General features: G+C 37.1%; 5 protein-coding genes, 2 long non-coding RNA genes and 4 pseudogenes across 26 annotated transcripts in view; 8 read left to right on the top strand and 3 right to left on the bottom strand.

Moving 5' to 3' along the window:
• RPS6KB1 (ribosomal protein S6 kinase B1) overlaps positions 1 to 54,997 on the top strand; it is a 71,069-nt gene extending 16,072 nt beyond the window's left edge. For 2 of the 5 annotated variants that reach the window (XM_082705912.1, XM_082705913.1), the window contains exons 5-15: positions 3,178 to 3,325; positions 5,413 to 5,470; positions 6,916 to 7,016; positions 8,988 to 9,078; positions 9,243 to 9,333; positions 9,827 to 9,934; positions 10,834 to 10,896; positions 11,319 to 11,396; positions 15,681 to 15,788; positions 17,811 to 17,923; positions 18,870 to 22,741. In XM_082705912.1, coding sequence (XP_082562038.1) covers positions 3,178 to 3,325; positions 5,413 to 5,470; positions 6,916 to 7,016; positions 8,988 to 9,078; positions 9,243 to 9,333; positions 9,827 to 9,934; positions 10,834 to 10,896; positions 11,319 to 11,396; positions 15,681 to 15,788; positions 17,811 to 17,923; positions 18,870 to 19,107 — 1,197 coding nt within the window. In that variant the 3' untranslated portion in view covers positions 19,108 to 22,741. Of the gene's footprint in view, positions 1 to 3,177; positions 3,326 to 5,412; positions 5,471 to 6,105; positions 6,356 to 6,915; positions 7,017 to 8,987; positions 9,079 to 9,242; positions 9,334 to 9,826; positions 9,935 to 10,833; positions 10,897 to 11,318; positions 11,397 to 15,680; positions 15,789 to 17,810; positions 17,924 to 18,869; positions 22,742 to 26,381; positions 26,631 to 38,271; positions 38,318 to 54,880 lie in introns of those variants that run through there. The other 3 variants (XR_014304632.1, XM_082705914.1, XM_082705915.1) reach the window with 3 other exon arrangements.
• RNFT1 (ring finger protein, transmembrane 1) lies at positions 24,792 to 36,914 on the bottom strand. 2 transcript variants are annotated; one of them, XM_082705943.1, is made up of 9 exons: positions 36,588 to 36,914; positions 34,577 to 35,034; positions 34,313 to 34,389; positions 32,574 to 32,674; positions 30,978 to 31,131; positions 30,206 to 30,364; positions 29,236 to 29,301; positions 26,217 to 26,318; positions 24,792 to 25,690 (listed from the first exon to the last, which is right to left on the bottom strand). In XM_082705943.1, the coding sequence occupies exons 2-9, from the start codon at positions 34,977 to 34,979 to the stop codon at positions 25,556 to 25,558; spliced, it is 1,197 nt and encodes a 398-aa protein (XP_082562069.1). In that variant the 5' UTR covers positions 34,980 to 35,034; positions 36,588 to 36,914; the 3' UTR covers positions 24,792 to 25,555. The 2 variants fall into 2 exon arrangements, with proteins under 2 accessions (XP_082562069.1, XP_082562068.1); XM_082705942.1 differs by lacking the exon at positions 36,588 to 36,914 and adding an exon at positions 36,320 to 36,488.
• LOC309852242 (DENN domain-containing protein 4C pseudogene) lies at positions 36,325 to 44,318 on the top strand (annotated as a pseudogene). Its single transcript has 3 exons — positions 36,325 to 36,596; positions 36,741 to 36,948; positions 41,577 to 44,318. The product of its transcript is annotated as a DENN domain-containing protein 4C pseudogene (transcript).
• Positions 54,998 to 99,962: 44,965 nt separating the features above from the next.
• LOC309851126 (small ribosomal subunit protein eS25 pseudogene) lies at positions 99,963 to 100,474 on the top strand (annotated as a pseudogene). The gene has a single exon. The product of its transcript is annotated as a small ribosomal subunit protein eS25 pseudogene (transcript).
• Positions 100,475 to 114,005: 13,531 nt separating this feature from the next.
• LOC309851124 (large ribosomal subunit protein uL22 pseudogene) lies at positions 114,006 to 114,664 on the bottom strand (annotated as a pseudogene). The gene has a single exon. The product of its transcript is annotated as a large ribosomal subunit protein uL22 pseudogene (transcript).
• Positions 114,665 to 220,022: 105,358 nt separating this feature from the next.
• On the top strand, positions 220,023 to 325,182 carry MED13 (mediator complex subunit 13). 2 transcript variants are annotated; one of them, XR_014304631.1, is made up of 31 exons: positions 220,023 to 220,836; positions 222,880 to 223,114; positions 231,515 to 231,683; positions 254,851 to 254,996; positions 255,778 to 255,975; positions 257,618 to 257,812; positions 258,580 to 258,742; positions 258,927 to 259,037; positions 268,924 to 269,607; positions 280,164 to 280,377; positions 281,804 to 281,885; positions 283,502 to 283,623; positions 285,472 to 285,562; positions 285,691 to 285,905; positions 287,747 to 287,943; positions 288,681 to 289,594; positions 301,787 to 301,948; positions 304,447 to 304,670; positions 306,419 to 306,608; positions 307,564 to 308,026; positions 309,230 to 309,449; positions 310,605 to 310,796; positions 310,992 to 311,215; positions 313,031 to 313,173; positions 313,666 to 313,824; positions 313,938 to 314,123; positions 315,701 to 315,795; positions 316,055 to 316,203; positions 317,965 to 318,138; positions 320,756 to 320,856; positions 321,199 to 325,182. XR_014304631.1 is itself a non-coding variant. In XM_082705870.1 (30 exons), the coding sequence occupies exons 1-30, from the start codon at positions 220,771 to 220,773 to the stop codon at positions 321,329 to 321,331; spliced, it is 6,522 nt and encodes a 2,173-aa protein (XP_082561996.1). In that variant the 5' UTR covers positions 220,023 to 220,770; the 3' UTR covers positions 321,332 to 325,182. The 2 variants fall into 2 exon arrangements, 1 of the variants encoding a protein (XP_082561996.1); XM_082705870.1 differs by lacking the exon at positions 315,701 to 315,795.
• On the top strand, positions 259,100 to 260,678 carry LOC309851138. Its single transcript, XR_014304649.1, has 2 exons — positions 259,100 to 259,781; positions 259,828 to 260,678. It is a non-coding gene; the product is annotated as an uncharacterized lncRNA (long non-coding RNA).
• LOC309851134 lies at positions 323,102 to 335,531 on the bottom strand. Of its 3 annotated transcripts, XR_014304642.1 has the most exons (4): positions 335,254 to 335,531; positions 329,924 to 330,112; positions 326,419 to 326,574; positions 323,102 to 326,197 (listed from the first exon to the last, which is right to left on the bottom strand). It is a non-coding gene; the product is annotated as an uncharacterized lncRNA (long non-coding RNA). The 3 variants fall into 3 exon arrangements; XR_014304643.1 differs by lacking the exon at positions 329,924 to 330,112 and having other exon boundaries at positions 335,254 to 335,376; XR_014304644.1 differs by lacking the exons at positions 323,102 to 326,197; positions 329,924 to 330,112 and having other exon boundaries at positions 326,407 to 326,574; positions 335,254 to 335,376.
• Positions 335,532 to 335,597: 66 nt separating this feature from the next.
• INTS2 (integrator complex subunit 2) lies at positions 335,598 to 383,773 on the top strand. Of its 4 annotated transcripts, none has more exons than XM_082705887.1 (25): positions 335,598 to 335,709; positions 336,997 to 337,303; positions 337,946 to 338,084; positions 340,133 to 340,235; positions 341,743 to 341,856; positions 344,998 to 345,128; positions 345,398 to 345,571; positions 348,133 to 348,359; positions 350,071 to 350,196; positions 354,434 to 354,505; positions 354,589 to 354,703; positions 358,088 to 358,156; positions 359,849 to 359,983; positions 361,517 to 361,693; positions 362,445 to 362,553; positions 364,293 to 364,397; positions 366,638 to 366,802; positions 368,239 to 368,440; positions 371,847 to 371,972; positions 376,617 to 376,815; positions 379,042 to 379,293; positions 379,657 to 379,764; positions 379,894 to 379,999; positions 381,421 to 381,597; positions 381,702 to 383,773. In XM_082705887.1, the coding sequence occupies exons 1-25, from the start codon at positions 335,691 to 335,693 to the stop codon at positions 381,869 to 381,871; spliced, it is 3,627 nt and encodes a 1,208-aa protein (XP_082562013.1). In that variant the 5' UTR covers positions 335,598 to 335,690; the 3' UTR covers positions 381,872 to 383,773. The 4 variants fall into 4 exon arrangements, with proteins under 4 accessions (XP_082562013.1, XP_082562014.1, XP_082562015.1 ...); XM_082705888.1 differs by having other exon boundaries at positions 335,602 to 335,696; XM_082705889.1 differs by having other exon boundaries at positions 335,658 to 335,984.
• Positions 383,774 to 384,446: 673 nt separating this feature from the next.
• BRIP1 (BRCA1 interacting DNA helicase 1) lies at positions 384,447 to 573,971 on the top strand. 5 transcript variants are annotated; one of them, XM_082705892.1, is made up of 21 exons: positions 384,447 to 384,704; positions 385,482 to 385,631; positions 388,099 to 388,221; positions 389,352 to 389,463; positions 392,577 to 392,750; positions 409,953 to 410,080; positions 412,274 to 412,393; positions 447,860 to 448,150; positions 450,463 to 450,684; positions 454,381 to 454,580; positions 458,640 to 458,772; positions 473,316 to 473,470; positions 477,139 to 477,304; positions 477,402 to 477,542; positions 481,744 to 481,905; positions 520,931 to 521,090; positions 522,067 to 522,188; positions 546,848 to 546,960; positions 566,211 to 566,293; positions 568,786 to 569,112; positions 572,683 to 573,971. In XM_082705892.1, exons 3-21 carry the CDS (start codon positions 388,126 to 388,128, stop codon positions 573,372 to 573,374), a joined length of 3,597 nt encoding a protein of 1,198 aa, XP_082562018.1. In that variant the 5' UTR covers positions 384,447 to 384,704; positions 385,482 to 385,631; positions 388,099 to 388,125; the 3' UTR covers positions 573,375 to 573,971. The 5 variants fall into 5 exon arrangements, with proteins under 5 accessions (XP_082562018.1, XP_082562017.1, XP_082562020.1 ...); XM_082705891.1 differs by lacking the exons at positions 384,447 to 384,704; positions 385,482 to 385,631 and adding an exon at positions 385,284 to 385,481; XM_082705893.1 differs by lacking the exons at positions 384,447 to 384,704; positions 385,482 to 385,631 and adding an exon at positions 385,295 to 385,481 and having other exon boundaries at positions 388,103 to 388,221.
• On the top strand, positions 473,680 to 474,897 carry LOC309851123 (small COPII coat GTPase SAR1B pseudogene; annotated as a pseudogene). The gene has a single exon. The product of its transcript is annotated as a small COPII coat GTPase SAR1B pseudogene (transcript).
• Positions 573,972 to 576,716: the final 2,745 nt, after the last annotated feature.

Raw genomic sequence — 576,716 nt, 5'->3', positions numbered from 1 at the left:
CTGTCACATGTGATTTCCTTCCACTTGCTGTTCTGATCCCTACCCCTCATACCATATTAATCTGCATTTTTACTTGTCTTTACTTCCTTCTCTCCAGTGTTTAGTAGGAGATGTATTCCTCCTCCTTTTCAAGGTTAAGCCCTCTGCTTATGTTTTGGATCCCATCCCTTTCTGCCTGGTAGGGGTCTTTGTCACTTCTTTCTGTTTTTCCATCCTCTGTTCTGACTTCTTTTTTTGTTTATGTATATTGGTGCTTTTGCCATATTTAGTAAAACAGATCCTTCTTTCACATAAAGTCTTTCGATAGCTTCTACCCTCTTTGCCTTCTTAGCTGAATTTCTTGAGAAGTCATGTTTTTTTTTTTTTTTAAGATTTTATTTATTTATTTGACAGAGAGAAATCACAAGTAGATGGAGAGGCAGGCAGAGAGAGAGAGAGGGAAGCAGGCTCCCTGCTGAGCAGAGAGCCCGATGCGGGACTCAATCCCAGGACCCTGAGATCATGACCTGAGCCGAAGGCAGCGGCTTAACCCACTGAGCCACCCAGGCGCCCTTGAGAAGTCATGTTTTATTATTTTTTTCATTTACTCTATTTTGACTTAATGACTCTACTATTTCAATGAAACTCTTGTCACCACCAATCTCCTAATGGCTGAATTCAGTGGTCTTTACTTAATTCATCCTTAATTTACCTCTCTGTTACATTGAAGCTAAGAAAACTGTTTTGTTTACTTATGTGATTCTATTTACTAATTTTTTTTTTTTTAAAGATTTTATTTATTTATTTGACAGAGAGAAATCACAAGTAGATGGAGAGGCAGGCAGAGAGAGAGAGAGAGAGAGAGAGAGAGAGGGAAGCAGGCTCCCTGCTGAGCAGAGAGCCCGATGCGGGACTCGATCCCAGGACCCTGATCATGACCTGAGCCGAAGGCAGCGGCTTAACCCACTGAGCCACCCAGGCGCCCCGACTATTTACTAATTTTTTTAAATTAAAGATTTATTTATTTATTTATTTGACAAGCACATCACAAGTAGGCACAGAGACAGGCAGAGAGAGAGGTGGAAGCATGCTCCCGGCTGAGCAGAGAGTGCAATGTGGAGCTCGATTCCAGGACCCTGAGATTATAACCTGAGCCAAAGGCAGAGACTAACCCACTGAGCCACCCAGGCGCCCCTATTCAGTTGCATTTATGTATTTCTGTTGTGTTCACAGTTTTATTTCCCTCCCCCATCCTTGTTGATTTAATTTTATTTTTGGAATATATAAAACATTAGCATGGTTCAGAATTCAAAAACCCCTATTTTATAATCGCAATAATATTTGATTTAGGTAAGAGAAAAAGAAAAACTTTAGGTAAGCTAAAAGCGTTGAGGCTTTACTCAGAAGGTGTTCGCAGAAGTCTAGTCCTATTACTTTTTTTTTACCTTTCCACTGTCATTAGCTTTTGGTTTATCTTAGTTATCTTATTGAAGATATAAGGAGATACATGTACATGTTCTTATCTCCCCTTTCTGACACAAAAGGTGGTATACTATATAATACTGTTATGCCATATATGCTCTTTTGTACTGATTTTGGTTTTGTTTTGGTTTCACAGAGAAATTCCCTGTTCTTTTTAAAGCTTTTTTTACACATTAGGTCGATAGCCTATAGGTTTTTATCCAGTATTCTATACATGGCCATTTAAGTTGTTTTTAATATTGCACTTTAATAATATTGCAACTACTGATCTTGTGTGTATGTTTTTCATGTTACTGGAGATGTACCAGAACTTAGTCCTAGAATTTAGACCGTACATATCCAAAATAATGCATCATTTTCCTAAAACTGTTTTGACTTTCATTTCCTGTTATTGAATGATAATCATTGTCCTATTAATTATGCAGAAACCGTGGTATCATCATTTCTTCTCAACCTAGTCAGCAAGTGCTGATGATACCTTTTCTTTTTTCCCACCTTCCTTTTTCTTTTTTCTTTCTTTTTTTAGAGAGGTGGGGTTGGGAGGGGTAGAAGGAGAGAATCTTAAGTAGGCTCCATGACCAACATGAAGCCCAATGTGGGGCTCAGTCTCACCACCCTGAGATCATGACCAGAGCCGCCAAAATCAAGAATTGGACGTTTAACTGACTGAACCACAAATGTCCCCCACCTTCATTTTTTTAGATACAGGTCTTACTTAATTTAGTTTACTGTTATTAGCCCCCCAGCTAGTCTCATTTCTTCCCTAAAACTCCGAACTACTACTAAAACTGTCTTAAAGCCAAAGATTACTCATTTTCAGTACCTTAACATTTTTCCTCTGCCTCTGAGATAAGATTCAAGTGCTTTTTTGTTTTTTTTTTTTAAAGATTTTATTTATTTATTTGACAGAGATCACAAGTAGGCAGAGAGGTAGGCAGAGAGAGGAAGGGAAGCAGGCCCCCCGCTGAGCAGAGAGCCCGATGTGGGACTCAACCCTAGGGCCCCGAGATCATGACCTGAGCCGAAGGCAGCGGCTTAACCCACTGAGCTACCCAGGCGCCCGATTCAAGCGCTTTTGCCTGGGTACCTAGGCCTTCCATTTCCTGGTCTCCACCTACAACACCAGCCTAATGTCTAGTCACTTGAACTACTTATAGATTACCTAGACATGTCCTGTCAAGCCTGTTTTGCACTGGAAATGCTTTTTTTATGCTCTGTGTTTCATTTTAATATTTTTCATGATACAGTTTAGGTATTGCCACCTCCCAGTACACTTCTTGCCATGTTAGCTGTAGTTTCTCTCTTCTCCCATAGCACCTTGTGTTTACCTGCATTGACTTCTCTCTCTTCCCTGAGACTTTGGACTCCTAATAGCTGGAGACTTCTGTTTGTTCTTCTTTTTATTACAGAGCCTGGAGCATAGTAGACATAGAATAATTAGTGAACATATGAATAAACTTCCATCTGTTTACATTTTTTAAAAAGGTATCTTTAAGTTATTTATATGTTCAGTGCAAAAAATCCAAACAGTGCAGATATATATAAGAAGTGAATGTCTTCCATTACTCCTATCTCAGTCTCTGGTGAGAACTATAATTAAATTAATTATATTAAATATTAAACTATTGGCAAGAAGAACACAAAATAGAATTTCCAGTTACTATAGAATAAAAATGTCTACTGTTTTGTTCTTATAGATCATCTCTTTTCCTTTAGGCAATGATAGTAAGAAATGCTAAAGATACAGCTCATACAAAAGCAGAACGGAATATTCTGGAGGAAGTAAAGCATCCCTTCATTGTGGATTTAATTTATGCCTTTCAGACCGGTGGAAAACTCTACCTCATCCTTGAGTATCTCAGCGGTCAGTACACTCAGTTTGGTGTAATTATTTGCCTTTGCTCCAGAAACTGGGTTAAACATTATTTTCCAATGGAAAAAATGCTTTTTCCCCAATGTGATTCAATAGTTCTTAAAATTGACAAATACATTGACATAAGAAATTTAGATGTGACCATGTGTTTCTTTTTGCAGACAAATATGAAGAGATTTAAAGGTTAGGTTTTTTTCCCCTTCTGTGAAATTTTATCTTAATCCTAATCCCTTTGTAATCATACTTAAAATAACAAACACCTAATTGATACAGAGCCATCACATTGACTGTACTGGGGTAAGATACTATAATTCCAATGAACTATCAAAGCATTTCTAAACTCAATTGGAAAACTTACTGAGAGTATTTAAGATACTGAGTATTTTCAAAATTGCATCTCTAAACAGAGTTTTTTGGTTGAATGTAGCTTTTTTGCTAGACTGTGCAGTTTACATAGGAAGACATCCACAATTTCCAGGGATTACTACCTCCTCAAACCTTGTTGCTTATCATTTCTAAATCACAGGTATCTATTACCAGCCAAGATATCTGAGTTTTCTGAAAAAGAGGTTCCACAATGGCCTGTAACATGGAACAGAAAGATGCAGAATTTAGCAACTTTTTTGTGACTGTGTTGCCGTTTTTTGAGTAACTTTATTTTGACAATTTTGGATTTATACAGAAAAGTTGCATAAACAATACAAAGACTTCCCACATATTCTTCACCTAGATTCCCCAAGTGTTTTCATTTTACAGTTGTTTTGTTTCATCCTTCTTTTCTCTCCCTATGTATATGTATATGTATACATATATATGTGTGTGTATATATATGTGTGTGTGTATGTATATATATATACATGTATATGTATAAACACACTTTTTTTTTCTGGATTGCTTAAGCGAGTGTTTCAGACATGATTTCCCATTACCCCTAAATGCTCCAGTTTATATTTTCTAAAATTAATGACAGTATCTTAACTCTACTAAAATTATCAAAACTGGAAATTAACATTGATACAGTAATATCTCTCAGCTCCCTTTAACCTAAACAGTTCCTCAGTGTTTATCTTTTGTGACCTTAACATTTTTGAAGAATATAGGCCAGTTATTTTGTAGAATGCACCAATTTGGGCTTATCTGATGTTTCCTCAAGATTAGATTCAGGTTATGCATTTGGGGAGGACCATCGAAGTGACATTGTGTCTTCTGTCAGATCAGGAGGTACATGATGTTATATCTTTGTCCCATTGCTGTTGATGTTCACTTTGATCACATTTATAAGGTGGTGTTGGCCAATTTTTTCCCTGGAGAAGTTTACCCTTTGTAATGAATAAGTATCTTGAGATACTTTGGGATTATTGAAATATCTTATCTCTCATCAAGCTTTCATATACAGTTTTAGCATTCATTGATTCTTGCTTGAAACAATTAACTGTAATGTTTGCCAAGTGATTTTTCTTATTCCATCATGCCTCATTTATTTATTTGGCATTCTGCTGTAACAAAGAGCTTTTCCTTCTCTCCCATTTTAAAACCTAATTTATTGATCTCTTCATTGATTTACATCATTGCGGGCTCATGTATTCTAAGATTATTCAATGGAATATAAGTTGTTATTATCTTGATATTCAAAACAATGTCATGCTTTTAATAAAGCTGCTGCTAGATTAATCTAGATTAAGAGATCTGAAAATATGGAATAAGGGCATTCACTAATTGTAATTTGTAAGGGTGGCTTAATTATATACTAACATTTTTCTGCTTAGGATAAAATGTGAGAGAAGTTTTAACCAAGATTACTTTTTTAACCTCAGGTCTGGAATCTTTTAACTATTTTGAAGTTTAAAGATGTAAAACCTAGAATTCCAAAACATAGTTTTCACATAAGAATAAGAACACTGCAAAAATAGAATCCTGAAGACTTAGTTTTAAACCTATAGTTTTTAGGATCTGTTTTTTAGTTTTAAGGAACTGCTATCTTTTAACTGTAGTTAAAAGAGAAAGCACAACCTTCTCATTACAAATGGGTTGGAAATGAAAATTGTTTTATTTCTAAGCCCTTTTCCTTTTCTTCACAGGAGGAGAATTATTTATGCAGTTAGAAAGAGAGGGAATATTTATGGAAGACACAGCCTGGTAAGTGAAATTTTTACAGTTGCATGGATTCAGGTAATGATTCATATAATTAAAAGCAAAGCCCTTTTCCCACTGTGGGCAGCCAAATGATTCAGTAAATTGTTCTGGAGCCAGTCAGTCACTCAGGACTTCAAGGGGGAGAAGTATCTTTGGGATGGGGCAGATTTTGGAGGTCACATCATTCCTTTGCCCCCAGGCCTTGGGTGGAACGCTCTTCACGCCAGTTCCTAACAGAACCATTCTCACTGGGGCTTTCTTTCCTTGAATTGGTAAGCTGCCTGCCTTGGCTGTGGGTGAGTGTGGTTTTCCGGTGAAACTTTATGTCTGGAACAAAGGAAAGTATCAGAAATCATCTCCTCTTTTTTTTTAGACTTTCCAGTTCCCAAGGTGCAGTCTTAGGGAGGTGATAAGCCGGCACACATCATCTGTGGATTGATTCTATGGCCAGGATGGGATCTACCCTTATATTTCTTAAGATGGCATCTGCTTCAAATTAAAAATATACACATCCTTTTGTGAGATGACAGTATTGGGTAACAATAAATCAGTTTATCCTACACATTAATTGAATAGAAAACACTTAAATGTTTTTTTCTATTTTAATTACCAAACTGCATTCCATTGTTTAATTTCAGGCCTTTTCTAACACAGAAGCTGCATTTAAGAGCCTTAGGGATGAAGTACCCTTTTTTGGAGGAGGCTCTCTGAGCCCTGTTGGAGGCTGTATTTGTGGTCCTGCTGGCTGTGAAACTGCCTCAGTCCTCTAGGACACACCCTCTCCATCCTGGAGTAATCTGCAGGATTGCAACATTGTTATGCAGCCAGTATTGCAGTGCCTTGTGCTTTTCGAATCCAGACAGGGTTGACTCAGCCCTTTATTCTTTTGAGGTAGATAAATTTGAGTGTCACACAGTTTATAGTTGTGGGCTGGCTGGCAGGAGGGAGGGCAGATACTGTGGGCATGAACTGTTTATAAATAATGCAGCTGTATTAAGGGATGAGTGGGCTTCTAAGGGTCAGATTATTTATAAGGTATCTTTCGAAACTAAGACTTGATCTCTGAGAATAACAAAGTTCCTGTGTCCTATGGGATTTTAAAATTGGGGGTGGGTGGGAGAAATTTGCTTTGATCTGAATGACTATTGTCCTAATTCCTATTAGGAACAGAACAAAAGCCAGTGACAGTTTGGCATATTCTGGACTTTTTTGAAATTAGTAGTATGTTCTAAAGAAAACATTTTATAGTTTCACTAAATAAGTGAAACATAAATGTCACCATGCCTTTTGGCAGCATCCTGTGCCATCTCTTTCCCCCATACCCACCCCCATACCCACTAATTTGGTCTTTGGTGCATGTCTATTTCTTTCAAGGAATTTTGCTCCATACATAAACTGCTTTGAATATATTACTCTTTTTAATTTTATTAAATCACTTTTGTTTCCAGCTTTTATTTGGCAGAAATCTCCATGGCTTTGGGGCATTTACATCAAAAGGGGATCATCTACAGAGACCTGAAGCCGGAGAATATCATGCTTAATCACCAAGGTGGAGATATACCGTAAACAATTCTATAGTAAATAATCATCTTAAAATCCTCCCACCCAGGTCAAAGCCCCATAGTCATGTAACTTCTGTTATACACTCCTCCCTCACAATTTATGGCATCATAATGCTTGCTGAGATTTAAGTATTTAGATAATTGTGATTGATGAGATTAGAGGAAGTTAGGAATAACTAACCACTTAACTGTGTTTTCTGGTTTAATCCTTGCTCTTTATAGCTTATCATTCTTTTGAAATCTTTACATAACATGTGAGCCAAAAGCCAGTCCCAACTTTAGTTTTGGTTTGTCCCTTAAATTGGAAAGTAGATCTTAACCCTATAAATTGAGTTTTCCTTAATGAAAAAAGATGCATAAATATTAGAAGCAGTACTTTTTATGATAAATTTTATTAATGCTGTAGAAAAGGATTAGAATTGAACCAAAATATTTGATGTAGCCTTGGAAAGAAAATGTTTAGTAGGCATCAGTTTATTCTTGGTGTTCATAACAACAAACATAAAAATCAGAAAGGCTCATACTCTGTGCAGCTGTACGTAGAACAGACTGAGTCTTGATTACAACTACATGCTGCTAGAGACAGTTTGATTTATGCAAGAGTAATCTGGGCTCAGTAGACTTCTCAGGTCACTCATACCCCAAAGGAGCAACCAGCCAGCCAGGCTGTTGGGGTGCCTTCAATGTCTACAAAATGATACATGAGGTAGTTAAGGGTTTTAAATTCTTGGACAGGAAATGGTGTGGACAACTGATGCTAATATGAATATGTTTCAAATTGTGCTTTTTTTCTCGTTTTCTGTTTTTCTTTTCTTTTCTTTTCTTTTTTTTTTAGGAGAAATTCTACTTAACCAAGCACATCATGGGAATATATGTATCTCTGTCCCTCCCAGTTCCGCTCCCATCCCCCCACACTTGGATTCTGATTCTGAATTCTAAGGCAAAGGATAGAATAGGGAAGTGACTAGTTAACTTCTTTGATTCATAATGCTGAGTGTGTCAGGTGGTTCTGTGAAGATAAAGGTCATATTTTTTTGTATGTCAGAGTATCAATAAGCCATTACGTTTTCTTTTCTCTGAAATAAACCTGGAATAGTAGGGTTCCTGGGGTGGTTGAACCACTCTATATCAAATAACATTTTAGTAAAGCTAAGCTTGAACTGCAATGTTCTTTGTGTAAGGTGGTGAGTTTTTCACTTTTTGGATTAGAGCTGACAGTCCCTTGCCATAGCAATTTCATTTCTTTTTCTGAATTGGCAAGTATTAGCAGAATTAGCCAACTTGTTTCATTGATTTTCTGAGACTATTTAAAAAACTGTCCAGTCACAGTTCACTGTGGTAAAAAGTTATATATTTGAAGTATAGTGTCAGACTTTTAAATGATGCAACATATCTTTATAAGGGTTTGTGTACTTAAACCAGACTTTTTTTTAAAAGATTTTATTTATTTATTTGATAGACTGAGATCACAAGTAGGCAGAGAGGCAGGCAGAGAGAGTGAGAGGAGGAAGCAGGCTCCCTGCTGAGCAGAGAGCCTGATGCTGGGCTCGATCCCAGTACCCTGAGACCATGACCTGAGCTGAAAGCAAAGGCTTTAACCCACTGAGCCACCCAGGTACCCCTTAAACCAGACTTTAGAGAATTTTTCTTGAAGGCTTGCTTTCTCAGGATGGTAGAGGATTCTAGGTATAGGTAAAGATAGAGCTTTGGAAAAACTGTTTTACTGATTTCTCTATTTTCCCTTTATATTATATCATTGGCCAAAAATGACTGTGTTAGCTTTAAAAAGTTAGCATCCCATATTATGGATGGCACCTTGCTAGTTGTTTGTATCTTCAACAAATATTTAAGGCAGAAAATGTTAAATGGAAGAATAGATTATTGTCTTCTATGATACATTCAAACACTGCACATGCTTAGAATTCTCAGAATAACCATGCTGTGATCTTTCATTGTAGGTCATGTGAAACTAACAGACTTTGGACTATGCAAAGAATCTATTCACGATGGAACAGTCACACACACATTTTGTGGAACAATAGAATACATGTGAGCTGCATGTTGCAAGAAATATAACTGGTTTGGGGGGGTGATAGCTAACTTTCACCTGGTTTATGTAGGGCCATTTGGCTCAGTATATTGTTTTTAAACTTCTAATTCAGATGATATGCAAATGGGTGAATTTTTTAGGCGTATTATTTTTCTCATTGTAGGGCCCCTGAAATCTTGATGAGAAGTGGCCACAATCGTGCTGTGGATTGGTGGAGTTTGGGAGCATTAATGTATGACATGCTGACTGGAGCAGTAGGTGCACAGTTAAAAGCTGCATGTATTATGGTCTGTGCTGAGTAGTTATTAAATCATTATGGCAAGAGACCTTTCCTGTGGTTTTTAAAAATGTTACTGATGGAGTTACTTTAAAAAAAAAATTAACACTAATTGCTTTATTGGTCGTAGTATGGGCCCTTTACTTTTAAAAACATTTTTGTTTAAATGATCTGTCATGTCAGTCCTGTGAAATAGGTATAAAATAGATACTGCCCTTATTGTATAAAAAGAGAAAGTAAAGCATAAAATCACAGGGCTCACCTATTACCACACAAAGTTAAAAGTGGAAACCCAGTTTCTTCTGAGATGTTACTATTTCTTCTGTCACGTTGCTTAAAAACTATAGATCTTTAGCAGTCAGCCCATATCACAGCATACATTTCTGATCTTTATGCATAACGGACTAATTTAGGAAATGGATGATTTTAATTTTTATATGCTAATTTTTCACACTCTCTTCTACTCGTAGCCCCCATTCACTGGGGAGAACAGAAAGAAAACAATTGACAAAATCCTCAAATGTAAACTCAATTTGCCTCCCTACCTCACACAAGAAGCCAGAGATCTGCTTAAAAAGGTAGGACAAGAGGGGCGCCTGGGTGGCTCAGTCGGTTAAGTGTCTGCCTTTGGCTTGGGTCATGATCTTGGGGTCCTGGGATCAAGCACTGTGTCAGGCTCCTGCTCAGCAGGAGTCTGCTTCTCCCTCTCCCTCTGCACTCTTTCTCTCTCAAATAAATAAATAAATAAATCTTTAAAAAAAAAAAAAAGGTAGGACATGAAATGATAACCCACAACTACTGGAATTTAAATAGAATTGAACATACATTTAATTTAATTTAATTTTTTAAGATTTATTTATTTGACAGACGGATCACAAGTAGGCAGAGAGACAGTCAGGGAGGGGGAAGCAAGCTCCCTGCTGAACAGAGAGCCCGATGTGGGGCTGGATCCCAGGACCCTGGGATCATGACCTGACCCGAAGGCAAAGGTTTAACCCACTGAGCCACCCAGGCACCCCTGAAACATACATTTTAAATAAAGGATCATATATATTAATCAAAAAACCTACAGTTTTTACAGGTTAAGTACACATTTTTAAAAGATTTTCGTTCCTTGGGGTGCCTGGGTGGCTCAGCTCGGGTCATGATCCCAGGTCCTGGAATTGAGCCCTGCGTTGGGCTCCCTGCTCAGCAAAGAGTCTGCTTCTCCCTCTCCCTCGGCCCCTGCCTCTCCCTTACACCCTCCCCGCTGCCTGCTGCTTGTGTGTGCTTTCTCTCTCTGTTCTCTCTCCTTAAATAAATAAAAATTTTTTAAATATTTTTTTTCCTTTTTATTCCCAAGCAATATTTAGTTATAATTAATAAAGCCAATTTTCTCAAAATAGAGAAGCAATATAGACAAGCAAATTCTCTAAATAAAAAATAATCAATTTGACTATGGCTTATCAATGTTTTGTTTTGTTTTCCCTCCTTAAAGCTGCTGAAAAGAAATGCTGCTTCTCGACTTGGAGCTGGTCCTGGGGATGCTGGAGAAGTTCAAGTAGGGATTGGCCTTTTTGGTGGTTTGAAGGGAAGATAGAGCTAATTTTATTTATTTGTGAGGGTTCTGTGTAGTTGTTTAAAGTATAGCTTATTTGGGGGGGGCACCTGGGTGGCTCAGTTGATTAAGCATCCAACTCTTGCTTTTGGCTCAGGTCATGATCTCATGGTCTTGGGATCAAACCCTGTTTTGGGCTCCAAGCTCTGCCTGGAGTCTGCTTGAGAGATTCTCTCTCTTTCTCTCTCTCCCCCTCTGCCTCTCCCCGTACTTGTATGCATGTTTTCTCTCTCTCAAATAAATAAATAAAATCTAAAAAAATAAGTATAGCTTATTTTGTGATTTGTAACTTCAAACAGACAGTTAATTTGTCAGTCCAGTGAAGTCTGTTCACCTTGACTTTTCTTCCTGTTCTTTTTTTCTAGGCTCATCCATTCTTCAGGCATATTAACTGGGAAGAATTGCTGGCTCGGAAGGTGGAGCCCCCCTTTAAACCTCTGTTGGTATGTATACATGAAAGCATATACTTTGAGGGACCTGGTATTTTTTTAGAATAAAATCCCAGGGGCGGCTGAGAGGCTCAGTCGTTAAGCTGTCTGCCTTTGGCTCAGGTCATGATTCCAGGCCCTGCATCCAGCTCCCAGCTCTATGGGAAGCCTGCTTCTCCCTCTCCCACGCCCCCTGCTTGTGTTCCCTCACTGTCTCATTGTCTGTCAAATAAATTAAAAAATCCTTAAAAAAAAAAAATAAAATAAAAAATAAATAAAATCTTAGATCATTCAAAAACATTATGTTAATATAAACCATTCAGAAAACTTTGGTTTATGTTCTTCTCAGACTCTATACTGTATAGTCTTTTCAAAGACTATTGCCATCAGCAATTGATGAGTGTATTAACTATTTTTAAGTCAGTTACCTAAGACAACTAAATATTTCAAGTAGTTAGAACTTCTTTGCTTTGTTTACTTGATTCAACCATTTTTATTTTTATGGGGAATAACTGTTTACTCTTTTTTTTTTTTTAAGTTTTTTTAAAGTAATCTCTATATCCCACATGGGGCTCTAACTCATGAACCCCAGATCAAGAGTCACATGTTTGGGGTACCTGGGTGGCTCAGTAAGCTTATGCCTTCAGCGCAGGTCATGATCCCATGGTCCTGGGATTCAGCCCTGAGTCAGGCTCCCTACAAAGTAGGGAGCCTGCTTCTACCTCTGCCCCCTGCTCACGCGCTCTCTCTTTCTCTCGCAAGTAAATACATAAAATCTTTAAAAAATAAAAAAAAAATTAAAAAAATAAAGTCACATGTTCTGACTGAGCCAGCCAGGTGCCCTTATTCTCTCTTTCTCTTTCTTTTTTTTTTTAAAGATTTTATTTATTTATTTGACAGAGCATTCACATGTATAAGCAGAGGCGGCAGCAGACTCTATGCTGAGCAGGGAGCCAGATCTAGGGCTCAGTCCTAGGACCCTGGGATGATGACCTGAGCTGAAGGCAAATATTTAACTGACTGAGCCCCTCAGGTGCCCTTATTTTTTATCTTTTTTTTTTTTAAAGATTTTATTTATTTTATTTGACAGATAGAGATCACAAGTAGGCAGAGAGGCAGGCAGAGAGAGAGGGAGGAGGAAGCAGGCTCCCTGCTGAGCAGAGAGTGGGGCTCGATCCCAGGACCCTGGGATCATGACCTGAGCCGAAGGCAGAGGCTTTAACCCACTGAGCCACCCAGGCGCCCCTTATTTTTTATTTCTAAATAAAGTTTAGTTGACATATAATGATATGTAAGTTTCAGGTATACAGCATAGTGATTTAACAGTTATATACATAACAAAATGTTCACCAGGTTAAGTGTGGTTACCCTCTGATTCAACCCTATTTTGAATTTGATTTTCTGGGAATTTTCTTCAAAATATAGCATATGTGTGTATTAGTTTGCTAGGCCTGCTGTAATAAAGTACCACCAACTAGGTGGCTTACACAGCAGAAGTTTATTATATTACAGTTCTGGAGACTAGATGCCAACATAATGTATTGACACACTTGGTTCATTTTGAAGGCTATGAGAACCTTCCTTTCCACTCTGTGCCTTTCTCCTAGCTTCTGCTGGTTTGCTAGCAATCTTTGGCCTTAGCTTTGGCCATGCTAGGCTTGGAGCCCATAGGTGACTTCACCCGATCTCTACTTTTATGTTTGCATTCTCCTTTTGTGCAGATCTGTGTCCAGATTTTCCTATTTTATCATGACTGAATTAGGATCTTCCCTACTCCCAAGATGGCCTCATCTTAACTAATTTCATCTGCAGTGACCCTCATTCAAATTAGGTTCCGTTCTGAGGTATTTGGGTTAGAACTTCAACATATGAATGTCAATGGGGACACAACTCAAACCATAACACTATATTTATTGGTAAATGAGTTAGTGTGTTAGTTCTTGTCTTTCTTCCACCTCAGAATTTGAGAAAATATAGTTTCTTTTTCTCTTTCTTGGGGTGAAGGAGGAGGAGGATAATGATGATGATAATTTGGTCCTGGAGCACAAGGTGACTGGCTTTAAAATTTTCATATATATAATTATAAAGGAGGATAATTAACCTTTATGTACCAACTATCCAGCTTGTCAGGTCATCTTGTTTAAACTTAAACAGAACTGCTAGTTATCACAACTAAAAAGCTGACAATTTCCCCAATTTCTTTTGTTTTCTTTTCCTCCCTATTGGTTTGTTCTAATAAGGATTCAGTCAAGGTCTGTACGGGTTGGTTATTTTATCTCTTAGGTCGCTTTCCATCTATAGATACCCCCATCTCGATTCCTCTCCCGAGTACTTACTGAAGAAACTGGACCATTTATCCTCTAGGGTTTCAAACTTTGATTTTGTGATTTTAATCCATAGTGTCATTGATCATACTCATCTCTTCCCTGTTTTTCCAAAAATTAGTATTTAGATTTAGATATTTAATCTGATATTTATTTTACGGAGAGAGAGATCACAAGTAGACAGGCAGGCAGAGAGAGTGGGGAAGCAGGCTCCCGTGAGCAGAGAGCCCGATGTAGGGTTTGATCCCAGGACCTTGAGATCATGACCTGAGCCGAAGGCAGAGGTGTAACCACTGAGCCACCCAGGCGCCCTGCGATTAAACTTTTGATGTTGTATATTTTGGTCAGGAGGCATAATGTGTATATATATATTTTTTGTTGTTGTTGTTCTGTTTTGTTTTTCATTGATCATTGCCAATATCAGTGATTCTTAGCTATGGTCAGTTTGGCAAGGTTTGGAGACAAGTTGTCACTTTCTGGGGAGGGGATGTTACTGGTTTGCAGTGAGTCAAGGCCAGAGATGCTGCTAAACATCCTCCTTTATGAAGGACAGGGCTCTGCAACAGTTATCAAGCCCAAAATGTCAGTAGTGCTGAGATTCAGAAACTCTAGCCTAGTTTCAGGATTTCATTAGTTTTTATAAAATGTCTTCTTCTAATACTATTATTGATTCCTCATTAGTGAATTTTTCCTTAAAGAGAAACTTACATTGTTCGTACAGGAAAGGCAGGATAAATGTTTCTTTCCCAGTTTTCAAAATAATCAATTAGTTCTTCAACATCTTCCAAAATTGACCAGTGAATTCTGTGATTCTTTTTAAGTTAATTATGAGCTTTAATATATTTGTGTTTTAATCCGCTGCAGTAATTTTTACTGATGCTTAGTTTGTATCATCTTTTGACACTAGGTGCTTCTTCATGTTGGTTCCTTAGCTCTTTTGACATGACCACAAAGTCTGATATTGTGCCAGAGAGCCCTTAGGAATTAAACAGATGTGGTAGTTAGATTTAGGTGATGTTTTTCATAAGAAGATGTACTCATGCAGAGCAGAACATCATTTTTGCTCCTTGAGAATGTAGTAGGATGAACCAAACTATAGGAAGAAATTTTAGAGCAATTTACAAATACGTTTTGTGTTAAAACTCTTCCTCAGTGGTTTCTCGGGTTTATTATAAAGTGGCCCGCTGAGCAAATTATCTCTAATAGGGAATTTAGCCAGTGGACTAGGCACACTGAAATTTTTTAAGTGGGGAAGATTGATATTCAAAAAAAATTTTTTTTTGACATTCAGATTTTTAAAAAATATGATGAGTGTGTACTAAAATCTACTTTAGTATATGCTTAAAAATTGAAGATGCAATTTGACCTTTGAAACTTTCCACCTGGGGCCACCTGGGTGGTTCAGTTGGTTAAGCATCTGCTTTAGGTTCAGGTCATGACCTTGGGCTCCTGTGATTGAGCCCTTACATTGGACTCCCTGCTCAGTGGGGAGTCTGCTTCTCCCTCTCCCCCTGCCCATCCCCAACGTTTGTGCTCTCTCTAGCGTGCACTCTCTCTCTCTCTCTCTTTTTTAAAGATTTTATTTATTTATTTTTGACAGAGACATAGTGAGAGGGGAACACAAGCAGGGGGAGTAAGAGAGGGAGAACAGGCTTCCCGTGGCGCAAGGAGCCCAATACGGGGCTCGATTGCAGGACCCTGGGATCATGACCCAAGCCAAAGGCAGGTGCCTAATGACTGAGCCATGCAGGCACCCTCTCTCTCTTTCTTTCAAATAAATAAATAAAATCTGTAAAAAGAAACTTTCTATCTGTGTTTATTCTTCAGTCTGTTCCTACTAAAACTGTGTGATATTTTATTATAGCCAAGCCCTCTGAAGAGTTTTAACTAGAGCCTTCTCTAATGCAAGTCATGCATTTGATTGATATGTATAATATAGACTATTCATTGTTTTCTAATTTTGTTTTTCACAAAGCAATCCGAAGAGGATGTGAGTCAGTTTGATTCAAAGTTTACACGTCAGACACCTGTTGACAGCCCAGATGACTCAACTCTCAGTGAAAGTGCCAATCAGGTCTTTCTGGTAAGTGAAAGAATTTCCATGTAGCCATGAGAAATTTAAGTATTAGGGTGGACCCTTTTCAATAAGAAAATTCAGTTTGTTTGCCTTGCAGTTGATATAGATAATCTTAGGTGCTATTTTTTATTAAGTTAACTTGGGTTTTTTAAGTTTTCTGACTTGCTAAGTTAGAAAACTGATTCCCATAATTCAGTGTTCCATTTCAGCATTTAGAGTAGGACTGTATGGTTCTTTGGAGTATATGATTCCCTTTTACATGGGCCGCTGACTTAAAATGATGTTTGCCTCAGTATCTCTATTGGAAGTCACACCGTTGTAACAGTAGGAGAAGAATTCACTGTAACTATTCTGTTCTTGGAATAGTTACAGATTTTTGGTACATTTTCTAGCAAATTTGTAGGGGATTTTTAACCTGTTAATTGTGAATATTTGACATCAAAATATATTGGTTTATATGTAATAGGAAATAAACTAATTCTCACTGTAGAAGTATTTGTATTGATTTGTACCTTGTCTCCTCAGAAAAGCAAGGCTTGGGGCGCCTGGGTGGCTCAGTGGGTTAAGCCGCTGCCTTCGGCTCAGGTCATGATCCCAGAGTCCTGGGATCGAGCCCCACTTTGGGCTCTCTGCTCTGTGGGGAGCCTGCTTCCTCCTCTCTGCCTGCCTCTCTGCCTACTTGTGATCTCTGTCTGTCAAATAAATAAATAAAATCTTTTTTTAAAAAAAGGCTTTTAGATTTTTAGATTTTTTTTAGATTTTTTGAGGACTTTTAGATTTTGATCAACAAAAACCTCATTTTATACCATTTATTTTGTTACATAGAGTGAATCTCTTTATTTTTTATTTCTTTATTTTTAAGAGTTCTTATTTATTTGACAGAGAGAGTGCACAAGCAGGCAGAATATAGAGGCAGTGGGAGAAGCAGGCTCCCTGCTTAGCAAGGAGCCCTATATGGGACTCTATCCCAAGACCCTGGGATCATGACCTGAGCTGAAGGCAGTCGCTTAACCAACTGAGCCATGCAGGCGCCCCTCTTTAAAAATTAATAAGAAACAGTAACATCTTACTTATTTGGAGATTGTGGTCAGAGCAACTTCAGTTCAATAATTATTTAAATTCCTATCACAGAATTAAAGGAAATTTAAAGATGATTAAGGCACAGACTGGTCCTCTTGGTAGTTAAGCTATGTGGGGAAATGGTTTCTGAAGTGTACATACACTTGTCACAAAGCATGTGTGCTACAGAATTGCACCTCAGTCTTTAGGACATCACCCAGAGGCTTATTGAGTCTTTTTACTATAACTCAAAATGCCTATTCATAGGTGACTAGAATAATAATTAGAAGGGAAGTTTAGTGGAGGACTGATTGTTAAAGGGATAAATATTGACAGCAAAGAAATGACACCTGGTGGTTTGATAGCAAGGTCCAAGAAAGAACTAAAGCTAACAAAACTGCATATATAATAGGCATAACTGCCTATTATAATTGGGGGTTTTCACAATGCTGACCCTTATACATCAAGAAAATACCAACTCTAAAGAAAAGAAAAAAGAAAATACCAAATCTTTCCAATCATTGGTATTAAGTCAGAGAGACCATACATGCCAACTTAGAGAATTCTGTTTTTACTTTGGCCTAATAATGAGAAACTGTTTGGGTGTGATAATCTTAGTTGCTCATGTGCATGTGGCTAGAAACAGTAGAATTTTCTTTGCATTCATCTTGGTATTTAATAGCTTAATGTGGAGCCTACATTTTCCTATTTTGTTCTACTCCTTCAACAAAGTGGAATACTGTTTACTGGCATATGGGACTCAATAGAATTCTGCCTTCCTGAGGTCCATGCCTCAAGAAATGGCTGGAAAGAAGCTAACAGGTGTGAAATGAGATTGAGGAGATGGGAGGAAACAGAGTGCTGATTTTAGGTGTGCACTGTTATTTTGGTGTGTCAGAGACCAAAACCACATTTTCTTGATATATATGACAAAACGCCATTCTGGAGTCAACAATTACTATTTTTTAGGGTTTTACATATGTGGCTCCATCTGTACTTGAAAGTGTGAAAGAAAAATTTTCCTTTGAACCAAAAATCCGATCACCTCGAAGATTTATTGGCAGCCCACGAACACCTGTCAGGTATTCAGACTTTGTTATTCTCACCTCTTTTTTTTGTTTGTTTTTAACCTGGAGGAGAATGCCTTAAGAAATTTATGCCAGGTTATATAAAAGAAAGCTCTGGTGTATTCTCTTTGGTTGACATAAGCATAGCATCTGGATCTTGTATTGTATGCTATGTAGTTTACCTTCCCTCCTGTGAAAGTAAGCTGCTGCACTGGCAAATGTCTTCCTTACCCATTCATTAAACATTTATTATATACTAGGGACTGTGTTGCATGGTGGGGATACATAATTAACACAAAAATTGTCCTTGTTCTAACGCTTACAGTTTAGTGAGAAGAGAGTCAAAATAACCAAAGGAGGAAATACAGGGATTATATAATCATATGAAGTAGTATATGAAGAAAAATTTCTTCTATATGAAGAAAAAGAAAGAGTGTGGCAGTAGCAAGGAATAACAGGTGGGCTTCTATTCATGGTGGTCAGAGAAAGGCCTCCCTGGTGAAGTAACATCTATGAATGAAGAGAAAAAGCCACCCGTACAAAAAATAGAAGTATAGGATGTTACAGGTAGAGCAGCAACATACAAAAGCCAGAAGGGAGGAAAATCTTGGTCTTGGAAATGAAAGGTCAGTGTTCCTGACATGTGGTTCGTGATGAAGAGAAAGGTTTGGAGAAGTATTTTATCTTAAATACAATGGGAACCTGTTTTAAGTGGGGAGTAAAATGATTTAAAAAAAAAAAAAAAAGTTATCACTGAGGGTTTTACATAGAGGTAAATAGACCAGTTAGGAAACTCTAGCAATTAGTCTAGGGGAATGATGGCCTTTGTAGTAATTCACCAAAAATAAAACTAAATAAAAATAAATATCACATTACCCCACTTCCTTGAAATTTAAGGGAAATACTTCTTGTTGAGATAATCCTTGAGATAAATGAATGATAGCTCTTCCTTGTCTTAAAGCCCGGTCAAATTTTCTCCTGGGGATTTCTGGGGAAGAGGTGCTTCAGCCAGCACGACAAATCCTCAGACGCCTGTGGAATATCCAATGGAAACAAGTGGAGTAGAGCAGATGGATGTGACGATGAGTGGGGAAGCTTCAGCACCACTTCCAATACGACAGCCGAACTCCGGGCCATACAAAAAACAGGCTTTTCCCATGATCTCGAAACGACCAGAGCACCTACGTATGAATCTATGACAGAGCAACGATTTTAATGAATTTAAGGCAAAAAAGGTGGGGAAAGGATGTGTGAGCATCCTGTAAGTTGAAACAGGAAGACTCAAAATGACAGTCTCGAAGAGTTAGTGTCATTACATTGAACACTTTGGACAGAGGAAGAATAAACATGGATTTTAAAAAATCAATCAATGGTGCAAAAAAAAAAAACTTAAGCAAAATAGTATTGTGGAACTCTTAGGCACATCAATTAATTGATTCCTAGCGACATCTTCTCAACCTTATCAAGGATTTTGATATTGATGGCTCGAACTGACAGTATTAAGGGTAGGATGTTGCTTCTGAATCACTGTTGAGTTCTGATTGTGTCGAAGAAGGGTTATCCTTTCATTAGGCAAAGTATGAAATTGCCTGTAATACTTGCAACTAAGGATAAATTAGCATGCAAGCTTGTTCAAACTTTTTCCAGCAACATGGAATCAAAGACAAAAGAAACTTAACAATTGATGTTTTACGTGCAAACAACCTGAATCTTTTTTTTATATAAATATATATTTTTCAAATAGATTTTTGATTCAGCTCATTATGGAAAACATCCCAACTTTAAAATGCAAAATTATTGGTTGGTGTGAAGAAAGCCAGACAACTTCTGTTTCTTCTCTTGGTGAAATAATAAAAATGCAAATGAATCATTGTTAACCACAGCTGTGGCTCGTTTGAGGGATTGGGGTGGACTTGGGGTTTATTTTCAGTAACCCAGCTGCAATACCTGTCTGTAATACTAGAAAAAAAATTATTTAATCATTTCTACTTGCAGTACTGCTATGTGCTAAGCTTAACTGGAAGCTTTGGAATGGGCATAAATTGTATGTCCTACATTTCATCCTTGTCCTGGGCCTGCATTGCACTGGAAAAATGTCACCACCTGTTCTTATACCAGTATTTGGTTCAAGACATCAAATGTTTTCAGCCCATGGCTGAAGAAGGATGGAAGAGAGTCAGGATAAAATGCATACTGAGGGCAGTAAAGTGAGGGAGAGAGGGAGATCCAGGGAAAGAGGGTGTTGTTGTGTTCCACTCTCTATGTCTAATCTCTTTACAGCAAATTGGTAAGATTTTAAGTTTTACTTTTAACTGTTTTTGCTGTCTACCTTCCTTAGGTTTTTTTTCCTCAACAGTTTTAAAAGGAAAAAAGTATTTTTCTTTCTCCTATACTGGGGCTACATATTTTGATTGTAAAAATATTTGATGGCCTTTTGATGAATGTCTTCCACAGTGAATAAGAAAACTTAGTGGCTTAATTTAGGAAACATGTTAACAAGACACTATGTTTTTGAAATTGTAACAAAATCTACATAAGTGATATACAGGTACAAAGAATAAAAATAAAGGTAGCTTTACCTTTCTTAAATACTTCCTGCCTTAAAGAGAGCATTTCCATGACTTTAGCTGGTGAAAGGGTTTAATATCTGCAGAGCTTTATAAAAATATATTTCAGCGCATACTGGTATAATAGATGATCATGCAGTTGCAGTTGAGTCTTAACGTCTCTTTTTGTTTTTTATAATGTCTTCAGTCTGAGTGTGCAAAGTCAATTTGTAATATTTTGCAACCCTACAGTTTTTTTAAATAGATGCTGCTTGCTATGTTCTTCAAACCTTTTTGAGCCATAGGATCCAAGCCATAAGATTCTTTATGCATGTTGAATTCAGTCAGAAAAGAGCAAAGCTTTGCTTATTTAAATGGCAATTCAAGTGAGATGAGATGAAATCCTATGACATTAGGCAGAATAGAACCATGAAGGAGGATTGGAAATACACCTTTTCAATTGTGGCAATAAATGAAAGAATTGGTTACAGTTCATCTTTGAACAGACAGCCTTTTTTTTTTTTTTTTTTTTAAATCACTTCCTCTAGACCCCCTCCTCTCTTTATGCAGCAGCCTACTGATAACTTTATAACTGTAGCTAGTAAATTAGAAGCTACAGTAATGATAAGGGCAGAAATTGCACTTCGAGTACAGATCTTTGTTCTCTGACAGTTTATAATGTCTGAAAAAACAGAACCCAAAAGCTCTGGTGATAGGTGCAGGCTTTATTTCAGACTGCAAATGGCTTGTGCTACTCTGATACTTGTTTTCAAATGTGTTTACTAACTGTAGTGTTGACTGCCTAACCAAATTCCAGAGAAGTTTTTACACCAAAATAGTCCTCCTCGGCCCTATTTGCTAGTAAGTAATATTTGCACTGTGATTGGCTGGCTCTAATCACCCCATAGACTGTTTTCATAATTAGTATTGCCAGCAGTAGTGGCGCAAACTGCAACTTTCCTGCATAAAAAACATAAATTGCATACCTACCATCCATACAAACAGTTTTTCAAACTTATCATTTAGTGAAATTAATTTCCTATGCTGTGGCAAGTTTACAGAGAAATTGTGTTTCATAAATGGATATCCCTACTATGACTGTGAAAACATGTCAAGTGCCACTTTAGTGTCACAGACAGAAAGCACACACCTATGCAATATGGCTACCCTATATTTATTTGTAAAAATCCAAGCATAGTTTAAAATATATGATGTCAATATTACTAGTCTTAAATTTCTAAGAGGGTTCTTTATGATTATTCCAGGTAAGTGTATAAAAGAGATTAAGTGCTTTTCTTTCATCACTTGATTATTTTCTTTAAAATCAGCTATTACAGGATATTTTTTTACTTTATACATGTTTTTTAATTAAAATATAATCACTGAGAACTGAAGTTTACTAATTTTGATTTTATAAGGTTTGTAGCATTACAGAATAAACTGGGATTTATAAACCAGCTGTGATTAACAATGTAAAGAATTACTGAACTTGAACCAGATTTTTAGGAAAATTGTTACTTCTTTTTCCCCTTTATGGTCTCACCTAATTTGAATCCTTCAAGATGAATTTTTCCGTACTATTTTTTGAGATAGAAGATAATTGGGGGGTGGGGGGTAAGAATGCATGTATGATACTCCATAAATTCAACATTGTTTAACAAATGGTTATAAACAAGATGCATCTTCGATAGTAATATATACTGAGCCTTGGATTGTGTGTTTAATACAGGATCTAACTATTTTGGTTACTCAGTTATAATGGTTCCTAGCTTACAAGTGTTAGATCTTAAAATCCCATGAGAAATGTTGAATTTATGAAGAATGGATTTTTGAGGCTTTGAAAATGGTTAATTTCTCAAATAAAAATATCAGTGTCCAAACATCTACCCTTTTTCATAGGAGTAGACCCAGCAAGCTGGACAAAACAATCATAAAAGTATATGTTACACCATGACCTGTGGTCTGTTGCTGATCGATAAAAAACTTTTCTTGTGTGATTCTTAATTTATCACCACAGCACAAGTATTATCTCAGTGGATTATCCGAAGTAACATCTGAACGATGGGTTCATCTGTGTTTGCTCTTTAAGCAATTTTTTTTTCCTATCCCAAGTTGGCTTTGCATCTATCAGAGTAAATAACTTCTTCAGCTGCCTTAGTAGGAGTGCTATGAGGGTAACACATTTTTCTGCTTTTCATCTTGTATTTAGTTTCCTGTATTAAGTATTTTGATTTCGGATTGAATGAATGTAAATAGAAATTAAATGCAAATTTGAATGAACATAAAATAGAAGTGATTTTTTTATTATTCTAAGATAGGAAGAAATAACTATCAGGAGCACAAATGGTTTCAATAATTTTTTGCTTTAACATACCACATATGTTCAGGTTCTCATATTTAATAAACTGCTTATATATGTGAGGTCTGACAGTTGTAAAACTTTCTGCTGAGAATTTTAAGCTACTTAAATATATAACAAGTTTTAGTACTGATATATTAGATGTTACACACTTGTAACTTCCAAGTTCTTTTCAATAGTTGAATTGGTTGCTTAAAAAAAAAAAACTCATGTGAAAAATAACTTCACAGATAAACTAAGAAGACTTTCTTGTGCTGACAGTCAACAGTTTGTTCAGCCACACTTGTTGACTACGTTTGGTTATTAGATGTGTATGTTCTACATAATGTAGTGCATGAATGTTTTTAACTAATGGCTCAATATATCTAGTGTAAGATGGGTGTTTAGTGTAAGCCACTTAATTGAGGTAATTCACATTTGGATGAGTTACCTATAGAAGTTCTCAAAATGACTTTTATATAACACATGGTTTTGACTCTTGATGCTGATAGAAACAGTCTTTCAGAGGGTGGGATCTGGATTCACAGAATAAATGGATTTTTGAATCCCTGTTCCCATTTTGAAGTGTAAGTAGAGAAGTGCTTCCAGTTCATCACTGTTGTTGGTGGATGACATAGCTCTCCTATTACATTCCCCCACACCTTTTAAATTCACATGTGAACTGCTTTCTTGTTTATTAAGAACAAAAACCCAACTGTCTATTATGGGCCTTTTTTATTAAATCATATTAAGAAAGAATACTATCCATATAGCCATAGGGTAAGAAGAGTAGGTATTATAATAGGGCTTACCCATGTAGTAAGATGCTACTCTTGTATTGGTAATAGGAAGTTAGCACAACTATCTTTCACACTCAAATTCTAATCCCAAACTGCCTTTCTCAGTCTTCTGCTGTAAACCTAAATAATCTTGGCTTCATCACAGTCAAGAAAGTGATTTAAGGTCAAGTAAGCTTGTTTCAGTATTTACAACTGTTCTCAAAGTAGGTAATAGAGTAAAATATATCATCACTGATTAGCAACAGTGTACTTATAACTTGGCAATATTTATGTAGGAAAAATAGTTATAGGCTAATATTCTTTATTTCTTTTTAAAATTTATTTATTTGACGGAGAGAGCCAGAGACCACAGTGGGGGTAAACAGTAAAGAGAGCAGGAGAAGCAGGGTCCCTGCTGAGCAGAGAGCCTGATACAGGGCTCGATCCCAGGATTCTGGGATCATGACCTGAGCTGAAGGCATCCGTTTAACCTACTGAGCCACCCAGGTGCCCAGCTAATACTCTTGTCAGTTTGGATGGCTGTATAGGCATGGAAGTGACTTAATCTGTAGCTGGTTGGTCACTGTCCTTATTTATCCATATGCTGATTTAGACTTTGTCTTAATACTATAAATTTGTTTTCTACCTCCCAGCTTTTCCTTTCCACTATCTTTTCCTTGTGTGCAAACTGATTAATGCTAATAGAGAAAATGGGTAGAAACTTCCACTCTAGATATAATCGGTCCTTCATAGTTTTTTTTTTTTTTTTTAAGATTTTATTTATTAATTTGACAGAGTAGGCACACAGCAGGGGGAGCAACAGGGAGAGGGAGAAGCACAGAGCCCCAATGTGGGGCTCATTCCTAGCACTCTGGGATCATGACCTGAGCTGAAGGCAGATGCTTAACAACTGAGCCACCCAGGTGCCCCAGTCCTTCAAACTTCTGTTAAAGATTTGATTCTGTCTTAAAGGTTTCATGGGGAGAGAGAAACTACCTCATTACCTTTTCTATCACCCTGTGTAAGAAGTACCTAGAGGCAAACAGACTACACTAAGGTGTCTCCTGGAAGCCTCTTGAGTGTAAGCTTTAATCTCTCAAGTAACAACTCAAGCATAAGATTCCAAAACTTTTTGGAGAAGGCTTTATAAGGGGAATCTTCTGTAGAATTTGAGTAGGTCCCATTTATCACACTATTCAAATCATCAGTGAAGCGAACTGTTTGTAATCCATGTGATTATTTTAATAGTTAAGATAGTTCATGGCACTATACAAAAAGCAATATCATGTACATTAAAGCTGATGGCAGATTGTATGTATGAGTTCCACAAACAATGAATTTAAATCATCTGTTCTCATTTGATTGCTAAGCATATTAACAGAGAGCAATACAGTATTAAAATATATCATCCTCAGTAAATTAATCTTCACTTAGAAAATCTGATTGTGTACAGATAAAAAATAGCTTTTAGAACTTTCATTTAAAAATACAAACTTTATGAAAATTTTAAGAATTTTTAGAGTGGGAACTATAAAAGTCAATGCTAAAGAAAATTCTACTTTCAGATAACCTGTATCTTAAAATATTATGAAAAATATTCTTTATTCTGAAAACAATGTCAGGAAAAGAATACCTGAGTTCCTCTAAAACCACTAGTTTTAGTTACCCAATTAACATTTTGATAACATTAATGAGAAAACATTCACAATTTAACACTGCAATCACCTGTCAAATAATTAGGACAGAATAAATCTTCCATATGCATTAGGCTGAACATTACTTATATATTTCTTAAAACATAAGGCTCTCTCTTTTAATCTTTTGATAAATTTGACTACACACTTAAATCTTACTATAATAACCTAAAACCGTTTGAAGCCATGTTCCTTAACTTCTAGTCCTGAAAACCCATTTGAATGTCTTTATCAATAGTCATTGTAACCAAACGAAATTAGTGTTTTGTGGCCTTCATAGTTTATACAACTTAATATATTTGAAGGTGGAATGAAGTGGCTCCATCTTTCCATTTGTTTATATGGTCTGAGATCACAGTTCGGCACAGTGGACACGTTTTCTCTCTGTTAAACCATAAGGTAATGCATTCTTCACAAAATATATGCTGTAAGGGAATTAAAATTAGACTTTATACTTGATAACATTTTAATTTAAAATCATCACATTGCAGAGAATCATACTCTATAGCTGAAAAGAATTTTGGAGAGCACCAGTCCCTTCATTTTACAAATAAGAAAACAAAGTACATTAAAAAACACAAAGCAGTGTCAATAGTAGAGCCAATAGTATTCTTCTGACTATTCATTTAGTGACCTTTAATAAAATATATGCTATTCCTAGACGATAGCTTTAAGTATAATGACTTCACAGCTTAATAAAGTCTTTGAGAGTAACTGCCATAAAGTATAAGAAAGGGCCTTACATACATTCCTCTCCATACAAATCATTAGACCATAAGGGATAAGATTTAACTAATCTACCAAACCTCTGATTACAGGTAAGAAATTACTAGTATGTGGCCTGAATGCTACTTTAGGCTAAACACTGTAGATTTTTCCTTTCAACTAAATAAATATCACTTGTAACTCAGAGAAGGTACTGTATTTGGTATGCTTAAAATATATACTTACCTGACAGATCAGCAGAATGGGTTTTTGAAATTCAGCTTGACATATTGAACAAATGTCATCCACATCTGAACACTGTCTCTTGCTGGCAGTCACTCCGTAACTCTAGGAAGAAAAAAGTTCTGTTCATCTACAAATCTTTTTCTTTCCTGTTACTCAAATACATAGGTGATGCTGTATTTCTCAAATCTCCCTGGAACTGGGCATTTGAAGACTCTCCTGAAGGGGGCAAACATTTCAAAACTGAACTTTGTATGCAGAACCATGTCTGGATGGACTACATGCATCCAGGTGAAATTAAATACATAACAGGATCTTGGAAGACTCTTAGATGTATTAATAATAATGATGAAAATGCTATAAATCCAACTGGTTTAAGAGATTAAGCCATCTGAAATATAACTATTAAAAAATCAATATTCATGTATTATGTGTATTACCAAATAGCCCACTTATTACCTATGGCATTGGTTCAAAACAGTCCATTCAAAGCTTGGCAGGCTGAATGTAACTCATGTAGAGATAGCTTTTAAAATAGATTTCTGTGCTCCACACTGGAGACTGACTCACTAGGTCCAGACATACAGGGATGTGACCCAGGAATCTAACTTTTGAAAGTTCTCTAAGTGAACTGAAAATGAAGAAGGTTTGGGGACCACTGAAGAGTGTCCTTTTACTAAATCTAAAAATAAGTTGACGGTCATCCTTAATTACCACTAAAGTTAGAGAAGACTTACTACTAGGAAAAAAATAAAATTTTACAAAAGAACTGGAATTGCAAAATGTTGCGGGGCAGAGTTATACTGTCAAAACAGACTGAATGATAACACTATTCTTTGAATTTCCTTTTCTCCTAAAGTCCTTAACATTTTTGATCTCTTTAAAACCTTAATAACTTCCTCACCAAACTGAGTAGAATATAGTCATTAACTAGACAGGACAAAATGTTGCCAATAAGATCACCTTTTTGTAGAAATAATGAGGAAAAGGTGGCTGAAGAGAGTTAAGAATAACCAAGTTCAGTCATGGTAATGAGAGCAAAGCATGACCTGACTCAACCTGAGGCTATGATCTAAACTTATGTTACTAAATACTGTGAGTTAATAAAATCAAACAAAGACTCAAAGAATAAAAATATTTAAAAACAGGATTTTTTTTTTTTTTAGTCTGGTCATATTAAAGATTCCAGAAACAAACTGGAACACTGATGAATGATCCTGATGCCGATTTCCCTTCATTAAAGTGTCATTTAGCAGAGTGCACTGCAGATACATAAGCATAAGCTGACAAACTTTTAAAATAGCACTCCTGGGAAGCCTGGGTGTCAGTCAGTTAATCATCACACTTGGTTTTGGGTCAGGTTGTGATCTCAGGGCTGCAGAGATAGGGCCTGCCTTGGGGGGCTTGAGCACAGTCTACTTGAGAGTTTCTCTCTCTCCCTCTCCCCCTGTACCTCCCATTTCCTCTCTTTCTCTCTCAAACAAATAAATAAACCTTAAAAAAAAGCACTCCTGTCTGGCATTTTGCAGACTCCCTTTAGGTGAAGACTTATTTTGATGGTGGTTGCCATTTCCCTGGCAAAGTTAAGGATTGTGTAGATGCATGCATTCATGAGAGACTCAAGAGTGAATCAGAGAGTATCAAAGACTGATTTCTCTTTATGCCTCACAGAGAGTGACTATCAAAGTATTTCAGCACAAGCCTTACTAAATTATAGTAAAATGGTTGATACTCATATAATCAATTCAATAAACTTCATCTAAGCAGAACTCTCAATTTTAATACACCTATCTGAAGAATGAAGTCTGAATAGGATGCAGCAAAACTTATTAGTAGCTCTAGGGGCATGTGGCTGGCTCAGCTGGTGGTAGAGTATGTGAATCTTCATCTTGAGCTTGGGAGTTCAAGCCCCACACTGGGCATAGAGCTTGCTTTAAAAAAAATAAGATTACTAGCTCTGTCTAGCCAAAAACTGTCCATATCTGAGTACTGATAACCTTTAAGACTATGAAATAGCAAATGAGCCTTTCTCTGCAACATATAACATCAGTGGAATCACATAATAATCAAGTTTATAACTGACACTAGAGTTTCCATATATTGTTAAACTCCACATTATGAACTTATTGGTATATATAGAATTGACTTGGGGAAATTTTTCCAGTAAGAAGATTTGAAAGGACATTTTTGGTAATGAGCTTTTCTTGTATACACAATAAATTATAATGAGAGCATTACAGGAGCTAAAGAGTTAATGGAAGTATACAAAGCCACCATTTGTGAAAAAAATGTTTTTTAATTTAAAAATTTTTTAAAAATAATTTTAAAATATTAAAATTTATTTTAAAATTTCAAAAAAAGATTTATATATTTATGTATTTTTAGAGAGCATGTGTGAGAAGGGTGCTGAGGGAGGAGGGACAAGGGGAGAGGGAGAGAATCCCAAGCAGACCTCCTGCTGAGTGCAGAGCCAAACTCAGGGCTTGATTTCATGACCTGGCTGAAACCAAGAGTTGGATGCTCAACCGACTGAGCCACCCAGGCACCCCATGTGAATTTTCCAAAAAGGAACCATAAAAGTTCATGACAAGATCCTTAAGGGAATGTATATAAACCCTTATGTCAAGTGATCTGAAGGGAATGTATATAAACCCTTATGTCAAGTGATCTGAAGTGGCACATTCAAAAATATAAGCATCACATCAACTATCAGGTGGTTGTCAACATTCCAGTCAAGAAACTTATCACAGAAATAAAACTGAAATTATTACCATATCTCTATGTGCCAAAGTACTAAAAAAGCACGTAATTATGAAATCCACACATTTTTTAAGAAGCAATCTCTATACCCAATGTCAGACGTGAATTCACTACCCAAAATCAAGAATCACATGCTCTACCGACTGAGCCAACCAGGTGTCCTATCAATCCATACTTGTAACATTTATAAACTAAAACATTTTTATAATGAAGAAAGGTAAAAAAAAGGTGTTTTTTTCTTTAACTGATAAAAAGTACTTACTGGTCGTTTAAAAAATATTCGCAAAACCCGTCGGAAAGTTCTCAGATGTCCAAAAAAGTCCAAAAGCTGAAAAAGGAAATAAGAGAAAATTCTTGAATTCAAAGAACCCTGTCTGTTAAACCCAGAGATCAAAGCTAAATTCCCATAATCTCAAATACTGATATTAATGTAATGCTCATTGCATATTCATTTCATTCTAAATATATTTAAAATTCAGTTATGTAATATCTTATCAATGTATAGGTTTAAGCCAACATTTTTTTCCCCCAAGACTTTGAGAGGGAGGGAGGGAGAGAAAGAACGAGTAGGTGGGAGGAACAGGGGGAGAGAGAGAAGCAGACCCCTGGCTGAGCAGGGAGCCCGATGCAGGGCTTGATCGCAGGACCAGTGATCATGACCTGAGCCAAAGGCAGTTGCTTAACCAAATAAGCCACCTAGGCACCCCTGTACTTAAGATTTTTTGAAGTTTCATATTAATTTGAGGGCAACCGGACAGTATACCAGTTCAATAATTTTGTGTATGGACAGATACTAACTACTTTTGGGGATAGGTATGTTCTACTCTACCCATGCTATGTGGAGGTCCACTCCCCCAATTAAATCTGAGAACTACTGGATTAAGATAAAGATAAATAATTCCATTTTTTTTTAAAGTAGATACAGAACCTGCCATTACTTCAAACTAGTGATATAAGCTATAAAACAGTTAAAGACAAAAGCAATAGTATGTAAAATCTATAATCATCACATGAATCATTATACAATGAGAAGATTTATAACATTACCTACTTTTATTTATTTATTTAAGATTTTATTTATTTATTTGGTGGCGGGGGAGAGCACAAGCAGGGGAAGGAGCAGAGGGAGAGGGAGAAGCAGACTTCCTTGCTGAGCAGGGAGCCTGACGTGGGGCTTGATCCCAGGGCCTGGGATCATGACCTGAGCCACCCGGATGCCCCATGTTACCTACTTTTAGTATGAGGTAGAGTAAAGCCAGCAATATCCCAAGACTTCGTCTGGTTACATTACCAAACTCCCCATAGCTTATAAGGTAACGAAACCAAACTGGTATGGGAACAAAAGTTCGGTAATACTGACATGATTCTTCTAAAAGCATGTACCAGTAACCCTAAAAAGGAAAGGAAAGAAAAAAACAGCTACACAAGCTACTTATACATAGCATAAATATTTCATACTGGACTGAAATAATCACGAGTACTGGACACAATATACAAATCTCCATAATGATAATGGTTATGATTGGCAACCTCGTTCTCATAATTATTGAGTGATTTGTTTCTAAAGAATTTCTAAAGAATGACATAGTGAAAAATTTTTACGTATACTATTAAGTAAAATTTACATTTTTGCTGATTACACAAATTTATATTTAAGTTTTTACTGAATATGAGGAAAACACTGAATACAGTCAGTTATCAGTTATTAATTGATAAAGCCCTGGAGGAGAAGAGAAGTACAAATCTAAATTTTGTTTTTCTATGTGTGATGTGGAGAATGATTTTTAGATTATTCTGAAGCAAATATAATTCTGATTTTATTGGACTAGATTAATATTTGGGTTCAAGATTTGAGCAAATGGTTGCCAGTCTGAAGTAATACAGATAATTTAAATTAGATTATTTAGGAAACTGAAAAGTTATGAAAGAGTCATTTCAACAAAGACTAAATAGCATTGGTGTGGTTTGCTAACATTTTCTCAATAAGCCATGTTAGTTTCTTACCTTGGATTTAAAAGGCATGATGAAAGAAGGCATCAGCAAAATAAGGCATTTTAAGCCCATGAAAAGGAATTTCAGAATGAAGTCTGTAATTCCAACAATCCAAAGTACTTCCCAGAAGCTTGAATTGTCCAAGGTAGGATTTAAGAAAATTAAGCTACCAAAAGAAAAACATCAACACTTAACCAAAGCAACATACAAAGGTCAAGTTTTGATAGGGGTTTTAAATTTGCTACCAAATATTTTACTTTAATTTGATGTGTAAAAAATGTGAGTTTGGCAAGATGTCAGAGTTCATGTAAATAGAGTAGAAAATCATTTTGCTTAAAGAGACTTTTCAAATGTTTACATTTCAAATGTTTCCTCCATAGAATAAAGAAAAAGTCTTCCTAGCATGTTGGAAAGCTAGCCTGTAATCTAAAAAATTCACTAAACACTAGATATCTGCTATTGTCTTCTCAACCAATCCCAATCAAGGGTCCATTCCCTCCTTTCCACTGAATTGCTTTAGCCAAGATCACCAATTCCTTCTGTCTTGCTAAACTCAAAGGCCACTTCTCATTTTCCACCTTCCCTCTCTGAATTACTTCTTCCTAGACTTCTAACATCACACTCTTCTAGTTCTCATTATGTGATGGATGGTTCCTTAAATCTCCTTTACTCCTCCTCCTCTATAGGGATGTGCAGTCCTGCCCCCTTTCCTGTCTACATTTTCTGTCCCTCATTAGTCTTGAAGAGTTCTATAGTTTTTAAATATCAGCCACATGCTGGATACCACCAAAATTTATAGCCCTAACCTTGACTCTAAGCTCATGACATATAGCTATAATCTCTTTAACAGTTCTACATGATCTCACCAACTTAACATGTCCAAAGCAAAATCAGTTCCTTCCCCAGTCTTTGCCAGCCCCATAAATGGTACCACCATCCAGCCAGTTGCTAAGACTAAGTCTTAGGTGTCATCTTTTATTCTTAACCCCCTTCCTACCTACCCAATGCAATCTGAGTGGTATTGTTTCCCCCTAGAAACTATATCCTAGATTGTAACATCTCTCCAGCTCTACTGAAGCCAAAACTTCTAATTACCTGATTAGAGCCAAAAATTCAAAACATTTCCATCTGACATGGAAATTTAACTACTGTCCTTTACTAAGTCTTTGCCTTGTTTCTAGAAATAGATCACATGTTCTCACCACACACACATAACTAAAGTAGGTGATGGATGTTAACTAGCTTGATTGTGTAATCGTTTCATAATGTATACATATCAAAACATCATGTTGTATTATCTTATACATATAAAATTTCTGTCAAAACTAAATAAAAATTTAAAAAGACCACCAGAAACAACTGAATGGTATTCAATACTATTGATTATATAAGTAAAAATTTAAGTATCAAAAATTAAATAGCACCTCTAAGCCAAGGCACTGATATATAAATCTGAATGAGTCACTTAGACCTCTTAATTTTGGAAGGAAAGGAATAAGTAAAAATTGAACTCTAACAATAATTATATACAAGTTAAGATATATGCAAAGTGCTATGGAATAAATGATTACATAAAAAATGTGATTGTGTATTTGGACCTCAAATTACCTGTAATAAAGTGACTGAGAATGAAAGGTGTAATATAAAAGAACAGAAGATCCTGCTAAGAATACCAGTAACCAAGCACACTGAATCTTTGAGCACCTTTCCTGAAAAATAAACAATTTTATAATTTGTTACTATGAATTATGCCAGAATTATGTCATTAAACTATTTTAATTAATGACTATTTTTATTAACTTAGAACATTTTAATAGATTAATCTTAATAAAAATATTGTTAAATTATACATCAGCACACTCTTAGTGAACAAAACAGAACTCATAAATTTTTAAAATACAAGTTTCCTCACTGTATTAAAACATTACCCACATTACCTAGGTTTCAAAGAAACCCAAACTTCTACAAGCTAACATAAAGGACCTGTCCAAGTACAAACTTTATCTCTGCAAAGGTATTTTTGCCCATTTTTGCCTTCCTGACAAAACAGAACTTTAAAAATGCATTTATCAGGATTTGTAAGTATAATTTTCAAAATTTTCAAAGAATTCAGTAAGATTTTAACAAGGTGATTTGTTATTAGTATCACTTAGATTTTTTAAAAAAGATTTTATGTATTTATTTGACAGAGCGAGCACAAGCAGGGGTAGGAGCAGAGGGAGAGGGAGAAGCAGGCTCCCTGCTTCTATAGGATCATGACCGGAGCCAAAGGCAGGCAGACACTTAACTGACTGAGCCACCCAGGCACCCCTTAATTAAATTGTTTTAAGGAAAGATTTTATTTATTTAAGAGAGAGAGAGCATGAGGTGCAGGGAGGGGGAGCGGAAAGGGACAAGCAGCAGCCTGCCCACTGAGCTCAGAGACTGACAGAGGCTTGGTCTCACAAACCCTGAGCCACAATCAAGAGTAGGATGCTTAACCGATTGAGCTATCCAGGCGCCCCTTAAAATTGTTTTATATGTTTAATTAAAAGTTTCAGGGGCACCTGGGTGGCTCAGTTAGTTGAGTGTCTGCCTTTGGCTCAGGTCCTGATCCTGGAGTCCTATATCAGGCTCCCTGCTCAGTGGGAAGCTTGCTTCTCCCTCTTCCACTCTCCCTGCTTGTGTTCCCTCTCTCGCTGTCTCTCTCTCTGTCAAATAAATAAAATCTATAAAAGTTTTACCTATTTTAAACCCTGAATTACATTTTTATTGTTTGATAGGTTCTAACTACAAACATCCAGGTCAGAATGCATGATCCTTTACAGAGATACAGCCCTTCAAAGTTGCTTTAAGGTGAAATTTTATAAACTAATCCTATTTTCCCCAATAGTTTATATGACTAATAATTTGTCATTTGTGTTATGGAAAAACTATTTGGGTTTAATTATCTTTAAATAAGAGAGACCTAAACAGTTTAATACCTATTTGATGTATATTTTTTATTTAACTATTTTAAAATTTTATAGGGCAACAGCTAAAGTTTTTAATGATATTATATAGTTTGGTCAAATTACTCAAAATATGAGGACACTTGACAAATCAGATCAAATAGTGAATTCTAAATCTTTTAATCCTATTAAGTTTTTCTATCAGGGACTCAACATACAAAGAAAATAAAGTGAAACAATGTAGTGTTAGGACAGATCATTTAGATAACAAAATTTAATATATCATGGATGCTATAACATGTCTATTTAAATTTTCAAGAAAACTATCTTAATTCCTATTTCTCTCAAAAGCGAGTATATAATTAATTCTACAGAGAGAAACATTTAATGTTTTTTTCAGTTATTTGTTATACTTACTCTTAGAAAAACCTGATTTACAATGCTTTTGTTTGCATACATAAAAGTTGTAAGCAGCCCAATTCCAAGAGAAATTCCTGTTAGGAAATAAGTTCCAGTTAATTGAACGGAAAAAAAAAATCCAAGAGCTAACACAATGACATTAATTTAAAGGAAACATATATAATTTTAAAAGCTAACAAAATACAAAGCTTCAAGTAGATTACCAATAAAGAAGTAAAATTAACTGACAATGAAACAATTCAATGTTTTATTATACTCTACCTGTTATATGCTGCATAACAAGTTTGACACCCAGAATCAAAATATATGGAAGACTTCTGTGTAACCACTTGAAGAGATAGCGGAATTCTGAGAAGGAGCTACTACCATGATCTCCAGCCTCTGTGGCAGTATCATCGGGCTGCCTTGCTTCATTGTGGGAATGACTCCGTGAGCGGCTATGTATACATCCATGGGTACAGCTATGGACACCTGACCTTATATTTCTGGAGGTTGGATTTTCAGCATATTCTTTAGGTATGGAGTTTATCTGGATATGAACATCTCCTGAATGAAGACAAGAACCTTCTCCTGTCAATTTTGTATGGACACATTGGGAGACTGAGGCATCCTCACTGCCTGCAGCTCCTGGAGGGCTGTGCAGTTGGCTACAGTTGGCTTGCATGACCCTTGAGTACTTTTCCTGTGATCCAGATTTCTTTGTTTCAGGGCTCTATCTCCTAAAAATCAAAGAGCAGAAAATATTCTAAGTGAACAGTTAAATACAGACAAATACTTCTCGTAGGAATCCTTTATTCTAAAGGCCAATAGTCACAGTTGATGAATTATCTTCAGGTTATCTATCACTTGTTACTAGACTCATCCCCCTTCCCTTAATGCAAAGGCTGTACCCAAACTATTTTTTAGGGAACATCTGGTACAAAAAAAAATTAGTTTCAGGTGCCTTCTCTAATGACAGAAGGAAAGCACAAAATAGTCAAAGTATGAGTGCCCAGCAGATGTTAATAATGTATGAATACTCATTCATACTTGAATACATCAGTACATTTACTCAGCCCGAATGGAGCAGTTTCATCTCTGATGGAGATTCTACATTCCATAAAAGTCAGACTGTATTTTTTAATGCTTAGAAAGGCTAGGAAGAAAAAAAATTAAATTTTACTGCCTTTTAAAGTATCATGGAAAACTGATAATAAACACATTTCACTTAGGTAACTGACAAATTTCGTTTTATGCTGAAATAGCTTTCCCAAGGCTTAAAAGCTTTCTAATAACTACTTCCAAGAGTATTACCGTCCCCCATAAAAGAAAGCGACCCAAATACCTTTAAAATAGGTAGACTTGGGGAGTCGCCATGTAATTGCTAGGTAACTCTTTACTCTGAGTAAGGATAGTTAATATAGTCTGCCTATTAAAAATGTCATCATCTTTGGGGACGTGGGGGTTGGGGGTGGGAAGAACAACAGACACTGGCAGGGAAGGATCCCTAAATGACCAGTGTGGGCAGAAAGATGCTAGAGAGTCAATCCCAGCTGACTGAACGCAGAGCCTTATCCCAGACTGCTGGTAGGAGAAAACAGGGTTAACGACAGGGCATGTTCTGTCATTCTATTTCATTACTAAGTCTGAATTTTTTTTTTTTTCAGTTACTGTACGGCGGTGTGATTTTTAATGCCTTCAAAGTCTTTCACCAATGCTCCCAACGCCACAGGTGCTATTTATTCCCTCAAACCTCCGAAGACCAACGTTGAACGAGACAGTTTCTGTATCTTTTTCCATAAATAAAAACGTAGAACCTTCCCACTTTCCTCCAAACACATGCAAGAAAGGGGACGAAAAAATTAAAAGCAAACGCACGCAACTCTTCCGGAATCCCCAGGACTCAGTTTTCCACCCACGTTCGAGCTTCGAGTGCCCCATTTATTTCCACCTCCAACCCCGCCACCCCGCCCAAGCCCCATTCGCCGCGGTCCCCGGCCTCCGCCCGCTTCTCCCAGGCCTGACCTCTCATGACGAAGAGTGAACGGAGGCCTCGGCAGCGAGCGCAGCAACAGCGGAAGACCCCGCCGCGAGGCCTTCAATCAAGGCCATCACCTTCAAACCCCATTACCGGCAACTCCGGCCCAGCTCGGCGGCGGCGGCGGCGCGCGCGCTCCCCGGACGTCCTCACGCGCGCGTGCGCTGCCCGCCGCGTGCCCGCCCCCGCGCAGCGCGCAGAGCGACAGGAGGCGCCTGGGAATCCGGCAGCCGTGAGGCCGCGTGGGGTTGGTACCTGTGGCTAGTAGTGGGCTGCGCCTGAAGACCGCCGATATAGGCGTCTGCATTAAACCACAAGCCGGCGTCTCTGTGTGCGTATATACGTGTAATCCGCCACAAGCCTCAGAGATCTGGACATTTTGAGTTAAAAATGTTTCGGTTCCGGTAGCCTGCCCTCGGAGGAGAGACCTGATGTTGGGGGTTGTCTGAGGCCGGCCCCGGCTCGTCCCGAAGGATCCTGGGCACCTGCCCTGTGGAGGCTGCCCATCCCCCTGGTCTCGCTTCACGCCGGTCTCCTGGGACCCGAGTTAGAGATGCCACGTCAGCTACGGGCTCGGCCAGTCTCTGAAAGAGCTGGACGGAGCGAGAGCGTTCCGGTGTTCGCGTTTGCGTTTCTCGAGCTTAACCCCTGACCGAGTTGTGGCTGGGTGGTGAAGTTTTAACTGAAATGGAAAGGCTTTTCGTTATGATGCTACAGTTGGCGCGCTGTGAGCTAGACCCTACCAAAACTTCAGGGAGGAGAAGCTAAGAGAAGTCGGAGAGAGAGTTGGTGGCAGAAGTAGATGTTAAATTTAAAAACCCTATTTTGTATGGAATATAGGGAACTGTGCTGTCTTCTTTTTAAGTCCTAAAATGATAAGCTTATTAGGAAAAATCTTAAAAGAAACAACCCCGCCTCTTGATTCCTGGTGAAAATGTATTTTAAACGGTACTAAATGTATTCCATGAATCTTCCGCCATCCCGCACAATTACCATAAGCCTTTCCACTCTGAACTGCAAGCCTTTTACCTTTAATTTATAGAAATTGACGTCAAGTAAATAACTCTTAATAGTCTTTCTACAGTACTGAATTAAATTGATGTCAGGTAAATAACTCTTAATAGTCTTCCTACAGTATTGAATTAAATATTCCATGCCCTGTGGGGCTGCACTTACTTGGTAAGGGGTTTTCTTTCTTCATTAGAGACAATAAATTTTCATATATAGGCTAGGAGTTGACTATGTTGTGGAATGAGATACTTTGTCTTTATATTGGTCACTACCTGACTTAGAACCATTCACAGTTTTGCCCAAATTAGTTTAGTTGTGTGTACTTTCTGAGGCTTTTTAATCATGAAGTTGTTTGCACTTTATTTTCTCCTGTATCAGAGTACAACTGAGCACACCGTTTATCCTTGGTTAACCAATTTGAGGCTGTACTTAAGTCAGATTAGTTCTATCACCAAACTCTTTCGCTTGCTTAGAGAGGAACTCTCCTCCCCACATCCCCACATCCACCCCCTAATTGTATTAGATCTGCTTCACACTGTTAAGATATTGGGCTTTTTAAAAAAAATTATTATTATTATTATTTTTTATTTATTTAACAGAGAGAGATCACAAGTAGGTGGAGAGGCAAGCTGGGGGGGGGGGGGAGTAGGATCCCTGCTCAGCAGAGAGCCCGATGCAGGGCTCAATCCCAGGACCCTGGGACCATGACCTGAGCCGAAGGCAGAGGCTTAACCCACTGAGCCACCCAGGCGCCCCAAGATATTGGGCTTTTAATTTATTTTTCTAATATTAATAGGTCTCCATGAGCTTGATTAACATAATTTCTTGCTGACAGATTCTGGGTCAGTAAGGCTGTCTTAGTCCATTGGGGCTGCAAAGTCACTGACTAGGTAGCTCATAAACAACAAATTTATTTCTCACACTTCAGGAGCTGAAGAAGTTTACCATCAAAGTGCTGGCAGATTTGGTGTCTGGTGAGTACCTGTTTCCTTGAATATGTTTCATATTCTTGCTATGTCCTTCTATGGTGGAAGGGTGGAGGAAACTCTTTGGAATCTCATTCATAAGGGCTGTGCCCTCATGACCTAATCACCTAATGACCTAATCATCTCCACCTCCTAATAACATCACACTGGACTTTAGGATTTAGTGTATGAATTTTGTAGGGAACACAAATATTAGGACCATAGCAAAGGCCAGGCTCTGGACTGTAGTGAGTTTTTGAAGGAGACATATTTTTGTATATATCCTTTCATTCCACCTACAACACGGATTTTTTTTTTTTTAAGATTTTATTTGTTTATTTGACAGACACAGCGAGAGAGGGAACACAAGCAGGGGGAGTAGGAGAGAGAGAGAAGCAAGCTTCCTGCTGAGCAGGGAGCCCAATGTGGGGCTGGATCCCAGGATCCTAGGATCATGACCTGAGTCGAAGGCAAACGCTTAACTGAGCCACCCGGGTGCCCCTACAACGTGAATATTTTTATTTTAAACTTTAAAAGTTATGGTGATTTAAGAAAACAGAAAGAAGAGAGTCTCATGTAATTTAGCTATGGTTATAATGAGGCATCAGTCTTTTAGTACATTGATAATTTTAATACATTAGGTACATTTAAATTTTATTACATTTTTATATCTCACTGTAATGTTTAAATTCTTATTTTAACACATTCATAACACACTGCAGGTATATTAATTAGTACATATTCAGAATTTGCTAGTATGCTTGGAACTGCAATCCACTCAAACAACTTGACGAAAAGTAACATTTGAAGAAGAGTACTGAGGTGATGACAAGATTTGACAGTGACAGACTTATCTGATACATTTTCTTTCCACTGGCAACTAGAATGTAGAAATAGGTATTTTAATTGATTAATTCAAACAGCATTTGCTGAGTACTAAATGTCAAGAATTGTACTAGATGTTGAAGAGGTAGACATTAAAAAAACACAGTCCTCCCACAGTCTCCAAACAAATAATTGTAGTGTATTGGAATAAACACTATAATTGAAGGTTGCATGAGATGCAATGGAAACAAGAACAGGAGCATTTAACTTTGTCAGGAAGGAACTGCTTCATTAAATTTGTGGTATTTGAGATGAATCTTGAAGAATATGTCAAAATTTGCCAGGGCACAAGCAGTAAATGGATGGGCATTTCAGATAAAAATAACATTAGGTGGAAAGGCATGTTATTGAACATAATGGCCCTTTAAAGGAATTTTTTTGTTTGTTTCTGAAACAGTAGGGTGCATATGAGGGAATAGTAAGAATACATATGGGCTAGAAAATGAAAGATTTTGTGGGTCTCATCTAGGGATTTATTCCATAGTTTATTCTAATGGCCAAAGGAAAGCTATTTAGTTTTAAGCGGCAGAGTTTTGTGACAAGATTTGCATTTTCCAGAAAATTCACATGCTGATAGCTTATAGTAATACAAGCTCAGTTAAGAGAGTATTACAATAGAGATGAGAAGACCTTGAACTCCTCAGTAAAATGGGATTCATGAGATTGGAGGAGATAAATAAATAGGATTAAGTCTGATAATTGTTGCAGTTATGCCCTTCTTCTCAAGCCATTTGGTCATACCCTTCGGTAATCCCCTCCCAGACTGACTGACTCATGTGGCTTGCTTTGGCCATTGAGATGATAGCAGTTATAATTCAGTGGAGACTCGAAAAATGTTTGCATGTTGTGACTTGCCCTTTTACAGCTGATAATTCTTTGGCCACCATATAATCAAATCAGGCTTTGCCTCCTCTAGCAGCACTTGGAGAGAGGCACCAAGTGTCCCAACCATCTCAGCCTTCCCAGTTGAGGCCCCAGACGTATGTGTGAGGTCATCCTAGACCACCCAGCCCCAAATGAATGGTTCAGACCAGAAGAATCCGCTAGTCAACCCACAGAATCACAGGAAATATTAAATATTTCCTTTTAAACCTTCAGATTTGGAGCAGTTTGTTTCATAACAAAAGTTAACCTATTTTCTAAGTGACCCAAGTAGATTTGGAGTTGGAAGAAGTCTAAGGTGAATCTCTCTTTTGTAACTTGGGTGGATGGATAAGTCAGTTTTGAAAAGCTATGAATATTAGAACAAGTAAATTGGTGGTATTACTTAAAGATAATGGGAAATACATACACATAGATACACATACATATAAACATATATGTATGTGTATATATATAATATTTTTTATACTATCTTTTTTCCTTTTTTTTTTTTAAGGATTTTATTTAGTTATTTGACAGAGATCACAAGTAGGCTGAGAGACAGGCAGAGAGAGAGGAGGAAGCAGGCTCCTTGCTGAACAGAGAGGCTGATGCGGGGCTCAGTCCCAGGACCCTGGGATCATGACCTGAGCCAAAGGCAGAGGCTTTAACCCACTGAGCCATCCAGGCACCCCTATCTATCTATCTATCTATCTATCTAATATTTTTAAGTAGTTTCTACACCCAGCATGGGACTTGAACTTACAACCCTGAGATCAAGGGTTGCATGCACCAGCGACTGAGCCAGCCAGGTGCCCTGGAAACATGTATTTTTAAAGACCAGTTTTAGAGGGATAATAAATTCAGTTGTGGAAATAGTCTTAGGAGTTGAGTTCCTGGGACATACAAGTGAAGATATCCAGTTGGCAGTTTCATATAAAGATCTGGAGATCATAAATTGTGGCTTTGAATGACATTGCCAGTTTCTCATTAGTTTTGGGGATTTTTGTAAATTCTTTCATACTTTGTATTTAGTGTTGTTTGTCAAGAGAGATAGCCTTTTCCCTTCCAAGCTCTACGTCATTTATTTTTTATTGTGTTGGTTTGAACTGTTGTTCAAAATGTTGAATACGAATGGTGAGAGTAGATGTCCTTGCCTTGTTCCTGTTTCAGGGAAAAAAACATTCAGTCTTACACTATTATATTACCTATAGTTTTTCTTTTGTAGATGTCATTTTTCAGGTTAGGTAAATTCCTTTCTAAGATTACTAAGTTTTTATCACGGGTAGATCTTAATTCTGTCAAATGCTTTTCCTGTCTTTTTGGAGAAATCATACAGTTTTTCTTTTTAGTCTATTAATATGGTGAATTATGTCAGGTAGTCTTTTTTTTTTTAAAGATTTTATTTATTTATTAATTTGACAGACAGAGATCATAAGTAGGCAGAGAGGCAGGCAGAGAGAGAGGAGGAGGAAGCAGGCTCCCCACTGAGCAGAGAACCCGATGTGGGACTCGATCCCAGGACCCTGGGACCCGTGGGTCGTGGGAGCACACAGTCTTCGTCAGAGATTTAATCAGGCTTGATTCCACTGATAATCACTTTAGCACAGGCGGTCAGTCTGACCAAGGCTATGGGTCTAAGGATGAACTTAGGAAGGATGATGCGGAAATTCACATGCCCGAAGAACAAGCAACAAGAGACGTGATACCCAAAATGAAAGTGCACACAGAAGAAGTGTGTGATGTCTCTGCTGTTGGTGCGAAACATTCCCAAGCTGGTACAGAGCCACAGAGTCCCACCGAGCCTCCTGCATGGGGTGGCAGTATTGTGAAAGTTCCGTCCGGGATATTTGACCTCACTGGCAGGAGGAGCAGCACTGGTAGTACATCCAGTGTGCCGTTTGCTACTCAGGATCCAGGTGAAGAGGCAGTCTTCGGTGAAGTTACTAACCCCAAGAAGAATGGTGACAGAGGAGATAAAAGACAAAAGCATTTTCCAGAGAAGAGTTGTAGTTTCAGTTCTGAAAGTCGAGCGGGAATGTTGCTTAAGAAGAGCAGCTTGGATTTGAATTCAAGTGAAGCGGCTATTATGATGGGAGCAGATGCCAAGATTCTCACAGCAGCATTGACCTGTCCTAAGACCTCTGCACTCCGAGCTGCAAGCACCCATAGCTTTGACAGTGTTGGTTGTCATCTGGGTGATACCAGGACCCGATTGTCTGAGAGCACTTGGGATTCAGAGCACAGATCTTCCTCAGTTTTAGAGATGCTGGAGGAAAGCCAAGAGCTCCTGGAACCTGTGGTTGATGACAGTGTAGCTCAGACTCCTGTGGAAAAGGATGCAGGTGACAGTCTACACAGCGATGGTGACAGTAATCAGCCCAGAGACTCAAAAGTAGGATCCAGAGATGTCATGAATAAGAGAAGTAGTTTATATGGGGTTGTTAAAGCTGTTGAGAGGGAGGATGTTGAAACTGGACTAGATCCTTTGTCTCTTTTGGCCACTGAAGGTACAGGAGAAAAAACTCCAGATTCCGAAGATAAGATGTCTTCCCCAGGCATTGCACGTAATCTGGCTGATGAAATCGAAAGCTATATGAACCTGAAGAGCCCCCTGGGCAGCAAGTCTTCCAGTATGGAATTACACGGAGAGGGAAGCAGAGAGTCTGGTCCAGCCAGTGCGTTTACTCGCCCTTTAGAGAGGAGATCAAGCCTGCCTCTAGAGCAGGGTCCAGCAGCACAGGAAGATCCCGAAAGTGAAAAGAGCTCCCCAGCAGAATCCAGGTCTAAAACTCTCACCGGGCGTTTCAGGCAGCAGACGCCGTCTCGCAGCCAGAAAGAACGTTCAGCTTTATCAGCCCTTGTGCGCTCTTCACCACATGGCTCACTGGGTTCTGTGGTAAATTCTTTGTCAGGGCTGAAGCTAGATAATATACTCTCAGGACCCAAGATAGATGTCCTAAAATCTGGTATGAAACAAGCAGCAACAGTAGCCAGTAAGATGTGGGTAGCCGTAGCGTCTGCCTACAGCTACTCGGATGATGAGGAGGAAACAAACAGAGATTACAGCTTCCCAGCTGGCCTGGAAGACCATATTTTGGGGGAGAACGTGTCACCTAACATGAATATTGCAGGGTTGGTTCCCAGTGAACTTACCCAGAGCAACACAAGCCTTGGCAGTAGCAGCAGCAGTGGAGATGCAGGAAAACTGCAGTACTCAACAGGTGAACCTACATTTCCAAGAAACATAAAAGGGCAGGACTGTGAAAAATCAGATCACGGTTCTTCTCAAAACACCAGCATGTCTAGCATCTATCAGAATTGTGCAATGGAGGTTTTGATGTCAAGTTGTTCCCAGTGCAGAGCTTGTAGCGCTTTAGTTTATGATGAAGAAATTATGGCTGGATGGACAGCAGATGACTCAAATTTGAATACCACCTGTCCATTCTGTAAAAGCAACTTCTTGCCTCTTCTCAACATAGAATTTAAAGACTTGAGAGGCTCTGCAAGCTTTTTCCTGAAACCAAGTACCTCTGGTGACAGTTTACAAAGCGGCAGCATTCCATTGGCTAGTGAACCTTCAGAGCACAAACCTGTATCTCGTTCAGCAGAACCTGACTTGATCAACTTTATGGATTTCCCAAAGGAAAACCAGACCGTAACTGAAGAAACCATCTCTGCAACTGAATCAAGTGATGAAATAAAGAGAGCCAGTGGAGAAGTCCAAACTATGAAAATTTCACCTGCGCCTAATAGTTTTTCAAAGCGAAATGTATCTTTGACTCGAAGTCACAGTGTTGGAGGTCCCTTGCAAAATATTGACTTTTCCCAGCGACCGTTTCATGGCATTTCAACAGTCAGTCTCCCAAACAGTCTGCAGGAAGTTGTGGATCCTTTAGGAAAAAGACCCAATCCTCCCCCTGTTTCTGTGCCGTACTTGAGTCCTCTAGTGCTTCGTAAAGAACTTGAATCTTTGCTAGAAAATGAAGGTGATCAAGTGATTCACACATCCTCTTTCATCAATCAACATCCGATCATTTTCTGGAACCTCGTTTGGTATTTCAGACGTTTGGACCTTCCTAGTAACTTGCCAGGACTCATCCTCACATCTGAACACTGTAATGGGGGTGTACAGCTTCCGCTGTCATCTCTGTCCCAGGATAGCAAACTTGTGTATATTCAGCTATTATGGGATAATATCAACCTTCATCAGGAGCCGGGCGAACCTTTGTACGTCTCATGGAGGAATTTTAATTTTATTTAAGGGCGCCTGGGTGGCTCAGTGGGTTAAAGCCTCTGCCTTCGGCTCAGGTTATGATTCCAGGGTCCTGGGATGGAGCCCCGCATCGGACTCTCTGCTCAGCAGGGAGCCTGCTTCCTCCTCTCTCTCTGCCTGCCTCTCTGCCTCCTTGTGATCTCTGTCTTTCAAATAAATAAATAAAATCTATTTTATTTATTTATATATCCTGGGACTCTGGGATCATGACCTGAACCAAAGGCAGTTGCTTAACCAACTGAACCACCAGGTGCCCAGAGTTGCTATTTCTTTAGTTACTTTCCTACCTCTCTTGAAATGCATAAGTGTTTCAAAATATTTTATAATTTGTGATGGCAATAAAATTTAGAGTTCTCAAACCCACGACCCACGACCCGAGCCGAAGGCAGAGGCTTTAACCCACTGAGCCACCCAGGCGCCCCTGTCAGTTAGTTTTTAAAAGTTGAATCAGCCTTGCATTTACAGGTTAAAACGCATTGGGTGGTAGTATATTATCCTTTTCATGTGTTGCATATTATTTACAAATGTTTTGTGGTGGATTTTGCATCTGTGTTTATGGGAGATATTGCCTTTCTTATAATGTATTTATCTGGCTTTGATAACAGGGTTGTGCTCCTGAATTGGAAATGTTTCCCCTCCTTCTATTTTCAAAGAAGATTGTATGGAATTAGTATTATTTCTTTACGATTTGGTAGATTTGCCAGTGAACCTACTTGGAAAAAAATTTTCTTTATGGACAGGTTTTAAACTACAAATTTAATTTTTTTAATGGATATAGAATTATTCAGGTTATATATTTCTTCCTGAGTGAGCTTTGGTAATTTGTTATGGATGAATTGGCCTAAAGGTGTGTGTAATACTCTCTTAAATATCTGTAGTGTCTGCGATGATGTTACCCTCACATTCCTGATTTTGGTAATTTGTGTCTCTTTTTTTCCTAGTATGGCTAGAAGTTTATAGATTTTGTTAGTATTTTCCTTTATTTTGTTTTATTTTATTTATTTTCGAGAGAGAGATGAGAGTACCAGAACGAGAAGAAAGGGGAGGAGGGAGAGAGGCACAAGGGGAGGGAAAGGGAATGGGAACGGGAGAGAACTCAGGTAGACCTTGTGCTGAGCGTGGAGCCTGACCCCACAACCCTGAGATCATGACCTGAGCCAATATAAGTTCAGTGCTTAACCAGCGGAGCCACTGAGGCACTCCTATTGGTATTTTCAGTAAAATTTGGTTTCTTTTATTTTGTTGTTATTTTTCTCTGTAGTTTCCCTATTTTTAATTTTACTGATTTCTGCTCTTTATTATTTCCCTTCTGTTTGCTTTGGATTTAATTTGCTCTTGTTTATGTGGTCTCTAAAGGTATAAGTTTGTTTATTTTTAAGTAGGCTTCATGCCCAACGTTGGGCTTGAATTCATGACCCTGAGATTAAAAGTCTCATGCTCTGACTGAGCTAGCCATGTACCCCTCTAACGGTGGAAATTTCTTTTTTTAATTTTTTAAAAAGATATCATTTATTTATTTGAGAGACAGAGAGAATGAGTGAGGAGGAGAGGGAGAAGGAGAAGCAGACTCCCCATTGAGCAGGGATCCCGATAAGGGGTTCAAACCCAGGATCCTGAGATAATGATCTAGGCAGAAGCCACACAGACGCTTAATCAGCTGAGCCACTTAGGTGCCCCTAAAGGTGGAAGTTTAGATCATAGATTTTTTTTTTCTAATACAGGCATGTGATTTTATACATTTCTCTCTGAGCACTGCTTTGGCTGAGTCTCATACATTTCATATGTTGTATTTTTATTTGAACTCAGTTCAGAATATTTTTTAACTTCCCTGTGATGACTTATTTGACCCGTGGGTTAATTAGAAGTGTGCTAATTTCCAAATATTTATGACTTTTCTAGATATCTTTCTATTATTGGTTTCTCATTTAATTCTGATATATTCAGAGACCATACTTTCTGTGATTTCAATTCTTTAAAATTTGTATTATGATCTAGGGGTCTCTGGGTGGCTGAGCTAGTTAAGCTTCTGCCTTTAGCTCAGGCCATGATCCCAGGGTCCTGGGATTAAGACCTGCGTCAGACTTCCTGCTAAGCAGGAAGCCTGCATCTCCCTCTCCTCTGCCCCTCCCCCCAGCTCGAGCTCACGTGTTCTCTTTCCCTGTCTCATTCTTTCAAATAAATAAATCTATTAAAAAATGAAATTGTGGGACGCCTGGGTGGCTCAGTTGGTTGGGCAGCTGCCTTCAGCTCAGGTCATGATCCCAGCGTCCTGGGATCGAGTCCCACATCGGGCTCCTTGCTCCGCAGGGAGCCTGCTTCTCCCTCTGACTCTGCCTTCCACTCTGTCTGCCTGTGCTCGCTCTCACTCTCTCTCTCTTACAAATAAATAAATAAAATCTTTAAAAAAAAAATGAAATTGTATTATGACCTAGAATATCATGTCTCTTTTTTAAAGATATTTTTAGTTTATTTTTTATTTATTTAAGTAAGCTCTCTGCCCAATGTGGGGCTTGAACTCACAACCCTAAGATCAAGAATCACACACATTCTGCTGATGGAGCTGAGCCAGCTAGGTGCCCCCAGACTATCATATGTCTTGATAAGTGCTATAGGTACACTTGAAAAGAATGTATTCTTTTCTTGAAAAGAATGCTGTTGGTGGGTAGAGAATTCTACAAATATAAATAGGTCAAGTTGGTTGATAGTGTTATTCAGGTCTTCTCAGTCTTTGTTGACTTTCTACTTATTCTATCCATTATTGAGAGAAATAGTGAAGGCTCCAAGTATAATTATGGATTTGTCTATTTATTCAAGTTTTTGCTTCATGTATTTTAAAGATCTGTTTTTAGATCTATACACAATTACAATTCTTCTTGGCAGTTTGATCCTTTAACATTGTATAATATCCCTTTTTATCTATGGTGATACAGAGCAACTCCCACTACTTCCTTTTTTAAAAAAAATATTTTATTTATTTATTTGACAGAGAGAGATCACAAGCAGGGAGAGAGGCAGGCTGAAAGAGAGGAAGGGAAGCAGGCTCCCTGCTGAGCAGAGAGTCCGATGTGGGCGGGACCCTGAGATCATGACCTGAGCGGAAGGCAGAGGCCTCAACCCACTGAGCCACCCGGGTGCCCCAACTCCCACTTCTTTTGACTAGTGTTTTAATGTTATCTTTTCAGTCCTTTTACTCCTAATCTATGGGTTGTTTATTACATTTCAGTTGAATCTTTTTTTCTTTTTTTTTTTTTAAGATTTTATTTTTTTATTTGTCAGAGAGAGAGGAGTGAGAGTGAGAACAGGCAGAGTGGCAGATAGAGGCAGAGGGAGAAGCAGGCTCCCTGCCAAGCAAGTGGCCCAATGTGGGACTCGATTCCAGGACGCTGGGATCATGACCTGAGCTGAAGGCAGCTGCTTAACCAGCTGAGCAACCCAGGCGTCCCCAGTTGAATCTTTTTAAAACTCATTCTGACAATTTTTGCTTTTAATTGGTATGTTTAGATTATTTACATTAGTGTAATAATGTGGTTGGACTTAAGTTACCCTTTTATTGATTTCTATTTGTTTCCTCTTTTTTATTTTTCTCTTTAACTTTTTCTGCCCTTTTTTTTTGGATTGTTTGGATATTTTTAGTATTTCATTATCTATTGGCTTTTTTGGTTCTCTCTCTAAGATATAAATACTTTGATTTTCTAATTTTTAACTGGTAAAATACACATAACAAAATTTATCATCTTAACTAATTTTAGTTGCATAATTTGTTATTACTAAATATATTTACATTGTTGTGCAGCCATTCTTCAGAACTTTTCCATCTTGTGAAACTGAAACCCCATACCTATTAGGCAATAACTCCCCATTTTCTCTCCTCCCAAGCCCTGGCAAATACCATAATACTTTGTATTTCTATGAATTTGACAGCTCTAGATAATGCATGTAAATGTATTTATATAGTATTTGTCTTTGTGACTGACTTATTTCACTTAGCATAATCTCAAATATTGTTGTAGCAAATATTAGAATTTACTTCATTTTAAAGGCTTAATAATTCCACTTTGTCTATATATCACATTTTGTTTATCCATTCATTTGCTGATGGATGCTTGGTTTCTAACCATCTTTGGTCTCTTGTGAATAATCTGCTATAAATATGGGTATACAGATGTCTCTGAGATTCTCCTTTATATTTTGGATATACACCTAGAAGTAGAATTATTATATCAATTTTTAATTTTTTGAGGAAGTGCCATAGTGTTTTCCTTAGCAACTGCACTATTTTACATTATCCCCAACAGTGCACAAGGGTTAATTTCTCTACATCTTCACCACACCTGTTATCTTTTCCCTTCCTCCCCCTCTTCCTTTCTTCCTTTTTTTGTAGTAGCCATTCCTAGTAGATGTGAAGTGATACCTCATTGTGGTTTTCTTTTATCCAACTTTATTGAGGTATAATTGACATGTAATCATTATGGTTTGATTTGCATTTCTATAATGATTAGTTATATTGAGCATCTTTTCAAGGGCTTGTTGGCCATTTGTATATCTTAGAGATAACAGTTTTTTTTTATTTGTTTGTTTCTTTAATTTATTTGACACAGAGAGATAGAGAGCTCGCGCAAGTAGGCAGAGAGGCAGGCAGAGAAAGAGGGGGAAGCAGGCTCCCCGCTGAGAAGAGAGCCAGATGCTGGACTCCATCCCAGGACCCTGAGATCATGACCTGAGCCGAAGGCAGAGGCTTAACCCACTGAGCCACCTAGGCACCCAGAGATACAGTGTTTTTAATGGTTATTTTAAGGATTATGATATGCATTCCTAACGTTTCACAGTTTATTTCAAGTGAAATGTCAAAATTTTATATCCAGCGTGCCTGGGTGGCTCAGTTGGTTAAGCTCAGGTCATGATCTCAGGGTTCTGGGATCAAGCCCCACGTCAGGCCCCATGCCCAACAGGGAGTCTGCTTCTCCCTCTCGCTCTCCCTCTGCCTTCCTCCACTGCTGTGTGTGCTCTCTCTCTTTCTCTCTGTCCCAATAAATAAAGAAAATAAATAAATTAAGAAAAAAATAAATTAAGAAAAATAAAATAAATAAAATAAATTAAAACAAACAAACAAACAAAAAACCTAAATCCAGGGCACCTGGGTGGCTTAGTTGGTTAAGCAACTGCCTTCGGCTCAGGTCATGATCCTGGAGTCCCAGGATGGAGTCCTGCATTGGGCTCCCTGCTCAGCAAGGAGCCTGATTTTCCCTCTGACTCCTCCCCTCCATTTCTCTCTCTTTCAAATAATAATAATAATTGGGGCGCCTGGGTGGCTCAGTGGGTTAAGCCGCTGCCTTCGGCTCAGGTCGTGATCTCAGGGTCCTGGGATCGAGTCCCACATCGGGCTCTCTGCTCAGCAGGGAGCCTGCTTCCCTCTCTCTCTCTGCCTGCCTCTCCATCTACTTGTGATTTCTCTCTGTCAAATAAATAAATAAAATCTTTAAAAAATAATAATAATAATAATTTAAAAATCCTAAATCCATATATATGCCTTTGTTTTCTTCTCTTCTGTTTGTGTCGTGTTGATCACATTTCTGTCATTTGAAAACTGCATCAAATGGTGTTATGATTTTTGGTTGTAATAGTCATACAAATTTTAAAGAACTTTAGTGAAAAAAAAATAGTCTTTTATATTTATCTACATATTTACGTTTCTTTTGCATTTCTTTCATGCTTCAAGTTCTGTGTTTCCCTGGTATCATTTCCCTTAGTTCTGAAGAACTTCTATTCTGTTTCTATTAGGTCTGCTGGCAATGTATTCTCTTTGTTTTTCTTACTCAGATAATGTCTTCATTTTACTTTCATAATGAAAGCTGCTTTGATTGACATTTAATTTTGGATAGTTTCTTTCAGCATTTTACAGATATCTCATTGTTCTTATTCTCCAAGGTGTCTCATGAGAAATCCATAGTCATTTGAGTCTTTCCTCCTCCATATGTTATGTATTATTTTCCTCTAGCTACTCTCAAGATTTTTTTCTTTATCTTGGGTTTCCAGCAGGTTTTTGTGTTTTGTTTCATTTAATTGAGTTATAATTGACATACAACACCATATTAGTTTTAGTTGTACAACACAACGATTCAATATTTGTATATCCAGTAGTTTTATTGTGATTTCTTGGGAGTGGTTTTCTGTGAGTTTATCCTGTTTGAAATTCCCTAAGATGCTTAAATCTCAGCAGATCTGTAAATTTACACTTTCACCAAATTTGTGGAGTTTTTGCTAATTATTTCTTCAAAAAAATTTGTATGTGTGCACTAACGGCTACCCAGAGATATCAAGACTTAATCCTAGAAATTAAAGTATTACTTTATTAGGAAAAACAGTCTTTGCTGATGTAATTAAGTTAAGGATTTTGAGTTAAGGCTCTTCCCCTGGATTTTGCAAGTGGGCCCTAAACGCCATCACAAGTGTCCTTATAGGAGGAGAGAGGAGAAGGAGATAACACAGAGATGCTAAGGAGAAGGCAATGTGAAGATGGAGTAGAGAGAGAAATGATCACAAGCTAAGGAATTCTGATAGCTACCAGAGGCTGGAAGAGTGCAAGTCATGGATTCTTTCCTAGAGCCTCTACTGAGAATGCAGCCTTTCTAACACCTTAATTTCAGAATTCTGGCTTCTAGATTTGTGAGGGAATGATTTCTGTTGTTTTAAGCCACAAAGTTTGTTGTAATTTGATATAGCATCAACAGGAAACTAATACACCTCCACTGTACCTTTACGTAGAAACTAATATACCTTTCTGGAACTCCAATGAAATGAATGTCAGACCATTAGATATTGTCCCACATATCTTAGAGGTTGTCTTCATTTTCTTTTCAATCTTATTTTTCCTCTTTCTTCAGACTGGATAATTTCTATTGATCTATCTTCAGGTTTCCCTACCACCTTTATCCTATTTTTGATCTTATTTAATGAAATTTTTTGTCTCTCTATATTTCTCAGTTTAAAGTATCTCTTTGTGGGGTGCCTGGGTGGCTTAGTTGGTTAAGTGTCCGATTCTTGATTTTGGCTCAGGTCATGATCTCAGGGTCAGGCTCTGCAATTAGCAGGGAGTCTCCTTGAGATTTTCTCCCTCTCCCTGTGCACCTGCCCCCCCCCAACTCGTGTTCTGTCTCTCAAATAAACAAATCTTTAAAAAAGAAAATAAAATTTCTATTTGTTTCTTTTCCATAATTTCTTTTTCTCTGGCTGAGGACTTGTATCTTTCCATTTTTTTTAAAAGATTATATTTATTTGTCAGAGAGAGAGAGAGAGGGAGAGTGAGTGAGCACAGGCAGACAGAATGGCAGGCAGAGGCAGAGGGAGAAACAGGCTCCCTGCCGAGCAAGGAGCCCAATGTGGGACTCTATCCCAGGACGCTGGGATCATGACCTGAGCCAAAAGCAGCTGCTTAACCAACTGAGCCACCCAGGTGTCCCTCTTTCCATTATATTTAAGCCTGTTCATTTTTGTCTTATAGAGCATAATAATAATAACTGTGTGGTATAATAAGAATTATATATTTGTTCTCTTCCCCAGGTTCCTAACAGAACTTCTATTCAATTAGCAATAATCGCGCTTTGGATAAACCTCATTGGCTACGATACTGCCACTGCGCAAAGCTCCTAACAGAACTTCTAAAACCCTTATAATAATTTCCTGAGCAATGAGGGTAATTAGGAATATTTTACATAGAGGTTCTAACCCTTAGGAATTTCCTGGGTGATAGGAGCATGTTTTGTTCTAATGAGTTGACTCTTGGTTGATTCCTGGATAGTTTCAGGGTTGGGACTGGTCATCAAGAATACCATTCCATGATTAGAAGTTTAGAACTTTCAGTCCTACCTCCATCCATAGGAAAGGGGAAAGAAGATGGAGATTGAGGTAATGCTTAATCATGTGTACATGATACCTCCATAAAAATCCATAAACTACAAGGAGAGCTTCTGGGTTGCTGCACACATCTGCATGCCAGGAAGGTGATGTACCCCAGTTCCATGGCAGCAGATGTTCCAACACATGGAACCCCTTTAGACCTTATCCTTTGTACCTCTTCATCTGTTCATCTGTATTCATTACAATATCCTTTATAGGAAACTGGTAAACATGAGTAAATGTTTCCTTGAGTTTTGCAAGCCATTCTAGCAAATTATTAAATCTGAGGGGGTGATTATAGGAACCCTTGACTTTGTAGCCAAGTCAGACAAAAATCGGTCCCATTAGGGACTCCTTACTTGTGACTGGCATTTGAATTGAAGATAGTCTTGTGGGACTGAGTTCATAAGTCTGTGGATGTTAAAATAGGATACCCAGTTGGTATCCAGAGTGGGAAGTGTAAGTGATGTACTTAAACTAACAAACAAACAAACAAAAAATCAGGGGCACCTGAGTGGCTCAGTGGGTTAAAGCCTCTGCCTTCGGCTCAGGTCGTGATCTCAGGGTCCTGGGATCAAGCCCCTCGTCATGCTCTCTGCTCCACGGGGAGCCTGCTTCCTCCTCCTCTCTCTCTGCCTGTCTCTCTGCCTACTTGTGATCTCTGTCTGTCAAACAAATAATTAAAATCTTAAAAAAAAAAAAAAACCCTCATACACTTGGTGTCAGAAGTGTTCTGTGGGCAGAGAAACAGTTTTCTTTTTGTTGGTGTCAGAAAAATGAGATTCTCTAGAATTGGGCCTTATCTCAAGGAAATACTTGATTTATGAAGAGAAAGCATGAAAGGGTAGGAAGTAAAGAACCTTTGAGCCCTGGATGGCTGCCTAGTCACCCATGGTATGAAACTGCAGCTGTACTGCAATCAGTGACTAAAGGTAAAAATTGACAGTGGAGGGGCGCTTGGGTGGCTCAGTCAGCATCTGACTCTTAGTTTCAGCTCAGGTGCTGCTGTCAGGGTCCTGGGATCAAGTCCTCTGAGCCCTGCATCGGGCTTGGTGCTCAGCACAGAGTCTGCTTCTCCCTTTCCCTCCCCTTTTGCCCCTCCCCCAGCTCTAGCGCTTTTTTTCTCTGTCTCTCAAATAAATAAAATCATTTAAAAAAATTACCAGTATAATTTAGAAATGGTGGTAGACCCAATTCCTATAGAGTTGTCTTATTGGATATGTAAGGAAATGAAAAATAAGAAGAAACATGTTAACCATGTAATCCTTTGGTTATTGTTATCTATAATATTAAGAAGAAAGAAAGTGTGGTTAGGCTTTGATGCTGGACCAAGCTCAGACTTTGATTGGTCTGAGCTTTGGCCACAAAGCTGCCCACAAAGGGAAAAATAATGCTGGAGCAATAGAAATTACCTCTAATACCTCTGGTCACCAATAAGGTAGTCAAAATGGGAGAAAGGCAAAACCAAGAAACTACTGAGAACAGTGGTTATAGTGTGAAGGATTTGTCTCATTTTGTAGATCAGTACCATCAGCTTTCTGAAGGACCTTTACTAAAATGGATTATAAGAGTAAATAAGGAGAAGTATCTTTGGTTTTAAATGCCGCTTATGAAAGAGTTTGGGCTGGTACAGGATCTGAAGCTCACTGTTAAACAAGCACACATGGCTATACATGATCCAGACAAACATGTGGTTATTCTCAAGAGAAGAGCTATCCTGTTGGACTGGATAAAAGTCACTGGAAATTGTATTTATCTGAGAAAGGGCGAACTGCCTCACTCCCCCCATAATTGCCAAATAGAACCAATTGCAGATGAAGCAGCTGATGTGCTTTCTATGCAAGCATTAAGGCACTGGCTTTATGATGACTGGGCTATTCACTTGATGAATATGCTTATTACTCAGGTTCTGGAAGACGCTGTGATTAAGGAGGCTTCTGTTGCACGAGCATGCCATATAACTTTACTTTTGCAGAAATGAAACAACATTATGAGAAGTCCTATCAGATTTGCGGTCTCAGTTTCTCAGTATGGGTTTTACTGAAAACAAGATCATTAAAGTAACAAGAAAATGGGGGAAAGACAGAGGGGCATGTCAGGGGACTTGTCTCAGCAGAGTGGAAGGCTTTAGAAGGTTATAGAGGAATGGAACGAGAGTGGTGGATGTTGATAGTGTTGAAACAAAGACGTTGATACAGCACTATCAAAGTTGGATTGGCCAGTGGGACTCCCTGCTAGTTCCTCAATGTTGAAAGGCCCCAAATTAGTCTGCTTCATTGACCTCAGTTTGGAGGAATTTTTAAAGCCAGAAGGTATAGATTACAATGAGAAAAATCTACCCAGAATTGCTTGGGGGTGATGGCTAGGTTTATTAATCAAGATAAAGATTTACCAAGAGGCCAGAATTTTCTGGCCTGACACCCAAGGCCATATGAACTTGTGTGGATAAAATGATCAGGGGACAGAGAAATTTCTGGTACTCCTTTGCAACACAATTCCATGCACTGTGGTATGGAAACCTGTTTATGAAGCTCTAACTTGGACTACCATCCAATCGAGAAAATATAGAAATATAAGAGTTTATAGGATTATAAAATTAGATGTTGAAACAGACTTTATATAAAGAAATTGTCTCTTTTATCTGAATGTTTTATAAGAATGAATATTATGTATGACTGGGGAGCACCTTCCATGGTCAGTGTTATAAAACCAGAACCTATTGATGAAGTCCTAATGGAAGCTACAGCTAAGAAAGTAAAGGCTGATGAAATTAAGGTGAAAGTATTTTTTTTTTTAATTTTTTAGATTTTATGTATTATTTGACAGAGAGAGACACAGTGACAGAGGGAACACAAGCAGGGGGAGTGGGAGAGGGAGAAGCGGGCTTCCTGCTAAGCAGGGAGCCAGATGCAGGGCTCGATCCCAGGACCCTGAGACCATGACCTGACCTGAAGGCAGACGCTTAATGACTAAGCCACCCAGGCGCCCCAAGATGAAAGCTTAGATGAGAATTAATGTTTCAGTGGGCCTTACGTGAAATGGTTTTATCTTTCACCTGGTTGCATTATGGGGATGAACATTATATCTGGTTGGGGAACAGCTACCTATAATTGTAAAATAGAAGGCATGTAAATCTGCCCTTCAAGCAATATTAATTGGACATGCTAAATGGGAATCAATAAGATTATGTGAATCTTAACGATATAGAATAGGATCTGGAGTGCTGATTGGACAAATTCTTTTTTGTTTTTGCTTTTTTTTTTTTTTTTTAAGATTTTATTTATTTATTAGAGAGGGAGAAGCAGGCTCCTCGCTGAGTAGGGAGCCCGATGTGGGGCTCTGTCCCAGGACCCTGGGATCATGACCCAAGCCAAAGGCAGACACTTAACCAACTGAGCTGCCCAGGCACCTCTGGACAAATTCTTTGTGCAATAACTGTATGTGGAACATATACTGGGGCTTATCACAAAAGCCTGGGAGCACCTCCCACCTCAAATGGAGAATTCCCATTTGAGGGGCAATTATTAGGTTGTGTCAGATGTTAATTAAAACTCCCCTTATGGGGCACCTGGGTGACTCAGTGGGTTAAAACTCCTGGGGATAAAAATATATGTTTATGAAAAATTAAAAATTAAAAAAAAAACTCCCCTTATGACTTGGACATAAAATCTTGAAACCTAAAATGCCTTTGATGTCTTAATAGTGTTGGAAAAACACTGTACTGGGGAGGGCAGTGCCCAGAATAGTTCCATAATAAAATGAAAATAGTTTATACAGAGTCATGCTACCTGTGGAAAGCAAAGATGATGTACTTACAATAGGGAGCGTCTTTTCAAACCCTAAGCCTGACTTTGAAATTTTGAGGAGCCTCTAGATTCTTTCATCACTTGGACTATGCCCTATAGACATCTCTTAGATGACCAACAAAGATCTCCTTGGTTCATGGATGGCAGTTGTAAAATAAGTGGACAAAATCCTGTTTGGGAGACCACCATGCTGATCAGAGAAGGTAAAAATCAGCTAGGTATGCCAAATTGTATACTGTTTTCTTAGCAGTGGTGGAAGAATTAGACAATGATAACAATCCCTAGATTTCATTTTTACCATGGACAATGGCCAATGAAGGGCAGTGGAAACCTGGCCTATTAAAGGGGTGCCAGTATGGGGCATAGCTCTGTGGAAAATCACTGTGGAAATTTGAGGGGCATATTGAACTAGGAGGTATCAGTGTCCATCAGGAAAAAAAAAAACCCTTTCTGGACATTTTGAATATTATTTTATGATATTCTCAATTCTAGTAAAATCCTTTGAAGGATGTTGACTTTTATTATTGTCTTCAACAGTCATTATGTCACTTGGATTGAGACTGCAAGATCTGTCTTGCCTTGTTATCCCTCTCTCTCTCTAGGAGAGAGAGGAAGGGAAGCAGGCTCCCTGCTGAGCAGAGAGCCCGATCTGAGGACCCTGGGATCATGACCTGAGCCAAAGGCAGAGGCTTTAACCCACTGAGCCACTCAGGCGCCCTTGTTATCCCTTTTGGATTCTAATATCAGAACTGTTTTCAAATCCTATGCTGTGTTCTTTAAATCTGTCCTACATCTTTGCTACTTAGGGGTTGATCTTGGACTTTGGTTTGCTTTATACTGTCCTTCAGTTCTCAAGGACTTTACTCTGTTGCTGTGGGATGTTCTCTCTCTCTCTCTCTCTCTCTCTGTGTGTGTGTGTGTGTGTGTGTGTGTGAGAAATGAGCCCTGGATATATGCTCATTTGTACACCGAACCAGCTCTCTCCTCTCTGGGATTGTCTTCAACTTCCTGCCTCTATCCTATAGCTAGAATGATGAGGTTTCTCTAGGAGTTTTATTTTTTTATTTATTTTATTTTATTTTATTTTTTTTAAAGATTTTATTTATTTGACAGAGATCACAAGTAGGCAGAGAGACAGGCAGATAGAGAGTGAGAGAAGGAAGCAGGCTCCCTGCTGAGCAGAGAGCCCGATGTGGGACTCGATCCCAGGACCCTGAGATCATGACCTGAGCCGAAGGCAGCGGCTTAACCCACTGAGCCACCCAGGCGCCCCTTCTCTAGGAGTTTTAGTTGGCCATTTCACAACAAGAGAAAAGAGAGGGAAAAATGGGGATTTCTCCCCCACTACTCTTTTAAAACCCAAGGACCGTTTTTCTCAGTTTCTCTGTCTACAAAGACAGGGTTGCTCTAAGAGTTTTAGCTGCTTTTTCTGCCACTGCCACAGCTTCACTGGGCACCCACCATCCTGTAAAATTCTCTCTCACTACCCATCCGCATACACACACACACACACACACACACACACACAGAAGTATGAATCTCCTGTATGGATCGTTTTTCCAGTTTGATTCTTCTCCCACTACTGCTTTTGCTTTTATTAACTTTTCTAGAGTGCTCAGGTAGTGGCTTTTGTACTTCATCCAGAGTGTTTAGTTATAATCAGCAGTGGAGACAGTCTTCAGTGGACTGTTCCTTGCCCAGCACTGAAATCTCTGAACATTTATTACTTGTATTAGCTATTTAATGTCTGACTCTTCCACAATTCTCACTGTCAGTAGGGACTATTTTGGTTTTATTACTGTATCCCCATTACTAATACAGTTTTTGGCAAATACTAAGAACCCAATAAATATTTACTGAATATATGAATGAATGGACATTTTTCAGATCTCATCTTGGGTTGACTTTTTGTAGCATTCTACACCATGGATTGTTCTTACCTGGAATCTTTTCCCTCTAGTCTTCCTTATTAGTAAAGTCTGCTGGTTTCATCACTTCTCTAGCCTTCCTTTATTGGTAAGTTGCCCTTCCTTCCTTTCTCTTTCTTTCTTTCTAAGATTTTATTTATTTATTTGAGAGAGAGTGTGTGAGCAGGAGGGAGAGGGAGTGAGAATCTGAAACAGACTCTGTGCTGAGTGTGGAGCCTGATGCAGGGCTGGATCTTACAAGCTTGAAATCATGACCCAAACCAAGAGCTGGACACTCAGCCAAGAGAGCCACCCAATCATCTCAAGTTGCCATTTCTTTATGAACATTACACCTTCAGAAATGGCTTTTGAAAAGGGGTACCTGCATAGTCACCTCATGTAGGCAACACCTAAATTCTTAGTAATAAATACTCAGTCACCATTTCATCATTCTAGAACAAAGTAGATATTTGTTAACAGCATAGTTACACTCCTTTGCTGTTTTCTAGTTACCTGTTATTAGGGCCTCTTTAACTCTTTTTCCCTGTTTATCTAGTTAATTATTTGCTACACACACATTTGCTAGAATATAATTTTCAAAAACTTAAAAACATGATTCTTATTCAAATATAACAGGAAAATATTTCAGATATTTTATTCAACTCATTAACTGTGAGAACATATAAGATACTAAGACTGATTCAAAAAAAATTCAAGAACAGAGAATTTATATAGTCAAAGGAATGCTGAAAACTAATTTGTCAACAGATGCAGATTTCTGCATGGTAAGAGACATACTATTTCGGGTTATGTTTTTTCCAGATGTAAAACAGTTATATTTCTACCAGGAGATTTGTATTTATGTGACTAAGGACAGGAGTCATTTGCATTGCTCTCTAATAGGAAGAGCAATTTGCTTTGTTATTGGTTACCTGCAAGTTAATCATTACCCCTATAAAGTTGTAAAATAGTCTAGTCAATAGAAAGTCAGATTAAGATGTACATTCCTACACAATCGGCTAATTCCCAGAGGGTCTGCTAAATATATTTTGTATTCCATTGGAATGATCCCAGTGATTTCTTCTGCCTTTTTCCAAGTTTTTAATGTTTTTTCTTAATGCTTTTACCCTGATAAGAAAACTTTACTTCTGCTTTGCTATAGTACCTGTCCCCTTTCCTTCATAGAATGTTCTTTCCCCTCCTTGTGCCCAGTTATCTCTCCAGCACCATTAAATCTTGGCCCTAGCTTGCGTCCTTTGAACACAAATTTTTGGTTTTCTTTCTCTTACTGTTATATGATGTGGCTGATCCACAGTTCACTTCCTAAACATTTGGAGAATAATTTGGAGTGTAAGTTTTTTATTTTATGGTATAGTAAGATGGTATTATTTTTATTAAAAATGGTCTTTATTGGGTTGGCATATGTATATTTTCAGTTCTACTTTAAGCACTGTTTTAAACTACAAGTGATTGGGTTTTTTTGTATGGGAATTGTATCCACTAAGGTACCTGGGTGCCTCAGTTGGTTAAGTGTCTGCCTTCAGCTTAGGTTATGATATTGGGGTCCTACGATCAGGCCCTGTTTTGGGCTCCCTGCTCTGTGGGGAGTCTGCTTGTCCCTCTCCCTCTCCCCACTCATACTGTCTCTTTCTCAAATAAATAAATAAATAAATAAAATCTTTAAAAAAAAAAAAAGAAAGAAATTGTATCCACTAATTCAGAGATAGTAAATGGATAGCACTTGTGCTGTCACTTCATCTACCCATACCTATGGCAGATAGTGACAACTGATGTTCATTCTTGTTCATTCTTGTCAAGTTCATTCTTGTTTAGCCTGAACTCAGCCTCAATTCCTTCTTCACAGAGAATCCAGCCATTCCTATCAATAAGTTGAAGTTGACCCTATGTGAACATGTTTTAAGTGAATGCTTTTAGGAAAAATGTCATAGAGCAATCTGGTTCTAGAGTTGGGATATAAGAAGGCAGTCTTTGTTTTTCTCTCAAAATAGAAATGTCTTTGGGAATTGTTTTTAGGTAATTAGTTGTATGAAGTTGAGTATAATCTTAAAAAACACGTTTTCCTTAATGCAGATCAAAATCACGCCAGTCAGAATGGCTAGAATCAAAATGACAAGAAATAACAAATGTTGGTAAGGAATTGGAGAAAACAAAATCCTCATGCACTGTTGGGAATGTAAATTGGTGTAGCCACATTGGAAAACTATGGAGGTTCCTCAAAAAATTAAAAATAGAGGGGTGCTTGGGTGGCTCAGTGGGTTAAGCCTCTGCCTTCGGCTCAGGTCATGGTCTCAGGGTCCTGGGATTGAGCCCCACATCAGGCTCTCTGCTCAACGGAGAGCCTGCTTCCCCCTCTCTCTTTTCCTGCCTCTCTGTCTACTAGTGCTCTCTCTCTCTTTCAGATAAATAAATAAAAATATTTTTAAAAATTAGAAATAGAAATACCATATGATCCAGTAACTCTACTACCCAAAGAAAACAAAAACTAATTCAAAAAGATATATGCATCCCTATGTTTATTGTGGCATTATTTAAAATGGCCAGGATCTGGACCAAGCGTCCATCGATAGATGAATGGATAAAGATACGGTGTATATATAGAACGGAATATTATTCAACTAGAAAATAAATGAGCTATTGCTATTTCTGGCAACATGGATGGACCGTGAGGGTGTTAAGCTAAGTGAAATGAGTCAGACAGAGAAGGACAAATATCACATCGTTTAACTTGTATGTGGAATCTAAAATACCAAACAAACAAAATCAGACTTAAAACTAAATACAGAGAACAAACTGTTTTTTGCCAGAGGGCTGAGCAAAATGGGTGAAGGGAAATTGAAGGTAGAGGTTTCCAGTTATGGAATGAATAAGTCACAGGGATAAAATGTACAGCATAGGGAATATAACCAATGGTATTGTGATAGTGTTGAGGGGTGACAGATGGCAGCTGCACATGTAGTGAGCATAGCATAAAGTATAGGGTTATCAAATCACTATGTGGTACACCTGAAACTAATGTTAACATTGTATGTCAACTGTACTTCAACTAAAAAAATAATAGATAACTTGAAAAAAAAAAAGAAATATGTTTTCCTTTTTTTTAGCTAAAAATCCAAATTACCAAAGTAGTTAACGATTTTATATAGAAATTTATTTCTATCATGATTAACCATCTGGAAAATAAAGATATGGATTTATTAACCTGGTTTCAATTTTTTTTTCAACTTCACACCTTTTATTTGTGCTGCTTGTGCTTTGTCTTGAAAATACCTTCTCCCTCTGCCCCAACAATGCATTGGCAGGGAGGAAGCAGCAAAAAATTAAAAAAGAAAAGACATCCCTCTTTACTGCACATGGACGCATTACACCTGCCCACCTGGTGAAGGCGAGGGGGAGCCTTGGCACATTCTCAGATCCCTGTTCATGTGGGGATTGGGTTACTAGAGTGGCATCACATGTGAGAGGGCTATCTCCAGAGTAGCTACTCTAGTCCTGGCTGTTGGTCCTTGTGTTTCCTGGTTCTCCATGCCTTCCTTTTAATGCCTCCCTCAGTGACACCTCCAGTGTTGTTTTTATAAAAATTTATCTCTTCGCTATAGAGAGAGAGAAAGAACATGAGGTGGGGAGGGTCAGAGGAATAGAATCTCAAGCAACCCTGTTGAGCATGAGTGGGCTTGATCTCACAACCTGTGAGATCATGACGTGAGCTGAAACCAAGAGTCCAATGCCCAACTGACTGAGCCACCCAGGTGGCCCTCCAGTGTATCTTTTTTTTAATGTAGTTATGTTTGATCCCAAAGTCATGTGCTTTAGATTGAAAAACTGTTTGCTTTCCATAAATCTAGAGTGTTTTGTCATAGGTCAAAGAGGTTTCAAAAACAGAAATTTGTTACTCCTTTCTTTTAAAAGAACTTTACAGTAAGTCTCCGATGTACCGTATGTCCAAAAAAAGAACTTGGTATTTTGTAGAGGGAAGTTCAGAATAGGAGATATGAAAGATCTATAATCTTGTTTAGTGTTCTCAGTGCTCTTGATATATACATAGAGTAATTATTAAAAATGGACTGTGGTGCCAAACTCCCTTGGATTCAGCTTGGACAAACTGCTTAACTTTGCTCTGTCTCAATTTCCTCTTCTTAATGTGGTTATTGTGAGAAATTTTTTACATGCTTATTTATATAATTGTGAGCAACACACACATTCATATACACATATACATGTATGTATGCAAACATATATACACAGTGTCTTATGTATGGCATTTAGAACAATCTAGGAATATGTTAAGCACTGCATATCTTAGTTATTATCTTTACAAATTAAGGTTAACACCATTCCTCAAATGCTTACCAGTACCACATCTTTCTCCTGAAAGTATTAAAATTTATTTTAAATGTTTATATCATAACTACACAATTCTTTTGTTTTCTTTTTGTAAATAGGTTTTTTGAATGAGCTGTTTGCTCAAGAAAAGAAACTCTCAATTTATTCAGATCCAGGAAAAATAGATCAATTTAAAGTATTCTTCATAAAATGGCTATAAGAGGCAGCAAGTGCTAAGAAATATGAATTTATGGACATAGCCACATGCTTTTTTCCTTTCAGTTTGATTTAAATTTAATATCCTCCCACAATGGAAAATGATTTACAATAAAGAGATGAACTGGGAGGAATAGGAAAATGGAAACAAGATGTCATTTCTTTTACTATCCAACAGATTTACCATCTGTTTTAAAATGGTGTTTGACCATCTACAGTAAATGAAACAAAATGCTTTTTAAAATAATGTAATACTTTAAACTATTTTTACTACCAAACTCTCCCTCCCCTGTGAACACATTCATTTTACTGAGTAAAGGTTTATTTAAGCTCCACTTACATCTATGTTGTTTTTAGCTCATTTCATTTTTAAAAAAGCAATTGGTGAGTTTATTTCCCAGTTTAGCTGTTATAATAAAATATAAAAGGCATTTCTGTTTTGGCCTCCACTATAGCATTATCGAAAGCTATGAAAGTCACAGCAAAATATAGGACAGCATAAAATTAGAAACTGCTGGTATTTCTTTAGCAGCAGTTACTGCACTTGCAGTTTTCACCCCTCTTGCTACCAGCCCAAATCTGAGAGTCACTGCTTTGTACCAAACACCGAAACCTAAGTGTGTTGTTTTTTTATTTTTTCTAATTACACTTTTTATTTTTTTTCTTATTAGTCTTCATTCATAAAAATGGTTCAGTAATGATAGTAGAGATTATAAGAAACATAAATGAGTTTAATTTTTCTCTCTATAAAATTTTTTATTCATTCAAACTAACTTTTTTAATAACAACAGCTTTATTAAGATACTATTCACATAGCACAAAATTTTACCCTTTTAAAGTATACAGTTCAGTGGGGTTTTATCCACAGAGCTGTGTAACCATCATCATTATAAATTTAGAGCATTTTCTTCACTTCAAAAAGAAACCCAGTGCTCGCTATGGTGAGTGCTGTGGTGTGTAAACCCAGCAATTCACAAACCTGTACCCCTGGGGCTAGTAATACATTATATGTTAATAAAAAATTTAAAAAAAAAGAAAGAAACCCAGTGCTCATTAATAGTTACTCCTCATTCCCCCATCCCCTAGCAATCATTAATCTACTTTGTCTCTGTGGAGTTACCTATTCTAGACATTTCGTATAAATAGAATAATATAATATGTAGCTTGCTGTGACTGTTTTCTTTCACTTAGCATGCTATTTTCAAGGTTTATCCTTGTTGAAGCATGTATCAATATTTCATTCCTTTTTATTGCTCAGTAATATTCCATTATATGGATGTGACATGTTTGTTTATTCATTCACCAGCTGATGGATGCCTGAATTGCTTCTCACTTGTTCACAATGTTAAGACAATGCTTCTTTTAACATTCATGTATAAGGTGTTTTGTCTTTAAGATTTCATTTATTTGGGGGTGCCTGGGCGGCTCAGTGGGTTAAGCCTCTGCCTTTGGCTCAGGTCATGATCTCAGGGTCCTGAGATAGAGTCCCACATTGGGATCTCTGCTCAGCAGGGAGCCTGCTTCCCCTCTCTCTCTGCCTGTCTCTCTTGTGATCTCTCTCTCTCTGTGTCAATAAAATAATAGATTTTATTTTATTTATTTGATAGAGCAAGCACAAGCAGGTGGAGGGGCAGAGGCAGAGGGAGAAGCAGACACTTGCTGAGCAGGGAGACTGACTGACTCGATCCCAGGACCCTGAGTGGAAGGCAGATGCTTAACCATGGCACCCTAAGGTTTTTTGTTTTGTTTTAATTTTATTTTTAAGTAGTCTCTACTCCCAACATGGGGCTCAAACTTACAACCCTAAGATCAAGAGTCACATACTCAGGGGATACCTGGGTGGCTCAGTCGGTTAAGCATCTGCCTTTGGCTTAGGTCATGATCCCAGGGCCCTAGGATTGAGCCCTGCATTGGGCTTCCTGCTTAGTAGGGGAGTCTGCTTCTCCCTTTCTCTCTACTCCTGCTTGTGTTCTCTCTCTCACTCACTCTCTCTCTCAAAATAAAATAAAATAAAATAAAATCTTTTAAAAAAAAAGTCACATGCTGTACCAACTGAGCCAACCAGGCACCTCCATGTATACGTTTTTATTTATTTATTTTTTTTTAAAGATTTTATCTATCTATTTATTTATTTATTTGACAGACAGAGATCACAAGTAGGCAGAGAGGCAGGCAGAGAGAGAGGGAGAAGCAGGCTCGCCATTGAGCAGACAGCCCGATGCGGGGCTCGATCCCAGGACCCTGGTATCATGACAAGAGCCGAAGGCAGAGGCTTAACCCACTGAGCCACCCAGGCACCCCTGCTTGTGCTTTTAGTGTCATCTCTAAGAAAACCATTTCTCAACCCAAGTCCGCAAGAATTTACTTCTTTTTTTTTCCTAAGAGTTTTACAGTTTTAGCTTTTACATTTGCATCTCTTTTGAGTTAATTCTTGTATATGGTGTTAAGTAAGAGTGCAAATTAATTTTTTTTGAAGATTTTATTTATTTGAGAGAAAGAGCGAGTGCACACAGGAGCAGGGGGAGGAGCAGAGGGAGAGGGAGAAACAGACTTCCCTCTGAGCAGGGAATGTGGGCTCCATCCTAGGACCTGGGGATCATGACCTCTGCTGAAGGCCGACCCTTAACCAACTGAGCCACCGAGGTGCCCTCAAATTAATTTTTTATATGGATATCCAGTTTATTGGAAGACTGTCTCTTTCCCATTGAATTTTCTTGACAATTTCCTTGAAAATCAATGGACCAGAAATGCAAGCATGTACATTTCTAGTCCATTGATCTACATATCTCTCTATACCAGTACCATACTTCCTAATTTCTGGCTTTATGTTATGTTTTGAAATCAGGAAGTGTCAGGACTCCAACTTTATTCTCTTTTTCAAGATTGTTTTGGCTATTTTGGGTTTCATTTCTGTATGAATTTTGGGATCAGCTTGACAATTTCTTCAGTTTTGTGTGGCTTCCTTATCTTTATGCATATATAAATATATCTTCTACAACACATGAATATATTAAAACAAAATTATAATGATACTATGTTTTTCTGCAACTTTCTTTTCTCCCCCAACATTTTATTATGAAAACTTTCAGAGATAATGAAAGAACTGTAGTAAACAGCCAAACACACTGCCCTCTTCATCTCTCACCCCTAGTCTATATTCTACAGGAGACATTTTGGTATATTTGTATACCATCATATAAGTAGCCATTCCTAGCCATAATCCCCTATTCCATGTGTCCATCAAACCATCTTATTTTGTACATTTATTTTTTTTAAGATTTTATTTATTTATTTGACAGAGATCACAAGTAGTCAGAGAGGCAGGCAGAGAGAGAGAGAGGGAGGAGGAAGCAGACCCCCTGCTCAGCAGAGAGCCCAATGTGGGGCTTGATCCCAGACCTTGGAATTCATGACCTGAGCTGAAGGCAGAGGCTTTAACCCACTGAGCCACCCAGGCACCCCATTATTTTGTGCATTTCAAAGCAAATCACATATAACAATATACTTCACCTTTAAATATGTCATCATACATATTGTTAACTAAGGTTCCATTTTTTTTTAAGTATGAGGAAATTTAATTTAAAAAAATGTTATTTATTTGAGAGAGAGAAAACATGAGCAGGGGGGCGGGGCAGAAAGAGTAGCAGACTCCCCACTTACCAGGGAGCCCAGTGCAGGGCTCAACCCCAGGACTCTGAGCCAAAGGCAGACGCTTCACTGATTGAGCCACCCAGCATTCAATTTTTTAATAACTTTTTTATACAAAGTAAAATGCACAGATCTTGAGTGTGTACCTTAGGAGTTTTGACAAATATGTTCACCTGTGTAACCCTAATTCTTTTTAAGATCAAGAACATTTTCATCACCCCCAAAAGATTCTGTATGCCCCTTCCCACTCAATTTCTGTCCCTAACCCTCCTTGTGAAAAAAAATCAGTATTCTAGTTTTTTAAAAACAAATATTTAACATAAAAATGTGACTTTGAGGGGTACCTAGGTGGCTCACTCAGTTGGTTGAGTGTCTGATTCTTGATCTCAGCTCAGGTCTTGATCTTGCAGTCCTGAGTTTGAGTCCCATGTTGGGCTCTATGCTGGGTGTGGGGCCTACTTAAAAAAAATGTAACTTTTAAAAATTATTAAAAAAGTAAGTGGTTAGAGCTGTAAAATTGGAAAAGACCTATATTAAGGATCTTAAGGGGACCCTCATGCACTGTTGGTGGGAAGGAAAATTGGTGCAGCTACTGTGGAAAACAATATGGAAGTTCTTCAAATAAAAGTAGAATTACTGTATAATCTAGCTATCCCACTTATGCAATTTATCTGGAAAAAATACCTAATTCAAAAAGATATGTGCATCCCTTTGTTCATCTTATAATAGTCAAGATATGGAAACAACCTAAGTGTCCATCAGTAGATGAATAGATAAAGAAGATGTAGTGTATGTACACACACTGGAATACTACTCAGCCCCTAAAAAGAATGAAATCTTACTGCTTGCAACAACATGGATGGACCTTGAGGAAATTATGGTAGGCAAAATAAGTCGGAGAAAGACAAATATTGTATGATTTCACTTGTATGTAGAGTTAAAAAAAAAAGAACAAACAAAATGAAACAAAACTCTGAGATACAGAGGACAGAATGGCATTTACCAGAAGGGTGGTGGATTGGGAAGTTGGGCAAAATGGGTGAAGTACAAACTTCCAGTTATAAAATAAATAAATCACAAGGGTGTAACATATATTATGGTAAGTATAGTCAATGATATTGTAATGCATACCTGAAGATTGTCAGGAGGAGATTAAATTCTAAAAGTTAACTTTCTAGGGAATAGATAGTAACTAGATTTATTGTGGTGATCACAGTGTATACACATATAATATTGTTATGTTGTATACCTGAAATCAGTACGTTACATGTCAGTTATACTTCAATAAAAATATTAAAAAATGTGTAGGGGGTGAAATAATATATTTGAATCTGTAACTTCATGTATGTTGAACAAGCCTTGAGACCTTTGTCATCCAAGATGGTAGTCACTAACCTCATGTCACTACTGAACACTTGAAATGTAGTTTGTTTGAATTTGAATTGTGCTAATGAGGTATAAAATATAACCAGATTTTTAAGACTTAGTACAAAAAAATGTAAACTATCTCACAAATTATTTTTTGTTGATTACATTTTGCAGTGATAGTCATTTGGGATATATCGAGTTAAATAAAATATATTATTAAAACTAATTTCATTGTTTCCTTTTGCTGTGTGTGTGTGTTTTTTTTTTTAAGATTTAATTTATTTATTTGTCAGAGAGAGAGCATGCACAAGGAGGCAGAGTGGCAGGCAGATGCAGAGAGAGAAGCAGGCTCCCCACTGTGCAAGGAGCCCAATGTAGGACTTGATCCCAGGACCCTAGGATCATGACCTGAGCCGAAGGCAGCGGCTTAATCCACTGGGCCACTCAGGCGTCTCCTTTTGCTGTTCTTAATGTAGCTACTTAAAACTTAAAATTATACATGTGACATAATTAAATTTCTTTTGGACAGTATTACTCTGAACTAAAACATGAAGATCCTAATACTTAATAGTTGCATAATAGCCTTTAATAGGGATATAAATTCATTTACCATTTTCCACTGATTACATTCAGGGTTTTATAGCTTGTTTTATTTGTTTGTATGTTATACCAGTATATCAGTTGTCTTTTGCTGTGAAACAAAATCATCTAAATTTAGTGGTTTAAAACAATGGACATTATTTCTCATAATGCTTTTTTTTTTAAGAAATCAGGATTTTATTTTATTTTAAAAGATTTTATTTATTTATTTGACAGAGAGAGAGATCACAAGTAGGCAGAGAGGCAGGCAGAGAGAGAGAGGGAGAAGCAGGGTCCCCGCTGAGCAGAGAGCCCAATGCAGGGCTTGATCCCAGGACCCTGAGATCATGACCTGCGCCAAAGGCAAAGGCCTAACCCACTGAGCTACCCAGGCACCCCTATTTTTCATAATTCTGAGGGTAGTTCTAGTGTGGGCCAGCTCGGCTGGGACTGGATGATTTAGGATGGCCTCAGTCATGTATCTAGGGGCCTCCGCTAGAATGGTTGGGATAACCAGAGGCTTCTTCACATGATCTTTCATTCTCCAGGAGGCTGGTCTGGGGTTATGTACACACAGGGGTGGAAGGGTTCCTAGCAGCAAGAGAGAGCAAGTTCCAATATGCAATTATTATACCTTCTGTTTGTGCCACATTTGTACCCTCCCATTGGCCAAAGGAAGTCACCTGTCCAAGTCTAGGATTCAAGAGGATAGAGAAATAGACTTAACCTCTCCAGTAGGTAAAGACTTTACTTCACCAGGAAGGAAAAGCAAATCACTTTGCAAAAAAGGTGAGTGTGCTAGGAATTATAGGGAGCTACATATATGAAATGAAAATCCAATAATTACTGCTGGGGAACTTTGTTACGTTGAACTTCTCCCTTCACCCTGAAACCAACATGACACAGTTAGCAGGTGAGGCCCCAGTATGAGGCAGAAAAGAAAAGAGTTCCGAGTCTGGAGGAAGCAGTAAGACCCTGGTGAATGCCTTGGACCCTGACCAATTACTTTAACCACTCCTCCTAAGAACACGGGGACCCAAGGAAGCCTTTTTAGTGGGGTAAGGAGGAGACTGAGCAGAAGTGTTTTCTTCCCTGAAATCTACAAAAGTGAACCTTATGCCTCACATGTAACCAAAATGTCCCACAGAGTAAAAATTGAGGTGAGGTTTTGATGGTTGTGGCTAGGGCCATTGTCACCTTAGTTTATTTGTGTTCTATGAATGTTTATAACTTTTATAACCCTACTTCCTCAGAATTTCTCATTAGAAACTTCAAGAATTACTTTTAGGGTGGGTGTCTGGGTGGCTCAGTTATTAACCCTCTGCCTTTGGCTCAGGTCATGATCCCAGGTCCTGGGATTAAGCCCCACATCAGGCTCCCTGCTCAACGGGGAGCCCGCTTTTCCCTCCCCAGCTTGGGCTCTCTTTCTCTCTGTCAAATAAATTAGAGAAATTTAAACAAAAGCATTACCTTTAGGATATTTGACCCTACCGCTGGTATCTTCCATAAATATCATTGTTTCAAGATCTTTCTTGAGGTGGTTTTGCTAGGACATAATTCTAGGTTGACAATTATTTTCCTCTCAGATTTTAGAGATATTACCAGACATACCTCAGAGATGTTGCAAGTTTGAACCATGGCAGTAAAGCAAATATCTCAATAAAGTAAGTCAAATTAATTTTTTGGTTTCCCAGTGCATATAAAATTTGTTTATGCTAATTAAGTGTATAATAGCCTTATGTTTAAAAATACAATGGGCATACATTAATTAAAAAATACTTTAGGATTAATTAAATTAATTTAAAAATACGTTAGGATCTAGGTGGCTCAGTTGGCTTACTGTCTGACTCTTGATTTCGGCTCAGGTCATGATCTCAGGGTCATGGGATTGAGCCCTGCATCGGGCTCTGTGCTGGATGTGGAGCCTGCTTAAGATTCTCTCTCAGGATGCCTGGATGGCTCAGTCAGTTAAGCACCCACCGATGGCTTGGGTCATGATCCCAGGGTCCTGGGATCGAGCCCCGAATCCGGAGCCTACTTCTTCCTCTGCCTGCTCTGCCTGCTCTGCCTGCCGCTCTCCCTAGTTGTACTCTCTCTCTCTGACAAATAAGTAAAATCTTAAAAAATAAATAAATAAAAATTCCCTCTCTCCTTCTGCCCCTCCGCTCTCTAAGAAAAACTTTATTTCTAGAAAATTCTAACCATCATCTGAGTTTTCAGTAAGTCATAATCTTTTTGCTGGCGGAGGGTCTTGCCTCCATGTTGATGGCTGAGGACTGAACAGAGTGGCGATTGCTAAAGATTGGGGTGGCTGGTGACTGTGGCTATTTCTTAACATAAAAGAGCAGTGAAGCTTGTTGCCATGTCGATTGCCACTCTTCCTTTCATAGGATGATTTCTCTGTAATATGTGATGCTGCTTGATAGCATTTTGCCTACAGTAGAGTTTCTTTCAAACTTGGACTCAATTGTCTCAAGCCCTGTGACTGTTTGATCAACTAAGTTTATGAATATTCTAAACCATTTGTTGTCATGTCAATAGTCTTCACAGTACCTTTCCAGGAGTAGATTCCATCTCAAAAAAAACCACTGTCTTTGCTCATCCATAAGAAAGAAGTCCTCATTCACTAAAGTTTTATCATGAGATTGCAGCAATTTACCACATCTTCAGGCTCCAGTAGTAACATCAAAGAACACTGATCACTATAACATATAATAATAGTGGAAAAATTTAACATACTGTGAAAATTACCGAAACATAACAGAGACAAGAAATAAGCAAATTTTATTAGAAAATGGTGCTGATAGACTTGCTCAGTGCAGGGTTGTTATCAACCTTCAATTTGTTTAAAAAAAAAATGCAGTATTTGTGGAACACAGTATAGTGAAGTGCAAAAAAATAAAATATGTCATGGGATGCCTGGGTGGCTCAGTTGGTTGGACGACTGCCTTCGGCTCAGGTCATGATCCCGGAGTCCCAGGATCGAATCCCACATCGGGCTCCCAGCTCCATGGGGAGTCTGCTTCTCCTTCTGACCTTCTCCTCGCTCATGCTCTCTCTCACTGTCTCTCTCTCTCAAATAAATAAATAAAATCTTTTAAAAAAATGAAATATGTCTGTATTTTCACTGTCTTCTGGCTTCTACTGTTGCCGGAATGTCCTATCACTTTCATTTGGTTTTTTGTAGGTATGTTGTCTTTCTTTCTGCTGTTACAGGATCTTCTTCTTTTATTTGGTTTTCTGTAGTTTCACTCTGATGTATCTTGAGTGGATTTTTTTTTCATTTCTTTACATTGGGAATCATAGTTTCTTCAAACTGAGAATTTGAGCTTTATTAATTCTGGAAAATTCTCAGTCATAATTTTTCAAATATGGCCTCTGTTCCATTTTCTCCATTTTCTTCTTCTGGAACTCCAAATTCACACTGGACCTTTGCACTTTATCACCAATGACACTTTCTTTTTTTTCATCCTTTCCATTTCTTTGGGTCTGTGTTACATTCTAGGTAACTTCTGTGGCTGTCTTCTAGGTAATTATTCCACTGAACTGTTCAGCTATTTAATCTTTGCATTGATTTTGTACTTCCAAATATATTTTTCATTTCAGAAATTCTGTTTATCTAATCACTAACCACTCTCATGCTATATTTTAACCAAGTTACGCTGCTTACAATTGCCCATATGTTGGTAGTAGTTAAAGCTGGATAACGGGTATGTGGGGGATACATTATACATTTTCATCTACGTTTTTGATATGTTAAGTAATTTCCATAACAATTTAAAAATTGGAGGTGAGTAAAATCATGATACTTTCAAAGTTGGAAATAGTCAAACAATAGGCCATATGAAAACAGCTTAAACTGGGTCACGGAGAAGACAGAGTTGTGAGGTATGGAGCTTTTCTCCAGATGCAGTGAAGGATTCTGAATGGGAAGAGGACAGCAGGAAGGGAGGCTGTGGATATGTGAGAGATGGAAAAGAAGTTGGAAATAGGAAATGAATTCTAAGTCTTGGTGGGAGGATACAAACAGTCTATTCATTTTCCCATGGGGAGTAGAATCAGAGAGTCATTGAGAATCATTTCATATGCTACCTTTGTTTGAATAAACTGGGTTGCTGGTGTTGGTTTCAGGGATTTTGGTAAGGTGAAAACTGGGTTCTGCCAGGGTAGCATCGCTGCCCCATTCTAGCGAGTCCACTATAGCAGTCTGACTTCTTGACTTAGCTGGTGTAACCACCAACCGATCCATGCCTTGTTGCTAAGAAAAAAATGCATAAGAGGTGATGAAGAATAGTTTAGATTTTCTTTCTTAGGTGACATAATTTTCTCTTCCCACTTTCTCTCATGAAAATTTGAAGAAAAATTTTGTTAAAATCAGTAGAGCCTCACATTCAAGGATTTTCCACACACAAAACAATGCCTAAAATATGTCTTTGGAATCACCAAGGTTCTCTTATAAACATTTTAATAACACTTCTCTCTTTAAAAAATGTGGTTGCTTATGTCATGTTATTAGATCTTTACAGCAACTCTCTTGGGTGAAGCGGTCATTATTAAGTCATTTTATAGAAGTAAGAAAAAAACAGTACGTTTTTGCTCTACTTTAGTAGCTTTGGGTTCCTTCGGTTTGACATCTCGTACCTGGCACACAGTGGGGCCCCTCAATAAATATTTGTTGGATGAATGCCATTTAAAATATGGTTGGATTTATGAGATTTTAAAATTTTATATATAGTTTTTTAAAAAATGAGATTCTCTTGTGGCTCCCTGTAATATAATCTTTTCAAGTAGGAAGAAATCTCTGCAGTGACTTAAGTAAATTTTTATTTGGAAAAACTGAGTTAGAAATGTCCCTTTGAGCTGTTCTCCACCCCTAAAAAGCTATCACATATAATTGACAACTTCATTGGCTGCATTTTTTCAGACATGATAAAATAATATTGTAATGAAAAGCTTATCTTGGAAGTTTTAAAGGAAAAATACTTTAAGTCATTAAAATGTAAACCAGCGCAATAACTTTACTACTTTAGAATAAAATTTGGTATATGAAAAGCTTGTTAGTGAACTGTAGTAGTATTAATCACACTCTATCATTTTCTGAGTGGTACTTGAAACCATTATAAATGGGAAAATAAAGGTATTATAATTATATTGCTGTGAGATTAACAATTCTCAGTCATTTAAAACATTACAAGAAAGACACACATGAGGGCGCTCTAATCAGTCAGAAACTGGAAGTGCATAAGCATTTCTTGCTAGGACTTCGATTTTTAGTTAAGTCAAAACCAATACTATACAGATATACTGATGGAAGATTTAAGGCCCAAAGATATTGTGACTTTGTATGTCCTATTATTTAGAGTAAATAGAGTACTAGTATTTTTTGAAAGATTGTACAACTGTCCCTTTTCAGTGAATTTATGCTGGAGACTTGACTCTCATCCTGGCAACTTCTTTTTTTTTTTTTTTTTAAGATTTTATTTTTTTATTTGACAGAGAGAGATTACAAGTAGGCAGAGAGGCAGGCAGAGAGAGAGAGGAGGAAGCAGGCTCCCTGTGGAGCAGAGAGCCTGATGCGGGACTCGATCCCAGGTCCCTGAGATCATGACCTGAGCCGAAGGCAGTGGCTTAACCCACTGAACCACCCAGGCGCCCCATCCTGGCAACTTCTTAATTCAAATATTTACCCAGGGTATTGTATAACTTATTTATAAAATATGTAGAAACAATTATTTAGAATGTTTATTTTTATGAATATTTGCTCCACAAAGTGTTTTTTTGTTTGTTTGTTTGTTTTACATAGTTGAGAGAGAGTGAAAGTGAGAGAGATTAGAGGGAGAGGGAGAAGCAGACTTGCTTCTGAGTAGAAAGCCCGATGTAGGGCTCAATCCCAGGACCCTGAAATCATGACCTGAGCTGAAGGGAGACAATTTAACCAACTGAGCCACCCAGGTGCCCCTGTTTTTTTTTTTTTTCCTTTTTTTAAAATATAACACCACATTAAAAAATAACAACAACAGGGCGCCTGGGTGGCTCAGTGGGTTAAGCCGCTGCCTTCGGCTCAGGTCATGATCTCAGGGTCCTGGGATCGAGTCCCGCATCGGGCTCTCTGCTCAGCAGGGAGCCTGCTTCCCTTCCTCTCTCTCTGCCTGCCTCTCTGCCTACTTGTGATCTCACTCTGTCAAATAAATAAATAAAATCTTTAAAAAAAAAAAAATAACAACAACAAAAAAATACAACACCACATGTGTTTTATTGTTTAGAATATAGAGGAGCTCTATGTTTTGCCATTTACAAAGTAATTTTGTTGATTTAATTCAGCTTCTCTCTCCACCTTTTTAAAAAAATTTTTTTTAAACATTTTTTATAATTTTAAAACATTCCTCATTTAAATTCTGTTTAGTTAACATATACTGTATTATTAGTTACTAGGGTAGAATTTAGTGATTCATCAGTTGCATCTTAACACCCAGTGCTCATAACATCAAGTGCCCTTCTTCTTTTTTTTTTTTAAGATTTTATTTATTTATTTGACAGACAGAGATCCCAAGTAGGCAGAGAAGCAGGCAGAGAGAGAGGAGGAAGCAGGCTCCCTGCTGAGCAGAGAGTCTGATATGGGGCTCGATCCTAGGACCCTGGGATCATGACCTGAGCTGAAGGCAGAGGCTTTAACCCACTGAGCCACCCAGGCGCCCCTCAAGTGCCCTTCTTAATGCCCATTTACCCAATTACTCCTTACTCATACCAACCTCCCCACTAGCAATTCAGTTTGTTTCCTAGAGTTCAGCATCTCTTATGGTTTGCCTTCCTCTCTAATTTCATCTTATTTTATTTTTTTCTTTCCTTCCCCTATGTTAATCTGTTTTGTTTCTCAAATTCCACATATGAGGGGCGCATGGGTGGCTCAGTGGGCTAAAGCCTCTGCCTTCGGCTCAGGTCATGATCCCAGGGTCGTGAGATTGAGCCCCATGTCAGGCTCTCTGCTTAGCGGGGAGCCTGCTTCCCTCTCTCTCTACCTGTCTCTCTGCCTACTTTGATCTCTCTCTGTCAAATAATTAAATAAAATCTTTAAAAAAATTCCACATATGAATGAATCATATGGTATTTATCTTTCTCTGACCTATTTTATTAGCATAAGACCCTTTAGTTCCATCCACGTTGTGGCAAACAGCAAGATTTCATTCTTTTTTTTTTTTTTTTAAGATTTCATTCTTTTTGATGGCTGAGTAATAGTCCTCTGTGTGTGTGTGTGTGTGTGTGTGTGTGTGTGTGTGTGTGTCTACACTTCTTGTCTCTCTGACCCTCACCCTTCTCCCAAAGTCCTGAACAGAGTTGGGGGCAGATGGGAATGTTGCCTCATCTCTGGGGCAAGAGTGAGTATGTAAGTCATTGAGAGCCCAGCCAAGCTCCCCTGGTTTTGGGAGGAAGAGCTTCCACCCTCCCCAGCTATGCATTCTGCTTGTCTGCTCTGGCATCCCCACGCCTCACCAGGGGCCCCACAAGTCAGGGCTGGGTTGTCACCAAGTGTTCAGACAGGATATGGTGCAAATGAAGCTGCACTGAGCATACCCCTTCCCTGTAAGAGCTAGTCTTGGGTGTTCCCTGGGGAGACTTCAAGTCTAGAAGTTCCTAGACCTTTCTAAGGCTAAATGTCCTGTGTAAACACAGGTACTCCTGCAGCAATAGCACAAATCAGGGGTGATCACTGGACACAGGCCTTCTCATTTCTTCCAAAGCACTTAGTGTGCCGGTTCCCAGTTGGGCCTTGTGAGCTTGCCTGGTACTTGTATATACCACATCTTATTTAACTATTCGTCTGTCAATGGACATCTGGACTCTTTCCAGATTTTGGCTATTTTGGACATTATTATATAAATATAGTGATGCATGTGCCTCTTTGAATCCCTATGTTTGTTTCTTTTGGATAAATATCCAGTAATGCAGTTCCTGGGTCATAGGGTAGCTCTAAGTAATCTCTACACCCAACATGAGACTTGAACCCTGGACCCTGAGATTAAGAGTCACATGCTCCTCCAACTGAGTCAGCCAAGTATCCCCACAAAGTGTTAAGTGTGCTTTATTTATACTTAAACCTGATTCTCAACTGATTTCTGTGGTTATGATACTTAATCTTTTCACCATCCTTGAATCTTGGATATATTCTTAGTTTGTTCTTTGGCTTTCATATAAATATAAAGTCACCAGGCTGCCTGTGGAATTTTTGGAAAGAAGGCTTATAAACATCTAATAAAAGATTTTATTAGAGAGGAACTATAATAAGAATATAGAATATAGATACTCCCCTACCCCAAATCAGTCTATATATGACAGTATTTGTTTTATAGGCAAATTTTCTTCAATTTAAGTGCTACCATTGTCATAGGAAGATTTCCTTCATTACGCACCCCATACAACTCGGCCAGTTCCACATTTCTACTTTTGCAAAGGATTTCTTTCCTTAAATATTAAACTCACTTTTTTTCCAAAACAAAGTAAAAAATGAAAACAAAACCTAGGGCTCTCAAGAAATAAGATCTCTCATTTAAGGGGTTAGATGGTGAAAAAGAAAGTCTGTTATGAATCTTGTTTTCTGATTTTTCTTATTAATGACATATATATGTATATATGGCATGGCTATATATTTGGTCCCTGATTTATTTGTATTTTATGAATCAGAAATTAAGCCCTTTCCAGTCCCTGAAGGTAGTTGGCACTACTTTAATACAAGCATGGGATTTTTATTTATTAATTTTATTTAAGTGAGCTCTATGCCTAATGTGGGGCTTGAACTTATGACTCTGAGATCAAGACTACTGACTGAGCCAGCCAGGCACCCCAAAGTGATTTTTAAATCAGGGATGCAAATACTAGATAACATTATAAATACCAAAAGTTGTGTTTCTATTTATGTTTTGTCTGTATTTAGTTAAACATATCAAGCAAGTACAAATTTAATAGCATGCATATGACTCTATAATTTGGCCCTGCCTACCACTCAACTTAATTTCTTATTACTCCCCATTAAGTCATTGCACATTGGTCACACTGGTCTTTCTGCACAGCAAACATGCCAAATGTCTGCCTGGAACAGCACTATTATACTTTCTGTTCCCTCTACTTGGAATATTCTTAGTATTTTATTTCTTTCCTTTGATCATTGGAATGAAAGCTCTGGGGTAGCAGGGTCCCCATCTATTTAGCAAGGGTCTCAGTAGAAAACGGATGGTACAGAAAATCCCAAGAAAGTTTCTTTTTTTACAAACTGGTTATTTTTTTTTAGGGTGTTATTTACAAAGAGCCAAGTATGGGGAAACCCTGGAGCATTTGTGAAGTTACCATCTATAGGCCCCAAATGGCTGGAGAAATAGTTATAGTAGTTAGTAGAATGTAAAAGAGATAGTACACAAAGTTGGCTGCCTTGAAAGATCAGTAACTCTCCCTGGAGAGACACAGCAGGCCCAATGTGTCCTTTCAGTGAGCAAGCCAAACGAATTAAATACCCTAACCCCATCTTCTTTTCCACTGTGTTCTCCTGCCTGAACTCCATTGGCCAAACTCAACCAAAGCATGAGAACCTTTTTTTTTTTTTTTTAATTTATTTATTTGACAGACAGAGCTCACAAATAGGCAGAGAGGCAGGCAGAGAGAGAGGGGGAAGCAGGCTCTCCACCAAGCAGAGAGCCCAATGCGGGGCTCGATCCCAGGATCCTGGGATCATGACCTGAGCCAAAGGCAGAGGCTTTAACCCACTGAGCCACCCAGGTGCCCCTCATGAGAACCTTTTTGATATGGACTGTTAGATAAGTCTCTAAGAGCAGAGTGCAGAGTGGTGAAGGCTGAGGAGTGAATCTGGAAGGGTAAATGGAAGACATGTGTCAACTAGTGTATTTGCACCACCTAGAACAAAGCCAGACACAAGGATTTTGGAAATGTAACAGCATGAGGTATGTCATATACCATACAATTCACCCATTAAAATGTTTAATTCATTGGGTTTTAATATGTTCACAGAGTTGTGCAACCATCATCACAATCAATTTTTGAGCATTTTATTACTCCCCCAAAAGAGGCTCCTTTTCCACTAATAGTTAGTCCCATTTTGTCCATATCCCAACCCTAAGTAACCTCTGATCTACTTTCTGTTTCTGTGGGTTTGCCTATTCTGGACATTTTAAATAAATGGAATCATAAAATAGGTAGTCTTTGTGACTAGCATTTTTTACTTTTCTATTAATTTATTTCTTCTTTTCCTTTTTAGGTTTTTATTTTAATTCCACTATAGCAAACATACAGTGTTGTATTAGTTTCAGATGTGTAATGTAGTGATTTAGCAATTGTATACATTACTCAGTGCTCATCATGATAAGTGTACTCTTTAATTCCCATCACCTATTTCACCCATCCTCCCACCCACCTGGTAACTTTGTTCTCCATAAGTAAGAATCTGCTCCTTGGGTACCTGGGTGGCTTAGTGGGTTAAGCCTCTGCCTTTGGCTCAGGTCGTGATCCCAGGGTCCGGGGATCAAGGCCCGTGTTGGACTCTCTGCTCAGCAGGGATCCTGCTTCCCACTCTGTCTGCCTCTCTGCCTACTTGTGATCTCTATCTCTGTCAAATAAGTAAATAAAATATTTTTTAAAAAAGAGTCTGTTCCTTGGTTTGTCTCTCTCTTTTATTCCTTTGTTTTGTTTCTTAAATTCCACATATGAGTGAAATCATACGGTATTTGTCTTTTTCTAACTGACTTCATTTAGCATTATGCTCTCTAGGTCCATCCATGTTGTTGGAAATGGCAGGATTTTGTTCTTTTTTATGGCTGAATATATTCTGTTGTGTATATTTATCACATCTTAATCCATTCATCTATTGATGGACACTTGGGCTGCTTTCATAATTTGACTATTGTAAACAATGCTTCAAAAACACGGGCGCCTGGGTGGCTCAGTGGTGTAAGCCGCTGCCTTCGGCTCAGGTCATGATCTCAGGGTCCTGGGATCGAGTCCCGCATCGGGCTGTCTGCTCAGCAGGGAGTCTGCTTCCTCCTCTCTCTCTCTCTGCCTGCCTCTCTGCCTACTTGTGATCTCTCTCTGTCAAATAAATAAATAAATAAATCTTAAAAAAAAAAAAAAAAACAAAGGGATGCATGAATCCCTTTGAATTAATGTTTTTGTATTTGGGGGATAAATACCTAATAGTGCTATTACTGCATGGGTAAATACCCAGTAGAGCTATTACTGGACTGTAGGGTAGTTCTATTTTTAAATTTTTGAGGAAATCATACTGTTTTCCACAGTGGCTTTACTAGTTTGCATTCCCATCAACAGTACATGATTGTTCCCTTTCTCCCCATCCTCGCCAACACGTGTTGCGCTTTTTTTAAAGATTTTATTTATTTATTTGACAGAAAGAGAAAGAGCACATGCACAAGCTGGGGGAGTGGCAGGCAGAGAGAGAGGGAGAAGAACACTCTGCATCTATTGAAATGAACATATGATTCTTATCCTTTCTCTTATTGATATGTATCACCTTTACTGATTTGTGAATATCACAAATAATAATGATATTAATATAATATTATTCATATTTATTATGATATATATTATATTTATAACATATATTTTATATATCATATTTACACATAATATATTTACAACATATATATTTATAATATATATTTATAATTTATATTATGTATTTTTATTTATATTATTTATTTATAATATATTGTATATTTTATGATTTATATATACTTATATTTATAATATATTAATTTATATATTTATAATATATTATATATTATATATGATAATAAAATATAATACATAATATAATTAATATTCACAATAAATGTGAATATTTGTGAACCACCTTGCATCCCAGTAATAAATTCCATTTGATTATGGTATATGATTTTTTTAATATGTAATGTGTTGGATTTGGTTTGCTAATATTTTGTTGAAGATTTATGCATCTATATTCATCACGGATATTGGCCTTTAATTCTCTTTTCTTATCTGGTTTTGGTATCAGGATAATGCAGGCCTTGTAGAACGATTTTGAAAGTTTTCCTTTCTCCCCTATTTTTTGGAATAATTTGAGAATAGGTATTAATTCTTCTTTAAATTTGTGGTAGAATTCATCTGTGAAACCATCTGGTCCTGGACTTTTGTATGTTGGGAGTTTTTATTTTGTTTTTTTACTGATTTAATTTCATTGCTGGTAATCAGTTTATTCAAATTTTCTATTTCTTCCTGGTTTAATTTTAGGAGATTATATGTTTCTAGGAATTTATCCATTTCTTTTCCGTTGTCCAATTTGTTGGTATATAATTTTTCATGTATTCTCTTGTCCTTTGTATTTCTGTTCTGTGAGTTGTTACATCTCCTCACTCATTAGTTTTTGTATCTCCTTGCCCATTTCTTATTTTGCTTATTTGAATCCTCTCTCTCTCTCTCTCGCTCTCTCTTTGGATGAATCTAGCTAAGAATTATTCAGTTTGTTGATCTTTTCAAAGAACCAACTCCTGGTTTCATTGATCTGTACTATTGCCCTTTTAGTGTCTGTTTCTTTCATTTCTTTTCTTTTTTTTTTTTTTTCATTTTTTTTATTTGAGAGAGAGAGAGATAGCAAGAGAGAGCAAGAGCAGGGAGGAGAGGGAGAAGCAGACTCCCTGCTGAGCAAGGAGCCTGATGTGGGACTCAATCCCAGGACCCTGGGATCATGACCTGAGCCAAAGGCAGATGCTTAACTGAGCCACCCAGCTGCCCCTATTTCATTCATTTCTGCTCTATATTATTTCCTTCCTTCAACTGTTTTGGGGTTTTGTTTGTTCTTTCTTTGCTAGTCCCTTTAAGTGTAAGATGAGGTTGTTTATTTCAGATTTTTCTTGCTTCTTGATGTAGGCCTGTATTGCTATGAACTTCCCTCTTAGAACAACTTTTGCTGCATCCCAGACATTTTTGGACCATTGTGTTTTCATTTTTATTTGTCTCTGGAAGGGCCTATTTAGCTAGAGCAATGCCATTCGGTTAAACAGTGATTTTGTTGTTTATGCAGTAAAACTTAAACTGACCCTGCCCCCTGTCAGGGAACTTAGTTAAAAGCAAGTCCCGGAAACCAGTCTCAGGTAACAAAGCCCAAATACAAGAGTGGGTCGGGCCAGATGGAGACATCCAATGGGGGGAGGGGGCGCATACTGTCTCTCTAGCTACCCAGTATGGGCCCTGCCTTTTGGGTGCCAAGGTGATAAGCTAGTTCAAATATCTACTATAGGGTAAATTGTAATTCAGTTGGTCACTCATGTGTGACCTAGCATGCCTGGGCAGCTTTCTCTGTGTGTGTTGCAATCTCATTGGCCAACCTGTGCGTGGCCAGGCCTAACCAGATACCTTTCCCCTTAAAAGCTAGTCTGTAAGGCAGAGAGAAGTCGCCTCTTTGTAAGAGATGGCCCTGACCGGTCGGTTTGGTTCTCGATGCTTGGCTCTAAATAAAGCTTTGCTTGACCTTCGCTTTGTATCAGTCTCGCACCTTTGATCACAGACCTATTATTGGGGGACCTAACAATATCCATGTACTTTTTGATTTCTTCTTTGATTTTTTTGGTTGACCCATTTATTATTTAGTAACATGTTATTTAACCTCCGTGTATTTGTGCTCTTTCCAGATTTTCTCTTGTGCTTGATTTCTAGTTTCATAGTATTGTGGTCAGAAAAGATGCATGGAATGACTTCAGTCTTTTTTAATTTGTTGAGACTTGTTTTATGACCTATTATGTGATGTATTCTGGAGACTGTTCAATGTGCATTTGAAATGAATGTGTTTTCTATTGTTTTAGGAAGGAATATTCTGATTGTATTTGTTAAATGCATCTGGTCCAATGTGTTATTCAAAGCTGCTGTTTCCTTGTTGATTTCCTGTTTTGATGATCTGTCCATTGATGTAAGTGGGGTATTAAAATCCCCTACTATTGTATTACTATTGATACTTCCTTTATGTTTGTTAATAACTGCTTTAAGTATTTGGGTGCTCCCATGTTGTATGCATAAATACTTAATTATTATGTCTTCTTTTTGGATTGACCCTTATATAGTATCTTTCTTTGAATCTTGTTACAGCCTTTGTTTTAAAGTCTATTTTTTCTAATATAAGTATTGCTACCCCAGCTTTCTTTTCACATCCTTTTGCATGATAAATGCTTCTCCACCCCTTCACTTTTAATCTGCATGTGTCTTTAGGTCTGAAGTGAGTATCTTGTAGGCAGCACATAAGTGGGTATTGTTTTTGTATCCATTCCATCACCTTATGTTTTTCGATTGGAGCATTTAGTCCATTAACATTCAAAGTAATTATTAACAGGTATGTATTTATTGTCATTTTATTATTTATTTTATGGTTGTTTTTGTAGTTTTTCTCTTTTCTTCTTTTGGTCTCCTCTCTGGAGATTAGTTTGCTTTCTTTAGTCATATATTTGGATTCCTTTCTCTTTATTTTTTGCATGTCTATTATTGTTTTTTGACTTGTGGTTACCATTCAGTTTGTGTGTAACATGTTCTGTATATAGCAGTCTGTATTAAGTTGATAGTCACTTAAATTTGAACCTATTCTTTACTCCTCTCCTCCCACATTTTAGGTATGTATGTCATACTTTACTTCATTTTATGAATCCTTTGACTGATTTTTACAGATAGACTTATTTTTACTGTTTTTGTGCTTCCTTCTTTCCTTACTCTTGGGTATGGTCTTTCCTTTCCACTCAAAGGGGCCCCTTTGACATTTTTTGTAGAACTGATGTAGGGGGTCATGAGTTTCTTTAACTTTGTTTGTCTGGGAGACTCTTTATCTCTGCTATTCTGAATGATAGCCTTGCTGGATAGAGTATTCTTGGCTGCAGATTTTTTTCTTTCAGCACTTTGAATATATCATGCCACTGTCTTCTGACCTGCAAAGTTTCTGCTGAAAAATCAGCTGAAATCCTTATGGGGTTTGCCTTGTGTTTAACTGCTTTCTTTTCTCTTGCTGCTTTTGCAGTTCTTTCTGTATCACTATTTATTGTCATCTTAATTACTATGTGTCTTGGTGTGGACTATCCCTTTGTAGGGGGATATTTGTGCTTCCTGGATCTGGATTTCTGTTTCCTTCCTCAGATTTGGGAAGTTTTCAAATGTTATTTCTTCAAATAAATTTTCTGCCCCCTTTACTTTTTCCTTCTCCTTCTGGGATCCCTATCATGTAAATGTTATTACATTTAATGGTGTCACTGATTTCCCTAAGTCTCTTCTCATTTTGCATATTTTTTTCTTACATGCTCAACTTGATTATTTTCTGTTACCCTGTTTTCTAGGTGACTGATTTATTCCTCTTCATTGAGTCTGCTGTTTATTCCATCTAATGTATTTTCTTTTTTTAAACATTTTAAAATTTTTATTTATTTTTATTTGTTTGCATTTTAAAAAGGATTTTATTTATTTGTTTGACAGAGGGAGGCAGAGCAAGAATACAAGCAGGGAGAGTGGGAGAGGAAAGTAGGCTTCCTGCTGAGTAGGGAGCCTGATGTGGGGCTTGATCCCAGGTGGGATCATGACCTGAGCCAAAGGCAGATGCTTAATGCTGAGCCCCCAGGCGCCCCTCTTTTTAAAAACGTTTTTTAAAAAAGATTTATTTATTTGAGAGAGAGAGGAAGAAGGGGAGAGCAGGAAGAGGGGCAGGCAGAGAAGTAGAGAAACCCAAACAGATTCCCAGCTTGAATGAGGAGTGTGAGGTGAGGCTTGATCCCAGAACCCATGAGATCATGACCTGAGCTGAAGCCAAGAGTTGGATGCTTAACTGACTAAGCCACCCAGGCACCCCTAGTGTATTTTCTTTTAAAGACTTTATTTGAAAGAGATAGAGAGAGTGGGAGAGAGAAGGAGAGGTGAGATGTACAGGGAGAGGAACAAGCAAACTCTGTGCTGAGTGCAGAGCCTGATGCAGAGCTTGATAACCCTGAGATCATGACCTGAGCCAAAATCAGGAGTTGGACCCTTAAACAACTGAGCCACCCAGGTGCTCCTAGTGTATTTCCAATTTCATTTATTGTGTTCTTCATCTCTGATTGGTTCTTTTTAAATCTCATTTTTTAAGGATCTCAGTGGTGTCTTCTACTCTTTTCTCAAGTCCATTGAGTCATCTTTATGATTATTACTTTAAATTCTCTAACAGGTATGTTACATATCTCTGTTTCACCTACGTGTCTTACTATGATTTTGTCCTGTTCTTTCAATTGGGACATAGTCCTCTGTCTCCTTATTTGATCTCACTCTCTGTGTGTGTTTCTGTGTATTAGGAGACTTCTACATCTCTTGCACTTGACTGGCCTAATGAAGAAGTCCTGCAATACCCTGACATGCTGTGTCCCCTATTCACCAGAACCTGGCACTACACGGGTCCTATGGGTGATGCATGTGCTTTGCTGTTCTGGCTGAGCTGCTTTTTCCTTCAGTCCAGTTATCTGAAGTGGCTCTATCTGCCTTTTGTGGGTATCATTTGGCCCTGTGGTATTAGTGGGCCAGTCTGGGGATTTCTTGGGCTTGAATTGTGTCAAACCAGCCATTTGCCAGAGATGCAGTAGTGCCAAACTATAGTGCACTTTCCCTGTATTGGCCCTGAGAAGGTTCCATTTGTGGGTGGGGCTTGCAGTCAGACCAGTTATCTGCCTCCAGCCTACTGTTGGGATCTCCATCTGACTGGTGTGTTATCTTTCCCTCTCTCTGGGGCAGGAATCACTTTGGAGAGTTCTGGCCACTTTCAAGGCTGCTCATACACCACCAAACCTGCAGCATCACAGGTTGCGGTTGGGGGGTGGAGGGATGCCACCAAGCTTTGCCTGCCCCCAGTCCTCTGCAGGAGGGTCCCTGCAGTGTGAGGACTGAAGTGGTCTAGCTTCACAGAAGCACAGCATGGGGGTGGAGTCATATGGAACGACAGTGGTACCAGCAAGCTTTGCACACCCCCATTTTTCTGTGGAAGAGGCTTTGCAGCTCCCGGACTGAGGCTGGACGTCCAGAGGGATGGATTGGCAGAAGCACAGTGCAGGGGGGCTGGATGACAGTGCTTGCAGATTAGGTAGTGAGTCTTACACGTGGCCATGTGTTTATCCTGAGGGTGGGGAGAGAAATGGTACCTGCCAGTTCCTTTGTTCCTGAAGGAGCTCCCAGCTATTCTGTCCCTCTGGGATACACTCTGAGTTAGTAAATAACTCCCTCCCATACGTCACTACTGCTTCTATGCTGTAGGTTGTGGGTTGTTTATCGTACCGTCTCTTTAAGGACGGGAACTCAGTTTCCTTTTACCCTTCTGTCTCTCCCAGAGCCAAGCCTGCTAATTTTTTTAAAATTCCAAGTTTTAAGTCCTATTGGTTGTAAGAACTTATGAAATTCAGCCTCTCTGCTTTTCAAAGCCAGATGTCATGGGGATTCATCTTTCCCATTTTGCTTCCTGCCGCGGGGGTCTATTTCTCTCCCCTCTCTGTGCCCTTGGCATCCCTCCCTCCCAAAGACAGCCCCATGAGTCTCTCCAGTTACCAACTGCATCTCTGCCCTTCCTACTTTCTTTGATGTGGCTTCTTCTCTACATTTAGTTGTGGAGTTTGTTCTGCCAGTCTTTAGGTTGTTTTCTGGGTTATTTACACGGATGTGAGTTTTACCTGGTCATAGTATCAATGGGATGAGGTGACACTAGGGCACTCTTACTCCACCATCTTCCCCAGATGACTGGTTTCTTTTGCTTAGCATGTTTTCAAGGTTCATCTGTGTTATAGCATGTATGAGTACTTCATTCCTTTTTATTACTCAGTGATATTCCATTGTATGAATATGCTTCATTTTGTTTATTCAGTCATCACTTTCTTGGTATTTGAGTGATTTCTGCTTTGGGGTATTATGAATAATGCTGCTATGGACATTTATCTATAAGTTTTTGTGTGGACATATGTTTTCATTTCTCTCAGAAATATGCCCAGAAGTGGAATTGCTGGGTCATATGTTAACTATGTGTTTAAACTTTGAGGAACTCCAGATTGTTTTCCAAAGCAATTATACCATTTTTTATTCCCACCAGCAATGTATAGGGGTTCTAATTTTCCCACATCCTCTCCAACACTTACTATTATCTGTCTTTTTTATTACAGCCATTCTAGTCTATGTGAAAGTATATCTCATTGTGGTTTTGATTTTTATTTCACTGATGACCAGTGATGTTGAACATTTTTTCATGTGCTTATTGGCCATTTGTAATTTTTTTTTTTTTGGAGAAATGTCTTTTCAGATATTTTGCCCATTTTTAAATTGGGTTACTTCTTTTTTAAAAATGGAATTGTAGGGGTTCTTTATATATTCTAGATGCAAGAGTTTTTCTCCCATTCCCCGAGTTGTTTTTCACATTTTGTTTGTTTGTTTTTTTATTTAAATAATTTCTGTACCAACATGGGGCTCAATGTAGACCTATTCATACTGACATCAACAGATTTCTAACATATATTAAATGAAAAAAAAAAGCCAGTTAGAAAGCAGAATGTTTAGGATAATACCATTTTTATTTTTATTAAAAGAATAAAAAAACTCTCCATATAAGGGATATAGCTATATATGTCTGAGAAGGAAAATTCAATGTTAAGTGTTAAATTATGAGTGTTTTCCATTGCTGCTCCTGCTCTCCCAACCTTTCTAAGCCAAATATGGGATTACTTTGGCTGAAAACTGGAAAAGCCTATAGACTGCTTTACTTGAGAAAAGAATAGGAAAGCATAAAGGAAAAGCAAGAGAAAGGGAAGGAAATTTGAGAAAAGGTGCTTTTGAGTACAGAGGGAGAGAGCATGAGTGTGCAAGCAGTTTTGTGAGATGGAGAGAAAATGGCTAGACACATTGAGTGTTATGGTGACATCCAATATCATTTTCATGTTATTCATTTCCTCACATGAAAAATGTAAAACCGTGGCATTTGTTCTCTTATTTCAAGGCCAAAGTTTAAAGTAGTGAAATAAAAATGACTTTTCATTCTCCAATGCTTTTAAATCAAAGCTTTCTCATTGATAATACTAAATAAACCAGCTGCCTTTATTTTTGAAGGCATTGAGTAAACTTAATTTTCATTACAGATATTTGTTCAAGTTGCTGTAAGCAATTGGGATTGTCAGCTATATAAGATGTGTATATGTGTGTTTAATCACCTATTTAACGCTTTTTATCAGCTTCAGTTCATAGCCTTCTGCAGTTTCAGTAATTGCTTGCCTGTATATAATTTTTCTTTTTTAAAAAATAGACTGTTTTTAAAAAATTTTAAATAAAAGACTATTTTTCAGAGCAGTTTTACATTCACAGCAAAATTGAGAGGAAGCTACAGAGAATTCCTATGTACCCCCAGTCCCCACAAATACATAGCCTTCCCCATTATCAGTATCCCTCTATAGAATGGTACATTTGTTATAATTGATGAATCTACACTGAATTACACTGAACTACTGAATCTACACATCATTATTATCCAGAGTCCATAGTTTACGTTATGGTTCACTCTTGTTGTTGTATATTCTATGGGTATGGACAAATGTGTAATGATATATACCCACCATTATAGTATCATATAAAGTAGCTTCTTCACTAACCTAAAAATTCTCTGTGCTCCACCCATTCATCCCCCCCTCCTTGCTAAACCCTGGCAAACACTGATGCTTTTACTCTCTCAACAGTTTTCCTTTTCCAGAATGTCAAATGGTTGGAATTGTACAGTCTGAAGATTGGCTTCTTTCACTTAGTAATATTCATTTAAGTTTTCTCCATGACTTTCTTCTTAGTGCTGAATACTTTTCCATTGTTTGAATGTTCCACAGTTTATTTGTCCATTCACTAACATACAAAACTCCTTTGGATATATAACAAGGAGCCCGATTTCTGAATTGTTTGGTTTGGGTATGTTTAGTTTTTTTTTTTTTTAAAGATTTTATTTATTTGACAGACAGAGATCACAAGTAGACAGAGAGGCAGGCAGAGAGAGAGGAGAGAGGAGGAAGAAGCAGGCTCCCTGCTGAGCAGAGAGCCTGATGCGGGACTCGATCCCAGGATCCTGGGATTATGACCTGAGCTGAAGGTAGAGACTTTAAATCACTGAGCCACCCAGGCACCCCGGGTATGTTTAGTTTTGTTAGAAACTGCCAGACTACCTTACAAAGTGGCTATACTATTTTGTAGTCCCAGAAGTGATGAGTGAGAGTTCTTGTTGCTCCACATTGCTGTCAGCATTTGGTATCAGTATTATGGATTTTACCATTCTAATAGTTGTGTGGTGTAGTTGTATAGTGTTTTAATTTGCATTTCTCTGATGACATATGATTCAGAGCATCTTTTCAAATGCTTATTTGAGTTCTTTGGCAAGATGTCTGGTAAGGTCTTTGGCCCATTTTTAAATCGGGTTGTTTGTTTTCTTATTGTTGAGTTTTAAGAGTTCTTTATGTATTTTGAATAACAGTCCTTTATCTGAAATACATTTTGCAAAGACTTTCTCTCACTATTTGGCTTGTCTTTTCATTCTCTTGCCAGTGTCTTTTGCAGAGCAGAGATTTTTAATTTTAATGAAGTCCAGCTTACTAATTTTTTCTTTCTGGGATCATCCCTTTGATCTTGCAACTAAAAAGTCACCACCAAACCCAAGGTCATCTAAGTTTCCTCCTATGTTACTTTCTAGGAGTTTTATAGTTTTGTGTTTTACATTTAGGTCTGTGATTCATTTTTAATTAATTTTGGGAAGGGTAGAACATTGGTGTCTAGATTCATGTGCATGTCCAGTTGTTCTAGCACCATTTTTTGAAAAGACTGTCTTTTCTCCAATGTATTGCTTTTGTTCCTTTGTCAAAAATCAGTTGGCTATATTTATTTTATGATTATTTACTACTACTATTATTATTATTATTTTTAAAAATATTTTATTTATTTATTTGACAGAGAGAGAGAGCACGCACACAAGCGGGGGAGTGACAGGCAGAGGGAGATGCAGGCTCCCCACTGAGCAGGGAGCCCAATGCGGGGCTTGATCTCAGGACCCTGGGATCATGACCTGAGCCTAAGACAGTTGCTTAACTGACTAACTGACTGAGCCATCCAGGTGCCCCTTGTTTACAATTATTATTATCATTTTACTGTAGTTCTGGGCTCTGTACTCTGTGTGATTGATGTATTTGTCTATACTTTTCTAAATACCACATTGTCTTGATTACTGTAGCTTTATAGTAAATCTTGAAGTCAAGTAGTGTCAGTCCTCTAACTGTATCCTCTTTCTCTCTTTTTTTTCTTTAAGAGAGGGAGAGTGAGAGAGTGAGTGGGGGATGGTAGGGAAAGGGGCAGTGGGAAAGGGAGAGAGAGAATCTTAAGCAGACTCCATACCCAGCATGGAGCCCAGTGCGGGGCTCCATCTCACCACCCTGAGATCATGACCCAAGCCAAAATCAAGAGTCAGACGCTCAACTGACTGAGCTACCCAGCATCCCTGTGTCCTTCTCTTTCAATATTGAGTTGGCTATTCTGGGTCTCTTCCCTCTCCATATGAGCTTCAAAATTAGTTTATCAATATCCACAACGTAATTTCCTAGGATTTGGGTTGGGATGGATTGATCTGTAGATCAGGTTGGGAAGAACTGGCATCTTGACAACACTGAGTTTTTCTACTTATGAACATGGACTCTATCTTCCCATTTATTTAGTTCTTTGATTTCATTCATCAGGGTTTTGTAGTTTTCCTCATGTATATAATTTTGTATGTTGCAAATTGACCTTAGAAATTATTATACGAAGTTAAACCAGTTTATTCTACTCATACAGTAAGTCCTGGTTCATATAAGCTGTAGGAACCAGGATCCAGACAGCCATACTAAGGACTTCTTGGCTTTTCTTATTCAAAAGAGCACTTCTTCCTGGACTTAAATGTTTTAATGGAGACATAATAACACAGTTGCCAGATTCCAGCCTTACTCTTCAGTGACATAGTATAACGTGGCAGTATTACATGGTTCTGTGTGTGACCTTGAGCTAGTTAGTTGCCCTCTTTGTGCCTCAGTTTTCTATATATAAAATGAGGGACTAATACCCTCCTTCATAAGGTTGCTATAGAAATTAAATAAGGAAATATATGCAAGTGTTTATAGCATAGCACTAGCATATGCTATGTACTCAAAAAATGATAGAAATGAGAGCTAGTAGTAGTTTGCTATTTTGAATTTTCTTTCAGAATTTTAAACTGTGTCAGAAAAAACAAACAGCTATCAATTTTAACAAATTTCACACTTAATTCAATCTGATATAAATCTAGTTGTATTCATGGTAAGCCTGAAGTAGTAATGTAAAAGGATTTTGTTTGGTTGGTTTTGTTTTTTAAATTGTGAAGGGAGCTCAAAGGAGCAACAGAATGAAGCATACTTAAATGGTGAAACAATATTCCCTTCCATCTACTCCCCACTCCTCTGCAATCATCAACATTCATTTCCTTGAGCAAAGGATGATAAAAGTGAAAAGCTTTTGAGTTAAAAGAACCTGAACTTTTGAGTTTGAAAAACCCAAGGCCTAAAAGATTCAAGATACGGAGTTCATGCCATCAACAGTGGATTTGGAAGAATAGATGAAGGGTGAGTCTGCTTACTCCACTCCCGACTAATAAAATGTTTATGGGCCCTGCAGGATGTGGACACAAGGAAAGAGCATTCATGAATGTAAACATGAAATGTGTAGGCAACAGGCCTGAGAGAGACCCCACCTTATTGAAAAGGCCAGCAGACCCAGAAAGACCCTACTCTCAGGACCAGTCAGGCATCCCAATACCTAGCAGGGCCCAGATAGGAATGAACACATGGCAGCTTGAATAGATGTGGCCCAGAGGCCTCAATGTCATGTCCACTTCTGGAACTTAGGTACAGCCCAGGAAAGGCAGGAGGGGAACATTCTGGATTCACTGAGATTAAGTTGTTATTGGGTGGAATAGAGGCTCAAAATAGGAATTAAGTCTAGTGATATGAAATTAATTTTTTATGCTCCCGAGTTAGGGTCTTAAATCTATAAGGATCTAAATATGTTCTCAATGTCTTACTGTAATGTTTTAAAATGTAATATCTTTCTTATATCTGAAAAACTGTAGCCTGCCTCCCAACCATCATGCCTAGAAAAAAGGTGTCGTTGTCCATGATGCTAATTACACATTACATAGAGAGTAAATGCTTTAACCAGGGTAGAATTAAAATACATACTTTATTTGGAAGGACTCCTAAATTTGTAAAAAAACCTACATTTTAGAATACTTGGTAGCTAAAATCATTTCCATGTATAGATGCTAAGTGGTCTAGACTTGCTTTATGAAGATGGGCTCCCTCAAACACCACCATCTTAGATAATTCAGCATTCAATGCAACAGCGAAAACATAGCACGTTAAATCTGGCTGGAATGTAGATAGAGACTGACATGTTAGATTTAGTACAACTGTAGAATTAATACTCAAAACCCCCATGCTGCACAGTTTTCCCATATGCTACATAAAAATGCTATATAGTTTCTCACTCACAAGCTGCTATGCTAGGGTGCTAGCTGATTTTATGCCTTCAACTTGCTTAATGTTTTCATTTATATACAATAGAGTTTTACATCACATCGGTCAGTCTATTGCAAAATAATTTATGACAAAATCATAATTTATACAAAGTATTGATTTAGCATTAATTTCCAAGCTAAAATTCAATGAATTATAAATCTGTAAATAAGTCAGTGAAGCAAAAGACATAAATGACCAAAAAAATAGTCATCATGTTGTGTATTTGCTTTTTAGATAGCTACATGGGGAAAATATATGGCAGAAGACTTCATAAAATTTAAAATTAGTAACATAAAAATAACACAATGCACAAAGAATTAGACTATCTCAACAAAATTGTGAAGAAAAATCACCCAAGAATCTGGTTCATAATTTTGACATACTGGCATCACAGTTCAGTTGAATGATACCCTGTAAAGGAAAGCATCTTCACACCCTAGTTCTTCCAAAAAATTTTGGAGCTAGATCGATAACACAATCTATTTAATTCTCAGAATATCATGTTTCTGTTTGTGTGCATATGTTTGAATATCTTTACTATTTAAAAGACCACATGGAAGACATTACCTTGGCAATGTAATATTCCAAACCCCCAGTGGATGTTTGAATCTCCTCTACTATGTGCTTTATAAGCAATCACCCTGCCTAGGTTTGATCACCTGTAGTGATGGGAACTCCTTGTCTTGGATACATAAAGGTCTATTTGTATTAGCTTTGACTGGTTACTCAGAGATTAAGGCAATGCCAGTTCAGTTTCCATTTTGGTCAAAGAAAATCTTTTTTCTAAGACCATATTTAGCAGATCCTTTGCAACCCAATCTTAGCGGTGTCAAGTGGGCACAATAGAGATCAGATAAGAGAGTCATTATGTTAATGAAGATACCATTATTGCTTGGGAAAAAAGTTAACTCCTTCATTTTGACACATTTTATTGATAGTTGCTGTTTTCATTAGGTACTATTGTTAAGTGAAAAAAAAAAAGTCAGGGTTTTCATTTGGAAAATTATGGCATGAGAATGTACATTCCTGTCAAGAGTCTTAAGATCCACTGTGCTTGGACTGATTAAGTTTCGTTCATGTACCCACCATTGGCCAGGAAAATGGGATGCATTAGGCCTGGTCGTGCTTTAACCCCAGGTCCAGGGGTAGTATCTTATCAGATCATGTTGACTGTGATGGGGTGAGTAGTGAATCACAAAGGAAAATTAGGGCTGTGACCGGTCTCCTCTAAATATTGTATACTGCACAACTTCAAGGGTCACAATTCACATAGTCTGTGATGTGATTGCAGTGTACAACCACTGAAATTTTTCAATGTACAACCTGTGCAGCTGTATGCAGAAACCCTAAGTTGTGACATGGAAAAGAAATAATAAATGCTGGAAAAGCAAATTACAAATATCCTCTATTCTGATTACTACTTTTTTTAAATAGATTTTATCTCTTTTTTTTTTTTAAGATTTTATTTATTTATTTGACAGACAGAGATCACAAGTAGGCAGAGAGGCAGGCAGAGAGAGAGAGAGGAGGAAGCAGGCTCTCCATGGAGCAGACAGCCCGATGCGGGGCTCCATCCCAGGACCCTGGGATCATGATCTGAGCCGAAGGCAGAGGCTTTAACCCACTGAGCCACCCAGGCGCCCCAAGATTTTATTTCTTTATTTGACAGCCAGAGATCACAAGTAGGCAGAGAGGCAGGCAAAGAGAGAGGAGGAAACAGGCTCCCTGCGGAGCAGAGAGCCCAATGTGGGGCTAGATCCCAGGACGCTGAGCCCATGACCTGAGCAGAAGGGAGAGGCTTTAACCCACTGAGCCACCCAGGTGCCCCTGATTAACTCCTTTTCTTATCTGTATGCTCCCTAAAGTTTAAGAGAGTACTTATGATACCATTTTCTTCCTTCCTTTCTTTTTTTTAAATTAAGATCCCAATTTGGGGGTACCTGGGTGGCTCAGTGGGTTAAGCCTATGCCTTCAGCTCAGGTCATGATCTCGGAGTCCTGGGATGGAGCCCTGCATAGGGGCTGTCTGCTCAGTGGGGAGCCAGCTAGCCAGCTTCTAGCCTACTTGTGATCTCTCTCTGTCAAAAAAAAAAAAAAATCCAAATTTTAACTATTTCCAGGTCTGTTTATATATTTTGCCTCTGAAACAGTAGTTTTTAAAAGTCTTACTTATTTTTTAATTCAAGTTAGTTAACATAGTGTAGTATGGTTTCAGGAGTAGATATTAGTGATTCATCATTTACATACAGTACCCAGTGCTTATTCCAACAAGTGCCTTTCTTAACCCCATCAGCCATTTAGCCTATGCCCCCATCCACCTCCCCTCTAGCAACCCTTAGTTTTTTCTCTACATTTAAGAGTCTCTTATTGTTTGCCTCCCTCTCTGTTTTTATTTTATTTTTCCTTCCCTTTCCCTATTTTCATGTGTTTTTTGTCTTAAATTCCACATGTGAGTGAAATCTTATGATATTTGTCTTTCTCTGACTGACTTATTTCTTGCAAACGGAAAGATTTCATTCCTTTTGATCACTGATTAATATATATATATATATATACACACACACACACCCCACATCTCTCTATATCTATATCTATATCTATATCTATCTATCTATCTATCTATCTATACCACATCTTGTTTCTCCATTCATAAGTTGAGGGATATTTGCTCTCTTTCCATAATTTGGCTATTGCTGATAATGATGCTATAAACATTGCAGTACATGTGCCTCTTTGAATAAGTATTTTTGTATCTTTTGGATAAATACTGAATAGTGCAGTTGCTGGGTTGTAGAGTAGTTCTACTTTTAGCTTTCTGAGGAACCTCCCATACTGAAATAGTAATTTTCAATTCTTTGTTTTCCTATACAATATGCATGAAGAATGACTTTCATATAAGTTTACACTGAGGTTACATACATCCTGAGTGTCCTCTCAAACTCTGCCCTTTTGTCTTTCATTCAAGAAAACAGATGTGATCTCATGAGCTCTTCTCGTAGGAGAAGAGAGAGCCGTGGGCTTGGTGGGCCATGTGGTGTTTGTGAAGTGTGAGTCCTGCCCTTCCCCACAGCAAGTCAAGTAGTGTGGGAGATCCTTAGAAGATCTCCAGTAAACTATGTTTTGAGGGAGGTGTCTGCAAGAAGGAGTGCCTGTCATTTTGGTATCACAGATGTCCACACATCTGTTTAGGCGGCACATTGATCTGTCACCTGTGCCTGACTGAGCGAGGGAAGAGTAAATATGAGAGAAATGGAGATAAGGACGGGGCTTGGTGTAGCGGCCTGTATTTCCTGTATCAGAATAAGGATGTGAGCGTTTTTCCAGAGTCGGGAGCTATAGAAGACAGCTGCCTGTCCCACAGAGCTATTCACTGGCTGAAGGTACCCCAACAGCAAGAGTCTAAAGGAGACAGGGACAGAGGTGGCAAAAGTGAGGCTGGAACCAGACCTCTCAAGACTGAGAAATGCATAGAAACCAGGTAGTAGCCTTAGAAGAGGTGGACAGTTGGACACCTGACTCACAGAAAATACTTTGGTGGTCATGGTGGTGAGCTAGCTACCCAAATCTCCATTCAAGAAGGAACTTGCTTTACAACCACAGGGGGTGCAGTTAACTGAGCGCTTCCAGCTATGCTATCTCTGGGATTAGATGCAGAATTTGAGCTGGGGCCTGTGCTTTTTCTGGGTGGCCCCTAGTTAGTGGCAAAGCACCGCAGACATATAAAGCCTGGCCACTTCTGCCTGGTGCAAGACTTCCCTACTATGCAATCTTTGCTCCAGAGCTGCTTATTGGTTGACTGAGACTTTGTCAGACCTGCATCCCAGTCTGAGGTTTTCCCTTTCTGTTCCCCCCATTCTATCCTTTATCTTTGGTAGACATTATTCCTTAGTAAGCATCTTGTACTCCTAACTCTGTTGTAGCCTCTACTTCTTGGACCACTTGTACTAACACAGTATCCTTGACCAGTTAGGATTTACCAAAGAAATAATGTAGAGAGAGATGTTGGCCTTTTTCATCCTTCCTCCAACGCCAGTAGCTGGGGAGTAGGACCAGAAAGGTGAGGAGAGAGAAGGAAAGCAGATGAGGCTTCCTTCCCACTCCATATCCTTTTAGCTTTGGGTCAAGCCTGCCCTGGGAAGGAAGGGGGATAAGGAAGAAAGTAAGTTAAAATTAGGGCTGCCAGATTTGCTAATAAAAATATAGGATATCTAGTTAAATTTGAATTTCAGATAAATGTTGAATACTTTTTTAGTGTAAGTAAGTTTCAAATATTGCCTGTTTATTATTTTTTTTAAAAGATCTTATTTATTGGGCACCTGGGTGGCTCAGTGGGTAAAGCCTATGCCTTCGGCTCAGGTCATGATCTCAGGGTCCTGGGATCGAGTCCCGTATCGGGCTCTCTGCTCCACAGGGAGCCTGCTTCCTCCTCTTTCTCTCTCTCTGCGTGCCTCTCTGCCTACTTGTGATCTCTGTCTGTCAAATAAATAAATAAATAATTTAAAAAAAAAAAAGATCTTATTTATTTACTTGACAGAGAGAGTGAGAGCACAGAGGGAGAGGGAGAAGCAGACTCCCTGCTAAGCAAGGAGCCTGATGTGGGGCTCAATCCCAGGACTTTGGGATCATGATCTGAGCCAAAGGCAGCTGTTTAACCAACTGAACCACCCAGGTGCCCCAAGTATTGCATGTTTCTAAATAAAACCCTTAAGTTTGAAGTTTTTACCAGACCTAGTTGTTTGTTTATTTGTAATAAGGGCTAGACTTTTAATACTCAATAGGGATCAGAAAGTTGTCAGAATTTGTCCAAGATCTTAAAGGGAAGAAAGAGATTCAACATTCCACAGCTGAGCCCATGAGAAAAAAAGAAAAAAGTTTCAGATTTCTACCCTCTGAGGTGAAATTCTTCAGTAAACTGGTTATATACAAAAGCATATAGAGTAAATCTTTCAAACACTTCTATTGTTTAATTGTGATTAGTAACAATTACTAGATGCTAGATTGTAACAACAGCTTGGTGTCTTCTAGTGAACCCTGCTCTCAAAGACACTTCAGGGGACGGCATTTGTATAAGTTGAAGGGTATAAAAAAAACCTTCTTACACTCTCAAAAACTCTTAGAGCTGTCCAAAAGAAGGTGAAAGAAAAGAGCTTTGTCCTTTTGCCCTGCACGTGCAGAAAAGTCTGAATCTTTAACCTCAAGTAGCAAGTTCATCCCATTGGGATCTAGCCAGGATCGCATGCTGCAGAAGAAGAGGTAGCTACTGCACCCTCTTCTCTCAGCTGTCAAGGTCAGCAGCTAGACAGAGCTCAGAGTGGAGAGGGTGGAACTCAGAATTGCTTATGAAATAGAATTGTTCTCAGGAGGAGCAGAGGGGCAAGTTCTGAAGGGAAAAAAAAGAGACAATTTCCAGAGGGCAAGAGAACAAAATATAATGAGGAAATACAGCTCAGACACACATATTGTGCTATGTATGTATTGGGATCAGGGCAGGCAATTACAGGCTTAAGCTTGTGAATGAATTAATTAATTGAACAAGCAGATATTTCTTGGTTCTTGAATTTTAATCACACCTTTAAAGAATATTCCCATAACATTTATGTAAAAAACATATCTGACTGGGAAGAAATATACCACAATACTATTTCACACTTGAAAGATTTTGAATGATTTTTGGTATATTCTCTTTCTATGAACTGTGTATATATCATTTTTATGATTCTTAAACAGACGCATTTGTGCTAGCATTTTAATACCATAAATAAATGCCCATAAAACAGTTTTTTTTAACGTCTTTGACTCTTTGCAGTTTTCATTGTTTATAGCAATGTAATGATTAAGAATATTTTATCATCTGAAATTGACTTGCAAATGATTACCTACTTGCATGCATCAAATAATTGTATAAATGGAATGAATAATGGGGAACTCTGATACACTCCTATAGCTTTATTAGAAAGAGTAGTTTTTTAAAATTAATAATTTCAGGGCACCTGGGTGGCGCAGTTGGTTGGGTGTCTGCCTTTAGCTCGGGTCAGGATCTTGGAGTCCTGGGATCAAGTCCCATGTCGGGCTCCTTGGTCTATAGGGAGCCTGTTTCTCCCTCTCCCTCTGCCGCTCCTCCTGCTTGTGCTCTCTCTCTCTCAAATAAATAAATAAAATCTTTAGAAAAGAAAAAATTAATTAATTAATAATTTCACATCTGGGTTAAAAGACCAACCTAAATAATTTATATATGTTCCTATGTTAATGCAGTGTAGTATACTTTAAGTGAAGGAAGCAATGGATTGATAAGAACCATCAAATTTACAATTGTTTTTATGTCAGGCATTTTATAGAGAGATATTCTATAAAGCCACATAGAACCTGGATTCCATGGGGCGCCTGGGTGGCTCAGTGGGTTGGGTCTCTGCCTTTGGCTCAGGTCGTGACCCCGGGGTCCTGGGATCAAGCCCCGCATCGGGCTCTCTGCTCAGCGGGGAGCCTGCTTCCCTTCCTCTCTCTCTGCCTACTTGTGATCTCTCGCTGCCAAATAAATAAATAAATAAATATCTTAAAAAAAAAAAAAAAGAACCTGGAATCCATAAAATCCAGGTAATAGATTGATCTCACATCTGTAAATCAACAATTTGATCATTAATGGATGCATTCATAATAAATTTAAATTTAAAATTATGCAGATTTTATATTTTTTTCAATAGAACAATAAAATACCAGCATAGAAATCATCAACTGAGTCTCCTGCCTCTAGACAGAACCATAATTAAGTCATCTTAGGTAACTGTCCATCCCGGAGAGAGTCTGTAACATGCTCAGTATTCTATTCTTATAAAGATCTTTCAGCAGAAGTTTCTTTATTATGTTTAATTCAAGTATTTGCTTTTCAGTTTAATCCCACATCACGTGACTTTATATTACATATAGGAATTCATCCCATTATAGAAATTTATGCAGCAAATGTCCTTATTCCATCATTTTATTTTACCCAGTGTCACTCTGATGGAAAATATTGTGTCATTTCATATTTATCATTAATATTATTTGCATATATTAACTATATTTTCTTCTCTTTTGTCATAGAGTAATGATTTGCTATTACATTGTCAATTTTTTTAAAGATTTTATTTATTTATTTGACAGAGATTACAATCAGGCAGAGAGGCAGGCAGAGAGAGAGAGGGGAGAAGCAGGCTCCCCGCCGAGCAGAGAGCCCGGGACCCTGGGATCATGACCCGGGCTGAAGGCAGAGGCCCTAACCCACTAAGCCACCAGGCACCTCTCTCATTGCATATTCTTGCCTCCTCCCTACTTGTGATTTCTATCTGTCAGGTAAATAAATAAAATCTTAAAAAAAAAAAATACGCAACGAGAAAAAGTCTCTTCAACAAATGGGGATGGGACAACCAGATGGCTACATGCAAGAGAATGAACCTGGACCACCTTCTTACACCATACACAAAAATAAACTCAAAGTGGATTAAACACCTTAAATGTGAGACCTGAAACCATTAAAATCATAGAAGAAAGCACAGGCAGTAATTTCTCTGATATTGGCCATAGCAACATTTTTTTAGATCTATCTCCTAAGGCAAGAGAAACAAAAGCAAAAATAAACTGTTGGGCTATACCAAAATAAAAAGCTTCTGCACAGCAAAGGAAACAATCAACAAAATAAAAAGACAACCTATTGGATGGAGAAGATGTTTGCAAATGACATAAATAATAAAGGGTTATAATCCAAAATACTTACGGGACTCAATACAGAAAAAATAATCCAATTAAAATGGGCAGAAGAGATGAACATACATTTCTCCAAAAAAGACCAACAGATGGCCAAACAGGTGAAAAGAAGGTCAACATCACTCATCATCAGGGGAATGCGAATCAATACCATAATGAGATATCATAGCACACCTGTCAGAACAGCTAAAATAAAAAGTACAAGAAATGAGTGTTGGTGAGGTTGTGGAGAAAAAGGAACCCTCATGAACTATTGGTGAGAATGCAAACTAGTGCAGCCACACTGGAAGACAGTGTGGAGGTTCCTCAAAAAATTAAAAATTTTACCATATGACCCAGTAATTCCACTACTGGATACTTACCCAAAGAATAAAAAGCATTATTCAAAAAGATATATGCATCCACATGTTTATTACAGCCTTATTACAATGGCCAAGTTTTGGAAGCAGCCTAAATGTGTCTCAATAGATTAATCAATAAAAAGAGGTGAGATAGATAGGTAGATAGATAGATAGATAGATATAGCGGAATATTACTCAGCCATAAAAGAGAATGAAATCGCTTTTTGTCCGACATCTTAGTGAGGCTGCAGGGGTGGACGCTCCTCTCCCAGCTTCGCTATGCCGCCCAAGGATAACAAGAAGAAGAAGGATGCCGGAAAATCGGCCAAAAAAGACAAAGACCCAGTGAACAAATCTGGGGGCAAGGCCAAAAAGAAGAAGTGGTCCAAAGGCAAAGTTCGGGACAAGCTGAATAATTTGGTCTTGTTTGACAAAGCGACATATGACAAGCTCTGTAAAGAAGTTCCCAACTATAAGCTTATAACTCCAGCTGTTGTCTCTGAGAGACTGAAGATTCGAGGTTCCCTGGCCAGGGCAGCCCTTTAGGAGCTCCTTAGTAAAGGACTTATTAAACTGGTTTCAAAGCACAGAGCTCAAGTAATTTACACCAGAAACACCAAGGGTGGAGATGCCCCAGCTGCTGGTGAAGATGCATGAACAAGATCCTCCAACTGTACATTTTGGAAAATAAAATTTTATTAAATCAAAAAAAAAAGAGAGAGAGAGAATGAAATCTTGCCATTTGCAACAACACAGATGGATCTAGAGGGTATGGTGCTAAATGAAATAAGTCAGATAAAGACAAATAACATATTATTTCACTCATATATGGAATTGAAGAAACAAAGCAAACAAATGAAAAAAAGAGACAGACCAAAAAACAGACTCCTAATGGTTTGGTAGAGAACAAATGTTAGAGAAACATCATTTTCTTGGAGAACAAACTGATGGTTACCAGAGGGGAAGTGGTTGAGTGAAATAAGTGAAGGGGATTAAGAGTACACTTACTGTGATGAGCACTGAGTAATGTTTATAATTGTTGAATTACTACATTGTACACTCAAAACTAATGTAACATTGTATGTTAATTATCCTGGAATTAAAATAGTCAGTCATGAAGATAAAAAGTATAACCTGGGGAATATAGTTTATAATATTGTAATAACATTGTATGGTGACAGGTGAGCATAGTTGCAATGTATAGAATTGTCTGATCACTATGTTGTACACGTGAAACTAATATAACATTGTATGTAATCTGTACTTTAATAAAAAATAATACAGGTAGGCAGTAAGGACTCACTAAATTGACAGAAGACTGGAAGGCTTTGAAAAAAGGCTGAATACAGGGGAGACATGGAGGGATATAATTTTAGCACCATACTACTGCTGCTGAGAGCAGCCTGATTCCCAGATGCCCCTCATCTTTGGTTCAATCACTCAAGATGCAAAATTCTGGCAAGGAGCATTTTGTTGCTTGAGGCCCTGTGTCTGCTGCTGAGTTGCATCAAATGGCAGCTGGAGGAAAGGTCTGGTCCTGTTTCCATAGAGAGCCTTAGCAGTGGGATATAGGTCCCAGAAATAGTCCACCCATTAATAAAACACACAAGGAATTTCATCCATAGGAAGATTGAGCTACTGATAGAAAGCAGGAAGGCAAGGATGCTGGACAGCCATAAAAAACCCAGCAAATATGCACTACTGAATCAAGGCAAATTAAGAGAGGCTATTTTTCCATTTAACTTAAATCTTTCCTATTTTGGTGGATCCATTTTGTCATAAAACATTGCAGTTTTCTTTCACAATACCTTTACTTTAAGTGGCACACATTTATCATTTCTTCTAAATTCTGTTGCAAGCAGATTCATGGGCAGCTTATAGTACTCATATGCTCTATCCTACTTTTTGGCAATAGCATCATGAAAAATAATGGCAACATTGCATAAAAGCTACAATTAAAGTTCTGTCTTTAGATCTTCAAAATACTTCTTAAGAATAGTAGCAGCATTTTGTGTGTGTATAAAAAAAAAAAACCTCTTAGCAACTGAAAAGCTATTAGCATTCTTTCAAAAGCCAGTATCAGTCTTAGAATCTTGTATTTTTTCCAGCTTAATTGAGATGTAATTAACCTATAACATGTGTAAGTTTAAGGTGTACAGCCTGTTAATTTGATATACTTACATATTATGAAATGAATATGACTTAGGGTAGTTAACTCTTCCATCACCTCACATAATTACCATTTCTTTTTTGTGATTAGAATATTGAAGATCTACTCTCGGCAACTTTTAAGTATATACAGCAGTATCATTAACTATCATCACCATGCTGTACATTAGATCCCCGGGACATTTTATAACTGAAAGTTTGTACTTTTTATCAACATCTTCCCATTTCTTTTCCCCCACCTCCTAAGCCTCCGGCAACCACTATTTTGGGTAGGACTTCCAATACTATGTTAAATACAAATGGTGAGAGTGGGCACATTTCTGCTGTTTCTGATCTTAGAGGAAAAGCTTTCAGTGATTCACTGCTGAGTATAATGTTATCTGTGAGCTTGTCTTATATGGCCTTTATTATGTTGAGATCCATTCCTTTTATACGTAATTTATTGAGAAATTTTATCATAAAAGGATATTGGATTTTGTCAGTTACTTTTTGTAAAGCTATGGATGTGATCATATAATTTTTCTTTCATTCTACTAATGAAATCATACTTACTGATTCGCTTATGTTGAACCATCCTGACAACCCTGGGATAAAGCCTCTTGATCATGGTGTATAATCCTTTTAATATTCCGTTGAATTCTCGTATTTGCCAATATTTTGTTGAGAATTTTTCATCTATATTCATTAGGGATATTTGCCTATAATTTCCTTTTTTGCATGTGTGGTGTCCTTATCTGACTTTTGTAGAAGGGTGGTGCTGGTCTTGTGAAATGAGTTTGGGAGTCTTTCCACCTCTTCAGTTTTTGGAAGAGTTTTGAGGATTGGCTCTAATTTTTCTTTAATGTTTGGTAGAATTTATCAGGGAGACCATCTGGTCCTGGGCTTTTCTTATTGGGAGATTTTTGATTACTGCTTCAGTCATCTTACTCATTATGAGTCTGTTCAGATTTTTTAGTTATGATCAGTCTTGGTAGGTTTTACATTTTGAAGAATTTATCCATTTCTTTTTGGTTATCCAGTTTATTGATGCACAATTATTTGCGGTAGTCTCTTACCCACTGGTTTTCTGTGGTATTAGTTATATCTCCTCTTACGTTTCTGATTTTATTTATTTGAGTCTTCTTTTTTTAGTCTAGTAAAAGTTTTTCAATTTTGTTTATATTTTCAAAAAGTACCTCTTCAGTTTGCTGATCTTTTAAATTGTTTTTCTCGTCTCTATTTAATTTATTTCTGCTATGATCTTTGTCATTTCTTTCTTTTTTTTTTTTTTCTGCTAACTTTGGGCTTAGTTTGTTTTTGTAGTTCCTTAAGGTGTAAAATCAGGTTGTTTAATTTGAGATGTTTTCTTTATTGCTATACATTTTTCTTTTATTACTGCTTTTGCTGCATATGTTTTTGTTTCCATTTTCATTTGTTTTAAGATAATTATTAGTTTTCTTTTTTCTTTTTGACTCATTGGTTATTCAGGAATGTTTTATTTAATTTTCATATATTTGTAAATTTTCTAATGTTTCTCTTATTATTGATTTCTAGTTTCATACCATGGTGGTCAAAAAAGACACTTAGTATGACTTTAATCTTAAATTTGCTAAGACTTGTTTTGTATTGTAACACATAATCAATCCTAGAGAATGTTCTTTTTTTCCCTCCCTGGAGAATGTTCTGTGTGCACTTGACTGGGTGGGGTACTGGGTGGGTCAGTTGGTTAAGCGGCTGTCTTCAGCTCTGGTCATGATTCCAGGGTCCTGTTGCCTGCTCAGCAGAGAGCCTGCTTCTCTCTCTCCCTCTGCCTGCCACCCTGCTTACTTGTGCTCTCTCTGTCAAATAAATAAATAAAATCTTAAACAAACAAAACATAGCTATTTTGAGGGACACCTGGGTGGCTCAGTGGGTTAGGTGGCTGCCTTCGGCTCAGGTCATGATCCCAGCATCCTGGGATGGAGTCTGACAGAGGGCTCCTTGCTCGGCAGGGAGCCTGCTTCTCCCTCTGCCTCTGCCTGCCATTGTGCCTGCCTATGCGTGCGCTCTCTCTCTCTGACAAATAAATAAATAAAATCTTAAAAAAACCCTACACAGCTATTTTGAATTCCTTATTGGCTAACTCACAAATACCCATGTAGTTGGGACAGTTACTGTAAGATTATTGTGTTCTTTGCTGGTCTCATGTTTCCCTGATTCTTCATGTTTTCTCAAGTTTTATATTGCTGTTTTCACACTGGAAGTAGCAGCTACTTCCTCCAGTTTTTTACTAACTGCCCTCTCCAATTGCCCAAACTTACATATTTTAGTCACTAAATTTGGGGGTGCATTGTTACACAGCAATAGGTAACAGGAACATTTGTATATGTAGAGTCTTCTCTCTTGTAGTAGCTAGATAGTATGCTGTTTTCAAAAATATACCACAGTTTATGGGGCGCCTGGGTGGCTCAGTCATTAAGCGTCTGCCTTCAGCTTGGGTCATGATCTCAGAGTCCTGGGATTGAATCCCACATCAGGCTCCCTGCTCAGTAGGGAGCCTGCCTCTCCCTCTGCCCTCCACCCTGCTTGTGTGCATTCTCTCTCTCTGTCTCTCTCAAATAAATAAATAAAATCTGTCTGTCAAATAAATAAATAAAATCTTAAAAAAATAAAAAAAAAAACCACATTTATCCTAGAGAAAGAACTTGCATGCCCACGTGGTAACATAATACTGTAAACATTTTAGCAAAAATGGTGCACAGTATTTGACATGACTTACCTCATTTAGTCTTTAAAGAATCCCTATCCTTATGAGGTATTCTCATTTTGGGCTGTGGACCCTGATTTTGAGGGGGGTTTAAGTAATTTTCTTAAGGGGATAAGGCCTAGGATGTGGCAGAGTCAGGATTCAAAACCACTTCTGTCATGCCTCAAATTCTGCTCTTTATTATATGTAAGTGGGGATGTCTGGCTTTAAACCACTGTGCCATTCAGCTTACCTCTTCATAAGTTAATACTCATAAATTAATAAAAGTCCCCCCCTTTTTTTAAAGATTTTATTTATTTATCAGAGAGAGAGAGGGAGAGAGTGTGAGCATAGGCAGACAGAATGGCAGGCAGAGACAGAGGGAGAAGCAGGCTCCCTGCTGAGCAAGGAGCCCGATGTGGGACTCGATCCCAGGACGCTGGGATCATGACCTGAGCCGAAGGCAGCTGCTTAACCAACTGAGCCACCCAGGCACCCCAATAAAAGTCCCCTTTTAACTAAAAAAATTGTGAAGCTATTTTATGGCCCCAGAGAACACCTGCTTCAGAGAAAAGGCTTGTTGGGAAGTCAGTTGCCATGTGCTGCAATGATGCAGATGGTAGTAACAGCATATTTGTGGGTCACCTGTTATCTCTCCACTGTGTATATTATATCCGTGGTACAGTCAAGGTAGCTGAGAAGTTAGTTTGGTTACCAAAGTATCTAAGGATGTATCTAAGATTTGAAATCCATTCTGATCAGCTATAGATCAGAGGTTCCAACAACCTCCTCCTTGGGTTTGATTAACTTGCTGAAGCAGCTCACAAAACTCAGAAACATCTTATTTACTAGATTATCACTTTATTACAAAAGAAGGTAACTCAGGAACAGTCAGATGGAAGAGATGCATAGGGCAAGGTATGGGGAGATGGGCACAGAGTTTCCATGCTCCCCGAGTAAACCACTCTCCCTGAATCTCCTAGTGTTCACCAACCTAGAAACTTTCTGAACCCATGTTTTTGGTTTTTTAATGGAGGCCTCATTATAACAGCATGATTGATTAAATCATTGGCCATTGGTGATGGTCAATCTCCAACTCCTTTCTTCTCCTAGGAGGCCAGGGAGGTGGAAATGAAAAGTTCCAACCCTCAGTCACAAGGTTGGTTTCCCATGCGCCACCCCCCCAACCCTATCCCCCCCAAACCATTCTCCATTCTTAGGTGCTTTGCTAAGGTCACCTCATTAACATGAACTCAGGTGTGGTTGAAAGGGGCTTATTAGAATATCAAAACACCTTTGTCACTCCTATCACTTAGGAAATTCCAAGGGTTTTAGGGGACCTGTGTCAGAGATGGGGATGAAAATAAAATATGCGTTTCTCATTATAAATCACAATGTCACATAATAGTATTAAAGAGTTTCATTCCTGGATAACTGAACAAATTGTAGCCTTAGGTTTGCACATTTCTACTATTACTTTTAGTTCTTTAGTGTCCAAATTCTGCAGTCAAATGCTCTACCCCTGAGCTATACCCCCTAGTGTCCAAATTCTGAATTCCAGGAAGATAGGGGCAAGTGATGGCAGTAATAAAGTTATTAATGTCAATATATTTTTCTTAAATCCTGTGTTCGAGTTATAACTTGTTGATTAATCTGTTTGGCATATTTATGTTCCTGCTGATTTTTTCTTTTATTTTTCTTCCCTTAATGTGGTGTTAAAATTCAACTGAGTAAATTTGAAGGTCTAATTTGCTTTATTCAATGATTTATGAAGCAGTCAGCATCCCATCTAGCAAGTAGAAAGCAGCTCCAAGTTGCTGTACAAAAATGTAAGGTTTTCATAGACAGATGGGGACAGAAAAAGAAGTTTTCTTACAAAGAGTGGGTTGTTTCAGGTAAAGACACCTTTCTCTGAGGGAAGGTCAGGGGTTGGTCAGGCATATTACCTCACTAGTATTGATCAGGAAATTCCAGATTGACTGGTTAAAGGTCACATTCCTGGAGGAGGTTAAAACTGCAGTTAAATCTTGTTTTGCTGTCATGGGGGTAAGTGACTCCATTTTGGGCCTATTGTGCCTTCTTTTAAACAGTTCCCTTTTTTTGATCAGACTCTCAGCCTAATTGAGAGATGTGATTAAAACTGAAGACATCTGGGCGCCTGGGTGGCTCAGTGGGTTAAGCTGCTGCCTTCGGCTCAGGTCATGATCTTGCATCCTGGGATCCTGGGATCGAGTCCCACATGGGGCTCTCTGCTCAGCAGGGAGCCTGCTTCCTCCTCTCTCTCTCTGCCTGCCTCTCCAACTACTTGTGATTTCTCTCTGTCAAATAAATAAATAAAATCTTTAAAAAAAAAAAAAACTGAAGGCATCTACACCATGATCACCTATTGCTTTGTAGTTCTTGTGGCTTTTACTTATCCTCTGTGTGATATTTACAGGTCATGTTTTTTTGTGGAATCCCTGTGGTGTTTATAAATTATAACTTTAGGTTCACAATTTTTAGCTAGTCATTTTCTTCAGTCCTTTTCTGACATACCAATCTTTTTTGTTTGCTTTTTTAACATTTATTTATTTATTTATTTTAGAGCACACACATGTGCACATGTGCATGCATACACATGTGTGCGTGTGCACACACGTGAGCAGGGGGAGGGGCAGAAAGAAAATCTTCAAGCAGACTCCCTGCTGAGCACAGACCCCCCCCCCCCCCCGCAACTCTGGTCTCAGAGCTCTATCCCAGGTGCTGAGATCATGACCTGAGCTGAAATCAAGAGCCAGCCACTCAACTGAATGAGCCACCCAAGTGTCCCTGGCATGCCAGTCTTAGTGAGATCATTTGCTTGGTGGTTAACAGCTATGAACATGCATCCATGCTTTTAAGAGAAGACAGTGCACCAGGGGAGAGTACTATGATTACTATAAGCAGAATAATACCCAATGTCTGGAGTATATTTCCAGCCCAAACCAATCAAAATCAAAGTAGTCAAAGATATGTTGAAGGAGTCATCTTTTTAAGCCAAGTGCCTTCCTCAGTGGTCTTATGTAATTGAGCTTTAACTTCCCCAGAAGTGTTAATCCAGGTGCAACAGGTGGTGTTGACCATAGCACAGATACCTCCTTGCTCATTTATGATAATCAAGGGCTATCCTATTACGGAGTACAACTTGGACCAGAGAGTCTAAAGATTTTTTTTGGACAGCGATGGTCCTAGCAGTGGATTCCGAAATATTTTCAAGAATTAAGGAAAGGTTCCTGATCATATTCTTATTTACATTTATTCCTGATTAGGGAAGTAGAGATCTATCAAAGGAAGCTAATTTTGAATCATGAATACTCCATGATAGATCCTATCCTTTTTTTTTTTCAAGATTTTTTTAAAAATTCATTTATTTGACAGAGATCACATGTAGGCAGAGAGAGAGAGAGAGAGAGAGAGAGGAGGAAGCAGGTTTCCTGCTGAGCATTATTCTAATTCTAGAGATTATCTTCCACCCCCTTAACAATAGCCTGGAGATACAAATAGTGGTGTACTCAGGCCAATGCCAGAGTAAAGGAAAGGAAAAGAAGAGGAAAGGGTTTTATGTTTAGTTAAAATATGAAGTCTTTGGGGCACCTGGGTGGCTCAGTGGGCTGGAGCCTTTGCCTTCGGCTCAGGTCATGACCCCAGGGTCCTGGGATCGAGCCCCGCATCGGGCTCTCTGCTCGGCAGGGAGATTGCTTCCCCCCCATCTCTGCCTGCCTCTGCCTACTTGAGATCTCTCTCTCTGTCAAATAAGTAAATAAAATCTTAAAAAAAAAAAGTATGAAGTCTTCATCTGGCATATTGGGAGGAAGATTCTACTTCAATGTTAACTACTTCTCTTCCTAGTCAATTTGATTTGGAGGTTTTCAACATTTGTACAGGACCAGATGTCCAGTGACGCTTCTTCAGCAGAGAGATATGTCCTAAAGGCTCAAGCCCCTGAAGTTCAGGGAGTAGGACTTGGTATAATCCCTTCCAAGGGGATCCAGGGGGTAATCTTTATTCTTAGTAATTCCAAATTAGAAGGGTGGGAGAAAATTGGAAGTGTTAGTGTTATAGGATTTTTCCTTTGATGCCCATGGTTCTTGGCCACATCACTTTGAAAAATGAATAGTTAGACCAAGAAGAATGGTAGCAAAGCAAGGTTCACTGATAGTGAAGCAAAGCTTATTAAGTGGTAGTACAAAGCTCCCACAGAGGGAGGGAACCTGAAAGGTTGTGACTGGAGTTTCTTTCTTTCTTTCTTTTTTAAAATATTTTATTTATTTATTTGACAGACAGAGATCACAAGTAGGCAGAGAAGCAGGCAGAAAGAGAGGGGCAAGCAGGCTCCCCAAGCAGAGAGCCCAATGCAGGGCTTGATCCCAGGACCCTGGGATCATGACCTGAGAGGAAGGCAGAGGCTTTAACTCACTGAGCCACCCAGTCTCCCCTTCATTAGAGTTTCTAAATCCAGGGTTTTTTAATGGGCTTGTTGGAAGGCTGTTTTAATCTGATTAACTCCGGTGCCTATCATCCAATCAGGTTTTTGTCATCTATCACATGGAAAAGGAGGGAGGGCTCCTTCCAGGGTGGTGTAAAATCCACTTAAGTGTGGCTTCCTCTTAAAGCAGAGGCCTCTTGTCCTTGCCTGCCTTTCTTCCAACTATCCTTCTTCATTAGCTTGGAAACTTTTCCAGATATTTGAGGAAATTAGAAAGATCCAGGATTCAGTTCATTTTATAAGTATATAACAAAACTTGGGACAATTAACCTGAAAACCTCAGAAATGAACACAGACAAAGGTGAAAACATAGTATCCTTCTCTACAATTGCCCCATTTTTTTACCAAAGATAATCATAGTAAAACTAATTTATTACATCAAACTTGGCTTGGTTTGTTAGATAAGTATAGCAAGAACAGTGATTGATTATATAGGCTCTTTTTAATACTGTTGTGCAGGAGCCTTTCAGAGGGAATCTCAGATTGACCTTTTCTTAAAGCCTCTGAGGCCAGGAAGCAAAACCAAGGACTGGGCATCAGATTCTAGTTGATAAGATTGCTGGAAACCCTGTAAGCAAGGTGCTGGGCTGATTTTTCCCAAGAGGCTTTATTGACTTCATAGAGTTAACCTTAGTTCCTTAAAGTTGTCTGGTCATATCTGAGTCTATATACATTTCTCTCAAATATGACATTCCAGTCAAAGCCTTGGTAATAGGGCCAATGTTTAAGACAGATTCTTATTGAACTTAGGTATATTAAGTAATTATATTTAATTAAAAGAACATTCCAGGATTTCTGAATTCTGGGGGGATCAGATAGAAAAGTAAATGTTTCATCTTGTTTACAGAGGAGTACTTTACCAAATTGCTGTAAGCCCTAGATAACTTAAGAGCAAGGATTTCCTGGCATGCCTGGGTGGCTCAGTTGGTTAAGCATCTGCCTTTGGCTCAGGTCATGATCTCGGGGTCCTGCGATCCCTGCTTAATAGGGAGTCTGCTTCTCCCTCTGCCCTGCCTCGCGCATGTTATCTCTCTTTCTCTCTCTCTCTCAAATAAACAAAATCTTTATTTTTAAAAAAAGAGAAAATGTTTCCTTACATTTAGGAAAATAAAACATTAAGGAATCAGAAATGTTTCAGACAAAAAGTCATCGAAAATTATAATCAGCCTCAGTTTATTCACTCTGATGTTATTAACTCTTGTTCTGCTTGAATCCAGCTTTTTCTTTTCTTTTTTTTTTAAGATTTTATTCATCTGTTTACTTGAGAGAGACAGAGAGAGGGAGCACCCATGAACTGGGAGAGGACCAGAAGGGGAGGGACAGTGAGGGGGAAAGAATCTCAAGCAGACTGTGTACTGAGTACAGAACCCGATGCAGGGCTTGGTCCCAGGACCCTGACCACATGACCAAGAGCCAGCCGCTTAACTGACTGAGCCACCTAGGTGCCCTGAATCCAGTTTTTTTCTTTTTCTTTAAATAAAGATGTATTTATTTGAGACAGACAGAGATAGCGATAGAAAGAGTATGAGCAGGGAGGAGAAGGAGAAGCGGAACACTGAGTGGGGAGCCTGACTTGGGGCTCAATTCCAGCACCCTGTGATCATGACCCGAGCCAAAGACAGATGCTTAACCGACTGAGCCACCCAGGTGCCTCTGAATCCAGTTTTTTCTATTACGTTTTGAAATACCCATTTCAGTTATATGATCTTAAAGTTATCGGAAACATGTTATTTCTCCAAGAGTCCTTCCTATGAATATCTTTGAGGATGAAGCACGATTGCAGGGATACTTTTGCAAGAGCATCTGAGTAGAACAATAACTCCCGATAAATGACAAAGATTTAAAATACCCATTGTTAAAGTTCTATTGAGAATTCATTATAAGGGAGTTGACAAGGAAATTTGGTTATTTCTCTAACACGCCATGTTTTAAAATAATAACTAGAATATGACTGATAATATTATACCAGGACATATCAGATTTCTAGGAATTTCATACCATTTCTAGAACACTTATAACATATACCTATGCAAATACAACATAAAGAAGACTTAGTTCTTATTTGATAGTGCTTCCTATGTAACTTATCAAAAAGCCTAATTAGTTTAACATTTCCTTTTTTTATAAGAAGACAGAACAAATCTTTTAAGATGTTCCAGGGACCCTCTGAAAAATTTCAAAGTTAGTTTGAAGTCAAAAAGACTTCATTTAGAATTTGATTTTGGAAAGTTTTGTCAAAAATACCAAAGGCTTCAGAAACACCTAGTTAAATAGGATCATAGGTAACTGTAAAATAATGCGTCATTATCTATTTAACCATAGTCACAGTTTAAAACTTTGCCGGCAAACACAGAAATTTTAATAGTTGTAAAAAAAAACCCAACCAAACAAACAAAATCCACTTACTGTTTTAATAGAGAAGACTCACCTTTCTTAACTAAACAGAAGACCTGATAAAGACAACATAGGAAATTATTTTTGCAAGACACAAAATCTTTGTTTTCTTATCAGATTACTTAAAATGTAAGGAAAACCCTTTTATAATCCTGTACTTGGTCTCCTAAAGCAGACCAAGTATAAGAAGACATTTTGTTTTTAGCAGATGAAAGAAAATTAAGCTCCTGTTTGGCATAAGTACATTATGGATTTTAAAGCTTAATTTTATAACCCTTTCAATAAATTTATTTAATTTTAGCCAGATTGACCACATAAGGTTAGATTCTCTCTCTTCCCAACTTTCAATATATTTTTTTTAATCTCCTCTTTATCATTTTGAAATAACCAGTTTCACTTTAGGACAAAATTACTTTCTTTTCCCTAAAATAATGCATCTCTACTCCTCATAACTTCTCTTATCCTACTTTTTTTTTTTTTTTTAAGATTTTATTCATGTATGACACAGAGAGATAATGAGAGAGGGAACACAAGCACAGGGGAGCTGGAGAAGGAGAAGCAGGCTCCCTGCTGAGCAGGGAGCCCAATATGGGGCTTGACCTCAGGACACTGGGATCGTGACCTAGCTGAAGGAAAACACCTAATGACTGAGCCACCCAGGGCACCCTCCTACTTTTCTTATATACAGAGATGTTTCCCTTATCATTTCTAGTAGCTTTAGTTACATATATTCATATTTTTAACCTTTAAAAACCCTAGTTTTGGGGGCGCCTGGGTGGCTCAGTGGTTTGGGCTGCTGCCTTCGGCTCGGGTCATGATCTCAGGGTCCTGGGATCGAGCCCCGCATCGGGCTCCCTGCTCCGCAGGAAGCCTGCTTCCCTCTCTCTCTCTCTCTCTCTCTCTGCCTGCCTCTCTGCCTACTTGTGATCTCTGTCTGTCAAATAAATAAATAAAATCTTAAAAAAAAAACAAAAAACAAAAAACAAAAAAACCCTAATTTTTTTTTTTAATTTTAAAGATTTTTATTTATTTGTTAGAGAGAGAGATACAGAGCGCAAGCACAGGCAGACAGAGTGGCAGGCTAGAGGCAGAGGGAGAAGCAGGCTCCCTGCCGAGCAAGGAGCCCGATGTGGGACTGGATCCCAGAATGCTGGGATCATGACCTGAGCCGAAGGCAGCCGCTTAACCAACTGAGCCACCCAGGCATCCCTAAAAACCCTAATTTTTTTTTTAAGATTTTATTTATTTATTTGACAGAGAGAGATCACAAGTAGGCAGAGAGGCAGGCAGAGAGAGAGGAGGAAGCAGGATCCCTGCCGAGCAGAGAGCCCGATATGGGACTCGATTCCAGGACCCTGAGATCATGACCTGAGCCGAAGGCAGCGGCTTAACCCACTGAGCCACCCAGGCATCCCTAAAAACCCTAATTTTTAGTGAAAATAAAAAAGCAAACAATTATGAACTGTCTTTAACATTAGCATTGTGTGGCTTGGCAAATTTATAAATATATTTTATAATTTCTAAAACATATGCTTTCTCATAGTGAATTTTTCAGTGTGGCACAAAACATGCTTATTAATAGACCCATATATATTTTAGTTTCTCTGTAAAAGGAAGCCAGAAGTGGATAAACCTATGTTCAGTAATTAATGTTACAGTATTTTTTAAAAAAAATTTATTTATTTATTTGACAGAGAGAGAGAGAGCACAGGTAGGCAGAGAAGCAGGCAGAGGGAGAGGGGGAAGCAGGCTCCCTGCTGAGCAGAGAGACCCATGTGGGTCTCAATCCCAAGGACCCTGAGACCATTACTTGAGCTGGAGGCACAGGCTTAACCCACTGAGCCACCCAGATGCCCCAGTGTTGTAGTATTTTATCTTATTTGGAAATGATCTAGAAATCCAATGACTAGCCATCATTTAATTTAACTTAGCAAAAAGGTTTTGGGTTACCAAAAAAATTTGGGGAAACTATTTTAAGAGTTTACCTAAAAACTTTTTATCCTAGTTATATCTATGTAATTGACTTGTTCCTAAAAATTATGTTTAGATGACCTACACAAGCTTCATAATAGTAGACAAAGTCAACCATCACACCAAGCTATTTTTCTTGGTGACAAATTTTGTAAGAGATCACATGAACTTATTTGATTAGTAAACCCAGGTAGAATAAAAGTATTATATTTAGTGTGGATGAACCTAAAGATATGCCTTTTTAATTAAAACAACAATCTGAAACTAGCTCTAACAAAGAATATTTTCCTTGAAATTTATTTGGGTTAGTTTTTATTACATTTCTGAGAATTTAATTTATATAAGGGCTTAATTTTCTTTCAAGCAATTAAATAGACCTCTTTTACAAGTTAATTTTGGCAATACCATTCAGAAATAGGAAATACCATGCATTTATGACATATAAATATAGACACACAAGAACATACAGGCAGACACAGAGATCACATAGATTCCATTCTAAAATTTTTTTTTTTTTTTTTTTTTTTTTGCATTTATTCTGTGCAAATTTACTCCTGGGCCATAAGTTTTTGTTTCTTCAGTTTCTTCTGGGATATCTTTTTCTTCTGTGCAACCTCCTCTTCTGGTTTAGGAACAATCTGCTCTTTTTCAATAAGGATCATCTCAATGTGGCAGGGAGAGCTCATGTATGGGTTAATGCGACCATGAGCCCTGTAAGTCCTACGCCGCATCTTGGGGGCTTTGTTCACCTGAATGTGCTCAATGACCAGAGAATCGACATCTAAACCCTTAAGTTCAGCATTACTCTCTGCGTTTTTAAGCATGTGCAGTAAAAATTCAGCACTCTTCTTGGGCCACCGACCTTGTGTCCAGCCCCACTGTTTGGCCTGGGCACACCTACCAACTCCACCATTGTAGCGACGGAATGGCACACACTGCTTCTGCAAAGTGACGTCTTTCAGATACTTGGTGGCTTTTCGGATATGCATACCCTTGATGGCCTGGGCAGTTTCACGTGTGTTCTTAAAGTGAACACGGAGATTTGAACCTCTTGACTTGCATGATTTCGTAGGGTTTTCCGGGTCAAGCGAATAGCAAACCATTTTCAGAGGTCACCCCAGGCCGCTGAGAGGAAGAGGAAACTCCATTCTAAAATTTTAACCATGAGGGTATTTGTGGAGAAGACATTTAAGTTGTTGTTGTTGTTGTTTTTTCCTAATTCACCTAAGTTGTGGGACACCTGGGTGGTTCAGTCAGTTAAACCACTGCCTTTGGCTCAGGTCATGATCCCAGCATCCTGGGATGAGTCCCGCATAGGGCTCCTTGCTCAGCAGGGAGACTGCTTCTCTCTCTGCTTCTGCCTGCTTGTGCTCCTGCTCTCATTCTCTCTGACAAATAAATAAATAAATAAAATCTTTTTTAAAAAGTTCACCTAAGTTCCAAATAATGTTCCCTATTTTGTTTTTCCTGTGTTAATAAATGTCTCCCTTAAGTTGGTAGGTTGATTTTTTTTTTTTTAAGACTCTATTTATTTGAGGGGCACTTGGGTGGCTCAGTAGGTTAAAGCCTCTGCCTTCGGCTCAGGTCGTGATCCCAAGGTCCTGGGACTGAGCCCTACATTGGGCTCTCTGCTCATTGGGGATCCTGCTTCCTCCTCTCTCTCTCTGCCTCCCTCACTGCCTACTTGTGATCTCTGTCAAATAAATAAATAAAATCTTAAAAAAAATACTATTTATTTGAGAGAGAGAGAACAAGCAGGTAGAGGGGGAAACAGACTCACTGCTGAGCACACAGAGCCCTATGCAGGGCTTCATCCCAGAATCCTGGGATCATGATCTGAGCCAAAGACAGATGCTTAACCAACTAAGCACCCCATTAAGTTGCTATTTTAAAGACATGGTCCAGGTAAAAATTGCCAGAGAAGACTGGGTAAAACATTTACAACTCAAGGCACAAGGAAAGAATGTAGCTCCTCCTAAAAGGACTTTTATTCTTTTAAGGTCAGAATTCAATACTTAAAGTCTTTTGAAATAAATAGGCTAGGTTAGTTGCATATCCAAGGACTGACATATATCCGTCCATCTATGTTGGAATGTGTTCTCTTCCCCTGGGTACATTTAGATTAGGAGAGAAGGCCTGAAAGAATTCCTATGAGGCTCTGAGTATCAGCTTCCAGTTTGGCCAAATGTATGATCACAGAGTTATTAAATCCTTCCAAATATTTTTCAGGTTCCAGCCAGAACAAATAGTAAATATTCTTGGCAATATTAAAGAACCTTATGAACCCAAGGGGCGTCCTCGAGGTATGAATGATATTATCTCTACATGATCTGGAGTCACTCCCAAAGATAACCAAAAGAAAGAATCAACCACCTGCATGTCCCATGCAGTAATAAAGCTAGGCCAAGTTCTTAGGCTACAAAATGAGAGAAGCAAGAAGGCAATAACTCTCCTTGAGAGAAAAAGGATCAATAACAAATGGATTTGGAAAGGAAAGGATGACATGAAATTTTATTTTCTTTCTCAACTAGACACTCCAGAGATTAGGGAGAGCTGATTCTGAAAAGATTTCCCAATCTTTGCTGGCTTCTACCGGTTTTCCCAGGATTCCCTCTGCAGGCTCTGGTGTCTACCAGAATTTGGGAGACCTTTTCATTAATTTTAATTTTACTTTATATATATATATATATATATATATATATATATATATATATATATATGTTTTTAAGATTTTATTTATTTATTTGACAGACAGAGATCACAAGTAGGCAGAGAGGCAGGCAGAGAAAGGAGGAAGCAGGCTCCCCGCTGAGAAGAGAGCCTGATGCGGGGCTCGATTCCAGGACTCTGGGACCATGACCTGAGCGGAAGGCAGAGGCTTAACCCACTGAGCCACCCAGGCGCCCCATAATTTTAGTTTATATTTAATAGTTGTTTAAGGTAAAACATAGCAGTTTGCAAGAAAATCTTGCAGAGTTCTGCCAACTCTGGGAGGGCCATTTGAAGGTAAATATGGGGGTGTCTGTAAGGCCTTTATCTTGGTGCCCTTTTTTTTTTTTACAGTCAAATAGTTATTTTCAAAGCAGAAAAACAATTCAGAGTACCCAAGTAAAGGAGGATAGAGGGAGCAGTAGGAGTTACCTAGTCTTATAGTCTTGTTTTAAGTAACCTTTATATCTTTAAATTTTCATTAGCCTTTGCAATGAAACTTTCAGTGAAGCTATTATGGAATTTTTAAACCTTTTAAAGTTTTCTGCATGCCAATTAAAATAGGTATTCCATTCTGTTGGTTTGATTTGGGAATCTTTGCTTTAAAGTGCACTTTTTAAATGATCTTGTCTAATTGGAATGTTCCTTATTATGGCCATTGTAACTCTAGGTTCTTTTTAATAAGATTTTGCCATTTTGTACGTATCTACAGCTTTTGGGACTACAGTTCTTAAATATAAAATAAACAGTTGTCCTGAAAGATGGTGTGTTTGACTCTTTAGAAATTAAAGATCCCATCTTTTTAGCTAGGCTTTTGAGTCTCCTGGAACCAGATTACTACCTAAGAGGGATATGCTGTGTGACTGAGAATTATATGGTATTTTATAGTGTACTTTGTTGCACGGAAATTTTCTTGAGGTTGGCAGGTGACTGTCAATCTAACTTATTTTGTGATCAACTTATCCTAACATGGGAGTCTTTAAATTAGGTGGTGAGTGATCTGGCAACTTTTAAATGCTCAACCCATGCCCACCAATTTTGTGGCAGCTTCTAGATTCCCATTAGCAATAGACTCTAGCTACACAAAATGAGCCAAGTAAACATGTGCACCTTAATATACCAGCATTAACCAGTGAGCTAGAGACTGGGAAAAGGACTGAAACAGCAGACCCCAGAGGATCAGCAGGCTGATTCCAAACAAATGGAGAACTGCAGGTGCCAAGAACAGTTCCCAGAATAGAATCTGGAGAAGGATGCCAAGGCATGCAATTTAGATGTTACTATGCACACCTCCAACACTTCCTATTGTGGAACCTTAGACTGGGGTAAGGATTGAACCTGCAAATGAGAAATATCAATAAACAGGGACTGCAGACAGGGGCTCCACATACATAAGGAACTGTGAATTGCTACTAATAGTTCTCATGTGGATCTTGGGACAGAATCAGGGGCTGGGAAGTTATACCAGTTGGGAATTACAGACTGAAAAACTAATTCGATCAGGAGCTCAATGGTAGAGAGCAAGCTTAGAATCAAGAGGAAATGCCCATGGCTTTCAGAAATGGCAAGAAAGACAACTCAAAAAGTTTGCAGCGCACCTGTGTTTCTCATTGTTCCCCAAACCATTGGAAATCTCCGTTGGTCCTGCTGCTGCCACCAAATCTGTTAAAAATCAATTTTTTTAAAAGGCAAAATTCATCGAATAAATTTGAAAATCCAATTGGCTTTATTAAATGATTCATAAACTAGGCAGCATCTAGCAAGTAGCAAGGAGCTCCTAGAAGCTGTAAAAAAACAGAAGGTTTTTATAGAGTGGATTGCTTCAGGCAAGATCACCTTTCTTGGAGGGAATGGCAGGAATCTATCATGCAGATTGCCTCACTAACATTGATCAGGAAATTCTAAATTGATTAAAGGTCATGCTCCTGGGCGCCTGGGTGGCTCAGTGGGTTAAGCCGCTGCCTTCGGCTCAGGTCATGATCTCAGGGTCTTGGGATCGAGTCCCGCATCGGGCTCTCTGCTCAGCAGGGAGCCTGCTTCCTCCTCTCTCTCTCTGCCTGCCTCTCTGCCTGCTTGTGATCTCTCTCTGTCAAATAAATAAATAAAATCTTAAAAAAAAAAAATAACGGTCATGCTCCTAAGAGAGGTTGAAACTTCAGTTAAAATCTCATTTTGCTATCCCAGGTGCAAGTGACTTCACTGGGGACCTGTTGTTTCTTTTTTTTTTAAACAATGGAGAATAAATATTTTAAGGCAATGTGAAATGAAATAAACCACTGATGTTAAAAATGGACATTAGTGGGCGCCTGGGTGGCTCAGTGGGTTAAGCCGCTGCCTTCGGCTCAGGTCATGATCTCAGGGTCCTGGGATCGAGTCCCGCATCGGGCTCTCTGCTCAGCAGGGAGCCTGCTTCCCTCTCTCTCTCTGCCTGCCTCTCCATCTACTTGTGATTTCTCTCTGTCAAATGAATAAATAAAAAAATCTTAAAAAAAAAAATGGACATTAGTTAGCAACGGTACAGAAATAATGATGTTTTGTTAAATATCATTTCTGCAGCTTACTATAAACTTTATTAATAATTTATTTTATTTATAATGGGTCAGCAGATGGTAAAAGTTTAAAATCTGCAAGTATAAAATTATCTGAGAAAAGAAAATCAGTTAAGTTATCTCTGTTAGAGCATCATCTTTTAATGTGGTATTCAATAAAATAATTAGAAGTTTGGTCTGGAAAAAAATTTACTTATTTAAAACAGTATATACAATGAGAAGAAATCTAATAGATTATTGGATTACATATAGCAAAGTTCTGGTTTACATAGTTTTTAAAGCTCTAGGATTTGGACTGGAACATGTTGAAGACTTGGGCAAGCAGATGCTTTATATATCCTGGGATAGTTCTGTCGTCAAGTGTCTCTTTCACATCTGTCCCTTCATTTCCATTCTTAATGCTCCTATTCTATTTCAGCTCTTTATGTTGTCTCCCACAGTCTCTGGTAATAATCTTTTAATTGGTCTCTCTTTCTTGGAGCTTCCCCTTTTCTGACTTATTTGTATAGAATACTGGATTAATCTTTTTTCATATATCCTTTTTTAAAAGATTTTATTTATTTGTCAGAAAGAGAGAGACAGGCAGAAGGAGAAGGAGGCTTCCCACTGAGCAAAGGGAGTCCAGCTTGGGCTCAATCCAGGACTCTGGGATCATGACCTACCTGAAGGCAGATGCTTAACTGACTGAGCTACCCAAGTGTCCCTGGGATTAATCTTAATACAGTTTTCTTCAATTGTTCATCATAACCTTTTGAGCGTCTCAGCTATGCATTCAAAATCCACTATGAATTCTAGCTTTACTCCCTGTCTGACCTGAATCTCATGTCTCCCACAGACCAGACAAGGGAGTAAAAACAGAGGACTCCTCTCCCAAAAATAAACAACATTCTAATAGTTCAGCCCCATCCTTACCGCTGCAAAGGCCCATGTTATTTCTGAGGTTCTTTTCCTTTTGCTTGGCTCTGCTGTTTTTCACTAGGACTATCTGCTGAGGTCTCCTCATCCTCATGAATGCCTTTGTAAGAATAACAACAATAAAGATGAACCATTTCACAATGTATACAAATGTCAAATTATTATGTTGCACACCTAAAACTAATATAATGTTATATGTCACTTATACCTCAGTTCAAGAAAAGAAAGTGAGAAAGAAAGAAGGAAGGGAGGGAGGGAAAGAGAAAGGGAAAACACTAACAATTCCCATGAACCAGACATTGGGTTACACTGTTTCACATGAGCCAATCCTTATAACTCCTGTGGAGTAGGTACCAGTAGGAAGTAAATGCCAGTGCCAGGATAAACCCCTGAAAGGCCAACTCCAGAATCCAAGATCTCAGTCACCACACTTTGAGGACAACTTCTTATGTCACTATATACCATTAAGGATGAGGAATTCTATAGAAACCTCGATTCTGAGTGGCTTTCTTATAGTTCCTCCTTTTGCTGCTCTCCCTGCCCTTTTTTAAAAATAGATTTTATTATTTATTTATTTATTTAAAGGATTTTATTTATCTATTTGGCAAGTAGGCAGAGAGGCAGGCAGAGGCGGGGGGGAAGCAGGCTCTCCCCACTAAGCAGAAAGCCGGATTCGGGGCTCGATCCCAGGATCTTGAGACCATGACCCAAGCTGAAGGCAGAGGCCTAACCCACTGAGCCATTATTTAACAGAGCGAGAGAAGGAACACAAGCGGGGGGGGGGTGGGGGGGGGTGGGAGGGGGAGGGAGAAGCAGACTTCCCGCCGAGCAGGGACCCCGATGAGGGGCTCGATGCGGGGCTTGATTTGGGGCTTGATCCCAGAACCCTGGGATCATGATCTGAGCTGAAGGCATCCACTTAACAACTGAACCACCCAGGTGTCCCAGCTGTTCTCCCTGCTTAAAAGTTCTTGGTGCTGGTATCTTCAGAACCTCAGGCCTGAACCTGCACCATTCAAGACACTGGTGAGCTGGGAGCTTTGAATATGTCAATGCTTCACTCTACCTCTGGAGAATTCCTAGTGTCATAGCCCTGTGGGTTCTTACCCATGTAGGCAGAATACATTCTCGTCCTTTGAGCTATACTCTGATACCGAGATACCCACAACTGTCTCTATGACCATCTTGTTCCCCCACCTCCATATTATTTCAGAGATTTTAGTGAGCATAGGATTCCACTTTTAACTTTGAACTCCCTCTGTCCAAATGGCACTTAAGTGTGGGCTCATGGGCTAGGCTGGAAGATCTGATGTGAACAGTGTGCCCCTAGGACAAACTCAAAATCACTTCTTTTCACACTAAAGAACTGGGAAGGGAAGGAGAAGTGTTTGTTATTGAATACCTCTTTGAACTATTAGAATACATGCCCTCCTTTTTCAATTAAAAAAATCTAGTTAAAAATAAGCAGTTATGGGGCGCCTGGGTGGCTAAGTTGTTAAGCGGCTGCCTTCGGCTCGGGTCTTGATCCTGGGGTCCTGGGATCAAGCTCCAGGTTGGAGCCTCTGCTCAGTGGGAAGCCTGCTTCTCCAACTCTTTGTCTGGCCAGTTGTTATTGCTTGAGGTGTAGTTTCCATCAAGGGCTGCTTTGCGCCTCAGGTCTTTTGCCTGAGTTAAGAGATAAGCTGGATAGAAGAGCTTAAGGAAAAACGTGGGACAAAGGTCAGTGGGTACAAGCAAGTGGGGGGTAAAGGTCAGGTCTTGGGGTCTAGCTGGTGACACCCCTTCAAGACTAATACCTCACGATGTGGTTATTAGGCAGAGTTTGTGTAATTTTTTTCTGGGAGGCTGCTCAGTTTCTCATATAAACAGATTCCTGGCGGGTCCCAACTCATGAGACTTTATTTCCACTTTATTCCTCCCTTCCTTCCTTCCTCCCTTCTTTCCTTCAGTTCCCATTTGAACCTTCTGGAATCTACCAAATGGAAACACACCCCAAACCAGTCCTGTGCTTTCTTGCATGCCTTTTTTTCTTGACCCTTCTTTACCTAAACCTCCTTGCCTTCTCCACCTCCTAAAATCCTGTCTTTTAATGTTCAGGTCCAAGATTCCTTTTTCAGGAATTCTTCACTGAGTGCACTAGAAATGAGCTTTCTCTCCTTGCTCTAAACTCCCAAGTGCTCTAAGTCATTTTCCTGGCACTCATAATGGACATTTGTTTTGTCTGCCCAGAATCCCTTTCCATTACACCAGAAGCAGGATCCACCACTACTTGTTTTCATTTCCATTCTAAACATGCAACGCTGGTGTAGACACCAATCATTGTACTCCATTACTCTGGACAGGAGTAACATATACTCAATGTTGCTGATTGTAACACCCGACTGCTTTGACCTTGAAAATTGGTGGGGGTTGGGGGCATATGACCAGAACAGACCAACCAATCTTTCCCTGGATCTACATTTATTGAAGTGAGGAAAAAGAAGTTCTCTCCTCTTTCTGGGTCAAAAAACTTACGTGGTGTTAAGAGGTGCCTTGATGCATGTGTGTGCATTTGTGTGTGTTTACGTATGAGAGAGAGCCCAATAATTTTGAGTACCTCAGTCTACTGCATCCTTCTAGTTGTATGAGCAAATAAATTCCCTTTATTGCTTAAGCCAGTGTGAATTGGTCGCTGCTGCTTGCAACAGAATGGGTATGTGCTATAAAAAGCCTGCCCCTGTAATTAATAAAATTTAAAAATTTGGGACATCTTTGTTTTACCTCTAGATTGCAGGCCTCTGCCAGCAAAGACTACACATTTTTCATGTTTGTATCTCCCCAGACCTAGCACAATGCAATCATTTGTGTAATATAAAACAAAAAACATGCTTTATGAATGAATAACTTTGTATGCTATGCCTCAATTGACAAGCTAAGATTAAGCTGTTTATTTCTTCTTGGACACTTTGTCTCTATATACATTTAGCTGCTACCAAGTATACATTGGTGTTTCATTATAGGGTCTGAATGACAAGACTATACTACCTAGGGTTCTCTGGCCAAATAAGGAAGAAAGAAATTTATTAGAAAGATGTGGGGTGGCTTATATATTCACAGGAAAAACTATATATCCAGGCTTCTGATGTCCTGAAGAGAGAGTGGCCACTTCTGGTCTTACGGGGCAAGTCCAGGCAAGTCTACCTTAGGCATGTAATTTTATTAGATACAATTTGAAGTACTTTCTGTGAACTGAGAATTATGAAGAATAATTAATAAGAATAAGAAAAGAAAATATGTGGTCCTTGCTTGCTCTCAGAAATAGGGAAACAAGACTTAAAATTGCAAAAACAAATATAATGAAGAAATTAAGACAGCATAATATTAGCACTGAATTGAAGGTAGAGGAGGTGGATGCTATGCTAAGGTAAGGATTGACTTCCTGAAGACTCATGGCAATTTACCAAACATTGTTAGGCATTTGGCAAGCATTTTCAGGCCTCTTAGCCTGAAATGCCCCTTCCTTTTATTAAAATTCTGTGTATCCTGCCAGATTCAAGGATCACTTCCTCATGATGTCTTTCCAGCTGGCTCCCACCAAAAATTCTACCCTTCCACAGAATTTTCTCTGTGCCTCTGTAATATCGCATTTACCTCAGTCTTCTGTATTTCTTACCTATCTTTCCTACCACTCCTCAAGAAGAGGGATTGTGTATTTTTCAATTATTTCTTTTTCTTTTTCGTGCTGTGATGGTTAATTTTATGTGTCAGTTGGTTAGGCTATGGTACCCAGTTGTTTGGTCAAACGCCAGTGTCGATGTTGCTGTGAAGGTATTTTTTAGATGTGATTAGTGTCTATTATTAGTAGACTTTAAGTCAGATTATTCTCTAAATGTGTGTGGTCCTCATCTAAAGAATTGAAGTTCTTTTTATTTTATTTTTTTTAAGATTTTATTTATTTATTTGACAGAGAGAAAGATCATAAGTAGGCAGAGAGGCAGGCAGAGAGAGAGAGGGGGAAGCAAGTTCCCTGCTGAGCAGAGAGCCCAATGTGGGGCTTGATCCCAGGACCCTGGGATCATGACCTGAGCAGAAGGCAGAGGCTTAACCCACTGAGCCACCCAGGCCCCTGAATTGAAGGTCTTAACAGCAAAGACTGAAGTTTCTTCTTTTTTTCCTTAGGCTTTTTAAAGTAAGCTCCAACCCAACATGAGGCTTGAACTCATGACCTTGAGATAAAGAATTGCATACTCTTACAAAAAAAAAAAAAAAAAAAAGAATTGCATACTCTACCAGCTGAGCCAGGCAGGTGCCACAAAGCTGAGGTTTCTTGGAGAAGGATTTCTCCTTAAGACTACAAGATAGATGGGGCGCCTGGGTGGCTCAGTGGGTTGAGCCGCTGCCTTCGGCTCGGGTCATGATCTCAGGGTCCTGGGATCGAGTCCCGCATCGGGCTCTCTGCTCAGCAGGGAGCCTGCTTCCTCCTCTCTCTCTGCCTGCCTCTCTGCCTACTTGTGATCTCTCTCTGTCAAATAAATAAATAAAATCTTAAAAAAAAAAAAAAAAGACTACAAGATAGAAACCCTGTCTAAGTTTTCAACTTTTGGAATTTGGACTCAGGGCTACAACATCAGCTCTTACATGATTTTCCACCCTGCCATCCTGTCCTATAAATTTCAGATTTGTGAGCCCCTACAGTTACATGAGCCAAATCATTAAAATCAATCTCTCCTCCTCTCCCTCTTTCCTTCTTTCATCCTTTCCTCTTTTCTTCCTCTCTCCTTCCCCATCTTTTTCTATCCTCTGTCCCTCTCACCCTCTCTCTCTCTGTGAGTCTTGCATTTCCTCACATATTTAATGAGGGCCTACTATATGTTGGTCTGTTTTAGGCCCTGGGGTTATAGCAGTGCACAAAGCAGACAAAAATTCCTCATGAATAAGCAATCATGAGCTTACATACTAGAGACAGAGGCAAATCATAAAGAAATACATAAAATAGGGAGTATACACGATGATGGTATATCTATTAATAAAAACAAGGCTGGAGAGGGGGAACAGGGAGTACTACCAGTGGAGGCAGTGTGTTTTAGTATTAAATAAATACTAAAATAAATAAAATAAAAATAAGTAAAAAATAATAAATAATAAAATGAAATAAATTAAAAATAAAATAAAAATATAAAAATAAAATAAATAAATAAAATACAGGAAGGGTTTACTGAGAAGGTATCATTTGAATAAAGACAGGAAGGGAGAGATCAAGCCATGTAGGCAGATATTTGGAGGGAGTGGGACAATGCTCCAGGCAGAGAGAATAGCAAATATCAAGACTCTACCTCTTCCAAGATCATGACCACTGCCATCGGGCAACCTGCATCCAATGGTTGGCTGATGTGAAGAAATAAAGTTTTGCCCTCCTTCTTCAAAGCAGAGAGCCCTTAGGGGCCACTCTATGGAGTCAGCTGAAGTCTTTCTTGCAACAGCTTCATAGTTCAACTTCTCCCCCTTCACAAGCCTTCTTCTTCACCTCTCATAGGTGTTGTTCCCTAGATAGAGTTGCCAGATTTAGCAAATATAAGCACAGAACACCCAGTTAAATTTGAATTTGAGATAAACAAGAACAATTTTTAATATAAGCTTGTCCCAAACATTGCATTATTTGTTGTTTATCTGAAATTCAAACACAACTGGGCATCATGTTTTTTATCTGGCAGCGCTAACCTTATAGCACTCCCAAATAAAATGCTTGCATGTACGTCTCAGAGTCTTGAGTCTGATTCCCAGAGAACTTAATTTATGACACTTGGTACTGGGAGATATCATGAGAAGCAGACACTAAAATAGGATTTTGCAGCTGCTTCACCAAACAGCCAGTTTACAGTGAAGACCTGATTACTGGTATAGGTGTTGACCCTTGGCAAATGGTTGTGGTGTAATTGTTAAAACTCCACCACTGGGGATCTGGGATAGTAGACTGGCAGGAAGAGATGCAATGGAGATCATGTGAGGGCTTCAAGGAACATAATTATAGAAGAATTTTGGAGTGTCACCTGGGTAGCTCTGTCATTAAGTGTCTGCCTTCAACTCAGGTCATGATCCCAGGTTCCTGGAATTGAGCCCCACCTCAGGCTCTCTGCTCTGCATGAAGCCTGTTTATCCCTCTCCCACTCCCCCTGTTTGTGTTCTCTATCTTGCTGTGTCTCTCTCTGTCAAATAAATAAAATCTTTAAAAAAAAAAAAAGGAATTTTGGAATTGGATGGCCATTTCTTACAGCTATTAATGCATTAAAGAAAAACAATGAAAGGGTGAGATCATTAATCACCTGTATAAGGTGAAGTGTGAAACCAGAGACCCTCCTTGGCAGCCTACAAAGACATTCTCATTGCCTATAGCTGGAGGGCAGAAAAGGCTGAGGTGCAGAAACAGGACTTAATTATTATTTTAGAAATAGCAGACTTCCAAAGGAAACTGGACTGTCATGTCAGATCTACTATACAAAGTCAGGGCAAGGATTGGTAAGGAGTGGGACCCTGAGATTTTGGGATGAGGATATCTGGATAAGTGAATTCAAAATCCTTTGGACTAATGCATTAAAAATTCCTCTGAATCCTCTGAGCCTACAGAAGTAGCTCATTTCTCTCTGTTAAAGGATAGCATCCTCCTCCTTCTTGAAGATTCTTGGGGATTCTCTTTGCAGTACAATTTGTGCCCTCCATAGGGTCTATTCCCATTTTTTCTCCTGGCAAAAAACCAATGACTAGAATCAAGGCAACAAAATCCAGCTAGGCCTGCTGAGGGAGAAAAGGACTATACATAGCTAACATATACCCTTAAGAGCCAGCAAAGCATGTAGGTCATAGATTGGGTTCCTTGGGTAACAGACTCTGAGATTGCTGGATCAAAGATCATTAAATAAAATTGGATAACAGTTTATCCATATGGGACCAATATCCCATGATACAAAATTTAATACCTATTAGAGATCTTTGGAAATTTTCTTTTAAACTGCTTGGTTGCCTCTTGGAGGACTGAATAATGATGATCCACTCTAAGTGCAGGGGAAATGCTAGAACTATCATGAAAAACAGTGGAGAAAGGGATAAAAAATCAAGGAAAGTGGTCATGTTAGAGTGGATTTCTATATAATGCCAGAAAACCTGAATATACTTGAGAGTTAGCAGAACGCTTCTATTGCTGTTGGGGACTAGGATTTTACTTTTCTTACAAAGCTTATTAATCATCCTGTTATTGTCTCATGGATACTGGTAGTGTAGGCGACTCCTGAGTCAGAAACAAAGGACTTTATTATAGCACAACAAGCAAGCAGCATGAACAACATATTGACCTCAGTTCCCCTTGCCCTTCAGTTCCCAAGGGGGCAATGTGGAGGGTCCAGATGGATACCTGCAGTGCGTTGTGTTGTAGGAGATTACGAAGTTTGAGGAATCTACCATTTTTACAATAAGCAGTATGTAATCCTGTTCTTTGTCCTGGTGGGAGGTATTAGCTCATGTCTCAGAGTTCCTTGCTGCAAACACAGCCCTGAGAAGTCTCCTGGAGAGAAAGAAGTTGAGACCTTGGCATAAATCTTGGAGTACCCAACAAGATTGTTCAGGGATAATAAAAACTCATGGCAGATTCCCTCTTCCAACAATTTGTTCTTTTGCCTGTTGGATAAATGCCATTATAGTGAGAAAGGTCAAGTAGAAGCCTCTGAAACTGTTCCTTCCTGCCCATCCGAGACAATAAATAAAAAATAATATTGCGGGGTACCTGGGTGGCTCAGTGGGTTAAAGTCTCTGCCTTCAGCTCAAGTCATGATCTCAAGGTCTTGGGATTGAGCCCTGCATTGGGCTCTCTGCTCAGGAGGGGGCCTGCTTCCCCCTCTCTCTCTGCCTGCCTCTCTGCCTTCTTGTGATCTCTATCAAATAAATAAATAAATAAAATCTTAAAAAAAAATAATATTGCACTCCAGGGAGAATGGCAGAGATGAAAGCCACCCTTAAAGACTTAAATGCAAGGGTGATGTTTGCCCATTTAATTTAACTATTGGACCCATACAAAAATGCAAGGCAGAGCTTTGACGGGTGAAAAGCTCATCTAATTATAGTCCCAATTAGAGCTGCTGTCTTACAAGGGGTATTTTTGTTAGAGTAGACTAATATGGCTTCAGTCTGTGGTATTAGCCATTAATTTGGTAAATGCATTCTTACCCATCCCTATCTGGAAGAAGTTCACATTCGCATGGAATGGACCATAGTATACATTTAAAGTCTTGCCCCAGGGATTTGTTAACTTGCCTACCCTCAGTCATAATCAAGTTTAAAAGAATCTTAACCATCTGGCCATCTTGCTGAACATCCCAGTGGTCCACTTTATTGATGACATTGTGTTATTTGGACCAGATAAGCCAAAAATACAAACACAGGTTGGAGGCCTGGATAAGACACACATGTTTCAGAGGGTTCTACAAAGATTCAGGGCCCTGCCACACTAGTGAAGTTTTCTGGGGACTGGTAGTGTCAGGCATGCTGGGACATCCCCTCCAAAATAAAGGTCAGATTATTCCATCTTGCACATTTTACCACTCGGGGGAAGCACCATGCCTGATAGGCCTCTGGGTTTTGGAGGCAGCATATTACACACTTGGGAATACTGCTTTACACTTTATCAAGTGATAAGGAAGTCTGCCAGCTTTAAATGAGTCTCAGAGCAGGAAAGGGCTCCACAACAGTTCAAACTGTAGTATAAGCAGCCCTACTTCTTGGGCCACGTGACCTACCATAGTCTATGGTATAAGAGAATCTACAGTGAGAAGATGCATCATGTCAAGTGTATGCCAGCAGCAAAATGAAAATCACCGTTGATACACGTAGGGCACTGGAGTAAGGCCATGCTACTTGTAGCAGAGAATGATACACTGTTCAAAAGAGCTCCTGGCATGCTATAGCATCGTAGACACCAACTATCTGATCAAGTGACCATGTGGCCAGAGTTGTTCATTAAGGCATAAGATCAGATCTAGCAGCAGTCCATAGTAAGACGGAAGTGATAATTTCAGAATTGGGCATATACAGGGCCAAAGGGCACAAGGAATTTACATAAGCAGATGACCTATACTCCCGTGTTATCTACTGCTGTTGCACTCTCTACTCCTGGTAACTCTCACTCAAACCTATGTTCCAGGTTGACTTCCAGAATGTCAGAGTAAAGTTCTTTGAAACTCTCCTTTTCCCTAGAGGCAACAAGAACACTAGAAAAAACTGACAAAAATCAGCTTGTTCAGAACTTTGGAAATTACAAATGGCTTGCAACAATCTGTATAAAGTTTACTTGAAAAACAGCTAAATTCAGTAAGAGCTTGATGAACTTTATGGTGTTTTTGTTGTTGTTGTTGTTGTTTTAGATTTTATTTATTTATCAGAGAGAGGGAGAGAGAGCGAGCACAGGCAGACAGAATGGCAGGCAGAGGTAGAGGAAGAAGCAGGCTCCCTGCTGAGCAAGGAGCCCAACGTGGGACTCGGTCCCAGGACGCCGGGATCACGACCCGAGCGAAGGCAGCTGCTCAACCAACTGAGCCACCCAGGCGCCCCAACTTTATGGTGTTTTAATATGCCCTAATCCCATCCCTATATTCCTTGCTCTTCAGTGGCCTTAAAAAAGTACTAGCAAGCCCCACATTGGGTGTAGAGATTACTTTAAAAAAAGGAAAACAAGGTGGGGCTAACAAGACTCTGACCCCAAAACTTGAAAGATGGGCATGGGAGTTTGTATATGTCCTTTTGTATATCTTTTCACACATATTTTCTTAAGATTTATTTATTTTGGGATACCTGAGTGGCTCAGTTTGTTGTGTATGCCTTTGGCTCAGGTCAGGATCCCAGGGTCTTGGGATTGAGTCCTCCATTAGGCTGTATCGGGAGCCTGCTTCTCCCTCTGCCTGCCTCTCCCTCTGCTCATGCTCTGACAAATAAATAAATAAAAATTTTTAAAAAGGTTTATTTATTTATTTTAGAGAGACTATGTATGCAGGGGGGGAGGCAGAGGGAGAGGGAGAGAGAGAATCTTAAGAAGACTCCCCACTGAGCATGGAGCCTGATGTGGGCTCTATCTCATGACCCTGAGATCATGACCTGAGCTGAAATTAAGAGTTGGGTGCTCAGCTGACTGAGCCACCCAGGGACCCCTGTAGACAGCTATCTTTTAAGAGCTCTAAGACATTTCTTCAATTCTAGAAGACCACATGCATATGCAGAGCTGTGTAGATGCCTAAGAAAGATCTGAAAGGGCCGTAATATCTCACCTCTGACTGACTTTGAGAGCCTGCATAGGCAGAAAGTATTGATGTGGCAGTAGGCCTTTTACCATGAGATCTAGTGGTCCTGTCACTCCACACCCAGAGGCATCTAGCCGGATAAAATGATGAAACAGACTTTTGAAAGTACAGCTGAAACACCAGCTTAGAGATGAAAATAGGATGGCATCCTACAGATGCAGTATAATGACCATTATAGAGTGCTTTGTTCCTAATAGGTAGATTAGATGAGTCTGGAAATCAAAGGGTAGAAGTAGAGTGACGGCTTACCATCATTCCCAGTGACCCTTTTGGTGAATTTGTGCTTCTAGGCTTTGTCCAGAAAATGGACAAATGCAGCATCCCCAGCCTGAGAAAGAGGTGATAATCAGGGACTCATATCCCTCATGGATAATGACCTAAAGCCACCTGTCAGATAGGCCACCTAGACCAGAAGAGGTGCTTGATTGAGAATGCTGCTCTAGAATGAGTTGTAGAGTAGGAGACCATGAGTATCAGTCATGGCCTTGAGACCAGCTGCAATACAAGATTGGGGGAAGAGCTACAGGTCTTCCACTAACCTTATCAGTTTCCCTAGGAAAAGAGACCAGTTAAGAACACTGGAGGAGCTCTTCCCAAATGAGGTGAACTTATTATATGAAAGAAGATGCTTCCAGAGGCGCAAGGGATAGAATGTACTGGATCCTGGGACATGTTGCTCAGATTCCCTCCTCAGGACTGAAGCACTCACTTATCCAGCTGTTAAGAGTATTGGTAGCTAACCGTTCTCAACCAAATTTTTCTCTGGGAATTTCCCTCAGCTAAAGAGCCACCTTGCCCGAGGTCTTACTTTAGGCACAGTTACATGTAATGATGTGTTGATCAGAGGGTCTAAAAGCTTAGCAAATGGGATAACTCTGAAGGCCATTTCTAGCTCCAGAGCTCCCTGTTAAGATTCAACTGAGTTTTCTTTTACAATTGCCTTACAGGTCAAGTTCTCCCTCTCTTCAGTCCTACTTCCCTTTCCCTCGGATCACCACTCAATAACCTCCTACATGCAAATTCCAGAATCTCAGAGCCTGTTTCCTGAGAAACCTGACCTACAATAATAGGTTCGAAATGGGGTTCAGGGTTCAACATTCCTAATAAATTCCCGGAGGGTGTCAATTGTGCCAGTCTGCAAAATTTAATTTTGGAATCAAGTTTATTGGGATACAGTCTATCTAGAGCAGAATTAACTCTTTTTTTTTTTTTTTTTTGGTATTCATTTTGATGAGTTTTTAGAAATGTACTGAGTCATGTAGTCACCACCACAATATAGAATCTTTCCATCACCGCCCAAATTTTCCTCATGCCTTTTTGTAGTCAGTCCCCTCTCCAACCACAGCACCTGGCAACTGTTTTACTGATTTCTGTCCCTTTGGTCTTCCTTTTTCCAGAGTGTCATATAAGTGGGGTCTTTGAGTGTGAATAGTCTTTGAGTGTGAATCTAATCATTTAATATGGTTTTCTGAAATTTGTGTATGTTGTTGAATGTATTGGTAACTTATTCATTTTTATTACTAGTACTACTTCATTGTATGGATGTACAACAATTTTTAAATTTATCCTCAGTTGATAGACATTTGGATTGTTTTCCATTTGGAGTGATTATAAATAAAGCTGGCACACACATTTGCTTATAGTTCTTTATAAGGAAACACATTTTCATTTTTATTAGGAAAATACCTCGAGTGGGATGGCTGGGTTGTATAATAAATGTGTGCTTAACTTTAGAAGAAACTACCATATTGTTGTCCAAAATGGCTCTACAACTTTGCATTCAGCAGTGTATGAGATTCCCCATTGCTCTGTATCCTCGCTAGAATTTGGCATTGTCAGCTTTTTTTCTTTTTAATTTTAGCCATTCTAGTAGGTATATAGTTAACACATTGCTTAAACTTGCCTTTACCTAGTGATTTATGATGAAGTGCATCTTCTTATTTGTTTGTGAACCACTTGTATATTTTCTTTTCTAAAGTGTCTGTTCAATTCTTTTACTCACTAAGGCGAGAGTAGGGAGGTTGCTTGTCTTCTCACCTGTTAAATTTTAAGAGTTCTTTATATATTCCAGCTATAAGTTTTTATCAGATATATGTTTGCAAATAGTTTCTTGCAGTATTGTCATTTGTCTTGTGGTGTGTCTTATTTTCTGAGAGCAGAATTTTAAGTCTAATTTATCAATTTTAAGCATTTTATGATTTACTCTTTTATATCCTGTCTGTGAAATCTTTTCTACCCCCAAAGTCACAAGACTTTCTCTTATGTTTTCTTTTAGAAGCTTTATATTTTAAGCTTTATATTGAGATCTATAATCCATTTCCAAGTATTTTTATATGTGGCATGAGGAATGGGTAAAGATCTTTTTTTTTTTTCAAATACATGTTAGATATTCTGAAATCATTTGTTGAAAAGGTTATTCTTGTACAATTGAATTATCTTGGTACCTATAAAAAGCAATAGACCATATATGTGGGTCTAGTTCTGGATTCTTAGTTCTGTTCTGCTGATCTGTATCTATCCTTATGTCAATACTATGCTGTCTGGATTACCATATATAATCAGTCTTGAAATCAAGTAGTATGAGTCCTTCAACTTTGTTCTTTATCAAAACTGTTTTGGCTATTCTAGAAATAGCTTTTCCATACAAATTTTCTTTTCCATATAAGTTTTTAAATCAGCCTTTCAAGGGGCACCTGGGTGGCTCAGTGGGTTAAGCCTCGGCCTTTGGCTCAGGTCATGGTCTCAGGATCCTGGGATCGAGCCCCACATCGAGCCCCACATCGAGCCCCACATCGGGCTCTCTGCTCAGCAGGGAGCCTGCTTCTCCCTCTCTCTCCTCCTGTTTCTGTGCCGGCTTGTGATCTCTCTCTCTCTGTTTAATAAATAAATAAAATCTTCTTTTAAAAAATCAGCTTTTCCATATAAATTTTATTTATTTATTTATTTTTAAAGATTTTATTTATTTATTTGAGAGAGAGTGAAAGAGAACATGAGATGGGAGAAAGTCAGAGGGAGAAGCAGACTCTCCAAGGAGCAGGGAGTCTGATGTGGGACTCGATCCCAGGACTCTGGGATCATGATCTGAGCTGAAGGCAGTTGCTTAACCAACTGAGCCACCCAGGTGCCCCTCCATATAAATTTTAAAATCAGCTTCTCAGTTTCTATAAAAGAAGCCTTCAGAGATTTTCATTGGGATTGCACTGAATCTATAGATCAATTTGGAGAAAAAAAAAATATATATGGAATGAAAAGTGTCCATAATATATTATTATAGAGTTAGCTAGAGAATAATATATTTACATTTTGTCCATAAATTTTTTTTTCTTAGCTTTTGGTATTCTCTCTCTCTCTTTTTTTTAAAATTTCTTTTCAGCATAACAGTATTCATTGATTTTGCACCACACCCAGTGCTCCATGCAATACATGCCCTCCCTAAAACCCACCACCTTGTTCCCCCAACCTCCCACCCCCCGGCCCTTCAAGAGCCTCAGGTTGTTTTTCAAAGTCCATAGTCTCTCATGGTTCACCTCTCCTTCCAATTTCCTTCAACTCCCTTCTCCTCTTCATCTCCCCATGTCCTCCATGTTATTTGTTATGCTCCATAAATAAGTGAAACCATATGATAATTGACTCTCTTTGCTTGACTTATTTCACTCAACATAATCTCTTCTAGTCCTGTCCATGTTGCTACAAAAGTTGGGTATTCATCCTTTCTGATAGAGGCATAATACTCCATAGTGTATATGGACCACATCTTCCTTATCCATTCGTCCATTGAAGGGCATCTTGGTTCTTTCCACAGTTTGGCGACCGTGGCCATTGCTGCTATAAACATTGGGGTACGGATGGCCCTTCTTTTCACTACATCTGTATCTTTGGCGTAAATACCCAGTAGTGCAATTGCAGGGTCATTGGGAAGCTCTATTTTTAATTTCTTGAGGAATCTCTACACTGTTGTTCAAAGTGGCTGCACCAACTTGCATTCCCACCAACAGTGTAAGAGGGTTCCCCTTTCTCCACATCCCTTCCAACACATGTTGTTTCCTGTCTTGCTAATTTTGACCATTCTAAGTAGTGTAAGGTGGTATCTCAATGTGGTTTTAATTTGAATCTCCCTGATGGCTAGTGATGATGAACATTTTTTCATGTGTCTGATAGCCATTTGTATGTCTTCACTGGAGAAGTGTCTGTTCATATCTTCTGCCCATTTTTTTAAAAAGATTTTTATTTATTTATTTGACAGAGAGCGATCACAAGTAGACAGAGGGGCAGGTAGAGAGAGAAAGAGGAAGGGAAGCAGGCTCCCCGCCGAGCAGAGAGCCCGATGTGGGACTTGATCCCAGGACCCTGAGATCATGACCTGAGCTGAAGGCAGCGGCTTAACCCACTGAGCCACCCAGGCGCCCCTGCCCATTTTTTGATATGATTATCTGTTTCGTGTGTGTTGAGTTTGAGGAGTTCTTTATAGATCCTGGATATTAACCTTTTGTCTGTACTGTCATTTGCAAATATCTTCTCCCATTGCGTGGGTTGCCTCTTTGTTTTGTTGACTGTTTCCTTTGCTGTGCAGAAGCTTTTGATCTTGATGAAGTCCCAAAAGTTCATTTTCACTTTTGTTTCCTTTGCCTTTGGAGACATATCTTGAAAGAAGTTGCTGTGGCTGATATCGAAGAGGTTACTGCCCAAGTTCTCCTCTAGGATTCTGATGGATTCCTGTCTCACGTTGAGGTCTTTTATCCATTTCAATTTATCTTTATGTATGGTGTAAGAGAATGGTCGAGTTTCATTCTTCTACATATAGCTGTCCAGTTTTCCCAGCACCATTTATTGAAGAGACTGTCTTTTTTCCACTGTATATTTTTTCCTATTTTGTCGAAGGTTATTTGACCATGGAGTTGAGAGTCCATATCTGGGCTCTCTACTCTGTTCCACTGGTCTGTGTGTCTGTTTTTATGCCAGAAAACTGATATTTTAACAACATTGAATTTTCCAATCTATGAACATGGTATATCTTTTCATTTGTCTACGTCTTGTTAATTTCCGTGATTAGTGTTTTGTAGCTTTCTGCAGACAAATACTGGCCATTTTTTGTTGTAATTCTCTACAAATATTTCATTTTTGGTGCTATTAAACATGGTACTTTATAATATTTCAACTTCCCATTATTCATTACAACTGTATAGGAACTAATTGATTTTTCTTTTTTTTTTTTTAAAGATTTTATTTATTTGAGAGACAGATTTCAAGTAGGTGGAGAGGCAGGCAGAGAGAGAGAGAGGAGGAAGCAGGCTCCCCACTGAGCAGAAAGCCTGTTGCAGGGCTCCATCCTAGGACCCCAAGATCATGACCTGAGCTAAAGACAGAGGCTTTAACCCACTGAGCCATCCAGGAGCCCCTCTAATTGATTTTTATATATTGACTGCATCCTGCAAACTTGCTAAACTCACTCTTTAGGTCCCACAGTTTCTTTGTACATTCTTTGGAATTTTCTATGTAAATAATCATGTTGTTTGTTCTAGATCACTTTTTGAATAGCAGGAGCTTAAACTAATATTAGACAAAGTCTCATTACTTGTACCTGAAACCAATTTTTAAAAAGATTTTATTTATTTATTTGACAGAAAGAGAGACAGTGAGAGAGAACACAAGCAGGGGGCGTGGGAGAGAGAATCAGGCTTCCCACTGAGCAAGGAGCCCAATGCAGCGCTCTGATCCCAGGACCCTGGGATCATGATCCAAGCAGAAGGCAGACGCTTAAGGACTGAGCCACCCAAGTGCCCCCTGAAACCATTTCTAATTGAAATAATGACCTGCTAAAATTTTGACAATGTATACTAGTTTCCCAGTATGAAAAAGGAGGGATTAGCTTGCTTATACCTTACTTTCTATCTATCTTCTCTTTTTCTCAGTAACGGTCCAGTTGTTTTTTAGTCTCAGACCTCTTCAGGGCATATCAGCCTCTTCCTTACCTGTAGTCCCCAGTGTATATTCCTGCTACATCCTTCTTCATTCTGCTTCATCAATTAGCACTTCTCTACTTGCTTTTTGTCATCCAAAACTTTGAGGAAATTTCTTGCTTACTCATGGTTCCTGTGATAGAATACTAGCTGTCCCCCTGTATCCTCTTTTTAATAATAAAACTCCCAATTTTTAAGTGGCTATGTGGCCATAGAGAATAAAGTTTATATCTGTCATTCTTCCTACAACTAGATGCAGCCCTGTGACTAGGGTCAATAGGATATAAGTGTAAGTATCCTTTTATTGAGATGCACTCTTAAAAGGAAGGGTTCATCCTTTTCCATCTCTTCCTTCTTCCTATTGATGACGTTGCCATTTATTGACTATAATTCCAGCACCCATTTTAGACCATCAGTTGCTGTTGGGAATAGAAAAAAGACTAAGTGAAAATGAGGAGCTAAGTTCCCTAACACTGGGCTGACCACCTCTGGACTTCTGGTACAGAAGACAGAAAGAAACTTCTATCTTTTTAAAGACACTATTATTTTAGATTTTTCTGTTATTCAAAATGAACTTAATCCTAAGCTTATAGAGGTCTTCTTCTCTTCTCTTTCTGTCTTTTTAAAAAGATTTTATTTATTTATTTGACAGAGAGACTGTGAACACAAGCAAGGTGAGTGGCGGGCAAAGGGAGAGGGAGAAGCAGGCTCCCCACAGAGCAAGGAGCCTGATGTGGAGCTCGATTCCAGATGCTGGGATCATGACCTGTGCTGAAGGCAGACACTTAATTGAGTCTCTCCTACTTTCCTTGCTTGTGTCCCTGCTCTTGCTGTCTGTCTCTCTCTGTCAAATAAATAAATAAACTAAAAAAAAATTATTTATTTATTTATTTGAGAGAGAACAAGTAGGGTGGTTGGGGGTGGGGAAGAGAGAGAGAGAGAGGGAGGAAGACTCCCCACTGAGCAGGGAGCCTGATGCAGGGGGTGATCCCAGGACCCTGGGATCATGACCTGAGCTCAAGGCAGATGCTTAACCAACTGAGCCCCCCAGGCACCCCTCAGGTTTCCAGATTTAATTACAGTTTTGTTCTCTTCTTTTTCTATTTATGACCAGCATTTCCATAAGCTATATAGTGCTTCTAATTTTATAATTTAAGGTAGTTATATTCTATTAAGTATATGTATCAAAATTGACTTAACTTTTATTTCTGTTTATTAAAGTATACATTCTCAGGAGTGGGGTCACTAAGTCCAAGGATTTGAACATTTCTATGGTTATTGAAATGTCTTATCAAATTATAAGTCCAGCAGGGTAGAAAATTTCTATGTAATAAAATTCATTTCTATGTAATGTGCAGAGCTAGTACACTGCTCTGAAGGACAAATTGAATTCAGATAAATGAAGGGGAGGGAATTCAGGAAGGATAAAGGCTGGGGTAATAATGTTAAGATAGGCATAGTCCATAGAATGTTCAGGGATAATGGTTGTAGTGAAGTTTGAGTAATGTGTATATCAGCTACCATAGATCTTAATTTCTCATTCAGCCTAGAATCACTTTAGCTCTCAGGGATCTACCTCAGTAGTGACTGGTTTAAGTGTAGATTCACATATTGAGATCAGATTGTGGAATGCCAACTTAAGGAATTGGGTCTTTATTCTGTAGACAATTGAGAAACCTGTGAAGATTCACAAAATACCCAGGATATTTTATAACTGTGTTTGGATGAATTGGAGGGAAGGGAGTTGGGAAAAGTAAAATGAATAGATGAGGATTTAGGGAAACAGGGAGATCTCTTGGAATTATTACAGTATTTCAGAGATGAGAAGATTAATGCAGGAAATGGAATGAACACTTTCCAGGCTAATGGTGGCAGATTACCTCTGCACTGGATAGACCCTCTCTCAATTTCTTTTGAAAATATGCAAAGCAATGAACAAACAAAAAATTTGTCAAGATATACAAAAAAGAAACAAATTGGCAATGATAGCATAAATTCAAAAATGAAAGTTTATGTGCCAAAATAGTAGGTTCTTTCTTTTTAGATTGTTTTGAAAATTTATTTATTTGACAGACAGATCACAGGTAGGCAGAGAGGCAGGCAGAGAGAGAGGAAGGGAAGCAGGCTCCCTACCAAGCAGAGAGCCCGATGCGGGGCTCAATCCCAGGATCCTGGAATCATGACCTGAGCCCAAGGCAGAGGCCTTAACCCACTGAGCCACCCAGGTGCCCCTTACTATGTTCTTTCTTCTAATTGCATCATGATTTAGTTCGACTGAGAAATTTTTAAAGATTCTCTCTTAAACCTCTAAGTGTCTAAGAATAGAGGTTATACTGACTCACCTCTACCATCTGCTTCATCATCTGCCCTTACCCGAGGATAAAGGGGCTGCACTGGCCAGAGAGGCAGCAAGTCATCTCCCAAACACAGAACACCCTTCTCTAGGGAGACTAATAGGATGTATTTCAGTATTGCTCCTGTAATTAGAAATATCACTGGGCAAAACAAAATTCATAAATATTTGAGTACACTTTACTACATTATATACCAACTGTTGACCTTTATTTATCACTTAACAATCTTTTCCCAGTTTTCTTACCAGGCTTGAATGGAATGCCATTTTTCTAACATCTTAAATCCTTATCTCAGAGTAGTGTTCTTTCCAAGGTTCATGTCTAGATCTTAGGACCTGAAGATGTTTTGCCACCAAAACCTCTGGTCTGACTTTCCTATCACAGTCACCACCCATCAAGTGATACTGTGTGGCAGTTAGGCTCAGTAATGGCGTGTGTGGCCTCAGGCTTCACTTCTCTTTTCTTCCTTCCTTCCTTACAGCTGACATAACTGAGAAGCTCTTTCTGATCCTGTAAGTGTATCCCTGTACAAGTAGCTTCTGAGAGAAAGAGAGCACTTCAGAGAAGAGACATGCTATCACGGGTACTGGTTTCTCATTTAGCATAGAATCACCACTTTAGCAATCAGCAATCTGCCTCTGAGAGAGCAACTCATAAAATCTTTATTTCAGTCATAAACTCTTTTCTGAAAGGGTCAACATCTCTAACAGGATAAATCCCATTTTTATCAGCATCATGCTCTAACCAACTGAGCTAACCGGCCAGCTCATAAATCCCATTTTTAAGCCACAGTCCAATATTTGAGCCAAAACAGGATTTCAAAACCGGATTATATAAGTTACTTTTGAATCACAATTCACTAAGAAGAGAACAAAAGGAGATTAGTTTAAGTTTCGATTTGCTAAAAGGAAGAAACTTTTCAAAATATAGATTATATTTTGAAACAGGTTATTGGAGATTACCTACCTTGGGGAACTTTAGAAATAGAATAGAAATCATTCTTCTTGAATGATTTAGCTGCAGACCTGTGTGGAAGCAAGAACGGAAATAAATGCCCTTTTGAGGACCCCTACAGTTTGTCTAATCTGTGGTTTCTGACAGTCCTTGCTCCTACTCACTGACTTTATCCCAGGTCATCATGGCATAGCAGAGATGTGGAAGTTGATGGGAGCTAGATGATGATAGTGACATTTGGGATTACTTCACCACAGGAATTGAGAAGAAATGATTACAGTACTCTGTCAGTCCACCAACTGAGCAGTTAATGTAAGCAGGTGGTACAGCATAACCCTCCAGTTATTTCTAGAATCTTGATGAATCAGTCAATCCATTCTAATACAAACTAAGGAAAATAGTTGCGCCACTCCCAAAGAAAGAGGATGAAGCTATAATTCCAATCTGAAAATGATTTTGATCAGAACACAACAAAGATGTTCTTTTCTTCACACCTGTAAGATGTCAACTCTTACTCAAAGCCTAATGCAGAAGACATTCTAGAAAAGTATTTAGCCTGCGGTATACATGTATTAGGAATTCTATAGGATACATGTAACTGGCATAAATCTCATAATATGAATCAGATTTGCAAGAAATGTACCTTCATTTTTCTAAAACTTAATTTCTCTTTCTCTCTCTTTTTTGACTGGCATTCTGCCAAGTGACAGATACTAAATCTTACTCAGTTTAGGATTTTGGCTGCTCTTTTCCTCTGGGATCTGGGAACTTACCATAGTGCCACAACATCAGAGTGGGGACGGGTAGTGTCTTGTCCCTTTTCATCAGTGCATGCAGGCATCTGCTGAAATATATGCAATATTCTGTGTGCTGCCTCTGTCTTTGGCTCCTGTGACTGTTCCTTTGTCTTTCCTCCTGACTGCAAATCTCCTCTAGATATACTCTTTCCCCCTACTTACATGCTTTTCTACCTTTCCTGTACTGCAGAAAACTAGGTGAGGTGTTTAAGTCTCTGCTTTAAGTCTACATTACTCTCAGGCATGTGGAAAGCATTTTGCTTATCCCCAACCACACTGAAGCCCAGGGGATGCTATGAGGTTGCATCTGTCCCACCTGCCAAGGCACAGGTATTCCTTCTGGGCCTGTGCCCTCACTATTCTGAGGTAGGGGAGGAGTCTGGTATCTTGAAACCTCCCTGGGTTCTCTCTGGGGATGCATCACAGGTTTCCTCTACTCCTGGTTTCCTCATTCCAGATGGGATGAACTGAGGAAGGACGCTGAAATTTTTCTTAGGAATCCGCTATTTTCTAAACCTTCTTTCCTTTTGATTTTTCTCTCTTCATCTTCCAGTCCAAGTAAACTTTATTTAGTCTCAGAGGTGGCATCTGCATATCTTCCAAATTGTCCATGCTTAGAGAGCTTCGGGGTTTGGGTTTCTCATACTCAAAATGGCTGTTCTGCTGTAACAACCCTTCTCCTAGGAATTGGTCCTCCATAACATAGTTTTAAGTGGGGTATAAAGGAACTGCCAGGGCTTAAAAACATAGCTGTTAGTGTATCAAAATACAGTTCCACTGTGTTGCTATAAAAGAAGTTTAATGGCAGGAAGCAATGAGAATTGGAAGATTTCAGTCCCAGGTGAGAAACATCCCTGCTCTCTGTCTCTCTGTCTCTGTCTCTGTCCATCTGTCTCTGACAGTTCATAAAAGGCACCCAGCTCTTTTTTGTGGTTCAGCACGATTTCAGTTCTCACTATGCTCTCAGGCAGGTATCTATTCCTACATTAATTGAGATCTACTTCATCTGCACCTCAAAAATCCTCTCCAGAGAAAAGGAGAGAACATTTCTCCATTACTTCCGGGTTTGAATTAGAGCCTCGCCCTCCTAAATCTTGGGAGGGGTATACCTCAGTGGGTGCATGATGGCTGCCCACACACACTTAGAATGGAAAACTGGGAAGAAAAAGTAGAAATAAATGAATCTCCCCTACCTTGGAAATTAGTTCTTTCAACAGATTGCCTTAGCACTTGAAATCATTGCCTTAACTACTAAAATTGATTAAATTAGCAGCTCTGTATTTTGCCAAGATCTTTATAGGCTTTTTTCCCCCTTCTCAACAAATTAAAACCTGGCTTGGAGGGGAATGTAGTAGACTGGAGACATTTCTCCTCCTGTTGCTGGATGCTGGTGTAGCAAGCTTTTGACAGTTTTTAAGAAGAAAAACTTAATTCTTGATTACTACTCTTTACGTGTCTTATATCAAGACTACAGTGTGGGTGTGTGGGAGGAAAACTGATGTAACATTGAAGAGTTTAATAAATATTTGCAATTTGAAGTTTTCCTCCTTCTTTCTTTTCTTTTCTTTTTTCTTTCTTTCTTTTTTTTTTTTTTAAAGAGAGAGAGATTGTGGGAGTGAGGAAGAGGGCTGGGGGAGAGAGAGAGAATCTTAAGTAGGCTCCAGGCCCTCCATGGAGTCCGAGGATCTGGGCTCAATCTCACAATCCTGAAATCATGACCTGAGCTGAAATCAGAGTCAGATGCTTAATGGACTGAGCCACCCAAGCACCCCGCAATCTGGAGTTTTTAGATCATTGATTCACAGAAGGCTATTATTACTGTAAGAAATAGGATTATTTCATTTCAAAAGTAATGCTAAATTTTTAGTAATATGCTAATGACTTGAATAAAATATTTCATGATATAAATGTCAGACCTCATGTAAACTAACAAATTTAAAACAGCATTTTAAATTTGTTATAAAATATCATAACAACTAGTAATTATATTCACTGTCCAAAAAGATGACACTCTTGAAAATCTAGAAAAGATAAAATGTTCAACTTAAATAATGCAAAAGGGAATGGTAGAATGGTGAAGAAATATGTTTTATAGTGCTCAAAGAAATATAATCTTGACTTCCAATTCAAATGAAACACATATTTTTACTAAACCCTGTACTCACATCAACTTTCAAAGTATGCATTTTTGCTTGTGTTATAATTGGAAGTGAAAATAGGACACAAAAGTATATATATAAATACTATATATATAGGATGATCCCAGCAATGTTTTTTTTTTAAAAACCATGCATGGGGGCGCCTGGGTGGCTCAGTCAGTTAAGTCTCTTGATCTCAGTGTAGGTCTTGATCTCAGGATTGTGAGTTCAAGCCCTGTGATAGGCTCCATGCTGGGTGTAGAACCTACTTAAAAACAAACAAACAAACAAATACATACATACTGCCTGAATAAAAGCCCAAAAGGAAATGCACTGAAGTATTACTAATGGATATCTTTTGGATGGTGGTTATAAACATGGTTTTTTACTTCTTTCTTCCTTTTGACATTTTCAAAATCTTCTATAACAAGGACATATTTTTTTATGTTGACCAGATGAATTATAAACTCTCCTTTTTAAAAGTATTTATTCTCAGGGCACCTAGGTGGCTGAGTCGGTGAAGCCCCTGCCTTCAGCTCAGGTCATGATCTCAGGGTCCTGGGATAGAGCCCCACATCGGGCTCTCTGCTCAGTGGGGAGCCTGCTTCCCCCCTCTCTCTGCCTGCCTCTCTGCATACTTGTGATCTCTTTCTCTCTCTGTTAAATAAATAAGTAAATAAAATCTTTTTAAAAAAGTATTTATTCTCCACACTGTAACTGGTTTATTAAGTACAGTGCTTTAATTTATTATGTTTCTCATGATTGTTTTGGAAAGTAGTATGAGTAAGAATTAAATACTAAAATGGGTGCTGAAATGCTTCAATGTGCTGCAGACAATGTTAGCAAGCAGCTGGTATCAGAACAATGATAAAAAACACTTTAGTCTTTAAAGTAATAAAGACACTGAATGGTCATAATTTCAGTTTAACTGTCCCCAACCTGTTATAGATCGCTTTGCCTTTGAACTACCCACTGGAAAGATCCAGAGGTGTCCAGATATTTCTAAGGTTGACAACTGCTTCCCTTCACCACATTTCATTCTACACAATGATTTCAATGTAGAAATGTCATGGTAGGGAAATATAAGGTCCTAAAATAAGGTAGAGCAATATAGTTAAAAGGCTATGGGGTTGCCTATTGATTGCTGAGATTTCTGCAGATTTTTTTCTGTAGACTTAGTGAATTCTTCTGATGAGGAAGGCAATAGAATCTGAACTAAGATCAAAAGGAGAGGATGTCTTTGATATTCTATTTGACTGCAAGTAATAGTCACAATTTACTCGAGTATTTTACTCGAGGTGCTAAATCCATCCAAAGTAACTCTCTCTCATCTACTTTTAATGCAGCTGTTGACATTGGTATGTACAAAAGTTTGCTCAAGAGTTTTTAGGAAAACAGGGATATATTTGCCTGATTTACCTCTGTATTAGAGCGCAAAAGAAAAATGTCAGGCACGAAATCCTGAATCCTATAGATGTTGCCAAGGTAGACAATTCATGAATTAGCTATTTTCAAGTAGATCTTAATTAACATGTTTATATCAGTAACTATTTCTTCAGGCTCTATTCTGCTTCAGCTCTGTACTCTGGGAAAAGCCCCTATTTTATTAAATTCGTATTTAGAGGGGCTCCCGGGTGGCTTAGACTGTTAAGCGTCTACCTTCGGCTCAGGTCATGATCTAGGGTCCTGTTACAGAGCCCTGCACTGGGCTCCTTTCTCAGTGGGGAGCCTGCTTCTCCTCTCCGTCTGCTTCTCTGGCTGCTTGTGCTCTCTCTCTCAATTAAATAAATGAAACAGTGTGGGGGGGCTTGGGGGGGTGCAGTCTTGTGGACTGAACCCTCTACTGATGAGATCTGATGGTAACTCCCGGTAGATAGTGTCAGAACTGAATGATAGGACACCCAGCTGATGTTGCCAAGAATTGCTTTGTGGGGGAAAAACACCTACACGTTTGGTTATCGGAAGTGTCCGTAGTAAATTGTTTTGTGTGAGTAGTAAAAAAGAAACACTGAGCCTGGGTGGCTCAGTGGGTTAAAGCCTCTGCCTTTGGCTCAGGTCATGATCCGGGGGTCCTGGGATTGGGCCTTGCATCAGGCCCTCTGCCCAGCAGGGAGCCTGCTTCCTCCTCTCTCTCTGCTTGCCTCTCTGCCTACTTGTGATCTCTGTCTGTCAAATAAATAAATCTTTTAGAAAAGAAGGAAGAGGAAGTTTTTCCTACTCACATGTATAGACCATTATCACTTATTTTATTTCTTAGATTGTGAGCACAGGGCTAAATTGTGAGCACTTGCCTAAATTTCCTAAACATTAGGAATTTCCTAAATTCTTGGATTGATTGATGGCTAAATTGACATGTATTTATCTGTCTGTAGCTTTGTTGAGATATAATTCACATACCATACAATTCACCCACTTAAAGTGTACAATTCAGTGGTTTTTACTGTATTTATAGATTTGTGAAACCATCATTGCAGTCAATTTTAGAACATTTTCATCACCCCAAAAAGAAACCTCATACCTATTTAACCCAGTAAGCACTCCCCATTTGCTCCAGTCCCTTAGCAGCCCTAGGGAACCACTTACCTACTTTCTGTCTCTGTAGATATACTCACCCGGACTTTTCATATAGACAAAATCGTGTGGTCTTTTGTGACTGACTTCTTTCACTTAGCGTAATGTCTTCAAGATGGATCCATTTTGTAGCATGTATCAGTTCCTCATTCCCCCCCTTTTTGTTTTAATTAACTTATAATGTATTATTTGTTTCCGGGGTACAGGTCTGTGATTCATCAGTCTTACACAATTCACAGCACTCCCCATAGCACATACCCTCCCCAGTGTCCGTCACCCAGCCACCCCATACCCCCCTCCCCTCCAGCAACCATCAGTTTGTTTCCTGAGATTAAGAGTCTCTTATGGTTTGTCTCCCTCTCTGGTTTTGTCTTGTTTCATTTTTCTCTCCCTTCCCCTCTGATCCTCTGTCTTGTTTCTCAAATTCCTCATATCAGTGAGATCATATGACAATTGTCTTTCTCTGATTGACGTATTTCGCTTAGCAGTCCTCATTCCTTTTTACTGCTGAATAATAAATATTCCAGTCTATGGATATATACATTTCACTTATCCATTCATCAGTTGATGGATAATTTGAGCCATTCCCACTTTTGGCTATTATGAATTAATGCTGTTATAAAGATACATGTACAAGTTTTTGTGTGGACATGTTTTCATCTCTATTGGGTGGAATTGTTGGGTCATATAGTGACTATGTTTAACCTTTTCAGGGACCACCTGGCTGTCTCAAAGTGGATACACCATTTTACACTTCCACCTGAAGGTTTCAGTTTCTCCTCATCCTCAATACTTGTCATTATCTGGATTTTGACTCACATCCTCGTGAGTATGAAGTGGTATCTCATTTTTTTTTCTTTTTTAATTTTCATTTCCCTAGTGACCATTGTTGAGCATCCCTACATTATGAGTATACTATATGATGTTGAACATTCCCTAATATTTTTTAACATTTTTTAATTTACTCTTGGTCATTTATATATCTTTTCAGGAAGTATCTATTCAGATCTTTTGTCATTTGGGTTATTGGCCTTTTTATTATTGAGTTATAAGAGTTTTTTAAATATATTCTGGATGCCAGTCCATTATCAGATATATAATGCGCAAATATTTTCTCTCATTTTGTGGTTTATCTTTTCTCTTTTATGACGATGTCCTTTGAAGCACAAATGTTTTAAATTTTTGTGAAGTCCAACTTACCTAATTTTTTTTCTTTTGTCAGTTGTGATCTTGGTGCCATATCTAAGAAGGCTTTGCCTAACAAAAATTACAAAGATTTATGTCTATATTTTCTTCTAAGAGTTATAGTTTTCAAACTTACATTTAGGTCTATAATCTATTTGAGTCGATTTGTATGTATGGTGTGAGGAAGGAGTTCAACTATATTCATGTGTATGTTGATGTTCAGTTGTTCTACCACATTTGTTGCCTCATCTATTTTTAAATTATATGTTATTTGGGGTAAATATTAATAATATCTAAAATTTGTTGAGCACTATGTACTTGCTAAGCACTGTTCTAAGTCTTTTACATAAGGTGTCCTAATTTAACCCTTACACTAATTCTTTTTTCTTTTTTTTTTTAATTAACATATAATGTATTATTAACCCCAGGGGTACAGGTCTGTGAATTGCCAGGTTTACACACTTCACAGCACTCACCATAGCACATACCTTCCCCAATGTCCAAAACCCCACCACCCTCTCCCTCCCCACTCCCCCCGGCAAACCTCAATTTGTTTTGTGAGATTAAGAGTCTCATATGATTTGTCTCCCTCTGGATTCCATCTTGTTTCATTTATTCTTTTCCTACCCCCCAAACTCCCCACGTTGCATCTCCACTTCCTCATATATCAGGGAGATCATATGATAATTGTCTTTCTCTGACTGACTTATTTTGCTAAGCATAATACCCTCTAGTTCCATCCACTTGTCGCAAATGGCAAGATTTCATTTCTTTTGATGGCTGCATAGTATTCCATTGTATATATACACCACCTCTTCTTTATCCATTCAATCTGTTGATGGACATCTAGGTTCTTTCCACAGTTTGGCTATTGTGGACATTGGTGCTATAAACATTCGGGTGCACATGCCCCTTCAGATCACTACATTTGTATCTTTAGGGTAAATACCCAGTAGTGCATTGCTGGGTCGCCCTTACACTAATATTAAGGGACTTTATCTCCCTATCAGAAAATAACTGGGGAGAGAAAAAGGAAAATGAATGTTAATTGCTTCTCATTGGCAGAAAAAAGAACTAGAAAGAATAGTCCCAGCCCTCTTATTCTTCTTCTTGCTTTGAATACCAGTGGCAGGGCCTAAATGCCCTGATGTGGGTCACATAAAGTTAAGGATGAAGCCAAAGCAAAGAATAGGGGATCTACTCATATCCTATTTTGTTGCCATCAAGAAAAATGGTATTCTGACCAGAAAAGGTGACAAGATGGTTAAGAGAAAAGCAAACCTGTTAATAGGGGTGGTGATGCTCAGAGAATACTGTATGCTCTCACTGAGTTTAAAGCTTTTGGCCCCGAGGCTTATAGCTAAGGATGAAACACCTTACACATGAGATAACTCAGGTGTTTCCATTATTTTCATTGAACTGTGGGTAATAGAAATGCTGGAAGTCTGAAAACTTGCTGGTTTTCAGAATGAATGAGGTGCTCAATTCTGTTAATCCTAGAAGAGAGCTTGGGAGCCAGTGCAGACTAGAATCCTAGAATGGCTTTTAAAGTGGATGGTTTATGATTATTTAGGAAGAGAGGGGTAAGATGACATGGGTGACATCTATTTGTTAGTAATCATCTATCTATATATGAGCTAAAACATTAATAGTTTGTGGTACCAGTTGTCCATAAATTGTATTTTCAATTTGAAAAATAATATCTGAAGGAATAGGATAGGCATTAATAATTTGGAGAATTAGTATTCTTTTCTAGCAATGATTGGCACTTTAAATTTTAATAAGTTTTAGAGAAAGAGTTTATTTCTGTGTGTAACCACATTCCTTGTTGACCTGATTAATTAGATCTGTCCTGTTTACATAAGAACATAAATATTTTAGAATAAAACAAAATTTAATAAATGAATAAACTTATTAAGATGTAATTACTTTTCCAAGTTCTGTGTTTTAAAAGTCATAATTAGAATGTGGATTACAAACTATTCTACATGGAGACTTTAGGGAGGTCTGGCTTATCTTTCTGTAATTTTATTTGGTTTAAAGCTAAACATGCATTAGTATGGGATGCAGGGTTTATAACTAGAGTCACTTCATGTTGATAAAACCAAGTTTGTTAAAAACAAATGTAGTATTATCATTAAAGATGAGGAAATGGGGGAAGAAAAGCATTCCAAGTGGAAGGAATTTCTGCTTGGGCTTCATGTTTCCCCCTATATAAAAAATTATATATTGTATGGGTGTAAATATAGATAGTATGCATATAAGTAGCAATAGTAAAAAAAAAGTGTGCATGAAAGTAATAAAAGTTAGCTTAAGGATAGTGATTATTTGTGGGGGAAGAGGTAGAGGTAGGGAGGGGTTAGAACTTCTATCTGTGGTATTTCACTTTTAAGAAGAATAAGAAAGAGGGTGGGTTTCTCTTGTTATTTTTTATATGTTTGAAATATTTCATTAATTGAAAGCTTGAAAACAAGAAAATAAGCAGCCTATCTGTCTGATTGCTTTTCTAGAGGGTCCAAGCATTTATTTCCTAATGATTTGAGAATATGCTTAAATAGGGCTCTGCAGGTGCCTGGAGAGTTTATTTTTGTAACCCTAGCACATGCTAGTAATAACAGCAAGTACAGTTTATTAAGCATATACAGTGTGCCAGGCACTATGTGAGGTGCTTTAAATATGCTCTCTACTGCTTTGACAATAATTGCGAAGAAAGTATTTCCTTCATTCCCATTTAACAGATGGCAAGGTGAGCTGTAGATCCAATCCACTACTTGTGGTAAAATATGCTAAGTGAAACCTCAGACTTCCAAATATCAAGTTTAATATCCCAAAGTTCATTTCTCCAGGAGTTATCTCCACATTTTAATGTTTACTTGAGAAAAACCAGAAAATATAGATGGGGAAAAGAGGATAAAAATTGCCTGTAATTTCGCTACCACCCAGAGAAAGTTACTGCTAGCATTTTGATAGGTGCCCTTTCATATGGGTTCCATGCATAAATTTGTATGAACTTTCAAATGCTTTGAGAAGGAACTGTGTCAAGAATTTCTCTATCAGTATTGCTTATGGTGCATAATATAGGATAAATTTAAAATTTGGATTTTATTCCATAATGTCTGTATATTTTTTAAGTAGAGTTTTAAACTGAAAAATCTTCATTAAAAATTTATGCACTATAGGAGCGCCTGGGTGGCTCAGTGGGTTAAAGCCTCTACCTTCAGCTCAGGTCATGATCCTAGGGTCCTGGGATCGAGCCCTGCATCGGGCTCTCTGCTCAGCAGGGAGCCTGCTTCCCACCCTCCCACCTGCCTGCCTCTCTGCCTACTTGTGATCTCTGTCTGTGAAATAAATAAATATAATCTTTTAAAAAAAATTATGCACTATATATGAAAAAACAATTATTGGCTACTTTTTAAATCTAATACGAAGACCAGCTGGACAATCCTGATGATATTTGCCAGTAAATTATAAAATATTACCTGTTGTGGATAGTTTGTTTGTTTATTTTAAAGATTTTATTTATTTATTTATTGGAGACAGAGAGAGAGAGCAGGAGCAGGAAGGAGAGGGAGCAGCAGGCTCCCAGCTGAGCAGGGAGCCTTACTTGGGACTCAGTCCCAAGACCCTGGGAACATGACCTGAGCCAAAGGCAGATGCTTAACCAACTGAGCCACCCAGATGCCTGTGGATAGGACAGGTGGACCATTCTATTTTCTATCTCAATGATATGACCAATCTAAGTACTTTATACAAGGGGTTTCAAACAGTATTTGTCTTTTTGTGACTGGTGTATTTCACTTAGCATAATGTCCTCTAAGTTCATCTATATTGTAGCATGTCAAAATTTCCTTCCTTTTTAAGTCTGAATAATATATCATTATATGTGTGTTGCATATTTTGCTCATCCATTCATCTATTGATGAACACTGGGATCGCTTTTCATGTATTAGCTTGTGAATAATGCTGCTATGAACTCAGGTAAACCTCTTTAAGACCCTGCCTCCAGTTCTTTTAGTTGTATACTCAGAAGAAGAATTGCTAGATCATATAGTAATTTCATTTCTAATTTTTAAAGGACCTCCATACCATTTTCTGTAGTAGCTGTACCATTTTATATTTCTACCAACAGTGCACAAGAGTTCTAATTTCTTTAAATCGTCATCAATACTTGTTATTTTCACTTTTTAAAAAAATTTTATTTATTCATTTGACAGAGAGAGAGATCATAGGTAGGCAGAGAGGCAGGCAGAGAGAGAGGGAAGCAGGCTCCCTGCTGAGCAGACAACCCAATGCGGGGCTTGATCCCAGGACCCTGAGATCATGACCTGAGCCGGAGGCAGAGGCTTCAACCCACTGAGCCACCCAGGTGCCCCTATTTTCCACTTTTTTGATAGAAACCATCTTAATGAGTGTGAGGTGGTATCTTATTATAGTTTTTATTTGTGTTTCCCTAATGTTTAAGAACATTAAAGCATCTTTTCATGTGCTTATTGACTATTTGCATATCTTCCTGGGAGAAATGTTTACTCAAGTCCTTCTCCCCTCCCTTTTTTTCAGTTGAGTTTTAGGAACGCTGTATATATTCTGGATATTAACCCTTTATCAGATATGATTTAAAAATATTTATCCCACTCTTTGGGTTGCTTTTTTACTTTCTTGATAGTCTTTTGATGCACAAAATTTTTAATTTATATGTAGTCCAATTTGTCTATTTTTTTTTCTTGCCTATGTCTTTAGTGTCTTGGCCAAGAAACCACTGCCAAATCAAATGTTGTGAAGATTTTCTCCTATGTTTTCTTCTAAGTGTTTTATAGTTGTAGGTCTTACATTTAGGTCATGGTTCCATTTTCAGTTAATTTTTTATTGGTATTAGGTAAGGCTCCAACTTTATTTTTTTGCATGTGCTTATCTAGTTTTTCTATTCATTCTTGAGATTGAGATAGTGAAACCTCCAATATTATTGTAGAATTATCTGTTTCTTCTTCAGTTCTCTCAATTTTTGATTCATATATTTTGATGGTCAGTCATTAGGTGCATGGATGTTTGTAATTGTTCTCTTTTTGCTGTATTGAACCTTCTATTTATATATAATGTCCTTTTTTGTCTCTTATAACCTTTTTTTGGTTTAAAGTCTGCTTTGTCTGATGTTACTATAGCCATTATACTATTGTATGGAATATCCTTTCATTTTCAACCTATTTATCTCTATGGACCGAAGGTGAGTCCTGTAGACCATGTGTTGTTGGGTCATGTGTTTTTATCCATTATGCCAATCTGTCTTTTAATTGGAGAATTTAATCCATTTATATTTAAAGTAGTTGCTGATAAGGAGGGATTTCTGTCATTTTGCTATTTGTTGTTATCTATATGCCTAATTGTTCTTTTTGACTCTCATTCCTTGTGTTACTGCCTTCTTTTGTGATTAAGTTGATTTTTTTGTGGTGAAACATTCATATTTCTTTATCATTTCATTTTGCATTTATTCTTTTTAAAAATTATATTCTTTAACTAGTTTCTTCATGGTTACTATAGTGATTACATTTACCATTTTATAACTTTAGGTGTAACACACTCTAGTTTGAATTTATACCAGCTTAATTTGAATAACACATAAAAGGTCTGCACCTTTAACTCTGTCCTTACCTCTTTCATTTGTTATGTCATAAAATTATATCTTTTACACTTTGTATCCCAAAACATAAACTAACAATAATTTAATGTATTTGTCTCTTAAATTGTGTAGAAAACAAAAAGTAGAGTTACACACCATTGTTTTAATAATAGCAGCTTTTATATTTGCCCATGTATTTACATTTACCGAGATCTTTATTTATTCATATAGCTTCAGGTTACCGTGTAGTGTCCTTTTATTTCAAGATGTAGGACTCCTTTTGGTATTTCTTGCAGGCAGGTCTGGTGATTATGAACTTCTTTGGTTTCTGTTTATTTGAGAATGTATTTATTTCTACCTTACTTTTAAAAGACAGTTTTGCCAAATGTAGGATTCTTCATTAACTGTTGATTTTTTCTTTTAGCACTTTGAATATATCAGCTCACTATCTCTGGCTTCCAAGGCTGATTATATTATTAAGGATCCCGTGTATGTGACAAATTACTTCTCTCTTGCTGCTTTCAAGATTCGGTTTGTCTTTGGACAGTGTAATTATAATAAATCTTGGAGTGGGTCTTTTGAGTTCATCCTGGCATTTATTGAGCTTCTTGGACATTTATATTCACATATTTCATGAAATTGGGGAGTTTTTAACCATTATTTGTTCAGGTATTCTCTCTATCTTTTTCTCCTCCTTCTTCTAGGACTCCCATAATACATATGTTGGTCCTGTTGATGGTAACCCACAGTTCCCTTAGGCTCTGTTCATATCAGTCTTTTCTCTTTCTGTTTCTCAGACTCAAAAATTTCCATTGTCCTATCTTCAGGTTCACGGATTCTTTTTTCTGCCTGCTCAAATCTGCTTGTGAATCCCTCTAGCGAACTTTTCATTTTAATTATTGTACTTTTCAACTCCAGAATTTGTTTTTGGTTTCTTTTAAGGTTTCTCTCCTTTGTTGATATTCCATTTTGTTTTATACATTATTTTCTTGACTTTCTCCACATCTTTCTTTAGTTCTTTCATCATCTTTAAAACAGCTGTTTTAGGGCATATGGGTGGCTCAGTTGGTTGGATGACTGCCTTTGGCTCAGCTCATGATCCCAGGGTCCTGGGATTGAGCCCCGTGTCAGGCTCCCTGCTAGGTGGGGGGCCTGCTTCTCCCTCTCCCACTCTCCCTGTTTGTATTCTCTCTCTCACTGTCTCTCTCTATCAAAGAAATACATAAAATCTTAAAACAAACAAAAAGAAAGAAGACAGTTGTCTTAAAATCTGTCTAGTAGATTCACCATCAGGCTTTTTTTTTTTCCAGGGACAGTTGCTGTTCTTATTTTCCTTTAACTGGGCCATATCATGCTGTTTCTTTGTATGATTTGTGGATTTTGTACATAGGATCTAATACTCTAATACTCTTAATAGTCTAAAATGTGGTAACTCTAGAAATCAGATTCTTTTCCTTCACCAGGGTTTGCTGTTTCAAGTTCTAGTTTTGGGGGTGGGAGAGGAAGGAGTTATTATTGTAGGCTCTGTCTGTGCCAAGGATTAGCCTGAGATGTAAACTTAAGGTCTTCTCAGATACTGTCTTAGCTTATACCTTCCTTTGGGCATGCATGATGATTTTCTAATTTCTTCTGTATATGGGTTTGCTTTTGAATATCTTAGTCTTCACTGTCTGGCTACCAAAAGGGCTAAAAAGAAAAATTAAGGGGAGAAAAAGGTACTGACACTTTAAATCCTCTGGAAATCATTTTAGCCAGAGAGGGATGGCTTGCAACAACAGGATGGATGTGTGCAAGAATAAGGGCCACAGATTCATTATCTGCACATTTATGATCAGAAGCAATAATCAATGATCAGAGCACAGATCCCTGATATTTGGAGATCAGAGTCCATTTTACCCACTATGACTTCTGTAAGCTGTATGAAAAGTGCTCCAGCAACACATACATGCATAGCTGCTTACAATGATGCAGGGTTGTGGGGGATAGGTCGTTGCCACTGTGCTAAGAACTGAAATCGACTAAAATTAATCATCATTTACCTCCAGTTTTCCTCTAGAAGTTGTAAGCCTTCCATAAACTCCACAGTTTCAAAATTGCATCAGACAGAATTGACCAGTCATCTAGGTGGGGAGCCAGATTTCCAGTGCTTCCTGTTCTGTCATCTTCCAGGAATCTATTTATCTTTCTTCCTTCCTTCCCCCTTCCCCCTTCCCTCCCTCCCTCCCTCTTTCTTTCTTTTCTTTTCTTTTCTTTCTTTCTTTCTTTCTTCTTCTTCCCTCCCTCCTCCCCGCCTTTCTTTCTTTCTTTCTTTCTTTCTTTCTTTCTTTCTTTCTTTCTTTCTTTCTTTCTTTTTCTTTCTTTCTTTCTTTCCTCAAGTGCTTACTATGTGCTAGGCACTGGTCTGAGCTTCAAGGCTCCACTACCTTATTACAATTTTTTCTTATTCAAATAAACATACAGTTTTATACTTAAATTTGTTCTTGTAACTTTGCATTATTTTTCTTAAAGAGGGTCCCCAACAACTTATAGATTTCAGATTACACAAAGCTTGAATCTTTCCCTGCTGTGGCATCAAGAGGGTGACATGCTTTAATTCAAAATGATTCCTAAGGTGTCTAATCTTTAATGTGTCCCCTCTGTGACTTCTGTCTTTGTGTCTTGAACATATTACCATCCCCATTCTATTCTCTGCCAGTGGGAAAGTTTTACAACAAGATCTGGAGGCAAGTTCACTGAATCATAAGTCACCTTTTCTCTGTTGATGAGAGTAAATGCTTAAGGTTGCTAGACTTAGCAAATAAAAACACAGGATTCCCAGTTAATTTTAATTTCAGATAAATGTTACATGGGACATACTCATACTTAGCAATATTTATTTATTTATTTTTATTTTAAGATTTTATTTATTTATTTGACAGACAGAAATCACAAGATGGCAGAGAGGCAGATGGGAGTGGGGGGGAGCAGGCTCCCTGCTGAGCAGAGAGCCTGATGCGGGGTTCGATCCCAGGACCCTGAGATCATGACCTGAGCTGAAGGCAGAGGCTTTAACCCACTGAGCCACCCCGGTGCCCAACAATTTTTATTTTTTTATCTGAAATTCAAATTTAAGTGGCAACCTGTGTTTTATCTGGCAATTCCATGAATTTCTCAAAAATGGTTTCTCTAGCTCAAAGATTACATTTCTACAACAGCATTTTCATATGGAAGTTAAGGTGGAAGAGAGAAAAAGGTTTTCAGATGAGGAGTCCTGGATATGAGTCTTAGTTCCTTCACTGAAAAGCTCTATGACTGGACCTTAGTTTACCCATCTGTGTGATGAAGGGGCTATGCAATATCCTCTGAGAGGACTAATATTCTATGATTCTAAAGGGCCCCTTTCATTGTCCAGTTTTCCTTGTAGACTATTATAAAACCTACTTTCATGCCCTTCCAAGGTGCAGAGATCTCATGTACATATTTGAAGTTGAAAGACAGGAGTTAGGAATATACAAAGTTACTCTACTTGGGGGAGGGTCCAGGGCCTACAGTATAAAGAGTTATATCTGCACCTAGCTGGGGCATGAGGGAAGTGTAAAGGCATAGAGGTATGGAATGAACCCCTCTGTGCACACTCAGGGTTTGCAGTGGAAGTAGAACATGGCTGTAGTCAAATTCTAGGTTTTGCATTTATTCTCAGCCTTTGGCTGGACATGGAGAAGACAGAGCCTGGTGCTCAGCAACCCCACTCAGACCATTAGACATTAGACCATTAGTCCTTGATTTCTTTCTATGGAGTAATGGGCTTATAGCAACTAGTACCTGGAGGCACTTTCTCCACTTTAGGATTTAAAGGGAAACTCTTACTTTGAAACTCAAGAAACGAGAATCCTGGATTCTACTTCTTGATACCTAAAAGAACAACTAACTAGATTCCTATGCTAATGGCCGTATTTTCTTCTTCCCTTACATTGTTCTCCTGGATGCAGATATTCCAAAGCTACACAAGCCCAAGCCTAATAAACATCCAATACCACATAGGAATCCTAACTAATAACCCTTGGTCAAAATAATGTGCCAAGAAATACCTTGGCAGTTATTTCAGTGGGTTAGCCAATTTGGGAAAGCCTCTAAGAAATGCTAACAAATGGTTGTGCATCACCAGCGTGATGGTGAAATGGGCAGATGCAGGAGAAGCTATTCCAAAGAGAGAAAACGGTATGTGTAGGAAATCAGAGACCTTCATATGTGCAATCTGGGGGAAGAGAGAGCATTTCTTTTTTCTCTTCTTCCTCCCAAACAAATTTTATCCTCCAAAGTAGCAAAAGTCACTTCCTCTGTGATGCCTTTCCCATTCTATTCCTCTTCCAGGGAAAGTTTGAGACACAAAAATGTCCTAGGTAGACTAATCATTTGGAACTTCTTAAAAAATTTTTTAAAAAAATTATTTATTCAACATTTGCTAGGTAGGGCTAGGGAGAAATCAATATATTTTTAAAGATTTTATTTATTTATTTGACAGAGAGAGAGAGATCACAAGTAGGCAGAGAGGCAGGTGAGAGAGAATGGGGGAAGCAGGCTCCCTGCTGAGCAGAGAGCCCGATGCAGGGCTTGATCCCTGGACCCTGAGACCATGACCTGAGCCGAAGGCAGAGGCTTAACCCACTGAGCCACCCAGGCACTCCAACAATATTTTTATTATTCAGTTAAAAAAAAGAGAGAAAAAAAAAAAAAAGGCTGACTCCCACTGGCCAAAGTAGAGTCAATGTTCTGGAAAAAAGAAATCTCACTTTTCTGTAATTCTTGTTCTCGTTTCTATTTTCTTTTGCAATTTACTGAATCAGACTACTTGGGAGACATACCAAAGAATTTAAAATTTAGGCTTTGTTCAACAGTTTAAAATTCATTCCAGAAAAAACAGCTTGGTGTTATGCATGATTTGATTTCAGAATTTCAGTTGACTTCATCTGCAGCTGCTCATGGCAAAGCTAATCAACAGACATAGGTCAGTTCTAGAGAGAAAGTCTTTGTTTTTTTGTTTTTTGTTTTTAGTTTTCACATGAAAGCATTGTTTTCTTTGGTGGTAGCAAAACCAAATTATCTTTTACCAGGAAGGTAAGTAGTTTTGTACAGAAACCCGAGTTAACTAGCACATTTCTGTTTTTCATAGCATCCCATATGTTTTGTTGCCTGGTACAGGTACCTCAATTTCTCATTTCTTAATATAGCTATGTCTGTCAGCTAAACAGAACTGTGTGCTTCCTCTGTCCTTCCACAGCCCTCTACCTTGCCTTGATTAGAGATAATATTTATCACATGATATTGGAATTGTTTTTGCATCTTTGTTCTCATGTAGTTTATGAACGTGCTCAGGTCAGAGACCATATCATCTTCATGATTCTAGTGGTCCCTCAATAAAGGAATGAAAAAAATGTCATGGTCAACAAGGAAAGAACAGTAGGCACTAGACCTTCCTGTGGGATATCAGTGAAGAATCTGTTGTCTTACTTGGCAAAGACTTCTTCTTTATTTTATTTTATTTATTTATTTGAGAGAGAGAGAGAGAGAGAGAGAGCATGAGCAGGTGAGATGGGGAAGGAGAGGGGAGAGGGAGAACCTAGCAGACTCCCTGTAGAGCAGAGAGCCCAACTCCTGACCACAGGTAGAGCCTAAGACCTGGCGATCATGACCTGAGCCAAAGGCAAACATTTAACTGGCTGAGCCACCCAGGTACGCCTGGGCAAAGCCTTCTATATGAAAAAATTTCAACAATCTAAAGTTGCCAAAAACTCAAAGAATTTAGATACACACTAGCCATTTTTGTTCACATCAAGCACTCACCATCTCTAATTTGACAACAGAGCAAAATTAACTGGAATCCAGGTACTGATCTGGATCTTTACATATATTTCTTATTAAAGTATCATAACAACCCTATGAGATAGGTAACATTAGCCTCTTTTTTATAGGTTAAATAACTAAATTCAGAAAGGCTAATTAATAATTGAGTTCATAATCACTGAGTAATCTTGTGAAACTTGTCTTTAAATCCACCTCTGCCTTCTTCCATCACACCTCTGTTATAGTTGTATATTACATATTTCACTATGGAGCTATAAGGAACAAGGGACACTAAGCATTACATTAGTTAGAATTTTCATATTATATTCAAGAAATCAGTGACTAATTCTCTTCATCCTCTGCCTTGAAATTGAAATACAGTAATGCTAGACATAAAAATGTATCTTGATTTTCCCCCAAGGAATCTCCCTCTTCTATCCACATAGTGAGCATTAACAATTAATGGGAAGTGCTTTCCAAGCCATATAACATCGTTCTTAATATTTATGATGCCCACGAAACACACAAACATCTGTTCTGTAGAGTGATAGCTATTAAAGCATACTTAAGTGCCAAGCACTCTCTCTCATGTAGACGAGTCAAAGCTTTAAGCAGTTGTTCCTCTGGAGATGTCTAAATAGCAAGGATTCCAAGAAGATCGGAGGGAGACAATTTTAGACTCAACCATCTTCAGGAATATTAGTTCATTTTATTATGGCCAAAGCACACAGTAACTTTAAATGGCATAAAGCTATCTTTAAAAGGTTGACATGATCTTTCATATTGGGGATTATTGCAAGGCTAAAGCTAAAGTTAACATTTCCTTCTGAGAAACAAAATTAGAAGAAACTCAAAAATTCTTTTGATGGATGAGATCACCCATCAGCAGGAATGACAGATCTAAGAAATCTCTGTTAAGTTAGTTAGAAGATTTGGGCACACCCTGTGTGCCCAAATCTCCAGTTATGAATACCCACCTGCAGGAGGCCTGGCTTGAGGTTATTACTAAGAAAAAAAAGTCTGTAGTCTGCTTGTAAATAGATTATGTTCATGGAAGAGTGGTTAGCCTGGATCTCTGATAGCAGAGTTAGTAGAGCCAGTGGCTTCACCAGAATTCCCTATTTATTTGACAATAAAATTTGTTGTGATACAATAACTATTACATCTCTATCTCTATAGCAATACCTACTTACCTGTATGGCTAACCCTAACTAGTCTCTGTGTATGCTGAGGACCAGACCTTAAGCATGACAATCAGTATAAGCAAATACTGCCACCCTGCCTTTCCCAGATGAAACTTCTTCAAACTGCAGCAAACATAAGATGAACATAATGGTCACAACAGCAACAAAACAATAATAATGGCAACTGACAATTGCCGTGTACTTGTCAAATGTCAGGCATGCTTCTAAAGCATGAATTCCCACTGAGTCTTCACAGTCAATCCCGTGAGGTAAAAGAAAAAAACTGATGCACAAAGAGGTTCTGTAATATGAGCTAGGTCATACTCTGATGAGTGGTGGGGCCTAAATTCTAACCTAGGTAGGTTAACCAATCCTTGTGGGTGGGGGTTAAGGGGGAACAATATAAATGTATTTAAGGGGCACCTGGATGGCTCAGTGGATTAAGCCTCTGTCTTCGGCTCAGGTCATGGTTTCGGGATCCTGGGATCGAGTCCCACATCAGGCTTTCTGCTCAGTGGGGAGCTTGCTTCCCCCTCTCTCTGTCTGCCTCTCTGTCTACTTGTGATCTCTCTCTCAAATAAGTAAATAAAACCTAAAAAAATGTATTTAAATAAGATGTTCAAGCAGGGGTTGTTTTTGTTCGTTTGGTTGCAAGATACAAAACTTGACTCAAGCTATTTCAAATAAAACGTTGATTGAGAGTAACACTAAGCCAAGTAAGGTATTCTTTTCTCATAATATCTTGCATTTATCTATGTCACTGCATTTACTAGTCTGTTATAATTATCTGTTTATATGTTCATTGTAATTGTCCCACTTGACCCCAATAATATGATTTTGTTCTTTTTTATTTACTACTGTATCCTTGATGCAAAGAACAGTGTCTGACAAATGGTCAATGCTGAAGAAATATTTGTTCCCAAAAAGTAGGGTTGGGGACACTGGAGAGGGATGAGGTGTTAATTGATTAATGATTTTAAAAAGTATGAAACATTGTCAGCCAGATATCATAGGAAATTAAAATTCAGGAACAGATCTCCTTCCTCTACCCTGCACCCTACTCATGGTGCCTTGCTTCTGTACTTTTTGTACTTATATTCCATTTTCCTTTTTTTCAAGCAGATTTCTTTTACTTATGTACAGTTTCTGTTCCCCCCAAATTTTGGCTTTTGTGAAACTTCAGATAGGCTTGGTGCCAACCTGAGCCCCAACTCTAGTTGACCCTCCAGTTCTGGAGCTCACCACTACCTGCAGACTAAGACTTACTAATTCAGGGGGCTCCTGAGAGGCTCAGTCAGTTAAGCATCTCCCTTCAGCTCAGATCAGGATCCCGGGATCCTGGGATAGAGTTCCAAATCAGGCTCCCTGCTCAGCCAGGAGTCTACTTCTCCCTCTCCTTCTGCCCCTGCCACCCTCACCCAGCTCATGCTCTGTCACTCTCTCTCTATTGCTCTCACTTTGCATCACTTGCTCTCTCAACTAAATAATAAAATCTTAAAAAAAAAAAAAGAAGGGCACCTGGGTGGCTCAGTTGATTAAGCAACTGCCTTCAGCTCAGGTCATGATCCTGGAGTCCCGGGATTGAGTCCCGCATCAAGCTCCCAGTTCCACGGGGAGTCTGCCTCTCCCTCTGACCTTGTCTCATCTCAGGTTCTCTCTCACTCTCTTTCTCTCAAATAAATAAATAAAATCTTAAAAAAAAAAAAAAGACCTGCATGAGAAAGATTCTGATAGGTTCAACTTAGGTGAAGAGTCCTCTAATTGTCCAATAAGTTGTGGCTGGAGTGTTATGGGACAGAATTGGTTGTGTAAGCTTGCCCTTTTGTGAAGGAAGCAGTTTTCACAGAAAGGATTGTGGGCTGGGAATGCACCCCCAAAATAGGTCTCCTATAGATGTCAACTGATATTTCTCTCCTTTTGAAATCTAGACAAAATTTTTTTTTAACCACCAAGGAGAATATTCTAAATTACATAGAAAATTTATAGTCCTACATTTACCGTATTTTAACAAGGAATTTCTATGGATTGCCATTTTCCAGTTGCTTGCATTTTCAATTTTGTTCTTTGATTGCTTAAAACACAGACATCTTTTCTCTCTTGCCATGCAATGAAAGTATTCTATTTTGATATGGTATGTGTTAGTCATAGTGTTTGCATTTTCATTATGATATCAAGAAGTTAATCTGTTCCAGTCTTTTTAACTAGTGTAGTTAAGGGCTTTTGATGGTTTCTTGTGATAATTGCATTATGATTTTCATCCTCTTATATTTTGGACTACATGATTTCTGAAGCGTTAAGAGAATTGCCGGAATTTTTACTTGTAGTTCTTGATTTAATACTGATGCTGAAGAGCCTTAGATTGCTTCTAATTTACGAATGAATTCTAAAAGATCACTTCTACATCAGTTTGAAACTGAAGTACATTCTTCTAGTGGCTGCAAGAGGTTATATAACCTATAACATATTCATTCAGTTATTCATTACTTTAGGAGCTGCTGTTTGCCTGGCACCGTGTTGAGCTGTGTGTACAATGTGAACAAAACCAATATAGTCCCTGTCCCCATAAAGCTTATTAGTCTTTGGGAGGAATATAAATAAGCAAACAATTATATTATATAGTAATGGTTATAGCTGACCCTAATAGTAATGGTGCACAGTAAGTTCCCCCAAAATATTCATGGGATGCATGGACTCGACAGTTTAAAACTGAATTATTTACATTCATTATTTCATTTAATCTTCACAATTCTCTGAGGACTTGACCTTTTAAAATCTTTAATCCTAACTATTATGATTAATAATTCCACACAAGAGACTGATTTACTATGTATATATATATATTTAGCTTGTTACCGATATATAAAATGCTTACAAAGAGTGCACATTTAAAAAGATCTCAATGCATTTTCACAAACTGAACACACCTGATGAAGATACAAACTTTATCAGCATCCCATAACCTTCCTCATGTATCTTATAATCACTCCACCCTCAAAGGTAAAGAATATTATTTAAATATTAAAATAGATTGGTTTTCAGTCACTTTATAATGATTTGAGAGGAAGAAAGATTTTTTTTAAATATTTTATTTATTTATTTGAGAGAGAGATCACCAGCAGGCAGAGAGGCAGGCAGAGAAAGGGGGGCGGGAGCAGACTTCCCCCTGAGCAGAGAGCCCAATGAAGGGCTTGATCCCAGGACCCTGAGACCATGACCCAAGTCAAGGCAGAGGCTTAATCCACTGAGTCACCCAGGCATCCCAAAAGGAAGAAAGATTTAAGTACATCCTAGTTCACCTGTTTAGAACTCAACAAAAATTTTTTTAACTAGTGTTATTTTGTCAGGTATGATTAGATTCACACATACATAACTCAAAATTCACAATAATAATGACTTAAATATGGTATTTTATTTTTCTTTCATGCGGAAGAGGTTTAGAAGGAGGTATGTATTTAGGGCTGATTTGGCAGCACCATAGTTACCAGACATCAGGGTTCCTTTTAGCTTATAGATCAGCCATTCTTGTGCTTTGCTTGTGAAGTGATGGTTTAAGATGGCTATTAGAAACCCAGCTGTGACATGCACATTACAGCCAATAAAAAAGAGGAAGGGCTAAAGGACTGCACCCCAGCTGATTAAGTTCACCTCTAAGTAGTCTGTCCCCAAGTCCCTCATAACATTTTTGCTTTTACCTTACTGTCCAGAATGTAGTCATGAAGCTGTATGTTTTTTAAGGGAAGCTGTTCTTTTTGCTGGGTATATTGATGCCTCCAATAATATATGGGTCCTCTTAGTAGGGAAGAAGGAGAGAACATATTTGGGGTGGGCAACCAGTACTGTCGGCTCTAGTTGTGTTGATGTGCAGTGTATTTGCTTACACATCACCTTGTCTAGTAAAAATTTTCTTCCTAGGGGATGCCTGCGTGGCTCAGTCCATTAAACATCTGCCTTTAGCTCAGGTCATGATCTCGGGCTCCCTGCTCTGTGGGGAGTCTGCTTCTCCCTCTCCCTCTGTCCCCTGGCTCATGCTTTCTCTCTCTCTCTCTCTCTCTCACTCTCTATCTCAAATAAATAAATAAAATCTTTAAAAAAGAAAAGAAAAAACAATTTTCTTCCCAGGAAGGGAAAAAATATGGAAATTTAGGTGTCACATATAAGAAACTGAGATGAGATTTCAAAGAAACGTGTCATGTGTAAGAAAGTGAGAGATGAGAGTTCAAAGGAAGTTCACTTACTATACAAAGTGATCTAGCCAGATTCAATTTCTTGCTGTAGGCCATCAAACCCATCAGCAGACCTCTCCAAGCCCAAGAATCTCACTAGTAGAATGTGGCAGATACTTCCCTCTAATTACAGTACAGTGTCATGATTAGAAAAATTTCTCTTAAAAGCTGTGTGGAGGGGAGTAAAAGCGGGGGGGTGGAGGCTGGGTGGTTCAGTCGTTGTCTGCCTTGGGCTCAGGTCATGATCTCTGGGTCCTGGGATCAAGCCCCACATCGGGGTCCCTGTTCAGTGGGAAGCCTGCTTCTCCCTCTCCCACTTCCCCTGTTTATGTTCCCTCTCCTGCTGTATCTCTCTCTATCAAATAAATGAAGAGAATCTAAAAAAAAAAAAAAAACCACACACACAAAAAACTGTGTGTGTGTGTGCATGCGTGTGTGTGTATTAAGCATTTGCTAGATTGCTTCTTGGCCTTTTGGCTAAGATCAAGTGTAGGCATTTGCTAGAAAAACACAAATTGGTGTATTCAGTCCTCATAAGCATATTTTATAACTTCAAATTTCGTATTTTGAGATCATCAAATGGGTAACTGTTACAGTAGAATCTGGCTTATTATATGGATTTATATCTAGAACAAGTTAGGTCTTGCCTCTTACAAGAAAAACCACTTACATAAAAAGGCTAATGCACCATGATTATAAGGCAGGTACTACTCTTGTCTCTTTTTTCCACCAGGTTATTAATGCTGGGCTCAGTTCCAAGAACTGCTGCTCTCTCCAGGGCTGGGTGAAACTGGGAGCAAGTTATACTTTGAGGCCATCCTGCCTGTCATTTTTGAACAGGTGAAATCTGGTTACAGTGAGCCTCCAGGGCAGTCTAGCAATAGATCTAAGGATGTTTAAACATCAGAAAGAGCAGGAGGTAAAGGGAGAGATCAGCAGCTACTGCAAGTGTATATCTCTGAAGGGGCCATTGTGTGGGAGATGGGGCTGGGCAGCGAGAGTAAGCAATGAGAATTGTTTAGAGGTAAAGAATAAAGAAAGGGAGGGAAAGGGCAGAGAGAAGTTCCCAAGTAGGCAAAGGAGTTGCAATGGCATGTACAGACCCTCAAACTTCAGGTGAATTGCTATGGGAGTGGAGCAAGGACCAAGTGGTTGATTCGCTGAACATTACTGAGCATCTGCTATGCTAAAGGGCACTGTGCTAAATGCTGTGGGAGACACAGATATAACTCAGATGTAGACCCTGCCCAAACAGTGCTCATGGTCCCCCAATCTCTATCAAGGGAGATAGGGCATGGGCTTAAAGGGTATTGTAAGGTTTAAGGTGATCAATTCTGTACAAGAAAAGTAAATGGCATTTCAGAATTTCAGGGGGAGGGGGATAGTTTAGCTGAAAGAACGGTAACGGTGAGGTGAGGTAAGAAGAGTGGACGGAAGAAGGTTTGAGGAGGACATATTCTTTGAGTTGAGTTAGATCTCGAAGGCTGAGGAAGAGGGTTAGGGTCCTCCCGGCTCCCTTCCCACCATAAATGGCCTTTAATATTTGCAACTGAAGTGAAAGAGGAGAGGACAGGACACCTCTGGCTCCAGGGGCAGCTCCAAAGACCTGTTCTGTTGCTGTCCCCCCAAAAAGAAGAACAGTTTTTGGCAACAGGAGGGTGGGTGTTAAGAGAAACAACAGAGCTGTGAAGAAGGTGGAACAAAGAGGGATGGCAGGGTACCAAAATTTCATTGTCCTGTGGGGAAAAGGTGAGCACTCAGGACCTCATAATGTAGAATCTGCTCTGGGGAATATCCTCTAAAGGAAGAGAAAAGAAAACACCTGCTCTTTCCCTCAGTCTAGAATTTCTACTTCTCTCCTAACTTCTCTACTATACTTTGACTTTGCCGCCCCCATCTGCTGTCATCATCACAAGAAGATTTGGGGCACTCTGCTCTGTGACCCTTTAGTCTGGATGTGGTGGCTGCAGGTAGAGCTGGCAAAAGTGGGGTGAGTTAGAGAGATACATGGGTGAGAGAAAGAGAGAGAGAGAGAGAGTAAGATGATTGCAATAGTTGTCCCTTTATAATAAACCTAGTGGGTTCATTTACAAGATTTTCTTGATTAGTACATTTGAAATCCTTCCCGAGAGAGTAATTTCTTTAACGGATAGCAAAATGCACATGAAACCTCCTCCAGAATAGATCATATATTAGACCACAAAACAAGTCTTAATATAAGCTGAAATCATACCAGGTATATTTACTCACCACAATGAAATGAATCTAGAAACCAACAAAAAGAGAAAAATTGGAAAATTCACAAATATGTGGAAATGAACATGCTCCTAATCAACCAATAGGTCAAGGAAGAAAAGGGAAATAAAAAAGCATCTTGAGACAAATGAAAATGGAAATACAACATACCAAAACTTATGAGATACAGCAGAGGCAGTTCTAAGAGAGAATTTCATAGCAATAAATGCCTGCTTTAGAAAAAAAGAAAAAAGAATGATCTCAGGTAAACAATTTACACTGAAGAAATTAGGAAAAGATCAAACTGAGCTCAAAGTTAGCAGAAGGAAAGAAACAAAGATTAGAGCAGACAAAAATGAAATAGAGACTATAAAGAAAATAGAAAAGACCAACAAAATGAAGAATTTTTAAACAAATAAACAGAATTGACAAGTCTTTAGCTACACTAAGAAAAAATAAGAGGGAACTAAAATAAAATTATAAATGAAAGAGGAGACTTCTAGGTGATACCACAGAAATAAAAAGAATCATAAGAGACTACTAAAAATTATATGCCAACAAATTGGACAACCAGAAGAAGTGGATAAATTCCTAGAAACATGCAATCTGCCAAGACTGAATCATGAAGAAATAAAAAAAAATCTGAACAAATCTGTAAAAAGTAAAGAGGTTGAAGCAGTAAGTAAAAAACCTCCCAGCCAGAACCAGATGGCTTCACAGGTGAATTTGACCAAACATTTAAAGAATTAATGGCAATCCTCCTCAAACTCTTCCAGAAAAATGAAGAGGACAGGATGCTTCCAAGCTTATTTTGAGGACAGCATTACCTTGATACCAAAGCCAAACGAGGGGAAAAAAAAAATTACAGGCCAATATCTTTGATGACCAAAGATGCAAAAATCCACAACAAAATACTAACAAACCAAATTTAACAGCACATTAAAAGGTTTCAGACATCATGATCAAATGGGATTTATCCCTGGGATGCAGGGATTATTCAACATACACAAATCAATGAATATAGTTCACCACATTAACAGGATGAAGGATAAAAATTATATGGGGGCACCTGGCTGGCTCAGTCAGTATAGTATGAGACTCATTCTTGGGGTTGTGGATTTGAGGCCCAGATTGGGTGTAGAGATTACTTAAAAATAAAATCTTCTTTAAAAAATCATAATCTTATGCATAAATGCAGAAAAAGCATTTAGCAAAACTCAGCATCCATTTATGATTTTAAAAATCAACAAATTAGGTATAGAAAGAACATATCTCAACATATCTCAGCGTAATAAAGGTTATATGACAAGTTTACAGCTAACATCATACTCAACAGTTTGCTTCCCCAGCTCTTTCCAAAGAGTTAAGCATCTTATTTCCTGTATTAAATCCCCTTCTGCCTGAAACACCTACAGCAGTTTCTGTTTTCTTACTATCTTCTGATTGATACACCTGATGGAATGGAAACTTAAAATAGAAACTATTATAGGAAAACAAACTTGTATTTCCTGCACATGTGAATTTGTGATTGAGATACATACATCCTCACTTCATCTCAAGCAGCTCAATCATGAATCTTTAATTAATAGCAGTACCTCCTCCTTTATCTCCCCTCATTGCCATTCTGATTCTCTAAGCCGATCAAACCCAGTCCTGAAAACCACATAGCCCCAAAAGAGTGGGTCTTAAGAAATTTCCAAGTTTCCGTATCCTGAATATGACTGTATTTCAGTATGAACAAAATTTTGCTTCATACTTGCCCTCATGTCCAGCCCATATTTTCCTTACCCTTGGCCTCTGCTCATTTGCTAAGCCTGGCCCCACATTCTTCCCATGTTGTTTCATCTATTCACTTCTGGCCAACTCTCCCATTACTGTTATTAATCCAACTCCATACACTACTAAACAACTCTCCAGTTCACCCAGCTTGCAGCTGATAGAGGTAAAAAGATAGGAAAGACATTCCTTGTTCTGAAGAGTTTATAGAGTATTTTGAGACACTATATGTAATTTCAATCCTGATGTGGTTAAAATGTTAATTACCAAATGTACACCCTTTAAGGGACTCTTACAAAACATAGAGTTAGATATGGTGAGACTGTAATCCATAGATTTACAACTTGACTGGACTCTTGTATATCAGGTTAATTTAAAGCATGCCTACTTGGTTATTAGCGAGCTGTTCTTAATGGAAAGGAGTTACATCCGTTGATTTATTATACAGAGGGCAAGATCCAAGTTGTCACTGCTTTGTATCTAAATTTGATTCCTAAAGGGTATGCAGGTGAAAGAATCACTTTTCAGATGAAAGAGAAAAATTCCAAAGAAGAACACACACGAGAGAGTCATAAATACTTATGTTAGCCTGAGGCATGCAGTTTATATACCACTCTTTTTGAATATTTATTCATTCCAGGAATGGTTTAAATTAGTACTTTCATTCAAAGCCCCAAAGGCATTATGTTTTCAACAAAACTAATAATCACTTCCTGATAACACTAACTGACTTATGTATGTTTTTCTTCTTATCTTGCTGTTTGAGAGAAGGAAGTCATAAAACTAAGCATCTGGTTTCAGTATTAGGCTTCAAAGAAAGAGCTACTATCTCTATTACAGAGGACTGGTATATTGAAAATCTTTTTACTCTTTTCATTTATCACCTAAATCTAGTTGCACATTGTAACCTGTGGACCACCCAAATAAGAAGGGGCAGCCTTCTGTAAGAGATGCTCTTTACTTGATATGCTCCTTCAGCCCTGAAATCCTGTTTCAAAAGTCAGATTGAATCCAATTGGTTCAGGTACCTTTCTTTCGCAAAAAAATTCTTAGCTCCGTGATACCAGTAAGGTATCAGAAAGATTAACTGAGAATCACTGGGTCCATACAACAGAATGAATTATATATCTTACCAAATGTTCAGCATAATTATGTGTATTAGGACTCTTGATGAAGATAACAGAAACCAACTTGAAGTAACTTAAAGCTATAGAGGGAATTTATTATGTGGGTAATCTTGGGAGGCAGCCAGGTTTCAGGAAGCAGTGACATTGGATACAGGGGCACTGTCAAGATTCTGGCTCTCTTGTATTTTGCTTCTCTCCGTGCAACCTGATTTTTGTCTACGTAGATCAAGTTTTAAGCCATAGAGCTTTATTTTTGTTGTTGCTGCTGTTGTTTGTTTGTTTTAAATTTGAGGAACCATAAAGGCCCTTGGACAAATGCCTTGCAAATACCAAAGTGAACTCTACATTAAAAAACATATTTAAGCTAATGAACGTCAGTTTTAAAAACTGAAAAAAATGAGGGGGCACCTGGCTGGCTCAGTCAGTAGAGCATGTGACTCTTGATCTCAGAGTCATGAGTTCAAACATGGAACCTACTTAAAATGAATGAATAAATGAGTGAATGAATTTTTAAAAAACTGTAAAAGGAAGATTTGAAATTGACATATTAGTAAGTACGTATTCAATAGGGGTGCATTTTGAAAGCTTATCTTAATTACCTATGGGGAAATCCTTTTTAATTTTCTAGGAAATTATAGTATTAATATCAGATTGTATTACTATTCAAAGGAATGAAAAATTATACAGAAATCTTTTAAATCATGTCTTCCAGTTAATAATGCATTAAACTTAATAAACTACTAGGCTGGTTTACTCCTGTGAAAACAATCTTCATTTTTCATTCATGAGGGGAAAATTGCATGTATTATGTTTAGGAAACACTTTCCTGTACTGAGATAAAATGACATGTTGAGATTGGGGGGAAATTCTTGAGGGAAGGTCAAGTTTATGAACTTTAATTAGGAGAAGATTATATAGATCTCTATTATGGCATTAAACACACAACCACCCAAAATATGTAAAACTCAATTTTTTTGCCAGATAATTTATCCAACTCAAAGATGTTTTAATGATAATCACAAACTACTAAGTATGCAGAAAATACAGAGAATAGGATAAAGCATTTTAAATTGGGGTGCCTTTAAGCATCTGACTCCTGGTTTCAGCTTATGTCATGATCTCAGGGTTTTGAGATTGAACCTTGAGTCAGGCTCCATCCTTAAGACTCTTTCTCTCCCTCTGCTCCTTCCCTTCACCTGTGTGCTCTCTCTCTCAAATAAATAAGCCTTAAAAAAATACTGAGAAAATTGGTTCACAAAATTTAAATTTAAATTAAATTAAATTGAAATTCATATTTTACAATCCCACTACCCAAAAAAAGGACATCAGATTTTTCATTTGTTACCAACTTAATTATGTGACCTAAAACACAAAGTGAAACGTTTTTTCTAATGTATTCTATAAACATATTTTTCTTATATTGAAATTATTCTTTATTTTTTTTTAAAGATTTTATTTATTTATCAGAGAGAGAGAGAGCGAGCACAGGCAGACAGAGGCAGAGGGAGAAGCAGGCTCCCCACAGAGCAAGGAGCCCGATGCGGGACTCGATCCCAGGACGCTGGGATCAGGACCCGAGCCGAAGGCAGCTGCTCAACCAACTGAGCCACCCGGGCATCCCTTGAAATTATTCTTTACCATCTAAAATGCATGGTTAAAGATAGCCATACAAATGATGTAAATAGGGCGCCTGGGGGGCTCAGTGGGTTAAGTCGCTGCCTTTGGCTCAGGTCATGATCTCAGGGTCCTGGGATCGAGTCCCGCATCGGGCTCTCTGCTCAGCAGGGAGCCTGCTTCCTCCTCTCTCTCTGCCTGCCTCTCTGCCTACTTGTGTTCTGTCAAAAAAAAAAAAAAATGATGTAAATAGCACACCTATTAGAGCTGTGTGAATAGACTGTTCTATTTGGAGAGAAAATACAAGACCAAGAATTTAAAATCCCAAGCCAGGAAGACTTCCATCTTTGTCTTCCATTAATTATGCAGGAAGCCTTTTTGTGATTCACTACAAAAATTTGGCAATTAAATTCTAGAGGCTGATTATATCCCTCAACCATCAGCCAGAAGGATTAACCAGTGGTTTTTAAATATATTGTAAAAATCCAGTTAAAAATTAGTCCTTTGGCAATTTTATTTTTTTATTTTTATTATTTTTTTAAGATTTTATTTATTTATTTGTCAGAGAGCGATCACAAGTAGACGGAGAGGCAGGCAGAGAGAGAGAGGGAAGCAGGCTCCCTGCTGAGCAGAGAGCCCGATGCGGGACTCGATCCCAGGACCCTGAGATCATGACCTGAGCTGAAGTCAGTGGCTTAACCTACTGAGCCACCCAGGCGCCCAGCAATTTTATTTTTATCGTGTAGCATTTGATGCATGCAAAAGAATAGAAGTCACATGTGCTCATACAGCAATGAAATGAATACTTGTTACCTACCATGAGTCTAAGAATTAGAGTGTAGCCTTTGCTTTCTGCAACATGTGCTTCTTCTCATTCCACTCTTCTGCTACATCTCTGAAGCAGTAACTACTATCTGAAATTTTGTGTATTGTCCTGTTGTAGGCTGTTCAGGCTCCTATAACAAAATACCACAGATGAGGGCTTATAAACAACAAATATTTATTTCCCATATTAATGGAGGCTGGAAGTCCAAATTCAGCATGCTGGCATGGTGGGCTTCCACATCTGATGAGAGCCCGCTTCCCAGTTCATACGTGGCCATCTCTTCACAGTAACCTCACGTGGTGGAAGGAACTACTTGGGAGCCGTGTTGGCTTCTTTTATCAGGTTACTAATCCCATTCATGAGGGCTCTGGTTTCATGATCTAATCACTTCCCATAGGCTCCACCTCCTAATATTATCTCATTGGGTATTAGGTTTTGATACATGAGTTTTTGGGGGGGCACAAACATTCAGTCTATAGTAATTAGTCTCTTGCTTTTTAAGATAATTTAATCATGCATGTATGCATTTCTAAGCAATATATTATTTAGTTTTGTTTGTGAACTTTATAAAAATGGTATTCTGTATATAGTTTTCTGCCACCTGCTTTTTTCACTCAGTGTTATGTTTTTAAGATTCATCCTAAGATTATGTCCTAAGATTCATATGTTGTTGCATATGGCTGAAGCAGTGTTTTATGACCTACTTTTCTACTCATTCTTGCATTTCTAAGCTACATCCTTGTTGCTGTATATCTGTAGGACCATGGGCTTTCTTTCTCAGCCAGAATTTCCTTTCATTAAAATAGAAATAATAACAGTAACTACTACTGAGGGTATTGTGAGCACTAATAGATTATTGTTATATTCCTTTTTTTTTTTTTTTAAAGATCTTCTGGTAGCTTATTGTTTGTTCTTTGTAGGTGCCCTGGCTTTTTTCTCTGGGATTTTTAAGGTCTTCATTTTTGGTATTGTGCCATTTCATCGCAATATGTCTTGGTGTGGATTTTTCTTTATTTATCATGCTTGAAATATGCTGTGCTTTCTCTATCTGTGGATTTATCTTTAGTCAGTTTAGGAAAATTCTTGGCCATTATTTTTTTCAATATGGACTTTCTCCTGTTCTCTCTCTCCCTTACTTCTAGAACTCTGATTAGACATGTTAAGCCTTGTTTTACCCTCCATGTCTTCTAAACCTTCTTTCATATTTTCTGTCTGCTGTACTCTGTGTTAGCACTCTGGGTAATTTCTTTGAATATAACCCCCAGGTCACTAAACCTGTCTTTAACAGATTTAATTTACTGAGTTGTTAATTTCAAAATCTATAGCTATAAGGCCAAAAAGTAATATTCAGTTCTTTTACTAATCTTTCTGGTTTGTTGTTTCTAGATCGATTTTGATCCACATTTGATTTCTTTAAATGGTTCATAAAAGGTTATTTAATAATCTGCAAATGACAACTCCAATTCCAGTCCTTCAGTTCTTATGAATTATTGCTTGTTGTTTCTGTTGATCTAAACTCATGGTGGTTTATGTGTTGGTGATTTTTTTAAATTGTGAGCTTATATTTTCTCGAACTTAATTTATGGAAATCCCAGGGACCCAAATTGGGAGTTGCTTTACTGTAGAGAATAGTTGCATTTGATTCTGAGAGGAGATCTGAGATGCAACAGAGGAGGTATCTCTGAAGCTCCTCTTGCAAAACCAGACTCAAAGCAGGAAGGAATTTCAGGTGTGATTTCCACACCTTGCACTGTGCCTCCAAGCTCAGTCTCCCTGACCTGGACCGTTATTGGTACTTGCCCATGACAACTCAGACTTTTATGTTTGCTTATTGCTCCCTGCTCTTGTTTGAGCTCACTTTTTTTTTCTTTTTGATCCCTTTCATCAAAATCCAGCAAAACTTTTTTTTTTAAGATTTTATTTATTAATTTGACAGAGAGAGATCACAAGTAGGCAGAGAGGCAGGCAGAGAGAGAGATTGGAGGAAGCAGGCTCCCTGCCGAGCAGAGAGCCCGATGCGGGACTAGATTCCAGGACCCTGGGATCATGACCTGAGCCGAAGACAGAGGCTTAACCCACTGAGCCACCCAGGCACTCAAAATCCAGCAAAACTTTTAAGCGCATATTAGTTTTGATTCAAATCAGGATTTGTATCATAGCTAGTGGGCTCTCAGGTCATATAGCTTTCTAGGCTGCCAGAATTAGAGGTTCATATATTTCTACCTGAGTAACAATTCTTAGATGAAAGTTGTGGAGGAGTCTTCCTTTAGTATAATATTAGCCTTCTCCTTTCACTAAAGTCCCTGTCACAGAACTCAACAGTTCTGTGCAGAAGGAATATTCAATTAGAAGTCACAGATGTGGGATCCTTTTGTAGTTCATAAGCTTGATGATTGGGTGTTCACGTATTTGTGTAGCATGTGACTCCCTCCAACCTTGTTACGACCTCTGCACATGACCTGTCTGATGTGGGGGGAATAAAAAGAAGCCAGAGATGTGAATTACTGTCTATGTTATCTTGGAAAAAATTACTTACCCTGAATTATTTAACCTGTTTCTGTTAATTGTACTATGAAATGGGGATATAGTTAGCACCATACCTACCCATAGGTTGAAAGGGTAAAATGAGAAACTATTAAAAAATACATTTTAATTTGCTAAGGTGAGAAACAAAATGTAATAATTATGGTAACTAACATTTGTTGAGCACTTACTATGGTTGACACTTTGTTAAGCTATTTATAAAGCTTTCATTGGCCCCTTACAACAACCTTATAAGATGGGTACTGATACCGTGATTTAACAGTTGAGAAAACAGGCTCAGAAAGACTGAAAGTGTAAGACGATGGAACCATTATTTAGGAGCTCCTTATTTTCATCATGAAATAATATCCAGCTCAGCTATTATGATGAAAAGCAGAGTATTCCTCAAGGTAGGTTAAGTACTACCACATCTCAATTTCCTAGATGAATTTCTCTCAAATAATAAGTCTTTTACAAGGATGCATGCCCCTCAAGATGCCTGCTATGTTAAAACTTCCATCCTGAAGAAGATGTGCTTTTGCTAAAAGCAACTCTAGCTATGAAGACTCCATTGCAATTTGTACAGCTGTGCAATCGAAACTGCTAAAAGGCAAGTTAATATATTATTCTGCTCACAGAACAGCAGTTTGATTCCTATGACTTCTTGGCACATCTGTTTGGGATATAAATCCTAAGCAGACTGAACAGTCACTTTCTAAATCTTCAAAATGCTTTACTAAGCAAAGTCTTTAGTGTGGTTAAGGGGAGAAAAAAATTAATAGACTCCCAAGTGAGTGGAGTAGTCTAGCTCAATGCAGAGTGTTTAGGGCAGGTGCAGGTGGGACTGGGAACTTGAAGAAGGTGCACTTTGAGGTAGAGGATAGCACACAAGCTTACGAACACCAGAAGGCGAACTCTCTTGCCAACTTGAGATAATTAGAGAGGGTCTTTAGGGAATGGGTCTTTGCATCGTGTTTAATTTTTTTTTTTTTTTACTGGCAAGAGTTCAAATTACATTTAAGTAGGCTTGATTAGAAATGCCAATTATTACTAGCCTGCACACACCCCTTTCTAGTAAAATCCCTACCCATTGACAGTACTGGATGGGCAGTAGGCCACATAACCATGACCACAGCTATTTGGACATCTGATCACAAACTATACCCCATGACTTATGCCTCCTGTACTTTGATCTAAAAAGAAAAGCAGAAGTGAAATCTTCTCTCTTGGAAACCTGCAATAAGAGACACAAAGGGGCGCTACAGTTGTGGTATGTGCTGGAACTGGAGGGCCAGAGAAGTGCAGGGGTTGGAGTGCTCCTTTTGCAGCCGGTTGTAAGATGAGTAATTTGAGAAGGCTGGTCCAGAGAGAGTGGTGCTGATTCACCGAGAAGCCAAGAAGCCCTGAGAGGTGAGGGGGTGGCTATTCCTCAGTGCTACTGATGCAGTTTCAACTCTTCCTGAGGCCTTCGTGGTTCAATTTACTCGGGTTTTAGTGCACGCATATTTTCTTCTAAGCCCTTCTTTTGATTTGTCTCTGAGTAATGAGTAACTTGGCTCTAGTAAATTGACTCAATCTTTGTTTCTTGCAATCAAAAGAACCTGGCATAGATGAGATCATTTATCGCTAATGCTGCTCCAAGTATTAATACCTAGACTGTCTTCTGTTTCCTGTTTTAGTAGGACTTCTGCTTTGTGAGTTGCAGAAAGCACATCAAATGGAACTAGAAGGCAGCGGGGGGTGGTTTATTGGAAGGACTTAAGCATCTGATGAAACAACCAGGTTTGGAAAATGACATGGGTGTTCCTGAGCCTCAGGAACAACTGGAAGCTAGGTCTCGAGCCCTCTTAGATCCGTACCTCTACCTCTATTCTCACCTTCTTTCTATTTTTTTAATTCTTTCTTCTTGCTACAGATTATCTTTGTCTGCATTATAGAAAACATGGGCTCTGAGCATCCCAGTTTTCTACGGAGACTTTAAGTCCTAGTGATTAGAAAGTATGAGCCCTAAGTCACATGGCTGGTTTTGAATCCAAACTTAGCCATCAATTAGCAGGAAGATCTTGATCTTTAAGTCTACCCTTGACTTCTATGTAACCCATTTAAGCCTCTATTTCCTCCTCTATTAAATGGAGATTAAAGAGAGGTGACTGGGACGCCTGGGTGGCTCAGTTGGTTAAGCAGCTGCCTTCGGCTCGGGTCATGATCCCGGCGTCCTGGGATCGAGTCCCACATCGGGCTCCTTGCTCGGCAGGGAGCCTGCTTCTCCCTCTGCCTCTGTCTGCCTTTCTGTCTGCCTGTGCTCGCTCTCTCTCCCTCTCTCTCTCTGATAAATAAATAAAATCTTAAAAAAAAAAAAAAGATAGGTGACTATGTCCCAGCATTGTTGTGAAGATTCAATGTGATAATGGATGAAAAGCATTAGCTCAGCATCTGGCACTCATTTAAGTTAGTACTTACTATTACCTCCCCGCCAAGTGCAAAACCAGAAAAGGCTTTTCCTTTGAGAATGTAGGTCTTAGCATGTCTTGATACAGATACATTTATAGGCAAAAGGAAGGAGGGGCCTTGGTGAATTTGTCCCTTGGCAAGTTGCAGAAGGTGATTTGCAAGGAGCCAGGCAGAAGTAATTGCTGCCCAGCTCCTTTTAACTGTCACTGGTGGGCACTAATAAGCCTGGGGATGCTTTGGAGGACCAAATCTGAAATTCAGTGCTGGCCCAGGCACACCTACCCATGGCCACAGGAGGGTGCCAGAAGTCAAGATGGGGAGTTGGCCCAGGCAACTTCACTGGCTAAGGAGTCTGTTCTTGGAGAGCAAGCTGAGAGAGGGAAAGGCAAGAAGGCCAATAAAGGAATGCATGTGCCTTATTGGCTTATTGGAAGTGCCATGCCAGGTAGGAGCCCTGGAAACGTGGGACAAGTGAGAATCCAAGAAAACCCAGAGCCTGAGGAAAGCTCTACATGGGCTTGGTCTGAGTTGAAGTTTCAAACGACCATATCTCAAAGAGAACAGACTGGAGAAGCAGGGAACTCCTAAAACATCCAGACAGGAGGGGAGATTGAGAGCCTGCTTTGAGTTGAAGAATCTATACAAAAGTCAGGCAAGACCAAGAGCAAGATAAAGATAGAACTGCGAGATATGACCCAAGTCAAAGTTAGCAGGGGGCAGGAACCCTTGACAAAACATCTAGGCTGCCTGCCTTATGGGAGGGGTCTGCTGAAAGTATCAAACCAGTTCAGACTACACCGTAAAGCTATTATTTCTGTCTTAGAGTGAACTCTACTGATTAATTCAATCATGCTCCAAGATAATATATGTTAAAGCACTAACTTACTTAATATGTAATTATCTGATATGTAAAACTTATTTGCCAGTCATTATCTAAGCTGCAGTTCCTCGAGCACCACCAGAAAACTCATGGGGTTGCCTAGCTGGCTCAGAAGGTTTAACGTATGCAACTCTTGATCTCGGGATCATGAGTTCAAGCCCCATGTTGGGTGTGGAGCCTGCTTTAAAAAAAAAAAAAAAAAAAAAAGAGTTGTCGAACCCATAGGAAAAAAGTACTTAAAAAAAAAAGAGGGGCTCTTGTGTAGCTTGGTTGGTTAAACACCCAACTCTTGATTTTGGCTCAAGTCATGATCTTGAGGTTGTGGGATCAAGCCACATGTTGGGTTCCATGCTGAGCATGGAGTCGGCTTAAGTTTCTCTCTTCCTCTCCATTTGCCCCTCCCCCTCCTTGAGCACTTGTGCACACACACACACATGCTCTCTCTCTCAGATAAATAAATAAACTCTCTTTTAAGAAGTGTTTTTAAAAAAGAAAAAGGAAAACTCGTTATGGTATAAAATTGTAGGGAAAAAAAAGCACTCTCAGTAGAAATCTAGAGGCAATTATGCAAAATATAGAGAAGTGTAAAGAGTAAAACAAAAATGATTTATACTTTCACAATTTTAATTGGTCTTTTAATGTTATTTTAATATATCATTTATTCCATCTTTTACACCTTCCATCATTTCACAAGTAGCTCTATATAGCAAAATTATTTCTAATGACTGCTTGTGGGAGCCCTGAATTTCATATGGATTTACCATAAATTAACATTTTCACTATAATTGGATATTATAAATTATACTATGATAAATATCTTTTGTGCATAAAACTGTGTTCACATTTCTGTTTATTTCCTTAGAAATAAAATTCCTAAAAATAAAATTATTGCTTCAAAGAGCCTGAGCATTTTAAGACTCTTAATACATTAAGAACAAATTGATTTACAGAAAATTTGATCAAATCTGCATTCCCCTCTGCAATTTCATCAGCATTGAATGTTATCTTACTTAATGTTAGTGTCTTTGATTAAAACTAGATTTTTCTACATTTTTTAGCCATTTCATCTGTTGTGCATCATCTGTTCTTTTTTTAACCTATTTTTCTAAAATTTGGATCACTTTTTCTTATGAGTTTATTTAGATGCAACATAAGGATCATAAAGTATATTAACCTTTTGTCATATTAATTATTGGTATTATTTTTATTATGAGAACTTCCTACAGAGAAATTATTTTTATGCAGTTGAATTTACTTTTAATTTATTTGGGTCTTTCATCTCTTGATTTAATGACTACAGGGATTTTCCTTGTCTAACAGACAAGATGAGTATTAATCATATCTTCTTCTAGTATTTTAAGATTTTAACTTATATTTAATGCTTTAAATTAGCAGGATTTCCTTTTGAGGTGTGATATGAGTTGAGAATCAGTGTATCTTAATAATAAGGCAAAGTGCTTGTGACAGGGTTCCCTACTTTAGTGAAATATAGCCACTGGTCCTGATGAAGGGGTTTTATAGTGCTCAGAGTCTCCCCAACTTACTCCTGGTGCTAGGTGCCTGAACATCAGACATAGGATTGCCTTTGTTAGTTGTAGCCACAGAAGAATTTTCAAGAGTAGAGTCTCTACTCCTTGATACTTTATTTTTATTTTTTTAAAAGATTATTTATTTATTTATTTGACAGAGAGAAATCACAAGTAGACGGAGAGGCAGGCAGAGAGAGAGAGAGGGAAGCAGGCTCCCTGCTGAGCAGAGAGCCCGATGGGGGATTCAATCCCAGGACCCTGAGATCATGACCTGAGCTGAAGGCAGTGGCTTAACCCACTGAGCCACCCAGGCACCCCTACTCCTTGATACTTTGAAATAGGCAACCCACCTGGCCATTTCACTACCTCATTTGTAATAGATTTTTTTTTAAAGATTTTATTTATCTATTTATTTATTTAAGAGAGAGAGCGCGTGCTTGTGAGCACATGAACAGGGGGAGGGGCAGACTCCCCACAGAGCAGGGATCGGGACTAAGGACTCCATCCCAGGACCCTGGGATCATGACCTGAGCCAAAGACAGAGGCTTAACCGAATGAGCCACCCAGGTGCCCTTGTTTGTAATAGATACTAAAATCAGGGGCACCTGTCTAGCTTAGTCAGAAAAGCATGAGGCTCTTGATCTTGGGGGCATGAGTAGAGCCTCACTTCAAGTGTAGAGATTACAAACAAACAAACAAAAAAAAACTTTAAAAAAGGGAGGGGGGATTAACCTGAGTCTGTCTCAGCTTCCCCAGGCTTTAGTGGCCTAAGAACATTGTCACAGGACACTGGTTACCTGTATCTAGTTTGACGCCTTCAAACCTCTAAGGTAGCCATGATGATTAATGATTCTCCTTATTAAATAAGGTAGTTTATGTCAACCAAGCCAGCTTCCTCCACAGGGACTGTATGTTGCCAGGGCCATGGCTCTCTTATCTTGGGTCAGTTTGGCCCCCACGGCACTGTTAGAGGCATTGGTTTCAATGGTGTAGAGCTGTTTGGGTCCAGATAGGTCAAAGTTGGGAAAGAGATAAGCAAGTCTTCAACTGCTAGAATACTTTAATTCTGGATCTAAGGGGAGACTTTTTCTTCCTTTTGAGGAAGTTAATTTTGGCTCAGTAAAGGAAGAGACCTGTGAAAATCCCAGGAATAACTCAAATGCCTTTGGTGAAACTGGTTGGGTAGAACAACCATAGGAATCTCTATCATAATTCTTAGAGTTGGCCTGTAGTGGTACTACCACTAGTGGTCAAAGAACCTCATTTGTGGGCTCATCTTAGATTGGGGAAGCATCTTGAGATTGTGCGGATAGAGCATGACCTCCAGGAAGTCATACAATGTGCTGTTCATTAAATGTCTGAGACACTGCATAGACAACATGGCAACACCATGTATTTAGACTTACTCAATAATAAGGCAGTCTTTCTTTCATTTTCCTTCCAGATATGGAAAAAGTTGTAAGCGCCTTGATGTTTTTATTTTGTAAAAACCTGTGCTTGAATTCAGGGATTAGTAGGAACAGAAGGAAGACCTGTAAAAGTTGTGGTCATTCTACAAATCAAGAATGAATTCCCTATTCTTCATTACAAAGGGCAATGACACTAAGATGAATAAGGTGGAAAGGCTAATAAAACTGTCACAAAAGGAGGAGATCAGTTATACCTGCCGAAGATTTCTCTCTCTAACTCTGAAGGGGATATACGTGAAGGATCATCACAAGGCACCAAATCTCTTATATTGCCCCACTCACATAGCAGGGAGGCTCCTATATTTCTGTTTCTAAAAGTACGTCCCTGAAGGTCTTGTGCTCAACCAGAATTCTGGAAACAGAGATCATGGATAAGATAGGGTTTGGTTGGGGGTTGGGGTGGACGCAAGAGGAGGCATAGGCTATAATGATGGCAGAAATATGACAATGGAGAGAAGGAACAGGTTTTCCAGGTAATGGTTAGGTCATAGGCCTCTGGTTAGAGCCAGAAATCCAGGGAGAGCAGGTAACTTGAGTGTCCTCAGTTTCTATCTACGCTGCAAGTGGCCTTATATCAAGTGGAAGAGAAACCAGCTAGACCAGAGAAAGCTGCCTGAACCACCTGAGTCCATCACTGCTTCAATCTGAACCCACAAATCTGCACTCCACTGGAATGTGAAATATCCTTTCCTATGCCTAAGGAAACCAGACTACACCATGGGCTGAGGTCCACAGATCATCTGGTGGGGTGGATAGCCCAGGTCTCTTTTGAGACCACGTAGGAATGGATAAAGTCTGCTCTTTTTCAGACAAGCCCAGCCACACAGCCTGCTAATCACAGAGCAGATAGAAAATGCCAACTGTTTGAGTTGAAACATACTTCACTTTATTTGGCCAACTGTTTGGTTTAATTAAGCAGACACACTTCCAGACCCATTTGTCTCAGTTGTTATTTTTAATCTAACATCAAACCTTTATTCAGTCCTTTAAAGTGATAAGGGAATGGTGGTGCAGTTTGCCTGTTTTCCTAAAAATCTTTCCATCAGTATCAGTGTGTTTATTTCTATAAAGAAGCGAGATACAACTATGGCTACTATTGAATACAGCCATCACATACATTATTTTTTTATTTTTTATTTTTTTTTTTAAGATTTTTTTTAATTTATTTATTTGACAGAGAGAGATCACAAGTAGGCAGAGAGGCAGGCAGAGAGAGAGGAGGAAGCAGGCTCCCCGCTGAGCAGAGAGCCCGATGTGGGACTCGATCCCAGCACCCTGAGATCATGACCTGAGCCGAAGGCAGCGGCCCAACCTACTGAGCCACCCAGGCGCCCCCAGCCATCACATACATTATGCCATCATGTTAATAGAATAGTGCAGAGCTGAGAATTGGTGACCTGCCCCTGGGGTAATGCTTAAGTAAAAACATTATTTTCTTCCGTATACCCACCCACTTTTGCCTTCTCAGGTGAAAGTTGAGCCCATTACGACTCAATGATATGAATCCTCATTTTTCTAGTGTGGGGATAACGTGCTATCACAATACCGTCAGTGGATTTATTACTTGCTTTACAAGTTGTAGTGGCAGATTTGCCCTGACCTATCAACATTCTGCTAATATCATCTGTATGAGTTAGAATTCCTCAACTGTTCACAACAGAAACAGACTCTGAAAAACTTAAGTAGAAAATAAATGTTTTAGGAGATTAACATGTAGCAGGGTGGAACTAAAGGGAAAGCTGGAGACTCTGCTTAAAGAAGGACAGCAATAGGATATCTCTAAAGGTTTAGGTGAGCAGAAGTCCTTGACAGTCTGAGGGCACAGCTGTTGCGTGTCAACTGGATTTTCAGTGTCTAGGTCAGTCATTCAAGGGTCACTCCCAGGAGAGTCTGTTTACCTAATTCCCCAGCTCTGGCAGAGCAAGGCAGTTTGATTTATAATCTCAGCAAGAGTATAGATAAGGTGGTTTCCCGGGCAGACTGCTATAACTTTCAAAATAAGCCTTGTGTGGTACTAGGGCCCTAAGCCCCACTGTCCAAAGCTGTTCTAGTCCTGATCCAGGGATTCACTTTCTTTTTCAGTGGCGTCTTCAGCTCTTTAGGGTCGAATTTGGAAAACTCACCCTTCTCCTGATCACCAGAACCACTAAATATTCATTGTCCTCTACCACTAGGGCTAGGATTCTGGATGTAGTGAGAAGACTTCCTAAAGTCATGACTTTTAGAGCCAACAGGCAAGACATTTTGCCTATAGAGAGAGGATAATTCTCTATTAAGTCCCCAGACACCATGTGGATCTTCCAATTTTCAGTTCTCCGAATGAGCCCTCCAAGTGAGAGAATTTGAGTGTACCCCTCTGTATCACACTCAGGAATACTTCCTCCTGCCAAAGCGACTAGTGTTCTAACCTGAAGAACATTCTTCATCTTATTTTAACCAAACTCAGGGTGAATTCTTGGTCATGCTATCCTCTGTATGAAGGATGTCCTGTGCTTATCTCCTTTCCTAGTATTTCAGGGATTGTACTAGTCCTGAAGTCTTCCATAGCTTTTCCCTCATGAGATGAGGACTGTTCATCTCCCCTAAAGTCCCAGAAATATGCAGATGAGGTCCCTAACGTGACAGAGTTGAAGTATCAGTTTGTGATAGGGTGTGAAAGGCATATAGGGATAAGAGGCTCCCTGTGGTGCTCAGGAGGCTAAACTTAGACCACATGGTTGGACTGAGATCATCTCTGTGGAGCTGAGTTACTTGGAACTCCAGCTTGAATCCTGTAGCTACAGAAAGCAACTAATCTGCCCTCTACCACATATGGAACCGTTCTGATAAGAATCAGCACTGTGGGAATAGGTCAAGAGTCCAGAGAAATTACAGGGCTGAGGAATATGTGTTACCAGCATTAAAACTCTAAATGCACTTTCCCACAGAAACACTTTTATAAATAGTGGTCAGGGTCTTTAGTATTATTAGTATGATGTTTTTTGTACATTAGGGATCCATAAGCTTTTGTGAGCTGACCCTGGGGCAGAGCTACCACTTGTAATATTATTTCTATAGAAAAACTTGTTCCTAGGTCCACATAACAGACCAAAAAAATAAGCTATTAAGCTGGGAATTGCCTATTTTGAGGCTTTTCACCAATAAATACAATAGATTCATAGTCCGTCAAAGTCATAGTCAGTCAAACTGACTGACTTTCATAGTCATTCAAATTGAGCTTACAGCCTTGTAATCTAAGATATTATCTTTGAACCCAGAAGCCCCTCTGCCTTCTCTCTGCTGAACATTTTTATACATTGGTATGTAACATTATGTTGGTGTCAGGTATACAACATAATAATATGACATTTGTATATAGTACAAGGTATTTGCATATAGTACAGTAAGCCTAGTTACCATTTGTTACCCACTTCACCCATTTCACCCATCCCCTAAACCCTTCTCCTCTGATCACCACAGATCTGTTCTCTGAATCTATGACTTTTATTTTGCTTGTTTATTTGTTTTTTTTTAAATTCCACACATGAGTGAAATCATTATGGTGTTTGTCTTTCTCTGACTTATTTCACTTAGCGTGATGCCCATCAGATCCATCACGTTGTCACAAACAGCAAGATTTCCTTCTTTTTTTTATGGCTGAGTAGTATCCCATTGTATATATTTACATTTTCTTTATCCGTTTGTCTAATGATGAACACTGATTGTTTCCATCTTGGCTTCTGTGACTTATGCTGCAATGAACATAGAAGTGCAAATATTTTTTCAAAATAGTGTTTTTGTTTTCGTTAGATAAGTGGCCCAGAAGTGCAATACCTGGATCATATGGATCATATATAGTTCTATTTTTAATTTTTTGAGGGACCTCCAAAATGTTTTCCACAGTAGCTGTACCAAATTACATTCCCACTAACTGTGTATGAAGGTTCCCTTTCTCCACATCTTCAACAAACTTGTTATTTCTTGTCTTTTTCATAATAGCCATCCTAACAGGTATGAGGTGCTATCTTATCATGGTTTTGATTTGCATTGCCCTGATAATTAGCGATGTTGAACATCTTTTTTTTAATTAAGATCTTATTTATTTATTCGACAGAGAGAGAGAGATCACAAGTAGGCAGAGAGGCAGGCAGAGAGAGAGGAGGAAGCAGATTCCCTGCTGTGCAGAGAGCCCAATGCGGAGCTTGATCCTAGGACCCTGAGATCATGACCTGAGCTGAAGACAGAGGCTTAACCCACGGAGCCACCCAGGTGCCCTTGAATATTTTTTCATGTGTCTATTGGCCAGCTATATAGTCTTCTTTGAAAAAATGTCTACTTGGATGCTCTGTCCATTTAAAAAATTGGTTTGTTTGTTCTTGTGTTACATGAGTTCTTTATATATTTTGATATTAACCCCTTATTGAATATTTGATTTGCAAATATTTTCTCTCATTCCATAGGTTGGAATTTTGTTTCAGTTTTCATTTTGGTGATGGTTTCCTCTGTTTGCAAAAGCTCTTTAGTTTGATGTAGTTCCATTTGTTTATATTTGCTTTTGTTGTTTTAGCTTTGGAGACATCCAGAAATGTAATGCCAAGATAGATGTCAAGGAGCTTACTGCCTATGTTTTCTTCTAGGAATTTTAATGATTTTGTTCTTACATTTAGGTCTTTAAGCCATTTTGAGTTAATTTTTGTGTCAGGTGTAAAGTTAGTTTCATTCTTTTGCTTGTGGCTATCCCAGTTTCCCCAAAACTATCTATTAAAGAAATTATCCTTTCCCTGTTTATATTCTTGGCTCTTTTGTCATAAGTTAATTGACCATATATTTTTATGCTTATTTCTGGACTCTCTAGTCTGTTTCATTGATCTTTGTACCTATTTTTATGCCAATAGCATACTGTTTTTATTACAATAGCTTTATAACAGTGTTTTGAAATCAGGGAACATGATACCTCCAGCTTTCATCTTCTTTCCCAAGTTTTCTTTGGTTATTTGTGGTCTTTCCTGGTTCCATAAAAATTTTAGAATTATTTACTCTAGTTCTGTGAAATGCCATTGGAATTTTGATAGAGATTGCATTGAATCTGTAGATTGCTTTGAGTATTATGAACTTTTTAATAACACTAAGTATTTCAATCCATGAGCAAGGTATTTCTTACCGTTTATTTGCATTGTCTTCAACTTCTTTCATCAATGTCTTACAGTTTTCAGAGTACAGATTTTCTGGTTAAATTTATTCTTAAGTATTTTATTTTTGTGTGTAATTGTATATTGTATATGAGATTGTTTTCTTAGTTTCTCTTTCTGAGAGTTTGTTATTTGTATAGAAGCACAACAGATTTCTATATATTGATTTTGCATCCTGAAACTTTAATTCTATTCTTATTCTTATTCTAAGAGATTTTTGGTGGAATCTTTAGGGTTTTCCATATATATTTTTATATCATCTGCAATAGTAACAGTTTTGCTTCTTCTTTTTCTTTTCTTTTTTCTTTCTTTCTTTCTTTTTTTTTTTTTTTTGCTTCTTCTTTTTCAATTTAAATGTTTCTCTTTACCTCGCCTGATTGCTGTGGCTAGGACTTCTAATACTAATGAAATTGGTGAGAGTGAGCATCCTTATCTTGTTCCTGCTCTTAGAGAAAAAGTTTTCAGCTTTTTACTGTTGAATGTGATTTCAACATTTGTTATATGGCCTTTATTATGTGGAGGTATATTCCCTCTTTAACTACTTTGTTGAAAGTTTTTATCATAAGTGATTGTTGAACTTTGCCAAATGTTTTTTCTGCATCTGTTGAGATGATCATGTGATTCTATTCTTCATTTTGTTAATGTGGTGTATCACACCGATTTGCAGATGTTGAACCACTCTTGCATGCCTATAATAAATCCTACTTGGTCATGGTGTATGATTCTTTTAATGTATTATTGAATTTAGTTTGTTAATATTTTGATGAGGATTTTTTGCATCTATATTCGTTAGGGATATTGGCCTGTACATTCCTTTTTTGTGGTGTCTTTGTCTGGTTTTGGTATCAAGGTAATGTTAGCCTCATAAAATGAGTTTGGAAGCATTTTTTCCTCTTCAATTTTTTAGAAGAACTTGAGAAGGATAGGTAATAAACCTTTGCATGTTTGGTAGAATTCACCAGTGAAGCCATCTAGTCCTAAACTTTTGCTTATTGGGAGGTTTTGATTACTGATTAAAATTCCTTTCTAGTTGAGATATGTGGGTAGCTCAGATGATTAGGTGTCCACCTTTGGCTCAGGTCATGATCTCAGGATACTGGGATCAAGCCCCATGTCAGGCTCCCCACTCAGTGGGGAGTCTGTTTCTCCCTCTCCCATTACCCCTCCCTGCTCTTTGTCCTGTCTCTTGTTCTGTCTCACTCTCTCAAATAAAAAGAAAATTAAATCTGTGTCGCCTGGGTGGCTCTTGGTGGCTTCGGCTTAGGTCATGATCTTAGAGTCCAGGGATTGAACCCCACATTGGACTCTCCACTCAGTGGGGAATCTGCTTCTCCTTGTCATTCTCCCTCTGTGCTTTCTCTCAAATAAATAAATAATCTTTTGAAAAATAAAAATAAAAAAATAAAAATTTTTTAAGAAAATTCAAAAAAATTTCCTTCCAAGTAATTGGTCTATTTCTATTCAGAGCTTTTTCTTCATGATTCTTTTTTATTAATTAATTTATGTATTTATTTAATTCTTAAAAAAGTAATCTCTACACCCAGCGTGGGGCTCAAACTCACGAGTCTCTTTTTTTCTTGGTGAGTTTAACCAAAGGTGTGTCAGTTTGGGTCATTTATCCAAAGAACCAACTCTTAATTTCATTAATCTTTCTTCCTTCCCTTCTTTCTTTTCTTTCTTTCTTTCTTTCTTTCTTTCTTTTTCTTTCTTTCTTTCTTTCTTTCCTGCCTGCTTGCTTGCTTCTTTTGTGTTTGTGTATCTATTTAATTTATTTCCACTTTGATCTTTGTTATTTCTTTTCTTAAAAGATTTTTTTGTTGTTGTTGTTTATTTGAGAGAGAGAGACAGAGATAGCAACAGTGAGCACACAGGGAGGAGACGGAGCTGAGCAGGGAGCCAGATGTGGGGCTCAATCCCAGGACCCTAAGATTATGACCTGAGCCAAAGGCAGATGCTTAACCAACTGAGCCACCCACATGCCCCAAGGTTTTATTTTTAATTAATCTCTACACCAGGTGGGGCTTGAACCCACAACTCCAAGATCAAGAGTGATATGCTCTTCAGACTGAGCTGGCTAGGCACCCCTGATCTTTATTCTTTCTTTCTTTCTAACTTTGGGCTTCATTGTTCTTCTAGTCCCTTTAAGTATAAAGTTAGATTGTTTAATTGAGATTTGCTTGTTTTTGGCAGTAGGCCTATATTGCTATGAACTTCCCTTTTAGAACTGTTTTTGCTGCATCCCATAGATTTTGGGTTGTTATATTTCCATTTTCATTTGTCTCAAGTTATTTTTTTATTTCCCCTTTGATTTCTTCATCAAACCATTGGTTGTTCAATAGCATGTTTTTAATCTCCAGATAATTGTGATTTTTCCTTTTCTTTTTGTAATTGACTTTTAGTCTCATACCATTGTGGTTAGAGAATATGCTTGATATGATTTCACTGTTAAATTTTGAGGCTTGTTTTATGGCCTAACCTGTGATTTGTCCTGGAGAATGTTCCATGTACACTTGAGAAGCATGTATTCTCCTGTTTTTAGATGGAATTTTCTATATATAACAATAAAGTCTGTCTAATCTAATATGTCATTTAAGACCAATGTTTTTTATTGATTTTTTTTGGGGGGGGGGTCTGGATGGCCTATCCATTGATATAATGGGGTATTAAAGTCTCCTACTATTATTATAAAATAATAGTAAAGTCCCTTACTGTTTTAATGTGTTTCTCTCTTTAGATCTATTACTATTTGCTTTATATATTTAGGTATCCTATGTTGGATGCATAAATAGTTACAAATGTTATATCCTCTTATTGGATTGACCCCTTTATTATTAATATGTCTTTTGTCTTTCATTACAGTCTTTGTTTTACAGCCTATCTTGTCTGGGAAAAGAACAGCTACAGCAGCTTTCTTTGGTTTCCATTTACTTGGAAAGTGTTTTTCCATCCCTTTACTTAAAGTCTGTGTGTCCTTAGATCTGAAGTGAGTTTCTTTTAGGTAACATAGAAATGAGTCTTGTGTGTGTGTGTGTTTAAGATTTTATATATTTATTTGACAGAGAAAGAAACAGCAAGAGCAGGAACATGAGCAGGGGAGTGGGAGAGGGAAAACAGGCTTTCCACCGAGCAGGGAGCCCAGTGTGGGGCTGGATCCCAGGACCCTGGGATCATGACCTGAGCCAAAGGCAGATGCTAAAAGACGGAGTCATCCAGGTGCAACCCCCCCACCAGCTTTTTAAAAATCCGTTCAGCCATTCTTTGTATTTTGATGGGAGATGTTAGTCTATTTATACTTAAAATAATTATTGATTGGTATGTATTTATTGCCATTTTGCTAATTATTTTCTGGCTGGTTTTGTAGTTCCTTTCTGTTACTGTCTTGTCTTTCTCTCTTCCCTTGTGGTTTGGTGCCTTTTTTTAGTGTTATGTTTAGATTCCTTTCACGTTTTTGCTATAGGTTTTTGCTTTGTGGTTACCATGAGGTTCACATACAACAACCTATTCATATAACAGTCTGTTTTAAGTTAATAACAATTTAAATTTGAATGCATTCTAACAGCCACATTTTTGCCCCCCCAACATTTTGTTTTTATGTCATATTTTACATCTTCTTATTTTATGTATCCCTTTTTATCCTATGTATGTTATGTATTCCTATGTATTTATTATATGTACATACATATGTATATATTTATTTATTTTATTTATGTATTTATTTTAGGTATTTCTATGTATTTTATTTACTTATGTATGTATTTTATTTTACGTATTTTATGTATTAAATATGTATGTGTTTTGTTTTATGTATTTCTTTTATTTTATGTATTCCTTAACTAATTATTATAATTATATTTCATTTTAATACTCTGGTCCTTTAACCTTCATACCAGCTTTATAACTGGTTAATCTACTATGTTAACTATATATTCATCTTTACCAGTAAGATTTTTATTTTCATATATTTCTTTGTTATTAATTAGTGCATTTTCTTTTCAGCTTAAAGAAGTCCCTTTAACATTTTTTTGTAAGGTTGACTTAATGGTGATGAATTCCTTTAGTTTTTGCTTCTCTGGAAAATTCTTTATCTCTCCTTCAATTCTGAATGATAACCTTAACCAAGCAGAGTATTCTTGGTTGGAAGGCTTTTTTTTTTTTTTTTTTTCCTCCCCCTTTCAGCTCTTTAAATATATCGTGCCACTTGTTTCTGGCCTGCAAAGTTTTTGCTGAAAAATCAGCTGATATGGGGTTTCCCTTGTACATCATAAGTCGTTTTTCTGGCTGTTTTTAAGATTCTTTAACTTTTAACATTTCAACCGTAATGTGTCTTCTGGATCTCTTTGGATTCACTTAATATGAAACTCTCTGTCCTTCTGGACCTGGCTATCTGTTTTCTTCTTCAGGTTAGGGAAGTTTTCAGCCATTATTTCTTCAAATAACTTTTCTGCCCCTTTCTTTTTCCTTTTTTCTTCTGGGACCCCTATAATGTGTATGTTATTCTACTTGATGTTGTCTCATTGGTCCCTTAAGCATCTTCACTTCTCTAAGTTCCTTTGCCTACTGCTGCCCTATTTCTGTTGAACATTTTGATTGAACTCCCCCTAGCTTCAAGAGCCCATCAGCCACTGCTGTCTCTATCCCCAGATTCACCTGTATACCTCCCATTAAGGTAAAAAGTTAAGTACTTCTAATCTTGAAATTTCTAATGGAAACATTTCAGAATTACAAACGGTATAAAGAATAATGAATGTTTATGTACACGGCTTCAGAAATATTTTGTCACAGTTGAAGCCCCCATAGCCTATCCTTGGTCTCATGCCACCTCGCTCTAATTCCAGAAGTAATCACTTTATTGAATCACTATACTGTGATTATCATGGCCGTGTAAATTCTCAGTTATTTTGTATACGTACCCTAGGCTTTCCCTCTGCTGCAATGGTAGAGTTGTAAAAGTGGGAAAAGAATCAGTCTGGGGAATATGGACCAGGTGACTTGGCCCTGATCCAAGTGTTTGGGGATGGGGACCTAAGCTGTGCTGTAGAGGGGACTTGTAGGAAATGGAGAAAATACTCAGTATGTGTCAGGCCCATATTCTGGAGGGATGTTGGGAAGTAGACTGGAAAGAATTGGGCCATGGTGTCTCATGAGCTGGATTTTTCTAGGCCAGCATATGGCTTCTATCTGGCGAGCATGGAATCAAGGCTAGGAAATTGATAATTGTAGAAAAGGGTGGGCAAGAATGGAAAAGTCTTGTCAGAGAAGTCACCTCGTGGAGCCCAATATTTATAGGTTATGAGAACAGGGAAATAAGAGGTCAAGGTCCATCCACTCACTCAGTTATTCATGCTGTCATTCATCTAACAAATTAACCACTGTTTAAATCAAGGGCAGTGAGTGAAGACACTCACTAGAAGAGGGGAGGACATATAAAAACAATTACAATATAATGTGGTAATTTGGAAGATAGAGGGGGATTGAGAGGGCTCAGGGGGCAGGCTGGATCAACAATAGACCCACACACTGGGCATTAGTTTAATAAATAAGCCAGGATGTAACTTCTTAGGGGAGTAGCAGAGGGTTTGGTGAAGGATCTAAGAGATGTTCAGGGACAAAGGAAAGGAATGAAATGGGGAAGATCAGAAACTCAAATTCAGTGGGTAAAGATGAATCAAGGAGAGAATGTATCTGGAGTGGAACAGGAGTTCAGACAGTGGACAAATGGGACAACTGTCGTCATGTGCTTATAGGTCCTCCAATAGCTATCATTTTATTTTTTATTTAATTTTTTAAAATAAAAAATGATTTTGTTTGTTTATTTTAGAGAGTGGGGGAAGGGCAAAGGGAAAGGGAGAAAGTCTTAAGCAGACTGTGCACTGAGCACCAAGCCCAACACAGGGCTGGATCTCAGGACCCTGAGATCATGACCTGAGCTGAAACCAAGAATCAGATGCTTAACTCACTGCACCACCTAAACGTCCCTATAGCTATCATTTTAGATACCAACTTCCTGACACCACTATGTGGAACCCACAAGCCACTCTAATCCTCATACTTCTCTGTACTTCTGCTTCTCTTTACCCCAGCAGACATTTCTATTTGTGTTCTATGGAACCTCTGTCTGTTAGTAACAAATTCCCCTACTTCCTCTACTTATTCACAGAACTGACTATAGCAAACACCTTTTGGAGTATCTTCCCAGCTCACAAAGACCTTCATAGCACCTCTCCCGACCCATAATGGTGGACTTTTGGTATCCAGGATACCCTTGTTTACCACCACCACCACCCCAATCATTCACTCTCTACTAACCACAGATAGCTAGAGATGATTTCTGTTACGTGCAACCAGAGACCTAGCTAATCTGTCTTCACCTTCTAGCCTGAACTGAAACCTGGCTTTCCCCTGAGGTTACCACTTCCCCTGCAGTCCTTTCAAGCAGAAGCTATTTATTCCCCCATACCCCCCCACACAGAGAGACAACAGCAACAGTCTTCTAGCTCCCCAAGACCCTTCTAAATAATTTCTCCTCTATTCTAGTATGAAAAACCTCTGCCCCACCGAAGTTCATGCTATTCAACTAGTCACTTTCTCTCTTATTATCTAACAGCCTGGTTACATCTTCACATTTATTAAATGCCTGGTCATTCTGAGGGGAGGGGGATTTTGTTGACTCTGTGCACATCCATTTAATGGCCCAGTTAGTTCCTTGACCTTTCAAACTCAGCATCTTCACTTCCAGGTCACAGTAGTCTCCTCCTATGGCCATTCTCTGTACTTTCTCACCACCAGAACAGTTCTTCCCTGGAAAACTTAAACTCTCTATCACTGTAGCTACCCATGAGCCCATTTTGCTGGCACAATCTGATGGACTTGAGGCTTTTACAAATTTTCAGCTGTGTGCTCAGCCTATTGGATAAACCTTTTTACTTGTTTCCTATCAGCTTTTCCTTTCATCCCTTACAGTCACTGCAAATCTTTACTACCCTTCCTAAGCTCCACATAATGAAGTGAAACTCCCTGGTAATTAATTAATTAATTAATTAATTAATAATATTCAACAAATATTCATTATAGACCTACTTTGTGCCAGGCACTGTAGATACAATGGCACAGCTTTGCCAGTGAGAAGCTCACAGTCAAAAGGGATTTTAATCCAATAATCACACTCATATATATAATTATAAACCATGATAAGACCTGGGGGTAGGTAGGGCTGGAGGTAGAAAGGGGCATTTCAGGAAGAAGAAACAGCATGAGCAAAGCTCTGGGCTGAATGGAAATGAAACAAAAAGACCTGAATGGTTGGAGACCGAAAACTAGAAATAGAGTGGAGCAAAATGAGACTGAATGAGGTGACAGGGTGAATGACAGTGTGAGATCCGCATTTTGAAAGGACCACTGGGATGAAGTAGACAAGGGATGAATAGGTGGAGCCCAGGGGCTTTCTTTTAGGTTAGTAAAACTGTTCTGCATGATATTGCAAAACCCGTAGAACTATAAAACACTAAGAGTGAACCCCAATATGAATGATGGGTATTGGTTAATAATGATGATGATGATGGGGGAAACTGGGAATGGAACAGAGAGGGGTTATAAGGGAACTCTCTGTACTATGTGCTCAATTTTTTAAAAATATTTTATTTATTTATTTCACAGACAGAGATAGGTAGAGAGGCAGGCAGAGAGGGAAGCAGGCTCCCTGCTGAGCAGAGAGCCTGATCCAGGACCCTGGGATCATGACCCCAGTTGAAGGCAGAGGCTTTAACTCACTGAGCCACCCAGGTGCCCCTATGTGCTCAATTTTTATGTGGACCTAAAATTTCTCTAAAAAAATAAAGTCTACTAACTAACTTTATTACGTAAGAGGGATGGGGAAGACCACTGGCTGCTGCAAGGAAAGTATACTGGAGGCAGAAGAAATGTGGGCAAACCACTAAAAACTGACTCGGGGGTGCCTGGGTGGCTCATTGGGTTAAGCTTACTCTGCCTTCAGCTCAGGTCTTGATCTCAGGGTCCTAGGATCAAGCCCAGCATCAGGCTTTCTGCTCAGCAGGGAGCCTGCTTCCCCCCCTCCACACCCCCGCCCCCGCCTCTGCCTACTTGTGATCTCTCTCTCTCTGTGTCAAATAAATAAATAAAAATCTTTAAAAAAAAAAAAAAAAGCTATCTCAGAAGTCCAGGCAAGAAAATATGGTAGTTCAGACCAGCGTGGCTATAAGGAAAAAGGGGAAAAGTGAATACAAGGTGGTATGACAAGTCGTGGTGAAGGACTGGATATGTGTAGGGGATTAAGGGCCACTGAGATTTCTGCCTTGCCCAACTTGATGATTAAATGATGTCACTCAACAGTTGGTACAGAAGATCTTGAGCAATTTTATCAGCACCATCACTGCATGCCAAGAAACTTCTGAACACATAGATTCTCAACATGCATGTAAATATGATATTCACACTAAAGACAGGTCACTGCCTATTTTTCAGCTTTGACTGTGAAGGGAATTCATCCCATGAGTTCTATTCCTGCTTCAACCATTAATTGAAGTAGACAAGGTTACTTGGCTTTTCTGGGCCTTAGCATTTTTGCCAGTAACATGAGAAAGCTGAACCAGGTGACCTCTAATGTATAGTATAAAGTGAGCGCAGGGGATGCCAGTGGTTTCTAGCTGCCAGAGAACTTCCAGATAGTGAAGTAGTCTCATGCTTCTCACTTCCCAACTCCTGGGCTTTCACAAGGAATGCTAATACATCCAATTTTTTGGTCAGTGAGTTCTTCTGCTCCTAACAGATCTAGGTTCTTGGATTTCTGCTTTTTTGTTCCAGGACCATGATTAAGGTCTGCATGAACCACCATAACCCTGAATAACTCTAGACCAACACCAAATACTTATGTTCAAGACAGGTTTGGGACACACTACCAGATGGTCCCAGAGAAAACTCAGTTCTCTGTGTGTTTTTATTTCAAAATCAAGCCTATCTTCAGACAACAGAACAAATGTGCTAACATCCTGTTCCAAAAACCAAAATACACAAACTCTCAGGAACCACCAGCCCTTTAATCAATCTCTGTCTAGAAAATGCTGTTACTATTCAACATCCCTGGGTCCTGACCTCCTTTTCAACCACATCAGTCACATAACACAGCACCTGTAGGTAACGGAGTCATGCCAAAGTTGTTGCTAACTCATAATCAACAGTATGGGGGGCTGCCGCTTAATCTGATTTTCTCCACGTAAATTCCTGTCTTTGGGTTCCAGCAGGGGAAGTCAAGGTCATTTGCTATAGTTGTGCCATGATGCCTGTGCATATCATGGCTTGTCTAAAATTGTTCGTTGAGAACTGCCTAAGGTATGCAAATTGTTCTGAGTCTGGCATAAGAGCTAGTGTTATGCTGAAACCTATGGCAATTAGGCCTGACTAGGGACTCTCCCAGAGAGCCCAAAGGCCTCTTGCTCTTGCGACTTTGCCTTCATCAGTCCAGGAAGCAAATTTCTTGGAAACTATAACCTATCTACCCCTATCTAAGGCTGCTTTCCTGCAAGGAACTTGGCAGAATTTCCTGAAGCCTCACTCTGGTCATCATTTGAGTGATTAACATAGCCCTATGCTATGTTCAGAAACACCCCTGCTCTCTGCCCTGCACCCTACTCAGAGTGCCTGAACCAAACAAGTGCCCTCTAACTTTCTAGCTCATGAATGAGAATGTTCCTTGTGGGTTAAAGACCTCCCGCATTTATATCACTGCTCTGGAGTGTGAGGTTTATCTGCACATGGTAAACCTGTCAATTCCATATAATGTCTGGTGCACTGTAATTTCTTTCTTCCAAGGGAAGCTTATTAATTTGAGTTAAACTGCAGGTTGCTGAGCAGCCAAGATATTAATTGTCCTTAGTCAAATGCCAACCCTTAGTCCAGTCAGCTCTGTCTCTGTCTAGATGTTGTGGACAAGTAAACATGACAGACGACGGCTGCTGCTCCTGAAGATGGCCAGCTTACGGAGAGTTTAGCAACTGACCCTAAGGCCTGGTTTGAACAAAAAAAACTGAGGCAATTAGAAGCACTTTTGTGATTATCTGATTAATGTCTTTCTCTCTGGCTAGACAATAAACTGTATGGGAGCACATAGTAGTTGCTCAATAGGTATTTTCCAAATTAATAAATGCATAGCAGAAAGGCTATGAGGTTAAGAGAAGTCAAGGAAGTCAGGAGGGGACTTGAATGAGTCAAAAGTTTGACTAAGTCAGGTTATGAGTAAGCCAAGTTATGAGTAAACAGAATCTATGATGCAGAGAAGACACATAGAGTAGATGGTAAGGAAGCCAGACAGTAGTGAGTGGAGAGTGTAGCAGACACGCAGGGAGCAGCTGAGTCACCTAAGAGTAACGAGTCACAGAAACCTCTGGCTGAGGTCTTGGAACTTCCTTGAATCCACAGCTACCCGCCTTTTCCTGTTCTTCCTGACCCTGACTGCTCATCCTTCCCTGGGCTTTTATGAATATGCATCTTTACAATAAACCATTTATTTCTAAAGGTAACTTGAGTGAACTGCCACTCTTGGGAGTCTCAGCTTTGGGAACTTGAAGAAAGCACAGGAGCTCTAAGGAATCTAGTTATTTTTCCCATGAAGCACATCTCTTTCTGTGAACAGAGTGATGGCCAGTGACGGAGATGTCCTGACATGATTGAATTCAGAATGGAGACAAAGCTTATGCTCCACCTAGAACTCTTGGCATAACTGTCTTGTTTTTTTTACCCCACATTTTTTTTTTAAAGATTTTATTTATTTATTTGACAGACAGAGACCACAAGTAGGCAGAGAGGCAGACAGAGAGAGAGGGGGAAGCAGGCTCCCTGCTGAGCAGAGAGCCTGATGCAGGGCTCGATCCCAGGACCCCGGGATCATGACCTGAGCCAAAGGCAGTAGCTTAACCCTCTGAGCCACCCAGGCGCCCCTTTACCCCACATTTTAAGAAAATCCTTGCATTACTCTTGAGCAATGATAACCAGATTTGCTTGGGCACATCTGCATTTTAAAATTGAAGATTAGACAAATGGCTTGGGGTACCTGGGTGGTTCAGTCAGTTAAGCACCCGACTCATGATTTTGGCTCAGGTCATGATCTTGGGGTTGTGAGACTGAGCCCTGTGTGGGGCTCCGTGCTCAGCAGGGAGTCTGCTTGAGATTCTTTCTCCCTCTCTCTCTGCCCCTCCCCCTACCACATGCTTGCTCTCTCTCTCTCTCAAATAAATCTTTTAAAAAAATAAAATAAATTGAAGATTAGAAAAAATTTTAGAATATTAATATGAGGAGTTGTGTAGATAATTTTCATCATATAGTCCTCAATAATTTTGCTTGGTTATTATGATTCATCGGTTGGTTAATTGGAGAGCCATACTGTCAATTACCCCCATGGTCCTGAGCTCTTTCCAGTGTCTATATATATGGGTTTTCTATTGCTACCATAACAAATTATCACGCCACTAGGGCTTCAATAACACAAGTTTATTATCTTATAGTTTTATACTAGAAGTTCGACAAGACCTCACTAATCAAGATGTTAGAAGGGTTTCATTCTTTTTCATTCTTTTCCAGAGGCTTTTAGTGAAGAGTTGGTTTCCTTAGCCCTTTCTGGCTTCTATGGGATGCCTGTATTCTGTGTCCATTTTTTTATTTTTTAAAAGATTTTTATTTTTAAGTAATCTCCACACCAAGTGTGGGACTTTAACTCACAACCCTGAGATCAAGAGTCCCATGCTTCTCTGACTGAGGCAGCTAGGTGCCCCATACTTTTCCATTTTCAAAACCAGCAATGGTGTGTGGACCCCTTTATACATAAAATTTTTCTGACCCTTCTTCACCATCACATTTCCCTTTCACTGACTTCCGCTGGGAAATGTTCACTGCTTTTAAGGACTCCTGTGATTAAGTTGGGCCCACCTGCATAATCCAGAATAATCTCCCGATTTCAAGGTGCTTAACCTTAATCACATCTGCAAAATTCTTTTTGCTGAGTCAGGTAACATACTCACAGATTATAGGGATTAGGAGATGGATGTTTTGGGGGAGCAATTATTCTGTAGTTATACAGTCAAGTTAGACATCCTTTTATGTTCCTATTAAGAATATCTAAGATCATGGAGCACCAGGGTGGCTCGGTAGGTTAGGTATCTGCCTACAGCTCACGTCATGTTTTCGGTGTCCTGGGATCGAGCCCTGCATCAGGCTCCCCACGTGCCTGCTTCTCCCTCTTTCTCTGCCTCTCCCCCCACCCCAGCTTTTGTTCTCTCTCTCTCTCTCTCTCTCATGTGTCATGACACACTCTATCTTAAATAAATACATAAAATCTTAAAAAAGAAAAAAGAAGAACATCTAGGGTCAAGATAGCAGTCAAGTATGTTTATAGAAAGTGCAAGTAGGTTGCTAGATGGAGGGAACCTTATTCTAAGAAATGAGATATGGCTTTATCCTTTAAAAATCAGCAGAAGGGGCGCCTGGGTGGCTCAGTGGGTTAAGCCACTTCGCCTCGGGTCGTGATCTCAGGGTCCTGGGATCGAGTCCCGCATCGGGTTCTCTGCTCAGCAGGGAGCCTGCATCCTCCCCCCTCTCTCTGCCTGCCTCTCTGCCTACTTGTGATTTCTCTCTCTGTCAAATAAATAAATAAAATCTTAAAAAAAATCAGCAGAAAGAAAAGAGAATTACCATTTACTAAGTGTCATTAGCCTCAATGTGTCAGGAATAGTGAGATACATATTAAACAACTCTCCAATAGATATTATCTCCATTTCATACCTGGGGAAACTGAGACTCTGAGTGAGTCAAATTATATAAATTTGTGCAAAATCACACAGCTGATAAGTGGTAAAGCTGGAATTCAAAGTAGATTTGTCAGGCACTAAAACTCGTCCCCTTTCCAGTATGTTACATGGCCTCCTAAATTTTCTTTGGAACTTAACTTAGCTCATCTATATAAAAAGAGACAAAAGATTCCTTCAGGGGCTTTAAGACTGACTTTCTGGAACTCTTTAAAGATGTATTTGGCATTGCACATCTAAAGAGAAAAGATGTTCCAAGGACAGAATGCTGCTTCTATTTCCCCACTGTGGTGTATAACCAGGAAGACTGCTAGACACTGCTAGACACACTAAATATTTTTTCTTAGAAAGATAATCTTACTGTTTTATTAACTGGGAAGGCTTATGGACCTGCGTACTGACCATGGGGATTTACTAGTCACATCCATGATCCAATCAAATCCTCTCCATCAGTGACACTCAGATAAGCTTGCATCCAAGAAGCTAGCCAAAACAGCTCTGAAATACTTTTCCAGAGAACTTTGTCAAGTCTCTTTCCAACTCCTAACCATCTAGTTACAATATTCAGCAAGGTTACAGACCAGGTTTCCTAAAGATGCATTCTCACCCAAGTGAGAGAACTGTAATGGCTTTTTTTGTTTTTAAATACTTTATTTATTTATTTGAGAGAGTGACAGTAAGAAAGAGCATGAGAAAGTAGAAGGTCAGAGGGAGAAGCAGACCCCCACGGAGCCGGGAGACCTATGTGGGACTCAATCCCGGGACTCCAGGATCATGACCCGAGCCGAAGGCAGCTACTCAACCAACCAACTGAGCCACCCAGGCGACCTATAATGGCTTTATTGAGGCTCAAAGAGTATGTTGATTCTATACTGAGAGTCCTTCTGTGTTGAGTCTGGGGACTCTCTGTTCTTCTAACTCTGCCTCTGCTACATTTCCTGTGACCCTTTCTGAGGCCAGCTGTTGGATCAGTAGCTCTCCTCCCTGCAGACTGTATGTACTTTGGTCATCTTATCTTGTTCTGCCCTCGGAAATTTATTTACTTACTCTTGATTTTTGTTGATTAATTGACCTTTGTCTTATTGCTGCCCCAACCCTTGCATTTCTTGTTGTGGCCTAGTTCTCTCATACCCTTTGTCTGCTGCAACATTCAACATAAATACTACTTCTCTCTAGAATTCTCTATAGGTAGACCAATCATATACTACTTTGGAGCCAGTTTCTTTTAGGTCCTTCCACATTCAAAAACCATTTATTGAGATCAGTACTATCTTAGGACTGTGACTTTTTCTTAATTCTATCAATTTTTTAATATTTGTGTGGTTTTTTATTTTTATTTTTTGAAAGATTTTATTTATTTATTTATTTGACAGACAGAGATCTCAAGTAGGCAGAGAGGCCGGCAGAGAGAGAGAGAGAGAGGGAAGCAGGGCCCCCGCCAAACAGAGATCCTGATGTGGGACTCGATCCCAGGACCCTGAGATCATGACCTTCATGACCTGAGCCGAAGGCAGTAGCTTAACCCACTGAGCCACCCAAGTGCCCCAATATTTGTGTTTTTAAATGCATAATGTAATTTTGGTGCTTAATTTGTATCCTTGAATTGCCTTTTTCTGCACCTCAGAATGTGCTTCTTTGCAGCGCTTGCTGTGTATGCTTTTCTTAGTAGACAGATTCATTTGTGTATTTCTTAGCAAATGCATTTTCTTTTTCAGATCAGCTGGACTCCTTAACACAATTCAGTGATTGGAAGGTAGTTAATGTCTGTTCTTAAAACAAATCTTCTAACAATAACAACCAGCATTTATTTAGTAGTTTGTATGAGCAGATATTATCCCCACACAGTATTACTTAACATTCCCAACAACTATTCAAGACTGAATCACTCTTTTATAGTTGAGAAAACTGAGGCTTAAAAAGGACAGGAAAATTGTCCATGGTCTCCTAGATAGCAGGCAATAGATAGATCTAGGAATTCAATCCCGTTTTGTCAGTTTCCAAAATACAGACTTCTACTACCCTGTATTGCTGCTGTTGTTTCAGATTTTAGTTTGTAACATTTTAAGAAAGAGAATGTCAAACAGACACAATAAACAGCAGGAAATACTATAGAAGCAAAGAGAATTTTGATTATTCTATCTAGGATGAAATAGGACATATTGATTATAGGACATATTCGATTATTCTATCTAGGATGAAATAGGACAAAGGTGGCCAAGTAGAGTAGCATCCTACAGGGACCAGAACAGAGTGTCTATTATCCTCACTTTGCTAGAGTGGTTGGTGCCAAGGTATGGAATCAATATAAGTGGGAAAACAAGGGGGCTAATGAATAAGTTGAAGCAAAGGGGATGGGAAGGAATTCTATAGTCTGGACAAATTCCTAACATGGCAGAGAGATACTGGTGGACCTCATTATAAATTTCCATGCCAATTTACATGGGTTTGCCTAGTAGAGCAACACAGTCCAAAAGGAAACAGACTGCACCAGGGGTAGAGTATTAGAGAAGATGTGTAGTGACTCTAGCAGCAAAGACATGACCTTGAGTTCTGAGGAGATATCCTTGCTTGGCTCTAGCTGCCCTTTTTCTTTCTATCCAGAATCCCCACCCTAATAGGGCGATGGTGAGTGAAGGAGAGGACTACTGTTGACCTATGAGGGACTGGAGGGGTCAGGGTTTGGGGGCAGGAGGTCATTGGCTGAAGTGTGGGATTTCTCACCCCAGATGATGGGAAATTATAGAAGCCATCAGGGCTGAGAAATGTTCAAGGAACCAAAATCCTAGAAGCTGGGTGGTAGGATGTGAGTGAGGGATGTCACCAAAACAAAGTACCCAGAGAGGGAAGCCGGATAGTAGTGGGAAGAGTATAGGATTTTTGTCTACAACAGTTCTTTCCCAATTCACAGAGGCTGTAAAGGTCCTACTAAAAGCCTGTGGCTTTAGGGGTGCCTGGGTGGTTAAGTGCCTGACTCTTGGTTTCTGCTTAAGTTCTGATCTCAAGGTTGTGAGACTGAGCCCCATAGTGCAGAGCCTGCTTAAGACTCTCTCTCCCTCTGCCCCTCCCACCTCAAATAAATAAATAATTTTTTAAAAAGCCTGTGACTGCTCATTCCCATGTTTGTTTGTTTGTTTGTTTGTTTTTTAAATCAAAGTACATGATCTATCCTGATGGTCTCCATTTCCGTCCTGTTATCCCAAACCTCGCCTCTGATTCTCTACCTATTGTCAATAGCCATGTAATTTACTAAGATAATCTCTGTGGTCATCTGTTACAGTTTTAACCCTTGACAGCTTCCCAATTTGCTGTGGCCCCATGCTCTGCAGCCTGCAAGCTGTCTTATCCAGCCAACTGGTTAACTTGTCCCAGAATACCCCCTGACTCCTTCTTAGAGGTCCCACAATTATGTTTCATCCATTCCACCTGGGAACCAAGAGGTGGAGACCTGTATAGTGTTGGTTGTGTGCCATACCACTGATCATATCTTGCCAAGATGTCCACTTGGAGGTGGAGGGGAGGGGTTTGAGGAGGGGTGTTTTCATCACAGCAGAGGAATCTACAAGCTTTATAGATTAATAGAAATTGCTAGGTTTTCCAAATGATGCGTGGGAACACAAGGAACCCCATTTACTCAGCCACTAAACTTGAGTGTCCTTTACATTTTCAGGAGAAATTAAGGAAATTTTTTCTTTCTGTCATTCGCTTTATTCACATGGACCATATACAGGAAAATACATGAATCACAAGTGTACAGCTGGATGAATTTTCACAAAGTGAACATACTAGTTTAATCAGGATGCAGATTAAGAAACAAACATTATCAGCATCCAATCCAGTGTCCCCACCTGGTTACCACTCACCATATGGTAATCACTCTTCTGACTTCTAACAACATTGATTCATTTTGTCTGTTTTAGAACTTTATATAAATTGAATATATATTATGCATTCTTTTGTGTGTGGTTTTTTTGGGGTCACGTTATATATGTAGCATTTATCCATGTTGTCATGCATAGCAGGGGTCTGTTCTTTTTTGCTCTTGCATTAGCACATTGTGTGAATCTACTCCTCTTTATCTATTCTACCGCTATTGGACATTTGGATTGTTTCCACTTTCTAGCTATCATGAATAGTCCTGCTATGAACATTCTTGTACATGTCTTTTGGTGAACATATGCATGCATTTCTGTTGTGAATATATCTAGGAGTAGAATTGTTTAGTACAAGTATATGCATATGTTCAGTTTTAGTAGATACTGCCAAACAGTTTCCAAAGTTGTTGTAACCAAGGATATATATATATATTTTAAAAATCCTTCCTAAATCTCTTAGAGCTGGAGGAAAAAATGGTGCAGAGGTGGGCAGGTAGAAATTTGGCTGGCCTGACAGCAAGTGTGGGTTAAAAACAACTCTTCCCTCTCTTCTGCCATTGATTTTGTCAGACTTTTCTTTCCCCAGGCACAGGGCTTGGACGATATATGCCACCAGGTGTCACCCAGGTGCAGTTGACTGGTGGAATTCTGCAGTCCTGGGCCTTGATAGGAAGATTTTCAGCTAAGTCAATATAGGTTACCAAGCCAGAGGGATTAGCATAACTGAAAGCTGGGCAAGAGGTCAAAGTCCAGGTGGCCTGAAGAAGAAAGTAAAACCCAGCAAGAATGAAGAGGGGTTGACACAAAGAAAGAGAGGAATGGAGATACCAAATTGATACATAGGGCCAAGAATCAAGGATTAGGAGAGAAAGAACAGGCAGGCAAAAAGTGAATGAGAACAGTTATGTGGTTCATGACTGGCTTTTACCCACCAGCCTAGGATGGACTGAGAATGGTCAGCCAAGTTCGAAGAAATGAAAACAAAACAAAACAATCTTATCCTACTGAAAACTGAAGCTGAGTAAGCCTTGTCTGGAAACATCTTTTGAGGATAATTGCAAACTTCTGGGAACTTGAATGGAGAATGTGGGGGTGGAACAAATATAGAGTTTTCCGTCAGAGATGTAATGTTTGTGTAGCAGACATTTCTCCAGGCTGCTCAAGTTTGACAATCCATTTGGGTAGTGGCTCCTACAAGGAGGTCATTAGAACCTCAGTTCCCTTCTGTATCTCTCAAAGATTTATGGGGGGAGGGGAGGTTTCACTTGTATTTCTGAGTGGCTGTACACTGAGTCATATCACCAACCACTGCTGGCGTGCAGCTACTTCTCTGCTGTAGTAGAAGGAGATGACTTCTTCCCACCCGTGCTATTATCAAGCCACAAAAAAGGGTGATTTTGGGCCCTATTTGCTTGGGTGCTTCTAACAGTACAGAACTTTCCTTTGACTTTGTTCTTCACTTGAACAGAAAACAACTGAGATGACAATGTAAGTGACTTTATTACATGCCATACTCGAAAATCATCTCTCTTTTTCAACCTCCTCCAACTCACCACTGTCATTCCTAATACAAGTCATTCAGCCTCTATAGTAGTTAATTTTCTCATGGGTAATATGGCAAGAAAAATTTCTACCTTTCACAGTTACTGTGAGGATTAAAGGAGATATTATGTAAAGGGTCTAGGGAGGGGGATGCTTCCACAGTCTCTTCCTTATGACCCTTCATGTTTCCCTTACCCTCCATAACAGAAATGGCTAACTTGGTTGGTCAGATTCCAAGACATAGACCAGGTCATTTTTCCCTGCAGTCAAGATCACGGACAATGTGCCTGGGTCACACATGGGTGTGGATCTCTCTGGGCTCTTCTGTCTTTGTCTCCATAGTACTGAGTGACACTCCAACCCAGGCCTGCTCTCAGGCTTAGAGAGAGGGAACAACCAGGTTGAAGTTATTACTCTGTGAACGTGCAGCCTGGTTCAGCTAGTGTCCATTTTGATTGGGCATGTTCTTGGCTTTCCTGGTAGCTAAATATTTTTAATTTTACCCAAAAAAGGCCCTGTAAACCTCAAGCTCTAGGCTTGTGTCCTCAGACCACCTTATCAGAGAAAAAAAACCTAGCTAAAATCCAAGTGTTGTTTTCTTTCGCCACTGTCTCCTGTATATATTTCTCCCTCCAGTCACTGGTGGGGGTGGGGGTCTAGGGGTGGCTGTGGTCTAAGGTAGGATTCTGGTATTCTTAAGTTTCTTGACTGAATGTTATCTAATGGGACTCCAAACTAACCATAATCTTTAATATTATTAATCTTAGTAGTGTTTTGGTTATTACTGCTTAATAAACCACCCTAAAATGTAGTGGCTTAAAACAGTAATCTTTTTTTTTTTTTTTAAATTTCTCATGAGTGCTGTAGTTGGTACTCTGCCTGTTAGTTCTGTTGGTCTCCTTTGGGTCTCTCACATGGCCACAGTCAGCTGGAAGCTGAGGCTGGAAATCTCCAGGGTAGCTTCACTCATGTATCTGATCCCTCACTGGGCATGTCTGGAAGGCCAGACTCAGCTGGGACACTGGCGAGGTAAGACCTCTCTTTCCTACCATGTAGTCCCAGGGCTTTTCCCTCTCCATGTGAACTTACCCAGTGGTCACTCAGGGCTCCTAAATGCATAAAAGTGGAAGCTGCTAGACATTCTTTTTTTTTTTTTTTTTTTAATTTATTTGAAACAGAGAGAGAGATCACAAGTATGCAGAGAGGCAGGCATAGAGAAAGAGAGGAGAAAGCAGGCTCCCCGCTGAGCAGAGAGCCCGATGCAGGCCTCAATCCCAGGACCCTGAGGTCATGTCCTGAGCCGAAAACAGAGGCTTAACCCACTGAGCCACCCAGGCGCCCGCTGCCAGACATTCTTAAGGCTGAAATGAAGAACCGCCAGTTTCCAGCTTGCAAGGAAGACAGAGCCAGGTACTAACTAGACTGAGAGACAAGTAAGTCCTGCATGCCCTTAGTAGTAGTGTCAGCTTTCCAACACAACTAATTATGGATGCCAGACAGCGAAGGATAAGGAGAACATCAGCCCTCAGAAGGTAACAAATCAACTCTATCAGGAGTGAAGAACTTTAGCCAGTCAAAACAGCTTTGGTTTCATCATGATTACAGTGTTACTATTTTGGCAGTTCATAAGGCACTATCTATGAACTTCCTTTTCCCACATCTTACTCGAGTTTTCCCATTAGTTCTCCTAGAAAAATTTGTAATGAATAACATGCATGAGAATAAAGAGATTAAATAAGATATAAATAAGATCATGGGGGTAAAAAGTGTCTTGTAAACACTTAAGTGCTCTACAAATGCAAAATGCTATTATTTTTAAGGGGAGCAGGTTCAAGTATTAGTGTTTGGAGAGAGAAGTGTTGGAGCCCCACGGCTGAGATGAGTAGTTCTAAAGCTGGTAAAAACCACAGACGTTGGGTAGAGACCACATTGCTAATTGCTGGCCTTGTGAACTCTCCTCCCTTGCTCTGACCCTCACTTCTGTCCCAACGCCCAACAGTTTTGAAAGTGGTGTTTGGTATCATTTAACTTCAGACAAGTTTGTAAACTGAGGCTGCAAAAAAAAAAAAAAAAGCGAGCAAGAGAGAGAGAGCTAATGGGTGTTTAACCACTGTACCAAATTAATAATAAAAAAATTAATAATCAAATATCTGGATACAAGTACCTCAGAAAGAAATGAGAGTAAAGCACAGATAATCATCTCTTCTAGCTTCAATTGTATCAAAGAAAGAAGAATTTCTGAAGAGAAGGGAAGCAAAATTTATGGGGAAATACTTGTAGGCTGAAAGAAGGGCAAGCACAGTAATAAGAATAATTTCTTAAATTAATCTTATCATAAACACTGCAGGAGGTCTGTAAGGGCCTTTTCTGCTAAATTAGCCTCAACTACAAAGCCATAGAAATATACCAGAAAAGATGTTTGACTCTGTCTATAAGATTTAAAATAATTTTCACTTACTCTTATTCAGCAAGTATTTATTGAGTAATTATATACATGATATTCTCTGCCTTCGGTTCACTGAAGTACATTCACTGTACTACATTATACAGGCATATGTTTTTCATAGTTTAATCAGAGTATGTTATTTTGTGTCTCTTCTCTCCTGTTTATATTACTCTATACACATTTCCATGTACAGACCAAAGTGAGGCTCTTATCATTTTTGGTAGCTACGTGGCATTCCATTATATCCATATAGGCTGTGGTCCTTTCAAAACATCACTTGAGTTGTGCAAAGTTATGTAAGCCAACACTAATACTTCGTGTTAATGTTTTTTAATAAAAAATAATATCTGTAGCTGCTTTGTAAATTATGTTTAAAAAAATCATATTTTCTTAATCTAGTTTACTCATATTTTCTTTTTTAAAAGGAGACCAGCTCATTCTGTGTGTTTTCTAAGTGTTATTCTTATTTAAGTTTTTTAAAGAATATAAAATGAAGACAATTATCATATGATCTCACTGATATGAGGAATCGGAAACATGACAAAGGATCATAGGAGAAGGGAGGGAAAAATGAAACAAGATGAAACCAGAGAGGGAGACAAACCATAAGATACTCTTAATCTCAGGAAACAAACTGAGGGTTGCTGGGGGCCCAGGGTGGGGTGGGGTGTGAAGGATGGAGTGGCTGGGCATTGGGGAGGGTATGTGCTATGGTGAGAAAAATAAATAAATAAATAAAATTAGGGGCACCTGGGTGGCTCAGTGGGTTAAAGCCTCTGCCTTCAGCTTGGGTCATGATCCCAGGGTCCTGGGATCCATCGGGCTCTCTGGTCAGCGGGAAGCCTGCTTCCCACCCCCACCTGCCTGCCTCTCTGCCTACTTGTGATCTCTCTCTCTCTGTCTGTCAAATAAATAAATAAAATCTTTTAAAAAATTAAGAAGTATATAAAATTGTTAAGGTACAAATATATGCAAAGTAAATAGTTTTCCATCGAAAATTGTCAAGCCCATTTAGTACTGATTCGAAATGTGTACATATTTAGATTCCTGATTATTTTTTGTAATTCGTCTTTCTGGTCATGGCTATTCTGCATTTGAATATATAAAAAGACCTTTAAAAATATGATTCTTCTCCATTTTTTTCCATCTCCCTTATTTCCTTCTCTCCTTTCCATCTGGAAAACAGAGGAAAAGAGTCTTACAAAGGTGAATACCTCCAAAGTTTTTCAATACTTTTCAAAATGTCTCAAAATTTATAACATTTATTTTCCAAAGTCCAATTTTGGGAAAATTAAGCCCAGATTTATAATGTAATGATCATTTCGTGGTTTTGCAGTGTCTTATTTTTCTTAAAGATCATTATTATGAAAAAAAAAGCAGATTTTTAAAAATGTGTAGTTCATATTTGAATTGCGGATTGAATAAACTGCGTTGCATCCAGAGAAAACTGAAAGACAAGGAGTAACACAACCATAAATTAAGCTTTTTAATCATTGTTATTTTTGTAGTTCCTTCATTTCAACATTTTGAAATCACTAATCACAATATGTCTCCTAAGACAAGGGAAACAAAAGCAAAAATAAACTATTGGGACTGCATCAAAATAAAAGCTTCTGCACAGTGAAGGAAACAATCAATGAAACTAAAAGTCAATCTACAGAATGGGAGAAGATATTTGCAAATGACATATCTGATATATATGTGTGTGTGTGTGCATGTACATACACACACACACACACACACACACACACACACATATATCCCTTTAAAAACTCAACACCTCAAAAACAAATAATCCAATTAAAAATGGGAAGAAGGCATGAACAGACATTTTTCCAAAGAAGACATAGAGATGAGGGCACCTGGTGGTTCAGTTGGTTAAGTGTCTGCTGCATTCAGCTCAGGTCATGATCTCAGGGTCCTGGGATTGAGCCCTGCCTCAGGCTTCCTGGTCAGCGGGGAGTCTGCTTCTCCTTCTCTCTCCTTTGGCCCCACCCCACCCTGCTCATGTGCTTGTTCTCTTTCTCTCTCTCTCTCAAATAAATAAGTAAATCTTAAAAAAAAAAAAAAAAGACATACAGACATACAGACATACAGATGGCCAACAGACACATGAAAAGATGCTCATCATTACTTATCATCAGGGAAATGCAAATCAAAACTATAATGAGGTATCACCTCACACCTGCCAGAATGGCTAAAATAAAAAACACAGAAACTTTAAGTGTTGGCAAGGATGAGGAGATAAAGGAACCTTAGTGTCCTGTTAGAGGGAATGCAAACTGGTACAGACACTGTGGAAAACAGCATGGAGGTTATTCAAAAAGTTAAAAATTGAACTACCTTATCCAGCAATCATACTGCTGGGCACTGCACTCCTGTGTTTATAGCAGAATTATTTACAATAGCCAAGATAAAACAGCCCAAATGTCCCTCAACTGATTGGATAAAGATGTTATACACATCGTTATATCCATCTCTGGATACATGTTATACACACACACATACACACACACATGTGTGCATGCAGAGGAATATTTTTTTAAAATATTTTATTTATTTATTTGACAGACAGAGATCACAAGTAGGCAGAGAGGCAGGAAGAGAGAGAGAGGAGGAAGCAGGCTCCCTGCCGAGCAGAGAGCCCAATGTGGGGCTCTATCCCAGGACCCTGAGATCATGACCTGAGCCGAAGGCAGAGACTTAACCCACTGAGCTACCTAGGTGCCCCCATGCAGAGGAATATTATCCAGCCGTAAATAAGAATGGAATTTTGCCATTTGTAACCATGTGGAAGGAGCTAGAGAGTATAATGCTAAGTGAAATAAGTCAGTCAGAGAAAGAAAATACCATATGATTTCACTCATATGTGGAATTTCTGAAATGAAACAAACAAGCAAAGGGAGAAAAATAATAGAGAAGTCAAGAAACATACTCTTAATTATTTTTTTTAAAGATTTTATTTATTTGACAGAGAGATATCACAAGCAGATGGAGAGGCAGGCAGAGAGAGAGAGGAGGAAGCAGGCTCCCTGCCGAGCAGAGAGCCCGATGTGGGACTCGATCCCAGGACCCTGAGATCACGACCCGAGCCGAAGGCAGCGGCTTAACCCACTGAGCCACCCAGGCGCCCCAAGAAACACACTCTTAATTATTGAGAACAAACTGATAGTTATCAGATGGGGGGATGGGTTAAATAGGTGATGGGGATTAGGGAGTACTCTTGTTGAGAATCGAGTACTGGGTGATGTGTGGAATTGTTGATCACTATATTGTACACCTGAAACTAATATAACAATGTGTGCTAATTACTGGAATGAAAATAAAAATTTTTTAAAAAAATAAACTTAAAAAAGTCACTAATCACACATGCTATGTAGCACCAGGAGTAGATAAGAACTGAAGACTGAAAGGTGAACTCATGGATAGTAGCATTGCTTGCCCAAATTGTTAAGAGTAACTATCATTTGAGACAATACTGCAGAGGACATGGGGAGCTGGAGAGGAGAAGGGAGTTGGGGGATGATGGAGGGGGAAATGAACCATGAGAGACTGTGGACTCTGACAGACAATTTGAGGGTTTTGGAGGGGAGGGGTATGGGAGGCTGAATGAGCCTGGTGGTGGATATTATGGAGGGCACATATTGGCAAGGAACACTGGGTGTGGTGCATAAACAATGAATTCAGGAACACTGAAAAGAAATTTTAAAAAATAAATAAAGGCTATAAAGAGTAACTGTCATTTATTGAGCCCTCACTCTGACAGGCATTTTGCTAAGTATTATATTATATAATTTAATCCTCAGTTTGGTTATAGTCCCCCCATTCTACAGATTAGTAAACAGAGGTTTGGAGAAGTATGGTAACTTGCACAAGATCACATGACTAGCAGAGTCAGGATAGAAATCTTGAATTCCAAAGTTTATGCTTTTCGTATACCATACTGCCTTTATTTGGCACATCACTAAGGGAAAGTGCAATAGTTTACCTTTGGAATAGTCTCCTAGAGAAGAGATATATAAAGGTCAAGGTTGTTCTTGTAAGAAAAATATATGTCTTTTTATTAATTAAAATGTCAACATTTATTCTGGTCATATACTTTTAGTATCTTATCCCACATTAAAAGGTACAGATTTTGAATGAATGCAGTTTGGACTTTTAAAAGAAAAAAAGTTACTGATTATTTATATAATTTTCATGTACTTAAAAACGGGCCTTCTAAAATCAAGCCTGTCAGATATTATATATACCTGGCCCCTCCCAAAAGATGAATTTGTTTACAGTGAGTAGAGGAATAAAATAACTGGTACCACAAACTACTTTTCTTCATCAATGATGAAATTTCAGCCTTCAGATAAATCTTTGTTCTTGAGAGATTCCTGGCCTGCTTAACTTTTGCAGTAAGAAATCCCATACGTTTTTTGAAAACAGAAAACGTTTTTTGAAGACTGGCAAACCTTGCACTGAAATTCTTTATAATTTGACCAGAGAATATGGTGCTTTCAATATGGCTACATGATTTGGCTATCCAAGATGTCTTGAAAGTAGCTTTGTTTGAGGGAAAGAATATTAACAGAGGCATCTAGAAAGATAGAAAATATGCTCTGGTAGCTATCCTCCAAGATAACAGAGACTGATCCTCGTATCTTGGTATTTCCCCTCCTACATTGAATCAGGGCTGACTTTTGTGACAGATTATTATAGAAGTGACAACGTAGGCCTTCTGAGGCTAAACAATAAAAGACAATATAATTTTTGCCATGGCTCCTTCGGTCCCTTGCCCTGGGGAAAAGCAGTCACCATGAATGCAAGGACCCCTGAAAATTAACTTATATGAAGAGAAACTGAGGCTTCCTGTTAACAGCCAGCACTAACTTGCCATTCATGTAATTCAGCCACCTTGGAAGCAGGTCTAGGAGCCTCAGTCAAGCCTTCAGATGATTGTAGGCACAATCACCATCTGACTTAACCTCATGAGAATCTCTAAGCTAGAACCAAACAGCCACAGAAGCTATGAGAGATAATAAATGTTATTGTTTGAGCCAAAAAGTTTGGGGATAATTTGTTTTGTAGAAATAGGTAAATAATGTACACATTAACATTTAAATATTTCTTTTCTCAAAAGATGTCTATACTCTAATTACTAGCTCATTGTTTCCCTGAGATATACTTCCACCTTCTTTTCTTTCTTTCTTTCTTTCTTTTTTTTTTGGAAGATTTTTTATTTATTTATTTGACAGACAGAGATCACAGGTAGGCAGAGAGGCAGGCAAAGAGAGGAAGGGAAGCAGGCTCCCTGCTGAGCAGAGAGCCTGACTCAGGGTTCCATTCCAGGGGCTCCATCCAAGGACCCTGGGATCACGACCTGAGCCGAAGGCAGAGGCTTTAACCCAATGAGCCACCCACATCCATCTTCTTTTCTTATCACCAATTCTTTTCAAAAATGAATTCCTCTATTTTTTAACTTCTCTGACAAAACTGGTTTTTAGGGGCATACATCGAAGCATTTTCTTTCCTCCTGAGGAAATATCATTCTCTTTTCTCTATTTCACTAATTATACTAGATAATTCTGCATATAAAAGGAAAATAAAGGGTATTGCTATAATTAAACAGTTTAGCTCAACAATTCTAACTTTGCACCTAACAGGAGGCAACTTTCAGTGACTCCCCAGTGCCTATAGGATCAAGTTCAAACACCTTGCCCTATGTGATTCAGCCTCCACCCTCTTCTCACCATGTTTTCTACTGCTTTCCTTCAAAGCTCATTGTTCCAGTCAAACTGAACTATGATGTTTCTAATTCATGGTTTTTGCATCCTAGCTATTAGGTGCATGTAAAACCAAAACAAACAAAAAAGCAGGGCTTGTGATAAAAGGAACTTGTGAAATGCTGTCTGTTGTAGATTTCTCAGGGAGGTTTACAATGTATTTAGCATATTAAGGGCTCTGGAAAGTCCCACAGTAAAGAAATCTGTTCACCTCAAACAAAACTTTGTTCAACTCAACAAGACTTAGTTGACTAACATATAAATCAGGATCCAGAACAGAAAACAGCACATATGCCAGGGAATCAATAAAAGGAATCTGACATGAGAAACTAGTTTTTAACATTTTAGAGGAATTCAAAGAGTAACAGTGGGACAGCCCACAGATGAGCAATATGAGGGAGATGCTACCCCCTAGACTCTAGGGACTAAGGGAAGAGGTAGTGCTGCCCAGATGTGGTAATACATTTTTTGGTAGATTCTCCAGCCCCAGTTAAGCCTTGTGGTAACAGAAGTTCTAGCTGACATTTTGTCTGATTGCATCTTCATGAGAAAGCCTGAGCCAGAACCTCGTAGCCAAGCCAGGTCTCAGAATTCCTGGTCCTCAGAAAGTGTGTAAGATAATAAATAAATATTTGCTGTTTTTAACTGGTAAGTTTCAGAATAATATATTTCATGGAAGTAGATAATTAATGCAGGTATTGGTACCTAGAAGTACAATTCTCCTAAAACAGAATCCTAAAATGCAGAAGTGACTTTGGAACTGGGGGCTGGACTCTGGAGATAGTGAAAGTCCAAAGTACTTGAGGAAACCATTAATAGAGGTATCACAATTCAGGTGAAGGCTTGCAAGAAAATGAGGTAATGTTATTTGCTACTAGAGAAAGGGGATCCTTATTATACAGTGGCAAAAAGTTGAGCAACACTGTTGCCTGCTCTAACTGAAAGGTAGAAAATGTGTCTAATGAACTAGGTGCCAGGCAAAGCTCTCTTCTTGCTGCTTATAGATACATGTGGAGGACAGAAGTAAAATAAAGGAAGAACTTTCCACAAAAAGGAGACTGAATTTGCTGATTTTGAAAATTTTCACCTCTCCAAATAGTAAACAGTTCTAACATTAAGATACAGCTTCTGGGGCACCTGGGTGGCTCAGTGGGTTAAGCCGCTGCTCAGGTCATGATCTCAGGGTCCTGGGATCGAGTCCCGCATCGGGCTCTCTGCTCAGCAGGGAGCCTGCTTCCCTCTCTCTCTCTCTGCCTGCCTCTCCATCTACTTGTGATTTCTCTCTGTCAAATAAATAAATAAAATCTTAAAAAAAAAAAAAAGATACAGCTTCTGAGCAAAGATCAAGTCCAGGGCATTGCCAGTAGAACACAGTCTAAAGATAAAGTAATGGTGCAACAGTAAAATCTTTTGTCAGGTTTTCAAAAAGATTTAAGGTTGTGTGTCAGAGTACTATTCTGTTCAGATAAATTGTCCTCTTAAGGATATTAAAGGTATGTCCCACATAGTCTCTCAATAAAATGATAAAGCATCTAGCTTAAATTCATTCAGCCATCTCATCAGAAAGATATTTGTTGGTGTATCTTTTGTCTAACTGGTGTGAATCCAGTAAGATTCACAGAAAATTCATAAAATGTTTAAAGGAAGTGTATATGCAGAAGCATTCTCATCGTGGACCAAAACAGATAGTACAAAATGAAAAAAGGCCTTAAGTCTCTCAAAGTTCTACTCCTCAGTTGTAAACATGGGCTATCTTTCATGAAAAAGGGAGAATGACTCAGAAGTCAGAACCAAGACCCCCAGAACATGAAGTTCAGAGTCAGGGAGAATTATTCTGAGACCTTGAGACTTAATCAAGGAAGCTTCAACATTTGCTCAGCTGGATTTAGGAATTACAATGGACAAGTGACTCCTCTGTGTCTGCATTTTCCCTCTTTTTAAGCAGGAATATCTATAGCAGTTACACTATTATGCCTGTCTCTCCATTGTCTGTTGGGTGAATGTAGGGCAGATAGTATTGCTTTAGCTTCTAAGGGGGAGAGGGAATAGCTTCAAGGAGCTATATTCAAGGAACCATACTCAAGGAGCCTCAGCTGTCCTGGGACTTGGTTTAGATGATGACGTGCTGATGTCAAGCTATTGCTATAAGAGACTTTTGGTGACTTTGGGAGAAAGTAAATACACTTTACATGTGAGAGGGACATGAATCATTGGGGACCACAGGATTTACTGCGGTAACTAGCCTCCAAGAGAGCCCTCATATCCTTGCCTGTTGGTATTCATAGCCTTGTGTGTGTTCCTTCCACACTCCATCACAGTTAGTCTGTGTTACCAGCAGCATGTGACAGAAGTGATGGTTTGTTAGTTCTGAGATTAGGGTATTAAAAAGACTGCAGCTTCTATTCTGGTATCTCTATCTCCTGGGTAGCTTCCTGTTAGAGAAACACGTTGCCATGTTGTGTGCAGCTGTGAGGAGGCCACCTGGCAGAATACCGAAGTCTCTGGCCAATGGTCAGTTAGGAGCTGTGTCCTGCCAACAACCGTGTGAATGAACTTGGAAGTGAACTCTGCAGCCCTATTCTGGCCTTGAGACAACTGGAGCCCCAGCCAAATCTTGACTGCAACTTCATGTGAGACCTTGAGCCAGAATCACCTGGCTAAGTCACTCTCAGATTACTAAACCTCAGGAATTGTGCAACATAATAAAATTTTTGTTGTTTTAAGCTGTGAAGTTTCAAGGTAACTTAACATGCATCAGTAGATAAGAAACACACAGACCAGGAGCCAGGCTTACCCAGCAGAATCTGGGACCACCAAGAGAAGGACTATCCATCTGCAGTTGGAACCACAAAGGGGATGCAGCCACTACTGAAGATACTATCTGAAGTACAGGGAGAAGGAAAGATCTACCCTGCCCAGGGTTCCTCATCTGCTGCCCTTGCCTTCAGTGGCCAAACCAAACCACAAAGAAATTGATAAGAGAGCCTGAGAAATGTCATTTGTAAGGAGCAACTTCTTGAAATACAAAACATGGCAGCAGGAGAGAAGGAAATCAATTTGAGAGCAAATAGGCCACTTACCAGCACAACCCAAAATGCTGTTTACCTGGAATTTCCAATATTCTTCAGAACCTTGTTTTCGAAGTCTACTTTGGGAAATAGTGGCCTAAATTGCTCTTTCCCAAATCTCTGCAAGTCCAAATCTTATACATAAATTATTGTCCACTTTAAATGCAAAGTTTTATTCCACTAAACTCTTGTTTCCCATTAATTGGGGTAACCCCATCTTCTTTAGATTCCATAATATTTTATCTACACCCATTTTAGGCATTTTTAAACCCAACTTACAGTTATTTAACATATTATTTAACATATCTTACTGTCTGAGAATTAATAAGCTTCTTCAGATTCAGATCTATTTTTTTAAACATTTTATTTATTTATTTGACACACAGAGAGAGATCACAAGTAGGCAGAGAGGCAGGAAGAGAAAGAGGGGGAAGCAGGCACCCTGCCGAGCAGAGAGCCCGATGCGGGGCTTGATTCCAGGACCCTGAGATCATGACCTGAGCTGAAGGCAGAGACTTAACCCACTGAGCCACCCAGGCACCCCCAGATCTATTTCTGATGCACTGTTGCATATTGCCTTGTCATAGCACCTATCTCAGAACGCTGCTTATAGTAAATATCAATAGGTGTTAATTGAATGAATGAGCAGATGATGTCAAAGCTAGTGGTAGAAATGGTAGGAAGATATTACCTTCCTCAATGTTACTATTAAATCCCTTACATACCTGTAAGTCCTGTATGGTAGAAATAAGAGATTCTAGAATAATATTCCTATTTTATTGGCTCATTACCTCTTTTGAATTCCTGTGAACCTTTTCTTGGGGGAAGGGAACAATAAAATTGCAAACCGGTTTATATCTGGGTAGGAATAATTATCCTGTGAGATCAAAGTCCTGTCTGGAACTTTTTAGCAGGAGGAGAAGGTTCAGAGAACTGCGCTTGTCTCCTCTCTCAACATTGGCTGCTATTCTGAGAAAAATCATCTGCTTAGTAAGAAAGGAATGCTCAGCATTTTGCAAAAGCAATTTTCTCTACTTCCCTATCTTCCTTGCTGATGCTTTAATAGAGGGAATAAATGTGAAGCAGGAAGGATGTTTCTTTTCTTTCATTCTTTCTCTTTCTCTCTCTCTCTCTTTCTTTTTATCTCTCTCTCTCTTTCTTTCAGGGGTGAGGGAGGGGCAGAGGGAGAGAATCTTAAGCTGCCTCACACCCACCCTGGAGCCTCACGTGGGGCTTGACCTCTAGGGGCTCAATCTCACTTTTTTTTTTGTTTTTAAGATTCTATTTATTTATTTGAGAGCAAGAGAGATAGTGAGAGAGCAAGAGAGAGAGAGCATGAGCAGGGAAGAGAGAGAAGCAGGCTCCCTGCCAAGCAGGGAGCCTGATGTGGGGCTTGATCCCAGGATCCTGGGGTCATGACCTGAGCCAAAGGCAGACTGTTAACCGACTGAGCCACCCAGATGCCCCTCAATCTCTCTTTAGATAAGCCTCTCTTAATTAGCTCAGGCCTCTTCACTTCCTGCCTGGATTTCCATAATGCCCCCAACAAGTATCCTGGCATCTTACTTCTAAAAAAAATCTTAGCTCGGTACTATCATGTTTAAATTTCTTCAATGGTGGGGTGCCTGTGTGGCTCAGTGGGTTAAAGCCTCTACCTTCAGCTCAGGTCATGATCCCAGAACCCTGGGATCAAGGCTCGCCCTGGGTTCTCGGCTCAGCGGGGAGTCTGCTTCCCTTCTCTCTCTGCCTGCCTGTGCATTCACTCAGCTTTTTAAAAAAAATTGAATTAAGTACAGCATGAAACCATTAACATGACCTTAAGAAAATCAGTATTGTCCCCAGGCTCAAGACCATTCACTCACAGCTTAATTGGTCCTTAACTCGCAGCTTTTGTAGATGTGTGTTATCCAACACAGTAGTGACTAACCTTGTGTTGCTATTGGGCACTTGAAATGTGGCTTGTGTGAAATGAAATATACTGTAAGTAAAAATACAAACAGGGATTTTGAAAAGTTTGGTTAAAAGAAAAAAGACAAGGGGTGCCTGGGTGGCTCAGTGGGTTAAAGCCTCTGCCTTCAGCTCAGGTCATGATCCCACGGTCCTGGTATCAAGCCCCTCATTGGGCTCTCTGCTCACTGGGGAGCCTGCTTCCTCCTCTCTCTCTTCCTGCCTCTCTGCCTACTCTCTCTCTCTGTCAAATAAGTAAAATCTTAAAAAAAAAAGAATAAAAAATAAAACTATCTCAATTTTTAAAAAAGATTTATTCATTTGAGAGAGAGACAGAACTCAAGAGTGTATGCGAGTAGGGGGAGGCACCCAGGGAGAGGGAGAGAGAGAATCCCAAGCAGACCTCGGGCTGAGCATAGAGCCCGATGGAGTGCTTGATCCCACAACCCCAAGATAATGACCTGAGTCAAAACCAAGAGTCGGGTGCTCAACCGACAGCCACCCAGGGACCCCATTTCAATAATTTTTTATATTGATTACATGTGAAATAATAATATTTCTGTTATATTGGGATAAATAAATAATTAAAATTAATTTCACCTATTTCTTTTTTATCTTTTTTAATGTGGCTACCAAAAATTTTTTAATTACTTCTTTAGCTAATGTTATATTTCCACTGGATAGCTCTGTTCTAGACCCTGTGATTTTTCAGAACAGGTGGGGAACATTAGTCCTAAGGTCAAACTTTGGTCTTTCCTGGACTATCTCTGCTTAGATAATGTAACTGTCACCCTTCCTGGAGGCCAGGCACATCCACTATCCATTCAGAACGGAGTCCTTAAAAGGGTAGAGGAGTTAAAAAACAATTTTAAATGTAGATCATGGAACAAACAAATGTAGTTTCAGAGAGTCAAAGACAATAGGTGATTATTGTCCAAGGCAATGTCTAACATTCACCTTAATGTTTCTGATTGGCTCTCCTATTTTACTTAGATGATCTCTTTTAATTGCTACAACTCTAACATTTAGGTGCTAATTTTGCACATGCATTTTACTAATGAGTAATTGGAAGTTAGGGAGTTAGCAGGCAGTGGTGTAGAGTTTTGATCTTAGTTGGTCCCACTATCCAATTGCCATATCTAGCAAGATTATGTGCTCCTTGTATATCCTATGCCTTGTCTATGCATGACTGGACACGTATACTAGATAGTAAGTAAAATGTGTATATAGTACAAGTAAGTATATACTTATAAGTAAGTAAAATGTGTATATACTATAACTTCAGCTGTGTGGGGATATATTTATGGAAATATATATTATTTATACATATAAATATATTACATATATTATATATAGTTACAGTGTATATTATATATAATTTATAAATTATATGAGTATATATTATATGAATATATTCATGTAATATATATGGAAAAGTCTGGAAAGAAAAAAATCAGAATGTTAAGAGATGGTTGATTATGAATGATGACATGGGCATTTTTTTAAAAAAGATTTTATTTATTTATTTGACAGAGAGAAAAATCACAAGTAGGCAGAGAGGCAGGCAGAGAGAGAAGGGAAAGCAGGATCCCCGCTGAGCAGAGAGCCCGATGCAGGGCTCATTCCCAGAACCCTGGGATCATGACCAGAGGGGAAGTCAGAGTCTTTAGCCCACTTCGCCACCCAGGCGCCCTGACATGGGCATTTTTAAAACAATGTGCATTTAAATGTTTTTCCTCTTTACACTTTATTGCATCTTCCAAATAGAAGATACTTTTTTTGTATCTTTTTTTTGACAATGTGTGGATACTGTTTTAATTTCCATTACTTTTAAAATTGCACAAAATAACGTTTTAAGGGAAGGTAAGTGATTACTGACATGTTCTCTGCATGCTAACATTGATCTTTTCTCCCTGTGATGTTTCCATTCCTCTCACGTTTGGTGTCCTTTTCCTCCACTTCCTTCTCCATTCTCTCAGTTTCTCTCTTTTGCTTTTTCACCTCTCTCTTTCTGTCTTGCTCCTTTCATGATCTTCTCTGAGATGTTTTCCCCCTGGGTCTTCTTCTCTTATCTCGTGTCTCTCTCTTCTTTTTGAGAAGACTGATAGTCTAAAGAAAGGTCAAATGTTACTTTGCACCTGGTAGGTTTCAGGAGATTCTAGCTGCCTCTGGAAGTCCTGAAGAAGGTGCTCAAGTTGGGGGCTGAGTAGTGGAGGGCAAGACTTCTAAAGAGGAGGGATATGTTTTAGATATAAGGTGGGGGAGGATATTTCAGAGTGACAGAAGCAGTGGGAACAAAGGTCTGAGGATTCTATCAGGGAAAGAAAGATGAGGAAAGGGGTTCTTACCTTATGGGGTCTGAGGATTGCTGTCTCCTGGTGCTGGCTCTCAGAAAGGATATGGACTTCAACTGATTTGAGCTCCTGGATTAAATTAGTCTTGGTTGTATAACTGACTTTGATATGTGGCCTTTGGATCTGAATTGGGCTTAATAAGATTTAACTGCTTCAAAGGGCTTTGTAAGAATTCATTTTATCCTTCAAATCTGATTTCAAATGCTACCTACTTTAAGACACCTTTTCTGATTTTGGTGCTCCTCCTGCAGAGCTCTTACTGTGCCCTAGTTGATACATACCTTATTCAAGCAATTACCTCCATTGTATTTTATCTTATTCTGTTGGAAGTGTTTCCTTTATTGCCTCTCTTCAGGAATCACGAGGGACAGGCAGGTATCTTATTCATATTTGTATCCCAGGCCTACCAAAGACCAGGAACACACTCAGTTGAGCACGCAGGTGCTCAATAATGATTTTTGAAAGTATTTTAATAGCTAACATTAATAAGCACTATGGCAAGCCCTATGGATGTTTGAAATGAATGAATGAAATGAATGTTTCATTCATCAGACACTTTAGGAGAAAAGTATTTTTATTATCCTCATTTTACAATAAGAAAACTGAGAGAGAATTAATTTCATTTTGGACTAAATTTTACTTTGAAACCAATGAAACAGTGGCAGAACTTTTTCTACAGGCTTTAGGCTTCAAGATTTGGGCTCTTAATCATCATGGATGAATGAATGGGTGGATGAGGAATGCTTTTCATTTCATGGCTGAAGAGCTGACCTGGAAGAGTCCATCATTTATATTACAAAGGCAATTATGATGCCAAGTTATCATAAATCCTAACTCACTAATGTTTCTAACTTTTAAAAGACCTTTACTTTTACCTTTCTCCTTTCTTCCCTTACCTCCTTCCTTTCCTGCGGTCTCTCTCTCCTCTCCAAAACTCTCAGGGAAAATGTTTGAACTCATATATTGAAGTGCAATCTAGTGTTTTATAGGAAAGGGAAGTAACATTTGGTTCCCACTTCTTACCATTCGTTCATTTGCAAATTTACAAATACCCAACACCTACTGTGTGCTAGTAAGCTTTTTTTTTTAAGCACTAGAGATATAGCTGTAAGCAAAACAAGCTTCTGATTCTCAGGGAGATTACACTAGTGGCACTTTACATACACTGGTTCAATTCCTCACAATAATGTTATGAGGTAAGGAAGACAGCAATGATAGATAACTCTTAGCAATGCATATCTGTGTCAGGCACTGGGCTACGTGCTTTATTTGTACTAACTCAGTTATCACAACACTCCTATGAGATGGGATTATGTTTCCCCCATTTTACAAATGAGGAAATTGTGACACAGAACTGACGCAGTCAAGGTTTGAACCCGAGCAAGTGTGGCTCTAACTCCTAGGCTTGTAACCATAAGGCTATATTGTTTCTCATCCATTTCTTTCTTAATCTCACAACTTTTAAATGTTCAAGTTCTGTCTCAGATCGTCTGACTCCCAAGCTCAGGGGTTTGCGAGTGAAAATGCCTCGGAATTTTTGCAACACTTTCTCTTCCGACGAAATCAAACTGATTTCCACGTAATTCTTCTCAGATTTCTGATGTGAACCCTCTTGCACTGTAAATTCACTGGCACGGAGAACGGGCCTGGGACGGGGTCATCTTACACTGGCTGGGGCACCCAGCAGATGGCGCTATCCTAGTAGCCGCCAGCTGGCTGTCCGGTCCCCAGGGCTCACCGCCTCCGCCGAAAGCTTCCCGGCCCTCTCTCACTCCCCTCTCTCTCCTCCTCCCCACGGAGCCCGGGCCCACGTGACCTCAAGGCGGCCAATGGGCGAGCAGAGAGGGCGAGCTGGTCCCTGTGGCCGCCATTAAAGCGAAGGGAAAACCCGTGAATTCGGATTAAAGGGGGAAAAACACCGCCCGCTGGGCCCACAAAATGGGGGAGACTACGGCGTCTAGGCGGTGAGGCCGCAGTAGAGCAGACGTTAGGCCAGCTTGGCCCAGGGACGACACGAAGACATAGCCAGAGAATGGTCTGAGCCCGCAGACGCCGCCACCACCTCCGCCACTGAGGAGATTCTGGGCTTAAGGACATCGCCGCTGCCGGGCCGGGGGCCTGGGCTTCTCTCCCGGTTCTTGCCCTTCCTGCCCCTCTGCGGGCGCTTCTCGCCCGGGAGAACCCTCCAGGGCTTGGGCTCTGCCCTCTCGGACTCGATTTTAATTATTTATTGTGTAATTTATTATTTTTTCTTGTGGAAGGGGCACATATCTCCTCTGTCTCCCAGAGAGGGACGAGCGTCCGCGGGCTCCGCGGCGGCCGCAGTCCGGCCCGCGGGGCAAGCGCGGCGCGGCCCTGCCGCCGGCCCTGGGCCCCGGGCGGCTAGGTGCCGGCCGGGCGGCGGGGGCTGCTCGCGGCGGCGGGGGGGTGGGTGGGGAGGGCGGGCGGCCCGGCGGCCTCCTCTTCCACCGCTCCCCCAACCACCACCCCCCCGCCCTCCCCGGTGTCTGTGTTTCTCTCTCTGGTCGGAGGCGGCGGTAATGGCGGATGGTGGGTTGTGGCGCCGGCGGCGGCTGCTGTGAGGGACGATGAGTTCCTCCTTCGTGCCGAACGGGGCCAGCCTGGAAGATTGTCACTGTAACCTCTTCTGCCTGGTGAGTGCAGGGGCCGCGGGCGGGGGCCGCGGCGAGCGGGGCGGTGGGGGAGGGGGCCGCGAGGTGCGCCCTTGGGCCGTGGGGGAGGGGGTCCGGGTCTGATCCAGATGCCGGAGTCCCTGGGCTAGGCCCAGCCGAAGCCGGCGCGGCGGCCGAGCTCCGCACCAACCCGGTGAAACACGTTCGTTCACCCACCATCCTAGACTCTGGTTAAGGAGTGCAGGCTTTTTTTTTTTTTTTTTTTCTTTTTTTTTCCTTGTTTCCGACTCTTCCTCACCGTAGTGGTGTCTTCAACTTGTGCTCCAATCTGGCAGGACAGTCACATTTTCCTCTGTGTTTCTTGCTTAACTATTGCTTTTCTCCTTATTGACCATGTATCCCTTCTTAACACTTTCCATTATTGCCGGTTCTCCCAGTACCTTTATGCCTCACTCTGGTAATTTGGTTTCCTCCAATAAACAGGACACCGGGACTTATGTACTAAAAATCTCTTCGTTTTACATTTTCTAATGAGTCGAACTAACGGAAGATTAGTTTTTCCCTTAGATGAGTTAAGATCTCTCTCTCTCTCTGAAAATCAGTAGATACAATTTCATAGGTTTTCTCTTTAAACTTTGAGGACAGTTTGCCATTTTGACAATTTCTAGCCATCTTGATTTTATTAGAACATTATGTTTGTGTGAGTGAAACGGGCTAATGGAGGTTCTCAGGTTTTGCACTAACTTTTATTATTATCATTACTTTTTCGTATTTGTTTTGCTTGCATTTTTAGAGTGCTTTGAGCAGACTGTTCCTCGTTTTATTGAAAACTCTAGGGAAGCCGGATGCAGGAATGACAATTGTATAGGTTGGCCCAGTTCTGGGAACCGCTACAGTTAAGACTTTGAAAACTACCAACTGTTGCAAATATTTAGTCCTCTGTTGGACAGTAGCTTAGCTCCCTCCGTTCATGATTTAAAGTTTCAGTGACTTTCTTTTTTCATTTTTTGTGTGGTAGGAGAAATACTAAGAGAGTATGTGATAGGTAAGTGAACTGAGTGGGCGGAGCACAACTAGTTGGCAAGTGTAAACTGCCAGTCATGTATCAGCAGTTTCATTTTTGGCACCTTATGCTTTGCACCTCAAAGTTAAAGAATAATTGAATTTCTTCTCTTGAATTTCTTTCACCGTGCCAAATTGGGATTTTTTAATGCCATCTCTTAGAAAATGTTTTTTTGTATAGTGTCCATTAATCAGCATCTCTTCGGATGCAGTAAAACATAACAGTAGGTTTTACATTTGTCTTCTTAGACTCTGTCTATTTTTAGAACTTTTAAGATCAAGTTCTTTGAAAGTAGATTAGTACAAATCTGACAGTTCTTTGTGAGCACCTATTTCACTTTTCTTAAAAGGGATATGTGAAGAACTAACAATTTTTTCGGTTATAGTTCACATTTCTTTTCATTAGAGCCATCACCTCTATACACATGAAATGAGTTTTTTCTTTCTTTTTTTTTTAAGATTTTATTTATTTGACAGATCATAAGTAGTAAGAGAGGCAGGCGCAGAGAGGAGGGGAAAGCAGGCTCCCTGCAGAGCAGAGAGCCCTATATGGGGCTCCATCCCAGGACCCTGAGATCATGACCCTAGCCGAAGGCAGAGGCTTAATCCAGTGAGCCACCCAGGTGCCCCGGAATGACGAGTCTTTAAAAATTAGTTTTCTGTTACACGTTTGACACCAGGGAATAAATATGACCAGTTGGAACAGAACTTAGAGGAAATGTTTACGAAGTGCGCTGTATTAAAGTACATGTTTATATTTAATATTGTAAAGTTTCTTTTACTTATTTAATTTTATTTTTTCTTTGGGACACATTTATTGCTATTCAGTGACATGTCAGTGTTAATGTTTTGGCTGTTGAATGATCAAAGAATCTTTGTCAGCTGCTTTAATATCTTAAATATATGTTGAAAAATTGTAATGTCTCAATGAAATAAGGAGCTTAAAGAGAAAGTATTATTGACTTTGAATATGTGGTAATAATCATGCTTTCTTTTCTTTAGGCTGACTTGACGGGAATTAAATGGAAAAGATATGTATGGCAAGGCCCAACTTCTGCCCCTATTCTGTTTCCGGTGACAGAGGAAGACCCCATTTTGAGCAGTTTTAGTCGCTGCCTTAAGGCAGATGTACTTGGTGTTTGGCGGCGAGATCAAAGACCTGGAAGAAGAGAATTGTGGATATTTTGGTGGGGTGAAGACCCCAATTTTGCTGACCTTATTCACCATGACTTGTCAGGTGAAAGCAACTTATCCTTTTTTTTTTTTTTTTTTTTTTAAGATTTTATTTATTTATTTGACAGAGAGAGCTCAAGTAGGGGGAGCAGCAGGCAGGGGGAGAAGTAGGTTCCCTGCCAAGCAAGGAGCCCAACTTTGGGATCATGACCTGAGCTGCAGGCAGGCAGAAGCTTAATGGACTGAGTCACCCAGGCGTCCCACAACTTATCATTTCTAACTAATGATCTATAGCAACATTATATACTCTTCCTAAAAATCATTTATATTACAAATTACGATTTTGTTTCTGTGAAACACTGTTAGGTGTTAACCCATCTAAAATTTTAGCTTACTGTTACATTTCACTGTGGTTGTTTTATTTTGTGTAAATTTATCCATTTTATGGCAGGGTTTAGCCTTGAATAATTGTTTTTTTCACCACCCAGCTTCCTTGTGAATTTCTTGCAGACAGGGAAGGCATGTTATCTAAGAAAAATGGAATGGGGGAGCATAAAGTTCCTAACAAAGTCATTTGCAGACACCTGTAATTCACCATTTGAGTCCATTCTGCCACTGCTCGCTCTCCTATGAATATGCAGTTGTAGGAGTATCTAGAAATGTAACTTTTTCATGTGTTTTTTCAAGTTATATATTTTGTTGTTAATTGTGGTTGTATTAACATATGAAAGCATATGTTAATTTTGTTATTTTTTGAGAGTGATTCTTTTAGATATTGTTCCTTCAAAGACTGACTAAAATGAGACTAGTGCCAACTTGTTCAGCTTTTATAGGACATGGAATCATACTCTGTAAAGTTACACAGAAATAATTTTATTATGAACCTATCAGTAAGACTACTTAGGACCAAACACTACTTTAGAAAGGAGACTATGTCTTCATATAGTCAGTGAAGTTTGTGCTTGCTTTAGACTCTTAAGAGTCAATGTTAACTGAATCTCAGGATAGGAATGTAAATGATTAGTTATTTGCTACAAGGTACCATGGACTTCAGCAAGGTGTTTGGTAATGATTCTTGCTTGACAGGTAAATTTTGGATTTTTAGATAACTAAAAAAAAAGCATTCTTATTTGAAATTGAGTACTCTGAAGTTTTTGTTATTGTCCATTTGACTTATAAAACCTATTTTATTTTTGGATATAATGTAATCCAGATGACTGTTAAGACATTAAGAACACTAATGTTTCTGTAGAAATGTATGTGTTACATTTGTTTTGATAGTTCCTTTTACCTTCTAACGAACAAAGCCTTTGGTGCTAATCTTTATTTTTGAGAGTGATTATAATTCTTTTCTGATAAATGCTTTTAAGCTTTTCTGGCTTTCTGAAGATGATCTTTGCTGGACATATTAGTCCTTTCTTCTGAATATGGTCTGAGTATGCAGTGTAGTTCTAAATATGTACCATGATATCTTCACATATGTATGTGTATGTATATGTGTATGCACACACACACGTGTCAGGATATGAAATTTCTCTATTAAAACTTGCAGGCTTCCTTTTTCCTTCCATTGACTTTGGTATGGTGGAATTACTTTATTCTTTATTTTAAGTGGTCATAAAGACCTTAACTAAAATGTTTGGAGACTGTTTTAATGTTATTGATAAATTATGCGCTATATAAACTAGTTGATAAACTGTATACTCTGAACTGTAATGCTGACTTGGGGATTTCAATATTGATAAAGTTGGCAGAGCATTTGAACAGACCATTTTCCCCCCAGATTTCATGTAATACATTTTGTAGAATCAAAGATAATTTTAGCAGATGTGTAGTATTTAGTTTTACTGTAGTAGGACTGTTCTTTTCAAAGCCTATTAAAATTAAAATGTGAACTCTCTTGATATATATTAAAACACTATGTGGATTTTCCCCCCTAAATAATGAATTAAATATGTTTTCTCCTAAAACTGGGCTACAGTTTAAAAAATTGCTTCTGTGGTTTAACTTTGCTTTTTTTTGCGTAATTTTTAAAAATGGTAATACCTGTAATTTAAAATACTGATCCTGAATGTGAATGAATATAATTTTGGAAGATTAGGTTTTGTTAGATTTTGCTGAATGCCATTGAATGATAACTTTAAAAACTTAATCAGAGTGAAAGAATTGAAATAGCAAAACAAAATATATTAGGAGTAGTATATATAATCGTAATTACCATTCCAAAGCCTGTTCTATACTGTTTTAAACAATGTGTATAGTAAAACATAGTAATGTTTTAGCTTTTTTCCTCCCTAACTTGTCATTTACTTCAGAATGTTGTTACTTATATCAGACCTATTTTAAAGAATAATAAGGTCTTTTCAGATGGAGTATATTTGTCTCGCCCTTTTCTTTGCTCCAGGGATACCGTCTGCCTCCCTTTTGGGATAATTAGTCTGCCTCTGTCTCTCTAGCTAACCCCTTTTTCATTTCTTCCCATCTGTGGCACTCTATTCCCTTCTTTTAAGCTCCCCTGAGAAGAGAGCAGCTGGACAGTAGGGGTGGCATCAGCTGCAGGAGGCAGTCCTGAGTTCCAAGTGGAGGTGTAGCACTGAGGAAAGGGGAACCGGAAGGACCCAGGTGGTAACTAAAAAGCTGGTTAATTTAGTTTAAGCTTGCTTTTTGCAGGCACAGGCAGTGCTCTTCTGTTTGGTTCAGCATCTACTGCATCTGGTTACTGAAATGTTTGTGATTATGGTATTATTTCCCTTCTTGATGAGGGAAAGAGGGAAGGCATTCTATTTTGCAAAGATTAGAATTCTGTTTTTCTTATTAACTGAAATATCCAGTAATAAAAGTACAGAATTGCTTTTGCTCAGCCCCTTTTTTTCTTTCATGTCCCCCATAGTGTATTTTAAAAAATAAACTTTTAATTTTAAAATAGTTTTAGATTTATATAGAATTTGTGAAGATATTATAGTGAGTTCCTGTATAACCCTCACCCAGCTTCTTTTATTGTTACTACCATGTATTATGTACATTTTGCACAACTAATGAACCAATATTGATATGCTGTTATTAACTAAAGCCTGTACTTTATTTGGGTTTCCTTTATTTTTACCCAGAGTTCTTTTTCTATCCTATGTTCTCATCCAGCATACTACATTTAGTTGTGGTGTCTCCTTAGGCTATTCCAGATAGTGATTTTTTCTCACACTTGCCTTGTTTTGATGATCCTTGATAGTTCTGAAGAGTCTAAACAGGTTCCGTAGTGCATTTTAAATTTTGCCTTTCTGAATATCATGTGGCACGCGTTTCGGTCATTTTCATTTCAAGTGTAGGTGAGGTATAGAAATAATGTAATCTTAACCTTATTGCTAATTGGTGAAAATCTGTTAAGAGCAAACCAAATCTAATTTGATACATACTTTAAACCCCCTGTAACTTGTTTTGTAGCAATAGTAGTCCGTACTGTTTAGTAATTTGCAAAGACCTAACGATTTTTGGGTTAGAAGTTTTGTTAATTAGTAATAGCTTAACTTAAAAATCTCTTTAGGGAGAGATTTGTTCAGAACATCCCTTGAATCCCAAAGCCAGAAATTTCTTTTCTTTCTTTTTTTTTTTTTTAAACTTTTTGCTTTGCTTTCTCTAAGAGAATGGTTAGTTGAATCAATATTACGTTTTGTACAAGAAGGATTAGGGAACAGAACTCTCTGATTATAGCTTTTAAAATTTTATTTATTTATGCATATTTTTTAATTTAAAATTTGTAGCAGACCTCATTTAGTGGTTATATGATAGAGGTATAAAATCAGTGTTGGGAAAATTTTAACTTAATTCCTCTGGTCATAACTCTCTGTATAATAGATAGGACTGATTGGTTCTTTTAAGTGTAGTACTAGTTTTCATCAAAGCAAGATTGTTTTATTACCATTAATGTGTCCTTGAACGAGAAGAGTTTTCGGGTATTTTCTTTTGTATCTTAACCTTTTTGGAATTTTATTGCTGTCATAATTGGCTTTTAGTCCTCCCTATAAGACAAAAATAAAAACAAAAACTACTCCCTCTCATGAGGTTGCATCTTAAAAAAAAAAAAAAACCAAATTATAGCAAGCTAGACTGTGATGAGACTCTTTGAGAAAACTGATACCTTGAGAACTAAAAAAAAAACAGACTCAGGCAGGGCTAAAAATATTTGTTATTTTTTCTGGCTCCTGTGGTGTATATATGGGATTTTAGTAACTTGTCCAAATACTTGCATTATACCAGAATTTCATCATAATACTTTTAAACTAAATGGGCCATTGGTTGCTCTTAGAATTTAATTTTAGATTCTTTTATTGAGGATGTTAATTATAGTGGAATTTTAACCTTAAGTGGCAGCTTTAAGAGGATTGAGAAACAGATAAATAGCAGCCAAGTATAGGAATCTAGTGTCAGCCAAATTAAAAAAAAATTGTTATGTGCCCCAGCTGGCCTAAAGGGAGTTAATTCATTTCTATCTTCTGTTCCCGTAGTTTACTTGTGACCCAACTTTTTTTATTATCTAGTCTTCTAGGGACAGTTTTGCTTGTCATATTTCTTCTATGTACTGCCCATTTTGAGCAAAAACATACATCTTTTAAATTTTCAAATCAAAGATAATTATTTTATCAACATATATTCTGGGGATTTTTAAACCAGAGGTTTTCAGGTTTTGCCAGAGATCAGTGGTGCTGCCACCTTAACGCTCTGAGTAATATTTGTTGAATGAATGGCTTTGAAAGATCAATTATTATTTAAGACAAACACTGATTTAGATATTTAAACATTTCTCTTTATTCTCTGAGGAAATTCATGGTATTTTCTATAATTTTTGAACCATTCATTATTAGTATATGTTGTGTTTTAAAAGCTTGGCAGAATTATTTAGGAAAAGATACATTTTTTACTGGTTTATTACTGTGGAGATATTTAAAGATGTCAGTTCTGAGAAAAATGTTGAATATGAGTACTGGGTGTATCAGCTTTTTTGTTTTTTCATTTTTTTTTCACTCAGAATTATTTTGTTGACCTATCACATAGTTTGTGTCATCACTATAATCTGTATCCTTAGGAAGATTTTTACGGTAATCAAATTTAGCATTTGAACTTTTGTATTGTTTGCTTCAAATATTTTGTAAAAAATTTTCAAGTAATGACGACGAAGAGTTCTGATGCTAAGAGTTCTAATGGAAAAGTACTATGAACAAAATTGAGTCTATTATCTTTGGGGATACAGAGACAAGAGGAGAAAAACATTTATTTAAATGCATTAAGTAGTTAAGTAGACTTTTTCCATTAGGCTGTGGTTGATTAATTTCAAAAGAGCTAGGTAAAGATTTGCCATGTGTTCCATCTATTCTGTTCTCTGTTATAATACCGGTGTTGAAATTTAGGGACTGGTTTTAATTAGTGTAAGAGGTGCATATCACTTTGGGGTGTGTTGATTGTACCATTTCACTTTTCATATCTGAATACACATGTAGAGAAGTACTTTTGCTATGCTTATTATAACATCAGGATATTAGAAGCTTGGCTGAGGTAGGCTCTTATTTCTAGGTGACCTCCCCAGGCCCCACACACACCAAGAACAAAACAAAAAAATCTTCAGGCTTTTCGTTGAACATTATTAGGACTTATTTCCTCAGCAGTGAAATATGGAATTGTTGCTTAGTGTAATAGTTGCTTAGTTACTTGCTATAGGTGAAGATAACAGATATTTGTTGGCTTGAAAACCCTAACAGGTGGTCCCTTCTTCGTTTTATGCATAACTCCCATTTAGTGTTAATGAAAATTGTGTTTGAGGGTATAATGTAAAATGAGGATTAAGTTAACCTAAATTTCTCTAGATAAAAGCATTAAATTCACCTGATTCCTTAGATCAACTTTAGAGCGGTGAGGGAGAAATGCTTGAATATTAGTACTGACTGAATTTTTAAATTATATTTAGTATTCTTAAATTTTTCAGGTTTAGCTGAGATAGACTTTTAAAATAAAGATCTTCAGAATTTAATGTAAAAAATGTATGTAAGTTACAGACTTCTGTTATTCCAAAGACTTTTTTATTTACTCTTTCTGGGAAGAAGATTCATTCTCAAGTTCTGAATGAATAATTTTTACTCAAAGTTTATAGCAACTGAACAACTTTGATATGTAATGGTAACACCTCTGTGTCTTGGATATTTGTGGCTTTAAAATTTAAAACTAGTTAAAAATATTTTGGCAAAGGTTTCTTGTGTAGGACAAATGTTATAACCATTATGCTTCTCAGAAGGTAAGGAGTTTCAAGGTAAAGAGCAATAAAAATAAAGTATACTTAATAGATTACAAAGAAGTGAAGAACTGGGAGATATTCCCAGCATAACTGGAAATTAAGAGCATGTGTATTTTTTATCATAAATCACAATTTGAGGTGAAACTCTTAATGTGACTAATTTTGAAATGACAGAATGATTAGGCTGAAAGCAGATTAAGATTTTTTTTCTTAGTAACTCACAAATATACTTGTGATCTAGACCCTGAAATAATTAAAGTGAAGTCACTATGTGCCATGTCCCTTTTCTTTAGCCTACTGTTCTCTTTAATAAAGTGAAACTTGTTAAGTTTTGGCTTTATATGGACATGTATAAGGTTGTCTACAATATAATAGAATATAAAACCCTTTTCTCTTTAATATTAATGATTTAAAATTATTCCAGCCCTCACATATTGTCACTTTTTGAAGTTTACATCATTTTTTTAAAAGCTTACCTTTTTGGAAAAACAATTAGTTGACTTGAAAGACTTGCCTAATTTAGGAAACAATTTCAAGAACAACATAAAATCAACATTAACCTTTGTAGTTGCACCAATTTCTAGTGCAGTTAAAGTCCACTGTCACTATGCTTTTTAGTTAGTCTACCCATTTGTTGTGTAGATTATGACTATAAACCATGTGTCTCTCTTAATACATGCTTCTGCCTTTATTCAGAAGCATCATAGTTTATTATTATTCTTTGGGCATAGTGGAGACATTTTTAGTGTTGAATTAAGAAAGATTTTATCATTTATTTTTTACTTATATTGAAAGATGACCTGTATTTATAAAATTTTATATATTTTTATTTATAAAATTTATAAAAATTTTGTAAAATGTTTATGAAGGTGTATAGGAATGATATAAATTATATTTGAAATAATAAAAGCTCAAATATCACTTGTAGCAAGATTCATTGGATGGTTTGTTAAAGATATGAAATGGATAGAGAATAAATTTTTTTGAATTCCATCTAGATTTAATTGAGCAATAACTATGTTAACGTTTTTTTGTTTAGTTGATGTGGTTAATAGATGGGCTGGCAAAATTGAGGCTGTGTAGTTAGTAGGGTAGTTATAACTTTGTATTGAAAGTTCTATATTTTTTTTTTTTAAAGATTTTATTTATTTGAGAGAGAGAGAATGACCAGGGGAAGGGCAGAGGGAGAAGCGGACTCTCCACTGGGCAGGGAGCCTGATGTGGGACTCCATTCCAGGACCCTGGGATTGTGACCTGAACTGAAGGTAGATGCTTAACGACTGAGCCACCCAGGTGCACCAAGACTTAAATTTTGAATACAAAGTCTGGGGCGCCTGGTTGGCTCATTCGGTTAAGTGCCTGCCTTTGGCTCAGGTCATGATCCTGGTGTCCTGGGATGGAGTCCTGGGTCTGGCTTCCTGCTCAGCAGGGAGACTGCTTCCCCCTTTCCCTCTGCTGCACCCCCTGTTTGTGCTCTCTCTATGTCAAATAAGTAAATAAAATCCTTTAAAAAATGTAAGTTTTTATATTTTAAAATTTCTTCAAGTGGGGATCCTATATTGAATAGTAATCATGGGACTCATTGGTTGAAATGAGACCTAAGGTGGCCAATAATGCATCCATTGTTGGGCTCTGTGCCACAAGCTTCTTTTTATTCATCACTTATTTTTATAGTTGAGTCATGGATTAGAATGCTGATGGACCTAAAATGTTTTGAGTTAATTACTAACTGGCTAGGTTTTTTTGGCAGGCTGAATGACTGGAGGAATTAGGACAAAGTAACTATCAAGTGAGCCAACTTAGAAATTGGCATCTTAGGTAGAGTACCTAATGTTTCCCAGCTTAATACAGATGTTCTTTGCATTGATACAGAAACCAAAGCAGTATGTTTGCAGTATATCATTGACTTTTTACATGGTAGGAAAATAGTTTTCAGGTACTTTAATGGAATACATGACACTTACTCCTTATGGACACTTACTCCACTGTGTTTTGCTCCTTATGGAGTAACTTTGAAACCTGATATTTTAAAGTCTAGGGATACATTGAAGTAGTGGTAGCTCAGTATTCTGAGGTTTAGTAGGGCTTATGTAGTAGGATTTATGGATTTAAACCATAACACTTATTTGGCTCTGAGTAGATATAATGCCACTACTTTACTTTTTGTTTCTTTCATGTCTCTTGTAGAAGAGGAAGATGGAGTGTGGGAGAATGGACTTTCCTATGAATGTCGTACTCTGCTGTTTAAAGCAGTTCACAATCTGTTGGAACGGTGTTTAATGAACCGGAACTTTGTACGCATTGGCAAATGGTTTGTAAAGCCTTATGAAAAAGATGAAAAACCTATAAATAAAAGGTAAGCTATCTTATGTAAACTCTTAACATTTTTTGGGTTTGTTAATTTTTATAGCTTTATAGAAAATGTAGACTAAAACAAGCTGTCGTATAGACATATGCAGGAGGTGAACTTTAGCAGAGTACTGTAAGTATTCAATTTTCCTTGACAACTTCATCCTTTATTTTAGGCATTTTAAGAATTCTCTTGAAGTGGGAATAGGCTGTGTGTCTAATGACCTAAATTTTGGTTTTGGATGATAGAAAAAATGTGGAATGAAAGCAGAGGCTTAAGCAATGAAGTGTACTTTTTTAGTAGTAGTGCAAATATATTTATAGTACTGTTAAAATTAACACTAATACTTATTAAAGATAGTGATCTGTAGTTGTGTTTTGGATTGAGTTAACCCTCTCATTCCCAAACCTCTAATTTTGCTTTAATTAAAGTAATTTTAAAAATTTGTGTTTTTCTATATAAGACATATTTACTCTTGGAGTGTAATTTTCTTGAACATTGAGTTAAGCAAATTTATGACACTAATTTGTAGAAAAGTTGCAGATAGAGACACAGAAGACTTTAAGATAATTTCTTTTCCTGTGTAGTTAAAAGCTTTAGGTTGCTGGAATGCCTGGGTGGCTCAGTCGGTTAAGCCACTGCCTTTGGCTCAGGTCATGATCCCAGGGTCCTGGGATCAAGTTCCTCATGGGCTCCTTGCTGGGCAGGGAGCCTGCTTCTCTCGCTGCCTCTGCCTGCCACTCTACCTGCTTGCGTGTGCGCCCTCGCTCTCTTGCTCTCTCTCTGACAAATAAATGAAATCTTAAAAAATAAACCAAAACTTTAGATTGGTACCATTCTGTTTTATTTATTTATTTATTTATTTTAGGTTTTATTTATTTACTAATTTGGGGCGGGGGAGAGAATGTGTGGGAGGGGGGAGGGGCAGAGGGAGAAGGAGACAGAGAATCCCAGGCCAACTCCCCACCAAAAGCACAGCCTGACTCAGGGCTCTGTCCCACGACCCTGCGATCATGATTCAAGCCAGAATCAAGGATTGGATGCTCAGCCAACTGAGATACCCAGGCTCCCCAGTTCTCTTTGATTTAAATATGATACAAGATATATAGTCTCTTAGAAGATTTGTTTTTAAGCACTAGTTAAATTAGTGAGGCTTCAAGAAAGATGAAACCATAAGTTGGGATGTGAGAGAAAAGGCAGTTTTTTAGTTTTCCCTGCAAGATGTGAGGATATGAAGGAAACATTTGGTTATGTTGTATCTTTTTTTTGTTTGTTTGTTTTTTAAGATTTTATTTGTCAGAGATATCACAAGTAGTCAGAGAGGCAGGCAGAGAGAGGCGGGGAAGCAGGCTCCCTGCTGAGCAGAGAGGGGCTCCATCCCAGGACCCTGGATCATGACCCGAGCTGAAAGCAGAGGCTTAACTCACTGAGCCACCCAGGCATCCCTATGTTGTATCATTGTTGAGATGCCATCTTTTATGTCACTTTTTAAAGTAATTTTTTGAAAAGATTTTGTTTGAGATAGGGAGCACATGGCGGTTGGGTAGAGGCTGGGGAGGGAGGGGCAGATGGACAGGGAGAACCAGACTCCTGTCTGAGCGGGGAGCCCAGTGTTAGATTTGATTCCAGGATCCTGGGATCATGACCTGAGCTAAAGGCAGGTGCTTAACCTGCTGAGCCACCCAGGTGTCCCCATCTTTTATGTCTTATGTACACACTGTTTTCAGTGTGTATGAGTCTTTTTTCAAACTTCTCTTTTTAGTTTTAAACATTTTTTTTTTTTCAGATTTTATTTATTTGATAGAGAGAGACAGTGAGAGAGGGAACACAAGCAGGGGGAGTAGGAGAGGGAGAAGCAGGCTTCCCACTGAGCAGGGAGCCTGATGACCCTGGGATATGACCTGAGCTGAAGGCAGATGCTTAAAGACTGAGCCTCCCAGGTGCCCCTCTTTTTAGTTTCAGTAGGATGGATGAGTAAATAAGCCTGGACAAATCAAGGCTCTTTCATTTTCTTTCTTTTTGAAAATGAACATAAATCTTTATTGTCAACAAAAATATTGTACAAGTTAGGAACGAATTCAGTTGCAAAAGAGAGAACACCTAACTACTTGGCTTATGTAAGAATTGATTTTTCTTGGTAGCAAGGAGTCTGGAGATAGGTAGCCCAATACTGGTGGGTCTGTTCAATAATGTCATCAAGGACTGGTATCTCGGAATTTTCTGTGATGTATCTTTAGCCTTTAGCTTTCATCCACTTGGTCCCCAAGGAGTGTTGCCTTTCTGGATTTCACTCACAATGCAATGAGATAGGAAGAGGAAGGGAGAAAGCAAGAAAGGGTGACCCTTGGATCAGAAAATAGGTTCTTTCCTGGAGACTTTAGCTGACCTATCTTTGGCTATACCAACCAAGAGAAACAAATATTTTTTATGTGGGAGGGAGCATTGCCTCTCTGAACAAAATAAGGCTTCTGGTTTGTAAGAAGAAATAGAGAAGAGACATTAAGTAGGCAATAAGAAGAAGGGGAAATAAATGTCAGGTTGGTAATTAGCGGTATTCACCATATACATTAATACATTTTTAAGAAGTCAAGCAGATAACTGAGATTTAAAATGATGAAAAGCTGCCATCTGAGCACCAAATACTAGATATGCTCTTCAGAGGCATTCCCTTTTAATTCTTTTAACTTAATTTACCTATTTAAAAATTTAAAAGTAGGGCTTCTGGATGGCTCAGCTTGTTAAGTGACTGTCTTCAGCTCAGGTCATGATCCTGGAGTCCTTAGGATCGAGTCCTACATCAGGCTCCCAGCTCCATGGGGAGTCCATGTCTCCCTCTGATCTTCTCCCCTCTCATGCTCTCTCTCTCTCAAATAAATAAATAGTCTTAAAAAAAATAAAATTTAAAAGTAAATAACATGCTGATTCTTGAGTTTTTAATTATTTCAGTTATTTAGTATTAAACTATTGACTTTTTTTTTTTTTTAAAGATTTTATTTATTTATTTGACAGAGAGAGATCACAAGTAGGCAGAGAGGCAGGCAGAGAGAGAGAGAGAGGAGGAAGCAGGGAGCCCGATGTGGGACTCGATCCCAGGACCCTGAGATCATGACCTGAGTCGAAGGCAGCGGCTTAACCCACTGAGCCACCCAGGCGCCCTAAACTATTGACTTTATTAAAAAAGATTTTATTTATTAGAGAGAGAGAGAGTGCAAGCAGGGGGAGAGGGATAGGGAGAGAGAGAATCTCAAGCAAACGCTGTGCTGAGTGTGGAGCCCAAGCGCGTGGAGCCCAACGTGGGCTCTGTCCCATGACCTTGACATCGTGACTTGAGCTGAAATCAAGAGTCAGATGCTTAACCAGCTGAGCTACCAAGGTGCCCCTAAATGTATTGACTTTGATGGTTTAACTAGTTTACATTTCCCCCTCCATGCCAACCACTTGTATATACTCCACTTCCTTTGTTTCTTATCTTGCCAGTAAGTTTATAAGAGTTGGTAAAAACAATACCTGTTGTTTATACTATGATTATGTAAATACTATTTGTAGCCGAGCCATATAGTGTATTAGAATTATGTCCCATTTCCTCTATATCTTTTTGTTTTCTTCAGTGTTACGATTATCTTTTTTCTTTTCACTGAATTATCTGTCTCAGATGTTGGTGAACTACCACTCCACAGGGTAAATATAGCCTGCCATGTGTTTTTGTAAATAAAATCTTACTGTAACACAGCCATTTTCATTAATTTATAGATTATTTTATGCCTGCTTTCATACTTCAGCAGAGTTGAATAGATGTGATAGGACAGATGGACCCATAAAGCCTAAAATCGTTAGCCTATAATATTTACTCTCTGGGTCTGCAGATGAAGTTTGTTGACCTCTGATCTAAGTACCTATTGGTGATTCCTTCCTAGAGGATCTACCAGAAAGAAAATCTCGCCTCTCTACCTTTAAGGAGTTGTGTAATCTGTTGGTTTCTTTTTTCTTTTCTCTCTTCTTAATTAATATCTCTGAGCCCTTCATTCTTCTGTTCCAATTTGGACTGGTTGTTTTATGTATAGGCTTGTCTCACAGCAGTCATCTTGGGAATTCCCTTTGCCTCTCTTTGTTAGATTCCTTATTTCCTAGATCTTATAGATCTCATGTTTGCTCTTTTGGGAGGGGGGCGTCTTACTATTTTGGTAGTGCTCATCCACCAGTAGTTTCCTGAGAAGGGAATACATGACAAGTAATATTTTGGGATCCTGAATATACAAATTACCCCCTTTTCTACTCTTGAGGCTTCTGGGCACTAAAATGGCTGGAAATTCTATTTGTTGTGAGTAGCTATGAAGTGGCAGGCTTTAGTAGATTGATTGGTCAAGGACCAAGCCATTTTATTGGGTGCCTGTTGCCCAACTGTCTGTCTATATGTGTTCTTCCTCTCTTAAAGTTAATCATTTTTCCCAGAGGAGTCCTTCAGGATCCTAACTAGGGAATATAAGCTTGGCTGTCAACATTTAGGGAGCCTACTAGGTAAAGCAGGCTTGTATATTTATATTAGGGAAACACTATACTTCTATGGTATTTAGATTTTCCCTTAATTCTTCTTGTAAATACATCATTTCAGCTGTATTTGATATCTCTTAAGTGTCGAGTTCCTGTTTCATCCAATTTAAAGTGAACGTCTAACTTTTCTACTGATAGGGAATAATGTAAAGAACCTGTCTGCAGGATAGAGAAGTGGATCTAGGAGTCTGACTTAAGAACTTACTCAGGAACTTTCATTCCTTTTGCTTTGGTTGCACCATGCATCCATTTTCAGAAATCTACCAGTATCTTCACTTTTGTGCCTTTCTGGGATTTTGTGGGTTTGATTCAGTTTGCATTTTGGTTTTTTCTCCCTTTGGCTTTATCTACTAAGATAGTTACTATTTTTGCCTTTTTTATTAGCTCGCCAAATTTTGTGGCCGGTATTTGTCTGCTACCTTCACTTGTACCATTCTCTTTTTGATCTTTTGCTGTCTATCTGGAAGGTGTTTCACAGAGAAGTAGAGGTAAATGAATGTGTTCAATGTGCCATGTAAGATACTGGAAGTATCTTTATTTCTCTCCATGAAGGAAGCTTTCTTTTTTCTTTTTTCTTTTTTTTTTTTTAAGATTTTATTTATTTATTTGACAGAGATCACAAGTAGGCAGAGAGGTAGGCATAGAGAGAGAGAGGAGGAAGCTGGCTCCCTGCTGAGCAGAGAGCAAGATGCAGGGCTCCATCTCAGGACCCTGAGATCAAGACCTGAGCCGAAAGCAGAGGCTTTAACCCACTGAGCCACCCAGGCGCCCTGAAAGAAGCTTTCTTAATGGGCTTTTACTAATAGAACATGGAACTTTTCATATTGGGGTTTTCCACGAATCCAGTAGATTCTACTTGTTATTTACTTAGCGTAATTAAACACTAGTGTGTTCCTGTGGGCTGACCCATTTAGAAGGGGAACTAAATTCAAGCTCTGTTTTATTAGAGGCGTGGTACCAGAAATAGTGTATGCTCTTCTGAGTTACTCTTGGAGGATCGTTGTGCTACAAAACTGATTTTATCCAGGACAGATAAATGCTGTTCTCAAATCTTTTTTCATAGGAACTGCCCTCCTACCTCCCCTCCCTTTAGAGAAGCAAGTAGAAAAATCAAGCAGATAAGCCTCTCAACTGCCTTTTTTTTTTTTTTTTTAAGATTTTATTTATTTATTTGACAGAGAGAGATCACAAGTAGGCAGAGAGTCAAGCAGAGAGAGAGAAAGAGAGAGATGAGGAAGCAGGCTCCCTGCCGAGCAGAGAGCCTGATTCGGGACTCAAATCGCAGGACCCTGGGATCATGACCTGAGCCAAAGGCGGAGGCTTCAAACCACTGAGCCACCCAGGCGCCCCTCTCTCAACTGCTTTTTTTTTTTTTTTTTTTTTTTAAGATTTTATTTATTTATTTGACAGAAATCACAAGTAGGCAGAGAGGCAGGCAGAAAGAGAGGAGGAAGCAGGCTCCCCGCTGAGCAGAGAGCCCGATGTGGGACTCTATCCCAGGACCCTGAGATCATGACCTGAGCCAAAGGCAGCGGCTTAACCCACTGAGCCACCCAGGCGCCCCTCAACTGCTTTTAATTATGGTTTGGGACTACATACTTTTCCATTGAATTCAGTGGAATGACAATAGGCATGTAGATAATGACTGGATTATAAATTACATTTCTGTCCCATTATGAGGTGAAACCATTAAGGGCCATATATACTATTTTTTTTTTTTTTTTTTAAAGATTTTATTTATTTATTTGAAAGACGGAGATCACAAGTAGGCAGAGAGGCAGGCAGAGAGAGTGAGAGAGGGAAGCAGGCTTCCTGCAGAGCAGGGAGCCCGATGCGGGGCTCGATCCCAGGACCCTGAGATCATGACCCGAGCCAAAGGCAGCAGCCCAAACCACTGAGCCACCCAGGCGCCCCCATATATACTATTTTTGTTTACTGATCCAGTCATTTTCTGTTGAACTTGCATAAGCTTTTTTTTTTTTTTTTTTTTTTTTTTTTTTTTTAAAGACAGCATATGGGAGTAAGGGAAGGGTGAGAGAGAATCTTAAGCAGGCCCTAGGAGCCTGATACAGGGCTCCATCTCACAACCCTGACTGAGATCGTGACCTGAATTCAAATGAAGAGTCAGATGCTTAATTGATTGAGCCACCCAGATGCCCCAGGAACTTGTTTAAACATTCTTTTTTTTTTAAGATTTTATGTATTTATTTGACAGAGATCACAAGTAGGCAGGGAGAGAGGCAGAGAGAGAGAGGAGGAAGCAGGCTCCCTGCTGAGCAGAGAGTCTGACGCAGGGCTCGATCCCAGGACCCTGAGATCATGACCTGAGCCGAAGGCAGCAGCTTAACCCACTGAGCCACCCAGGCGACCCTTGTTTAAACTTTCTTAAAAAGAATTAATACAGTTGTCTGGGGCAGTGGGTGATTCAGTAGTTAAGCAACCAACTCTTGATTTCAACTCAGGTCATGATCTCAAGGTTAGGAGATTGGCCGCTAAGATTCCACATTAGGCCTCCGTGCCCAGTGGGGAGTCTGAGATTCTCTCTCTCTTCCTTTGCTCCACCCCCCGCTCATGGGCTCTCTTGTGCACGCTCAGTAAATAAATAAGTAAATAAATCTTAAAAAAATAAAATTGTCAAGGAAGGAAGTTGGTACTGTGAACTGGTTTCATTTGAACAAAGGAGAAAATATTTCTGACCTTTTTTTTCTTCTTCCTTCCTTTATCCCCCTTAAATATAGATTATCATCTAATAATGTGGGTTTCAGTGTAGCTAGTTGTCTGATTAACAGTTTTCAGGGACTGAGAGGAAATGGAGTTAAATCTAGTGGTATACCTAGGTTAGATGTAAAGAACCCTTCAACTGTATAGGTAATTAACCACAGAAATTTAAGAAGTTATTACGGTAATTAACACTTAAGAAATTTAAAAGAATTGATTTTAAGTCTGCGATCTTCAGGTATTATTAGAAGAATGACCAGTGTTTTGTCTTAACAGTTTATAGATGTTTTCCTGCAATGTAGGAAACTAAATCAGCTGCAGTTGTTGTGTTTGCTAGTGAAGCCACAGGTAAATGGCTGTAATAAGTACCAATGACTTACTGTAGGTTTTAAGTATTATCTCAGTAAAAAGGCATTAAAAACCTGTGATGTTTGAGTGTACATTGGGGTAAGATTATTTTGAAGAAGAACCCAAGTTTGCGCTTGGCCGGCTTTTTGTCATTTAAATTTATTATAGCAGTTTAGCTGAATGGCCAGTTAAGTTTGTTTATTTAGTAAGAGTTTTAAATGCTTATAGGAAGGTACACAGAGTAGAAAGATATTAATAATGATTTTTTTAAGACTGCTGGTTTATGTCCTCCAGTATGAATTTACATAGGAGGTGTGTTAATTAAGTGGCAGTTGAGATTGTATAGGAAAGTTAGTAGAGGACATTTAATATATAATTTTACTCTGTTCCCTCAACTACAGCTATAGCCATATAGTTAATTTCTGTGGAAAAAAATGTATTGTTCCTTTGGTAAATCTGCTTTGAGTTCTTACTCTACTGTTTAGCCTCAATTTTATTTATTTTTATTATTTTTATTTTTTTTTTAAGATTTTATTTATTTATTTAACAGACAGCGATCACAAGTAGGCAGAGAGGCAGGCAGAGAGAGAAAAAGGGAAGCAGGCTCCCCGCTGGGCAGAGAGCCTGATTGGGGGCTTGATCCCAGGACCCTGGGATCATGACATGAGCTGAAGGCAGAGGCTTTAACCCACTGAGCCACCCAGGCACCCCTAGCCTCAATTTTAAAAGACAGTTTAGGATACCTGTATATCATGTATATATCTGTGTGTATAATCACATGTGTATGCAAATAGGAAAGAATAAATTTTGCTGAATATAACAAAGGAGATTGGATCAAATGTCTGGTTCTGTATTTTTTTTTTTTTTTTTTTAAGATTTTATTTATTAGGGGTGCCTGGGTGGCTTAGTGGGTTAAAGCCTCTGCCTTTGGCTCAGGTCATGATCCCAGGGTTCTGGGATCGAGCCCCGCATCGGGCTCTCTGCTGAGCAGGGAGCCTGCTTCCTCCTCTCTTTCTGCCTGCCTCTCTGCCTACTTGTGATCTCTGTCTGTCAAATAAATAGATAATCTTAAAAAAAAAGATTTTATTTATTAGAGAGTGTGTGTATGTGAGAGAGAGAGAGAGAGATAATGTGTGAGAGGAGAGGAGAGAGAATCTCAAGCAGACTTGCCCTGAACGTGGAGCCCCATATGTGGCTTGATCCCATGACCCTGAGATTATGACCTGAGCCAGAATTGGGCATTGGATGCTTAACTGACTAAGCCATTCAGGTGCCTCAGGTTCTGTATGTTCTGTGCCCTTATTTTGGGTTCTGGAGTTAAGGGTTAAGTGTTAGCAAAGAGTTTGGCCCACAGGAAGAGATTTTGGTCTTGAGGGATGTGGGTGGTAAAGTTCACAGGAAGGAGAGGAGTAATTCCTAAGTATTTATAGAGGTAATTGTAACTAGAATATTAGTGCAAAATAAGGACTTTTAATCCTTGCCTATTTAGTAATTTATTTATTTATTTATTTAAAAGATTTTATTTATTTGACAGATCACAAGTAGGCAGAGAACTAGGCAGAGAGAGAGAGGGGAAGCAGGCTCCCTGCGGAGCAGAGAGCCTGATGACCTGAGCCGAAGGCAGAGGCTTAACCCACTGAGCCACCCAAGCACCCCTATTTATTTTGTTTTTAAGCTCTTGTTTGTTTGACAGAGAAACAACAAGAGAGGGAACACAGGCAGGGGGAGAGGGAGAAGCAGGCTTTCCTCCAAGCAAGGAGCCCAATGGGGGGCTCGAGTCCAGGTGCTGGGATCATGGCCTGAGCCGAAGGTGGACGCTTTAACAACGGAGTCACCCAAGCACCCTTTTTTAAAAAAAATTTTATTTTAATTTTAAAGACGCTTTAGAACTGTGCTGTTCAGGATAGTAGCCACTATTTAAATTTCGATTACTTAAAGAAATAAAATTACATTTCAGTTTCTTAGTTTCACTGTTTACATTTCAAGTTCTCCTGGACTAGTGGCTGTTGTATGGGGTAATGTAGATGTAGAGTATTTCCTTCATAGCCGAAAGTTCTTTTGGATAGTGTTACAGCAGAACCTTTACCCTTAAAATAATACTTTAGGAGCTTTACTAAAGAAGTTGGTCAAGGTTTTTTTTTTTTTAAAGATTTTATTTATTTATCAGAGAGAGAGAGTGGGAGAGAGCGAGCACAGGCAGACAGAATGGCAGGCAGAGGCAGAGGGAGAAGTAGGCTCCCTGCTGAGCAAGGAGCCCAACGTGGGACTCGATCTCAGGACGCTGGGATCATGTCCCGAGCCGAAGGCAGCTGCTTAACCAACTGAGCCACCCAGGCATCCCAAGGTTGTTTTTGTTTTTAAGGCACTAGATGAAAGACTATACTTAAATTTCACCCGTAGAACTGTGTTTATCTTTCACTACACCTTTGGCTTTTACATAGTTCTTTTATCTCTGATATTTTAATTAAATGTGAGCAATACAAGAGCAATTTAAGTTTCCTCTAGTTACATTATGAACCATTTTTATATAGCTTTAGGATTTCCTTTGGTTGGGTCACTTAATACCTCTGAAAACTTGAACTTCTAGGGAAGCTAAGAGCAATCATTATGTTTTCTAAGGACTCATTTTCTTTCTTCTTGCCTTCTAAGGTAGCAATGTACTGTAGAAATACAATGTGAATCACATATGTAATTTAAATCTTCTAGTAGGCACATTAAAAAAGGTAAAACAAAACCCAGCTGAGATAAATATATTTAGCTCAGTATCTAAAATATTTTAGCATGTAATTAATTATGCAAAGATATTAGTGAGATATTTTACTTTTTTTAAATAAGTTTTTTAAGTTTAGTGTATATTGTATACTTAGAGTACATCTCCATTTGATTGCCCGCATTTTATGTGCTCAGTAGTCATATATATATTGGCTGTTGCATTAACAGCATATTCTAGGGCTTCAAGCCCAACTGAGCTTGATATAATATTTATTGGTAAAATATGTTTTCTAACCAGGGCATCTGGGTAGCTTAGTTGATTAAGTGTCTGCCTTTGGCTCAGGTCATGATCTCAGGGTCCTGGGATTGAGCCCTGCTCTCCCTCTCCACCACCACTACCCTGCTTGTGCTCTCATGCGTGTGCTCTCTTTCTCTGTCAAATAAATAAATAAAATCTTAAAAAAAACAACAACGATTTTCTAACTGGTCTTCAAGTCCTCTTGGAATTGTATGCTAATATTCTAAAAGATTTTATTCATCCATTTATTTTAGCGAGTGAGAGCGTGAGTGTGCAGTCACTGGGAAGGTCAGAGGGGGAGGGGAGAGAGAGAGAATCTTTTTTTTTTTTTTTTTTAAAGATTTTATTTATTTATTTGACAGAGATCACAAGCAGGCAGAGAGAGAGGAGGAAGCCGACTCTCTGCTGAGCAGAGAGCCCGATGCGGGGCTCGATCCCAGGACCCTGGGACCATGACCTGAGCCGAAGGCAGAGGCTTTAACCCACTGAGCCACCCAGGCGCCCCGAGAGAGAGAATCTTAAGCAGACTCTATAACTATGAAGAGCCCAGTGTCAGGCTTTATCCTATGACCCTGAGACCACCACTGGAGCTGAAACTAAGAGTCAGATGCTCAACTGACTTGAGTCACACACGCACCCTGTATGCTAAATTTTGAGTGTGATCTAGGCTCTAAAAGATATGGGAAACCTTCACCTTGTCTCAGGGTTCCCACTATTTGCCCAGTTGGGCATAGTTGCTGTCTTTTTTTTTGCCTCTCTGCAGCCTATGTTGGTTTGTTGTTAACGTCTTAACAAGATTATTATGCATCCTATTTTCTGAAACCTTAAGTGATGATATAATAATACTTATGAACCATGACATTTCTTTGATGCTTGAGTCATGAGGATTTGCATGATCAGTTGTCTACATTCTCATGCTTTCCAGAAACATTTATGAGAAAAATTAAGTGCTAAAGCTTCTTTCTTTTTTTCCTCTCTGTTAAGCTTTTCTTACTGTCATTTCTTACATGATTTTTGCCATAGACTCCTATAAAATTTGTCCTTTTGAACTATTGGTTTTAGATATGAATAATAATAGGGAAGTTTTGTTTCTGAAGGGGAGAAGGTAGTGAGAAACCTTCGCTTAAGCAGAACTGGGCAGGCTCTGTTTAGAATTAGGGCTTAACATTAACTCATTTCTTACAACTTTGTACCTCCAGTTTTACAGTTGGTAAATCTAAAGCACAGAGAGGCTAAGTCATTTATCCAAGGTTATATAGCTTGCTAATAATGTTGGAGTAGGATTATAGGGCATGAAAAATGAAACAGATTTTGGACCCTGTAGACCAACTGTACCTTCTTTTCCTACATCTTTTTTTTTTAAAAAAGATTGTAATTTTTTGAGAGAGAGAAAGGGAGTATGCATGCCCACACATGACTGGGGGAAGGGGCACGGGAGGGGCAAAAAGTAGGCTTCCCCCAGAGCAGAAAGCCCAGTCTCTGACCAGGGCCTGGGATGACCTGAGCCAAAGGCCGATGCTTACCCAACTGAACCACTAGGTGTCCTCTGCCTACATCTTTTTAAAGTGATAGAAAGTAGTAAAACAGAATTCTTAAAAAGTTTCTTATATTGGGGAAATACAGAAATATAAAGAGTACTTGCAGAATACTTGAAGCCTGTAAGCCAGAATATCATTCCTTTTTAAGGATTCTTTACTGTGTAGTTTAATATGTTCACTCAGTGAGCAGAAGTATATCCAAAATTCACAGATGAGGTGTTCTTCTGGATTTTAATAAAGGTCTCTTATTCATGGAGGTATGTTCAGAATACCTAATGGTGAAGTTAATAACTATAAATTTAAAAAATAAAAATGTTATGAGAGGTACAGAAATATAGATGAATGCAGTAGTAAAACTTGTTGGGATGTGGAATACTGTTGAGATTCAAAAATACTGTTACCTTTTTTAAAATTTTGGAGTAGAAGTCTAAGCTTTGGAATTTTAAAGAGATCTCCAGGTGATTGTGATAAAAAAGAGGTTCAGAAACTATTGAAATTAATGGGATCATATACCATTTTTCCTTATGTTCAGTGGCATTAAGTATATTCACCTTGTTGTCCAGCTATCACCACTATATACAGAACCTTTTTTTATCATCCCACATTGAAAATCTGTCCATTTAAGAACTCCTTATTTTTCCTTTCTTTCAGCTGCTGGTAACCACTATTCTACCTTGTGTCTGAATTTGTTTTGTTTACTTTATATAACTGGAGTTAACATAGTATTTGTCCTTTTGTGTCTGGCATGTTTCATTTAGCATAATGTTCTAAGGTTCTCATTCTTGTTATAGTACACACCGCAATTTCAATTCTTTTTTTCATTTTTGCGGGTGGGGAGGGGCAGAGGGAGAGGGAAAGAGAATGCCAAGCAGGTTCCACACCCAGCACAGAGCCCTGGCATGGAGCCTGACACAGGGCTCTCTATCTCACAACTCCAAGATCATGACCTGAGCTGAAATCAAGAGTTGGACACCTAAGCAACTGACTTATCTAGAGGACCCATAATTTCATTTCTTTTTAAGGGTGAATAATATTCCATTGTATTTTTATAGCACATCTTGTTTATATATTCATTGGTCAGTAGATGATTGGGTTTTTCCATTCTTTGTTATGAATAATGCTCTTTTATATATTGATGTGCGAATTTCTTTCAGATCCCTGCTTTTTGTTCTTTCGGGAATATATCTAGAAGTGGAATTGTTGGATCATATAGTAACTCTGTGTTTGATTTTTTATTTTCTTTTTTAAGGAATTGCCATACTTCTTCATAGTAGCTGCACTATTTTACATTCCCACTAGGAGGGTTCCAGCTTTTCCACATCTTCACCAACACTTGTTTTCTAAAATGTTTTATTTAATATTAGTCAATTCTATGGGTTGAAATGGTATATCATAGTTACGATTTGCATTTCCTTACTGATCAGTGTTGAGCATCTTTTCATGTGCTTGGTGGTCATTTGTATATCTTCTTTGGAGAAATATGTGTTTAAGTCCTTTGTCCATTTTGGTTCGGATGACTACAGTTTTTGTTTTGTTTTTGAGAGAGAAAATGCTCTAGCAGCGTTTGGTGATTGAGGGAGAGGGAGAGAGAATCTTAAGCAGGTTCAACGCCTAACATAGAGCCTGAGACAGGGATCTCATGACACTGAGATCTTGACCTGTGCTGAAACAAAGAATCACACACTGAACCAACCAAGCCAGGCAGGGGCTCCAGGAAGACTAGGGTTTTAAGTCAGCATTGTCTTTAGTTTTATGATTTAAGACAAGGCCTATAACTTCTTTGTGCCTTGAGTTCCCTAACAGCAAAATGGGATATCATCTTTCTGTATCTACCTAACAGAAGTACTAAAAATAAATTAGATATGGCCCCTGCTCAAGCAGTATACATATTAAACCTCTGTATGCATAATTGGGTTCTTACAAAACCCCTTAGAGATATACTTTTCGCTTTACGTCAGCCGAATTTTTCTGATTTAAAAGTTATGATGGCACTTATTTGTGGAACATAAGGAATAGCATGGAGGACATTAGGAGACAGAAGGGGAAAATGAAGAGGGGAAATCAGAGTTGGAGATGTACCATGAGAGACTATGGACTTGGGGAATCAAACTAAGGGTTTTAGAGGGAGGGGGGTATGGAGAAATGGGGGGATGGGTAGGCTGGGTGAAAGGTGTTAAGGGAGGGCACGTATTGCATGGAACACTGGGTGTCATATGCAAAGATTGAGTCATGGAACACTATGTAAAAAACTTATGATGTACTGTATGGTGACTAACATAATAAAAAATATTAAAAAACATTTCAGTATACAGTAAAAAAATAATAAAACAGATGTTACTATGGTCAAATACTCATCGGACATATGGAAAGGTTATATTGGACCTTCATCTTAATGGACCACAGTGTTATATATACCAGATTATATTTATTTTCCTAAATATTTCCTAAATAATATTTACTAACTAATGTACTTTAAAATATATTTTCCAAATTATAATCTTTTTACGAAAATTTTTAGTCACATTATTTGCTTTTTATGTCATGGCAAAAATCTATTTTGAATATCCTTTTTAATTCTCGTTTAATATTTTACATATGAAATGATACAGTTGGAAACTGTATTTTTAAGAACTATACTTCACTGATTAAAAGCAGTAAATATGAAGATACAAGATTCAGGTTTCCTAGCCTCTTTGTCTTAAAGATAAAGAACATGAGACTGTTTTAGGTGGTTGCTTATACTTGCAAATGTTCTTGGAAATATTTGCAATTCAGATTTTAAACCGAATAAGCACACAGCACTCATAATCATTTTTATAGAATACTTGATCCCTAAAACCAAGTTAAAATTTCTCTGTGTAATAGATTATTCTTACGGAGTGACTTTTTAATAAATGTTTTCTTTTGACATAAGTATTTTTAGTTAGTAATTCCTCTTTAAACTCTGAATTTTCCCCTTTATTGAGAAATATTTGTCTTCTGAAGTTTCCTACCATTGTGATGGTAAGAAATACATAGTCATTCTGACCAGCTGAATATGAATTTTTCTTAACTACCTTCTTTTTGTTGTTCAGAGAAAGAAATGCTTTGAAAATTGATTTCTGCTTGTTTTATGTCAATACATAAAATGGGCTTATCCCTCCCAGAAATTAAACATTAGTGGTTTGCTAAGGCAAAAGTACTATTTAGGAATTATATATTTATATGCTCTATTACTCAACCTTAACAATTACAGAAGAACTGTGTCAGAAAAGAGGACATTCAAAAAAAGATAAGTACAAATATGACTATGCATTTCCACATATAGTAACAAAACTTTTGCATATATGCTTGTTTACTTTAGATGCCTTCTTTGAGAAAAATCTATGGAGGCTTAGGAGTAATATTTGAAAATCCTGATGTTTCAGCTGGTACATGTATTTTTAACAAAGGGTATTAGAATCACACTCTTGATTTTTTTTTTTTTTCCCTTGAAGCTGTTATATATAGGCCATACCATCACTTTGTTGAGAAATAGTATTATTTTCTAGCCTACAGGCTGACTGTATTCTCTCTAAATTATGCTTATAAACCAGGTTTTTTTCTTAGTTCATCTCTTTTTCTTTTTAGTACCTATCAAATATAACTGGTAATAATCAAATTATATTTTGACTTGATCTTTGTTCTCCAACTCTGTAAATTCATTAGGCACATTTTCTGCTTACTAGATTATTTCAGGAAACCGTTCTTTTTTTTTTTTTTTTTCTTATAAAGATGTTATTTATTAGAGAGAGTATGAGCTGGGGAAGGGGCAGAAGGAGAGGGAGAAGCAGACTCCTAGCCAAGCAGGGAACCCAGTGCAGGGTTTGATCCCAGGACCTGAGCCGGAGGAAGACACTTAACCTACTGAGCCATCTAGGAGCCCCTTCAGGCAACTGTTCTATGATGTATTTCTCCATTATATAACAGGGGTCACAATATAATAATTTCCTCATCACTTTTTAGTGTCTTATGTTCCTTGCTATCAATCATCAGGTCCCCAAACCAGTGCCACATACTTAGATTTTTGTCATGGTAGATCTTTTTTTGCTATTTTCCATATTGGCCACTATTGTGTAACAAAGTCCTACCAAAACATGGAGGCTTAACACAGCAGTTATATATTCTCATTAATGTATCTGCTGGTCAGCTGGGGTTTAGCTAATTTAGTCCACATTGTAAACTGTAGGTGAGTAAAGGTATATTTCATATGATTCTTGTGGCAATGAAAGAAGCATTGGAAGGCAATCCAGATTGTATAAGTTTTAAGCTTCTGCTTGGCCAAAGCAAGTCACAAAGCAAGCCTGAGTCAAGGTTGGGGAAATATATTTCACCTCTAATGGGAGAAACTGCAGAGTTACATCTAAGAGCCTTAATGAAGAGAGGGTGAGCAAAACGTAATTACAAAGCTACAGTAATCAAACAGTATGGTACAAACATACAGATCAGGTAGGCCAATGGAGTAGAAAGTCCAGAAATCAGTGTGGAAGAAAATGTTTGCAAATTATATATCTGATAAGGGGTAATATCTAGCATGTGCAAATAACTACAACTCAACAACAAAGTCAAGTAGCCCAATTTAAAATTGGGTGAAAGACTTGAAAAGATTTCTTCAGCGATTATAGGGATGGTCAATAGCATATAAAAAGATGGTCAATATCACTAATCAGAGAAATGCAAGTCATATCTGTTAGGATGGCTACTATCAAAAAAAAAAAAGAAAGCTAACAAGTATTAGGATAGAGAAATTGGAACCCTTATTCATTGTTGATGGGATTGTTAAATGATATAACCACTGTGGAATACATTTATGGAGGTTCCTCAAAAAGTTAAAAATAGAACTACCATATAATCCAGCAGTCCTGCTTCTAAGAGAATTGAAAGGATCCTTTTTGTTTTCGTTTTTGAGTTTTTATTTAAATTCTAGTTAGTTAACATATAGTGTAATACTATTTTCAGAAGTGTACTTTAGTGTTTCATCACATTAACACTCAGTACTTATCACAAGTGCCCTCCTTAATACCCATCACCCACTTAGCCCATCCCCCTCCTCACCACCCCTCCAGCAATCTTCAGTTTGTTCTCTGTAGTTAAGAGTCTTTTTTATGGTTTGCCTCTCTACCTTTAATATGTTCTGCTTTTTAAACTCCCCATGTGACCGAAATTGTGGGTATTTGTCTTTCCCTGACTTATTAGCATAATATACTCTAGCTCCATCCACCTCGTTGCAAAGGGCAAGATTTCATTCAGTTTTATGGCTGAGTAATAGATTCCATTGTGTATGTATACTACAACTTTATCCACTCACAGTTGATGGATTTGGGGCTCTTTTCATAATTGGCTATTATTGATAATGCTGCTGTAAACATCAGGTTGTGTGTATCCCTTTGAATCAGTTTTTGTATTTTTTTTGTCCTTTGGCTAAATACCTAGGAGTATGTTTGCTGGGTCATAGGATAGCTGAATTTCTAACTTTTTGAGGAACCTCCATGCTGTTTTCCAGAGTGGCTGTACCAGTTTCCATTCCCACCAATAGTGTAAGAAACTTCCCCTTTCTCGGCATCCTCACCAGCACCCATTGTTTCTTGTGTTGTTACTTTTAGCCATTCTGACTGGTGTGAGGTGGCATCCCACTGTAGTTTTGTTTCTATTTCCCTGATGTTTAGTGATGTTGAGCATCTTTTCCTGTGTCTGTTAGCCATCTAGATGTCTTCTTTGGAAAAGTTTGTTCTTGTTTGTTTTCTGCCCATTTCTTAACTGGATTGTTTGTTTTTTGGGTGTTCAGTTTGATTAGTTAAACAATGTGAAGGGGCACCTGGGTGCATCAGTGGGTTCTGCCTTCAGCCCAGGTCATGATCTCAGGGTCCTGGGATCGAGCCCCTCGTTGGGCTCTCTGTTCGGCAGGAAGCTTGCTTCCCCCTCTCTCTCTGCCTGCCTCTCTGCCTACTTGTGATCTCTCTGTCAAATAAATAAATAAAACCTTAAAAAAAATCAATTTCATAAAAAAAATCAGTTTCAAAACAATGTGAATATACTTAACATTACTGAACAATACACTTAAAAATGATTAAGATGGTAAATTTTATGTTGTGTTTTTTACCATGGTTAAAGAAATGAGAAAGAAGGGGGTGAAGAATTGGAACCAATAACTCAATTTTCTACCAATATTAAAGTTATAATTCTTTTTATTAAGGAATTTACAACTTGGCAGGGAAGTTCAATTAGTTAAATAAATAAGTGTGATGATAAATATTAGGGTAAACATAGAGTATTATGGGAGCACGGAGATAAAGTGTTAAAGTGGGGTGCCTGGCTGGTTTAAGCATCTAACTCTTGATTTTGGCTCTCATGAGTTCTGAGATCAAGCCTGGGAAGGACTTCTCACTCAGTGGGGAGTCAGCTTGAAAGATTCTTTCTCCCTCTGCCCCCTCTTCACATTCCCTTGGGCTCTCCCTCTCTCTAAAATAAATAAATCTTTTAAAAAAAAAAAAAAGGAGTGTTGAAGAATGCTTAAGAAGTGGGGAGGAATTTGTAGTAAACAAAAGAAGGAGTTCTTGGACTAAGTACCTCTGCCTGGAAAGATTAGCAAGGATCAGATAACAAAGGGTCTAAAGTGCTATACTATGGGATTTTCGTTGTTTTTTGTGGGCGTTGGGCAACTGTTGATTTTGAGCCACCAGTTACATGATCAGAATTAATTTTTAAAAAGATGCCTGTCGGGGCACCTGGGTGGCTCAGTGGGTTAAAGCCTCTGCCTTCGACTCGGGTCATGATCTGGGGTCATGATCTCGGGGTCCTGGGATCGAGCCCCGCATTGGGCTCTCTGCTCAGCGGGGAGCCTGCTTCCTCCTCTCTCTGCCTGCCTCTCTGTCTACTGACAGGTAGATCTCTGTCTGTCAAATAAATAAATAGAATCTTTAAAAAAAAAAAAAAGGATGCCTGTCAGCAGTGAAAAGCGAGAAGATAAATTAGAGATTTTAGTAGTTATTCAGAGCTTAAAAAGACAACTGACGAATCATGGATATTTAAGAACTAGAATCAGGAGTTTAGGGAAAAAAGAGTTGAGGATAATTCACTTTTCTAGCTTTGGACAACTATATAGATAAAGACTTGATAAGAAAAGCAATGTTTGATTAGAAATAAGTTGCTCAGATACAGATTGTATCCTACAGTATTTAGTGTGTACCTACTATGTGTCAAGGATCTATTCTAAAATCTGTGGATACAAACTTGAATAAAGAAGACACATTCCTCCTCCAATAGAGCTTACATTCTGGGACAGCTGTAAGAAAAAAGTGAATTAAAATTTTAGATTATGATTATTTAGCCCAAGGAAACCTATCCCAGAATAGGAGTTAAAGGACAGTTTAAAGTAGGGTGATTGGTAAAAACAGCATCTACAAGGTATCTGAATAAAAAACCTAATGAAAGTGAACGTAGATATGTGGAGTGTTTCAGATTGAATAACAGTAGGTATAAAGGTCTGATGTGTTTAAGGAATTCCAGAGAGGCCAGTTGAAAAGGAAAAATAATAAAAGAAGACTTACTAGTAAGAGATGAGGTTGGAGAAGAAATAGGTATCTGGGGTAGACTGATGTAATGTACCATGAGACATAAGGATAACTTTTGTAGTGTTTTCCACTTAAGAATCAAAGTTTGTTATCATTATCTAGGTCTTGTTGAGATAGTCTCATAGATCCTGTACCTGGTTTTTAAATAGCACTAAACATAACAGTAATTGTGTATTTAGTATAGTGCTATGTGCTTAGTCATAAAATACTTGTTGAATAAAGGAATAATACTTGCTTTCATCTGGTGGCTTAGTATATAGTTCATTTAGATTTGAATATAATACTAAGTTTAATGCAGAGTTCGTTTGAATTGTGTACATGTTCTGCTTTAAGCATTTGGAGTTAGGTTAACCTATGTGTTTGGTACTTTTTTCCCCTTGTTTTACAGTATGGGTGCCTTACCATTGCTGGAAAGCAAAGATAAAATTGTCTTTATTTTAAATAGGTATTAGAAATGGTCTGCTTTTTGATGGACAGGTCTCAAAGTTACTAGTTAAGTCTCTATGATTATTTTAGATTTTACTTTATACCTAAGCAAATGTCTGTAGGCTTTGTAATTATTCAACCAATAGCTGTTCCATTAGGATTGGTCTTTGATAAATATCAAGTTTAATATATAATTGAATAAGTTTAATAAATAATTAAAATAATTTTATTTCATATTTTAAAACTATTTGGCTTTATCATTTATGGTTCAGTAAACCTGAAAGGAAAGAATCTATTGGCTAAATGCAGGGTGGTATCTTAGATTGGATCCTGAAACCGAAAAATGGTCAAGTGGAAAATCTAGTAAAATCCAAATACAGACTGGAATTAATGTACCAGTGTTAATTACGTGTTTGACGAATGTAGCATTGTTATGTATGATGTTTAACTTCAGAGGAAACTGGGTTGGGTAGAGGATATATGGGAACTGTCTATGATACCTTTGCAACTTTTCTGTAAATTTAAAGTTATTCCAAAAATAAGTTTTTAAATTTTTATTTATTTATTTTTAAGGATTTTATGTATTTATTTGAGGGAGAGAAAAAAAGAGATCACAAATAGTCAGAGGCAGGTGGGAGCAGGCTCCCCGCTGAGCAGAGAGCCTGATGTGGGGCTTGATCCCGGAACCCTAAGATCATGACCTGAGCCGTAGGCAGAGGCTTAACCCACTGAGCCACCCAGGCGCCCCAATAAGTTTATTTAAAAAAAAAAGGGCAACAAAATATGCTGGGGTGGGGAAAGATATAGGAAGCATTGATTAAGTAATTCATAATTTTTATAAAAAATTATATATGCATTTATTTGAGATGGAGAAACAGAGACTCCATGCTGAGTGGAGAGCCCCAAGCAGGGCTTGATCCCAGGATTCTGAGATCATGACCTGAACTGAAGGCAGATGTTTAACCAACACTCAGCCACCCAGGCACCCCAAGATTCATAATTTTTAAAAATTTAAAAATAATACACTTAAAGCAGTATAGAATAGTACAAATTTCGAAAACCAAAAGATCCCTTCTTGGGGCGCCTGAGTGGCTCAGTGGGTTAGGCCGCTGCCTTCAGCTCAGGTCATGATCTCAGGGTCCTGGGATCGAGTCCCACATCGGGCTCTCTGCTCAGCAGAGAGCCTGCTTCCTCCTCTCTCTCTCTCTCTGCCTGCCTCTCTGCCTACTTGTGATATCTCTCTCTCTCTCTCTCTCTCTCTCTCTCTGTCAAATAAATAAATAAATAAATAAAAATCTAAAAAAAAAAAAAAAAAAAAAGATCCCTGCTTAATTACTTTAGTCTCATTCCCTAGAAGTAACCAGGTTTAGTTTTCCGTCTTTGTGTTTTAACTTTTTTGCTTACTACTTCTAGTGGTTATTGCCATAATTACAGAGGTGCTTATACCTCTAGACCTTGATCTATCAACTTTAGACAATATCTACTGATTCTTTACCATTAAAGATAAGATTGGTTTATTAGTGATAGTATTGTCAGTTTTTCTTTTGGTTATCTTTTTAACTTGGGAGATAGCTTAAATTTCAGTTTCTTAATATTTCTATCAACTTCAGACAATCTGTTGGCTCCCTGATATATATAGAGTGAAGAAATTCTCAGCTCTGCAGTACTCTTCACCTCTTTCTGACATTTTATTTTCCCACTTTTGTTAGCTATAGTATTACTTTTACTGTAACTTATTTTTTTGTGCCCTTGACTTGTCCAGAAATAATTCAAGAGGGCTTATAGATAGATAACAGCAGTATTTTGGCTTATTAATGGTTATGTTTTAAAGAACTGGTTCTTTAAGACAAATTATTTTTTCCCCCTTAAGATTTTATTAATTAATTAATTTATTTATTTATTAAAGATTTTTATTTATTTGTCAGAGACGGAGAGAGAGTGAGCGAGCACAGGCAGACAGAATGGCAGGCAGAGGCAGAGGGAGAAGCAGGCTCCCTGCCGAGCAAGGAGCCCGATGTGGGACTCGATCCCAGGACCCTGGGATCATGACCTGAGCCGAAGGCAGCTGCTTAACCAACTGAGCCACCCAGGTGTCCCAAGATTTTATTTATTTATTTGGCACAGAGAGAGACTGTGTGCTCAAGCAGGGGGAGAGGCAGGCAGAGGGAAAAGGAAAAGCAGACTCCCCACTGAGCAAGGAGCCTGATAAGGGGCTTGATCCCAGGACCTTGGGATCTTGATCCAAGCCAAAGGCAGATGCTTAACCAACTGTACCACCCAAGTACCCCAGGTCAAATTCTTAAAATAAATGTGTGGAGAAGAAATAAGAGAAGTGGATTCTTCTTAGTGTACAGTCTTCTCTTCTGGGCCATTCGACCTGTCTATATTTTATTCTGAGGATCTTTGTGCTTTCCTACTGGGAGCTTTTCTTTTCTCAGCCATATCTAAGTTTCCTAAGATGTTCTGCTTTGAATATAGCTTGGAGTCTAGGATGCCTTCAATTGTAAGATCCTTCATTGCTTTAAAATAACTTAGTATTAGGGGTGAGAGGAGGGCAGTCCGTTAAATGCTTGACTGATTGAATGTAGCCCAATTTCAGAAATAATAAAATGAGAAAATATAGTTGCATTTAATTTTTTAATTATAAGGGAAAATAAACATAAACATTAGGTCATCCTTAATTCAGTTGCATATCTAGATTTTTTTAATATATTTTGGTGGATATATTATAAGAGTATATGTGGGTATACCTAACTTGTTTACTGGTTCCTCTATTTGCAGCTTTTTCTACTATAAACAGTGCTGTGAAGAACATTTCTTAAAACTAAATCTTTGCTTATATCTGTGACTTTTTTATTTCTTTCAGATGATGAAGTAGAATTTCTCGGTTAAAGAGATGTGTATTTTTGTAGTATAACTTTTTAATAAAGAAAAGCAAGTTAACTTACATTTGGCTATTAATCATCACTAAAATAAAACTTTTTCTTCTTTATTAGTGAACACTTGTCCTGCTCTTTCACCTTTTTCTTGCATGGAGATAGCAATGTTTGTACCAGTGTGGAAATTAACCAACATCAACCAGTATACCTTCTTAGTGAAGAGCATATCACCCTTGCTCAACAGTCTAATAGCCCATTTCAAGGTAGATTATTTTACTATCTTAGATATTTGATCTCTTATTGTTTCAAAAAAACTGTTACTGCAATTGGTAATTTTAAATTTTGGTATTAATGAGATTTCCCTGTTCTTTAGCCTAGCAATTATTCTGATGTAGTTTATTTTCTTTTTCCTTGTTAGAGTTTTAAGTCAATGAAATAAGCTTTTTAATACAAATATTATTTTTAAAAATTCATGTACATGAATGATAACATATTTTAAAATGCTCTTTTATATAGCACTTAGCAGATATATATTTTTATGCTTTCAAGATCATCTTTTGTGTTGAGTCATGTAAGCCATTTTTAACGTTGGTACATGGGGATTTTGATATTTACATGAAATTGCTGATTGGTTTTTAGACTGACAGTATGCTCTTGTTTTAATTCTAACCCTAGTATTTGCTTTTTAAAAATTTACATGGCAGTGCATAATGAAAGTACTTAGATTTATAGACACATGCACACATACAGCTTTTCCTTACTGGAAATCAAGAGAAGTTGAAGGATATACGTAACACCCCAACTCATATTGAAATTCTAACCATGTGAGATATTTTGGGTGAACAAAATTTTAAGATTTTATAATAAATATTGTGCTTTATCTTCACAGTAGTGAAGTATAATAATTTTTTCTCTAAAATGACTGTTAATGTCAGTTTCCTTTTATTTTTTAGAATGCATAATTACTTGTCAAACTATTCATTGTGCTTTTACCTGTTGTACCAGTCTTTAGTTACCTACTTGATGTCTCTTTTGGGTTTCTAGTAATCTTAAGCCCATTTGGACTAAATGGCACTCTCACAGGACAAGCATTCAAGATGTCTGATTCAGCTACCAAAAAATTGATTGGTGAATGGAAACAGTTCTATCCTATCTCATCTTGCTTAAAGGAGATGTCTGAAGAAAAACAGGAAGATATGGATTGGGAAGATGATTCTTTAGCTGCAGTAGAAGTTCTTGTTGGTATGGATTCTGAGTATTAAATTTAAGGGGAAAGTATGTGACCGTACGTTGGTTAGATTTTGTTGAATGATAATTCCAATACCTTAGTGCCTTTCAGCATTAAACATTTATTTCTTTGTTTTCTCCTCACATTACATAAGGGCTGCAGTATGATTGTGGTTTGGCTCCTCATATCTTGTCATTCTATAACCTAGGTTCAGTGATTACCCACTCTCAGGGACTTGCTGTTCTTAAAGACCAGAGGAATAATAAGTACTGAGTATAACTATGTAAGTGTATTTAAAGCTTCTGTTAGGATATAATGTATGATACATCTGCTTACATTGCATTAGACAGAACTAGTCACTTTGTCATTCAAAAGTCAATTGGGGCAAGGAAGTAGATTTCACCTAGAGGTAAGCATGCTAAAGATGGGAAGAAGATAACTGTGAATGAGTAACATTTGGAAGCCGGAAAGTTGACCACCAGTGTCGTGTAGTATTTTAACATTTGGTAAAACTTGCCTCTGATAACTTTTAGAAGGTAGAAGATACACTTAAGAACTCATGGATTTGATCTGCTCTGCCCAGGTCAGCTCTTTTCATATTGGCTCTTCTATATGGTTTTTTCATTCAGGGACCCAGATTAACAAGGTAAACTATATTTGGGACATGTGCATCTTGAGGGAAAGGACAGGAATAAGAGAGGCTGGTCTAATCTTGCAAGCACATTTAAAGCTCCTGTTGGGATCTGGTGTATATCACATGCAGGTCACACAGGCAAGCCTAACAATGGAGTGAATAGGTGTTCTCCATATTAGAGAGATGGGGGAGGTGTGGGGAATGTATAATTGAGCAGATAATTAGCATTAGAATCTGCAGCAGTGTTTAATGGAATCATGGCAAGGTCAGATATATGAAGATTGCCTTTTTCACATTTGTTTTTTTTAAATAAAAAGAATACCAGTATTGAATTTTAATAAATACATTACTACCAGGGTAGTTGTGACAAAACCAGAAAAAAACCCAAATATATATTAAGCTTTCATAAAAAGACATATAAAGAAGAAAGCAGAAAATGTTCCTTAATTCTGGTGTCCCGATTACCTTTTTTAAACTTAAAAATAATTTAAAAATATACATTATAGTTTGTCAGCTTTACAAATAAAGATTTAAAAGTAATATACACTCATGGTTAGAAAATCCAAAAATGAAAAGAGAAAGCTGCTTGCTTCTCAGTCTCTCACTGAAGGTAACCATTAAAGGTATTAACAGCTTCTCGTAGTTTCTTCCAAAAAACCTTATGCCAAAAGGAGCATGTATTTATAAAAATTACATTAAGAGGGCGCCTGGGTGGCTCAGTGGGTTAAAACCTCTGCCTTAGGCTTAGGTCATGATGCCAGGGTCCTGGGATCACCTGCATCAGGCTCTTTGCTCAGCAGGGAGCCTGCTTCCCTTCCTTTCTCTCTGCCTGCCTCTGCCTACTTGTGATCTCTGTCTGTCAAATAAATAAATAAAAATCTTTAAAAAAAAATACATAAAGTTTATTTAATTAAACAAATAAAATCATATAAACTTTTCCATTACAGTACTTTTGAGTGAAACTAATCCTACTATAGTCTCAATGGTAATTTATTTTCCTGTCCATTATTTTTTCCTTTTAGCTGGTGTCCGAATGATCTACCCAGCATGCTTTGTTCTAGTCCCTCAGTCAGACATTCCTACTCCTAGCTCTGTGGGATCCTCTCACTGTTCAGCTTCTTGCTTGGGTGTCCACCAAGTGCCTGCTTCCACAAGAGATCCTGCTATATCTTCAGTTACTCTTACACCACCTACATCTCCTGAGGAAGTCCAAACAGGTATTGTATTAATCTGTGTCATTAACACTAGTTATAAATCTGTTGTTTTGAATATGTCAGCACTTAAAAAATAATTTTGAAATAATTTCAGACTACTGAAGGGTTTCCATGTAAAATACAAAGAACTCCCTCATCCAGATTTCCAAACTGTTAGCATTGGTTCCATCACCCTCTCTAGATGTATACATTTATTATTATTGGTCTTTTTCTGAACCATTTGAGAACAAGCTGCAGATGCAGTGCCCCATTATGCCCACTGACTCAGTGTTTTTCCCAAATTTAAGAACACTCTCCTGTATAACTACCATTTAATCCTCAAAGACAGGAAGTCAGCATTGATAGAACACTACCACCAAGTTTACATCCCCTGTTTGGATTTTTTGCTTTCTGTATATATATTTTTTTTAAGATTTTTTTTCATTTATTTGACAGAGATCACAAGTAGGCATAGAGGCAGGCAGAGAGGATGGGGGAAGTAGGTTCCCTGCTGAGCAGAGAGCCCTATGCAGGGCTTGATCCCAGGACCCTGGGATCATGACTGAAGGCAGAGCCTTTAACCCACTGAGCCACCCAGGCACCCATGCTTTCTGTATTTTAAGTAAAGTAATATGCTTTTTGCTTCAAAATATATGGAGACAAATCAGATAGCTGTGGAATACACTGCATAACAAATTAACAAGAAAAAAAACCCAAGCCCAAACCCAAATAATGTTACTTTAAATGTACTTTTATTCTCCTATAGCCTGTTCTTTTTTGTTTATTTTCAGTTGATCCTCAGTCTGCCCAGAAGTGGGTCAAATTTTCTTCAGTGTCTGATGGCTTCAACTCTGATAGTACTAACCACCATGGTGGGAAAATACCCAGAAAATTAGCAAATCATGTGGTGGATAGAGTTTGGCAAGAATGCAATATGAACAGAGCACAGAACAAGTACGTGTTTTCATTTTCAAGTTTAAAATATTGCATGTTGGTAGTTATTTGCACATAGATATTTAAAGTATAGAGTCATTTGTATGACTTTAAAAGTCTGACTTTTGAACTTCAGTTTTAATGCTTAATTCGTGGTTATAGAAAACCTTATGATTTCTAAAGAATTTATAATTTCAAATCTTAGGAGGAAATATTCAGCTTCATCAGGTGGTCTGTCTGAAGAAGAGATACCTGATAAAGTAGCATCCTGGGATTTTGTTGAAGCCACACAAAGAACAAACTGCAGCTGTTTGAGGTAGTTTTGCTTTTTTTTTTTAAATTTTTTTCCCCTGTTGATGAATATCTATATATGTGGGTATGATAGTAGCTTATGCTGTTGAAAAGTTAGGTCTTCACTTCGAGCTAGCTTACCTAAGCACAATTTGTGAGGATTTTTTTTTTCAAAAGAAAATTTGAGGGAAAAAAAATTCAGTGACTTGGAGCTGATTATAGAAGTATATACAAATGTGTGCCATAGTCTTTACACAGTTACCAGAGCTGAACTGTGAAGGCTTGGTTTTACAGCTAAATAAAAGAGAATTTTATACCAGAGTATAGTATATGTAGTATCTGTAAGGTAAAAGACACATAAGTCTCTTGAGAAAAGAGTTCATACATGGCATTGTGCCTGAGAAATTTCTTCCATAGGTTCTCATAAAAAAGGTGATAGATGATATACTAGAAGAAAATTTCTGCAGTCCCCCCCCCCCCAAAGATTTTATTTAAGACAAACCATGAGAGACTGGACTCTGAGAAACGAACTGAGGGTTTTGGAGGGAAGGAGGATAGGGGGTTGGGTGAGCCTCATGGTAGGTATAAAGGAGGGCATGTATTGCATGGAGCACTGGATGTGGTACATAAAGTAATAAAGAAAAAAGTGTCAGAAAATATGAAAAAAAACAAACCCCATCAAGTAGTCAATAGTCAATAATTTTTTAAATAAAAAATAGCTATCTACCCTCAAAAAGAAAAAAAAAAGATTTTAGAAGTATATACAAATGTGTGCCATAGTCTTTACACAGTTACTAGAGCTGAACTGTGAAGAGTGAGAGAGGGAACACAAACAGAGGAAGTGGAAGAGGGAGAAGCAGGCTTTCTGCCAAGCGGGGAGCCTGATTTGAGGCTTGATCCCAGGACCCTATGATCATGACCTGAGCTGAAGGCAGACGCTTAACGACTGAGCCACCCAGGTGCCCCTTGCAATCCTTTTTATAGTAAATTTGGTATTAGGTTTTGCCCAGCAATTTCTTGTAACATCCTTTTGGGCAAAGTCTAGGGAAATGTTGAAATAAGATTCAGAAGGAACGATTCTACAAGGGATTGAAGCTGCACTGTAAAAATGCAAACTTTCTCATAGCCTATATTGGTTAAAGATTAGTAGAAGAATGGATGAACTTGGAATTTTTTGGGCAATTGTATTTCTGTATTGGAGACTTTGAGATTTGGTTATCAGAGGCATTTGGATTATATTGCCTAGATTTTATTATTTTATTCTAAAATGAAAGGTAGATCATATGCTTTTGCAGTCTTGTAAACAAATAATAGCACTGACATCCCTTATAGAACTTGTGAGCTAGTAGTTGGTTATTCTTTTGTCACAGATGTGAGCCAAAGGAATGGAGTGCATGTAGGTTAGGGCCAAGGTTTTTTTTATATTAGCTTTGTTTGATTGAATACAGTGATAGAGAGGCACCAGGGTGGCTCAGTTAGTCGGCTATCTTTGGCTCAGGTCATGATCCCAGGGTCTGGGATTGAGCCTCTCGTTGGGCTCCCTGTTCAGCTTGGGTGGAGTAAGGGAGGTCTGTTTCTTCCCCTTCCTCTGCCTCTACCCCTGCCTGTGCGCGCACGCTCTCTCTCTCTCAAATAAATAAAATTCTAAAAAAAAAAAAAAGAAAAATTGTGACAGACTCTCAAGTGTTCTGGTTTGTTTTTGTGTAGGTTAAATGTACTTACATAGATTCTTTGCATTAGAGACTATAATTTTTTGAAGTCTGACAACTGTGTTAAAAACTCGTCTGTTGGGATAAAAATATATGTTTAGAAAAAATAAAAAATTATATTAAAAAAAAAAAACTCGTCTGTTGCTGATAGATTGGAATAAAAATTTGAATAGATTAGCCCTTGTTTAATAGTTTAACACCATAGCCATTTGGACAGAGGTGACCCAAACCTAATCTTCAAATGTAGAGCTCCATGACGTTATTTGAGACCAGAGATCAGCAGCTATGATTAATTGGCCAAATTTGGCTCACTGCTTGTTTTTATATGTCCTGTGAGCTGAGAATGACTTTTACATTTTTAAATAGTTGGAAAAAATGAAAAAAGAATATTTTGTGACATGTGAAGCTTGCATGAAATTCAAATTTTAATGTCCATAAAGATTTATTGGAACAGAGTCACATCTGTTCATTTACATGTGAACTGTGGCTGCTTTCACAGAGTTGAGTAGTAGTGGCACAGACCGCATGGTCTCAGGAGCCTAAAATATTTACCATCTGGTCCTTTGCAGAAAAAGTTTACCAGTTCCTAGTCTAAGATCAGTAGAATGCTTAAATGAAATTAGGCTTTTCTTTCCATATTGGCATTTTTATCAAGCAGCTCTTCTTTAGTTCCTAACCTAGATTTTGTTTTGTTCTTTTTGAAAGATGCAAGTTTTAAGTACATTGGTTTAAAATAGTTTTGTTTATTTTTAAGATTTTTTTTTTTTAGTTTTAAAAGTGTTATTTTTGGGGCGCCTGGGTGGCTCAGTGGGTTAAGCCGCTGCCTTCGGCTCAGGTCATGATCTCAGGGTCCTGGGATCGAGTCCCACATCGGGCTCTCTGCTTAGCAGGGAGCCTGCTTCTTCCTCTCTCTCTCTCTACCTGCCTCTCTGCCTACTTGTGATCTCTCTCTGTCAAATAAATAAAATCTTTAAAAAAAAAAAAAGTGTTATTTTTAAGATTTTTATTAGAGGATGAGCAAGGGGGAATGGCAGAAGGAGAGAGAAGATTCCCCACTGAGCAGGGAGCCTGATGTGGGGCTCGATCCCAGGACCTTGTGATCATGACCTGAGCCAAAGGCAGACATTTAACTGACTGAGCCACTCAGGAACCCCTAAAATGGTTTTAGAGAAAGACCCTCAAAGTACATCTTGGTAAACATAAGTTTAAGTTTAAATTCTTGGTTTCTAAGCTGAACTTTTATTTTTCAAAACTTACTGTGTCTCATATTTCCAGAAATTCCTCCCAGGTATAGAGAGATTTGATATAATGAAATTTTGTATAATCTATACATGTGACTGACTTTGGTATATTTGCTTCTCTAGGAAATAACAGTGTTTCTAATCATTTACTCCCCCCCCCCATTACTGCATTTTGTACCTCTAATTCCTCCTCCACTTCCCTCAAATCAGGTTCTCTTAATTCTTAAATAAGGCTTAAAATAGATGTTGAGCCAGTATCATCTGCTGCCATAGAACATAGGAAGTAGGGCACACATTTGATGACTTGACTGTGCTAGTCAGCCAGTTTGCTGTCAAAATCTATCCTGCCTTTTCCCTGCTTTGTTCTGTGTTACAAGGGATCACATTTCCTAGGCTCCTTTGCTTTCTACATGTGTTTGTTGTTGCTGCCACTCCCCAACTTTATTGAGATATCATTGATAAATAACATTGTGTGAGTTTAAAATGTACAACATGGGGCGCCTGGGTGGCTCAGTGGGTTAAGCCGCTGCCTTCGGCTCAGGTCATGATCTCAGGGTCCTGGGATCGAGTCCCGCATCGGGCTCTCTGCTCGGCAGGGAGCCTGCTTCCCTTCCTCTCTCTCTGCCTGCCTCTCTGCCTACTTGTACTCTCTGTCAAATAAGTAAATAAAATCTTTAAAAAATAATAATAATAAAAAATAAATAAATAAATAAAATGTACAACATGATTATTTGACTTGACCAGCCTGCTTTCTGGATTTGGCAATGGTAGGTGCTAATGGAAGATTGGTTGATGAGATGAGTTAAAGAAGCCAGCGTATTTCTCTACCCCTTTTTTTGAGCCAATTCCACCAGCAGTTCTCTGTCCTATTAGTGGCCCCTTCTTTTGTGGTCCAGTTTACCACTAAAGACATCCCACTGTGGTTCTAACACCATCCCAAGCTTCTTTGATCTGGTGATACTGTTTCGTTTTACTACCCTTTTAGTTCAAGAAGTCACAGAAGCTCTCTGCTGTTGGTAATCTGTGAGTTGCCTCATTTTCCTCTTTTTTTGGTAATGGATTCTCTATAGTAGATTTCCTCTTGGTAAGACACAGGACTGGACCCTGAACAACATGTTGATTTCTCTTAGAAATCAATTTGAAGAAAAAAAAATGCATAGTTATATAAGCATTTTGAATGAGTATGTAATGTATGATTTGAAGATTTAAATTATACAAATAGAGCTAAAGTTACCCTTGACCACTCTCCATCTTTTTCCAAATGCTACTACTTTTCCGTAGAATTGACTACTGGCCAATTAGATATTATATTTGCATAGTTTTTCTGTAATTCTGTGTATGTCTTTTTCCTCTAAACACAAAAATATGATATGGGTGTATTTGACAGCTTATTTTTTTTCATTTAATGTGCCTCAGATCTTTCCATTCTAGTTACTTGTAGATCTGCCATATTATTGTTAAAAACTTCTTGGTATTCCACTGAATGAAGTACCATAGTGTATATAATCATTCTGGGTTTGATGGACAAATAGGTTGTTTCCAAAAGTTTTTGTTTGTGTTTACTTTTATTTTATTTTATTTTTAAAGATTTTAAAAAATTTATTTGATAGAGATCACAGGTAGGGAGAGAGGCAGGCAGAGAGAGAGGGGGAAGCAGGCTCCCCGCTGAGCAGAGAGCCCGATGCGGGGCTCGATCCCAGGACCCTGAGATCATGACCTGAGCCGAAGGCAGAGGCTTTAACCACTGAGCCACCCAGGCGCCCCTGTTTGTGTTTACTTTTAAAAAAAATAATATTTCTAGGACTGTCAATTATTTATCAGACTTTTTATGAACACTTATTCTATGATAGATGTCCTAAGCTCAGTTACAGTCATGAATATGGCACCTGCTATTATGCATCCTATACAGTAATGGGGTAGATAATTATTTAAAATAAGAATTTTTAACCTTTAGATTTTTCAGAGTGATGAGTGCTAAGAGGGAAAAAATTAGGTGGGTGATGTGATACAGAGTTGTGTGAGGAGGGCTATTAAATACTTGCAAATTCAAAAAGATCCTACCAACTTTATTCCCACTTTTTATATAAGAAGTGCTGGTTTTTGTTATGCTTTCACTGGTCTGAGAACAGTACTTAAAATTAATTTTTTGCTAGTAGAGTAAATGAAAAGCATAAAATTGTTTTAATTTGCTTTTTTCAGTTATTAATGAGATTAAATATTGCATATTTATTGAAATTAAGCTTTAGTGTGATAGAGTGTTCTTAAGAAAATTAGCACTACGCAAGCTATATAAATAGAAAGTGGTACAATAAATTTCAGATAAAATATTAAAATATTAGGAACTTTATGAGTAGGAAAACAAATCTAAAGGAATCTTTCTGTTGGATTTTGCTTTAAAAACACAACTTCTTTTTTGGGGCAGTTCCCCAAATTAGTTGAGTTCTTTTATGAAATTCACTTGTTTTTTATAAAGGAGACTAGCCCCCCCCGATCTATCTATTTATTTATTTAAAAAGATTTTTTTTTTTTATTTATTTGAGAGAGAGAGACAGTGAGAGAGCGCATGAACGAGGAGAAGGTCAGAGGGAGAAGCAGACTCCCCGTGGAGCTGGAAGCCCGATGTGGGACTTGATCCCGGGACTCCGGGATCATGACCTGAGCCGAAGGCAGTTGTCCAACCAGCTGAGCCACCCAGGCATCCCTTCCCCTTAAAATTTATTTATTTTTAGACAGGGAAAGAGAGAAGAGCGGGGGGCCTGACATGAGGCTTGATCTTGGGAGCCTGAGATTATGACCTGAGCTGAAACCAAAAGTTGGAAACTCAACTGACTGAGCCACCCAGGTTCCTCTAGAGGAGACTAGCCTTAAGGAAAATGTTCATACTGTGTATTGTGTAAGATTGATAAATCTACAGACCTGGACCCCTGAAACAAATAATACATGTTAATAATAATAAAAAAAGGAAAGTGTTCATATAGAAGAAAGGGGCTGTGATTTAATGTTACCAAAATTTTAGAGAGCCACTGCTCTTAGTATATATACCAAATTAATAGTTTCTTGTCCTTATAAAAGGGGAAATGGATCTATGGCTGTGTACTTTTCACATCCCTTATATACTTGGAAAATAACCTAACAGTTCCCCTGAGACTGTTAGAGATACTGTATTTCCTTAGTGCCTTAACTTTTGGTCACATCACTCCTTTATACTCTTAAAAATTATTGAGGATCCCAAAGTGCTTTTATTTTTGTTGGTTACATCTGTTTACATCTATTTTAATGAAATTTTACTTATTTCTTTAATTTTTTTCTAAAGATTTTATTTTATTTGACAGAGAGAAAGAGAGAACAGGTAGGGGGAGCAGCAGGCAGAGGGAAAAGGAGAAGCAGGTTCCCTACTGAGCAAGGAGCCGGGTGTGGGACTTCATCCCAGGACCTGGGATCATGATCTGAGCCAGAGGCAGACGCTTAACCCGACTGAGCCACCCAGGCGCCCCATATTTTAGTTAAATTTTAAAGTTCTATTTAATTTATTAAAAATAACCCAATAAACCCAGTACATATTAACATGAATAAGAGACTTGAATAGAAATCAATTGTGGGGACGCCTGGGTTGCTCAGTGTATTAGAGCCTCTGCCTTCAGCTCAGGTCATGATCTCAGGGTCCTGGGATCGAGCCCCGCATTGGGCTCTCTGCTCGGGAGGGAGCCTGCTTCCTCCTCTCTCTCTGCCTACTTGTGATCTCTGTCTGTCAAATAAATAAATAAAATCTTAAAAAGAAAAAAAAAAAAAGAAATCAGTTGTGTTTTCCGAAGCAAACAAAACTAAAGAGTGACATTGTTGTACAGTTCTGCATATCTCTTCAGTATTGAGCTTAATAGAAGATACCCAGATTCTGATCTCCTTTCTGCAATCAGTCTTTTTTGTATGTTGTCTTAGTTGAAGTATGTGAAGAAAATCCAGCCTCACATAGCTATGCAATTGGAAGAGGGGAAGAGTTTATTTTATTTTATTTTATTATTTTTTTTTTAAAGATTTTTATTTATTTATTTGACAGAGAGAAATCACAAGTAGATGGAGAGGCAGGCAAAGAGAGAGAGGGGGAAGCGGGCTCCCTGCTGAGCAGAGAGCCCGATTCGGGACTCGATCCCAGGACCCTGAGATCATGACCGGAGCCGAAGGCAGCGGCCCAACCCACTGAGCCACCCAGGCGCCCTAAGTGTGTCATTTAATTTCTTCCTTTATCCCTTGCATTTCTCTAAATGGAAGTTAGTTGTAGAGCTGTGCTGTCCAGTTTTAGCTATGTTAATAACCACTAGTGGCTATTTAAAGTATTTGGATTTAAATACACTTAAAAATTCAGTTTCTCAGTTGAACTAGTCACATATTAGATCCTCACTAGCCAAATAGAACATTTTCATTATTAAAACAGGAAGTTTTGTTGGACAGTGCTGTTCTAGAGGCTTAATGAATTCATGTTCAATTTTTAGAAATTTTTAAATTTTATTTTTATTTTTTTAAGATTTTTTATTTGTTTATTTGACAGACAGAGATCACAGTAGACAGAGAGGCAGGCAGAGAGAGAGAGGGAAGCAGGCTCCCTGCTGAGCAGAAAGCCCGATATGGGACTCGATCCCAGGACCCTGAGATCATGACCTGAGCCGAAGGCAGCGGCTTAACCCACTGAGCCACCCAGGCGCCCTTAAATTTTATTTTTGAGAGAGCAAATGTGTGAGCTGTGGGTTGGGGGAGAGAGAAAGGATCTTAAGCGGGCTCCACGCCCAGCACACACACCCTGACACTGGGCTCAGTCTCAGGACCCTGAGATCTTGACCTGAGCTAAAATCAAGAGTCAGATGCTCAACCCACTGAGGCACCGAGGCACACCTCAGGCTCAAAATATTTGAGAATACTTCGTAAGTAGTGCTGTGTTGTTTTGTATTGTGTCACATCAGAAGAAAAATGTCTGTTTGTTCACTTTTTTTTTTTTAAAGATTTTATTTATTTATTTGACAGAGAGAGATCACAAGTAGGCAGAGAGTCAGGCAGAGAGAGAGGAGGAAGCAGGCTCCCCGCTGAGCAGAGAACCCGACGTGGGGCTCGATCCTAGGACTCCAGGATCATGACCCAAGCCGAAGACAGAGGCTTTAATCCACTGAGCAACCCAGGCGCCCCTGTTTGTTCACTCTTAATAATTAGTTGAGATTGAGGAGGTGATGATCAGCTTTGACCCCTCATTGTAAAGTTTACCATTTTTACTATGAATAATCTCTTTTTTCTTACTATGGCTAAAACTTTCAATAATTACTGAATAGAAATATTGAATTAATATTTTTGCTTTGTTCCCACTTGTAGGGATAAATTTTTCACTCTTATCATTAAGTATGATATTAGTTGTTTTTCATAGATGTCTTTTATCAGATTAAGTTTTAGTCTGCATTTTGAACCTTTTTATATAGGTGAATTATGTGTTGAATTTTGCCATTTGTTTTTTTGTACTTACAGAGATAACTATATGGTTTTCTCTTTTATTCTTTTAATATGATGAATAATACTGATTTCTGTTGAATGTTCTACCTTCTATTCCTGGGACAGCTATCATTTGGTCATGATGTATTATACTTTTATAAATTGCTGGATTACTAATATTTTGTTAATGATTTACATCTATATTGTTTACATCTATATGATTTCCTTTTCTTATAATGTCTTTGATTTTTTGTTAACAGGTTAATTTGGATTTTTAATTGTGTCTTTTTGACATAATTCTTATTTTCTTTGATAACTTTCATGCTTTTTTCCCCTTATGCATATAATTATGTCCTAGACTCTGTACAGAGGAGTGTTCAGCATGTTCCCTGAATAGAGAGGGTTCTTCAAAAAGGCACCTACAATTGCTTTTTCATACTTTTTGGTTATCTCTGACACAACAAAACAAAATCTAATGAATACTGAATGCTTTTACTTTATATTTCTCCACATATTTTGCTTAATTTCTTAGTTTAAAGAATACATTATATACATGATTGTCAGTTGAGTTTAGAAATCTCAAGGTGCACAGTATTTTTACTACACTTAAATCTTAAACTCTGAACAAAATTGCTAGGTTTTTAGGTATATAGTTTTAAGTTTTTCAGTTTCAGAATTCCTTCACATTATGAGGAAAATAAATCTTTCAGTCAGTTTCTTTTCTAGTTAGCTGATTCTTTACTTTGTAGTGGTAAGACTTGGGAGAAAGAAGGTAGGTGCCATGTGCGGTCCATCAAACTGTTGCAGTGCTATCCAGAATGATTTAACTTCATTTTTGTAGAATAAGTTTTTTGGCTGTTTGGTATAGGATTGTAGATGATGTTTGAGCTCAGCCAAGCCATTGATTTATAACAGTTATTCTGAAATATCAGGTACATTCATGAATGAATGAATTTCAGATCTTTCTATACTTTTTTATCTTAAAATAACTAGAATTTTATCTCTGTGTATTCACATACTAAAATATTTAGGTTGTGCGAGGCTCCTGGGTGGTTCAGTTGGTTAAGCATCTGCCTTCAGCTCACGTCATGATCCCAGGGTCCTGGGATCAAGCTCTGCATCGGGCTCCTTGCTTAGCAGGGAGCCTGCTTCTCCCTCTCCCTCTTCCTGCATCTCCCCCTGCTTGTGCTCTCTTGCTTTCTCTGACAAATAAATAAATAAAATCTTTAAATAAAATAAAATCTTTAGGTTATGTAAGGTAAATCATCTTTGTTATCTGATCACATAGTTATTAAATGAGAAGATAATTGACTCTGACGAATATTTCTGAAGTTCGTAGCTTCAGGTTGCTGAACAAAGTATTTTTTCCATGTAAATTCAAATCATTTACTTTTAGATTTATATGTAAGAAAACAACTACATGAATTTTCTTATAGTGTTAACTTGTCTACTTTGATGTAATAGCTATACTGTAACCATTCTTCTAACTTTTTAGGCACAAAAATCTCAAACCAAGAAATCCTGGACAACAAGGACAGGCACCGTCTTTAAGTCAGCAACAACAAGTACTTCCTAAGCACAAGACCAATGAAAAACAAGAAAAGAGTGAAAAACCACAGAAACGCCCCTTGACTCCTTTTCACCATCGTGTATCTGTTAGTGATGATGTTGGCATGGATACAGATTCAGCTAGCCAAAGACTTGTGATCTCCGCTCCAGACAGTCAAGTGAGATTTTCAAATATCCGAACTAATGATGTAGCAAAGACTCCTCAGATGCATGGCACCGAAATGGCAAATTCACCTCAGCCACCTCCACTTAGTCCTCACCCATGTGACGTGGTCGATGAAGGAGTGACTAAAACACCTTCAACTCCTCAAAGTCAGCATTTTTATCAAATGCCAACACCAGATCCCTTGGTTCCTTCTAAACCAATGGAAGATAGGATAGACAGTTTATCCCAGTCTTTCTCAGCTCAGTTCCAGGAAGCTGTAGAACCTACAGTGTATGTTGGTACAGCAGTAAACTTGGAAGAAGATGAAGCTAATATAGCCTGGAAATATTACAAGGTCCCAAAGAAAAAAGATGTAGAGTTTTTACCACCTCAGCTTCCAAGTGATAAATTCAAGGATGATCCAGTTGGACCTTTTGGACAGGAAAGTGTAACTTCAGTTACAGAGTATGTATTTTTTTAATAGTCGCTATTTATAATTTAAGGGTAGAAATGATGTAAGTTCTTGATACTAGGACTCCAGAATTGGTTTCAGGATTGGATTTATAATAATAATCCTTTAAGTATTAGTTTTGCATAACTTCTTTAGTGTGTTTTTTTCCTCAGGGAACCTCTTTATTGTGAAATATTAGTCACAAAAAAAGTGGAGAAAATAGTAGCCCTTATCTATCTACCAACTTTGCAGTTTTGCATATAATTAGAACTCCTGTGTACAATTTTTCTTCCTCCATTTTTCCTTCCAGTGTCTTAAATTTGGTATTTATATCATTTCTATAGATGTTTTTATACATGTAATTCTAGTTAGTTCATTTTAATTGCTTTATAGTATTTCTTTGTTATGAAGAATACATAATTTATCTGCTTTCTTAAAGATGGACATGTTATTTTCAGTGTTTTTCCAGTTACATAGGATGTAGCAGTAAGCTTTTTTGTACATATTTCCTTGAGTATTTGTATAAGATTTCTCCAGGGAATACATTTAAATATGGAATTACTGGGCCTTGGGGTCGTTGCCAGGTTGGCTCTCCACCTATACCAGTTTACATCCTCATCAACCAGCAGAGTATGACAGTGGTATTTTCCTCAGTGTTTGGTATTATAAGACTTTTAATTTGGCTAATCTTTTATATACAGAATGGCATCTTATTGTCTTAATATGTGTTTTCCAGATTCCTAATAAGATGAAGCATCATTTAAAATGTTCACTGGACATTTAGATTTCGTCCCTTGTGAACTGTATAGTCTACTTTTCTTTCACTTTTTCCCCCAATTCTTTGCATGTTCTGGCTATTAATCTTATAGTAGTTAATATTTGTTACAGATATCTTCCTCCATTCTGTGGATTGTCTTTGTCCACTTTCTCTGTGACATACTTGGGGTGGGAAGCTTTTTTGGGTTTCCCTTTACTATGTTACCCTGATTACATTTATATTCTATTCCATAAATCTTTTGCACTTTTATCTATAAATTTTTCTAAAAGGTGCAAATCAACCAACAAAACATTATCTTCATTAAAAATGTCTGTCTTCTTACCAGAGCAAGACCAAATAGTATGCAAAGGTTATTGTCAGCAAAAGTATTTAAGGTCTTGATTTTAGCTTAGAATTTTAAAATTTCAGAAGAATATGTGCAGGTATAGTGAAGCTTTGTTGTCTTTATTGGGCATTTGCAATGAGCTCGATCAGTTTGAATTCTTTTTTTGTCCTTCTGGGAAGTTCTTATCTCCCACCCCCCCCATTCTCTATGGAACCTCTGTAATTCATATGTTGGATTTCTGTATTTTCTCTCATTACCCATGTATTTTTTTTTCCTTTGTATTCTAAGAGGATTCTTCAAATTTCTTCTAATGCTTTCTTGAAGCCTTAATATTTGTTGCCTGTTTTATTTCTAAACTTTTTAAAAAATAGCATCCCCTTATTTAATGTTCTATAATTTTTTCTTTAGAATTACTTTATTTTTCTTTTTTTAATAATTACTTCTCCATACACTTATTTTTTTCTTTTTTGAGAGAGATGTACTGAGAGGGTGGAGGGGAAAGGAAAAGAGAGAATCTGAAGCAGGTTCCTTGCCCAGCATGGAACCCAAGCCCAGTGTTTGCTCGGGGGGGGGGGGGGGGGGGGGAGAGAGCTCATTCCCTCAATCCTGACATTATGACCTGAGTTGAAATCAAGAGTCAGATGCTTAACTGACTCAGCCATCTGTGCCTCTCTTCATACATTTTAGAATGAAGGAATAGGCGAGCTGATTGGCAGTCCTTACTCACTTAGTAAATAATTTAGTATATTCTTTATATTAATTCTGTATACTGCTTTATGATAACTCTGTTGGGGGTGGTTCGGAGGGGAGGCCTGGTACCTAAATTCCAGAATAAGAAGATGTCAGATCTTGGTTCTTCATCAGGTAGCTTATTCATTTTTCTTAGACAAGGAACTCTTACTCTTCCATTTTTAGCTCTTATTTTTCAATTCTGTCTGGAGATACAGGTCCAAATTTTCTCTCTCTCTCTTTCTCTCTCACTCTATTTATTTATTTATTTACTTATTTTCTTTAAAGAGTTTGGCTCTCCTGTTGTTTATATAGGTTGCCTATAGCCCCCTCTTGCATATTCTAGGCCATGACCTTTCTGTTTCTGTGTTTCATTGATTTTGAGCTTCCCTGAGACTAAGTAAAATGTGTAGCGCATTTGTAGCCTCAGCCTATCTCATTTTCCTTACTGTTAAAGGTTTATTCTCTTTTTATATTCTTTATTTTAGTGAACAAACCTGTGCGCCTTATCTAGCTCTTTGAATCTTAAAGATACTCTGGTAGTTTTTTTTTTTTTTTTTTTAATTAAAATTAATCTGGATTTGAAACTTAGGGACTTCAGGATACCCTTATGATCATGGAAGAAACCTAGCTTATTAGTTAGGAGATCTCATGAAAGCAAATGATGTCTTGGACACAAATCTCAAAAGATCTGAGTACTGGAGGTATTCTAAAAGTCAATTCTTGTCTGGAACTACTGATGATCTTTCTGTTCTGTACTTCTCTACATACATAGTAGAGTGATCATTTTAAGTTAAATGTTATGTTACTCATTTGCTTAAAACCTTTGAGTAGTTTTCCTTTACATTTAGAATAAAATCCAAACTCCTTCCTTATCTGAAAGATTCTGTCCAGTTCCTGCTAGTTCTTCACTCTTATTTACTAACTCTCCTATTTGCTTCTTGATTTCATGACATCAACTTTCTTGCTATTCCTCAGAACGTCAGCCTCATTCCTAATGACCTTTAAAATTGTATTACAGATGGGAAGACAGTTCACCTCTTCTTATTTAGCCCTGTTGAAAAGTTACCTTCTCAGGAGGTATTTTCTTGACTATTATCTAAACTCCCCAAATCACTGCCTATCTTGTACACTGCTTTTTTTTTTTTTTTTAAAGATTTTATTTATTTATCAGAGAGAGAGCAGGGGAGAGAGTGAGCACAGGCAGACAGAATGGCAGGCAGAGGGAGAAGCAGGCTCCCTGCCGAGCAAGGAGCCCGATGTGGAACTCGATCCCAGGACGCTGGGATCATGACCTGAGCCGAAGGCAGCAGCTTAACCAACTGAGCCACCCAGGCGTCCCTCTTGTACACTGCTTTTTAAAAATTTTTTATATTTTCTTTTATTTATTTTATTTTTTATTTTTTCTTTATATAGGTCATCTGAAATTACATTATGTATTTGTTAATGATCTTTTCATTAAAATGTAACCTATATGAGGGCAAGGACTCTCTGTCTTGTTTACCGCTGTATTTCTCTAGCATACACACACACATATACATGCCTAGAACAATTCTAGGTCCATAGTAGACATTCAGCAAATGTTGGGATAAATGAAACCATTGTTTCACTAAAACATTTATGGAATATAATTGTTCTGTATTTGATAGGTTAGAAGTTTTTTGATTTTATTCCTTACTTTTGTAGTTTATTGTTCTATGGCTGTAGTTCTCAGCTGGGGCAATTTCTTATTTCCCCACTCATACCTTCAGGTGACATGGGGTAGTGTTGTCACAACATGGGGTTTGCTAAATATCCTACCGTATATATAGCACAGTCCCCAACAAGAAAGCCCAGAATGTTAATAGTATTGAAGTGCTTTAATATCATGAATAATTTTTAACAGGAATTTGAACTCTAGGATAGATTACTAAATTAGGCCAAACCTGTTTACTGATTAGTTTTACTAGGGAGATTCTCCCATACTATTTTATTATCCAGTAAAATATCTGGCATGGGCTTTAGTGTTAGCATTATGCTAAAGCAGAAGTTTCGGTTTTTTGATTTGTTTGCTTGTTTGTTTCCATATGTTAAAAGGATCTTGTTTGGGTAATTTAGTGATTCTGGTCCAGCTATTAATGCAACTTGAGATAGGAAGCCATGAGGATCATCTCTCAGATGATATTCCCTGTCATTAAAATAAGTTCTGTGAATTAATATTCTCTCAGTGGCATTTAAACAACCTTAAGTTTTTAAAAGAACCATTGTATAGCTTTAAATATAGGATCTTTTCAGGGCGCCTGGGTGCCTCAGTGGGTTAAAGCCTCTGCCTTCTGCTCAGGTCATGATCCCAGGGTTCTGGGATAGAGCCCTGCATCAGGCTCTCTGCTTAGCAGGGAGCCTGCTTCCTCCTCTCTCTCTCTGCCTGCCTCTCTGCCTACTTGTGATCTCTATCTGTCAAATAAATTTTAAAAATCTTAAAAAAAAAGATTTTTCTAGTCAGAGTAATCCATTCAGAAGTCTAGATTTTTATATAAATAAATTTTTGAATTCTTCCTAGACATTGTAAATTTCTAATCTTTTTCCATACTCTTGAGTTTTGAAAGCGTGTTTAAATATATGGCAGTTAGTTAGGGGGCTGTTGTAACTCTTATGTTCTTTCACCCTTTTTAAAAGATCATACTTCTCAAAGATATATTTTATCAGTTTGAATAAAACTGAAGTTTCTCTAATATGCAAAATGCTATGAGGCACTGTTGGAGTATAAAATAAATTTGGTTCTGGCCCTAAATGAAATTATAATCTAATGGAAAATAAGGTTAAATTCTCTGATAGAAGTATACATAAAATATATTAGGGATGGAGAACCAGAGTAAATAATTTCATTCCATTTATGAAGATCCAGAAGCTTTATGTAGTTTGGTATGGCTAGATTATCTGGTGTTGCTTACTAGTTTGGTATGTCATGATGAGTAAGGAGTCGTGAAAGGTGGAATGGAATAGCAAAATATTGTTTATAAGCTTATATATTAATGTATTATCCTTGAGATGATAGGGGCACTGGTGGAAGCTTTTTTGAGGTAGATAAAATAACAGGTTTGGAAGATAGGATTTTAGAAATACTATCCAAGTAGCATTATTGAAAGACTGTTTAGATGAAGAAAGATGTATGAAAGGACATCAGTTTGGACATCTTGAATAGCTCAGATACAAGGTAATTGAGGGCCGAAGGAAAATTAGAAGGAGATCATTAGAGATGTATGGATTTTGTGGATGTAGAGTAGGCTGAAGAACTTTACAACCCATTGAATAGTAAAGTAGGAGAGTAATAGAAGTGTTAAAGACCAGCCTATTTATTTTATGAGGGAAAAAGGAAAAGCAGATCTGAGTGCTGCTTTCCTACTTTTTTACTTTGGACTAAATCTTAAGCTTAATTGTTACAATTTTTTTAAAGCGAAAGAAGCTGTTAATCTCTTGTTATCTTGAAGGAGAGGGATTGGGAAATTTTTATGTCTCCGTTATGCCTTTGTGTAGAATATGACGTTTAACTGTGTGCTTGTAATACATATACGTTGTAAATTTGTGAATTCAGTTTTAGGAGCCTGCTTAAAGATTCAGTCAGGCAGTTGTCAAGTGTTTCAAGCTTAGAAGAAAAACTTGTATTAACCCAGTTGGAGTAATATAGAGGCATAGAGGGGCAAGAATGTATCAGTAGAAATTTAAAAAGAAACTTTTTAAATGAAAATTGACTTTGACAGGTGTGTGTCTTTTTAGAAAGTGATTAAGGAGGAACTTGGATGTTTGTTTTATTTATGTTTGGTGTAAGTTAAGTTTTCCATTGATTGCTGTTAAAAGGTGGCATTGTGCTTCCATAATAGGTGAATAAACAAAAGAAAGCAGTACTGTTGGTTTTTCTAATTAATTTTAGGTGGTGTCGGCTGCCTAGCTAGGACAGAGTAATAGAATCCATCATTTTTAAATACCTTCCTGGTGTGCAGCAGTTGATGCCAGATTTTTCAGCAACTACTTTAAAGCAAAATTCCTTTTTACTTATTTTATTTTATTTTTAAAAAAATATTTTACTTATTTATTTGACAGAGAGAGATCACAAGCAGGCAGAGAGGCAGGCAGAGAGAAAGGGAAGCAGGCTCCCTGCTGAGCAGAGAGCCCCATGCGGGGCTCCAATCCTAGGACCTTGGGAACATGACCTGAGCCGAAGGCAGAGGCTTTAACCTGTTGAGCCACCCAGGTGCCCCCAAAATTCCTTTTTAAATGTCTTAGTAATTGTTCAAGGAGAAAGGTTGGGGTTGCACATAGCATATCCTACATACATGATATACACATCTCTATCCTCTTTTTGCTACTAGTTATTTTTAGTTTCTCTATTAGTTAATGATAGCATCTATTTTAGAATAGTGGCTTTTAAGACCTTGTAAGTTTTAAAGATAGAGTTTCTGCAAAGAAACATGACAGTTTTTAATATCATTTTTCAAGGACTTAGCACTTAATTCTAGTATTATTTGTAATTGCTTAAAATGGTCTTCCATTCTGAATCTCAGAGGGAAACATTTCTAAACCCTGAGCAAGGAAGAACTATGCTTGAGCGTGTTTGTATCATGTTTTGTTTGGTAGTAAGGACACATACATCAGGGTATTTTAACCATAGCATTCATCAATAGAACTAGCTCCTATGTTGTATTAGTGATATACCCAGTTTTTATTGTATATATTAAATGGTTTATAGAGTGTGTTATTTGACTTTTTTTTTTAAAGATTTTATTTATTTATTGAACAGAGATCACAAGTAGGCAGAGAGGCAGGCAGAGAGAGAGAGAGGGAGAGAGGAAGAAGCAGGCTCCCCGCCGAGCAGAGAGCCCAATGTGGGGCTCGATCCCAGGACCCTGGGACCATGACCTGAACCGAAGGCAGAGGCCTTAACCCACTGAGCCATTCAGGTGCCCCTGTTATTTGACTTTTAAAAGTTAGTTTTAGTTATTTTGTTTCATGGAAGTCTATGATGAAATAAACTTTTGATTTACTGTATTCTAAATCTTTTAAGTAAATCTTATTTGATAATACAATGAAGCTTTACTTTTGACAGCAAGCTTGACTCAGTTTAAGGATTGATTCTGAAGATTGGAGATATTAGAAAAGGTACAATTAAAGAAAATAGGGGATTTTAAAATATTTATTGAATTCATTTATTCCTTAACATCTCCTTCTGTAGTTTATCTTCTTTTATAAATGTCAATCTTAAATATTGTCATATCTTGTCTGGAAAGAATTTTATTGAATAAAGGCTTAAAAGCATGTGCTACTCTAAGGTATGTTAAATTCTCTACAGTTGTATTTCAGGAGGGGTATGTGGGTGGTTCAGTTGAGTGTCCTGACTCTTGATTTTGGCTCAGGTCATGATCTCTCAGGTGGTGAGATCAAGCCCCTTGTCAGGCTCCATGGTCAGTGGGGAGTCTGCTGGAGATTCTGTTCATCTCCCTCTGCCCTTCCCTCTGCTCATGTGCACAGGCATTCTCTCTGTCTCTCTCTCTCTCAAATAAATCTTACGTAATTATTTTTAGGATGGAATGTTACTGTTGTCATAGTAAAAGAAAAGACATAAAATTAATGAATAATATAAAAGTAATTTCAATTTGCTTTGGGCTTTGCAAAGCTTCCTGTTCATGGCTGTACCTAATCCTCTTCCAGCTGGTCTGTATTTAGCTTTATATTTGATTGAAACTATCTCTGTAGTTAACCATTTGGCTATATGTCACTTTCTTTTAGAAAAGGAGAGGTGTTATTCCTGTTTCACAAAAGTATGTATATACTATATAATTGGATAGTGATGAAGTGACTGACTTTAATTTGGCATCTTTTAAAAATCATAATTTTTTCTATTCTTAATTATTTTTAAATATAGAAGGATGTGTAATGTAAATAATTTATATTTTAATATTTGTTGTGACTTGGTACTCTTGATACTACTAACTACATTTAAATTCTTTGCATATCCCAATGTCTGTGATAACCGTTCAATAAAATAACAAGTTGTCTTTAGGCATTGCATTTGCTTTACTCATTTTTATTCTTCATAGAGCCCTCTGCGGTAGGATTGGTCCTTTTAATGTTACTGCACACTAATTTGACTACCTATGTAAACAGTGTGGCAGTTTTTCTGCTTCTGGTAGAGGACAACTTAATATGAAAAACAGAGTTGTGTTATTCAGCCCTTCACAGAGTAGTGGTGTCTTTCAGGTTGGTGGTGGAGAGGGGTAGGGGTATTGGGATTTTACACTTATACCCTATGAATAGTTAATTTGAATATACGTACTTAAAATCTGTCTAACCCAACTTTGCTATATATTATCTTAGCAAACCATTTTTTTCTGCATAGTTTGCACATCAAAGAGAACATACCTTTCATTTCCTATCTTATAACGTTAAATGTAAGTTTTAAATAAGAAAATCTATGTCAAAGTAGATGGAAAAACTATTTTCACAGTATTTATGTTAAAATCTAATAGTTCTAAAAATAGTTATTTAGGGTCTAACATGGTAAGGTATAAAGCTACTCTTAAGAAATGTTCATTTATGGAACAGTACTATTCTAAAAATTGTGGGTTTTTTTTTTTTTAAGATTTTATTTATTTTTTTGAGATGGAGACAGCGTAGGAGCAGAGGTAGCGGCAAAGGGAGAGGGTGAAGCAGGCTCCCCAACAAGCAGGAAGACCAACACACAGGATCATGACCTGAGCTAAAGGCAGACACTTATCAGACCGAGCCACCCAGGCACCCTGTCCTAACAATTAATTGTAAAATATATCCCTGTTGACTAGATAGCACCATGTTCTCATGGAAGAAAGTCTTTGTAGACTTGGGATTTTAGTTTTGGGGATAAATCTAGAGCATATTAGGAATAAAAATGACATGTATGATATTTGATAGAAGGTTTAGAAAATACCCAGTTACCTTTTTTATGGCTTCTCTTTCAACCTTAGTTTACAGAGTATTGAGTGCTTCTAGTACTGGGCATTGGTGAATAGATTTAAAAATATATCCCTCTCATTCCAGGATTTTCTGAACTAGCATATGCTTTCATCATTCCCAGATCTTAGATCTCTTAGGATTTTTTCGTGTTAAATTGTTGGACAGGTAAAGTGGTAGCCGTACCACTTTCTGATGAATAAAGATGGCTTGTTTCAAAGTATAGGATTTAGGATTATTAGTGCAACCCCCAAATCTCTATCCTATATGGCTTTTAGATTTGACATATTCATTTAGGAAATACTTACTGAGTTACTTTAACATGCCAGGTGCTGTTCTAGGCATTTGGGATATTTCAGTGAATAAAGACAAGATCCTCATCATTTAGGGACTTATATTCTACTGAGAGTGACGGTCAGCTATGAACATGAGCAAGTTCAGAAGTATGTTAAGAGATAACTGCTAAAGAAAAATAGAGCAGGGCAAGGGGGTTCAGTGTTGAGGTTGTTGGGCATTTTGCAATTTTAAATAAGGACTCATACATAGGGTGGCATTTAAACAAAAACTTTGAGGAAGTAAGGGAGATGGCCATGCTGATATTTCGAGAAAGGATGCTCCAAACAAAAGGAACAGTCAGCAGTGTATCAGGCCTCTTTGAGGTATATCAAGAAAGTTCTTGGAAGCAGAGTGAGAGGAAGGATAACAGAAGGTGAAGTTGGGAGAGGAAAAGAGAAAGATCATGGGAAGCTGTGGTACGATATTATAAGGACTTTAGTTTTTATTCAGAATAAAATAGTCCTACAGGATTTTGACCATGGTCTGACTAGAAGCTTAGCTGCTGCTTTCTGGCAGCATGGGAAACTCAGCTTTACAGACAACAGAGAACATGAATTTGGGAGTCAAAAAGTGTCTTACACAAACCAAAATCAAATCATTTAGTATTCACACTCACCAAGCACCCCAGTCTTCAGAGATGGAAAAGTTCTGATGCTTTCCAGGATTCTGGTGTGCAAATCAGCTTGTTGTGGCTTCTCTGATCTGTCAGTTTCTACTAGTTTGTCTTTCCAGCTTCACTGTTGTTTCCTCTCTTGTTCTGTTGTTCTTTGTCATTTTATTGGATATTTATTGGAGAATATAAAGAAACATACGTTTATTACTCACCGTGTGAAACCATAACGCTGGCAATATAAAAATAAATTTTTCAACATGGTCAGAAAAAAAAAGAACTTGTGCTGAAACTTGCTATTATAAAACCTCTTGTCTGAATTAATAATAGTTATAACATTTTTGGAAAACACAGACTAGGTCTTTAAAATATTTTGTAACTATCCACTCATGCAGTGGGAAGATGATAATCACTTTCACTGTATAAATGTATAAATTGTATAAACTTGTCTCACCATATAGTCCACATTTTGAGAGTTCCTGTCTTGGAGCAGTTGCAATTTAAGAGTCCCTTTCAGTGAATGGATTTGGACATGTTAATGCATTTGAGGATTTGGGAAAAAAGTGGATTACCAAAAGAGAATATTTTGGTGAAAGAACATAGCAAGAAGAGGCTTAGATTTTAGCTTCATTTCTTTATTGCTAAATTTGAAGGTTTAATAAATCATACAACCTTTCTGTGCTCCGGTTTCTTCATTTATATAATGAAGGATTGCAGGTTAGATGGTCTCTAAATAATCCTAAAAACCTTATGATTCTTAAGTCATATTGAACTTTTTTAATGATTTTCTGAAAAATAAATACTAATTTTCTAATTTTGTTTTTTTATGCAGGTTAATGGTGCAATGTAAGAAACCTTTAAAAGTTTCTGATGAATTAGTACAGCAATATCAAATTAAAAATCAGTATCTTTCAGCAATAGCATCTGATGCAGAGCAAGAATCTAAAATCGATCCATACGCATTTGTTGAAGGAGATGAGGAATTCCTTTTTCCTGATAAGAAAGAAAGACAAAATAGTGAGAGAGAAGCTGTAAAAAAACACAAGGTGAGTAAAAGAAATCAGAGTACACCAAAGGGTCACTGATGATTTGTAACACTGCATATAGAACCACACTTCTCATTATTGTCTTTTAAAATAGAACAGATTTATCATTGTAACTTAGGAAAACTTATTTACTTTTTTTTAAAGAGATAGAGCAAGAAAGACCAGGGTGAGGGGAGGGCAGAGAGGGAGAGAGAGAGAAAATCTTTTTTTTTTTTTTTTAAAGATTTTATTTATTTATTAGAGAGTAGGAACAGGGAGGGGGTGCAGAGGGAGAGGAAGATGCAAACTCCCTGCTGAGCAGGGAAGCCTGACACAGGGCTCAGTCCCAGGATCCTGAGATCATGACCTGAGCTGAAGTCAGACGTTTAACCAACTGAGCCACCCAGGCGCCCTGAAGGAGAATCTTAAGCAGGCTCCATGCCCAGTGAAGAGCCCAACATGGGGCTCAAGCTCATGACCCTGGGATCATGACCTGAGCCGAGTCAGATGAGATGTCAGAGTCAGATGCTTAACTGACTGAGCATCCATGTGCCCCAGGAAGATACTTTTTTTTTTTTAATAGGTGCATCAGGCATATTATACAAAATTTAAGAGCTTGTGTGGACTTTATAGCTGGTCTCTCATAATGAAAAGATTCTTACTGTTTAAGAGTTTTTGGATTAGAGAAAGTACATTAACTTCTGCGATATTGAAATCAGGGCATTTAAGTAGATAAACTATTTTGATACTGAATTAAAATATGCTATAGGTAAATTGCCAGTTTTCAAAAATACAATAAAATACACAATGCCTAGTTTATAAAATACGTGATATTTTTTAATGTGAGTTAAGAACTTATAGTGTCCCTTAAAGTAATGTATGTTGTGTAGGATATAGAAGTATTTATTAAAATTTAAAAAAACCAAATATTAGAGGATCTATTAAGCACAAGATCATGCTGTTAAGAATTTTGCCTTAAAAACAAAATGTAGACATTAAAAGCTATAAAATTGTGAAAAGGATCCAATAATAAGTGTAATACAAAGAATTCATTTCCCAAAGTTTTTAGCCTTACTGTGTGGCCAGTACTTGAAAATTTGTCCTTTTGTGAATATGAGAACAGTAGTAGCTGGGAAGGCTATAGGTGCTGTAGAAAGAATGTGGACTTTGGAAATTGAGAGATTTATGTTGGAATCCCAGCTCCACTATATATTTACTTATCGGATATATTTATTTATCAGATATATTTCCTGGGTTATCTTTAACACTACTTTTTGCCTGTAAGTTGAGCATGGTACTTACTTATCATATAGGTTAGTTGTGGGAATTAGTATGTCTGTAGAACACCTGGCAGGTTGCTTGACATGATACGTAGTTTACTCAATACTTGGAAGATTTTGTTATTTTAAATTACATATTTTAATCTAATATGTACTACTGTTTGCAGGGAGAAGATGGGCCATCTAGTGTAACAGTTTTATCACATGAGGAAGATGCTATGTCATTATTTAGTCCCTCTATCAAGCAAGGTAAAACTTCTATTTCCTAATAAAAATATTGCATTGCAGGATTATTACTACAAACTAATTTGATATTATTAGACTTCTGTTGTTCCTTTTTGTGTAATTCATAGGTTTCATAGAGAGCTACCTATCTTAAAATGATGGCCTTATTGTTTATTTTGTACTGGGAGAAGCAAGTTGAGGTGGTAAAAATCCTTTGTTTTCCATTGTTGGAACTTTGCTTTCTCACAAATAAAAATAGTTCTCATCTGTAAAGTGAGATTTCAGATCTGAAAACTTGGAAATTAGGCTTGACTATAATTTTATTGTCCTTTTCTCTCAAATTAGGAGAACTGTTGCTGAAATTACTAATTTAACAAATAATTTTCAAGCAGGTGTTACATGTAGGCACAGTTCTTGACTCTGAAAGTATCTGACTAGTTTTGTTTTGCTTGGAATAGGCATACAACAGCACGTTCTTTTATAAGTTCTATTTAACTTTTGATGAAGGCAAAAGAAGTTGTCCTTTGGTAGGTTTTTTTAGGGACAAAGTTTTGTTTTAATATTTGAAATAGCGTCAGGCTCTCGGAATAAGCAAAAAATGGTCTTTAATGAAGTAAATTCAGTTGATAATTTTGAGTAGCTTGATAGGTTAACAGTTTGGGTTCTTTGAGCTATTTACCTACCCTTGGATGTAGAGAATATATAATTGCTATCTTGTACTTTCTCACAATATGGACCATATACTGCATTCTGCATCATCTTTTGAGGTGGAGATTGCAAATCTTGGTTTTTAATAAGTATCCTAGATGATTTTTTTTACACCAAATTTCACAATTACTGTTCTAGTGAATTTTTAGAACTGACATGCAGAGGCACTTGGAAAATGGCTTTTATGTTTCTGAAAATGAGTCATTTGATACTCCAAGGATGCTTCAGAAGGTTATATATCAAACTACAAATTTGTTTTTTGTATGTGGGAATGTAAGAGGAGTTTAACTTCCATTGGTATTTGTACTTTTTTTTAAAGTAATCATATATTTTCCCCCCTGCAGATGGTGGGGGAAAAAGGGAAAAGAGAAATAAAATTCTAGAACTAAAAGGAAGCTTAACCAAAAGATAATATTTATTGAGTATTTAAAAATACTAAAGTATTTTAGCTACATCCTTTCATGTTTAGTTCTTGCCATTACTAAGGTACAGAGAGGTTAGGTAACTTGCTTAGGGTCATTCTATTAGTGTGAGTTGGGGATTCAAATTAATAATAGTCCATCTGACTCAAGAGCCAGAGCATTTAGTCATCATACTATGCTTGTTTTACATTTCAGGAAGATAGAAAAATAAGAATGTGTGTGTGTGTCTGCTATAGTTCTAAGACTGTATATCTTTTTATTTGATATATAAAATTAGAGTACTTAGCTGTGTTATGGATTACATAGCATTTGGTGAGCTTCCTGGAGAAGTCAGTACTGTTATGTTTGCAACTTTATTTCTATAAAACATTTTTTTAGATTTAAGCAAATCACATTTTTTTACTGCATAATACTCTTACAAGTTTAAAGTTAGATGTCTAGTTTAATAGAATATATTTATTTGGTCAGTTGTAGAATTTTTTATTTTGTTTTTCTGATTGACATATATAGATGCTCCACGCCCTACTAGTCATGCCCGTCCTCCATCAACCAGTTTGATTTATGACTCAGACCTGGCTGTCTCTTACACTGACCTTGATAATCTCTTCAATTCTGATGAAGATGAACTAACAGTGAGTATTCTGTTAATGGTTAAGGTTATAATTTCTTTTCCTTGATCTTTGTTGTTTTTTTTTTTTTTTTTTTAAGATTTTATTTATTTATTTGAAAGACGGAGATCACAAGTAGGCAGAGAGAGAGAGAGAGGGAAGCAGGCTTCCTGCGGAGCAGGGAGCCCGATGCGGGGCTCGATCCCAGGACCCTGAGATCATGACCCGAGCCAAAGGCAGCAGCCCAAACCACTGAGCCACCCAGGCGCCCCTCCTTGATCTTATATAGACCTACTTTTCAGAAGTGATGTGTGACTTGAATAGTACGTTTTAGCCCTGAAAAATAGGAAATATTTTGAAATTAAATTTTATTAATTGGTTTCTTTTTTTAAACTTATATTTGAGCAAACTTGCATAGCGTCACATATAAACTGTAAAGGTTTTTTCTTAATTTTCTTATATTTGAGGGACGTGTGATTAAGCTTAATTTCTACCATATATTCTTTTTCTGCAGTCTTTAGGAAGCAGAATTATTTTCCTGTTCTTTGATCTCTCATTTGAGAAATGACCCTGGAATTGACTCATGCATAAAATAATAACATTATAATTATGTGCCTTGTCAATTTATTAAGGAATACTACTCCTTTGAATATGTTTGACATTCTAGCCATTATTATAAGACAGCTATATACTATAATAATGAAAGAGGTAGAAAAAGAAATATTTAACTTTGAACATCCATTTGCAGAGGAAGATGATTATAAAAGAAAGCTTAAAATGAGATTTGCTAGAATGTCAAGTCTCTAGCAAATTAATGAACTGAGTGCTGCATTATTATAAAAAGAATTCCATTTTCATCTGCAAAAGGTAGCTTAGAAACTTCTATATTACATTTGGTCATTCTTGTTCTATATATTATGTACTTTTAATCCTCTCTATGACACACACATACACACTACATATGTATATTTATGTATATATGTATATACACATATATGCACATTTGTTATCTTCATTTAAGTGACCTAAGGTAGATATAGCTATACATAAACTTAAGTTCTATATCCCTGAATACTTGTGTAATTTGATGCTTTCTCTGTGTTACCATTCATGTATCAGCTGTGGCTCTTGTGAGGTAAAAAGGTTGTAATTAGAACTCAGTCTATATATCTATGACAAAGTGGCTAACAAAAGGCTTGGAACCAAGTTGTCAGGTCTGAAAACATTGGTGACAGATTGGAAATGGTAAAACGACTTGTTCAATGTATTAAAACTAATTTTTAGTTAGGTATCCTGTTACTTATCATATGAGATCTTTCTGAAGTTTGTGCTTTGTTTTACATGTTGTAACATTTTTTAAGGGCAAGGAAATTATTAAACAAGATAAAAGTATAAATTAGATTGCAGAGGGGTGATTTATATAGGAAACTTCATTGTGTTTTATTTAAGGGGACAAATGCTTTATGGGTATCTTTTACTAAGAAGCAGTTTGGATATACAGATCCTTATTGCAGATTTCCTTTTCTTTCTTTCTTTTATTTTTTATTATTTTAATAGGCTTTAAGTGGTAGGTTATTTTTGCTTCTGTGTGTTCTGAAAGTATTGGTTCTGTGTTTTGGAGGAACTTTTCCCTCTGTTAATTTGTAGGATTATCAAATAAACAGAGAAATTAATCTCGATTCATTGATTGCTTAAAAAGTGTTCTAATCTTTAAGCATTGTTTCTAATAATTAATATTTGGCTCTGGCACAACCAGAATAATATATTTGATGAATAAGGTTGACTTTCAAGTTATATCTTAATGATTACCATCTTGAATTACATTGGCCTTAAAATTTTAGGTAAATAATGTGTTTTTGTTTTTGTTAATAGCCCGGATCTAAAAAGCCAGCAAATGGAACAGATGATAAATCAAGCAGTAAGGAATCAAAGACAGGAAATCTGGACCCATTATCTTGCATAAGTAAGCTTCCCAAATCTCCAGATAAGTTTGCAAATTTTTAATCTGAATAAAATTCCCACCCCTTTCTTTTAAACACAGATTTACTTCTTTTTAGTCTTATGTTAAAGTGTGTGTTTTATTAAATATAGGCACTGCAGATCTTCATAAAATGTATCCTACACCACCATCGTTGGAACAACATATTATGGGATTTTCCCCAATGAATATGAGTAATAAAGAATATGGTAGTATGGATATAACACCTGGAGGAACTGTTCTAGAAGGAAATAGTTCTAGTATAGGAACACAGTTCAAAATTGAGGTTGATGAAGGATTCTGTAGCCCAAAACCTTCTGAAATTAAAGTAAGTATTTTATTTTTCTAGAAAAATAATTGAATTCCTATATATTTTGTATATAGGGGAAGGGAGAGGGGGAGGCTGGGGAGGAGCAGAAGGAGAGGGAGAGAGGTTCTTAAACAGGCTCCACACTCAGCTGAAGTGGGGCTCTGTCTTGCAACCCTGAGAGAGTGACTTGGGCTGAAGTCAAAAGTCAGAGACACCCAAGCAACTGAGTCACCCAGGTGCCCTTCCAGTATTTTCTTATAGATTCAGTATATTGCTATATTAAAAAATCTGTTCATGGTGAATCCTATTTTGTGGTTGATAGATTTAAAGACTAAATAGTGATTACACTATTAAGAATGCATTTAAGAACACTTAGGCTGCTTCCATAATTTGGCTATTGTAAATAATGGTGCTATAAACATAGGGGTGCATGAATCCCTTTGAATTAGTGTTTTGTAATTTTTAAAAAAGATTTTATTTATTTATTTGACAGAGCACAAGCAGGGGGAGTAGCAGGCAGAGCAAGGTGAAAAATCAGACTCCCTGCTGAGCAGGGGGCCCAACTTGGGGCTCCATCCTAGGACTGTGGGCTGAACTAAAGGCAGCTACCTAACAAACTGAGCCACTCAGGCGCTCCACGTACCTTTTGAGTAGATATCTGGTAGTGTGATTATTGAATTGTAGGATAGTTCTATTTTTAACTTATTTAGGAATCTTCACTGTTTTCCACAATGACTTCACCAGTTTGCATTCCTACCAGCAGTGCAAGAGGGTTCCTTTATCTCCATCAACACCTATTGTTTTTTTTGTGTATTTTTTTTTTAAATATTTGATTTATTTGACAGCATAAGTAGAGGGGAGGAGCAGGCAGAGGGCGAGGGAGAAGTAGGCTCCCCACTGAGCAGGGAGTCCAACATGGGGGGCTTGATCCCAGGATTCTGGGAATATGACCTGAGCTGAAGACAGATGCCCAACTGACTGAGCCACCCAGGCTCTCCACTTGTGTTTTTTATTTTAACCATTCTTACAAGTGTGAGGTGATCTTACTATAGTTTGTTTGTTTAGTTTCTTTTTAAGGTAAACTCTGTGCCAAACACAGGGCTCAAACTTAAAATCCTGAGATCAAGAGTTGCATGCTCTACCACCTGAGCCAGGCAGGCACCCCTCTCATTGTAGTTTTGATTTGCATAACCCTGATGATGAGTGATGTTGAGCAGATGAATGGATAAAGGTGTATGTGTACACACACACACACGCACACACACGAATATTATTCAGCCATAAAAAAGAATGAAATCTTGCCAGTTTCAATGACATGGATGGAGCTAGAGAATGTCAGGCAGAAAAAGACAAATGCCATATGCTTTTACTTATATGTGGAATTTAAGAAACAAAGGGGAAATGAGAAAAGAAAAAAAAAGACAAACTAAGAAACACTTGACGATAAAGAATATTCTGATGGTTACCAGAGGGGAAGTTGGTAGGGGGATGGATGAAATAGCTGATGGGGATTAAGGAGTGCCCTTGCGATGAGCACTGGGTGACGTACGGTATTGTTCTATCACTAGGGTACACTTTAAACTAATACAGCACTGTTAATTAACTGGAATTAGAATGAACGCATTTAAGAACAGAATTATATTGGGTACCTGGCAGGCTCTGTTAGTGGAACGTATGACTCTTGGTCTCAGGGTTCTGAGTTGAAGACCTACTTTGGTCATGGAGCCTACTTTAAAAAACAAAGAATTTTATTTGTATTTTATTATTTTGCTTAAAGAGGTGGGGTAAAAGGGCTGGAGTTAGTTTTCATTTTTCCCCTGGAAGATAAGTTGCTGAAAGTCATGGTCTTTGTATTATAGGATTTTTCTTATGTCTATAAGCCTGAAAATTGTCAAGTTCTGGTGGGATGTTCCATGTTTGCACCTCTAAAAAGTCTACCAAGCCAATGTTTGCCTCCTATCAAATTGCCTGAAGAATGTATTTACCGTCAGAGTTGGACTGTGGGAAAATTAGAATTGCTTCCTTCAGGGCCTGCGGTGCCATTCATCAAAGAAGGGTATGATTTTGATTTATGTTACTGGTATAGTGTTAGGTGTGCTTACCTAGCTTTAATTTTTTTCATAGAAGTACCTGCTTTGCTAGTACTTAGAAAAAAGATACTGGTTTTTGAAAATTCTAAAAATTGTTTTTTGATCAATAAATTATAATGGTGTTACTTGCATGTGGGTTAACTGTTGGAAAACTTAAGACCATTATGCTTTGATTATTTGTCGTCATTTGGAGGGGTTGTCTTCAGAAGTACCCTTTATTTTGTTCTAAAATACTAAATTCCATTTGTTTATTTGCCATATCACACACTTTTAATATTTCAGTATTCTGGAATTGTGATGTATTATACTCGGTAACCTCTTAAAATTGCCTTTGTTCTTATTGTATGTAAACATCTCTAAAATCAGGTTTTTTTTTTTAAATAGTAACATCTTAGGATCAATGAAATTTGATTATTTGTAGTATAAGAAATATAGATAGTAAATGTGGATGTCTAGGTGTGGATAAATGTAAATATATTTTATTTGCAATTTTGGAACTAGTTGGTTAGTCCACGGTCTAGTCACTAGAGTGGATATTATAACCAGAAATATGTTTTAGTTATACTTGTAGTTTTTGCACTAATTGTGTTTTCATACTTTTCAGTGTTATTGAAAAATGCTGGGACATTTTTAGTTCTGTTTCATATTGTTAATATGTTCCTTTATATATGTGTTTAATTTTCTTTTACCTCGGTGACACTAGTGATGGAAGTACTATTGATCAAGAATATGGTCCTGCTTATACACCTCAGACTCATACTTCTTTTGGGATGCCTCCTAGCAGTGCACCTCCTAGTAACAGTGGAGCAGGAATTCTTCCTTCTCCGTCTACGCCTAGGTTTCCGACTCCAAGGACTCCAAGGACTCCAAGGACTCCTCGAGCTGGTGGACCTGCTAGTGCTCAAGGTTCTGTCAAATATGAAAATTCAGACTTGTATTCACCAGCTTCTACCCCCTCCACATGCAGACCCCTTAATTCTGTTGAACCTGCAACTGTTCCCTCCATCCCTGAAGCACACAGTCTCTATGTAAACCTCATTCTTTCAGAATCAGTTATGAATTTGTTCAAAGACTGTAACTTTGATAGTTGCTGTATCTGTGTCTGCAACATGAATATCAAGGGTGCCGATGTTGGAGTTTACATTCCAGATCCAATGCAGGAAGCACAGTATAGGTGTACCTGCGGCTTCAGTGCTGTCATGAACAGAAAATTTGGAAACAATTCAGGATTATTTCTTGAAGATGAACTAGATATCATAGGACGCAACACAGAATGTGGCAAAGAAGCAGAAAAACGTTTTGAAGCTCTCAGGGCTACTTCTGCTGAACATGTTAATGGAGGATTAAAGGAATCTGAAAAATTCCCTGATGAGTTGATATTATTGCTACAAGATCAGTGCACTAATTTATTTTCACCCTTTGGAGCAGCAGACCAAGACCCTTTTCCCAGGATTGGTGTAATTAGTAATTGGGTACGTGTTGAAGAACGGGACTGTTGCAATGACTGCTACCTTGCATTGGAACATGGGCGTCAATTCATGGATAACATGTCAGGAGGAAAAGTTGATGAAGCACTTGTGAAAAGTTCATGCTTACACCCCTGGTCCAAAAGAAATGGTAAGCATCCTAATGGAATAATTTCTCTGTTTATCTTCTTTTAGTTGCAAGACTGCTTTTCTTTATTAGGAAAAAGTGTTAAAGGCATTTTTCCATGTAGCTAATAGAGACATTGAAATTTGGACTTAAAATTCCTCTAAGAATGACATTTTTTAGAGGGAGAGTTCCCTAGCAGTTTAGTTTGATTTTACCAATAAAAGTATGGTTATTGTAAATCTGTAATTAGCATACTTACGTAGGAGTATAAAAGGCACTTTGCAGATGTTAATTAGCAGAAAATTGCTAGTTGTCTGCTTTATTCAACATTCTTTCACTCATTAAATATTTACTGAGCACCTGATATGTGTGCCACACAGTGTTCCTTTATAAAGTACAGCATTAAATGAAGCAAACATACTTCCTGCCCTTTTTGAGCCTGTAATTTATGAGAGAAGACATTAAAAAAAAGTAATTATATAATGTTAGATAGTAACAATTGCTTTGAAGAAAAAGGTGAAAGAAGTAGAATAAAAGAGTGTACTATTTTAGATGTATGGTTAGAGAAGATATTACGGAGGCACTTGAGCAAAAACTGCAGAAAGTAGGAAAATGGAGCTAGGTGGCTAACCAAGGGAAGAGTGTTTCAGACAGTGCAAAAACCCTGAGGGGGTATTGTGGTTAATGTGTTAAGAAGACTCTGTTGCTGGAATGAACTGAGTGATGGGAGATTGGTCAGACATGATATCTGAGAGCTGGCCAAATACCAAATGTAGGGATGTTAAGGACCATGCAAGACTTTTATTGTTTATTCTAAGACTGATGGGAAGCTATCAGATTTTTTTTTTTTTTTTTTTTAAGATTTCATTCATTTAGGGCGCCTGGGTGGCTCAGTGGGTTAAGCCGCTGCCTTCGGCTCAGGTCATGATCTCAGGGTTCTGGGATCGAGTTCCGCATCGGGCTCTCTGCTCGGCGGGGAGCCTGCTTCCCTCTGTCTCTCTCTGCCTGCCTCTCCATCTACTTGTGATTTCTTTCTGTCAAATAAATAAAAAAGATTTCATTCATTTATTTGACAGATAGAGATCACAAGTAGGCAGAGAGGCAGGCAGAGAGAGAGAGGGAAGCAGGCTCCCTGCTGAGCAGAGAGCCCGATGCGGGACTCCATCCCAGGACCCTGAGATCATGACCTGAGCCAAAGGCAGCGGCTTAATCCACTGAGCCACCCAAGTGCCCAGGAAGCTATCAGTTTTTTTTTTTTTTTTTTAAGATTTTATTTATTTATCTGACAGAGAGATCACAAGTAGGCAGAGAGGCAGGCAGAGACAGAGGAATAAGCAGGCTCCCCGCTGAGCAGAGAGCCCGATGTGGGGCTCGATCCCAGGACTGTGGGATCATGACCTGAGCCGAAGCCAGAGGCTTAACCCGCTGAGCCACCCAGGCGCCCCAGAAGCTATCAGTTTTGAACAAAGTTCTGAAGCACCTGTTCTGAACAAAGAAATAATATGGTCTTTTTATGTTAATTTTTTTAAAAGATCACTGGCTGTTGTGTTGTGGATGGTGAAGGTAAGAATAGAAGCAGATAGAATAGTTAGGAGGCAATTGCAGTAGTCCAGGTGAAAGATGATGGTAATTTAGAGAAGATTGGAAGCAATAGAGATATGAGTAGTGGGTTCTAGGTATTTTGGGGAAATAGAACCTACAGGATTCATACAAGAAAAGATGAGGCATCACAAGCAGCTTGAGCTTGAATTGATGGTTCCATTTTTAAAAGAGGGAAACTTTGGGGAAGGAGGTCAAGTATGCAATTAGAGATTGCAGAGGAGTGGTTGGGGTTGTAGAATAAAATTTTCTTGTGTAAGTTATCAGTGTTAAAACCTATGGAGCTAGATCAAACAACCAAGAGAGTGACTAGAGAGAAGTCTAAGGATGGAACTGATGTTTAGAGGTGGAGAAGAAAGGGAGGATCCAGGATAGGAAAACAAGGAGGTGGGAGGAAAACCAAGAGAGTATGGTGTCCTGGAAGCCAAGTATAGGAATTGTTTGAAGGAGAGAATGGTCTCAATGCCAAATAATGTTACACAGATACAATGTCAGATACTTGTATAGAGTTCTGAAGATCTAATGTGTTAATCCATATTAAGTGCTTAGTGCAGTGCTTGGAACATAGTACTGAACTAATATAAGCTGCTGTTAATACTAAAATAATCCATTAGATATTTTTCTTTCAGGCACAACCAACCTAACACTTTCTAAAAGATGTCTCAATATACCACTAACTTTTCTAACTTCTGGTTATTATACAGAAAAATAGCCTCCTTCAAAATGTGGTTTTGGGTAGGGATCTTTTCTAAGGTGCTATGTTCCATATAATAACTTTTTGTTGGTCCATGTGTCATTCACTAATTCGGTAATTTTTTTGACACATATGCAGTAGTCTAGGCGATATGAAGATACCTAACCCTTAAATTGCTTATGCAGTACTCAGGGAACCGAAACGATAATGCAGGGTTGAAAGAAGTAAAAACACCCTAAATACCCATTGATGGGAGAATGGATAAATGATTTTGATAGTACAGATAGAATGTTGCATAGTTCTAGACATAAATAAAACTATATAGAACAAACAGGTGAATCTTAATATTGAGAGGAAGGAGAGTGGAAACAAGTCCTAGAAGATTATATATGGCAAGTTACCTTTTTGTAAAGTTTTAAAACAAGCAAAACTAAATATTTTTAGATGCACATGATATTCAGGGCAGTGGTTAATTTTTAAAAGCTGAAGAAGGATGGTTAGGATAGGGAGAAGCGTTAGTAAGATTGTTGTGGTGGTTTTCTAGTTCTTGGGCTGTGAGATCATAGTTGTTCATAATACTATTATGAAAGAAAATTTGTGATGTGGGAGGGCAGTACATGGACCAATGGTTACTATTTTGTTCATGACATAGTTTGATGATTCATGGAACTCCTTATACTTAAAGACCCAGTTAAAAAAGAAAACAGTATAAATAAATGCCGTAGATGTTAAAAAAAAAAAGGGCAAGATTGTTTTCAGCGATAGGTGGTAGCTAAGAACATGTGCTGTGGAGGCAGACGGCTTGAGTTTGAAATACAGCTTTATCACTATATACTATGACATTGGCCAAGTTACTTAATCTCTCTGTGCCTCAATTTTCTTAAATTGTGTCAGTAATAATATTTACCCCAGAGAGTGTTGAAACAATCAGTGTTCAGTGCAACAGAGAGAGTGGTGCCTGGCACAAAGTAAGAACTCAAATATTAGCAAGTTGGTAATAGTAAGAGCAGAAGCAATTGCATTAGTGGTACTCTTTTTCTGTTATTTGTTTTTAAAAACCAACTCATCTTGAAAGTTCTCATCACAAGAAAAATAGTACGTAACTGTGTGCCATGATGGATGTTGACTGGACTTAGTGTGGTCATCATTTTGCAATATATACAAATACTGAGTCATTGTGCACCTGAAACTAATGTTATGCTGGTTTTATCTCGATAAAAAATGAACCAACTTATGCTAGTTGTACCTCAAAAAAAGGACCAACTTCTCTGCCAAATAGAAGACATTGAGCCTCAGCATTTTCTGTGTAACAGTAAACACTGATGTAAACAGGAAACTTTACAGCCATAAGGATAAATTTCATCGTAGCAACTTGTATTAAAATAATTCAAAACAGGGTGCCTGGGTGGGCTCAGTTGGTTAAGCAACTGCCTTTGGCTCAGGTCACGGTCCCGGAGTCCTGGGATCAAGTTCCACATCTGGCTCCCTGCTCAGCGGTAGCCTGCTTCACCATGCTCCTGTCCTCTCTCACTATCTCTGTCTTGCTCTCTCCAATAAATAAAATCTTTAAAAAAAAAACAATTCAAGGGGTGCCTGGGTGGCTCAGTGGGTTAAAGCATCTGCCTTTGGCTGAGGTCATGATATCAGGGTCCTGGCATTGAGCCCCGCATCTGGCTCTCTGCTCAGCGGGGAGCCTGCTTCCTCCTCTCTCTCTCTCTGCCTACTCCTGATCTCTCTGTTAAATAAATAAATAAAATCTTTTTAAAAAAATTTATTTATTTATTTGAGAGAGAATGAGAAAGAGAGAGAGCATGAGAGGGGAAAGGGTCAGCAGGGAGAAGCAGACTCCCCGCTGAGCAGGCAGCCCAGTGTAGGACTCAGTCCTAGGACTCTAGGATCATGACCTGAGCCTAAGGCAGTTGCTTAACCAACTGAGCCACCCAGGTGCCCAATATGGCAGTTTCTTAAAAGACAGCAGTGAAGTTTGCCACATTGATTCTTTCATGAACAATTTCTCCGTAGTATGAGGTGCTGTTTGGTAGCATTTTACCCACAGTGGAACTTCTTTCAAAATTGGAGTCAATTCTTTCAAATTCTCCTTCTGCTTTATCAACTAAGTTTATAGATATTTTGAATCCTTTGTGGTCATTTCAGCAATTTACAGTGTCTTCACTGGAAGTAGATTTCATCTCAGGAATAAGAAGCAACTTATCATCCATTAAAGTTTTATCATGAGATTGAAGCAATTCGGTCACATCTATTTCCAGTTCTAGTTCTTTCACTATTTCTACCACATTTCCACTGAAATCTTGAATCCCTCAAAATTATCCTTAAGGGTTACAGTCAGCTCCTTCCAAATTTCTGTTACTATTGATATTTTGACCTCTTCCCATGAATCACAAATATTCCTATATGGCATCTAGACTAGTGAATCACTTCCAGAAGCTTTTCAATTTACTTTGCTCAAATCCATCAAAGGAATCACTATCTATGGCAGCTACAGCTTTATGAAATGTATTTCTTAAATAGTAAGACTTGAAAGTTGAAATTGCTCCTTGATCCATGGGATGCAGAATGGGTTAGCAGGCGTGAAAATAACATTAATGTCATTGTACATCACCATCAAAGCTCAGGGATGACCAATGAGCGGTCATATTTTAAGGAGATTGGTCACGTTTAGGATAGTATGGCCATTGACTGAGCAGTCATATTTTGAAAGGAATTTTTTTTTTCTGAGCAGTAAATCTCAGCAGTGGACTTAACATATTCAGTAAATCATGTTGTAAACAGATGTGCTGTCATCTAGGCTTTGCTGTTTTATTTATAGAGTAGGGGCAGAGTAAATTTAGCATAATTCTTAAGGGCCTTAGGATTTTGAAAATGGTAAATGAGAATTGGCTTCAACATAATGTCACCAGGTGCATTAGTCCCTAACAAGAGAGATAACACGTCCTTTGAAGCTTTGGTGCTACGCATCAGCTTCTCTTTAGCTGTGAAAACCCCTGGATGATATCTTCTTCCAATAGAATTTTGTTTCAGGGGCACCTGGGTGGCTCAGTGGGTTAAAGCCTTTGCCTTTGGCTCGGGTCGTGATCCCAGGGTCCTGGGATCGAGCCCCACATCGGGCTCTCTGCTCAGCAGGGAGCCTGCTTCCACCTCTCTCTCTGCCTGCCTCTCTGCCTACTTGTGATCTCTGTCTGTCAAATAAATAAATAAAATCTTAAAAAAAAAAAAGAATGTTGTTTCATTTCCATTGAAAAGTCTCTTATTTAGTGTAGCTATCTTCATTAATGATTTTAGCTTAATCTTCTGGATAACTTGCTGCAGCTTCTACATCAGCACTTACTGCTTCACTTTGCACTTTGATGTTACAGAGATGTTTTCTTTGCCTAAACATCATGAGCCAGCCTCTGCTAGCTTAAGATTTTTCTTCTGCAGTTTCCTTACTTGTCTCAGCCCTCACAGAATTGAAAAAAGGTCTTGCTTTGGATTAGGTTTTGCCTTAAGAAAATGTTCCGTTCTGTCCAGACCATTAAAACTTTCTCCATATGACCAGACAGGCTGTTTCACTTTTCTTATCATTCATGTGTTCACTAGAGTTGCACTTCTAATTTTTTTTGAAAACCTATCCTTTGCATTCACAACTTGACTATTTGGTATAAGGGGTCTAGCTTTCAGCCTTGTGGGCTTTTAACATACCCTCCTCACTAAGTTAATTATTTTTAGCTTTTGATTTAAAGTACAACTCTTCATTCACTTAAACACTTAGAGACCCCAGCAAGGTTTTTATTTGGTCTAATTTCAATATTGTTGTATCTTCGGGAATAAAGAGGCCCAAGGAGAGGGAGAGAGACATGGGGAATAGCCAGTTATGGAGCAGTCAGAACAGACACAGAACAACATTTATTAAGTATGCCATCTTACATGAACATGGTTCGTGGTGCCCCCCAAAATTTACAATAGTGACATCAAAGATCACTAGTGGTTGCAGAGCATCATAACAAATATAATAATAATAAGGAACTTTGAAATACTGAATTACCAAAATGTGACACAGTGATATTAGAAAAATGTTACTAATGGACCTGCTTATTGCAGGGTTGCCACAAACTATCAGCCTGTAAAAAATAAAAAGCAGTATTTTGAAACAGAATAGAGCAAAGTATGCCTGTATTCACAGAGTTGTATAGCCATCACCACAGTCAATTTTAGAGCGTTTTCATCACCATGAAAAGAAACACCATGCCTCTCAGAGGTCACTCCCTATCCCCCCCCCCTTCCGGTCAACTACATTCTCTTCAGATAGATTTTTTTTAACATTTCACATTAATAGAATCATACACCATATGGTCTTTTATGATTGGCTTCTTTTAGTTAGCATTCTCAAAGTTCATCCATGTAGCATGCATTAGTACTTAATTGCTTTTTATTGGCAAATAATAATCTATTGTATTGGGTATACCACACTTTATTCATTAATCTTTTGATGGACATTTCAGTTGTTTCTGCATTTTGGCTGTTATGAAAAATGCTGGTGTGCATTTGTTTACAAGTTTTCACATGAACATATATTTTCATTACTCATGGGTAGACTTGGTGGGCTATAGAACTCTGATTTACCTTTTGAGGAATTGGCATACTGTTTTCGAAAGCAGCTGTACCATTTTATATTCCCACCAGCCATGTGTGAGGGTTCTGCTTTCTCCACATCTTCATTAACACTTGTCCTATTGTCTTTTTGATTATAGTCATCATAGTATGAAGTGTCCTCTCATTGTGGTTGATTTGCATTTCCCTAATGGCTTTTCATGTGCTTATTGTCCATTTGTCTTTTCAGAACCTTTGTCCCATTTTTTTAATTAGACTTTTTTGTTTTCATCATTGAGTTGTAGGTATGATTTGCAAATATTTTCTCCTATTCTCTGGGTTGTCTTTTCACTTTCTTGATGATATCCTTTGAAGCAGAAAAGTTTTTAATTTTAATCAAGTTCAGTACTCTTGTTGCTTGTGCTTTTGGTGTCATGTCTTAAAAGGCTTTTCCTGGGGCGCCTGGGTGGCTCAGTGGATTAAAGTCTCTGCCTTTGACTTGGGTCATGGTCTTGGGGTCCTGGGATCGAGCCCCACTCACTGTTTGGCGGGGGGGCCTGCTTCCTCCTCTCTCTCTGCCTCTCTGCCTAATAAAAAGGGTTTTCCTAGCCTTAAGGAAGTCATGAATATTTACTCCTGTGCTTTTTTTGGGAGTTTTATAGTTCTAGCACTCTTCAGGTGTATAATCCAGTCTAAATTTACTTTTGTATTAGGTGTGAGAAAGGGGTCCAGCTTTATTATTCTGCATGTGGATATCCAGCTGTCTTAGAACCATTTGTTAAAAAAATTATTTTTCCTCATTAAATTGTCTTTACACCCTGTAAAATAATAATTGACTATAAATGTGAGATTTCTCGATGTTCAGTTCTGTTCTACTGATCTATATGTCTGTGCTTCATGATGATGATTTTAAAAATATTTACAACCTTTTAATCATTGCTTTCCACCCAGTTTTCAGCTTCATAGAGACATGGTACCTGTTGCTGTATACAGTTATAATTCTTTTCCATGTCAGTCTTCCCCACAAGATAATAAGATCCTTCAAGATATGAATAAGAATTTATTTACGCAATATTCCCCACAGCTAGAACAATTCCTGGCCTGTGGGAGGTCTTCAATAAATATATTTCTAAAGAAATGAAAAAGTATTTAAGACTCTTTCTGAGTTAAAATCAAAATACAAATTCCTGAGCTAAACCCATGCCAGAATTTCTCATGGTAGCTCTGCATAAATGTCCTTAAAAAGTTCCCATGTGATTATGATAAATAACCTTACCCAACAGCAACTTTTTTCTGGACTTCGTTTTATGTGAATATTCAGATATGAATACACATAATTGTATTTTTTTAAAGATTTTCTTTATTTATTTGACAGACATCACAAGTAGATAGAGAGGCAGGTAGAGAGAGAGGAGGAAGCAGGCTACCCACTGAGCAGAGAACCCGATATGGGGCTTGATCCCAGGACTCGGATTATGATGTGAGCCGAAGGTAGAGGCTTTAACCCACTGAGCCACCCAGGCGCCCCCCACATAATTGTATTTTTTTTTAATTTTTTATTTTTTATAAACATATTTTTATCCCCAGGGGTACAGGTCTATGAATCGCCAGATTCACACACTTCACAGCACTCACCAAAGCACATACCCTCCCCAATGTCCATAACCATACCCCACTTCTCCCAACCCCCCTCCCCCCAGCTGCCCTCAGTTTGTTTTGTGAGATTAAGAGTCACTTATGGTTTGTCTCCCTCCCAATCCCATCTTGTTTCATTTATTCTTCTCCTACCCCTTAACCCTCCATATTGCATCACACTTCCTCATATCAGGGAGATCATATGATAGTTGTCTTTCTCCGCTTGACTTATTTCGTTAAGCATGATACCCTCTAGTTCCATCCACATTGTTGCAAAAGGCAAGATTTCATTTCTTTTGATGGCTGCATGGTATTCCATTGTGTATATATACGACATCTTCTCTATCCATTCATCTGTGGATGGACATCTAGGTTCTTTACATAGTTTGGCTATTGTAGACATTGCTGTTATAAACATTTGGGTGCACGTGCTCCTTTGGATCACTACATTTGTATCTTTAGGGTAAATACCCAATAGTGCAATTGCTGGGTCATAGGGCAGTTCTATTTTCAACATTTTGAGGAACCTCCATGCTGTTTTCCAGAGTGGTTGCACCAGCTTGCATTCCCACCAACAGTGTAGGAGGGTTCCCCTTTCTCTGCATCCTCGCCAGCATCTGTCATTTCCTGACTTGTTAATTTTAGCCATTCTGACTGGTGTGAGGTGATATCTCATTGTGGTTTTGATTTGTATTTCTCTGATGCTGAGTGATATGGAGCACTTTTTCATGTGTCTGTTGGCCATCTGGATGTCTTCTTTGCAGAAATGTCTGTTCATGTCCTCTGCCCATTTTTTGATTGAATTATTTGTTCTTTGGGTGTTGAGTTTGCTAAGTTCTTTATAGATTTGGGACACTAGTCCTTTATCCGATATATCGTTTGCTAATATCTTCTCCCAACTGTCAGTTGTCTTTTGGTTTTGTTAACTGTTTCCTTTGCTGTGCAAAAGCTTTTGATCTTGATAAAATCCCAATAGTTCATTTTTGCCCTTGCTTCCCTTGCCTTTGGCAATGTTCCTAGGAAGATGTTGCTGCGGTTGAGGTCGAAGAGGCTGCTGCCTGTGTTCTCCTCAAGGATTTTGATGGATTCCTTTCTCACATTGAGGTCCTTCATCCATTTTGAGTCTATTTTCGTGTGTGGTATAAGGATATGGTCCAATTTCATTTTTCTGCATGTGGCTGTCCAATTTTCCCAACACCATTTATTGAAGAAGCTGTCTTTTTTCCATTGGACATTCTTTCCTGCTTTGTCGAAGATGAGTTGACCATAGAGTTGAGGGTCTATTTCTGGGCTTTCTATTCTGTTCCATTGATCTGTGTGTCTGTTTTTGTGCCAATACCATGCTGTCTTGATGATGACAGATTTGTAATAGAGCTTGAAGTCCGGAATTGTAATGCCACCAACTTTGGCTTTCTTTTTCAATATTCCTTTGGCTATTCGAGGTCTTTTCTGGTTCCATATAAATTTTAGGATTATTTGTTCCATTTCTTTGAAAAAGATGGATGGTACTTTGATAGGAATTGCATTAAGTGTGTAGATTGCTTTAGGTAGCATAGACATTTTCACAATATATATTCTTCCAATCTAGGAGCATGGAATATTTTTCCATTTCTTTGTGTCTGCCTCAGTTTCTTTTATGAGTACTTTAGAGTTTCACATAATTGTATTTTATACTATTTGTGTAAAATATCTTCTATAGATAGTTTTATAATTTGCTTTGATTTACCAGTCCATTTCAGATAGCTCTGTTGTTAACTTAGTGACATACATACTCTATTATGTATGAGGTAGGTTACATTTTTTTAAGAGGGAGAGTGGGGGAGGGGCAAAGGAGAGGGGTAGAATTTTTTTTTAAAGATTTTATTTACTTCTTGAGAGAGAGAGAGATAAGGGGCAGAGGGAGAAGGAAAAGCAGACTCTCCACTGAGCAGGGAGCCCACTGTGGGGCTCTGTCCCAGGACTACAAGATCATGACCTAAGCTGAAGGCAGACACTTAACCAGCTGAGCCACCCAGGTGCCTGGGAAAGATGGAATCTTAAGCGGGCTCCACCCCCCAGTGCAGAACCCAATTGTGGGGCTTGATCTCAGAGCCCTGAGATCATGACCTACATTGAAATCAAGAGTAGGATCTCAAACAACTGAGCCCTGCAGGTGACCAACCCTATAATAGGTTATTTAAGAGTCTCATGCTCTACCGACTGAGCTAGCCGGGCTATAATAGGTTATTTAAATGTAATAGTGATTAAGTAGTATAGCTAAAATTAAATTACTTAAAATTATGTACACTATTTAGATCTAGGGAATGAAAGGCAGAAATAATAAATTAGGCAGTATTTTTTTTTTTAAAGATATTTATTTATTTATTTGATAGAGATCACAAGTAGGCAGAGAGGCAGGCAGAGAGAGAGGAAGGTAAGCAGGCTCCCCGCTGAACAGAGAACCCGATGCGGGGCTCGATCTCAGGACCCTGGGATCATGAACTGAGCCGAAGGCAGAGGCTTTAACCCGCTGAGCCACCCAGGCGCCCCATAAATTAGGCAGTATTAATGAATTAAAGTTGAGTGATTTAGGGCCATCTGGGTGGCACAGTCAGTTAACTGTCTGCCTTTCGCTCAGGTCATGATCCCAAGGTCCTGGGATTGAGTGCCTTGGTCAGATTCCCTGCTCAGCAGGGGAGTCTGCTTCTCCCTCTCCGACTCCTGGTGGTGTGTTCTCTCTCTCTCTCTTGCTCAGTCACTCAAATTAATAAGTAAAATCATTTTTAAAACAATTGAATGATTTGGGGCGCCTGGGTGGCTCAGTGGGTTAAGCCGCTGCCTTCGGCTCAGGTCATGATCTCAGGGTCCTGGGATCGAGTCCTGCATCGGGCTCTCTGCTTGGCGGGGAGCCTGCTTCCCTCTCTCTCTCTCTCTCTGCCTGCCTCTCCATCTGCTTGTGATTTCTCTCTGTCAAATAAATAAATAAAATCTTTAAAAAAAAAAATTGAATGATTTAAGGTACAAGTGCTCAAACATGTTGAATGGTACAACTGAATGTACTAGGAGCCCGGAATAATTATATTAGTAACATATAGTGATTTTTTTCTTTTTTAAAGCCATTTGACATTTAGGAGTAGCATCTTTCATACCCATTCTGATAGTTGGTCAGAAATGCAGGTCATAGTAATAAAATCTATAAATCTAGGTTTATGAAGTATCTATGGATATTATAACACCGTTTCTAGTGTGAGCAAGTTTATGTTATGTACAAGTACTATATTTCAGAATTGTTATAGTCTCTTTTACCCAAATTAAACCTTAATCAGTAATTAAAAACCAGTCTTATCTATCCGATCATTTTATCATAGTGGTGGTCAATAAGGTGCAGTTTATAACTCACTTCAGTGTGAGGTAGAGTTCTTTCTGGGAAAATACCTACAAGCACCAAAAACAACGATAACAAATGCAAAAAAAGGAACAAATTTATTTGATTAATTTAATTGGTTATTGAGGTAATGAGTGACATTATGTCCTAGGTAAGTATCTAAAGGAACCATTTCTACAGATCATTTGAAATTGAACCTAATAGAGTTCTCTGCACAGGCAGATGCTTAATCTTGATGATTGAAGTTGAACTTTCATGTATTTTATAAATTTTATTTCTTTATGTTGGCAATAGCAATTCTTACCTTTTTTTTTTTTTTTTTTTTAAATGGTTGTAGATGTGAGTATGCAGTGCTCGCAGGATATACTTCGAATGCTCCTATCTCTTCAGCCAGTTCTTCAGGATGCTATTCAGAAAAAAAGAACAGTAAGGCCTTGGGGAGTTCAAGGTCCTCTCACATGGCAACAGTTTCATAAAATGGCTGGCCGAGGCTCTTATGGTAAGTAATTTATTGTAATGTGAATTGACTGATTTTATATCAGCCCTTCATTTTGTGCGCAACTTGGAATAAGCACATTTGTCTTCCTTAAATATTTTGACCAGTATGGTCAGTCTTAGCCTTCATTACTTGAACATTTCCAATATTCAACTTACTAGGTTCTCCAGCCTCTCTTTAGATAGAACAGCTTCACTTAGATCTATTTTTACAGATTAGATTGACCAGTAAGATTTTATTTGAAGAACGAATCATACCACTAAAATTTTTTAAATGAATGAACACTACTTTCATTGTAAATAACCATTTTACAAAGTTGAATGAAGAATGGGGCAAAAAGAAGGGGATAATACTAGTGATGAAAGACCCCATTAAAAAAAAGTTTGCTGGTTTTAAGAGTAGCAAAGGAATACTCTAAATATGGTACACAGTAGAGGGGTGCCTGACTGGCTCAGCCACTGGAGCATGTGGCTCTTGATCTCAGGGTTGTGAGTTTAAGCTTCATATTGGGTATAGAGATTACTTAAATAAGAAATCTTTAAAATATATGTATATGGTACACAGATTTATGGTCATCAGTCCAGGCAAAGAACATTCAAAATACTTGAACTATCTGTTGAAGATTGTCTCTGAAAGGTGGGAGCTTTCAAAAATGTATTTGTGGAGGGGCGCCTGGATGGCTCAGTGGGTTAAAGCCTCTGTCTTCCGTTCAGGTCATGATCCCAGGGTCCTGGGATGGAGCCCCACATCCGGCTCTCTGTTCAGCAGGGAGCCTGCTTCCTCCTCTCTCTCTCTGCCTGCATCTCTGCCTGCTTGTGATCTCTGTTAAATAAATAAATAAAATCTTTAAAAATATATATATTATATATATATATATTCGGGAGGTGCTTGGGTGGCTCAGTCAGTTAAGCATCTACCTTCAGGTCATGTCATGATTCCAGGGTTCTCAGATTGAGCCCTGCGATTGGGCTGCTTGCTCAGCAGGAACTGTTTCTCTCTCTCTCCCCTCTGCTTGTGCTCCCTCTCTCGTTCTCCCCCACCCCTGCAAAAAAAAAAAAAAAAAAATATATATATATATATATATATGTAATAATAGTTTTTTTAAAATAATAGTTTTTAACATTGAAATGTTTGACTTTCATGTATGGTTTTAGAATGCATTAAGTACAGAGGTAGTAGATTTGCTCATATTTTCATTGTCCTTCTTTTATTAACGGCTAAATAATGATCATTAAAAGCTTGACATTTAGTGAAAAATGCAGGTTAATTATATTTTTACATTCTTTTAAAAACCAAATAGTGTACACACACACGCATGCACATGCACAGTTCTGCACCTTACTGACCAGTACATACAGAGCTATCTTTCTTTATTTTTAACGGGATCCTATGGTATTATTTTACCAGTCTGCTGTTTATGGACATACATATTGTTTCTGTCATTGCCATCACAACTGTTTTTCTGTAATGCACAAGTTTCTGGCTTAAAGATTGTGTTATAAAGATTGTGTGTTTTGTTGTTGTTGTTTAATGTTGCCAAATTACTCTCTGTATACCAATTTAAACTCCTCCAGCAAAATGCCTGTTCTGCAAACCCTTGCTGAGTAGATGGGTGAAAATGGTGGTTTTATTATAGCTTGAGAAATAACATAGTACAGACCCTAAAAGTAGGTTTCCTGGTCTCTAATCCCATGTCTATCATTTCTTAAGTGATTCTGGACAAGTTGCTTAACTTTTTCATTCCAGTTTTCTCAAATGAGGTTAATATTAGTATCTGCCTTCTGTGGTTTTGTGAGGGTTAAATGAGTTAATATGTGTAAAGTTAGCATGTGTAAAGATCTTTCAACAGTGTCTAGCACATAGTAAATGTTATAATTTTTCACCATTAATTATTTTAAATTGCTTTCTCTTAATGAGATTGAGCAGTTTTTTATACGTAAGGTATTTCTATTTCTATAAACTTAGTTCATATCCTTTACCCATTTTTCTGTTAAGTTGCTGATCATTTTCTTAGGGATTTATATGTTCCCTTTATATGGTAAGGAATTTAACTTTTTGTCATATGCATTACAAATCTTTTTTTCAATTTGTTGTTAACTATTTGGCTCTTTTATAATGTTCTTTTTTGCCAAATTTTAAAATTTATATAGTCAGATTGATCAGCTTTTAGATGGACAGGTTTTATGTTATGCATAGAAAGGCTTTCCCCAGCCCAAATTTATAAAGAATATAATTCCCCTCTCATGTTTTCTATTGTACTTCTAACTTTTAATCTGAATTAATTTTTCTTAAAATTAAATGATGGTATAGGTCATATGTTTCCTAAAGACCATTTAGCAAATTCCTAACTGTGGAAAAGTCTCAGACATTGATTGGCTTTAGATATTTTTGTCTTTGATCAAATATTTTTGCTAATGATTTCAGTAACTTTGACTTTTAAATAAAAGGAAGACATATGACTGCTTTAAAATATTTTCTTAAAATATGCTTTTCTTATTTAGGAACTGATGAATCCCCAGAACCACTGCCAATCCCTACGTTTTTGTTGGGTTATGATTATGATTTTCTGGTGCTTTCTCCATTTGCCCTCCCTTATTGGGAGAGACTTATGCTGGAACCCTATGGATCTCAAAGAGATATAGCCTATGTTGTATTATGTCCAGAAAATGAAGCCTTGTTAAATGGAGCCAAAAGCTTTTTTAGAGACCTCACTGCAATATATGAGGTAGGTGTTTAAAAAGAGGTAGCATTCTGGGGGGGAGTCTGCTTCTCCCTCTTCCTCTGCCCCTCCCGCTTTCTCTTGAGCACGTGAGTATGCTCTTGCTCTCTCTTAAATAAATTAAAAACTTAAAAAAAAATAAAAAGAAGTAGCATTTTAAAACCATAATTTGTATACTTACATACAAATACTGGGCAGTTCAGTTGATTGGACAGAGACACAGAGACATAATGATGTGAAACTAGTCATGTAGTTCTCATGCTAGCCAATTATATTCTTTACAGCATTTGACACCTAGACTGTTTGTTAGATGGGTGTACTTTGGTTACAGTAGAAATTGCTGTATTGGGGAAAAACCATTGAGGACATATATGTGTCATTTCAGGTTATCTTTTTTTTTTTTTAATTTAAATAAAGGGTTGCATTATTAAGTAGCCAGGAAAGAAATTACATTTATAAAAATTCTGGACGTGATTCTCTAGGAACTCAGGTGCTGACACTAGGCCTCACTTTCATAAAGTAAAGCTGTGCTTGAGTTCTCTATGAGCTATATCATTCTAAAATTATTGACTGATCTTTTAAATTTTTAGCTGATGTTATAATTCTGATGTTGTATCTATCACTGAGTGCAGTGATTACAGATTTTAAGTGCTTCAGGACATAAAGTCTTAACTTCATTATATTTTCCTTTCCCCGTAAATGCTTAAAAATCCAGTCTTTAAAATTTAATTTCTTCTACAGTCTGAGTTGTTAATTTGTGCTGGTTTAGCTCCTTATAAATATTCTACTTAATTACAAGGTATTTGCCCTGTAGATTTGGGAAATAAATATTTCCTAAAGAGTGTTACTTAGAACTACTAGTTCTGCAAAATCTCTCCAGAAAAAATTCCATAGTTAAACAGGCTTGGGGAAACATGTCTTACATTACTAAGAGATTCGCTATTCATACTGGATTATTAAAGCCTTTGAAAGTTTTTTTTTTTTCTTTTTTTTTTGGTTCCTTTTTTTTCAAGCCTTTGAAAGTCTTAACAATGAAGAAATCCTCTGTCTAAGGGTGCCTAGCTGGCTCAGTTGGTGGAACTTTTGACTCTTGATCTCAGGGTTGTGAAGTCAAGCCCCACCTTGGGTGTGGAGCCTACTTTAAAAAAAAAAAAAAAGAAAAGAAAAAAGAAATCCTCTGTCTAAATTTTCTTGATTTAGTATTACAAACTTATTTGATATCGGGCTTCTTATAATAAACATCAGTGGCCCACAGAATTAGTGAGCTAACAAATACTATATTCATAGAACAATTTTTATTTTGTTTTGACTTGAATATATGTGCATATTTTTGCTCACTTAGATCTGAATTCTGTAAGTTTTCATTGTTCATACCACATGGTCCTTGTGCCATTATTATTTAGGTGTTGTATTTCATTGGAGATAGTTTAATTTTGAAAAAAAATTTTTAATGGATTTCTAATGTATAAAAGAAAAAGATGTACCATTTCACGTGATATTTTTATCTCAAATGTTAATTATAAATTGTAAGGCTTAGTTTAAGTAGCTTAAATGCCTGGGACACGTGTCTGACTCAGTTGGTATAGCATGTGACTCTTGATCTCGGGGTTGTGAGTTCAAGTCGCATATTGGGTATAGAGATTACTTAGAAATACAGCTTTTAAAAAATAAATAACTTAAGTGCTTATTTTATAATGCATACTCAGATACTATAATAAATTCACTAATTCTCCTTTCTGTATGTATATCTGTAGTCCTGTCGATTAGGTCAACACAGACCTATTTCTCGACTGTTGACAGATGGAATCATGAAAGTTGGATCTACTGCATCAAAGAAACTATCAGAAAAGTTGGTAGCAGAATGGTTTTCTCAGGCAGCTGATGGTAACAATGAGGCATTTTCTAAACTCAAGCTTTATGCACAAGTCTGCAGATATGACCTAGGTATTGAATTTGTATTTTTTTTTATTAAAACCAGTGGTTGCAAAATATGGCCTAGTTTATCTGCTGTTTTTGTAAATAAAATTTTATTGGAACCCAGCCCTGCTCACTTATTTACATATTCTCTGTGGCTGCTTTTGAGCTATATGATTAGAGCTGAATAGTTGAGACAGACTGTGTGACCCACAAAACCTAAAATATTTACTGTCTGACGGTTGACAGGAGAAGTTTGCTGATCATAAAATAGGGATCCCATCAGGTAAGAAGAAATTGTGGGTATAAACAATTATACTTCTGTGGGATCTGATGAATCTGTGTTTTTAATTAAGCTTATTCACTTTAAAATTTTTGATTTCTTAATGGTTTAGAGATGAAATAACTTGTAGTTACTTCTGCAACATTAAGAAACAGTTCTTTGTTGGAACTAAGAAAATGACAACTATTTAAGACTTGCTTTTAACACCCTTGAATTAACATTGAATTAAATATTGATGGACTTTGGTAGACTTAATCCAAAGAAACACAGAACCAAAATATTGACCCTCCTTAGACATCTCTATAATATGAACCCCATGATAACATTTTTCATTTTTTATCTGGTTAGCTCTCAGTTTAGGCAATATTTATTCAGGTTGTGATTTAGGAACCTTTGAATTGTTTAATAAAATTTTGCTAGATATTATTTTCAATCATTTAATGATGTCTAGTAAATATAATTTTGTTATACTTTAATGGGACCTGTTTATTTTGTATGAAAATGCTGTTTACTTTTTCAGTTCCATTTAAAATTTGTTTCTTCAGTTTCTGGGCAAAATAAGAATCTTGTATCTGCTACATTGTTAGCATGCAACTAAGGGAGGGTAAAAGCATTACCTAGATTATTATTCATATAGTAGAATAAAAAAAGAGCCAATCTTAATAAAGAATTAAATATCCTGCCTGTTTTTGTTATCTTTAGGTCCTTATCTTGCTTCCCAGCCTTTGGACAGCTCTCTACTTTCCCAACCAAATTTAGTTGCCCCTACAAGTCAGTCTTTGATTACTCCACCTCAGATGACAAGTACTGGAAATGCTAATACTCCATCTGCCACCCTAGCATCTGCAGCAAGTAGTACTATGACAATGACATCAGGGGTTACCATGTCTTCTTCGGTTGCCACAGCTAATTCAACTTTGACCACAACTTCAACTTCATCTTCATCATCCTCCAACTTGAATAGTGGAGTATCATCAAATAAACTACCTTCATTTCCACCCTTTGGCAGTATAAACAGTAGTGCTACAGGATCTATGTCTACACAAGCAAGTACAGTTCAGAGTGGTCAGCTAGGAGGGCAACAGTCATCAGCTCTACAAACAGCTGGGATTTCTGGAGAATCATCTTCACTTCCCACTCAGCCTCATCCAGATGTGTCTGAAAGGTACCTTTGAATATACTATTCTTTGCAAAAATGTAAATATATTATGGTTCTTTCTGTCTGAGGTAATTCTTGTGAATGAACATGGAGAATTTTTTGATCTTATCCTTGAAAATTTTTAGTTTTTGTTTGATAATTAATTATTTTAGTTTTTGTAAAATTGATTATTTTATCTTTATAATGTAGACTCTTCATAAAGTCTTAGCATAGAATCCTAAAATCTCATCGTGGTTATTAAGACCTTGAAAACCATTTAGTTCAACTATGTTGTGATGTTTGAATATGTTCTGTGACATGACTGTTAAGTAAATTTTCCTTTGCAAATCACTACCTTGATTTAGAAGTCACTACTGAACCAGTCTGTTCAGAGCTTATTAAGAACCATACAGAGATTTGAATCTTAGCTCTGCTGTTTACTGGCTATGTGACTTTAGGAATGTTGTCTGACTTTCTGAGCATGTTATCTGTAAAATGGAAGCAGTAGGACAATAATGTACACTAAATGCTCTATACAATGTTTTCAAACACGTGTGATGATTGCAGCTCTTTATTCCTTTTATGATGAAGGTATTGAGTAAGCTTCCTTTTTGATTTATAGGTTAGGTTAACATGAGCTTGGTAATATCTTTCAGCTACCCAGATGCATTTTGCTCAAAGTTAAGCTTATTTATGTGAGTAAAAACAAACTATTTACCCAGATTGATGCATTCATCTTTAACATCTAAATAGATTTGGAGTTTAAGAAAATCATATCACCATCCAGGAATGAAGCTTGTGCATTATTAAAGTTATGAAGTGTGAAATGAATATGTATAGGCTATTAATGTAATAGATATTGACTAAGTCTGAAAACCTGGTTTCTTTCTGGACTAGCTCTGCCTTGTGATTTAGCAGCTGATAACCTATCTTTGTCTCAGTTTTATTACTTAAGCACTAAGCTTTTTGGTGTTTCTGGATATTCTGTGGTTTTAGAAATTCTATCCCCCTTTTTAATACAAGCCCTCTTAACGTAAGGGTATTTGTTACTTACAAATTACTTACTATTCTATTTGGAGAGAAAGAGATGTCCCCAATTTTTAGAGAAGGTCTCTGACACCCCTCACCAGAAAAAGAGGGGAGGTTATTAAGAACCTGCTTTTTGATACTACCTCAGAAACTAATGGTACAACTTTTTTCCTAACTCTATATTTCTACCTTAAATTTTAGCACAATGGATCGGGATAAAGTGGGTATCCCCACAGATGGTGATTCACATGCAATCACTTATCCACCTGCAATTGTTGTTTATATAATTGATCCTTTTACCTATGAAAATAAAGATGAGAGCACTAATTCTTCTAATGTATGGACTTTGGGGCTACTTCGATGCTTTCTGGAAATGGTCCAGACTCTTCCTCCTCATATTAAAAATATTGTTTCTGTACAGGTAAGAATGATCACTTTTGCAAATTAAATTTATATAAAACAGTTTGATGTAGACAGAAGTTTCAGAAATACTATTTAGTATCAAAGTTGGTTTTTTTTTTTTTAAAGCCAGGTTCTGTTATATTTCACTTTAAGAGATATGATAATAGAATCTTAAGGAATTTTATAAAAGATAAACATAGGGGTGCCTAGGTGGCTCAGTCATTAAGTGTCTGTCTTTGGCTCAGGCCATGATCCCAGGGTCCTGGGATCAAGCCCCACATTGGGCTCCCTGCTTCTCCCTCTCCCACCGCCCTCTGCTTATGTTCCTCTCTCCTCTCTCAGTCTGTCTCTGTGTCAAATAAATAAATAAAATCTTAAAAAAAAAAAACTTAACAATCATACCACAATAATAACGAAGATAGAAAGATTGCATTTAAGTACATTAAATATTTCTCTTGTGTAATTTTTATAAACCAGTTTTTAAATTCATAAGCTTAAATAGAAGACCAGAGCATGGATCTATATAAACTAGAGTTCTAAATAAGATAGATTGCAAGTAAAAGTAGAAATTAATGATTTTAGGGTGCTAGGGTGGGTCAGTTGGTTAAGCTTGTGACTCTTGATCTTAGCTCATGTCTTGATCTCAGGATCATGAGTTTAAGCCCTGCATTGGTCCAGGCTGGGAAGCTCAGTTGGTTAAGTGCCTTATTCTTGATTGCAAGAGTTCAGATTATGATCTTAGGATCCTGGGATTGAGCTCCTTGTCGGGCTCTGTGCTCAGTAGGGCATCTTCCTGAGGATTCTCTCTCCCTCCGCCCTTCCTGCCACTCACACGTGCTCTTGCGCACTCTCAAAATCAACAACTCTTTTTTAAAAATAAAAAAAAGAAAAAAATTAATGATATTAACTTGCTTGCAGAGATTCTGAATTATTTCTTTACAGACGCTAGTAGGACTAATCAATGGCAATATTAATTAAGTGCCATGTAGAAATTTAAAAGGTTTTTACATAAACTGTTAGTAAAATTATTAAAAAACTATATAATAAGAAAATTCTTTAGAATATAGTTTTAATTACATTTAAATTTTATAGTAAACGTTTTTAGAGTTTTAGACCCATGATTATTTTTAGTTTTGGAAGTTTAACCTTTGTAATATTTGCCTATAATTCTTAGATTGTTCCTTGTCAGTACCTGTTGCAACCTGTGAAACACGAAGATAGACAAATCTATACCCAGCATTTAAAATCCCTGGCTTTTTCGGCCTTCACCCAGTGTCGGAGACCACTTCCAACATCAACCAACGTGAAAACATTGACTGGCTTTGGTCCAGGGTTAGCCATGGAAACTGCTCTTAAGAGTCCTGATGTAAGTGTGTTTTCTATGACTAGTTATTGACTGACTATACATTTTATGATTTTATACAGAACTAAGTGCAGTTCTCTGTTTAGTTCTCATTTTCCAATTATCTTACAGTTGGGTAGAGATAATATATCACATTTTCAATAAAATATTTTTTTATGATTGTGTAGTACCATAGTACCTTAATTTTTTATTTTACAGAGACCAGAGTGTATTCGACTTTATACACCTCCTTTTATTCTGGCTCCAGTGAAGGATAAACAGACAGAGCTAGGAGAAACATTTGGAGAAGCTGGACAGAAATACAATGTTCTTTTCGTGGGCTACTGTTTATCACATGATCAAAGATGGATTCTTGCATCTTGTACAGATCTATATGGAGAACTTTTAGAAACTTGTATCATTAACATCGATGTCCCAAATAGGTACCTCTGTTTCCTTAAGTGTATCACTATATCATCCATTTAAAGAAATTCTCTAACACACACAATGTTTCATTTTTAATGAATAGAAAACTGTTTGGAGGGTCATGTACATTAAGTTTTGAGATTGTGGGTGTTTTTCACTTTTTGGGGTGGTGAATATATTGTATGATTAGAATTAGAAATAATTGGGAGTGATCTTTGTTACACAGACAAAAGAGATTAAAGTCTCAATTCTATGTAATGAAGTCTGAGGCAATAATTTCAGCCTAAGAAATTTTAAAGAATGGAATGAGAGAGCCCTCTTCATTTAAAAAAGAGCGTCCTATAGCATTTACTTCTCTCAAGTGCCATCTGAAGTACAGTCCCGAATTAATTGAGTTAACCTCCTTTACTAAAATTGTTGACTGAAAATGTTCCTTTTAAATGTTGGAATATTTTCTGAAAATGGTGGCTTTGTTTTTAGAATTCTTCTTGGTGGTAATTAGCTGTCATACTTATTTATGAGGGCTGTTATAGATCACAACAGGTAAGCCTCATATTAACTTACAACCTATAACTTACATTAACTTATAACTTAAAATCTAATAGACATTTCTAGTAACGTGTTCCAAGGGTAGTGAAACTGAAAGGCAAGTTCATGAAGTAATGTTCAATTTTGAGGTTTGGTTCCAGCCCTTATTTTTTTTATTATATAAAGATCAGTTTCTTTAAGTTCAGAAGTTAATTATATGCAGAAATGTTTAATGAATATTAGGTTATAGTGGTGCTGAAGAATATATAAACATTAATTTTATTTTATTGGTTATAAAGATTTATTGACCATTTTTAATAAACCTTTAAGAAATACTTCATACCTTATTTCCTTGAAACAATTTTGATTTTTTAAAATGCTCATTAAGTGAATTTTGGAAATATTATGCTTATCTATGAAGGATGAGAAAGAGTAGAGAACGAATAAATCACCTTTACAATACAAAGACAGTACTGACATTTTACTCAAAGTAGAAGTAAGGTAATAGTTAAAAGGTCCAACTCCACAGAGTTGTGGTGACCTGGGTTCAAATCCCAATTCTACTTACTGGGTATGTGATCTTGAGAAAATCAGGTTAGCTGGCTGAGCTTCAGCTTGCTTCTCTGTAAAACTGGTTGAATAATTTTATCTGCCTCATAGGGTTTGTTAGGCTGAAATGAGGTATTACATGTAAATTGACTGGGCATAATGATTGCTATATATTAAGTACTCAGTAAATCATAGTCACCATTACTCAGCCACAGAGTGCTTAGGTCATGTACTTGCCTAATAAAGCACATGCATGCAGAAAACACAGCAGTGTTGTTTGGTCTGAGTAGTATAGTATTTTGTTTAATATTCTTCAATTTAAAGTATAGAGCAAGGGTTGGCACACCATAGCCTGTGGGCCAAATCTGGCTACACAAATTTAAGTATTATGTGTAGCTGCCTTCATGCTATAGAGTAGAATTTTTGTTACAACAGAATCTTGATGGCCTGGAAAATTTACTGTATTGGCCCTTTAGGGAAAAAGTTTGCCAGTCTCTGGTGTAGAACAGTGTTTATGATGAATTTTGGTGGTTCATGGACAGTTTCTTTTTAAGTTTAGAATCTGTTTTAGTGTGTTTTATGAAAAACACAAGTAGCATGCAAAACCTATGGTTTTATGTATATTCTTGCTTAGGACTTAAATAAAAAATGTCAAGCATTAAAATTAAGGGGCTAGTTTTGCACCAAATTTGAGCTCTTTTAAAATGTTCTCATATGAATTTTAAAATACACAATTATCTATTTACTTACATCAGGGCTCGTCGGAAAAAAGGATCTGCTAGGAGGTTTGGTCTACAGAAGCTTTGGGAATGGTGCTTAGGACTTGTACAAATGAGTTCATTACCGTGGCGAGTTGTAATTGGCCGCTTAGGAAGGATTGGTCATGGAGAACTGAAAGGTAAAGTTGTGCTTTGTCAAGTACTTCAACTTCTGTTTTATGTTAATTAATACACTATCATACTACATCTAGATATATATGTACTGAATAAAATGCAGAGGTTATAAAAACTAGTTTTTTGTCTTAAAAGAGTAATCACATATGTCTAGGTCACAAATGGCCTAATTCCAATTTTAAAAGGACATTTTACTATATTTTGACTTTAATACCAGTATTATTACTACTGTTCTTATTTGTCTTCCATTTTTCCTCTTTCTGCTTATTATTCAGCTCATCCCCTGTTTAACAGATACTAATTGATGTTGATACACATTAAAGTTAGGGGGATAAAGGATATTGAGTAACAGCAGCAAGAAGAGATTTTTGGCTTGATTACTCCTATTATGAGGAATTCATTAACTTTAAAAGGACTGTGTTTTAACTTTGGTTTTAGAGGGCTTAACAGTGCTGTTAATTTTGATTTTTTTTTTTTTTAACTGTTGATACCCACAGATTGGAGCAGCTTGCTGAGTCGTCGAAACTTGCAATCTCTAAGTAAAAGGCTCAAAGACATGTGTAGAATGTGTGGTATATCTGCTGCAGACTCTCCCAGCATTCTCAGCGCTTGTTTGGTAGCAATGGAACCCCAAGGCTCTTTTGTTATTATGCCAGGTAGCTATCCTTAGTTTATGTCAGATTTATTTCTTCATGTGCTTGTGTTTCTAGTATTACGTAAAGTTGATTCTTTTTTTATTGAAGAAAAAATAAATTATCTTTATTTTCAGATTCTGTGTCAACTGGTTCCGTATTTGGAAGAAGCACCACTCTAAACATGCAGACATCTCAGCTAAGTACCCCACAGGATACATCATGTACTCATATACTTGTGTTCCCTACTTCTGCTTCTGTGCAAGTAGCTTCAGCTACTTATACCACTGAAAATTTGGACTTAGCTTTTAATCCCAACAATGGTAGGTGAATTGTTCTTTAAAGGTTTGCAAATATAAAATAAGTCTTGATGCTTGTGGCTGATTTTAGGCTGAAGAGTGCCTCCCCAATCCTATCCTTGTCCGGTAAATGTTTCTGAAACCTATGAATGTTAACCTTAGATGACCAAAAAAGACTTTGCATATGTGATTAAGTTAAAGATTTTGAGATGGAGAGGTTATCCTGGGTTATGCAGGTGGGCACTAAATGCAATCACATGTATCCTTATAAAGGGAAGTAAAGGGAAATTTGAAGATGCACAAAAGAGGAGAAAGTCACATGATGGAAATGGAGGGAAGAAAAGTCAGAGAAATGATGCTGTGCTGCTGACTTTGAAGATGGAGGAAGGGACCATGAGCCAAGGAATGCAAGGAATGTTGTGCTAAATGCTGGAAAAGAGAAGAAAACAGATTTCCCCTGGAGCCTCCAGAAAGAACATAGGCCTCCTGGTTCCCGATTTTGACCTAATGACCAGTACTTTGATTTCAGCCCAGTAAAACTGATTTTGGACTTTTGGACCCCAGAACTGTAAGAGAATGAAGGTGTGTTGTTTTGAGTCAATAAGTTTGTGATAACTGGTTAAAAAGACAATAGGAAACTAATACAACCATTCTTTTACCTTACTGATATTGGAACTAGTGCTGTGAATTATCTCATAAATATTTACTTATTTTAAAAGGCAACAATTGATCATAAAATGCACAGGTTTTTGTCTGTCCTGCTTGCTACCTGTGCATAGACCATAGACTTGGCAGCACATTTTATATTCCTTTCTAAATTGATTTGCCAGATTTATATAAACTGCCATAGTAGGAAATAATTGTTACAGATAAATTTACAGATTACATTTTATTAGAAGAGAAAATAAATGGTATTCCATTGTTGCTCTGAGGTACCTTAGAAAATGGCACATCTCTAAAGTCACAAGTAGGGGGCACCTGGGTGGCTCAGTCATTTGAGCGTCCCTCTCAATTTCAGCTCACATCGTGATCTCAGGGTCCTGGGATCCAGCCCCATGTCAGGCTCTCTGCTCAGCACGGAGTCTGTTTGAGTTACTGTCCCTCTGCACTCCCCCCACTCTCTCTGTCAAATAAATAAATCTCAAAAAAAAAAAAAAACCCATAAGGAATATTTATTTTCTTCTTTCAGTGTGTTACACAATAACTTGAATATATTTTACATAATAATTAGACTATTGTGCATAGTTCCACTTTAAGTACATTTTCATTTCCAGCATATTACGTTTGTTTTGTATTCATTTGCTGTTGCTGCTGTAGCAAATTGATGCATGCTTAGTAGCTTTAAACATCACATGTTTATTACGTTATAGTTCTGGAGATCAAAAGTTTAAAATCAGTCTTAACTGGGCTAAAGTCAGTGTGTCTGCAAGGTTGGTTCTTTCTGAAAGCTCTAAGGGAGAATCTGTTTCTTTGCCTTTGCTAACTTCTAGAGACCACCTGCACCTCTTGCTCATGGACCATTCTTCCATCCTCAGCAGCAGCAGTGTAGCATCATCACATCTCCATCACTGACTCTAACCCTACTGCCTCCCTCTTATTAGGACCCCTGTGATTACATTGGACCCACCTGGATAATCCAGAATAATCTCCCCATCTCAAGATCCTTAGCTTGATCACATCTGCAGAGTTCTTTATGGTAACATATTCACACATTCCTGGGATTAGGATGTGGACATCTTGGGGGGGAGGGCATTATTCACACTACCACATGCTTGTTTACAATGTATAATTGTTTATATGGCTCCTAAAACAGTACCTGGCACATGGTAGACATTCAGTAGATGTTAATTAAATTAACCCATTTTGGTTAAAATTCATTAATTTATTTTAACCCTCCTACGTGACCACGGGATGTGAAAAATGGAGGATTTATTTATTTTTCTTTCTCTATGTAGATGGAGCAGATGGAATGGGTATCTTTGATTTGTTAGACACAGGAGATGATCTTGATCCTGATATCATTAATATTCTTCCTGCATCTCCAACGGGGTCTCCTGTACATTCTCCAGGATCTCATTACCCCCATGGAGGTGATGCTGGCAAGGTAACCCTGTTACAGAAGTTTAGTCTGTCATTCATTAACTTATTAATGGGTTGATACATGAGCTAAAACACTATTTTTCCCTTGGAAATTAGCAAGAAGTGAGATTAATAGTACATTCTTACATTTCTGTCATACAGATGTATTATTTTGAATTATGCATTATAAAGAGAGTCTCTCAAGGTTCTTCTGTCCCTGACTTTGTTTTCTAGACTACTTGGCTTTAGTACTACTTTTGTAATTTTCCTGCCACTTTATCGTACCTTCTAATCAGGTAGAGCATCAGGTTATCTGCAAATTAGTATATGCTATAAGAGCTGCCCTTCATATCAGGGCTTTTTTGGAGGAACGTAATAAAGATACTGATTATCGGGGCACCTGGGTGGCTCTGTGGGTTAAGCCTCTGCCTTCGGCTCAGGTCATGATCTCGGAGTCCTGGGATCCAGCCCCACATCAGGCTCTCTGCTCAGGAGGGAACCTGCTTCTCCCTCTCTCTCTGCCTGCCTCTCTGCCTACTTCTGATCTCTAAAGAAAAAAATACTGATTTTCTCCTAAGAACAGAGGAAACAATGAACATCTTCCTTCTTTTCTCTATGTTAATTTTCAACATTTGGGAAGCAGGTTGTCTTGTCCTTCTATTTGAACTCAAAACTAATGGGGCTTCATTTGAATAACATTTTTATTTGAGTGAAATTATATATAGTGGTTATTTGATTGTTATAGAATGCACATGTTTAGAATCTGCCCTTTTATAATAAGGATCTTTCTCCAGTTTTACCTTAGATCCTTTCCTTCCCCTCTTTTTTTAAACCTGTACAGAAGTGAGATTATTATAGTGCCTGTTGTATCAGCTGGTAAAGTATGCAACTCTTGATTTGGGGGTTTTAAATTTGAGCCCCACATTGGGTGTAGAGATTACATAAAAATTTAAAAACCCACAAAAACTTGGGGAAAAAAATGAGATTATTGAAAAAAAATATGTATATAGAATAGCACCAGTAATCTCACTACTTTAATAAAATTGTTTTTTACTTTTAGCAGATTACTTTCCTTTCACATGTATTTATATTCTAACTTTTCAGTACATATAAATTGAAGTATAATGAGCTTTTTAACGTTCTCCCGTAATTGTTTTATCATTCCCAAAATGTTGGATATTTAAGTATCTTATTTTTTTGTTACAGATAATGTTGCAGTGAACATTTCCTTGCATATCATTTTCTTCTTTTTATTTATTTCCTTAACGCATATGCCAAGAAATACATGGACTAATCTAAAGGATATGAGCATCACTTGATAGTCATCCCTTCCTGTTGCCATAGTGCTTTCCAAAACATTAGTAACTGCATTTTATAGTGTTAGATGAACAAAGCTAAATTTAATTTACCTATTGGATTGAGGTGTGGTGATCAGGAATTAGATGAGGGAATAATTAGGAAGTAAGTTAGGAATTTCATTGAACATTTTGTATTTTCAGTTGGCTGGAAAGGTTTAAACACACATATACTAAACATGGGCTCAGCATCATAATACAAACTTACTAAATAGTTTGTATATTTATTTCCTCATATAACTCTTAAACTCATTCTTTTAATATTGTTACTAATTATGATCTTCTCAGTACATAGCAATTGATTTTTTTCAATATCCTTTAGTATTTTTTTTAAGTTGATGTCATAAGATAGACTGCCATAAATCATTCTGTATATCTAGTGCCAACGTGTATCAAATGAATTAATATACTTTTAATTTTCTCTCTTTAAGGGTCAGGGTACTGATCGGCTACTTTCAACAGAATCTCATGATGAAGTAACTAATATTCTTCAGCAACCGTTGGCCCTTGGTTACTTTGTATCAACTGCCAAAGCAGGTCCATTACCTGACTGGTTCTGGTCAGCATGTCCTCAAGCACAATATCAGTGTCCCCTTTTTCTTAAGGTATTTCCATTTCTATGCCACTTCCTAAATAATGCTGATTGATGCCTTAGTTCCAAAGAAATATAGAGGTGTCTAAGGTCTTATTAAATGAATTGTGAAATATGACAAGATCACAAAGAAGTTATCTAATTATGAAACAGCTCTACTAAGTTCGAACTTTTAATTTATCTTTTCGTATTTCTGGGACCCTTGCTGTTAATATTTGCAGCTGCACATATGAAGTATAGAGCTGGGTGAACCTTATATTACTTTTAATCTAACCTTTTCATTTTCTAGGTGAGCATATTAAAGTTCAGAAAAACTTATTTGTCCAAAGTCATAAATTGGTAGTAGACCCAGAATTACAGTCTGTGTCCTTTCATGATTATACTATTATTCTTTGAATTACATCATACTGCTATTATGCCACAGTATTTTGGGGATTAAAGGATTCATAATTTTCTAAGAATATATTTGATATTTAGGTCCATTTACTATCTCTTTAAAATTTCTTTCTAGCTTTGTGTAAATTGCTATGTTAAAACTATTAAGTGGTTTCCAAGTGCTAAGATTCTGAGACCCATACTGACTTATTTATCAAAACAAGGTCATTGGCAAGTGACGTAATGAGGTTGAGATACATTGTAAAGGGGTAAAATGAGATGTGAAAGCCCTATCCAGGATGTTACTTCTGTCGCTTACTACTATTCCAAAATAGGAAATTCAGATCTGATTCACTTTTTCTTACATACATGCACCAGAAGTTGACTTTTATTCCAGAAGTCATGCTAATCTCACTTCTTGTCAATTGATTTTTTACTCTTAGGGTAAAAGCTAGATACTGTGCTTTATTTGGGGGATTATATTCTAGTGGGTACCTGAACGAATAGGCTTGCCCTCTCTTAAGCCTATTGCTATCTTGATACCCCTGGCCCACATACCATTGAGTCTGTGACATTTGAGTCTAAGCACTGAACTTCTGTAGCACATTCATAAAGAATACAACAGCTCTTGATCTGAATTGACTATTGATGCAGTAATATATTTAGGGAGTGTCAGCCAGGGTAATAAAAGTTTGGACATATATGACTTTTCTTTCCCTTCCAATATATATACAGTAGTCTATACAGATCTCATTACAAGAACATATTCCCAAGAGTGTTTCTGCAAAATAGTCTTTGGTGTTTCTAAAAAACAAAGGGTTCTTTGGTCCTTTGGGAAATGTTGCACATGCTTTCTTCCCCCCTTTTGTTGTTATAATACATGTATGCACATTAAAGTCTTTGAAAAAAACAGCAGTAAATAACATTGTATACCTATTTCCCAAACTTACTTTAATACACAAAAAAGCAATTGTGTAACACCAGTTCATAATTCATGACCTTAGTGTTTCACAGAACAATTTTTTAGGAAACACCACTTTACAAAAAGTCCAAGGGACTATCCAGATTCTTTTCTACTCAATATTTATTTGCAGAGAGGATAGTGTAAAGTGGGCATTCACCCTCAGATACAGTGTAACAAGATTAGGACTTCTGGTCTGAATTACCAGGTAAGGCATAATTTACCGTAATTTTGTTCACCTTTTGTTTTCATACATTCCATTTTATTTCCTATACCATAGGCAATAAAATCACCTGATGTGTTTTTCTTTACTTGGAAAAATAATGGTTTGTAACCTAGATGATTAAAAAAATCTTTTTTTCATAGAAATTAAATAGTAATTTCTAGTACTGACTATTCATCTAATTTGTAGTAATCTGCCATATGAGACTTCTTCTTATGACTTATAAATCAAGAGTTTATGGGCATTTAAAAAATATCTATCTTTGGTTATATTCTTGAATATATAACACAAGAATATAAATATATATATAAATATATATAATTGCTATTGTAGAGGAGAAATCACCTAAATATGAAATAGTACCTTTTACAGTATACAGATCTCTAAAAGATTTTCTCCATCTCTCATAGTTTTTTTTTAAACACTTTATATTGACTCAATAAACAAAAAATGAATCACTTTAATTGAAATTCCTTTTTTCTACTCTTCATTGTCATACTGAAATGGGTGTGACAGTTGTCACCAAGCCTCCAGTATGAAATTGCATGGGCAAAAGAAGGCATTCTATGCACTGTACTAGAGTGCTCACAATTCCACCATAGGTAGGTTTGTTTAAAATTATAGATTTGTAAGCAGTATATTTGCATATGCTTACTCCTCGTATATTTTTCAGTGCTAGATCTTCATGTCTGTGTATAGTCTAAAGTTCTAAGTAACGTGTAAACAGACTGTTCAGGTTTATCAGCTTAGGGCTTCTTTAAACATTTACACATCTAGGCATGTTACACTCAGAAAATAGATGACTTTTAAAATACCTTTTAATAAGTTTTTTAAGGATTATTATGTGGTCTCAAAAGCAGTAGAGCTTATGAAAATAAAGTAAGATTGAATATAAGTTATGCACTTAAAAATTAATTCTATAATAAGTTGGTTAAGCAAGAAGAACAGCTTTATAGTGGTGCCCATTCATTACATAGGTCTAAAATGTATTCCATCAAGGACGAGACCTTGGAAAAATAAGGTAAAACCAACAACTTTTCCATTTGGCTGACTGATTTCCTGTTTTTTTAGGCCTCTTTGCACCTCCACGTGCCTTCAGTGCAATCTGATGAGCTGCTTCACAGTAAACACTCCCACCCACTTGACTCAAATCAGACTTCAGATGTCCTCAGGTATAACTCTTTTTTACCATAAAAGGTTCTCCATTGCATCTTTGAAAGAATATAATGTTGATTCTCATGTAGTTTTCTCATATTTGGCAATAATTTACAGTCTTGTACCCTTGGATCTCTAGATGAAGTACATCATTCAGAATGAGTGCTTTTCTTCCTAGCATGTGTAATCTACTTTTGAGAGTACTTTTTATGAAAATTAGTTAATCTTTAATCTCCCCTAGAACTCTTTATTCTATACCTTCCACCATTTTTTAAAGTGGCTTTGAATCTTAGATGCTATAACTGGGAACTGCTTCCAAAATCTACAGTGAAAATAAATACATGACTTATATTTTTCAGGTTTGTTTTGGAACAGTACAATGCACTCTCCTGGCTAACCTGTGACCCTGCAATCCAGGACAGACGCTCATGTCTCCCAATTCATTTTGTGGTGCTGAATCAGTTATATAACTTTATCATGAATATGCTGTGATCTTCATTCAGTGGAACTGTACAAGAAAAAAACAAGGAAAATATTTCGCTGCAAGATTAAGTTACAGTTATCTTCTCAGTGAAAGTCATCTGTGATGGGGTCTAATTCTTATTACTTCAACAAATATTGTTTTGACTTGGGGGGAGGGGCTATAACCCTGCTATTTTTCACTGACTATACTGAACTCTTTAGGATGATGACTGATCATACAAAACGTATTATAACATTTTCGTAGCAAAATTAACCTTTTTTTTCCAGTCACAGTATTTGTGAAAAGTAATGAGCCATAGTACCCAGTCATGTTAAATGAATATTAAAAGCATGGAGAGGAAACATGAGGAACAATGAATTTCAACATATGGCTTCAGAACATCAAGATGTTCTTGTATTGGATTATAGTATCTAGTATTCAAAAATGCCTGCATCTCTTATTTATTGTAAGTTTTTAAATGTATAAATTGTCTTATATTTCTTAACCTCTTTTATAAAAATTTTCCTAGAAGGTTTATACTGCCTTCTTGCTTTAAAGCAATTGGTCTAAAATATATGTAATCGTCTTAATTAAAAAGTTGCAGTAGGGTTGCTTTTAGAGTATTATTTTTTTGTAAGGGGGTGGGTGGGACGGACAGTAAATTTGTATTGTCTCGATGTACAGTTTAATGGGGATAGAGGGGGAATAATGTCCATACCATTGTGTGTGGAGGATTTACAGCTAAGCTGTAGTTGCAGAGTACATGTACAGTAATGAAGTTCACTGTGTTTATAAATTAAAAAGGTACCAGGTCTTACAGCATTTTATATATCACACCTTTACAGAATAACATGATGGCAATATACAAGTGATATTGTTGGGTGGTTTAACTTAGAATAAAATGAGAATTCTTCAGTTATATTTTGTACTATGGTTTAGGGCTATGACTAATATTTCAGGCCATTTCCAGTGAAAGAAACTTAGTTTTACAAGAAAAACATTTGCTACTGAATGCTTAAACTAATTTTGGTGTTTAATGTTACATGCTTAAATGTTTTTTTTTTTTTTTTCAGTTTTGACAGTGGCACATCTAGGCATGGGAATATTATTAATTATGAAAATTATCTTCAGGATCTGCTATAAGGTTGAAATTTAGCCCAGCTCTAGGCATTTTACAAATTATTTTAAGAACAGTCACTCTGATTGTTTGACTTTTTTTGTTTTTTTTAAATTAAAGATTGGGAATGTGTGTGAGAGTTGCATATGTATGTGTGTGTGTGTGTGTGTGTGTGTGTGCAATCAAACTGTGGTGTAAATAGATTCTCAGTGAATTCTGGTATTCAGACTCTATTCCACTAGTTAAAGAACCATTTTCTAAACTTAACCTGTTTCTTTTGCCTTTTTTATTTATTTAATTTTCTTGGTTTGGAGATGGCAGTCCCAAACACCAGAGTCTGTACTTTTCTGTAACACAGCTCAGATTAAGGCAGGGCATATGCCAAGGAGGTTCTCACCTCCCTAAAGAAGGGACTTGAATTTTAGGGACTTTAATTCACCCCTTCCTTCAATACAGCTTTCCCCCTTCTTGTTTGCACATGCCAAGAGAAATGCTTTTATGCAGGCTTTACCCCGTTAAAACGTTATTTCTACAGTGCTGCTCACAAGAGAGTCCAAGTTAGCCTCCTACCTGTGTTGCTGACTTGAATTCACAGTCACCAAGTCTACCTATCTTTCTTGGAAGCAGTCTAGCAAAATTCCGAATTTATACATTCACTAATTCTTCACAAAGACAAAATCAGTTGTATTTACAAAACTGTAATTCGGTATGTTTTATTTTGTTTTTACTGAAACTTGTTTTGTAAATACTATATGCTTAGCTTAAATATCACTTTCTTATGAACAGTATAACTTCTTCAAATTGTGTATATTAAAACATTAGCAAGTCTTGTTTTTTCTATAAAGAACACAACTGGTGACAAAGGTTTTCAATCACTTCTTCAAAATTACAATGCAATTCCAGTGGTCAGCATTTTTGAAATTAAAATTTGAAGATCACATCTGCATTCATTTTTAAATTATGCTAGCACACTACAGATTATGTTGGCATGTTTTGTTCTGTACTTAAACTTGTCTGAGATTTGAGGGAAAAGATGTTTATTTGGAATTTCTATAAAAAGTATCCTTTTTTATATACTTAGCTCAGTAGTGACTTTTAAAAATAAGAGCTATATTCTCAGTTGTTTAATATCACTAGCTTATAGTAACCACACCTCAGTTTGAAAATAGATTTTTAAAAATTATTCCCTGACAGTTTCTTTTATATGGAGCCATAAGGAAGAAACCCAGTATACAATTACTTCTTATCTGGGAATCAGGGAGTAGTTCCCAAATATACAGGATTTACTGATAAGAATTTTTTTTCTTCCCTTCACATACAAGTTCACATTTAAATAGAACATTATTAAATAGCCATTAGAAAAGGTCAGGAGACTTGTTTCAGAAAAAAATTAAGCCTTTTATGCAGGATGATGGATCTGACTTACTAATGTACTGTCACAGACAAGTATGGGTAGTTTTTTTGTTTGTTTAAATGGTAAAGCAAAATAATACATACTTTATACCAGTTGATCACCAACACCTTGACTTCTTTGTTACAGTGCTAATGTGTTTTTTGTGCAGTTATCCATTACCAAGCAGGGTGGAAGTTCAGTATTTTGGCATTTAAAAAGATTAGTTATATAATGTCTGCTTCCAGCCAGTGAGAAACATCTAGCCATACTTTCTTATGCAAGCCATTCAGTTATCAGGACTGTGAATTAACACTGTATGAATAAATTTCTGTACACCTTATTGTTTGGCCCGAAGGCCACCAAGTGTACTTATATGTAATCCTTAAATTTTAAAGTAGCTGTAATTTTTAAATCTTTCTAAACTTTTCTTAAACCACTAAAATTAAGCTCTTACTACTTAGTCAACTATCCTCAGCTGTATTCGTACTCAATTGTCAGTATGGCACAGATTACTGTATTAAAATATTCTTTTCGTCTTCATATTTACCTTCTGAGGTAATTTTTTAACTTAATGTGTTACTACAAAGATTTGCAGATCTTTAATCAAGCACTATGTTAATACTGTAATATCAAAATACTATGTTGCGTTATTTAAAATGTTCAAATTGAATACATTAAAAGGAAGTTTTTAAATGCTGTTGCATCATATAATTTGCTACTCATCCACTATGGCATCACATATCAGTCTATTAATACATTTAATGTTGCATGAGTAATGTTTTGGTCTGGGTTTCCTCTTAAGATTTTAGTTTGTCTAAATTAAGGAAAAATGTTTTTGACATACTTCTCCTCCCCCCCCCATCAGCTAGAAATCTTAACCTTCTGGTTTTTCTTGGTGTTTTAATGGGCCCAAGAACTGTGGTTTAAATTTTCATATGTTTTCTCTTTTGTGGAGTATGAATTAAAAACTGGATTTGGGACCTAAAATACTCCTCAGGTTGATGTATTCATGAAGTTTTAAAATAGCTTTAGTTTTTCAAAGTAAACTGGATTTGTGGACCTTAAAGTTACTGAGTTTAAACTACAAATTGTAACGTCATTACTGGACATGTCAGCATCAACTCTCTCAAAATAGCTTGGTCACTTTATGAAGGGGCGTTTTAAAGTTGTTGTTTAGCAGTGACATTTAATATGGTCCAAATTTTTTTTTTTTTAATGTGACAAAAAAAAAGAATAAGGAACAAACACTATTGCTGCCGAATGCCATAACACTGAGTTGTACAAATTGTGATTGAGGAAATGAAAAGGTTTATACTTTTTAAAAAAAAAACAAAAACTTCAAATGGAATAAATTATTCATGAAGCCTTCATTGTGGTGTCTCATTCTGTTAAAAATATTTCCATCTTAAACTTAGTAAAAATTAATAGTACTTTTTTCATTGTAAGTGGAAAGGGGTAACCTAGAAATTAATGGACTTTTAATTTCTCTATCTGAAGTATTTTATTTAAAAGGAGATTTTAACTATATCAATGATTAATATACAAGAAAATTATATGTACATACATTTTTCTTTTAGACTGATCAGTTTGGTATCAGTTTTCTAGTCTAAACAAGTTACTTTCAAATATTTAAAGCTTAGTTCAGTCCTATTTTATGTTTTGAAACATAATATAGGGGTTCAGATATGAACAATCCATTAAAAATACTTTGTATAGGCACCCATTTTAAATATTTTTGTACAAACTTAAGCTGAGTAAGGACAAACCCCCAAATTATCGTGTTCATTTTAAAATAGTTTCTGCCAGCAAAAGTTTTAAAATAGGGCTTAAAAGGAGGTGTATGTTGTTGGAACTTGTACCTTACTAAGTTATTCTACATCTCACAGTTCATATTACCTGTAATTTTTTTTCATGGTAGATTAAAATCCTTTATGGCTGCTTCTTGATCTAAATACTAAAAAAGTCTTGGGGATGCCTGGGGGCTCAGTTGGTTAAGCAACTGCCTTTGGCTCAGGTCATGATCCCAGGGTCCTAGGATCGAGCCCCACATCGGGCTCCTTGCTCAGTGTGGAGGCTGCTACTCCCTCTCCCTGCTACTCTGCCTACTTGTGCTCTCTCTCTCTGTGTCAAATAAATAAGTAAAATAAAACAATACCAAAAGTCTTACCTATACCCTGCTTTCTTTTCACAAACCTCAAAATGGGCTTCTTTCATATGTTTTCCTCCCAGTCTCTTAGGCATATGAGTTCTTTGAAACCCCTATGGTTGTTTTTGCCTTAAGGCTTTCCAACTTTCCAAATACACCCTTTATGTTCTGTAGAAGGCTCAAATGCAGAATAATTAAGGCATGCCAGAGGAAAAAAATGCGTAAAGTCTATAACAGGACTTTTTTTTTTTTTTTAAAGATTTTATTTTATTTGACAGAGATCACAAGTAGGCAGAGAGGCAGGCAGAGAGAGAGAGAGAGAGAGAGAGAGGAGGAAGCAGGCTCCCCGCTGAGCAGAGAGCCCGATGCGGGACTCGATCCCAGGACCCTTGAGATCATAATCTGAGCCGAAGGCAGCGGCTTAACCCACTGAGCCACCCAGGCGCCCCTATAACAGGACTTTTAAAACATGCTTCTAGAGGCGCCTGGATGGTTCATTTGATTGAGTCTGCCTTCAGGTCAGGTCATGATCTTGGGGTCCTGGGATCGAATCCCACAGAGATGCTTGGTGGAGATCCTGCTTCTCATTCTCACTCTCCCTCAAATGAATAAAATCCTAAGGGGGGAAAAAATGCTTTTAGCAAGATCCAGGATGGAAAAAAATGCAAAGAATCATGTATTTAATACTTTTTATCTTCCTTCTAAAGGGAGAAACTAAAAACCAGCTTGAAGGGTCCTTAAGCACTAAAATGTAAAATAACTTGACTATGATGAAATTAAAATCTGAGATAGTTAACTGACAAAAAAGGACTTAAAGGTGCCAGGTCCAAGAAAGTTACATCCTTGGTACTAAAAGAATTTGTAGATAATGATTTCAGAAATGCTGTAGAAAACTGGAAGATGCCAGAGGAGTGGAAACCTACAGCTTGCCCGTGTTTTAGTTTTAAAGTTAGAAACTACAGACAAATTTAGTTGAAAAAAAAGATTAGAAAACAGCATAGTTTCAGCACTCTTTGTTTAACAGACTATCTGCTGTACACTAGTCATGAGATATAAATCTTTGAACTTTAGCTCTAGTCTACTGACAAACATACTTGTGTGTATATATATATATAATTATTACCATAGGCCTTCTACTGTAATATAATAATGCAGTGCATATACAAGAAAGAGTAGAATAGTTGAAATCAATCTCTACATTTTATTTTGACAGCATTAGCAAACAATACAGAGATGCATATTTAGGTTATTTAATAAGGTTTCATGGTATCATTACACTGAAATCATTAATCTAAACCAGTATTCAGTACCATACTGTGCCAAAGGCGAAGAAATAAAATACAGTTCCTGCCCTCCAGGTACTTCTATTCTGGTAGGAGGGAAGAGGGGTTTTTGTTCTTGTTTTTTGTTTGGTTGTGTGTTTCGTGTTTTTAGGAGAGACAAGTTCAAACAAGACAGTGCAATATGTGATGTACTATGATGGAAGGGAGCAAAGGGTGTCTTGGGAACATTGATAAAGGGATACTTTAATGAAGAGATAGGTGGTTTGTCAAGAAAAGATTTGGAAACAAAGTGACACTTAAAGGATACATAGGTATTATATAAAGAGAATAAAGGAATTTCAGACAGAAGGAACCAGTTGAGGGGGTGGGGAGAGGGCCAGCCCATGAATACCATGAAGGATTTGGGAAACAAGCAGTTCCAACAGACTAAAACAGGTGCTTATGAGAGATAGATGAGATAGATAATGCAGGAGTCCAAGCCAGAATTAAGTCAGACCATGAAAAGCTCTTAATTTGAGTGCAACCTTAGGGAAAGTGAACTTTATCCCAAAGCAGGGAAGTGTTTTAGTAGTTGAGATGATTGATAATTAATTGAACAATCATCCAAAAAGGCTTGATTAATGGAGCTGTATCAACCTGGAGGGTTGTCTCCAATCTTGTGCTATAGAATCTTGGCTGGACCTAATTCTATTCAATATTCATGAAATTAATGAAGATATGATCTGCATAGCCAAAGCAGACAGCCAGTGTAAAAGAAGAGTCCAAAAGATCTCAAAGGAGAAAACAATAGAAGGAATCTTAACAATATAAAAGAGGACACTATTGAGGATAATTTTATACCATGTTGGGACGCTTGCCTGGCTCAGTTAAGCATCTGCCTTCAGCTCAGGTTATGATCCTTGGGATCAAATTCCACATCTGGCTCCTTGCTCAGCGGGAAGCCTGCTTCCCCCTCAGCCTCCTGCTCCTCCTGCATGTGCACTCTCTCTCTCCCTGCCCCCCCACACCATGACAAATAAATAAATAAAACCTTAGGAAAGTCCTACGTTGAGAAATCTGTAACTATATGACTCCTGAGGTCATTTTATTTTGATATTCTATGATTATATTTCCAAAGAATATTGGTCTTTAAATACAGAGGTCTTCTAATTTCTTGAAGCTCATTTCCTTGGCAGTAATCTACACCTAGTATATCTGAAACATCACTGTTTTTCTTTCTGTTTCTCCTTTTCTTTCTCTCCTTAGTCTTACTGAAAAATAGTTTAAAAAAGTGGAAAAGAGTAAAGTAAGCCATTCAGAGGACAGTATTTACCTCACTTAGGAAGGAGTTGCTATTTGAACCTGAAGCATGTTTCACCATATCTAAACACCAGTAATTGTTAAGACATATTTTTATGTACCACTAAAACATAAAAAATGCTAAGTAAATTACACTACTGATTTTGAGACATCCCAATGTCAGAGGCTTATTGGTAGCTCAGTTGGTTAAGCATCTGACTCTTGATTTTGGCTCAGGCCATGATCTCAAAAGTTGTGAGATTGAGCTCCACCATGGACTCTGCATGGACATGAAGCCTGCTTAAGATTCTCCATCTCTCCCTCTGCCACTTTGTCCCACTTGTGTGTATGCTTTCTCTCTCAAATATTTTTTAAAAAGACATTCCAATTTCATAAATGTTAAAAAGTAAAAAAAATGGGGCACCTGAGTAGCTCTGTCAGTTAAGTGTCTGAGTGTCTTAATTTTGGCTCAGGTCACGATCTCACACTCTTGAGATCTTGAGACCAAGCCCGACATGGAGCTCTGAGCTCAATGCAGAGTATGCTTGAGGATTCTCTTTATACCTCTCCCCCACCCTTCCTCCCATTTTCTCTCTCTCAAAAAAATAAAAAATTAAAAAAAATAAAATCTGAAAAATTGTAACAGTTGATGAAATATATCTTTTTGTGAGTAGAAATGGTAATAAGCTCAGTACCACATTAATCTTAAAAGGGGATTATTTCCTCAAGCATTTTATATCACAAAGAGTACACCATAAGGTAAGATACTCCTTCACTAATCAAAAAGTTTGTGGTTTATAAGCACATATACGTTCTTAATCTGTCTAAATACCACAGCTGCAAAATCTTTAAAAATTTATTTTAGTATAGTTTAGGAATAAGTGTCAGAGGAAGCAGATTTAAAACTCAGAAGTTCATGAGTAGTGGTATATAGGTATCTACAAGGGACTACTATGCAGCCATCAAAATATGAAATCTTGCCATTTGCAATGATGTGGATGCTAAGCAAAATAAGTCAATCAGAGAAAGGCAATTATATGATCTTAATCTCAGGAAACAAACTGAAGGTTGCTGGAGGGGAGGTGGGTGGGAGGGATGAGGTGACTGGGTGATGGACATTGGAGAGGGTATGTACTATGGTGAGTGCTGTGAATTATGTAAGACTGATGATTCACAGAGCTGTACCCCTGAAGCCAATAATACATTATATGTTAATAAGAAAAAGTTCATGAGTAAATCTTTTTTCTCTAAATTCTATATGATGGTCAAAATTACTTCACTGGCAAACACTGCAATGTAGATTTGAAAGACTGACTATGTGGATGTAAATGGGGAGAGGCCTGGAGCCTGGGATGACTTCCAGGTTTCTGGCTGGAGCAATTCTGGGTAGTGGGTGATACTCACTGAGGTAAGAATTGGAAGAGAAGAATGGGATGCCTGGGTGGCTTAGTGAGTTAAGCAGTTAAGCATCTGCCTTTGGCTCAGGTCATGATTCCAAGGGTCCTGGGATTGAGTCCTGCATCATGTTCCTTGCTCAGGGAGGAGCCTGCTTCTTCCTCTGCCTCTGCCACTCCCCCTGCTTGTACGCTCTCTCTTTAAAAAAAAAAAAAAAAAAAAAAAAAAAAAAAAGATTTATTTTAGAGATCACAAGTAGGCAGAGAGGGGAAGCAGGCTCCCTGCTGAGCAGAGAGCCTGATATGGGGCTCGATCCCAGGACCCTGAGATCATGACCTGAGCTGAAGGCAGAGGCTTAACCCCACTGAGCCATCCAGGCACCCCCCTGACAAATCTTAAAAAAAAACTGGAAGGGAAAGAAAGGGGACTTAGTGTCAGCACTCATCACCTTTATACTCCAGCTATCTTATTTGGGCTGGGTGTGTTCTGCTCTTTTCTTCTTTTCTTTTTCTTTCTTTCTTTCTTTCTTTTTTTTTTTTTTTAAAGATTTTATGTATTTATTTGAGAGAGAGAGAGTATGAGAAGGGGAAAGGTCAGGGGGAGAACCAGATTTCTGAGCGGGGAGCCCTATACAGGACATGTTCCCGTGATTCTGGAATCATTACCTGAGTTGAAGGAAGATGCTTAACTGACTGAGCCACCCAGGCACCCTTTTCTCCTTTTTTAAAATTCAGATTCAATTAATTAACATATAATGTATTACTAGCTTTAGAGGTAGAGGTCAGTGATTTATCAGTCTTTTTAAAAAATATGATTAGCCTTCCCTTTATATATATTATTATACTTTTTCTCATTTTTTAAAATTTAAATTCATTTAATTAACAAATAATGTATTTTTTATTTCAGAGGTAGAGGTCAGTGATTCATCAGTCTTATATATAATACCCAGTGCCCTTCTTAATGTCCATCACCCAGTTACCCAATCCCCACCACCCCCACCTTGCTGGCCAACAACGCTGTTTTCTTCCTATGATTAAGAGTCTCTTATGGTTTGTCTCCCTCTCTGATTTCTTCTTGCTTTATTTTGTCCTCTCTTCCCCTGTGATCCCCTTTTATGTCTTAAATTCTGAGTGATGATAATTGTCTTTTTCTGTTTGGCTTATTTTGCTTAGCATAATACCCTTTAGTTCCATCTACATCATTGCAAATGGTAAGATTTCACTTCTTTTTGATGGCTGAGTAGTGTTCCTGTGTGTGTGTGTGTGTGTGTGTGTGTGTGTGTGTGTGTGTGTTTCTATATACAGACACACTACATCTTTATCTATTCATCTGATGAATAGATGATGGACATCTGGGCTCTTTCCAGAGTTTGGCTGTTATACACATCAGGTGCAGTGCCCCTTTGGATCACTACATTTATATCTTTGGGGTAAATACTCAGTAGTGCAATTGCTAGGTCATGGGATAGTTCCATTTTCAACTCTTTGGGGAATCTCCATACTGTTTTCTAGAGTGGCTGCACCAGCTTGCATTCCCACCAAAACAGTGTAAGAGTGTTCCTTTTCTCTGCATCCTTGCCAATATCTGTCGTTCCTGACCTGCTAATTTTAGCCATTCTGACTGATATGAGGTGGTATCTCATTGTGGTTTTGATTTGCATTTCCCTGATGCCAAGTGATGTGGAGCTTTTATTCATGTGTCTGTTAGCCATTTGGATGTCTTCTTTGCAGAAATGTCTGTTCATGTCTTCTGCCCATTTCTTGATTGGATTGTTTGTTCTTTGGATGTTGAGTTTGATAAGTTCCCACAGATCTTGGATACTAGCTATTTCTCTATGTCATTTGTAAATATCTTCTCCCATTCTGTCAGTCATCTTTTGGTTTTGTCAACTGTTTCCTTTGCTGTGCAAAAGCTTTTGATCTTGATGAAATCCCAATAGTTCACTGGAATGAAATCCCAGTCATTCATTTTTGCTTTTGTTTCCCTTGCCTTTAGAAATGTGTCTAGCAAAAAGTTGCAGCTGAGGTCACAGAATTTGCTGCCTGTGCTCTCCTTCAGAATTTGATGGATTCCTCTCATATTTAGGTCTTTCAACCATTTTGAGTCAATTGTGTATGTTGTAAGGAAATGGTCCAGTTTCATTCTTCTGTTTGTGGCTAAAAGGGTTCTATTCCTGACTGTAAGGGTAGTTCAACATCTGCAAACCAATCAATGTCATACACTACATAAATAAAGGAAGGACACGAATGATATGATCCTCTCAACAGATGCACAAAAAGCATTTGACAAAGTACAGCATCTTTCTTGATTAAAACTCTTCACAGTGTAGGGATAGAGGGAATATACCTCAATATCATAAAAGCCATCTATGAAAAGCCCACAGTGAATATCATTCTCAATGGGGAAAAATTGAGAGCTTCCCCCTTAAGGTCAGAAACATGGCAAGGACGTCCACTATCACCACTGATGTTCAACAGAGTACTTGAAGTCATAGACTCAGAAATCAGACAACAAAAAGAAAAGGTATCCGAATCGGCAAAGAAGTCAAACTCTCACTCTTTGCAGATGATATACTTCATGTGGAAAACCCCCAAATTACTAAAACTCATACAGGAATTCAGCAACGTGGCAGGATACAAAATCAATGCACAGAAATCAGCTGCATTTCTATGCACTAACAATGAAACAGAAATTAAGGAGTCAATCCCATTTACAATTGCACCAAAACCCATAAGATATCTAGGAATAAACCTAACCAAAGAGGAAAAGGATCTATACTCAGAAAACTATAGAACACTCATGAAAGAAATTGAGAAGACACAAAGAAATGGAAAAATGTTCCATGTTCATGGACTAGAAGAACAAATATTGTTAAAATGTTTATGCAACCTAGAGCAATCTATACATTCAAAGCAATCTCTCCCAAAATACCATCAACTTTTTTCCAGAGCTGGAACAAATAATCCTAAAATTTGTATGGAACTAGAAAAGACCAAAGGAGTGTTGAAAAAGAAAACCAATACTGGTGATATCACAGTCCTAGACTTCAAGCTCTATTACAAAGCTGTAATCATCAGGACAGTATGGTATTGGCACAAAAACAGACACATAGATCAATGGAACAGAACAGAGAGCCCAGAAATGGATCCTCAACTCTATGGTCAACTAATCTTCGACAAAGCAGATAAGAATATCCAATGAAAAAAAGACAGTCTCTTCAACAAATGGTGTTGGGAAAATCAATCTGCGGTTGTCTTAGACTGAAATGGATCTGCACGTTGTTTCTCCATTACTGATCACAGGATAATAAACAACCAGAGTTGGAAGAAATCTTAAAAATCACGTAGTTCACATCCCGTTTTTCCTCCTATTCACCTGTCAAACAGTCTTTGATTTCTCTTCATACTCCTCCTGTGAAATGACCATCCAGGGAGATTAAATTGTTTAGCCTCTCTTGGTCTCAATTTCCCCACAATTATAAAATAGACTATTACCTACCTCAGAGAATTGAATCGGATAATAGATATAAAATACTAGTGCCTAGCAAGTGTTCAATAAATGTTCTCATTAAATGTCAGCTTAAAAATGACAATTTATAATTTGTAAGCTAAGACACTGTAAAATCAATTTTAGTGTGTAGTGACTAGCAATTAAAAAAAATTTTTTTGAAGGTTTTATTTTTAAGTAACCTCTACATCCAATGTAGGGCTTGAACTTAAACCCTGACTGGGATCAGGGGTTGCGTGGTCCACTGACTGAGCCAGCCCACTTCCCCGTGACCAGCAATTTAAAGAAATGAAATAGGGAGGACCTGGATGGCTTAGCTGATTAAACCTCTGCCTTAGACTCAAGTCACGATCCCAGGGTCCTGGGATCTACCCCTATATTGGGCTCCCTGCTCGGCCCCATGTTGGGGAGTCTACTTCTTCCTCTCTCTCTGCCTCTCCCCCTGCTCATGCTCTCTTGGTCACGCTCTCTCAAATAAATCTTAAGAAAAAAAAGAAAAAAAGAGGGCGCCTGGGTGGCTCAGTAGGTTAAGCCACTGCCTTCAGCTCAGGTCATGGTCTCAGGGTCCTGGGATTGAGCCCCACATTGGGCTCTCTGGTTGGCGGGGAGCCTGCTTCCCCCTCTGTCTCTGCCTGCCTCTCTGCTTACTTGTGATCTCTGTCTGTCAAATAAATACATAAAATCTTAAAAAAAAAAAAAAAGGAATAGAACATATAACATGTAGTATGTACATTATTTCATAAAAATTTTGTTCCATTTAAATGTTGTTATGGGGATGCCTGGCTGGCTCAGTTGGTGAAGCATGTGACTCTTGATCTCGCGGTTGTGAATTCAGACCCTGTGTTCGGTATAGTAATTTAAGAAAACAAAATCTTAAAAAAAAATGTGGGTATATATGCGCGTGTGTGTCCTGGGTCACAATATGAAATGTATTACTGTAGGTCAGGTGGAAAAAAGTTCGAGAAACATTGTAATACACATTAGTTCTTTTCTTCCTTTGCTGATTTTTAATGCTGCAAGCAGTCTTTATTAGGTTATCATTCTATGCATGCCTTAGTAACTATAGAGTATGAAGTTCCAGCTCTGTAAAATATTTTTGTTTCTAGCTTGTAGCACAGTATCTGGTAAACAGAAGGTGCTAATGCACACTGATTGTACCAGGAATTAGAAATAGTATGAAAATATATAGAGATTAGTACTTCTTAATCTTTTCTAGGTGCTTAGACTCCGTTTGAAAGGTTGTTGCATGTGACTCCATCCATCACTTTTTAAGGATCTATGGACACTAAGTTTTTGTTTTTATTTTTTATTAAAGATTTTATTTATTGGACACAGAGAGAGACCACAAGTAGGCGGAGGCAGGCAGAGGGGGAGGCAGGGCGTGGTGGAGGGGAGAGAACAGACTCCCTGCTGAGCAGAGAGCCTAGTGGGGAGCTCGATCCCAGGACCCTGGGATCATGACCTGAGCGGAAGGCAGAGGCTTAACTACTGAGCGACCCAGGCGCCCTGGTTTTTGTTTTTAAATTGAAGTATAGTTGATATACAATGTTATGTTAATTTCAGGTGTACAATATAGTGATTGGACATTTTATGAAATATAGTCACGACAAGTGTAGCTACATCGATTACAATACCAACTTCTATGTTCCAAGGAGCTACTCATTCCATAACTAGAAGCCTGTACCTCCCACTCCCCCTTACCCATTTTTCCCATTCCCCAACCCCTGACCCTAAAGTACAGAACACTGAAATTAAGATGTTTAACTTCTGACCAGGAGGGTGTGAGGTCAATAGCGAAAGCAAGCTCAGGAAAAGATTAATTTTAAATTCACCTGTAAATCCTAGGATTCTAGAACTTTGGCGCTAGGAGGGCAGAGGCAGAGATGGAGAGAAGAGTACAGTCTGATTCCATTGGTGTTCCGGTCACAGAATAGTGGAAACAACTTTAACATTTCTTTTACATACGTTACTTCATTCAGGTGCCGCAAAAATCCTATGACGATGAAGCTGCAGCTCGGGAGGGCTTAAGGACGTAATCGAAAAGGACGCAGGTGGTAAGGACGCTTTAGAGAAGACACTGGAAGCACTGGACTAAATTAAATCTCCGTGTGTAGAGTGGTGTGGTTAGGCTGGGCAACAGCGGGGAGGAAGGGGTGGGGCCGCGCACGCGCACCGTCGCATCAACGCCGACGTCTCTGGGTTTCCTTTCGCAGCCAGCGGTCCTCTCAGTGCAGTACGGTGGCCGAGGGGAGCCAGGCGCTTGGGATGAATGAAGGTGCTGGATGAAGGTTGAAACAGCTCCCTCCGCTTTCCCTTCCCTTCAGTCCGGGTTCTTTCTTTGTGCTTGTGCGGTGTCCCCATACAGCCTATCGCACTGCCGACCCCACTGATCCCGGCGTCTGGGTTTTTGGTTCCCGGGACGACTCAGGCACAGCTAGGGTTGGCGAATCGGGATTATCGCCTAGGCCCAATTTCGGATCGCGCTCTTGATTTCTACAGCGTCCCGCCTCTAGGGCGCGGAATCCGTGTTGGGTCCCGGGAGGTTGGAGGGCAAATCTGAAAGGTATGACAGAGCTTCCGCCTCTCAGGCCTTAGCGCGTTCCCCGGTTCATGTCGGTCACTAGCCTCACATTTCTCTGCCAGAGCGACTGGTTGGTTCTCGTTACGCTGAGGGCGAGACCTGTGAGCATACACAGGTCTTGGTGCCTCTGCTCCCTCAGCCCGCCCTTCTATGAAAAGGGCAGCTCCTTTTGCTTAAAAACTAAGTAACTTTTCTGCTCAGGGCTCCGTTAACCCACGATTTGGTTAGTCTGTGGGTTTTAGAGGGGATAGCTTTGGCCACCTACTCCCTGCCTTTTGTGGGGGGGGGGGGGGACGAGGGGGAGGAAGTCTTCTGATGACTAGTGAAGACAGAGAAGTGTCCAAGTGGAACTCTTTCTCCCATAGCGAATTGCATCTCCATAGCTGTTTTTCTGCCCATGCAACACAAGGGACATTAGGATAGTGTTATGATCTCCAGAACGTTGCATCTGGCATTGCTTTTGGCTAATGAGATTTAGTTCCATTGAGTTGTGGAGGGTGGGAAAGAGAAGCCTAACAGTTCTTTCCATTTGTTGAGTAGGCGTAAGAAACTAAAGAGGTGCGGAAGAGGAATGTTCTTTAGTACTCATTTTTATTTGCATTGTAGTGCTCAGACGGTGGATGCAGTGGAGAAAGTCTTGGACTGAGATTTAACAGATGAGCGTTCAGCCTTGGATTTTGCCACTAGCTAGTCATCACTATATGCCTGTTACTTAATCTCTCTGGGCTTCATATTTCTTCTTTGCAAAATAAGTATTAGAACAGAAGATCCCTAGGGCTGGAGGAACTATTAATGTACTCCGTTTTCTTTCTCACTTTTTAGGTGGGAGTAAAAACATAGGGAGCCTTTAATTGTGCCAGAAACATAGCCAGCATGGGAACCTATTAAAGAAAGACCACATTTCTCAGGGTTTTTAAAGAGGGGCCATTCATACATGCAGGAGTTATACCTACTTTCCTGTTTTGTTTTGTTTTGTTTTGTTTTTAATCATTAGGATCAACAGTGATAATGGCTGAATGTACAAGTCTTCAGTTTGTCAGCCCTTTTGCTTTCGAGGCAATGCAGAAGGTGGATGTTGTTCGGTTGGCATCTTTAAGTGATCCGGAATTAAGACTTCTCCTGCCCTGCTTGGTGCGGATGGCACTCTGTGCTCCTGCTGACCAGAGCCAAAGCTGGGCTCAGGATAAAAAACTGATCCTTCGTCTTCTCTCTGGAGTGGAAGCTGTCAATTCCATTGTTGCCTTGTTGTCTGTGGATTTTCATGCTTTAGAACAGGATGCCAGCAAGGAACAGCAGCTTAGGTAATGTTGTGCTATATGATATGTGGGTTGGGATTTACTTAGATTTGTCAAAGAAGAGGGAATCAAATATTTCTTTGGAGCTTTTAGGACTTTTTATTGGATGTATTCTCCCAGAAAAGATTGAGAATCTAAACTTTGGAGAGCATTTTACCTAGTTCTTTTCTATTTATAGCTAAAATTCTAGAATCTTTTGAACTCTGTATTCTAAAATGTATAGAGAAGTTTGGCTACATATACTGTTGCTTTCATGCTAAACTGATTAGATCATTTACTCAACGGAAGTGGGAGGGTAAGTTCCCCTAGAATAAAAGTATTTATTGGAGTCACCCAGGAGGCTTTTTGAGCTTAACATTGATTTCCCCAAATTCTGGGCATTTGTTTGGTTCTTCCCCACCCATTGTGAATCCAATATCGAGCCACTGTTGTTCATCGAAGTAGCTGTCAACTATTAGTTGGAGTCTTTATATAAGTTGTGAATCCCTGAAATAGGCAAACTAAATAGTATTTCAGAAATATTACATTCATGAAATGTATGAAAAGAATTAATACATTCTTTTGTAGATTATTTCAACTAAAGATAATTTTATATTATTTCTGTCAGTGTTCTCATGATTGTTGTTTTACACATGTGTACCTTATTAGGCATAAACTTGGAGGAGGCAGTGGTGAGAGCATCCTGGTATCACAGCTTCAGCATGGATTGACTTTGGAGTTTGAACACAGTGATTCACCTCGTCGATTGCGTCTTGTGCTTAGTGAACTGTTGGCAATTATGAACAAGGTGCATTTATTTTAATCACACATCAGAATATGCATGATTTGATGTCTACACACAGAAAGTAGAAACGGGGGATGCCTGGATGGCTCATTCGGTTAAGTGTCTGCCTTCAGCTCAGGTCATGATCCCAGAGTTCTGGGGTTGAGTTCATCATGGGGCTCCTTGCTCAGCAGGGAGCCTGTTTTTTTCTCTGCCTGCCCCTCCCCCTGCTTGTCCTCTCTCTCTCTCTGACAAATAAATAAGTGAAATCTTAAAAAGAAAAAAAAGAAAGTAGAAACAGCCTAGAAAACAGCCAACTTGCATCCTCTTTCACACATATTTCTATTTGTTTTGAAAGTGTTTTCCTTTTAAAGGTTTAAAAGGATATGAAATGCCTACCTTTCTTTCTCTACTATTTTCTTTGTAAATATTTTATTTATTTATTTGAGAATGAGAGGGAGAGAACATGAGAGGGAGAAGGTCAGAAGGAAAAGCAGACTCCCTGCTGGGCAGGGAGCCCGATGAGGGCCTGGATCCTGGACTCCACGATCATCACCTGAGCCTAAGGCCGTCACTTAACCAACTGAGCCACCCAGGTGCCCTCTTTCTCTACCACTTTCTCTCACTTATACCGACTCTGTATTTTCTACTGTAGAGATTTTTTTCTCTATGGACGCCATACAATGACTTCTTGATACCTAGAAGGGTACATAGCTCAAGACTTCTACAAATTACCAAATTTGATAATATCCTTATAGGATATGATTTTCTTCATAAAATATTGTAAAATGTACCTGAAAAATTTAAGTGATTCCTTTAGACACTGAATGAGCACTCATTATCTCACACAATAGTGAATAGGAAATATCAAAGCTGAATTGGATGTAGGATTGTTGGCTAGCCTTACTCACAAGATGGCTGAATTGCTTCTCTACTACAGAAAGCTATTCAACTTTTCATGTCAGCAAAATGATAGATTACTTAGTTCATGGACCTTTGGGTAATTATGATTAATCAAAACTCTGAATTTAAATTTGTGCATGTCAGGGGACTACTATAAAAAGAGTTAAGATGGATCTTCATATTAAGATGGCTTATATATTAAGCCCAGAGTTTCAGAGGCAAAAGTTTATTTTTTTACTTATTTTCTGTTATTTACTGTTAGAATTTCAAGGTCAGTTCCTTTTAATAATAACGTTTAGTTTTATAAACTGTGGACCAAACAACTCTAAATTCTGTTTCCAAAGAAAATACTGGTGATGGTGGCAGGGGTACAGTTAGTTAGTTTTAGATAGTCTTTCAGATATATTAGAAATCTTTATTTTTAAAATTTTTTTCTTAAAATTTATTTGTTTCTTTAATTCCAGTATATCTGTTACAAATCTTTTAAAAAATGTTTTTCTATTACAAACAGTTATTTCTTTCTATTCTTTTCTACTGTACTATGGGCTTAATTTCAATGAGTATTTTTCCAGCATCTTTTTCGTAATATCTAATTTATAGATCTAGTAAAGTAAGAAAGGAAAAAGACGTTTCTCCTCTGGGAGGTTTCCATTATTTCAGTTCAGAACTCTTCAGGAAATGGGAAGTGTGATGAAACTACTGTAGGAGATTTTTAAACATTTAGTAGGTACTTATATTGATCTACATTTTTATTTTTTGTTTTTCCTACAGTTAATTTGCTATTGAACATACTTTATATTTGTTATACTGCTTTAAGGTTACCATTTCTTGTCTTTTTTTTTTTTTTTTTGAGCTATAACTTTTGTAGGTAGCATTTCTAGTTCATTTGTTTGACTTGTCATACCTTTAATTCCAGATGTCTCCAAATATTTATATAGAAATACATTACTGAGCCCCATATTGCCATATCTAAATATTAATTAATGTCACAGTGATTAAAATGGCTCAAATTCATCAAATATTGCATATTCTGCTGCAGTATATTAATGACATATTTAGAAACGTGGTCTGTAAACTCAATAAATAATTATAAAAGTACTAAAGGATTTAATACATTATCTGAAATTAATAGAATTCATTATTTCTTTTTTTTCTTTTTCTTTTTTAAGGTGTCTGAGTCCAGTGGAGAATTTTTTTTTAAATCATCTGAGCTATTTGAGAGTCCAGTCTATTTGGAGGAAGCCGCAGATGTACTTTGTATTTTACAAGCAGGTACAATAATGACTGCTAAGATACATTATGTTGTAGTTTCTTATTAAATGGTACCGTGTAACTTCTTAACTTGGAAATTGTGTTATTTTATATAAACATTTTTTTTTAAAGATTTTATTTATTTATTTGACAGAAATCACAAGTAGACAGAGAGGCAGGCAGAGAGAGAGAGGGAAGCAGGTTCCCTGCTGAGCAGAGAGCCCGATGCAGGACTCGATCCCAGGACCCTGAGATCATGACCTGAGCCGAAGGCAGCAGCTTAACCCACTGAGCCACCCAGGCGCCCCATAAACATTTTATATATTTAATAACAATGCACCTTAAAATGTTAAGACAAAAGTGGCTAGCAGTAGAATAGTGATTAAGTAAATTATATTATTTCCACAGTATAGCATGTTATACAGTCCTTAAATAGTGTATTTGAAGGAATTTAATAATCTGTTAGAAAATGGTCATAATCGGGACGCCTGGGTGGCTCAGTTGGTTAAGCAGCTGCCTTCGGCTCAGGTCATGATCCCAGCGTCCTAGGATCGAGTCCCACATCGGGCTCCTTGCTCAGCAGGAAGCCTGCCTCTCCCTCTGCCTCTGCCTGCCATTCTGTCTGCCTGTGCTCGCTCTCTCCCCCCCCCCTCTGATAAATAAATAAAATCTTTAAAAAAATATGTCATAATCTATAAGTGAAAAAAGCAAGGGGTAAATGATAAGTAGACTATAATCCCAATTATCTTTTTTTTTAAAAAGATTTTATTTATTTATTTGACACACAGAGAGAGATCACAAGTAGTCAGAGCAGCAGACAGAGAGAGGGGGGAAGCAGGCTCCACATGATGTGGGGCTTGATCCCAGGACCCCTGAGATCATGACCTGAGCCGAAGGCAGAGACTTTAACCCACTGAGCAACCCAGGTGCCCCTATAATCCCAATTATCTTAAATTTAAGATAATACTTGTGGGGGGATTGAAATATTTCAAATTACTAACTTTGAATGATTGGATTAGAAAGATAGAGGACATAAAAAAGCCAAGATTTTCATGAAAATCCCTCTTGCCCAGCACCGTCCAGTTTAGCAGTGGCAGTGATACATGTTGGGCTTTCCAGTATAGTAGCCACTAGCCACGTGTGGTTACGAATTACTTGAAATGTGGCTACCGGGACTGAACTATTTTTAATTTTATTTAATTTGGATTAATTAATTAATTAATTTTTGGGAAGGATTTTATTTTTAAGTTATCTCTACACCCAGGGTAGGGCTTGAATTTGAATTTATAACCCTGAGATCAGGAGTTTCCTGCTATATCCACTGTGCCAGCCAGGCACCCCAGTTAACTTAAATTTCAATAGCCACATGTGGCTGGTGGCTATCCTCCTGGACCGTTCAGCTCTAGACTATGAAAAGAAAGTACCTTAATTGCTTTCAAATCACATTTGTGAAATGCCAAAAAATGCTTATGTGTAATATGATGAAATATCACTCCTTGATAGTAACATTGACTTTGTTCTCTTGTAGAGCTCCCTTCCCTGCTTCCTATAGTGGATGTAGCTGAAGCCTTGCTACATGTTAGAAATGGTGCTTGGTTCTTATGTCTGTTGGTGGCCAATGTTCCTGATAGTTTTAATGAAGGTAAATGTAATTTTAAAATAGTCTATTGAAGAGATTTGCTTGTGTAGTTACAGGACCTGAAATTTTGAGCTAAGAAGAAGTATGTATGTGCTTTTTTTTTTTTTTTTGAGATTTTATTTATTTATTTGACAGAGAGAGAGATCACAAGTAGAGAGAGAGGCAGGCAGCGGGGAGGGAAAGCAGGCTCCCTGCTGAGTAGGGAGCCCGATGTGGGGCTCGATCCCAGGACCCTGGGATCATGACCTGAGCCAAAGGCAGAGGCTTAACCCACTGAGCCATCCAGGAGCCCCTATATTTATGTGCTTTTATTTGAGATTTTCTCTTTGGAAAGTTTATTAGTGAAATATTATTGTAGAAATACTGAGTTGAGAAGATTTCAAGGTTGCTTTTAGATGACAAATTTAAGTACGTTAAGTGAACAACAAAATAATTTTTTGTCACTAGTCACCAGTGCTATAACAGTAAAAAATACTAAAGAACTGGAAGCTGTAATTCTATGCTCATGGACCAAAGGGAAGAAGACATATTATCTGTGAAACATCCAGTGTGCAGTGCAAGTAACATGTAATTCGAAATAGCAGCCATTAAACCCTTTGTGTTTTAGCCTTATTTCTGTCAGTTTGCAGAAAAGTAGAAATTGAGAAAAATCAACTGAAATTTTCACCTCTATTTCAAATGACTACTGATTGATTGAAGATTGTTGTTTGGGTCTGTGTGGTATAAAAATAAAAACATTTATTGAGCAAGGTTGTGAATTAGGAGCCAAAGAGGAAAAAGCAGTGGATTTCTAGCTTTGTCACTCACTTTTTGTGTCATCTTGATCAAGATATGAATCATGTATAAGATGAGGTATCACTAATAACATTTCCCTTACATTTCTGAGAGATTTATTAAATATTACAAGATAAGTAAAAGTACTTTGTAAAAACTGTGCTATTGCTGGTTTTCTGTCAACATATTTTACTAGTTACTGAGAGAGGAGTGCTGATGTCTCCAAACATAACTGTGGCTTTGTCTGTTCCTCTTTTCATTTTGTCAGTTATGCTTCATTAATTTTGAAGCTGTGATTGGGCCCATGTACATTTAGGATTATTATATCTTCATGATGAGCCTTTTTCTTTTTCAATATGATATATGCTTCATTATCCCTGGTAATGTATCTTCTTTTGATACCCACTTAATTGAGAGAGCCATAGCAGCTTACAATTAGTATTTGCATGATATATATCCATCTTTTTGAAAAATCTCTATCTTTAAGTGGGTTTCTTGTAGACAAGTATAGGTAAATCTTGTTTTTTTGTAAAAAATTTAGTTATAGTTTCTCCTTTTTAATTGGAGAGTTTAGACTGTTTACATAGATCATTTAATGTGATTATTTTGGTAGTTAGACTTAAGTGTATCATCTTGCAGTTGTTTTCTGTTTGTTTCCTTTTTCCTTTTTCCCTTTTACTTTCTTCCTTTGGATTGAAATTTTTAGGATTCCATTTTATCTCTACTACTGTCATATTAGCTATATGTTTTTGCTTAATCTTTTTCTTCACATTTTTATTTCTCAATTTATTGTTGTCAGGTTTAAAGTATGCATCTTTGGGGGACCTGCGTGGCTTAGTCAGTTAAGCGTCTGACTTTTTTTTTTTAAAGACTGTTTATTTATTTGAGAGAGAGAGAGTATAAGTGGAGGGGGGGAAGAGCAGAGGGAGAGGGACAAGCAGGCTTTGTGCTGAGTGTACACCCCAGGGCAGGTCTCGATCTCACAACCCTGAGATCATGACCTGAGATGAAATCAAGAGCTGGTCGCTCAACTGACTGAGCCACCCAGGCGCCCCAAGCTACCAACTCTTGATCTCAGAATCATGAGTTTAAGCCTTGTGTCGGGCTCCACAGAGTCTATTTAAGAAAAAATAATTAAACTACAACGATAAAAATAAAGTATACATCTTTAACTTATGGCAGTCTACTTTCAATGATTCTATACCTCTTCACACATAATGTAATACACTTCTCTATTTTCCCCTCCTGTCCTTTGTGCTACTTTAAAATTTTAGAGTGAGAGTGTGACTTGGGGGAGAAGGGGAGTGGGAGAGGGAAAGAGAGAACCCTAAGCAGGTGTCATGCTCAATAAGAAGCCTGATCTGGGGCTCAGTGTCATGGCCCTGAGATCATGACCTGAGCTGAAATCAGGTCTGATGCTTTATAGACTGAGCCACCCAAGTGTCCCACTTCATTCTTTTGGGGTTCCACATTTCCATCTGATATAATTTTCCTTTAGCTTCAAATACTTTCTTTAACATGTCTTGTAGTTCAGGTTTGCTGGTAACAAATTTTTCCAGCTTTTTAAATTTATTTGTTTTTATTTTTAATAATATTTTATTTTCTTAAGTAATCTCTACACCCAGTGTGGGCCTCAACCTTAACCTGGAAATCAAGAGTCACACACTCTTACCTACTGAGCCAGCCAGGCGCCGCTTTCTGTTTGTTTTTGTTTGTTTGTTTGTTTGTTTTAAATCTGAAAAAACAAACACACAAGCAAAAAACAACACTCAAACCTGGTTTTGTCTTCATTCTTAAAAGATATTTTTCACTGGGTATAAAATATTAGGGTGACATTTTCTTTTAGCTCTTTAAAGATGTCATTCTGTTGTCTGTGGTAGTTTTGATTTCTGTTCCTCTGTACATAATGTTTGGGTTTTTTTTGCAGGCTGCTTTTATTTATTTTTCCTTTCTGGCTACTTTAAAGATTTTCTCTTTTCTACTGGTTTTTAGAAATTTGATTATGATGGGTCTTGATATGATTTTCTTTGTGTTTATCCTGCTTGAGCTTCTGTGATTATAGTTTTCATCAAATTTGAAAAAATGTCTTCAAATATATTTTTGTCTTCCATTTTCTTTTTCTTTGAGACTATAGTCAAGTAGTCAATTATATTTGACTACTTGATGTTGCCCCACAGCTCACTGTTCCTTTTTTGTCTCTTTTCATTCTGTGCTTTATTTTGACTAGTTTCTATAGCTCTGCTTTCAAATTCCCTGATCATTTTCTTCTGTAGTGTCTGTGACACATAAATGATTAATTAAAAGGCTGAAGAAATTGTTTCTAACATCTTACTCGAAAGCTTAAAGTAATAGCGGATATTAAATGTTCAGTTTGCAGGGGTCTGATTAAAAATGGAGAACGGCAAGATGAAGAAAGTCTTGGAGGAAGGCGCAGGACAGATGCCCTACGCTTCTTATGTAAAATGAATCCTTCTCAGGCCCTCAAAGTTCGAGGGATGGTGGTAGGAGATTTTATTATTTTTATGAGACAAAAGCCTTTGTATTATGATCAGGAACTTTCTCAAGGTAGTTTTAGAATCTTGTAGCAATTTGAAATTATAATTGTATATTGGTTATATTATTATAATTATTATTACCATTCTCTCTGGGTTTTTATGTTTTGGATATGTCTTCTTCTAAACTTTAGAAGCTTTAAAACATCTAAACACTTAAGTGTCCTGGCCCTTTTCCTTATGATACTCAGTTCAGTTTGTTTTCTTCACTATGTTAGGTGGAAGAATGTCACTTGCCAGGGCTTGGAGTGGCTTTGACATTGGATCACACTAAAAATGAAGCTAGTGAAGATGGAGTGAGTGACTTGGTTTGTTTTGTTAGTGGTTTGCTTCTTGGAACAAATGCGAAAGTCCGGACTTGGTTTGGAACTTTTATCCGAAATGGACAGCAGGTGAGGGTTTAAAGATCTTCTAGGCTAAGAATCAGGTTATTTTGGCAACTAATAAAAGAGGAAGAAACCCTTGTAGAATGATGTCATTAGACCAGTGATTCTCAATACTTTTAGTCTCAGGAACTCCTGACATTTTAAATCCTAGAGGGCACTAAAGAGCTTTTGTTTATGTGCTTTTATCTGTTGATATTTACCATATTACAAATGAAAACTTTGAAATATTTACTTAATTCATTTATTTTAAATTTTTTATTTTTATTTTTATTTTTTTAAAGATTTTATTTATTTATTTGACAGACAGAGATCACAAGTAGGCAGAGAGGCAGGCAGAGAGAGAGAGAGAGAGAGAGAGGAGGAAGCAGGCTCCCTGTGGAGCAGAGAGCCAGATGCGGGACTCGATCCTAGGACCCTGAGATCATGACCTGAGCCGAAGGCAGAGGCTTAACCCACTGAGCCACCCAGGCGCCCCTTAATTTTTTTTATTTTTAAAGATTTTATTTATTTGAGAGAGAGTGAGTGAGAAGGAGCAGGGGGAGAGGAGAGGGGTGAGAGGCAGAGGGAGAGGAGAAGTAGCCTCTCTGCTGAGCAGAGAGCCTGACATGGGGCTCAACCCCAGGACTCTGGGTTCATGACCTGAGCCAGGGGCAGATGCTTAACTAACTGAACCATCCAGGTGCCCCTACTGAATTCATTTAAAAATAACAATAATAACTGTATTAAATATGAACATATTTTTAATGAAAAATGAACATATTTTCCAAAAATTTAGCGAGAAGAGTACATTTTTGCATTTCTCTTTAATGTCTGGTTCAGTAGAACCTTTGAAAAACTACATTGTATGCTTGTGAGAAAATGAGAGTAGAAATGGCCAATAATGTTTAAGGATATGTTTTTGACCTCTGGACCCTCTGGGAAAGAATTTTGGGAATCACTAGTGTTCTGGGTTAGATTCATCATCAAAATAAGTTATTATAGTCTGTAATTTTAATATGTATTTTTTATTGTAGTAAAATATACATAACATGAAATTTACCGTTTTAATCCTTTGTAAGTTTTGCCACCATCATCACTGTTCATTTTCAGAACTTTTTCATCATCTTAAAAAGAAACCCTACCCATTAAACAATTCTCTTTCCTCCTTTCTTCCAGCCTCTGGTAACTTTTTTATACTTTCTATCACTATGAATTTGACTGTTCTAGTTAGCTCAGATAAGTGGAATCACACAGCAGTTCTGTTACTGAGTTTGGCTTGTTTTAGTTATCATAATGTTTTCAAAGTCCATGCATGTTGTAGTATATGTTTTCAAGGTTGAATAATATTCATCGTATGTATATACCACATGTTAATTTGTTTATTCATCTATTGATGAATATATATTATATTTTGCAACAGCTTTTAAGTTACAAAATTTTTACTTTTTCAAAGAACATTTCTGGTGGAGCGGTGGTTTCTGCGTGGCTCAGTCGGCTTCGGCTTAGGTCATGATCTCAGGGTCCTGGGGTTGAGCCCACTGAGCCACCTATGTGCCCCTCAAGCTTTGCTTTTTAAGGGAAGTGAACACTGTTGTGTACTTAATATATGTCAGGTGCTGTGTTAAGCACTTTGGGATGTTCATCTTGTTTGTAAGTGTCCTTTGTGTGCAGTAAATTTCTTATTTGAACCTAATGCTATTAAAGCAGGTTTATTATATTTTAGTTAGAGACACTCTAAAAATAATTAACATTTGCCTAGTTCTTTACAGTTTAGAACTGCTTTCATATGTGTGATCTTTGTTCATTTGTCTATTTAACAGATATTGAGTGCTTGCTGTATTTCAGGCACAGTGGTAGGCCCTGCCAAGTAACGGATGACTAAAACATTATCCTTGCCTGAAGAACTGTGAGGGTGATAGTCTTCTAAACTCCTAATTACAACAGCCTTGGGAGTTAAATATTATTAATAAAATATTTACTTCCTTGTCACTAAAAAAATGGGGTTTGGGGCACGTGGCTGGATTAAAGCCTCTGCCTTTGACTCGGGTCATGATTCCAGGGTCTTGGGATCGAGCCCTGCATTGGGCTCTCTGTTTGGCAGGGAGCCTGCTTTTCTTCCTCTCTCTCTGCCTGCCTCTCTGCCTACTTGTGATCTCTGTCAAATAAATAAATAAAAATCTTAAAAAAAAAAATTTTAAAAATGGGGTTCAGAGAGGTAAGCATACATAATCAATGGCAGAGCTATTGTTTAAACCAAGGTGTTGTGTCTCTGTATCACAGATGACTATATCACAGATGACTCCTTTAGTCATTATGTATTTGCAATAACCATTTAAGTGAAATTTTACAGTTCAGATTGTCATTAATTTAGTGTTTTCTGTAAAGCCAATCCATAGTAAGGTGAGTAGAGTATTCTTCAAAGTGAATTTTGAGTTTGCTCATTTGGTTAAAACAAGATTCTGCAGTTCTGACAGCCTTTTCAAATAGGTCAGTTTTAAATGTTTAATGGGGGGAGCTTTGTTTGAGCATCCTTTTGACTTAGTAAGTGCTCCATGGTTCCTTCGTTTTGTGGTCCATATTTTTTACAGAGAAAAAGAGAGACCAGTAGTTCTGTCCTTTGGCAAATGAGAAGGCAGCTTCTTCTGGAGTTGATGGGCATTCTCCCCACAGTAAGAAGTACCCGCATTGTGGAAGAAGCTGATGTGGAGATGGAGCCCAATGTGTCTGTGTATTCGGGGCTGAAAGAAGAGCATGTTGTGAAAGCCAGTGCGCTCTTACGTCTGTACTGTGCTTTGATGGGGATCGCTGGACTCAAGTATTCAATAATTTGATATTTTATCTTTTTATCATTTTACTTTCTTGTTTCTATTCCCAAGAAAGTGAGCCAAAAGCCTTTTAACTGAGGATTTGGGTTTTCTGCTGGGCTTAGGTAGTGGGCTGGCCTGTATCAAGAACAAAGTCCCAAGGCAAAAACATTCCCAGGTGGGATGTATCCATCTATTTTTGTCTGATTGTAAATAGAATTATGTGAATATGGGAGGGGCCAGAGCAGTTTAAGAAAACCCGTGACTTTACCACAGCTCGACAGGACTAGAGTGAATGATCTGTGAGTGATACTTGACCAAGTCCATGCACCTAGTTGAAGTAAATCTCTCCTGTCCTTTCACAGCTGAGATCACGGATTATTTAAAATTGACATGTTGTGATTATTAAGCACAAGGTTCACTGTAGTCACTGCATTACATCCTTTTGAATAATGTCCTCAACCACTATGCATACAGTCCTCACTTTGTGTGTCTCTGATAAGTTTGAATTTCACTAACCTGGACTTGGTATTGGCTTAGTTATTAACACTACTCCCTCAACAACTAATGTATCAGTTATCATGATACATTGACCAAATAATCGCATGAAGTACAAACTTTGCAAGAGCTTTTTAAGCCACAGGTCATTCTATAAATAATAGATGCACCTCATTTCTTTTAAAGTTGTTGGTGACTGGTCACTGCCAATCTATTAGTCAGTTGGTGAAGAGGCAGGAAAGTGCAGAGTTGTACTGTTGCCTTATCTCAGGGATAAACCCTTGTGTCATTAACAGAAATAATTGAAAGAAGGAATTGACCAAGAAGGATGAATGTGTAGCAAAGAAACAAGGGTGGTAACACTGGAAGTGCTGTTTGAACCAAACATAAATGTAGTAGCCGATCTTAAAGATGTCAGCACTGTTGCCATTTGAGAAACCCAAGATAATGTAGCTGAAGAACTTAGTGAAGGTGCCCTTGTCAACCTGATTGAGGAAAGTCATTGTGGAGAAAAGGATGAAGTCCCAGAGGAGGTGAAGCTGCCAAAAATCTTCGCATTAAAGGAACTCTCAGATATTTCATGACAGAACCTAACAAAGGATAAAATATTGGAATCAGAGCCGAGCTTAGAAAGGGGGATGACAGTTCTTCAAGGCTTAAGAAAGAGGTTCACTCCACATTATAAGATATATAATGAGAAGAAGGCAAGGGCTTTTCAAACTATTCGTGACAAGTTTTTTACAAAGAAAACACTTTAATTTCCAATGTTTGTAATATTTTCAATTATAGAGCACTATATAAATATTTGCTATTTTTTTCACCTCCCTATGCATTATGACTGACAGAAAGTTTTTAATGTTTTGGCAAACTTTAAAGGTTAACTTTTAACTTTTTTTTTTTAACTTTTAACTTTTAACAGTTAACTTTCCCCATTGATTATTTCAATCACGATACGTAGTTTCAGCTTGCGTGCTTATTTTTGTAGTCTCCTGCTACTGTGCCAAGTGAGGATTGCGTGTGTTTGTGTCTGAGGAAAAGCACTGGTGGTAAGCGCAGCAGTGTTGCTTTTACCGACTGAAGATTGTAAAGGTTTTATAAATAGGAAGGTATCATTATAAAGCTCAGAATTTCTATCTGAAAAGTCCAACTCTTGGGGAATCCCCTTTTCTTCCTTCTTCTCTCAACTACGAAAAGTAAAACTTAATAATCTATCCCTTTTTTTAGACCAACTGAGGAAGAAGCTGAGCAGTTGCTGCAGTTGATGACCAGCCGTCCTCCTGCTACACCAGCTGGGGTTCGCTTTGTTTCGCTTTCCTTTTGTATGCTGCTGGCCTTTTCTACACTTGTCAGGTACCTTCCTATAAAGCTTGCTCTGTTTTCTGAAGGTCTGCTTTTGCTTATTTGTGAAAATGCACATGTAGCATTAATCGGGAGCTTACTAGAAAAATGGACGGTGCTATCACCTTTTAGGAAATGGCGTGGTAACATCTACTGGATGCCAGTTAAAGGAGTCATACTAGTTCTTCAAGATTAGGGAAAGCAAATAGCAGCCCCTGTACCCTTGCATCCTGTTTCCCCTTCCCTTGAGGCAACTTCTTTCAACTTCCTTCAGTTCTTTTAGCCGATGTTTTTGGTTTTTTCACTTCCGCATTTTTAAATAATGTGTTTGATTTGCTGTATTTTTGACTTTTCAGTTTTAGGAGTAATTGTGGATTTCCTACAATGAAAGATGCGGAATTAGTTGTGTCTTTCTCGTCTCCCCGCCCCCCCACGACCCTGCGCATCTCCATATCCTTCCCATCTCTCCACTGTCCCAGTACAGTTATATTGCAAATTTGCTTTGAAAAATATATAGTTGTTCATATTGCCTCTATTGGGAGTTTAGCCATGTAACAGATGATAATTTTTCTTCTGTAAAACTTGCTTTTGTCTTAATAATTATCCCATGTTTTGTTTGTCTGTTTTTCATTTGCTCTTTGTTCTGAGTACTTAACGTTAATGCAACTTCAATATCTGCCATTCTGACTCCCCTTCAAGATCTTCAGACTCCTTATTCTGTCAACTTTATTTTCTTAAGGAAGCTCTCCTGACTCTCTGAACTGGTTACTTCTACATCTGGTACACAGCTCTCATCCTGGAATTGCTCTTCGTTATTTTCAGGACTTGCTCTACATCTCCTTTCTTGGATCTCCTGCTTCCTGCATTTTCCATCTCTCTCTCTCTCTTTTTTAAGATTTTATTTTAATTTATTAATTTTTTTAAAAAATATTTTATTTATTTATTTGACAGAGATCACAAGTAGGCAGAGAGGCAGGCAGAGAGAGAGAGAGAGAGGAGGAAGCAGGCTCCCTGCTGAGCAGAGAGCCCGATGCGGGACTCGATCCCAGGACCCTGAGATCATGACCTGAGCCGAAGATAGTGGCTTAACCCACTGAGCCACCCAGGTGCCCTAATTTATTAATTTTTTAAAAAAATTTTATTTACATATTTATTTGAGAGAGAGAATGAGAGTGAGACCACAAGCAGGAGGACTGTCAGAGGGAGAGGGAGAAGCAGGCTTCCTGCTGAGCAGAGAGCCTGATGTGGATTTGATTCAGGACCCTGAGACCATGACCTGAGCTGAAGGTAGAAGCTTAATCGAACAAGCCACCCAGGCACCCCAGGATTTTATTTTATTTTATTTTATTCTTTTTTGGATTTTATTTTTTAAAGTAATCTGTACACCTGATGTGGGCTTGAATTTATAATCCCAAAATCAAGAGTTGCATGCTCTACTGACTGAGCCAGCCAGGCACTGCAACATATGTCTGTTTTTTAAATTGCTTTCTCATTTTGCTTCTTTAGCATGGGTATGTGGGAGGTCAGTTATTTTGAGACTGGGTGTTTCTGAAAATGTCTTTATTCTACTTTAGCACTTGATTGACAGTTTCATAGGGTTTAGAATTTGGGGTTGGAATAAATTTCCTTTGAGAATTTTGAAAATCTTGCTGCATTGTCTTCTGACTTCTAGTGTTGCTGTTGAGAAATCTGATGACATTCTGATTCTTGGTTGTTTGTTTTGTGGTTTTTTTTTTGTGCAGCCTGTTTTTTTGTTTTTGTTTTTGTTTTTGCTTTTTTTTTTTTTTAATATGGAGACATGAAGGATTAACTTTTTGTCCCTAGGGTTTTGAAATTTTTGGATGGTATACCTGCTTTTATCTATTGTGGTAGATATTCAGTAAACCCTTTCAACCCGAGAACTCATGTGCTTCAGTTCTAGGAAATTTTCTTAAACTTATTTGTTGTCAGTGTTCCACATGACTTTTTTTCCTATCCCAAACCTTCTCTTATTTAGATATTGGACTTCCTGAAATGATTATCTTATTTTCCTTATCTTTGTCTTGTTCTACTTTTTAAAAAACAGCTCAGTTGAGAGACCATTTACATACCATAAAATTTGCCCATTTTAAAGTGTACAATTCAACAGTTTTAAGTATATTTATAAAGTTGTACAAACATTACCACAATCTAATTTGGGAACATTTTTATCACTTTAAAACGATACTGCTTATTCTACCTTCGAAGGATTTGTTTTCAACTTCCGATCCTCTGTCATTTTTGATATCTAAGAGCTTTTTTTGTTTGTTTTCTGGTTATTTCTTCTAAATGGTAGCTCTTGCTTCATGGTGCCAATTTCTCTGATATTAATCATAATGATTGAAGAGGTTTTATTAGTACTGTTGTTTTCTCTAAGGGTTTTTTTCCCTGCTTTTTTGGGTCTCTATTTTTCAAGTTAGAAACTTTTTTTTCAGGGCTTTGATCATTCTAGATTGTTATATTTAAGAGTAGGAGGGGTGCCTGGATGGCTCAGTGTTTTGAGTGTCTGGGTTTTGATTTCTGCTCAGGTCATGATCTCAGGGTTGTGAGATGGAGCTCCTTGGGGAGCTCCCTCTCTCTTTCTCTCTCTCAAATAATATTTTTTAAAAAGAGTAAGAAACTAAAAAGCAAATTGAGTCTTTTTATGCATCGGTGGCTCTTTGAGAAACTATTGGGCTTATCAGATTCTTAGAGAAGACTTTTGCCTTACCTGGAGAATAAAGAAACCCATAAGCAAAGTTAAGGGCTGGGAGATCTGAGTCTGCAGTATGATCACTCACTTAATTCTACTTTTAGAATGGTGTCGCAAATATTCCTGGTTGATCCTCAGTTCAGAGACACCCTCTTTCACCATCTCCAGAGCACAAATCTCCCATCTTCTTTCTGCTGGGGGGTGGGAATTCATCTAATGTGTGGAATGGAGGAGGTGATCTGGAGGTCTGCTACCTATATAGACTGTTGATCTTTCTAGTTAAGTCAGTATTTACTCTCCCTCCCAGAACTCCCTGGAACTGTCAGTTCCTGACAGAATCTTTGGGGATTCTGTGGTGTAAGGTGGATTGGCTTTTCCCTCCTGCTAGTCTAGTATTCTGCTTTCTTGGGTCTGCTGAATTAGTTACCACTCTTCTCTATGTGCTCTTGCTTCCAGTATTTTGTGCTGTTCCTCAGCATCATCTTATGCATTTATGCATTTTTAGGAAAATCCCTTTAATGTAGTTTAGAGTTTTAGTAGGGTGTGAAAATAGGTAATAAAATGAAGTGCTCTCTTTTCTCTTTACCTGAAGTAATTGCTAAAATTGTAATCTTCATTGCATCTAGAAGGGTGGGTATTTCTATCTGTATTTTTGGATAGCAGAGTTGAAGTTCAGAAGGATCATTTAAATTTCTTGTTTGAGATCACATTACCAGTCATTAATAGAGGTAGGATTCCTTCTGAGCTCTCCCATGGCCTAAAGGCTGTTACCTTTCTACTATATAATGCTGTCTTTTATTAGTGGAATGGTTTTGGTATCGTTGAGAATGATCTTTTAAATTTTCTTAGCTTGGGATAGCAGGCTTTTTAGTTGCTTTTTGTTTTACTCATTTACACTGCAGTGAAGTAGAAGAAAATCAAAAATTATTTTCACAAGTCAAAGTTGACTTGTATCTTTCAAGATAAGTCTAGGAATTCCCTATTAAAACATTGTTGGTACATTTTTATAATCATTTTTTATGTTTCATGAACCCGTGGCTCTTTTTCCTTTTTCTTCGAATAGTAATCACTTATTTCTCTTTAATTTTGAGTTCTGCTCAAAAATGTTTCTATAAATTAAATTTTATTTTCCTTGTTACTTCTTTAGTACTCAGTTTGAGACTTGATGAGTGTCTTAACTCTTATATGAAATATTAGCTGTTAATATAGTTCTTCTACCATTTTAATCCCAGAAGGTCTTTGCTTTTCTAAAAAAATAAGAGGAAGTTCACTCTCTCCAAGTTGCAGATGCAGTAATTAAGCCTTTGAAAGAGATTGTTCACATTTATAAAAGCAAAGGGTCTTATTCTTCATCTCTGAAACCACTTTATACTTCAATGACAGTTAATGGCCATTTCAACAAGCAATTAACTTGAATTGATTATTTCAAAATAGGGAAGGAAAAAGTAATTTCTGCTAAAAATAATTCCAGAATGTTTTCTCATTCTTATGCTAGTATATCTGGTTTAAGTCAGTGACTTTCTTGTATTTTTTATATAGTACACCTGAACAGGAGCAGCTAATGGTAGTGTGGCTAAGTTGGATGATAAAAGAAGAAGCTTATTTTGAAAGGTAAGATGACTTCATTTGTTGCAGTTAGTAAGTGTTTCTTATCTTCTCTTTGGAAATTCATATTTTCTTTTTTGTTTCAACAGTACTTCTGGCGTCTCTGCTTCTTTTGGAGAGATGTTGTTATTGGTTGCTATGTACTTTCACAGCAACCAACTTAGTGCTATCATTGACTTGGTCTGTTCCACTTTGGGGATGAAGGTAATTTTCTTTTATCTTCTTTCTAAGGAAGAGAGTTCTAAGCTGGGTGTTTTTTTTTTTTTTTTTTTTTTTTTTTTTGGTAGTGTATAGTACTTTTTTTTGTTTGTTTTATAAATATACATTTTTAATTTTGTTTTATTTTATTTTCATTTTATTTCTTTCAGTGTTCCAAAATTCATTGTTTATGTACCACACTCAGTGCTCCATTCAGTACATACCCTCCATAATGCCCACCACCAGGCTTACCCATCCCTCTACCTCCTTCCCCTCCAAAACCCTCAGTTTGTTTCTTGGAGTCCACAGTACATTTTGTTTCCATTTTGAAGTAATTTTAGTTTAATAGTTCGAAATTTTGCCAGGAGCTCTTAGAAAAAAATGTATATTATGAAAACATTTATTTACAAGAATAGAAAGTTGAGAAACCCCAAAATATAGAAAGCTTGGAGAACACAAAAGAAAGAAGAAAATTATTTCATTGTTCAAGATATCAACTATACTACTGTTAACATTTTTCTGTCTGTTCTTTCTTTACATTGATATATATATATATATATATTTTTTTTTTTAAAGATTTATTTATTTATTTGACAGACAGAGATCACAAGTAGGCAGAGAGGCAGACAGAGAGGAGGAAGCAGGCTCCCTGCTGAGCAGAGAGCCTGATGTGGGGCTCGATCCCAGGACCCTGGGATCCTGACCTGAGCCGAAAGCAGCGGCTTTAACCCACTGAGCCACCCAGGCGCCCCGATATATATATTTTGTAATTTAAAGAACTTAACTAATATGTGATGACATTTCCTCATATCAATAAATGTCCTTTTTTTTTTTTTTTAAAGATTTTTGTTTATTTGAGAAAGCCCGAGAGAGAGAGAGTATAAGTAGGGTGAGGGGCAGAGGGAGAAACAGACTCCCCACTGAGAAGGGAGGTCAATTAAATGTTCTAATTCAATACAATGTCTCATTGACTGTATCTTGGTTCATCTTATGTACCAATCATGACTTTCTTAATGGATCCTTTCTTTTTGCCATGTAGATTTTCCAGTTTCTGAATGGTGCTTAGATGGTTATCCTTATTTACATAAATACATACAGGAGCACTCACATGTTTATCTTTAAACAGTTTTTTTTTTTAAGAAATTTCTACACCCAACGTGGGCCTTGAACTCAGGACCCCAAGATCAAGAGTTGCGTTCTCTACCAACTGAGCTAGGCAGGCGTCCCCTTTAAACAGTTTTTGGATTAGCTCCTTAGGAATAATTCTAGCAGTCAAAATATGATGATGTTAAGGTGTTTAATGAGGATTGCCAGATTACCTTTAAGGAAGATTATACCAGTTTAACTGTTCCCATTAGTGTATGAGAGTGCTAGCTAACTGGACACTCACTACTACTGGGCATTACCATTCTTTTTTTTTTAACCATTCTTTTTAATCTTTATAATTTTGATTGATCAAAGATGATCTCACTTATTTTGCTCTTCATCCATTCCTAGTGGAACTATAGTTTTAATTATTCTGTCTTAGTTATAGTTTATAGTGGTTGTTTTTGGGGGGGTGGTTTTAAAAATCTCTGTTTTGGGGCACCTGGGTGGCACAGTGGGTTGAGCCACTGCCTTTGGCTCGGGTCGTGATCTCAGGGTCCTGGGATCGAGTCCCGCATTGGGCTCTCTGCTCGGCAGGGAGCCTGCTTCCTCTTCTCTCTCTCTGTCTGCCTCTCCGTCTACTTGTGATCTCTATCAAATAAATAAATAAAATCTTAAAAAAAAAATAAAAAATATCTGTTTGGGCTGATTTCTTTTTTTTTTTTTTTTAAGATTTTTAATTTATTTATTTGAGAGAGAGAGAGAGCATGAGCAGGGAAAGAATAGAGGGAGAGGGAGACGTAGACTTCCTGCTGCGCAAGGAACCCAGTGTGGGGCTCGATCCCAGAAAACCGGATCATGTCTTGAGCCAAAGGCAGATACTTAACTGACTGAGCTATCTAGGTGCCCCTTGGCTGGTTCATTTCTTTTGTGCAGAAGCTTATCAATGTCCTAATTTTCCTATAGGGATTTTTATTGATTTATTTTTCCTCTTACTGATCAAATGGCATATACATGATATGCCATTATGCCTTGTATACCATGTTTCATTGATTTCAAGGCACGTATTTTATCTAGTATTGAAATGGGGCTTTATTTTATAGTTGACTTGTAATATAATATGGTAGTATTCCCTCCCCTCACTTTTTTTCTTGAAAAGTTACTTTTTTTTTCTTAAAGATTTTATTTATTTGAGAGAGAGAGTATAAGCAGGGGAAGCAGCAGACTTCCCACTGAGCAGGGACTTGTGGGGCTTGATCTCAGGAGCCTGAGATCATGACCTGAGCTGAAGGCAGCCACTTAACCAACTGAACCACCCAGGTGCCTCTTGAAATGTTACTATTAAATCAGCATATCTGATAGTCCATAGTGTCTTTAAAGTGAGAAGTACAATATGTTGCAATTATTCTTCTCAGTCTTTTTGGCCATATGGAAATTATTTTTGTGAGTGTGTATAGAATATATAGTATTTCCTTTTTGGTTCCTACTTTGCTGTTACACTTAGAAATGTTTATCTTAAAAAAAAAGTTGGGGGGGAACCTTGGCTGGCTCAGTTGGTAGAGTATATGACTGGATCTTGGGGTGGTAAATTTGAGCCCCACTTTGGGCATAGAGATTACTTAAAAAAAATTTTTTTTTTAAAGATTTTATTTATTTATTTGATAGAGACACAGTGAGAGAGGGAACACAAGCAAGGGGAGTGTGAGAGGGAGAAGCAGGCTTCCCACTGAGCAGGGAGCCCGGTATGGGGCTCGATCCCAGGACCCCAGGATCATGACCTGAACTGAAGGCAGATGCTTAATGGCTGAGCTACCCAGGCACCCCCACAAAATTTTTTTTAATGCAAAAAAATGTTTCTCTTTCTAAAGGTTTAAAGAAATACTTACCTATATTTTCTTCTAACGTTTTTGTGGCTTCATGTTTCACATTTAAGTCTTTAGTACACTCAAGTTCATTTTGGGTATGGTTTCATGTGTACGGATATATAGAGATATATATAAACATGCATATACATGTTTATTTATTTACTCCCCAGAAAGGTAGATATTTCACCGTCATTTATTGAATAATCCACTTCTTGCCATTGACTTGAAAGGCTGATAGTAATATTTACTAAGTAATTTTGTATGTTGATTCAGTGTCTGAGGAAAAACACTCTGATGTTGGGTTTGAGAAGCCACTTTTGAAATAGAGTATTTGAACATTAATTTTACATATCACAGCCATGTTAGAGAATACATTTATCAGAGAAAAGCGTGCTTCATGTATTTTTACTTGCTGTTAGAATTTTTTTGGTTGTTTTAGATTGTGATTAAGCCAAGCTCCTTGAGTAGGATGAAGACTATCTTCACACAGGAAATTTTTACTGAGCAGGTACTTCTTTTCACTTTATTCTTAGGTATTTCTTTAACTTTCTTTTACAACATTCTTTGGGGGGAAAACTTGTTTATCTCAGCTTAAGAGAATGCTATGGTCTTGTTCTATTCCATTTTAGTTTCCAATGATAGTTAATTTAATCTTCATTTTTTATTAAATTTTTTTTTTCAAAGATTTTCTTTACTTATCTGAGGGAGAGAGAGAGAGAGGGCCTAAGTGTGGGGAGTGGGCAGAAGGAGAGGGACAAAGAGACTCTCTGCAGAGCAGGAAGCCAGATATGGAGGCGGAGGGGTCCGGGGTGATCCCAGGACCCTGAGATCGTGAACTGACCCCAAGACAGATCCTTAACTGATGGAGCCACTCAGGCACCTCAGTTTATCTTTTAAAATTTCTATAAAGAATCATCCCATTTACTTATTACATACAAAAGCATGCTTTAAATTTATATGTTTTGGAGCTGTTGAATAAATGCTTAAGAATATGGTCTTTGGTATTGGTAGGATCTCACATGGGGTAATCATTTGGGTTTGTGAGGAGAAAAATAAAACTTGTTTAAAATTTTAGATTGTAACATTCATTTTTATATAAATTATAAGCTGGGGTCTAAATTCTTTATTTAAAAAAAATTTTTTTTATTAGGCTGGGTATGGAACCTATTTGGGGGCTAGAACTCATGACCTGGAGATCAAGACTTGAGCTGAGGTCAAGAGTGCTTAACTGATGCTTAACTGACAGCCACTCAGGCACCCCTGAATTCTTTATTGTTATATTTACATGTTCTTATTTTGCCTTAGCACTTTTGTCCATATGTAAACCTGAGGATATTTTATTTTTTTCAGCAAAAGAGACAATTCTGAAATTGAAAACTAATTCCCAGATTAGTCAGTTTAAACTTGGGGTTACAAAAAGCATATATATTTCTGAAAAAATGAGATATTTGAGAATGCTCATAGATGCATAAGTATTGCTTCTTTTAGGATGATATTCTCATCCCTATACCAGACTTTCCTTTCTTCCCTCAATACACATACACTCCCACAAAACAGACATAAATAGTGCATAGGAGACTCAGAAGTTATTTTTTATGTTTTTATTTGAACTCACTGGACTTTAGGGAGGGTCTTTGAAAACAATGAGAATAACAATAAAAATCCCTGTTTATATTTATGTGATCATTTATATCATATATAGAGAATTTATGTCACATATAAAGAACTGATACTTCATAATTCACATATGTTTTTCAAACATATTTTTCAATTTTTTCCCCTCACAAAAACTTTTTGAGGCAGGTGAGACTGTACTGTACCATTTTATAGGTGGGTATAAGGACTGTATTGTCCCGTTTTATAGATGTGAAAATAGGCTGGAAGATAAAGTGACTTATCTGAAGTCACTGAGCCCAGATTTTAGAATTCTAAATTTTGTGTGTTTTTACCTTATTACATTACTGTCAACATACCTATGTTTAAAAACAAAATTAAAAAATTAGAGTGTTTTACAAATCCCTAAATGTATGCTGCCTTATCATCTAGAAATAATTAAATCTTGGACAATTAGTTTTTCTCATTCATTTCTAGGGACCACATTTGTATTAAGTATTGACACTCTCCCTGCTAATCCTCTCTCTTACAGAATAGTTTTACATTTGCTTCTGTCATATGTATTAATACTATTTTTCCCTTTTAGGTTGTCACAGCTCATGCTGTTCGGGTCCCTGTCACCAGCAACCTGAGTGCCAACATTACTGGATTTTTGCCTATTCATTGTATTTACCAGCTTCTCAGGAGTCGTTCCTTTACCAAGCACAAAGTGTCAATAAAAGTATGATCTTAAATTTATATAACAAGCAACAACCCAGGTTTATTTATTTATTTTTTTCTAGCTCTTTTCCAGTTTATAGACTTCTACTGTGGGTTTTGTGTTTATGAAATATGTCTAATTACTAATCATTTATATGTAGTACTAGTATAATTTCAGATTTTTTTAAAACAATATAACTCTTAAGTTATTGACAAAATGTACAGTATTACTAATCCATTTAAAATTTCGATAATATCATGTGGCTATTTCTTTAAAACTTGGTAAAAAATTGCCATTTTCTTTCTTTTTCTTTTATGATTTTATTTATTTATTTGACACAGAGAGAGAAATAGCGAGAGAGGGAATATAAGCAGTGGGAGTAGGAGAGGGAGAAGCAGACTTCCTGCTATACAGGAGCCCGATGTGGGGCTTCATCCCAGGACTTCTGGATCATGATCTGAGCCAAAGGCAGATGCTTAATGACTGAGCCACCCAGGCACCCAAAATTGCCATTTTCTATACTTTGGTTTTGTTCACCAAACTGAGAAAGTTCATTATCAGCCATGACCAGCATTTGTACTTTTGTCACAAGGACAGCTAACACCTAATATACATATTTGGACATATTTTCCATTAATTATAGTTGGCTATGTCAAACAGTTAAAGGCCTTCTAAAGAGACAGATAAGTCCCAAGAAGGTAAAGAGATCTGAGCCTTTTCTAGAGGCTCTTCTATTTATAAAGAATAATCAACAATATATGTATTGATATATCACCTTTAACTATCCTTGTTTTCATGATTTAGTGGAGTTATTTTCTAGGTAGATTGTATCTTCTACTTCTTTATGTTTTTAGCACATGAAATAGATTAAGAGTCTGAACACACCCAATGTATTCACATGTCCTCTGTCCATGTGTAGTTAAATGATGGTCTCCTGTAAGTGGTTGCCAAGGCCACGTTTTTTTTTTTAAAGATTTTATTTATTTATTTGATAGAGATCACAAGTAGGCAGTGAGGCAGGCAGAGAGAGGAGGAAGCAGGCTCCCTGCTGAGCAGAGAGCCCGATGTGGGGCTCGATTCCAGGACCCTGGGATCATGACCTGAGCTGAAGGCAGAGCCTTTAACCACTGAGCCACCCAGGTGGCCCCAAGGCCACTTTCTTAATCTACCTCAGGATTTGCTGTGAAGAACTATCCCTCTCCCTCAATTCCTCTGTGCTGTGGGGTCTTCTACAACACAGATAGTGCTCAAAATACAGATATAGTAGGGACTTAAAATATTTTTCTTGCTACTTAAAAACTAATACATTAAAAACCTCAAATCCAAATTCAAAACCCAAATTCCTCATTATAGATTTATCTTCCACTGGACAATAGTCTTGATTAGGATATAAAAGTAATTCATATTTTTAGATCAAAGACAGTTGTGAAACTGGGTAATTTATTTGTAGCTGCTAGAAGTTAATAGTTTCACTGATTCATAAATCATGTAAATTGTGTGTTCTTAATAAAGTTTGCTTTTTCTTGATTTACTGCCTATAACCTTCTTTTTTAGGACTGGATCTATAGGCAGCTGTGTGAAACCTCTACTCCACTTCATCCTCAATTGCTTCCTCTGATTGATGTGTACATAAATTCCATACTTACTCCTGCATCTAAATCTAATCCAGAAGCCACAAATCAGCCAGTTACAGAACAGGAGATCCTCAGTATTTTCCAAGGAGTCATTGGGGTAACATAGTAGTTCTCGTACATTGATTAGCTGATTTTTCTTTTATTCTTCTGACTTGTTCCATATTTTTCCTTGGATTATTAGAGGACTTCTAGGTGGTTCTGACTTTGAAATGGAATTACATTTCTTCAGATCACTTATGAAATTACAAGTATGCTATTAGTTCCAAGTAGTTTGTTGAAGAGGTACTTTCTGAGGAAATCTTCGAAAGAGCTCCATTTTAAAGTCTAAAGAGTGCCCTGGAGAGTTGTGCCTAACAAAGGAGTATGTGACACCTCAACATGGTCAATAGAGGTTTATTTAGCTTCCCAGGAATCTAAGATCTAGTTAGATTCAAATGGGAAATTTGAAGAAAATCTTTTTTCTCCATCTTTTAAGAGAGAAAAAGTAGTTGTATTTTTCACAAATGTATTCAAATGCACACTGTTTTTTTAGGAGTTATTTTCTTCCGGGTAATTCCAGGTAATATTTAAGACTCCTGTAAACCTTTTTCAGAAGCAGCTTGATGGATTCGCTGAAGTCCGTTTTATAATCGTAAAGACTGTTCGGCGTGTTGCCTTTACTCTCCCATGCCACCTCAAATTGAAACTTCAAGTTGTCCCTTTGAGTTTAATGCAAATATAGCAATGTTTCTCCTGTTTTAGCTGAGCTTGGGAACAGTAACTGAATAGTCTATTTAAAATGCTTTTACCATCAAGAAAGCACTCATGAAATTTAACAGTATCTTACGTGTTTATAATCTCACTTCCAGGCTGATAGCATCCGCCTTAACCAACGTTTTAGCATCACAGCACAGCTCTTGGTGCTTTACTATGTATTGTCTTATGAGGAAGCTCTGCTAGCAAACACAAAGACTTTAGGTAAGTTGTACTTATACATAGGGGAGTGTTTCTAGTGCTAGTTCATTTTATTTGTTTACATTTTGTTACTTTCCAAGCTGTCATGTGAGAAAATAAGGTCAAATATTCTAACAGGCTCCAGTACCATTCTGTAGTCTTTGTAGCATGGGCACTGTGTACTCTGATGCGTAAATACATGTGTAGATGGGTACATAACCACCCTTTAAGTCTCAGCCCTCTTTTTAGCAGCCTAAATTAATAACTGAATTGTCTGTATTTTATTAATTTTAAGGACCTTAATTAAGTGCTGATAAATTAAGAGATGAACCTAAAGGAAATATAACGGAAAATTTATTTTTTTTGCTTGATTTCAGTCTTTGCCCTGCCTTCCTTCCATTAGGTGAAGAATAGCAATCTAATCAAAAACAGAAAAAAATAACAGAAGAGTTTCATTTTGCCATTAAAATTATCATTGAACTGGGCTTTCAAATTTAACTACTTTCTATAGTATCAGAAGATCAGATTTAACCTAGACGATTTTCAGTATAAAGCAGTGTGTTTTTCTATATTTGAAAACAAAAATTCACTTGTTTTTTAGGGTAGTTAGTTAAAAAACAAGGTAGGAGCCACTGGGTGGCTCAGTCAGTTAAGCTTCTGCCTTCGGCTCAAGTCATGTTCTCAGGGTCCTGGGATAATGCCCCGCCTTGGGCTTCCTGCTCAGCTTTGTGCTTGGGAGTCTGCTTCTCCCTCTCCCTGTGCCCACTGCTCCTCCTCCTTGTGTGTGTGCTTTCTCCCTCTCTGACAAATAAATAAATAAAATTAAAAAAATACATATGATGGAGATGAGACAGAGAAAGATAGTGTTGATCGGCACCTACCTTTACTCTGTGGGATATAAGAATCCACTGAAGGTTTTTGACCATGAGGTTTTTTATTTTTAAGTAATCACTACACCCAATGTGGGGCTCAAACTCACAACCCTGAGAGCAAGAGTTGCATGCTCCACAAACTGAGCCAGCCAGGCACCCCTAAGATGGACTTGATTTTTTTAAAAAGGAATTGTTGGGGTACCTGGGTGGTACAGTGGGTTGAAACCTCTGCCTTTGCCTCAGGTCATGATCCCAGGGTCCTGGGATCGAGCCCTGCATCGGGCTCTCTGCTCAGCGGGGAGCCTGCTTCCTCCTCTCTCTCTGCCTGCCTCACTGCCTACTTGTGATCTCTGTCAAATAAATAAATAAAATCTTTAAAAAAAAGAATTGTTTTCTAGTTGAAGATAGAAGTTGTGAGAGAAAGGAGTTAAATTCATATTGCCCAGCTTCCTTTAAAAAGAGTCAGTGCGATGATCTATAATTAAATTAAGACTGTTGGAGTCACGAAGCTTTAAGCCATATGGTCATGACTGAATTTAGTTTTCCTAATTAGATTTGGGAGAGTCTTGAGTTACTTATCAGGGTTTTTGTTTAATTTTGTTTTGTTTGATTTTGTGTTTTAGTGTAGGGCACTCCTGCAGATGGCTTCACTCACTTAGGACTTTTCTCCTCAATGGTTTCAATTTGGAGGCATTTTCCAGATCTTGCCCTTAGATATGTTCTTGCTCTTACTGTGTATCCATTATTTCTTCATTTTTTGTGAAGCATATTCACAGATTAAGTGAGTTAGAAGTAACCTAATGTTGTTTTTGTTCCATTTAGGTTGAAGGTTAAGATTTCTATTGTTTATTACACTGTTCTTAATTCACACTTTGTATCTTTGACTGACAGCTGCCATGCAAAGAAAGCCCAAATCATATTCGTCATCTTTAATGGATCAGATTCCTATCAAATTCCTTATTCGACAGGCTCAAGGGCTGCAGCAGGAGTTGGGAGGTATTTTGTTTTTCTTGCTTTTTACTGCTAATGATTATTGTTAAAAAAATACCTTTCTGTTGGGGTGCCTGGGTGGCTCAGTGGGTTAAAGCCTCTGCCTTCAGCTCAGGTTATGATCTCAGGGTCCTGGGATAGAGCCCCATGTTGGGCTCTCTGCTCAGCAGGGAGCCTGCTTCCCTTCCTCTCTCTCTGCCTGCCTCTCTACTTACCTGTGATCTCTGTCTGTCAAATAAATAAATAAAATCTTAAAAATAAAACAACAAAAAAACCCCTTACTGTTTACAGTGTTATGAAGTATAATATGTGCTCGGTGGTAAAAACAAAAAACAAAAAAAAGACAATTCAGGAGTGAAATTCCTCTTTACCTTCCTCACTATCTTACTACTTGCATTCCTCCTTCCCCAAAACCAAGTTTTATTTTGGTATGTAATTTTAGACATTTATAAGTTTTACGATATGAAATTGCAGGTATCCAACCTTTTTGACCTGCAAAAATAGTTTCATATAGTTGAAGCTAATAGATAAACACATGAATAAAAAATTATTTTTTTAAACTATGAATGACATTATACCCTATCTCTTTTGAGAATTTTTTTTTTCTCTTGGACTCTTGGAAATCTTTTATGCCAATACATGTAGATCTACCTTATTGCTTTTATTTCCTCCAAAATATTCCACATCTTGGAATTACTGTTTTTTTCTATAAAATTGTCAGATATATAGTAATATTTTTTGAAAAAAAATTGTTTTTTGATTTAACACCTCTTTTTTATAATGTTTGAATATGGATTTCTTGTTTGTTTCTATGAAGTTGGAGTTTTTTTTTTCTTTGTTTGTTATGGTTGATTTCAAGCAGGAACAAAGATAACCTTATTTGGTCACGTTTAACCAGATATGTGCATTTATTTACTTATATCTTTGCATAAACTAATGTTATATTTGGCAATGTTTGGTGACTAACATTTTATTGAAGAGATTATGAAGTGTAGATTAATTTTCATTTGGTAAGCAGTCATTTTGTGACTGTTTTGAGATACTCTTAACTATATGTGTAGTTGTGCATTTAGATATTTAAATGTTTAATACTACTTTTGATTGTTGCAGCATTTTTTTAGACAGAAATATTAATTTTAATCAGTTTCTATGACAAAGGAAGTGGATACTTTCCCTACTGGGACTAAGTGGTATGATTTTATCTAAGTTGCATAATAAGGAGATAATTGGATGAAAAGTACTTTTATTACAACTAATACTTTTACTACTGCTCTTAACTCTGGTGAGGATGATAATAATAATATAGTAAAAACAATATTTATTAGGTATGTATGTACCAAACACTTGACACAGTGTATACTTCATGTATCTATTCATATATACTTCATGTATATATTCATATACTTCATATATCTAAATAGACATTTTTTATAGAATCATTTATCACTAAAAGTAATAGTCATGAATAGCCAAACTGCACTATAAGCAAAAGGTTAGAAAGAATGCTTTGATTTAGTAAAAGGAAGTTTCCCATTTCTTTTGATCTTCCTTCACTTTCTTGAAGGAAGACAAATGCACTGTCTTGTAGGTATCATCCATACTGCTTTGGTGGGCTGACATACTTAGCTGTGTCTTTCAGTATGTTTCCTTACAGTAGAGTGGAGACAATATTGCTTACCTTGAAGGGACATTAGGGAGAAATGAAAAAATGTACGTAAACTGCCCGAGATCTTTTAGGCATTCCAGGTGGGCAACTTTGATTTTACCTATCTGCAACAGTGATTCTGAAGTGGGTTGGAAAAGAGCATGTGTCATGTGTTTTTCTGTAGAAGCCTACCAGAAGTTTTGAATAAGGCCTTTCTCAGACCATATACGATCTCCCCCAAATGGACATTCTTTTCTCCTTTTTTTCTTTCCTCCCCAGTCAACTTGATCTACTGCAGTGTCAAATGTTTCCTGATGGGAGACTTTTATGTTGGGATAGGGTGGAAGGAAGAAAGGTTGAGAACTTTTGATAAAACTCGTAGTTTTCAACTTTTTGTGTATCAGATCACTTGGGGATCTTTATTTAAGCAGATTCTCTGACTGAATTATGCAACAGAAATTCTCATACGGTAGTACATGCACAAGATGTGCACATTTCTTTGGTTTGCCAAAAATGAAAGGGACAAAAGAGAGGGGAGTGAGGAGAGAAGTTTGAGTATTTGAGAGTGAAGAATCCAGTTGACTTCTTGTAAATTTTCAAGGGCTACATTCTGCTTTACTACGTCTCCTTGCAACTAATTACCCACATTTATGCATTGTGGATGATTGGATCTGTGAAGAAGAAATCACGGGGACTGATGCCCTGTTAAGGCGAATGTTACTGACTAATAATGCCAAAAACCACTCTCCGAAACAACTTCAAGAAGGTACAGTAAATTGGATACTCCTTTAACCCCTCTGCTAGGACAAAGAGATGTTAGGCTCCTTGAAATCTTAAAATCATGCAGAATTTTCCTGGCTGTGAAACAATGTTTGGCCCATATATTTTAAGTAATTTTTGAGTTGGGGAGGAGCAGAGGGAGAGGGACAAGCAGACTATGCACTGAGCATGGAGCCCTACTTGGTACTTGATCTCAAGACCCTGAGATCATGACCTGAGTGGAAATCAATAGTTGGACATTTTAACTGACTTATGCACCCAGGCACCTCAGGCATTTTAACCTTTTCTTTCTGACGTGCTTGTGTCTTTTTTCTCATAGTTTCTATGTTAACATCAACTAAACAGGTCATGTGGTTTTAGGAAGGTCCTAAACTGCTCAGGAATAAATGCTATGGAATAGAGCAGTGTACTTGTCGTTAATGGACAATATTCAAGCACTGTCGAATAGAAATATGATACGAGCCACACTCGTATCATATTTTAAACTTTCTACAGTCACACTAAAAAAGTAAAACACAGGCAAAGGTAGTTTTTTTTTTAATAATTATTTTATTTAACCCAATATATCAATATATTATCATTTTATCATATAATCAATATAAAAATAGTAATGAGATATTTTACTGTTTTTCCATAGAAAGTCTTTGCAATCTGGTCTACATTTTATACTCACAGTACATGTCAGTTTGCACTAGCTACATTTTTTAAGTGTTCAGTAGCCAGATGTGGTTAGTGACTATTCTATTGAAAAGTACAGTTCTTGGGGCACCTGGGTGGCTCAGTGGGTTAAAGCCTCTGCCTTCGGCTCAGGTCATGATCTCAGGTTCCTGGGATTGAGCCCTACATTGAGCTCTCTGCTCAGCAGGGAGCCTGCTTCCTCCTCACTCTCTGCTTGCCTCTCTGCCTACTTGTGATCTCTGTCTGTCAAATAAATAAATAAAATCTTTAAAGATAAAAAAAAGAAAAGTACAGTTCTAGAAATTTTTGACTAACAGCAGTGTGCTGTATACTAACATTTTGTAAAAGGGGCCATCCAGTTGGAAAATATAAAAAAAATTTGAATGTTACTACTAAAAGCTATACTTGGGTATATTTTCATGTTCCAGCCAGTTTTTAAAATTAGTCTGAATCACCAAGGAAATGACATTTGTCTTTGGGTAATTAATGTGTTTTTTAAAATGGGATTTTTATAACTTTTATCTTTATGATTATTTTAATCTTTATAATATATGTATACTTGACATGAATTTTTCTTAGCTCCTTATTTTAAGTGTAGCCAAAACTTGTGGCCAGGATTCAAAGTTTTACCCTTTTTCAGCAACAGTGTTTCCTTGATTTATGTGGTGTGTAGGAAAGTATTACCAAATACTATTTGGTAAGCTATATAGAATTCAGATCATGACTGCTAAGTTTTCCTTTTAGCATTTTCAGCTGTCCCAGTAAGTCACACACAAGTGATGCAGATTCTAGAACACTTGACTCTACTCTCTGCCAGTGAACTTATACCTTATGCAGAAGTATTAACATCCAATATGAACCAGCTGTTGAATTCAGGGGTTCCACGACGAATTCTTCAAACCGTCAATAAACTGTGGATGGTTCTTAATACTGTGATGCCTAGAAGGTAAGTTCAGTGTATTGTTTCCTATAATAAATAAGCATATAGCAGTGATTGTATACAATAACCTAAACTAAAATATTGAAAAAATTGTTGATTATCTGACAATATAAGTCCATTCTGAAGACCATTAATTGAAGAGCTGTTATAATTTTAAGGAAAAGAATAAACTTTATTTTAAGAAACAGAGAAAACTTAAAGTATTTCCAATTTGAGAAAGTTCTTTAAAAATGAATTCTCACATATAGTCATTTGTGGCTAATTGTGATTTAGATCACCATGTGTCTTGCAATCCTTAGCATGGCTTCAAATTTTACTGCACATTAAAATCACCTGGAGAGCTTTTGAACCGCCTCATCTGAGAGCTGTAACCCATGCTAATTAAATCAGAATGTTTGTTGGTAGGAGTTAGCCATTAGTTTTTTTTTTTGTTTTTTTTTTTTTGTTTTGTTTTTTTTAAGGATTTCCCTAGTGATTCTAGCACACATGAAGTTTAGAGAACACTGGGTTAATTGTTTTGCCTTTAGGAAGATGTGTCTCTCCTGTTCCATATGTTGCATCAAAAACACCTGTTCTTAATAGGTGATGAGGATTAAGGAGTACACCTGTGATGGGCACAGGGTGTTGTTTATAGGTGGTGATTCACTAAATTGTACACCTGAAGCCAATATTACATAGTATATTAACTGGAATTTAAATAAAACAACAACAAAACCCCCCTTAAACAGAAAAACAAAACAAACAAAAACACCTAGTCTGTGCTTTAAAAAAAAAAAACCAGAATACTGGGCCGGACTTACCTGAGATTTTGATTCAATAGTTCTGGAAATATTTATGCTTTTTATTTTATTTTTCAATTTTTTTAAAAGATTTTGTTTATTTGAGAGACAGAGAGCTGCACAAGCAGGGGAGGAGGAAGGGACAGAGGGAGAGGGAGAAGCATACTTCGCACTGAGTAGGGAGCCCAACCTGGGGCTTGATCCCAGGACCCTGGGATCATGACCTGAGCTGAGGGCAGATGCTTAACAGACTGAGCCACCCAGGTGTCCCATATTTATGCTTTTTAAATTTAATTTTATTTATATCAGATAAATAAATGCATATAACTTAAGAACTTAAATAGTATATTCCTTTCCATTTTAAGATTGTTGCTCCCCAGAGACAGCCATTTTCATTTCCTTAGCCTTTTTATTCTGGCATGTATATCCCCCATCTATCTCAATAACATACTTAAAATTAGTATGATTTCTTGGCTTTACCATTTAGAAATTATTTGTGACTTTCCACTATACAAGATGAAGAGTTAGTCCTCTTACTTCTTTCCTCCCCTATGAGTCCCTCTTCCTTCAACACTCACTTTCTCCCTTCCTTCATTTTCCCTGACAGGGTAATACCAAAAGTTTTGGTTAAATCAGTATTCATTGTGCCTCTTATGACTCCATCAGTGTGATTTTTATAGTTGACATATGCAGTATTCTTTGATTACAGTTTCTTTCTTATACAGTTGCCTTTCTTCATACCTCATACACAAACGCTGACTTAACACTTCCCTTTTTCAATTACTTGGGTTTTTTGTCTTGTTTTTGTGTTCTTTTTTTTTTTAAATCAATAACTGATTTAACCCTAAACTCCATTATTGAGAGAACGTTTACTTTGTAATTGTTATAACATATCAGATAATGTAACAGTAACATTTTTTTCTTGCAAACATTCCTTTTATAGCTTTCCATTGTCATGTTTTAATTTGCGACATGCACAGTAGCCATCCTGGGATTGGTTTTGTCTCTGTTGAATTCCATGTTTTTCTCTGTGTTGGTGTAGTTCCTCATTTCAGTGAGTGGAACTCACATTCAAGTTGCTTCCTGAGAAAGGGTGTTCAGGAAACTCATTTATCATTCTGCTGAATGAATTGAGCTCCCTTGTTGCTATTAATTAATCTAGTGATATATCAATTCCCACTCCTTTGTATGTGACCATTGTTTTTTCTCTTTTAAAATGGAGGTTTTTCCCCTTTCACTACTTTCTGGAATTTTATGATGATGTATTTTGGTGTTTTTTTTTTTTTTTTTTTTTTTTAAATTCATAATGTTGGGTTCTTGGGTCTTTTTTTTAGTCTAGGGACCAATGTCTTCATTTCTAAGGACATTTATATTTTTTTCCTTCAGTGGTTTCTTTCCCTTGTTTTTTATAATTTTTTGTAATTTTGGTTTTCAGCCTCTTTTTTTTTTTTTTTAAGATTTTATTTATTTATTTGACAGATCACAAGTAGGCAGAGAGTCAGGCAGAGAGAGAGAGAGAGAGAGAGAGGAGGAAGCAGGATCCCCATTGAGCAGAAAGCCCGATGCGGGGCTCAATCCCAGGACCCTGGGATCATGACCTGAGCCGAAGGCAGAGGCTTTAACCCACTGAGCCACCCCGGTGCCCCTTAAGCCTCTTATTTTAAAACCACTGATTTTGCAGTTTTTTCCTATTCTTTTTAAAATTTGTCTTTTGAATATACTTTGAGTATTTTCTCAATGTTATCTTCTGATCTTTCTTTTGAATTTTAAAAATGTGTTATATTCTTAATCTCTAAGAACTCTTTCTTACTGAATATTCTTAGTTTTCTATTTTATTTTATTTTCAGTGGGCTCCATGCCCATATGGAACCCAACATGGAACTTGAACTCATGACCTTGAGATCAAGAGCCAGACACTTAACTGACTGAGCTACCCAAGTGTCCCTTGCCTTAATATTTTCGAAGGTCTCCTATTCTTGTTTCATATGTGCAATATCCTATCCTTTAAGAATATTAATTATAAACTTTAAAATTTTCATCCCTACATTCTCTGTTTCTTTGAAGTTTCTTTCTGTTTGCATACTTTAATCTTTTTCAAACGAGAGGCTTTCCTTAAATGTCTGATGACTCTTGGCTTTCTACTCATATTTAAGAGTGGGCAAGCTCTTTGTGCAAGATGGGGCTGATGGACTCCTGGGCTTCATTGTAAGAGATCAGGTGCCCTTCTTATTGCCATATCCCTTAGTAATTCTGATGTGCAGTCAGGTTAGTAATCACTTTTAGAGTTTATGATGTCTAATCTCAAAGTGGCATCTCACATTGAGATTTTATGAGTGGCTTATTTATGGGGCCAGATACAGTTTCAAAGTGCTAAGGTGTTAATTCATACTTTTATTTTTTATGCCATGATTATTCCATTATAACTGAGAATTTTTGAAACTACTTTGTGTTTACTGTTTATCTTCATTTGTTTTAGAGACATCCAAATAAGTTACATTACTATAGTTCTTAATTTTTCCAAGTTAATTCCCACCTGTTTAATTTTTACTGAATATATCCTAAGTTGGACTGGATGGCTGCAGGTTTCAACTATAATATAGTTGTTTTTGAATATGTGTTTATTTTCTCACCAGGCTGTGGGTAATGACAGTTAATGCACTTCAGCCTTCAATAAAGTTTGTACGACAACAAAAGTATACTCAGAATGACCTGATGATAGATCCTCTCATTGTCCTAAGATGTGATCAGAGGGTACACAGGTATGTGTCATTTGAGTTTCATTTTTATTCTGGAGTTATACTTCAGAGCATCTAAAAGAAATTGAAGAAATTCAGTTTAAACGTCTATCTTCGTGTTCTTGTGGGTGACTAGTGGTGTACTCTATGAGGTTCTTTTTTTTTTTTTTTAAAGATTTTATTTATTCACTTGACAGACAGAGATCACAAGTAGGCAGAGAAGCAGGCAGAGAGAGGAGGAGGCAGGCTCTCTGCTGAGCAGAGAGCCTGATGCAGGGCTCGATCCCAGGACCCTGGAATCATGACCCAAGCTAAAGGCAGAGGCTTCAACCCACTGAGCCACCCAGGTGCCCCTATGAGATTCTTTTTATTTTTGTTTTGTCTATATTCAAGAACTATTCAGTTTAATATTTAACATGTGATTAGTAAAATCTAGCCTTGTTGCTAGCATTTTTGAAAAAGGCTTCTAAAATTTACTTATTAACCATATATAACTATTATATGGTTTAATGCATTATATGCATTAAAACTGAAATAAGACAAATACATGAAAAGTTAAATTATATGGTCGTATGCAGATAAATCATTCAGTAAGTGGATGCTATTAAAAATTCAGGAAAGATGTAGAGGAAGTGGGACCTGAGTAGTACTTTAAAGGATAGAAATGGGTTTTAGATGAACAGACACTATAATGATGGGGGTAAGGGGTTAAGGAAGGCATTGTCGGGGGTGGGGGGAAAGGAACAGTGTGAGCAAAAGTATAGAAGCACAAATGAAAAAGGGGTAATTTGGAGGGGTAATTTGTTGAGAGGAGCACACTTTAGAATTGGAATGTCAAGTTAGGGGTCAGACTATGGAGGGCATTGAATGTTAGGCTAAAGAGGTCATTTAGGTGGTAACTTAAGAAGAGAAGCTTTGCATTAGATGGCTTAGAGGAGAAAGAAATTGGAGTTAAAGAAGACTTAACTAGGATACACACTCTGTATGTTGTCATCTGTCTTCAACCCAAGGGATGACATTCATGAAGTGACAAAATTTGAAAAATCAGCTATGTGTGGTTTGGTGAGATCAAGGTCTCATGGGAAATAGGAGTCAGGAGAATGAACAGTTTAAATGACATTAAGTATCTAATAAAATAAAAATAGCAGTAAATAACACTTCCAGAAAAGAAAAACTTTTAAGACAATTTATCAGTGTTAAAAATCCATTTATGTAAGTAACCTTTCACCTGAATTGCCTCTAGTTATTCAGGAAGTTGTTAAATTTTACTATCATAGCCTGGATTTTCTTTTACCTTGCGACCTTTTCCCCACGTTAATAGATATTCTGATATTAACTGGTTACATAGTATTCCATACAGATATGCAATGCTTAACCCAGTCCCTGTTGTTGGGCATTTGTTTATTTCTATTTTTTGTTATTATCAATAGTACTGTGGTGACTATTCTATGTACTGAGTATTTCCTTAGAGCAGATTCTTTTTTTAAATTTATTTATTGAAGTAATCTCTATGCTCAACATGGGGATTGAACTCAGGACCCCAAGATCAAGAGTGGCATGCTCTTCCAACTGAGCCAACCAGGTGCCCCAGAGCAGATTCTTAAAAATGGAATTATGGGTCATGCTCATTAAGACTTATGATTCATATTTTGATTCATATTCATATTTTTATTCTGCCATGCAGAAAGGCTGAAGCAGTTTACACTCCCAAAACAGTGTTTGATATTGTACTTCACTACTTTGTATAATACTTTACAATTATTAAATTGGCTAGGTGAAAACTTGTCTCTAATTTTATTTATTTATTTATTTAAAAAATATTTTATTTATTTATTTGACAGAGAGAGAGATCACAAGTAGGTAGAGAGGCAGACAGAGAGAGACGGGGAAGAAGGTTCCCCGCTGAGCAGAGAGCCCGATGCGGGCCTCGATCCCAGGACCCTGAGACCATGACCTAAGCCAAAGGTAGAAGCTTAACCCATTGAGCCACCCAGGAGCCCCTTGTTTCTGATTTTAATTTGTATTATAGATTGAATATTTTAATATGCTTTTTGGCTATTGATCTCTCTTCTTTATATTTTAGTCTAGTTTTTTTTTTTTTAAGATTTTATTTATTTATTTGACAGACAGAGATCACAAATAGGCAGAGAGGCAGGCAGAGAGAGAGGAAGGGAAACAGGCTCCCCACTGAGCAAAGATTCTGATGCGGGGCTCGATCCCAGGACCCTGAGACCATGACCTGAGCCGAAGACAGAGGCTTAACCCACTGAGCCACCCAGACAACCCTTAGTCTAGTTTTCTATTGAAATGCTTATCTTTTTTGATTTGCAAACAGTTCTTTATAAAGGAAATTGGTTCTTTATATGTATATTGCAGGTTTTTCCTTTGTTCTGTTTTGCCTTTTAATTTTGTTAATTTTTTAAAATTTAGTTTTTTTACCAAGTGATCATCCACATCATTTTTAAAAATAACAATATAAAAATATATACACATACAGAAATATATAATGTTTAGGATTTGCTTTGAACTAACCCTTTGGTGGTGATGGGAAAGTGGATGGGGGTGCAGAAGAAATGATTGACCATGTGTCAATAACTGTTGAAGGTAGATGATAATTTCTTGGAGATTCATTATCATATTTCCTTTGTCATGTATGTATGAAAGTTTTCATTGTATACATTAGTAAGTGAACAAACAAGAAGATCAACACTAAGAAAAAGGTGTACAATGAAAAGTCTTGTTCGCTCTCATGTCTACCATGTTGCTATGGCTAAACCAAAATTGTTCTTTGACCTCTTGATCAATCCCTGTTTCATCTCCAGAGGAAATACTAGTGTGTATGTAGCTTTACTTTCTATGTATTTACAAATTTATAAGTAAGAATACTACTTCTTTCAGTGGTTTAAAAAAATAAGTATTATTACATTGTAGGCATTATTTTGTTCTTTTTTAAAAAAAAGCTGGTATTGTTCACATGTTCTCCATATTAATATGCATAGGTCTAACTTATTTGTTTTCACTGCCGCATTGTAATCCATATGTAAATTATGAGGCTTGTCCTCCAGAATCTCTGATTCAGAATTTTGGAGTGGAGCTTGAGATTTTTGGAGACATTGCCATAGTTTTTTAATAGTGACGCATATTTTTTTCACTATAAATACATAGATGTTTACTGTACTAAATTTGGGCATTTCAGAAAAACTATTGATATACTGATGAACATTTAAGCTGTTTCCATTGTTACAATGTTATAAACATACCTATACTGCCTGTTAATGCACTCATGCTAGTTCCTTCTGTGATAAACTGAGATGTGGCATTATCAGGTTATTCTAAGAGCTTGACTTTTTTTTTTTTTTTAAGATTTTATTTATTAGAGAGTGTGCGTGCGCGCACGCGCGCACACACACACACCCACACACCCACACACGCAGGCACAAGTTGGGGGAGGGGCAGAGCACAATAGACTCCCTGCTGAGCGCAGAGTGCAATGGGGGCTGGAACCCAGGACTCTGAGTGACCTGAATCAAAGGCAGGTGCTTAAATGACTGAACCACCCAGTTGCTCCAGGGCTTGGCTTTTTACATTTTAGTGGTTACTAATTTATCATTTTTTTTCCTCTTTTATATTTCTTATATTTCTTCTTCTTTTTTTTTTTTTAATTTTTTAAATTTATTTGACAGACAGAGATCACAAGTAGGCAGAGAGACAGGCGTAGAGAGAGGAAGGGAAGCAGGCTCCTGGCCAAGCAGAGAGCCCGATGTGGGGCTTGATCTCTGGACCCTGGGATCATGACCTGAGCCAAAGGCAGAGGCTTTAACCCAATGAGCCACCCAGGTGCCCCTTATATTTGTTCTTATCTCACTTAATCTGTAACAACTTTTGAGGTATGAATAACTGCTCCTTTTATAGAAGAAGAAACCAAGGTTTCGTAAATAACTTATCCCGGGTCAAGTGGATGAAGTACTTTTGGAATAGCAAGTTGTCTTGCTCCAAAGAAGAAACAGGAGTAGAAAGAATAAATAAATATTCTGTTCTAGTCTCCTTATTCCTTTTTTTTTTTTAAGATTTTATTTATTTATTTGACAGAGAGAGATCACAAGTAGGCAGGGAGGCAGGCGCAGAGAGAGAAGGAAGCAGGCTCCCCGCTGCGCAGAGAGCCCGATGCCAGGACTCTGAGATCATGACCTGAACTGAAGGCAGAGGATTTAACCCATTGAGACACCCAGGCGCCCCTAGTCTCCTTATTCTTATCAATAATAGAATATTTCTTTTTTGGACAGCTGCTTTGTAGGTTCCTATTTAAGAGATTTACTCTTAATGCCATTTTTTGCAAAAAAGGAATCTTTTCTCTAGGGCATACATTATATTTGGTCTTAGCTGATAAGATGAAATAGATAATATTTAATATATATTCAATATCCGGTATAATCTTGAGAATAAGCCAAACATATTAAACTTTTCTAGAGGATAGGACAAACATATTAAACTTTTCTAGAGGATAAGACAAACCTATTAAACTTTTATTTTTAGAAAAAATATTTCAGTGGAAGAGTGTTACTGTTCTTTTTAGGTTTCTCAGGTACTGCTTTTCAGGACTGATTGATCATATTCCGACTAATATAAATTTATATTCTTTCTTATGTATTTTTCTTCTTTCTGTGGTAGGTGCCCCCCACTGATGGATATTACTCTACACATGTTGAATGGATATCTTCTTGCATCCAAAGCCTACCTTAGTGCTCATCTGAAGGAAACTGCAGAACAAGATAGGCCTTCCCAGAATAATACAATAGGTTTAGTTGGCCAAACTGATGGCCCAGAAGTTACCAGAGAGGAATTGAAAAATGCTTTACTGGCTGCTCAGGTAATGAAATTTAGTCAAGGAAAGCATGAGTTTCCCTGTTAATATAATTAGTTAAATAAACAGCAGATGATTGCTGTTTATGTACAATAGTGACATATTGCACATTTCTTTCATTACAGAATGTATTATAATGCTGGTGCCTTTGCTTCTGAAGATCAGATGGACTTTATTACTAAAATTAGGAATAATCTTCATGATATTAGTTTAATAGCCATTTGAATGAGATTTATACTTTAACAAAATAAGGTTTTCGAAACAAATGGTGGAGACAAACAGAACAAGAAATATATATATAATAAAATGTCAGGTACTGGTTAAAAAGAGGGGAAAAAGAGGGGAATACAGAATAGGATCTTGGGAGATGTAGGAATTTAAGAGGAAAGAACAGAGGTTCTGGTAGAAGCCTTTAGTAACTTTTGAAAAAGGCAGGAGATGTGAGAATGATTAAATGTTAAGCAATTGATGTCTTCAAAGTAGAAATGTTTTCTTAATTTGAAATGTAGCTTCTAAAATATTTTCATTGGCTATAAGGGGAATTAGAGTGATAATATATGTCCACAATCTCTTATCTATGATACAGAGATCAAAAATCTTATGAAAACTGAAGCATTTTTTTTGTAATTCAGTTGGCAGAAAGATCTGACCTGATGTGATCTCATTGTGACAAAACTTGACCTGAATTGATAAGAAGCTATTTATAACCTTATCCCACTTATTGTGAATGTTGTTTTGCTGCAAAAATGTGAATATGTTTGGCTGCACTGTGTGCTCTCCTAGTCTCTGCTGGAGATGTTATATAATATCACATGAAAAAAAAGAATTCTGAGTTCTAAAATAAATCTGGCCCTCAGAATTTCATATAAGGGATTGAAGATCATAATAGCTACCATTTATTTAATGGTTGCTATATGCTGAGTACTATTCTAAGTTCTTTATGTATATTAACTTACTTAACCTTTATAGCCAACGTATGAGGTAGGGAGTACTATCCATTTTTACAAATTAGGACACTGAGACTTAGGGAGGTTAAGTCACTTGCTCAAGGCTGCGCATTGATAAGTGGCAGAGCTAGTATTCAAGCCTGGGTAGTCTGGCATCAGAGTCTACAAATAAAAACAACCCCAAACCAAACACCCTTTAACTGAAGATTGAGAATTACAAAATAAAGCTAACCTTACTTTATAATCAAGTTCGTCAAACAGTTCGACAAAGTAATTGTTTTCTTTGATTCCATGCAGTGGCTGTCTTCCAGAGATACATGTCATATATTCATTTTTTTTTTGTTACATTTTCCTACTAGATAAGAGTCATTATAGTTCTCCTTTAAATGTAGGTGCATCGAGGCGCCTGGGTGGCTCAGTGGGTTAAGCCGCTGCCTTCCGCTCAGGTCATGATCTCAGGGTCCTGGGATCGAGTCCCGCATCGGGCTCTCTGCTTGGCAGGGAGCTTGCTTCCTCCTCTCTCTCTCTCTGCCTGCCTCTCCATCTACTTGTGATTTCTCTCTGTCAAATAAATAAATAAAATCTTTAAAAAAAAAAAATGTAGGGGCATCAAGTGGGTCAACCCTCAGGAAATTACTGTTCTTTGAAATGACACTCAAGCTTGTAGACTGAGCAACAACGAGTTGGACAGGGAGAATAGATGGTAAGGCAGAATTTTTCTTTGCAAAACCAGGGCTATAAAGAGCCCATCTTCAAATTAAAAGGGGGGAAAAAAGCTTTAGGAAGTGACATTTAGGCATTAATTATTAACCATCATCTTCAGAAGAATTAATTAATTAGTGAGAAAAATGTGCCAGGTGAGAAAAAGAGGGGAATACAGAATAGGATCTTGGGAGATGTAGGAATTTAAGAGGAAAGAACAGAGGTTCTGGTAGAAGTCATCTTTTGTTTAGGTCCTCTTTTTGATATCACTGAATCAGAATACTCTTCTAGTAGATGATTTTAAACTGCAGTCCATTGATCTTAGTGATATGTGATGACCCTGAAATTATGCATATATTTGTTTACTTGTTAATTTTTATACGGAGAGGGTGTGTAGTTTTCTTCAGAGCCTTAAAAGCATTCACGACCTTAAACATGGTGAGAATTACTGCCCTATAGATTGCTCATATATGCTCTTAAAAGTACGTTGTTTTTTTTTTAAGAAACAATTGTTTTACCACTTTGGTTCACGTGAAAACAAAATTCTCAAAAACTTCTTAAATTCTGTTTTATTTGCTTGCAGGATAGTGCAGCTGTCCAGATTCTCTTGGAGATTTGCTTACCTACTGAAGAAGAGAAAGCAAAGGGTGTCAATCCAGACAGCTTACTAAGAAATGTTCAAAGTGTTATTACTACCAGTGCTTCAAATAAGGGAATCGAGGAAGGAGAAGACAATTTGCTCTGTAACCTTCGAGAAGTTCAGTGCCTTATCTGTTGTCTTTTACACCAGATGTACATTGCTGATCCTAACATTGCTAAACTTGTTCACTTTCAGGTATGTTTCCAAGAATGTTGCTCATATGGTCGACATTGATCTTTTGGGGGAGGTAGTGCTTTGATTACTAAATTAATGGGGATCAGTTAGAAATTGGAGATCACACAGATGATCATGGTGCTTTGCAATATGGCCCCAAATTCAGAGTTTTTATATTTCATTTCACTCTAATAAGTTCAAATAATTTATCTCTATTCTGGTGCACCAGAAAGGTGAAATGCCAGGATACATGTAGAGTACTGTAGCTTTCTGAGCAACTTTTACAGAAAGGAAGAAAAAAAATCTCTCTTTGTATTTTTATCTGCATTTGACTTATATCTTTTTTTTTTCCCAACTCTTTCCCCCCCTTTCTTGTTGAGATAGGGTTATCCATGTGAACTTATACCTCTGACCGTCGCAGGTATTCCATCTATGCACATCTGTCTGGATTTCATACCTGAGCTTATTGCACAGCCAGAACTTGAAAAACAGGTAACAAGCATTTGGAGGCTTAGGGAGAATTTTAATCTCCCTCCAGTCTTGCTGGCTATTAAACATTTAAAAAGTTTTAATATTTAAGAATTCTTCAGAAACATGTAACATTTTGATTTTGCATTGCAGATATTTGCTATCCAGTTGCTTTCTCATTTGTGTATCCAGTATGCATTGCCAAAGTCACTCAGTGTGGCTCGCTTAGCTGTGAATGTCATGGGAACTTTGCTAACAGGTGTGTAGCCAACCAACATCAATAACAAAAACTTCTAACATAAAGTAGTACGTATTTTTACTGAATTTAGTAGTACGATGTTTCTGTGCTACTAGTAGTTTAATTTATGCCATCTTTTCAATTCTTTGAAGTTTTTTTGAGTAGAAATGTGATTTATAGCATAGAGGAGATGAATAGTTAGGCAAATTTTATCTTTCACTTTGTGAATAATTACATATAGATTTAGGTAAATATAATAAGCTTTCCAGGGTGGACTGGGTGGCTCAGTTGATTGAGCATCCAACTCTTGATGTTGGCTCAGGTTAGGATCTTATGGATTGAGCCTTGCACTGGGCTCTGTGCTCAGTGTAGAGTCTGCTCTGGATTCTCTCCCCCTCTACCCCTTTCCCTGTTCGCAAATGTGCATGTTCTCTCTAAATAAATAAATGAATAAAATCTTAAGGGAAAAAAAAGTTTTCCATATTTTACAAATGAAAATCAGATCTGCTTTCTGAACGTCATTAGGTCAGTAGAAGGCAAATTATAATTTATTACAAAGACTTAGAGTTCCAGAAAAATATAATCATGATGTCTAAATAAAAGATAAATATATTAGTTGTTTCCTTAAGCTCTAAAACATGCCCTAATGTTTTAATCACCATCTGTTTTGTAGAGCAAAATGGTATAAAAATAAACTACTTTAAAAGAAATGAACTATAATTCAGTCTTTTTAAATTATGACTTAATTTCATATTCTTTCTTATTGCTCCCATAATACTCTATTCATTTTTCTTTTCATTATATTCACCCCATGTTATTATTTTTAGCAGTCAAGAGCTTTAACTGCCTGAGTTCAATTGCAGCTCCACTACTAACTGACTGTGTAGCTTTGAACAAGATTCTTCTTCTTTTTTTTTTTTTAAGATTTTATTTCTTCATTTTTATTTGAGTGACACACAGAGAGAGAGACAGAGAATGAGTGGGAGGGAGAGGGAAGGGGAGAGGGAGAAGCAGACTCCCCACTGAGCGTGGACGCCCCCCCCCCCCGCCCACAATGTGGGGTTCAATTCCAGGACCCAGGGATCATGACCTGAGCTGAAGGCATATGCTTAACCAACTGAGCTACCCCAAGCACCCCTTTGAACAAGTTTCTTAATCTAAGATTTAAGAGTTTTTCTCCTCTATAAATATTTTCCTCATTTATAAAACTGTGAGAATTAAATAATGCATGTAATGCACTTATCACAGTGCTTGAAAATAAGAATTTGTATGTTGAATGATAGCTGACTATTAGATTGTAAGCTTCCTAAAGGCAGGGATCAGATATATCTTAGAAAATTTAATAATCTCAGCAGAGAGTATGGTGCTTAGTATATTCAATAGACCATGTATGTTGAATTTATATCTGTAAAGTAAAAAATTGTTTAACTTCTTTCCAACAGTTTTAACACAGGCTAAGCGGTATGCTTTTTTTATGCCAACTCTGCCAAGTTTGGTTTCCTTTTGTCGAGCATTTCCTCCACTGTATGAGGATATTATGTCTTTGCTGATCCAAATAGGGCAAGTCTGTGCCTCTGATGTTGCCACTCAGACAAGAGACATTGATCCAATTATTACACGTAAGTAGTAACATTGTCAAAGTTGTTTTAATATCGCAAACATAAAGGCCAAATTCCTTTCCAGATTCCTTGCCTTAATTTTTTTTTTTTCCTTATGTTTTTAGGTCTTCAACAAATAAAGGAGAAACCAAGTGGATGGTCTGGTATCTGTAAAGATTTATCTTATAAAAATGCATCTGGGGACACTGGAAGTATGGATCCTGATGTACAGCTTTGTCATTGTATCGAAAGCACAATAATTGAAATAATAAACATGAGTGTTAGTGGAATTTAACAAAAAAAACTAAAACAAAAAAATGAAGCTTTTGCTGCATACACTCAATATGAGTCTGCATCTTACAACTCTAAACTGAATTGGGAACAGTAACATCTTGGAATCATTAAAAGATTCACTTCAACATGGGTATAGTTTAGAACTCTCTTTAAGAATTATGCTTACTTATATTTGATTGGCAGTTCTTTGAATCTACTTTGCTGGTATGTTTATACTGTAGCAGTGGAACTTTTTTTTTTCTTTTGTTGGGAGCACATTTAAGAACCTCATTTCTAGAAAGTGAATTTGGCCTTATATTTACTTTTGCAATGAAGAAACAGTGCCATGCCTTTAATTTCTTATAAAGATGAGTCTGTGGGCAGCCCTAGTGTTTAATGTTAGCTAATAACAATGTCACAATGATGCAATGATGAGAGGGAGAAAAAGGGAAGGGAGAATATAGGAAAAATTAGGAGTGTAAATACCCAGTAGAAACTGTTAAAACTTGCAAGACAAGTAGTAGTAATGCGAGATGGAATTTTGCTTCTCAAGAAATAGTATTGAAAAGGCTTTAAAAAAGGCAAATAGCTTTTTGTAAATGATTTCCATGGAATTACAGATGAGAATTTTAAGATTTTACACGTTTGCTTCAATTTTTACTAAAATGGAGATATGTTTAAAGAGATACTTGAATAATTTGGAATTTTAAGTTACTAATTTAGAATTGTTTACAGAAACATCTTTGTGCAAAGAAGAACCTGAAAGGAGATCTCATTTAGTTTTTTTTTTAAGATTTATTTTTATAATGTTTTACTGACTTACCTAATGGTCAGGGGGGAAATGACATTGGGATCTAATTAAAGTTTAAAGCAGTGAAACACACCAGATTAAAGAGCTCTTGGTGTGCCATCAGGATTATAATTCACATCATAGTTTTATAAGATCTCTGAGTAAGAAAAAACATACAGTGTTTGGACCTAAGGAAAAGTTAAAAATAGTGTAAAGTACCATGTTGCTGAAGGATTTGGCAGTCCTCCGTTAGTAACTTCCATTGATTAGGTAGATGCATTCAGGTAAACCATAGTCCCATTTATTTTTCTTTAATTAAGAATCCAACATAGAAGTTACTTCTCTTTGTTTTCTGAGATATACCTGAATAATACACTCCTCCCAACCCCTTCTTTTCTCTGCTTTGAAACAGACCTGTTCACCTGTAAAATTAGGTAGGCTAATAAGGAAGTGTGATTTTTAAGAAATGAAATTTGACTTTGGTCTTCTCACTAGCATATAGGCATATGTCATTTTCCTCCTTTGTAAAATGGGATTACTACTGGCCCTACCTCATAAGGGTATTATACAAGAACTAATTTGTAGCTATTTCAAATCATGAAGTACACAGTATCCTAGATGATAGGATATTTATAACTTTTATCTGATGCTTAATATTCAATGAAGTAATTTTGATGCAAAAATAAAGACATCCATTTAAAAAGTACCATAAGAATTTTCATATTTTTAAACAAGGCAGTTTTATAAGTCTTTTAAGATTAAAAACAACTGCTCCTGTTTTGTTTTATTTAGTTTTTAAACAGAGGCTTTGGAATATTTTGTGTGAGTAGGTAACCTCTAGGAAATCAGAAAAGGGTTGAAATATGTTTTCTAACTAAATGCCGTGCACATTCCTGGATCACTTTTCAAAGACTGGTCAAAACCTGCTGTGTTAAAATAACATATGCTCTTTTTCATCAGATTTGTTGATGATGTAAATAAAATGTGTAAATATATTAGTAAATGTTAATATTCATGTATTTTAAGTTAAGGTTATAAGATTTGTCACAATGTGGTTTCTTTTTATTCAAGTGAAAACAGATGTGTGCAGCTATTTTGAATATTGGTTTATAAACATTCATATTCTTTATCAAATGTGCTTCTAATTTTTTGTGTTTCATTTCACTGCTGCTAACTTGAAAGGGACATTTCAAGGGACTGGTATCCAGAACTGTTTGGCTCCAGTCTCAGCGTGTCCCTTTCCGTTATGCCACATACATCAAATGGCGATTCAAGGTAAAGTCACTGGAGAGTCTTAGGAATTAAGGAGAGGAAGATCAGAATAGTTACCCTGGAGTGGTTACTTAAAAGATTAGATATTTTAAAAATTTGTAAATGCAGAATAACAATTTGCCTTTTTGAGGACTTATTTTTATAAATTATCCTTCCACTGTCTTATTAAGTTACATTTTTGGTACTTTCCCTTCATCTTTGCTTATGTACACGTATCGTCACATAATGAAATTCATAGTACCCAGCTGGAATCTGCTTATTTTTTTCAATTAATTTTATATGAAATTATTTTTGCAAGTTATTTAATTTTTATAATTATGGTTTATAGCAATTTATTTTTATAATTATTTTATTGGCTTCATGATGATTGAATTCTTTTAACTATCTCCCTATTATTATACTGGGAATTTTTTTTTCAGTATTATAATAGGCATTGATGTAAATTGAGGTATTATAAGTAAAGGGCAGAATTTATTTCCATGACTAAGTTTTGTCATTTGGCGACAGTGTAGTAAAAGTGAAAGTGAGGCACATCAGTTCCCCTCTTGCTGCTTCCTCCTGCCGCAAACCTCTCTCCTAAGCCAGTTTTCTCGAATTTGAGAAAATGTCTCAGGTTTTGCTTTTTTGGACACTAGTATTTTAGCCAAGTTTAGACTATACAGAACTCTTTAAAAAGAGCAGTTCAGAGAGATCATGATTAACCTAGTTTTGAGGAAATTTAAGTATACTTCTGGAGGAAATTTAAGTATACTTCTTGGCAGAGAAGAATAAACTGGTCTCCGGAGGGACAGAGGTGGGTGAGCCTTTAAATGGAGGAAGAAGTTATCTGGTAGTAGAAGACATCGGAAGCGTTTGTCTGGTTTAATTTGGTATCTGGAAAAGCCTCGAATATTATGAGATCCTGTAAGCTGGTTGTCATCGAACCTTTTCGCCTCATTTGGCTCATTCTGGCAATTGCCGCCTCAAGCTTTTCGTTCGCCTGACTACTTACAAAGTTCTAATTTGAATTGAGTGGCGCTGCTGAATTCCGCGAGGCTTAAAGGTGTGTCTTCTCTGTTGGTCTACAGACTTTAAGAATAGACACTTCGAGTTTCTAAGAAATCCATTAACGGGTTAAATCACCGGTGTCAAAAAGTCAGTTAAGTGCCTTAGGAATTCAGGAAAGAACTCTTTTCCTTTAAAAACCCTAAGATTTGGGCGAGTCTTTCCCTCTACTGCGGTTCGCCTTCCGGTGCCGCCAGGTATCTTGGGCCCGTTCTTAATTGCGTAGGCTTCCATTGGGTGCCAGAGTTCTCGCCCCCTGACCTTGCACCAAGATTGGTTGCTGGATTTCTGGTCTTGGCAGATGATTGGTTGTCTGAGCTCGCCCGGCGATTGGATGCCAGGAGTCGAGGGGTGGGAGGCGGGAATTCTTCTAGGGGAAAACGTAGCTGAGGGGACTGATGTGGACTGGAGAGAAAAGCTGAAGCAGCCCGGACCCTGCGACCAGGCCCGGGTAGTAGCAGCCGCCTTAGCAAGAGAGAGAGGCTTGTGACCTTCTTTGCCCGCGCTCCACTGTATTTGCTTGCAGGTATCTGTTTCCCTTTCTCCCGTGAATCGGAGACCAGTCAGCGGTGCGTCAGTTTTCCTCAGGACCCGCAAGTCTGTATCCTGTGTGGGGGCGAGAGCGAAGCCGGCCGGAGCAGTGCGTTCTGCTTTCGCCCAAACTCCTTGCTGGCCGGTTGGTGTTGACTGGATCACCAGGGGCTCTGGGATCTCCACGGGCTGAGGGAGGAGGAAGGGTTGAGGACGAAAAGTTGGGGAGAAGCCAGCCTGCCCACCCCTGTTAGTATAGTCCGGGGCCTCGTGCTAACTCTTGGCGGCAGGGGGCGACGGCAGGAGGCAGGTAATTGTTTTTTGTTTGTTTGTTTGTTTTAAAGGACTTTATTTATTTGACAGAGAGAGACAGCGAGAGAGGGATCACAAGCAGGGGAAGTGGGAGAGGGAGAAGGAGACTTTCCGCGGAGCCGGGAGATCCCAGGACCCTGGGATCTTGACCAGAGCCGAAGAAAAACGCTTATCAACTGAACCACCCAGGCACCCCCAGGCACATAATTGTGATGTGTTTTTGTTTGCTTTATTCCATTGTTATGGGGGAAGCTACCCCATTTTGAGATCCTTGTTGTTACACCTGGGGCGGGGTATGGATTATTTCGAGGTTATTTCCGAGTAATTAGCCAGCCTTGAGTTGTTGGTTCAGATTAGAGTTGGATTCCACCAAATCTCATTCTCACAGCTTCACAGTTGGATTCTTCACAGAATCCCAAAAATTAGACCTGGAAAATAATTTTCCATTTAGAATATTCCACTTAGAATAACCATAGGCTATGGTTAAGGTTATTACTGGCTTTCTAATCAGTTGCATTGCTATTTCAACAATCACTCCATCCCCACATTGAGTTTACTATTTTTTTTTTTTTTCACATTTGCCAAGTAATACCAGTGTGTATCATTTCCCCTCCTCTCTTCAGTTATTTCTTTAGGATGTGTTTCTGGGAATGAGAAATCTACGGACTCTTTTTTCAGAAAAATGCGGGCATGCACAGAAACTTATGCATGCAACATCAGATCACAGTTTCTGAATTACATCTATGTATCTTGGGTTAAGAAAAGTTGGTTTAGGGGCGCTTGGGTGGCTCAGTGGGTTGAAGCTTCTGCCATCTGCTCAGGTCATGATCTCAGGGTCCTGGGATCGAGCCCTCCATCGGGCTCTCTGCTCAGCAGGGAGCCTGCTTCCCTTCCTCTCTCTCCCTGCCTGCCTCTCTGCCTACTTGTGATCTCTGTCAAATAAATAAAATCTTAAAAAAAAAAAAAGAAAGAAAAGTTGGTTTAGAAGGAGGATTAAAGTAGATCGCTTCTGTTTTAGATATTGGAGTTTGCGCACATTATCTTATTTTTTATTCTATTATTATTTTTAGAGATTTTATTTATTTATTTATTTGAGAGAGAGAGAGAAGAGCACAAGCAGGGGGAGCTACAGGCAGAAGGAACGGCAGGCTCCCTGCTGAGGAAGGAGCCAGACATGGGGCTCCATCCCAGGGCCCTGGGATCATGACCTGAGCTGAAGGTAGACACTTAACGGATTGAACCCCCCAAGCACCCTCTACTTTATTGATTTTTAAAGATTTTATTTATTAGACAGGGAGCACTATCGTGGGAGGGCAGGGGAGGCAGAGGAACAGGTAGACTCCCTGCTGAACAGGGAACCCACGCGGGGCTTGATCCCAGGGGTCTGAGATGTTGACCTGAGGCTAAGAGAAGCTTAAGGACTGAACCACCCAGGTGCCATAGGGTGCCTTATATACACATAATGTATAGACATTATCTTATTTAATTCTTAACTCAATGCCTGGCTAATTTTTGTGAAAACCCTATCAGATGGGTAGTATTATATCCATTTCACAGATACACAAATTAGTTCTGAGAGATTAAGTGACTCACACAGAGGAATTCAAATTTAGGTTTGCTTTAGTCCAAAACTCATCTTTCCATTATACCCCTGACTTTTAAACAAGAATTATTGGGCACCTACTAAATGCCAAGGCATTGCTTCCCTCCTAACAGTTTTTAAGTTAGGGGTTACTACAGATATAGATCTTAATCTAGAGAAGTGAAGAGACATGATCAAGGTAACACATATGAGTTGTTTTCAGAACCTGGTCTAGAGCTTGTTCTTTCTAACTTCTACTCCACAGCTTTGGCACCCCAGGAATACAAATCCACATTTGTCAGATTTTTATTTATTTATTTATTTATTTATTTAATTTTTTAAAAAGATTTTATTTATTTATTTGACAGAGAGAGATCACAAGTAGGCAGAGAGGCAGGCAGAGAGAGAGAGAGAGAGGAGGAAACAGGCTCCCTGCTGAGCAGAGAGCCCGATGTGGGACTCCATCCCAGGACCCTGAGATCATGACCTGAGCTGAAGGCAGCGGCTTAACCCACTGAGCCACCCAGGCGCCCCACATTTGTCAGATTTTAAGACATGCTGTCAACCATTGTGATTTATAAGGCTAGGAAATTCTTTTACTTTCCCATTTGTTTTGTTTAAACATTTATTCCAGATTTTATTTTCAGACATCTGTCCTAGTGTTGGGTATCTGGTTTTCTTTGGTATTGTTTCAGTTTTGATTTCATTTGTGTTGCAGTTAGGAATCTGAAGTAAATAGTAAAGCATGATGTCTTCAGTTTGGTCTGAATATACAATTGGTGGGGTGAAGATTACCTTTCCTTATAAAGCATACCCATCACAGCTTGCTATGATGAATTCTGTAAGTATTTTTCAATAGTTATTTTAAGTCTTTATTAAGGCACAGGTGCTTATAATACATAAAACTACATTTGTGTTTTCAGATAGTACATGGATTGAAAATATTTGCCAGTTCATTGAAGAAGATTTAAATTTTGGAAAAATAATACTGATCGCGACTAAACTGTATATATACATTGTTACAATGGAGACAAAGGAGAACATTCTGAAAAATATTCTCACCTCAGTTGGAACTTTTGTTTACTTTGCAGAATTAGTGCTTTCTACAAAATACTTGCTATATATATTACACAGAACAGTATATTTCTCACTATAATTTTTTGAGATAGTTTTAATATAGAAAATGAATACACAAGTAAACCAACTTTCCAACTTTGTTAAATCTGAATATTTAAAAATTTTACCGTATTTTTTGAGTTTATACCTTGTTTGTAAGCAATATTTACTTCACATATTTTAAATGTTGCATAATGATGTACTATAACTACCTGCAGAAGTTGACTTTTTTTTGCTTAAATTGTTAAGATGTAGGCCTGTTAACTGTTAATCTATTTTACTTGCTGTATAGTATTCTGTTTTATGGATATACGAGAATTTTTTTGCCCATTTTCTTTTGATATACTTTAAAGTTGTTTACATCCTATAGCAATTTAAACAATGCTGCTATGAACTTTCTTATACAGGTTTCCTTGTGTTCTTGTATGAAAAATTTGGATGATATACATAGGACTGGACTTGCTAGAGTTGGGTATCTTCCGTTTTACTAGGAATTGTTAATTTCTGTACAGAGTGGTTGTAACAATTTACACTCTCAAAAGCAGCATCCATTAAGTTTTCATCAAAGATATTCATGTGCTGTTTTCTAATTTTACAGAAATGATTAAAGCACAGATTGCTTTTTTTTTTTTAATTTCTTTTTTGCTTGATATCCTTTTAAGGCCATAATAATTTTAGGGAGTGATATAAAGGAATAAAGTCTAGGTTTAACTAAATACTGGTTCTTCCTTCTATTGCTGTACTCCTGGAAGTGCAACCTTACTTCTCATTGTTGTTCTATTTATACTGTTGATGGAGAGAGATTCTAATGAAGTAAACTGTTTATTGACTTTTTTATCATTTTTGTGTCCATAGATTGTCAGAGGATTAAATAGTAAGCAACATTGTTTGTTGGAGAGCCCCACAGGAAGTGGGAAAAGCTTAGCCTTACTTTGTTCTGCTTTGGCATGGCAACAGTCTCTTAATGGTAAGTTTTTGGTTGGTACTTCAGGTTTCATAGACCAGAAAAAAATATTTTAATATTTTTTTAATATTTTAAGTATTTTTTTATCCAGACTGACTCAAACCATGTTCTAGCTAGCTAATTTATTTATTTATTTATTCATTTGTTTATTTATATTTTTGTTTTTGTAAAGATTTTATTTATTGACAGAGACAGACACAGTGAGAGAGGGAACACAAGCAGGGGGAGTGGAATAGGGAGAAGCAGGCTTCTGGCTGAGCAGGGAGCCTGATGCAGCACCCAGTCCCAGGACTCTGGGATCATTACCCTAGCTGAAGGCAGATGCCTAACGACTGAGCCAGCCAGATACTCCTAGTTAGCTAATTTAAGTACAGATTCTTTTTTTTTTTTTTTTAATTTTATTTATTTATTTGAGAGGGAGAGAGAGAGAGATCACAAGTAGGCAGAGAGGCAGGCAGAGAGGGAGAAGCAGGCTCCCCGCCAAGCAGAGTGCCTGATACGGGCCTGATCCTAGGACACTGAGACATGACCTGGGCCAAAGGCAGAGGCTTAACCCACTTAGCCACCCAGGCGCCCCTCCTTTTTTTTTTTTTTTTTTTAATTAACATATAATGTATTACTTGCTTCAGTACAAATAATGTATTGTTTGTATACAAATTGTGTATTCAATACAAATAATGTGTTATTTGATACAGTCTGTGAATCATCACACCTTCACAGTATTCACCATAACACATAACCCTCCCCAATGTCCATAACCCAGCTACCCTATTCTTCCCCCTTCACCCCCCCAGCAACCGTTAGTTTGTTTCCTGAGATTAAGAGTCTCTTATGGTTTGTCTCCCTCCTCTGTCCCATCTTATTTCATTTTTTTCCCTCCCCTCCTTTCCATGACCCACCCCCCCACCCCCGTCATCTCAAATTCCTCATATCAGAGAAATCATATGATAATTGTCTTTCTCTGATTGACTTATTTTGTTTAGCATAATACCCTCTAGTTCCATCCACGTTGTTGCAAATGGCAAGATTTCACCTTTTTGATGGCCACATAATATTCTGTTGTGTGTGTGTGTGTGTGTGTGTGTGTATACACATCATATCTTTATCCATTCATCTCTTTGTGGACATCTAGGTCATCTAGGTTCTTTCCATAGTTTGGCTACAGATTCTCTTTTAAGATTTTTTTTGTAAGTTGTATATCTTCCTTTTTTTTTTTAAGATTTTATTTGAGAGAGATTGAGTGAGCAAGAGAGAGCACAATTAGGGGGAGTGGCAGAGAGGGAGAATCAGAAGATCAAGATGCAGGGCTCGATCTCAGTACCATGAGATTATAACCTGAGCTGAAGGCAGATACATAACCAACTGAGCCAGCCAGTTGCCCCAAGTTACATATCTTCCAAAAGAGTTTCAACTGAGCAAAATATGTTGTTAATTCTAAAACAGTTTTGAACATAATATAGTCCTTTGATGATTCAGAGTCTACATAAGAATCTTGGAATGCTTAGTTATCATTATGAAAATGATTATGATAATTTATATGTAAAAGATGAAAGAGATGGGCCCGTCATGATGCTGTAACATACACAAATAATCCCTTTGAGTAAATCCTTTCATATATTTGCTTATTTGTCCCTTCTGTATAACATTAGACCATAAAATCTCTAAAGAAAACATTCTAGTTGATATTTTTCTACTTGTTTGGATGCCAGAGAAGCAAAAGTTTATTGTAATATTGTTTTCATAAATACATTATTTTCTATTACTTTTACTTAATTTGCTAACAAAAGCCTAGTAACATTTATTTTATGAAAGTCTTGCTAATATACATAATGAATCTGAAATACAGTATTGGATATATTTTGGTTATGTATTAGATGGATTTGACTTAAAGTAGTAGGAGAATTTAAAATTAAGCACAAGTATATGTAGGTATGTATTTATGTATTTTTATATATGTGTGTGTGTGTGTGTTTAAAAGGAAACATGCTACTGATAAGACTTAAAAAATAAAAAGTAAAAATTTTATAACTTTTGTTCATTTTGATTGTTAATGATGTTACTCTGTGGGGAAAAATGAGATAATCTGTTAATCTAAAATTTTAATGGGAGACTGAAAATAGAATTAGTAGTATATATGTAGTACAGATGGGAAAATAATGTCAATACTGTTCATAGAAAATAACTTTTCACTTTTTTTAGTATCTATGAATTATGTTTTTGTATATGTGGGTAATTGTTTCTTGGCCTTTTGGCTAAGATCTGGTGTAGTATCCATGTAGGCACACAATGTAGACTGCTATTACAATTATGTAATAGCAAAAATGTATTCTGTTTAAGTATTAAAAATTACCTGTTTTATTTGAATGTTGATCTTAAAATAGATTTTGGTACATGTATCAGAATCGATACATCAGGGGCACCTGGGTGGCTCAGTGGGTTAAGCCTCTGCCTTTGGCTCAGGTCATGATCTCAGGGTCCTGGGATGGAGTTCCACATCAGGCTCTCTGCTTAGTGGGGAGTCTGCTTCCCCCCTCTCTCTGCCTGCCTCTCTGCCTACTTGTGATCTCTCTCTGTGTGTCAAATAAATAAAATCTTAAAAAAAAAAAGAATTGATATATCATGAAACATGTTTCTATTTGAAATAGATATATAAAATCGAAATTATGTAGGCCTTATGTATTTACATTATTTAATGTATTGAGCTTTATTTCTTCAGGGAAATAGTAGTAATTAAGAATATACTTTAGGTCTTTTATTTTAATCTTCCCTGCTTAATATTTTAATAAATCTCAATATAAATACCCAGCTAGTTAACGCTATTAATCTTTGACTATTATCAGATTTTTACAAATGATTAAATTGATGTTAACTTCTCTATAAGCGTTTCTAGTGTAGGTATTTCTCTCTTGTTGTAATTTGATGCTGGAGACAGGGTGACCAGTTTGCCCAGATCTGCCAGGTACTTTTCCAGTTTTAGCAATGACAATCTTGTATCTTAGGAAACTTCCCAATCTTGGGCAAATTGGGTGGTTTCTCATCCTAGTTGCAGTTTTTTAAATGTTTTTTAAATGAGAACTATTACAACTTGGGTTCTTTCATTTTTTTTTTTTTTTTAGGGAAGCCAGTGGATGAAAGCTTAAGTAAAAAACCTGAAGTACCATCATCATGTTGTTGTGCATGCCATTCAAAGAATTTTACAAACATTGACTTGAACGAAGGAACTTCACATCATTTCAACAGTCCAAGTACACCACCTTCTGAAAGAAATGACACTTCATCAACTTATCAAGGTAGTTTATATTTTTGCCTGGCTCTGTTGGTATATGTAGTCGTCTTAATTATTGCTGTTGTGAGACTTAACTAAGATACATTTGCTTAGCATAATTGACTATGTATCTCCACCTAATTTCTCTGGAATTATTTTTAGGTAACACATATGATAGATAGCCTTGTACTATTTTATTCTTGGCTTGACTTTTAATTTATGCAGACATTTTGCTAGCTTAAATTTTTGTTTTGCTAGCTTTTTCTTTTTATATACATAGTTTTTGTAATTGGAGTATAATTGACACACTGTATTAATACATTAGTTTCAGGTGTACAACATAGTGATTCAACAAGTCTAGGTGTTATTCTGTGCCCATCACAAGTGTGTCTACCATCCATTGCCTTATGTCATTACAGTGCCATTGACTATATTCCTGTGCTGTACCTTTTATCCCTGTGACTTATTCATTCTGTAACTGGAAGCCTGGCAACCATAGTTTGTTCTCTGTGATTATGGATCTGTTTCTGCTTTTTTTGTTGTTCATTCATTTGTTTTTTAGATTCCTCACATAAGTGAAATCATGTGGTATTTTTCTTTCATCTGTCTGGCTTATTTTATTAGCATAATACTCTCTAGGTCTGTCCATGTTGTCACAAATGCCAAATTTCATCCTTTTTTATGGCTGAGTAGAGAATCAGGTATGTTTTAAATATGATCCTTAAACAGTTCATACTAGATTTAAGATAAGTGTACTAAGAATATCACTAGATTATTAATTTTTAAAAATATTTCTTTGGCGTTGAGTATATGGAAAGGATTAACCATTCTTTATCTAAGCCAAAAACCTAGGAGACATCCTATACATCTTGTTCTTCCTTATTTCTCCATGAAAACCTCTTATCTCCATTGATAGCTCCCTAATCCAAAGTGCCATCTCGTGGTTAGAGCACATAAAAACTTCTTTTCCTGCTTTTACTTATGTCATCCTTTATTCACTGGCAGGAAGAAAGGAGGTTGCCATAACTGACTTAAGTGTAAAGGGCATCCACTTCTCTTTTTTGTGTTTTTTAAGATTTTATTTAAGGGCGCCTGGGTGGCTCAGTGAGTTAAAGCCTCTGCCTTCAGCTCAGGTCATGATCCCAGGGTCCTGGGATCAAGCCCTGCATTGGGCTCTCTGCTTAGCGGGGAGCCTACTTCCCCCTCTCTCTTTGCTTGCCTCTCTGCCTATTGGTGATTTCTGTCTGTCAAATAAATAAATAAAATCTTTAAAAAAAAAAAAAAAGATTTTATTTATTTATTTATCTCAAGCAAACTCCTGAGGAGAACGGAGCCCCACATAGGACACTATCTCATAACCCTGAGATCACAACCTGAGCCGAAATCAAGAATCAGGCACTTAACCCACCACCATCCAGGTGCCGTAAATAGAATCCACTTCTAAAACAAAGGATGGAGTTATCTTCCTCTAAAACATATGACTTGAACTAAAATATGATTCTGTTACGAATGAGGAAGAAGTGGTTGAATACATGCTGGAGAATTGACCAATAGTGTTTATACTGTTTCGACCCTTAGTAGTTTTGGCTTTTCTTTCCATTCCTTAAGAGGATCATGCTTTCGCCTACCTCAGAGACTTTGCTTATATTAGTATTTATTCTGAGGAAAGTCCCATCTTCCCTTTGTTATCCTGAATTTCCTTTAGGTCTCAGCTTAAATATCATTTCCTTGAAGGAGCCATACTGACCTTTCTGTCAGACTAGATTTGGTTTCCCTATTCTGTCTTCTCACCATGCACCTCTCCTTCATAGCACGTGTCACAGTTTGTATTATCTGTATTTCTGTGTACATCATTTGTCAAGCTCTGCTTCCCATAGCAGACTATATACTGAGGTCAGGGACCATGTCAGTTCGCTTATCATTGTTTTTTTTTAATTAATTTTATTAACATATAATGTATTATTTGCCCCAGGGGTAAAGGTCTGTGAATTGTGTTTACGCATTTCACAGCACTCATCATAGCACATACCCTCCCAATGTTCATAACCCAACCACCCCCTTTCTATTATCGTTGTATTTTTAGTACCTAACAGAGTGCCTGACATGTGGTAGGGGCTAGATAAATATTTGTTGTATGAATGAATGGAATTGCTTTTGAGATAATTATAGAAATTCTGGTTTAGGTTTATATACAACCTGTTTTTTAAGATTTTATTTATTTATTTGAGAAAGAGTGAGCACAAGCAGGGGGAGCAGCAGAGGGAGAGGGAGAAGGGGAAGCAGGCTCCCAGCTGAGCAGGGACCCCAATGGGGTCCCGATCCCAGGGCCCTGGGATCATGACCTGAGCCAAAGTCAGATGCTTAACCAACTGAGCCACCCAGGTGCCCCTACAACCTGTATTTTTTTTTAAACAAACATTGAAATATACTTGACATAACTATATATTTCAATGGTACACTTTGGTAATTTTTGATATAGGCGTACCTCCTTTAAAGCGTCAAGGTAGTGAACATGTCCATAACTTTCAAAAGTTTTCTTATGCCGGTTTGTTATTCCTCTTTCCCAAGCTTCCATGACTCACTTTTTCCCAACAACCACTGATTTGCTTTCTGTCATTGTAGATTGGTTTGCATTTTTAAAGTTTATTTAAATGGAATCTTAGTTTGTATGCTTACTTGTCTAGCTTTTCACTTAGCATAATTCTTTTGAAATTTGTCCATGTTGCATGTATCAACAATTTGTTCCTTTTTATTACTGAGTAATATTCTATTGTATGAACTTACTATAAATTGTTTATCCAGTCACCTGTTGATGGATATTTGAGTTGTTTCTAGTTTTAAGCTATTACGTATAAAGCTACTGTGAATATTTCTGTATAAGTCTTTGTTATAGACATGTGCTTTCATTTTTTTGAAGGTAAATACTAGAAGTGACTAGATCACTTATGTTTAACTTCGTAAGAAACTTCCAAGCTGTTTCCCAAAGTGTTTTTACCATTTTAAATTCCCACTAGCAGTGGCTGGGAGTTCTCATTTCTTTACATCCTTGTTAATACTTTGTATGGTCAGTCTTTTTTACTATTCTAATAGGTATGTGGTGGTATCTCATTGTGGTTTTTAATATGCATTTCCCTAATCACTTAGCACAGTTGGGGATCTTTTCATGTGCTTATTAGCCATCTGTATCTTTGATGAAATGACTGTTCAGATCTTCTTTTTTTTTTTTTCTTATTAAGTTTTTTTTTTTTAATTAATTTTTTATTTTTTATAAACATATATTTTTATCCCCAGGGGTACAGGTCTGTGAATCACCAGGTTTACACACTTCACAGCACTCACCCAAGCACATACCCTCCCCAATGTCCATAATCCCACCCCCTTTACCCAAACCCCCTCCCCCCAGCAACCCTCAGTTTGTTTTGTGAGATTAAGAGTCACTTATGGTTTGTCTCCCTCCCAATCCCATCTTGTTTCATTGATTCTTCTCGTACCCACTTAAGCCCCCATGTTGCATCACCACTTCCTCATATCAGGGAGATCATATGATAGTTGTCTTTCTCTGCTTGACTTATTTCGCTAAGCATGATACGCTCTAGTTCCATCCATGTTGTCGCAAATGGCAAGATTTCATTTCTTTTGATGGCTGCATAGTATTCCATTGTGTATATATACCACATCTTCTTGATCCATTCATCTGTTGATGGACATCTAGGTTCTTTCCATAGTTTGGCTATTGTGGACATTGCTGCTATAAACATTCGGGTGCACGTGCCCCTTTGGATCACTACGTTTGTATCTTTAGGGTAAATACCCAATAGTGCAATTGCTGGGTCATAGGGCAGTTCTACTTTCAACATTTTGAGGAACCTCCATGTCGTTTTCCAGAGTGGTTGCACCAGCTTGCATTCCCACCAACAGTGTAGGAGGGTTCCCGTTTCTCCGCATCCTCGCCAGCATCTGTCATTTCCTGACTTGTTGATTTTAGCCATTCTGACTGGTGTGAGGTGATATTGCATTGTGGTTTTGATTTGTATTTCTCTGATGCCGAGTGATATGGAGCACTTTTTCATGTGTCGTTGGCCATCTGGATGTCTTCTTTGCAGAAATGTCTACTCATGTCCTCTGCCCATTTCTTGATTGGATTATTTGTTCTCTGGGTGTTGAGTTTGCTAAGTTCTTTATAGATTCTGGACAACTAGTCCTTTATTTGATATGTCGTTTGCAAATATCTTCTCCCATTCTGTCAGTTGTCTTTTGATTTTGTTAACTGTTTCCTTTGCTGTGCAAAAGCTTTTGATCTTGATGAAGTCCCAATAGTTCATTTTTTCCCTTGCTTCCCTTGCCTTTTGCGTTGTTCCAAGGAAGATATTGCTGCGGCAGAGGTCGAAGAGGTTGCTGCCTGTGTTCTCCTCAAGGATTTTGATGGATTCCTTTCGCACATTGAGGTCCTTCATCCATTTTGAGTCTATTTTTGTGTGTGGTGTAAGGAAATGGTCCAATTTCATTTTTCTGCATGTGGCTGTCCAATTATCCCAGCACCATTTATTGAAGAGGCTGTCTTTTTTCCATTGGACATTCTTTCCTGCTTTGTCGAAGATTAGTTGACTGTAGAGTTGAGGGTCTATTTCTGGGCTCTCTATTCTGTTCCATTGATCTATGTGTCTGTTTTTGTGCCAGTACCATGCTGTCTTGATGATGACTGCTTTGTAATAGAGCTTGAAGTCCGGAATTGTGATGCCACCAACGTTGGCTTTCTTTTTCAATATCCCTTTGGCTATTCGAGGTCTTTTCTGGTTCCATATAAATTTTAGCATTATTTGTTCCATTTCTTTGAAAAAGATGGATGGTACTTTGATAGGAATTGCATTAAATGTGTAGATTGCTTTAGGTAGCATAGACATTTTCACAATATTTATTCTTCCAATCCAGGAGCATGGAACATTTTTCCATTTCTTTGTGTCTTCCTCAATTTCTTTCATGAGTACTTTATAGTTTTCTGAGTATAGATTCTGTGTCTCTTTGGTTAGGTTTATTCCTAGGTATCTTATGGTTTTGGATGCAATTGTAAATGGGATTGACTCCTTAATTTCTCTTTCTTCTGTCTTGCTGTTGGTGTAGAGAAATGCAACTGATTTCTGTGCATTGATTTTATATCCTGACACTTTACTGAATTCCTGTACAAGTTCTAGCAGTTTTGACGTGGAGTCTTTTGGGTTTTCCACATATAGTATCATATCATCTGCGAAGAGTGATAATTTGACTACTTCTTTGCCGATTTGGATGCCTTTAATTTCCTTTTGTTGTCTGATTGCTGAGGCTAGGACCTCTAGTACTATGTTGAATAGCAGTGGTGATAATGGACATCCCTGCCATGTTCCTGACCTTAGCGGAAAAGCTTTCAGTTTTTCTCCATTGAGAATGATATTTGCGGTGGGTTATTCATAGATGGCTTTGATGATATTGAGGTATGTGCCCTCTATCCCTACACTTTGAAGAGTTTTGATCAGGAAGGGATGCTGTACTTTGTCAAATGCTTTTTCATCCTCTATTGAGAGTATCATATAGTTCTTGTTCTTTCTTTTATTGATGTGTTGTATCACATTGACTGATTTGCGGATGTTGAACCAACCTTGCAGCCCTGGAATAAATCCCACTTGGTCGTGGTGAATAATCCTTTTAATGTACTGTTGAATCCTATTGGCTAGTATTTTGTTGAGTATTTTCGCATCTGTGTTCATCAAGGATATTGGTCTATAGCTCTCTTTTTTGGTGGGATCCTTGTCTGGTTTTGGGATCAAGGTGATGCTGGCCTCATAAAATGAGTTTGGAAGTTTTCCTTCCATTTCTATTTTTTGGAACAGTTTCAGGAGAATAGGAATTAGTTCTTCTTTAAATGTTTGGTAGAATTCCCCCGGGAAGCCGTCTGGCCCTGGGCTTTTGTTTGTTTGGAGATTTTTTTTTTTTTTTAAAGATTTTATTTATTTATTTGACAGAGAGAAATCACAAGTAGATGGAGAGGCAGGCAGAGAGAGAGAGGGAAGCAGGCTCTCTGCTGAGGAGAGAGCCCGATGCGGGACTCGATCCCAGGACCCTGAGATCATGACCTGAGCCGAAGGCAGCGGCTTAACCCACTGAGCCACCCAGGCGCCCCTGTTTGGAGATTTTTAATGACTGTTTCAATCTCCTTACTGGTTATGGGTCTGTTCAGGCTTTCTATTTCTTCCTGGTTCAGTTGTGGTAGTTTATATGTTTCTAGGAATGCATCCATATTTTCCAGATTGTCAAATTTATTGGCGTAGAGTTGCTCATAGTATGTTCTTATAATAGTTTGTATTTCTTTGGTATTAGTTGTGATCTCTCCTCTTTCATTCATGATTTTATTTATTTGGGTCCTTTCTCTTTTCTTTTTGATAAGTCGGGCCAGGGGTTTATCAATTTTATTAATTCTTTCAAAGAACCAGCTCCTAGTTTCGTTGATTTGTTCTATTGTTTTTTTGGTTTCTATTTCATTGATTTCTGCTCTGATCTTTATGATTTCTCTTCTCTTGCTAGGCTTAGGGTTTCTTTCTTGTTCTTTCTCTAGCTCCTTTAGGTGTAGGGTTAGGTTGTGTACCTGAGACCTTTCTTGTTTCTTGAGAAAGGCTTGTACCACTATATATTTTCCTCTCAGGACTGCCTTTGTTGTGTCCCAGAGATTTTGAACCGTTGTATTTTCATTATCATTTGTTTCCATGATTTTTTTCAATTCTTCTTTAATTTCCCGGTTGACCCATTCATTCTTTAGAAGGATGCTGTTTAGTCTCCATGTATTTGGGTTCTTTCCAAACTTCCTTTTGTGGTTGAGTTCTAGCTTTAGAGCATTGTGGTCTGAAAATATGCAGGGAATGATCCCAATCTTTTGATACCGGTTGAGTCCTGATTTAGGACCGAGGATGTGATCTATTCTGGAGAATGTTCCATGTGCACTAGAGAAGAATGTGTATTCTGTTGCTTGGGGACGAAATATTCTGAATATATCTGTGATGTCCATCTGGTCCAGTGTGTCGTTTAAGGCCTTTATTTCCTTGCTGATCTTTTGCTTGGATGATCTGTCCATTTCAGTGAGGGGAGTGTTAAAGTCCCCTACTTTATTGTATTATTGTTGATGTGTTTCTTTGATTTTGTTATTAATTGGTTTATATAGTTGGCTGCTCCCACGTTGGGGGCATAGATATTTAAAATTGTTAAATCTTCTTGTTGGACAGACCCTTTGAGTATGATATAGTGTCCTTCCTCATCTCTTATTATAGTCTTTGGCTTAAAATCTAATTGATCTGATATAAGGATTGCCACTCCTGCTTTCTTCTGATGTCCATTAGCATGGTAAATTCTTTTCCACCCCCTCACTTTAAATCTGGAGGTTTCTTCGGGCTTAAAATGAGTTTCTTGGAGGCAACATATAGATGGGTTTTGTTTTTTTATCCATTCTGATACCCTATGTCTTTTGACAGGGGCATTTAGCCTATTAACATTCAGGGTAACTATTGAGAGATATGAATTTAGTGCCATTGTATTGCCTGTAAGGTGACTGTTATTGTATATGGTCTCTGTTCCTTTCTGATCTACCACTTGTAGGCTCTCTCTTTGCTTAGAGGACCCCTTTCAATATTTCCTGTAGAGCTGGTTTGGTGTTTGCAAATTCTTTCAGTTTTTGTTTGTCCTGGAAGCTTTTAATCTCTCCTTCTATTTTCAATGATAGCCTAGCTGGATATAGTATTCTTGGCTGCATGTTTTTCTCATTTAGTGCTCTGAAAATATCATGCCAGCTCTTTCTGGCCTGCCAGGTCTCTGTGGATAAGTCAGCTGCCAATCTAATATTTTTACCATTGTATGTTACAGACTTCTTTTCCCGGGCTGCTTTCAGGATTTTCTCTTTGTCACTGAGACTTGTAAATTTTACTATTAGGTGACGGGGTGTGGGCCTATTCTTATTGATTTTGAGGGGCGTTCTCTGAACCTCCTGAATTTTGATGCCCGTTCCCTTTGGCATATTGGGGAAATTCTCCCCAATAATTTTCTCCAGTATACCTTCTGCTCCCCTTTCTCTTTCTTCTTCTTCTGGAATCCCAATTATTCTAATGTTGTTTCGTCTTATGGTGTCACTTATCTCTCGAATTCTCCCCTCGTGGTCCAGTAGCTGTTTGTCCCTCTTTTGCTCAGCTTCTTTTATTCTCTGTCATTTGGTCTTCTATATCACTGATTCTTTCTTCTGCCTCATTTATCCTAGCAGTGAGAGCCTCCATTTTTGATTGCACCTCATTAATAGCTTTTTTTATTTCAACTTGGTTAGATTTTAGTTCTTTTATTTCTCCAGAAAGGGCTTTTATATCTCTTGAGAGGGTTTCTCTAATATCTTCCATGCCTTTTTCGAGCCCGGCTAGAACCTTGAGAATTGTCATTCTGAACTCTAGATCTGACATATTACCAATGTCTGTATTGATTAGGTCCCTAGCCTTCTGTACTGCCTCTTGTTCTTTTTTTTGTGTTGAATTTTTCCGTCTTGTCATTTTGTCCAGATAAGCGTATGAAGGGGCAAGTAAAATACTAAAAGGTTGGCAACAACCCCAGGAAAATATGCTTTAACCAAATTAGAAGAGATCCAAAATCGTGAGGGGGGAGAAAGGGGATAAAAAGAGGTTCAAAAAGGAAGAAAGAAAAAAAAAAAAAAGAAAAGAAAAGAATTAAAAAAAAGAAAACACCTAAGAAAAATGTAAAAAAGAAAAAATATATATATTAGATAAACTAGTAAAAAATCGTTAAAAAAGAAAAAGGTAACAGTCAAAAAAAAAAAAAAAGAATTTTACCCAAAGGCGAGAAAAAAAACAACAAAAAATGAAAAAGAAAAAAATTAAATTAACTGCAAGACTAAAAAAAAATCACAGGGAAAAAGCTATGAGTTCCGTCCTTGGCTTTCTCCTCCTCTGGAGTTCTGCTGCTCTCCTTGGTATTGAAACCGCACTCCTTGGTAGGTGAAGTTGGTCTGGGCTGGATTTCTTGTTGATCTTCTGGGGGAGGGGCCTGTTGTAGTGATTCTCAAGTGTCTTTGCCCCAGGCGGAATTACACCGCCCCTACCCAGGGCTGGGGTGAGTAATCCGCTTGGGTTTGCTTTCAGGAGCTTTTGTTCCCTGAGCGCTTTCTGTAGAGTTCCGGAGGGCGGGAATACAAATGGCAGCCTCCTGGTCTCCAGCCGGAGAAGCCGAGAGCCCAGGGCCACACTCCTCAGTGCACCCTCAGAAAACAGCGCCCAGTTACTCCCGTCTGCCTGACCTCCAGCCGCGAGCTCACCGAGCCTGGGACCGGTTCAAGGTAACACCGAACTGTGAGCTTACTGTCGGCTCTGTCTCTGTAGCCAGCTTTCCTGTTCCAATACTCGCAAGCTCTGCGACACTCAGACACCCCCAATCCTTCTGTGACCCTGCGGGACCTGAGGCCACGCTGACACCGCGTGGGCTTCGCTCCGGTTTAGCCTCTGGAGCGATGTCCCTCAGCGGAACAGACTTTTAAAAGTCCTGATTTTGTGTGCCGTTGCTCCGCCGCTTCGCGGGAGCCGGCCCCTCCCCCAGGGGTCTGTCTTCCGGTCGCTTTGGATTCACTTCTCAGCCGGTCCTACCTTTCAGAAAGTGGTTGTTTTTCTGTTTCCAGAATTGCTGTTCTTCTTGTCTTCGATCTGCCGATGGATTTTCAGGTGTTTGCAATCTTTAGATAAGTTATCTAGCTGATCTCTGGCTAGCTGAAGCAGTCTCAGCCTGCTACTTCTCCGCCATCTTGACTCCTCCCCCCTCTTATTAAGTTTTGAGAGTTCTTTATATATTTCAAGTATAAAATTTTTTTTTAAATCAAATCTGGTTTTAGCTTTTACTTTAAGTTTGAGATATTTCAAATTAATTTTGTAGAACATGTGAGGTATAGATCCAAGTTCATTTATTTTGCATTTGGATATATAATTGTTTGGCATCATTTATTGAAAAAACTGTTTTATCCACTACCTTGTGCCTTTGTAAAAAATCAGTTGTCAATATATGCTCAATGTGACTGTGAGTTAAAGTTGCTTAGAATATTTTTTCGAAGACTCAGATGTGGTCAGGGTTGTATTCTGATACTCTGTATTTTTAAGTAAGTTCTTTAATATGAAATAACCTAAATACAGAAAAATGTGTGGATTTTAAGTGCATAAGCTTGATGAATTTTCACAAAGTAAACAGTCCTGTAACTACCACCTAGATAAAAAACATGGGACATAACCTACACTGTAGAGGCCCTCCCTAATTGCTGTCCTCCTTTCTGTCACCATTGATGATTTTTACCTCTTTATAGGAATGTAATTATATGTGTACTCTTGCACATTGTACTGCCTGTCTGTTTTCGCTTAACATTGTATTTCTATGATTCATTGGTGGTGTTGTATATAGTACTAGTTTTTATATATTACTAATACAGCATATTAATTTGTTATACAACTGTTAGATATTTGAGTGGTTTTTGTTTTTGGTTATTAATGCTATTATGAACATTCTTGTTCACTCTAGTGGATATTTTTTTATTAGACTTATACCTAGAAATGGAATTGCTGGTCATAGTGTGTGCTTATGTTCTGCTATAATAGATATTGCTAATAATTCCAAAGTGGTTGAACCAGTTTATTTACCCTGCTGCCCTACATCTAGCAGTATTTGGAAGTTACATTTTTCAACATACCTGTTAACACTTAATATTTCCAGTTTAAAATTTTAGCTGTTGTGGTGCATCTGTGGTGTTCGCCTGAGTTTTAATTGGCATTTCTCTGGTGACTGATGAGGTTGAGCATCTCTTTATATGTTTACTGATAGTTTGAATATCCCCTTTAGTGAATTGCCTGTTATTTGTTTGCCCATTTTTCTATTGGGTTGTTTCTTACTGATTTCTATGAGGTTTTTTTTTTTTTTAATATATTCTAGATAAAAAATATATATATATATATTCTAGATAGATGTTATTTCTTTATAACTTTATATTTTAAAGACTTTGGTAAACTTCCTGCAGACTTCCCTGCTATAAAGAACAAGAAGATAAGCCTTTTTGTATGCATATAATGTGATTAAAAAAAAAATGAATTGGGGTTAATCTTATTTGGCACATGGCAATTCAGTTTTTCTAAAACTAAATTATTGTTTTGGGTGGGCCCATACAAATTTAATGGGCCCATACAAATTCCCCCCTTGATATATTTGGGGCAGAGTTTCTCAACAATGACACTATCATATTTGAAAGGGATAGTTCTTTGTTATGGGGGCTGTCCCATCCCCCATAACAAGCATAAGCATTGTGGGATGTTTAGCAGTGTCTCCTAGGCCTCAAACCACTAGATATCAGTAGTATTCCCACCTTTTGTGACAACCGGGAATGTCTATTCCCAATGTCCCTTGGAGTGGGACTTGGGATGTTACAAGTGCCTAACAGTGCCCCAGTTGAGAACCAAGATCTAGATTCATTCTGTGGGTATTTTACAAGTTTGACCAAAAATTGCAGAGCTCAAAATTACAAAAATCTTTTCTAAAATATATATGGAAATACAAAGGACTAAGACATTCTTCAAGAATCAGGTCAAGGTGAGAGGAATTGATCTATGAGATATCCTGATTTTTTATATATAAAGCTATCATAATTGAAACAGTTTAGTATTAGCACAATGTTAGACCAGTGGAAAACAATAGAGAACCCAAATTCAGTTCCACATGTATCTAGAAACTTGATTTTTAAAGATTTTATTTATTTATTTGACAGATCACAAGTAAGCAGAGAGATAGGCAGGGCAGGGGCGTGGGGAGCAGGCTTCCCGCCAAGCAGGGAGCCTGCCTGATTTGTGGCTTGATCTCAGGGCCCTGAGACCATGACCTGAGACAAAGGCAGAGGCTCAACCCACTGAGCCACCCAGGTGTCCCAAAACTTGATTATTTATAGAACTACATCTAGGGGTGCCTGGGTGACTCAGTTGGTTAAGTGTCTGGCTCTTGATCCCAGCTCAGGTCTTAATCTCAGGGTTGTGTGTTTAAGCCCGACATTGGGCTCCAAGCTGGGTGTGAAAATTACTTTAAAAAAAAAAAAAAAAAAAGTATGTTTACAGAGCAGAGGACTAAGAGGGACTTCTTAAAATAGGTGGTACTTAGATATATCCATATGAAAAAATTTACATTTGAGTCTTACTTTATGCCATAAAGAAAAATACATTCCAGGCAGATGAAAGATTTAGGTATGAAAGGCCTTTGTTTTTCCAAACAAATTTCAGGATTGTTTGTTCTAGTTCTGTGAAAAATGCTGTTGGTGTTTTGATAGGGATTGCATTAAATCTATAGATTGCTCTCAAGAGTTCTGGCATTTTAACAATATTTGTTCTTCCAGCCCATTTCTTTGAGTCATCTTGAATTTCTTTCATCAGCGTTTTATAGTTTTCAGGGTATAAGTCTTTCACCTCTTTGGTTAAGTTTATTCCTAGGTATTTTATTTTATTTTTTTTGGTGCTGTTGTAAATTGGATCATTAATTTCCCTTTCTGCTGCTTCATTATAAATTTGTAAGAATTTCTGTACATTCTGTGCTTAGATTTATGTACATTGATTTTGTATGCAGCAAATTTATTGAATTCATTTATCAGCTTTAGTAATTTTTTGGTGGTCTTAAGGGTATATATATTGTGTCTTATATAGGGTTTCTTATAGTGTTATGTCATCTGCAATTAGGGAAAGTTTTACTTCTTCCTTACCAATTTGGATGCCTTTTATTTCTTTAGTTTGTCTAATTGCTGTGGCTAGGACTTCCAGTAGTATGTTGATTAAAGTGATGAGAGTGGACATCCTTGCCTTATTCCTGAACTTAAGGGAATCCTCAGGTTTTCACCACTGAATGTGATGTTGGTTGTGGGTTTTTCATATAAAGTCTTTATTATGTTGAGATGTGTTCCCTTAGACCTGCATTGCAGAGGGTTTTCATGAATGGATGTTGTACTTTGTCAAATGCTTTTTTTGCATCTGTTGAAATGATACGTGGCTTTTATTCTTTCTCTTATTGATATGACATAGAACTTTCATTGTTTTGCTTCAATAGCCAAAACAATCTTGAAAAAGAAAAACAAAACTAGGGTTCTTGGATAGCTCAGTCATTAAGCATCTGCCTTTGGCTCAGGTCATGATCTCTGGGTCCTGGGATCGAGCCCCAAATTGGTCTCCCTGCTCAGGGGGAAGCCTGCTTCTCCCTTTCCCACTATCCCCTGCTTGTGTTCCCTGTTTAGCTGTGTCTCTCTGTCAAATAAATAAATAAATCTTAAAAAAAAACCACCAAAAAAAACTAGAGGTACCACAATTCCACAATTCAAGTTACAGTACAAAGCAGTAGTAATTAAAGTAGTATGATACTGGCAAAAAATAGACACACAGATCAATGGAATAGAACAGAAAATCCAGAAATAAACCCACAGTTACATGGTCAGTCAATCTTCGTCAAAGGAGGAATGAGTATACAATGGGAAATGGAGTCTGTTTAACAAATGGTGTTAGGAAAACTGGACAGGCACATGGAAAAGAATGAAGCTGGATCACTTTCTTTCACCATATAAAAAAATAAACTCAAAATGGATCAAAGACTTAAATGTAAGTCCTGAAACCATAAAAATCTTTGAAGAGCGCACAGGCAGTAATCTCTGACATTGGCTATAGCAACGTTTTTCTAGATACGTCTTCTAAAGCAAGTGAAGTAAAAGCAAAAACAAATTACTGGTACTACATCAAAATAAAAAGCTTCTGTGCAGCAAAGAAAGCAACCAACAAAACTAGAAGGCAACCTACTGAATGGGAAAAGATATTTGCAAATGAAATATCTGAAAAGGGTTAGTATCCAAAATGTGTGAAGAATTGATACAACTCAACACCCCAAAAAGAAATAATCCAATTAAAAAATGGATAGACAAAATGCTCAAAAATGAGCAGACATTTCTCCAAAGAAGATATACAGATGGCCAATACACGAGAACAGATGGTCAGCATCACTTATCATCAAGGAAATGCAAATCAAAACCACAATTAGATATCACCTCATACCTGTTAGAATGGCTAAAATAAAAAACACAAGAAAACTAGTGTTGGTAAGGATGTGGAGATAAAGGAACTTTCTTGCATTGTTGGTTGCAAGGCAAACTGGTGCAACCACATAGAAAATATTATGGAAGTTCCTCCAAAAATTAAACATCAAACTACCCCGGGGCACGTGGGTGGCTCAGTCAGTTAGGTGTCTGACTTCAGCTCTGGTTATGATCTCGTCCTGGGAATGAGCCTCGTATTTGGCTCTCCCGCTCAGTGGGGTCTGCTTGTCCTTCTCCCTCTGCTCCCTTTCCCCCTGCTTTTGCTCTCTTTCTCTCTGTCAAATAAATAAATAAAATCTTTAAAAACAAAGGAATAAAAAATAGAACTACCCTACAATCTAGGAATTGCACTACTGGGTATTTATCCCCCAAAATACAAAAACACTAATTCAAAGGGATACGTGCACCCTTATGTTTACTGCAGTATTAATTGAATAGCCAAACTATAACAGCAACCCAAGTATCCATTGATAGATGAATAGATAAGGAAGATGTGGTATATGTGTGTGTGTATATATATACATATATATATGTGTGTGTGTGTAGTATCCCATCATATACATATGATGGAATATTATTCAATCATTTAAAGAATGAAATGTTGTCATTTCCAACAATATAGAACTAGAGAGTATAATATTAGACCAGTCAAAGAAAGACAAATAATGTATGATTTCACTCATTTGTGGAATTTGAGAAACAAAACAAATGACCAAGGGGAAGAAAATAGAGACAAACCAAGAAAAAGACTCTTCCAGAGGGGAAGAGGGGTGGGGGTGGGGGGGTAGGAAAATAGGATAGGGATAAAAGAGTACACTTATTATGAAGAAAAAAAAAAGATAAAAAGAAAAAAGTCTTCCGGAAGGATTCAAGCTGAAAGATAAATAGTTATTACTTCAGGGAGGAAGAATAAGAAATGAGCAAGTGGGAAGGGAGGAAGGGAAGTGGATGGCATTTTACTGTTTCTTATTTATACTTTTAATTTGCTTACATCTTTCACAATGGGCTTACATTAGTTGATAACTTTTTAAAACTTCAAGATATTGGGTACCTGTCTGGCTCAGTAAGCAGAGCATGGAACTCTTGGTCTCAGGGTCATGAGTTTAAGCCCTGTGTTGGACATAGAGCTTACTTAAAAAAAAAAAAAAAAAGTTGAAAAAGGGTACCTGGCTGGGTTAGTGAGTAGAGCATGAGATTCTTAATCTCTGGGTTTGAATTCCAACCCTGTGTTTGGTGTAGGAATTATTTAAAAATAAAATCTTAAAAAAAAAAAGACAAATCAAAACTTAAAGGTATTGGATTATGTTGGAAACCAATTTGGAATCAATTCCATTGTTTATCTTGGGGGCACTTACTCTATTTTTCTATGTATCAGTTTCCCCAACTGTAAAATAATACTTGTTACTTCATGGGATGGTAGAAGGAGCTGATCTATGTAAAACTTTAAGCCCAGTGTCTGATACTAATAAAATGGAATTGTATAGCACCCTCCCCCAAAAGACCTAGGTGTGAAAGACAAGACCATTAAGATTTTAGAATATAGTGGTGTTAATTTATTTAGAGGATTCAAGAATGTGAGTGGTGGGTGGGGGGTAGAGAGAATTCTTTTTTTAAAGTTTTTATTTATGAGAGAGATCTCTCGCCTACCCATGAGTGGGGGGAGGGGCAGATAGAGAGGAAGAAGCAGACTCCCTCTGAACTTGGAGCTGGTTGTGGGACTCTATCCCAGGACCCTGGGACCATGACCTGAGCCGAAGATAGTCGCTTAACCCACTGAACCACCCAGGCACCCCTGAGAGAGAGAATCTTGAGTGGGCACCCTGCACAGCACAGAGCTTACACAGGGCTTATCCCATGACCTTAGCCAAAATCAGGAGTCCATCATCCAGCTGACTGAGTCATCCAGGTGCCCCTAGAATATAGTGGTATTTAAACTGTGTTCCTAAGAGTCATAGGAAAAAATATGGCCGACTGGGGGGATGGGACAATGAGTCAGGGAAGTTCTAGGTCTTTTATTCTATTTTGAAAATTTTAAGCAACATTTCTTTAAAAAAGATAGTCCTCTCAGAAAAAGCTTGAAAATCAGTGCTGTGTAGTGTAGATTTACTTGTGGTTTTACAGACTCAAACTTGGTTTTTGAAAATAATATTGGACTTGCTTTTAGGGCTTTCTCCCCTAATAGTCTGTAAATCTTTTAAGGCCTGAGGCTGTTTCTTTTTCATTGTTTTCCATGGTGTCTGAAATTGTATGGACTCCATAAAATAAATGCTCTTTAAATGAATTCAAGCCCTGGGAGTGGAGGGAATGTATAGAGAAGAGCTGAGAGGAAGGAAGGTACTTATAATAACACTCACATTTAGGGAAAAGGAGAAACCAATGTATAGGAACAGTTAAGAAAAGTGTTACAGAAATTAAGGAAAAAGGAATTGTGTTTGCGGTATTTTAAGAAGATAGTGTTAAGTTTGGCTGTATCCCTAGAAGTTGGACTGATGGATTTTGGAGTCAGACAGGAGGAATCAGTTATATCCAGGCTCTGCCTCTTACTAGCTGTATCATATTGGGCATATTAACTTGACTTCTTAAAAACCTAGTGTTTACATCTATTAAGTGGGTTAATATTTGGTGATTAAGAGGTCATTGATGATCTTCAGAGTAGTGGCATTAAAGGACAGATTATAAGAGCTTGATTCTACTGTATTTTCAAGCCTAAAGAACATGTAAAAGCTTAATGGGGAAGAAACATTGAGAAACTGTAAAGAAAGATTTTTATATAAATGAAATACATTTTCCTGTGAGACACTTATAGTTGTATTTTTTAAACTACATTATTGGGAGTCATTTACAAAAACATAAACCTGTTAAAGCAGAATTGGACTTTGCTATTGAAAGCCTATTTCTCAAATGTTGTATCTTTTTTAAGTAAACTAATTTGTAAAGAAATGCTTTTAAGCATGTTGAACTTTTCATGTTTTAAATATGTTAATGAAATTTTGAGAAGTCATAACATCTTGACTCATATTTTTCCTAGAAAACTGCCTAATTGTAAGTTTTTTTGCTAATTTTTATGACTTCTTCTATAAGACTCTCCTGAAAAAACTACGCTGGCTGCAAAACTATCTGCCAAGAAACAGGCATCCATAAAAAGAGATGAAAATGATGATTTTCAAGTAGAGAAGAAAAGAATTCGACCCTTAGAAACTACACAGCAGGTAAACCGTTTATTGGCAGTGAAATGATACTGTTATTGCTGCACATGGGAGTCAAATATCAGTCAAGTTTTCAGTGGCACTTGCAGAATTTACTTGAATTGTATCATGGACATAAATTAAATGGTAAATTATTGTAACTTTATTTTATGTAGTTATTTATTACAAAGGAGTTTGTTATTATAGTAGATTATTCATTATAACATGTCTTTAAAGTGAAACAGCATGGTACTTTTCTATATATGAGGAATTTGATGGTAAAATATGAACTTAAATGCATGCACTGGTAATGTAGATACTTTGTACTTTTTAACTCTGTTGTTTTTACCTAATGATTACATTTTCTTTTGCCCAAAATATCTTTTATATGAATATTTATGTTATGAATATTTTTGTTATTGATAGTTTTAATATAATGACAAGGTTTACTCTTACTTGTTGAGTTTTAATATCAATACATTATAAAATGTTTATTTCTAAAAATTACTGAAAGACCTGAATTACTAAATATTTTATAAGAAATGTGTTTTTTGGGGTGCCTGGGTGGCACAGTGGGTTAAGCCTCTGCCTTCAGCTCAGGTCATGATCTCAGGGTCCTGGGATCGAGCCCCGCATTGGACTCTCTGTTCAGCAGGGAGCCTGCTTACCCCCCTCTTTCTCCCTGCCTCTGTGCCTACTTGTGATCTCTCTCTCTCTCTGTGTCAAATAAATAAATAAATAAAATCTTAAAAAAAAAAAAAGACATGTGTTTTTCATACAGGACTACAGTATTTTGTGGCATAGAGTTCATGGCAGTGAGGTATGGAGGTAGGCTGGGACTTTGATAGACTTAGTTATAAATAAAGAGATTATAATTATCATATCCTTTCTAGATAATTAATATTTCTAATTGAATATACTCAAAAACTGTATTCTTCTGTAGTGTATCTATTCTACATATAATCTTTATTAATTTCCATAGTTAAGCCTTGATTTTAATTTAGTTTAATTTTTTTTGTTAAAGATTTTATTTATTTATTTGACACAGAGAGAGAGATCACAAGTAGGCAGAGAGGCAGGCAGAGAGAGGGGGAAGCAGACTGTTGGAGCCTCAACAGGAAGCAGGCTTGTTGAGCAGAGAGCCCTATGTGGGGCTCCATCCCAGGACCCTGAGATCATGACCTGAGCCAAAAACAGAGGCTTAACCCACTGAGCCACCCAGGTGCCCCAAACCTTGATTTTAGAAATAGAATGAGTTAGTTTATTTTTGGAAAAGTACTGGCTACAAATGAAGTATGAATCTGTGTATATTTTCTTCTCCAAGACGTAAACACAGAATTGGATATTGTGAGAAAGGGGTCAACATATAACATTTATTCTCTGACTTAATTGACTCTCGTTTCTTTTTTTTTGGTAGGAATGGGATTATCAATAGAAATGCTCCCCCCCTTCATAATTTAAGTAAATAAGTTTTTGACAAGTAGTAAAAGGCATAAACAGTTTGGAAAAAAAAAAACTTAGTGGGATTTATAGAAGAAATTTAGTCAAATACAATTTGAATTATGAAATATCTAGTAAGTAATGGTAACATTAATCAAATAATTTATTTTGTCATGTAGGAAATCTTGACTATTTACATTTAAAATTTTTATTCTGAAATTTTTCAATTTATATATATTTTTAAAGAATTACTTACTTGAGAGAGAGTGAGAGGGAAGGGAAAGAGAATCCCAAGCAGGCTCACATGGAGCCCCACATAGGGCTCTATCCTGCAACCCTGAGATCATGACCTAAACCAAAACCAAGAGTTGGACGGACACTCAACCAACTGAGCCCCTCCGCTGCCCTGAGTTTTTACAATTTAGAATGAAGCTTTATTTTTATTTGCTTTTACTTTCCACTTAGATATGTAATTGAACTTTGCTATAATACTACATTTGATATCCATATGGTAGGACTATCATTTTATCATATGAAAGATCATTTTATAATACTGTAGTTTTGACACATGACTGATTAAAGCCATTTTAGTTAGGATTTGAGAGTTATAAGGTGCTTATTTGTATTTTTAAAAAATTATTTGATTATTGCCAGTTAGAAATAGTCATCTTTTTTTTTAATGCTAAAAACATACCAAAAACTGTTTTGACCTTTAAAAATAACTGGCCTGCTCACATTTTTGTTACATTAAACTTCATTTTGGTTCTGTGTTTACAGATTAGAAAGCGTCATTGTTTTGAAAAGGAGGTACATCATTTGGATGCAAAAGTTGCTTCAGGCAAGACCACAAAACTCAATTCTCCATTAGGAAAGATAAAATCCTTTTCTCCACAAAATGTATGTATTTATGCCACTGTTCAGTTTAAAGAAGGAAAATGTGGAATTTGCTAAACTCATTTAAAAAAAAGTAATCGAATAATGCAAAGTATAGTAGAAAATAATTCAGAAGTCCTCTAAGTACTATCATATCTCTACTACTAATATGTGAGGTAAGAAAAGCTATTTTTTTGGAGCCCCCATTTCCTCATTTATAAAATGAAAGAATTGGACTAGAAAATCCGAAAGGTTTTTTTTTTTGTTTTTTTTTTTTAAGATTTTATTTATTTATTTGACAGAGATCACAGTAGGAGAGAGGAAGGGAAGAGATCACAGAGAGAGGAAGGGAAGCAGGCCCCCTGCTGAGCAGAGAGCCCGATGTGGGACTCGATCCCACGACCCCGAGATCATGACCCGAGCCGAAGGCAGCGGCTCAACCCACTGAGCCACCCAGGCGCCCCCGAAAGGTTTTTTTCCTCTTGTATATTCTAAAGTTGTGGACTTTACTTTCCGATAATTTTTCTCATTCTCCTTAGAGCAGATCATTTTCAAGGAGTAGTCCAGGGAACTCTAAAGATTACTGTTGTTTTTTTCTCAGGCATATAATATTAGTGATAATAGGATGTTATTTGCCTTTTTGAAAACTGTCTTGACATTTGCATTGATGGTGCAAAAGCAACAATGGATAAAATTGTCAGTACCTTACCGTAATCAAGATACTGGTACCATGCTGTTTCAATAGTAGTTTTCTTCACCGTCATTAGTACACAGTTAAAAAAAAAAGACAGTTACACTTAAGAATGTCCTTGATGAAGTAGTAAAAGTTACTAAGACCTTAGGCTTTTTTAACATTCTGTGTGAACAGAACAGCTAAAAAGACCTTAAGCCTTTTTAACATTCTGTGTGAAGAAGTGAGTAGTATTTTAAATGTTTTGCATATAGGAGTAGGATGATTATCTTGAGGAAAAACACTTGTAGCATAGTTTGGATTGTTAGCTGAACCTAGCTACTTTTTTTCATGGAACATCATTTTTACTTGGAAGAGTGAAAGACAGATGAATGATGGTAATTTCTTTTTCTTTCTTTCTTTTTTTTTTCTTTGAATGATGGTAATTCTTGAAATAAACAAAGTCTGATAAAATTAAAGTGAAAATCAGTATTTTGAAGAATTGTTTATTCCATTCTGAGCTTGGCAGTTTTATGATACTTCTAGACTTTCCTCATGATAGTGGTGGTGACAGTATAGAATGTGACTTTTTTGATATTATATAATGAAATATGTAAACTTTTATAAGATCTGTAAAAAATTGGGGTATCAAATATCTTCTGAATGGCCTGTACAAGATACGATACTATAAAATAAGGCCTGGGAAAGATCCATCGCAAAGATAGACCAGTGGATCTTTTTTTTGCCCAAATCCCCCTATCCCCAGGCATCCTTAAGCTTTTTTTTCAGTCACTATAGATAGTTTTCATTTCCATAGTTTTATATAGATGGAATCATGCTTTTTTTTTCTAATTATTAAACATCTCTTCCTTTTTTTTTTTTTTAGATTTTATTTATTTATTTATTTGATAGAGAGAAAGATCACAGGTAGGCAGAGAGGCAGGCAGAGAGAGAGGGGGGGAAGCAGGCTCCCCGCTGAGCAGAGAGCCCGATGCGGGGCTTGATCCCAGGACCCTGAGATCATGACCTGAGCCGAAAGCAGAGGCTTAACCCACTGAGCCACCCAGGTGCCCCCATGCTTGGTTTTTTTAAATTAAATTTAAGATGTTGTGAATTTTACCTGCTGGGTGTTGAATGTTATTACGTATATATATTTTTAAAGATTTTCTTTATGTGAGAGGGAGAGTGAGTGAGTGAGAGAGAGAGCGAGCAAGCAGGAGCTGGGGGAGTGGCAGAGGGAGAGGGAGAAGCAGATTCCCTGATGAGCAGGAAGCCCCATTCAGAATTTGATCCCAGGACCCCAGGATCATGATTTTTTTTTTTTTAAGATTTATCTATTTATTTATTTGACAGAGATCACAAGTAGGCAGAAAGGCAGGCAGAGAGAGAGGGGGAAGCATGTTCCCTGCTGAGCAGAGAGCCAGACGTGGGGCTCGATCCCAGGACCCTGGGATCATGACCTGAGCCGAAGGCAGAGGCTTTAACCTGCTGAGCCACCCAGGCGCCCCCAGGATCATGATTTGAGCTCAAGGCAGACACTTAACTGATTGAATCACCCAAGTGTCTCGGATGTTATTATATTTCTATAAATGCTCTAATTTTGTTATTTTTTAAAAAAATTATGTTCTGTTATGCTAGTCACCATACAGTACATATTAGTTTTTGTTGTTGCATTCCATGATTCATTGCTTGCATATAACACCCAGTGTTCCATGTAATATATGCCCTCCTTAATACCCATGAGTTTTGTTCTGAGATGCAGAACAAAATTAAATTACTTGGAATCAACTTGATCTTTTTGGGTCTGCTTTTAGGATTTGTCAGGTGGGACCTGAGCAGAATTTAGTCATAGTTTACCTCAACAGAGGTTAGCTCCTTCAGGGTCCTCTACCTAATGCTCTATGAATTGTTAGGTTTTTCCGGTCTGGCTGGTGGGAACAGGCACTATTCCATGCCCTGTGTGAATGCCTCATCATTTTGGGTGGTTCTTTCCACTGTCTTGGTTTGTTTACTCTCTCACATATGTTGATCAATACTATGCTAGATACCTGAGAGGTCCCTTTACAGATCTCTGGAAATCATTCTTTGTGCAGCTCTCTCTACTTCAGTATTATGAACTTGAGTCTTCTCTGACTTCCTGGACTAAAGAGCAATGTCTCTTCAACTCAGGTTTGCTGGGCTAAATCTGGGTTCCCCTTCCCTAGGGCAGACTAGAAATTCTCTCAAGACAGTAAGCCTAGGCAATCATAGGGCCTATCTCATTTATTTCCTACCTCTCTGAGATCACTCTTTCTTACCTGATATCCTGTATCTTAAAACTATTGCTTCATATATTCTGTCTATACTTTTGATTTTTATGGTAGGAATGAACAAACTCATTGATTATGGGACAAATTCCAGAAGTCTTTAGATGGCATGTAAGTCTTCCTGTTTATCTGTATAGTCATAAGACCTTTATAAACGTATTGTTTTCTCTTGCCCTTTCTGCTCCTCCCTCTTTTTTTTTTTTTTTTTTTTAATTAACTTCTGCTAATTCTTCAGAAAGCCTTCCTCAATATCCCCAATTTGGGGTTAGATTCCCATCTGAAATGTTCCTTGTACTTCTAGAATTTTAACACTTATCCCTATTATCTTCTCTGCAAGGTTCTAAGTTCTATTAAGGAAATACCAGGTTCTGTAGTATATTGAGACCTCCTTGAAGGCTGTGACTGGTTTTTTTTTTTTTTTAAAGATTTTATTTATTTATTTGACAGACAGAGATCACAAGTAGGCAGAGAGGCAGGCAGAGGGAGAGGGGGAAGCAGGCTCCTTGCTGAGCAGAGAGCCCGACATGGGGCTCAATCCCAGGACCTTGGGATCATGACCTGAGCCGAAAGCAGAGGCTTTAACCCACTGAGCCACCCAGGTGCCCCGTGTTTTATTCATCTTTATGTTTCAAGCACCTAGCTTTGTGCTAGGAACCTAGTAAAGGCTGGGTGAATGAAAACTATATTCCCTGCCCTTGAATAGTCTTCATTTAAATTCTTAAAAATGCAGAGTGGGGGGAAAGTTGTTGGTTATCTTTACAGAAGGTTTATAGTTGAAGTCATCTCAGGAGCTTTTACTATTAAACTGTCAATAATAATATATGCTATGTATTTGCCTCTGCCTATGTTTTCTCCCTCATTTTCTTTAACATTGCCTTATTTTCATAGCTCTTAGTATTTCCTTATCTACCTGTTTATTATCGATCTGCTCTGTTAGAATATAATGTCAGTCTTTTTCATGTGTATCTTTAGTACTTAAAATAGCATATAGTGTGTATTAGTTGTCCAATAAATATTTATTAGTAGAATATTCTTGAATTCTTACAATGGCATAGGCAGGTAATATTGTTATTCTTATTTTACAGATAAGAATACTCTGAGAAGTAAGTAATTTGGTTAAGGTCACAAATCAGGCAAATATTAGAGCTAAATCTTATGTAAGCAGTATGATGCTCTGGCAAATGCTTTAATCACTTTATTATACATTCTCTCTAAAATGCCTCTTAGAAATCCTGGAGTCATCAAAGCAGGATTCTCATACCAACATAAAGGGAAGAAATATCATGTAGAAGCTTTAAGAATAAAGAAATCAAGCATAGGATAAGATGTGATTAATAATAGCTAAAATAAGGGGCGCCTGGGTGGCTCAGTGGGTTAAAGCCTCTGCTTTCGGCTCAGGTCATGGTCTCAGGGTCCTGGGATCGAGCCCTGCATCGGGCTTTCTGCTCATCAGGAAGCCTGCTTCCTCCTCTCTCTTTCTCTGCCTGCTTCTCTGCCTACTTGTGATCTGTCTGTCAAATAAATAAATAAAATCTTTAAAAAAAATAGCTAAAATAAGAGAAGTGGATTTTTAAAAAAAAATGAGACCAAATAAAATTAATTAATTATATATATATATAGACACACACACACACACACACACACATACATACATGGAGAGAGAGAGAGAGAGCATGCATGCAAGCCAGTGTGTAGCGGGAGAGATGGGGGAAGAGGGAGAGACAATCTTAAGCAGGCTTCATGCCCAGTGTGGGGCCCAACCTGGGACTTGACCTCATGACTGTGGTATTATGACCGAGCCAAAATAAAGAGACGCTTAACTGACTGAGCCACCCAGGTGCACCTAGAGAAGTGGATTTTTAAATTTTGTTTTGTTTTTATTGGTTAAGAGAATGAACTTAAATCATATTGCCTGGGTTTTAATCACAGCTCTGCTTTTTACTACCTGTGTAACCTTGATGAAGTTTTTAAACTATTGCTACTTCAGTTTCCCTGTTTGTTAAATGGGGATAGTAATAGTACCTAAAAATATTTATAAATATTTATAATATTTATAAAGTGATTAAATACACTTGGCATATTTTAGGGCTTATTAAGTGGTAAGTGGTAGTAGAAGTAGTAACAGTAGTGATCGTAGTAGCAGCAAATGGTTAAATAGTTGTATGTTGGTAATAAATATATAATATTAATAATTTAATTAGTATATGTAGTTATCTTTGAATGCTGCTAAAATATATTATATAGAATTGATTGATACTAATTTTGAGGAATTAGGTTTATAATTAACAGGTTCTTTTAATATCTGTTAAGGATGTCTATGGCTGCACCTGCTTTAGAGTCTAGACCAATTATAGGCAGAGTTCCTGGCTAGGTACCTTAATTTTAAGCCAAGTGCTTTGATTGATTTCTCCTTCTGGTTATATTCTACGTTAATGATTTATTATGGTGGTCCTTTTGGTAAGGTGTAATTGTATTTATACTTGTATATCCATATCTTTTTTATCAGTTATGTTTTTAAGCCAGAATTTATGTTTTGTTTCCTTGGCTATTGGTGGTATAATTATATTGCTGTAGAAATGCAATATTTGTTATAGGTGGGTGATTTATTATTTATAATATTAAAAGTATGGGTTTCTGATAATTTAAGTTTGAAGACTGTTAAACTAAATTTCTCAATTCAACCTAGTAACTCAAATGATAACATTTCAGTAGTGTGAGATAGAACTTTTGTTTGTAAAAAGATGTAAGTGGTATATGCCATACTAATTCAACATATATAAAGTACTGCAATGATAGAGAAACCATGTGGTTGAGCGCTAATAATTGTTCCTTTTTTTGTAGTCTATAGTCAAAAACATGAATATAAAATTTTAAGTACTTTCTGAATAGTTAGGGAAAAACTCACAAATACTTAGGTAACATGATCTATATTTTCAGTGTTATTTTTTTCTTCCATACAAAATTATTCTAATTTTTTTGTAACCAGTTACAATAGAAACTTTATTAGTACAAAATGTAAGATTGTAGTTAATATTTTCATTTTTTTGGTAAATTGGTAAATTTTGGTAAATTGTTAACCTACAGATTTGTGTATGTGTTTTAGAGATTTTATTTATTTATTTTAGAGAGAGAGCATGCTTGTGAGAGCAGGGGGATGGGTAGGGGGCATAGGGAGAGAATCCCAAGCAGACTCTAAGCTGAGCATGGAGCCTGATGTGGAACTGGATCTCACGAACTCTGAGATCATGACCTGACTCAAAACTGAGAGTTGGACACTTAAATGAGTGAGCACCCAGGTGCCCCAGTGTAGAGTTGTGTGTTTTGACTGTCATCTTTTTTTTTTTTTTTTAAAGATTTTATTTATTTATTTGACAGAGAGAGATCACAAGTAAGCAGAGAGGCAGGCAGAGAGAGAGGAGGAAGCAGGCTCCCTGCTGAGCAGACAGCCCGATGCGGGACTCGATCCGAGGACCCTGAGACCATGACCTGAGCCGAAGGCAGCAGCTTAACCCACCGAGCCACCCAGGCACCCTTGACTGTCATCTTAATTTTAAAAGTAGATGGTAGCATTTTTAGTGTAAATCTCGTGGACGTTTAGCATTAGATAATATCTCTAGTTTTTCAAAGAATGCGGACTGATCATTTCCATCGATGTAAGAAAGAATAATGGGGATATGAGTAGAGGTAATTTACTTAAAGAAAGGAATCTTTGTAGAGGTATTGTTTAGAAACTTTGCTACTCGTATAATGTACCAGTTTTCCCTTTTTCTCTCTCTTTTTTTCCTTTTGAATAGAGGTGTAACTGACATTTTCAAGTGTATCCTAATGATTGAAATGATCACCTTTTATAGTTACAAACTTTTTTTTTATGATGAGAGCTTTCAAGATTTACTCTCTTAGCAACTTTCAAATATAAAATATAGTGTTAACTGGTCGCCATGCGTACATTACATCTTTATGACTTACTTTATAACTGAAAGTTTGTGCCTTTCACTCCCTTCACCCACTTCTCCCACCTCACCCCCCTGCCTCTGGCAACCACCAGTCTGTTCTCTATGAACTTTTTTGTGTACATTTTTTTTTTTTTTTTTTTTTTTAGGTTTTACGTATAAGCAAGATCATGCCATATTTATCTTTCTCTGTCAGACTTACTCACTTACCGTAACATCTTTGAAGTCTTTTTTTTCACATTGTTGCAAATGTCAAGATCTCATTCTTATTTATAACTGAATAATTATTCCATTGTGTATATATACTTTTTTTTTTATCCATTTGTCACTGAGGTTGTTTCCGTATCTCAGCTATTATTTTATTTTATTACTTGAGAGGGAAAGAGAGTATGAGCAGGGGGAGGGAGAAAGGGACAAGCCGTCTCCCCGCTAAGCAGAGAGCCTGATGCAAGCAAGCCTCCATCCCAGGACCCTGACATCATGACCTAAGCCAGAGTCAGATGCTTAACTCACCAAACCACCCAGGCACCCCTCTGTAACTCAGCTATTGTAAATAATGCTGCAGTGAACACAGGGGTACATAATCTTTTTTTTTTTTTTTTTTTTCCAGAGGGAGAGGGAGAAAGACAATCCTAAGCAGGCTCCATGCCCAGCACAGAGCCCAATGTGGGACTCAGTCTCATGATCCTGAGATCATGACTTGAGGTGAAATCAAGAGTCAGATGCTTAACTGACTGAGTTACCTAGACTCCCCCATATATCTTTTTGAGTGTTTTTATTTTCTTTGGATCAGTGCCCATACATGGAATTGCTAGGTCATATATGGTGGTTATATTTTTAATTTTTTAGTAACACCCATACCATTTTCTATAGTGGCTGCATTGATTTACATTCCCACCAACAGTGCACAAGGGTTCCCTTTGCTGTACATCCTCACCAAAGTGTGTTATTTCTTATCTTTTTGATAATAGTCATTCTAACAGCTTGTGAGATGAGAGCTCATTGTGGTTTTGATTTGCATTTACCTGATGATTAATGATGTTGAGTATCTTTATATACCTTTTGCCCATCTGTATGTCTTCTTTAGAAAAATGTCTATTTAGATCTTCTGCCCATTTTTATTTATTAAACAGGCTCCATGCCCAGTGTGGGGTTTGAACTCATGACCATGGGATCAAGAGTTGGGTTGTCTGTTGACTGGGCCAGCCAGGTGTCCCTCTTCTGCCCGTTCTTAAGTTGGATTGGTTGGTTTTTCTGCTATTGAGTTATATGAGTTCTTGATATATTTCGGATACTAGCCCCTTGTCAGACATGGGATTTGCAAATGATTCTTCCTATTCAGTAGGTTGCTTTTTTATTTTGCTGATGGTTTCCTTTACTGGCAGAAGTCTTTTAGTTTGATATAGTTACACTTGTTTATTTTTGGCTTGTTGTTTTTGATTTTGGTCAGACTTAAAAAATCATTGCCAAGACCTGACATAGGAACTTACCACCTATGTTTTCTTCTAAGAGTTTTGTGATTTTGGGTCTTATGTTCAAGTCTTTAATCTATTTTAAGTTAATATTTGAGTGGAGTATATGATGATGGTTAAGTTTTTTCTTTTGCATATTGCTGTTCTTTCCCCATTGTATAACACTTCTTAATATTTGCTGAGTGGCTTATTATAAATCACAAAAGTGTTTTCTGTCAATTTTGGAATATGTGATTTCATAAGGAAGTGCAAGGAAAATATATAGTTTCGTAAGATTTAATACTGTATAGCAGCTTCTGAAATTAATTTATCACCAAAACCTTAGATTAAGTAATGTTTAAAGTGCAGCCATATTTTAGATCTTTTCTTAGTTGATATATCGCATGCATCACATTTGGTAGATCGGTAGATCACATTTTAATCAAGATAAACCAAACATCTTGAATAAGATAAATTGAGAGACTTGGGCAAGTAACATTTTTTTCAGGATCTGTTCCTTCAAATCGGAGGGAAAAGAAGGTGGGACTAGATTTAATATACCTTATATCGCTTTTAGCTCTAACACTTCTAAATTCTAAGTCTGCTTTCTCTATTTTGGTTCTTTTTTTTTTTAAGATCCTGTCTGTTTAGTTGACACAGGTAGAGAGAGAGAGAGTGAGCATAGCAGTGAGGGCTAGGGGGTGGGTAGCGCAAGCAGAAAGACAGAAAAACAGGTCCCTGCTGAGCAAGGAGCCTGATGCAGGGCTTGATCCCAGACCCCTGGGATCATGACTTGAGCTGAAGGCAGCCTCTTAATACACTGAGACATCCCGTTTTGGTTTTGGTTTTGGTTCTTATAAGATGATATAGAGAAGACAGAAATTATTTTTGGGAGAATATTTATTTGGATTCATAAATTAATGGTCTAGTTCTCTTACCCTTACAAAAATGTAAATGTTGCAGTCTTTATACATTTAAAATCTGTTTTGGTTCTTATAAGATGATATAGGGAAGACAGAATTTATTTTTGAGAGAATATTTATTTGAATTCATAAATTAATGGTTTAGTTCTCTTACCCCTACAAAAATGTAAATGTTGCAGTCTTTATACATTTAGAATCCATAGTTTTTCTTTCTCTTGAAAAACTTTCCTTCATAAAGGCATGATAAAAAATAATTAACGATTTCTCTTTTCCTCTGAATTCAACATTAAACTTTTTAAGTTTAAAGTTTAAGTTTTTCTTTATAATTTTCATAGTTTCCATTGAAATAATTTAGTTTCCAGCCTATCGATTGGAGATTCGATAGTTGTCTTTTTACCATCCTATCATCTCAAGTGTCCTTGCCGTCTCTTCAAGTCAGGAAATCGTGTCAATACCTCCTCTTTACATAATTATCTTCCAGTGTCCACTGCTATTCTCTTTCCTTACATTTTAGATTCTCTTTTTTACTTATAATTCAAACATTAAAGGTCTAGTAAGGCATTAGTCTCCAGGTCGAAATATAGTTAAGAGAAACATTATTTTTTTAATAGTATTACCACTCTGATTTTACTTCGTTCCACCATGCATAGTATTCCATTGTGTATATATACCACATCTTCTTGATCATGCATAATCATTTTCTCCAGAATTTATTTCCATTCTCTTTACTCTTTTATTAAATCTTCACAACAGCTGAGGTATTGCTATAGACTCATTCTTGTGCTTATACCTGATTTTTATTTATTCATTAAATCAATGCTAACATCAACTGTATACTTTTCTAAAAGCAGTTATATTTTTTGATTTAGTACAGCAGTAGCATTCGTTATTTTTGCCTAGTGTGTAGAGGAGATGTGGGTCCAGTAGAGTGCGCTGTTGACCTTCGATAAAGTGTTGATGTTGGGCAAACCTTGGGGGTTTTTTCTCCTTTTTCTTCTTACATGCCCCTGTCTTTTCTTTCTTTTCTGTCTTTTCCGCTCTCTCTTCCCCTTTCTTCGTCTCCCTCACATCAATATTTAAGATGTACTCTAGGATCTTCAGAGAAAATGACTAGTTTTCTCTGAAATTATTTTACAAGTCATTTTCTAACAGTTTAATTTACTTTTATTTAATATTACTCTTTACATAGTGATATGATGCTTACCATGTGTCAGAAACTCTTCTAAACATTCTAGAAATATTAGTTCATCTGGTAGAAACAGGTTCTTATGAGTTAACACCTATTGCAAGTTCTTTTAACTTTTCTGTGGATTTGACAGTTTTCCAAATAAAACAAAGGAATTTAACTCACTCCTTATAATAGCCCTTTAGAAAGGTATAAATATTTCCCTCAATGACATATGTGGAAATTGAGGCACAAGAACTTAAGTGGCTTGTTCATGTCACAGCTGTTGAGTAGAGGCTAGTTTAAAACCCAGGCAGTCTGGCCCTAGAATTGATTCTCTCAACCACCTCACTATTCTGCCCGTGAATAAACTCTTCCAGATGACCTTGGGTGAAAGTTCTTTTTTGCACTTTTACAGGCCATATTATATTCAGTACCATATAGATAATTAATTTAAGATTCATTCCTCTTTTAGTCTTTCTCTCAGCACCCTATTCTTTTCTTTACAATGCTTACCAAATTTTATAATTATATACTTATTTGTAGATTTAACTGTTTTGTTTGCCTCTGTCAGGCTGTCCATAAGGACAAGTGTTACGTGTCTCTCTTGCTACCTTTTTAATAACCAGCATCTGGCATAGGACCTGAACCTAGTAGGTATGGACATATTTAAAAATTGAATGAAAAAATGGCCAAAGTTGAGAAAAATGCAGGATTTCCTATTGTAGCTTACAACTTTTACTCAGATCCATATACTAAAGGAGGTGTAATAGTACTGTGAAATAGAGAAGACTTAAAGCAGGTTAAAAATTTTTTTCTTTTGCAGTACATTTTGGAAGTCGTTTTTTATGTAGTGACACACAAATAAAATATCAAACAATGATTTCAGGGGGTAAGCGGTAAGTTGGTGCTTAATATAAACAAAATTAGAAACATTTTTTGATTTCTGTAGCTGCTATAGGAACAAGTTATTAGATAATATTACCAGCCAATTGAAGTATAGTTTATTAAAGGCAGGAAAATTTTTTTTTTTAAAGATTTTATTTATTTGTAAGAGAGAGAGAGTGAGAGCGAGCACAGGCAGACAGAGTGGAAGGCAGAGTCAGAGGGAGAAGCAGGCTCCCTGCGGAGCAAGGAGCCCAATGTGGGACTCGATCCCAGGACGCTGGGATCATGACCTGAGCCGAAGGCAGCTGCTTAACCAATTGAGCCACCCAGGCTTCCCATAGGAAGGAAAATTTTTTTAAAAAATTTTTATTTATTTATTTGACAGACCGAGATCACAGGTAGGCAGAGAGGCAGGCAGAGAGAGAGGAGGAAGCAGGCTCCCGATGTGGCTCGATCCCAGGACTCTGGGATCATGACCCGAGCTGAAGGCAGAGGCTTTCATGGACTGAGCCACCCAGGAGACCCAAATCAGGAAAATTTTTGAAGCCTGTTACATGCCAGACACTTAAACAGTAACCTATATTTCTTAAAGGGTTAATAATGATATGATGATAGCTTTTTAGATTATATACTTGTGCCAGACAATTTATATGTTTTCTTATTTAATCCTTGTATCAACACTGTGAAGAAAATTGAGTAGACTTTAGATTCATTTTACAGGTAAAAAAATTGAAGCCCAAAGATATTAGATTATTTGACTATGATCTTACTACAAGTAAATGGTGGAACCACGATTTGAGCCTAACTCTATAATTGAGTGCATATAGATTCATGGATTATAAATGGGGAGAAAGGAGAGAAAAGGAATGGCTGGGAAATTTTTTTTTCTTGTTGGCCAGTGAGGAAAAAACCAAATCACTATGCAAGAGAAAGTAGATTTTATTATTCAGTATGTCTGGCATTAAATAACTACTTTTTTTTTTTTTTTTAAAGATTTTATTTATTTATTTGACAGAGAGAAATCACAAGTAGATGGAGAGGCAGGCAGAGAGAGAGAGAGGGAAGCAGGCTCTCCGCTGAGCAGAGAGTCCGATGTGGGACTCGATCCCAGGACTCTGAGATCATGACCTGAGCCGAAGGCAGCGGCTTAACCCACTGAGCCACCCAGGCACCCCTTAAATAACTACTTTTATTTTATTTTATTTTATTTATGTTTTTAATATTACTTTTAAGTAGTTAATCTGTAGTTGAGAAAAGATTAAATTATCTTAAACATTTTGTGTATTTTATCTACCAAAGAGTTATAAACTAAAATTTAAAAATTATGAGTAATATACATTATTCAAAAAACATTTAGTAGTGTTTTAAACCATTACAGAGTAAAAATTAAAATATTCTCCTTTAAACATTATTCCCATCTCCCTTTCTTCTTTCCAGAAGTAAACAAGATGAGCACTTTCATGAGAATCTTTCTGGATCCTTTTGTAGAAATTTGCAACAGTTATTTTTCATAGTTCAGTATAGTTAAAAAAAGTTTTTTTTTTTTTTTTTTAACACTTAACCCTTTTATTTATATTTTTTACTTTAGTATATGTATGAGTTCAGGGTCTAATTGTACACCTTCCCAAGTAGATGATCAGTCATCCCAGTGTCAATTAAAGAATAATTTTTCCTGATTTGAAGTTTTGCTATTTTCATACAGTGAGTGCTTATATAGATTTGGATTGGTTCCTAGGCTGTTTATCTCTTTAAATTTTTAATATTTTCAAAGTATGTATAGTCAGAATCAAAGAGTTCTACGTGACTTTGAACAAAAATCAGTAGACCTTTGCCTTAGTTCCATTCTCTAGTTTCTATTATCTGAAGTCAATTTTTAATCACTTTACTTATTTATTTTGGTATTTATTCAAGAATAACATATACATACTGCTTTGCTCTTGAATTTTTGGTTTTAGATACCTTCTCTTGCTTTCCTAGTATCCTATTTTTTCTTTCTTTTTTTTTTTTTAAGATTTTATTTATTTACTTGACAGAGAGAGACACAGTGAGAGAGGGAACACAAGCAGGGATAGTGGGAGAAGGAGAAGCAGGCTTTCTGTTGAGCAGGGAGCCCGATCCGGGGTTCAATCCCAGGATCCTGGGATCATGACCTGAGCCAAAGGCAGACGCTTAATGACTGAGCCACCCAGGCGCACCCCCCCTCCCAGTATCCTTTCTAATTGTCCCATTACTTCTCTGCCTTAAACCTCATAACATTTGGTGTTTACGTTATTGTAATTACATAAATATCATTAAAAACAGAGCCAAACATTCTACTATGATTATGTTCTTTCCCCAAACCAGGTTTTATTCATTTCTTTAGTTTTCTTTCTTTCTTTTAGATTTTCATTTTTTGTTTTATTTTTATTTTCTAAAAAGATCTTATTTATTTATTTGACAGAGAGAGAGAGAAAGAGAGAGCATAAGTAGGGGGGAGGGGCAGAGGGAAAGGGAAAAGCAGGCTTCCCGTTGAACAAGGAACCCAATGTGGGCCTTGATCCCAGGATGCTGGGATCATGACCTAAGCCAAAGGCAGATGCTTAACCAACTGAGCCACCCAGGTGCCCCTCTATTTTTTTTTAGAGAGAGAGAGAGAGAGCACACGTGTGTTGGGGAAGGGGCAGAAGGAGAGAGAATAACTTAAGCGAACTCCGTGCTGAGTGAAGAGCCTGCCACCTCGGGGCTCAGTCTCAGGACCCTGAGATCATGACCTGGGCCGAAGTCAGGAGTCCTAAGCTCAACCAAATGAGCCATCCAGGCACTGCTGTTTAGTTTTCTATGTTACTGTAACTATGCTCAAACTTAGCTAGAATGCAAAATCTTTCAGGCAGGCTCCACACCCAGCAAAGAGCCTGATGCAGAGCTTGATCCCACAACACCAAGATGATCATGACCTGAGCTGAAGTCAGGAGTTGGATGTTCAACCGACTGAGCCACCTAGGCGACCCTGACATTGAATTTTTTTGGATGCAAAGGCATTATCTATTTCTTAGTGAAAATTTGGAAAACACCAAAATGTATACTTATGTTATTAATATTAATCTTTATTTCAACTATTTTCCTTACTATCAACCCTGATATTTTGCTTGCTATCCACTGTTCTTTTTTTTTTTTTTAAAGATTTTATTTACTTATTTGACAGACAGAGATCACAAGTAGGCAGAGAGGCAGGCAGAGAGAGGGGAAAGCAGGCTCCCTGCTGAGCAGAGAACCTGATGTGGGGCTCAATCTCAGGACCCTGAGACCATGACCTGAGCCGAATACAGAGACTTTAACCCACTGAGCCACCCAGGCACTGTTCTTAACACACACACACACACACACACACACAATTAGTTACCCATTTCTATGTAAGAAACCAATGATTTATTTAGCTTACGATTCTGGGGATCAGCAATTTAGGCTGTGCTCAGCTGGGCATTTCTTCTGCTGATCTCAGCTGTGCCACGCATGTGTCTATGGTCGGCTGCAGGTCAGCTGCAGGACAACATAGTGGCAGTGTTTCATGGGCTTGGTTGGTAATGGGCTGGGACTGGTGGGTATTTCTCATTATCTAATCCTGACACATATATATATATATCTTATCTGTCATGACTGAGGGTTCAGGTAGTAGCAAGAGAGCAAACCCCAATGTGCAAATACCATGTGAGCCTCTGATTGTGTCACATTTGCTAATGTCTTAGTCACCAAAGCAAGTCACATGGCCAAACCCAGATTCACGTGGTAGAGTTCACTTCTTGGTGGGAAGACCTACAAAGTGACATTGCAAAGGGTCTTACATATACAGATGGGAAGAATTTGTGGCTATTTTTGTTGTATAACATATATGTATAAAACATATATATAGGAGCGCCTGGGTGGCACAGTTGTTAAGTGTCTGCCTTTGGCTCAATTCATGATCCCAAAGTCCTGGGATCGAGCCCTACATTAGGCTCCCTACTCAGCAGGAAGCCTGCTTCTCCCTCTTCCACTCCCCCCCCCTTGTGTTCCCTCTCTCGCTGTGTCTCTCACTGTCAAATAAATAAAATCTTAAAAAAAAATAATATATATATGTAATATGTATTATGCATATACTGCATTTTTATTTTTATTTTTTAAAGATTTTATCCATTTATTTGACAGAGAGGGAGATCACAAGTAGGCAGAGAGGCACGCTGAGAGGGGGGAGGGGGAAGCAGGCTCCCCGCTGAGCAGAGAGCCCAATGTGAGGCTCAATCCCAGGACTCTGAGATCATGACCTGAGCCGAAGGCAGAGGCTTTAACCCACTGAGCCACCCAGGCGCCCCTATACTGCATTTTTAATTTTTGTTAAAAATTTGGGTTATTGTATATATATATATATATAGCTTTTACTTTTTACCTAATATATCATGGTCATAGAAAAGGCTTTTAAAAATCCAAATCATATCTGGTCTGTTTTGATGCATACTTTTTTGATGCAACATTTTGCATCAAATTTGCATCAAATTTTTGCAGGAATTGGCAAACTGTAAATAATAAGCTGAATATTGCCTGCTGCTTTTTTTTTATTAATTTTGGGGAACATAGTTTACATTCATTTACATATTATCTGTGACTGCTTTTTTTGGTGCAGTGTTAGAGCTGAGAAGTTCAACAGTGGGTGCCTGGGTGGCTCAGTGGGTTAAGCCGCTGCCTTCGGTCGGCTCAGGTCATGATCTCAGAGTCCTGGGATCGAGCCCCACATCGGGCTCTGCTCAGCGGGGAGCCTGCTTCCCTCTCTCTCTCTGCTTGCCTCTCTGTCTATTTGTGATCTCTGTCTGTCAAATAAACAAATAAAATCTTTAAAAAAAAAAGTTTGACAGTGATCATATGGCTCACAAAACCTAAAATATTTAATCTCTGGCCCTTCAGAGATTGTTTACTAACCCTTGTCCTATGCTACTTTAATCTTGGTAAGTGTCAGAAGTTAGTGGGGTTAGTTTGAATTTCTTGCTTTAACTGCAGATTTACCTAAGGACAGGATTGTAGAATCGATTAGTAATTACTTGAGTGAATTTCCTTCAGCTCCAGTAATTGTGATTTTTTTTGAATATTTATAGAAAACCTAATAGTGACCTCTGCAGTAGAAATACAAAGAAAAAATCTCAAAAATTTCAAATCTTTTTTATCATGTTGTTTGAACTTCATGAATGTTGTAGAAGGATGGACAATTATTTTTCTTGATATGTATAAATACCTAATGAAATATCTACACCAATCCAGCCTACATGTGTACATATTTAGTGACAATAGGGTCGACAATTGCCATACAGAAATTTTTCACTCATGGATAGTGGGTATAGAAAGATTACTTTAGAGCATTGCTTTGTTAATTGACATATTTTCTGGCCAGTTGATTTATTTGTTTGTTTATTTTAGCTTTTTTAAGATTCAACATAGCCACAATATTATCCAAAAATTGGAAGTACAATACAAATATATCTTTTATCCCCTGGAACTATTTGAGAGTAAAGTGATGACCTGATACTCCATCACTCTGGAATACTTATTTCTCTTTTTCTTATAACTACAGTAAAACCATAAAAATAAGGAAATTAAAACTAAGTCATTTCAGTTATCTAATACTCAGAACCGGCTCAGATTTTTTCAGTTATCTCAATAAAGCTTTTATAAGCAGTTCAGAATCATGTGTTGCATTAATGGTCATTTTGCTCTCTTCAGTCTGGAATAGTTCCTAAGTCTTTCCTTGACTTTCATGACCTTGATACGTAAGAAGATCATAGCCTTTGTAGAATGTGTTTCAATTTAGGGTTTTATCATAATTAGGTGAAGGTTATATATCTTTGGGAGGAATGCCACCGAAGCAATGCTTCCCATTCTACCATTCTACCCACTGCATTCTGTGAGGTGGCAAATAGTTTCATTTTGTTTTATTAATGATGATTACCTTGATAATTTGATTAATACGATGACTGGTAGGCATCACTGTCAAGTTTTTCTTTTTATAATTAAAGAGGAGAGGAATTAATAATTGTGGAGAGAAACTCTGAAACTTTATAAATAACATTTCCTCACTAAAAATTCACTTTATTCATTTTATACTTTTATGGACTCATGATTTCCCCTTTTATTCAGTGGATGATAATCCATTACATGATTTATTTAGATATTCAAGTGGGAGTTTACTTAAGTTGCTTGTGTATTTCTGACACATGTCTTCATTCTTGGAGCATTTCCTTACTTTCTGGCACAAGATGTTCCAGGCTTATATTATCTTTTCTCTGCTCCAGTACTGGATTCAGCCATTTTTCCAGGGAGCCCTGGTTCCTTTTGGCCAATAATATTTAGAAGCCAGGTTTTGAGTGTTAGTTTTGTTCATTGCCATTGGGATTGCTGTTCAAGGCCCTTTCAGCAGACAGAGCTAGGAATTATATGTGTGTGTGTGTGCGCACAAATATACACACATATGTATTTATATTTATATTTTTTCTATCTGTATGTTGAAAATTATGTGTTCCTATCCATATATCCAATTCCATTTCAACACCGGAGGGTTCATTCTAAGTTTTTTACTTTTTATTTTTTTAACTGAAAAACCTTGTTCCCACTTCTTCAAAAACGTAAATGAAATTACCATATGTTCCAACAATTTCATTTCTTGGTATATATCCAAAAGAATTGAGAGCAGATACTGAAACATATACTTGTACACCAATATTCATAGCAGCATTATTCATAATAGCCAAATAGTAGAAACAACCTAAGTGTCCTTTGAGAGATGAATGGATAAACAAATGTGGTATATACATACTATGGAATATTTAACCTTAAAAAGGAGGGAAATTCTGACATGTACTGCCATGCAGATGAACCCTGAAGAGATTATGCTAAGAGAAATAAGACAGACATGAAAGAACAAATACTGTATGATTTGACTTTGAATTTTCTTTTCCAGTTATGTGTTTTTATTATAGAAATAGAATTCTTTTTTGTGTATTGACCATGTAAACTGCAACTTTGCTAAATGACTTTTTGGTTCTAGTTGATGTTGGGAATTTTGTGGGACTTTGTAAGTACACAGAATTGTACATTTACATTCTCTAGTAAACATTTTACTTCTTTTTTTTTTTTTTTAAAGATTTTATTTATTTATTTGACAGAGAGAAATCACAAGTAGATGGAGAGGCAGGCAGAGAGAGAGGAGGAAGCCTTCATATCTTGGGGGGAAAGCATTCATTCACTCTTTCACCATTAAATATGACATTTGTTATCAGTCTTTTTTTTTTATTAAAGTATTTTATTTGAGATAGAGAAATCATAACTAGGCAGTGAGGCAGGCAGAGAGGCAGAGAGGAGGAAGCAGGCTCCCTGCGGAGCAGAGAGCCCGATGCGGAGCTCGATCCCAGGACCCCGGGATCATGACCTGAGCTGAAGGTAGAGGCTTTAACCCACTGAGCCACCCAGGCGCCCCTGTTATCAGTCTTTTGTATATGTCTTTTATCAGATTAAGAATTTTTTAAAAAAATATTTTATTTATTCATTTAACAGAGAGAGAGAGAGAGATCACAAGCAGGCAGAGAGAAAGGCAGAGAGAGAGAGAGGGAAGGAGGCTTCCCGCTGAGTGGAGTGTCCGATGCGGGGCTCGATCCCAGGACCCTGAGATCATGACCTGAGCTGAAGGCAGAGGCTTAACCCACTGAGCCACCCAGGTGCCCCAAGAAATTTTTTTTTTTTAATTCCTAGGTTGCTGAAAGTTTTTATAAGGAGTCGATATTGAATTTTCTCTTTTAAATTTTATTGCATCTCTTGGTAGGATCGTAAGATTTTCTTCCTATATCCTGTTTATATAGTGAATTACAGTGATTGGGTTTTGGTTGTGGACTCAAACTCACATTCTTGGGGGTAAAACTGACTTGGTCATTGTATAAGACCCTTTTTATATATTGCTGGATTTGATTTGCTAGATTTGCCAAGGCTTTTTGTGCATGCAAGTTGGATATTAGTCTGTAATTTTATTTTTTATAATGGCTTTGGTTTTGATATCAAGGTAATGTTAGCCTTATAAAATGAGCTGGGAATTACTGGTATTACTTCTTCCTTAAATTTTTGATAGACTCTACCAGTGAGGTCTTCTGGACCTTGCATCTTATTTTTGGAAAGGGTTTCATTTACATGTTTAAATCTTTCTTTTAATTTTTTAAAAAATTTATTTTAGAGAGCAGAGAGGGAAGAGGAGTTTGGGGGTGGGGGAAGGGGCAGAGGAAGAAGGGGAGAGAATCCTAAGCAGGCTCCACACTAAGTGTGGCGCCGCCCCATGCAGGGCTAGATCTCATGCCCCTGAGATCATGACCTCAGCTGAAATCAAGAGTCAGACACTTAGCTGATTGAACCACCCAGGTGCCCCTACACGTTTAATTCTTATAATAAATATGGGGTTATTCAGACTTTCTCTTGCTTTTTGAATTGGTAATTAGTATTTCTCAAGAAATTTGTCCATTCAAGTTTTTGAATTTATTGGCATAATGCTCAAAATATTCTCTTTTAAAAAATGTTTGCAGGATCTGTAGTAACGTCTCTTCCTTTCTGATATTCATAATTTGTTTCTCTTATGATCAATGTAGGCAGAGGTTTATAAGTTTTATTATCTCTAAAAAACAACTTTGTCTTTTCCATTTTCTGTAAAGTTTTTCTGTTTTCTACTCGGTTGATTTCTGCTTTTATCTTTATTTCCTTTGTTTCACTTTGGATTTAATTTGCTTTTTTTCTAATTTCTTCAGGTTTAAGCTTAGATAATTGAGTTTGGACCTTTTTTCCCCCCATTCTCCGACAGCAAGTGAAAGTTATACATTTCCCTGTAAGCACTACTTTATCTGTATCACACAGATTTTGATGTTAGGTTACTTTTTTTTCCTAATTTTTTTGTGATTTCTTCTCTGACCCAAGATTTATTTACAATTCTAAATAAACCTACTAAGTAGATGTTTTTTCCATAGATATTTTTCTCTTACTGACTTCTAGTTTAGTTTTGTGGGGTTAGAGAACATATTCTATGTGAATGCAGTTCTTATAATTTCAATCATCTGTTGGTAAATGCTCTGAGTTCTTGGTGAGAATATGTATTCATTTATAGACTACTGCTCATTTATTCAATATAGTCATCTATAAATGGCAGGTCAGTTTGGTGATTATGTTGTTTATGTCTTTTGTATTACTGATTTTTTTTTTTTTTTTAGTCTATTTATAAATTAGAGAAAAGTGCTGAAGGCCTTATAATCATGGATTTGGGCTGCTTTCAATTCTATCAATTTTTACTTCTTAGATTTTAAGTTTTGTTATTAGGAGTATACACATTTAAGATTATGTCTTCCTGATGATTTAACCCATCTGTCATTAGGAAAATCTGTTCTAAAATCTACTTTGTTTATTATTAATATAAGCACTCTAGCTTTTGATTCTTAGTGTTTGCATAGTATTTTTTCATCCTTTTACTTTTAACCCATATGTCTTTACATTTAAAGGATACGTAAATACATAAATGGACTTCTTTTGCATAGTTGAATCTTCCTTTTTTTTTTCCAATTTGACAACCTTTGCCTTTTAATTGGAATGTTTACATGATTTACATTTAATGTAATTATCACTATGGTTGCTGTATGTTTTCTATTTGCCCCATCTGTTTTTTATTCTTCTCTTTCTTTCTGCTCTCTTTTTGATTAATTGGACATGTTTTAGGGTTCTGTCTTTGCTTTCTTGACTATATCTCTTTTGGGGTTACTCTCAGGTTTATAATTTATAGCTCAAATTTGTCACTGTACTTTAAAATTTTTACTTCACATATAATGTGTAAAAACCTTCTACCACTATACTTTCATTTCCACCCTCATCTTTTGTGCAACTTTTGTTCTATATTTTACTGGATACACACAGTATTTTTTAATTAATTATTTTTATTAACATACAATGTATTATTTGCTCCAGGTGTACAGGTCTGTGAATCATCAGGCTTACACACTTCATAGCACTCACCATATCACATAGCATCCCCAATGTCCATAATCCAACCACCCTCTCCATAACCCCTTCCACACAGTATTTTATTACTTTTTTCAAATCATCTGTTATATTTTTAAAATATTTATTTATTAATTTGAGAGAGAGAGAACACAAGCGGGAGAGGCAAAGGGAGAGGGAGAATCTCAGGCAGACTCCAAGTTGAACACAGAGCCTTACAGAGGGCTCGATCTCACAACTCTGAGATCATAACCTGAGCTAAAACCAGGAGATGAATGTTTAACAGACTGTGTCACCCAGGCATCTCAGTTATATTTTTAGAATTTTAGTATTTTTATTGAGATTTTATTTTTGTAGGGCAATTTAAAGATCACAGCAAAATTGAAGAGAAAGTACAGAGATTTCCCATATATTCCCTACCCCTACCTACATGCATAGCCACCCCATTATCAACATCCCTCAATGGAATGGTACATTTATTACAATTAATGAAACTACATCAGCACATCCTAATCACCGAAAGTCCATAGTCTATATTACAATTCACTCTTAGTGTTGTATATACAATGGGTTTGGAGAAATGTATAACATTTATGCATCATTAAGAGGTCATACTGAGCATTTTTACTACCTTAACAATCTTTTGTGCTCCACCTATTCATCATTTCCTATCTTCTCTGAAAACTCCTGCAACCCCGATCTTTTTCCTATCTCCATAGTTTTACCTTTCCCAGAATGTTATGTATAGTTGGGAGTCAAATGAATGTAGCCCTTGGTTTGGCATCTTCTTAGTAATATGCTTTTAAGGTTTCTCTGTTTTTTCATGGCTTGATAGCTCATTTCTTGGAATGCTGAATAAATACTCCATTGTCTGGATGTCCCACAGTCTGCTTTTTTGTTCACCTGCTGAAGGGTTGGTTGCTCCCAAGTTTTGTATGAATAAAGTGGCTATAAAGATCTTTCTGCAGGTTTTTGTGTGGACATGTGTTCAGCTCCTTCAGGTAATTACCAGGGAGTATGATGGCTGAATCTTACAGTAAGAGTATGTTTAGTTTTGTAAGAAATTTCCAAATTGTCTTCCATTATGGCTATACCATTTTGTATTTCACTGACAATAAATGAGAGGACATGTCGCTCCATGTTCTCATCAGCATTTGGTGTTGTCAGTGTTCTGGATTTGGCCATTCTAATTATGTGTGTAGTGGTATCTCATTTTAATTTGCATCTCCCTGATATATGATATCAAGCATCTCTTCATATGCTTATTTTCCATTGTATATTTTCTTTGGTGAAGTGTCTAATGAGGTCTAGGTTAGGGATGCCTGGGTGTCTCAGCTGGTTAAGCATCTGTCTTCCATCTCAGGTTATGATCTCAGGGTCCTGGCATTTGGATTTAGCCCCTCATCAAGCTCCCTGCTCACAAATAAAGAAATAAAATCTTTAAAAAAAAAATAAAAGACTGGGGCACCTGGGTGGCTCAGTGGGTTAAAGCCTCTGCCTTCAGCTCCGGTCATGATCCTAGGGTCCTGGGATCGAGCCCTGCATCTGGATCTCTGCTTGGCGGGGGGCCTGCTTCCCTCTCTCTCTCTCTGCCTGCCTCTCTGCCTACTTGTGATCTCTGTCTGTCAAATAAATAAATAAAATCTTTAACGACAACAAAAAAAAAGGCTAAGAAACCTCATTTTTAATTGGGTTGTTTGCTTTTTTCTTAAGTTTTAAGAGTTCTTTGTGTATTTTGGATAATAGTTTGATTTTTTTTAAAGATTTTATTTATTTATTTGACAGAAATCACAAGTAAACAGAGGGGCAGGCAGAGAGAGTAGGGGAAGCAGCTCCCTGCTGAGCAGAGAGCCGGATGCGGGGCTCGATCCCAGGACCCTGAGACCATGACCTGAGCCGAAGGCAGAGGCTTAACCCACTGAGCCACCCAGGTGCCCTGGATAATAGTTTTTTACCAGATGTATCTTTTGCAAATATTTCTTCTAGTCCAGTTTATCAGTTATTTCTTTCATGGACACATATATATATATGTATATGTACATGTATATAATATTTTAGCATTCTAAAAGTATTTATGTATATATATATTATAAAGGTAAGTTGCACTTAATATACATACACACAAGAATACATGTTACCACTCTTGCAAATAAGTTATGAGTAAGGTTGAATATCTTTTCAAATATCTGGTTATTCCTTTTGTCACTTAGGTTTTTTGTCTTTTTCTTACTACTTTACAGGGTTCTTCAGTATTAGACCTTTATGTTGTGAATTGCAAAAATTTCTTTTTTTTCTTTCCTAGTTTGTTATTGTCTTTTGATCTTTTTAAAAAGACTTTACTTATTTGACAGAGAGAGACACAGTGAGAGAGGGAATGTAAGCGGGGGAGTGGGAGAGGAAGAAGCAGACTTTCCACAGAGCAGACTTTCCATAGGAGCCCGATGCAGGGTCCTGGGATCATGACCTACTCTGAAGGCAGATGCTTAACGACTGCGCCACCCAGGCACCCCATCTTTTGACTTTTTATTTATTTATTTATTTTTAAAAGATTTTTATTTATTTATTTGACAGAGATTACCAGTAGGCAGAGAGGCAGGCAGAGAGAGAGGAGGAGGTAGGCTCCCTGTTGAGCAGGGAGCCCAATGCGGGGCTCGATCCCAGGACCCTGGGATCATGATCCGAGCCGAAGGCAGAGGCTTTAACCCACTGAGCCACCCAGGCGCCCCTCTTTTGACTTTTTATAATGATTTTTATCATGCGGGAAATTTTTATTTTATGTATTCGAATTTGTCAGTCTTTTATGGCCTCTGGGTTTTGGTCATACTTTCTTACTCAGGTGATTTAAGCATTTTTAAGTTGTTATATTTAAATCTGAAATTTATTCTGGTGAGTAGTAATGAGATATGAATATGTAACCTTTTTTTTCCCCCTTGGATTACTACCCCATTATTCCAACATCAATTACTGATAGTTCTTGTCCCTACTAATTTGAGATGCAACTTTTATGACTTTATGATATTCTAGATTCCTTAATGTATCTGGTTCTACTTCTGGACTTTCTATTTTCTTTTCCATCAATATACAGTTTCAATTATTGTACTCATTAATATTTTATGTGTCTAGTTCCTCCTTATTACCTATTTATTTGTTTATTGTTTATTTTTACATATATATTTTAGAATTAGACTAGCTAAAAATAAATTCTTGACGTATTTTATAGATTATTTGGAAGAGAGTTGAATTCTTTATGATGTCTTACTATTTAAGACAACATTCTGCTTCCATTTTCTTTGTTTTTTTTTTTTTTCCTAATTTTCTTCAATACTGTTTAAAGTTCTCTTAACTTATTTTTCAGGTTTAATGAAGTATAATTGATAAGTAAAATTCTAAGATACTTAAAGTATAAATCATGATGATTTGATATATGTATAGGTTGTAAAGGGATTCACTCCATCTAATTAGTAAATCCTGGTAACACTTCAGTATATTTTTAAGTTGATTCCTGGGGAATTTGTCTTTTATTTATATATAATGGGGATTTTGTTCTTCAGTTACATTTTCTAATTTGATATGGTTTTATAAGATTACTGATTTCTCTCTTTCTTTTTACTAAACTACATTTACATTTACATTTTTTTTATCAAGCCACATTAATGAATTCTTTTATTTTAATACTTCCAATTAATTTTCTCCAGTTTTCCAAGTATATAATCATATTTTCTGTAAATAGTGACTATTTTATCTTCTTTGCAATTTTATGTAATATTTCCAATTTAAATGTAATAATAGTAAGATAGAAGAATCATATTTATTGTCCAGAATAGGACACTTTTGAGAATGAAGGTAATGGGGGGCATTATTAATAATTAAGTTGAAGCAACAGATATAAACTGAGATTGTCCTAGGCACATTGGGAAATAATGGTAATCATTGTCTTCTTTGAAATATTAATGGGAATGCTTCTAGGGTTTCTTCATAAAGCATGACAGTGGCTTTTGAAAATTATATATAAGTCATATCTGTAAATCTATAAATATATTAAATTATACAAGTTATATATTTATATGTAGATTATATAGTTGACTAATATATTAATTTTACATATAATTTTTTTGTCACGGTTGAGAAGAATCATTTTGTTCCCATTTTACTCAGATTTTTCATCAAGAATGAATATTAAACTATGGATATGAATATGATTTTTCACATTTTATTTTTTAATATGGTAACTACATTAAAAGATCCTAATACTGAATTATCCTTTTGTTCTTGGCTTTTTGGTTGTGTGTGTGTGCACACATGTAGAAGAATCCTATTTCCTATTAACATTTAGAATTCATTGTTAAAATATTCATATGTGAATGGTCTTGATCTCTTCATATTTTTGGTTAGAAAAAGTATATCCAGATTTGCTTTAGGATCAATGTACTTGTTTTATAAAAGGAATTTGTAGGGACACCTGGGTGGCTCAGTCAGTTATGTGTCAGCCTTTGGCTCAGGTCGTCATCCCAGGGTCCTGGGATTGAGTCCCGCATCGGGCTCTCTGCTCTGCAGGGAGCCTGCTTCCCTCTCACTCTTTCTGCCTGTCTCTCTGCCTACTTGTGATCTCTCTCCCAAATAAATAAATAAAATCTTTAAAAAAAATTAAAAAGAAAAAAGAGATACATTGATCCCAGTTTGTCTGACCACTGACCATTTGACCATTTGGTTAGACTGGTGATTACCAGGTCTCCATGATAAAGGCACATTTTTCTTTTGCAGTTAATAAGTAATCTGTGGGGTGATATTTGGAGGCAGTGTGACTATCTTGTTCCCCAACAACTTTTTGCTCAATGATTTTACCATCCATTTGGGTAGCTTTCAGGAATCAATTATTACATAGGAGTTACAAGATGGTGGTTTTAGAAACTCTTTCATTCTGTTTACATACAATTTTTAGCTGGTATTCTTTAAGAAAGAGCTTTTCCTTTCCCCCTCATCATCTTTGATTCTTTGTTTTCTTTTCTTTATTTGTTATAAACACCAGGTATGTCTACTGAAGCTGGCCCACGTGACTTACTATACTTTGAGACTTGTTGCTATAGGCACTCCTGTGTAAAAGGGCTGTTAAACCAAGAGAATTTTTGCTTTATGGCAGTTTGGTCATTTTTTTTATCATGAGATTATTCTTAAAATAAGAACTTTAATAGACTATAATTGTTATAAATTTAGGTAAAAAATTATACCACTTTGGATCTTTTTTTGATTAATTCTACTGAAACATAAGCTTTTCAGAAACTGGGGCAACTGTGTTAAGGAATTCCCATTTACACCAGGCAAGAAAGTAAACAGTAAGTGGAGAGTAGGGTAACAAACACTTACGGTATCAAAAAACAACCGTGAAAAGGATCTGTCTTAATGTGCTAGCCCATTGCAGTTTAACATATTGCTTACAACCTTCACAATAGAATTTGAGTGACTTCAGTTACACATTCCAGGAGACTGGCAGTCTGTTACAATCAGAGTCTGAACTTTAGAGCAGGCTAATTTACAGCGATGGGATGAAGAAAGTTGTGGATTTATATTACACACTCTCACCTGACACTGTATCTGATCCCTTACCTGCTGATTGACATCTTGAATGAGCTCTTTGAAGCAAGTTCCAGCTTAATTAAAACGTTTGCTTGGTTAGCAGTGATCTGTGAAAGCCTGTGATAAATATTGAATCAGGTTCACCTGCTGGTTGCTGTGAGTGGATAAACAGCTGCTTTGTGCAGTTTAATCATGAAACTGGCAGTAGAGTACTACTGTTTGAATTTTTTAAAAAGAATAGTTGAGAAGGTATAGCTATGTCACTTTTGCTATCTAACTAGAGTGTGTGCCTTATGTGAGATTTTGCACAACAGGCATTCAGTACCTGTTTAGATGGCTTGGACAACAGCAATTGGTTGATAAAGATTAACAATAAACCCTCTTTTTTATGTCTCAAAGATCATAGTATAATTCTACCTTCATTGGCTTTTTACTACTAGCTTTTTATGTGCATGGCATTCTGAAATTAAAAAGGGTAGTATTTTGGTTTTTTGCCAAGTTAAATGGTAGATGAAAATGAACTTACTAAGGCTTTGAGTTCCAACTTTTCCATAAATTTATTATGTATTTTATAACAACTTGAGGAACTCTTTTAGTTTTTTTTTTTTAATCTGTGAAATAGAGTTAGAAATAAGCAGTGGCAATAAACTGGGTGTTTTAGAATTATGTTAAAATTAAGTAATTAACAAACATAAAAGATAAATGAATTTACAAGCATTGGAGGAACCTTTGTAAAATTGCCTTCTTTGGACTATCAGCTTGTTTATTCCTTTACCAAATAAATGTGTCTGGCCAAGTTGGTTGTAATGAAAATGCTGTTTCCATTTGATTTTCATTATGAAATCAGATGTACATTTGGGAAGAAAGCCCTCACCCAGTAAGTCACAGTCTTCTTGAACACCTGAGGAAAGTTTGGACTGACTTTCTAGAAATGCACACAAAATTGTGTTTGTAGTTTCTGGGTGATCTCAAACCCTCTCTTCTGTAACAGTTCATGGATCCTAAATTAAAAACTTATTTCTTAATAAATGAGGTTGAAATATTTTGGTCAAGAGGTATTAAGATGAAAACTATTCTGTGTTAATAAGCAGCTGAGGAAGGGACTGTATTTGCTGTGCTCGATTTCTTTTGAATATTTAGCATTTTTCAGGTATATTGTCCATTACAATTCTTAGCTCTTAGTAGATTATTTACTACAGTGGGGGTTCCTAATTCTGTACCTAAAGTTTTATAGTTTCATTCCTATCATCAGTTTGTTTGGAATTTTAGGGGCAGAAAAAAATTTAAGTTATACTCGGTCTGCTCAACCTTGTTTTTTTTGATGTTTATCTACTTTGATACATGTTTTTTAAAATAAAAACTTTTTTTCATTACATCTTCATTACAGATAATATTCTATTGATTAAAAAACCCCACAATTTATTTATCCATTCTTTTTTTGATACACTTAGCTTGTTTTCCTCACTATTTAAACAATGCTGCAAAGAATATCGCTATTGTATCTGTTTAATGTGCAAGAGTTTCTCTACTATTTATACTTAACAATGTCATGCTGGGTCAGAGTGTCTATGTATCTTTGATTCACTAGATCACCAGTTTGCTCTACAAAGTGGATGTGCTACTTTATATTTGGGTCAGCAGTGTGTGAGAGTTGCTTCAAATCTTCTCGAACACCCTATCTGATGGATGGGAAATGGAATCGAATTACGGTTTTAATTTGCATTTTCCTAATTAGTAATGAGGTTAACATTAAACTATATATCTTTTCTGATGTTTATTGACCTTTCAGCTTTTGTCTTCTGTGATTCTTTTGTTCTTGATCATCTTTTGGATTTGTCTTTTAAAATGAATTTTTGGAATTTTTCATATGTTACAGATACTGGTCCTTGGTTATATGCAGAGCAGATACTCTTTCTTAGTCTGTGCTGCCTTTTTCTTTTCTTTTTTTAATAAAGGGAAGTGCAGTTTTAAATAGAAATTTTACACCCTAATGAGATTGTGTCTTCAGTCATTGTGTTTTTGGCGTATTGTTTAAGAAATCCTTTCCCACATTGGGATCATAAAGATATTTTCCTGTACAGAGTCAGAGACCTTATTTACTACAAAACACAAAATATTTACTCTTTGGCCCTTTACAGAAAAAGTTTGTTGATGTATGCTTTAAGGAGTCTCTTAATTGAGAGGTGTTTCCCGCCCCCCCTCCTTGAGGAACATAATGTAAATCCTGTTAGAAAATATTTGACTTAAAGTCAACTAATAAATTAAAATGTTTTTTTTTAATCTGAATTTTATGCCTTACCCTTAGGAATATGTTATAATTGCATTTGGTAAATAATGTAATTGAGTACTAACTTTAAACAATTCTGTAATTCATGATTGAAACTGGTAGTGATAAGCTCGAAAACCTGTGCTTTGTAGAACAATTAAAGAATGAAGCATTGTCAGTGAGATGAGGTAACCCCTGTCATTATCTTCTAGTTGGCTTGATATATCAGGAATTCTAATATTTCTTGAATGAATGAGATAGAACATATAACGTGTTTAGCACAGGGACAGCCTTAATAAATGTTTATTATTATCAATAATGAATATATCAGGATATGTATTTGTTGCGTACAACTATAAAGTGGCCCAAATATTAGCATAACAAGATGATTTTTCTTTTTGGCCTTGAAAATAACAGGTTGCCCTGTACTTTTTCCTTTACAAGCTAACGTTTTTATTTTGAAGTAACTTTTTGATATGTGAAGAACTTCAAATTAGCACATCAATTATGCATCTATTGGATAACAACAGTGTTGTATATGTACAGTACTTGGCTTGGTGACATAAGTCACGGTCCATCAATTAAAAAAATTTTAAGTTATAGTCATATGCAAAATACCATGTTTAATGAATGAGTTATATAAAGAAATATAAGACATAGTTTATGTCCTCAAGGAATTTACAGTGTGGTTGAAAGACAATACAGATATGGAAAGTTTCAGAAAAGTATGTAATTATTTTATGGACCTAGTTTTCCCTTTATTTCCTACAAAACTTCTTTTTAGTCTTTTTTCCTCTCTTTTATATACTTATTTTTTGCATCAATATACCCTTTTATGTCTGTGTTTAGAATCTAATTCATAGCCTTCTTTTAGAAGGTTACCTGATTTTTGAATTAGCAAAATAACTTCTCTGAAAATACAATAGTTCATAGCTTTCTTTTATTATTTTCCATTTTTAAAATGTATTTAGTCACTGTGCTCATTTTTATTTTTCAACTATTTAACTATAGTTTTTTTTTAAGAGTTTTGTTTATTTATTTAACAGAGATCACAAGTAGGCAGAGAGGCGGGCAGAAAGCCCGATGCAGGACTTGATCCCAGGACTCTGGGCTCATGACCTAAGCCGAAGGCAGAGGCTTTAACTGACTTAGCTACCCACATGCCCAACCATAGTTATTTCTCTCTCTATATATATATTTTAAAGATTTTATTTATTTATTTGACAGAGATTACAAGTAGGCAGAGGCACGCAGGGAGAGAGGGGGAGGCAGGCTCCCTGCTGAGCAAAGAGCCTGATTCGGGACTCGCTCCCAGGACCCTGAGGTTGTGACCTGAGCCGAAGGCAGAGGCTTTAACCCACTGAGACACCCAGGTGACCCTCTTAATATATTTTTTAACGGTTTTATTTATTTAAGAGAGTACAAGCAGGGTGAGGGACAGAGGGAGAAGCAGACTCCCTGCTGAGCAGGGAGCCCAATGCAGGGCTGAATTCCCAGACTTCAGGATCATGATCTGAACTGAAGGCAGATGCTTAACTAACTGAGCCATCTAGGTGCCCCTAGGCATAGAAGTGTTTTTTGTTTTTTTTTTTAAAGATTTTATTTATTTGTCAGAGAGAGTGAGCGAGAGCGAGTACAGGCAGACAGAGTGGAAGGCAGAGTCAGAGGGAGAAGCAGGCTCCCTGCGGAGCAAGGAGCCCGATGTGGGACTCGATCCCAGGACGCTGGGATCATGACCTGAGCCGAAGGCAGCTGCCCAACCAACTGAGCCACCCAGGCGTCCCGGCATAGAAGTTTTTATGTTGTTTTTGTGGGGAAAGGTTGGAGAAATTTATGAAACTTAAGACCTTGAAATTATATCTTCTTACTTGAACTTACAGCTTTGTGAAAGTGACAAGGACTCAGAATTTGGTCTTTCAAGATCAAATCTTATAATCTTTCTTCATTCTTTAAAAAAAAATTAGATATAGGGGCACCTGGGTGGCTCAGTGGGTTAAGCCGCTGCCTTCGGCTCAGGTCATGATCTCAGAGTCCTGGGATAGAGTCCCGCATCGGGCTCTCTGCTGAGCAGAGAGCCTGCTTCCCTCTCTCTCTCTCTGCCTGCCTCTCCATCTACTTGTGATTTCTTTCTGTCAAATAAATAAATAAAATCTTAAAAAAAATTAGATATATATTTCTATATTGTAGGACAAGAGAGAATAGAAATTGTTAGACATGAAGGAAATTTTCTAAAATCCATGATTACTGACCCTCTAAGAACAGTTTTGACTATCATAGATTTGAAATGTATTTTTTTTTAAGATTTTATTTATTTATTTGACAGACAGATATCACAAGTAGGCAGAGAGAGAGAGAGGAGGAAGCAGGCTCCCCGCTGAGCAGAGAGCCCGATGTGGGACTCAATCCCGGGACCCCCGAGATCATGACCCGAGCCGAAGGCAACGGCTCAACCCACTGAGCCACCCAGGCGCCCTGAAATGTATTTTTTTAAAAGATTTTATTTATTTATTTGACAGACGGAGATCACAAGTAGGAAGAGTAGCAGGCAGAGAGAGAGGAGAAAGTAGGGTCCCTGCTGAGCAGAGAGCCTGATGCAGGGCTCGATCCCAGGACCCTGGGATCATGACCTGAGCCGAAGGCAGAGGCTTTAACCTGCTGAGCCACCCAGGTGCCCCTGAAATGTATTTTTAAACAATTGACTCCTACATGTGGAAAAAATATAGCTGTCACACCCACATGCATCTCTTGCATTTCTTCATAGGTATGTAGGCTCCATGCCCAACGTGGGGCTTGAACTCATGACCCTGAGATCAAGAGTCACTTGCTCCACTGATTGAGCCAGCTATGTGCCCCTGTAGTTTTGTTTGTTTATTTGTTTTTTTTTTTTTTACTCCTTAAGTAATAATGGAATTTTGGTGTTATTTGGGTTGGGTTTTCTTGTCTTTTGTTGAAGTAAAAGGACTCTAGACAGTTTCTAACTATAGGAGAAGAAGCCATCTCTTAAAGGACTGCTCTGCCACTTTCAGGTCTTATAGGTTTTAGATTATAGGTTATAGATTTTAGATTATAGGTTTTAGGGAGCCTATATGTTTTATCTTTCTTGACATTCAGATATGTCGGATGAAAATGAATACTTTTTAATTTATTCTCCTCTTCCTCATGCAATCTCTATAAGATCAAAGGTCAAAAGCAAAAGGAAAATATATCTTTGAAAGATAAACCTAATAGCTTGTTAGCAGGAGAAATACTTAATTAAAGGTACAAAATTATTTAATTTTGTTCATTTATTGTTTAAAGACGGCTAGGTCAAAGTGTTTCAGAGAGTCCATTAAGTGTTAGCCTATTAATTGGATTGGAGGATATTAGGACTTCTGTCTTGGCTGTTTTCAGTATTCTTTCTCTAGTTTTCTTTCAGAATTGAAAATAAGTGATTTTTTTGTTCTGTTTTTTAAAGATTTCATTTATTAACTTGACAGACAGAGATCACAAGTAGGCAGAGAGGCAGGCAGAGAGAGAGGAAGGGTAGCAGGCTCCCTGTTGAGCAGAGATCCTGATGCAGGGCTCGACTCCAGGACCCTGGGATCATGACCAGAGCCGAAGGCAGAGACTTTAACCCACTGAGCTGTCCAGGCGCCCCTGAAAATAAGTGATTTTGGTGCAAATAATTCCAAATGTCTTTTTGAAGCCTCTCTTCTCTTGCCACATTCAGTTTTTTTCTATATTAAGTGATTGTACCAAATCCTTTAAATAGAACTTCAGTAGACAATCGCACCTGAAGAAATAATTTTTTAATATTGCAAAGGAAAAAGAATCAACGTTCTTTCTTAATTTCCATCTTCTACAATACTTGCCTAAACAACCACTAGAAAACCATGTTCTTAGAAGATATAATTGCTTCAGACCACTGTAAGACATAATGAACAAAAACATGTTTGATATAGAATTAACCATAGCTTATAGTTTTATCAGTTATGGAGTGAAAACCAGATTTAAAGTACCTAAATAAAGCTGCTATAATGGGAAAAGTTTTCTGAAATTAGTTCTCGATCTTTTATTTTTGTTAGTTATAGCTACTATCATAACATTTTAAGATAGGGAGATCCTTTTTTAAAATTACTAATGCCAAATTCATCCCTTTTAAAAGTAAAAAAAAAAGTTTTAATATAAAACAGCATTATAAAACTGTATAATAGCATCCCTTTTTATTTGAAAAAAGTTATATAGGAGATATATATGTATGAGGGTCTGTAGGTTATATATTACATTATTTGTCATAGGTGGTTGACTCATTTTGTTTATTTCAATATTGTTTGGACTTTTGGTTAGAAAAAAGTGGAATTAAAATGAAAGGTTTAGGTGGTAAAGCTTTAAGTGGAATTGATGTTGAAAGTGTTTCATCAAAAGGGAGGTTTTTGAAGCCTTGAGAGAAGACCACTTTATTAGATTACTTTTATGCTTGGATATAATATATCCATATAGTATATAGCATTCCAATATTCAACTTAATATTCAGTATTTAATTTATCATATCATAGGGAAGAGAAATAGTATAATTGAGTGAAAAGATTAAAAGTATTGAAAAGTAAACTAATTCTGCTACCTAGAGTTATTTTACCTCATTTACTAGGTTAATTAATTAATGTGATCATTGCAAAGGCCAAAAAAATTGAGTCAGAAATATCATGATATAATTTGCATTCCATTTTCTGTATGACCATAAATTGTTAAATATTGCAACATATGTAACATAAACCACATGTCAGCTGTTTCCTGCCTCGCTGTTGACAAGAGCTCCATTCATAACTCTTCTTTTTATCCTTTCAGTGAATAAGTAATTATTCAATATAGAAGGCAGGATATTTGGAACTGGCTATTTAATGTGGCAGCACTCTGTAATGAAATCTGCTGCTACTGGCAACTTGAGAGGGGAATGTAACAATTCCAGCATGACTGTAACTTTATCTGCTTTGACTGACTGTTTATTTGGCACATCAGTGAACCTTTTATCCCAGTGAGTGACAGCTCCAGAAGGGTCACATTTACATCCATTCTATCATGTATTGTAATATTTAATGGCGGACAAGGTTGAGCGAGACTGGGAGTAATTTGAACTTGCTTTTCTACCGAGTTGAGGCTAAAAGACAGCTTGATCCCCAGTGTTGTGGTGTAACATGCTATGACTTAGCATTTGTTTATGAAGGCTACTCTTACTGATTATAATTAAAAAAAAAGTCTTCAGTTAAATGGTGTATTTGTTCAGTTGAACAAATTCTCTTAAGCTACTGTGCTATTTAGCTTTTTTTCCCCATCAGTGACCCCTTCAGTAACTATTTCACAGTATTTCTCTTAAATGAGACTGCATTTTGTCTCATTTGTATAGTAATTGAGATTGAGGAGAGAGTAGTTATTAAGAACTCATGGTTCTAATGGATAGCATTAAATAGAATAGTCTTAAGAACTCATGGTTCTAATGTATAGCATTAGATTTTTTATTTTATTTTTGAGTTGGGAAACAGAAGAGGAAAATCAGGTAAATTACAGACTATGTTCCTGCTGTTCCATATGTTGTGTTTAAGGAGACATTTATCTAATTATTTTAATTATGGAACTGAATTATGAGTAAAATTGTTCAGAAAAAGCTGTCATGAAAAATTATACTGATGGATTTGAATTCCATGACAGGTAATCAAATTTCAGATGTACTTGTTCCAGACAAACAACCTGCCTTTATTAATACATATTAATAATTTGCATCCATTTGCATCCCTATGGTAGATAATATTTTTCTTATATTTAATGATATTTTAGATTTGACTTGATATTTCTATTTTTTGCAAGCTATATTTAAAATGCTCTTTAAAATGTTGGTACAGAATATTTGAATGGGCTATGCTGTGAACAAAAATAACATTATCAACTCTAAACTGTAGTATTACGAGTTTACTTGAAGCCTAAGCAAAAATGAAAATTGTCCTCCATTGTATCTTATTTTTATAATTAGAATTAAAACCTCTTAGAACATTTAGAATTTGAGTGTTGGAATGATATGTTAGAAAGCCATGCAAATGTGGAAACGTTGTTTATAACTTTGAAGAGTGCAAGAAAACCAATTTGAAATGGAATTTGTATTTTTTTTTTCTTTAATGGCAAGTTTTAGATGATGTAATATCTTGACATTTCTCTTTGGTAGTTGTGTTTTATTACTTATAGGTTCTGATTTTGTGAGAGGTTTAATAACATTTTTTGTGGCATGCCAGACATAAATTGTTTTTTCTTTCCTTTGTTACAGACCCCTGGTCACTGTTCCAGGTGTTGTTGTTCTACTAAACAAGGAAGTAGTCAAGATTCCTCAAATGCCACTAAGAAGGATCATGGGGGGAAGTCCAAGATACCCAAAATATATTTTGGGACACGCACACACAAACAGATAGCTCAGATTACTAGAGAACTCCGGAGGACAGCGTACTCAGGGGTCCCAATGACTATTCTCTCCAGCAGGGATCATACTTGTGTCCATCCTGAAGTAATAGGTAACTTCAACAGAAATGAAAAGTGCATGGAATTGCTGGATGGAAAAAATGTGAGTAAAGTTATTTTGTTTTAGAGAAAAAAATAAGGCTGAAAAGATTCAATTTGCTCAATTTTCTACACATTCATTTTCTGTTTTAAATGTGTATTTCCTGTGATAATCAAATAACTTACAAAAATCAAATTAATTGCTAGTATTGCTATTTTTTGAAAAGTAACTTTACCATAAAATCTTTCTACATCAAAAACTGATGACGTACTGTATAGTGACTAATATAACATAATGAAAAAAAGAAAATCGTAAGTTTAAAATGACAGGTTTTGGTTTGAAAGCTTTGGGATATTTAATTCCTTGAAATTAATTCCCATTTTAGTCAGATACCTTCTTACCTCATTGAAATCCCACTACCAAAAATAGTCAGATATGGATGATGTCATAGGAGGAGATAAAGTATTTAAATAAGTTAGTCAAATTTGATCTAATTAATATATTTTATATGTTTTAAAACTTAATTAAAAGATAGTTTATTTAGGGTCTCTTTCTGAGTAAATTTTTAAAAGCTTTTTAGTTAAATGAGAAATATAATTATTATCCTATCTTGTAATTTTGATTAGTATAAACTTCTCTTTCAAAAAAAGTTATATGAAATTATTAACTTTAAAGATACGTCATTGGTGGTTTTAAAGTATTCCAGGGAAATCTTGAATATGAATTTGGTCAAGGTAGAAATTGAGAAGTCTTTCTTAGTAAATACACAATTTTTTTGATGGTATTAGTTTGGTAGTCTGTACATTTAATAACTTGTTTAGTCTGAAACTGGCTACAAGTCTGGAATACACTCAGAATTTATTCATGAATAATAAATTGATAGTCTGTGAAATGATCAGTGACAAATTAATATATTCTGAAAGTTCTTTCACTAGTATTTTGTCGAACAGAGTTGGTTCTAGAGTTGGTTCTCATGGTCTCAAAAGATCATGAGCCATAGCCCCTAGAGTTTCATTTAATTGGTATATCACTTTCTACCCATGTAATGTGAATAAGTTATTTTGTATTATGCATTTCTTTCTCCTTGGTTATAAATACTTGAAGATACCTGCTTTTAGTTATTTGTCTGGACCTAATTCTGCCTCAGAATGCTTAGCTCATAGCCAAACACGAACACTCTTTTTCTTGTTCTCAAGTCCTTAGGGTAATTTGGTATTGTAATGATGGCCAATTACAAAGTCACTGTAGGTGTCTGTGTTTACTATGGCTGAATTACCAAAGCGAAATGATAAATAGATAACTGGCAGTTTGGGTAAAAAGGAGTTTGAAGTGTGATAACACTTCAATTGACAGTCTCCCCTCAGGATTGTGTTACACTGCTAAAATGGATGAGCCATTCTGGTTTTGCTATCATTCTTCACAGGAGTGTCGTTCTGAGTGCCCTTAAAGTGTAAACTTTCTGATTTTTTGGCTTGATCCAAAGGCACATGTGTTTTTGTTCACTGTTTCTTTTACGAAAGTGCTCCTATACTGGAAAAGCAATGCATTTATTTGCTGAAAGTTAATTTTTGTTTCAATTAAGAAAAAATAATTAACTAGCACCAGAAATAATTCTACAAAATTATTTTAGGTATGGAAAAATATGTTTTTTTGTGAAGATGAGATTTAATGGTTAATAATCAGGCTCTCATTATTTTAATGTTGGGTCACATTTTATAGATGTGTCCATATGTACATATCTATAGAAGAAGAATAAATGAAATACATCAAAATGTTACTAGTACATTCTTTCTGTTATAGAATTATAGATAATTTAGTAGAATTTTTGTACTCCTTTGTATCTTCTAGATATTTTATAGTGAACACTCTTTATAGTTTTCCCTAAGACATTCCTCTCTCCCTTTCTCCTTTCTTCCTTTTTTTTTTTACTTACTTATATTTGATTAAGTAATACAGTCTCATGGCTCAAACTGAAAATATACAGAATTGTTTATAGAGAAAAATCTCTCTCACTGCTGTCCTAAAGTCACTTAAGTATCATCTTTGAAAGCAACCAGTGATACCATTGTTCTTTTGTATCTTTCAAGAAATATTTTTGCCTAATATCACTTTATAGTCAAAGCAAAGGCAAAACAAGCACAATTAAAAACTTTTTTCAGGTTAATTTGGGGTATCTAGAGCTATACTGATCTGGAGCTCTGTCTGAGTCAACTAATAGAGTTTCTTTAAAATGGTTGTGATTATGGATACAGTATAATTTCTCTCCTGTAAAATCTTTGTGGTTTTAATGATGTTCTGAAAAAACTGAGATAAACTTGTTTTATTCTTTTGTTCCAGCATAGATTCACATTTCAGTAATGCCTGTTTATTTTTAGGGCAAATCCTGCTATTTTTATCATGGTGTACATAAAATTAGTGATCAAAACACATTACAAACTCTTCAAGGGATGTGCAAAGCCTGGGATATAGAAGAACTTGTCAGTTTGGGGAAAAAACTAAAGGCATGTCCGTATTACACAGCACGAGAACTAATAGAAGATGCTCACATAATATTTTGTCCTTACAACTATCTTCTAGATGCACAAATAAGGGAAAGTGTGAGTAACTGTGTGAAAATTAGAACTTTTCTCCTATGTATTGGAATATGAATGATCAATGTGAAAGCTTTTATATGTTTTACTTTTTATTTTATTTTTTTTTTGCTTTATATTTAATTTATGTAAATGTGTAAGCAGATTAGAGTACTGAAAACATATACTGAAATGTATTAAAAACTGAATTTTAGATCTTAACATTTTAATGTCTAAAGTAATTAATACTTTTGAAGATCTAGTAATTTATACTTTTAAAGAGCTAGTACTGAGTGGGATTCTTTTTTTTTTTTTTTAATATTTTGTTTATTTATTTGACAGAGAGAGAGAGAGAGAGAACAAGTAGGCAGAGTGGCAGATGGAGGGAGAGGGAGAAGCAGGCTCTCTACTGAGCAGGGAGTCTGAAGCGGGGCTCAAGCCCAGGACCCTAGGATCATGACCTGAGCCAAAGGCAGCTACTTTAACCAACTGAGCCACCCAGGTGCCCCACAGAGTGGGATTCTGATGGGGTTTTTTAGCCTATAATAATGACATTTTGGGCTTGACAGTGTTTTGTTGTGGTCATTTATCTTGTGCACTGTAGTATGCTAAGCAGCATCTGGTTTTATCCACTAGACACTGGTAGCACCCTTAACAGCTGTCACAATAAAAAATGTCTCCAGACGTTGCCAAATATAACCTGGGGACAAAATTACTTCTAGTTGAGACCCAGTAATAAGTATCATTCCTTCTATTTATGAATGGTCAGAATTATTTTAAAACATTCATCTGAAAAATCTATAGTTTGAAGAACTTTGGGGGGAGAATATGTATACTATGTAAATTACGCTTTGTGAGATTTTAAGAAATGAAGTTTGGATATCGTATCTGTGTTTATTTGCACAGTTCTTCTTAGAACCATCCAGTTGTTGTAGCGTAAGAGAAAAAGTGAATTACTTTGGGGAAGCCTGGGTGGCTCATTCTGTTAGGCATCTGACTTTTTTTTTTCTTTTAAAGATTTTATTTATTTATCTGACAGACAGAGATCACAAATAGCAGAGAGAGAGGAAGGGAAGCAGGCTCCCTGCTGAGCAGAGATCCCAATGCGGGGCTCGATCCCAGGACCCTGTGATCATGACCTGAGCTGAAGGTTTAACCCACTGAACCACCCAGGTACCCTAGGCATCTGACTCTTGATCTCCGCTCAGGTCTTGATCCCAAGGTCATGAGTTTGGGCCCCACTTTGGGTTCCCCACTGGGTATGGAGCTTTCTTTAAAAAAAAAAAAAGAATAATTTCATATATTCACCTGTTATTCTTCTCTCTAGATCTGACTGCACAGCTCTCATTAGCTTTCTATTTAAACTTAATTGGCATTATTATGTTTAATATTCCTGCTGTCCTCTTATTTGGTTTCCTCTTGGCTAGTTCCCTTTCATTTGAGCCACTATACATATCAATGCCAGGTCAGTCTTCCTAATATTACATTCATTACATCTTTCTTCTGCTTGAAAATATATTGCACTCTTGGCTCATGAGTTAAAGTCCATATCTCTTATTTTACTTAATTTTTAAAAATTTTTAAAAAATTGATTTCAATTAATAAACCTATAGTGTATTATTAGTTTCAGAGGTAGGTTTCATTGATTCATCAGTCTTATGTAATACCTAGTGCTTGTTACATCATGTGCTGTCCTTAAGGTCCATCAACCAGTTATCCCATCCCCCCAATTCCCCTGCCCTCCAGCAACCCTCAGTTTGTTTCCCATGACTAAGAGTCTCTTACGGTTTGTCTCCCTTCATCTTGTTTTATTTTTCCCTCCCTTCCCACATGATCCTCTGTTTGGTCTCTTAAATTCCATGTATGAATGAGATCATATGATAATTGTCTTTCTCTGATTGACTTATTTTGCTTAGCATAATACCCTCTAGTTCCATCGTGTCATTGCAGATGGCAAGATTTCATTCTTTTTGATGGCTGAGTAGCATTCCATTTTACACACACACACACACTCACACACATACACACCCCACATCTTTATCCATTCATCTGTTGATTCAAGTCGTTTTCTCTTGCTTACTCTCATGATCCTCAATAGTCTGGCTTGAATCTGCCATCCACTACAAACTCCCAACTTGGCCCCTTCAAAAATTACCTCATAGTCCCCTGAGGATACCTCGTTCCTAACTCTATCTCTGCTTTTGATGATGCCTGTATTGAAATGCCTGACTTCCTTTGCTATCCAAATCCAAATTCTACTCACTATTTATTTATTTACTTATTTATGGGAGAGAGGGGTGGAGGACAGTAGGAGAGGAAGAGAGAATCTTAAGCAGGCTCCATGCCCAGTGGGAGCCTGATGTGGGGCTTGATCTCACAAGCCTGGGTTCATGACCTTAGCTGAAATGAAGAGTTGGACACTTAACCAGCTAAGCCACCCAGGCACCCCTTAACTCATCTTTTGAACCCCAATATATTTCTTATTCTTCCATGGTTCTTTTTCAGTCATTGTCAACTCTATGTATTTTTTCCTCAGAATAACTCACTGGCAATTACTTTGTAACATTTCTTCATATAAGCCAGGACTCTTTCAATTGCAAATGACAGAAACCCAGCTTCAATAGAGCTTAAAGAAAAAAATACTTGACGAATTTCATTGTGAAGTCTTTATTTTCAGGCTGTTTCTTTCCCATGGGAACAAAGATAACCTCAAGCAGCTACCTAACCTGGAAAAAAAGACCATGATCTTAAATTTACTACCCAGATTTCTCTGATTGGCCTACATTGAAACTCATTTCCATTCTTGAACCTGTGATTGTAGAGGGATGGAATACTTTATTTAATTGACAAACCTGGGTTCTGAGTCTGTGTTGTGAGAGTGGTGATGTCCCTTGATTAACAGTTCTATCCACGTCACATGTAGCTGGGGAAGAATAATTCTCAAAATGAAGGGACAAAATGTAGGAACAACATAAATGAAATAGATACATGCTGTATTTTATGTTGAGAGTCTTTTGAATCCTGTATAATTATTTTAGTTTTAAAGTTCTTTTGTTTGCACCCCCACTTTTTTGTTGTTGTTGATTTCTGAACATTTATTTTGAATACATTTATCTTTTTTTTTTTTAAAGATTTTATTTATTTGACAGACAGCGATCACAAGTAGACAGACGGGCAGAGAAAGAGGAGGAAGCAGGCTCCCTGAGGAGCAGAGAGCCCGATGCGGGGCTCGATCCCAGAACCCTGGAATCATGACCTGAGCCAAAGGCAGAGGCCTTAACCCACTGAGCCACCCAGGCGCCCCTGAATACATTTATCTTATTAATTTTTAATAATTTTTCAGTTTGTCATCTTGGGTTTTTAGGTAGATGATCATGTCACCTTGTTTGCCCCCATTTAACATTATGCTGGAGATTGTATAGTGTGATTTTTATACACTTTGATGTGGCCAGCTATACCTTAATCCAGCCAGACTTACTTAAAAGGTATTTTGGTTGATAGGTTTGCAAAATATTTTGAGAGTGAAAAATGAGAAACTGTAATGTTGAGCTGATATTTGTTAGCTTTAGTGTTTTAAAAGTTTTAAGACCTAGAATCAGTTACTTATATAATTATCCTTGCCATTTTGCCTGTAGTATGAAATTTTAAATGAAAATATCTTGCCTACTGCTGTTAAGTCCATTTTCCTGAATGTTTTACAGGAAATTTTTTTTTGTCTTACAGATGGATATCAATCTCAAAGAACAGATTGTCATTTTAGATGAAGCTCATAACATTGAAGAGTGTGCTCGGGAATCAGCAAGTTACAGTGTAACAGAAGTTCAGCTTCGGTTTGCTAGAGATGAACTAGATAGTATGGTCAACAATAATATAAGGAAGAAAGACCATGAACCCCTACGAGCTGTGTGCTATAGCCTAATTAAGTAAGAACATTTTCTTAACAGTGTCATTTTTGCTGCCTTTGTATTAAAAACATGCTTTATTATGCCGCAATATTTTAATTAGTAAACTTTGATCAGGCAACTTGGGAAATGGATTATTCCTTGTCTGTTAAACTTTTAGAAATAGGCCAGTCCAAACTTCTCTCTTGTTCAAAGAATATAATAAACATTCAATTTTTAAATTGATAATTGTGAATCATTTCTAATTTAAGAGAATAATTTAACAGCCCCATGTATGATGTATATAGGACATTGGACTAAACATAAACTGAAGGGGATTTTAAGTAACATATTTAAAAGTTTTGGATTATAGCTTTAATTTATTGCTTTATCTTTCAGTTTGAGTAGGACTCTGGTTTGATGAGTTTTATTTTAGTTAACCAAGATCTCAATACTTTACTAGATTTAGTAATAGTTTTAATAAAGTTTACATTGAATTCCATTTTATTAGACATTAGGTTGTTGATCTAGAATCTCTTTATCTTAGATCTTGATCCTACGACCTATTCCACTTACTACAGTATTTTTCTGTTCTTTCCATTTTCTTAAAAATTTTTTGAATGTTATATAGTCACATGTTTGAACATAAAAGGTATACAAATTTATGTTGTAAAAACTCCTTTCCACCCCATCTGCTTAGTTCCTCTCTTCCTGAACAAGTGTATCATTCGGTGTGTATTTACAAGCAAATTTCATGCATATATGAGCCAATATAGATACTTTTCCCTATTCCTCCTTTTTACCCAATGATGGCATATTGTACTTTCATTTTTTTGTCTTCTCCATTTTTTTCTGTAATATTTATTTTAGAGAGAGTGTGTTTACAGGTGAGGGGAAGAACAGAAGGATGGGGAGAGAGAAAAAATCTCTAGCAGACTCCCTGCTGAGCATATAAGGCTTGATTTCACAACCCTGAGATTATGACCTAAGCCAAAATCAAGAATCAGATGCAACTGACTTAGCCACCCAGACACCCCATTGTCATCTTTATTTTAAGCATAAAAATGTTATTTTTAAAGCCATTTTATTGAAGTATGATTGACATACACAAAGCTGTAAATATTTAATGTATATACAGCTTGATGAGTTTGCAGGGAGCCTGATGTGGGGCTCAATCCCAGGACCCTGGATTATGACCTGAGCTGAAGGCAGACACTTAATGACTGAGCCACTTTGGTGCCCCATCCAGTGTAGTTTTTGCTTACATTTCTCTTAATATGATTGGTATTAAGCATTTTTAAAAAATGATTTATTTGTTTTGGAGAGAGAGAGACGAGGTTGGAGGGTGAGGAGAGGCAGAAAGAAAGGGAGACAGGTCCCAAGCAGATTCAGCACTGAGCATAGAGCCAAGCGTGGGGGTCAATCTCACAACCCTGAGATCACTACCTGAGCCAAAACCAAGAGAAGGATACTTGACCTACTGGGCCACCCAAGCACCCCAATATTAAGTATTTTTAAAGGCCATTTATATTTCCTTTTCTGTCGATTGTTGACATCTCTGTCCTTTTTTGGTTTTGTTATGGTTCTTATTGATTTGTAGAAGCTCTTTGCATATTAACCCTTTGCCTATCTATTATAGAAGTTGCAAATACATTCCCCTTATTTTGCCATGGGATACATCTTTCCTTGTGGTATTTTTGTCATGTAGCAGTTTGTCATTTTTATTTCACAGTAGAATTTGTGGAAAGAGTTGCCTATAGTTGTTAATTCTGTTTTCTCACTTCCTAATCTTTCCTCAGTTGGGTTGTCTGCAGAATTCTACTAAAACTGTTCTTATCAAGGTCACCAGTTATCCCTGTGTTCCAATCCAAAGGTTAATTTTCTGTTATCTTACTCAGCCTTTCAGCAGTGTCATTTGGGTATTGTGGACTACCATCTCTATGAATAGTGGTTTTGGCTTAACTTCTGTGAAACAATGGAAAATATATGCACATTGCTCTCTGTCCCCAGTTTCTGATACAGAAGTTCTAAAACCTTTGTAATTTCCTAAGTGATACGAGTACTAAGAGCATGTTTGACTCCAGTTCCTGACAGAACTCCTAAATCCTTTGGGATTTCCTGGGTGCTAGGACTGTCTTTTTTTCTAATGAGGTCGTGTTTGGTGGGCTTCTGGGTGGGGGGTGTTCACTAGAAACACTAAACCATGATTAGTAGCTTAGAACTTTCAGCCCCATTTCCCTCTGGAAAGGGGAGAGGGGGTGCAGATTGAGTTGATAATAGATCATGCCTATGTGATAAAGCCAGGTTTCAGAGAGCTTCCAGATTGGTGAACACATTTATGTTCTTGGAGCATCCTACCTTTCGAGGTATAGAAGCTTCTGTGCTCAGACCCTTCCAGACCTCTCTCCATTTATCTCTTCATCTGGCTCTTTATCTGTATCCTTTATTATATTAAAAACTGGTAAACAGGTATTTCCTGGAGTTCTGAGGATTGTTCTAGTAAATGATCAAATCTGAGGAGGTGTCCTGGGAATCTCTGATTTATAATTGCTTGGTCAGAAGCACAGAGGACAACTGGGACTTGAACGCTGACATCAGAGGTGAAGAGGCGGGGAGGGCAGTCTTGTGATACTGAATGCTTTGCCTGTAGAGTCTGTGCTAACTCCAGTAAGTGTCAGCATTGAACTGAATTCTAGGACACCCAGCTAGTGTTTTGGAGAATTGCTTAGTGTAAGGAAAAAAAAAAACCCACTTAAATTTAGTGACCAAATATGTCAGAAGTGAAGTAGTGAGACAAGAGGAGACATAGAGGAGTACTTTTTCCTAGACAGCCTCTATGAGACCTTCTGGTTTTACTCTTCCTCACAGTTCATTTTTTCTCAATTTCTTTTGATAGTTCTTATTCTGTTTGAAGTCTAAAGGTTGAAGTGCCTCAGGACTTGGTCCTGAGACCTCATTTCTTCTCTATCTCTGTACTTTGCCTTAATTATATAACTGAGTACCATAGTAGTACTAGTAAGGCCTGAATCTGTGCCTCACCCAATCAGTAATAAATCTAGATTCTAGTCTGTCTCTGGAATGCTATTTTCATATATCCAACTGTACTTTATAATCTGTTTGGGTTTTAATTTCAACTTTACAAAACAAACTCCTTCCCTTCCCTTACCTATTCCCCCCAAATGGCCAGTCTTCTTATCTAAGCAAACAGTACCAGCCAGTTCCTCAAATAAAAAATGTTACCCTTAATTACCCTCACCTAAAAAATGTTGCCCTCACCTCATCCAACTCATCATTAAATTTAATAAATGCCACCTGTACAATATATCCCAAATCCTTCAATCTATGTTATTATCCTAGAATCATCTCTTAACCAGAATTCTGAAAGAATGCATGGGGCTCTCTGCTCAGCAAGGGAATCTGCTTCACACCCCCTCCCCCAACCCCCCGCCTGCCTCTCTGCCTACTTGTGATCTCTGTCTGTCAAATAATAAATAAAATCTTAAAAAAATATATGTAACAGCTTAATTTTTTTTTTTTTTTTTTTTTTTTTTTATCAGAGAGAGAAGGGGAGAGAGCAAGAATAGGCAGACAGAATGGCAGGCAGAGGCAGAGGGAGAAGCAGGCTCCCTGCCGAGCAAGGAGCCCGATGCGGGACTCGATCCCAGGACGCTGGGATCATGACCTGAGCCGAAGGCAGCTGCTTAACCAACTGAGCCACCCAGGCGTCCCAACAGCTTAATTTTTTTATTAGATTGTTTTATATTTCCTTTATGCACATTTGGGATCAACTTCTATACCTGGTTTTCAGTTGAAGAGATAAAGTAAAGAGGTGTGAATCTAAAAAAACACAACTGGGAAATCACATGCATGTTTCTCTTTTCTGAATAAAACATTTTAACTGTGCAAGTGTTTATTATGCAATATGAAATATGCATGCATTTTAAAAGGTGTCTTAATTCACATTTGTATCCCAAGAGTTTCAAGGAATATGATCAATGTATCACAGTTCTTTGTTTTGTTGAAATAGTGCATGTAAGGATGATATTAGTTGGTGGAATTGTTTTATTTTACTTAATTAATTTGGGAATTATTTTATTTCAGTTGGTTAGAAGCAAACACTGAACATCTTGTGGAAAGGGATTATGAATCATCATGTAAAATATGGAGTGGAAGTGAAATGCTCTTAAATTTACACAAAATGGGCATTACCACTGCTACTTTTCCAATACTGCAGGTAAGATTTTTTTTTCTACCTGTGACATTTATTTAGTGCATTAGAGATGGCTTAACAGTGAATAAGTTAATCTAGACTTAAAAAACTATAATTTAACTATTTTGAAATTATATTTTATTATGTTTGTTAATCTTTAACAGTGTAAATTTTGGATTAAAAAATAGCATTACTTAGTTTGAAAGACATAAGACTTAAAAGAATGAATTGCTTTGTTCAAATCCAAAGAAGTCAATATTTTTAAGTTCTAAAATTATTTTGTCAGGTGTTTTTTTTTTTTTAATTAACATATAATGTATTATTAGCCCCAGGGGTACAGGTCTGTGAATCACCAGTTTTACACACTTCACAGCACTCACCATAACATATACCTTCCCCAATGTCCATAACCCAACCACCCTCTCCCTCTCCCGCTCCCTCTGGCAACCCTGAGTTTGTATTGGGAGATTAAGAGTCTCTTATGGTTTGTCTCCCTCCCCATCCCACCTTGTTTCATTTTTTTCCTTCCCTACCCCCAGAAACCCCCACTTTGCCTGGCAACTTTCTTGTATCAGGGAGATGATATGATAATTGTCTTTCTCCGATTGACTTATTTCACTCAGCATAATACCCTCTAGTTCCATCCATGTCATTGCAAATGTCAAGATTTCATTACTTTTGATGGTGGCATAGTGTTCCATTGTATGTATATACTACATCTTCTTTACCTACTCATCTGTTGGTGGACATCTAGGTTCTTTCCATACTTTGGCTATTGTGGACATTGCTGCTTATAAACGTTCGGGTGCACGTGCCCCTTTGGATCACTACATTTGTATCTTTGGGATATATACCCAGTAGAGCGATTGCTGGGTTGTAGGGTAACTATGTTCAACTTTTTGAGGAACCTCCACGCTGTTTTCCAGAGTGGCTGCACCAGCTTGCACTCCCACCAACAGTGTAGGAGGGTTCCCCTTTCCCCGTATCCTCACCAGCATCTGTTGTTTCCTGACTAGTTAATTTAGCCATTTTGACTGGTGTGAGGTAGTATCTCATTGTGGTTTTGATTTGTATTTCCCTGATGCGAGTGATGTGGAGCACTTTTTCATGTGTCTGTTGGCCATTTGGATGTCTTCTCTGCAGAATTTTCCGTTCATGTCCTCTGCCCATTTCTTGATTGGATTACTTGTTCTTTGGGTGTGGAGTTTGATAAGTTATAGATTTTGGATACTAGCCCTTTATCTGATATGTCGTTTGCAAATATCTTCTCCCACTCTGTCAGTTGTCTTTGGTTTTGTTGACTGTTTCCTTTGCTGTGCAAAAGCTTTTGATCTTGATGAAGTCCCAATAGTTCATTTTTGCCCTTGCTTCTCTAGCCTTTGGTGATGTTTCTAGGAAGAAGTTGCTGTGGCTGAGGTCGAAGAAGTTGCTGCCTATGTTATCCTCAAGGATCTTGATGGATTCCTTTCTCACATTGAGGTCTTTCATCCATTTTGAATCTATTTTTGTGTGTGGTATAAGGAAATGGTCCAGTTTCATTTTTCTGCATGTGGCTGTCCAATTTTCCCAACACCATTTTTTTTTTTTAAAGAAACCAGTCACCTCTCAACTGGATTTCTCTTTTTTTTTTTTTTTTAAAGATTTTATTTATTTATTGGACAGACTGAGATCACAAGTAGACAGAGAGGAAGGCAGAGAGAGAGGAAGGGAAACAGGCTCCCCGCTAAGCAGAGAGCCAGATGTGGGGCTTGATCCCAGGACCCTGGAATCATGACCTGAGCAGAAGGCAGAGGCTTTAACCCACTGAGCCACCCAGGCGCCCCCCCAACACCATTTTTTGAAGAGACTGTCTTTTCTCCTTTGGACATTCTTTCCTGCTTTGTCAAAGATGAGTTGACCACAGAGTTCAGGGTGTATTTCTGGGCTCTCTATTCTGTTCCAGTTATCTAGGTGTCAGTTTTTGTACCAGTACCACACTGTCTTGATGATGACAGCTTTGTAATAGAGCTTGAAGTCTGAAATTGTGATGCCACCACCTTTGGCTTTCTTTTTCAACATTCCTCTGGATATTCGGGGTCTTTTCTGGTTCCATATTAATTTTAGGATTATTTGTTCCATTTCTTTGAAAAAAATGGATGGTATTTTGATAGGGATTGCCTTAAACGTGTAGATTGCTTTAGACAGCATAGACATTTTCACAATATTTGTTCTTCCAATCCATGAGCATGGAACATTTTTCCATTTCTTTGTGTCTTTGTCAGTTTCTTTCATGAGCACTTTATAGCTTTTAGAGTACAGATTCTTTGCCTCTTTTGTTAGGTTTATTCCTAGGTATCTTATGGTATGGAGTGCAATTGTAAATGGGATTGACTCCTTAATTTCTCTTTCTTCTGTCTTGCTGTTGGTGTAGAGAAATGCAACTGATTTCTGTGCATTGATTTTATATCCAGACACTTTACTGAATTCCTGTACAAGTTCTAGCAGATTTGGAGTGGAGCCTTTTGGGTTTTCCACATAAAGTATCCTATCATCTGCAAAGAGTGATAGTTTGACTTCTTTGCCAATTTGGATGCCTTTAATTTCTTTTTGTTGTCTGATTGCTGAGGCTGGGACTTTTAGTACTATGTTGAATAGCAGTGGTGATAATGGACATCCCTGCCGTGTTCCTGACCTTAGTGGAGAAACTCTCAGTTCTTCTCCATTGAGAATGATATTCGTTGTGGGTTATTCATAGATGGTGTTGATGATATTGAGGTAGGTACCCTCTATCCCTACACTTTGAAGAGTTTTGACAAGAAATGGTGCTGTACTTTGTCAAATGCTTTTTCAGCATCTATTGAGAGTATCATATGGTTCTTGTTCTTTCTTTTATTAATGCATTGTATCACACTGATTGATTTGCGGATGTTGAACCAACCTTGCAACCTTCGTCTTGGTGAATAATCCTTTTAATGTACTGTTGGATCCTATTGGCTAGTGTTTTGGTGAGAATTTTTGCATCTGTGTTCATCAAGGATATTGGTCTGTAATTCTCTTTTTTGAATGGGCCTTTGACTGGTTTTGGGATCAAGGGAATGCTGGTCTAATAAAGTGAGTTTGGAAGTTTTTCTTCTATTTCTATTTTTTGGAAGTTTCAGGAGAATAGGAATTAATTCTTCTTTAAATGCTTGATAAAATTCCCTAGGAAACCATCTGGCCCTGAGCTCTTGTTTCTTGGGAGATTTTTGATGACTGCTTCAATCTCCTTACTGGTTATGGGTCTGTTCAGGTTTTCTATTTCTTCCTAGTTCAATTTTGGTAGTTATAGATCTCTAGGAATGCATACATTTCTTCCAGATTGTCAAATTTGCTGGTGTATAGTTGATCATAATATGTTCTTTTAATTGTTTGTATATCTTTGGTGTTGATTGTGATCGCTCCTCTTTCATTCATTATTTTATTTATTTGGATCCTTTCTCTTTTCTGTTTGATAAGTCTAACCAGGGGTTTATCCATCTTAATTCTTTCAAAGAACTAGCTCCTAGTTATGTTGATTTGTTCTACTGTCTTTTTGGTTTCTATTTCATTGATTTCATTCTGATCTTTATTATTTCTCTTCTCCTGCTGGGTTTAGGCTTCCTTTGCTGTTCTTTCTCCAGCTCCTGTAGATGTTTGGTTTGGTTTTGTACTTGAGACCTTTCTTGTTTATTTTATTTTATTTTATTTTATTTTATTTTATTTTATTATTTTATTTATTTGACAGAGAGAGATCACAAGTAAGCAGAGAGGCAGGCAGAGAGAGGAGGAAACAGGCTCCTGGCTGAGCAGAGAGCCTGATGCTGGGCTTGATCCCAGGACCCTGGGATCATGACCTGAGCCGAAGGCAGAGGCCTTAACCCACTGAGCCACCCAGGCGCCCCTACCTTTCTTGTTTCTTGAGAAAGGTTTGTATTGCTGTATATTTTCCTCTCAGAACTGCCTTTGCTGTGTCCCACAGATTTTGAACAGTTGTGTTTTCATTTTCATTTGTTTCCATGCATTTTTTTCAATTCTTTAATTTTCTGGTCTACCCATTCATTCTTTAGTAGGATAGCCTCCATGTATTTGTGTTCTTTCCAACTTTTCTCTTGTGATTGAGTCCTAGCTTCAGAACATTGTGGTCTGAATATATGCAGGGAATGATCCCAATCTTTTGGTACCAGTTGAGACCTGATTTGTGACCCAGGATGTGATCTATTTTGGAGAATGTTTTATGTGCACTAGAGAAGAATGTGTATTCTGTTGCTTTGGGATGAAATGTTCTGAATATATCTGTGATGTCCATCTCGTCCAGTGTGTTACTTAAGGCCTTTATTTTCTTGTTGATTTTTGCCTGGACGACCTGTCCATTTCAGTGAGGGAAGTGTTAAAGTCCCCTACTATTATTGTATTCTTGTCGATGTGTTTCTTTGATTTTTGTTATTAATTGGTTTATGTAGTTGGCTGCTCCCATGTTAGGGACATAGATAATTAAAATTGTTAGGTCTTCTTGTTGGACAGACCCTTTGAGTATGATATAGTACCCTTCCTCATCTCTTATTATAGTCTTTGGATTATAATCGAATTTATCTGATATAAGGATTGCCACCCCAGCTTTTTTTTGATGTCCATTAGCATGGTAAATTGTTTTCCATCCCTCACTTTAAATCTGGTCTGTCTTCGGGTCTAACATGAGTTTCTTGTAGACAGCATATTGAAGGGCTTTGTTTTTTTATCCATTCTGATACCCTACGTCTTTTGATTAGGGCATTTAACCCATTTACATTCAGGGTAACTATTGAGATATGAATTTATTGCCATTGTATTGCCTGTAAGGTGACTGTTACTGTATGTTGTCTCTGTTCCTTTCTGGTCTACTGCTTTTAGGCTCTCTCTTTGCTTAGAGGACCCCTTTCAATATTTCCTGTAGGGCTGGTTTGGTGTTCACAAATCCTTTCAGTTTTTATTTGGCCTGGAAGCTTTTTATATCTCCTTCCATTTTCAATGATAGCCTAGCTGGATATAGTATTCTTTGCTGCATGTTTTTTTCATCTAATGCTTTGAATATATCATGCCAGTTCTTTCTGGCCTGCCAGGTCTCAGTGGATAAGTCTGCTGCCAATCTAACATTTTTACCATTGTATATTACAGACTTCTTGTCCTGGGCTGCTTTAAGGATTTTCTCTTTGTCGCTAAGACTTGTAAGTTTTACTATAAGATGATGGGATGTGGGCCTATTCTTATTGATTTTGAGGGGGACTCTCTGTGCCTCCTGGATTTTGATGCTTGTTCCCTTTGCCACATTAGGGAAATTCTCTACAATAATTTGCTTCAATATACCTTCTGCCCCCTCTCTCTTTATCTTCTTCTGGAATCCCAATTACTCTAATATTGTTTCATCTTATAGTATCACTTATCTCTTGAATTCTCCCCTTGTGGTCCAGTAGTTTTTTGTCTCTCTTTTGCTCAACTTCTTTATTCTTCATCATTTGGTATTCTATATCACTAATTCTCTCTTCTGCCTCATTTATCCTAGCAGTAAGAGCCTCCATTTTTTATTGCACCTCATTAATAGCTTTTTTGATTTCAGCTTGGTTAGATTCTAGTTCTTTTATTTCTCCAGAAAGGGCTTTTATTTCTCCAGACAGGGTTTCTCTAGTATCTTCCATGCCTTTTTCGAGCCCAGCTAGCACCCTGAGAATCATCATTCTGAACTCTTTTTTTTTTTTTTTTACATTTTTATTTATTTGACAGAGAGAGAAATCACAAGTAGGCAGAGAGGTAGGCAGAGAGAGAGAGAGGGGGGAGGAAGCAGAGAGCCTGATGTGGGACTCGATCCCAGCACCCTGGGATCATGACCTGAGCAGAAGGCAGAGGCTTTAACCCACTGAGCCACCCAGGCACCCCTGAACTCCTTTGATATGACATATTACCAACATATTACCAACGTCCATATTGATTAGGTCCCTAGTCTATACTGATTAGGTACTGCCTCTTGTATTTTTCTTTGTGGTGAGTTTATCCGCCTTGTCATTTTATTCAGATAAGAATATATGAACGAGAAAATAAAATACTAAAAGGGTGCCAAAGACCCCAGAAAATATGCTAATCAAATCAGAAGAGACCCCAAATCAGGGAGAGAAGCAAAGGGTTTAAAAGAAGTTAAAAAAAAAAAATAAAGAAAAATATATAGACTAGGGACTAGAATAGAGCCACCCATTTGATTTTGGGTGTATTTTGGTCTCAGAAGAATCTACCTACCACAATTTTAAAGAAAAACATATATATATATATATATATATATATATATATATATATATATATACACACACACACACACAAACAAAAATAAGGATAAACACGATGAAGGGAGGGAATATGACTATAAAGATGAAAATTTAAAAAATTCTAAAAAAAGGAGTTGATAAGTTAGTTGGGAAAAGAAAGAAAAAGAACATGGGGAGAATTTGCTTAGGCAGGAGACTAGAACAAAGCCCTGTGCTAGATTTAGGGTATATTTTGATCTATTAGAAAAAGTTGTATCCCAAAAAAACCCTATATGTATACAAAAAATAAAGTTAGATACAACAAAGGATAAAACATGACTATAACAATGAAGATTTTAAAAGTTTTTTGTTAGGGGCACCTGGGTGGCTCAGTGGGTTAAGCCTCTGCCTTCGGCTCAGGTCATGATTCCAGGGTCTTGGGATCAAGTCTCGCATCTGGCTCTCTGATCAGCAGGGAGTCTGCTTCCCCCTTTCTCTCTCTCTGCTTACGTCTCTGCCTACTTGTGATCTCTGTCTGTCAAGTAAATAAATAAAATAAAAAAAAAAAAAGATGTTGAAAAAGTTGAAAAACACATATTGAGCTTTTTTTTTTTTTTTAAAGATTTTATCTATTTGACAGAGAGAGAGAAATCACAAGCAGGCAGAGAGGCAGGCAGAGAGAGAGTGGGGAGGAAGTAGGCTCCCTGTGGAGCAGAGAGCCTGACGCAGGCTCGATCCCAGGACCCTGCGCCCACAACCCAAGTCGAAGGCAGAGGCTTTAACCCACTGAGTCACCCAGGCACCCCACATATTGAGCATTTTTTAAAAAGTTTTTTATAGAAAGGTTTCGTTAAGATAAACTAGTTTTAATAAGTTAAAAGATGAAAGAGGAAAAAAATTAGAATAAGAAATAAAATTTAAAAATTTAATTAACTTTGCAAGACTAAAGAATCATGGGGAGAAAGCCATGTATTCCATGCTTTGCTTTCCCCTCCTCTAGAATTCCGCTGTTCTCCTTGATCACTGAGCTTGGTCTTGGCTGGATGTTCTTGCTGATCTTTTGGGGTAGGGGCCTGTTGTAGTGATTCTCAAGTGTGTTTGCCCAAGAAGAAATTACGCCACCCTTGCCAGGGGCCAGGCTAAGTAATCTGCTCTGGTTCACTCTCAGGAGCTATTGTTCCCTGATTGCTTTCCGTAGCGCTCTGGAGGACAGGAATGAAATTGGTGCCTCCCAATCTCCACCTGGAGGAGCGGAGAGCTCAGGGCCCCACTCCTCAGTGCGCCCTCCAAGAAAAGCGCTCAATCACTCCTGTCTTCCTGGTCTCTGGCCACGCTCCAAGCTCACACGGCCTGTGACCGAGCGTTTCTGCCTCTGACACACAGCCCCATTTGGAGTCTCCAAACCCAGCAGATTCCTCTTGCTCTGCTCTTCCAGGGGTCTCCCCAGATGTGCTACTTGTGGGCTCTCTGCTCAAAGAGCAGTGGTCTGACTGTGCCACAGTTTACAGTTTAAGGTAACCCAGAGCTGAGATCTCACTCCTCACTCCCGTCTCTGTAGCCGGCTTCCTTGCTCTAATACCTGTGAGCTCTGCTACACTCTGACACCCCCGATCCTTCTGTGACCCCGCAGGACCTGAGACCACACTGTACCCGCAAGGGCTTCACTCCCACTTAGCCTCTGGAGCAATGTCCCTCAGTGGAGCAGACTTTAAAAGTTTGGATTTTGTGCTTTGTTGCTCCACTGCTTGCCAGGAGTGAGCTCCTCCCCTTGCAGTCTATCTTCCTATTACTTTGGATTCACTTCTTTGCACTTCCTACCTTTCAAAAAGTGGCTGATTTTCTGTTTCTAGAATTGTTGCTCTTCTCTTTGATCTCATGTTGGATTTGTAGGTGTTCAGAATGGTTTGAGAATTATCTAGCTGAACTCCTGCTACCTGATGTTATCTCAGTCTGCTGCTCCTCCACCATCTTGACTCCTCCCTAATAATCCTTTTAATGTGCTGTTGGACCTATTAGCTAGTATGTTGGTGAACATTTGGCATCCATGTTCATCAGGAATATTGGTCTGTAATTCTCCTTTCTGTTCGGGTCTTTGGTTTTGGGTTCAAGGTAATGCTAGCCTCATAAAATGAGTTTGGAAGTTTTCTATCCAATTCTATTTTTTTTTTATTTGTCAGATAGATCTGATTAATTTTAAAGATTTTATTTATTTATCAGATAGAGATCACAAGTAGGCAGAGAGTCAGGCAGAGAGAGAGGGGGAAGCAGGCTCACTGCTGAGCAGAGAGCCCAATGCGGGGCTCGATCCCAGGACCCTGAGATCATGACCTGAGCCAAAGGCAGAGGCTTTAACCCACTGAGCCACCCAGGTTCCCCGAGGGTTCCTTTTTTTATACATCCTTGCCAATATTTGGAATTGTCTGGGTTTTGAATACCAGCCATTCTAATAGATGTGTGGTAGCATCTTACATTTTTTTATTTACAATTCCCTACTGACGTTTAATGTAGAACATGTTTTTCACTTGCTCTTTTGCCATCTATACATCTGTTTGGTGAGATGCCTCTTCAAATCTTTTGCCTAGTTTTCATTTGGGTTATCTTCCTGTTGTTGAGTTTTAACTGTTTTGTGTATATTTGGTATACAAGTACTTCATCAGATACATGTTTGCAGATATATTCTTCCAGTCTGTGGTTTGTCTTTTCATTCTGTTAACAGTGTCTTTTATGGAACATAAGTTTTTCGTCTTAATAAATTTCAGCTTACCAATTTTTTCTTAGATGGATCATGCTTTAGATGTGTCTAAAAAATCACCATCAGGGACGCCTGGGTGGCTCAGTTGGTTAAGTGACTGCCTTCCCCTCAGGTTATGATCCCAGTGTCCTGGGACTTAGTTCCATATCAGCCTCCTTACTCGGCAGGGAGCCTGCTTCTCCCTCTGCCTCTGCCTGCCATTCTGCCTGCCTGTGCTCACTCGCTCTCTCTTTCTCTAAAAAAAAAAATAAAATCTTTAAAAAAAAAAAAAAACTCACCACCAAACCTGAAGTCATTCAGATTTTCTTCTAAAGGTTTTAGAGCTCTCATTTTACATTTAGGTCTGTGATTCGTTTTTAGTTAATTTTTGTGAAGGATAGAAGGTCTGTATCTAGATTCATTTCTTTGCATGTAGATGTCCAATTATTCTATCAGCATTTGTTGAAAAGATCATCATTCTCCATTGGATTGTCTTTGCTTCTTTGTTAAAGACCAGTTGACTGTACTCTTGTGGGTCCATTTTTAAACTCTTTATTCTTTTCCATTGTTTGATTTGTCTGTTCCTTTACTAATACCACACTATCTTGATTACTATGGATTTATAGTTAGTCTTGAAGTTGGGTAGTATCAGTTCTCTGCCTTTCTTTAGTATTGTGTTATGCTGATTTGTTTCTTTCCAAATAAACTTTAGATTCAGTTTGTCAATATCCACGAAGTAACTTTCTGGAATTTTGATTGAGATTGCATTAAATCTATAGATCAAACTAGGAAGAACTAACAACTGAACAATATTGAGTCTTCCTATCTATGAACAGAGAGTATCTTTCCATTTGTTTTGGATCTTTGATTTCTTTTATCAGTTTTGTAATTTTTCTCATCTGGACTTAAAGAGGTTTTTGAACCAAAACAGGTAGGAACTATGGCTGCCATGATCATTTTGGGCATATGAGTATTGAAAATGTATTTTAATCAGATTATATTTAGAATTTTTGCCCTACATTTTTAAAATGCAATGTGGTATTATAAGTATTGTCCATATTATGACATCTTTCCATGTTTTTTTGCATAACCTTTGCATTTTAAATGTTCATATCATTAGTAAAATGGATAAATTACGAGGTGTTCACATTGTGGAATACTAGACAGCAATGTAAAAAATGAACCACCATTCATATAAATGAGTCTTACAGATATAATGTTGAGTAAAAGAAACCAGACACAGAAGAATATAAATGGTATGATTTCATTTTTCTGAAATTTAAGAAGAGACAAACATAATTACGCTAGTAGAAGTCAGAACACTGATTACTACTGTGCAGGGGTAAGGGGCAGTTTGGGTTGAGAAAGGGCAAAAGGGAACCATCTAGGATTCAAGGAATGTTTTGTCCTGAGTGAGTGTTAGTTACATGGGTGTGTGTATGTGTGTTTAGAGAGCTGTATACTTAAGACTAGTGCTATATATATATATATATTGACAAACTGAATATATTATTATATATATATATAATAATTTAATAAAAATGTACAAATAAATATACATCAAAGGAAAAAACTTGGAAAATACAAAAGGCGCGAAGGAAAGAAAACTCATAAACTTAAGGATGATCATTAGTAACGTTTGGATTTATATCCAGCTGTCTTATTTTATGCATATATTTACCTGACACAAATTGATTTCTATGATGCATATTTCTTTGTAGACTTTTTTCATTTAATGGTATATTATGAGTACTGGTTTTTTTTTTTAAGGTTTATTTATTTCAAAGAGAGAGCACATGTGTGAATTGTAAGGAGGGGCAGAGGGAGAGGGAGAGAATTTCAAGCTGACTCCCCACTGATCATGGAGCCTCTCGGGAGCTTGATCTCAGGGCCCTGAGATCATGACCCAAGCTGAAATCAAGAGTGGAATTTTTGACTAAGTTACCCAGGTGCCCTTATGAGTACTGTTTTAACAGAGATCTTTCACATGATTTTTTTAAAAATATTTATTAGAAATGAAAAAATTATTAGAATGGGGGCTGGGGGTAGGTGGGGGGAAAGCAGAGGGAGAAAGAATCTTAAGCAGATTCTGCACTGAGTGACTGCCATCTCACAGCCCTGAGATCCCCACCTGAGCCAAAACCAAGATTTGGAGGCTTAAACGACTGAGTCACCCAGGTGCCCCTTTCACGTAATTTTTAATTGCAGTGTAGGATTTTTGTGAGTGTACATATTCTTTTTTTTTTTTAAGATCTTATTTTTTTTTAAAGATTTTATTTATTTATTTGACAGAGATCACAAGTAAGCAGAGACTCAGGCAGAGGGAGAGGAGGGAAGCGGGCTCCCTGCTGAGCAGAGAGCCCGATGTGGGACTCGATCCCAGGACCCTGAGATCATGACCTGAGCTGAAGGCAGCGGCTCAACGCACTGAGCCACCCAGGCGCCCTTAAGATCTTATTTATTTATTTGAGAGAGAGATAGAGCAGGGGGTAGAGGGAGAAGCAGGCTCCCCGGCTGAGCAGGGAGCCCAACTTGATCCCAGGGCCTGAGCTGAAGGTAGTCACTTAACCAGTTAAGCCACCCAGGCACTTCGTGAGTGCATATATTCTAAATTACTTGATTAATCTGGCATTTGAAATGTAAGTTGTTACCAGCTTTCCCAGAATAAGAAAAAATTTTGTTATAAACATCCTTGAAAATATATCTTTTTTTTTATAAAGATTTTATTTATTTATTTCACAGATAGAGATTACAAGTAGGCAGAGAGGCAGACCACCCAAGTGCCCCGAAATTATATCTTTTATATCTTTTTATATGTCGCTGTTTCCTTTATATATTGTAAATACTAATTCTTTGTTGCTTATTGCATGTATATTCTTGTGTCTGTGTTTTCTTTATTTATGGAGTATTTTTCTAAAAGTTGTTTTTATTTTAGTGCATTTAATATCAGTATTTTTTCTTTTATGAATTATATTTGAATTTAGTTTAAGCAGTCTTTTCTTATCATGTGCTACATTTTCTTAAAGCATTATTTTTTCTTAATATAATCAATGAAGGATTCCTTTTTGTTTATATTGTGAATTGAAAATCCATTTTATTTCCATATGGATAATTTTCTCAGCCTCATTTACTAAATAGTTCATCCATTTCTTTCTGATTTGTAGTGACACTTCTGCTACATATCTGATTTTCATTTATTTGTATTTCTCGACTTTGTTCTATGATCTAAACTCATATTTGTTAATTACTCTGGCATTAGAAAAATGTTGGTATCGGAATGCCCGGGTGACTCGGTTGGACATCTGCCTTCGGTTTGGGTCATGATCCCAGAGTCCTTGGGTCAAGTACTGAATCAGGCTCCCTGCTAAGCTTCTGCCTCTGCTTGCTGTTCTCCCTGCTGTGTTCACTCTCTTGTTCTCTCTCTCTCTCTGACAAATAAGTAAATAAAATCTTTAAAAAAAAAAAACATTGATATCTGGTAGTATCTCCTCACTTTGTTCTTTTCCTTTGGGATAAATAAATTTTAGAATTAACTTGCAAATTTCCATGAAAATTTCTATTGGAATTTTGGTTAGAATTTCACTGAATTTAGAAAGAATTATTTATTTATAGTACAAGAGTTTTCCCATTCACAAACATGATGTATAAAGTTCTTCATTTATTATGTCCTGTATCTCAGTAAAATTTTGTTATTTCATTTTTAAAAGTCTTAGATGTTTTGGATAGGTTTATTCCTAACTATATTAAAGTTTCTTTTCTTTTTCAAATGATGTATTAAAAAACTGCATTTTCTAATTATTGCTGTATACAAATGGTTGTGGATATTTATTTATTTATATTGCAGCCAACCACTTCACTCAACTATCTTTCAGATTTGTCTATGGATTCTTAAATCTTCTATGTAATGATACTGTCTATAAGTAATGATTATTTTCTTTCTTCCCAACTCTATCACATTCTATTTATTTCTTTGTTGGCTTAAACTTCCAGTGCATTGTTTATCACAAGCAATGAAACAGGCATCCTGGTCTTATTGCTATTTAAAAGAGACTAGGTTATTAGCGTTACATCATTTAGTAATATATCTACTGTATTTTTTTTAAGATTATATATTCATTTGAGAGAGAGATCACAAGTAGGCAGGGAGACAGGCAGAGAGAGGAGGGGAAGCAGGCTCCCTGCTGAGCAGAGAGCCCGATGCAGGACTCAATCCCAGGACCCCGAGAGCATGACCTGAGCCAAAGGCAGAAGCTTAACCCACTGAGCCACCCAGATGCCCCTACTGTATTGTTTTAAAATTCCTTATTTTAATTTTTTTACAGTTTGATTGAAATATAATTCACATGCCATAAAATATACCCTTTTAAAATAGACAATTCAGTAGTTTTTAGTCACAAAACTATGCAACAGTCACTGCTATCTGACTTCAGAACATTAAAGCTTAAGAGCCACATGAAAACAAATGAGCCAGTTAGTATACATTTAGTATGTAGCATGTATTGTTTCCTTGAGTCATTTAAAAATTTTTTCTTGTCATGTAGTCATATTATTCTCATCATTGGTATACTACCTGGAGGTAATTCAGGCATTTACGTGTATATCAAATCTTTTAAGCTCTTCTTGAAGAAACTATTTGATACATTTTTATTTAGTCCTTTTTTACTGTTTTTTTTTTCTGTGTTTGATTTGTTTTTATGTTTTTATTTATTTATTTATTTATTTTAAAAGATTTTATTTATTTATTCGACAGAGAGAGATCACAAGCAGGCAGAGAGGCAGGCAGAGAGAGAGAGGAGGAAGCAGGCTCCCTGCTGAGCAGAGAGTCCGATGCAGGGCTCGATCCCAGGACCCTGAGATCATGACCCGAGCCGAAGGCAGTGGCTTAACCCACTGAGCCACCCAGGCGCCCCTGTTTTTATGTTTTTAAACATAAACATTTAAACATTTGATCTCTCACAACATTGAGATCAAAAGTTGTATGATAAACTAAGTGAGCCAGCCAGGCATGCCTAGTTCATTACTTTTGAAGGGCACTAAATAATATACTGATTGCCTAAAGAGGTAATGAAGCTCCTAAATGTATTACTTACTGTTAAAGTGTCTTTGACTTTGAAGAGAATTTGGGAATAGATGGCAATCTATTTATCTATCTATTATTTTTAACAAGTGATAATCAATTTATTAAAAAGGTTGATTTTAGCATAAACACTAAAAAAAGTAAGTTAAAAGTCAATGTTATATAAGAAAGCACATATAATTATGGGTTAGCCATATTATATATAATCACAATTTTGTTAAAAATAAATATGACTTAATAAAAAGTTATGATATAACTATATTGATGAGAATGTACAAGTAAAATGTATGTTTGGTGGTATAGAGACTTAAAGAGGTACTTTGGTATAGGGTGCCAATTGAGGGAATACGTGGGAACTTAAAACATACAGTTTTGTATATTAACAATGTTTGCCTAAAATTTCAATGTATACTTCATTTGAGTTTTATGGTTTTCAGAAGTTTGTTTTCCTCTTCCCATTTCCTGCAATGTACTTAATAATGGTAATTTTTTATAGGGACATTTTTCTGCTGTCCTTCAAAAAGAAGAAAAAGTCTTACCAATTCATGGTAAAGAGGAGGCAAGAGTAGTACCGATTATTAGTGCATCAACTCAAATAATGCTCAAAGGACTTTTTATGGTATTTGACTATCTTTTTAGGCAAAATAGCAGGTTAGTAAATATATATGACTTGTATTTTCCCTTCTAAAAATATTAGTTTTATTGGGTGCCAACATGTGTTTAGGTTGTGTGAGTACCTAGGTTCATTGTAAAGAAGTGGTATAAATATTGTTCTTATTTGTTGGTACAGACTTTGATCAATTGAAATTAGTTTTTATAGATAAAAATGAGTATTGAAATAAAAAAGTAGGTAATAGAGCCATTGCGCTTTGCAGTTCGAACTAGAAGGTTGTAGGGCGGACTCCAGGTGGGGAATTGCGATCTGCCCATTCGCAGACCCAGTAAGATTTCGATATGTCCTTCATATTTGACTGGATTTACAGTGGTTTCAGCAGTGTGCTACAGTTTTTAGGATTATATAAGAAAACTGGTAAATTGGTATTTCTTGGATTGGATAATGCAGGAAAAACAACATTGCTACACATGCTAAAAGATGACAGACTTGGACAACATGTCCCAACATTACATTTCACTTCAGAAGAACTAACCATTGCTGGCATGACCTTTACAACTTTTGATTTGGGTGGACATGTGCAAGCTCGAAGAGTGTGGAAAAACTACCTTCCTGCTATCAATGGCATTGTATTTCTGGTGGATTGTGCAGACCATGAAAGGCTGTTAGAATCAAAAGAAGAACTTGATTCACTAATGACAGATGAAACCATTGCTAATGTGCCTATACTGATTCTTGGGAATAAGATTGACAGACCTGAAGCCATCAGTGAAGAGAGGTTACGAGAGATGTTTGGTTTATATGGTCAGACAACAGGAAAGGGCAATGTATCTCTGAAGGAACTTAATGCCCGACCCTTAGAAGTTTTCATGTGCAGTGTGCTCAAAAGGCAAGGTTACGGAGAAGATTTCCGTTGGATGGCACAGTACATTGATTAACAACCACTTGCATCGGTTCCAGGTCTCATCATTCAGGCCTTCTCAGAGATTTGATCCACTCAACATGCATAACTTGAATTCAATAGACTTCTGTTGGTTAGAAAACAGATTTTCTTAGATTATTAATATTATATCAACTTAATTTGAGTGCAAATTGAAAACTGATTCAAGTTTGAGTATCACAATGTTAGCTTTCTAATTCCATAAAATAGTTTATACAGTTTATAATCTGACATTATCCCCAGTGCCATTTATAAAGAACAACTTTCCAGCAGTACATTTGAAGCACTTTTTAACAACGTGAAGCTACGAATACAAACCATGTTTAAAAGCTCATCATGTTAAATTTTTATGTACTATTTTGGAACTAGTTTTTAAATTTTAGATTATATGTCCACCTATCTTAAGTGTACAGTTAATAATTAGGTTATTGATGATTGCATGATGCCTTACAGTTTTCAATAATATTTTTTCTTATGCAAACGTCATGCAATAAAACATATCCTGATGTTTGGGGAAAAAAAAAAGTAGGTAATATTTTAAATACATTTTTTAGTTAATGCAGTATTAAATTTATAATTGTGCATGACTGAACTTAAATATTTAAGTTTTAAGGATAGTTTTAGATACATTTCTTCAGTGTCAGAAAGTCTCTTATTGTGTAAAGCCTCTATTTCTCCTCACTCAATCCTTCACTGAATTATAGTACTATCTGGTTCCAATTTTTTATGGTAAATATACATAACATAAAATTTACTATTGTGACAATTTTAAGTGTACATTTTAGCAGCATTAGGTGTATTCACATGGTTGTGCAACCATCACCATGATCCATTCCCAGAACTTTATCAGGAACTCTATACCCATGAAATAATGTTTCCATTTCCCTCTTCCCACAATCTCTGGTAACCTCTCTTCTTTTCTCTCCATGGATATGCCCCTTTTAGGTATCTCCTACAAAGTGGAATCATATAATTGTTCTTTTGCATCTGGCTTATTTAACTTAGTATAATGTTTTTAAGGTTCATCCACGTTGTAATATATATCAGAATGCCGTTCCTTCTTATGGCTGAATATTGTCAGATTCCATTGTATGTATATACCATAGTTTGTTTATCCCTTGTTATGTTGATGGGCATTTGGATTATTTTCACCTTTTGTCTACTGTGAATAATGGTATAGTGAATATCGATGTACAAGTATGTTTGAGTCCCTGCTTTCAATTTTTCCAGGTAAATACCTAGCAGTGGAATTTCAGGATCATATGATAATTCTGTTTAACTTTTTGAGGAATCAGCATACTATTTTCTATAGCAACTGGACGTTTTAGATTCCCATACTATGCACAGCATTTCTAGTTGCTTGACATACTTGTCAAATAAACTTCTTGTTTCTGGCTTTTGGAATAATAGCCATCCTAATAGGTATAAAGTAGTAGCTTTTAGTTTTGATTTACCCTCTACTAATGGCTAATGTTGTTGAGCATCTTTTTATGTTCTTATTGTCCATTTACCTGTCTTCACTAGAATAATGTCTATTCATGTACTATGCCCATTTTTGAATTGGGTTGTTTTTTGTTGTTGATGAGTAGTAAAAGTTACCTGTATATTCTACATATTAATCCATATCAGATATGTTTTACACATATATTCCATTCTGTGTGTCCTTAGATGCACAAAAGTTTTTTAATTTTGATGAAGTCCAGTTTATTTTTTCTTTTGTTGCTTGTGCTTTGGTATATATGGCCAAATCTGGTATCATTAAGATTCTCCCCTATGTTTTCTTCTTCTTCTTCTTCTTCTTTTTTTTTAAGATTTTATTTATTTATTTGACAGAGAGAGTGAGAGAGCACAAGCAGGGGAGCAGCAGAGGGAGAGAGAGAAGCAGGCTCCCCGCTGATAAGGGGCTCAATCCCAGGACACTGGGATCATGAACTGAGAAGAAGGCAGATGCTTAATTGACTGAGCCACCCACGCACACCACCCCCCATGTTTTCTTCTAAATGTTTTATAGTTTTTAGCTCCCAGTACTTTTATAAAATTATCTCCAAGGATTGTAGGGTCCCTGACTTGAACTTTGAGATCTGATGTCTCTTAACAGTCACTATTATTGTGAAGGCATGGTAGAGAAAACTGTATTTTAATCTGTTTAAGCTGAAATGTGCATAGCCTTTTATTGAAAGAAATTTTAAGTTGGATGGGATCACAGAGATCAATACCTTCATTAAAGGTTAATCAAGACTGAAACCCATATTATAAAGGAACTTAAAATTTATAACTAGTTTCCTAAACTTTTAAAACTTTGAGTAAAAATTCTTTCAATGTTCTCATGTAATGAAAAAGTAATAAAGTATAATCCACTGTTTAGTTTCTTTAAGGATAACTGTTATCTATTTCGTGACTGATAATGTAACACAGAGTGCAAAGAGCTCTAGACTAGGATTTCGGAGACCTGGATTTTAATTCTGGTTTTCCCTTGATTTATGTATTGTTTGAACATGGGGGTGGTAAATGCTAAGGGATGGATGTTTAGATAATATCTAAGCTCTAAGAGGAAGTTGACTGTAAGTTTTAATGGCTCATTTTCTATCAGAATTACTGAATTTAATTAGCGGTGGAGTTGTTGGTGGGGAAGGTGTTATCTTTGAGTGGGAAAATACCAGGACTCTCAATTTGGTTTTAATTCAGTCAGTTTTTATATTTATGTAGCTGGGACATTATGTGTTTCATAAAGTTTTGCCATCTAATTACCATTTTATTTTCATCCAGATTTGCAGATGATTATAAAGTTGCTATTCAACAGACTTATTCTTGGATAAATCAGATTGATACTTCAGATAAAAATGGATTCTTTGCTCTGGCAAAAAATAAGAAACGTTCAAGACAGAAAACTGCAATTCATGTGCTAAACTTTTGGTGCTTAAATCCAGCTGTGGTAAGCCTATCGTGTTGTAAATGAAAATTCTCTCATTTTGCTCAGTGTTTTACACTTGTAAAGATGATTTTATGTATCTAATATTGTTTCTTTTTAGGCCTTTTCAGATATTAATGGCAAAGTTTGGACAATTGTTTTGACATCTGGGACATTATCACCAATGAAATCCTTTTCTTCGGAACTTGGTGTTACATTTACTATCCAGCTAGAGGCCAATCATGTCATTAATAACTCACAGGTTAGTATGTTTTTTGAAGCCTCTCAGTCTTTTTGCTGCAATATAATTTTATATAAAGAAAATTAGAAGGTACCTGAAATACTAACATAACCTGATAGAACAAAAGAAAAATCTGTCAGCTATTTGATAATGCCAACAGAAGGAAATATTGATAAATAGCTTTCCTTCAGTTCAGTGAGTAAAAATAGACACTTTTGATGGAAAGATTATATTGCAGTTTCTTCATTTAAGTATGCTTTAGGTTTTTAAAAATGAGAATTAAAACAAAAAAATTTAATGTGTTTGCCATAGTTCCTATTGCATAATTATTTGTTCATGTGTTTCTTTTTTCCAACAGACAGTGGTATATCCTTATTCTTTTTATGTCCCCAGTCCTCCAGTGCACCTAGATTAATACCGAACAATAGTGTTTGGCATATATATATATATGTTTGGCATATATATATATATGTCCTTTGCATATATATATATATGGCAAGTACTCAGCATATGTTTGAATATCTGAAATGAATTAAAAGTACTCTCATGAGTCCTATAACTTAAGATTTTAATGTTTTATAACAATACCACATAAATGTGATTTAATTTCCTAGGAGCATATGAATTGTTATTTGTCAATCTACCTTCTGCTTCCTCTTATGAAATAATTTTATGATGCTACATACTTAGCATCTGCGCACCTAACACATTTCTAGTTCTTTTTTTTTTTTTTTTTTTTTTAAAGATTTTATTTATTAATTTGACAGAGAGAAATCACAAGTAGATGGAGAGGCAGCCAGAGAGAGAGAGAGAGGGAAGCAGGCTCTCCGTTGAGCAGAGCGCCCGATGCGGGACTCGATCCCAGGACTCTGAGATCATGACCTGAGCCGAAGGCAGCGGCTTAACCCACTGAGCCACCCAGGCGCCCCACACATTTCTAGTTCTTTATAAAGCTGTTGTTTTTTTTTCTTTTTAAAAATTTTACTTATTTATTGGAGAGGGAAAGAGCATGAGTGGGGGAAGGGGGAGAGCACAGAGCCTGATGCTGGGCTTGATTCCAGGACCCTGAGGTCATGACTTGAGCTGAAGTCAGATGCTCAACTGACTGAGCCACCCAGATGTCCCATAAAGCTGTTGTTTTCAACCAAAGTGTATGTGTAAGGACATTTTTAGTTTTCACAATTACTTGTGAGGAACTAATAATATTTAATAGGTTGGAACCTTGAATGTTAAGCTCCTATATAACCAAGAATTGTGCTTTCTGTAGTGACAGACTGCTCCTGTTTAGAGACATTGCTACAAACAATAGTGAAGAAAAAATATATGTTCCACATTTTTTTTTCCACATCCTCAACAACATTTATTTCTCATCTTTTTATTTGCCATTCGGAGTGGTGCAAGATATATCTCATTGCACATTGTTGTTGTTGTTGTTGTTTTCCTTTTGAAGGCGTGTGTGTGTGTATACACACTTTTAAGTTCCACATTTTTTTTTAAAGATTTTATTAATTTATTTGGCAGACAGAGATCACAAGTAGGCAGAGAGGCAGGCAGAGAGAGAGGAAGGGAAGCAGACTCCCTGCTGAGCAGAGAGCCCAATGCGGGGACTTGATTCCAGGACCCTGAGATCATGACCTGAGCCAAAGGCAGAGGCTTTAACCCACTGAGCCACCCAGGTGCCCCACGTTCCACAGTTTTAAAAGATTTTTTTTTAATTCCAGTTAATATGCAGTGTAATATTAGTTTCAGGTGTACAATTTAGTGATTCAGTTCTTACATAGAATACCCAGTGCTCATAACAAGTGCTCTCTATGTTCTGTAGTTTTAAGTTGCCTTTTTTAGAGGTCCAAATAAATATGGGAAGTCATTAATAAAATGAACATATATTTTCTCATAAGACTATTGTTATAGGCTTTATGTTCCCAATGTAGTACACAAAAGCACATTTAACCTATTATGTCAAGGGGTCATAATAAGAAAAATGCTAATTATTCAGTTGAATTCTATTATAATATTTCCCCCAACTTTAAAAATTTGTATTTTATTGTGAAGTGTGTTGTTATCTTTTTAATATCTGTGAGTTCTGCCGTCATGTTCTCCTTATTCCCTACCTGATATTGTCAATTTGTATTTTCTGGTTTTACTTTTTTTAAAAAATCAGTGTCAGTTTGAGTTTATCACTTTTGTTAATCTTTTTAAAGAATAAACTCTTGGCTTTTTTGATTTTTTCTATTTTATTTTATTTTATTTTTAAAGATTTTATTTATTCACTTGACAGACAGAGATCACAAGTAGGCAGAGAGGCAGGCAGAGAGAGAGGAGGAAGCAGGCTCCCCACTTGAGCAGAGAGCCCGACATGGGGCTCAATCTGAGGACCCTGAGATCATGACCTGAGCTGAAGGCAGAAGCTTTAACCCACTGAGCCACGCAGGCGCCTCGAGTTCTTCTATTTTAAAATATATTTTTATTTTATTTTATTTATTTATTTTTTTTTAGAGAGGGCAGGGAGGAGCAGAGGGAGAGGAAGAGAGAGAATCCCAGGCAGGCCTCATACCCAATGCGCCCTATGTGGGGCTTGCCTTGGGGATTCTTTCCCTTCCACTCTCTCTGCCTCTCTGCCTCTCTCTCTCTCTCTCTCCCCCTCTCCCTGCCTCACAAATAAATAAATAAATAAATAAATAAATCGTTAATTAAAGAACAAGATTATATAATCCTACATAGCCACAATACCATGATCATACCCAAGAAATGTAATATTGGTGCAATAGTGTCCATATTTATATTTCTTGAGTTATTTCCAAAATGTATTTATACTTTATTTTTATTCTTGATCCAGGATCCAATTGAGTATTACATTTTACACTTGGCTTTAATATCTCTAGTCTTTAAAACTGTTTTTGGACTTTTTTTGTCTTTGTTTATCTTTCATGACATTTTTATAGAATTCAAGTTAGCAGTTATCTTGAGGAATGTCTTATAATCTGGATTTGAAGATTTTAGTTTTTGACAGCAGAGATAGAAAGCATAAGTAGGCAGAGTGGCAGGCAGAGGGAGAGGGAGAAACAGGATCCCCCCTGAGCAGGGAGGCCCGATGTGGGGCTCTATCCCAGGACTCTGGGATCATGACCTGAGCCAAAGGCAGAAGCTTAACTTACTGAGCCACCCAGGCGCCCCTTTTATAATCTGGATGTTATGATTGTTTCTCCTTGATAAGATTCAGGTTAGGGGCTCCTGAGTGGTTCAATCATTAAGCATCTGCCCTCTGCTCAGGTCACAGTTAGGCTCTCTGCTCTGGAGCCTGCTTCTCCCTTTCCCTCTGCCTGCTGCTCCCCCTGCTGTGCTTTCTCTCTGTGGTCAAATAAATAAAATAAAATCTTAAAAAAAAAAAAAGATTCAAGTTAAGCAGTTTGGTAACATTAGTATATAGGTGATATTGTTACTTCCCCTTGCCTCATGTCAAGAAACAGTATCAGTTTGTCTTATTACTAGTTAATCATTTAGTTAAAAGTTGGTTAAACTGGTGTCCCTCAGATGTCACCCTGCAAAATATACCTCAGTCTTATACATCATTTGAAAATATAGGACTATTACATTTTTCAACAATCTGAAGCCTTTATTGTCTTTAGATTACTAATAAGTTTTTTCTTTTTCTTAGTCAAATTAAGTATACAAAAGCTAGGTCTATATGAACGTAGAACAATTGCAAATAACTAAAATTTGGTGGGTCTGATATTTTAAGACTATAGATCTTTGAGCATCAATGAGTTTATAAATTTGTTAAGTATATTAATATTGAATGTACGTAGCTCTTGTCATAGTTAGTTAGAGGTTTACCTACAGCAGATTGTACATCTTGTAAGAGTTTAGAATCATTTCTGATTTACTCATTTCATTTGTTCACATCCCACAAAATTTTCTTACATGCTTAGTTTTGTAAAGCTATTGAGGAAGTGGATAAGTGAAAGTTTTTGCTTTTATTGTAAGTGGTAAGTGGTCTGCTTAAAGTAAAATTTCTATAAATTATATATATATATATAAATTATATATATATATATATATATATATAATTAATGGTAATTGAAAAACAGCAACAATTTAAAAATAAATTTCCTCTAAACTTGTTGCTTGATTTTCTTTTGACATACATAAAATTAAAGCTCTCAACTAAATGCTAATTTACGTAGTTTAGGCATGACCCTAATATGACATATTTATATTCTAGGTTTGGGTAGGCACCATTGGGTCGGGCCCCAAGGGTCGGAATCTCTGTGCTACCTTCCAGCACACAGAAACATTTGAGTTCCAGGATGAAGTGGGAGAACTTTTGTTATCTGTGTGTCATACTGTGCACCAAGGAATTTTGTGTTTCTTGCCATCTTACAAGGTAAGGCAACATTTATTTTTTCTTTTGCCTTTAAAAAATCACACGGAATTACCATGATAAGCTTTCAGAGTTCAGAAGCAACAGAAGAATTAGTTTTCTAAGCATCATATATAATTTTACTTATTTATTAAGATATTGCTTGCTCAATCACTGTTTTACTTGAAATTCTAAGATTAAAAGTCTTCAAGCAAGGTTAGTTTTATAAGGACAGTTCATGTGTACATTATTTTTATTTTAGGGACAGCTTGATTTTTTCATAGCTTAAGGAAAGCATTCTTCACTTTCATAAATTATACTTTTTTTTTCAAGATTTTATTTATTTATTTGACAGAGAGAGATCACAGGTAGGCAGAGAGGCAGGCAGAGAGAGAGGAAGGGAAGCAGACTCCCCAGTGAGCAGAGAACCCGATGCAGGGCTTGATCTCAGGACCCTAGGACCACGACCCGAGCTGAAGGCTTTAACCCACTGTGCCATCCAGGCACCCCATAAATGATACTTTTGAATGTTTCATTAATCTGAATCTAAAGTCAGACTTCCTTTGTTACTCATGTTTTTTACTTCATGTATTTGGCTAGATATTTTTCTAGCTTTTAAAGTCATTCTGATTTTTAATAATATTTTCTTGTGTAAAATTTAGTTCTATAGTGTATTTTAGTCCTAATATTCAAAGCATTAAAACCACATATAATTCCTGAGAGTAAAAGACTTTATCAAGTGACCCTTAAAGATGGGGATATTAGGAGTATGGCCTGAGGGAGGTACTTAAGCCATGAGGTCAGAATTCTTATGAATAGGATTAATATTTATAAAAGAGGATCTAAGAGAAACCTTGTCCCTTCCACCATGTGAGGACATAGAGAACAGGTGCCAGCTATTAACCAGGAAGTGGGCCCTCACCAAATTTGACCACGCTGGTGCCTTGATCTTGGATTTTCCAGCCTCCAGGAGTGTACATGATAAATTTCTTATGTTTAAAAGCTATCCACCTTGAGGTATTTTGTTATAGCAGCCTGAAGGAGACTAAGACACATACTTTGTTAAACAGAGACAGTAAATTAGTCTTTCTGTAGATAAATTGAAGGAATTGCTTTCAGAAAAAATTGAATCAAATAGGTTTTGTTTTTTTTTTACAAGAACATCCGAAAATAAAGTGAACATAAACATCTTCAAAATTCTTAATAGAAAGCAATGTTTATCCCAGAGTCTGAACATTTATTACACCAAACGGCTATGTTAAGGAAAGCTAAAAAGCTTGGAACTAGAGAAGAGTAAAATCTCGGTAACAATCCCAGAAAGTGAGCCAGAAATGCCCAGTTGAATAAATGAAAGATTTCATATTCTAGGCTTCAAAGGCATTGTAAGAATGATTCTTTATATGCTAGGAGGTAGTTTGGTATCTTTTGTTTGTTTGTTTCTATTTTTTGTGTATATAGAGGAAAACCAAATCTGATATAAAGTTATTAAAATTGACAATAATATAATTGCCATTGAAAAAGGTACAGTGAAAAAACAGACTGTTGAATAATGAGCCATATCTTTTAATATCTTTTATTATTTTCTCAAATAATAAAATTTTCATTAGCCAATTTCAATAGTTTAAAAATATATTCTAATTCTTAATATATTTAGGTGAAATATATCACTTGGTAGGAGAAAAGTAACTACTCTAAATATAAAAGTAATGTTACCTCCTAAATTTAATTTTTGGAATAGATTTAGCACAGTATTAATTTTATAGTTTCTGAAATTGAGGATTATTGGATGACTACAGAGCCTAACATTTAAGTATACTTTTTAGCAGATTTATCAATTGGCTTAACAAATGGATTATTTTTCTGCGTCTACCTTTTCAACAAAAAACGATGGGAAGACACAGAAAATAAGCTTTCAAAAAGTATTTTGTTTTGGTTTTAGTTTGTTTCTTTTATTAATAGTGGGATTGATAGTTCTCTGGGGGTTTTGCTTATTTGTTTTCTAATATATTATCCTTGTACCATATATATCTTTTTTATTGATTTGTATCGACTTTTAATAGATCACATGGATATTAATTCTCTATAAAACATATAAAAAATTCTCCAGTTTTTCATTTTTGAATTATTATAATTTCTTTATTTAAGTTTTAAAAGTTTAATTTGTTGCCCAAGTAATTCTTATACATAATTAAGTAATAAAAAAATGATTATAATGAAAAACAGCAGTCCCCTTCCTCACTTCTCACTTTTCAGTCCTATACCTCAGAGGCTTCTCAAATCTTTGACCTATTCCTCTAATATATTGTTATTTCTTTTTTAAAAATTTTGGTGAAACATGCATAACATACAATATATCATTTTAACCGTTCTGTGAGTATACAGTTTAGTGCCGTTAAATATATTTGCAATTTATGCAACCATAAACACTGTTCGTTTCTACTACTTTTGCATCATCCCAAAAAGGAATTCTCTAACTATGAAATAGTAGCTCCTTAGATCCCCTCCCTGCAGTTCCTTGTAATCTCTATTCTACTTTCTGTCTGTAAGAATTTTTCTGTCATAGGTACCTCATGTAAATGGAATTATACAATATTTGCCCTTTTGTAACTGGCTTATTTCTCTTTAATATAATATTTTCAAGGTTCGTCCTTGTTATAATATATATCAAGGTTTTATTTTTTATAGATGAATAATATTCCACTGTATGTACCACATTTTGTTTATCCATTCATTTCTCAATGGTGACTTGGGTTGTTTCCACCTTTTGGCTAATATGAATAATGCTGCTATGAGCATCAGCATACAGATATCTGTTTGTGCCCTTGGCTTTCAATTCTTTGGGATATATACTTAGAAATGGTATTGCTGTATCATATGGTAATTCTGTATAACTTTTTGAGGAACCAACATGCTGTTTTCCACAGCAACTGTACAATTTTAGATTTAGAAAACAACACTGCATAAAGATTTCCATTTTTCCACATCCTTGCCAACATTTGTCGTCTTCTGTTTTTTTTGGTTCATAGCCATCTAATGGGTATGAAGTGGTATTTCCTTGTGGTTTTGATTTGCATCTCCCTAATGATTAGTGATGTTTATTGTGTTTATTATCCATTTGTGTATCTTCTTTGGAGAAATGTCCATTCAAGTACTTTCCTCATATTTGAATCAGGTTTTTGTTGTTTCTGTTGTTGTGTTTTAGGGGTTCTTTATATGTTCTATATATTAATCTCTTATCAGAGATATGCTTTATAAATATTATCGTCATTCTTTGTCTTTTCACTCTGTTGGTAGTGTTCTTTGATGAATAAAAGTTTTAAATTGTGAAATTTTGATCAAGTTTAATTGTCTGTTTTTCTTTTGTTATCTCAGCTTTTGGTGTCATAACCAAAAAATTATTGCTAAATCCAATATCATGAAGATTTCCCCCTATGTTTTCACTAAGTGCTCAATAATTTAGCTGTTACATTTAGATATTTTAACCATTTTGAGGTAATTTTTAAAAAAGATTTTATTTATTTATGTATTTATTTTAGAGAGTGAGAGAACACAGGGAGGAGCAGATGCAGAGGGACAAGCAGACTCTGTGCTGAGTGTAGAGCCAGACATAGGGCTTGATCCCGCCATCCTGAGATCACCAACTGAGCTGAAACCAAGAGCTGGGTGCTCAATTAACTGAGCCACCCAGGCACCACAAGATAATTTATATATATAATGTGAGCTACGGGTCCACTTCTTCTTCTTCTTCTTCTTCTTCTTTTATTTTGCATGTGGATACCGGGTTTTTCTAGCGACATTTGTTGAAAAGATTCTCTTTTCTCCATTGAAGTATCTTGGTATCCTTTTTGAGAACCCATTAACCACATATGCAAGGACTTAAGTGTGGACTTCCTATTCTTTTTCCTTGGTCTATAAATCTATCCTCATGCCATTATTGTTTCAAATACTTCAACTTTGCAGTAAGTTTTAAAATCAGGAAGTGTAGATCCTCTAATATTATTCTTTTTCAAGATTGTTTTGGCTATTTGGAGTTCCTCAGGGTTCCTAGTGCATTTTAGGATTGATATTTTTTCTTTTTCTGCAAAAGAATGCTGTTGGGATTTTGATAGGGGTTGCATTGAATCTATATTTTGTTTTGTTGGTATTACTAATAATATTATTAATTCTTCCAATCCATGGACATGGGGTGTCTTTCCATTTATTTATGTCTTCTTTAATTGTTTTCAGCAATGTTTAGTAGTTTCAGGGTGCAACTCTTTAACCTTGGTTAAATTTATTTCTGAGTATTTTTTTTTATGCTGTTGCAAATGGATTGTTTCCTTAACTTCCTTTTCCAGTTGTTCATTGCTGCTGTATGGAAAGAGAACTGATTTTTCTGCATTGATTTTTGTATCCTGAAACTTGCCTGAATTCATTTGCTTTATATGCTTTATATTTGGTGGGTTTGGGGATGGGAAATCTTTCGCTTTCTATTTATAAGATCATATCTTCTGCAAACAGAGATAATTTTAGTTCTTCCTTTACAATTTGGATATCTTTTATTTCCTTTTTCTTTCCTGATTATTCTGCCTAGATCTTAAACTACTATGTTGAATAGAAGGGGTACAAACCGTCATCCCTGACTTGTTCTATTGAGTGTGATGTTAGCTGTGGGTTTTTCATATATTACTTTATAATGTTGAAATAGAGGCTACCTTGATGTCTTAGGCATGTGGTTCTCTCAACCACATGGCAACTTCTTCAAAGCCAACAAGGGTGTCTCTTTTCAGAACAGCAATAATCTTTTAAGGATTTTACCTGATCAAGTCAGGTCCACCCAGGTTAATCTCCCTTTTGATTAACTCAAAACTAGTTCAGGTGGATTTTAGTCACATCTGCAAAGTACTTCTACCTTTGCTACATAATATAACCTAATCATGAAGTGAAATCTTCTTATTCACATTTATCTCACTCAGAGTGAAGGGGAGAAGTTTATACAGAGTGTGTACAGAGGGCAGAAGTCTTGGAAGCTATCTTAGACTTCTTCCTACACAGGTGTAAATCATCAGAGTAAGAAAAGAGTTAAGAAGAGCCATTAGGATCAGGATTTGCTTCTTTGGCATATGCAGAGAAGATTGAGTAAAGTAAAATGAGATTTGTGAAATGCAGTCAGGTAGCAAAGGCATCATGACTGGCACATAATAAGTTCTCCATAGATGCTTGTTCAGTGAACACATAAATGGATGGATATTAATTCTCCTTGGTCCAAGTCTTCCTTATTGTGTCTAAAATCTGAGATATTTTAGAACTACAGGCTAACATCTCTGATTTGTACCATAGATCAATACATTCTAATCCCTGCATATTGATTTCTGTATTGAGAAGGAACTTTTAATATTTTTTTTTAATTTTTTATTTTTTATAAACATATATTTTTATCTCCAGGGGTACAGGTCTGTGAATCACCAGGTTTACACACTTCACAGCACTCACCAAAGCACATACCCTCCCCAATGTCCATAATCCCACCCCCTTCCCCCAAACCCCCTCCCCCCAGCAACCCTCAGTTTGTTTTGTGAGATTAAGAGTCACTTATGGTTTATCTCCCTCCCAATCCCATCTTGTTTCATTGATTCTTCTCGTACCCACTTAAGCCCCCATGTTGCATCACCACTTCCTCATATCAGGGAGATCATATGATAGTTGCCTTTCTCTGCTTGACTTATTTCGCTAAGCATGATACGCTCTAGTTCCATCCATGCTGTCGCAAATGGCAAGATTGCATTTCTTTTGATGGCTGCATAGTATTCCATTGTGTATATATACCACATCTTCTTGATCCATTCATCTGTTGATGGACATCTAGGTTCTTTCCATAGTTTGGCTATTGTGAACATTGCTGCTATAAACATTCGGGTGCACGTGCCCCTTTGGATCACTACGTTTGTATCTTTAGGGTAAATACCCAGTAGTGCAATTGCTGGGTCATAGGGCAGTTCTATTTTCAACATTTTGAGGAACCTCCATGCTGTTTTCCAGAGTGGTTGCACCAGCTTGCATTCCCACCAACAGTGTAGGAGGGTTCCCCTTTCTCCGCATCCTCGCCAGCATCTGTCATTTCCTGACTTGTTGATTTTAGCCATTCTGACTGGTGTGAGGTGATATCTCATTGTGGTTTTGATTTGTATTTCCCTGATGCCGAGTGATTTGGAGCACTTTTTCATGTGTCTGTTGGCCATCTGGATGTCTTCTTTGCAGAAATGTCTGTTCATGTCCTCTGCCCATTTCTTGATTGGATTATTTGTTAACTTTTAATATTCTTAATTAAATTTTTAAAAATACCAAAATTATTTACATTGAGAAACTTGCTTATATCACAGTTAAGATCTTTCTGGGAAATTTAGTAATGTTATTCACATTTATTTTTATCTACTGGATCCACTGAGGAAATAATTACTGAATGTGTACTTCATGCCAAGGACTGCAAAGCCCTGTTGAAGATTCAGAGATGAACAAGAGCTATCGTTCTTTTATCCCTTCCAGATGATTTCAGTTTTGGTAGCAGTATCAAATATGTTATGTACAAATCTCTATGGTATTTGACAAAAATCTTTAATCATTAGGAAGATAAAAGTGATAAGGAGTTAAGAGCAGGAAAAAACCACATTTGATTGAATGAATCAGTGATGCTTTTCTAGAGGAGATGCTACTTCAGTGGGTGTTAAAAAAAAGGTGGGTAGATTTGCAGTGATGGATATGGTAGTGGAAATCGTATTTTAGACTGAGGGGATCATATTAGCAAAGTCATAGAAAAGAGTTTTTTTAGTTTTATGTTTTTAATTTTTTTCTATAGAAAATATTTTTATAATCATGAGTTCAGGTTACCTGTGTGAAAGAACTTTAGCTTAATGACTTAAGAACTAAAGAACTCAGTTTAGTGACTGAGCTACCAGGCACCCCGGTCTTTCTCATTTTTAAGCTATATTGCATTTAGTCTGAAGGAGAAACCAAATTATTCCATTTAAACTATTTTTTTTTTCCTTATTTAGATGCTTGAAGTTTCTATAGATTATGGATTTGCCTTATTTTAAGTAATCAACTGAGCTTTTTTAAAGAACATTTCTTCCACAATGTTAAGTAGAAAGAATCTTCATGGTGTTGAGGCCTTTGGGGTTATTTGAGGTTAGGTATAATTCTTAAGAATTTTTTGTTTTGGAGTGCCTGGGTGGCTAAGTTAGTTAAGTGTCTGCCTTCGGCTCAGGTCATAATCTTAGTGTCCTGGGACTGAGTCCTACTTCCAGCTCCCTGCTCAGCCGGGAGTCTGGTTCTCCCTGTCTTCTGCTCATTTTCTCTCTCAAAAATAAATAAAATCTTTACTAAAAAAAAAAAGATTTCTCTTTTTAATTAAACAATATTCATTCTTTTGTTCATTCTTTCGTTGATCTTTTTTTTTTTTTTTTTTTTTTACTTAACAAACATTTATTGGGCACATACTATATTCTGAGTAGACAACTCAAATTACTTGGCCAAGGTCATATGTTTAATTAATGAAAGCACGTGCCTTAGGACTCTTGATTTTCTGGCCCAGTTCTATCTTCATAATAGTTAGCATTCTAGAGTTTGATATATGATATATAGTTGATCTGATAATTATTAATTTGGTCTGTTTTTATTTAGAATAATATACAGGTTTATATGAATACCTATATATTTGTATATCAGTATTTATATTTGCTTTTCACATTTAGCTTTGTTTTTGAGGTAAACTATTATCCTTGGAAGGTAGACATAAGAGCTACTAGGAAGAGGTATGCTGAAAAGTGGCTTCTAATGAGTTAGTGATCAAATGTTCTGAAAAATAGGAGATCATTTGGAAAGTAGCTACTTAAATAACCAGCCTTTTGCTTTATTTGTGTGTGTGTGTGTGTGCATGCATGCAAATAGTTATTCATGCCATTTCTCTATAAGTAATATGTGTGTGTTTGTGTCATATCTGGCTTCAAAGTACCTTTATAAAAATATATCGATTATAATTTTTTAAGTGAAAAATCTAGGGAGAATAAGAGCAGGGAAGTTAAGTTTAATTAGAGTCAGGATGGCTGGATAGATTTCTAGCTCAAAGAGGCAAGGGTCAAGCAGTAAATCTAGAAGTTGCATTCAAACTGCTCGTGTATCCCCCACTCTCTAACTTTGATTCTAAACTATATTTTCCATGGCTGAGAGCATAGATATAGAAAGCATTTTGGTGAAATGACAGGCAAATTGGTTAAGTTTAACTCATGATTAATTTACTTTACAATATCCATATTAAAGCAATTTATTTGAATTTAATATGAGATAGAAAACTTGGAGGCCCCAGGCATTTGTCTTGGTTACAATCTTTAATATCCATCTATAGTCAATCTTCGTAATAATAATGGATTTTTCTTTTTGGCTGACAGTTTCAGATTGGCAGCTTTTGAATTTAGATGATTTGGGTGTTGACAGGTAGGAATCGCCTTGATGCAATGGTAGCCTCCAAATATTGCCTATTAGGCAGGCTCTCCCAATGGTAATAGGACAGAGAAGCTTAGAGCCCACATTAAAATACTTAAATCACATAGTTTATTAAATAAATTTAAAACCACAACAAGAAGCAAGGGGATAGAGTTGAGGGTTAGTTAATACATTTAGGACAGAGTACAAATGGGGCACCTGGGTGGCTCAGATTGTTAAGCATCTGCCTTTGGCTTAGGTCATAATACCAGGGTCTTGGGACCAAGTCCTGCATCAGGCTCTCTGCTCAGTGCAGAGTCTGCTTCTCCCTTTGCCTCTCATGAATAAATAAATAAAATCTTAAAAAAAAAAAAAAGTGAGAGTACAAGTGTTTGGAAGGACTACATTACCTAAATCCTGGGTTATATAGTGTTTGTATGTCTCTGCTGTTTCAGTTTTCCTTACAGATGGCATGGTTACAAAGACTAAAAATGAGGTTTGAGTAAGGTGCCATAATAATGGAAAGTGCTCAAAGCTAATGCTCACGCTTATTTTATTAGGGAAAGTAGGGGTGAGTACACTTTACCATAGTTGTAGTCACCAATCAGCCTGCTGGGCAACCATGTATACATTTATTTTTCTTGGGCAGAAGATATGTGGGGCCAGGATGGGTGTCAAGAATGGATGGCTGAATTAAGTGTTCTTGAATACTGAGTGTTTCATATGCCTCAGATATATTTAATATATTTTGAATATTTAGTGTCTAGTTGATCCATCCTTCCCTTTCCACCTGTTTTCATATGCATATGCTATGCTTATTTGTTTAATGTGTTTTATGGGTTTCCAGCTTCTATCCAGGGCTTGAACATCTTGTGAATTTTGCCCATCCATTTGGTTTCTTGCTTTTTGTATTAGAATTGAATATTCTCAAGTAATACAACAAATGCAAACTATAGATGTGACTTTTTTCAGTCTCTTGACTTCAATTTTAAGGTGCCAGATACCCAAGGGTTACTACATTTTAAAACTCTTTTGAAAGACATGGCAGTTTCTACAGGACATGGTGAATGAATGGTTAGAATTCATATCAGTGCATTGGTATTTGCTTTGGAACAAAGGGCTATTTCTGAATTTTTTGAGGTAAAATTTGCCTCACTTGCCCGGGTTAGATTAACATTAGCTTAAAGATGGTATAACTAGAAAGTCATGGTATCATGACAGATTTTGATGTGAAAAATATCAAGGAAAAGATTGAACAGATAGAGCAGCTCAATGTAGCAAAGTTTGTAGGTCATGTAATCTTTTTTTTTCTTTTTAATAGATTTTATTTTTTTAAAGTAGTTCACAGCAAAACTGAGTGGAGAGTGCAGAGAACTCCTATTTCCACACTTGCATAGCCTCCAATGTTATTAACATCCCTCAGCAGTGTGGTACATTTATCATACTTGATGAATTTATATTGACATTCATGCAAAGTTCATAGTGTATATTAGTGTGTTCTTGGTATTATACATTTTATGAGTTTTTATAAATATATAATATGTATCTACTATTATAATATGCGTAGTAGTTTCATTGCCTTAAAAATCCTTTGTTCCACCTGTTCATTCCTCCCTCCCTCAATCCTTAGCAACCACTGATCTCTTTGTCTTTATACTTTTGCCTTTTCAAGACTGTTCTATAGTTGGATTCATTCATACATAATATGTAGCCTATTTCACATACTAATATGCATTTAAGTTTCCTCCATGTCTTAGCATGCCTTGCTACCTCATTTCATTTTGGCATTTAATACTATTTATTGCCTGGATGTACCAGTTTATTTATCCATTTACCTATTGAAGGACATCTTGGTTGCTTCCATGTTTTTGGCAATTATGAAGAAAGCTGCTGTAAACATCAGTATGCAGGTATTTGTATGCATAAATACCAAGGAGTACAATTGCTAAATTATATTTACTTTTGTAAGAAATGATCAGATTATCTTTCAAAGTGGCTGTACCATTTCTTGTTCACACCATACCCTTGTCTGCATTTGGTGTTGTCAGTGTTTTGGATTTTGGCCATTCTTGCAGGAGTGTAGTGGTATCTTGTTTTGATGTGTCCTAAGATGTGAGTGTCTTTTCATAAGTTTATTGGCCATCTGTATTTTTTCTTTGGTGAAATGATTGTTCCAGTCTTTGACCCATTTTTTTTTTTAAGATTTTATTTATTTATTTGACAGACAGAGATCACAAGTAGGCAGAGAGGCAGGCAGAGAGAGAGAGAGAGAGAGAGAGAGAGGGAAGCAGGCTTCCCGCGGAGCAGGGAGCCCGATGCGGGGCTGGATCCCAGGACCCTGAGATCATGACCCGAGCCGAAGGCAGCAGCCCAATCCACTGAGCCACCCAGGCGCCCCTGACCCATTTTTTTAATTGGGTTATTTTCATATTATTGAATTTTACTAGTTCTTTGTGTGTTGTGGATGATAGTCATTTATCAGTTGTGTCTTTTGCAAATATTTTCTTCCAGTTTGTGGCTGTCTTCACATTCATTTATTAAATGTTATAATATTTCCACTATCAGTCTTAGTTTGATCCTCTCTCTAAACTCAGTTATCATTAAGTGGTCTTTCTCCCTCTAGTCTTTCATTCATCAGTTTTTCTCCAAACTGATCATGTTACTCTCTTGTTTAACCCTCCGTATACCAACAAAAGTAGTTACAGCTTTTTTATTTATTATTATTATTATTACATTTAGTTTAAAATATTATTACTACTTTTGGTTTTGGTGGGAGCTTTAGTACAGCTATATTTAAGACAATTCACAGTATGTATTTGTGTCCGTTATAGTTTTATATAGTGAGAACGAGGTCAACTTCATATATTTATCTTTTTTTTTTTCTTCTGCAGATTATACACAAGGGAAGGAGGCTTCTTAGTTTTATACCCACTTTTCTGGATGTGCTCTCCTTTGATGTTTCATATATACATATAAGTCATTGTAGGAATAATTTATAGAAGAATAAAGGAATAGTTAAAAATTATTAGGGACTTTAACAAGAGTATAGACATAAAAAAATCTCTTTGTTACAAATAAATTTTGGTGTACAAATACAATGTCATATGTCTTTTCAGAACAATGAGATGGGAAGGGACGGTCAGTGTTGTCACAAAATATTGTGTGATGAAGTCCTTCCTGCTGAGTAATTAACTTGTTGAGAATACCATGATTCCTTCTTGTCCTCAGATATATGTTGACCACTCATTAATTCTTGAATTTGAGAACTTTTATCTAGGATATTGTTATCTGAAGAGTCATAGAGATTTAACTTACACCATCCAACTTCATCATTGTCAATAGAGTTGTAGTGCTGCTCTCTGTCTCTTCATTTATCTTTTACTCATCTAGTAATTATGAAACATCTTCCTTTGTTAATTTCTTTCTTTTTGCCATTTTGGGCAGAAAATGAAAATTTTTTTGGTTCTCAGCAGTGTTCAATAAAAGCTAAAAACAGACTATGAATATGGTCCTCAATTTTCCTTTATACCTTCTGAAAAGATGATATAATACTTTGAGCAACACAGTAAGAAAAAAGAATGACAGTTTATTTATTATTACATCATCCTACATAATGCCATCATTAATCTATTTTCTTATTCTAGTTTTTTTAACATTACTAGGAATAATTGGCGAGTAATAATGGGTAGTGATGGGTAATTTGCAGGATAATGAAATAGCTGAATATTTCAAGATGTAGGAAAAATAATATCAGTAAGATCCCATAATATATCCTAGTATTATAAAATAGTTCAGTTAACCTGTACAGTAATTACAAGATACAATGTTGTTGTTTTAAGTAAATTTTCTTTTGGTAGTCCTTTGAGAGAAAATAGTGATGAAATTACTTGAAATTTATTATCTTACAAATACTTAGAAATGTTGAGAAATGAAAAATGAGCCCATTGGACCATAATAGTATACCAGGGGTCAAAAACCTTTAGTAATTCCCTGTTTTCTGAAATATAGAGCCCCAAATCCTTTGCATTACCTAGAAGCCTTGGCTGTTTTTCAGCCTTACTCCTCCACTCCCCCATACTGTATATACCTTTTTTGGGGTTACATTGTATTATTAGAAGTGCCTTCAGCTGCCATGCATTTTCATACCTACATATATGTAGTAGGCAGAATTCTAAAATAGTCCCCTAAGTTTCCTGGCTCCTAATTGGCACACTTCTCCCATTTATTCAATGAAATACTCACCTAGGTACTGCTACCTAGGCTGTGAAATCAGTAGGCCTTAAGATAGGGAGAGTTATATAGATGGCCCTTATCTAATCACACAAACCTTCAGAAAACAGTTTTCTGGAGCTGGTTGCAGACGGGGAAGTCAGACACGATCTAGCCTGAAAGCAAATATTCATGTTGTAAACTGATTGGTGGAAGGAGTGGAGCATGTGGCAAGGTATTACAGGTGGCCTCTAGTTGCTGAGAGACATCCTTTCCCAGAAGTAGCAGGAAAACGGGAGCAGTAGTCTTACAGCCAGTAGGAAATGAATTCTGCCAACAACCAGTGACCTTGGAAGAAAACCCAAGTTTCAGATGAGAACTTCAGCCCTGGCAGACACCTTAATTTTAACCTCATGAGACCCTAGCAAGAATCTGATTGTACTGTACTTGGACAACTTCTCCTCCTCTTCCTTCTCCTTCTTTTTCTTCCTCTTCCTCTTCTTCTTTTAAGATTGTCTTTATTTATTTGATAGAGAAAGAGTATACAAACAGAGGGAGAGGGAGAAGCAGACTCCCCACTGAGCAGGGAACCCGATGCAGGGATCGATCCCTGGACCCTGGGGTTGACCTGAGCCGAAGGCAGGTGCTCAACCAACTTAGCCACCCAGATGCCCCACTAGACTTCTAATCTACAGAAACTGAGGTTAAAAAATGATGGTGTTTTTATGCTACAACATGAATGAAGCTGGAAGATATTTTGCCAAGTAAAATAAGGCAGTCCCAAAAAGACAAATACTGTATGATTTCCTTTACATAAGGTATCTAGAGTAGTCAAATTTATAGAGACAGAAAGTAGAAAAGTAGTTGCCAGGGACTGGGGGAGGAAGGGGAAGTGGGGAATGAGGAGTTGTTTAAGGGGTATATTTTCAGTTTTGCAAGGTAAGTAGAATTTTGGAGATTGGTTATACAATAATGTGAATGTACTTAACACTACTGAACTATATTCTTAAAAATGGTTTAGATGGTAAATTTTATGTTATATATGTTTTACTGCAATTTAAAGAATTATTTTAAAAAGTGGGTATTATTTTAGATCACTAAGTTTGTGAGTAATTTGTTATGCAGCAGTCATGTTCATAGTTTGTGCCTGCTTGAAATCCACTCTCTGACTTTTTTATTATCCAGAGACCTTATGCTCTATAGCCACCTCAGAGTTTTACTCTATTAAACCATCCTTAACCCTCAGGCAAAGTTAGTCACTTTCCTCTGCTTAGCCACATATACCTATAATAGCACTTACACACTATATTTTAAGAATGGCATGGGGGGATGGTTCTACACTAGATTTTGAGGTAGAGTTTTTTTCCTAGAGCATTTCATCTTCAGGTTTTACAGCAACAGGTTTACAGCAGATTCAGGTTGGTAGTATCTGAAAGCACTTAGTAGTGGTTGCTTCTTCTTTTTCTTTCTTTCTTCTTTTAAAGATTCTATTTATTTATTTGTCAGAGAGAGACAGAGAGAGAACACAAGCACAGGGAGAGGCAAGCAGAGGGGGAAGCAGGCTTCCTGCTGAGTAAGGAGCCTGACGCAGGACTTGATCCCAGAACTCTGGGATCGAATGCAACCCCAGCGGAAGACAGACGCTTAGCCCACTGAGCCACCCAGGTGTCCTGTGGTGGTTGCTTCTTATCAATAAATGACCCTGTAAATAAACATATCAGTATCAGTAGTGCAGCTCTAACATTTTCAGAATCCTCACTCTTAAATTTATGAAAGGGAATACTCCTTGTCACAGAGGACTGTAGGACCTTTCATTTCCATTTAGATAACCAACAACTACAAGTAATCTTACTTACTTTCACTTAGAACAGTATTTCTCCATATTCTTCCCAGTGCATTACTCATTGCATCTATATTGATTGAAAGTTTGATTCTGAAATCCAAGCCAGTCTCTTGAGGTGAAGATGCTGAGTCAGATATCACCAAGTATCTAGCGTTTCAAAAGATATTTATATTTTTGGTTTTCTCATATTTTACATTTGAATATAGCAAGAATTAAGGATATGCCTGTTTTTACTATAATTTTCAAAAGTTGTAAAAATCGCTACTACTGGGGCGCCTGGGTGGCTCAGTGGGTTAAGTCGCTGCCTTCGGCTCAGGTCATGATCTCAGGGTCCTGGGATCGAGTCCCGCATCGGGCTCTCTCTCAGCAGAGAGCCTGCTTCCTCCTCTCTCTCTCTCTGCCTGCCTCTCTGCCTACTTGTAATCTCTCTCTGTCAAATAAATAAATAAAATCTTAAAAAAAAAAAATCGCTACTACTTTTATTTTTCTTTTTTATTACTGTTTAAAAGGAACTGTACTTTATTCCTAACATGTGCCACCTATAGGTAGGTACATATCAAGTGACTAAAAGAAAATAAATACTTCTTTAATATCAGTACCTCATGAAGTGAATAGTGAAGAATCATCTTCAGATGGAAAATATATGACAGGTTTTACCTATGAAATAAATTATGTGAAAAAGATTACAAAAGATGGTAGTCTGTTTAGGCAAGCCTATTAAAAGCATTAAGACTTGAGTACTGGCTATTAAAGTGAGTAAATGGCAATATTATAAAGTTAAACACATGCCAAAAAACATTTTCCAGAGGACTGGGATTGTAACAATACCATTAATGAGGGCAAGGAGGTCTTAATGCAATTTGCACTTTCTAAAGTTTCAAAAAGAGGCTTTGAGTTCGAGCATTATTAATGTACTGAACATCTGGAACTGTGTAAAAGCTATAGACATTGAGCAAATGCAGAATTTCCCCACTAGGTTGCATTCTAACTTATTGCCTCCCTAGTGAGATATGGTTGTAAGAAGTTTGAAAAAATAAAATAACGATATCCAGATAAAGCATAAACATTCCAAAATGTCTTTTAATTTTTGAGATCTGACTAAAAAAAAAGTATCTGATCTTACAAATCCAAATGATTTAAACTTCAATTAATAGATTAAATCATCTATATATTACTGTATATGAGCTAGTTTCTCTGTATGTGGATAGTGTATGCTCCCTATGAGCTAAGTAAACTATTTTATCACAGTTTTACCTCACATTTTTCATGTACATAAATCTTAAAACTTGAGAGATTTCTCTGTGTTAATGTACTTTCCTCTAAGTTTTTTTGCTTTTTAGGTGCCTAGTTGGGATACTTAAGAGAATTTAAAAAACAACTGAGTTATGTGTGTCTTTAGTTATCTGCATGATTTCTCCGACAGGGGGGAGCAGTAATTAAGATGTATAAATGTGTAATTTGAGTGTCATCTGCGATGAGAATGGACAAGCTATATATCTGAGTATTCTGTTATCTAAAACTGAAAATTTGCTATAGACCATTTTCACCAAAATAATCCATATGTTTCTGTTATAGAGCTACAGCCCAAATTTGCATATATAATCTTCAACAGAAGGCTTTTAGGATACTTTTTTAAAAACCTCCACTGAAGAGATTAAAATAAGCACATTGTGTTCTGTGAAAATGTTGTCTCACAATTACCAGATTCTCCCAGTGTTCCTTGTACTTCTTTACCTGAATTAAAGTCTGTGTATAATTGGAAGATATGTTATTTCTTCATTAACTCTGTCAGGTTATGGCTGTGTTTTCTCTGTAGTAACTCAGGTTTGCTATCCTATTTACTCTCCATGCTCTTTCTAAATCTTTACCTTCATTTTTTTCCTGAAGGAAGGGGAGGGGGTAAGAGAGAGAGAAAAGAAAACCTCACCAACAGAAGTTCTAGTGTCTGAACTATGTCTTTTAATTGATATATATCATCCTTTCCCCTTCATCTTTATTGACATCTTATAAATCACTTGAATATTCTTTTTTTTGAGGATTTTTGGTACTAGTTGTACAAGATTTCCCCCCCTTCTTACTCTGCTCTCTGACCTTCCATTATTTTGGCCCTTCCTTTTTCATTCATTTATTAAATTCATTCAGCGAATGTTTATTGAGTACTTTTTATGTGTCAGGTACCATTTTATGTACCAGACAATCAGCAGTGAGCGAAATAGAAATCATTGCCCTGGGGTTCCTGGGTAACTTAGTTGGTTAAGTGTCTGCCTTTGGCTCAGGTCACAATCTCAGTGTCCTGGGATCTAGCCCTGCATCGTTGGGCATCCTGCTCAGCAGGGAGTCTGTTTTTCACTCTCTCTTTCTCCCTTTGCCCCTCCCCCATGCTCGTTCACTTTCTCTCAAAAATAAAGTCTTCAAAAAAAATCATTGTTCTTACAGAAGTTATATTCCAGAGGTATAAGACAGAAAATAAACCAGACCAATAAAAAGATATATTAGATGGTGTCATGGACTGGATGTTTGGGTCAATCCCTCTAACCCCCACCCCCAAATTCATATATTGAATCCCTAACCCCTTGTATTTGGAGATGGGGTCTCTAAGGAAGTTATTAGGTTAAATGAGTTAAGAGTCTGGGGCCCTGACCCAATAATATTAGTGTCTTAATAAGAAGAGATATGAGAAATCTTGCTGTCTTCTCTGCAATGTGAGCACAGAGGAAAAGTGGTGTTGTGACTCAGTGAGATGTCTGTCTACAAGCCTAGACTAGAGCCTCACCAGGAACTTTGTCAGCTAGCACCTTAATGATGAACCTCCCAGCATCCAGAACTGTGAGAAAGAAGTTTCTTTTTTTCTTTCTTTTTTTAGATTTTATTTATTTATTTGACAGAGAGAGAAAGTACAGCCAGGAGAAGTACAGCAGAGGAAGGGAAAAGCAGGCTCTCCACTGAGCAGGGAGCTGATGTGGGCTCAGTTCCAGGACCCCAGAATCATGACCCGAGCTGAAAGCAAACACTTAATCAGCTGAGCCACCCAGGTGCCCAAGAAGTAAATGTCTAAGCCACCCTGTCTGGGGTGTATTTTTCTCCCAGATTTATTGAGATATTATTGACATAACATGTAAATGTGGTGATTTGTTTCCACCTATCTATTGCAGAGTGATTATGTGGTCTTTTCTTATAGTAGCCTGAATGGACTAGTATGGATAATGGTAAGTGCTATGTAGAAAAATAGTGTGAAGAAGGGGGAGATGAGACTCCTAGAGGAGTGGGAAAAAGTGGTTTAGAATTTTAACTGGATGGTTCTGGTTGGCCTGTCAGAGGTGATACCGAGTTAAGGCCTAGAAGGAGAGGAAGCAAACCATTGTGATCTGGAGGAACAATGTTTAGACAGAGGGAACCTTAAAGTAGAGAGTGGTTTGATGAACAAGAAGGCTGCTGTGGCTAAAGCAGAGTTGGGGTGAGGTGAGAAGAGTAGTAGGATGAGGTCAGAGAAATAGCTACAATAAAGTCATGCCACAGTAAGGATTTAGGTTTTATTCTAAATGCAATAGGAAGCCATTGGAATAGGCTTTAGACTTAATTTTTAAAGGATTATACTGGCTGCTGTATAGAAAAATGGACTGTAGCGAGCATAGGAAGAAGCAAGGGGACTGTGTAGTAGTCTACTGTAACTTACATGATGGATTGTGGCTTGGACCACTGTGGTAGCAGTATTTGGAGTCTAGATATGATTGAAAGTGGGTTGGCAGGATTTGCTGATGAATTGAATGTGCAGTGTGATAGGGAGTAAGGTTTCCTTTCTGGGCTTCTTTATCTGTACTGTACTGCTTGTTAATCACTTCTGTGTTCATTCTTCAAGTTATATCTGTTGTCTTGGTTTCCCAATTTCGCATTCAGTTCAATTCTCCTCTAAGTGCCACACTCTAAAGAAAAAACTTGTGTGCCTCCTCTCAGTAATTTGCCACACTACACCTTCACTTCTGACACCAGATGTGTGGTTGTCTTATAATTTAACTCAATTCTGACATTGTCTGCCTAGAGATAGAGCCTCAGGTCCCACAGGTTAAAGTTCAATCCTACAAGATTGCCCCCACTCTGACACCAATCTCAGGTCCAGTTTTGTTTACCTGTGTTTCCTATTGGCTGTAAATTGGAGGTACCACCACCCCCTCCTCAGGTTTGATTAATTTGCTTGAGTGGTTCACAGAACTCAGAGAAACATTTACTAGGTTTACCAGTTTATTATAAAGAATACAGATGAATAGCCAGATGAAAAAGTATTAGGTGAGATCAAGAAAAGTCTGAAGCACAGGAGCCTTGGTTCCCATGAAACTGGAATATACCACCCTGCATCATGTGGATGCATTCACCAGCCTAGAAGCTCTCTGAACCCTATCTTTTGGGGTTTATGCAGGCTTTATTAATATAAGAATGGTTGATTAAATGATTCATCACTGGCAAGTGATTTAACTTCTAGCCCCTTCCTGGAGGTTAGGGTCACAGGCTGAAAATACCAACCCTCTAATCACATGGTTGGTTCCCCCTGGCAACCAGCCACCATCCTTAGGTTACCTGGGGGCTGTCCAAAAGTCACCTAATTAATATATACTTAGGTGTGGTTGAAGAGGCTTATTATGAATAAATAATTTTCACCTTTACAGCTCTGGAGCTATTTCAGGAACTGGAACAAAAGATGCCCCTATAGCTCTGACTGCTCAGAAAATTCCAAGGATTTTAAGAGCTGTGTACCAGGAAAAGGGATAAAGACCAAATATATGTTTCTTATAAATCTCAAAATCACACATACCCATATACTGAACTGCCAGATAAACATATCAATATCTGTATCTCAAAGGCAACAAACTTATGATCTTTCCTTTCAGTCTTTCCTCCCAAGCTTTTCCAGTGTTACCATTATGAGTGAATGGTAGGTACCACAATCTATATTTGGACTAATCATGGAATTGGGGTCATCTATAAACCTTTTCCCCCATTCCCTGCCATATCTAATCTTACATTTCATTTTAAATTTTAAATGTTCATTTTAAATCTTAAATACTTTTATTTTTATTCATTTTAAATTTTATTTAAAATTTTAAGTATTTTTATAATTTGCTCACTTTTCTTTACAATATAATTTTCAAAAAGGTAAATATAAAGTAAAAAACCTATCAAAGAATTTATTCAGTTTATTTTGATTAATGAGGAAGTGAGTATGATGTTAGACTGATTCAGAGAGCATTTAGGGAACTTATAAGCCATTTAATAAAGCACTACTACTCGAGTACAGCAAACTGCATTTCCCTATATAATCCTTGACTGGGCCTTTGCCTGCATACAAAGTATATAAAACTAATGTACATATCTTAAATAATAAAGTTGACATTGACATATCCACCACCAACTTAAGAAATAGAACTTTACTCTTACATTAGAAGAACCCACATACCCCTTCACAATTATATCCTTCCATCTTAAAAGATAATAGTTTTGCATTTTTTTAAAAGATTTTATTTATTTATTTATTTGACAGAGATCACAAGTAGGCAGAGAGGCAGGTAGAGAGAGAGGGGAGAAAGCAGGCCCCCCGCTGAGCCGAGAGCCCGATGCGGGGCTCGATCCCAGGACCCTGAAATCATGATCTGAGCCGAAGGCAGTGGCTTAACGCACTGAGCCACCCAGGCACCCTAGTTTTGCATTTTTAAAGTAGTATATATATGTGTGCATGTACACATACTTAAATAATAGTTTTTGAACTTCATATGAATGAAATCATTATGTTACTTATTTAGTGTGTGTGTGTGTGAGAGAGAGAGAGAGAAATAAGAGAGAGCAGAGGAAAAGGAAGAGAGAAAATCTCAAGCAGACTCCCTGTTGAGCATAGAGCTAGATGTGGGGCCCGAGATCATGACCTGAGCCAAAATTAAAAGCCACCCAAGTGCCCCAGTAATTTGCTTTTTTTGTTCTTAATTTTTTATTTTTTATAAACATATATTTTTATCTCCAGGGGTACAGGTCTGTGAATCACCAGGTTTACACACTTCACAGCACTCACCAAAGCACATATCCTCCCCAATGTCCATAATCCCACCCCCTTCCCCCAAACCTCCTCCCCCCAGCAACCCTCAGTTTGTTTTGTGAGATTAAGAGTCACTTATGGTTTGTCTCCCTCCCAATCCCATCTTGTTTCATTGATTCTTCTCGTACCCACTTAAGCCCCCATGTTGCATCACCACTTCCTCATATCAGGGAGATCATATGATAGTTGTCTTTCTCTGCTTGACTTATTTCGCTAAGCATGATACACTCTAGTTCCATCCATGTTGTCGCAAATGGCAAGATTTCATTACTTTTGATGGCTGCATAGTATTCCATTGTGTATATATACCACATCTTCTTGATCCATTCATCTGTTGATGGACATCTAGGTTCTTTCCATAGTTTGGCTATTGTGGACATTGTTGCTATAAACATTCGGGTGCACGTGCCCCTTTGGATCACTACGTTTGTATCTTTAGGGTAAATACCTAATAGTGCAATTGCTGGATCACAGACACATAGATCAATGGAACAGAATAGAGAGCCCAGAAATAGACCCTCAACTCTACAGTCAACTAATCTTCGACAAAGCAGGAAAGAATGTCCAATGGAAAAAAGACAGCCTCTTCAATAAATGGTGCTGGGAAAATTGGACAGCCACATGCAGAAAAATGAAATTGGACCATTTCCTTACACCACACACGAAAATAGACTCAAAATGGATGAAGGACCTCAATGTGAGAAAGGAATCCATCAAAATCCTTGAGGAGAACACAGGCAGCAACCTCTTCGACCTCTGCTGCAGCAACATCTTCCTAGGAACAACGCCAAAGGCAAGGAAAGCAAGGGCAAAAATGAACTATTGGGATTTCATCAAGATCAAAAGCTTTTGCACAGCAAAGGAAACAGTTAACAAAATCAAAAGACAACTGACAGAATGGGGGAAGATATTTGCAAACGACATATCAGATAAAGGACTAGTGTCCAGAATCTATAAAGAACTTAGCAAACTCAACACCCAAAGAACAAATAATCCAATCAAGAAATGGGCAGAGGACATGAACAGACATTTCTGCAAAGAAGACATCCAGATGGCCAAGAGACACATGAAAAAGTGCTCCATATCACTCGGCATCAGGGAAATACAAATCAAAACCACAATGCGATATCACCTCACACCAGTCAGAATGGCTAAAATCAACAAGTCAGGAAATGACAGATGCTGGCGAGGATGCAGAGAAAGGGGAACCCTCCTACACTGTTGGTGGGAATGCAAGCTGGTGCAGCCACTCTGGAAAACAGCATGGAGGTTCCTCAAAATGTTGAAAAAAGTAATTTGCTTTTTAAACTCCGCATCTATAGATTTATGTTCATCCTTGTTGATGCAAGTGTTACTAATTTATTCATTTACACTATAGTATTTGTTTTTGTGCGTGTGTGGGCTTTTTTTTCAGTTTTTAAAATAGTAGTAAAAAACAACATAAAGTTTGCTGTTAACCATTTTTGATGTATACAATTCCATGTCATTAAGTACATTTACAATATTATACAACTGCCACTATATTCAAAATGTTTTCATCCCAAATCTAGAAACTCTATCTGTTAAACTGTAACTCTTCATTTTCTTCTCTCCCAGGCCCAGGCAAATCCTACTTAATTACTTCCTTTACAAATTTGTCTGTTCTGGGTATCTCATAAAAAATGGAATCATAGGCGCACCTGGGTGGCTCAGTTGGTTAAATGTCCACCTTTGGCTCAGGATCCTGGAGTCCTGGGATCGAGCCCCACATTGCGCTCCTTGCTCAGGTTGGGGGCTGGTCTGCTTCTCCTTCTGCCTCTGCCCATTCCCTCTGCTCGAGCTCTCTGAGTCTCTCTTTCAAATAAATAAAATCTTTTAAAAAATCGTATTTGTCCTTTTGCATCTTCCTTATTTAATTTACCATGTTTTCAAGGTTTACCTACATTATAATATGTATCACAATTTCATTCCTTTTTATGGCTGAATATTCCATTGTATGTATATACTACTTTGTTCATCCATTCATCCATTGATGGATGTTTGGGTTGTTTCCACCTTATAGCTATTGTGAATAATGCTGCTATGAACATAGATGTGCAACTCTCTATTTGAGTTTTTGCCTTCACTTCTTTTGGTGATATACTCAGGAGTGGAATTGCTGCATTATATGGTAATTTTATGTTTATAAACTTTTTGAGGAACTACCAAGTTTTCTACAGTGACTGTACCACTTTACATCCCTGCCAGCAATGTACAAAGATAACAATTTCTCTACAGGCTTGCCAACACCTATTTTCTGAGGTTTAGTGTTTGTTGGTTTGTTTTTTAGTACCCATCCTAATGGATGTGAGGTGGTATCTCCTTGTAGTTCTGATTTGCATTTTCCTAATGATTAGTGAAGTTATGCATCTTTTCATGTGCTTATTCATCCTTTGTGTATCTTTGGAGAAATGTCTATTCCAGTTCTTTGCCCATTTTTGAATTGGTTTGTTTTTGAGTTGTAGGAGTTCTTTATATTGTCTGGATATTAATCTCTTATAAATGAATTATAAACATTTTCTCTTATTTGTGAATTATCTTTTCACTTTCTTGATGGTATCCTTCGTTGCACAGAAGTTTTTAAATGTAGATGAAGTTCAGTTCCTCTATATTTTTCTTTTGTTACCTACGCTTTTGAAGTCATATCTAAGAAATCATTGTTAGATCCAATATTGGAAGATTTTGCCCTCTGTTTTCATCTAATAGTTTTATAGTTTTAGGTGTTACGTTTAGGTCTTTGGTAATTTTGAGTTAACTTGTAAATTGTGTAAACAAGTCCTAACTTCATCTTTTTGTATGTGAATATACAGTTTTCCCAACATCGTTTGTTGAGAAGACTGTCCATTCCCCCTTTGAATGGTCTTAGTATTCTGATTGAAAATTAATTGACAGTAGTCTTAGTATCCTGACTGAAAATTAAAAAAATAAAATAAAATCAATGCAAGGGTTTATTTTTGGACTCTCTTTTCTATTTCATTAGTTTATATATCTGTCCTTAGGCCAGTATCACACCATCTGATTGCTGTTCCTTTGCATTAAGTTTTGAAATTAGGAAATGTGAGTCCTCAAATGTTCTTTTTTTGGTTTGGCTATCCATCTCCTTCTGATTCCATTTGGATTTTAAGATGGGTTTTTCTATTTCTGGAAAAAAGGATTTTGGTAGGTATTGCACTGAATATAAATTATTTGGGGGGTAGTATTGTTATGTTAACAATATTAAGTCCTAAAAGGTTGATATCCAGGATCTGTAATGAACTCCTCAAACTCAACACACACGAAACAGGCAAACATATCAAAAAATGGGCAGAAGATAGGAACAGACACTTCTCCAATGAAGACATACAAATGGCTATCAGACACATGAAAAACGTTCATCATCACTAGCCCTCAGGGAGATTCAAATTAAAACCACATTGAGATATCATCTTACACCAGTTAGAATGGCCAAAATTAACAAAACAGGAAACAACGTGTGTTGGAGAGGATGTGGAGAAAGGGGAACCCTCTTCTACTGTTGGTGGGAATGCAAGTTGGTGTAGCCTCTTTGGAGAGCAGTGTGGAGATTCCTCAAGAAATTAAAAATAGAACTTCCCTTTGACCCTGCAATTGCACAGCTGGGTATTTACCCCAAAGATACAGATGTAGTGAAAAGAAGGGCCATCTGTACCCCAATGTTTATAGCAGCAATGGCCACGGTCGCCAAACTATGGAAAGAACCAAGATGCCCTTCAATGGACGAATGGATAAGGAAGATGTGGTCCATATACATGATGGAGTATTATGCCTCCATCAGAAAGGATGAATACCCAACTTTGTAGCAACATGGATGGGACTGGAAGAGATAATGCTGAGTGAAATAAGTCAAGCAGAGAGAGTCAATATGGTTTCACTTATTTGTGGAGCATAACAAATATCATGGAGGACAAGGGGTGTTAGAGAGGAGAAGGGAGTTGGGGTAAATTGGAAGGGGTGGTGAATCATGAGAGACTATGGACTCTGAAAAACAATCTGAGGGGTTTGAAGTGGCGGGGGAGTGGGTGGTTGGGGTACCAGGTGGTGGGTATTATAGAGGGCACGGATTGCATGGAGCACTGGGTGTGGTGAAAAAATAATGAATACTGTTTTTCTGAAAATAAATAAATTTTTAAAAAAACAATATTAAGTTCTCCAATCCATGAACATGGCATGTTTTTTCATTTATTTATGTTTCTTTAGTTTCTTTCAGCAGTGTTCTGTAGTTTTCGGTATACAAGTTTTTCACCCTTTGGTTAAATTTATCCCTAAGTGTTTTTATTCTTTTTGATGCTGTTATGTATGTGCTGCAGAAGTGAGCACTCTTTTTGATACTATTATGAATGGAATTATTTTCTTCATTTCCTTTTATGGTTGTTTACTGTTAGCGTGTAGAAATGAAACCAACTTTTCTTTTTTTTTTTTTAAGATTTTATTTATTTATTTGACAGAGAGAGATCACAATTAGACATAGAGGCAGGCAGAGAGAGAGAGAGGGAAGCAGGCTCCCTGCTGAGCAAAGAGCCCGACGCGGGCCTCGATCCCAGGACCCTGAGATCATGACCTGAGCCGAAGGCCGCGGCTTAACCCACTGAGCCACCCAGGCACCCCTGAAACCAACTTTTCATGTTGGTTTGATATCATGCAATTTTGCTCATTTCATTTATTAGCTGTAACAGGGCTTTTTTGAAGGGGGGAGTTGATGTGTATTCTTTGGAGTTTTCTAGGTATAAGACCATGTTATCTGTGAACAAAGATAGTTTTATCTTTTTTTCCATTTTGAATACCTTTTCTTTCTTTTTCTCGACTAATTGTTCTGTTTAATTGAAGTAGCAAAGATGGGCATCCTTATTTTGTTTCTGATTTAGGGGGAAAGGTTCGAGTTGTTCACCATTGAGTGTGATGTTTGGTGTGAGCTCTTCATAAAAGACCTTTAATATGTTTAGGAAATTTTCTTCCTTTCCTAGTTTGAGTGTTTTTATCATGAAAGGGTGTTAAATTTTGTCAAATGCTTTTCTACCTCAGTTGAGAAGATCATGGGCCTTTTTTTTCCCTCCATTCTATTATTGTAGTGAATTATATTGATTGATTTAAAAAAAATTTTTTTTATTTTTTATAAACATATATTTTTATCCCCAGGGGTACAGGTCTGTGAATCGCCAGGTTTACACACTTCACAGCACTCACCAAAGCACATACCCTCCCCAATGTCCATAACCCCACCCCCCTTCTCCCAACCCCTCTCCCCCCAGCAACCCTCAGTTTGTTTTGTGAGATTAAGAGTCACTATTGATTGATTTTTATGTGTTAAACAACCCTTGTGTTCCAGGGGTAAATCCCAATTAGTCATGATATATAATACTTGTATTTTATTTTTTTTTATTTTTATTATTTTTTTTTAAAGATTTTTTCTTCATTTATCTGACAGATTACAAGTAGGCAGAGAGGCAGGCAGAGAGAGAGGAGGAAGCAGGCTCCCTGCAGCGCAGAGAGCCTGATGTGGGGCTCGATCCCAGGACCCTGGGATCATGACCTGAGCCGAAGGCAGAGGCTTAACCCACTGAGCCACCCAGGTGCCCCAATTTTATTTTATTTTTTTAAAGAATTTTTTAAATTAACATATAATGTATTATTTGTTTCAGAGGTACAGGTCTGTGCTTCATCAGTCTTACACAATACACAGTGTTCACCATAACACATGCACTCCCCACTGTCCATCACCCAGCCACCCCATCTCTCCCACCCCTCTCTACTCCAGCAGCTCTCACCTTGTTTCCTGAGATTAAGAATCTCTTACGGTTTGTCTCCCTCTCTCCTTTCATCTTGTTTTATTTTTTCCTCTCTTCCCTTTTCCCTCTGCCTTGTTTCTCAAATTCCACATATCAGTGAGATCATTTGATAATTCTTTCTCTGATTGACTTATTTTGCTTAGAATAATACCCTCTAGTTCCATCCACATCATTGCAAATGGCAAGATTTCATTTTTGATGGCTGCATAATATTTGATTGTGTATATATGGTTTTTTTAAAGAATTTCAAAATTTCTGTTTATTTGAGAGAGAGAGAAAATGAGAGTGAAAGCAAGAGCAGGGAAAGGGAGAAACAGATTTCCTACTGAGTAGGGAGCCTGACATGGCGCTCAGTCCCAGGACCCAGGATCATGACCTGAGCTAAGGCAGACACTTAACTGATTGAGCAACCCAGACATCTATATAATACTTTTACTATGTTGCTGAATTTTATTTGCTAGTATTTCTTGAGGATTTTTGCATCAGTATTTATAAGGGATATTTGTAGCTTCGTTTGTCTGCCTTTGGTATCAAAGTAATGCTAGCTTCTAGAATGAGTTTGGAAGTGTTCTATTCAGTTTTTTTGGAGAGTGAGTAGGATTGATATTAATTCTTTATATATATATATATACACATATATATATATATATGTGTATATATATATGAATTCTTCTTTAAATGTTTGGTGGAATTCACCAGTGAAGATAACGGAGTTACAGCTTTTTTTTGTTGGAGGTTTTTGATTATTAGTTCAGTCTCCTTACTTGTTACAGGTTTGTTTAGATTTTCTTTTTCTTCATGATTCAGTATTTATAGATTATGTGTTTCTAAACATTTATTCATTACATCCAGATTATCCAATTTGGTGGTATACAGTTGTTCATAGTATTGTCTGATAATCCTTTTATCTCTGTAAAGTTGGTAATTATATCTCTACTTTCTTTTGTGGCTTTCCTCATTCATTAAGTCTTCTTTTTTTTTCCCTTAGTCAATCTATCTGTTAATTTTGTTGATCTTCAAAAAACCAACTTTCATTTCTCTATTTTATTCTATTCTATTTTACTTATTTTTGCTCTTTATTTTTTCTTTCCTTCTGCTAATTTTTGGTTTAATTTGCTGTTTTTTAGTTTCTTAAGATGTACAGTTAAGATTAACTTAAGCTCTTTTTAACGTATGCATTTATAGTTACAAATATCTTTTGTAACACTGATTTGCTGTTTCATAGTTTTGGTATGTGTGTATTTTTGTTTTCATGTATCTGAAGATATTTTCTAATTTCCTTTGTGATTTCTAGTTTGATCTAGTGGTTGTTTAAGGGTGTATTATTCAGTCTCCACATATGTGTGTATTTTTCTAATTTTCCTTCTGTTATTGATTTCTAGTTTCATTTCATGGTTGTCAGAAAAACCACTCAATCCATTTAAAATATATTAAGAATTGTATTGTGGCCTAATTTGTGGTATATTCTAGAGGATATTCCATGTGTACTTAAGAACATGTATTCTACTTTGTTGGGTTGAGTGTTCTCTATGTGTATCTATTAGGTCAATTTGTTTGTATATATTTTTTAAGATTGATTTATTTATTTTAGAGAGAGTGTGTGCAGTGAGGAGGGGCAGAGGGAGAGGGAGAACAAGAATCCCAAGCAGACTCCCCGCTGAGCACAGAGCCCAATGTGGGACTCATCTCTTGAGCCTGAGGTCATGACCTGAGCTGAATTCAGCTTGACTAATTGAACCACTTAGGCACCCTGATAGTGTTTTTCAAATCCTCTTTTTTATTGAACTTCTGTGTGGTTGTTTTGTTCATTATTGCAATTGGGATATTGAAGTCTCTTACTGTTACTGTAGAACTATTTATTTCTCAATTCTATTCTGTTAGTTTTTGTTTCATACATTTTGGGGCTTTGTTCTTGGGCATTTATCTGTTTATTATAATCACATCTTCATGAGTTGACAATTTTTTCAGTATATAATATCTTTGTCTTTTTTAATAGTTTTTCATTGAAAATTCATTTTTTATGGTTTTGTGTTATTATCTGCACCTTTATTTCAACTTGAAGGACTCTCTTTAACATTTCTTTTAAGGCAGGTCTAGTGGCAATGAACTCCCTCAGTTTTGCTTATTCTAGGGAAGTCTTTATCTCACCTTCATTTTTTACTGAATATCATGGTCTCAGTTGCTGGGTTTTGTTTGTTTGTTTGTTTGTTTCAGCACTTCATATATAGCATTCTATTGGCCTGCAAGATTTCTGCTGAGAAATTCACTCATTGTTTTATGGAGGTTCTTGCTTTGCTTTCAAAATTCTCTTTGTCTCTGACTTTTGATACATTTATTTATAATGTGTTTCAGTGTGACCCTCTTAGATTTCATGCTATTTGGTGTCTTTTGGCTTCTTGAAGCTAAATGTCTGTTCTCCACCTCCACCCCTGATTTGGTAAGGTTTTTGGCTAGTCTTCATTTATTTTTAAAAATATTTTTAAAGCTCTTATTTATTTGACAGAGAGAAAGAGAAAGTACAAGTAGGGAGAGCAGCATGCAGCCTGACATGGGGCTCCATCCCAGGACACTGGGATCGTGACCTGAGCCGAAAACAGATTCTTGGCTATTCTTTAAATAAACTTTGTGCCCCCTTCTCACTTTTTTCTCCCACTGGGAGCCCCATATGTATCTACTTGTCTGCTTGATGATGTCCTATAAATACCCTAGGCTTTATTCATTCTTTTTCTTTTTTACTTCTCTGGATAATTTTTAATGGCCTGTCTTCAAGTTTGTGGATTCTTTATTTGAGTTAAATCTGCTGTTGAATCTCTTCAGTAAATTTTTCAGTTCAGTTGTTATTTTCTTTAGCTCCAAAATTTCTCTTTGATTCTCTCTTATATTTTCTGTCTCTTTTATAAATTCTCATTTTGCTTATGTATCATTTTCCTGAGCTTGTTGAATATCTTTATGATGGTTATTCTAAATTATTTGTCAGGTAATTTATATACCCCCATTTCTTTATAGTTGATTCCTGGAGTTTATTTCATTCCTTTTTATGTACCCATATTGAAAAAAACCAAAACAAAACAGTCTTTCATAGACTGGCTTTGGAGCTACGGATTCTGGGGACCACCAAAACCTTTCCTGTGGATGTGTCTTCTAGACTCCTATGTATAAATTCTGAATTAGAGGCATTTTCCTTTTTTTTTTTTTTTTTTTTTTAAGAGCTTATAAATCACTTGCTCCCTCTGGTTTTTGTCTGTGGTACTACAGGTTCTCTGGAGTGCTATAAGGCATCTAGCTGTCTTTTGTTTTCCTGCAGCTCCCAGGCTTTTAGAGTTTGTCAGGTCACATCAACTCTTTGAGTCAGGCGGGACAGGAACCAGTCCTTCAGGCAGTGCCAAGCTGGAATGTTATACAACCTAGTCCACTCTTCTCTTCTACCCAGCCAGGGTAGAGACCACCAAGCTACAATACTACTACTCCTCTGGAGTGGCACCAAGCTACCTACCTCTCTCTTTTGTTCTCAGTGGCCCCCTGGCATTTGGGGATGCTGGGTCTTGTCAGTGCTCTGAGACCAGTGACACAGAAACCACCAGTCCTTCAGGCAGCTTCCTGAAAAAGTACAACATTGGATACATAGTCCAACAGTTTCCTTTTCCTGGAGAAATTGGGAGTTGGGATTTTTCTACCCTTAATTAAAACCTGAGCCAGGGGGCGAGACTATGGGGAGGGAATGCATTCTAGTCTAAACTTTAGCCTTTGTGTTCAGTAGCCCCCATCTCAGCACCCTTTCCTGTCAGTACTTAGATTTAGGAAGGACAGAAAACAGTCCTCTGGGTAGCTCCCTCGATAGTCTGTACATTGGATGTATATTTCAGTCTTCTCTCCTTAAGGGAAAAGCCAGGAGTTGGAAGTTTTCCCTGAGTCACACCATGCTGAGCTGGGGAGAAGGGACTAAGGCAAATGGTGCCACGAATTTTCCTACCTTCTATGTAGCTGGTTTCTTACTCATCGAGGGGCAGGAGCCTCTTAACTGTTTTCCAGATTTCTCACAAAAGTAATTGTTCCATGTATCGTTGAATCACTATTTCCATGAGGGCAAGGAGGGTTTGTTGATGCATACTTACTGATTTTTAAAGTGGAGATGTGAGTGGATCATGTGGTAAAATTGGTGTTTTGAAAATACTCTCTGGCTGAAATATAAAGATGTAAGAGTGATAAGAAACAGGAAATCAGTTAGGAGATTATTGGAGTAGTTTTTCAGGAGATTTTAATAGCTTGGACTGGGGTGTTGGCTTTGGATATGGAGAGATAGTTAGAAGACAAAAATTAAGAGGACTGGTAATAGATTGTACCTGGGCATTGAGGGTGGGGAGAGGGAATTGTTAAGGATGACTTAGTGTTCTAGCAAAGGCAACTCAAGGGAATGGTGATATCCTTTATTGAAATAACAAACACTAAAATGTTATAAATTTGGTCTCTTATGAGACATTTCAGGTGCCTTTGAGATATCTAACTGGTGAATTTGACTGTGCTTAAAAATATAGCACATAAAGGAGCAAACTGGGTTGTAGATACAAATTTCGGAGTTTCAGGCCATATTTATTCTGCATCTTTAGGAATGTAATGTTCTCTCATTAGAATGTAAGTGCCGGGTGCCTGGGTGGCTCAGTGGGTTAAGCCGCTGCCTTCGGCTCAGGTCATGATCCCAGCGTCCTGGGATCGAGTCCCACATCGGGCTCTCTGCTCAGCAGGGAGTCTGCTTCCTCCTCTCTCTCTCTCTCTGCCTGCCTCTCTGCCTACTTGTGATCTCTCTCTGTCAAATAAATAAATAAAATCTTAAAAAAAAAAAAAAAAAGAATGTAAGTGCCATGAAGGCAGGTATCTTTTCTATGATGTTCTCTGCTTTATCCTTAGATTTTTTTCTTTCATGTTTCTGGCACATTGTATGGGCTAAATCTGTTTATTGTTATTTGTTTTATTATCTCCACCCTTCATCCCCACGCCTTGGTATTACTAAAAACATTCAAAAGAAATATATTCTGCTCCATTTTCACAATCATTATGTAATATTTCATACTTACATAAGAGCACATATAATATAGATGTGAGTTATAAAGTATATTTATAAATTAATAAAATGCAAACATCAAAACTGCCACCTAAGAACTAAATATTACTGAGTTTAAAGCTATGTGGATGCCCCTTCTCAATCCCATCTCTTTGCCTACCCCCATAGTGTTAGTCAATGTCCTGAAGTTTGTAATTGCCATTCATTTTTTTTAAAAATGGCCTTACCACATACATACATATTCCCTAATACATATATATTCCTAAACACTGTTATTTAATTTTGCTTTTTTTTTTTTAAAGATTTTATTTATTTATCAGAGAGAGAGGGGGAGAGAGCGAGCACAGGCAGACAGAATGGCAGGCAGAGGCAGAGGGAGAAGCAGGCTCCCCGCTGAGCAAGGAGCCCGATGTGGGACTCGATCCCAGGACGCTGGGATCATGACCTGAGCCGAAGGCAGCTGCTTAACCAACTGAGCCACCCAGGCGTCCCAAATTTTGCTTTTTTTTTTAAATGGCATGGTATTAGATATAATTTTCTGCCATTTGGTTTTTTCACTAATCCATTTATTTTTATTGCTTATCATAATCCATTGTATGACTATGAAATAGTTTATATATTACCTTTAGTAAATATTTTTGTTGTTTCTAGTCTTTTTATGTTCTGCTTTTTAAATAATGCTGTTGTTGACATTTCTGTAGAAATTGATATCTGATTTAAAATTTATACAGAAAAGACCTACCAAATTGTTTTTAAATAATTTTTTTCCATTTTGTTTCCCTCTTGAACCTGGAAATTGTTCCCCCAAAATTGGAAAATATTTTTCCTCTTTCTGTGTAAATCTTTTTTTGTTCTGAAGGCCTTTCTGTTACTATTCATTTCCAGTGAATATATATGATTCCAAGTTTAAAAAATTCATTGATATGTTCTTTACATATATTATTACATATTTGAAAAGAATCACTATTTTCCATTCAGCACCAAATTCCCCACATATTTGAGCAAGGTTGATGATTCTTTGTTTTTGAGAGAGAGCAAGCACTGAAGGGGCAAATGGAGTGGGAAAGAGAAAATGTTGAACTTCATTCCACGGCCATAAGATCATGAACCGAGCTGAAATCAAGAGTCACACACTTAACTGACCAAGCCACCCAGGCGCCCGTAGAGCAAGGTTGATGATTCTTATAAACTTCAGTCTTCTTTATCCTTACCAATTTTGTCCAGCTCATCTATAAATAGCTAAGAGGGGTTCATCGAAATCCTCAGTACTATTTAGCGAATTGGTCAGTTTATCTTTATATTTCTTGTCAACTTTTCTTTTGTATATTTTGAAGCTATGTTTTAAGTGCATGAAGATTCATGACTGTTACCTCTTTTTAGTGGATGTACTTTTTAAGTATATAGAATATATATCTGTTCTAAAACTTTTTGCTTTGAAGTCTATTTTTTATGACTGTGATACACCTGATTGCTTTTGGTATATGCCTTGCATTTCTTTTCCTATAAATTCATTTTTAAGATTTCTATGTGGTTTAATTTTAAGTGTCTCTATTGAACAACAACATATAGATGATTATTTCTTTTTCTCTCTCTACCTCTTCTCTCCCTCCCTACCTCTTTTCCTTTTTTTCCCCCAAACAATCTGAGTGTCCAGTTTTAATAAACAAGTTAAATTCATTTGTGTTTGCTTTAAGTCTGGGCATACTTGGACTTATTATTTTGTGCTTTCTTTACCTCTTTTCTCCTTTTGTTTGTCTTAGTCAATTAATATGGTTTTTTGTCCTTTCTTCCCATAGTGCTTTAGAAGTTCTGTGTGCCATTTATGTTGTTTTTTCCCAATATAACATCTTTATTGCAATATAATTTACATATAGCTCACTCATTTAAAGTGTAAATTCATGGTTTTTATTTGATTCACAAAGTTCTGCAACTATATTTGAACATTTTCATCACTACATACCTCTTAGTAATCACTTCCCGTATTCCCCCTAGCTTTCCCCCTTCATAGCCCTAGGCAACTTCTAATTTACTTTATGTCCCTATGCATTAGCCTTATCTGGAACTTACATATAAATGGAATTATACAATGTGTGGTCTTTTGTGTCTGACATCTTTTACTTGGTTTAGTTATCCCTTGAAAAGTGCTCTAATCCCCTATACAGTCAAAAATCTGTGTGTGTAAATTTTGGCTCCCCCAAAACTTAACTACTAATCACCTACTATTGATGAGAAACCTTACTGATAACATAAACAGTTGATTAACACATATTTTGTATGTTGCATATATTATATATTGCATTCTTAACAATAAGTTAGAGAAAACCATAAAGAGGAGAAAATACATACATGGTGCTGTACTATATTGAAAAAAAATCTGTTTATAAGGGGACCCATACAGTTAAAACCTTTGTTGCTCAAGGGTCAACTGTATATTGTTTTTGAGGTTCATCCATGTTATAGCATGTATCAGTACTTGATTTTTATGATCAAATACTCCACTGCATAAATATACCATGTTTTATTTATCCATCAATCAATTGAAAGATATTTGGGTTGTTTCTACTTAGGGATATTATGAATAATGCTGCTATGAACATTTATGTACAAGTTTTTGTGTAGCTTTGTTTTCATTTCTCTTGGGTATTATGAATGTAATTGCTGGATCATATGGTAGCTCTATATTTAACATTTTGAAGAACTATCTGACTTCTTCCCAAAGAACCTGCACCATTTTATATTTTCACTGCACTGTATGAGAGTTCCAGTTCTCTGTATTCTTACCATAAAAATAGATAAAACTGAAAAGCAAATTTTTTTTCCTTTTTCTCTTTTTCTAAATTCTGACCAGGAGCTCTCTTAGTTATGATCAAATTATTTGTCTCTTACCTGCCTCAGCTTTACTTGAATTGCCTAAAATATTTCTCTGAACTTGGCTTGAAATGGTATGGCAGGGGCACCTGGGTGGCTCAGTTGGTTAAGCAAGCAACTCTTGATTTCAGCTCAGGCCTTACTCTCAGTCATGACTTCAAGCCCTGTGTTGGGCTCCACATTGGCATGGAGCCAATAAATACATACATATATACTGGGCGTGGAGCCTACTTATAAATGAATGAATGGTATGGTATGGAAATTTGGAAAGGCTGATAGGTGTCAAAGTGCATAAAATTTTTCTGGAAAAATGGTCTTAGCTATGATTGGATAATTAATTCTTCCTTTTCAATTAAAGCAAATTTAAATGGTTTCTATTTAGGGAAAAAATTTTGTCCTCGTTTTAAAATTTGCATTAACAATGAAGTTTTTCAGCTCTAATGCAAACCTAAAAAAAATATAGCCTGTCTATTAGTGTCCCACCTTTTTTCCTTTTTGTCCTCTCCTTATTCTCTGAATTATAATCTTATGTATAAATCTTATATACTAGCAATTCAGTTTTATTTTTTAAAGATTTTACTTATTTATTTGTCAGAGAGAGAGTGCACAAGCAGGGAAGCAGCAGGCAGAGGGAGAAGCAGGCTCCCTGCTGAGCAAGGAGGCCTTTGCAGGACTCTCCCAAGACCCTAGGATCATGACCTGAATGAAGACAGATGCTTAACCGACTGAGCCACACAAGCATCCCAACAATTCAGTTTTAAAAATTTAATAGAATTAAAGAGTTTTAGAGCTAGAAGTTCCTTCAACTATATCACCGAACTTTAAAGCCTTATTTTGCAGATAATTTTTAAAGACCTATTAATATATGACCATTTGTTTTATATGTGCCATAAAATTGCCTGAACTGATTGATATAATGCATATTCTACTTTTTAATTGTAATATTCATGATTTATTTATAAATCCTTGGCTGCTTTCATTGTCTATAAGTTTTTGAAGTTCTTAGAATCTAAAAAGTCAGTAGATTGTTTTTTCTTTGTTCATTATAACAAATTTTGAAATTTTGGATGTATCATCCCTGCTTTGAAATTTTTTTAAACTTGTGTTAGACGCTTTCTAAATCATATGCAACTCTTTGATATTCTGAATTCTTTTTTATGTAATGGGAATGTCTTTGGGGGTAAGTTTATATTGAACCAATTTCTTTGTTCTTTCTGAAACTTGCCTTCTTAAATAGATTTTATGGAATATATTTTGGAATGACCAACTTAGTGATCTTCAAGTAAAGTGAGAGGTATTCATCCAGATTTTAAATGTTAAAAATATATTGTACTGGCAGTTATTATTTCAAGATCAAGGAATCAAAGATGAAAGGCTGTTTTCAGATGACGGAAAACAGTATATCATTGGATTAAGTTGCATTAAGTATCAACAATTATGCAAATTCATGTCACATTTTACTGGTTTTATATCCTTAGGATGTTTATATCTTCTTCTAAACTGCCTATTCAGTAGAGAAATTTAAAGAGATTAATATATTATTCTGAACATTATCAAATTTATAATAGTCTTATCTTTGCATTGAAGTCTCAGTTTGACTCTCCCGCATACACTGTAGCCCTGAATACTGTTACAAGGTTTTCATACTTCCTAGCACTGATGAGAGACTAATTCAAAAACAGTGCATATTCAAAAAGCAAATTTTAATGGTCAACCCTTGAGTCACTCAAAGTAAGATAGACTTTTAGATTTAATGACTGTCCTACTTTTTTCTTTTTTAACCTAATGACATGGTGTTACAGAGAATTTTTCTTCTTATTAATCAGGGTACCTTGACCACCGTATAATACACAATGAGGTTTTTTACCAGTTAGTGATTTTCTTAGTCTGTTCCAGTTGCTATAATAAATTACCACAGACTTTGTAGTTTATAAACAACAAAAATTTATTTCTCACAGTGCTAGAGGCTGGGAGACCCAAGATCAGGTTGGATGATAGCCCTCTTCCTGTTTGGTAGGCAGGGTCTTCTGGCTGTGTCTCATATGGTGGGGATCCCTTTTATAAGAGCACTCATTTCATTCATGAGAGCTCCATGCTCATGACCTAATCACCTTCCAAAGGGCCTATTCATAATACTATCATCTTTGGGGATTGGGGAGTTCAACGTATGTGTTTTGAGGGAACATAAACATTTATACCATAGTAGTGATAAAAATTTTTATCTTATGATCTTGCTAAATTTAATTCTGAAAATAGATAAGGGTGATGGGGTGCCTGGGTTGTTCCGTCGTTTAAATGTGGGACTCTTGATTTCTCCTCAGGTCACCATCTTAGGGTCCTGGGATCAGCCCCTGTCAGGCTCTGAGCTCAGCAGGGAGTCTGCTTCTCTCCTTCTCCTTTTCTCTCTGCCTTTTGCCTGCCCATGTGCATGTTTTCTCTCTCTCTCTCTCAAATAAATAAAATCTTTATAAAAAAACAAAATCGATAAGGGTGAAATTCTGAGGAAGTAAACCATCTTATAAAATTTAGTTTCTGTTTTCTAGAAAATTTGTGGTGATTCCCTGTTGCTTTCCTACTTTATAATAATTGGTCCATACTGCATGGAACTCTGCATAGAACAAGTGGGTAAAACAGATCAGTTTAAATCATAATAATTTTTAGTACTGGCTTTTGTCTTTTTATTTCAGCTCTTATGTTTATTGTTAACTTCTACTTCCTTTGCATTTACCATTTGATTTTCTTGCTTCTTAAAAAGAATGCTTCAATGTAGTGTATGTGTGTGTGTGTGTGTGTGTGTGTGTATACATACATACAATGGAATACTATGCAGCCATCAAAAGAAATGAAATCTTGCCATTTGCAATGATGTGGATGGAACTAGAGGGTATTATCCTTAGTGAAATAAGTCAATTGGAGAAAGACAACTGTCATATGATCTCCCTGATATGAGGAAGTGGAGATGCAATGTGGGGGGTTTGGGGGGTAGGAAAAGAATAAATGAAACAAGATGGGATCGGGAGGGAGACAAACCATAAGATACTCTTAATCTTGCAAAATAAACTGAGGGTTGCTATCGGGAGGGGGCTCGGGAGAGGGTGGTGGGGTATGGACATCGGGGGGCGGGTGTGCTGTGGTGAGTGCTGTCAAGTGTGTAAACCTGGCGATTCACAGACCTGTACCCCTGGGGCTAAAAATACATTATATGTTTATTAAAAAAATAAGTAAAAATAAAAAATAATAAAAGAATGTTTCATTTAATTTCATGTTTTTAAAACAAATACATCTTAAACTATAAGTATATATCTAACTATTGCCTTTACTGAATCCCATATTTTGAATTGTGGGTGCTTTTCTTATCATTAATATCTGAAGGTTTCCGGAATTCTCTGTTTTTTCTCTTTTAACTATATGGTGTTTGTCTTTTCTAGCTTTTTTTTTTTAATATTTTATTTATTTATTTGACAGAGATCACAAGTAGGCAGAGGCAGGCGAGAGAGAGAGAGAGGAGGAAGCAGGCTCCCCACAGAGCAGAGAGACGGATGCGGGGCTCCATCCCAGGACCTCAGGATCATGACCTGAGCTGAAGGCAGAGGCTTTAACCCACTGAGCCACCCAGGCGCCCCTGTTTTTTCTAGCTTTATTGAGATTAGTGGACATATAATCCATGTGTTCTTTAAGAACACATGTTCAGTTTGTTTACTGGGTTTTTTTTTTTTTACCCCACTAACTCTATATTGTTTTTTAATCTAAAGTTACATTGTTACTAGACTCTGTGGTTAATCTGATATTCTTTGAAATTTATTGGAAATTGTTTTATAATATAGCACATGGTTATCTTTATAAATGTGCTCTTGTGCTTGTATATTTTCTACTTGTTAGCAACCTGAGTCTGTTTATATATTTATTGGATTCTGTTTAATCGGTGATGATCAAATTTTTAAATGGCTTAACTACCTATGGACTAGGTAAAATAATCTTAAAGAATCTTCACTAAAGAATCTTTAGTTGAAGTTCCTAGGTGGTCAGTCTGTTAGGTGTCTGACTTTTGATCTCAGCTCAGGTCTTGATCTCAGGGTTGTGAGTTCAAGCCCTGCATTGGGTTCCTCTCTGAGCATGGAGCCTCCTTCAAAAAAAAATAAAAGTAAGGAAGCTTTAGGTGGGGATATTAAGGAATTTCACTTTGGGTTTAAAGAGATAACTTAAGGGACGCCTGGGTGGCCCAGTTGGTTAAGCAGCTGCCTTCGGCTCAGGTCATGATCCCAGCCTCCCCAGCAGGGAGCCTGCTTCTCCCTCTGCCTCTCCCTGCCATTCTGTCTGCCTGTGCTCACTCTCTCTGTAAAATAAATAAATAAAATCTTAAAAAAAAATAGAGATAACTTAAAATTTATCAACTTTGACAGAAGTAATTTTTTTCTGCTTTTTTTTTTTTAAAAAAAGATTTATTTATTTATTTATTTGAGAGAGAGACAGTGAGAGAGAGCATGAGCAAGGAGAAGGTCAGGCATCATCATTCAGAGCTATCTAAATTAGTTAATGAATTTAGCCCAATAACGACTCTATGACATATTCTTGTTTTTCTCATTTTATAGATGAGAAAAGTAAAATGAAGAAAGGTTAATTTGCTTACCATAGTCACATTGTTGTCACATTCTCTTTCAACAAACCAAGGTAAGTTTGTTCATTTGGACACAAAACAAGTTCATTTTTTTCTTTCTCCTTTTCAGTTATTAGAAAAGTTAAAAGAACGTTGGCTCTACACTGGTTTATGGCATAATCTAGAGTTGGTGAAGACAGTCATTGTAGAACCTCAGGGAGGAGAAAAAACTGATTTTGATGAATTACTGCAGGTGTACTATGATGCAATCAAGTGCAAAGGCGAGAAAGGTAAATGGAAATTATTTGATGGTCAATGAAACAGTATTTTTATCATAAAGTAAGAAGTTGATGCTGTCAGAATTTTATCTTTTTTTTATGAATTGCACTTAATAGAAAAATTATACTTTATAATCTGGTTGAGAAGAAAATAAGGTGAAAAGATTCTGTTATTTGGAGCTGTTCTTCTATGAATATTTTCATTTGGAGATGCCAGTTCAACTTTAAGAAACAGCGTATATTTAGGTAAAGAAGACATTTAGTATAGTCTTCCTTACACTACCTAAAATGTTTTGTGAAAGAGGGTGGACAGAGAATGCATAAATATCTTCCTTACTAGCCAGATGAACCCTACACTTTGATGCAAGTAAATGTACTTTATGCTTACATTCTATTACATAAAATGAATTTGAGATTTCAAAACACAGCTGAAGGCTCCATTTCAAATTTAGCAAATGTCCATAAAAAAGTTTGACAGGAAGAGCTAATAGTAATAACTTATGAACAGTGTACCATCTTAAAGATGCTACAACATAATTGTTAATATTGTCAGCGTGATGATATTACACACAATGTTCTTTAGGTTTTAAATGTTTTCCAATATAATATTAGATTCAATGTGATATATAGTACAAACTAGAGTTCTTTAAATCATTCTGAAAATTTTACATTCTTGTGGTAAAAGTAGTGATAGCAATTTCACTATTTTAAAGATAAAACAATGCCTGATTGCTTAGTTCATCTGCAAGTTAATAATACTCTGATGTGGCTTTTCTGTGTATGTTATCTGGGAATACACAGTTTGTAGATTTATTTGGTACCAGAAATGTAATTTTGTGTCCATTTTAAAACTTTATTTCATCATGGTTTTTTATTTGATTCTTTTAAAGTTGCTATTATTACTTAATTAGATCTTTTCAAAATGACAACAAGCAGCTTTGGGGAATTTTGGGTGTGCTTTTTAAAACTTTATTTTTTGTTGCTTAAGATGGAGCCCTCTTGGTAGCAGTTTGTCGTGGTAAAGTGAGCGAGGGTTTGGATTTCTCAGATGACAATGCCCGTGCTGTCATAACAATAGGGATTCCTTTTCCAAACGTGAAAGATCTACAGGTAGGCCAGCAAACCTTAAGTTTTGTGTATCACAGAAATTGTTGATTTTAAGTTTTTATTTAAGTTCCATTTAGTTAATGTACAGTGTAATATTAGTTTTAGGTGCTGAAGTTCTTGAATATTATGTAAAGTTAATTGTATTTTTTTGTGTGTGTATCCTCAGATATTTTAATGCTCTGGTGACTCAGAATGAGTGAGAAAAGTTTAGTAGACATGGATTTATTTTATTTTTTTTAAACCTTTAGTAATTTATCATTTGATTTATTTTTAATCTTTTTTAAAAGATTTTATTTATTTGACAGAGAGAGAGACACAGTGTGAGAGGTAACACAAGTAGGGGGAGTGGGAGAGGGAGTAGCAGGCTTCCTGCTGAGCAGGGAACCTGACGTGGGGGTCAATCACAGGACCCTGGGATCATGACCTGAGCTGAAGGCAGATGCTTAAGACTGAGCCACCCAGGTGCCCAGATTTATTTTATTTTTAACTTACATTATCTTTCGCTCAATAAGAGTGATTTTCAAAGTGATCCAACCCAGGAGTAGCAATCAGTATCACCTGGGAACTTGATAGAAATACACATTTTCTAGGCTCCATCCAGACCAACTGAATCAGAAGCTGTGGAGGTGGAGCCCAGCAATTTGTGTTTTATAAAGCTCTTAGCCATAGACTTATAAGGGTCCTCCAGAGAATTCTAGAATTCTAGGACTCTTTCTTTATTTCCCTTCTCTCAGTACCACACACTGCCCTGCTAATTTCAGTGATTTAGCTGCTCCAAAATCTGACATCTTGCACCGCAGCTTGGCAGGACAACCATACTCTGCTTGTACTTCAGTGTTCTAGATACAATTGTCAGGAAATTATATGTAGGAAAACAGCTGAGAATCATGGAGTTCACCTAACGGATTTCCCTTATCTCTGAGATTATGGTCTTATGCAATGGGAGGGACATTCCCAAACCAGTTCTTCTATCTTGGCCAAAACAGGAGTTTTGCTTCATTATCACTAATTGTTTACTAAACATATTTGAAAAATTATCTGTAGCAATAATTTGAAGCCTAAGGTGATGTTATTTTCCATAGAAAGGATTTTCTTTTATTTCCTACTGGAATTTGAAGGTGCCAGCAATCTGAGACCAAGACTTAAGGTTTTCTGGCCATTTAGCTGACTAGAATGAGTATAATTTATATCCTTCCTCCTAGGATACAACCTGTTAGGGTCTCATACCAAAGCAAGAATTCTTTCCCCAGACAGTTATCTTATTTATTGTTAATACTTTAGTAGACACTGTGAATTATATAATATTGACAGTAATAAATAGTATTTCTCTGGTTAGCTCCTACACTTCCCTAAGCTCTAGATCTCTTCAAAATTTCTGAAAGTCCTCAGGAGGTATCTAATCCTTTCATGGTGCACTGACTTTGGTGGCTTCCACTACCTTTCTTCAGCCACTAGGGCTTCCATTGCTGAGTGCTGATGACCATGCCCAGGGCTTCTGTTCTGAAATGATTAATACTGCTTCTCACTATAGCTACTGATGAAATAGTTGACATCTACTCAAGAAAACTGTATTGTTTTCTTTCTTTGCGGCTTTTGTTGCCACATTCCATTGAAGCTGAGAGCTGCTGATGGCACTGCTACTGTCGGTGTTACTGTCTCTCTTTGATGTCTTACCATTTTACCTGGGTCCTGTATCATTGCATTAATGCTCTTTTGTTAGAGTGGAGAAAATCCCTTTCCCTTCTTTGTACCACACATTCTCCCAATGTCTTAAATATATTTATAGTTTCCCTAAAACTAGCTCCTTCAATTTATGCTTATATCTTCTCTTTTTCTTGGACCTATATAGGAGTCCTTGAGGACCCCAGAAGGAGATAACTTTTTGGCTAATAATATGTTGTACTAAATATTATACTCACAAAATAGCAAGGCCTGAAAAGAATCATTCACATAAAACTCATAATAGTGATTACACCTGAGAAGAGAAAGAAATGGTATTGGAATGGTTATCAAATGGGACTTTAACTTTTTCTATAATATTTGTTTTAGTAGAAAAGAAATTTTAAGAGAATGTGGTGAGAATAAAGATATTTACTATGCCATTCTTTGAAAAAAATTAAATTTAAATAAAATGTTACTTGTGAAGAAAAAAATTACATTTACCTTCTACTTTCTCTGCCCTCACTCCCAGCAACTGTGATTATGGGCATTGTTATTGCACTAGTGTTGTGATCGTAATTCTCTCTTTCCTCAGAATTAGTTCTTCTCAGGCACCTTCTCATACCATCATAGAAAAAATTCAGAGATGACCTGCTCTGACATTCCTCAGTAATGGTCTTGCTTGTCACAGTTCTGCTTATCTGAATTGTATGTAAAACAGCAGAACAACAGAAGCTCCAATGAGATCTGGGTGCAGAGGAGGAGGGTAGTTCTAAAGAAGTTTCCCTTGTGGTTCGTGAGACGGGTGAGTAGAGTAGACCCAAAAGTAGCCCAAACTGCAGGGACAAGGGACAGATAAAGAGGAAAATTCTTCATTGGCAATATCAGATGTAAGAGAAGTATATTTCCTGTTGCCTTATGTCTATATCAACTCTTCCTGTGAAACAAACAATTGTAAAACATAGTGGATTAAAACAATAATCATTTATTATGAATCACATATCTGTTGGTGGGGAGTAGTAGCTGGGTGGTAGATGATCTGAGCTGGGCCTGAGTAAGCCCCTCTGCTGATTTCTACTGGGCTTAGTCACCGTGCTATAGTTTCACCAATGTAGGTTTGGCCCAGTTGGGTCAGCTCTTCTCTGCATGTATCCCATCCTTTGTGTACCAGCAGACTAGCCAGAACATGTTACCATGTTTTATACTTTCGCAGAGATATAAGAGGACAGGCTTGATTGAGCAAGCACTTTCTGAACACCTACTTATATCATATCTACTAACCTATTGCCCAAAGCATGTCATATGCCTAAGTCCAAAGTCAGGAGCAATAGGAGAGGTGTGGGTATTTTCTATGAAATGTGGAAAAGGACTTAGAGGCAAGACTCTAAAAAGGAGTTTTGCCTTTTTTTCATAACTAAAGGATATTTGCAAGGCATCCATTCGAAAGACTGTGTTTAGAAGCTTTTAAGAGTATAGGTATATAATTTTATAATAATCAGGAACTCCTTTTATCATTTGGAAATTACTAGAATATAGCCATCAATATCTGAAATACCTGAATATCTGAAATAAATCAGAGTATTATTATGGCTGATTTCTTAAGATTCATAAATGATACAATAAATTATTGAAAGTATTTGGAATAAAAAAGAAAAATAGAAATCAAATTTATAAATATGCTATATTTATTTATATATTAATTTATGAATGTAAATTAACATAGAAATAGAAAAGTTTGATAATTAAGTCCACTTTATTTTTTTGTTTTTGCCTGTGCTTTTGCTGTCATATTTAGGAAACTATTGCCAAATCCAGGGCATGCAGATTTGAACATTTTCTTCGAAAACTTTCATAGTTGGAGCTCTGAAATTTAGATATTTGGTTCAATTTTGAGTAAATTTTTGTATATGATATAAATTAAGGGTCTAATTTCCTTGTATCTGAAATGAGTCTCTTGTTCACACCGTATAGTTCGATCATGTTTTTTAAATTCATTTAGCCAAACTCTGCCTTTCAGCTGTAGAGTTTAAACTATTTACAAAGTAGTTACTGATAAGGAGAGACTTGGTTCTACTGTTCAGCTGTTTTCTGTGCTTCGTGTTCTTCAGTTGCTTCATTATTACCCTGTTTTGTATCTAGTTGTTTTTTCTTTCTTTCTTTCTCTTTCTTTCTTTCTTTCTTTCTTTCTTTCTTTCTTTCTTTCTTTCTTTCTTTTTTTTTAAGATTTTATTTATTTATTTGACAGGCAGAGATCACAAGTAGGCAGAGAGGCAGGCAGAGAGAGAGGGGGAAGCAGAGAGCCTGGTGCCGGGCTTGATCCCAGCACCCTGAAATCATGACCTGAGCCAAAGGCAGAGGCTTTAACCCACTGAGCCACCCAGGCATCTCTCTAGTTGTTTTTTCATTGAGTACTATTTTGATCCCCTTTGACCCCCATTTTTTAGTTATTTTCTTAATGTTTACTGGAGATTACAAGTAATATCCTTAATCTCTGTCCTTCTCTTCTTTTATTTTACTGTCTGGATTGCAATTTTTATACATTGTATGCCTGTTAACATAATTTATAATTATTGTTTTATACATTTACCTTTTAAATCATGTAGGAAAAAAACGAATTACAAACTAAAAGTATAATAATACTGGCTTTATATTTACCTACATAGTGCTCTTTACCAGTGTCCTTTATTACTTCCTAAAGCATATACTATACTCCCCTCCTCATATTTCAGTGCTTATAAATATGGTTTATAATGTGTTACATGATGTACGTCAAGGATTAGGATAATTTCTTTGTGTTTCTATAATTAAAATAATGCCTTGCAATGTAGTAGGTATTCAATAAATGTTGATTTTTTAAAATAAAAATGTTGATTTAATTAATGACTAAATGTAAACCTATTAACGTAATATTGCCATACTCTTTTTTTCTGTAAAATGAGATGAAGGACTAAATGATTTCTGTAAATGGCTCTTCCAAAACTGGAACAGTTCTTCAGATTACTGGACTACAAATTAGGATTTGATAGTTTGTTTGTTTTTTTAATGTTAATACTTAGTCTGTCATATGAAAATAAGTAGAAGTTATTTATATTGAAAACCTTAAATATTCTAGCTTTTGGAAATAAAGCAACCTATTTCTACATTGTTTTCTCTTTTGTTTCATTTGAATTCATATTTGAAGGTTAAGATCAGTGTCAGAGTTAGAAAAGTGATCTGAATGGGGGAAAGAGCAATGACATTAATTTTATGATACTAAAAGTTTTTTTTCTTAAATTTGAGACACAGATTATGGAAGTAAAAAATTAATACAGTTTAAAATACTAACTTAAGACTCTTATAGTCTCAATTGCAGAGTTTGGCTTTTAGAGAAGCAGGAAAATGTATGTTAGAGCCAAAAATATGACTTCTTTGGCTGTGACCAGGATTTCCTCTTCCCACCTTGGGGACTAGAAAGTAGAGGTAGGAAAATTTCATTTTGGAGCCAAGTGTGACTTGTTTAGTTCAAGTCATAATTTATTGCACACACCTCAGGGACCTGAAAATAAAGAAACCCACTATGAAATGTTGATAATGGGCCACTCTGAAGGGCAAGCATTAAGCTAACTTTCCCAGTGAGGATTTTTTTTCACTTCCACCTTTCCCAGATGCTTCTGATCATTCTATAAGGACATACTTAATCGTGTAATAGTTAAAAAGAAAAACTTTCTGTGCACTAAACCATAGTATTTGAAAGAGAAGAAAATGAAGCAAGACCTTTATGTGATTAGATGTTGGTGAAAAAATATAACTAAAAGTTGTTTTCTTTTAATGCAATTAAGTCACAGTATAACAAGGCTCCCATTTAATGGATATCTAAAGCAAATCCTTTGACCAATTAGTATGATCTAATAACTACAAAAGCCTTCAACTTTATAATTCAGGCATATACATCTCAAATTGGCATGGTTATAATTTATGAAACATTATAAGGTACAATATTTAGATTTTAAAATTGCATCTTATTTATATTCCCTACCATAGTTTGGTAGTATATAGAAATATTTTCTTTTCATGAGTGTTGTACCTTTACTCCCCTGTGGAAAATTCATAAAAATAACAAATAGCTAAAAATTTTTGTACTTTAAAGATGCTCAGGTGGTATGTTAGATTTTTATAACTGGTTTCATAAAATTTGATGATAATATTCAATAACAAGTGCTCCTTACAATGATTAAAATAACTTAAGATAATAAATTTTATTTTTTGTGTTAATTTTCTTTATTAATATAGTATAGAGGGTGATCTGGTTATCTTAGTATTGACGTACAATAACTACTATTTTTTTGTTGTTTAGGAAATTTCTCTTAGCTTTGAAGGTACTGAGCTATTTGAGTTTATTTAATCAATTTTGGAAAATTACATTCATGATTGAAAAATGTAAGCATGTTAAATTATGTTATTGACTTAAAACAGATACATATAAATTTATAGTCTTCTCATGCATTCTTGATGTTTTATAAATTTCAGGGAAGGGCTGTTATCTTTGCTTACCCCAGAAGATAACAACATTAATAAAATAGAATGCACATCAAACCACATTAAGCCAGTGTTTTTAAGTGTCAAAATATTATTAGATGATAGCCATATATGAATTCTTAAATCTGACATTTCTTTTTAAGGAGAATGATGTTGATTTTTCATTATTCTTATTTTTACAGCAGTGTGTATATTCATCAGTAGATAAATGAAGGCAGAATGTAGGGGCTATAGTATATCAAGACAAACTTGATTTCAGAAACCATTCTTAGTAATTTTAAGTAGACTTATATATTCCTTTTGTATCACTTTCATTATTGTGTTGATGATCTTGAGTATTGTAGCATTTATTCATTCATTCATTCATTCATTCATTCATATAATAAGCTTTTACTAAGAGCCTAACTTGTACTAAATATAGTAGGTACAAAAATGAACATGATGCTATCTCTACACTACTGAAGTCTGAAATTTAGTAAAGGACCTTAATGTGTAACAGAATGTTTTGGTGAGATTGAATCTGGGTATTCAGATGCTTAGAGAAAGTGAAATTAAGCAACACTTTTCACCTGTCATCCAGATATCCATTTACTTTGATTTGCCTAAAATAGATGAAGGAGGCATCTCTTATCTACAAAGAGATGGAAACATAAAAACATTTTATAAGGTGGATTGGCCTCATCAAAGGCCAGATTACAAGACTATTCAGATTTTTAAGACTATTCAGGATAATGAAACAACCATCTTTTGAATAAATGCCTCAAGGACCAAATACTTTAATAGACTGATGACACAGTGATCCACTACACAGGTTATAGTCCCTTGTGTCATGGAATTTACAGTTTAGCAAGGAAGAGTGACATAGAAGTAATAAACAGTTGTTTACAGTTGTGATAAAGGCTGTAAGAAAAAGTCACAAAACTATGAGAATGTATAACAGGATCCTGACCTGGTCTTTGGGGGTAAAGAAAGACTTCCTGAGGAAGTGCTATTTAAGCTGACATGGGAAAGAAGGCTAGGAGTTTTATAGGTGAGCAGAATGGTTAAGAATATTCTCAACAGAGACCCCCTGGGGATAAAAATATATTATGTTTATAACAAATTTAAAAAATTAAAAAAAAAAAAAAGAATATTCTCAACAGAGAGAGTAGACTGACTATGCTAAGACCCTAACGGTATGAAAGAAGATAAGCAGTTTCTAGGAATTGAAAGAAACTAAGTTAGAAAGTGAGTTGGGGAGAATGGCATGTGAATAGAGGCTGGGAGAGGTATTAAGGAGCCAAATCATTTAGGACCCTGTATGCCATTTTAAAGATTTGAGACTATTCTAAGCCAAGGGAAATTCTAAGCTATCCTGTGGGAAACCAGATCCGGGAATAGAGCCTGAGGTCAGAGTGTGGTTGAGTTCTAGTTATAGTGTAGCATCTGATACAGAAACCCACCTGGATCTAGCTCCGATAATAACATGTGGTTACCCAGGGGAAGTGGCTGTATATATAAACTTAAGGGGCTGTAATACTAAACTCCCAACATTTAGGAGTCCAGCAACTTGCTGTTGGAAGCACTTAGGCCAAAGCACAGATATGGAAGAAAAACCATGTCACCTCTGAAGGTCTAGAATGAGTTACTTAAAACATTTTTTTTCCTCCTCAGTACACTATTTTCCCCCAGCTTTTTAAACAAAGGATAGTTTGGCCAAAGTATTATTAAAGTAGGTTGTAAGTTTATTTTGAAATAATAAAATTAAAATCTAGTTTTAAATCTAATTATGCCATCTAGGTTGACAATTTGTAATTTGCCTTGAACAGTGAAAGCGGAGATAACCAAACCTTTGTTCTCATCCCTTCTGAGAAACAGACATAAAAACACTAAAATAAATGGCTGAGGTATTTTTAATTCTTAAATTAAAAAAAATTCCCATATTTCTTAAAGGAATGTTTTGGGATCAGGAGAGGAAACATTTAAAAATCACGAGATTTTAAGCAAGTTTCATTAACCTTTTTCCTTCTTTTTTTTCCCAGTAGTCATGTCATTCTCTTTCCATGGTGGTGGGGGGGAGCCATGCCTAACTATGACTACAAATAAAACCTTTGGATATTTAATTACAAAAAAAAAAAAAACTTTTGGTTTATGAAAATTTTTAAAATTATTTTCTTGCGTTCATCTTGTTTTAGGCAAAAATAAGAACTTTATTGACCTTTGTATTTTACTTTTGTTCCCATAGTAGATTCAAGGCTTTAAAAGTGAAATGATCACCCTGGGGATTCATAAGGTTGATTGACATATAACTTCTGTTGTCCCAGAGCATAATCAGGAGCACTACCTCAAGGGAGGTGGTGGAATTGATTTTTAACTTCTCTGAAAATAACTTTGTTTTTTTCTCCAGATAGAATTTTTTTTAAAAGATTTTATTTATTTGACAGAGAGAGATAACAAGTAGGCAGAGAGGCAGGCGGGTGGGGGCGGGGGGGGGGAAGCAGACTCCCTGCTGAGCAGAGAGCTGGATGTGGGGCTCGATCCCAGGACCCTGAGATCATGACCTGAGCTGAAGGCAGAGGCTTAACCCACTGAGCCACCCACGTGCCCCCAGAGTAGAATTTTTTTATAGTGAATTTTACCCTTTTTATTTATATTTACTTAGTCAAATCCCCTTAAAGTCTACAGGGTACAGATATGTAGGTGGGCCTCAGGTGAGTATGTAACTTGATATTTCTCCAGCTATAAAGCCTTAGGGTCTCAGATAACATAAACTGTAGTAGACAGCACTGTTTATTTAGTGTGTTTACATGTCAATCTTACCTATAATTCTTTTTTTTTTTTTTAAGATTTTATTTATTTACTTGACAGAGAGAGAGAGATCACAAGTAGGCAGACAGGCAGGCAGAGAGGGGGAAACAGGCTCCCTGCTGAGCAGAGAGCCTGATGCAGGACAAGAGCCTGATGTGGGGCTCAATCCCAGGCCCCTCTGCATTTTTAAAAATTATTTTTTACCAAGTTGAAAAAATTGAAGAAAGCTTTTACAAAGGCATAATTTATACAAAATAGAGTACGTAGTTGATTATATTAACAGGTTCTTGGATTCTTCCCCACTCCCAGCCCCTACTTCTTAGAGGCTGTGACTTTCACTTTTTTTAAGCTATTTTATCTGGTATTTACTGCCATATTTATCTTTATTTAATCAATTTTAAATCTGTTTACTTCCTGTATGAGATAAAAATTTTAGCTCACTATACCTTTCCTTCTTTTTCTTCCTAATGTAGTTATATCACATTTCAAAAATTAAACCCATAATCAGTATTCAAATCATGATCAGGGTGCCTGGGTAGCTCAGTCAGTTAAGTGTTTGCCTTCAGCTCAGGTCATGATTCCAGAATCCTGGGATTGAGCCCCGAGTCTGGTTCCTGCTCAACGGGAAGACTCCTTCTCCCTCTCCCTTCAGGTCGTGCTCTCTGTCGCTATCTCTGTCTCTCTCTCTCTCTCTTTCTCTCTCTCTCAAAAGAATAAATAAAATCTTCAAAAAAAAAAATTAAATCATGACTGTGAAAATATTGTTCACTGTGGTCAAATGATTTCCTTCCTTGCTTGAACTTTTAATCTTCCCATTAATAATGCCCTCTGCTCTATTTTCCTTTTTAAAAGATCCCCCCCTTTTTAAAAAAAATCTATTTATTTATTTATTTATTTATTAGGAGAACACGGGGTGGGGACAGAGGGACAGAAGGAAAGGGAGAAGCAGACTTCCTGCTGAGCTGGGAAACCTTTGTGGGGCTCTATTCCAGGACCCTGGGATCAAGACCTGAGCCCAAGGCAGACACTTAACCAACCGAGCCACCAGGTACCCCTCCTTTTTAAAAGACCTTTAATCTTCTGTCACCCTTCAGTGAATCTTTATAGCACCTCTCAATACAATTATCCTATCCACCTGTCAGATAATAGGTCAGTTCTTTTTTTTTTTTTTTTTTAACTCCTGAAGACATTGCTTCTTGAGCCTCTTGACCTTCTACTTCAATCAGGACCAAGTTTTTCTTTAGCCCACTTAACTGTCAAAATTCTGAGATTTCCCTTTACTGTCATCCTAGGAATTTGATTTGCCTGTCTTCTGTGTTGGATCCCCAGTTTTCTGGGTCTCAAATCTTCCTCCTGTTTCTTGTTTACTGTTTCATCTTCATAGTACACATCCTCCAGCAGTTTACCTATACATTCATTTCCTGAACTTTTTTGGACTCCTCTTGGCCAAACTGGCTTATTTCCCTTCAGTAGCTCTGTGGGTACTTTGGTTTGAACTTTCACCTCTCTGCTTAGTCATAAACCATTTGTCCATCTGCTTTTCACATTCATGTATTGGGTTTTGAGGTTGCAAATTTCTCTTAGTTTAAATGAAGATGAAGATTGTGTTTTTCTTATTTGTCTTTTAAGTTTGGGGCAGGTTTTGAGAGGCAAGGAAAGAGGAAATGTCCTTTCTGAAACTAGAAGTCTTCATTACTTTCTAAGATGAAGTATGAGATTTTAAAATGTAATGTTTCTATATGTCTTATTGCCACACTTACACATTCACATTTAAGAAGCTCTAAATCAAATATTCCTAACAAAAATATTGTAAAGATAGGAAGTAATAACTTTTAAATCAAGCATATACTTAATATTTAAAAGATAAATTTGGACATAATAAAAATCTAGATGGAGAAAGTATCAGAATTCATTTATTGGGCTGTGGAGATAATAAATAGTTTTAAATATATTTCAGTATTTTTCAGTACTTATGTAATCTTTTTGTTATGTGCACACTTTCTCTTGACCATGTTTGTTTTTAAATGTCACAGTGTTTAATCATGTGAAATTTGAGACATGTGAAAATTGAGTCTGAGCCTTCTCTGACTGTGATTACTATCTATTTTCTATGCCTGCCATTGCCACCAAACTTTTATGCAACACTCCCAACCCCACCCCAAAGTGCTTAGTGTTGCATTTTCTAACATCCACAAGCCTCCTGCGTGAGAGATCTTGCCTTCTTCCAGAGTTATACGAGAGTATGTACAGGTCTCTGCCACTTGCTAAATGCAGCACTATTCGTTCCCCTTAAAAAAGTCTCTCTTTTTTTTTTTTTAAAGACTTTATTTATTTATTTGACAGAGAGAAATCACAAGTAGACAGAGAGGCAGGCAGAGAGAGAGAGGGAAGCAGACTCCCTGCTGAGCAGAGAGCCCGATGCGGGACTCGATCCCAGGACCCTGAGATCATGACCTGAGCCGAAGGCAGCGGCTTAACCCACTGAGCCACCCAGGCGCCCTTAAAAAAGTCTCTTGAGGGGCGCCTGTGTCGCTCAGTTGGTTCAACGACTGCCCTCAGCTCAAGTTGTTGTGATCCTGGAGTCCCAGGAGCGAGTTCTACATCGGACTCCCTGTTCTTCAGTGAGTCTGCTTCTCCTGACCTTCCCCCGCCTCTCATGCTGACTCTCTCCCTACCCTCCTCTCTCATTCTCACTCACAAATAAATAAATAAATAAATAAATCGTTGAAAAAAGGTCTCATTCCTTTAAGAGCCTGGGATTCCAGTTATAGCCCCACATTGCTTTCTTGGTATGCAATATTTCATTGTGTTTACTGTTACTGCTAGAAGGGTTTATTTATAGTTATTCTGCTCTCCTCTGTGACTTTAACAAGGGAAGCTCTGGATTATCAGATATGTGAATGAGATACTATTCAGACTAATAAAGAACCTGTCATGTACTCATTCTATAGATTACACCACTAACGTATTTTATATAGTTCATATACAGCTAATGGGTTGCACAGTGATAAAAAAAATTATGAAGGATATTAAAAAGTGCTAATTTGTCAGGAAATTTAAGATCATTTGCAGAAATTATTTATCAAAAATTATGTGTCAAAACTGAATACTGTTCTTTGTCCTGCCAATGTATGTATTTTCATTGATATTAATGAAAAAAAGTAGCCATTCACAAACTGAAGAAGCTTACTTTATGTTACCTAAAACAATGTGCCTTTATATTGAATAGAATCAGTTAAGCGCCTTCATAGGAAGTTGATCCAGTTGTTAAAACCCTGATTTGAGGTGAACAGCCTAAGAGATTGCCTATATTGGCTAGATGGCCCGCATTGTCTCTGTCAGTCCTGTGGTTTTCATATGCATGAAACAATATAGTATGACAAAATGTAAAGCCCACCCAAACCTACTTTGGGTTTTAGAAACATGGGATAGGTAGTGACTCCAGCCCACTTACCTCTGCTATATGATACTTTACTGTTTTGTGCTAATTGTCACTTATTTCTTCAACATCTGTGTGAGGTAAGGTTGGCAGACATTATTTTCTTCCACTTACAAAGGAAGAAACTGAGAAAGGAAACTAAATTGAGGGAGTATTGGTGACTTGCCCAAGGTCAAACAACTAGTTAGTGTCAAAGCCTTGAATCCAAGCTGTGTACTTTTACCTCCCTCCATCAAAACGTACTATAGCATGAATATATATGTGTGTGTGTGTATACACACACACACATATATATAATTTATATTTATAAATATAAATCTTTATCTGGAGATGATAATTGAAGCATTTTCAGGTTTACCCAGATAATATTTTGTTATGGGTAGCCTAATTCAATTGCCACAAGGCTTACTATTCTTTTTAAAAAAATGTTTAACTTTGCCCTTTATAGAATAAGCATATTCAATTTAAGGTATCTAGCATGTCTTAAAGTAGTGTCTTTTTTTTTCTTTTAATAGAAAAATATTAATTTCTGCTTTTTTTTCTGAACTCATTTTCTTATCTTGATAAATTATTTTCTTAAAAACTCCAAAGATCTAATATTCCATACTGACAGAATGTTTTTGCATTATTACCTAAAGCATTTATTTAGGATTTTTTTTTTAAGATTTTATTTACTTAAGAGAGAGAGTGTGTATGAGCAGGGGGAGGGGCTGAAGAAAAGGGAGAAGCAGACTGCCTACTGAGCAGAGAGCCAACGTGGGGCTCCATCCCAGGATCCTGGGATAATGACCTGAGCCAAAGGCAGATGCTTAACAGACTGAGTCACCCAGGCACCCTTAGTATTATTTAAATGTTACTGAGTTATCAATAAACTATTCTGGATAGTAGCTAAATTATTATAACCAATTAAGGTTAAAATATGTTGAATATACTGAGAATAAGAAATGCCACGTTTGATGAAAATATTTTTTTTCTTATATTTGAAATTTCTAGGCTATTTTTTTTTTCAGCAATGACAATTTATAACAGAGTTCATTACAGATTTTCTCTGTAGGAAATATGTTACCCAAAGCAGCCTTAAAACATATATGAAATAAATTATGTTACTGTTACTATGTCTGTTACTATGTCCTGATTATTATTTCTGGTAGATTATTGTGGTCAGTTCCTAATGTAACAAGAAAAGTAAGTAATAATTGAAAACCATCTCCTGTGTGTGTGTGTGTGTGTGTGTGTGTGTGTGTGTTTTGTTTTAAACTTTAAAAGGGAGCCTGGCTTCTTAAGTCTTGGCAGAAACCCATTTTTCCCCATTTAAGAAAATATATATACTATATTTGGTTAACTTAGTGTTTAGAAATCTTGAAAATATGCCAGATGAAATAAAACCAGCTATATTCCTTTTATCTGGCTAAATTATTTTACATACAAGATCTTATGCTGAGTTTAGAACTTTAACCATTGGAATTTATATTGTGATACTCTGATAAAAGTGTTTATACTGTGATGATAAAGAGCAGTAAATGTCTCTAATGTAGTCTCTGTCTTCCAGATTTGGCTTGCTGTAAATGTTTATGTTTTAGATTCTATACCTTGGTGAAAGATAAAACTATTCTTCTTGAGTGTTTGCTAGACAAATGTGCTTATTTTTCTGAAGCAAAGTTTTAAAATATTTTTAATAAATAAGTTTAGCTGAGTATATGTTCTTAGTCTTGTTTCAAAGCTTGAACTTCTGTTCTAAAGCTTACATATAAGGGGAAAATGTACATTTTGTCTACATTGATTGCTTTTAGAAAGGCATTTATTACTAAAATCATAACACAGATTTGTATGATTTGGGATAAATTCCCGTCTTTCGTATGAGGCAGTAAAATGAGGAGATACGTTTATAGTTCTAGCTCATATTTATCATACCACTTATTTCTTCAGAAGCTGCTTATAAAAGGCTACTTTTGTACAGGCTACTAATGGTCAACACTGTTGGGTTTGACTAAATTGAAGAAATAATCTAATATTCAAAACTGTGAGTTAAATTTCTTGTTGACATATAAGTATAATCCTTGTGGTTATTTTAATATATACTGTGCCTATTACTAGTGTACTACCTATACTGTCTCCAGTAAAACTGAGTTATTGAAGGACTTAAGGAACTTACTGTTTGATCTCAAGTATATTATAAAGTAATAGTAAAATCAGAATCCAAAACCATATAACTTCTGCTTGAAAGCGATATGGGTATTTTTACATAATTCTGTTAAGTACCACCTCAGTCTTGATTTATCTATCTTTGGTGTTCAGGATCTCATCTTTCCTTATGTCAGGTTAGCTTTTGATGCAGAAGCATCAAATTTAGTTGTCTAGAAACTATGATATTAAGAGTGTTTTTTCATTTTGTGTGAACTTGAACTCATTATGAAAAAAAATGTTTTGTGGGGCACCTGGGTGGCTCAGTGGGTTAAAGCCTCTGCCTTAGGCTCTGGTCCTGATCCCAGGGTCCTGGGTTGAGCCCTGCATTGTCGGGCTCTCTGCTTAGCAGGGAGCCTGTTTCTCTCTGCCTGCCTCTCTGCCTACTTGTGATCTCTGTCAAATAAATAAATCCTTAAAAAAAAATGTTTTGTGAATCAGTGTAGCAACTGAACCAATGGGTTGCAAACACAAGCCGCTAAGAGTTAAACAGATTATTTAAATGAGTGAACTAGTTGAGGGTTGGCAAATAGCTCAAATTATTTTAAGCTACAGTAAGGAGGCCACAGAAAATACAACTTTGGGCCCTCAGTTTGCAACCTTTGATAAAATAGTTTGATTTCTCTCTGCTGTTCACACATCCCTCCAAAATTACATATACTCTAATTTATGGGGGTGGGGACCAAGTGGTTTGAACTCCTTCTAGAGTATACAATTAAATATGGCTTTCTATTTTGGGAAAGCCTTGTAAAATGTATTTGAAAAGTAATGTTAACTGGTCTACAAGATCATTTTTCCAAACCACACTTGAGCTTAGTTTATGGTGTTTACTTTCTGTCAAAACTCAGAAAAAACATTCACAGTTAACTTCCATAATATAAAACGTCTGTCTCATGAGGCACTAAAGAAAGATTGGTCAACAGGTATAATGTTGTTAGACTGTATTGCTAATGTGAATGTGGACATGACCTCCCAAATAGATCAAAGACTAATCTCTTTGACAGTTACAAGATGGCAGAGCTTGCCTTGGGCCTTTTGCTGCTGCACATTGAAACTGTTTGTTTGGAAAACATGCCTGAGGGATGAGAATGTGTTTATAAGGATGAGCAGGTAAAAGTAAAAGGTTGTCTTTTGACATTTCAACTAATCCCTTCCAGCCTTTGGTTTGCTTAACATTTAGGCTATTTGCTGGCAGGAGAAACTGGCTTTTTCACATATGCTTTATGTCATTTTAAATTGGGCATTGATTTTTGTGCCTGATAATCCCTCAGTGTATGATGAAATAGATTCTGATGTCATTAAAATGATGTATACTTTTATTCCTTCTTTTTCTAAACCCTTAGTTTTGCTTTACCTAACTAAATATGTTCCCCCAAGACAACTTTTACTTTTTATTAATTTTTAAAAGTTGGTTTCTTTATATAATAAAAAATATTTTAATGTTAACCGGTATGTATATTTACTTTTTTATTTTTTTTTCTTTTCATCTAAAAAAATTTTCCTAGGTAAAATACTGGCTCTATTTACAATTTACATTATAAAAAGTATTTGAGAATTTATAAGAAATTGAATTCATGTTGTCGTACATAAAAATTAGTTCGTTTTAATGAAAACTAAAAGACCCAGAAGAGATAATTTTGTTTATTTCATCTAATAGTTACTACATTATCTCTACTTCATTTATAACTAATAAATCCTAGAACAACTGTTACCGTAGGTGGAGTGATTATTTCAAAGTATTTGTCTGAAACAGGGTGTAGGAAAACTTGAAAACTCTTAAGCTGTTGTGACTGACAAAAGATAGATGCTACAGTTTGGTGGGGATTGGAGGGTATAGAACATAGGATATATTCTATAGAATACAGAGGGGAATATGGAGGATATAAAATATAGAAAAACAACTTACATTTTGAGAGATAGGTAGGAAATGTTTATTTTTCCCAGTGGATAGAATTTTTAAAGCATATTCTCTTTTAATCTCTACATATTATAATATTTATCTCCAAATTATGAGAAATTTTTACATGCTATTATCTAATATTTCCTATGATGCCATATTATTTATTGTATATATTTTTAAAGTATAGCCTTAAAGGAAAGTTTATTTTATTTGTATTCTAGTTATAAATTTAATACAAAAATTTGACAGATTATTTTGAGGGGATATAAAATGTAGTTTATTTCCTATCAACTTGAAAGTTACTTGTCAGGAGTGTACTCTTCTGATTTCTCATCTAATACTTGTTCTTTTATTTAAAAAGGTTCATAGTATTAAAAAGGTTCGTAGTATTATAGACTGTATTGAAGAGATTTTGAGTAGTTTTAAAACTTCTTAAAACTAATTTTTTAAACAAAAGCAAAAATAAACGTTTGGGACTTCATCAAAAGCTTCTGCACAGCAAAGGAAACAGTCAAAAAAACAAAGAGGCAACGCACGGAATGGGAGAAGATATTTGCAAATGACAGTACAGACCAAAAGGTTGATATCCAGGATCTGTAATGAACTCCTCAAACTCAACACACACGAAACAGGCAAACATATCAAAAAATGGGCAGAAGATAGGAACAGACACTTCTCCAATGAAGACATACAAATGGCTATCAGACACATGAAAAACGTTCATCATCACTAGCCCTCAGGGAGATTCAAATTAAAACCACATTGAGATATCATCTTACACCAGTTAGAATGGCCAAAATTAACAAAACAGGAAACAACATGTGTTGGAGAGGATGTGGAGAAAGGGGAACCCTCTTCTACTGTTGGTGGGAATGCAAGTTGGTGTAGCCTCTTTGGAGAACAGTGTGGAGATTCCTCAAGAAATTAAAAATAGAACTTCCCTTTGACCCTGCAATTGCACAGCTGGGTATTTACCCCAAAGATACAGATGTAGTGAAAAGAAGGGCCATCTGTACCCCAGTGTTTATAGCAGCAATGGCCATGGTCGCCAGACTGTGGAAAGAACCAAGATGCCCTTCAACGGACGAATGGATAAGGAAGATGTGGTCCATATACACAATGGAGTATTATACCTCCATCAGAAGGGATGAATACCCAACTTTTGTAGCAACATGGACGGGACTGGAAGAGATTATGCTGAGTGAAATAAGTCAAGCAGAGAGAGTCAACTATCATATGGTTTCACTTACTTGTGGAGCATAACAAATATCATGGAGGCCAAGGGGTGTTAGAGAGAAGGGAGTTGGGGTAAATTGGAAGGGGTGGTGAATCATGAGAGACTATGGACTCTGAAAAACAACTGAGAGGTTTGAAGTGGCGGGGGGGTGGGAGGTTGGGGTACCAGGTGGTGGGTATTATAGAGGGCACAGATTGCATGGAGCACTGGGTGTGGTGAAAAAATAATGAATACTGTTTTTCTGAAAATAAATAATTTATTAAAAAAAACTAATTTTTAATTTATCTTGAATTCCAGGATTTTTCCAAGAAAGTAACACTTTATATCTTTGATCAGGCATATACTACAAAAAGTATACTATTATATATAATATAAAATATACTTCCTCAGGAATAGTGCATAGGAGATCTTTAAAAGTTGACTAAATGAAAAGAGCAATGCCTACTCTTATATTAGATAACTGGTTCCTAGGTATTATAGTCAATTTCTGTGAGCTTCCAATACTAGCAGATTGTTATAGGTGGTTAAATTGTTGTTGTTGTATTTGAGAACCATTTTAAATTTTATTTTAATTAGATTTTCTTACCCATTCCATTTCTAATTAGGAAAAGTAAGGCACAACAGAATTGACTTACCTAAGATCACTCATAGGAGATATGTAGTGTTTTGACTCTTGAGTTTTCACTCATGACCCCCAGATCAAGAGTTAGATGGATGCTCTACCAACCAAGCCAGCCAGGTGCCCCAGAAATGATCAAGAATTAAGCCAAGTGTATCTTCTTCCTTAAACATAATCCTTTTATTGTTTTCTCTCGGTGGATTATTAGATTGCTTCTCTCTGGTGGCTGGAAATTTTGTCGAATCTTTTTTGACTTTTCTATCTTTGGTAAGCCCTATATCTACTTTGTTACTGGTGTTCTGTAGCTCCACAGTGTGTTACAAACCTGGACCTCTTTTCCATTCCCTTTGCCTTTCCAGGTAAGGTTCTCATTACTTTTGCACCAAATTCATATCGTGTCTTCATGTCTCAATTCTTCTTACTTCTATACACTGTAATCAAAGTAAATACTTTAAAATTTAAATTTACTTGATGGCCATTTGTACTCCTATTCTTTTGTTCCTTACAAAATCTCGCTAGGCAGAACATATTTTTAAGTCACCTTTTTTTTTTTAAGATTTTTTTTTTTTTAGAGAGAGCATGTGAACATGAGCAGGGGGAGGGACAGAGGGAGAGGGAGAGAGAGAATCTCAAACAGACTGCCCACTCTTGGAGCCCAACACAGGGCTCAGTCTCACTATCCTGAGATCATGACTTGAGTCAAAATCAGGAGTCAGGCACTTAAATGACTGAACCACCCAGGAGCCCCTAACTTATCTTTGTACTGCCTATCACAGATGCTTTGTACTAAGTGAAACTGTAAATATTAGTCTAAATTCAGTGTTTCTTTAAACTACCAGAAGCTTCTTTCTCCCATTATATCAATTTTTCCATTTTGTGTTATATATATATATATATTTTTTTAAATATTTAATTATTTATTTGACAGAGATTACAAGTAGGCGGGGGGGGGGGAGCAGGCTCCCCGCTGAGCAGAGAGCCCGACGTGGGACTCAATCCCAGGACCCTGAGATCATGACCTGAGCTGAAGGCAGAGGCTTAACCCACTCAGCCATGCAGGCACCCCTAAGTGTTCTATTTTTGATGTTTCTCCAGCATTCTTTTTTATTTAGGTTCTGTTTTTGTTTTGTTTTTTAAGCCTTGTTGAGCCATAATTGACTCTATAACATTCTTGAAAACTTCCTAAAAATAACCCCTTTTGGGGTGCCTGGGTGGCTCATTTGGATGGCTGTCAAACTCTTGGATGCCCAGCACAGACCTGCTTAAGATTTTTTCTCTCTCTCCCTGTGTTCCTCCCATGTTCTTTCTCTCTCTTTCTCTCTCGCTCAAAAAACAAGCCAAAACAACATAAAAAAAAAAAAAAACCCAGCTCTGTTAATTGACTTAGTGTATAAAAATATAAAGTCATAATGTGTAATTTCTTTTTACTCGGAACTTGCATCTTTTTAGAGGAGAGCTTTTACAGGAAAAAGCTCATTATCTTACATATTTAAATAGGTCATTATGAATTGTGTATACCATACACTCTGACTTTGTATAAAAGTAGTCCACTTTCAGGATGATGTAAATTTAACAATTTTTATGAAGACCAGATGAAGGCTGGGTGTGGAATCTTTTGGTGTGATACTGCTTTTAATAGGAATGTAGTTTTATGTCCTCTAATTAACTGTGAGTCTCTTTGAGAAGAGAGATAATTATACTATCAAGTTCAGTTGACTAGATAGCAGAATTTATTGTGATTTCTTTCGAGCAAAGAAGTTTAACACAGTTTCTGTGTGTTAGTACTTTGTGTTAGTACCTAAATAGAAAAATGAATGTAGATTCAGTCACTTGGAAAAGTAAAAGATTCTTGACGTTCTGTAATAATGGAGCCTTTGAGGCAGTAAATATTGTCTCAAATGCATTAGTACTGTTTAGCTCTGAACTTTAAGTTTGTTTAGATCATCACTGAGTGCTTTCATATGCTTTGATTCTTTCACACCTATGTTTTTGGTGTGCATGAAGTTATTTTGCTCTAGTTGATGTTTTTCATGGGTTCTGTGGATCTGTTTTAAGACTTAACAGTTCTTCCATCTTCTCCCTAATGCTGTTAAACCCATCCAATGGATTTTTATTTCAGTTACTGTATTTTTCAGGTGTAGAATTTACATTTGGGTCTTTTTTTATAGTTTTTGCTTCCCTACTGATATTCCCTAAAGTTTATGCATTAAACTATGTTTCCAAGTTATTTAAATATATCTGTAACAGCTACAAGAAAGTCTTGGCTAATTCTAACAGCAGGGCCCTTGCTAGATTGGTTTCTGTTGACTGTCTTTTTTTTTTTCTTTAATTATGGATCAACTTTTTAGTAATTTTTATTGTGCACTAGATATTGTAGATGGTACATTACAGAGATTCGGGACTCCATTATTCTCTGAAAAAAATACTGATTTTTGTTTTTTGTAGGTAGTTCAGTTAGTAGCTGATCATCTTGAATTTGTATGAGCATGACTTGACAGTTTTTTAGGGGAGATATGGGAAAAGCTCAAAGAATATAGTCTTTGAAATGTCTCCCCTGTGGTTTGTGTCAGTATTTTGGTTTTAAGTCTTTTGGGGGGGTTTAGAATTGGCATTGGTCTAAATTGTAGTCCTTTTTAAAAATTTGATACCTGGTTCTGTGTGGGTGTGATTTTCATTTACAAAATATATTTTGGTTTAATTTCCATGTCAAAATGTTTAAATATGTCTTTTAGTAATCCAATATTTATCTCAGAATAAATTAATATAACATTTAATTAATCCACTTGATAGGTTGTTATTTGTCTTTAATGCAGAGATGCACTGAATATTCTTTTTTTTTTTTTTTAAGATTTTATTTATTTATTTGGCAGACAGAGATTACAAGTAGGCAGAGAGGCAGGCAGAGAGAGACAGAGAAGCAGGCTCCCTCCCGAGCAGAGAGCCCTATGTGGGCCTCGATTCCAAGACCCTGGGATCACGACCTGAGCCGAAGGCAGAGGCTTTAACCCACTGAGCCACCCAGGTGCCCCCTTATACATATTATTCTATTAGTATTTGTAGGAAAATATAAATACTTTCAGTAAATATTTGTCAGTATTCTGCAGATAAAAGCAATGGAATTATTAAATTTGCATTTCTTCATTTACTAGTAAAGTTAAGCATCTTTTCATGTGGGTTACCAGCCAGTTATCATTCATCTAGTTCTATAAAAGATGCCTCTTGGATTTTGATGGGGGATTGCATTGAATCTGTAGATCACTTTGGGTAGTAAGGACATCTTAACAATGCTAATTATTCTAGTGCATAAGCACAGGATCTTTCCATTTATTTGTGTTTCTTCAATTTCTTTCACCAGGGCCTTACAGTTTTAAGTGTAAAGATCTTTTGTGTCTTTTGCTTAATTTATCCCAAAGTATTTTATTCGTTTTGATGCTATTGTAAATAAGACTGTTTTCCTAATTTCTTTTTTTCTTTTTATTTTTTGGGTAGTTTATTGTTAGTGTATGGAAATACAACTGATTTTTTATGTTGGTTTTATATCCTCCAACTCTGCTAAATTTGATTAGTGCTGACAGTGTTTTGGTAGAGTCTATAGGGTTTTCTACATATGCAAACAAAGATAGTTTTACTTCTTCCTTTCTGATTTGGATACCTTTTATTTCTTACATAATTGTTCTGGCTAGGACTTTTCAGTACTTTGTTGAATAGAAATGGTTAGAGTGGACACCTCTGTCCTGTTCCTGATACTAGAAGAAAAGTTTTCCGGGCGCCTGGGTGGCTCAGTGGGTTGGGCCGCTGCCTTCAGCTTAGGTCGTGATCTCGGGGTCCTGGGATCGAGTCCCGCATCGGGCTCTCTGCTCAGCGGGGAGCCTGCTTCCTCCTCTCTCTCTCTGCCTGCCTCTCTGCCTACTTGTAATCTCTCTCTGTCAAATAAATAAATAAAATCTTTAAAAAAAAAAAAAAAAGCAAAAGAAAAGTTTTCAACTCTCCACCACTGAGTATGATATTAACTGTGGCCTTTATATATGGCCTTTATTATGTTGAGCTACATTCCTTTTATATTTGATTCCTTTTATATTTGATCATGAAAGGATGTTGAATCTTCTCAGATGCTTTTTTTGCATCTATTGAGATGGTTATAAGGTTTTTATTCTCCCTTCTATTAGTGTGGTGTATATTTGTTGACTGTATAGTTAAACCAGTCTTGCATCCCACTTGTTCATGTGTTTCTCTTATTGTGCTGTTGAATTGTTTGCTGATATTTTGTTGAGGATTTTTGTAACAATGTTTATCGTATAGGGGTATAGGCCTATAATTTTCTCTTATTGTAGCATCCTATTCTGGCTTTGGTATGTGAGTAGTGCTGACCTCTTAAAATGATTTTGGAAGTTTTCCCTTCTCTTCAGTATTTTGGAAGCATTTAAGAAGGAACATTGTTAATTCTATCTTGCATACTCAGTAGAATTAATCGGTGAAGCCAACTGGCCCTGGGATTGTTTTTGTTCAGATTTTTGATTGCTGCTTCATTTTTCTTGTTACAGATCTGTTCAGATTTTTTATCTCTTAATGATTTAAACTTCATAGGTTGTATATTTGTAGGAATTTACCCAGGCATATAATTGTTCACAGTGGTCTCTTATGATCCTCTGTATTTCTGTAGTATCAGATGTAATGTACTCTCATTTATCATTTTTTGACCCTTTCTTTTGCTTAGTTAGCAAAAAAAAATTATCAGTTTTATGTTTAAAAGAAAACCTCTTAGTTTCAATGATTTTTTTCCATTGTTTTCTAGCCTTAATTATATTTTTGCTCTCATCTTAGTTTCCTTCCTTAAGCTTAGTTTAAGTTTAGTTTGTTCTTTTTCTAGTTTCTTAAAATGGAAAGCTATGTTGTTTATCTGAGATCTTTTGTTTTTTTCTTGTTATAGATGTTTATCACTATAAACTTTTCTTTTAGAACTGCTTTTGCTGCATCTTATATTTTTGGTTTGTTGTGTTTCCCTTTTCATTTGTATCAAGATACTTTTTGGGGTGCCTGGGAGGCTCAGTGGGTTAAGCCTCTGCCTTCTGCTCAGGTCATGATCTCAGGGTCCTGGGATTGAGCCCTGCCTTGTTGGGCTGTCTGCTCAGCGGGAAGCCTGCTTCTCCCCTCCCCGCCCCCACCCACCTGCCTCTCTGCCTGCTTGTGATCTCTGTCAAATAAATAAATAATATCTTAAAAAAAAAAAGATACTTTTTGAGTTCTCTTCTGGTTTCTTCTGATCCATTGATTATTCAGTTGTGTTATTTATTTCCACATATTTGTGAATATTCCAGTTTTCCTTATGTTATTGATTTCTAATTTCATACCATTGTTGGAAAAGATGCATTATATGATTTCAATCTTCTTAAATTTCTTAAAACATATTTTGTGGCCAACATATAATCCATCCTGGAGAATATTCCATGTGCACTTGAGAAGAATGTGTATTCTGCTGGCGTAGATCTAAACCCAAATCATAACAATATTTACATTAAGTGTGAATGGTCTAAACACCCCAATTAAAAAACAGAGATTATCAGTCTGAATAAACATTAAAAAATAACCTCTGATGTATGTTTCAGCATGAATGAATTCCAAAATCATGCTAAATGAAAAAGACAAATGATAACATACTGTGTAATAGCATTTACAAGGAATTCTAGAAAAGGCTAAACAGAGAGCAGATTATTGGTTGACAACATTAGCAGGAAAGGAGAGTCTGAAAAGGAATAGAAAGGAGATTTAGTGGGTGCTGAAAATATATCATGGTTATGGTGGTGGTTACATGACAAAACATTTGTCAAGATTTATCTATATATACATTGAAAATGTGTGAATTTTATTCTATGTAAATTCTCAATAAAACTTTTGACTTAATCAAACAGCTAATTAGTTGCATGGAGGAATTCAGGAAAAATAAGTATGAATAGACATGTTTTCTTTTTTCAAATTTTCACTTATTTTTTAAAGATTTAATTATTCGTCAGAGAAAGAGAGAGAGCAGAATCAGGGGGAGTGGCAGCAGAGGGAGAAACAGGCTCCCCACTGAGCAGGAAGACTATTGTGGGACTTGATCCCAGAACTCTGGGATCATGACCTGATCTGAAGGCAGACTCTTAATCAACTGAGCCACCCAGGCATCCCTGAATAGACGTATTTTAAAGGAATAAAATTTAGTACTGATATACTGAAAAGAAATCTTTCTAACTTAATAAAGTGATGTTCAGAATATTAGGAGTTAATATGATTTTTTAAATGAGCCTTGATTTATTTACTATATTTTTAATATTTTTTAAATTATTAGGTTGAACTAAAGCGACAATACAATGATCAGCACTCAAAATTGAGAGGTCTTTTACCTGGTCGTCAGTGGTATGAAATTCAAGCATATAGGGCCTTAAACCAGGCCCTAGGTAGGTAAGTGAAATTTAACATAATATTACTGTAACATTATCTTTGGTCTGGGCTACAGAAAAGATAGTTTTGTTGCTCCTTAGAATAAATTTGATAGCATTTTCTTTTACTAGAACCTTAGGAACTGATATATTTTTAATGATAGCTGTCACAAGTGAAAGCTGAAAAGAATCAGTGGAATAAATGAAACCCTAAAACATCAAAATTTGCTAAAGTTCAAAGAAGATTTATGATTGATCAAGGAATGTCACACAGAAGAGGTACTTAGTAAATGTTTATAGAAGTTCACAACCAAACAGTAAAAATTTTATCCTGTGAACATCAAAAATTAGATAATGATTTTATGCATATAAAGCAAACCATTCAAGAGAAGTTTTGGGGGCACCTGGGTGGCTCAGTTCGTTGAAGATCTGACTCTTGGTTTCAGCTCAGGTCATGAACTCAGGGTTGTGAGGTCAAGCCCTACTTAAGGCTCTGTGCTCAGTGAGAAGTCAGTTTGAGATTCTCCCCCACCATAGTCTCTCCCCCTATGCACACACTCTGTCTCTCTTACTCTCAAATAAATAAATAAATATTTTAAAAAATAAATTTTTTTGAAAATTTTGAAAAGCTGAAGTATTAATGCCACTAATAATAACATTTAGTTATAATATTTATTTTCCTAAGGATTCTGGCCCATTAAGATTTGTCTTTTGTGGAATTAGTTATTGAATCACCATTTTTAAACATAATTTTCATGTTGTAGATCATAGCATTTAATTTATAAAACTTGAATCCTTAGACTTTTAATAATCTAATATTTTATATTCTCTATTCATGAAATTGTAATTAGTTAAGACCATGTAATAATTTTTTCCTGTGAGGCTGTAAGGTACTCATATAATCAAAATAAAAGAACACAGGTTAAGAATAAATTCATGAAAACATGACCATTTGACATATTTTCAATTCAGCCAGAAGACCCATACCTAACTGTAATCTGACCTAACCAAATCCAGAATTTAAATTTTTCTCATGTCTTTTTTACTCACATTAGCCTATTTACACATAAACATTAGATCACATTTGAGTTCAGATTTACAGATAGCTAATGACATAGGACTACAACAGCTGGATTTAAGTCCCAGAACACATCACCCACTCCCTTCCCCATCATTTAAAAAGGATATTCTGCAGGTGTTTCCCTTCAAATTGAATGATTCTGTTCTATGGTTAATCTACTGATATGTTAAGCTGCTGCCCTTCTCTGCCTAGAAATTTCATTGGTACTTGGCATCAAGTAGCACTATAAATTGTTCTTTTTTTAAAAAAAAAGATTTTATTTATTTATTTATTTGACACAGAGAGAGAGATCACAAGTAGGCAGAGAGGCAGGCATAGAGAGAGAGGGAAGCAGGCTCCCTGCTGAGCGGAGAGCCAGACTCGGGACTCTATCCCAGGACCCTGAGATCATGACCCGAGCTGAAGGCAGAGGCTTAACCCACGGAGCCACCCAGGCACTTTATAAATTTTTCTTGAAGCATTTCACTGCTTACTTGGTGCCTCCCTATTGATGACCTATTTTGTGTTCTTGTTTTTTTATTTTAATATTCAGCAGATAGTTTCTAGGGGAGCCTGAATATTATTTAAAATTCTTAACTTTTAGTCACTGTACTTAATTTCAGGACAGAAAATATTCTTAAGATTTTATTTATTTATTTGACATAGAAAGAGAGAGCGAGCACAAGCAGGGGTAATGGCAGACAGAGGGAGAGCAAGAAGCAGGCCCCCCACTGGACAGGGAGACCTGAGCAGGGAGCCCAATGTGGGAGTCAGTCCCGGGACCCTGGGATCATGACTTGAGCCAAAGGCAGACACTTACCCAACGAAGCCACCCAGGCGTCCCGAAGCAAAAATATATTTATATCCTACTTTGTCATTTATAAACATTTTCTACATATATTAAACAGATTGTAAAAGATGGAATTACTTATCTAACAGCATATAACTACTAAATGGGCCTTTTTATCTTGACCCCACGTACTTTCAAAACTTCAAGACCTGCTTTTTCATCATTAGAGCCTACCATTATCCCCTAACGCTCTCACTGTTAAACATGAAACATCTTACTGTTAAACATACCATATCCTTTTACTACTTTCTTGCTTTGGCATACAAGCTATCAGACAATTAATTTGGCAAGTTTACCAATCAAAACCTAGTCAAAGGTCATGTCCTTTATGAAGATTTCTTTTTCCTATTCCAACTACTTATTTACTCCTTAGGAGACCTATAGTAATTTATACATTCTCTCTCTTACACATATATCTCATTGTATTGTAATAACGTGTTTATATGTCTGTCTCCTTCCCTAAACATGTATTTTACATTCTCAGCAACCAATTATACCTCAGCTTGGGGCTTGGATGCTCAGTAAATACTTGTTGAATTCATGAAAAATGGTGGTGAGTTTGATGCTTTCACCACTATACCATGTTAGTCAGAGAGCATCTAGAGCTTCAAAACATAGTTTTCTAGAATTTCATAAAAAACGTGTTTGTAACATTTAATATATAATACTGTAGTTTTCATATTTTATTATTAATTTGAAAACTGATAGCCCAACTGTCATTGTATTGATTTTCAGGGAAACAGTATCAACAAGTAGCAACTTTTTATTTCAAAGAAATACTCATTTAAAAATTAGAAATCAAGTTTTACATCACTTGATAAAACTCATAATATGTATTGATTGACCTAAAAGGTACTTATAATCAGGCACTCTTCTTACAAGGGATAAGTCTAGAAGGTCTAAACTAAGCAGAAACAAATTGAGGTTTTGGGTTTTTTTTTTTTTTTTTTAATTTTTTTTTTAAGCCCACATGGGACTGTTAGAGTATTTGAAGTAATATAAGTCCATGAAATGTAATAACAGCCTTTGGGAATGTACCAGATGGTTTTGTGACCAGGTTACAACTGCACTATGAGTTTCCTAACAGGTCTGCTTTACTGAAAGTATAATCTTTGTCTCAAGTGGACATAATTCATTTGAACAAGGCAGAATGAAAACAATGGAAAAAAGAAAAGGTGAAATTCTTTTCTCTGAACTGTTTTGATAATTTAAATGCCTTTCTACTATAGAACATTTAAACATAAACCAAAATGGAATAAAAAATAGAGTGGCACCCCAACTTTCCATTAATTTTCAATACTGGTTTATAATATTGGCACTATCCATCTTCCTATCCTGACTAATTTTGTGGTCTGATGCCTTAGAACCTATGAGTTACTTTAAAATAATATCAACAAAATGTCATATAAAATTTAGATTGTTTTAAATCTCTAGAAAAATCATACATTTGTATTCATCTTCACCCCACTCAAAATTCCATGAAGCTAAAGAAATAAAAATGATAAAATTGCCAAAACTACAAAGTTAAAAAGAATGGGAGAGGGGACACTAACAGCTGAGATGTCAGCAAATTTTGAATACCAGAGAACAGATGAATGATTGAGTGACTTAGCAGGCAAAAGAAAACTTGTGAAAGCCAACAAAATTCTTCAGATTCAGGCATGGAAAAACAGGACGTTGGGGCATTCTAAAGTATCATTTAAAGTAGGATTATCACAAAAGAATTGACTGCAAGTAACTATAAGTAGACAAGTCCCTCCCCCACTCAAATTTACTCTGGAAAGATTTTATTAGAGAGTTTACATATTCTTCAACTCCAGGCATAGCTAAGGATGTATTAAAGATGGGGGTTAAGGAAAGTCTGTTTATGGAATGTGAGAACTCTACCCCCCTTTTCTTCTCAGCTCTGAATAGGCTTATAATCAATTTTATGTCTCTGAGCCAGGAAAGTACAGTATTCCTATCTAGGGATGTTAATGACCTCGTGAGTAAAGACCTAAAGATACTAAAGATAGTAGCAAAGTGGTCCTGTTCCTACCAAAGTACCTTCCTCTGGCAAAGCTTCCCTGTATGTAAGCCACATCTGTGTAGCCTGAGCTATCAACATTTTAAAACTTTACTCTTACATAAGTGTAAAGAGTGATCACCAGATAATCAAAAGAAGTCTGTAACATAAAAAATACAGATCAAAACAACAAAATTATACCAACAAAACAAAAATAGGGTGGAAGAACTTGTAGAAAACAGAAACAGTGCAATAGAACAGAGGTTGATCAAACTTTTTCTGTACAGGGGTGTACAATACTTATTTTAGGGGTTTTGGGCCATGTACAGTCTGCACCCATATTCTTCTTTATTTTTTCTTTAACCCTCTGAAAATGTGATTACCATTCCTACTTTGTAGGCTGTATAAAAACAAGATATGGACCAAATTTCCTGTGTGGGCTTAGTTAGCCAACCCATTATCCATAGAGGGTAAGATACTTCCTCCATGAAATAAGAACAGATTTATTTTAAGAAGTTTTCAGGCATTAACATGATAGCAAATTTTTAAATGTAGAATTGGGCTCAGAAGATAAAATTGAAATTTCCTCAGTCAAAACAAAACAACAAAGAGGGAAAATTTAAAGATCAGTATGCAAGAAGCAACCTCTGATAAAAAGGAGATCTACAGGAAAAGACCAGAGAAAATATAGAAGATGAAAATATAGAAGAAAAAATATGGAAGAACTTAAATAAAATAAAGAAATAATTCAAGAAAAATGCTCAGAATTGAAGGGCATAATTTCCTGTTTAAGGGGGCCCACCCAAGCACCAGTAAAGGGAGAAAAGCTACAAAGCACCTCACTGTGCAGTTTCAAAGTACCTGAGATAAAGAAAAAGCCCTGGAACGTTCCAGAGAGAAGAAAACCAGGTCTCATTACAAAAAATATGGAATCACAATTGAGAGACTCCTTAAAAAGCAACATTATGCTGAGTGAAATAAGTCAAGCAGAGAGAGTCAACTATCACATGGTTTCACTTACTTGTGGAGCATAGCAAATAACATGGAAGACAAGGGAAGATGGAGAGGAGAAAGGAGTTGAGGGAAATTGGAAGGGGAGGTGAACCATGAGAGACTATGGACTCTGAAAAACAATCTGAGGGTTTTGAAGGGGCGGGGAGTGGGAGGTTGGGGGAACCAGGTGGTGGGTATTAGGGAGGGCACGTATTGCATGGAGCACTGGGTGTGGTGCAAAACCAATGAATACTGTTACGCTGAAAAGAAATTTTAAAAAATTTTTTTAAAAAGAAGAAGAAAAGCAACATTAGCAGCTAGAAGACAGTTTTAAATTATCTTCAAATCTTTGACTTACAACTTAAATTCTGTATAATTCAAATGATCGATAAGCTGTAAGATAGAATAAAGCTTTCACTATGCAAAGGATCTAAAATATTAGGGTCATCTGGGTGGCTCAGTCAGTTAAGCATCTGCCTTCAGCTCAGGTCATGATCCCAGAGTCCTGGGATCCAGTCCCACATCAGGCTCCTTGCTCAGTGGGGAACTGGCTTCTCCCTCCACTTACCACTCCTTTGTTCATGTTCTCTCTTTCTCTCTTCCCCCCACTTCTCTGACAAATAAATAAATCTTAAAAGGGGGGGGGACCTAAAACATTAGCTTCAAATGCACACTTTCTCAGAATGCTATGGGAAGATGTGCTTCATCAAATAAGAGAAAATTCAGACAGAGGAATATCAAGGTTGCAGGAAACGAGTTCTAACCCAGAATAGAGGGAAAAAGAATTCTCAAATTAGAAAGGGAAGCTCTGGGGTGACAACTGTGGCGCAGTCCCATAGTAGTCAACCTAGATTGTTTCTTGGTTGACTGTACTGAGAATTTTTAAAGCTATGGAAAGTTTGGGAATTAATTAGTCATAGAATACACAGAAAAGCAAAAAAGCAAAGAGTTGTTAACTCTAGGACAGACCAAAAAGTCTTGTACAAGAAAGAAAATGTAAACATCGTGTACAACGTAACACCTATAAATGGTAATCCACTGAATATTGATTACACAAGAATTGTGTTATAACTATCAGGAAAATGAAAAGATGATGAGGTATTAGTGATGTCAGAGAATAAACATCTTCTATAGGAAGAATCAATACATAGTATGTAAAGGTTAAAAATCAAGCAGTAGTAGTACTAAAAGCTATTTAGAAACATGGAGGTAAATGAGTAGAACTATAATTTATTCAAGGGAATTATTTCTGAGGATTGGGAATTGGAGATAGGGTGTACATAGGTACAAGAGAAATCTGAGTTTTTTATAAAAATTGTAACTACTGTGCTATTTGATTTTTAAACTATGCTTGTGTTTTAATTAAAAATTAAAATTTGTGAAATTAAAATTATCTTTTTAAGAATAGCCATGTGGTTGGGTGCCTGGGGCCCTCAGTGTGTTAAAGCCTCTGCCTTCGGCTTGGGTCATGATCGCGGGGTCCTGAGATCTAGCCCTGAGTTGGGCTCTCTGCTCAGTGGGGAACCTGCTTCCCTTCCTCTCTCTCTGCCTACCTCTCTGCCTAATTGTGATCTCTGTCTGTCAAATAAATAAATAAAAATCTTAAAAAAAAAAGGAGGTTTCAACTCTTGATAAGAGGGAGTAAGCATACTACATACGATCTTAAAAACCTAGACAGAATGCATGAAACAACTATTTGAGTACTGTGAAAAGTAAATAGTGGCAGACAGATTTGGGAAGACTAGAATTCAAAGTACAAGTGAACTTTCTGGAGTAACTATATTAATTAACTAATTAATATTGGACAAAGTAGAGTTCAGAGCAAGGAGTATTAGTGGAGTATTAAGAATGAAAATTACAGGGATTCCTGGGTGGCTCAGTCAATTAAGCTGCTGCCTTTGGCTCAGGTCATGATCCCAGAGTCCTGGGATCCAGGCCCGTATTGGGCTCCTTGCTCAGAGGGGAGCCTGCTTCTCTCTCTGCATGCTACTCTGCCTGCTTGTGCTCTCTTTCTCTGACAAATAAATAAAATCTTTAAAAATGAAAATTATAAAGTGACGAAAGGGTCAATTTACCAATAAGATACAACAATCCTTTATGTGTATGCACAGAGCTTTAAAATATATGATGCAATAACATATCTGAACAGAGAAATAGATGAATTCACAAGTATAGTTGAAGATTTTATTTTCTCTCTCATTAGTAGAAGGAATAGACAGAAAACAAATAAAGACACAGAAGACTTGAACAATGTTATTAACCAGCTGGATTGAATTGATACTATAGTGCACTCCATGCAACAATGTTAGAATAATCATTTTTCCAGGTTCACAAGGAACATTTATCAATATACACCATATCCTGGATGATAAATTGTATGTTTATTTAAAAGAATTGAAATCCTAGTGTGTTCTCTGATCAAAATATAATTAAATTAGAAGTCAGTAACACTTGACAGAAGAAAAATGTCCAAATACTTGGAAATTAAAAACGTATATTTTTTACAGTAAATGTCTAGTAATTTAAGTTTTTTTATTTTTTTTATTTTTAAATTTAAATTGTAATTAGTTGACATACAATGTCAACTATGTTCAATGTCAATGTCAATATGTTCAATATTGGCTTCAGGAGTAGAGTTCAGAGGGTCATCATTTACAAATAAATTTGCTCATCGTAACAAGTGCCCTCCTTAATACCCATCATCCGTCTATCCCATCACCCTCATCCCTCCATCAACACTCAGTTTGTTCTCTATACTTAAGAGTCTATTGATTTATTGCCTCATCTCTCTTTTCCTGCCTCCCATATATTCATCCATTTTCTTAAATTCCACATATGAGTGAAATCATATTAAAAACCTACTTCTAGTGGCACCTGGACAGCACAGTCCAGTTGGGCATTAGACTCTTACGGTGATCTCAGCATCCTCCTGGGTTTGAGCCCTGTGTCCGACTCCACACTTAGCACAGAGTCTGCTTAAGACTCTTTCTCCATCTCCCTATGCCCCTTCCCCCTCTCTAAAACTAAGAGATAAATCTTTTTTTAAAAACTGTACTTATAAATAATCCATAGGTAAAGCAGAAAGTCTTGGGAAAATTCGAAAATATTTTGATCTAATCAAAAATTAAAATATATCTAAATAATTGGGCTGCATCTATAGCAGTGCTCAGTGGGGAATTTCTATAGTTGTTTATTTTCAAAAAGAAGAAAGGTCTCAAATCAATAAACTTCTACCTTAAGTTAGGAAAAGAAAAGCAAAATAAATATAGAGCAAACAAAAAAAGGAAATAATAAAGATAAGAGTATAAATCAATGAGTTTGAAAACAAAGGAAATCAATGAAACTAAGAATTAAAAAATTGATTTATTTTTTGTAGAAGATTTGTTTATTTGAGAGAGAGAGCAAGCACGAGTTGGAGGGGCAGAGGGAGAAGGAGAGAGAATCTCTACTTGACTCCCTGCTGAGTGCAAAGCCCAACACAGGGCTTGATCTCACGTCCCTGAAATCATGACCTGAGGTGAAACCAAGAACCTAGATGCTCAACTAACTGCACCATCCAGGTGCCCCTACCCTAAAAAAAAATTGATTTTAAAAAGTTAAATAGAGTTGATAAATCTCTAGGTTACGGACAAAAAAAGGGAAGCCACAAACTACTGATCTCTGGAATAAAAGAAATCATATTACTGTATACCCTGCAGATGTTAAAAGACAATACGGACAAAACTATACTATATGCATACATTCAACAACTTAAATGAAATAGACTAATTCCCTGAAACCCACAAAGTACCACTCACTGAAGATGAAAAAGATAAATTGAATAGTCAATTCAATTGACTTTTGGGCTCCCTGCTAAGTGGAGAGTCTGTTTCCTCCTCTTCCTCTGCCCCTCCTCATTCTCTCTCTCCCTCTCTCTCAAATAAATGAATAAAATCTTTGAAAAAAAAAATAGATGTTAGAACCCTTCCCATTTTATGAAGCCAGCACTATCTTACCAAAACTCAATGAGACAATATAAAAAACAAAAAAAGACTACAGACTAATATCTGTCAAAAACATAGGTGAAAGTATTCTTAACAACATATTAACAAATTGGGTGAGATGTGCAAAAATTATAGATTAAAGACTTCTGAAAATTCTCTAACAAAGGAATGAGAAAACAGGCTAAATAATTAGAATGAAGTTTTTCAAAACTGTAAATTAACCAGTTTACAACTTTCCAGGAAACATTTATTGATGAAAATTGCTGGCTCTTCATTAAGAACACAGTGTTGTGGGATTTTCACTTGCCCAATTCCCATTCCCTCTCTTCAAGTTCACAATGGTTTTAAATCATGGTGAAAGCCAATAATCTGCCAGCCACAGGAAGGGCTGGAACTTACTTCTTGAAAATTGTCATTTATGGAAACTGTCTGGTGATTTCCTGGAAGACCCCATTCACAAGGCTATCTTTGCATGACCTGACTAGGAGCTTACCCAGGAAATTAATTGTTTAATTTCACAGCATCCTGAGATGATGACTAAATTTGGGCCAAATAATAAGCTAACTAAACAGCCTAGTGGGAAAAACTGGGAAATGAGATATATATAGGGGGTTTTAAAAGTTCTGACATATTCCTAGACTTTAGTGGGCTATGCCTGTATGTACAATGGTGCCTATGACCACGGTGTACACATGCTCAGGAAAGACCTGAGAAGACCCTAAGTTCTCACCTCTGGTTGACCCTGAGGCTCTGTGGAAGCAGGAAGTGAAGACTATGGCAGAGTTGTTACCTGCCTGGCTGAGGATCAAAAACATGTTGGAAAACATGTGCAACGCCTCTTGGCAAATGAGAGATATACTGGTTACAAATGTTTAAGGAATCTTTGCCTAGTCATTAACTGGATACTAAGCTGATCTACCAATAGTAATACATGATAGGACACAGACTTCAAAGAATTACTTTTAGAAAGTCACAACAGCAGCAACAAAAGTCCTTGAGCAGAGGGAAGAATCTGAATTCTACAGTTGCCACATTGTATTATTTAAAATGCACTTTTCTCAACAAAAATTATGACATCTGCAAAGATGGATATTCCATACACATAAGAAGAAACAACGAATAAGAAGTGTTCCTAAGGTAGTGTAGACATTGTAGTTAGTGTATAAAGTTATTTTAAATATAGCCAAAAAACTATGAAAATGATGTCTCGCCAAATAGAATTTTTTCAAAGAAGATAGAATCAATAATAATTTTTTAAAAGAATGTAAGGGAAATTCTGGATTTGAAAATTTCAGTAACAAATGAAAAATTCATTAGAGTGACTCAGCAGCAGTTTTGAGCAGGAAGAAGAATCATTTCAGTTAAAGGTAAGTCAACTAAGATTATCCAGTGTGAGGAATAGAGAGGGAAAGAATGAAGAATAATGAACATAGCCTCAGGGACTTGTAGGACCCCATCAAGCTGCTAATTTACGCATAATGGGAGTCTTGGGTGATGAGAGAGAAATGAACAGAAAGATCAGTTGATTGAAGAAATAAAGGCTGGAAGCTTCTCAAATTTTTTTTTTAATTTTATTTATTTATTTGACAGAGAGAGATCACAAGTAGGCAGAGGCAGGCAGAGAGAGAGGAGGAAGCAATCTCCCCACTGAGCTGAAAGCCCGATGTGGGGCGTGATCCCGGGACCCTGGGATCATGACCTGAGCTGAAGGCAGAGGCTTTAACCCACTGAGCCACCCAGGCGCCCCTGGAAGCTTCCCAAATTTGATGAAAAACATTAATCTGCACATCTAAGAAAAACCAGCAGATTTGAAGTAATTTAAAATCAAAGGTATGTAGACATGTCATAATCAAACTTCTAAAAGACAAAGAGAATCTAGAAAACAGCAAGAGAAAAACAACTCTTTGTAAGACATCCTCAATAATTTTAGTATATTTCTGAAAACTATGGAGAGCAGAAGGCAATATTTAAGAAGGACTGACATATTTAAAGAAATATGTCAGAAATATTTAAAGAAAAAGACTGTCAACAAAGTGTATTATATTTAACAAAACTGTCCTTCAAAAAAGAAGGACAAAGTAAGATATTCCCAAATAAACAAAAACTGAAAGGATTAATGTCCAGAAAACGTGTCCTACCAGAAATACTACAAGGGATCCTTTTCAGGTTGAAATGAAAAAACATTACGCAGTCACATATCCATATGAAGGAATAAAGAGTATTCATAAAGGTAATTTCATAGATAAATATAAAAAAACAATATAAATGTATAGTATACTCTTTTTATCTTATTGGATATTTAAAACAGCTTGCATAAAGCTATCATTTTAAATATGCAGTGATAGGCATTGTCTTGCGGGTTCCCTAAACTATCACAGGTTCAGTAATTCACTAGGAGGAGGAATACATTCATCATACAGTTGTATGCACATAGAGGATTTATTACACTGAAAGAATATGAAGCAAAATCAGCAAAGAGAATAGGCACATGGGCAATGTCTAGGGGAAATCAGGCAAAATCTTCCAAGGCTTCTCTCTAAGTGAAGTCATATGGAACGCACTTAATTTCCCAGCAATGATTGTGGTAAAACGTGTGAGATATTGCCAATTAGGGAAGCTCATTAAAGACTCAGGACCTCGTAGGTTTTTTTGTTTGTTTTTTTAAATATTTTATTTATTTGACAAAGATCACAAGTAGGCAGAGAGGCAGGCAGAGAGAGAGAGAGAAAGAGAGGAGGATCAGGCTCCCTGCCTAGCAGAGAGCCTGATGCAGGACTTGATCCCAGGACCCTGAGATTATGACCCGAGCTGAAAGCAGAGGCTTAACCCACTGGGCCACCCAGGCGCCCTCGGTGTTTTTATTTGTGGCTGTTCAGATAGCTTCTGCCTAGTACTTCCTCAATGTCCAACCTCTTGGAAACAAAGCAAGTGCTCAACATAAATCAGTGTTGGCACAAACATTTTAAACACAGGGAGCATCTTTTATCAGTCAATGTTTGGAACCCTCCTGAAATCTAAGTTCCTAAACACCAAAATCTACCTTGTATGCAGGCCTCTGTGGGGATAAGCAGTTTGGCATGGTGTTGCCTCTTTTCTGTACAGGCATACATATAAAGAGGTAATTTATATTACATTAGTAACACAAAGATGAGGGGGGAGGAACAGAATTAGACAGGAACAACATTTTTGTATACTGTTGAAATTAAATGGGTATTAATCCATATAAAATTGTTGTAAGTTAAAGTGTTAAAGCAGCCACAAAGAAAATAACTCAAAATAATAAGAAATGAGAAGAAATTAACATGATACATAAAAATATCTATTGTGTACATGGGGTGCCAGAGTGGCTCAGCCGGCTAAGCATCTGACTCGATTTCAGCCCACGTCATGATCCCAAGATCCTGGGATGCAGCCCCATGTCAGGCTCTGTGCTCAGTGTGGAGTCTGCTTGAGGACTCTCCCTGCCCCCCAATAAATAAATAAAACTTTATTTTTTTAAATATTTATTTATTTATTTTAGAGAGAGAGAACACAAACAGGAAGGGTTGGGAGAAGGTAAAAGTATTCCAAGCAGACTGCTGAGGGCGGAACCTGACATGGGGCTCCATCTCACAACCCCGATTTTGAAAAAACATATGACCCATCTATATTCTGCTTATAAGAGAAACACTGTAGTTAAACACACAGACACACACACACATAGATTAAGGTACACAGATGGGAAAAGACTTAATATGCTAACAGTAAACAAGCAAACTAGTCAATTATACAGACACCAGACAAAATAGACTTTAAGACAAAAATTGTTAATAGAGACAATAAATGTTCCTTTTATTTATTTATTTATTTGACAGAGAGAGAGAGAGAGATATCACAAGTAGGCAGAGAGGCAGGCAGAGAGAGCGGGAAACAAGGCTACCCGCTGAGCAGAGAGCCCGATATGGAGCTCGATCCCAGGACCCTGAGAACATGACCTGAGCCGAAGGCAGAGGTTTTAACCCAAATATTCCTTTTTTAAAAAGATTTTATTTATTTGTCAGAGAGAGAGAGAAGGAAAGAGAGAGTGAGTGGCAGGCAGAGGGGAAACATGTACCCCACTGAGCAAGGAGCCAGATGCAGGACCTTGGGATCACGACCTGAGCCAAAGGTAGATGCTTAACCAACTGATCCACCTAGGCATCCTGAGACAATAAATATTCTATAATAAACTTTCACTTCATCAAGAATATGTAACATTGGGGCACCTGGGTGGCTCAGTGGGTCAGGCTCTCTGCTTAGCACTGAAAAAACATATGACCCATCTATATTCTGCTTATAAGAGAAACACTGTAGTTAAACACACAGACACACACACACATAGATTAAGGTACACAGATGGGAAAAGACTTAATATGCTAACAGTAAACAAGCCTGCCTCTCTGCCTACTTGTAATCTTTGTCAAATAAACAAATAAAATCTTAAAAAAAAAGTAACATTTAGCTGTGTAACATATACACATAAATGCAACTAACAAAAGGACCCTAAATTATATGTAGCAAAAACTGTCAGAAATAGACAATTCAGCAGTTAACTAGTTGGATACTTTGTTACCCTAGTTTCATAATAGAACAATGATAAAATCAATAAAATGTGAGTCTTCAACACTATAACCCAACAGTTATAAACCTAACATATCTATTACACTCCACCCTCCTAAGGTACATGTGGCATATTCTTCAGGATAGACTATATATTAGTTTACAAAATCAGTCTTCAATAAATTTTAAATGGCTAAAATGGTAGAAAATATCTTTTCTGATCTCAGTGGAATAAAACTGGAAATCTATAACAGACGAAAAAATGGGAAATTCCTAAGTATGTGGAAATTAAAGAGCATATTCTTAACCAGTGGATCCAAGAAGAAGTCATAAGAGAAACTAGAAAAAACCTTGTGATGAGTGAAAATGAAAACACAGTGTACCAAAATTTTGAAGATACAATGAAAACATTGCTCATAAAGAAGTTTATAGTTGTAAATGCCCATATATGTATGTGTGTGAGCGTGTGTGTGTGTGTGTGTGTGTGTGTATGTAAAATTTTTTTAAGGAAAAATCTGAAATCAGTAATCTAACCTCTTACCCTCAGGAATTGGAAAAAGAAGCGCAAGCCAAGCCCTAGGCAAGTAGATCAAAGGGATAACAGATACTAGAGTGGAAATAAAAGAGAGAGAATAGAATATTCAGCAGAAAAAAATAAGGATAACAGAAGTTAGTTCTTTAAGAAGATAAGGAAAATTGACAACCTTTAACTAGACTGACCAAGAGAAAATACCAAAGGGAACTTAAATTACTAAATTTAGGAATGAAGAGGGGATGTTGCTACCAACCTGATAGAAATATAAAGCATTATAAGAGAATGCCTTCAACAATTGCATGACAGCAAATTACATAAATTAGGATGGACAAATTCATAGAAAAATACAAGCTACTGAAACTAACACACAAGAAAAAGATCTGAATATATCTATAAAAAGTAAAGAGATAGAAGAATTAGTAATCAGAAAATTTCCCACAAAGAAAAGCTCAGGACTAAATGTCTTCACTGGTGAGTTCTAGCAAATGTTAAAAGAAGAGTTAATACCAGTCCTTTACAAACTTAAGAAAAATAGAAGGGCAAGCATGTATCATCATATTCTATGAGGCCAGTATTGCCTGTTACCAAAACCAATCAAAGACATCACAAGAAAGGAAAACTACGTGGCATATCTCTTATGGGTGTAGATGCAAAAATCCTCAACAGAAAAGCAGAAAATTGAATCCAGCAACTTACTAAAAGATTATACACAAAGACAATCCCACACAAGTGGGGTTATCCTGGGATTGCAAGGTTGGTTCAACATCCAACCAATTTTGTTGTTCCAACTCAAATCAATCAAAGTAATATGCCATATTAGTAGAATAAAATACAAAAACCACACAATCTCAAGAGGAGAAAAAAGCATTTGACAATATCTAATATGTTTTCATGATAAAACACTCAAGATAGTAGAAATAGAAGGGTATCTCTTACAAACTTACAGTGAACATCTTAATGGCTTAAGACTGAAACTTTGCCCTGATGTGTTTGATAACAAGATAAGGATGTCCACTCTCACCACTTGTATTCAGTATTGTATTAGAGGTTCTACATGGAGCAATTAGTCAAGGGGGGAAAAAAAAGTATTTGGATTGGAAAAGAAATAATCTTAAAATTTGCAAATGACATGGTATTCTACATGGAAATCCTGTATCCATAAAATATAACTGTTAGAGCTAGTAAACAAGTACAGTAAGTTACAAGAAATATTCAGTATATAAAAATCAATCACTTTGTATACAGAGGGAATAAACATTCCAAAAATGAAATTAAGAGGTTCCATTTACATAATGTAATAGTATTATATGGTGACAAAAAGTAGCTACATTTGGCATAAGCATAGTATAACATATAGACTTGTTAAATCACTATGTTGTAAACCTGAAACTAATGTAAAGCTGTGTATCAACTATATTTCAATAAAAATAAATTTAAAATTTTTCATTTGCAATAGCATCAAGAAGAATAAGTTACTTAGGAGTAATTTTAACAAAAGAAATGCAAGATTTATACACTAAAAGCTATAAAACATTGTTGAAAGAAAATTTTAAATAAATGGAAGAATTCCAGGGACTGGAAGATTTATTAAGATAATGTTTCCACAAACTGATCTGCAGAGATTTAGTGCAATCCCAAAATACCAGCCCGATTTCTTGCAGGAATTGAGAAACTGATCCTATAATTCACATGGAAATTGAAAGAAACTAAGAATAGGTACCTGGGTGGCTCAGCAGGTTAAAGCCTCTGCCTTTGGCTCGGGTCATGATCCCAGGGTCCTGGGATCGAGCCCCGCATCGGGCTCTCTGCTCACCAGTGAGCCTGCTTCCCCCTCTCTCTCTGTCAAATAAATAAATAAAATCTTTTTTTAAAATTTTATTTATTTGTTAGAGAGAGAGAGAGAGAGGAGTGAGAGCGAGCACAGGCAGACAGAGTGGCAGGCAGAGGCAGAGGGAGAAGCAGGCTCCCTGCTGAGCAAGGAGCCCAATGTGGGACTTGATCCAAGGAGGCTGGGATCATGACCTGAGCCTAAGGCAGTCGCTTAACCAACTGAGCCACCCAGGTGTCCCAATAAATAAAATCTTTTAATAAATAGATAGATAGATAGATAGATAGATAGATAAATAAATAAAAATTTTAAAAAAGAAAGAAACTAAGAATAGTCATAAGAATCTTGAAAAAGAACAAAATTGGAGAACTGGCAGTTCTCAACTTCAAACTTATTGCAATGCTACAATAATCGAGACTGTGTTGTACTGGCATTATATAGACATACAGAAAACAGGAGTAGAATCGAAGGTTCAGAAACAAACCCCCATATCTCAGTGAGTTGGTTTTTTACAAAAGTGTCAAGACAGAAGGAGGAGAAGCTGGCAGAGGAGTAGGAGAACTCTAGGTTTGTCTTGTCTCATAAACACAACTAGATAACTACCAAGTCATCTTAAATACCCCATAAATCAACCTGAACACTGACAAAACAAACTCCACAACTAAAGGGAGAGAAGAGGCCACACTGAAAAAGGTATATTGTGATCCTTGCTGTTCCCTGTGTAAGGTAAGCTCTTGCTCCAGGGCCTTTGCACTTGAATTTCTCTCAGCTAGAACACTTCCCCTTCCACATATATACACATTTCATTCCCTTACCTGTGATTCAATTGATGTTTTCTCACTGCTCAATATCACTGTGTTTAAAATTTAGCACTCCCTACCAACATTCCCTGTTCTCTTTCCCTTTTTATTTTTTTCCTTAATACTTAGTAGGGTCTCATATACTATACAATTTTCTTACTTCCTGCCATGGACTGAATTGTGCCCCCCTCAACTTCATATGTCGAAACCCTAATCTACAATATAATGCTATTTGGAGATGAGCCCTTTGGAAGATAATTAGGTTTAGATGAGGTCATACAGGTGGGGCCCTCATGATGGGATTGGTGCCCTTATAAGAAGAGATACCAGATAACTTGGTCATCTCTCTCTTCCTCTCCTTCTTCTGACCCCCACCCATGTGAGGACACAGTGAGATGGCTGGCATCTGCAAGCCAGGAGGAGAGCCTTACTGGGGAACTAAATTAGTTCACACCTCTTTCTTGTACTTTCCAGCCTCAAAAAATGTGAGGACAAAATTCCTATTGTTTAAGCAACCTCCCACCCCCAAAAATGTGCCAAGACAATTTAATAGGGAAAAAAATCTTTTTAATGGTGTTGGGATAACTGGATATCCACATGCAAAAGAATGAAGGTAATCAATCCCCTTCTTCACACCATATACAAAAGTTAATTCAAAATGGGTCAAAGACTAACAAGGCATATATCTTCTTGTCTTGGACTAGGCAGTGGTTTCTTAAATCTGACATCAATAGCACAACTAAAAAAATTAGATAAATTGGGCTTTGTCAAAGTTAAAACTTTTGTTCTTTGAAGAACACTACTAAAAAATGGAAAAGAATTCGTGCACAGGAGGAAATATTTGCAAAAAGTGTGTCTGATAAGGGTTTAGTTTCCAGAATATATAAAGAACTCTTATAAGTCCACCATAAGAAGACAAACAATACAGTTTAAAAGTGGACCAATAATTTGAATAAGCATTGCTCCAAGAGAGATACACAAGTGGCCAGAGTGTGCACATGAAAAGATGCCCAGTATCACCATTTATTAGAGAAATGCAAATTAAAGCCACAGTAAAATGATACTTCAGACTTCTTAGAGTACATATAATGAAAAAGATGGATAATAACAAGGGTTGGTGGGGGCATGGAGAAATAGGAAATCTCACACAAAGCTTATAGAAATGTTTAATTGTGCAAGTGCTCCAGGAAAAAAGTGCATGGCAGCTCCTCAAAAAGTTAAACATTGAATTCTTTACAACCCATCAATTCCACTTCTAGTTGGTTGGATTCATATGAGAATTTGTACCCAAATGTTCATAGTGGCATTATTCATAATACTCAAAAGGTGGAAACAGCCCAAATGCACATTAACTTATGAATGGATAAATATGATGAATATTATTCAGCTGTAAAAAGGAATGAAGTACTGATACACAGTAGAAGTAGCCTTGAAAGCATCGTGCTAAATGAAAGAAGCCAGACACAATATGCCATATGTTGCATAATTCCAGTTATATGAAATTTCCAAAATAGGCTTATTAAAGAGACAGCAAATGTATTCATGATTGCCAGAGAATAAGGGGAATAGTTGGATAATTGGGAGTGACTAGTGAACACTGGGATTCTTTTGGTAACATAAAAATATGTGATGGATAGTGTACAATTTGGTGATTTTTAGTACATTTACAAAGTTGTGCAACCTACACAACTTTGTACTAAAAATCACCAAATTGTACACTTTTTTTAAATTTATTTTTTATTTATTTTCAGCATAACAGTATTCATTATTTCTGTACCACACCCAGTGCTCCATGCAATCCGTGCCCTCTCTAATACCCACCACCTGGTTCCCCCAACCTCCCACCTCCCCACCAGTTAAAACCCCTCAGATTGTTTTTCAGAGTCCATAGTCTCTCATGGTTCACCTCCCCTTCCAATTTCTCCCAACTCCCTTCTCCTAACTCCCCATGTCCACCACGCTATTTGTTATGCTCCACAAATAAGTGAAACCCTATGATAATTGACTCTCTCTGCTTGACTTATTTCACTCAACATAATCTCCTCCAGTCCCGTCCATGTTGCTACAAAAGTTGGGTATTCATCCTTTCTGATGGAGGCATAATACCCCATATGTACACTTTTTTTTTTTAGTAATTTTTTAAGATTTATTTATTATTTTAGAGAAAGAGCATGGGGAGGAGGGGCAGAAGGAGAGGGAGGTCTCAAGAGAGAAGATCCCAGGCAGATTTCCCACTGAGTACAGAGCCTGTTGCAGGGCTCAATCTCACAACCCTGAGATTATGACCTGAGCTGAAATCAAGAGTCGGACACTTAATCAACTGAGCTACCCAGGCACCCCTTGAATAATTTTTAAAATTAAAAAATATTTTAGCAAACCAAATCCAATAATCCACAAAAAGAATAATGCACCATAACAACATAGGTGATCTTAGGAGTGAAGGAGGGAGAAAGACTCTCAAGCAGACTTCACACTGAGGTAGGGCCTGGTGTGGTGTTCGATCTCACAACCCTGAGATCACGAGCTAAGATGAAACCAAGAGCCAGACGCTTAAATCAACTATTACACCCAGCCACTCTGTTGGCTTTTATTTTCAAAGTCATTTTTATTTGATTATTCTCCCCCCTTTTTTTTTAATAGGTGTATTCGACACAAAAATGATTGGGGAGCTCTTATTCTAGTGGATGATCGCTTCAGGAGTAATCCCAGTCGATATATATCTGGTAAGAGTTGCAGCTGGGCTTAGAGTAAGAATTAATAACAATCTTTGGTATTTAATAACTGCGAGTTTTAAAGAAAAATTTTGGACAGGATTTGAATTATTAGATCAAATATGGAAAAATTCATATTGATGGGAAATCTAGCATTTAATACTTATCTATTTAAAAAAATCTTTATAGAGGAGTTGGTTAACATATACTAACATATCAGTTAGTATCCTTTAATTTCATAGAATGTGGGATTTAATTAAGTAACAGAATAATAATTTATTTAGCATTATCAGGGAAAAGGCTATTCGCAGGAATTTTCCAAAAAATAAATTTTTACATTTAAGCACGTAAGCACATTTCCTTTGGCTGCTTAGGATTCTTTATCCTTTCATTCTAGATTATACTGAAGTTTGTTGATTGTTTAGAAATGCTTCAGCTGTTCTACAGTTCATGTTAGTCAGAGCGAGTATTTTATAAAAGAAAAAAAAGTACCACTGTAGGCCTCAAGATGAAGTAGATGGTCATTTTTTCCCCACTCAGATGAACACATATTATATGCCTATAGTTTTTATCCAGCAGTCACACCATCTCTTTAGAGTCAATACCAGGAATTGATCTGTTATTAAAGAACTGTTGGAAATACTTGCATCTTTATTATCTTTAGAGCTAAGAAGTTCAAACCATACTATGATAAAGAGATACAAAATTTTAAGTTTCTTTCAGATTAGCTACCTGTGGGTATGGACTCTTTCTATTTCAGAGCCTAATATTTGGCTTGGTATTAAAATATATCCACCTGGATTAAAGCATTCTTTTCTCCCCTTTCCATGTAAAGCAAGCTTAGGTCCAGACATGTAACTAAAAGCAAAATGTTAAGTGCTATGTTTAGTCAGCAGGTGGAGCTCAGATTCTTTGAGTTTTCAAAAGCAACCTGACATTTTACACAAAAAAGCTTTCTTTGATTACAGAAAGTTCCAAACATGAAAGAAATGACTATAATACTAAAATTCTTCAATTTTAGAAAGTTTCATGTTTAATCAGTATAATTATTTTCCCCAAGCAAACAAAAATAACTTTAAGGGAAATGCTTATTCAAAATGTTCTTCTAGGCACACCTGGCTGTTCAGTAGACAGAACGTACGATTCTTGATCTTGGGGTTGTAACTTCAAGCTCCATGTTGGGTGTAGAGATCACTTAAAAATAAAATCTTCAAAAAATTAAGATGTTCTTCTTGTCAACTGTAGTTCAACTAAAAAAATGCAAAGTTTGAAAACAAGTTTTTTTTATTTTAAAATCTTGAAGTTAAATTTTTCCCTGATGGTTCAGATTTTCTGAGAGATTTTTTTTTTTTAGGATTTTATTTTTAAGTAGTCTCCACACCCAACGTGGAGCTAGAACTTACAACCCCAAGATCAAGTCGTATGCCCCTACTGAGCCAGTCAGGCGCCCCTGAGAGATTTTTTAAATTAAGAATTTTTCATTATTTCTGTATGATTTTTATTCATTTTTTCTGAGATTCATAAAAATGTGAACTCTTCTTATCTAGACAATAATAGCACAATGACATACAAATTCCTTTTGAAGGCTAGTCTTTGTTTAAATTCAATTTGTATTAACTAAAGAACTCAATTCAACTTACATTAAATATAGAAAAGCTCCATTAAAATAAAAGCAAAGGAATGTATTTGAAATGAATGTATCGTGACTTAAAGCCCTATCTTATTTTTCTTTTAACTTAAAATACAGTAGTGACTTTTTAAACTACTTCAGAAGATGATGATCATTTTAGTAACACCAGAAGAGAATATTTATTTTCATCTAAAAGTCCAGATACCTGATTTTGAATTTCATTCTGAAATGAAACAAAACACCTTATACTTTCAACATGGTTCAGGGTTGTACAGTTTTCACATGTTACAGGTCAGATCACATCCGTTACAACTTGATTATTTATATAATAAAAAATAATTATATAATAAAATTTCAAACAGGACACAGTTTGTCCCTAATAACATTGTTATTCCTTTCATTCCTAGGATAGTTTAAGACATATTTGGAATTGAGGGAAAAGGGCAACAAAAAAAACCTATGGGACTGGCATCTTGAATTTATTTTCATGGAAGAAATCAAAGTTGGAATGAAAGACTATGTTATTTACAACTTCTAATTTTCCTAAAATTAAAATGTAAGCAATATTTGTGGGGAATTATGATGAAATTAAAATTTGCCTTATTTCCCCAGTTATTCTAAACAGATGATAATATATTTCTCTCTTTCCAGTCTACTCCCACTGCCTCTTCCCTCCCTCCAGTTGATAATCAGTGTATATAAAGAAAAGCGTTACTCATACATGAGCATAGTGTACATGTGAAGTTGTTTAGGCAGGAAAAATATTGAGAATCATTCTATATACCCTAGATTCATGTGGATTACTTCATTAGAAAAATTATCTAAGTGTATTCTTAATATGTAATATCTTCCTTGGGTTTATTTTTTCCCTTAGGACTTTCTAAATGGGTACGGCAGCAGATTCAGCACCATTCAACTTTTGAGAGTGCACTGGAGTCCTTGGCTGAATTTTCCAAAAAACACCAAAAGGTCATTGATGTATCCAGAGAGGACAGAAAGTTTATACAGGACAATGAGTCTACACTTGAAGTGACCTGTTTGAAGGACAGTAGTTTAACTTACTTATCAGAAGTAACAAGTCCTCTAGCACCAGAAAATCCTAGGAAAGATGAAGCAAAAGCACGTGTCCATGAACACCAGCGTCATAAAATAACTAAAAGTCCATCTCTACCAAGAGGCATCATCTCTAGAAAGGAAGGAGGTTTGAAAAGTTTTGCCTATTTACATTTGATAGAGAAGTCTTTTGTTATATCTAGTGAAAAGATAGAAATGATATTTAATTTGCTATAGATTAATTTCCTTAAACATATTGGTCTGAAATAGGTATTATCATAAAATAATGAAATAGTGTGGTATATTGGGATAGGAACACACTTTTAACAAGAGACCTAAGCATAGGGGTGCCTGGGTGGCTCAGTGGGTTAAAGCTCTGCTTTCAGCTCAGCTCATGATCTCAGGGTCCTGGGATCGAGCCCCACATTAGGCTCTCTGCTCAGCAGGGAGCCTGCTTTCCCCTCTCTCTCTGCCTGCTTCTCTGCCTATTTGTGATCTCTGTCAAATAAATAAATAAAATCTTAAAAAAAAAAAAAAAGAGAGAGAGAGACCTAAGCATGTTTTCCATTTACCAGGTTTGCCACTACCTAGCTTTGTGACAATGAGCAAGTCACTTAACTTTCTTGAATCTTAATAGAAAAAAGGAATCTCTGTATACCTGTCCCTCAAGCTGGACTGTAACGATCTAATAAGATGATAAATATCATAGCATGGTAAAATACTGTATAAATGGTACATGTTTTCCTAAAGGCTATATCAAAAGTTGGTCTAATCTATAGATACTTCTCTTATGTGAATTTCTTAGTTTAGAGGAGTGAGAGTCATATATTCTAAATTATAATTTTTTTTTTTTTTTTATATGTAAGAGGGGTGCCTGGGTAGCTCAGTTGGTTGAACATCCAACTCTTGATTTTGGCTCAGGTCATGATCTCAGGATCATGAGATCCAGCCCCACTTAGGGCTCTATGCTCAGCAAGGAGTCTCCTTGAGATTCTCTCTCCCTCCCTCTGCCCTTCCCCCCTCTTGTGTGTGCACTCTCTCTCAAGTAAGTAAATAAATAAATCTTCAAATATATATATATATATATATATATATATATATATATATGAATTTAATAGTCTATGTCAGAGATTAGCAAACTGTGGCTTATGTACCAAATTTGGCCATCTGTTTTTTGTGAATCAAGTTTAATGGCACATAGTCACATCCATTCAGTTATATATAGTACACAACAGCAGAGTTTAGTCATAGTATGTTTTTGCACTCAAACAGCATAATTGAGTACATACATACATACCTCAGAGATATTGTGAGTTTGGTTCTAGACCACCACAATAAAGCAAATATCACAATAAAGCAATTCAAATGAATTTTTTGGTTTCATAGTGCATATAAAAGTTGTGTTTACATTATATTATAGTCTCTTAAGTGTGTAATAACATCATGTCTTAAAAAATAATGTATAATATAAAATACCCCAATTTAAAAATATTTTGTTGCAAAAAAAATACACTAACCACCTGAGGTTTCAACATATCATAATCTTTTTGCTGGTGGAAGGTCATGCCTCATAGTTAATGGCTGCTAACTGATCAGGGTGGTGTTTGCTGAAGGCTAGGGTAGATGTCAAAATCTCTTTTAAAAAGACCCCAGTGAAGTTTGCCACATCAATTGACTCTTCCTTTAAAGAATGATCTCTCTATAGCTTGAAACTATTTTATTCAAAAGTAGAACTTCTTTCAAAATGGAGCCAGTCCTCTCAAATGCTGCTGCTACTTTATGAACTGTTTATGTAATATTCTAAATTCTTTGTAGTCATTTCAACAATTTTCAGAGCATCTTCACTGGGAGTAGATTTTATCTCAAGAAACCACTTTTCTTTGCTCATGTATAAGAAGCAGTTCCTCTTCCATTGAAGTTGTTTTATGAGATGGCAGAAATTCAATCACATTTGCAAGCTTCCCTACTAATTCTCTTGCTGTTTCTACTGCATCTCTACTGAAGTCTTGAATCACTCAAAGTCACTCACCGGGTGGCTTCCAAACTCCTCTTAATGTTAATATTTTGACCTCTTCCCATGAATCATGAGTGTTCTTACTGGCATTGGGAATGGTGAATCCTCTCCAGAAGGTTTTCAAAATTTTTTTTTGCCTAGATTCATCAAAGGAATCCTATCTGTGGCATTTGTTGCCTTACAAAAATGTATTCTCTCTCTTTCTTTTTAAAGATTTATTTATTTATTTTAAAGAGAGAACATGAGCAGGAGGAGCAGAGGGAGAAAGGGAGACTCCCAAGCAGATTCTGTGTTGAGCACAGAGCCCAGTGTAGCGCTTGATCTCTTGACCCTGAGATTATGAGCTGAGCTGAAACCAAGAGTCAGACACTTAAACTGACTGTGCCACCCAGGTGCCCCCCAAAAATATATTTCTTAAATAATAAAACTTGAAAGTCAAAATTACTCTTTGGTCTGTTTTAGTTTCAACATGTCTTCCTCGCTAACCATATCATTTCTAACTTTTGATTTTAAGTGAGATACAAAAATAAATAAAGTGAGAGAAGTGTGACTCTTCCTTTCACTTTGACACTTAGAGGCCATTGTAGGATTATTAATTGGCCTGATTGTAATATTGTTGTGTCTCAGGAAATAGGGAGGCCTGAGGAAAGGGCAGGAGTTGGGGGAACAGCTGGTCAGTGGACCAGTCAGCATACACACATTTGTCTGTTAAGTTCACTACTTTAAATGGATGTGATTTACAATGCCCCCAAATAATTACAATAGTAACATCAAAGATCACTGATCACAGACGACCATAACAAATAAAATAATAATGAAAACTCTGAAATACTGTAAGAATTACCAAAATGTGATACAGAGATATGAAGTAAGCAAATGCTTTTAGAAAATTGTTGCTTGTAGGCTTGCTTGATTCAGGGTTGCCACAAACTCTCAATCTGTAAAAGTTGCAGTATTTGCAATCTGCAGTAAAGCAAAGTGCAATAAAAGGAGTTATACCAGTAGTGGCAACAGGTAACAATATGAGCCACAAAGCCTAAAATTTTACTGTCAGCCCAGTTGTAGACAAAGTTTGCCATACTGTCATCTATATCATTGGGTATCATTTTAATTATTTTAACTAATAAGTGATAGTTTAATATATCAAGTATTAAATAATTACTTTGTAGTATCTGGTAGTTTAAAAAAAAATGCCATAGTGAATTCAAGGCCAGAAGACTGGTAATCAGGAAACATAAGTTTTAGTTTGGGCCTGAGTACTAACCAGTTTTATAACTTTAAACAAATAATTTAGTGTTTGTGGTTGCCAGTGTCCTTTAGGGAATTAATCTAGGTTAGTTTTTCCCAGTCCTTGGTTAGTGGATTTTCAAGGCAGATTTTTATAGCGTGTTTCCTTCGTTACTCAGCCTTCTTCCTATTCCTTTTACGCCTCCTTTCTTCATTCACTTCTGAGGTCCCTGGTGTGGAATTTGATAGTTTACCATACAGCATTTTAACTTGGGCTCAGAATCACTGGAGGCTTAGGATTCCTTTCAGAGTTCACATTTTGTGCTTTCTGTTCTAAGATGGAAGTCTTGCTACTATTGGTTGTGGGCTTTAAGTTTTGATCCAATACAGTTATGTCAGTATTTTTAATAAAAATTATGTTAATTTAATAATTATATTTGTTAGGAGCAGAAAATTAACACTCTTAAATTTTTGTAGATGATCCTGTATTATTTGAAGAGACTCCCCAGGCAGTGAAAGCAGAAAATACTGTGATTTCCAGATCTACAAGCCCAACCTTCAACAAACAGACAAAGAGAGCTAGCTGGTCTAGCTTTAATTCTTTGGGATATTACCTTACTGATGAAATTATAACTGCAGCTCCTAAGTTCAGGTTACCAGAAGACTCTGCCTCTAGTGTTTCTGCTTTTGAAACCGAAAAGGGATGTGAAACAGTTTTTCCACTCACTGATAAATGTGAGTCCTCAGCTCTGATGGTAAATGCATCATTTGGACCATGCCCTCAGTCAGAAATCACTATTTCATCAATAAAGATTGATTCTAATCTTCTTAAAAGAAATGATTCCAAACAGCTGTTCTGCCGTGAAGAAGCCCTGGATCCGGACCCTGAATTGTCTCCAGTTGGTGAAGAAGCTAAACTTTCCATCTCACATAGAGCTTCTGAAACAGAAGCAGAGGATGAATCTATCTATTTTTCACCTGAGCTTTATGATCCTATGGATACAAATGAAGAAAAGAATGAACTAGTTGAAAGTGATAGAGACAATAGATTGGCTAATCATTCAAATTGCATTTTAGTTGAGGATCTTTTTGAAATTAAAACTATGAAAGGAGTGGATTCAGTCCAAGAAATGAAAGCTGAGGATTGCACAGACACAAAGTTGAATTGACTCATGCATATCACAGAAAGTAAAATCCGTAACATTGGTAATAATGTAAAAACAACTCATAAACAAATTGGAACGGAGAAAACTTGTGAAACAGATATAAAGAAATTTAAACAGTCTCCTTCCAAAAATAAAGGTGTGTTCCATGGTGTTAGGTAGTAATACTTAACTGTAACGCTATAAAAATATATTGTCATGCTTATATTAAATGCTAACATAAATGACAATTTCTACTTTGGATAAATGGTATAGGGTTTTTTTTTTATTTTAAAAATATCTTTCACTATCTTTGGTATTAGAGGTTTTTTAGAAGTCTTTCTTTATGTTCAGAATGTAAATTTTATTGTTTCTGAGTTTTGATAAAGTGATTCATACAAAATATTTTCCTTTAACAAGTTTTCTTTACCTATATACAATTTAAAGTTAATCTGAAAGATACGTAGTTTCCTTTAAATTTCACATAAATATTTGTATTTTGTAGTTCTTTTCATTTATTTTCATACTGATACATAAAAATGAATAGCAGTCTAACCAGTCACACTTTAGGCATGTTTCACTATATATTTACCTCAAATCAATATATAATTTTTAGAAATCAAAGTTTTCTTCAAGAGTTTATTCCTGTATTAAACTGCCTACTTGTAAGCAATTAAGAATTAAGAAGAAAACTGATTTTTTTACATTGTTTTACATTTTTCTGTTTTTGATGAACCAAAGTCAAGCACATGTTAAGCAAATTATGTAAAGTTACAAAATGCCAAATGAATGACTCCAGATTTTCAATTATAATTAGTTTCATCATCATTGTGGAAAAAAGTGACATGTCCTTGCATGAAGGCTATAATTATAAAACTATCAGGATAGAAAACTTCATATATAAATTTTATAAGTAGGGGCGCCTGGGTGGCTCAGTGGGTGAAGCCTCTGGTCATGATCTCAGGGTCCTGAGATCAAGCCCCGCATGGGGCTCTCTGCTCGGCAGGGAGCCTGCTTTCCCCTCTCTCTCTGCCTGTCTCTCTGACTACTTGTGATATCTCTCTCTCTCTCTCTCTCTCTCTCTCTGTTAGATAAATAAATAAAATATTTTTGTAAATAAATAAATAAATAAATTTTATAAGTTAAACCCGAACATGTAACTGCAGCCAAAAAACGTTCTTATTGCTCACTAATTTTTTGTTAATTTTGACTCTTTTTATGTATTTTTGAATGAAGCTATACTTCTGATCAAGTAATTATAGAAGATGCACTTCACTATCATCTTTCCAAAAATATATTTACTCGTCTTTTTCTAAGAAACATTATTATTCATTGGATATTTATTTAGCTTTGTGTGGGTGATTTGAATTGAAATTTTATGAGTTGTCAAGTTGTGGATATGGTTTATTATTTTCAATTTGAAATTTCCAGAAATCAAGTATTTTATATATTCATTTTGATAAATGAATTATTATATATAATATTTACTTTTATTTTGAAGGTGTTTAGATTGAACACAACATTGGATAGTACAACTGTAAGAATAGTTCAAAGAAATTTAAATTGATAATTTACCAGTTCAAGAATTCATCTATAGATTAGGATATATTAGATCCCTAATATTACATATTTTCTTTGAGTAATAAGTTACAAACACTAGAATGGAAGATAATTTCTAAATTGTTTTGAAAGGGTGAAACCATTTATCCTTTCTGGTTTAGTTCCTAATCCACAGATAAGGGTAGTGGGGTAGTAGAAAGAATACCACGTGGAAAACAAGAGACTTGTGCTTTATTCCTAGCTCTGCCACTAATTTGCTAAGTTACGTTGGCAATCATCCTGCCTTTGAGAAATTAGTTTCATTTGTGAAATGTGGCATTTAGTACTATAAAAATCACTTAAATCCCTTTCAGCTTTAAAAACCCATAGTTTAAAGAAATATATATTGATATTATATGTTGAGTCAATTTTCATTTGCTTTTGTTCCAGAATGCTTTAAATAAGGTAAACCATTTTGTAGAAAAGGTGAAATTGACACTCACCTCCCTTTAAGGAATAACTGTTATGAATATGCTGCTTAGTAATTTGAGAAGCAAGATATTTATTTTTAACAGTGCTGCAATGAAAACATTTTTTGACCCTTAAAATTGCCTTTAGAATTGGTAAATGACATGAGAAAAATTAAGCACAATATATTTTAGTCATAACCTTGGTGTATTATCCAAATAAACCTCAAATCTATTCACTCCAAAATCTAATTTTCTCAGGCTAAAAATTTCCATTAACTGAGAATGTACATAGAGATGTGACACTAGTATTTAGTGATTCCAAAAGGTATTTCAAAAATTTAGTGCAATGATCTCACTATTGAAACAGGTATAGGGTTTCCAAAAATAGCAACATGACCAGGATAGTATTGCAAGAATTAAAGTACCAGCCTTTATGGGACACCTGTGTGGCTCAGTCAGTTAAGTGTCCAACTTTGATTTCCCTCCAGGTCATGATTTTCAGGGTTGTGGGATCAAGCCCCAAGTCGGGCTCAGCTTGGAGTCTGCTTGTCTCTCTCAGTTCCTCCATTTGTGTATACTCTCATAAATAAATAATAAATAATAAACTTACAAAATCTTTAAAAGATTTTTTTTTATTTTAAATTTATTTTTTATTTTCAGCATAACAGTATTCATTATTTTTCACCACACCCAGTGCTCCATGCAATTCGTGCCCTTTATAATACCCACCACCTAGTACCCCAACCTCCCACCCCCCACCCCTTCAAAACCCTCAGATTGTTTTTCAGAGTCCATAGTCTCTCATGGTTCACCTCCCCTTCCAATTTCCCCCAACTCCCTTCTCCTCTCTAACTCCCCATGTCCTCCATGCTATTTGTTATGCTCCACAAATAAGTGAAACCATATGATAATTGACTCTCTCTGCTTGACTTACTTCACTCAGCATAATAATCTCTTCCAGTCCTGTCCATGTTGCTACAAAAGTTGGGTATTGGTCCTTTCTTTTTTTTTTTTTTTTTTTTTTTTTTTTTTTTTTTTTTTTTTTATAAACATATATTTTTATCCCCAGGGGTACAGGTCTGTGAATCACCAGGTTTACACACTTCACAGCACTCACCAAAGCACATACCCTCCCCAATGTCCATAATCCCACCCCCTTCTCCCAAACCCCCTCCCCCCAGCAACCCTCAGTTTGTTTTGTGAGATTAAGAGTCACTTATGGTTTGTCTCCCTCCCAATCCCATCTTGTTTCATTTATTCTTCTCCTACCCACTTAAGCCTCCATCTTGCATCACCACTTCCTCATATCAGGGAGATCATATGATAGTTGTCTTTCTCTGCTTGACTTATTTCGCTAAGC

This window comes from Mustela nivalis, assembly GCF_964662115.1.
Source record: "Mustela nivalis genome assembly, chromosome: 17".
NCBI classification, from domain to species: domain Eukaryota; kingdom Metazoa; phylum Chordata; class Mammalia; order Carnivora; family Mustelidae; genus Mustela; species Mustela nivalis.
This window is presented reverse-complemented; position numbering and strand designations above follow the sequence as displayed.

Bases quoted from the DNA above. Each gene is read 5' to 3' on its own strand.
- RNFT1 (XM_082705943.1), bottom strand. From the start codon at position 34,979: ATGCAAGCCAACTGTAGCCAACTGCACAGCCCTCCAGGAGCTGCAGGC. The intron at 31,132-32,573 runs GTAATTTGAGGT...TTCTTTTGGTAG, and splicing joins TCTCAGTCACTTTATTACAG to CTTAATTTTCTTAAATCCTA. The intron at 26,319-29,235 runs GTAAGTACTTTT...TTTTCTTCCTAG, and splicing joins GAATATTTTTTAAACGACCA to AGTTACGGAGTGACTGCCAG.
- MED13 (XM_082705870.1), top strand. From the start codon at position 220,771: ATGAGTTCCTCCTTCGTGCCGAACGGGGCCAGCCTGGAAGATTGTCAC. The intron at 223,115-231,514 runs GTGAAAGCAACT...TGTCTCTTGTAG, and splicing joins TATTCACCATGACTTGTCAG to AAGAGGAAGATGGAGTGTGG. The intron at 314,124-316,054 runs GTAGGTGAATTG...TTCTCTATGTAG, and splicing joins AGCTTTTAATCCCAACAATG to ATGGAGCAGATGGAATGGGT.
- INTS2 (XM_082705887.1), top strand. The intron at 358,157-359,848 runs GTACTTCTTTTC...TTTCCCTTTTAG, and splicing joins AGGAAATTTTTACTGAGCAG to GTTGTCACAGCTCATGCTGT. The intron at 376,816-379,041 runs GTAATGAAATTT...ATTTGCTTGCAG, and splicing joins ATGCTTTACTGGCTGCTCAG to GATAGTGCAGCTGTCCAGAT.
- BRIP1 (XM_082705892.1), top strand. From the start codon at position 388,126: ATGATGTCTTCAGTTTGGTCTGAATATACAATTGGTGGGGTGAAGATT. The intron at 546,961-566,210 runs GTAAGTGAAATT...TTTTTTTAATAG, and splicing joins TTAAACCAGGCCCTAGGTAG to GTGTATTCGACACAAAAATG. The intron at 566,294-568,785 runs GTAAGAGTTGCA...TTTTTCCCTTAG, and splicing joins TCCCAGTCGATATATATCTG to GACTTTCTAAATGGGTACGG.